The 576,716-nt window shown below is 39.3% G+C and overlaps 3 protein-coding genes and 2 pseudogenes across 8 annotated transcripts; 3 read left to right on the top strand and 2 right to left on the bottom strand.

Moving 5' to 3' along the window:
* Positions 1 to 2,766: 2,766 nt before the first annotated feature.
* Positions 2,767 to 27,516, top strand: LOC149260772 (pentatricopeptide repeat-containing protein At2g13600 pseudogene; annotated as a pseudogene). Of its 3 annotated transcripts, none has more exons than XR_016258320.1 (2): positions 2,767 to 3,695; positions 3,815 to 5,908. The product of XR_016258320.1 is annotated as a pentatricopeptide repeat-containing protein At2g13600 pseudogene, transcript variant X3 (transcript). The 3 variants fall into 3 exon arrangements; XR_016258319.1 differs by lacking the exon at positions 2,767 to 3,695 and adding an exon at positions 27,167 to 27,516 and having other exon boundaries at positions 3,703 to 6,002; XR_016258318.1 differs by lacking the exon at positions 2,767 to 3,695 and adding an exon at positions 27,167 to 27,516 and having other exon boundaries at positions 3,703 to 6,241.
* Positions 27,517 to 36,692: 9,176 nt separating this feature from the next.
* LOC149260771 (pentatricopeptide repeat-containing protein At2g13600 pseudogene) lies at positions 36,693 to 39,327 on the bottom strand (annotated as a pseudogene).
* Positions 39,328 to 100,916: 61,589 nt separating this feature from the next.
* LOC149260770 (uncharacterized) lies at positions 100,917 to 101,399 on the bottom strand. The gene has a single exon (XM_089460961.1). It carries the CDS (start codon positions 101,397 to 101,399, stop codon positions 100,917 to 100,919), a length of 483 nt encoding a protein of 160 aa, XP_089317087.1.
* Positions 101,400 to 118,128: 16,729 nt separating this feature from the next.
* On the top strand, positions 118,129 to 546,852 carry ETFQO (electron-transfer flavoprotein:ubiquinone oxidoreductase). Of its 2 annotated transcripts, XM_089421077.1 has the most exons (19): positions 118,130 to 118,891; positions 211,832 to 211,908; positions 266,669 to 266,775; positions 266,969 to 267,050; positions 267,162 to 267,273; positions 328,828 to 328,874; positions 329,001 to 329,075; positions 332,029 to 332,145; positions 344,531 to 344,599; positions 411,306 to 411,398; positions 411,547 to 411,649; positions 457,003 to 457,127; positions 457,290 to 457,339; positions 457,927 to 457,993; positions 458,120 to 458,199; positions 471,455 to 471,583; positions 471,758 to 471,824; positions 546,216 to 546,328; positions 546,491 to 546,852. In XM_089421077.1, the coding sequence occupies exons 1-18, from the start codon at positions 118,477 to 118,479 to the stop codon at positions 546,297 to 546,299; spliced, it is 1,899 nt and encodes a 632-aa protein (XP_089277203.1). In that variant the 5' UTR covers positions 118,130 to 118,476; the 3' UTR covers positions 546,300 to 546,328; positions 546,491 to 546,852. The 2 variants fall into 2 exon arrangements, with proteins under 2 accessions (XP_089277206.1, XP_089277203.1); XM_089421080.1 differs by lacking the exon at positions 344,531 to 344,599 and having other exon boundaries at positions 118,129 to 118,891.
* LOC149260769 (uncharacterized) lies at positions 368,153 to 370,069 on the top strand. Of its 2 annotated transcripts, none has more exons than XM_089380650.1 (2): positions 368,153 to 369,089; positions 369,221 to 370,069. In XM_089380650.1, the coding sequence occupies exons 1-2, from the start codon at positions 368,962 to 368,964 to the stop codon at positions 369,705 to 369,707; spliced, it is 615 nt and encodes a 204-aa protein (XP_089236776.1). In that variant the 5' UTR covers positions 368,153 to 368,961; the 3' UTR covers positions 369,708 to 370,069. Both variants share the same exon structure in this region; 1 of them encodes a protein (XP_089236776.1).
* Positions 546,853 to 576,716: the final 29,864 nt, after the last annotated feature.

Here is a 576,716-nt window from a genome sequence, read left to right as displayed (position 1 = left end):
TCATGGGCAAATGCCTGTTTTATAGTTACATAACTAATTAACCGTTACAGATTTATTCGTTACAAGGAACTGTCTATACCTAAATTTCCTAAATCAACTAAATCGTTGTCAAAACTAACAGGGTGGCAGGGACCAAGGCCTTCCAACTCTCCCTCCCTAGCACAGTCATGAAGATGAACGTTTTGATGCCAGCATACCAAGGTGTTACCATCACATGATGGCTGATTTGGAGATCCAGAAGATGACACCATCGCACAAATGTACTTGCTCACAATCTCAGAGACCAAGGGGATGCCATGGTTGTGGTCGAAGGGCAGGCGGAGGACCTTGATTTATGTGATGGCTGATTTGGAGATCTAGAAGATGACACCATCGCAGAAATGTACTTGCTCACAATCTCAGAGACTAAGGGGATGCCATGGTTGTGGTCGAAGGGCAGGCGGAGGACCTTGATTTTCATCTGAGCCAGGCTCGTGATGAGAGCACTTGCAAAAGCCATGGGATTACAGCTTATGCCCTCCCCTTAAGCCCTAGACTCCACTCCAGCCGCTGACTCCTCCAGGTCCTCCCAGAATCAAGAGAATCCAGTTTCACCAGCAACGAGTCCTCGTAAGCGGTCATGCAATGCAATAGAGCAAGCTCTAGGGTCGTCGCATAGTAGCGAGGCTCCAATTAGTTCCCAAGGTGGCGCCAATGCTCCTCAGCTAGCTAGGCATCCATTATTGGAAGAAGATGACTATTATGGGTTAACGAAGGCTGAATGGGAGGATCCAACAGAGTCGCATGATTAAACAAAGATTCCAGGGGCATGCTTAAACAAAGATTCCAGGAAAGTAGTTTTTGCCACCGCTCAAGAGATTCCAGGAAAGTAGTTTTTGCCACCGCTCATCACCATGACAAAATTTTGTCCCATTGAAAGAAAAAGAAATAAATTATTTTAATGTTTATGAGGTTAAAAATAGTTTATGGGATAAATTGCTTTTTTATTTGCTTAATGTATCAGGGTTTTTTTTGAAGCTTTAAAATAAATGTAAAATAGTTTATGGGATAGATTGCTTCTTCATTTGCCTAATGTATTAGGCACTTTTTATGTGAAGCTTTAAAATAAATGCTTCGACAAACCCCTAGCAAAATAGATTATCTCAAGAGCTAGCTGCCAGCGTATCTGCATAACTTTCCCTGTTGTCATTGAAGGCCTCACATTCTAAAATGAAATGTTTTTTCTGTCTCCACTTTTCCAGAAAAACAAAAAATGCATACTCCTCTTTCCTCCCACACTACCTTTGGCCTTTTCCAAGAGGCCCTATTTCATAACGGAGTTGATGAGAATTAGTCCTTAACTGAGCAATAAGAATTTTGACTCTCCAAGAGATATTGACCTCTATGTATGTTTTTGATTGATGACTATGAGTGAGATTGTTACTTTTTGGCTACTCTCATGACTTTTGTTACAATGACTTGCTCTCAAAACTTCTCCAGATGCTCTTTGCTTTCCCTCTCTTCCCTCTCTAAGAAAGATAACTCCCCTGGTTATGGTCTTGCAATGGCTAATTTTTTTGTTTTCAAAAACTATGTTCAACTTAGCCTCTATATACATTGTGCTATAATGAATTGGATTTATAATTTATTAAAAAAAATTGATGTGTATTATTATAAAAACCATAAGAACTACAACAAGTAATACTTTGAATCATACCATGTTCTCAAAGATATATATCAATAGGTCTTCCCAGAGCATCTTTAGTATTTGCAACATTATATACCATCTTATATCTTGGCTCACTAAAATTCAATTCATTAAAAAAAAATGATGTGTATTATTATAAAAACCCTAAGAACTACAACAAGTAATACTTTGAATCATACCATGTTCTCAAAGATATGTATCAATAGGTCTTCCCAGAACATCTTTAGTATTTGCAACATTATATACCATCTTATATATTGGCTCACTACAACATTATATATAATTTTATATATGGGCTCGCTACAACATTCCACGGTTTTATAAATTATTTATCATGACATAATTGTGCTAATTTTTTGTGTCATTCTTAGTTAATGATAAATTGTCTTTCACTAAGCTATTGCCAAATTCTTCATTGTGTAATTATTTGATCAAATTTTTATATATCAAATTCATTACTATACATAATTAATTTTTATATATCAAATTCATTACTATACATAATTAATTTTCATTGAATATATATCAAATTCATTACTATGCATAATTAATTTTTATTGAACATATATCAAATTCATTACCATACATAATTAATTTTTATATATCAAATTCATTACTATACATAATTAATTTTTATTTTTATATCAAATACATTACTCTACCTAATTAATTTTTATTGAACAAATATGATTATGGATGAAGTGTTCTAATTATATAATATCATTATATCTCAAATTTATATTATTCTAATATAAATTTATCATTTTGTTTAAACCGAATTTTTCATTACAGTGAATAGAATAAACACTTTCTAACTCACTTTCTAACTCACTTTCTAACTCAATACATCTTCAACCCTTTCTAACTCAATGCATCTTCAACCCCTTCTTTATTGATTTTTATTTCACCTTAAACATAAATTAAAAAATTGAAACACTAAATATTAAATTAAATCTGAACTAATAAAATATTTAGAAAAAGTAAATTAATTAATTTGTATAAAATTTAATCCCATAAATAAAATTAAAAATAAGAACTTCAAAGAAAATAAACCATCCCAAAAGTTATCGAAATTCAACACAGCATCACAATGTTTCAGAGATCCTTCTTCAAATTGGTAAGGCTGACCCCTATCTGAACTCCAAAAATAAAATAACATACTCCATATAGTAAGAACACTTTATTAGCCTGAACGGCAGCCGATTGATGGAAGCCCCTGCCCGTCTCCTGCCCCTCTGTCATGAGGCACAGGTTCAATCCTTTCGGGCCCGTCCGGATCAGGTTTGATAGTCGAGCCAATTAAGCGTGCGACCCCTTCGAGTCGGGCAACCCATGGTTCATTACATTGAAAAAAACACTTGTTTTCATATGGTTCGGGCAATGTCCTCCAGTCCACCACGATACGGTAAGTGACAGGTTGAATACCAAGTGTGTCCGATGCCCATCTGGCACACGAATAAGTTATCGGATCGTGCATCAATTACAGCGTCGATATGAACATCCCACAACCAGATTTCCCGGAGATGTTAGAAGGGACTATATCCATCCATATGGCACGGGGAGTCCTCACCATCAGTGTCAGCATTCTTTAACTCCGTTGACCTCTATTGCTTATTCCAAGAATCTTTAATGGATGCACTAAGTTTTGGTAGTTTAGATTTGGGTATTTCATAAAATCTTCGTAGCAGAGAAGAGTAGCATGAGCGATGGTAACGTTGACGAATGGGAAGACGATGATGGCAATGGCTGCATCGTTTGTTAACCCCTTCCAATTTAACACCTTCGCCACTGCTCTTTATACACAAGCATTCAATGCCCTTTCTTTCTCACACCGCCCTGATGATGAAAACCAATTGATGGAGGCTCTGGATTCTTTGCATTTCATTGACCAACCTGTACATTCTTCCATGTATGTTTATATGTTGCGGGAGTGCATTGAGAATAGGGCATTACTGGCCGGCAGACTAATCCATGCCCACATCCATCAGAGCGGATTAACGCCTCACAGGTATTTAAACAACACGCTTGTTAACATGTATGTTAGTTGCGGGTGTCTGGTGGATGCTCGCAGAGTTTTTGATCAAATGCCTGAGAGAGATAATTTTTCGTGGACTGTGATGATTGCAGCTTATGCCAGGAATGGGATTGCCCAGGAGGCCATAAATATCTTCTATCAAATGGAGCGAACAGACATACTGCCTAATCAGTTTACCTTTGCCAGTGTGCTCCCTGCATGTGCGAACTCGAAAGATCTGGAACGGGGTATGGAGATTCATGAAGAGATAATTAGATGTGGCTTTCATTCTGATGTTGTTGTGGCAAATGCTCTTGTAGATATGTATGCAAAATGTGGAAGAACAGAGATTGCACGCCAAGTATTTGACAAAATGCCTCAACGAGATGTTGTCTCCTGGACCACCATGATTGTTGGGTATACCCAGAATGGGTACGGTGAAGAAGTCATAGAACTTTTCCGGCAAACGCAGTTTGCGGGATTGGAGCCTAGCTTGAAGACGTTTACGAGTGTTCTGTCAGCATGTGCGAGCCTGGCAGCTCTGGAACAGGGAATGCAGATTCATGAAGAAATAATCAGAACTGTTTTTCACTGTGATGCCTTTCTGGAGAGTGCGCTGATAGACATGTATGCAAAATGCGGGCAAATGGAGGATGCGGGCAAATTGTTTGACAAAATGTGTGAACGTGATGTGGTTTCTTGGACAATGATGATTGCAGGCTATGCACAGAATGGTAGGGAAAAGGAGGCTCTGAAACTTTTCCGAGAAATGCAGCTGGCCGGTGTAAAACCTGGCGCCAAAACCTTTGCCAATATTCTTCCGGCATGTGCCAACTTGGAAGCTCTGGGAAGAGGTGTAGAGATTCACGGAAAGATAATTGTAAGTGGGTTTCAATCCGATGTTATTGTGGAAAGTGCTCTGATGGACATGTATGCAAAATGTGGGAATACAGAGAAGGCACGCACTGTGTTTGACAAAATGCTTCAACGAGATGAAGTCTCTTGGACATTGATGATTGCAGGGTATGCGCAGAATGGTTATGGAGAAGAAGCCTTGAAGCTTTTCCAGCAGATGCAGATAGCAGGTATGAAGCCAAATTTGAAGACATTTGCCAGTGTTCTTCCAGCATGTGCCAACTTGGCAGCACTCGAACAGGGAAGGGAAATCCACGAAGAGATAATCAAGAGTGGTTTTCAATCTGACATTGTTGTAGAAAATGCCCTCATAGATATGTATGCCAAATGTGGGAACATAGAGAAGGCACGAGAGTTATTTGACAAAATGCATCGACGGGATGTCATCTCATGGACAGCTATGATTGCAGGATATGCCATGCATGGCAGTGGCAAGGAGGCACTCAAACTCTTTCAACAGATGAACAAGAATGGTACAATGCCAAACCATGTCACCTTAGTTTCTGTTTTAACTGCATGCTGCCATGCAGGTCTGGTAGCTGAGGGCCTTAAGTGTTTCAGTTACTCAAAGGAACATTATGGCATCATACCTACAATGGAGCATTATAGCTGCATTGTTGATCTTCTGGGCCGTGCAGGGCGCTTGGATGAAGCACAAGACTTTATCAACAGGATGAAACTAAAACCCGATTATGCCATGTGGAGTAGTTTGCTTGGTGCCTGCAGAATACATCACAATATAGAGCTAGGGGAAAGTGTGGCAACACATCTTTTTGAGTTGAACCCTAGAGATGCTGCACCCTATGTGGTTCTCTCAAACATGTACGCTACAGCTGGTAGGTGGGCTGATTTTGTAAAGGTGAGGAAGGCGTTGAAGGAAAGAACTGTTAAAAAGATGCCTGGATGCAGTTGGATTGAGATCAATAAACATATGCATGCCTTTCTTGTACGAGAAGATTTGCATGTGCAAACAGAAAATGCACAACAAGATAGGAAAGGGCATCGCAGCAGACATTTTAAATTGGAATAAACACAATTTATGCTGCATTCAAAGGTCTATATGATTGATTGAGAACGAATGTTGAGATGCATTGCTGTTGTGGCCCGTAGCCAGGTGTACTTACACTTGCCTTGTAGGAGGCATGTCACACCCACAAACAAATTTTGGGTTAGAAAGACTGCAAAGTACATTCCCAGTAGAATATTTTGAGCCAATTGAGGTGAAGGAAGAGGAGGAGAAACTTACATCAAAAAACTGCACAAATTAGAACAAATGAGGTGCAGGTAGAGGAGGGACAACACTGAAAATCTGCACAAAATGATATCACATCAAGAAGAGTGAGAAAAACAATGTCCATATGCAACCAATTTAATATCGTTAAGCAGGTGCGTGCTTTTCTTGGAAATTGTCCTCACTCAAAAAAGAAAAGACCTATGCATGTATAGGTTTGTTCTCTTCCCAAGAGTAGTGTTGAATGAAGGATGTATATGAGTTGTACAATTTCTTTGTCCCCATAGTAAACAACAGGGAATTGCATTTGGCTTTTTAAACATTCCCTCAATCCTTTGAGCGTGTGGTGCAACTAAGTTTGCTTCAAAATCAGTGAAGCAGAAAAATTGTTGAGGTATGCCAACCTAACCATCATTTTTAAGCATGGGAGGTTTCTTGGGGTATTATAGGTAATGTTGAGTGAAGCAAATTATAAACATAATCTTTTATTACAAGAACTTCATGCATATTGACAACTTACACTAGTAGAAAGTAAATTGGATATTATTTTTTATTTCCGTTGAAGCCCGTTGAAGCCAAATTTTTGGAGATATAGTATGTGTCTTTGACTTTGATTGGAAGAATCAATGTGAAGAAGAATGCTATTTCTTATACTCACTTCTGTTAATTTTTCAGTTTTCTATGCTTAACACAATCACTTATTCCAATTCTTCTTCAATTAGCAATCAATTTATCCAATATAATTCAATCTTCTAGCATCAATAAGCAATTGTAAATAGAACAATAAACCAATGCACAATAGAAGACAACCAAGAACAAGAGAGACACAGTATGTGGTGAAAGACCAAGGAAAAACCCCACAAGGGGGAAAACCTTTTCAAAATTCTTCTTCTATTAGATTGTCATCAAATGTTCAGTAGAGAGATATAATGATCCAATTCATCAACAATGAGTCAAAGTCAAACCTTTGATTGTTCAAGAATCAACCAACCAATATCCAATCAAAGATGAGCCAAAAGTCAAATCTGCAATTTTGGTCAATGTCAATAGTGGCAACAACCCTAATCAGTCAACGGTCAATAGTCCTCCAAACAATTTGGTCAAAGCAACATCAAATTCAGCCTTCCAAAATCGGTCAACCCAAGTCAAAACAATCAACAAAATCCTCACAGAAATAGGTTAAAGTCAACCCTTTGACATGCAAAAACCCTAGTTGCAAGACTGCAATCAACATTAGTCAAACTTGCTCAGAAAATCTCGGTCAAATCAACAGTCAACTCGGCCTCCCAAACAGATCAGAAATTTGTTCAAATAAGTTCAAAACTTCCACAGTCAACTTTGGTCAAAACAATCCCAAACTGAAGTCAAACTCGATCGACATAAAACTCTCTCTTCTCTTTGCACTTGTGAGCTCGGACCCTGCAATTTCATACTTGTATAAACCAATTTGATGAAGAGATGAATGCATGATAATGCTCAAAAGTGATGCGACATGAGGTCTATTTATATGTGTCTTCGGAGGTCGAATTAGCTTGCCTAGGCCGACTTGTACTTTTGTGCACGTGTTTTTCATCAAAAATAATATTTTTCCTTAACCAAATTAAATTCTTCCAAGGGCTAGTAGGGGCTTCTATGGATGAGGAAGGCTATCCAATGGAGGGAATTGTTGAATAAAGTTGTCATTGATGGCATCATAGTTGAATTGTTGAAACAAACCCTAACCCTAGATATTGTGCAAACCCTAGGAGACCTAAACCCTAACTACTTGACTAGACCCTAGGTGCATGAGTATATTAATGAAATTCTAGATGCACTTGCCATAACAAAGCGCTAGCAATGATGTCATTATGATATCATGTTTGCATTGTTGAAGCTAGCCATGTCGGTCATTAATGATGGCAAGCCAATAACTTGCCCTTATATGCATTGCCCAAGCTTTGTTGGAGATGCCCTAAGAAAGAAGTTACCTTGTTGAAGATGTCCGTGAAGACATTGAAAAGGCACCCTAGCCTTGTTGAATGATGCTCATAATTCCCATGTGATGAAGCCCTAATATAGTAACCCTAGATGTATGAATATGTCAAAGAAACCCTAGTCCTTGTATGCAATCCTAATGCATGAAGATCACATGCACTAGCATGTCAAAATAGTGAAAAAATTATAATCCACTTGATGCTCTAATTCCATAAAAGAAATTCTTTAATAGGGCTGTTATGAAAAAATATGCATATGATGAAAGAAAAAATAAATTTCCATCATTAGAGGTCATATCTTGAAGGGAATACTATATCAACTTATAGAGGAGGTCATAAGCTTTCCAATGAGTACTCACTTGCCTCCTAATTCCTTACCGTTGAAGAGAAATCAATTTTTGAAATCAGCATATGTCAAAAATTGTCAAACTATCCAAGCCGACTTGAGTAGGCTCATAACCCTTGGCAAAGAGACGTGTCCCTTCAGAATATGGAAAAACCACTATAAATATAAACCTAAATTCGTCCATTCAAGTTCAAACTTTTCGTGGAGACAACACAAGAGGTAGAGAAGCAGCCACAACCTAGAAAAGCAAGGAAGACAAGTTTGTGGAATTGTTCTTGGGTTAAATAGTCTCCCACAGGTTCGAGCTAGGAGCAGAGAAGTTGTCGTAGTTGTCGTGGTTGAAGCTGTCATAGTTGCTATGGTCGCAGTTGCCGCAGTTGTAGTTGTCGTAGTTGCCGCGGTTGAAGTTGTCGTAGTTGCGGTGGTCGCAGCTGCCGCAATTGCAGTTGTCGTGGTTGAAGCTACTGTGGTTGAAGTTTCCATAATTGTCGTGGTTGAAGTTGTCGCAGCTGCCGTAGTTGAAGCTGTCATAGTTGCCGTGGTTGAAGCTATTGCGGTCAAAGTTGTCATAGTTGTTGTGGTCGAAGTTGTCGTAGTTGCCGTGGTTGAAGCTGTCGTGGTCAAAGTTGTCCTAGTTGTTGTGGTTGAAGTGTTGATTTTTTGGGACAGGACAAATAGAGCTTGTTGAAATCTTCTCTTGAGAACATAATAGGGCAGAGTTGGAGAACTTTGTGAAGCAGCGTATTGAAGATTTATGGAGATCATTGAAGACCATGATGCATCGAAGCCATCATGAGGTGACCTTGAAGAAGTTTTGTTTGGGTAACATGAAGAGTTGTGGAGACACTTTCTGAGAAGACAAATTTGTCATTGATGAGCTAAGTGCTTTGGAGATCAAGGGCATTGTTGAAGCTGAAGATTGGCAGGGCTAATTGAAGAAGACATTGGGAGTCGTGAAGTATAACCAAATATATCTTAACAAAGTAAAGCAAGGTTTGGAGCCCAAGAGGTTGGAGCCTTGAAAAGACAAGGTCGGTGCCTTGAAGGATAGGGTTAGAGCACTGGAGGATCGGAGTCCTCAAGAAACCAGGTTGGAGCCTGAACCAGATATAGGGTTGGAGCCCTTGAGGTTGGTGTGTCAAAATTGACAAGGTTGGAGCCTTGGAAGTCCAAGCCAGTGCTTGGCAAATACAGGTTGAAGCGTGGGAGATTGAAGATCGGTGTCTTCGTCTAGGGTTGGAGCCCTACATATATTGTACTTGATTTATTGAAGAAATTAATAAAAGCATTTATTCTTATTGTTCATTGTGTTCTAAATATAAGTGATCTAACTGGTAAAAGTAACAATTGAAAAGGAATACTGATTCACCCTCCCTCTCAGTGTTTCCAACAAGAATTTCTCCTTAAGCTGCTAAATTTCAACACTCCCTCTCAGCTAGGGAGAAACTGCTGACTGCATCATGAATCTCATCTCAAAAGTCTTGTCATCATCATTGTTGTATCATATCATCTTGTCTCTACTCATCTTTGCTCATATGTTGAACACTCGAATCTAAAGAAGAAGAATCATCATAGGGGAGCTTAGGCTACCACCCTATATCCAAGGACAATAGGCAAGATACCCAACTTGTCATGAGAGACAAGGATCACACATCCTATTGTCTGCTGATCTTTCCACCTTGACCCTCAAGAATCAAGTGGTAAAACACCTGCATCCTTTTACTTGGAGAAGATACCCAACTTACCAAAGGTAAGGATCACACACTCCCAAGTCTTTCCTTATCCATTGGCCAGATGGATGGAAATCCCAACAAGCCTAGCTTGCGGGTAAGATGCATATTGCAGTATACTCTGTCAAGTCCAATATGATGGCAGGGGAGGATACCCAACTTGTCATAAATGATGAGGATCACATACACCCTACAGTGACAATAATCAGGATAACCCAACTTGCCATAAATGACAAGGATCACACATCCTATTGTCTAGAGATCCCTCAACCCTAGGAGCTCTTATGGATCAATTCCTCACCTTGGGAGCTCAAACAGGGGAGAAGGGCATAACTCAGTGTCCTTGATCAATCAAGACCCTTACCTAGGAGGGTCACATCCATCAGTCCATGTTGCTCTCTAAAAACCAAGAACTTCCCTTTTGGCAAATCCTTGGTAAGAATGTTTGCTATCTACTCGTCTGTCGAAATGTGATAGAGTCTCATTACTCCTCGCTACACCATATCTCAAATGTAGTGATACTTGATCTCAATATGCTTGGACTTGTCGTGGAACACAAGATTCCCTGCCAATCAGATCCCACTCTTATTGTCACAATACATCATTGTCATATCCAAAACTTGCTCAAATAGCTCTCCAAACTTCAAAGAGCTTTCTCAACCATATCGTCTCGTAGCTAGCCATGCTAGCAACAATATACTCTGCCTCAGTTGTGCTAAGGGCAATACACTTTTGTTTCCTGCTCATCCAAGATATCATGGCAGATCCAAGGCTAAAACAACATCTTGATGTGTTTTTCCTATTAAGAACATTTTTGGCCTAGTCAAAATCAGTGTACCCATGAAGTCTCACATCTCCGACAGTATATCTTAGACCAAGATTAATCATCCCATGCAAATATCTCAGCACATGCTTAGCAGCAACCCAATGTGCATGAAGAGGCTCAGTCATGAATTGACTCAAGAGTGTTAACTGCAAAATGTATGTCTGGTCGAGTGTTCACAAGGAACATCAATGCCCCAATCAATTGTCGATACTCGGAAGGATTTGTCAAGTCAGGTCCTACAACATCCCCACAAAGCTTCTTGAAGTTCATCTCCATTGGTGTGGCCATAGATTTACATTCCACCATTCCAAATCTTTCCAATAGTTTCACAACATATTTTCCTTATGAAAGGAAAATCTCACCAGGTCTTTGCCACACCTCTAAGCCCAGGAAATAATGCATCAATCCAAGGTCTTTCATTTTGAACTAAGGGGCTAGCTCCCTCTTGCACTTGAGAATCAAAGGTTCACCACCTGTTAAGAATAAGTCCTCAACATATAAAACCAAAATAAGGGGCATACCTTGGACCACTTTGAAGTGGAGATTCGGGTCGGCATTGCTCTCGTAAATCCAAGCTTCACTAGGTAGCTATCAATACAAACATACCAAGCTTTGGGGGCTTGCTTCAATCCAAATAGTGCTTTCTTCAGCCTACAAACGTGAGTCTTCCTATCTTGCACTTCAAAACCCTGTGGTTGCTCAACATATACTTCCTCCTGAAGTATGTCATATAGAAACGCAGTCTTCACATCCATCTGGTGAAGAGTCCATCCTTGATTAGCAACGAGGACAAAAACAAATCGAATAGTAGTATAGTGGGAAACAGGTGCAAATATATTAGCATAGTCCTCTCCCTCTTTCCGGGAGAAACCTATAGCCATGAACATTGCCTTATATTTCTTGATACTTCCATCAGTTCCATGTTTGATCTTGTACAACCATTTATAAGTCACAACAAACTTCCCTTCTAGCCTCGGAACAACTTCCCACGTATCATTCTTCATTATAGATTCATATTCTTCGGCCATAGCATTTTTCCAGATCTGCTCTTTCATTGCTTCTTCAAAGGTGGGAGGCTTAGCCTGTATGATGGTTCTCGTAGCCACTTCATAGCCTTGATATCGACATGGCTTCTTACTTTCTCTAAAGAATCCTTTGGCAGCATCATGTCTTTAACATCATATAAGGTATCACAAAGCCAAAGTGGTCTCTTTCTAGCAAGGGGGTCACATGGAGGAGGATCCAAGGGGTCCATAGGTTCCATGGGATAATCAACAACATCTTTTTCAGGTTCAGGCACAGAAGGACCTTCTAGTAGGTCCATGTCATCATCCTTCTTTTCAACAGGAGGAGGAGGAATGTCCCTTACTTTTCCAAGGGTAGCATCTTCATTAAAAGTCACATCCCTGCTAAACTCGATATTCCTTTGGCCAGGCACATATATTCTAAAAGCTTTAGAATTTTCATAATATCCAACAAATGTGCCTTTCTTTCCAGTGGCTCCTAGCTTGTTCCTCTTGCCCTTCGGCACATGAAAGTACACGGGGTAGCCAAAGATTCTCAAATGACCAACATCAGGGTCTATACTTGTGAATACTTCTTCAGGAGTTTTGTCACCCAAGGCTTGATGAGGAGTCCCCTTTTGAACATAGACGGTTGTATTAGTGGCTTCTCCACAAAGGAATTATGACGACTTTTGATCATGCAACATGGCTCGGGCAACTTATATGATGATCTTGTTCTTTCTTTCAACCACACCATTCTGCTCAGGATTATAAGGTACGATGGTCTCCTTGATTCCAGCCTTCTTGCAAAAGTCAACGAACTCATTAGAAGTGTATTCTCCACCATTATCAGACCTAAAGACTTCGATTCATTTTCTTGTTTAATTTTCTATCATTTCCTTGAAATCCTTGAGCATATCAAATGCTTCGTCCTTGTAATTCAAGTAGAATATCATGTTTTCTGAGAGAAGTCATCCACAAAGATTATATAATATAGATAACCACCAAGAGATTTTACTGGCATGGGTCCACATATATCAGAATGTATGAGTTATAGAATATCACTTGTCCTGCTCCTGCTGGAAGGGAATGGTCCCTTTAACTTCTTTCCACTTGCACATCCCGGACACACCCCATCATGATTAGCTTGAACTTCAAGCATTCCAAAAACCATCCTCCTTACTTTAGGTAGGGCTTCATAGTGAAGATGAGCAAATCTTCGGTGTCGTAGCTCACTTTGATGATTGCTATCACATACTAGTGCTTGCATCGGTCTTCCATTGATTCTATAGAGTCCTTCAATTCTTGATCCCAAGGTGAATGCATCCCTCATGCGAGATTCCATAGGCCAAGTGAGGATCTTTCCTCTTATGAAGGAAACTCTCATCCCTTTGTCTTCCAAGGCAGATATAGATACAAGGTTCTTACTTTAATAACATCACGAAGATGTACGATTTCCCCATAATCCAAATGAAATGTAACAGAACCAAAACCCTTCACAGGATAAGTAGAGTTATCCCCAAGAATGATCTTCAAATTAGTCTCCCTCTCAACCAAGTTTGAGAGGACTTCACGATACCTAGTGAAGTGTCTAGAGGCCCCACTATCTACCAACCAACTATCAAACGAATCTGGAGGGGAGGAGCTAGAAAGTGTAGAAATAAGAAAGTATTCAGATTGAGTAGCAGCAACATTATTTCCATACCTTGTATTCCTTGATCTCTTTTGAGGATGTCGGCCTTCATCACGATCATTAGGAGCATCTCTTCTTCTTTTATTATTGAACCTATTGTTGTTGAACCCACAATTGTTGTTGTATGACCTAGGAGCATTTTCATTTTCCGAACAATCTTTAGCACCTATGGCACTTGAAACATTCAACTTGGTCCTTTCTTAATATTCTTTGAGAGTCCCTGGATGATGGCGTCGGCTTTCTTGAATTAAAAGTTCTTCCTCTTCCTTTCTTCTTCTTGCCTTGAGTAGCAAAGGCAGAGAGCTCTCCTTCTTCATGCGTTTGAATTCTCCGTCTTGAAATCATCCTAGTTTCTTCTTGAGTGCACTTGCCAACCAGTGCATCAAATATTGGAAACTTGTCTTTTCCCCAAGGAAAAAGCATAACTTTTATTATATAAAATATTGAAAATTACATGTTGTAGATGCTTTATATGCATATCCAAAAATAGTGATCTATGTTGACCACTTAGCAAAATATACCCTATTTTAAGTATCATGGATAAAGTCTAGAAGTCATTCATAGATGTTCCAAAAACTACATCCATTACCCATATACCTATCATCTTATATATACAGTGCACAAAAAATAGTTGTCCAAAATGCATATAAAATCATAAAGATGTCAATCAAGTGTTGCCCTTGTGGAGGGTGGTCACTAAAAGGCATGTGATAATATTGGTAGTGGTCCGGACCATTCTATTTTGAAATCAATTAAGTACCAAACTCTTGCTACGCGGCTTCCTTGGATAAACCGTCCAAAAGAGCATTCCTTTTGTTAGCGCTTGAATTTGGCCTCAGGCTGAAAAAGACAAAATCCAAGGCAACATCAAACCACTTAGCCACGTAGCTAGCCCTACGGGGCAGGAGAGGGCTCTCTCCGGGTCTATCTCGGCAAAAGGTCTTCAAAGGGCGGAGATGACCGATAAAGAACACTGATTTTAGGCTAATAAACTGATAGGGAAAGTTTGATTTTTAAGTTTTTAGAGTTTTGGTGGAAAACTGAGCACAACAATTTTGGGTGCGGGGATGAGACACAGTTTTTGCAGAGGTCTTTTTGGGGCAAGGTAGGAGATTGTCTTGATGCCTTTGAATTAAGTGAATGAATAGAAATGACCGGTGAGGAGCTAAAGAGAGCAAGAAACTTTCGAGAATTCTCTTTAGACAGAGGAAAACGTAGATATTAAGCAAACTTAAAGGCAGAGCATATAAATTATGAATTCTACCTTAACACTTCATTTACTTAATGTGCAGAAAAGAGAAGTAGGAAAATGATACACATAACACACTTACAAGTACATGAGAGAAGCACACCATCAACACAAATAACCACAGGAATCCCAAATAGTGCTGCAAAACCCTGGTCTTTCCTTTGCCAAAATTGCAGAGATACAAAGTATAAAACAGTCTAAGCTTATCCCTCAAGAGTCCAACCATGAAAATGACTAAGAAAGTACATAATATAGGCAAGTTAACACACTTCCTTGCCTCTAGGGGTCGAGCTCATCATCCTAGGAGCTGTTTCAACCAATTCTAAACTGAGCACTACAAACTAGGCAATCAAAACAACTTGCCTCTATAAGTTAGGAAACCAATTCATTCATTAATTTTTTGCCATTTTATGAATGAATCTTCTAGAATAGGTAAAAAGTGTCATGTCAATCATGAAATTACATCAAATACATCAAGGAGGATGAAAAACCCAACCAAAAAGTCAAAACTAGTCACTGCTGCGTTTTCCTGTGCTGAAGATGCAAAACTGGCCAATTTCCCCAACGCGTAGCGCGCCATTTCCCAACGCGTAGCGCGCCTTTCAGGCCACTTTTGAGGCACTTCCCGGCATCCAAATGAGGCACAAGTGGGCTTGCTGGAAAGGTCTGGATGTCTACTCTCCAGCCCAAGTGGAATTTCTCAATTTGGTGGTCATTTGCCCCTCCAAAATTGCAATCTCCCAAGACTGCTTCCTGTGTGTCCAAAAAGTGGCAGAAGGTCATTTTTTGCTTTTTTTTTACCTTTTGGGGGCTCAAATCTCCATGAAACTTCTTGGCAGTGGCTGAGCAAGTGTATTTTGCCATGACAAATCCAAAAATGCTGAGTTTTCCTGAAATGGACCTCCCCAACTTAAGGGTAGTGTGCGGCGCGCTACGCGTTGAGGGCAAAAAACCTGTGTGTGGCACAAAAAAGTCAAAATTGACCAAAATTGCTCAAAATTTCCTGAAATTTGAGCTAGAAGTGTGTCATTGAGCACCATGCTCCCTCAAGGTGGCTTCGGCCAAAATTTGAAGCGGATCGGACCGTTTCCTCGATTTTAGTGCCTTGGCCAAGCGTGCTTTAAGTACCTTCATTTTTGCTTTGCATACATGCATGCGGGCCCAATAGCGATTTTTCATGTGGTGGAGCATGTCTTTGTCCCTGTTTGCCTTTGCTATCAACCTCTCTAAATGTGTGTTCACTTGAATGAGCATAGAGCTTTGCTCCTTAGGTGTCAAATCACCGGGTCTCTTGCAAGCCAAGTTCCGGTCTTCTCGGATCCTCTGCAACTCATCAAGAGAGTGTTCATCCTCTAATTGCTTGTTGCGCTGCTCTAAATAAGTAATTGTCCAATTTGCCATCTCCAACTTTTGCTGCAACAAGTCATTTTCAGCCCTTAGTTGCTGGATGATCTCCTTTGACTCTAGGCTAGGAGAAATGATATCAAGGTCAACAACATCTATGCCTGGAACACCTGATGGCCCCTCATCAATCTTGGGCTGCTTGCCTCTCTCTTGTACCTGTGCTGCTGTCGAAAGCGAGGCCCCTTCCACCTGATGTGGAGATAACACTCGCTGTGCTGATGAAGAAGGCGAGACCCCTTCCACCTGATGTGGAGATAATACTCGCCGTGCAGATGCAAATAAGGCCCTGTGGCCTCTCTGATATGTAACATAAGAAGGAGTGCTGACATGCTCTGGCTCAGGAACATCAAACTGCTGTGAAGGCCCTCCCTCATCATGGACAACCTCGGGAGTTGGCTGTGGCACCGTGAAGAAGTCGCAAGAAATGAAATCCTCCCAAACAATACCCTGCTGTGCCAACTGATGCATCACTATGATCTCGATCAGTGCATAATGATATATACTTTTGAGCTGCTGTGCGGGAGTCTTCCTTTGCACCACAGGCACCATCTTCTCTATATTTCGGCACATGAAAAATGGAATGTTCATCATTCGTACCCGGGTGAAATGCATCAACAAACGGATATGGTACGAATATAAACGTGAAAATCTGCCCTCACAAGTGAAATAACGCATGATGAGCCTCATCAAGGGTGCATACTCATCCCTTAAGAATATGAAAGGAAAAACAGCAGTAAGGTGCCTCATGCATCCGGGTTTGATGTATGGTTGATAATGAAATTTGTCTAGCAGCTTGCGCTTGGTCCATTCTTCCCCAACATTTGGTATCCCGGTGGCTTGAGCAACCATTTCAGGTGATAAGGTGAAATCTACTCCTGCAAGGTTCACATGGCCATTGTGCAAATGTAGGACAAACAGGCGGACCAACTCTCTATGGTGTTGAATTTGTGAGATCCTCTCACAATACCCAAAGCATGACTGATATCGAAAACATGACATTGCAAGTGGACAAGCTTGCAAATGAGCCAATGAAGTGGGCTCCTCTCTGACATGCCGACCACCCTTACCACCCTTATGATGCCTCCTTGGCACTTCTACCTCTGGTGATGAATCACTGTCATAGCTCTGCTCATAATCTGACTCTGTTTCTGACATGGTTATGAAGGCAAGATGACTGAAATATATTGCTGACTTGGCACCCAATTAACTGCTCTTTGACTTTTCAAATGCTGTCACCAAGGGGACATAAATACAAGGGAACTTGTTAGGGATAAGGGAACATGTGGGAATTAGGGAGAATAAACACAAAGGAGGAATTTAGGGAAAACAAACATGGGAAATTGCCAAATTATGGGATTTTAAAGTGAAGTAGGGTTTTAGGAATTAAATATGCTTTTAGGAATTTTAAAGAGGAGAATGATGGAATTACAAGGGAAAATTTGAGGGAGAAAAGTGATGGAAAATGAGGGAAAAAGGAATTTACAAAGGGCAACCTTGGACAGCGAGAGAAATTCAAAACCCTAGTGCCATTGAAACTTTAAATTTTCCATAACAAGAGAGGGTTTCGATTTATTATTTACATAGCATTTGAACACATTAATTCTCTTTTCATTGTGCAAAACCAAATTTAGGCATAGAGGAGAAGCCTACCTGCACTTTGCCTGAGAGAAAAGACGTTTTGATGACTTGCTGGCAATTTTTTGAGCTGAATCCCCAACGCGTAGCGCGCCCTGCCCAACGCGTAGCGCGCCTCCTACGCGTAGCGCACTTGTAAATTAACACTGGAAAAGTCTGCCTGACGCGTAGCGCGCCCCTGACGTGTAGCGCGCCTCTCCTGACGCGTAGCGCGCCCCTGAAACTGCTCGACTTGCTCAAGAACTCCTAAAATCGCCTTTGCAAGATTACACTTAGCTTGTGAGAGGCAAATGAGTTTGCAAATGAGGAATGACATGCTTTTATAGGCTTCCTTTTAATTTTTACTTGCCCAAAACCCACTTTGTAATGTTTTGAATGTTGACACTTTTTGATTTAATTGGCTCTGACCTTTAATTTCATTTCTTTGAAAAATTGGTTGAAATGATGATTTCTTCTGAAAATTTTTGCAGGGATAGCTTCCAGGATGCTCTGGCAAAGGAGACCAAGGCTGCACTTCGATATTTGAAGAATTTGAAATTTTGAGAATTTTTACAAAATGAGATAATGACCTTTGTTTTCAAAAACAGAGTTTTTGAGAACAAAGTGAAAATTTAGCTGTACAATGATAGGAATCTTTGAAAAAATATTTAAGGAAGAACATCCCTCTGGCCTGCTGGTCCTTTATGACCTCTCAAGACAAAAATGGACTCAACCCTAGACCTAAAACCTTAAAACTTAAAACAAGATGAATGACCCTTTAAGGACTTTATTTACTTGAACAAACCTGAACCAGCAGTGCCAAACAAGAGGCGAATAAAGACACAAACCCCCTCCACCAGGATTATGGCATGCCTAACGGAATGCAACATGATCACACTGATGGGACACCTAATCATGAAATGCAAAGAGCTTTGATCTCCGGTGGAGGGCTACTAGACCGACTCTAACACCTTTCCCTGTAAATGTGATGACAGTAAACATGATCAAAATGAGATTTTAATAAAATAACTTCTTCCAACATATTTCTGAGTGTGTGTACGTGACATTCTGATTGCAGATTGAACCAATTAATGATAATTCTAGAATCTTTGAATATTTGTAGTTGTCGGCACCCTTTTTCAATGGCAAAGAGTAGAAGAAGTCTAAGACTATTGAACTTTGTGAAATTATTTGTACCCATGTGCAATCCCATTTTTAATTTGAAATAATGGTTTTCGTTTAGATAAATGGCCACACCACCACATCTTCCTTGTTGAGATGATCCATCGAAATATGCCCATGGCATTGAACGATCAATAGTCTCAGCAGTGATGTTTTGTGGGTTATGATGATGTTCTTCGTTAGGTACCAAGTTGTAAATTGCAATAGTCTAGGCTCCTATAACATCCAACTGTTTAATTGAGTCGTGCAAGATTTTTTGATTCCTACCCAATCATATACCTTAGTAGACCAGGAGAGGAAGATTTCTAAGTTTGAGAGGTTGAGTCGCTTCCCACCATGACATCCAAGCTTCGTTTATATTTTCCCCCTGCCATCTTAAACTAACTGCGAAAACCTGATAAATAAGGTTCCAAATTTGCAAAGCATAAGCACACTGTAAAAATAAATGGTTGATAGTCTCCTCACTGTTATGGCACATCACACAACATGATGGGCCCTGAAAAGATCTTCATTTCAAATTGTCCTCAATAGCCACTTTGTTCTCTAATAAACACCACATAAACAATCTAGATTTAGCCAGGCTTTTCAATCTCCATAACTATCTCCACCTCCATAATAGCGCTTCAGGTTCATGCTCAGCATAAATAAATAGATAAACTTCTTTAGGAATATACTTGCAACAGGGAGAGTGGATCCAGATAAGTTCATCATTGCGATCAAGAATTCTAATATGTGATGCCGACAAAGCATTTGTGAATTGATGTTGCCTCTTATGCCATTGTACTAGAAGATTTAACTCCTGAGCTAATAACCATTTTTGTCCCCAAATAGATGAATTTTCTTGATCGACAATCTGATTTAATGTCTTTTTGCCCATGTCTGATAGAATTTCAATTAATTCGGGTAGAAGGAGGTGTGAAATGCCACTACCAGACCACAGATCAATCCTTATCCGAACCTCCATACCCGATCTCACGCGCCAGGCTAATCCAAAGTTGTATACCCAAAGGAATTTAGAACTGCCCTTCAAGTCATCGAGATGTTTGATTTGCTCTTGTTTGGAAGTCGGATCCAATCCTCCAATGAAAGAGGGTCGATATACGTTCTTATAACAACTTCCGACCATAGACTTTCCAAAGAAATCAAACACCATCCTACTGTAGTAGCAAAAGCTTGAGAAAAACGATATAAGTTTTTTGTACCCCATCCTCCCCATTTCTTGGGAAGGGCTATTCAATCCCATCTTACTTTGGCAAATGTTCGACCTTCCTTCTTGCCTTGCCATAAGAAACTACAACAAAGTCGTTGAATTTTGTGAAGGATACCCTTTGGTATCCATGATAAAGACATCCAAGTATATGAAGATGGCCTCCAGAAGTGACTTGATGAGAACAAGTCTCCTCGAACGTGATAACCAATGGTGACACCAAACATTTATCCTCCTTTCGATTTTTGCCAAGAGCCACGTCCAATTTGTTGTTTTGTAGTCATTTGGCTTGAGTCTAAATCCTAGATACTTTATACCCTCATCAATGTCCAGAGTGCGAGCATGGAAGCAAGCCACAACATATATCAATTCATTCCTGGAACAACCATTGGAGGATAAAGTAGATTTCTTTTGGTTTGTTTCCATTCCCGTGGCCTTATTGAATAATTTTGATATATTATCAAATGCAGAGGAATCACCAACAAATCCATTTAGAAATATGAGCACATCATCCACAAATAAGAGATGAGACAAGGCAATATTCCCAACAACCTGAATGCCCTTTAGTCGGTCTCAACTTCTTTCATCTGTTATTAGTCTGTTAAGACCTTCCATAACCTATAAAAATAAAAGAGGAGACAGGGGACATCCTTGGCGTAAACCACGCTCAACATGGAAGAAATTAGTAGCAGAACCATTTATAAGCACACTGAAAGATGTTGATGTAATACAACACATGATCCAGTTTATAAAACTGATATGAAATCCCAAATGAGTCAATAACATCTGAATATACAACCAACTGGTTCTATCATATGCTTTTGATAAGTCGATTTTAAGAATCATACCTTTCAGATTTTTAACCGTTGAGTGAAGCCCCTCGTGGGCAACACCTATGGCTTCATGAATTTGTTTGTTCTCCAGAAAAGAAAATTGTTCCTTGGATATATTCTACGATAGGTTAGGCTTGACACGGTTGGCGATGATTTTTGCAATGATTTTGTAAATGCAATTACACAACGAGATAGGCTTGTAATCATCAAAGCTCCTAGGACTGTCAGATTTGGGTATGAGGGCGATGAAAGTGGAATTAAAAGCCTCATACATTATCCCAATCATTATGCACTCCTCTACTACTCTCAACAGGTCCTGACTAATATGTTCATAAAATGCAAGGAAATATTCGATTGGCCATCCATCAGGGCTCGGGCTCTTGTCCCTTTTAAACCACCTAAGAACTGCGTCAAGTCCTCCCATAGTGACAAGCTTAATCAAATTATTGTTTATATCTTCGTCCACAAAACGAGGAAAGAGTTGAGTGACTCTAAATATCTTAGCTAATGATGCTTCCCTGGTAGCCTGAAACAGAGACCGAAAATGTTGAGTGCCCATTTTGGCCAATTCCCTAAAGTTTGTAGCTTTTTCTCCGAACTCATTTTCCAGAGACCATATCATATCAATTGCTCTCCTACCCTTGGCAAATTGTTGAAAAAATTGAGTTTTCATCCCCAGCTTGTAACCATATGGCCCGACTCCTTAATCGCCAGGTTTCCCCCTGTTCTTCCAACAGTCTACGCTTCACTGCCTCCAACTGGATAATATGAAATTTTGATTCTAAGGAGTCATATCTGCCTCTGTTGGGTTCTTCTAACATTTCCAATTCCTCCTCAGTTCTTCGAGGCGACTCCTCATCCCTCATTTTTTTTAAAACCCATTCAGTAGTCCTTTTATTTAGATTTTTAAGATTATCAGCAAATAAATCTGCAGTTGATCGGTCCTCATTCAGTGAGCAAGGTTTCCAGACTTCCTTATCAATTGCTTGATATTCCACATCATTCAGCCAGGTAGCATTAAATTTAAAAGGAGCACGAGGCTTTGGGAAAATACCAACTAACTCCAGGAAGATTGGGAAATGATCAAAGGATCCACCAACACCCACCCTTCAATTCCTCTTGGTAGGTTTGTAACGCGACATTTCGACATCGATGAGCCTATTAGACTCCAAAAGATGAGCAAAATAATTTGAAAGTGAATTCACATGTGCATGTTGACCCCATATCTCTTACTTACCCATGGAAAAATTTAAGTCGTCCCCCAAGATCAGATTGTTTGCCTTCAGGAAAGAGAGCGATATGATTTCATCCCAAAAGGCTACACAATATTGACATGGACCATATATGTTGGCCACCCTAAATTCCAGACCAAGCTCTACAGAAAAAATACCAACAATAATCAACCCTTCTCTTCCCCAAACATTCAGGAGATTTGTCGTTCCGTGATTAATGCCTAATGCTAATCTGCCTAATCTACCGTTCACGTCTAAGGCAAAAATGACCAGTCCTTGAGCATGGCCTCTGAAGCTACAACCACCTCACTACTAAGACCCAATGTTTCCTGGATAAATATAACATCCAACTTCTCTGATTCAAAAAGACGCCTAAGAGCTAGCTTCTTGGCGAGGCTAGCCAACCCGCGATAGTTAAAGGACATGCACTTCATCATGGATCATTGGCAGGGGTATTTCTTGCTCTAAGAACCCCTTCCAAAGATAAATGTCTGCCCTCAAAGATATCTAGACTAGCCTTCTGAATATCTTTATAAATATGTGATTTACAGCCCCTAGGGATCTTTGGACATTTAGAAGGCGATGGTTGACCCAAACCCCCACTAGGCTCCACAGATGATTTTGCTAAAGACCAAAGATTATACCTATGGCCCTTAAAAGACCCATGAGAATCATCCTCAGACGAGTTGACTAGAGATAGAGAGGATGAAGGGACATACGGAGAGGATGTCAGACAACATACAGGCACCGAGACAATAGGACAAGATATAACTCCCAATTCACTGATCGGAACTATAAACCCAGAACAAATAGAAGGCATCGACACGGGATAGTGCAAAGAGGATAATGTAATACAAGCAGGAGGAAGACTAGAAAGGGGAAGAGAGGTACCCGGAGGGGGCGGTGATGACAAACCCGATCGCATATCCAAGGGAGAAGCCTGACCTTGTGATGCAGATCGCTTTCCCCTAGATTTTCCCCCCTCCTTTGTTCCTGAATGTCGAGGCTTAATTTGATGACGGATAGGTGTCGGTGCCTCCGGAGTCACATGTTAGCCTGTTCCTGAGAAACTTCTTCCTATCCACCATTTGCTTTTTTGCCCGTTGATAGCAAGGGACGTTCCTTGAAAATATGTCGCAAGTCATGACATCTAAAGGGCACTCCTTCATAGTCCAACTTTTGTATCCTGGAATATCCCCGCCATTGCAGAACCAAACTTTCCACCATCCCTTCCCTGGTATCTAGATGCACCAGAATCCGAGTATGTGCCATTCTACTAGTCTCTTGGTATGACTTGTCATAATCCAGAAAATGCCCTAAATCATCCCCAATTTTTTTGAAAATATCCTCCGACCGGAAATGAAGTGGGAGTCTGGGCAATCAGACCCAAATCGGTCCAGCCCCCAGCTATTCCCTCTCAGGGTCAAAGAGGGGTGACCATCTTTTCAGCAAAATAGGGGCCATCTGTATATGCCAGTATTTGGAGAGAACCCATGTCGCATACTTTGCCCTACTAAAGCGAAAGGAAAACCATCCTCTGGTCATCGTACACATCGTAGGAAGAACATCTAAAACCTACCCCCATACCTCTTGAATCCACTTCTTGAGGCTGGCAGTTGTATAATTCCACCCCCGAACTCTCCCAACCAAAACCATATCTGTCGTGTCCATAAATCTCGTCAAATTTTATGCCCTCTCTGAGCACAAGTAGTTTTCCCTTCTCTATTACCTTCGTACTCTTAGACTTCTTGACCTGTTTCTTCTACGCCACTCCTTCTAGGTGAGTGGGCAGGGAAGAGACTAGGGTTTCTGCACTATTGATGTCCTGGCCCTCCAAATTTCACTGATGTTCCCCCACCACATTTCCTTCAAAATAACCAGAGGATGGTGGAGTATCTTTGCCACTAGTCCTTTTACCTAAACAATTTAAAACCCTTGAGACCTAACCATTACCTCCTCCAAATGGTTGACCGCCTCCACTGGTTAACATAGGTCCCGTCGTCGTGCCTTGTATATGTTGTAGACCTACAAAACCCTCCCCCACAGCAGTCATGGATACTTCAGTGGAAATCCCATGAGGAGAACTAGGGTTTATGCATGTTTCAACGAAAAAATGGATCGTTGGGGAAGTTGTTGCTAAATTGGTCTAATTTGCCTGAGAGAAATCCCATATCTGACTCTCAGAAGCCCCATACCCCGGAAACTCGAGAGAGAATTGTGCGTCCAACAAAGTAAAATTCGTCGCTTCTAAGCCCTGAAAAGAGGGCTCATGAAAATCTTCATCCCTATTTGGTTGTGAAGGGAAAATATCTTGGTCCGGCGGTCCATCTAGTAGCGACTGCTCCATTTTCGGTTGCCTATGTGGAGAATCTTTCCAGATAGGCACATATTCTATTGTCGAAGGAATAATCAACCAATTCTTCGTACATCACAGAGACTACCCGAGTTGTCGGTTGATGATGTTAGCTCCCTCACCAAAAGAACGACAGTAAATTTCACTATAACCGCCCATTCCACACCTATACTCCTAGAATAACACTGCAGACGTGAAACGCTAACAGCTATAACTTGCTCTACCACCCGTCACGTGGAGCACAAATGCTAGAGAAAAGCATTCGCGCCTGAATTGAAGTAGATAATGTTAACTTGTCGTGCAATTTCCTCAACCCGCAACCCTCAATACCTCCAAACCGCAGAGCCATTTTTTTGCCCTCCTCAAATCCCTTGGAAACTTGTTATTGTTGCTAATAGCAGTAATAAATGTCTCCCAAATTGGAGGAAGACCTTGAAGTGCAATGAGTACCAACTCTCTATCAAACATAGATTCTCCAATAGTCAACAATTGATCCTTTAGTTGGGATATCCTCATGAAGTATGACTACATAGTCTCTCCCTTGTTCATTTTGATGTCCTTGAGTTGATTTTTCAAGGAGAGAATATGGTTCAAATTGTTGACCTCATACATCCCAACTAGCTTATCATAGATATCCTTGGACTTCTTCAACTTTGAAATATAAGTAAGCAAATGATCTCTCAAAGAATCAATAATTATTTTCTTGGCTTTGATCTCATCTTTCTTATACTTGGCTTTTGCAGTAGTAGGGGCATTTTCGGGAGGCTCGGGTACCTTTCCTTCCACATATTCCAAGACATCACTCCCATCCAAGATCACCTCCAACTTGATTTTCCAAGCAACAAAATTAGATAAGTCATTCATCTTCTTTGCATCCTTGAAGTATGAGGTAGACATCTTGACCAAGTAAGTTTCTTTCAATTAGATTCCTTCAAAAGTGATTACTCTTGTCTTTTGTCTCCTTGGACTTGTCTTCACCTTAGCTTTGATACCATGTTAATTTTCCAGTGTTCTATGCTTAACACAATCACTTATTCCAATTCTTCTTCAATTAGTAATCAATTTATCCAATATAATTCAATCTTTCAGCAACGATAAGCAATTGTAGATAGAATAGTAAACCAATGCACAATAGAAGACAACCAAGAACAAAAGAGACACAATATTTGGTCAAAGACCAGGGAAAAACCCTTTCAAAATTCTTCTTCTATTAGATTGTCATCAAATGTTCAACAAAGAGATATAATGATCCAATTCATCAACAATAAGTCAAAGTCAAACCTTTGATTGCCAAAGAATCAACTAACCAATATACAATCAAATAGAGCCCAAAAGTCAAATCTGGTCAACAAGTCAAATCTGCAATTCTAGTCAAAGTCAACAGAAGCAGCAGCCCTAATGAATTAACGGTCAATAGTCCTCCAAACAATTTGGTCAAAGCAACATCAAATTCGGCCTTCCAAAATAAGTCAACCCAAGTCAAAATGGTCAACAAAATCCTCACAGAAATTGATCAAAGTCAACCCTTTGACCTATGGAAACCCTAGCTGCAGGACTACAGTTAACGCTAGTCAAACTTGCTCAGAAAATCTCAGTCAAATCAGCAGTCAACTCGGCCTCCCAAACAGATCAGAAATTTGGTCAAACAAGGTCAAAGCTTCCACAGTCAACACCAGTCAAAACAGTCCCAAACTGAAGTCAAACTCTGTCAATAGAAAACTCTCTCTCCTCTTTGCATGTGTGAGCTCAGTCCCTGCAATTTTAGACTTGTACAAACCAATTTGTTGAAGAGTTGAATGTGTGATAATGCTCCAAAGTGATGTGACATGAGGTCTATTTATATGTGTCTTTGGAGGATTAGCTTGCCTGGGCTGACTTGTACTTTTGTGCACATGTGGGTTTTTCATCAAAAATAATATTTGTCCTTGACCAAATTAAATTCTTCCAAGGGTTAGTAGGTGCTTCTCTAGATGAGGAAGGCTATCCAATGGAGGGAAATTCTCCTTGAGCTACCAAATTTGAACAAATTCTTAGATATTTAATGCAGCAAATCTTATTCATAAGGCACTCAATGGAATGATAATTTTGTATGCCAAATGTGCCAATTCCTGATATTTAGAAAAAAGAGTTCTGAGGCAACATGATTATAAGTTTACCATCTTGGCCCTATATAGTGCATTCTTTGTAACTAATACCTTGTATTCTAATTTTCATTCATGTTCAAATTCAAGGACAATGAAATTCAATAAAAGTTTTGTAGTGCAAAAGAAATGATAAAAAATTTCTTAAGTGAATTCAATTATCACTTCCTGTTCACTGCATTTTCAGTCAATGATCATGGAATCACAATGTATTGTGAATTACAAGCTCTAAAGTTTTGCAAAATTTAAAGATTGAACCCATCTTGATCTAGCTCTTTGTTCCTTGAATCCATTTTCACCTTCTGTTTTGACCCAACTCAAAAGGTGCCCACCACCTAGATGCACTGAAATGGTGATGTCGAATGACCTGAGGTGAGATGATGTAGTCATTATGGCATTAAATGCAATTTAGTTTCATAATTGCTACAGTTAATGATGTGGTATTTTGATGATGATTATTCTTTCATTTTACATGCATTTGTTACACGATGTTGATAACAGTTAAGCTAACAGTGTTCGTTGTGTCCCGCAGTTGCATGATGATTACAGTTATCATGTTTTCACCAGGGCACTGCTTGTTGATTCTAGTTGCTTCTGCTTCATACATGGGTAACCTTGTGCTTGGATGGAAATGTTTACAAGTGATTTATTCTCACTTCAAACGCATGTGTGAGTATTTTTTGGCACGACTACTACTGATGAGGTGGGAGATCATGGTTGTATATTTATTGTTTTGATGTTGTAGCATATCTAGCACTTGCACAATGCAAACAATGGGTTAGTTGCATATGCATATCATGAATTGTTTAAAGTGTCAAATACTTAGAACACCATGTGTTCCCAGTGTTGAATTATGCTTTAGGCTTTTTTTATTCAGCCTTAGGATTGTGGTATGCTTTGATGATTTCCCTGTGTTGTGTTATGGTTAGAGATCTTGATTCTATAGCATTGGTTACTTAACCTCTTCAGTTAAAATAGTAGCACACATATCCATTAGAATTTCGATTAACTGATGAAATGATGGTGTTGTGGCTTGGTTTACGGTTACGGTGTTAATGTTGTTTTGTTTGGTTACATGCCTACAGCAATTATCAACCTATTGACTTCATGGATTTAATTTGGAATTGTTGTAAACTATAGAAAGAGCTCTTGGAGATTGATTTTTGGTTATGATGAGCCCTATCTTCCTCAAGATTTGGTTGTGGGTCATTGGGTTTGGAGAGTACCACTTGCCTGTCACAAGCTAGTCATGATTGCATTTAATGTTGCATGGGGAGTATGGTTGGTTTTTGTTTAATCCTGGCTCTTTGATGAGATCAAACAATCCATGTTTGTTGGAGTATTTTGATGCCCTACCCACTCTTTCATCAACTCTCATTTTTGCACATGGTTTTTGTTTAAGCTATACTTTTGAACTGTGGGCTTTTGTTGTTGAGCCCCTCCTTGTGCCATTGCATTTCTCATTGTTGTGACTGAATTTGGATGCCTTAGATGGTGTGGTTGGTTATTGGTGTTTTCAATGTGCCTACGTCACATTGAATGAATAGCATACCGGCTTGGTTGTTTGGATTGTAAGCATATTTTTGTGCCTAACTTGTCCAATTGCTTACTCTTGGAAGAGGTAGGCACAATCCCATTTTTCTACATATTTCTCTAACTACTTAGTTTCCATGTGTTGATGAGTTCTAGGTTTGTTGTATCTTTGTCCCTATGTTATCCTCATTTCTTCTACTTAATTGTGAGCCCTAACCAATCAAGTTTATGTCAATGCCACTAGTACTCTACTTGTTATCATTCTTGCCTAACGTTCTCTTGGTTATTCATTGTTGGCCAACGAGGTTATTGGTTATTTGACCCTCACGAAAAGACTGTCGTGAAGTTTAAGAGTCATTTGATGGTTATTGTGCCCATATGCTTTAGCGGTTGTTGTTTCAACTTAACATATCATTTTCTAAGTTGTGTGTGGTATCTTTCTTTGGCATTTCATGACCTTGTCTTTGTGATTTCTACCTGTTTTGATGTTTGCTATGATTAATTTACTTTGGATATTATATTGAACGTGTTGACTTAGCTTTCTGTCCTCCATTAATGGTGATGTTACAATCATGTAAGCATGAATTCGAATTTCTTCTAGTCAAGTATGCACACGTTTTTCATTCACTTGTTGTCCATAGCTTTGATCTACCCTCTACAAATTTCCCATTGCTAGGCATGTTTGTTTTATCAAGACAGCATTTTGGTGTTCATGCTTGAAGACATATCAATTGGGCATGCGATTTGACTCACTCATTTTTTGTCCATTTCTTGCGATAAACCAAGGTGTGTTACCCTTGCTTATCCTTCTTCATGGGCTGATACGCCATGTGATTGGTAGTAGCGTTGTGGTATACTTTGCATAAAAGTTGAGCGCAACGTATTGCTTTGGTATGGTAGCCTTGTGATCTTATCTCTTATGTGTTTATTAGCATGTGAGTGTATCCTACTCATATGATGCTCATGCTTCTATCATTCTTCTTATTGTTCATACCTCCATTGTTTTCTTTCAATTTTCTTCTTGTTGACAATGCATTGTTTTGTGATAGTCCTTCTTTGGTTTTTTTAGCATGATTGTAGCATGCTAGTGGTTTGCTAATGGGCCCTTACACTCTCACTACCCATTCATGTGCCTATTATGAGCAGCATGATTGTAGCATGCTAGTGGTTTGTTAATGGGCACTAACACTCACTGCTTATTTTATATGCCTATTATGAGCAGAATCCTAGTTCTATGAAGTGCATCTTCATAAACAATTAGCATATGAATGATAAAATGTTGCATATTGTGTTGTTGCACATTCCAGCTTGTCAAAATTTGCATGCACTTATCTATCACTGCAAAGCTCTTATTCTTGTCTTGATTGCTCAACTTTGACTAAATGAACATGCATTCTTTTACTAGCATGTCTTGCTTCATTCAAAATGTGTGTTGGACATATTTTTTAAAGCAGTTGATTCGATTAACCTTGCCTTTGTTCAATATATTCTACACCACTTTAATACTATAGTGCCATTTTCATGTCCTCTCGTAAATTTTTGGCATGATCTTTTTCCATTTGAAATGCCTAATCAAATATCTTGTCTTCAATTGTTATACTTTTACTTACCTTGATAATAATATAATCCTGTTATCCATCTCTTATTCCTACTCACGGTGATATTGCAGCTTTGTCTAATTCGTAAATGTTAATTTTTTGCAAGCAAAATAATGGTTCGAATCGATCATCAAAAACAACTGTAAGTTTAACTTGCTTACCAACAAGAGTCATAACCTTATTGCATCTTCACTTGCATTTATATATCCCATTTATGCATTTTGACTCGCTTGATTATAAGGTCATTGCAGTAGCTTCTAGATTTGTTTGCCTTTGATCCCCTTACATAATTTGACCACTGTAATATTTTTATTTGAAATTTGATAGCATGAAAGTGGAGTGATAAGGCTGATAGATTATGCTTTGCTTCCAATCTTGAATTTAATATGACCTTTCGGAAAAGAACCACTTTCCAAGGATTAGATGGAAGGAAGCAAGAAATCAAAATGTTTTGTGATGAAATGCAATGAGCATAAATATTTAAACATCAGTAAATAATATTAACAACAATAATTAATAATAAATGAAAGGACATATCCTATCTAATAGGTCATCTCCCTTCACGAGGTTATAGAGACACTTTACTGACATCCTAATCGCAAGAGTGGTTATAGAGACACTTTACTGACATCCTAATCGCAAGAGTCAATACTTTAACTAATCAACGTGTCCACATTGTTTAGAACAAAGACAATATTCAAAATATATTTCAAATAATATTAATTCCAATACAATTTGATTTGAAAAAAAATTGCTACCACACAAATCCATAGAAGATAGAATTAGGGTGGTCCAACTCTTTCACAATTTGACAATTCTATTCAATGTATAGAATATCATATCTCCTCATCTTCTCAATCATTACCAATTAAAAAATGAAGAATCATGAAAGCATTACAAGCTAGAGCAAAGCCATAACTTTTCATGCTTTCATGACACCACACAAATCCATAGAGGATAGAATTAGGGTGGTCCACCCCTTTCACAATTTGACAATTCTATTCAATGCATAGAAGATCATATCTCCTCATCTTCTCAATCATTAACAATTCAAAAATGAAGAATCATGAAAGGCATTACAAGCTAGAGCAAAGCCATAACTTTTCATGCTTTCATGACAAAGCATTTTAAAAGGGGTAGGCAATATAATGAATATTAATATATAAACATTGGTAATAATAAAACAACAATAATTAATAATAAATGAAAGTATATGTCTTATCTAAAAGACATGAATTTACGAAGGGCTGTGATCTCATGTCCATTGTGACTAGTCAATACTATAAGTACATTATCACATGGCATTGTAACATCAACATTTTTCATATTTTATTTGACATAATATTTATAATCTATATGAGTGTTTTAATGTTATCCTATTTATTTTGGACATTTGAGTGATAAACCAAATTGTTCATGTCACATTTGGGAAATGAACTTTGTTCATTTTAGGGAATAGAAGGAAAATTATGTTCTTGGTTCATTTGATGCAAAGTCAATGTAATCTACACAATAAGCACAAACATACCATTTGTAAGTGCCTAATGTTAATCTTGGGGCCAGTATTAATGATGATGGGTGGCAAATTATTAACCTCCCTATGCCAATGGTTGGAGTGACAATATTAGACCCTTCCTACTTTACTTCATATTTTTGCTTTCACTTTGCGTTATACACTTTTGATAAATAATTCCGAAAACTACCTTTATAAATGAGAAATTAAAAAAATGTTGAAATCAATCCACCCTTGCAACCTTAAGGGCCTTATAGGCCCTCCTTATAAAATAATTTGTCGTTGTTACTTCTTTATTTCCTCTCCTACTAAAAGCCATGTAAGCCATATAGAGGTATTAATCATTTCTTACTCCCACTCTCATGTCATACTGCGTTATGAGAACCAAAATTGCATTTAATGGTTTGAATCTTGAGGTTTCCTTTCACTCAAATCCCACCTCTTATCATCTTCTTTTTGCTCATCACTTGCGTCATAGAAGTTTTATGTTTGATTCAATTTAGTTTATATATATTGAACTTTAGTCATATTGATAGTGTTACTATTTTTTTTAGGACATAGCGAGTCATATGGAGGACTTTCAACTATTTTTGGATGGCTTGGGTAGATTTGGCTCATTTATGCATTAGGAGAATTTTGAGGTCTAAAATAAGCATCATAAGGAACATAATAAAATAAGAGTTATCGATTTTTAAAGAAAAAATAATAATAATAAAAAAAATAAAAATAAAAAAATTGAAACTACTTTTTTATTGTATTTATTGTATTTTTTGCTTATCTCCTTTAGAGGCTTACTCAAATGCCAAGTGTAGGCACTAGTTGGACGTGGAACTAAATTTCACGTCCAATAAATATCCACTCTGCATACTTTTGAGTAAACTCACATAGAAATAAAATTGAAACTTTGGTGCTTTCTGTGATTTATCTGTAAATTAAATGTCTAAAAACTTAATGAAATCCTTTCTCTCTTGTTTGTGTTTTGTGATTTAATTGTAAATTAAATAACAAATTCTTAAAGAAATCATTCTCTAGCCATGTACTTTTGAGTAAACTCACATAGAAATAAAATTGAAACTTTGGTGCTTTATGTGATTTATCTGTAAATTAAATGTCTGAAAACTTAATGAAATCCTTTCTCTCTTGTTTGTGTTTTGTGATTTAATTGTAAATTAAATAACAAATTCTTAAAGAAATCATTCTCTAGCCATGTTGGCCATATTCTGCAATTTACCTATAAATTAAATAACTAAAGACGTAATAAATTATCTTTCTTTGACTAAATGCCTAATAAATTTTCTCTCTAGTTTTACTGCAAATTATTGAGGCATTGTACTTATCTGTATTTTATTAAATAAGTAAAGTAAAGGTTCAAAGAAATCTTATTGCACGCTATTACAGAGAGTTTTGTGATTTATCCATAAGTTAACAATTAACTTGCTTAGGGCTGTAAACTATTTTAATTATATAGTCACTCAACATCTACATACATTTTAAGTAAAGGTTCAAAGAAATCTTTCTTCTCTCGTTTTATTAACAATTAACTTACTTAGGGCTGTAAAATATTTTAATTATATAACATTACTCAACATCTACATACATTTTAAGTAAAGTAAAGGTTCAAAGAAATCTTTCTTCTCTCGTTTTATTGCACTCTATTACAGAGGGTTTTGTGATTAACATTTTATCTTTAAGTTAACAATTAACTTGCTTACGGCTGTAAAAGATTTTAATCATATAAAGTTACTCTAACATTTACATACATTTTAAGTGTGATTTGCATAGGAAAGACAATGTAATTTTAAAAGGATTATTATTTTTAAGATTTGTACTAGATTATTATTCTTTAAATTAGGATTTATTTGTTTTGCTTTGATCTAAAGCAAAAAAAATCAATAATATCCATATTAAATGCTTCTCTTTGATATCCATGTTAAATGCAAACCTAATGCTTCCTTTGAATTTTCACTGCAATTTCCATAATAATTTACTTCCAAGTCAATAAAAAATTGTAGGTTGCATTCTCCATTATTTAGTATGTTTTTTTTTGTTTTTTTTTTTTTAATTCATTCTTTAATATAACAATAATTTAATATAGACGAAATTCTAAATAATCAATTTCTCTATTAACTTTCAAAAATTAAATTATATTATCACATAGAATATAATAATAAAATTATTCTTTTTATGAATAAAAAGAAAATAAATAATTTTATTCAACTTAAAACAAGAATCAAATACAATAATAAAATTATTGTTAAATATCTTTTTTCACTTTTATTCCAAAATGTTAATATCCTTCAAATATAATATAAATGATTAATATGTATTTATATTATTTAATTGCAATTAAATTCATTTTATAGTATTATAAAATTTAAACTATAATCTAAATTTAATATAATATTATAAATTTAAATTATATTTTAATACTATAATATTTTTTATTCATATTAGTACACATTGTTGCAACTATGGACCATGTATTTTTCCTAGCTATTTGCTTTTGTAAAATAGAGAATTTAAATTAATAATAAAAAAATATTATCTTATTCATATTTTTTTAAATCATGGTGGATTAGTAATTTGTTGGAATGATCTGGGCTAGGCTTAAGATGGTTGTCACTATACCACCAAGAGTATATTTGATTTGCTTGTAAGATGAATATAACAAGATTATATGACTTAGCAAGAACTAAGACATCCCATATTGACTACGAACAAAGTAACCCCCTAGGGTTGCCTACTCTTATAGCCTCATCACAACATGATTAACATGTCAGTTCAAGTAATCGAACTCAAGTGGAGAGGGAGTTAACATCCCGTCTTAACCACTCGACCTATCCTTGACAAAAAAATGTTGATGGGGAACTGGCAACCTCCTCAGATATATGCAACACCCCGCAAGCCACATATATCAAAAACTCAGAGTTCAGTGTAGGATTGAGGAGACCACCAAAAACTAGAGCTGAGATCCCAGACTCCAAAGGGTCGCCTATCCTTCCAACTTTACTATGACAAGTTGTGGTGTCCCCTTGTGGGATTTAAAACCGGCTCAAATATATGCAACACCCTGCAAGCCACATATCAAAAACTCAGAGTTCAACCTAAGATTGAGGAGACCACCGAAAACTAGCGCTGAGATCCCAGACTCCAACGGGGCGCCTATCCTTCCAACTTTACTATGACAAGTTGTGGTGTCCCCTCGTGGGATTTGAAACCGGGTGGAGGGGATAACATCCCAATAAGACAATCACCCCATTGTCCCATAAGGAGACTATTCATATTAGTATGCATTGTTACAATTATGGAGAGCATATGTGGCCTTTTGTAGCACTTTGCTTTTGTGAAACTCGAGAATCAATACTTTATTTCTATTGTAAATTTTATTTTTTATTAATTTCTCTCGAAAACTAAAAATATAGCAATGGATTTATTGTTGAGGTTACCAAAATTTGAGTCATAGTTTTGTATTTATTTTATTGTTTTACTTATAGAAATAAATTATTAACTTTTTTGAATTATTGAATTTGATTTCTTTGCAATATTATTGGTGGAAAAATTTATTAACTTTTTTGAATTATTGAATTTGATTTCTTTGCAATATTATTGGTAGAAAAATTTGAAGTGTTCTTGCCCAATTACAAGTAAGATTACACCTTTTGCCCAACATTTGATTACACCTTTTGCCCAACATTTACTGAATTTTTGTTCAGTTGCAACTTTTGCTTATTGTTTTGTTGTCTAGAAACATGAAATTAAAAAGCTTCCTGTCTTTTTTGAACTTTTTGGTTTCCAGAATCTTTAAATCATCTTGGGATATTGTTTTGCAATAATATAAGATTGGAATAGATAAATAAAAAAACAATAAAATACTAAATCACATCAAATTGGAGAAAAGAAAGCTCAATTCTTTCGAGCATCATCCAAAATCAATATTAATTTGATCTTTTGCACTGTAAAGGAAATCAATACTTTTGTGGTTTGCACATATTCCATGGCAAGGCATTGTCTTATTGACTAACAATATCTAAAATGCAACTATGAAAATAGATCCCTTCTTTCGAGCATCATCCAAAATCAATGTTAATTTGATCTTTTGCATTGTAAAGGAAATCAATAGTTTTGTGGTTTGCATATATTCCATGGCAAGGCATTGTCTTATTGACTAACCATATCTAAAATGCAACTATGAAAATAGATCCCATTATCCACAATCTTTGAGCTACCCTGGACTTCAGTCAGTGTACCAAGCATCTCGAAGGATTAGAAAGCCAAATGGCAAAACAAACACATAATCTAGATAACCTCCATTGTATGCAAGGAAGCAATATCAAAAGAAATATAAACAATAAGATACCAGAAGCATAATGGGGTAAAAGATTCATGGCATCAATGGCATGACAAACTAATCGAGATATTAATCACGGGATAAAAGTTTTATGGTATCAGTGACATGACAAACTCAGGCCTCTTTCTCATTCTGCATCTACTTTTATTTATATGGAACTATTAAATAAAATAAAATATTATGGAACATCGTCCATCCAGTTGTGCAAAGTGGCAACACAACGCTTACATTTGAAGTGAGGAGGCTAACATGATTACGACCTTCTTGTCTCATCACAATGCCAGATATTTCTTTTCTTTGGCACATCGGTAAACAGCATATCCGACTGCATTATTTAATCTTTAAATGTTAGTGGCATACTTTTAACAGCAAAATTCAAAGATTGGTTATGTTTAATAATATAATATTGTTAAGAAAATTAAGTAAAAAACATATAAAGATAAATTTCATGCAGATTGCGTATACATTTGTATATATGTCATGTCATAAAGTTCAAAACAGTGCATACATATTTCTAAATAAAATGTAATGAAGAACAATTTAAAATTACATATCTTACTTTTTAGCATTCTCATAACTCTACCTTGTAACATGACTAAGTGGCACCCATTTTGGAAGGTTTTAAAATACATACCAGTCCTTCACGTGATCGTCAACTGCTAAATTTGTATCCATTAAAATTAATTATTACATAAGAATACTAGTTACTTGTTTGATATTCTTTTTATATGAGTGATATTTTGACGAAGAACACTCGTTGATTATGAGTTTAGTCATTTTAAATTTGATTATTCATCATTTATCTTCAAATTTTTACGACAGGAAGTAATAGCACTTACGGTGCTTACTATTTAATGAATACCGAAGTACACATCTCCATCGCTAATTGTATAATACCTCTCCCAACACAATGATCATTCTTCAACACAATGTTCTCCTTCATAGCTAGTTGTATCTTTGCCTCTCCCGACACAATGATCATTATTCAATTTCCATAGGACCATTGAGTAACCCTGGGAAATTCAAAGTCCATGATAGGTATTTGTTGGTTGGAACTGCTGAGCACTAGAAAATTTTGAGAACTTGTATCCAAAAGCATTTTCAGAAGAAAAAATCATTTTCTTCCTTTGCAGTGAATGCAGCCGCTTTCATGTGATCTACTGTTGCAAAGCTGTAGAAGCATAACCCATCTTTCAGCAGTACGATAAGAGCCTGCTCTAGCACCATTTTCGAATCTGAGAATAATGCCTCGTCCTGATACCAATACAAGGTGGGCATTCTATGTAAGCTTGTATGGTGATATCTTGTTTCGCCTTGAATCAAGGATTACATCTATCCTGAAATTGTGGCAATTGTTGGCATACCTTACCAAAATTCCTTTTTCAGCAATCTAAGAGATGAACATCTTAGTTGCAAAGGCTCTTCATAAGATGAATTTTGGGCCAGCACACTTCAGGGCTCATGCATAGCTCCATGCTTATTTGGCACCAGCTTTCTCACCATAATTTGGGAGGCCTACATTCTCAAATATAGGTGGGTCTACACCATGACTAGACCAAGGAGTGTATATAAGTGGTAAACTTCTCACTATCACCGCAAAAACTTGTTTCTGGTTTTACTCCTCCACATCATTTAGAGCAACTGTATCAGGAACATACCCTGCTGCTTTCATCTCCGTTGATAATGTCTCCAACTTCGCATAGATTCTCTGCATTTGTGGATGTGACCTGTCTCCTACATTGAAAATATGCACCTGTTTATCGACCTCAATCCAACTGCATCCGGAAGGCTTCTGAACCCCTTTGTCTTTCATTGCTTTCCGCAACTTCACAATGTCACTCCACCTGCCAGCTGCAGCATAAATATTCGACAAGAGCACATAGGGGGAAGCATTTTTAGGATCCAACTCGAATAAGTGTGCTGCTGCATGTTCTCCCAGATCTAAATTGTTATGTATCCTGCAAGCACCAAGCAAACTCCTCCACACAATAGCATCAGGTTCTATTGGCATTTCGTTAATAAATTCGTGTGCTTCATCCAGGCGCCCGGCACGGCCAAGAAGATCAACCATGCAGCTATAGTGTTCCATTGCAGGTGTAATGTGATAATCCTCACTCATGCTCTTGAAGTATTGATAACCCTCATCCACAAGACCTGCATGACAACATGCTGACAGAATACAAACTAAACTGACATGATCCGGATTCATGCCAGAATCTGTCATTTGCTGAAAGAGATTGAGGGCCTCCCTGCTGCAGCCGTGCATGGCATATCCTGCAATCATAGCTGTCCATGAGACAATATCTTGTTGATGCATGTTATCAAACAGTTCACGCGCCTTCTGTATGCTCCCACATTTTGCATACATGTCTATCAGGGTACTCTCCAGAAAGGCATCAGAATGAAACCCACACCTAATTATTTCTCCATGGATCTCCATGCCATGTTCTAGAGCAGCTAAGTTAGCGCATGCCGGAAGAATACTAGTGAAGGTTTTGGAGTTGGGTTTCACTCCGGCTACCCTCATTTGTCGAAAAAGCTTCAGAGCCTCCTCTTCACGTCCATTCTGTGCATATGCTGTAATCATCACAGTCCACAGGACAACATCCCGTTGCCATGTATCGTCAAATAACTCGCGGGCCTTCTCTATGCTTCCACACTTTGCATACATGTCTATGAGGGCACTCTCCAGAAAGGCATCGGACCTAAATCCACGCCGAATCAACTCTTCATGGATCGCCACACCCTCTTCCAGAGCAGCCAAGTTGGCGCACGCGGGCAGAACACTGACGAAGGTTTTAGCGTTTGGCTTCACGCCCATCATCTGCATTTCGTGAAAAAGCTCCAGGGCCTCTTCTCCCCTGCCATTCTGCGCGTACCCTGCAATCATTGATGTCCAAGTGACGACATCTCGTTGAGCCATTTTGTCAAACAGTTCGCGAGCAACCTTCATGTTCCCACATTTTCCGTACATGTCTACAAGGGCACTCCCCACAAACACATCGGACTCAAAGCCACCTCTGGTTATTTTCTCATGGATCTCCATTCCCTGTTCCAGAGCCTTCAGGTGAGCGCACGCAGGTAGAATGCTGGCAAAGGTGAATTGATTGGGTTCGGTGCCTTTTCTCTGCATTTGGTAAAAGACATTCATGGCCTCCTCTGCAATCCCATGTCTCGCATAAGCAGCGATCATCACATTCCATGAGAAGTCGTCTCGTTGGGGGATTTCATCAAACACCTTCCGAGCATCCATCAGAGCTCCGCAATGAACATACATATTGAGAAGCGTGTTGAGCAAATAAGTGTCGGGGATGGTTTCGCTCTCTTTGATGCAAGCATGGATGAGTTTGCCCTCTGGCAAGGCTTTGTTCTTAATGCATCCCTGCAATAGGAGGGCATATGTGCAAGGTCGAATGGGGTGATTCGTGCTATGCAACATACCAAGCGCATCTCTCAGTCGGCCCTCGTCGCAGAGTTCCCTAAGCTTTATGTTGCCATTGAAATGGATTTCAGCAGCAGCAGCTGCAACTGTTCTGGGATATAGACCAGGCATCATTGGCTTTATAACTAATACCACCGCCCTCTTATAGTGATGCCATAACATTATGGATATTGAAATCACCCACTGCGATCATTTTGGAAGCATTAATCTATGGCGTGTAAGGTCCATATTATGTGATAGCATGTCATGTCTTTTTGGGTGGAAATGGTATATGGTAATTCTGTAATATACAGTAAAAAATGGTCCGCTATGCAATTTTTTAATTATAGTAATATAAAAAGAGTATTTTACACAATAGGGAAGGTTAACTATTTCAAGTGTTCTTTTAATGGTTACAGTTACAATTACAATTACAATTAAGATTCAAGTGCATAAACGGATTGTATAAAATGTAATGTAGAAACGGATTTTTGAATACTTTTATTACCATTAATACAATCTCGATGTTTATATAAAATTAATACAAGTTTGATATTTATTTAAAAATAAGTATTGTGATATCTAATATAATATATTAGAGAATGTTGTTTTTTTTTTAATTTGAGAAACCTAATTTTTAGTCAGATATAAAATTTTAATAGATTAAAATGAGTTTTTGAATGCATAATTAGATTCAACATTTCATAATATTTTTATGGCATTTAAATTTTGCAAATTTTTATTAGATTTAAAATATAATTGACCAAAAAAAAATTGTTTTTTTCTCAAATTTAAAAATATAATTTTTGGTAGGATGTAAAATTTTAGTTGTTTAAAATGCATTTTGAATGTCTCAATGGATTCAATACTTTGAAAAACTCAAGAGGCACTCAAATTCTGCGAATTACACTTAAACTTATTATTCTAGGGAATCCCTACTAGACTACATGATTATTATAATCACATCTAACTTTCCTTTCTTATCATTTTGAATGCTTAAGAAAAACTAATTAGTAACTATATAATTATTACATTGAGTTTGAGTTTGTTTTTTCTTATTAACCTAGTTATAAAATATTATTAGTGGAATGAGTTTATAACTGGACAATCTAAATCTTTTAAATGAACTTACATTTTTTTAGCGAAGTAAGTTTAACTTTGTTTTTAAAATCAATCAAATTCTTTAAAAGGAAGTTTTAGGTCAAAGTTCTTATTAATCAAGTGGAACTATATGTATGTACCAAATAAAACTTTAAAGGAAATTAGATTAAAAATAAAAATTGTCTTTAGCTTTAACTATAATTTATTAATGATTCGGATTGGAATTATATTGTTTGTCATCAATCTTGATGCTTTCAGCGTGGAAATATTAAAGAAATTAGCTTACAAGAGCAATTTTAGCAGCAAGACTTGGTTTGGAGAATTCGGGTCAAAAACCTTTTGGGGCCAGTTTGAGACCTTAAATGATATTTTTTAGGGGTAAAACTTTGTCACTTAAGTTGAGCGCCTTGTTACATAATTCTACACTTGAAGACCTTTTCAATGACGCAAGAATCACGTTAATTGGAGTTTGGATGTAAAAGTTATGATATTTTTTAGGGGTAAAACTTTGTCTTTGGAGAATTCGGGTCAAAAACCTTTTGGGGCCAGTTTGAGACCTTAAATGATATTTTTTAGGGGTAAAACTTTGTCACTTAAGTTGAGCGCCTTGTTACATAATTCTACACTTGAAGACCTTTTCAATGACGCAAGAATCACGTTAATTGGAGTTTGGATGTAAAAGTTATGATATTTTTTAGGGGTAAAACTTTGTCACTTAAGTTTAGCACCTCGTTACATAATTCTACACTGGAAGACCTTTTCAATGATGCAAGAATCACGTTAATTGGAGTTTAGATGTAGAAGTTATGCTTCGTGGAAGTTAACCTATTGTGATTGACCACCATGAAGACCTTTTCAATGATGCAAGAATCACATTAATTAGAGTTTAGATGTAAAAGTTACGCTTCCTGGAAGTTAACCTATCATGATTGACCACCATAATTCAAGAGGATGTTGCATCAGCCCCCGTTACTCACGGAAAATGGGCTAGCTATATGGGGCTTATGAAGAATACTCTAGAAAGTGTTAACTCGTGTTGAAGGTTGAATGGCTCAAATTTGTAACCTAGTTAGCTATCATATTGTGTTATAACTAGGCCACTAGGAGGAAAAGGGGTTCCTTTATATTTGCTTGCATTTTGTTACATAATATAGCATAATAACTAATTGTGCATAAAGAGAGAGAGCATAACAGGGGGTGCTTGTGTTTTATAGCATCCCATGAGCCACAGGCCTTAGAAAAATCCATGGTGAGTGCCTTCTCCTTTCTATTTGAATCATTTCCATTCGAAACAAAAGAAAGCAAAGCGACCTCACCTTTAAGCTAGGTTTTCTCCTAAAGGGGTTTCATAGAGCATATCTTGGTGTTTATTGTGGTTTGTGAGTGATTGTATTTACCTGTTCTCTATTTTTCACATTTTATCTTTGCATGCATAAGCAAAAAATTAATAATTAATAAATCTATAAATTTAAGGAAAATTAAACTTCATAGTATAGATATGAGATTTTGAACTATTTCATCATAGCTATTATGACCAACTATCCCATGGAATATCCATAGTTGTTTTCAGATCAATTGATGATTTGTTTGATGGTCTTCAAGTACCACATTGATCCTTGGAACCATCCTTGCCACATCTACAAGCAATTATAGCCTCTTCTATGCTATGAACATGCTTGGAATTCTTATTTTGATATGACATTTTTTTAGAAAGTGATCTTCTCCACATCCCAAACACTGAATAGGCTCTGTCTGCAACATTGAATAGGCTCTCTCAACTTCTCTCCTAACAACTTAGCTAGCTTATTATCATTTTTTGCTAGTTTCTTCTACTAATTTTTATAATGAGGAGGCTTGAACTCTTTCTTCCTCCGAGAAAGCTTATCCTTCTTCTTATCTTTCTATGTCTTATGGAATTTTGATATGTTCTTGTTCTAATCATAACAACATGTATCCTTCCTCATGGTTTTACCCAGAGTTCAAGGTTCATCAAACTCAATTATGTCCTTATGGGACTAATGCAATACACTAAGAAGACTTTGTATTTTCACCTCTTCACTCTTGATGTACTTCACATATCCATGAAGCTCCAAGAACTTATCAACATGTTCATCTATGGTCATTTTCCTCAACTTTAATTCATTATCATTGTTAGAAAGATACTTATGCTTAAAGTACTTCTTAAACTGCTTCCAAACAATTATTTTGTTAATAATTCTCTTAACCTACTCGAGGTGCTCCCACTTTATTTAGTCTCCACCATTTAAATTAAATATGGCCACTTTGGCCTTCGTATTCCCAGAGTAATCATGGAATTGGAAATGCTTCCTCATCCCTAAAATCCAAGCCTAACCTTCTTCTCTATATTTTACATCTCCATCAAATGGTTAAGAGCATGTGTTTCCTCCTAAAAGGTCACAACTTCAAAACCAGAGGGCGGTAGAGTATGTATGCCTTCATAGACTTGATAGTCAAATCGCTGCGTGGAAACAAGGGGATCTCATACACCAATTTGGTGTCTGGCTTGGTCGTGACCTTAAAATTGGATAATAATAATTTTCCTTCTGCCTATGAGAAGAAGATCTTCATATGTTGAATGCATTGCCATAGGCAAATGACTCAGTAAAAGAAAATTACGATGGTGTACTTGTTCCATATCTAAAGGTCCCTTTGGTACTATGAGACCTCTTAGGAGAGCGACCTAAAACAATTTTTTCTCCTTATAGCATTGTTTGAATCGTACCCATGGTGCACCTTCCTCTAAATGGATCTCAAGGTTTGACCATGGTTGAATTCAACAGATTCTACTCTTCTTAAGCCTTAATTAGCTTCTCATTGTCTACTTGTTAACTATGTCCCCATACTCATGATCTTTGCAACAATAGGAGGGGATACTTAATTTATGCATCCCTTAGCCTTTTTCTTTCCATTTCTATCTCATGGATTCTCTCCCATTGTATTTCACATGGGTTATGGGCATCACTCATGATGACAACTTTCTTGGCATAACCAAGGATTTTTTACTCAACTAATATGGATTCTTGCTTGTAACTATCTCTAGTACAATGTGATATCTAAACAAGTGTTCATAAGGTCATGTTTTTTAGACACATTTGTCCTTAAATTTGCAAATATCCTTGTTTCACACATTCTAGAAACTAGTCAAACTAACAATGGCATTGTTCCTTCAAGCTCAGAAGCTCTATTCTTGAAATTTTTTGAGATAATTGAATGTCCATATCTAAACTATGAGCCTTCAATTCTATTGACTATAATTATGCTCAATTATGAGCTTTAAGCATAAAATTGTGGCCTTTAGAAGTTATTAGCCTTTAACCTTTTCCTACACCTTCTACCCCCCCACACGCACACACACATAATAGAATTCTTGGCCTTTTTCTAATGTGCCATATGTGTGTCTCTATATTTATATTTGTATTTAATAGAATTCTTACCCTTTGTTGATGTGCTCTGTGTATTAACATGGCACTAGTGTCCTTGTGGAGTTTAATGACCTGTGCTTGAGGCTAGAAATCCTTCTATGACAAAATATATGGCAAAACTAATACTGATAGCTAACATGATAGACATAAAAATAGAAACTAAGCAATTGGGGAATCCACCTGAATGGTTTCAGGTGGACCCTCTTCATCTATAGAATCAACAAACTCTATATTTGCTATATTTTTATCTAGCATAGATTCCTTCTTATCCAACTTTCTAAGTTTCCATTATATCTTGTCCACCTGAAGTAAAATATTATGTTGCTCCTTTGATCGCTCATTTATGACTCTACCCATGATAGTCTTCGTGTTCACATTTTTCATATTCTAGGTTTGTCTTCTCCTTGTATAGCATGTATGTAAGACCCAACGTCTGATTTCTTCCTCAACTATAGTGTATGAGATGAAACAATGGTCAATGCTAGTGCCTTTGTTTAGCCTCTTCAATCTCCCATTTGACATGAAAGGGAGTGTTCTTATAATAATTTCAATAGACTATTCTACTACTACCTTAGCATGAGCCACTGGGGGAGGTATGGAGTTGCGCCTACCCCTTCTTGGAAGTTAGCATATCGTGATTAACCACCACAATTTGAGAGGATGCCACGTCAACCCCCGTTACTCATGGAAAAATGACTAGCTACATGGTGATTATGACAAAGACTCTAGAAGAGTCAAGTTTTAACTCATGTTGAGGGTTGAATGGCTCAAATTTAACCCTTAGTTAGTTGTCATATTGTGTTATAACCGAGCCAATAGGTGGAAAAGGGATTCCATTATAATTGCTTGAATTTTGTTACATAGTATAGAAAAATAACTAAGTGTGGATAAAGAGAGAGAATAACAGAGGATGTTTGTATTTTGTAGCATCCCACTAGCCATAGTTCTTAGAAAACTCCATAGAGAGTGCCTTCTCCTTTGTATTTGCATCATTTCCATTCAAAACAAAGGAGAGCATAGAAGCCTCACCTTCAAGCTGGGTTTTCTCCTAAAAGGGTATCCCATAGAATATCTTGGTGTTTATTGTGGTTTATGAGTGATTATATTTACTTGTTCTCTATTTTTCACATTTTATCTATTGCATGCATAAGCAGAAAAATTATAATTAATAAATCCATAAATCTAAGTAAAATTAACCCTCATAGTATAGGTTTTAGATTTCAGCCCATTTCCATTGTATCTATAGTGACCAACTATCCCACGGAATATTTGTAGCAGCTTTCAAATCACCTAATGATTTATTTGGTGGTCATCAAGTATCGCATTGATCCTTGGAACCATCCTTGGCATGTATCCAAACAATTAGAGCATGTTCTATGTTATGAACATGCTTGGAATTATTATTTTAATATGTATGATTTCTTAGAAAGTGATCTTTCTCTGCATCCCCAACATTGAATAGGCTCTCTCTACAACACTAAATAGGATCTCTCAACTTCTCTCTTGCCAACTTAGCTAGCTTATTCTCATTTTGTGCTAGTTTCTTCTACCAATTTTTATAATGAGGAGGCATGAACCCTTTCTTCCTCTAATCAAGATTATCCTTCTTCTTTTATTTCTATGTCCTATGGAAATGTGGTATATTCTTGTTCTAATCATAACAACACTTAGCCTTCTTAATGGTTTTACCCAAAGTTCAAGTCTCATCAAACTCAATTATGTATGTGTGGAACTAACGTAATACACTAACAAGACATTTTATTTTCACCTCTTCCTTGTTGATGTACTTCACATATCTCTGTAGCTCCGAGAAATTATTAACATGTTCATCTATGGTCATTTTCCTCAGCTTTAACCCATTATCATAGCAAACATTAGAAATTTATTTATGCTTAAATTACTACTTAAAATGCTTCCAAACAATTCATTTATCAATAATTCTCTTAACCTGTTGGAGTTGCTCCCACTTTATTGAGGCTTTTCCATTTAAATTAAATATGGCCACTTTTGCCTTCATATTCTCAGAGTAATCATGGACTTGGAAATGCTTTCTCATCCCCAAAATCCAAGCCTAACCTTCTACTCTAGATTTCACCTCTCCATCAAATGTACAGGGTTTCTCCTTTCTAATTTCCCTTTCCAACTATATTTGGAAGATTTATTTTTATTTTATCTATGAGAAGAAGACTTTCATATGTTGAATCAATTGCCATAGGTAAATGTATCAGTAAGAGAAAATTACTATGGTGTACTTGTTTCATGTCTAAAGGTCCGTATTGTACTACGAGATCTCTTAAGAGAGCGACTCTTGAATCCATTTTTTCTACTTATAGCATTGTTTGAATTATACCCATTGTGCACCTTCTTCTAAATGTTTTTCAAGATTTGGACCATGGTTGCATTCAATTGGTTACTCCTCTTAAGCCTCAATTAGCTCCTCATTATCTACTTTCTAGATTTTTAGCTCCAACTCCATACTCCTGATGATATTTGTGACAATATGATGGGTTACTCAATTTATGCATCCATTAGCCTTTGTATTTACATTTCCATCTCATGGATTCTCTCGCACTGCATTTTACCTGGGTTATGCACATCACTCATGATGACAGCTTTCTTGGCATAACCAAGGTTTGTTAACTCAACTTACATGGATTCTAGCCTCTAACTATCTATAGTATAATGTGATATCTGAACAAGTATTCATAATATCATGTTTTTTAGACGCATCTGTCCTTAAATTTACAAATATCCATGTTTCACACATTCTAGAAACTAGTCAAACTAATGATGGCATTGTTCCTTCAAGCTTAGAAGCTTTATTCTTGCAATTTTCTAAGACAATTGAATTCCCATTTTGAAAATATGAGCCCTCCATCCTATTCTCCTTTTAGTTAAGTTTCTATTGACTATAATTATGCTCAATTATGAGCTCTAAGCATAAAATCATGGCCTTTGGAAGTTACTAGCCTTTACCATTTTCGTACACCTTCTCGCCTTTAGAAGTTAATAGCCCTTAGCCTTTTCATATAACTTCTACCCACACACACACACACATAGATAATATAATTCTTATCCTTTTGCTAACGTGGCATATGTGTGTGTCTATATTTATATTTCTATAATAGAATTCTTGGCCATTGTTGATGTGGCATGTGTATTGACATGGCACTAATGTCATTATGGAGTTTAATGACCTATGTTTGAGGCTAGAAAGCTTCCTATGAAAACACATATGACAAAACTAATACTAATAGCTAAAATGATAAACATAAAAATAGAAACTAAGCAGTTGGGGAATCCACCAAAATAGTTTCAGGTGGACCCTTTTCATCTTCATAATCAATAAACTCTATATTGCATAGCTTCTTATTTAGAATATATTTCTTCTTATCTCCCATTTGACATGAAAGGGAGTGTTCTTATAATAATTTCAATTGACTATTCTACTACTGCCTCAGTATGAGACACTTGGGAATGTCTAGAGTTGTGCCTACCCCTTCTTCCACTTGAACTTCACCTTCTAGGCACGATTAACAAACTAACTGAAGTATATCCTAGAGAGAAATGGAGTGCTTCCAATCCTGTAGACTAAGTCTTAATGGGGGATATAGGAAGGGAATGACAAAAGACTAGATACAAACACAAAGAGGAAGGGAACTTACCTCTCTCAGACCACTATGAATTTGCCCAAAATAAGGAAAAGGACGAGATTAAGACTCAAGGAGATAGGGGATTGAGAAGGAAAAACCCATGATAACAACTAAGGGAAGTGTTAAAGTCCATCCAGAGAAAAATAAAGGAGTAATGAAGACAAGCGAGGGGACTCCAAGAAGACCAAAATTTGAGTGCAAGAGGAAACCCAAAAGAAACTTTTGAGGCAAGATAAAAGGAGACTCTAAACTCATATGAACCTAAACGAAAAATATTGTGATCTCTACGAGATACACATTGAGCTATAAAAACCAATCATGCAAAGGCTAATTTTATGAAAACAGGAAGAGCCCAAGGGGGAAGTTACCTCAGCCACTAGTATGATCACACTTAATAGATAACCAACAAAATAAAGTCAAACCCATGGTAGGATTATGTTTTCCTTATGCCAAAGTAAAGATTTAATCAATACCAAACAAAAATCACAAGTACATCCCCTATGAGAGACCCTAAGCCCATGGGATTCTTGCTAGAAATCAAAACAATAAGAAGCCAACATAGAAACTTTATATAAAGAGACCTCCTTACCTGTGAAGGCCTAAAGAAGTGCAACCACCAATAAAAAGGATTCTAGATGGAGAGAATCATTTGAGCCAACCATTTCCTCTATGTACTTCTCAACTGGTTAATCGACCCTACATTTTTCATAACTACAAATATATCAATGTAACACCCTCCTCCCACATCTACACAAGTAACCAGCTAACCAGGTTAAACATGCGATGAGAGGCTACTATGATTGGATTCAACCTCCTATGTGACCTTAAGGAAATCGAACCGACAGAAACACAACATACAAACCTTCCACATCAGCTACAAGACCCCTGAGAACCATACCAACACTTCAGGCAGCCTGCCCCTGGGTTCCATTGAAGTTTTTGATCACTTGACCTTTAGACACTCTCACAGGCCTACAAACCAGTGTCCAGGGACCATTTTTCCCAGTTCTGTGCAAGCGTCCCCGGGATTTAAGCCACTTTTTCAGGCCCAGAGCCCAGGTCACTGCCTAGAATGGAATGACATCCTCAAAGCAGTAAAATAACAAGGAAACAATTATGCATAAGCAATTAGTTGAACAAGCCCTTAACCAGATCCCTACTAGCCATGACAGGCGATTTGTCAAACATATCACAAACATGAGATCGACAGGTGTAAACAACAGATTTAAGCATAGGGATCTCGTACTTAATTGAGAATCGCTAAGAACCATTGTTCCCTCATGTCATTTGTTGCATTATCATATATTAGGTCATAGATACATTGTCCATTCATTTACAAGTAAAAACATGATGATATCCATACATAGTTGTTGTCATAAAATATATACATAACCAACATAGTAACAATAGAAATACCATAAATACATCAGCCATAGAATCCACATATGAATCAGTACATTTACACATGAAAACCAAAGGGTTGAATTTCTCATTAATGAATGTAGAAACCAACGAGGGATGGGAATACGACATTCCACCCGACCATAGATTGGCGGAACTAAATCTCTCTTCAGCCAATCAACCCCGTGCCATATTCCAAGCATGAATGTGGGACTCATAACCAACCGAAAATAACCAAACAAGCATGGATGCTACTGGAGTTTTCCACCTACAGCGTGAGGAATTTGAGTGCCTCCTAGTCTCTCAGGCTTTACTGTAATCCACAATCTGATCCAAGGATCACTAGACCCTACACTGAGACCCACTCTCCATGTTTTGCCGTACATCCCATCTCGATATTACTATGCCCTACGGAGAGCAATCCACCTCTTGGATTTACCGTACATACCATCATTCACCGAAAAGGATTCGTAGGCCCACCGAGGCACACAATCCTACCTTTACTGCAACCCACAGTATCGCTCAGGGGTTACTACACCAGTGGATTTACCGTGATCCATAGTATGGTTCAGGGACCACTACGCCATGTGTTTGTCATTTCGAAGATCCACCCCACTCAACCTTGAATCCATCCGGCAATCCAGCTCAACCGAAGTACGAGAACCCATCTCATCAAGGCTATCAAGAAATGGCACAGCTAGGCTGAAAAACACTGTCGCACCTGGAAAAACCCATGCCATAACCGCAAAAGAACCACATGCAATACCATGCATGCCAAATCTAGCAAGGAAATCACAAATGAAAATCAATATCTGCAAAGAATCTTGTTGGAGCTACTTGATCCTGCTTTTCCTTGCTTGATCTTCACTTCCTCTTGCCTTCTTTACCTTTCTTAATCCAATGCCCAAGTGCTCCAAGAAAAATCTAAGTGTCCAAGAGTGAGAGAGAGAGAATAATGGGAGAGCTCCAAAACTAGATGACACAAAGCTACACTAACCAACCCTGGGAAATGATCCTCGGAAGCCTTTTCATCAATGAGGCCTCTATTTTCTTCATTTTCCATTATTTTCCTTCAATTTCCTCACATGCAAGATGTGACCTTTCACCTTCATTTTCTCCTAATTTCCATTATTTTCATAAATAAGTGTGCCAAAAATGCCATTTTCCTTTTCAAAGCCTTTGCCAATTTCCTTTAGCCATAATAACCGAAATGAACAGCCACTAGGATGTTTTTTCCCAACATTCAACTTGGAATACGTGTCCTATCACTGTGGTCTTATATTTTTTTTACATGAAATGTTCACCAAGGTTGTTATAGTACCCTCCCCCTTTAGGAACACCATCCTTGGTATTCAATGACACTTATAACCAACAAGACTGCTCAAAACAAAACATATTGCCCATGGAGCTTTATAACATAACTCGTTGCATTATTTACAATGGCCATCTGCTAAAATATGACAAACATATCGTTTATTGGAGATTTATAACACAACTCATTACCATATTTACAATAACAACAACATATACTCATGCACATTTGCTTCACTCAACAAATAATCATACTGCCTATGGAGATTTATAAATCCAGTTCGATACATTATTTACAATAGTACACACATATGCACATTTTCTCAACCAGCAAATAAAAGGATATGATGCCTGCATCCACAACAAGGGAATCTAGAGGCTCACGCCTCCACCCTCAATGTAATACCAAGATCCACCTCCTTCCCAAGAATTGTAGAATCCACTGCCACAGTCAAACTGCATCCAATGTCCAGTGATATAATCTTGCGCCACTTGTCCTCTCAGTGAACAGTTACTGGCTCATTGTTCCAGGGTGCACTCCCAATGTGCGTTTGATTCCATCTAGAAATGCTAATGACCAAAAAAAAATCCTTGACCTTCCCTTCTGTGCTGCACAATCCCTCAGGAAACCGGTCACCCCCTTTTGTGCAGTCACACACCTTCCAAGTCCCGCTGTCACCCCCATCCCGGGCAGTCCATCCCTTGGCAAAGCTTCCTCGCATCGGAAGATACAAAAACCAAGGCATACCCTTGCCTCAAAAATATTATACCGGTCATAGCATGCTCTTGGAAATCAATGGACACTATTGGGTACCAGTGTCCCACAATGGCCTTGCTCCTGAATACTTTGCCAACGTACTACTACATGTTCCAATTTCTTTCACTGTTGTTGTTAATTCTTGCAGTCAATTTCAACCACCCAACTGGGCATTTCTATGCTTCCTGTACCAAGCACATAACTTCCATTAGATTTAAAATAAATTGAAATAAATTCACATCATACCTCATTGGTAGCTTGTCAATAAGGTACACTTGCAATCATGTTTACTTCCTATCACAACAAGTCAAACTAGCATATTTGACCAAATCATCATGTATAAACATATCACATCAAGTTAGCTCAAAACACAACCATCATAGATCAAAATCATAAATCACATGTAACCATCATAAACCAAAATCATAGATCACACGTAATCATCATAAATCACATGCATAATAAAACTGAAATAAAATATTGATACTCATCCCTTAATCAGCCCTTAGCTTCTACCTTTGTCCTTATTCCATACGCACACTAGATCATTTGCCACACCCGACAAACACCCAGTGCCTTCTCCTCAACCATGTGCACATACACATAATGTCCATCACACGCATACAACCAAACACGACACACAACACCATGCAATACATGCACCTACACCTGACATACAACTCATACACCTACACCCAGTGTACAACACAACACATGCATACACTTACACCCAGTGTATGACACAACACAATGCATGCATACACTTACACATGGTGTACGACACAATACATATACGTATACATAGCACAACACAAGGAATACACATGTCACGATACCACGACTACAATGCACATACATAGTACCGCATGCCCGTAACACATCATGTACGACATGCACATAATACCACACGTACACAAGTACCATATGTACAACATGTACACAGTACCACCTGTACACCACACCACCTGCACAACATGTGCACAACATCACATGTGCACGACACCACCTGCACAACGTGTACACAACGCCACATATACACTGCACCACATGTATAACGTGTACATAATAACATATGTACACAGTACCACATGCACGACATGTACACAACACCACATGTACACAACATCACATGTACGACGTGTTCACAAGACCACATGCACACAACACAACATGTACACAGCACCACATGCTCACATCACCACTTGTACAATCGTGCACACAACACCATACGTATATAACACTGCATATACAACATGTATGTAGCACCCTATATACACAACACTGCATATCCAACATGCACACACCACCATATGTACATAGCACCATATGTACAACATGCACACGACACCATATGTACATAACACTGCATATACAACATGTATATAGCACCCGATGTACACAACACTGCATATGCAACATTCGCACAACAATATTTGTACCACCTTGTACATAATCATTGCATAAAAAACATGTACACGCACTATATATACACAACACAACAGGCACACAGCATCACAGATGCAACATGTACAACATATGCACAACAATAGTACCTCACATCCAAAAGCACATTGTCTCTACAAAGAAACCTTGCTTCCAGTGTCTTATCCATGCTTGTTCCAACATGACGTAGACCACATTGCTTTCATTTCATCGATGCATCCCTCGGTATAGCATGTTCATAACATAAACATAATATAATCACATAATATCAACTCATAACCACATGATACTAACCTCATAGATTTTTCAGGACTACTCCTCCCAATTGATTCCTCGTAAGACCTGAAACCTCTTCAAACCATTCACCTACATAAGCAAACATTCTTCCACAAGAATTATCCTTGATGACCTTGTTGGATAGTGACATAGATACACGGATACATACATATATATAAATAAACATTAGCATAAACAATCATGATCCTGTTAGAAAACGATATGCATATGTACACATACATACATATAAATGTCAACATAAAATAATAATGATCTAGTCAGTCAACGACATACATATGTATATATAAACATGAGCATAAAATAATCATGATCCATGATGACCCTATCATACATGACATACATACATGTATACACATATAGACATCAACATAATCATGATCACAACAGAATTACAATATCATAAGGTCAAAGTTAAGAGAACTCCCTTTATGCGTGCAACACATGCACAACATCAAGAACAATAGTTCTCAATATAACCAAGACATATGATGCCTCAAATCCATTCACCTTACCTTCCTTGATTACATTTCCCATGATTGTCCTGTCATCGTCCATTTACACCAATGGATCCAACCAGTCCAATTGGTTGTCATATTCTGCCTTCAATTGCTCTTATACATGCACCAGCTTCATTTGAGTCTTTCATTTCCTGCAGGATTTCATTCAGCTCTCCCCGAGCCCACTTTCCTCTTTCCCAACCAATTCCCAAGACTCAAAACTTAAAAAGCAAGCACAAGAAACAAACAAGAGGAAAACCATGAAAACCAATAACAATACGATACCACAAACAAAGTGGCATGATCATGCACTAGACATGAAAAAACTGCAAATCAAGCACAAGAAAATCACAAAGACCGAAATCACAAGACTAACAACATACACCATGACTCAATCCCCGTGGATCCTAGTGCTTCCAAAGGAAATATTAACCTGAGCCTTCTTCAAGATTTCATGGCAGTCTCTTTTCCATGCAATCCCCTACATCATATTGCCATGAATGCATAACTGCCAGTGCATAAATAAACATAACAACACACTAGTTACCTTACCTTGTTGTGCTAAGTACGATGCCTTGTCGCTGATCACACCCGTGCCATGTCTCAAGGGACTCCAATTCTCTTGACAAACCTAGTTATAACTAGACACTAGCTATTATGCCTATCAAATACATGTCCATAAATATAACACATACCCACATAATTCAGACAAGATTAGGGTTAGGAAGACTTCATGTATGCAAAGAAATCATTCGTTTGGAATTAGGGTTTCCAAACATATCCAAAGGAATTCTTACCAAATTCCTTTCTTTTATCATTTGCGTTACTACAATTGAGCCTTATTATGTGCTATCACATCATCCAATTGTTAGTTATATAAACAAATCAATTGTTACCTTGTCACGCTAATACCAAGCATGTTTTTACACATGTCAACTACATGTTTCAAGTATCAAGACAATCGTATCTATCAATTTGAAATCAACCCTTACCAAGACTAACATACATGTCATAATCCATAGTCAACTCATAGTCATTAGACATAATGTTACAATTGTCACCTACTTGCACTCAAGTACATATCAACTATCTTAACACATGTGTTAGTACAATCATCTTAAAACAAAATCATTTGAACACATACTCATATTATGCAATTAATCAAACATTCAATAAACTATAAACGTACCATGTTAGATAAATCAACTAGACAACATAATAGACACCAAACACTCAAACACCAACTAGACGATATAATCAAACAATGAAGCACCAAGTATACTACATAAGAAAACTCATACCTTAATGTATCTTAGGGAAGGCTATCTTGTCTACACAATCAATCCAGATTAGCACAATATAACTTCACACAACATATCAACTCAACCACAAATAAGGTCATGATATCCATAATAGTCACTAGATAACATATTCACATCATAACTCATAAACAATATCATTCGTACATAATAATCACACCCACACAGTCAGTCTAGATTGGTATGACATAATATCACAACATATTAACTCATACATGAATGTCATAACCCTAACCATTCACATATACCAATCCAACTTAGTATGATACATATAACATCAATATCTTAATGTAATAAACATAATCATCAAGTTACTAGCATTTAACAACAGTAAGTTATATATCATGCTCATCAACAACATATAACCTAATCATTAAGCTAACTATCATATAACAATAACAAGTTAACCTATAGCATACTCATCAACAAAACATAACATAATCATCAATTTATCTAACATAAAACAACAATAGCAATGCATACAACCACGGGTTACAATCATTCATGACTATTTGACACATGGCATATGACTACACTAATCAACTAGCATCTATCATCTATATAACCATAACATCAATAGAATGAATGGCATACACATAACCATAATGCATATAACAACCCTTAACCTACATATATACATGCCCTACATACAAACATGTATGAGGACATGCTATTGCCTCGAGATCCAATGTTGCAACTTCACTTTAATGATTTGCATCTCCTGCTCTATCTCAGCCAACACATTAGCATCATAACATACCAATATCATCATGATGACCTAATTGCATACAATGACCTCACAAGGCATGTTTAACCTACCATACTTGCATAACCATAACCATGACAATGCATGCATATAAACATTGACATGAATACAATGCATATACCCCCATACACTCATGAAGACATGTCCCACAACAACACCATCAACCTTCACATGGCGACATCACTACAACCATGATCAACACCATGCAAATGCAACAAGCACATGGAATACAATCATAAGGAACACATGTGCAATCAACATGGATGTATGACCAACACACAACCCATATAGTCTAAGGGGTGAACCATGCTCTTATACCACTCTGTAACACCCTCCACCCACATCTACCCAAGTAACCGGCCAACCAGGGTAAACATGCGATGAGAGGCTACTATGATTAGATTCAACCTCCTATGTGACCTTAAGGAAATGGAATCGACAGAAACACAAAATACAGACCTTCCACATTAGCTACAGGACCCCTGAGAACCATGCCAACACTTCAGGCAACCTGCCCCTGGGTCCCACTAAAGTTTTTGATCACTTGACTTTTAGACGCTCTCATGCTATGGGCATGCTAGCATCTAAGAATCTTTGGACGCTCTCACAGGCCTGCAAGCCAGCGTCCAGGGACCATTTTGTCCAATTTTGTGCAAGCGTCCCTGGGATTTAAGCCACTTTTTCATGCCCAGATCCCAGGTCACTTCCCATAATGGAATGACATCCTTAAAGCAGTAAAATAACAGGGAAACAATGATGTAGAAGCAATTAGTTGAACAAGCCCTTAACCACACCCCTACTAGCCATGACAGGCATTTCGTCAAACATATCACAAACATGTAATTTACAGGTGTAAACAACGAATTTAAGCATAGGGGTCTTGTACTTAACTAAGAATTGCTAAGAACCATTGTTCCCTTATGTCATTTGTTGCATTATCATTTATTAGGTCATAGATACATTTTCCATTCATTTACAAGTAAAAAAATGATGAGATCCATACATAGTTGTTGTCATAAAGCATATACATAACCAACATAGTAATAACATAAATACCATAAATACATCAGCGATATAATCCACATATAAACCAATACATTTACACATGAAAACTAAAGGGATGAATTTCTCATTAATGAATGTAGAAACCAACCGGGAATGAGACTACCACGTTCCACTCGACCATAGATTGGTTGAACCAAATATATATTCAACCAATCACCCTCATGCCATATTCCAAGCATGAATGTGGGACTCATAAACAACTGAAAAGAACTAAACAATCATGGATGCTATCGGAGTTCTCCATCTACATCGTGAGGAATTTGAGTGCCTCCTAGTCTCTCACGCTTTACCGTAATCCACAGTCTGATCTAGGGATCACTAGGCCCTACACCAAGACCCACTCTCCAGCCTTTACCATACATCCCATCCCGAGACTACAGGGCCCAACAGAGAGCAATCCACCTCTTTGCTTTACCATATATCCCGCCATTCACTAGCAAGGATTCTAAGGCCCATCGAGGCACACAATCCTGGCTTTAATGCAACCCACAGTCTGGCACAGGGGTTACCAGGCCAGTGGCTCTACTGTGATCCACAGTCTGGTGCAAGGACCACTAGGCCATGTGTTTGTCATTTCAGAGATCCACCCCACTCAGCTTTGGATCCATTCGGCTATCCAACTCAACTGAAGTATGAGTGTTAGATGATCAAAAAATAAAATATTATCATAGGTTATAAAGTTGGAATAAAATATATTAATTTAAGATATTAAATTAATAATTATTATCCTAGAATATTTAATTATTTAATGGAGACATTTAGAATTAGTATATTGTTGTAACAAGATATGACTCTACAAATGTGTCGTATCTTAGGCTCTATTTTAGGAGATTTGTTAGCAAGTTGTTTAAATAGCATTTATTGTAAGTGGACACTTGTTATTTAATAAGTGATCCACAATTAGAGGTAGTTAGGACATTTTAGCTTATAAAAAGCTCATTGCAAGAGTGTTTGGTTGTTCGAGTGTAAACTCTTGCAAAATCAATATGTAATTGTTTTTTCTGATTAATAAAATTACATGTCTGAGGACACTTCTACCATTATTTTGGTATCAAAGCTCCAGTAATGCTACAATGGATGTGAGGAGGAGATTCAAACTCTACAATTTTTTGGAAAACTCCATTGAATTGATCAGCATATGATTGGTATGGAATTTGTCCAGTTTTTTTGTTTAAAAGGAACAGAAATTTTATTATTGATTTTAAATTTGTAAATTCTAAAATCATTTTTATTATAAAAAAGAAAAAAAGCAAAATCTGTGTGACTTTTCTGCAAAATCTGTATGGCTATTGTGATGCAACGATGTGGATTTGCATCTATTGAGTGACGGTGCCAGCGTCAGCATTCAGACTTTGAGAAAGACCCTTGCACCCGGCGGATCCTCCAGTTTCCGTCATGAGACCATCTGACTTCTTCAAACTTCTTTGATTCCTATTTTCTCACACTTGACTTCTGATCTTCTTTCGCATCTGTCATGAAAACTTTCTCATCCATACTCTCATGGATGGTTGAAGTCTCGTAATAAGAAGGGCTATTGAAGTTGAGGCCTTCAAACCACTTGTTAGAATTGAAGATATCAGGGACCAGTTCTGTTGTTATTGTCATGAACAAATCTTCTATGTTGCAATTCAAGCCTATCTCGGACTGGAAGTGTTTTGTATTATATTTGTGTTGACCCTATAATTGTGATTTACTTCACTTCAATGGATACCTGCGATTTTGTATTGAACCATGACAGAATGTAGTTGTATTTCACTTTCTCTGGAGCGTATATATTGACTTCTGATCTGCTTGCGCGTGCGTTCAACAATTTCCATGAATACAAGGTCTGCTCCAGGACTTCATTTACCTTATTTCTTGTAAAAAATCAACATGCAATTGCATAACCTCGGCCCTCAAGGGCTCCACTGCCTGTAGTTTTGCTTCTAAACTCATACATTTGTCAACCAGATCCCTTGCTTGCCGTTCTTTATCAACTTTTACATTGCCTATAATCTGATACAATCAAATTGTCATCGAACTGGGATATAGACACAAACTAATCTCGGTTTCGCTTGCCTGTATATTGGGTGCGATCTTTGTGAGCTTTCACGCAGGGCAGTCCTGTTTGTAGTGCGATTTGGATATTTGCGGCGATTTTTTTTCCAGTGAAACCACCAACAAGAAGCCAGCGTGGATTGCTAAAAGCATGCACCGTGAATTATTTTAAATGGTCAAAGGATGTGGTTTTTTAAAAGCAAGATGTATGCTTTAAAGTTCACGTAAAATTCAATTTTTTTTAATGGGAGTTTTAAAAGAAAAGAGAGTAATGTTAATGGAGGGATAAGGTGGATAATAAAGTTTTTTTGTCATGGAGAAATAAGGTGGATCATAAAGTTTTTTTTGTAATGGAGAAATAAGTTGAGTTGGGTAATTTCTCAAAGAAGAGTTAGTTTTTTTTTTTTTTTTTTTTTTTTTTTTTTTTTCAGGGTTCATCACATTGTAACTCAAAGTATTTTTGTTGGTTGGGGGGGGGAGATAATTGTTTTTTTACCAAGATTTGCAAGAGCATTGTAAAAGTCAAATTTCGAAAGTTACCTTGTAAATTTTTTAGAAATTAACTAGAGCCAAGTGCAAAGCTCAGTCATTTTTCTCTTGTTTCAACGACTATACGAGGGTCAAGGCCAAGCCCTGATAGATCGTTTTTTTTTTTTTTTTTGCGTAGTGTGTTGCGTGTTGTGTTGCCCATCTTGTTATTTTTTTCTTCTAGGTCTAATTCTTGGTGCGAAGCTTCAACGCTACAATGTCAAAGTTGATTAATTTATTTTCTGATTTCGACAAACTTGAAGGTACAAAATCTTATAAAACATGGCAACGCCTCATCGAAAGCACTCTCATTTATAATGAATTATGGCAGGGTATATGTGATGGTGATATTAAGCCAAATAAACCCACAGATGCAGCTGCACTAGCAAAATGGGAAGTTAAGAATGCCAAAGCATTAGCTCTCATTAAATCTTTTGTCAATGATGAAATGTATGTCCATATAGAAAATGCTATAGATGCATGGTCTGCTTTGAAAACTTTTAAAGGCTTCTTTGATACTCAGCCTGAATTAAATAAAGTTGATCTACAATTAAAATTGTTGCAACAAAAATTGACTGAAGGAGGTGATGTTCTTGAATATATCTCAAGACTTAAAATATTAGGCAGGAAATCATTAATGCTTGGGTTTCTAGCAGTATATGACAGTTTTATGGTCACAATTTTTGTTGGACTTCCTTCTTCCCACACACATTTTTTGGAGACTCTACAATTAACTGGTAAGTTAGAGAAACTAAAGTTTGATGAGCTCTGCGAAATGTTGACCCAACATGATAAAACCTTTGGGAAGAAAAATAAAGTTGGTGAAGATGTCTTTTTCACAGAGGTCAGCATTAGTAAATCATCGACTCACAGTTCTAGAAATAGAGGCAAAGGGAATTTCAATCAGAATCAAGCAGCACATAATGTACAAAGTCGAGGTCGAAGCCAAAGCAAAGGAAACAACTTTAATAGAGGCAACAATTCAGGCAGGAGTAATTTTCAAGGCAGAGGAAACAATCAAGGAAGAGGCTATTTTCAAGGACAAGGAAATAATAATCAAGGTAGAGGACAACCTCAAAATAGAAGTCAAAGCAGAGGTAGAGGACAATCTTCAGGAAGAGGAAGAGACTTAAGTCAAATTGTGTGTCGAAGATGTAACAAAGTTGGACATTATGCTGAAGATTGTCGAACTTCTCTTAATAAAATTCCCAAGTTTCATCAGCACTCAGCACAATTTGCAAATGATCAAGATGATGATAACTCAGAATATATTTTTACTTCCTCACCAACATTACAACTTTCATCCCATCTTAGAAGTGATTATGAAGATGCCTGGATCTTGGATTCAAGGGCAACTCAGCAGATGACTTGTCGACGTGATTTTTTTTGGAATTTTAAAGATTGCCAACTAAATTCCATTTTTCTTGCAGATGATACAAAACATAATCCTTATGGAAAAGGAGCAGTTAAAGTTTTTCTCCCTGGTATTGGAGAAAAAATGATTTCAAATGTATGGTATGTACCAACCTTTAAGAAAAAATTGTTGTCTTTAGTCACGATTCGACAAGCAGGACATCAAGTAATTATGGAAGATGGTCTAGTTAAGATTAATTCAGTCAAGCAGAGCTTGAAAACTGTGATGACAAGTTATGAGGATGGAAAACTGTTAAGGATGAAAGGGACAGTTATTCCTTGGAATTCTGATTTTGCAGGGGCCATGACTACAGGAATTTCACCTATAAGATTATGGCATGTAAGATATGGACATTTAAATTTTGATAGTCTTTCTCAATTGCATAAACAAGGGATGGTTAAAGGAATTCTCATTTTCAAAAAGGAAAATGCAAAATGTGAAGCTTGCATTTATGGAAAACAAAGTCGAGAAAGCTTTCCAACAAGTTCATGGCATGCAAATAAGCGGCTGCAACTAGTTCACAGTGATGTGTGTGGACCACTACAAATTTCATTCGGTGGTTGCAAATATTTCTTACTATTCATTGATGATTTCAGTAGAATGACTTGGGTTTATTTCTTAAAGCAAAAGTCAGAAGCATTTAAAAAGTTTAAAATTTTTCGCCAACTTATTAGAAATGAAGTTAAAGAAAAGATAAGTACTCTTAGGACAGATAATGGGGGAGAATTCACTTCAAATGAATTCAAAACTTATTGCAGTGATAATGGTATAAAACGACATCTTACCAATGTTTACACTCCACAGCAAAATGGAGTAGTAGAAAGAATGAATCGTACCTTGTTAGGAATGGCGAGATCTATGTTAACTTTCAAAAGGTTAAGTCCAACATATTGGGCAGAAGCAATTCATACAGTTGTCTACTTAAGAAACAGATCTCCAACTGCTTCTTTAGACAGAATCACACCTTATGAAGCTTGGTTTGGTTTCAAACCTCGAGTTAAACATCTTAGAGTTTTTGGATCAGTCTGTTATGCTTTAGTTCCGAAAGAAAAACAAACTAAGCTTGACTCAAGAAGTTTGAAATGCATAATGATTGGCTATTCTGATGAGAAGAAAGGGTACCGTCTTTTGACCAATGGAAAATTTATTGTGAGCAGGGATGTAATTTTTGATGAAACAGAGATTAAGAGTGTTGAAGAAATCAAAAGTCATCTTCAAAAGTTAGAAACTAAAGGTAGTCGAAGAAAAGGAAATGTACAAAGTCAACCAAATTCACCAAATTGGTATGAACTTGATTTTCCTTCATCTGAAGATGATTCCTCTAGTCCATCTACTTCAACAACACCATCTGGATCTTCTTGCAATTCATCTGCATCTCCTAGCAGCAGCAGTTCTTCTGACATTGATTCTCCACCTCCAGAATCTCCAACTGATCGACAAACATCAGTTTATATTAATTCAACTCAATGGAGTTTTCCAAAAACTTGTAGAGATGGAATCTCCTCCTCACAGCACCCATCTCATAAAGGCTATCAGGAAATGGCAAGTTTAGGCTGAAAAACACTGTCACACTTCGCAAAACCCATGCCATAACCGCAAAAGAACCACATGCAATACCATGCATGCCAAATCTAGCAAGGAAATCACACATGCAAATCAATACCTACAAAGAATCATGTTTTAGCTACTTGATCCTGCTTTTCCTTTCTTGATCTTCGCTTCCCTTGCCTTCTTTTCCTTTCTTGATCCAATGCCCAAGTTCTCCAAGAAAACTCTAAGTATCCAAGATTGAGAGAGAGAGAGAGAGAGAGAATAATAAGAGAGTTCCAAAACTGAACTAACACAAAGCTACACTAACAAATCCTGCCCACTAATCCTCATAAGCCTTTTTATCAATGAGGCCTCTATTTTCTTCATTTTCCATTATTTTCCTTCAATTTCCTCCTCACATGCAACTTGTGACCTTTCACCTTCTTTTTCTCCTAATTTCCATTGTTTTCATAAATAAATGTGCCAAAAATGCCATTTTCCTTTTCAAATTGTTTGCCATTGCCTTTTCCAACTTCCTTTAGCCATAAAAACGGAATTGAACACCCACTAGGATGTTTTTGCCCACCATTCATCTTGGAATACGTGTCTCATCACTGTGGTCTTATATTTTTTTACATGGAATTTTCACCAGGGTTGTTACAATCAAGTGCTTGAATTCCCAAGTTTTTGAAGTACGCTAGATAGATCATCCATATAACAGTGATTAGGACACCTTGAAACTATGAGTACCTATTAATGCTTGCATTCGTTCCTTTGTTGTGTTGGTGCTAGTTGGGGAAATCCTCGATCCCCCCTTCACTTTCTTATTAATCACCATCATAATCATACATGAAGGGATCATGGTTCACCCACTAGAGGGAGTGATTTAATGTTTTTACAAAAACAAGCTTTTATCAAAACTAAATAGTGTCATTTTTCAGAGTATTTAAAAATGTTATTACGAGATTTTGGGAAAAGATGGCAAGCTTCCACATTGATAATTCTAAAAAAGTATTTAATTTGGAAACATGACTAACCTTATACTACATTACTATATTAGATGAGTATAAGGGTACCAAAGACATGAAAGGAGGGGAGAATGCAAGGGGCCAATTTCCCCATGTATTAAATAAAACTTGGTTGAAATAATATAATATATAAATGGTTAAAATTAATCACTTTATCTTATACTATGTGTAGTAACGAAATAATAAAACATTATGAGTTATGTGGTTTTGTTACTTTTCATTGTTGAGACTCATTTACACTAGTTAATATGAAGCATTTCGCTCTATGAGGGGTATTGTGGCAAATCGCCACAAAGAAGGGAGTAAGGATATGAGTTACCATGTATGTGAGGGGTTTTTACCACATTAAGCATATGAGGGGTTTACCATGTACATGAGCTTGACGAAAAAATCATGGTATTGTTGTGAGAAACAACCACAAGGTTATATCCATCTCTAAGTGATATGTATTGATGTGAACTCCAACAAATGGAATTACACATTTACAATAAATAAGTCCTTTGCAAAAAAAAATGTTTGCTAGTTTATGTGAGTCTTGAGATGTTTGGCATGACTAACTTGTGGCATAAGTAGTAGCGACCCAAGGGAATTTAAGCCATCAAAATCACTTGGGGACCACACCTATCCTAGGCCACACCAACCCTTAGCATGGTTGTATTTTTGCCCGCGAAGTTTTGAAACTATTACCTTTACACTATGGGGTGCCTTAACATAAGACATTGTCACCGTCTGCTCTACGCCATGTGCGTTCTAAGTCCTTTGCATTTGATTTTTTAACTAAATGGATAAAAAGAATGAAACTTTTCCTAATTAAATGGTTTAGTTTAATATGGATTTTTTGTTATGTTGTGACTCTCTAATGGATTAAATTCTTTGAATATTGTCTTGCTATCAATATATTTTTTTGTGCTTCAGATCACATGAAACCAATAATGCACATTTCTTTTTCTTTCTTTGCATATATAACCATTACATAACCCATGAATCAAATAAGAAATTCTAAACTTAAGGGAAACATGTGCTTAAAGAGATAGGGGAAATTATACAAGAGAACATCATGATGGCACACAAAAAGGGTAGAAGGATACTAGCATGGGGTTGAGGACAACATTGAGGAGTTGCAAACAAGATTACTCACATGTTAATGGTCATGTTGTCCAAAATGGATGTCATGGAAGTAGCCTAAATAAGATGCATTTCCATTGATATGCATAAGTAATGGTGAGAGGGAACAAGAGTTCCACAAGAAGTTGAAGAAGCCCAAGCTATAGAAGAAATACTTACTAGGGAATTGACATATATGAGAGGTAAACCAAACATGGAAATCCATACCTAGTTAAGAAGTTTAAACCCAAAATAACCCAATGATTATATTGAGTACAAGGAGAGATTCTTCAAATTTGAACAAAAACCCTAAGACACTGAAGATTGCATGCGCAAGGTGAAAAGGCATGCATCCCTATGATGGGATAATTTGCAATTGGATAGGTAAAGAAAGGGAGAGGAGGAAATTAAAGCTTGAAACATGATGGTTTCCAAGCTAAAATGTAAATTTCTATCCTTGGACTACTCTTTAAATTTACATTCAAAACACAAAATGCAAAGAGATGACAAGAAATAAATACACCAAGAATTCATTAGCTATCCATGACATCTAGACAAAGTGATGACAGTGATGGGGTTGTTGTGATACACATTAATGGCATCTAATTTTCCATCTAAAATGATCTGATAATGGTGAAAGTTCAATGTGTTGTGGAGGCACACTAGCTTGCCTTGAAGGCCAAAGAGAATCTAGATAAAAATAACATATTTCCCATTGAAAAGGAGCAAGAGGTAGAGGCCAAAACATGTCTAGAATAAGGCATAGTGGTGGAAGCAAGGAAAAGTGATCAATACAAATGGTGCAATTCAAAGTTGTAATGGTAATTATGAAGCCTCAAGAGGTCAAAGAATTGCTATAGGAAGAGGAAGAAGATTCAAAGGAGCATACTTCAAGTGTGAAGCCAAAAGGGAAATGTGCTTATTAGTTTCCAAAGACTTTGAATACCAATATAAGGAAAGAAGGTATATCTCACATTGCGGAAGAGGAAGAAGATTCAAAGGAGCATACTTCAAGTGTGAAGCCAAAAGGGAAATGTGCTTATTAGTTTCCAAAGACTTTGAATACCAATATAAGGAAAGAAGGTATATCTCACATTGCTTAAGGAACAAAGGGTTCGAAAAACTGTTGTTGGAAACAATATTTATGAAGTTCAACAAGAGCATGGACAACACCTCATATTCTAGAGTGTTGTTGATGCCAAAGAAACAAATTGAAGAGAAAAAGTTTAAGTATCAAAATTTCAAACCTAAATGCAAAACTTGAGGTAATTAATGCCTAGCTATGTAGATGGTGGAAGCACCAAGAACTTGTGTCTAAAAAGGTCATTCAAAAGCTAAATATAAAGTGCACCCCATAATTAAGTAGAAGCACAACATTTATGATTACGATGGCTATGGAAATGGAGGGACTAAATGAGATGAAGAACTTGTATGAGGTTAATGTTGCTTTCATTGAAGCATGGAAAACCAACAAGGAACCACATAATAAAGACCAAACTATATTTTTGTATTACTTCATCCAAGAGGGATTTATTTTTAGAGAGCAATGATTCTACACTCTGAGAGGTTAAGTGAGGGAGAAATTCACTGGGGAGCTACCTAAGGATGGACTGAGTAGACATACAAGGCCCGAGCATTGGTTGAAGAGTTCTACTTTTGGTGGGAAATTGCCAAAGATGTGAAAAATGGCTAGAAAGTTGTAGAATTTACCAATATACAAAGGGGAGAAGTCAAAATATTGGACCATATAAGCCATTGCTAGTTCTAGAAGCATCATGGGAAGATATAAGAATGGACTTCATGTTGGGATTACCAAGAATTTGAAGAGATAATGGTTCTGTCTTTATAGTTGCAGTTAGAATTTTGAAGTGGCATGCTTCATGCCATGCAAGGAAATTGGTGATGAAAAACCCATAGTTTTTTTATTCTTTAGAGAAATAATTCATTTGTATGGAAATTTGGTAAGAAGCATAAGCTATACAAGGAAAACATCAGAACAAAAAGTTTATTGGTCATTTGTAGAGGACCTTGTGGAATAAACTTGACCTAAGATTGCAATTTAGCTTTGCATGTCGTTCAAAGATTGATAAGAAGACAAATGTAGTGAATAGAAAGACGTTTGTTTGGAGGCAGACTGTGGTAGTGGGATTTGGTGTTATTGTAGAGTTTGCATACAAAAATTATATGAAACAATCTATATGAAAGAGTTTGTTCCAAATTATAAATGACAAGTTTCCTAGAGGAGTGACAAATTTGAAAGTTTGCCTAAAGCAAGCAATAGGAGTGAAAATGTAGAGTCATTCATAATATATATGCAAGGAGTGCATGGGTGGGAAAAATAAGTAATAATAGCAGGGCATCTAAGAATAAAAGTAAAGAGTTGTAAAGAAAGGTGAGTAAAGAAATTTGAGGGGGCAGACCTTGTCTTAATGCCTCCAAATAAGGAAAGGTTCATCAAAGGCACATATTACAAGATGGAAATGAAGAGAAATGGACATTGTAGGATCTTGAATAAAATTTATAACAATGTTTATTTACTTGAATTGTTGAAAGGAGAGATATCTCACCAAATTTTAATGTGCTAGAATTGTATGATTTCCATGGGGGTGCTATGGATAAATATGAGCAAATTGTTGACTGGAAAGAGAAATTTCTAGAGTGAGAGAGAGAGAGATGCAATCACAAAGATCTTAGAGGAAAGAGTTGTAAGTAGGATTAAGAGTCACAAATAAAAAGAGTATTTGGTTCATTGAGAAGTAAAATGCTTAGAGGAGGCAACATTGATTTCATAGTATGATCTGGAGATCAAATATAGGCTCAAAAATGGAAGTGCTTGGAATCTCCCTAAACTAATGTTAAGTCATAATGTTCGTTGTCCTGATTCCAATGACGCTTGTGCTAGATCCCTATAATACTAGTGTATTCCCTTATTATTATTGTCATTGTACCCCTTACTGTTATTGTTGTGCCCATGTTGTCCCCATATTGTTATTATTGTGCCCCATAGAAGCTCACTATTGTTATTATTTTGCCCTTACATTATTATTGTTATGTTGGCTCTGATTATATTGTGACCCCTTAGACTCATATATATAGAAATGGGATCTTGCAATTTGTATCATTCAAGAATTATTCATTTGTGTAATGTAAAGGAGGTTTTGTTACACTAAAAAATGTCACCATGGCTATTTACAGTTAGTATGGCTCTATCAACAGTCATGCTATCCTCTTAGGAAAGTCTTATGCCTCTGCTCTCCATGTCAAACTCCAAAAAGAGAGAAAGTCTTTATAAATGTATTTATCTCTGGGTACGCAGGTTCTCTCAACCTTACCTGCGGGTACGCACCCAATGTTCACAAAAGTTGCGTCTTTGGACGCTCTGTATGTAAAGGGGCAGGTGCGTCCCCCTGTAAAGGTCAAAATGCGCAAGTTTCATCTTTAAAAAGTTACTTGTGGTCATTTCTAGAGCATTCTAGAAGGTTGTTCGACGTGTATTGAGCGCCTCCAGATGGTTCATGCACCCCTACCAAAGAGGAACTTATCCCATCAATAAGGGAGCTATCCCATCCAAAGAGGGGATTATCCCATTGATGGTGGACCTGATTAACTTCCTCTTGAGCACTATAAATACAGGCATTGGGCCAGAAGGAGGGGAGGTTGGAAGCTAAACATTTCTAAGGGTAGATGCTGCAGGAATTAGGACTCCCATTTAGAAGCTTGTGAGGAGAGATTGCCATCTTTGCTTGTTCTATTTGGAAGTGGGTGAGCTTTGTCAAAGTAAAGGAGAACTCTTGATGGACCCTGGGAGGGACTTGCACAACACCAAGGCTCAGGTTGTATTTGTTCCTTTTGTTACCTATTAATGCAAATGAGTCCATTCTTCTCAATAACTTGTTATTTATGAGTTGTTTCATGTACTCCTTGGTCTATGTGTTAAATATGTTTTATTCTATGAGATTATCAAGTGCTATTTAATCGTTTGATTGTTAGTGGATGCAGGTTTCAAAGTGAAGGAGGAGCTCATCCGGATCAGCGAAGCTGGACTGCTACAACAGCGTGGGACTACAGGTAGGATCTAAACACTTGATTTCTTATATAGTAAATGCATGTTTAGAGAAGGATTGTTCTTGTTTGTCTTGTTTGTCACTAGAGAGTCTTAGGCTCCTAGGGAGGTTGGTTGTGTCCGCACAATCGACTCTTTCCGCCTGACAAATTGGCGACTCCACTGGGGACTCCATTGATGTGAAAGTCTTTTCCTTTGTATGCAACTTTGATCTGAGAAAAGTCATTTATTTTCTGGTTTTTGGCTCTGTGACTTTGTTTTTGGGTGGGTTAGCTTAGGGTTAGATTCATTTTAGTTTTTCTTGAATTTTCCAGTAGGACGCACCCTCTGAGTATTGCACAGTGCATCCCTGTACGCACTGTCGCTGTGTGCACAGAGCGGGCCCGCACCTGTCTTAACGGGTTGCCTGCGTCCCCTGCTAAAATTTAAGAAAATTCCAATTTTTGCATTTTTTCTCTTAGATTTTGCTTTTTCTTAGTTTTTACTGCCCAGATCCATTAGTCTCCTGCCAAAGATCTTCACCTAAGCTTGTTTCATTGGCATTCCTGCTTTAAGCTTTCATCAATTGGGTGTTTTGAGTCTCTTTTTTGAGAAATTCTTGATTTGATTTCCTTTGGTCATTACTTGGAGGTTTCTCTCAGTTCTTTCACAATTTTGCATCTTTTTGCTAAATTGTGTATGAGTGTTAATCGCCTTTGAGTGTTTTTATTTTTGATCTTTGGAACTCTCACCCAATTTTCTCAATTTGCACTTGATTGGTTCTTAGATCACATTAGAATTGTCTCGTGTTTGAGAATTCTCTTGCATAGATCACATTTGCATAATTAGAATTCTCATTTTCAGAATATGAATGAAAAATGTGCATAGATTACATTTGCATACTTTTCAAGTGAATTGTGCTTAGATTACCATTGCATAGTTTACATTCTGAAAAATCAATCATAGATTTAGATCAGTTTTCTTTGATTTGAATTTACACAAAAATAAAAATAAAAAATGGTTTGGAATTGATTTGCATTAGTTTTTCTTGATAAATTAGTGCATTAGAGAATTTGTCATATTTTCTCTTAGTGATCAATTTTTTGCATTGTTGGAAGTGAATGGAAACTCTCTCCTTACTTTAATTAGGATTCATCGAATTGAAAAGATCACATTATCATATTCGATTGCATTCAGTTGAGTCGGGTCATAACACCATTGGTTTCATATCCATTTACCCATTTGAGTAATAACAGCCTTAATAACACAGCGCTTAATTAAAATTCATCTAGTAATTTTTACATTTCTAGGGCTCTGATACACCAATATAGCTTAGGCTAGTGTCTTGGAGTAGGAGAGTAATTAACTCTCCAAGACAGCAAAACCAAACAAGTAGCTCATCTTGTGGTAGGATAAATCCAACTGTTTCATTTGTACTCTGGGAAAGCTCCTCTTAAAGGAGAAGCACGAGCTCGTGTCCGAACCAGTGAGGGGATCAATCCTCCCTCGTTGGGAACGACGCCAGACACGCACGTATTACAAACGGTAAACCTCGGATAAACCATTGTCGAGGAGCCAGGGGTCACTTGTCGGTAAACCTTGGATTATTGTCAAGGAGCCAGCAAGGGGATTGAGCTTGATACTCTGCCCTTGCGTGCTGTCGGAGTGTAGACTGTTCCCCCAGGTGCATTTGTTGCTGTTGGTGACCTTAGTGACCATTATCTTTAGGGTTCTACCCAAGGTGACGGTGGAGGGAAGATCCCACTGTACCTGGAGCAGACGTCGGCTAGACTCACTTGGATTTTCTGGGGGGTTCACTTCACTCGAGACGTTTAAAGTGGAGGAACTTGGTCCAGTCTATTCATTAAGCAGGTTGCCGGGGTAACTGTTCCACCCGCCACTTCTGTACTGAATTCTGCGATGTTGGATTTCATCCCCAACTAGTGTTTTCGGTCTGGAAGTTTACTGTTTGTGTATGGTTTGACTCCTAGATTTGATAGCGCGTGTTAATTTGTTTGTTTTTACTTTTGGAGACCATAGGTGTGAATTGTGAATTTTAGTTGTTAAGTGTGAATTGTGAATTGTTAATTTTAGTTTTAAATTGTTAATAAAATTCACTGAAGTTGAATATAATGGAAAATGTTCCGGAATTTATCAACCTAGGAACCCCTCCTAATGAGAATCCTAGTACTTTTCCTTACTTTGGAAATGTTGGTCCTCCTTATATGGCTACTTTGTCATTACCTGGATTTACAATAGGATTACCGATATGGTTATTTTCAACTTCGTTGGCCCAAAGTACTCCAATTGTTCCATCTCAACCGGATGCTTCACCTCAACAGAGTTCACCATCTCAACATCACCAACCTTCTGTTGACCCTTTACCTTCTTCGCCTAATTTTTCTTCCTCCATTTCTTCCTCTTCGCCTGGTAAAAGCCTTGATGCTAGTAACCAGGAGGCTAAGAAGAAGAAAGGGAAGAAGAAGAAGAAGAAGAAGAAGCAAGATAAGAAAGAAGTCAACCAACCAACCATGGCTGTAAGTGTTAGTTGTGTTGAGGAAAATTCCGACATGCATCGTAAACCCAAATACCCTTGCAGGCTTTGTAAGGGTGACCACTTCCTTGTCAATTGTCCTGGTATTCCAAAGGTCTTGGAAGTATGGTCAGAAAACTCTCATCAACTTTCCGTTGATCCATCAACCAGTGATAGTCAGGTTCCTGGGAAAAAGGGTAAAGTTAGGTTTCCTTGTAAGTTATGCAAAGGGAGTCATCAAACTCACATTTGCCCTCACATGGATGAAGCCTCAACATTGTTGGAAAACCTTACTGTTCCACAGCAAGAATTTCCAACTGGTTACCGTAAACTTTCTCCCAACCTACTGTCAACTGACGGAGTGGTCGATTCAATTTCACAGTCGGTCGATCACACTCTTCCATTGGAGAGTGAAACTCATGTCACTCAGGTTGATGATCGATTAGTTGATCAAGTGGTCGATTCAATTTCACATTCGGTCGATCCCACTTTCCATTTAGAGAGTGAACTTCATACCGCTCAGGTTCTTCTTGTTACATCAGATTCTTCTATGCCGGGGGGCATTTCATCTGTTTCTACAGAACCCCCTCCAAGCACTGAGGTCTTTTCCTTTGATTGGAATAGACTGACAGAACCTCGTCTTCCTTCCTCCATCCCTTTCCAGATCATTGTCAAGGCTGGTGGTAGGGACATACATCGTACTCAGGTAGATGAAGGTGCTTCTGTTAGTATTTTATCCTCAACTGTTTGGAAAGCTTTGGGTTCCCCTCAGCTTGCGCCTATTACGCAGAATCTGAAAGCTTTTAACAGAACCATTAGTGAACCTTTAGGGATCCTTCCTAAGTTTTCTATTACCTTGGAAGGTAAAACTGTCTGTATTGATCTTATGGTAGTTCGAGGTCCCTTGGATTTCAATTTACTCCTTGGACGAGACTATGTTTATGCAATGAAAGCTGTCATATCGACACTCTTTCGCGTGATGTCTTTCCCTCACAATGGCAGTATTGTGACTGTATACTAGCTTTCGTTCCCTAGTCTTGTTTCAACTACCAATAATATGACACCCCTAAATGTTCCTGATTCTAAAGCGGTATCTACCCTACCACGGGTTAATTATGTGGCAACTGGTCCCATGTTTTCAGTTACCGATGTAAGTGAGCCTCTCACTGTTTGCTCATCTTCCTTTGATTTAGATCCGGTAATTGACATGGAAAACTCTATGGGATTACTTGAACACGATGTTCTTATCCCTTTTGAGTCCCTTGACATGTGTTCCTTCCAGAGAACAATTCTTCCTTCTGATGAAGACCTCTTGGAAGCCAAGATCAAGGTGTGTCCATTGGCATGTCTTTCTTCCAGTTGGAAGCCATGATCAGTGTGTGTGAGGATAGTTTCTTCTAGTCTCAACCTCGTTAAAAAATGAAACTGGAAGTCATGAGCATAGTTCCTTGTCTTGTGTCAAGCTCATTAAAAAATGAAACAAGGAGTTGTGAGGAAAGTTCCTTTTACTGTGTCAACCTCGTTAAAAAATGAATCAGTGAGTGCGAGGATAGTTTTTTCCTGTATCAACCTCGTTAAAAAATGAAACAGGCTGGCATGAGGATAGTTCTTTTACTAAGTCAACCTCATTAAAAAATGAATCAGCTAGATTTTAGGATGTGTAGGTAGATTGTAGAAAGTAGGATTATGAGGATAGTTCTTTTCTTGTGTCAACCTCCTTAAAAAAATGAAACAACTCCCTTTTCAAGTTAAATATTGAAAGTAAACCTTCATTCCATCCATCTGGTTGAATGCAATGAAGCCTGGGGGGCATGTACCTCGCTTTGCATCATTATACTGGGGGCATGCGAACTTTTGAGCATAGTTCCTTGTCTTGTGTCAAGCTCGTTAAAAAATGAAACAAGGGTAGGTTAAGTAGGTAGATTGTAGAGTCGTTATGAGCATAGTTCCTTATCTTGTGTCAAGCTCGTTTAAAAAATGAAACAAGGGTTTTGAGGATAGTTCTTTTCCTGTGTCAACCTCATTAAAAAATGAAACAACTCCCACAAGTCTTTCCAAGATCTTGAAAGTAAAGCTTCATTCCATCCACCTCATTGAATGTAATGAAGCTTGGGGGGCATGTACCTCGTTTTGCGTCATTATGCTGGGGGCATGTGAACTTATAACAAGCATAGTTTTTCGTTTCAAGCTTGCTAAACATGAAACCAAATCCGAGCATAGTTCTTTTCCTGTGTCAAGCTCGTTAAAAAATGAAACAAATCCTCCTCTAATTGAGTCGAGAGTTTGGCTAGATCTCATAGATGTTAAGTTGTGTATTTAGGTTAGTTATTTCAGTTTTTTGTTTTAGGTCCAGTCTTTCAAATGATCTCGTAACTCAACCTTCATTTCATCCAACTAGTTGAATGAAATGAAGCTGGGGGGTATGCGCTCTAGCAGTTACGCTTAGGGGGCATCAAGCATAGTTTTCTCTCTGTTTCAAGCTTGTGAAAAAATGAAACTACTTTGAAGCATAGTTTTTATCTGTTTCAAGCTTTTGTAAAAATGAAACCTATCTCGAGTCAATTTCAGTTATTTTCAAGACTCGTTAAACTCATGAAAATCCCGAGATTATTTTGCTATCTTTCATTCTCGTAAAACAAATGAAAATGCCGAGTTCTTTCCGTCGTTTCCTGCTCGTAAATTAAATTGAAAGTCGGCCATATGAGTACATTTTTATACCTTTTTCGAACTCATTAAAACTTACGAAAAAGTGAAAACCATGAGTACATTTTTATCCCTTTTTCGAACTCGTTAAAACTTACGAAAAAGTGAAACCTTGGAGTTCTCTTTTAAGCCCTTTTCAGACTCCTAAAACATGAAAAGATTGCCGAGCGTTTCTTTTACACTCGTTAAAACAGAATTAAAAAGACGGTCCTCTTATAGCTCTTTTCTGACCGTAAAAACAGGAAAAGATTGTCGGGTTTTTGTCGTTTCAAACTCGATACGGAAATAAAACGACGTGTCCTTGATCACTTTTTACTTTTCAGGTCAGAGACACTAATCATGAAAGTACTCCTTGGTCGCAAGATCAAGCGGTTCTCTCAGGTATTATTTTATACTTTTTCGGGCTTGGGAGACACAAATTTACGAAAAAGTTCACCTTGGAGTCTTCTTAAGTTTTTCAGACTCTCTAAAATTGAAAAACGCCGAGTTTCTCCTATACTGGACTCGTTAAAATTTCACAGTAAAGGACCTGTTCAATTGCAAACAGGAACGAATCACTCCTTCCTAGGGTTCGAATCAAAACTAGGTTGGACTCATCCGAAGGATGAGCTTATAATCAAGCATATGTTATCCTCCTCAAGCTTGTTAAAAATAAAGAGGTACTTGCCAGAAATGGTGGGGAAAAGAGAGAAGAATGAGCCTATTTGTTATCTTTTGTCTCAGAAGAAACTTTATTACCACTCTTGGACACGACACTTTTCATTCACCTGGGTTGGGAAATCCTTTGCCTCACAGTTGATTAAACCACATTGAAAGTCTTCAGCCGGGTTCCGGGGATTAACTTTGAGTCATTCGTCACCAAGCCATCTTTCGTGTCGTTATGTGTTCAAGAGGTCTGCAAACAAAACTTTCATCTGCAAAATACTTGTCATCCATTTGACCATCCCTGAGTCAGTCCTTACAGCAACATTTCTTCAACTTGAACAATGATTTCGTGTTGTGGGCTTGCCTGCAACGGGTCGCTTTCTATCGACATCAGCACATTATCTAGAGAGATGACTTAGAAATCGTGAGTACCTTGAAGTCTGCATGCATCAATGGCAGGTTTCTCGCCTTTGACGTCAGTTTACATCATTGACTTTCGATCGAAGGATTCCGTGAAATGTTCGACATCAACTCATTCATTCACATCTCATGGATTGTACTGGGTACTTTGAGAACCATTGACATTACTGGTGGTCTCTCTCACACTTGTTAACAGTCTACATCATCGACTGGTAATCAAGTGGTTTCTACCATGTTCGACATCAACTCATTTATTCGCATGGCTAGAATCGTACCAATTCGGGAAGTAGAAGTGAAGACCCTGGATCTAGTTTCCACCATCCAGGTTGCGAGGAGTTTTGTATTCATTATCTAAGTAGACTAATCATAAACAGATGGCTGCGCCCATACTGTGTCTACAAAATTCTATGATTATGATGTACTGCAAGATCATTCCTGTATCAGAGTAGTTAGTCTGTTAGTTAAAGTTTTGATCTGAGTATGGGAATGCCTACCTCAGTGATGATATAATCTTATACATGTATTTTGTGTTGAAAATTGCAGGTTCTGACCAGGCTCTCCACGAGATAATCCTTGAAATGATAAAGCGCTTCACCCTTCCTAAAAACCCTAATCTATTACAGGCTTCGCACTTTAGGGGGCAATCTGTTACACTAAAAAATGTCACCATGGCTATTTACAGTTAGTATGGCTCTATCAACAGTCATGCTATCCTCTTAGGAAAGTCTTATGCCTCTGCTCTCCATGTCAAACTCCAAAAAGAGAGAAAGTCTTTATAAATGTATTTATCTCTGGGTACGCAGGTTCTCTCAACCTTACCTGCGGGTACGCACCCAATGTTCACAAAAGTTGCGTCTTTGGACGCTCTGTATGTAAAGGGGCAGGTGCGTCCCCCTGTAAAGGTCAAAATGCGCAAGTTTCATCTTTAAAAAGTTACTTGTGGTCATTTCTAGAGCATTCTAGAAGGTTGTTCGACGTGTATTGAGCGCCTCCAGATGGTTCATGCACCCCTACCAAAGAGGAACTTATCCCATCAATAAGGGAGCTATCCCATCCAAAGAGGGGATTATCCCATTGATGGTGGACCTGATTAACTTCCTCTTGAGCATTATAAATACAGGCATTGGGCCAGAAGGAGGGGAGGTTGGAAGCTAAACATTTCTAAGGGTAGATGCTGCAGGAATTAGGACTCCCATTTAGAAGCTTGTGAGGAGAGATTGCCATCTTTGCTTGTTCTATTTGGAAGTGGGTGAGCTTTGTCAAAGTAAAGGAGAACTCTTGATGGACCCTGGGAGGGACTTGCACAACACCAAGGCTCAGGTTGTATTTGTTCCTTTTGTTACCTATTAATGCAAATGAGTCCATTCTTCTCAATAACTTGTTATTTATGAGTTGTTTCATGTACTCCTTGGTCTATGTGTTAAATATGTTTTATTCTATGAGATTATCAAGTGCTATTTAATCGTTTGATTGTTAGTGGATGTAGGTTTCAAAGTGAAGGAGGAGCTCATCCGGATCAGCGAAGCTGGACTGCTACAACAGCGTGGGACTACAGGTAGGATCTAAACACTTGATTTCTTATATAGTAAATGCATGTTTAGAGAAGGATTGTTCTTGTTTGTCTTGTTTGTCACTAGAGAGTCTTAGGCTCCTAGGGAGGTTGGTTGTGTCCGCACAATCGACTCTTTCCGCCTGACAGGTTTCCCCCTTGAAGATGCTGATTTTGAAGTCATTGATCTATCTTTTCTTCTATTTTGTGAGCTGGTTGCATAACAATTGGTATCAGAGCTTTGGATTCTAGGGTTTCGTTGCTTCAAACAAGTCATCGTGGAATTTTCACTAGAAATTTTTGTCTACGAAGCTTCAGAAGCTAAAATTAAAACCCATTTGAGCTAAAATCGAGATCAACCTTGTGATTGCATTTCAAATTTTGTGTCGCTATATTTTCGGATATACAAACTAAGGAAGTTAGGGTTTTTCCAGGCTCCCGAATTCGATGTCAAATAGGTCACCTTGGGAATATCGTCATAACTTTCTCTCTGAGCATCAGATTCAAATTTTGTAAAAATTGATAGAAAGTGGACGGACTGTAGTTTTTTGGGTTTTTTTTCAGAGTTGAAGGTCGAAATAGTGACACGTGTCATGTCGTACAAGTTCGCTCTACTAAACTAGTCTATAATTAGGTCATCATAGGAGATTAGGGGTAAGTATTTCTTGGAGAATCCAATCATGATCAGACTTGTGGGGTTGGAAAGATGACTCAAAGGGTTATCGCAAGCCAAAATTTCAGAACTTGGAGATCCGCAATTATAAAGTTACAATCGTTTCAAGATCGAGCTCATACAAAGTGGAAAAAGAAAAAAATATGTATTTTTTTTTAGTTTGCATAAGTTTTGTTTGAGAAAGTAGTTTGAAGTGATTCAAATGGAAATGTGAAGAATAATTGTCATTCCTTGATGAATCGAAGAAGAAAATGGAAACACCTAGTAAGCAACCTGAAGTCTCTATTATGACACCTGAAGAAGAAGAAGAAATGCAACATGTTATATCAAAATGACGACACCAAGTGCAACAAATTTTGCTCTCACAAAAAATAATTGAAGCTAAGATGGATGGTTTAAAGAATGGAATGGAAATAAGATGGATGGCATGGAAGCTAAGATGGATGGCATTGAAGTAGAACTTAAAGGCAACGTGGAATATTTGAAGATAGATTTGACAAAGTTGCTACAATAAATGCTTACTAATGGCGAAAGGGTAGTAAAGGAAACTCGTGATGAGAACAAAAGAAATGTTAGTCATGATTTCCTAAAATCTAACGTTCAATTGAAGACCCACCATGTTCCAAAGATCGATATGAGTAAGTTTGATGGCAAGGATCTCGTAACATGGATACTACAGATGGAGCAATATTTCGATCTCCATAATGTGCAAAACACACAAAAGGTACGCATTGCAACTTTATATTTGGAACCCAATAAGTTCGTATGGTATCGATGGCTTTGCTCTCATAAACAAATTTTCACTTGGGAAATTTTTATGGAATAAATGATAGCACATTATGAGGATACAAAAAGCAACACTTTTTTAAGCCAATTGATAAATCTCAAACAAAAGGGTTCAATGGTGGAGCACATTGAGGACTTCCAAAACTTGAATATAAGGGTAAAAGATATTTCAGAGGAGCATAGGATTGATGTGTCCATAGGGAATTTAAAGGATAACATCCAACATGAGGTTCGCCTTTGGGAACCTAATTCATTGGAGAAGGCATTCAGGTTGGCAAGAAAAATTGAAAATAAAATTATGGCAACAAGGAATCCTACCACTGACAACTATAAATATGGAAGTGTTGTTGTCCCTAGTCTTCCACAACCTACAAGGTTGACACCACAACAATTTGAAGAAAAAAGAGAAAATGGCCTTTGTTACAGTTGTGATAGAAAATACACTAAAGGTCATAAGTGTGTTGAGAAGAAATTATTTTACATAGATTGTGAAGAGGAGGAAGAAAATGAACAAGAAACCTCAAAAGAAGAGGATACACATTAGGAACAAACCCTCGAGAAAGAAGAAATGAATCCGAACATATCTTGTAATGCATTGGGCAGAATTACCACTGCTCAAACTATCAAGATATAAGGACATATCAAGAATAAAAAGATAATAATGTTGATTGATTCGGGCAGTTCCCATAATTTTATTCATTGTAAGATAGCCAAGGAATTGAATTGCTTCCTATATCCAGCACCACAGTGTCAAGTGATGGTTGCAAATGGAGGAACCATAAATTGCTCTGGAAAGTGCCATAATGTCAAGCTATCCATGGGAGTATATGTGTTGAATAGTCCAATGCTTTCCATTCCAATGGGTGGTGTTGATGTTGTACTAGGAGCCCAATGGCTACAATCTTTGGGTACTATAACTTTTGATTTTCAAGAAATTTTCTTGAATTTTTTTTTTTTCCGGAAGGAAAGAAAGTTGAATTAAGGGGTATCGCAAGGAAACCGAGAAATATAATTAGCTCTAACAGCATGACAAAGCTTCTAAAGAAAGAACAACGAGGTGTAATTACACAATTATGTTCGCTAGAGGTCCCCACATTGGAATCATATATTTCTCCAGATCTCCAAAACGTCTTGGACAATCATTCCAGGGTATTTGAGACTCCCAAAGGGCTCCAACCTATTTGTGATCATGATCATGCTATTCATTTGATTCTAGAAAGTGTTCCTCCAAACATCAGGCCTTATAGATATCCCTATGCCCAAAAGAATGAAATTGAGCGTATGGTTGTAGAAATGCTAGAGGCTGGTATAATTCAACCTAGTCAAAGTTATTTCTCTGCTCTAGTAGTATTGATGCACAAGAAGGATGGATCATGGCGCATGTGTTCGGATTATAGGGATCTCAACAAGCTCACTATTAAAGATAAATTTCCCATTCCAGTCATTGATCAATTATTGGATGAATTGCATGGAGCAATTTACTTCACCAAGTTGAACCTTCGTTCAGGATATCATCAAATCATAATGAAGACTGAAGACATTCCGAAAAAAACATTTAGAATTGATGAGGGTCATTATGAATTTTTAGTCATTCCTTTTGGCCTCACCAATGCACCTTCTACATTTCAAGGTTTGATGAATTCCATTTTCAAACCCAACCTTAGAAAAATTGTATTAATATTTTTTGATAATATACTAATCTACAGCAAGTCTTGGAAGTATCATGTTCAACATGTTGACAGACTGCTCAAACGATTGGAGGAGAAACAACTATATGCAAAAAACTCGAAATGTTTCTTTGGAGTACAAGAGGTGGAATATTTGGGTCATATTGTATCTCATGAAGGTGTTATGATAGACCCTAACAAAATTAAAGCCATTAAGGAATGGAAAAATCCATACATCCATATATCATCTGTGAGGATTCCTTGGGTTGACAGGGTATTATCGTAAGTTTGTTAAGAATTATGGGAGAATAGTAGCACATCTAACAACATTACTGAAGAAAAAGGCATTTTCTTGGACTCCAGAAGCAACGAAGGCCTTTGAACATCTTAAAGAAGCAATGTGCCAAGCACCGGTCTTAGCTACACCAAACTTCACAAAAACCTTTGTTGTGGAATGTGATGCCTCGAGAAATGGAATTGGTGTTGTTTTAATGCAAGAAGAAAGACCCATTTTTTTCGAAAGTCGTCCAATCAAAGGAAAATGTTTACACAAAGATATTTATGAGAAGGAAATGTTGTCAATACTACATGCACTTAAGAAATGATGACCTTACCTAATGGGAATACACTTCAAGGTAAAAAAATATCACGATAATATTAAATACTTTTGATAACAATGGTTATCTTCAGAAGAGCGGAAAAAATGGGTCACAAAGATGTTGGATTATGACTTTCAAATCATCTACAAAAAAAATGAAGCAAAATGTTGTTTTAGATGCACTCTCAAGAAAGGATGAGGATGTGGAAGCATTTCTTTGTGCCATTTCTATTATCCAACCAGATTGGATAAACGAAGCAATGGATGAATGGAAGAATGACGAAGAAATGTGGACACTCATTCAAAAGTTGCAACAAGATCCCAGTACATCCGATACATTTAGCTGGAAAAATTATTCGTTATGGTACAAATATCGCTTATACCTCTGTAAGAATTCCCAACTCAAACAAAATATTCTTTTGGAATTGCACATCTCTCCCTTAGGAGGGTATTTAAGATTTTTAAAAACTTACCACAGGGTTAAGAAGGAATTTTTTTGGGATGGTCTTAAATCTGATATTCAAAAGTTTGTGGCGAAATGTTTGGTTTGCCAACAAAATAAAGTTGAGACAATTAAGACTCCATGTCTATTAAAACCTTTATCCATTCCAAGTCAACGTTGGGAGGAGGTTTCAAAGGATTTTATCACAGATTTTATCAAGTCAGAAGGAAAGAGTGTCATCTTGGTGGTAGTTGATAGACTTACCAAGTATGCACACTTTTTTGCATTATCTCACCCATTTAAATCTAGTACAATCACTACTACATTTATGGAAACAATTCAAAAGCTACATGGAAACCCAAAGATTATTGTAAGCGACGGAGATCCTATTTTCACTAGAAATTTTTGGACAAAATTATTTTATTGTCTGGGTACTCAGTTAGTTCATAACTCATCTAATCATCCTAAATATGATGGGAAAACTGAGATAGTGAATAAATGTTTGGAAGGATATCTTCATTTCTTTGTATCTGATAAACATATACAATGGGTCAAATGGTTTCCCCTGGCTGAATGATGGTATAACACTTCCTTCCATACTGCAACAAAAATGACCCCATTTATGGCACTTTATGGATATCATCCACCGTCCATCACATCATATTTAAGAGAAAATTATAAGGTTCAAGCAATGGAGATCACATCGAGCATCAAAAAAAAGTTCTCCAACTCTTAAAGGATAACCTCACTTTGGAACAAAATAGAATGAAACAACAAGCAGATCAACATCGCAGTGAAAGAAATTTTTATGTAGGTGACTGGGTATTTCTACGACTACAACCATATAAACAAATGTCCCTCAAGCAAGCTAATAAGGATAATAAAATATCACCAAAGTATTATGGTCCATACAAGGTGTTGCAAAGGATTGGTACTATGGCATAAAAATTGGAACTTCCTGCATCTTCTCGAGTGCAACTAGTTTTCCATGTTTCATGCTTAAAGAAAGTTATAGGTGACAAGCTCCCAGTTCAAACAATATTGTCAGAACTTGATGAGGAAGGAAAAATCATATTGGAACCTGAAGTAGCCACAGAAAAAAGAACTTGACAGCCACGAAATCGATCAATTTCAGAGTATCTCATCAAGTGGAAGAACTTACCTGCTGAAGATTCCACATGGGAGAATGAGAATTTTAGACAGAATCATCCAAAACTACTCAAGCGTTGAGGACAACACTTTTTTGAAGGAGAGGGGCATGTTAGGTCCCTATAATACTAGTGCATTCTCTTATTATTATTGTCATTGTACCCCTTACTATTATTGTTGTGCCCATTTTGTCCCCATATTGTTATTATTGTGCCCCATAGAAGCCCACTATTGTTATTGTTGCGCCCTTACATTATTATTGTTATGTCGACTCTGATTATATTGTGACCCCTAAGAATCCTATATATAGAAAGGATGTATTTTCATTTGTATCATTCAAGAATTATACATTGGTGTAATGTAAAGGAGGTTGCCCCCTCGAAGAGGCTGATTTTGAAGTCGTTGATCTATATTTTCTTCTATTTCGTGAGCTGGTTACATAACAACTTGAATCGCCTCAGTCTAATGTCGTATGAAGAAGTTATGACGTTTTGAAGTTTTTGACCAACAAATAAAAAGTAAACAACAAGGTTGATTGGGTTGTTGACTAGGTAGTCTGTATAGTTGATGTCATCTGATGACTGTACAGGGTACGGTTGGCAGTGGACCAATTAGGTCTTAGCACGACGCATCGTCATACAGGGTGCATTTGGAGTAGTGTGGTTGGTTTGTACAGTCTAAGGTGGCCTAATGAGAGGGCACTGTGTGGCACCCCAAGATTGGCCATAATTTTTATATATAGGCTCGAAGGCCTCATCGGGGTTCCACCCCTCGACCTCTCGTGGCACAACACAACACTCTACCAACAGGCCATCGTAATGAATATCAACCTATATAGCCACCGGGTTATATTTAAATTCATATTGTTTGGCATTTGGGAGGAGGGGTTGGGCGGTAAGCCCCGACCCTTGGTAATATTATCACCCACGTTCCCACGACGAAAGCGGAGTGGGGGTAGTGAGTAGGCCCCAACCTCGAATCATGTGTAATGGGCGTTACCACCGGTGAAAGGTAAAGAACTTAGTGGAGAGGGTGAGACTATAAGCCCTGGCCCATGGTCTCATTACACCCATGCGACTAATGGAAAAGGTAAAGCGGAGGGGACGAGTGGTTAATCCCAACCCCTAGTTTTCAATTACGCCATATGCTCACATCCAATGGCGAAAGGGGTGTACCGGGTGGTGCCTAATCCATGCCGACCCTCGATCCTGCGGACACCATATAACCACTCGTCAAGTCTGAAGGGAGCATAGTGGTAAGGGCAGGAAGTTGGCCCTGACCCCTGGCCACATGGGCATGACATGACCACCTTCCGACGAAAAAGGAGCCAAAGCTGACGAGGGCGAACAATTGGCCCTAGCCACCGACATTATGCGTTCCACGTGACCCAGTTTTTGTGAATAGGGGTTATTGGAAAATTTGAAGAGGCAACAAATTGCACGTTTTGTGGCAGAATATCGTTGGTCTCGAGCGAAATTGTCGCTCGACGAACTGAGAAAAGGGAGAAATTGTCCCGCAATTAGCAGGTTTTGCAAATTTGCGGGATAGATAGCAGAGCTTGGCTTGGAAAAGCATATCTTGCTCAATTTTTAACCTTTTTGAGCTCAAGAAGAGCCTAGATGGGGGTTTTTGAGTGTCCTGGACTCAATGGTGGCCTCTTTTTCTGATTTGAGCACTTTATGATGGAATTTTTGCATAATCAAGTCTTTTAGTGCTAGAGGAAAAGTCATTTTTGAAGCAGTTTGGAGGCATATTTGAGCATGGAGAGAGCCTAGTTAGAGGTTTTCCAGCCTTCCAGTTTCATCTGCAGCAATTGTTACTTCTATAGAGTAGCTCTTTTAAGTCTTTTCTCAATGTATTAAGGAGAGAAGCCTTTTTAAACTCTTCATTGTGGAGGATTTGCATGTTTATGCTTTTGATTTCAGATGGAGTACAAGGACATATTTTGTGAGAGTCCTTTTTGTGTTGAGATTTTCATGAATTATTGTAGGGAGTCATTTTTCTAAGTGAGAATTCTTTGTAGGAAAAACAAGCCACTCTATTGTCAACAAGTTGTATGTACTCATTTACTGTTGAAATCAAGATATCGGTCTAGCTCTTGGACTAGGCACGAAGATGTAGCCCAGGAGGGGTGAACCCGTCATCGAATGTTGGTTTCTTTTCCTCATTATTTTCATTTTGAGATGCATGTGAATTTGTTTCTCTTTAAATTTCAAGTGGAAAACTTAACTCACATTTTGAAGAGGTTGTGAAACTTGTTTACCTTTAAAGACCCATTTTGTTAACTTACAAAGTGTTAGAGGATGGTAGGTTTTTTATAGGAGAAGCTTCCCTCCATTTCCAAATAAGGTGGTATCAAAGCAAGTTATGACCAAGTTGCAAGTATGGGCAAGAAATTGAAGCGTGAAATACTCCAAGAGTTGGAGGAGATTAATTTGTCTCTTCAAATGGAGAATGTTGAGCTGAAGATATTGCTTGAAATTGCAGAGGAGGAGAAAAGGAAAATGCACCTACAATTGAAGCATGTAGTGGAGGAACAAATTAGTGAAAGTTTCATCCCGAAAGCAGCAAAGAATCCCTCCAAGGTGAAACCAATTTGTGGAAATGATACATACACATGATATGGACCCTATGTTGATAATGATGCTTGTGAGTTTTGTCAGCATCTGAAAGATTATCCTTATGTGTCTGTTGGTAAAAGTGGTTGGCTTAGTCATCATCCACTTCATCATCAACATCTGAAATAGAAAAGATGGGTGACAAGTCAAAGGAGGCACTTAGCATTTCTAGTTCTACTCCTTCATCTAATGTTGATAACACATATTTTGTAGCCTTTTAAAAGCATACCAAAGGCATTGGTACGAAACTTTTAACTCGGATGGGTTATGATGGAAAAGGTCTCAGAGTCAATGGCCAAGGTATCACTAATATTATAGAGGTTAAAGAATGATCACGATATAAAGGATTGGGTTATGGTCATGGAGAAATTGGAGAGTGCTCTAAAATTGTTGAGGCAAAGAAATAATTAAGTGATGATATGTCACACCATGATGGTAGTGATGATGAAAAATTGTATCTAGACAGAGATGAATATTCCAAGGGACATGCAAAGTCTAGTCCTCATTGTCAAAATCACATCCCAAAGGACAGGTATAAGTGTCATGGGGATTTTAGAAATGTTGGTGATTTTGATTATTAATGGGAAGAATTTCTTTGCACATTTTGTGATGTAGCTGACCATTGTGTGGTTGATTGTTAGCAACATAAGGCGACGGTAAAAAGAATGGATCAAATCCTTGGGACAAAGATCATCAGGAATCTCTCCCTCTTATGAAGTCTTCCTTGTTGATGGGAAATCGAAAGCATTTTTGTACCTATTGTAGCATGAATGGGCACTAGATTGAAAAGTGTTGGGAACTCCATCCAGAACTTCGTCCCAAGAAGGACAAAGAGGTCATGCGATTCATTATAAGGAGAGCGACAAATGGCAACATGGAAATTGATTTAGTTCCTAAATAAACCTTCAAAGTAGAGTAGGTGCAGAAAGAGACATAAGCCTAAGATAGGCAAAGGATGAGTAGACTGTTTTGTACTGTTTGCTTGCTTTCTAAAATTGTAAATACCTGTTGTATATTCTCGTTTGGGTATTTTGTAAAGTGAAGTCATGTACAATCACTTATCTGCAACAAGTGTGTTTTCTTTGACATTGTTATCACCCCAAGAAACTCTCCTAGGTTGTATATCAGAGATGCTCGGGAACATTACAAACTCAACAAAAATGTTGGAAAATGGTGGATGAATGGAAGGAATGATGCATATTCAAGCCAGATAACCACTTCTACTATGCTTAAGCCTAGATATGGGTGAACACCCCCACACTACAAGGCTTTAGACCACCAATTACTCACATTTTGAGGAACAGGTGAAGATGGAGAATACTGACCACACCAGCAGATGCACAGGACCCTGTGATAGTTGGCTACAACCAGTTTAAAAGGTCTGTAAATCTATTTCCTAGTGCACAGACAAGATGACAGCTCTCTGGCATTAAAACAACAGAAACCTGCATACAAATTCAATGATACATACCAGATTCTAACACAGAGGTGGGATGACAGCCCCTCTAATGCTAAACATCAAGAGCACATGAAAAATGCATAACAGGCACAGCCTGGAACAAAGAAGAAGTGGAAAGTGAGCAATTAACAGCAAAAGAAGCTTGCATTAGCTAAAAATGAAGACCAGATGCTGCAGGTATCATAGTAGTTACAGTCTCCATAAGTTGAACTTTACATCAAAATAACATTCATCAACCCTCATTACATCTTCTTTCTTGATATATATGGAGGTTGATTACAAAAATGTATGTTATCCTATGCGTGGAGGGGTCATAATGGACCACCAACCACATTTACAATCTAATATGGGTCTCTACTGCAAACTGATGCTTCAATAAACAAAATGTGACATTCCCTGGTACTTAGGTGTACTCCTTGAGCAGGTGGAGTGTTGTATGAATAAATCTCTATAACTACTGACGACGTTTAACCGCTCAAGACTATACTTTCTTTCCTTGGTTGTGCTGTCTCTTGAATGCAGTGGGTGAAGTATTAACTGCACAGAGTATTTAGTGAGTGATCGCTTCATCCTTCGGGTGAATGATACAGGGCAACGGAACGAAAACAACATGGAGAATGTATGGGCAGGACGGGAATAAACAACAGCCATCGGATCCTGCAAATGGACGGCGAAGATTGAATCGGAGGGAGCTATCAGAGAAAACGGGCGGATACAAACAAGAGCCGTCAGATCAGGGAGCAGCGGATCCAACAGTCATCGCACAAGAAAGGTGTGCGGACGTTAACGGGCAAGGGATGTACATGTGAGCGGTAAGCTGTTTCCCCACACCGCTTCAGGATGGTAGGCAGTTTCCGTATGCGGGGCGCAAGCACGTTTAATGAGCGACACGTGGCCTATGTTACGGCGGGGAAACTGTTTTCCCCACTGGTTATTGCGTGCACGGCTTGCGGGATGAGGCCTAGCGAATGTCATCGGATCATATGGCGGGCACGATCAGACGGCGGGATCTAACATGTACGTTTATCGATTGACGTGATAGGTGAGGGCCCCCGGGGGTTATGTGATTTGGCAAAAGCGCACGGTTACGTGAATTATAATTGTATGGGCTTTGAGATTCTATGCTGAAGGGTTTGACCAAATAAAGGGACTTACGCGGGATTTTGAGAGAAAAATAGGGATAAAGGGGTTTAAAGGAGAATAAGGAGAATGAAGGGGAGGAGGAAACGGAGGTAGCGGGAGTTATAAGGGTATAATGCAAATGAAGGGGGAAGGATCAAATGAACTGCTGCAAGCTCCCTTTTTGCAAAAAACACACGGTCACAATGTCTTTGATCTGACAAAAACCAAATTATGTAACAGAGCTAACACTGGCTCCTTCTGGGGATGAGATCCTCCCTGTGAGGTCTCAAGAACCTGCAGATCAATGCCTTCCTGATGAAAACAAATTAGAAAAATTCCTAGTGTTCCATTGGGCATGGAGTCTACTTTGCCTACACAAAACTGATAAAAACAAAATATTTACAACTTTTAAGGCCAAAGACCTTAAACAACATAATTCTTCAAAAAACGCCCATTAACTGGGCCATCAAAAACTGCTTCTCCTCCCATACTTTTCAGTATGAAGGTGTTGTTCCCTTGAATCTTTGAAATGATGAAAGGCCCTGTCCAGAAAGCATCAAAGTTCCCATGATTTCCTTTCTTTTCTTTTAGTGCATCCCACTTCAAAACCAAGTCTCCAACATGAAATTTATCTATTTTTGCTTTCTTGTCAAAGGCTTCCTTGATCTTTTTCTGATGTGCTACAACCTTTTCAATCAATTGTTCTCTAATCTGATGTACTTCTGCTAAATCAGTGACCCTCTTTTCCATGTCTTCTTCTTCATTCTATTCTGTTTGAAGGAATTTTGCCACAGGGAGAGTCAACTGAATTGGGAATACAGCTTCAGTGCCATATACCAGCTTGAAAGGAGAATTCCCTGTGGATTTCTTAATGGTCACTCTGTCAGCCCACAGTGCATACTTGAGCTTTGAATCCCAATTATTTTTATTGTCCTCTAACAGCTTCCCAATTATCCTTATCAAACTTTTATTACAAGATTCTGCTAGACCATTTCCTTGAGGATAATATGCGGTGGAATGAACCAGTTTAATACCCATAGAATCACACATTTCCACCAATTCTTTTGCCCTGAAGGCTGCTGCATTATCTGTGATTAATTTATGTGGACAACCAAATCTGGTAAATATGTTTTCAATTAAAAACTTCATGACCACATTGTGATCAGCCTTCCTAGTAGGGACTGCTTCAATCCACTTAGTGAAATAATCAGTGGCTACTAATATCCATATGTGCTGGCCACTAGAATGTGGATTGATTTCTCCAATGAAATCCAAGCCCCACTGCTGAAAAGGTCCTTTTGCCTGTATTGGTTTTAGGGGCAGGGACTTCAACTGTTGCTTTCCTTCAAATCTTTGGCACCTGTCACAAGACTTAACAAATGAAAATACATCAGAAAATAAAGTGGGCCAGTAATATCCAGCTCTGAGAATTTTATGAGCTGTAGTCTTCCAATAATGGTGACCTCCACACATGCTGGAATGAAACTATTGCATGACTTCTATTGACTGATTTTTGTCCAGACACCTCAAAAGCACTCCAAATGGATCCCTCCAATAGAGCAGATTTTCATTAATGCAATATTTAGCTGCCCTAAGCTTAATAGTTCTAGCTTGACTTTGAGTAAATCCTGAAGGGATTTCTAGCTTCAACAGGAAATTGATTATTGCGGAATACCAATTAAAAGAAGCTAGATTTTCTGCCACTGGCTGCTTTCTCTCTGGTTCAATTGCTTCCTCTTCTTCATCTGTTTGACCACTTTCTGCATTTGAGCACAGGAAATCAATATCCAATGATCTGCAATTTTCCTCAGCCAATAATTTGGCAAGACCCTGACCTCTGACCAGCTTGGTGGGCTTCAATTCTATATTAAACTCTATCATCTTTGCAATCCATTTTTCCCTTCTTCCATCAGCATCAGGTTGTGTTAAAACATCTTTTATTGCAACAGAGGCTACATATGCAATTATCTTGGAATACACAATGTAAACTCTGAAAGCTTTCAAGGATTTGATAAGGGCATATGCTTGTTTTTCAGTAATATCATACCTCAGTTCAACATCCCTCAAGTTCTTGCTGAAAAATGCTACTGGATGTTCTGAACCTTCTTCATCTGCTTGCAATAGAACTGCTGCAATGGTGTCTTCAGAGGCAAATGAGAATACATGGAACTCCTTGCTGTAATCTGGACTTATTAATGTGGGAGCCTCCATAATAGCTTTTTTAATAGACTCAAATGATTTTCTTGTTGCATCAGTCCACCTGACCTCTGCTCCTTTCTTCAACATGGAGGTAATATGCTTCACCAATTCTGCAAAATTTGGAATAAACCTCCTTACAAAATTAATTTTGCCCAGAAAGGACTGGATATCTTTCTTTGATCTCGGAACAGCCAGGGACTGTATTACTTTTACCCTTTCTGGATCAATTCGGACACCTGCAGCAGAAACAACATGTCCTAATAGCTTGCCTTCTTCTAAAGCAAATTGTGACTTTTTAGGATTGACTAAAATTCCAAACCTCCTACACTTCAGAAACACTTTTTTCAAATTTTGCAAATGATTTTGATGGCTGCTGGAGTATATTGTTATGTCATCAAGGTAGATGAGGACAAATTTATCCTTCTCTCCTACAAATGCTATATCCATAGCTCTCTGAAAGGTGGCTCCAGCATTCATCAACCCAAAAGGCATCTTGGCATACATAAAAGTTCCCCAAGGAGTGGTAAATGCAGTCTTCTCTTGGTAATCTGGATGCACAACAATCTAATTAAAGCCTGAAAATCCATCCAAGAAAGACATTACTTTGGCTCCTGAGACCTTCTCCAGCAAATGCTCCATCTTGGGTAGAGGATAGTTGTCTTTCTTAGAGCATTTTTTTAAGTTTCTGAAATCAATACACAATCTGATTTCTCCACTTTTCTTCCTCACCACTACTAGGTTGGCTACCCATTTGGAATATCTAAGAGGAACTGTGATTTTGGTGGCCAATAACTTTTTAATTTCTTTTTCAATTAGAGGGAGAAGCATAGGATTTATTAGTCTCAGCTTCTGTTTGAAAGGAATAGTGTCTTTCTCCAGAGGGATTTTATGCTGGATTATGTTTTTATCATACGTTTTTAGGTCACTATACTCCTAGGCAAACACATCAGCAAATTGCTTCATTAATTTGCAGTATTCAGAACTTTGGTCAACAGACAGATGAGTGGACAAATTTATGTATCTAGGCTGACCTGGACTTCCTATATCATGCTTATAGACTGCAGATTGATCTTCTTTTTGGGCAGCCTTGTAAGGCACATCATTTTGGTCAAATAGTCTTTCAAGAGGAATTAGACCCTTTGGAATATGATTACTAGGAAGCTGGACAATGCTATTTTTGCCAATTTTATTTCTAAGCTGGGATTGGGGGTTTTCTTCCAAGGCTTCATTTTCTTGATCAATTTGCATTTCAGAAAACTCATCAATGACTTGAAGAAACCTATTTATCTCATCATCATCATCAAAAACTTTCCAATGCTGGACATTATCAAGCAAGGATGGTCTGTACTTCATTTGGACTTCATAAACTAGTCAGGGAGGCATGGGAGGAATAAACAGACTAGCAGACACAACAAGGGAATCACCAAGCTAATTTTTGGCTCTAGGAATATATGAAATACATAAATAATCAAAAGAATCTTTGAGTCTCCATACCTCATCTCTGTATGCTTTTAACCTTGGGTGCTTTTCTTGAAATGTTTTATTTACTTGCTGAATAATCAAATCAGCATCTCCAAACACCTTTATGTTTCTGATTTCTCTATCTTTGGCTGCATTAAGGCCCAATAGCAGAGCTTCATATTCTGCTATATTGTTTGTGACTTGAAAAGCTAGATTAAAAGACAGATGTGTACTTTCTTTCTCTGGAGATACTAGTACCACCATTGCTCCTGCAGTCTCCCTGGAACATGCTCCATCAAAGAACATCTCCCAAACTTGACTTCCTTGCTCTTTCTTGGCCTGATTTGTTGGTTTCCTGAACTGCATTGAGGCCTTATGGGATTCTTCCATTTGGAGGATACATGCTCCAAAATCAGTGTCCACATCATATATAGGATGATTAGTAGGATTTTTCTCATCACTGATGATGTATGCCAACTGTGCTTCTCTATACAATCTCCTACTTTCTCCTCCAAAAACTGGGACAGTAGCATAAGATAGATCATTCTGTAATGTCCCGCCTAGTCTCTTAATCCATCCTCTGGACAACAACATGCCAAACTTAGGAGGGACATCTGCTACCACAATATCCATCATCATACTCTTCATGGGCAACTGAGTTAAGGTAATGGCCAGGTCTTTGATTAATCCTAGGCATTTCACTTTCCTTGAATCAAAAGAGAATAAGTCATGATAGGGTCTGGTGATATCAAGGCCTAACTCTTCCATGACAGCTTTAGGCATTAAATTGTGGTTGGCCCCTGTATCTAGCAGGCAGTTGTGGAGGATTTTGTCATGAATGGTCAAAGAGACATAGAAAGATGGAGAATTATTATCAGCAGGTTCAATCATGGGACTAAGCACAATGGCGGGCTTGTCATCTTGAAAATTGACAGAGTCAGTGGAGGTTTGTGTGGTTTCCAGCTCAAGAGCTTCAAGGATAGGCTTTCTAAATACTTCACTCTTCACCAACTCTATCAGGGGCACAGATATTTTCAATTTCTGAACTTCTGACTCAAAGATGAAAGAGGAAGGTAACTTATCAGAACCTCTTACCTCTTGAACTGGTTCTTTTAGGATGGCTGGTTCAGCTGCTGGTCTTCTCTGCCTGATATTCTGTGACTCAATTTGGACAGCAGCTCTTTGGGCAGCATTCTCCTTGACATTTTTTGCATTTGACCTCAGATTGTATCTTCGCTGCTCCTCAGTTTGTAGAACAGCCTCTATGTCCCATTCTTGACTGTCTTGTTCTTGCAGCAATGATTCTTCATAAGCAGCCAAAGTCAAGAATGCAGCGCTGCCTTTATCTTCCATGCAGTGAATTTCATCCTCATCTTCAAATTGTTCCTCCTCCATGACTACATTTTGGAAAGGAGCTTTTACTTTATGATCTTCCTTTGATTCTTCAACCCTCTGAATAATTTGCAACTGTTCATTTGCTCTCCTAAAAGGATTTGGGTTTCTTGGAGCAAACGTGTTCTGCTGCCTTGTTTTCCCTGAATTCTGTTCAACCTTCAGCTTAAATATTTCAGTAGCCAATGACTCTATCATCTTTGTCATTTTGTCCAATTTAGGCTCTGAAGATGATGTAGAAGAAGTAGAAGCCCGACCTCTCTGCCTCCTTCTGTCAGCTTGACTTTTTAGCTTTTCTGCAGCCATGATATTAGACTCTACTTCTAGAGTTGCATCCTGCATGTCTGCCAGCGTAGCACATCTCCTTTCTCTCAATAACAGGCAGAAATCGGAGTCAAAAGCATTAGCATAAGTGAGTTTGGTAGAGGTGGGGGTAGGCTTTACCTCAGCTGGAATCTTACTATACATACAATTAATTCTTTTATTAAAATCAGGCAATGAATCCCCATTTTCCCTCTTCAAGTTACCAAACTCAGTATGATAATACAACAAGTCTTTTTTATCTCCCCCGTGCTTAAAAAATGCATCATCTAAAGCTTCAATATCTGTTATATACCTTTGGGGTAATTCTCTGAACCATTTACTCGCCTCTCCATCAAGGCTCTGGACAAAAACTCTCATCCACACATCATTTTCACTTATATCTAAGTTATCGGCATAACTGTAGAAGGCCTCAAGGTGTTCTTCTGTTGTTACTCCCTCTGTGCCAGTAAACTTGGGCATATATTTCTAATATTCTCCCACAGGCATGGGATTCAAAGGAACAGGCAAGACCAAAGGTCCATATCTAGTAGCAACAATTCTCTCTATCTTCGTAGGTGCTTGCTGGCCTGCCATGATTGGGATATGTGGAAGAATACTAGCAGGTTGAATGGTAGGAAGTAATGTGATGGATGGCAGAGAAAAAGGGATGTTTTGGACTGAATGGGAACCTTTCTTTGGACTGAGATTCAAAGGGGAACTAACTACACAAGGGGCTGAATTAATCTTTGAAGGAGTTTCCTTATTAACAGTGCTGAACTTTAAATCTTCAAACTGTATATGTTCAACTATGACTTTATCTTTCAGAGATGAATGATATTTCTTAGGCTTACATGATCCGGATGCCCCTTTTGTGATTCTTTCTTCGATTTGATAGTCCTCTCAGGGTCAGGCACTGGTTTAGCTGGTGATTTCTGAGGATTTCTTCGAGTATGTCTCACAAACTGAGCCAGAACTTTAATGTGGAGTCGCCAAAGGTTGGTCTTCCTCCAGTGGAGCCGCCAGATAGATGATTACAACCAAAAATGTGCCCAGAACTTGTCTATCATCAAAATCTGGAACTGTCCCGTTATCCCAGGGAAGCTGAACTTCAATCTCCTCTCCCCGACAACGGCGCCAATTTATGTTATCACCCTAAGAAACTCTCATAGGTTGTATATCAGAGATGCTCGAGAACATTACAAACTCAACAAAAATGTTGGAAAATAGTGGATGAATGGAAGGAATGATGCATATTCAAGCCAGATAACCACTTCTACTATGCTTGACCCCAGACATGGGTGAACACCCCCAGACTACAAGGCTTTAGACCACCAATTACTCACAGTTTGAGGAACAGGTGAAGATGGAGAATATTGACCACACCAGCAGATGCACAGGACCCTGTGATGGCTGGCTGCAACCAGTTTAAAAGGTCTGTAAATCTATTTCCTAATGCACAGATCTCTGGCATTAAAACAACAGAAACATGCATACAAATTCAATGATACATACCAGATTCTAACACAGAGGTGGGATGACAGCCCCTCTAATGCTAAACATCAAGAGCACATGAAAAATGCATAACAGACACAACCTGGAACAAAGAAGAAGTGGAAAGTGAGCAATTAATAGCAAAAGAAGCTTGCATTAGCTGAAAATGAAGACCATACGCTGCAGGTATCACAGTAGTTACAGTCTCCAGAAGTTGAACTTTACATCAAAATAACATTCATCAACCCTCATTACATCTTCTTTCTGGGTATATATGGAGGTTGATTACAAAAATGTTTGTTATCCTATGTGTGGAGGGGTCATAATGGACCAACAACCACAATTACATTCTAATATGGGTCTCTGCTACAAACTGATGCTTCAATAAACAAAATTTGACATTCCCTGGTACTTAGGTGTACTCCTCGAGCAGGTGGAGTGTTGTATGAATAAATCTCTATAACTGCTGACGGCGTTTAACCGCTCGAGACTGTACTTTCTTTCCTTGGCTGTGCTGTCTCTTGAATGCAGTGGGTGAAGTATTAACTATGCAGAGTATTTGGTGAGTGATCGCTTCATCCTTCGGGTGAATGATACAGGGCAACGACATGAAAACAACATGGAGGATGTATGGGCGGGACGGGAATAAACAACAGCCGTCGGATCCTGCAGATGGACGATGAAGATTGAACCGGAGGGAGCTATCAGAGAAAATGGGCAGATACAAACAAAAGCCGTCAGATCAGGGAGCAACAGATCCAACGGTCATCGCACGAGAAAGGTGTGCGGATGTTAATGGGTGAGGGATGTACGTGTGAGCGGTAAGTGGTTTCCCCGCACTGCTTCGGGATGGCAGGTGGTTTCCGTATGCGGGGGTGCGAGCACGTTTAATGAGCGACACGTGGCGGACATTACGGTGGGGAAACCGCTTTCCCCGCTAGTTATTGCGTGCGCGGCTTGCGGGATGAGGGCTAGCGAATGTCATTGGATCATATGGCGGGCACGATCGGACGACGGGATCTAACATGTATGTTTATCGATTGACATGACAGGTGAGGGCCCCGACGGGTTATGTGATTTGGAAAAAGCGCACGGTTACGTGAATTATAATCGTATGGGCTTTGAGATTCTATGCTGAAGGGTTTGACCAAATAAAGGGACTTACACGGGATTTTGAGAGAAAAACAGGGATAAAGGGGTTTAAAGGAGAATAAGGAGAATGAAGGGGAGGAGGAAACGAAGGTAGCGGGAGTTATAAGGGTATAATGCAAATGAAGGGGGAAGTATCAAATGAACTGCTGCAAGCTCCCTTTTTGCAAAAAACACACGGTCATAATGTCTTTGATCCGGCAAAAACCAAATTATGTAGCAGAGCTAATAGACATGTTATGCTATTTTGGATTGATGATGAGTCCGCTTGTTTGGGGACTTTTCAGATGACCATTTGTATTTCATCTAGTATGTCTATAGTTGTCAAGCGCCCACTTATACAAGTGTTTCAAAATGAATCTTATTTGTTAATTTAATCTTTGGTTAAGATTATGCAGAAGATGACCATGATTATGTGGACAAAGTTAAGCATATCTTTAAACAAATGCAGCAATGCAACTTGAGGACAACAAAGCAAAGTAAAAATCAGTGCATGGAAAGCATTGAGTTGCTTATGATTTCCAGATGGAAAATCAAGTTTGGGTTCAACAAAGAAGGACTTCAAGGTGAAGTTTGTTTGAGCCAAAGAAAGATGGTTTTGGAGAGAATGTTTAGATTCCATCCATCGAAGTTTTTGTTCCTGCATGTTTAGAAGAATTGTGGCTTAATTCTTGACAGGAATATAAGGACTTCACGCAAAGGCAAGGTGGAGTACCTTGATTGGAGCTTTAAGGCACCAAGTCAAACAGAACATAAAGGATTGAGATCGGGAAAGTTAATGATCTTTTTCCTCATTTATTGATACATGATAGACTTTTGGAGGTCCAAAAGTACCTAGTGGGGAGGTATGATCCAGAGATCAAAGATAGGATAAAAAATGAAAGTGTTTGGAATCTCCCAAAACTGGCATTAGGTCATAGTGTTCATCATCTTAATTCCAAGGATGCTTAAATCACCTCAATTTGACGTTGTATGAAGAAGTTATGACGTTCTAAAGTTTTTTACCAACAATCAAAAATTCAATGACAGGGTTGACTGGGTAGTCCGTACAACTGACCTCATCAGTTGACTATGAAAGATATGATTGGTAGTAGACCAATTAGGTCTTGGCACGAGGCATCATTGTACAGGGTGCATTTGGCGCAATGTGGTTGGTTTGTACGGTCTGAGGTGGCCCAATCAGAGGGCACTATGTGGCACCCCGAGATTGGCCAAAAACTATATTTATATATTAGCCTGAAGGCCTCGACAGGGTTCGACCCCTCAACGTCCTGCGACACATCACAACACTCTACCAACATGCCATCGCAATGAATCTTAACTGATATAACCACTAGGTTATATTTAAATTCATATTGTTCGATGTTTGGTAGGAGGGGCTAGGCAGTGAGCCCCGACCCCTGATCATGTTATCACCCATGTACCAACTTTGAAATCAGAGTGGGGGGGGGGGGGGGGGTAGTACTAGGCCCCAACCCCGAATCATGTGCGATGGGTGTGATCATCGATAATAGGTAAAGCACTTAGCGGAGAGGGCGGGGTTGTAAGCCCTGGCCCATGGTCTCATTAAACCTGGACGACCAATGACGGAGGTAAAGCAGAGGAGGCGAGTGGTTAAGGCCGACCCTTGGTTTTCGGTTATGCCATATGCCACATCCAATGGCAGAAGGGGAAAATTGGGTGGCACTTGGACCATGTCGGCCTTGATCTAGCGAACACCATATAACCACTTTCCAATTCTGGAGGGAGCAGAGTGGTGGGAGCGAGAGGTTGGCCCCAACCCCCAGGCACATGGTCATGATGTAAACACATTTCGATGAAAAGAGAAGCCAAAGCTGACATGGGTGGACAACTAGTGCTAGCCCCTAGCCTTTTACGCTCCACGTGACCCAATTTTTGCGCATAGGGGTTTTTGGAAAAATTAAAGAGGCAACAAAATGCACTTTTGGCACACGGGAATATCGTCGGTCTCGAGTGAAATTATTGCTCGAATGATTGAGAAAAGGGAGAAATTTTCGTGCAATTAACAAGTTTTGCCGATTTGTAGGTCAAATAACATAGCTTGGCTTGGAAAAGCATATCTTGCTCAATTTTTAACCTTTTTGAGCTAAAGAAGAGCCTAGATGGGGGTTTTTAAGTGTCCTGCACTCAATGGAAGCCTCAATTTTCTGATTTGAGCACTTTATGATGGAATTTTTGCATAATCAAATCTTTTAGTGCTAGAGGCAGAGTCAATTTCGAAGTAGTTTGGAGGGATATTTGAGCATGGAGAGAGCCTAGTTAGAGGTTTTTTAGCCTTCTAATTTCATCCATAGCAGATGCTACTTCTATATAGTAGCTCTTTTAAGTATTTTATCAATGTATTAAGGAGAGGAGCCCTTTTAAACTCTTCATTGTGGAGGAGTTGCATGTTTATGGTTTGACTTATGATGGAGTACAAGGACATATTGTGTGAGAGTCCTTTTTATGTTGACATTTTCATGACTTGCTGTAGGGAGTCATTTTTCTGAGTGAAAAATATTTGCAAGAGAAACAAGCCACTCTACTGTCAGCAAGTTGTATGTACTAATTTACTGTTAAAATCAAGATATAGGTCTCACTATTGGAGCAGGCCTGGAGATGTAGCCCAGGAGGGGCGAACTCCGTCATCAAATGTTGGTTTCTTCTCTTCATGATTTTCATTTTGAGATGCATGTGAGTTTTATTTCTCTTTAAAGATCATGTGGAGAACTTAACTCACATTTTGAAAAGGTTGTGAAACTTGTTTACCTTTAAAGATCCATTTTGTTAACTTGCAAAGTGTTAGAGAATGATCGGTATTTTATAGGAGGAGCTTCCTTCCAGTTCCAGATCAGGGAGAGTTAGACCAAGGCACTTTACTATCACATGAATATTCTACCATTCTTTTGAGTTGAAAGTCAATATTGTTCTTTACTAGGGGATTCTGGTGCAAGGGAACTCACGTTGTTAGCCTTAAAACCCCACTCATTGAAAATCTCTTTTTCTTGCGGTAGTGAAGTGCTAAGTTGGAGGAGGGAAGATTGTGCATTTCCCAATCTATTTACAAATCAATGACATGCATACTCTTACTTGTTGTCAATGGAGGTGTTGGAGTGGTATGTACATGTCATCAATATACCCTCCTCTTTATCTATGCATAAAAGTTTGGAGAATGAAGCCAGGTGAAAAAAGGGAGAGGGATTTTAATGGGGTCACAAAACAACAAAATAAAATAGAAATCTAATGAATGGAGGAAACAAAAACCCAAGGTAGAAAATAATTAGTTACATGGATGTTTTCAACACATTTACTATATGGCTAGTGGGTTGTTGAGACATTAATGGTGCTTGGAAAAATAGGGGGGCCCACATCATCTAGGTGTTTCATGAGCAAGAAAAGAGGGAGAATTGAGATGACCTTTAAGAAGAATATTGAGAAAATAAGAGAAGAAACAAGAAGTAGGTAAGGAGATATTTGGTCCTTCTTCACACTTATTTCCACCTTCAAATCTAACTCTAGAAACTTGTTGCATAAAAGCCTTCATATTTTTTTCCAAGTTTCAAAGTTTCCTCAACCAAACCATTATTTCAATAGGAAAATGATCTTTTTGCTAGTATTCCACTGCAAGTTTTCCTTCCCATTATTTCTTCCATCAATGCCACTAAAAATCAAGTGGCACCACCCACTATCTCTCTACTATCCGATTCTTGTATCTCTTGATACTATGGAAAACTTTAGACAATTCATTTTTATTTGCTTAATGACTTTCTATTTGCTTCAATCCCTTCACATTACCACCTCAAAAATGTGAATGATCATGGTTTCCAAATCAAAGAACTGAGCCATACTAGAGGAAATGGTGAACAAATAAGTGAGACACCTATTGTTAGAGGAACCATACTAGTGCTATGCAATTGTAACTCATTCAAATCCATCTCTTTAATTTAAAGCAAAATTTGAATTTAGCTTACCATTCAAAGTTGACTTCTTGTTGCTTTTACTCTAGCTACTATGAGCATATACACAACGTCCTTGCCTTCATACGTATGTACATAAGTAAACTCAATAGTGGCTCCCTCCATTGCAAAGTGATGGCATACAACTCTCTCAATATTTCAGTCACCGCTTTTAATTTATATCTTATTAGTGTTTCTAGACAACGATAGTTTGTATACACTTAAATCAATGTGTTATCACTTTCAATTTATTCTTGTCCTTGTTACTAGACAAGATCTATTGAGAAAGAAGATGCAAAATCATAAATACAAAGAATAACACAATGAAGATAACCACTACTTCACTTTTAAGCAAGAAAAATACCCATCGAAACAATAGGTATTTTTAGCAAAATGAAACATGAGAGAACTTTAAGCTTCTTTAGAAAACATTTTCTACACCACATAAAAAAATATCCTTAGCTAAATATAGTCCCATTTTACACACAAAAAGTCTTAGATGATGTTGATCCATTACCGCCCATTTCCAACTTAGGAATACTTCCAAACCTATTGCATGCATGCATAATTCAAGAAAAAGAATATTGCAATGTCCTATGACTTGTTTTCCATAAAGTAAAAGTTACCCCTCAACCAAATCTAAAGCTAATTTACGTGTTACAATTAAAAAGTGAACTTTCGATGAAATAGAAAATTCAATATCCTCTACTTCTAAAATGACTACCCTAGTTTTTAGGAGCGATGCAAGTACCTCATAAAGTGCACACCATACTATTATATGATTTATAGGATAAGATTGTCTTTGTTTTCAAAATGTTCATTACAAGAGGCCCACCTTGATATATATACTTAAAAAGTTGAATAATTATTTAGACGAAGAGTTGATTATTTTGTAGAGGCTAGATATATTTGAAAATTTCCAATGTGACTAAAACATAAAGTGAAATAAATGGTTATTCCAAATATATATAAACTTTCTAATTTTCATGTTTGTCATATAGGAATTCCCTAAAGAGTGTTCAATGTTGTAATGTTTCTCTTCTGACAAAATAATTTTAAGAAAAAGAATTATCACTTTTGTTTTAAAATTTCTAGCTTGTTTACTCTATTTTATATGTGTCCTTGTCTACTAGTATGTGTTAAAAAATGAAACAAAATTGCAATGTTGTCTTAGCTTCACATCAACATTTGTAATCGTTTGTCTACTTCTTTGTTTGAAGACACACATTTGCAAAAAGGAATAAAGTGAACCACCTAAAAAACTCTAGACTCTATAACATTTAGAATATACCTACCATAACACTTGATAATAATACATAAAACTTGTTGTGTGCTTTCTTCCTTGAAATTCCATCCTCTTTTAGGGGGAAGTACTCTCCCTACATCTCTAAAGCCTTCCAAGCACATGATAATTATCATGTCATTTGTTTCACTAAGTTTTTGAACTAAAACTTACTAGAAAAAATGAAAAAAAATATCCTTATCATAATTAGGTGATACTTATCACATCGAAAAGGAAATCATGTGATACTCTTCGAAAATGATACACTTTATCAACAACATGGAAAAATAAAAATGTTTGCAATGCTTATGCAAATGGCCTTTGGTAAATCATTTAATGAATTTTCTTACTAAAAGCCCTCTATCTTGAATATTTCAAGCATAAATAACATTTACTCTTGCCATTGTAATGGTAGGTGCATCCTTTTCACATAATATTACTCTCCCTTTATCTCTAAAATCTTTTAAGTATAAGATAATTATTATGTCATTTTTTCTCTAAATTTTTGTATTACAACTTATTAGCAAAAAGAAATATCCTTATCATAATTAAATGATACTTACCATATCGAAAAAGAAATCATGTGACACTCTTCAAAAATGATATACTTTATCACTAATAAGAAAAAACAAGATATTTACAATGCTGATACAAAAAACTTTTAATAAATCATTTAATGATTTTTCTTACTAAAAACCCATGATACACTTTATCACCAATAAAAAAAACAAAATATTTACCATACTAATACAAATAACCTTTAGTAAATCATTTAATGATTTTTCTTACTTAAAACCCTCTATCCTCAATATTTCAACCATAAATAACATTTGCTATTACAACTGCATTGTTAACCAAATCATTTTCGCATAATCTAAAAAGCTTATTGCTTAAAACCCATCCATACTAACATGACTTTTACCAATAATTATCAATGTAAAAATATAAAAAAGAACCATATACATATAAACACATGTAAAAATATAAAAAAGAACACACGAAAGAGATTAACATCATAAAAAAAACACTAGGCAAGGGAATGAAATGTTTTTTCATGGCCGCACTTTAATGAATGAAGTATTATCAATATTTTATTAGTAGAGTAGCAGCTCTCCTCCTTATCACTAAGCAATTTATTCTAGGGTGAACGTTCATAATAAGATTTCATTTTTTTTAAAAGAAACGATTAGATTGATATATTCCTTCTTGGTTGAAATGCCTCAATTCAGATTACAAAATGGGAGGAGGGGCTCAGGTTTTGTCTCATCCAGAATCCATATAGCTGTCCTCTTAAAGATCTTGCTGATTTTACATTCTATTCTTCTAGCAGAATTTTCTATTTGTCCTAATTTAAAAATACAAACAAACTGCTTCAGAAGAAAACAGTAATACATTCTTATCAGGCAGCTAGGGGATGGGGTCCCAGCCTTCTTCTCCGTCTCTTATATAATTTCCGAAAGGGAGGAGAACTGCTATATTGGCTTCATCGTCTGCTTCTTTGTTGTTTTCCCTCTTTATGTGAAGAAATTCCAACTTCTAGAAGGAGGATGTAAGGGTGTTGATTTTGCTCAGCAATCTAGATAGTCTTAAATATGAGGGAGAGGATTTGTCCACCATGGCGTTTATAATAATCTGAGAATCCCCAAAAACCACTGCCTCTCTGATTCCCAAATTCTTAAGCACCTTGAGTCCCTGGAGGAGAGCTAGTGCTTCAGCTTGAACACTGGTGTTGGCGCGCACTCCCCAAGCATATCTAGCTTCCGTTATACCTTCTGCACTTTTAATAACCCCACCAGCTCCAGAACTGCCAGGATTTCCTTTAGCTGCACCGTCAAAAAAGAGAGCTTTCCTCGCCTTTTTGCTGCAGAAGTCGGCAAACTCTGTGTCATTTAGGCAGATTTGCCAAGGCTTTAAAGGGGGAGAGGGGTTCTTTACAGTATCTGAGAAGTGAAGATCCAGGGAGGCACCCCAGGCTATTTCTTGATCAGTGAGATCCTTTATGCTTAACTGATCTCCCATACATTCTTTGAGATGACATTTAATTTTGACCTAAATTAGCTTAGGAACGCTCTTCTTGTTCTTGAAAATCCTTTGGTTTCTTTCTAACCAGATATGGCAGCAGATTAATTTGGGCAGGGCGAGCCATGCATCTCTGATTTGAGAGTTATGAACAACGCTACCTAGATACATTCATTTCCAATTAGAGAAAAGCTCTGAGCAGTGATTGAATGGGCCAAAATCATAATAAGATTTCTTAACAATAACATACTTTAAAATTAGTAGCTAATTAACATGTTTTAAAATTATGGTGAACACTCATAATAAGATTTCTTAACAATAAGATACTTTAAAATTAGTAGCTAATTAACATGTTTTAAAATTTCTAACAAAACAATTAATAAGATAGGTTGAATCAAATTATTCCATAGTGTTCGACAAAATTTCAAAATTCATAGTAAAATAATTAACATGCTTCAAAATTTATAACAAAATAATTTAAATCAATTTGTTCCATAGTAAACACTAGTGCAGAATGTCTTATAAGACCTCCGAGTATCCGCGGGTTTTATAGCAAGGTCATAAAACCTGCAGTCTCTACCTGTATTTGTCCAAACCCACATAGAACCAGTCTATTTATATTAAACCAATGAAAACTCCCATAAAACTTATGGGCCCGCTCAATAATATATATATATATATATATATATATATATATAGTACTTTGCCAGTCTTAGCCGAGTCAATAGCCACACAAATCTTATACACGTACAAGTAATGTAACATTAATAAACATCCACACTCAACATTATTTTTTAACAACTTCAATTCCTAACAAATTAGATAGCAAAAATTCATGAATTAAAACTTCCATGATGTAATGTTACAAACTCAAGAATTAAAACTTGATCTATCAATAAACCATGTGTAAATTCAACTTCAAAATAATTTTATTATTAACCTCATAATTATTACAGGAGTGAAAGATAAGCAAATCCTATCCAGGGACTCATTAAGCATACTTATTAAAATAAGTATACTTATTAAAATAATGGATGTTATTTGCGTTTGTAATTTTGGGTTTATTTTAAATCTTTACTAGTTATAAAATTTGGGTTTGTTTTAAGTCTTTACTAGTTAGTGAAATCACGGCTTGACTTAAAATAGGTTCTATTTTTTAAAATATTTCAATTGGTCATAAATGTTAGGTTTTTTTTTTAATTTCAACTTAATTAATAAAAAAAAAAAAAATTGGTTAATTTTGTCGAGATTTTTAAGAAGTTAAGTGTTTGGATTTGTTCAGTTTAGAGTGTTGGAATCTATTTATATATATTCAAAAATACATCTTAAACAATAAAAAATCACAACTTTACTAAAAAAATATCTTAAAAAAAAACCATTTTTTTCTTCTAATATTTAAATTGCAACTTCAAATTTTATTATTTAAATCTGAAAATAGGTTGATTGTAATTTCCACTTAAAACCTAAATTTTTATCTCTACAAATGGGTTGAATGTAATGTCCACTCAAAACCTAAATAATGAAGAAAATGTATTACATTCAATTTTAAAAAGCAAAGCACTAAAAATTAATATAAAAAACAAAAATAAAAACTTTATATAAAATTTATTTTTTGGACATAAAAATTTATTAATATTATTACATAGAGATATTTCTATATATAAGGAAATAGGTAATTTTATATTATCAAATTGGAGATCCTGCCAAAACCCTTTTTTTTTTTTTCAAAAGAAAAAATCAGAATGTAATTATATTAAGATGATATAATTGATCGTCATTACAGTTTTCTCCGTGGAGACATGTTACTAATTGTATGCTATTTTCCTCATAACAGAGAAGATCCTGGACAGAGAAAAACATATATTTGGCCTGCAGTTAGCAACATCAATCTAATGAGGAGAGATATATATGCCGAATTGAAAACCATATTTGGAAAACACATATGAGCCGTAAGTATAGCAAAATGTAGAAGGTGCCAGCCTGATAAGAAGAAAGAGCTACGCCGAAGAGGGCATAAATCCCGAAATGGACACCAAGATGGATTGCAGAGGCATGTTGGAGTTCTGGAATAGGCGATGATTTCTCCAATTCCAGATGTGCCAGCATGTTAAGATGAAGAGTGCGCGCCAGGAGGGCCGCTGAGAGCTCCACCAAAGGAAGGCGTCCAGTACAGAAGGAAAGGACCGATGCGAAAAACCATGAGAGAGTGAGAGCTCATACCAGATTGAAGAAGAGACTGCACACTCAAAGAACATGTGGAAGTTTGATTCATGATGTGCTGTGCATAGAAAACACCTGCTCGGACCATGCCAACCTTTTCTTTGGAGAACCTCCCAGGTGAGGTTCTTGTTGGAGAAAAGGAGCCAAGAGAAGAGGATCGCTTTTAGGGGGCAGGGAGCTTTCCAAAGCTTGGTGGGGAAAATAGGGAGAGAAGGCGGGAGGGTAGAAGAAATGAGAGAGTAGATATTTTTGACAGTGAGAGGAAGGGAAGGTTTCAGAAAGGACCAGACCAGCTCATCTTTGGTACCCGATTGAGTGATTCCTATGTGTGAGAAGCTGTTTATAGCAGATTGCCAGAGGGGATGGAGGGGAGGGGGTAAGGCGAGTTGATGATGATTTTTCCAGATAGGCTGGTTGGAGAGCCATGAATCTATAAGCTTGCTCCAGGTGAAAAGGCCATTAGTGTGAAAGAAGGCAAGGAGAGCTGGGGGAATAAAAGATTCAAGGCTGTGTTGAGTGGGGTCAAAACATATGAGGACATTCTCACCTGTAACAATGGACCATCTTAAATTCTGCAAAAAAAAGGATTGTATCTTCCTGAAGTTCAACCAGATTGTGGAGCCATTTTTGATACCAATAGAGGAGCGCCTGTGCCAGTAAGAGATATTCCGCCCCTTGAGGTATTTCTGTCTGATGAAGGAGCTCCAAGGATTGCTGCCATATATGCCTCGGTGAAGGGATTTGCAGAGAAGCGCCTTTCCAAAGGACCTTATGTGTAAGAGGCCCCAACCGCCAGATTTCCTTGGCCTGGTGATGGAGTCCATTTTGACCAGGTGGAGCTTAGAATGAAATGAGCGACCGCCCCACATATAATTTGCAGCAAGAGACTTCATTTTGTTTGTGACTGTTGCAGGCAGAAGGAAGAGATGACTCCAAAAAACAGCAAGTTGTGAGAGCACAGATTGTACCAATATAAATCTGCCTGCTAGGGAGAGAAAGCGTTGTTCCCATCTTGAAATTTTGTTGTAGAAGCGGTCGATGATCCAGTTCCAGTCACAGACACGGTACCCTTTGGGTTTTAACCGGAAGCCTAGATAAGTGAAACCTTCCTTGAGCAGCGCTAGGTTGATGCCGAAACAGTCAGCTATCCATTGAGCAATATGAAGATTGGTACCATTGTGATATAGGACGGTCTTGGTTTTATTGATGGCCAAGCCCGTGGCCAAGTGGAACTTCTGTAGAATTTCGAAGAGGCATGCCCACGTGGATTTGCAGAGAATGGCGAAGATCAGGATATCATCGACGAATAAATTATGTGAGAGAGTGATTTCCTTGCACATCTTAACAGGCTTGCATCTTCCGTCGGAAACCGCTGAGTTTATGCGGATGCTGAGACAGTTCATAACCAATATGAAAAGAAGGGGGGAGAGGGGGCATCCCTGGCGGAGCCCCCTCTCAGCTTTGAAAAAAGGTGTGGGCTCTCCATTGATGATGACAGAGAAATTGACGCTCTCGACGCATGCCATAATCCAACTGATGCCCTGTGATTGTAAACCGATTCTTGCTAGAAGGACTCTGAGAAAGCCCCAGTCCACACAGTCGAAGGCCTTTTGTAAGTCAATCTTAAGTGCAGCAGCATCTGTATTTTTGGAGAAGATGGAATAAAGACATTCTTGTGCCATGGCCACAGCATCTAGGATGAGCCTGCCTTTAAGAAAGGCATGTTGATCTTTGGTAATGAAAGAATTTAGTACTTTCTTCATGCGCTCTGCTACGATCTTGGAGGTAATCTTGTAGAGGGAGTTGCACAATGCAATGGGTCTGTAGTCCCCAAAAGAAGTCGACTTGGCCTTCTTCGGAATAAGAGCAATGAAGGTGGCGGAGAGGGCACCGTTGATGTGTCCCGAGATGCGGGATGCTTCCACCATGCGCAGCAAATCTGTTTTGAAGAGGTCATAGAAATGTGAAAAAAACTCGATGGGCCAGCCATCGGGCCCAGGGCTTTTATCCCTCTTGAAGCTCTTTATAGTGTCCAATAGTTCTCTATCCGTGACAGGCCTAAAGAACTCCTCATTCTTATTTCCATCAAACATGGTCGGCAAGTTCTCGACTGCCCACATCATGTTGGAGACATCACGTCCCTGTCTTTTATATTGCTCTTTGAAAAACCTGTTAGCCTCTGCCGAGATGTCCTGCTGGGTGAAAAAATAACCACCGTTTCCATCGTCGATCTGCCAGATTGAATTCTGTTGTCGGCGCCCATTTGCCACATTGTGAAAGTACCTCGTATTATGATCGCCTTCCTTCAGCCAGGTGGCACGACTTTTGAGCCGCCAATGGATTTCCTCTTTTTGCAACAATTCTTGTTTTTTTTTCTCAAGAGACCAGAGAAGGATCTTTTTGTCCATGTTAAGGCCGCTGTAAGGGAACGAGGAGGAGAGGATGCCTATCTCCTTGTTAATATTGCTTAGATCCCGTTTGTCTTGCTTTATTTTATGGGACTGCCAGTCTTTGGTGGCGCTTCTGAGAGACTGTATTTTTTCACGAAAAGTGAGCCACTTTGCCTCCTCGGTTTGAAGAAGTTTTGCCCAAAATTTTTTAATGAAATCATTGAACGAGTCATCCAGCAAGTGTACTCTGTTAAACTTGAATGCATAGCCCTTTGTGCGCTCCATGTACATCCACTTCAAAAAAATGGGTTTGTGGTCGGAAGGGGAGACTGGCCCCGTCGACACCGATGGAAAACCCCACTGTTCTATGATGCTTGCACTGAGGATGAATCTATCAATTCTTTTGGCGATGAATGCTGAGCCAAGTCTGCCATTATCCCAGGTGGGGGACAGATTTTCAGGAGTGATATCGACCAAGTCCCTGTTTAGGAGCTCCTGTCTCATTTTATCTGCCATACTATCCTTCCTTCTACACTGACCCCAGCATTCCTTTGAGTTGAGAGTGAAATTGAGGTCTCCAGCAATTAAAAGAGATTGGATATCAAGAATACCAGAAACAAACAAAGAGTCCCAGAATGAGGCTCTATGCCTATAAGGCGCATATCACTACCATGCCTATATACTATATTGTTATCTGAATTAAGCTTATACAGTGTTCAGAACATGTAACATTAAGGAAAATCAAAATTTAGATTGATAAAGACTAATTTCTTGGAGATTCTCCACCTACCATCGCTGTGTCGTTTCCTACCTTGCGTGTAATATAGTCTCTTCAGTTTCCAACACCTCAGGCTCACTTGCATTGTCAACATCAAAAGGAGGGATGCCACGCCTTCGATTCTTTTTTGGCGAATTGCCCAACATGCGGCATCGACCAAACACTTAACTTTTCTCATCATTAACATGTTTCCCGAACTACACCTAACATTCATCTTATTGTTTCCCATCATTAACATGTTTCCCGAACTACGCCTAACATTCATCTTATTAACAAGTTAAATTCATTTAATGTGCAGAATACATTAAATTAACATTCTACAGCAAGAGACACCATTCCTTTCCTATGTAGATTAAGAATTTATATTAAATTTTGTTGTTTTATAAATCACTGGGAGTAAAAACACTTCAACCAGCGTTTTTACAAAGTTCGGCTGTCGTGCAGCTCGACCTTTGGCCGCTGCACCGTTCAACCCCACCGAAACACACCATGCACGAAACTGCGTTTCCACCGAACATTCCGCCACACCTTGCCCAGCTCGCTGCGTTCACCGTGGGCGCGCTCAACATGATTCACCCTTACCGCAACTCACCGTTCACCGTTTGCTGTTCGGTTAGCTCGCTGCCTCCCCAGCTGTCCACACCAACCACCAGCGAGCGCTCACACCGCTAGCAAAAATTCATGAATTAAAACTTCCATAATGTAATGTTACAAACTCAAGAATTAAAACTTGATCTATCAATAAACATGTATAAATTCAACTTCAAAATAATTTTATTATTAACCTCATAATTATTACAGGAGTGAAAGATAAGCAAATCCTATCCAGTGACTCACTAAGCATACTTATTAAAATAAGTATACTTATTAAATAATGGATGTTATTTGCGTTTGTAATTTTGGGTTTATTTTAAATCTTTACTAATTATAAATTTTGGGTTTGCTTTAAGTCTTTACTAATTAGTGAAAACACGACTTTAATTAAAATAGGTTGTATTTTCGGAAAAAAATATTTAATTGGTCATAAATGTGTTTTTGTTTTTTGTTTTTAACTGAATTAATTAAAAAAAAAAAAAAAATGTTAATTTTGTCGAGATTTTTAAGAAGTTAAGTGTTTGGATTTTTCATTTTAAGGTGTTGGAATCTATTTATATCTTCAAAAATACATCTTAAACAATAAAAATTCACAACCTTACTAAAAAAATATCTTCATATTCCAAGAGAAAAAAACCATTTTTTCCTCTATTAATTAAATTGCAACTTCAAATTTTATTGTTTAAACCCCAAAATAGGTTGAATGTAATTTCCTCTTAAAACCTAAATTTTTATCTCTACAAATGGGTTGAATGTAATGTCCACTCAAAACCTAAATGATGAAGAAAATATATTACATTCAATTTTAAAAAGCAAGGCACCAAAGATTAATATAGAAAAACAAAAATAAAAACTTTATATGAAATTTATTTTTTTGATGTGAAAAATTATTAACATTATTACATAGAGATATTTCTATATATATAAGGAAATGGATAGTTTTATATTCAAATTGGAGATCGGGCCAACACTCTTACATTTACATATTATTCATTTTCTGTTGGACACCGAAATTGATCTAAATACATTCTATCACTACCATGCCTATATACTATATTGTTAACTGAATTAGGCTTATACAATCTTCAGAACATGTAACATTAAGGAAAATCAAAATTTAGATTGATAAAGACTAATTTCTTGGAGGTTCTCCACCTGCCATCGTTGTGTCGTTTCCTACCTCTGCGTGTACTGTAGCCTCTTCAGTTTCCAACACCTCAGGCATTGTCAACATCAGGAGGAGGGATGTTACGCCTTCAATTCTTTTTTTCGTGAATTGCCCAATGTGCGGCATCGGCCAAACACTTAACTTTTCCCATTGTTAACGTGTTTCCCGAACTACGCCTAACATTCATCTTATTAACAAGTTAAATTCATTTAATGTGCGGAATACATTAAATTAACATTCTACAGCAAGAGACACCATTCATATGTAGATTAAGAATTTATATTAAATTCTGTTGTTTTATAAATAATCGGGAGTAAAAACACTTCAACTGGGGTTTTTACAAAGTTGGACTGTTGTGAAGCTCGGCCTTTGGACGCTGCACCATTCAGCCCCACCGAAACACACTGTGCACGAAACTGCGTTTCCACCGAACACTCCATCGCACCTTGCCCAACTCACTGCGTTCACCGTGGTCGCGCTCAACACGAGTCACCCTTACCGCAACTCACCGTTCACCATTTGTTGTTCGATTAGCTTGCTGCCTCCGCAGCGCTCCACACCAACCACCAGCGAGTGCTCACACCTCGAGCCGCCCTGCCCGTGTCGCGCAACCTTGCCAAGTTCGGCCTCCCGCCTGGTGGTGCGATCTGTAGTCTCGCACGCTAGGTCCTGCCCGCCTCCGCGTTCACCGTCGCCCAATCCTCGTTACATTCGCTATTTATAATGAGTACCCGTCGTGCGGGCTCATCACCGCTCTCGCCTAAGGCAACTCACCCTCCCCACGAGCTCGTCTAGACTTGTGATCACTCCACCCATTCGTTGTGTTTGCAAATGATTTGCCTCCACATATTTATATGGTCGCTGCCAAGGTGAGGGCTTCGGCCTATGGCCAAGCTGACCCAACCTTTCGGTGGTTCGTCATTCTAACATGTCGGCCCGAGGGTAGGGCGCCCGCACATGGGACCGCCCACCCATATATAATCGTGAGCTCGCTTCCACACTTAGCCTTTTTGCAATATGTCTTGTGCGTTCGCTCGCCCATTTTAGCCAGCTTGTCGCCCTTGCCCAGGCACTCTCCAACTCATCGGTTCGCCCAACTAACTCGTCCGTCCGCCCGTCATCGACACCTCAAAACTTCGGTTAAACACACCCAGAGGACGCGCCCGATCGCGCCAATGCCTTGTGGGTGTTACATCCTCCCCCACTTAAGGTCATTGTCGTCCTCGGCAATCCGGCTATCCTTCGTAACCTCCTATCGTACTTCACAATCTTACGTTTCCATCTCCACAGTGAGTCCTTCGTTTCCCAACTATCTTCATCCGGTGCATCCTTCCATCTAATGAGAAATTCTCATCTCATGTTTCTCCCTAGTCTTGTCGTTCGAAGATCCAAAATCTTCTCCAACACAAGATTTGGTTTGTCAACAATCATAGCTAACCCCTTCGGTGGCTCTACTCTGTCTAGATGTTCTGCATCAAGTCGACACTTATTCAACTAATTGATATGGAAAACAGGATGTCTCATATGCATGTGGTGCAAAAACTCCAACTCATAGGAAACCTCCCCCACTCGCTTCTTCACTTGAAATGGTCCTTCATATCTCCTCGTCAAAGATCTTGCAGTCCCCTTAGGTGGCTAAAACTGATCTCCGATGATCTTGAGAAAAAACATATCTCCCACACTGAAGTGTACATCTCGCCTGTCCTTATCTACCCATTTCTTCATCCTCCTTGCAGCTTCGTGCAAGCGCAACCGTGCTAACTCTAAGGTCTCATCCCAAGCCTTCATGAACTTCTTCGCATGAGGACTCCTCAAGAAACCTCCTGTCACTATAGTATGCGGAGCGACTAGCATCTGCCCATTTACCAGCTCAAATGGACCATACCCCGTCACAAAACTCTTCTGTATGTTGTAGCTGAACTGAGCTACATCCAAGAGTTCAGGCCAATTCTTCTGATCAGTCGTCACATAATGTCTCAAGTAGTTCTCCAGCAATGCATTGATTCGCCCAGTCTGCCCATCTATCTACCTCGAACTCATCAACAATTTTGTCCCAACTAGCTTGAACAATGTGGTCCAAAATCTACCTGTAAATTGCGGATCTTGGTCCGACACAATGCTCAATGGTATCCCCCAATACTTCACTATGTTCTTGAAGAACAACTCCATAGTCTTCTCGGCTCCACAAGGTATCTTTGTTGGAACAAAGACAACATACTTGGAAAAATGATCGACCACTACCATGATCCCATTATACCCCTGTACTTGCGGTAACTAAGTGATGAAGTCCATCAAGACACTCATCCATGGTCTCTATGGAATCGATAGAGGCTGCAACAGACCTCCTTGTCTCTGAGTATCCGATTTGTCCTGCTAACAAATGATGCATGTATGTACATACTCCTCCACATCCTCCCTCATCTTTTCCTAAGAGAATCCTCTCTCCAATAATGCTAAAGAACGACACTGCCCTGGGTGGCTAGCCCACGGAGAATCATGGCATTCCTTCAAAAGGTGCCTCCTAAGCCCAGATGACTTTGGAACATAGAGTCGATTTCCAAAGGACAAGAGTCCATCTCGGAGAAAAAACTTCTGTGTCTTCCCCTCATTTATCTACTTCACTATATTCTGCGCTTGAGTATCGGTCTCAATGCTTTCCTTGAGCTTATTCTGCATCTATTCTATCATCTGTACTTGACTCCTACTTCGTGTTGCCCAGTCTTCCTCCCCCTCCAATGCTGTTAGCTATCCTTTCCTGCTAAGGGCATTTGTAATCACATTGAGTCTACCCGGACGGTACTCAATAGTTATGTCGAACTCTGCCAAGAAGTCTTGCCAACAAGCTTGCTTCACTAACAGCTTTGGTTGTGATGCAAAATAACTTGTTTCAACTTGTCAGTCTTGACAATAAAAGGCTTCCCAATTAGGTAATGCCTCTATACCTGCAAACAGTGGATGATCGTAGTCATCTCCTTCTCATGGATCGGATACCTATGTTCTCTATCCTGCAACTTCTGACTCTCATACGCCACCAGATGCCTATCCTGCATAAGAACCCCTCCTATGGCAAAATCTGAAGCATCTGTGTGTACTCAAACGATCACTCGAAGTTCGACAACTTCAATATCGGTGCTAAAACCATCCTCTTCTTCAAATCATCAAATGCCATCTGACATTTATCCATCCAACTCCATCGCTTGTCCTTCTTCAGAAGGTCTGTCAGTGATGATGTTACTTTGGAATACCCATCCACAAACTTTCGTTGGTAGTTGGTCATGCCCAAAAACACCCTCATATCATGGACATTCTTTGCTTCGACCCAATTCTTGATCGCCTTCACCCTGTTCGGCTCCATCTGTATGTACCCTTGACCCACAATGTGTCCAAGGAACGAAATCTCGGTTTGGGCAAACACACACTTCGACTTCTTTAAGTACAACTGACTCTTCTTCAGCGCCTCAAACACCAAAGCCAAGTGTTTCTTATGATCCTCCATGTTATCACTGTACACCATGATGTCGTCCAAGTGCACTACTACGAACGAATCCAAGTATGGATGTAGCACACCATTCATCAAAGTGCAAAATGTGGCAGGAGCATTGCACAACCCGAATGGCATAACAAGGAATTCAAAGCTTCCATACCTTGTTACGATCACGGTCTTCCTCTCATCTCCTTCCCCTATCTGCACCTGATAATACCCATGCCTCAAATCCAACTTGGAAAACACTCGGGTTTTCGCAAGCTTGTTGAAGCAATCTATAGCTAATGGCAAAGGATACCCGTTCTTTATCGTCTGCTTGTTGAGAGCATGATAATCACAACACATCCGTAGCTTATTCGTATCTTTCTTCCATTGGAACAATACTGGAGCTCCATAGGGGGACCTTGAAGGCCGAATGAAACCTACATCAGTTAACTCCTTTAACTATCGTTTCAATTCTTCCAACTCAAGTCCTAACAACCGATAAGGAGCTTTAGCCGGAGGTTGTTTCCCTAGCTCAAGCTCTATGCTATGGTCCACTACACGCCTTGGTGGAAGCTTCTTTGGTAGTTCATCAGGCATCAAATCTGCATATTTGGCCAGCACCTCGGAAATATCAGCTGGAACAGGCATCCCCACTCCGTCATCACTATCGACTTCTTTCACGTCTGACTCCCGCATAGCCTTCTCCAAACTTAGTGCAGAAACATGCTACACCTTGACTTCCTTCCTTTGCTTATGAGTAGGCAAAGTCCAAGTCTGTGATCCTCCAATCAGCATAACCTCATCGCAGAAGGGGACAATAACTACTCTATTGCCCTTCAAGAAATCCTGCCCCAATATCATGTCAAAATCGTTCATCTCCATCACCGTGAAGTCCAATCGACCTTGCCAGTGTTTGATCTGCATAGGCACTTCGTGTGCCAAACCCGCCACTCTAGCTCTTGAGTTCACTGCCTTGACCTCCACATCTGATGGGAAAATCATCAGCCCAACTTCCTTTGCTAGCCGTGTCATCATGAAGTTATGTGTGGCCCTCGTGTCCACTAGTGCTTGAATGGTCTTGCCATGAACCACCAAGTCTACGAAACCCAGACTATGAATCCATGATTTCTTCTCCATAACTTCAGACTGCATACATACCTGGTCTCTACAATTTGCTTTGATACCATCTGTCACGCCCTCAATTCTTTTTTCGTGAATTGCCCAACGTGCGGCATCGGCCAAACACTTAACTTTTTCCATCATTAACGTGTTTCCCGAACTACGCCTAACATTCATCTTATTAACAAGTTCAATTCATTTATTGTGCGAAATACATTAAATTAACATTCTACAACAAGAGACACCATTCATATGCAGATTAAGAATTTATATTAAATTATGTTGTTTTATAAATAACCAGGAGTAAAAACACTTCAACCGATGTTTTTATAAAGTTCGACTGTCATGCAACTCAGCCTTTGGCCGCTGCACTGTTCAGCCCCACCAAAACACACCATGCACGAAACTGCATTTCCACTAACACTCCATCGCACCTTGCCCAGCTCGTTGCATTCACCGTAGGCGCTCAACACGAGTCGCCCTTACCGCAACTCACCGTTTGTTGTTTAGTTAGCTCACTGCCTCTGCAGCTCGCCACACCAACCACCAGTGAGCGCTCACACCCTGATTCGCCCTACTCGTGTCGCGCAACCTTGTCGAGTACGGCCTCCCGCCTAGCGGTGTGACCTGTGGTCTCGCCTGCCAAGTCCTACCCACCTCTGCATTTACCGTCACCCAATCCTCGCTGCGTTCAATATTTAGAATAAGTGCCCATCGTGTGGGCTCATCACTGCTCTCGCCTAAGGTAGCTCACCTTCCCCACGAGCTCATCCAGACTTGTGATCGCTCCACCCATTCGTTGTGTTTACAAATGATTTGCCTCCACATATTTATATGGCCACTGCCAAGGTGGGGGCTTCGGCCTATGGCCAAGCCAACCCAACCTTTCGGCGGTTCTCCATTCTAACATGTCAGCTTGAGGGTAGGGCGCCCGCACACGGGACTGCCCACCCATATCTAACCGTGAGCTTTCTTCCACACTTAGCCTTTTTGCAATATGACTTGTGCGTTTACTCACCCATTTTAGCCAACTCGTTGCCCTTGCCCGGGCGCTTTCCAACTCGTCAGTTCACCCGACTGATTCGTCCATGCGCCTGTCGTGCGCCCGTCGCCGACACCTCAAAACTTCGGTTAAACGCGCTTGGAGGGCGCGCCCGTTTCGCCCGAATGTGCCAATGCCTTGTGGTCGTTACAAGTGAGGTCCTGTGAACCAAAAACTTCCTTGAGAACCCCGACTGCAGCCACTTCCATTGTAACCTCGAGGCCTTCTACCTTTCCCACGTGAGTATCAACCTTTGTTGCCAACTTTACGACCATAAGCTAAAGCTCTTCTATGTCACCCCTCATAATTTGAACTTCTCTCATCAGCAGAGAGAAGTGAGATCTCGCCTCCTCTAGAACCTAGGCCCCAAAACCACCATGATTGTTTGAGTTCTTTGCCATTATTGCTATGTCTTGAGTTTCTCTCAACCCCACTGCACTCACTGAATGAGAGGGTGTCAGTCTCGACTTCAAGCTAATTGTAACAAAGACACGACAAAGGTCCTCTCCAACTTTTGGCCATTTATAACAGAGCTTTCTCCTCCTATATATCTCTACTTTCCCTCCTGAGCATTGGATGCCTTTGCAGATCCCTCACTCAACGAGTTTATCTGTATCTTGCATCGTTTCCACATTCCAACTATCCATCTTTCCGCATTTACTCTGACTGCGAAGGAATACAGGCCTGGGCAAAGGAATGTTATGTTATGGGGAATGTCTGCATGTGTCCTGTGTGATGCCAAGTGCCATCACCTTTGAACATCTATACACTTTACCTAGTGTGATCTTCTCTCAAGGGCCTCCATTTCATGTCCTTCATTGAATTTGTTATCGAATATTTAATGTCTTCCTGGACTTGCCTTTGATCCCTGTCACTCTGTCTCATCCTCCAACGCTTAATAATTCCTTTTATGACTTTACTAAAATTAATAGGAATCATGGGATATGATAATAGGTTTTGTCATCCTAATTAAGTAATAAATCACTTTATTCTAGGCCAACACTAATGTTTGCCTGCTCATCAACAAATCCCTTGTTTTCTCTTCTTATGTGATAAAAAACAATGGAGTCAAACTTTGTTATTTGTTCTCTAATCCTCAAATCTATGGGGTGCCAAACATTCTCACTAGGCTCCTTTTCTTTATGGAATTTTTGAATGTTTAACATTGAATCTCCCAGAACAATTAAATGATGAATACCTTTGTCTATGGCTAGCTTTAGGCCAAACCATAAATGATGAATAACTTTGTCTATGACTAGCTTTAGGCCAAACGATAGAGCTAGAGTTTCTGCCTAATTATTGGTGGAAATTCTTATTCCCCAAGTGTATTTAATGAATGAATGAATGAAATTTTAATGTCCAGGTCCACCAACCTCCCCGTTTTTCACCTTTTGCAATTCAATCCCTTTATTACTCAAATTAATGATGAGTTGACCCAACCTTATAACAGTCCTCTCACTGAAAAGACAATGCTAAGGAAACCGATGTTAACATATTGTTGTACTTGTCTCTAATATCTCTGAAAGAATCACATTCCAAAATGAATTTATTTTTTATTTTTTATTTTATTTTTATTTTTACTTATTTTTATTTTTATTTATTTATTTATTATTATTTTTTCTTCTTATTCCACTACCCTAGAAGTGAAAAAATTGCACACAAGTTCTTCCCAAGCTTCTTTTGATTCCACTACCCTAGAAGTGAAAAAATTGCACATAGGTTCTTCCCAAGCTTCTTTAGGTCTTTTCGCTGACTCATTTCGCATCGAAGTTGATGCAAGTTAGTTCTTAATTGAGCAATAAGTATCTTTGCTCTCCATCGAATGCTAGCTCAAATGTACTATTTTTGTTGGAGATCATAAGTGGGGTTGAATTCCTAAACATAGTACTTCTTCTTTCTACCCAACTCTTTTTCCCATATACGCTTACAAAACTTCTCCATAACAAAATTCTTTAACTCCTTGTTATTTGAGTGATAGGTATTGAAGTCAATATTCCATTTTTGCATCCATTTGTTGTTTTATCTCATCTGAGATTTCTTACCTTCTCCCATTTGCTCAATTATTTTTAGGTACCTTATGAGACGCACCATAACAATTGCTTCGAGGGGAGTTATTCTTGTTTCACTCAACATTATCTCATAAGGAACTGACCTTTTTATTTTAAATTTGCTCATGATCAAGTGTTTTTGGATTTTCTCAATTTGCTTCCATTTTGAGACAGGGATGATGCTAGCCCACAGTTCACACCCATATAATATCACTGGACAAACTAGGAGCCCAAAAAGCACTTTAATTGTTTTCCAATCCCATAACTCTGCCTCTCTACCTCTGTTTTGAAGAGCATATAATGCTTTCCACCCTCCTAAAATTCTCTTCTTTTTGCAGTCCTCCCAATTAAGTTTGTTGTTGAAATCAATCTTGATGTACTTGTATTCATTTACTTCTTCAAGAATGTTGCCTTCAAAGAAGAACGCACGTTGGCTCTGTTTTTTATTTGAGAAAACCATTATTTTGGTCTCGCTGGTATTGACTTGCATCCCCACTACTTTCCAAAAATGCTCAGGGCATATAGGTGCATCTGGAATCCCTGGGCCGATTTAGCAATCAATACAAGGCAATCAACATATAAAAGAAGCTTTATCACAAACTCCCGCAACCGAACACCATCCCCACTTTGCGGATTTAACCACTCTTCAAATTTATCAATATAGAAAGAAAGAAAGAAAGGAAATTCTTTTAAAGTTCACGAGGCTAAAGATAGCTTATGGGACATGCTTCTTCATCTGCTTGATGTATTCGACCCTTTTTCTTTGAAGCCTCACAATAAATGCTTCTAGCTTCTCGACAAACCCCTCGCTAAATAGATTATCCCAAGAACTAGTTGCCAACATATCTGCATAACTTTCCCCGTTGTCTTTGAAGGCCTCACATTCTAAAATGAAATGCTTTTCTTCCACTTTTTCGGAAGAACAAAAAATGCATATTCTTTCCTCCCACACTTCTTTTGGCATTTTCCAATGCCTTGTTTCACAACAGAGTTTACCCCTATCTCTATTTATTTGGCGGACAAAAAATTACCCTCCCCTATATATTAAATATTTTTAATTTATTTTTAAATTAGGATTATTAAATAAGTGAATAGTAGTACAAACACACTTTTATTTATTAAACAAATATTTTAATATATTATTATATTTATTAAATAAACAATAATTTATATAATCTATTATTTAATAAATATTTCTAATCTACATTTCAAAACTACACATGGATGCAAAAATGTAATATCTACCTCAATGCCTGTCCCACAAATAGCAAGGAGCTAAAGGATTTTGTTATGGAGAAGTTTCATAAAAAGGTACAGGGAAAAGAGTTGGGTAGAAAGAAGAAATATTACATTGAAGAATTCAACTCTCCCTGTGATTTACAACAAAAAGAGTTCATTGGAGCTAGCATTTCCTGGAGGGCAAAGGTTCAAATTGCTCAATTAAGGACCAACTCACATCAACTTTGGGGTGAAACAAGACGGTGGAGAAGAACTAAAGTAGTTTGGGAAGAACGGGTGTGTACATTTTGCACGTATGGGGCTATGGAATTAGAAAAACATTTCATTTTGGAATGTGATGTATTCAAAGACATGAGAAAGTTATGAGAGCATGTTAGCATAAGTTTCTTGGCATTGTCTTTTTAGCGAGGGGATTGTTGGAAGGTTGGGTCAACTCATCATCAATTTGAATCGGAAAAAGATTAAATTACAAAGAGCGAAAAACAGGAAACTAATGGTCTCATAAGCTTATTTTAGTCTAGTAGACCTTAAAATATCGTTTCATTTCAATACATTACCTTTTTTATATAATTAAATAATTAATCAATTATATAAATATTTAATATAAAAAAAATAAAAATTATTTAGGCAGGAACATCCGCTGTGGCACTTGTTATGTTCTACAATATTGAATCGCTGATTGGAATTTGAAAACCGATGTATAAAGCTTGGAGCCTCGATTTTTGCTCAGTTACAGAGCAACGATTTTCCGATACGTTAAAAAGGGAATTAAGACAAAAGCCACGCTAACCATAAAATCCAATGTCTGAGAAACAAAACAGCAAAATCCTTGACACGTCTACTCTGGAAGGAGAACTCGAATTTTTAAATGTTGTTTATTGAATGGCGTGAATAATCCTAGACACGCATCCATTTCTCGTCATATAAGGCTCGATTAGCCCTTTCCCCAACGCCCAGGGGCGGACGTTTTCATTTCTCTGATAAAATTGCCAAAGGAAAAAACGATAACAATGCCTAATTTTCGTTACAGCAGATTCAAGCCAATCTATACCAGAGCTCCTATCTTGCAAAGGCTGAAACCCAATAATGGGTTTCAATCCGCAATCACGCCGGACACAAATCCCTTTGGTGTTGAATATATTTTTCATAATAGAGGACAAGCAATATATAACAACGTAGGTAGTCTATTGCATTCTTCGCAAGCTTTCTTAAATCCGAATTCAAATGGTATTGGAATCGTGGAACATGGCAGGGGATTCAGTACACAGGCAGGAGCGGAAGAACCCAGAGACAGTTTAGAATATGATGTAGTGATAGTGGGTGCAGGACCAGCTGGGTTATCTGCAGCTATCAAGTTCAAGCAACTCTGTCGAGAGAAAAATAGAGACCTCTCTGTCTGTGTAGTGGAAAAAGGAGCTGAAGTCGGTAAGTTTAGCCTCTGTTGTACATTCATGTTCTTGTATTCATTTCTATATTTACGTATTATCTGCAATGCATCATTTATCATCACGCAAATTTGGCTTGGAAACATAGAATCATGATATGCAAACCCATTTATGCGTCAGAAAAATATTGGACTAGTCCGACCTTAAAACGCTATAGTGCAAATTACTTATAAGGGTTTACAAGATAGCACAAGGCCGATGGAGATAAGGAGAATCGATTAGTATGTAGAGGATGAGTAGGTCTCATTTACACACAATCTGCGCGCCCTTTTCATCTCTAAATTGCACGTTTCTTGTTTTGCATTATATCAAATTTATTTGAGGCACACATCTCCGCTTTACCACTGATAATTTGGTAAGCTGGTATCAGATAGCGCTCCATGAAGGAACTACCTTCTGACTGGATAACTAATCGGGCCCTATTATTGAAGGCACTTCATATTTGTCGCTTTAACTTTAGCATAGCGTGAATTCCTAGGATTGTTGCACTCTGTGAGGAGAAAACTTGGTTCCATAAATCCAAACATGATTCTTAGTTCTCTCCCATTTAATCATAATTGGTGATCATGTGCGATACTTGCAATATCTCTACTGATTATTATTGCATCAAAAGAAGCAGGGTGCATTCTGCTCAGTGTGAGGAGACCTGTAATTTCTGTGCGTGCGCTGACATGATCCATGGTTTAATTCAGCCCATTATAATATTTAAAAATAAAAATAGCAGCTCAGTAATATGTGTAACATCCCTGTTTATAAATAAAAATATAAAAAGTTCTTCATAATGTAAAAAACTAAATATCAAAATGGAATACCAAGCATTAATTTCGCTCTCTCTATCTATATAGACACATAGGGTTTAGTTCTTATCAGGTCTTAGATTCAAATCCCTCCCATAGGGAGGAGTTGAGGGTGGGAGCCAACTGTGGGGATAAAAACTGGCCCAGGGGGCATCCAGAGTTGACCAAGGCTGGCATAATTCTGGTGACAGCATCGTGGTGACAGCATCGTGCAATTAGACAGATCGTTCTTCCATCCAACATTAGGGTTGGCCTCTGCCTAGTTGAAAATAAAAATAAAAATACAAACACACACCCCCACTGTAGATACATTCATCTTAACTTGGGATCTTTTAAGCATCTAGCGATTGGTGTCTCAATTTCCTTTTGATCCCTCTTGGTGCTTAATAGATGTGGAATTGATATGCATCTCAATGCCCTTTTGATCCTTCTCAGTGCTTTGCTTAATAGATATGAGTTATAATAGATCTATTATGCTTTTATATGCCACATGATGCAGCCGAGGAGTCCTTTCATGCAAATTAGGCCCTTGATTCTATTTTGAACATCTGATGCTATTGATTCATCATATAGGGTCTCGATTAAAGGTTTGAAATTATATTTTATTTATCCCAACGTGTCTCACATTAAATTAACGATTAGCGAGTTTGTTGCTTTGCTTATTAGCATGGTCTTCCGTTTAACATGCAGGTCTGTATATATATCAGAAGTCTACACTCAAATGAAAGACATAAAGATTGATAAGTTTATGCAGAAAGGAAATACTGTCATTCTCTGTTACCACAAACCTGATCAGTAGACCGTTTCTTTCCTCTTCCCCTACGCATTTTCGTTCCTGTCTTGACAATGCATTCTTACATAACTATTATATTACACCTTCTTTGCTCCTCTAGAACCTTCTAGCACTGTTTTTCGTTTCATCCCTGTTCCTGTTCTGTTTTCTATTTCTTGTTTCTGACAACATAGCGGCTATTAACCTTTTCTCAATAGTAGGTTATAGATTCGGATTGCTCTTCATAAGCTTGTCAATCTTTATTCTAATTAGAGGGTTTGAATTATAATTCAAGACACTTGTCAAGAATTTACAACTCTAACTGTCAAATTTATTGGAAATTGACTTGGCCTTGTGATTAAACTTGAGATATTGATGATCATACAGGTGACCCGTCCAACACAAGATATGCTGATGTAGAATTCTGATCTTATCCCAAATCAAGCAGATTGTTTATGTGATCAACTTGCGAGGTTCTTGATTCATTCTTAGGGGAAAACAGCTAGTTTATATTTTCTTCTCTTTATTCTTTTTTTTTTCAAACACCCTCCAAGAAGTTTCTTCCCGGAGAAGTGCTTAGTGCTTGCATGTTTTGAGTATTTTAAGTGGAGGTATATAACTAATTTAGCTACCTGCGCTATCGACTCATGTCTATTATATTGATGTCAAGCATCTTCTGTCAGTTTCAGTCAGCATGCCTTTTTTCCAAAGAAAACCTCAGAGTCCCCTCTTCCACAGAATATCCAGGTGGAGGGCTGCTCAACTGCTAGCCAGAATAGCGGATGGTAACCTTGAGGAAGTCAACCAGATTTGAGCTTGTGACCTGCAGTGTTGAAAATATCGGTATCGGCAAAATATCGGCGAGGGTCCAGAAAACATCTTCTTGGCAATATCGGCGAAAATATCGGCAAATATGGGCAAGCATAAAAAATATTTTTTTTTCAAAATTTTAAACATAGCCGATATTTTGCCAATATTTTCAAAATATTGCGATATTTTGAAAATATCATGATATTTTCAAAACAGAAAAGATCGCGATATTTTCTTGGCGATATATCGTCCGAAAATATCGTGATATTTTCGAATATCGCCGATACTATCAACAGTGGTGACCTATGGCGTTGTTAATGCACACAGAGAAGACAAACAGATCAGTGTGATAACTCTTTGCAATCTAACCCTGTCACCACTACATGCCTCTCCATTTGGGTTGGTGCTTTTCCAGCTGCAGGGATATCCCTAAAGGTTTTGTATGCTATCTTTCTATTTAGAAAATTTGCTTGTAAATTAAACTAGATCAGCACACTCAAGCTGCCCTCAAAGTGCCTAAAAGCATTTGAAAACATATATTATAATTAAACTGTAAATTAAATAGCAGAGAGTTGGTATTAGTTTCCTAATTAAATATTTCAGCAGCAAGAAGATGAAACAACAGAAAAGAATATGTGCCCCGAGTGAAAGAACAATTCAAAGCAAGTGCATGAGAATGACAACAAAATCCATGCAGAACAATTGCTTTCAGTGAACAACCACAAAATTCAAAGAACTAGGAAAAGGCATAGTCGAATTCATATGATATGTTAACGAAGAGGCAGGGATTAACCATAGACAACAACAAATCAGGGGCTGTCCCATCAACCTCTGGCAATTAGTAGTGGAGAATGCTGTCACGTCTGGAATGAATGAGGAATGGTGGTGTAGAGCACCTGTAACCTGTCAAAATAATCCAACCTCGAGAATAACAACTCCCTGGTCTTTTTAATTGATAACAAGAGGATAAACTGGTAGTATATGTCTTTGTATGGTGTACCCAGCTTGCATGTGATATTCCCACTGTAAATGCCAGAAAACCACCTTCTAGCAAAAATAGGTTGGCTCTAGGTACACCTCTGCTCAAAATATCTCACTAAGCCATTGCTGCTACAGGAATTTAACTGTCTTTTAATAGCTAATCTGTATGCATAAATAAAACTCAGGAACAATAGCCTCCATTACGGTGGTCTGCCTCCAATAGTATTGCTGTTTTTTAAATTATACCATCCTAGCTTGCTGGAAATAGTTTAGGAGACCGTTCCCACTCTATGCATACTGCTGTTTGCAAATAGTAATAACAGGGACAGGCTGACAGCTCCTCATTAGAGGGAATCCCTAGCTCAAAGCATTGCTATCTTTCTTTAATTAATTAACTAAGAATAGCACAGCTGTATCCATGCATTACATTCATAATTAGCAAGCTGAAATAGCCTCAGAGTGCATGCTTCCCAAAATATTATTGTCTTTGATGATAATTAACTAGCTCATGCATAAAGACCAGGTTCCATCGAATTATTTTAAAAAAGGAGGTTGTATACAAGCTAAGCTAAGCCAAGAGGGGGTGAAGGATAGTTATTCTTCAAAATATCATTGTGAAAGGCATGGTATCGAGGCTTATTGTTGCATGCATCAATGTTATAAGTACAGGGCTGGTCATTGTTAGTTTTTGTAGCATGGAGGTGTTCTAGTCTTGAAACTTTGTGGAGAGGCTAAAACACATGAGATCTCCATAACTTAGAAATTCCACCTAGAAGTGTCTCAATTAGATTGTTAGCCTATTTTTAAATATTTCTTAAGTCTAAACTTAAGAAATCTGGTTAATTAATCAGTATTAATTGAGATAATGTGTGAATCATGTAGAAACTCACACGGATCGACTGGGAAATAGGGTCCTTGATTAAGTTTTAATCTTGGCCGTTTGAGGTCCAACAGAGGATTATAAGAAGAGGTTGATGGGTAGATGGAGAATGCACCAGTGCAGACACTCAGTGATCTAGGCAAATCGATTTTCCAGTAGCAAAGTGATTCAGCAGGAGGATTCGAGCCAGAGATCAAGTAGCAGGTGGCAGAGGAGTGAAGCAGTTTTCCGTTGGAGGTTCTCAGAGCTAGAAGACTCAAATTGAGGAAGTGCGAGTTTGCCCAGAGGGACTGCGTAGGCAGCAACAACGAAGCAGTTTGATCTAGTTGGAGGAGTAGTTGATTCAGTAGCTGGTGGTCGAGATTTTGATCAGGAGGACCAGTGAATCAGTTTTATAGCTAGAGAGAAGTAGAGCTGTAGATTTCAGAAGTTTTTAGAGGCTGCAGTAGCAAGGCCTGCACAAGCACTGTGTAGAGGTTGACGCAGAAGGTAGTACGAATTCCTGAGGGGCTAGGTTCAGGAGCTGAAATCAACTATGGGGTGAGGAAAAATCCTCAGAATAATTTTGCCAGTGATTCTCTTTGGATTGCCAGTTTGGCATCCAAAGTATTGTACTCAGATTCGCTGCTGAAGAATAGTAATAAAACCCTCATCTGCTGCACCAGTTTTCCCAAGTTGGGTTTTTCTAGGGACAATTGTCCAAAAATAACGATGTCAAAATTCTTGTGCGTGTGCTAGAATTTCTCTGTTTCAATATTTTGTTTTCTACAATGTTTTATGGTGAAAATTGTAGTTGTGATTTTATTCATTGTTTGCTGTAGCAAATAAATTGCATAATTGAATTTACAATTAGGAGAATAATTTCTAGTTGTTGCAATAGATGAAATTTTCACAGTCATTGAACTGGCAGACCACCCAGGCTGGGAGCTAGTCAGAATTGGGCCGAAATTGGTAAAAAAACCAGTGAACAAAAACCACATAAAATATTCAAATTTTAAAGAAACACACACACACACACATATGCATTCATGTGCATCCATATAAATCCAAACCATTTATACACAAATAAGCAAAAAGTTCTTATTTATATGACATGTAAGGGTGTACATAACCAAAATAGCAATGAGTGCAATCCATCTCCGAACTGAAAATACATCAACAAACAGGTCCTAGATGGCCTCTAACATCCAAAAAAAATATGCTACAACAAATACCTACCTATCATCAAAATCTTTGCCTATATTGGGTTGTTCGTCATCAATATCACCCTCTAAGTATTAAAATAAGATATAAAAAATTTAGCATGTAAAGTCAAGATTTTGTTTGAGAGATGGGTACATTTTTAGTAGGAACATGATAGAGGAGTTCAACAATCAATGCCACTAACATCAAGGTACATAAAGGATGTTGAAGAATGTAACTAGGTTCGGTCTTCATAATTGTATAATGCAATATATTTGTCAAAAGATTTTATTATTATTTTTAAATTGACTTATTAAAGCATGAATTTCATGCTTGGGTCAATGGTCATAGGTCAAGCCTCCATTGTAGGCTTTTAGGATTTTTATTTAAGTCAAAGTCAAATCTACTTTGTCATGTCAAAAGCCTCCTCCATCAAGTCACCTTGCAAAGTTGGCCTCCAAACTAATCCTCCACAAGTCAGCTTCACAAATTGCTCAAGTCGGCTTATTTTACAGGTAGAAACAACTATAAATACCCCTGTGCACTCGACCAAACAAAGAGCAAAAGATGCAATTCGGACATATCACAAAGATAGCGAAACAAAAGGTTGAAGTTCTAGATAATTGTAGGGCTGAGGCATTAACTACTATAGGACCGAAATATGTATCTATCACAGGACCGAAGTAAGATGCTATTACAAGAGTTCGGATAACATTTACAGAGAATATTATAAGGGCTATCCACAGAACAATAAAGCAACGAAGTAATTACAAGAGGTGACTACAAGACAAGAACTTCCATTTATTACAGAACCGAGATTCCTTAAAGAAGCTACATGACTGAGATTCCTTGGAGAAGCCACAAGAACGAAACTGAGTATAGCTACAGAATTGAGATTCCAAATTACAGATTTGACAGTTGATATAACTACTAGACCGAGGACTTATGTATGGCTACAGGAATCATGTGTGACAAGACTTTTGTATGAATACAGGACCGAGGTTTCAGGATTAAGTCTTTATATAACTACAAAGTTAAGATAGCTACTACTACAGGACTGAAGTATAGAAGCCGAGATGAACTACTTATGGTTATCATATGAAGAAATGAACCAACAAGTGTATGCAAGGATGACTTGATGGATGGAAGGTTCTTGGTCTAGGTGTCAAGAGTCTTGGTTGTCTCATTGTGATATGAATCTACTGAAGGAAGAGTTCTTGACTGGGTTTTCCCCTACCTAGGGGTTTGGCCCTGGCTGTGTGCCTACAACTTGTGTTCCCTCTCATAGTGATCTTCATAAAATAATGTCATAATAGAAAAGAGATCAAGTGAAATACATGATGCCCTAGATTTCTCAACAGAGCGGTTGGTGCTCTTGATTAAATGCTAGTTCCATACCCTCATACATGACAAAATCTAGTGGAAACATTGCAATCCGCCAATCTTGAAATCCTAAAAAACTGTTAAGTTTGTTGGATTTTGAGTGTGATCTAAAATTTTACTTTCTCCATATGAAATCCAATAAGTTTGGAACCACTCTTAAACATCCTGGGTCAATTAATGGTAATGTTAAAAACTTAAGTAAAAGGATGAAAATGAAAGATAAATGAGAATGTCACTTTTGCATAACATTAGTAGGGAAATATGGTCAAATACTAGGCTTCCCCATTCATAAATCGTTGCTTTTTTTTTAATTGCGTTCAAAGGGTCCTTGGTAGCATTGTACAAAATAGGCCAGTTCAACACCTAATCGGACGGTTTAGTGAAAAATGCCGAAAACGGCCTGGTTCACCCGTCCCAACTGTTTTTCCCTCCAACTGGTCAGACCAACAGGTCCTGATAACATTGCTCAGTAACTGGGTGATGGGTAATAGGTGTTGGAAATGTAACTAGTTTCAGTCTTCATAATTGCTATTGTACTCATTTCAATATGTATATCTTATGTAACAAACAAAATAAGAAAGAAAAACTATTATTTTAAAGCATGGGTTTCATGCTTTTTATTGATGGTCTTCTAGGTAAGAGCATGTTCTTCATGCTTCTAGGGTTTGTCAGGTCATAAGATTTATTGTTATGAGTCAATAGAGTCGACATCATGATTATACGACTCTTCTAGGCAAGATATACCTTGTAAAAGAATTTATTTTGAGTCTGGAAAGTCCTAGAAACCTCCAAAGTACAAGTTGGCACTAGCAGCTACAAGTCGGCCTAAAGGAGGAAATTCAACCCCTTGGAACAACTATAAATAGAAGTAGTTTCAACCTCATTTGACACATTCGGTCACACAAGTTCAATCTCTCAATAAGAAGTTCGATCTGAAGCTAGAAAAAGCAAGAAAAGAAGAGCGAAGGTCGAGAAGGCAAGGGGAATCCAAGAAGAAGGAAAGTTTGTTTTTGGGCTCTATATCTCTCACATGTTCGAAAACTAGGGTTCATTCAGCTTCAAAGAAGGCTGAAATTGTAGGTCTGAATTGCAGGAGATCAAGTTGCAGGATCAAGCTGCTGGAAGAGCGAGTATTCTGATTTGACTTCGTTGACCTTGGAAGACATTATCTTGCTCAAAGGATAATTTCTCGAGGAATTGTCTTGTGCCAGAATTAGGGTTTCTACAACAGCTACAAGATCGAAGTTGCAATATCGAAGCTGGAGGTTGAAGTTGTAGCTGGAAGCTGACTAATGCAGGATTGAGCTTTCTTGGAAGGAGGGTTGACTTGGTACTTGGAGGAGGACATGGTCTAGGGTTTGGGTTTTTGTTTGTCTCATTTGAAGCAGATTCTATAAGAAGAGAAGAGATTTTCTTGGGTTTTCCCCTAGCTTGGAGCCTAATTTTTGTGTCCACTTCCTTTACTATTTTTCTCTTGATAATTATTTGATGAAGAAGAACTAATAAAGAAAACACAAGAAGATAAATAAAGTTCACAAGCAATTATTAAGGATAAGGAAAATATGAATTAATAGCTGCCATATTGCATTTTCCAACATGGTATCAGAGCTAAGGTGAACAAGAGAAGGCAACTGAAAGGATCATCTTGTGGACACAAAGAAGGGTTTGCTAAGGGGAATCACTTGCAGAAGAATCAAACTCTTATTGAAGAAAGAAGACTGCATCAAGGAAAGGCTTGAAAGAGGAAAATTGCAAGAAGGTTGTTGGTCTCTCTTGGAAGGAGATCTATTTAAAGGCTTATTGGAAGACATTTTTGAAGGAAGCATCAAAGGATCTTGGTATCATTCATCACTCTTGGAAGTTGTTGTTGAAGGAATCCTAGAAAACATCTTTCAAGGACATCATTGAAGTCTCTTTGAAGATCTTGAAAGCATCAAGATAGTTGGAGACATCATCAAAGAAGAGAAGACTCTTGATTGACAAGTAACTACCATATTGTTATGTTATGTCTGAATCTACAGGTCATATGGGTTCTTTCTGCAAGGAAAGCAATAAGCTCGTTGGCTCAACAAATTTCCTAGCATGGAAGAAAAGGATTGATCTAGCACTTACAGAACATGAAGTAATGGAATATGTCCTCGGTGAAGTTGTTGAACCTAGAAAAGACAAGACTCAAGAGTTAGAAAAATACAAGAAAGGAGAAGTGAGGGCACAAAGGATCATTGTTGAATCCATTAAGGATCATCTTGTTCCCTTTGTTGCTGATTTGAAGACTTCTAAGGCTATGTATGATAAGCTAGTAAAGTTGTACTCTATAAGTACATCAGGTCAAAATATTTCCTTGAGAAACCAACTATATAGAATAAGGAAATCAAAGGATGAAGACATGGCCTCCTATCTAATGAATATTTCACAAATAAGAGATCAGTTGCATGGGCTTGGGGAGACAATTTCTGACTCTGAAATGACCATCTGTGTACTGAATGCTTTGCCACTAGAATGGAGCAGTTTTGCAACTAGCATCTACTCTAAGAAAGATACTACTCCTTTTGATGAGTTGTGGGCTCAATGCATCTTGGAAGAGACTAGGATCAAGGCAAAGGATGACATTGAATCAAATGAACAATCTCAAGCCTTTATTGCAAGAACCAAGAAGCTAAAGAAGGGAAAGTTTGGAAAGTCCAAGAAGAAGCCAAATATGTCCAAGGTTCAATGCTTTGGATGTAATGAATACAAACACCTTAAAAGGGACTGTCCAAACAAGCAAAACAACAAAAGAAAGGAAAGCAATGAATCTCACATAGCAGAAGAGAAGGGAGAACCTGAGAAGAAGCTGAAGAGAGAAGATATCAAAGATCTTTGCTGTTGAAGAAGGCATCCTCTCTAGTAGGTTCTTTATGAAGTTTGTATTTCCTGAATAACATGCATTATTGTTTACTCTAGAAGAGTTTTGTTTTTATAAAAGCACGACATCATAGATAGAAGCATGTGATAGTAGCTTATTTAGGGCATACTTGATTGAGTTTCTTTAATAAGGATCGTCTAGTCTTTCAAAATTGAGAAGATTGGGACCATTTTGCATATTACTGTTCATCCAAGCATTATCTAACATTATGTCAGAGGTAGTCATTTTGCTAAGATGGATCATCAAGATCCTATAAGAACCATCATTTTGGAAGGTTAAGCATTATGACAAGGTTAGTATATATTCCATATAGTGTGGAAACAATACTCTTGAAGGATGAAAGAATCCAGTTGGTCAAATTGAAGGCTCATTTAAGGTCAAATAACTAGATGATTGTATGAAAGCATAGGAATGCATATTTGAAGTAACTCTTCTCTTGGGTAGGATTCATATGTACAGAATCTTGTAAAAGAAGTTGGTCATAAAATATGCTTAGTATGGTTATATGATGCTTAAAAGAAGAATTTGACTTACTCTAGAATGAATAAAGGATCAAGACTTTCTCACTAGATTATATAGAATAGTGATCAACATCTAGTATAGTCTCCAGAACAAAATTATAACTTGGTAATCAAGTTCGATCCTTGGGCACTCTGATGCATGAAGGAAGATTCTTGTGGAGATGGACCATGAGGATGTTGATGTTTTGATGAGAAAGCCATCACGATGAGGTAAGTCTAATATTTTTGTTATTGGTTATATGGTTAACATATTGTTTTGCTACCTGGAAGGATATTGCAGGAATATATGATGAATGTTGAGGCAAGCTCAACATATGATTTTGGCAATTATGAAGTCAAGATGTTTTCATCTTGGGATTAAAAGGTAGCAGTGCGAGAAGATAACCTGAAGTTCAAGCTCATACAAAGGAGATCACTTTCATGAGGAAGCTATGATTAGCTTGAAGTTTGGTAAGGCTCAATATAATGCCTTCATTGATGATGACAAGATGAAAGTGATGTGCAAGATTGATGACCTGAACCCTGTCACAAGATTGAAGGAAGAAGATGGCTCCATGATACCCAGGAAGGAAGAAAGCTCGACATAATGAGATGCGAAGGAAAGAGGGAGCCATGCAACTATCTCCATAAAGAAAAGGTGGTTGATACTCTTATGGAAACAAGCTAGAGAGCTTGTGGCTCTGAATTCTGAAATTGGAAGGAAGTCAGGAATCTCCTCTAGATTTGAGAGGGAGTGAAGGAGTCTCCTTGAATAGGAGCAAGGATCTATTCCCTAAATCAAGAGGGAATGGGGATATCCTCTTTGGTTGAGAGGGAGTGATGATGAACATCACATGTGCATTCTCTTCTTCATGTGTCATGCACTTGACATGATTAACAACCTTAAGTCTAAGTGAAGGCCATGAAGAAAGAATGGTGGAGGATTGGATAAGCATCTGTGGTTTCCTTGAGGATAGACAATCCAAGAAAGGAAAGGTACCAACACTCTTTGAGGATAAGACAAGTATCCAAGATAAGAGTGGTCGAAGAGGACCGATATTCTTTGAGGATTAAGGGATAAAAATCCAAGATAAGAATAGTCCTAAAAGGACATACCTAGTGAACATCTGGATGGGGTATGTGCCTTAGAGGTAGTGCAGTATCTCACGTAAAGCCTCCCAACATAATGCTCTCAAATGAAGTTGAGCTTGTCTAGTTAGGCCTCAAAGACAATTTTGGTTATAATGTTGATGCTTACAGTTGGCTTGTGAATCCGACTCTTGTTATGAGAAATCTTTAATTTGAGAATGATGTTGTATTAAGTGTACAATTATGAATACCTCCCTAGTTAAGAGGGAGTGTTGGAAATGTAACTAGTTTCGGTCTTCATAATTGTTATTGTACTCATTTCAATATGTATATCTTATGTAACAAACAAAAGAAGAAAGAAAAACTATTATTTTAAAGCATGGGTTTCATGCTTCTTATTGATGGTCTTATAGGTAAAAGCATGTTCTTCATGCTTCTAGGGTTTATTAGGTCATAGGATTTATTTTCATGATTCAAGAGAGTCAACATCATGAATATAAGACCCTTTTGGGCAAGATATACCTTGTAAAATAATTTATTTTGAGTCTAGAAAGTCTTGGAAACCTCCAAAGTACAATTCGGCCACGACAACTACAAGTCGGCCTAAAGGAGGAAATTCGACCCCTTGGAAAGGCGATAAATAGAAGTAGTTTTGACCTCATTTGACAAATTCACTCACACAAGTTTGATCTCTCAATAAGAGGTTCGATTTGAAGCTGAAAAAAACAAGGAAAGAAAAGGGAAGATCTAGAAGGCAAGGAGAATCCAAGGAGGAAAGTTTGTTTTTGGGCTCTATGTTTCTCACATGTACGAAAACTGGGGTTTTGGTAGCTTCAAAGAAGGCCGAAATTGCAGGAGATCAAATTGTAGGATCAAGCTGCTGGAAGAGCGAGGATTCTGATTTGACTTTGTTGACCTTGGAAGACATTATATTGCTCAAAGGAGATTCTCTTGAGGAATTGTCTTGTGCGAAAATTAGGGTTTCTGTAACAACTACAAGATTAAAGTTGCGGTATCAAAGCTAAGGGTCGAAGTTGTAGCTGGAAGTTGGTTGATGCAGGATTGAGCTTTCTTGGAAGGAGGGCTGACTTGGTACTTGGAGGAGGACTTGGTCTAGGGTTTGGGCTTTGTTTATCTCATTTGAAGCATATTCTATAAGAAGAGGAGATTTTTCGGTTTTCCCCTTGGAGGGGTTTTGCCCTGGCTTGGAGCCTAATTTCTGTGTCCACTATCTTTACTATTTTGCTCTTGATAATTGTTTGATGAAGAACTAATAAAGAAAACACAAGAAGATAAATAAAGTTCACAAGCAATTATTAAGGATAAAGAAAATTTGAATTAATAGCTGCCATATTGCATTTTCCAACAGTAAGTGGGGTAGTGCTCACGCTAGGATTTTTCTCACACTAATTATGTCTTGACCATCTTTTGCATTTTAACTTTTCTTTTTCTTTTGTTGTGGTCATCTTATGCTTTTCTATTCTTATAGCCGCATCAACCTTCAGGGCAAAGTTATCCAACCCTACTCAAGGATGTGGATGTGTTTTTGAATTTTGGGTGGTTGCGGGAGGTACTCGCCAGCTACAATAGCCTTCAAGATAACAAAGAGCAAAATTCAAATTCGAATACAACTCTGCCTACGAAAAGGAAGAAAATTAAATTTGAAATTTAAATTTCTAAAGTCGGCTCCAGTTAAAGGTTGTGTTTTTTCAAAGGGTCAAGTCGGCTCCATTATAGGCCTGCTCCAATCAATATAAATATACCCAATCGTGGGCATTCTGGACAAGGAAATTTCGGTGATCCATCTTAGACATATCTGGAGCAGTCCAAGCCAAGTAAAAGGAGAATTATCTATTCCTGACTTGAAGTAGAGTTTGAGATTTGTTGAACATATTTTGAGTGTAGGTATTTACAGGGTAAGTTCCTTAGATAGAACACCAAAGGACACTGCTCTCAAACAGATCACAGATCAGCACACCAGTATTCTTGATGTGGTTAAAACCCTCAAAGAGGGAAACAGTCCACGGCCTGAGCCAACGCGACCACTTCAGGCAATTAATTAATGTAAAAGAAAGAAAATTTACATAGGCTTCTCTCATGAACTGTCACCCAACAAATGACCCTCCATGCTCTTTAAATAGAGATCGTGGACCAATTAGGTGTTAAGTCATGGACCAAGTGTCGGTAATACCGAAGAGAGAATGAACCGTCGGATCAATTCATGTCTAGAACATATTGTGACTGTCGGATTGTAAGTTACAAAAAGTACATACTAAAGAAACACACTTTACCTAACTATACACTAGACCAAGTTATACTTAATTATTTCATGTGTGTCGGAATATCCTAACATCCACCCTTAAGAACAACTTGGGATAGGATTGAAGGATGTACAAAGATGACACAATAGGAGAAGGAAGGAGGCGTTAGAGCCTATCCCCCCTTAGTGACAACTTCCTGAACTCCAACCATAAATCAAAGTTTAGTAAACTTCGCCTCTGTGAGAGCCTTTGTAAAGATGTCTGCAACTTGATCATCGGTTGAACAATATTACACTTCAAGATCATGGTCATGAATGAGCTTTCTAATGAGGTGCATGTGTAGTTCAATGTGTTTGCTGCGCTGATGTTGGACTGGATCTTTGCATAGTTGAATGGCACTTTGATTATCACACCAAAGTGTAGGCGGATGCTGCTGTTGAAAACCAAACTCTGATGAGATGTATCGAAGCCACATGGCTTCCTTATTAGCTTCAATGACACCACGATACTCTGTTTCTATTGAAGAAAGAGAAATGGTACTTTGTTTCTTGCAAGCCCATGTAATAGGTCCAGAACCAAGAGTAAAGACAACCTGCAGTAGACTTTTGATCACCAGGGTCACCAACCCAATTAGAACCAGTGAAACCAACCAATAGAGGAGATGCTTCTGCACTGTAATGAATCCCAAACTGAACTATACCTCGAACATAACGAAGTATTCTTTTAGCTGCTTTCCAATGACTTTCATGTGGGTTTTGCATAAACCGAGCAACAAGGCCAACAACAAAGGAAAGGTTAGGACGAGTATGGGTCTGATACTAAAGTTTCCAACAAGCTGACAGTATAAGGTAGCATCAACTTCAGGGGAAGTACAAGTGATTGAAAGTTTGGCTCCAGACTAAAAGGGAGAAGGGGCTGGCTTACAGTCTTCCATGTGAAAGTGGCGTAGAAGATCACAGATATACTTGGACTGGGAAAGGGAAATACCTTCTTTGGATTGCAAGACTTGAAGACCAAGAAAATAATGCAAGTGTCCTAAGTCTGTCATTTCAAACTGCTTTTTAAGGCTAGACTTCACATGGTTTATAAGGTTGGGATCACTACCAGTAAGGATAAGATCATCAACATAAAGAACAAGAATGATAAGGAACTTGCCCACTTTCTTGGTGTAGACAGTATTGTCAGAATGACACCTAGAAAAGCTAGTATCTAAAAGAAAGCTATCCATTTTGGCATACCAAACCCAAGGGGCTTGCTTGAGACCATAAAGGGATTTATTAAGCCGACATACAAGGCTGGAGTCTGTTTGTGTAAAGCCAGGAGGTTGTTCCATATAGATTTCTTCATGCAAGTCCCCATGCAAGAAGGCGGATTTAACATCCACATGATGAACTTCCCATTTGAAAGAGGCAGCAAGGGAAAGAACAAGACAGATAGAGTTCATTTTGGCAACAGGGGAGAAGGTTTCAGTATAGTCAATGCCTTCAACTTGTAAAAAACCCTTAGCAACAAGCAAGCTTTATGTTTGTCAACTTTTCCATCTGGTCCAAACTTGGTTCCATAAACCCATTTGCATCTAACAAATTTTTGTCCCTTTGGAAGAGGAACAAGGTCTCATTTATCATTTGCCAATAATGAACAATCTTCTTTGTTCATAGCTGCGTCCCAATTTGGATGGCTTGAAGCTTCTGTAACAGTGTCAGGATCATAATTCGCTAAAGCTTGAGCCAGTAAAGAAGAGGCTCTATCAAACTGAGAACGTGTATGACGCTGATCTATAGGATCACCTGTTGCATCCCTAGTAGCGCGGACCCATTTTGGAAGCTAAGGAGTTGAAGGAGGATCCCGAGAAGGCGGGGGAGGATTGTCATCCTTACTGTCATCATCTGAAGAAGGAATATTTTCAAAAGTAGAAGGGATAGAGAGAGGTGGCACATCTACCGAACTAGACTCGTAGGCCGATATATTTTCAGCAAACTTTACATCCCTTCTAATGATAAAATTTTTGGATTTAGGTTGAAGAAGTATATATCCTTTGACATCTTTAGAATATCCAACAAAAATACATTTTTTACTCTTACGTTCTAAGGCTTTATGTTTCTCATCTGGAATATGGGCCCATGCTTCACTTCCAAAAACACGGAAGTGACTTACATCTGGTTTAATTGAGGTCCATGCTTCTTCTGGAGTGATATTGTTTAAAATCTTAGTAGGAGTGCGATTTACTATGTAATTTGCACAGTTAATTGCTTCTGCCCAAACATTAAGACTAAGTCCTTTAGATTGAAGCATGCAATTAGCCGTTTCCTTTAAGGAGCGATTCTTCCTTTCAGCTACACCATTTTGCTGTGGAATATATGGAACAATATGTTGCAATTGAATTCTATGCTTAGTGCAAAAGTTGATGAATTTGTTGTTAACATATTCTCCGCCATTATTAGATCTTAGCTAAATAATTTGATGTCCAGATTGTTTCTCAACAAAGGCCTTAAAGGCCAAGAACTTGTTAAAGACTTCACTCTTGAGTTTCAAGAAGTATACCCAAGTGTGTCTGGAGAAATCATCAATGAAAGTAAAGAACGACTTGTAGCTAGAGAATGGAACATCTGGAAGTGGACCACATAAATCACTATGCACAAGTTGTAAAGGGGCTGAGGTGTGCCAAGAGGCACATTTTTCACAACCATCCCGATGATGTTTTCCGAGTACACATTAAGAACAAACACCATCTTTGCAAGATACCATAGGAAGACCTGTCACCATATTTTCTTTATATAGATTTTGAAGGGAGTGATAGTTTAAGTGACCAAATGGCTCATCCCAAAGTTTGTTCACTTCATCATTATGAGCAACAAATATTGAGGGAAGAGTTGATGACCCAAATTTGCTAAACTTATACAACCTTGTAGAATCATCAACAATGCCAGTAGCTAAAATCTGTTTAGGATCTCTTAGGTCCTTAATTACAACATCATGGGGTGAGAATTCAATGGTTTACCTTCACTTGAATGAGTTATCTGATATATAGATAGAAGGTTGCAGAATAAAGTAGGAACACATAGTACATCATTAAATTGACCATTGTCTAGATGAATAGTTCCAGTCCCTACAACACTAAGAGATCTATTATCACCAACATATATATTTTTGGTGTTACAATCATCTAAAGAAGAAAGCATGGCTTTGTTTTTGGCCATGTGATAAGAAGCTCCAGAATCAATGAGCCACTGATGAGAATGAGGAGAAGAAGATACATTTAGTGCATAACCAGACCGAGATGTTTGACAACCACATGCAGAAAGTGCTATTCATGAATTTGAAGTTGAAGAGTGCTCAAAATGGATGTTATGCTTCTTCATTGTTGCTTCCAAGACTTCCATCTTCTTAAAGCATTTGGATTCTAAGTGGCCATCACGATTACAAAAGTTGCAATGTCTATTAGTCTTCTTCCCTTTGTTTTTAGTTGCCTTATCATTTTGTTGAGTTGATTTTTCGTTGTGAGACTGAAATTGCTTAGGACCCTTGTTTGGTTTAGGACCATTCTTTTTAGGATGCTGCTTCTTAGGATTCTTTGAACTTGGTTGCTGCTGGGCTACTAAGGTTTTCTTAGAAGAGTTTCCAGTATTAAGAAGACCAAGATGTAAGAGTTTTTCTTGCTCTCTTATTAAAGAATCAGAAAGGACATCAAAAGAGGGGGATTTGTAGTCTTGTCCTTGAGAAATAAAGGCCTCTCTAGTAGAATGGAAGGTGGAAACAAACATAGAGTAGACTAGTCCTAACTTAGTAAGAATGGAATAGATAAGGCTACCCTCATCTTTCTTAACCTTAACACCTTCCAAGAGAAGTCTAAGGGTCTTGAACTTGGACAAAAAATCTTCAATGGAAGAAAAATTATTGGGGTCCAACGTAAGCAACTCATTTTCGAGTTGATGGGCTCTAATTTCATTTTTAATTCCAAAAACTTTATTGAGCTGTTTCATTGCTTCATCGGGGGTATCAATTTTTGTGATATGAAATCTAAGGTCTGGAGAAATATACATCCCTATCAACCCACGTGCTTGATCTTGCTTATTTTCCCATTTGGCTTACTTATCTTCATCTTGAGGTTTAGACTCTTGGCCTGAGGCTATTCTATAAAGACCTTTACTTCTAAGTAAATCCACAATGTAGGATAGCCATTGGAAATAGTTGGTGCTGTCAAGAATAACTAGGCATAGACTTTCCATTTTAAAAGAAATTGAAGCTGTATATGCTGAAACTAAGTGTTCCAACGGAAAGATCTCGAAAAATTAGGCCGATTAAAAAAAATGGCTTTCGGATGAAGAAGTTATAGCTTTTTGAAGAAAAGTTGTTGAAGATGCCAACGAAACACGTGAATGTTGGGAAGTTGATGATAATGTTATATTTAAACCTCCCCCTCCCACCCTCTTTTCCAAACTTAATCTAATTAGCTCACTTTTAAAAAATGATTACTTTATGTGACCTACTTTTATAAATAAGTGAAAGTTACTTTTACAATGATACTTTATGAACTATCAACTAAATTGTAACTTAAATAAAAGATAAAGTGACTCACTTTTTATAATGGGCAAGATTACTTTTACATAAAGTAACTTTAAAACATAAGTTACATGTGCTTTTTGAAAAAGTAACTCAACAAAAAGAAAGACTTGAACCCAAGATCTCTATTCTTATAAAGTAACTTTAGACCAAGTGAGCTAGTTTAAAAGGTCAATAATTATTGGAAAGGAGGAAGGGGGGTTTTTTGTTTTTATTTTTATTTTTTATTTTTTTTGCTCACTGAAGCTTTGGAGTGCGTGCTTACTTCAAAAACCCATTTTTGCCTACAAAACAAAAAAATAACCACACAAACCAAACGAACAAGCAAAAGTATCTAAGCCTTACAACTTAAAGTTAGATTTGGCCGAAAACTATATATTTTCCTTAATGTTTCTGATTTTCCGTGATCACACTAAGACGTGGCGGAAAAGAGCATACGCATGAGAAAAATACTTTCTTTCTGTTTCTGGTTTGCCCAGATCACACAGAGTCGCGGGGCAAAGTGCGTACGTATAAATAAAAGGTATAGATCCGGTAATAAAAAGAATTATAGAGGACTATAAACCGAAATAAATAGAGAGATAAATAACTATAACTGCAAATAAAGACTGTATACCTCAAGATCTTAAAAATGACGTAGCTAGGACTACCAGAAACCTTTTCGCGTGAAACGAAAGGGGTTCCTCACTAGAACAGATGCTCCTAACACAATAGAGAAGTCTTCTTAGTCCGAAAGCGATCAAAACAATAGCTCTAGGAAACGACAGTCGGATGTAGATGTACTGAATTTGGATTTGGATCACCAACGGATGCGACCCTCGAATAGCTTTGGTACCATATAGGAATTTACAGGGTAAGTTCCTTAGATAGAACACCAAAGGACACCACTCACAAATAGATCACAGATCAGTACACCAGTATTCTTGACGTGGTTAAAACCCTCAAAGAGGGAAACAGTCCATGGCCTGAGCCAACGTGACCACTTCAGGGAATTTATTAATGTAAAAGAAAGAAAATTTACATAAGCTTCTCTCATGAACGATCACCTAACAAATGACCCTCCATGCTCTTTAAATAGAGATCATAGACCAATCAGGTGTTAAGCCACGGATCAAGTGTCGGTAATACTGAGGAGAGAATGAACTGTTGGATCACTTCATGTCTAGAACATATCGTGACCGTCGGATTGTAAGTTACAAAAAGTACATACTAAAGAAACACACTTTACCTAACTATAAACTAGACCAAGTTATGCTTAATTATTTCCTGTGTCAGAATATCTTAACATCTCCCTTAAGAACAACTTGGGATAGGATTGAAGGATGTACAAAGATGACACAATAGGAGAAGGAAGGAGGCATTAGAGCTTATCCCCCCTTAGTGACAACTTCCTGAACTCCAACCATAAATCAAAGTTTAGTAAACTTCGCCTCTGTGAGAGCCTTTGTAAAGATGTTTGCGACTTGATCATCGGTTGAACAATATTGCACTTCAAGGACATGGTCATGAATGAGATTTCTAATGAAGTGCATGTGTAGTTCGATGTGTTTGTTGCGCTGATGTTGGATTGGATCTTTGCATAGTTGAATGGCACTTTGATTATCACACCTGTTGTCGCACAGATTGTTTGGGCAGCGCGACAACGCTCAGACCGGGGGCTGTCACCCTGATCCCCAGTTTCTCCATTTAAGCCGTCTCCCGAGGCTAAGGGGGGTAGACCCTATGAGATGAATGAAAACCAACTGTGGACCAATTGGGTTGGGAGACACAGCAATTTAGCACTTGATTGATTTTTAGAAATTAATGTACCAGTGCCTTATGGGTTATTGGATGATAAATGATTGTTTTACAAGGTTCATATTTCTGCAATATTTAATAAATAATCAAAAAATGTTGTCGCACAGATTGTTTGGGCAGCGTGACAATGCTCAGACCGGCGGCTGTCACCCTGATCCCCGATCCCTTCGTTTAAGCCGTCTCCCGAGGCTAAGGGGGGTAGACCCTATGGGATAAAAAAAGACCAACTGTGGACCAGTTGGGTTGGGAGACACAGCAAGGAAGATTAGCACCTGACTGATTTTAGAAGTTAATGTACCAGTGCCTTATGGAGTTAATGATTAAATGATTATTTATTAAATGCTGCAGAAATATGAACTTTATAATTCCATGATTAACAATCATTTATCATCAAATAACCCAAGCAGAATGCAAGATATTCAACAAACTCACAATGCCTTAACAATGATCCAACGATTAAATTTCTAAAGATTAAATGCTTTAAACAACCATAAAATTTAAATGCTAACCAAATTCAAATAGTTAATCTCCAGATGTAAACATTTAAGCTCATTTAACTATACCACAACAAAAAAAAGACTTTAAAAGAAATCTTCAATTTTCAATTACTCTTTTTTCAATTTTTTTTTTAAATATCTTTTATATATTTTATATTTTTCTATTTTTAAATAAAACAAAACTAAGCAAAAATTAAAGTAAATGAAACCTAAAATTATTTACACTAAACTAAACTTAAATGAAAAAGAAAATAAACTAAAACTAAAAAATAACTTTAAAAAAAATCAAATATTAAACTAATCTAAATCTAAAAATTTAATAAAAGAAAAAAAAATCTTTTTATTTTATTTATTTATTTTTGATATTATTTAAACTCAAACTTTAAAAAATTAAATCTAAATTTAAATCTAAATAAATCCTAAAAAAACTAACCTTTTTAAACTTTTTTGTTTTTGTTTTTATAATTTTTATTTTTTATTTTTCATATAAAGTACCAAGTTTAAATATACATATAACCTAAACAAAATGAAAATTAATATCTAAACTAAAGCCTAATTATAAAATCTAAACTAAATATAGCTAAACATAAAGCTAACATCTAAGCTAACCTAAATCAAATAAACATAAAAAAGAAATTTAAAATCGAAATTTTTGTTTTTGTGATTTTTGATTTATTAAAAAACTAAAACAAAACTAAGCTTGAACTAACAGCTAATTAAAAAAAATGAAAATCGATTTGTTATTTTCAAACTTTTTTGATATACACTAACCCGAGTAACCTCACTATACCAACCTTACATACACAAAAAAGGGGTATTGAATATCTTTTGGCTGCAGGCCTGTGTGTGAGAATTTGATGGCGGCAGCGTAAAGGTAAGGAGAGCCAAAATTGCGTGGAGCTGGACGCAGCAGAATTGGGACGAAGAAGGGGCTACGTGGATGGACATGAATCTTCTGGGTTTTTGTATTGGAGTTTGTTGTGTATTTGCAGGTCCAGCGGAGAGAAGCCTGTTGGCGGAGAGAAGACTGCGTGCAGCAAATACGCAGATTTGATATGCTTTGCAGGTGTGTGGAAGGGCAAGGGAGCTGCGGATAGGCAGCGTGGAGCCTGGGTGTGCCAGTGTGAGGGAGGAGCTGAGCTAAAGAGTGACACCGTGGCGCCACCAATGCAGAGAGCCACGAGTTTGCAGATGCGTGGAATAGCGAAGATTTGCAAGAAAGGAAACTAGTTTTAGCAGTGAATAGAAGCGATGTTGCTGCAGGTGAAGAAATCCGTGGATCAGGGGAGAACGAAGGTGAGAGAAGAAGGCTGTGGGTGGAGCAGCGATGGAAGCTGCGGATGAGTGCTTCGATGGCAGCGTTGGAAAGTTTGCTGTGCAAATCGATGGATGAGAATGAAGCTTGCAGCAATGTGAAAGCAAATGGAGTTGTAGATATGCGTGAATTTGAATGGCTAGCAGTCTGATGGACGCAAATCCGGAGATCTAAATAGTGCATACCCTAAAAAAATTTCGAAATTTTCCTGCGGAAATGAAACCCCAACAAGTAGATAGCTGGCCGTCTTCAGAAAAATTGAAAACCTGAAGATTATCCCTGCAAAATTTTCAAAACCTGTACCTGCAACCTGAAAATAATGAAAACAAACAACCAGAACCTGAAAATGTAAAAAAAAAAAACTGAAACCCTAAAAACCCTAAGACCAGCTAAAAATTTACAATATTTATTATTTACAGATTTTCGACTCTTAAGCAGCCAGATTTGTCAATATTCCATAGTAATATTTTCAGAATTTAAATTCAATGTGATGTGCTTCAGAAAACCCTTCATGCATTCATAATTTTTTTTTCAAATGATAAGCCCAGGATCAAAATTCGCTGGGCTCTTTCAGAAAACACAATCCGGGAGTTGGCTGGTTCAACCGAGAACTTCCCCTAACGCCCGGTAAACTCAAAACTAAAGATATCCTGCACAACTTAAATCAACCATTAACATAGAGGGAGAAAACAACAGTGAAATTCAGATCAAATGGAGATACCTGCCATTATATTTCAGAAATTAAACTATCATTCAAACCCCAGAGATCAGACAAGATACCTGTGCCTAGATCAATCTTCATCAAGCTATTATCAATGGCTGAAAATAAAATTATGCAGAAAAATAAAACATCTTACAACATTTCCAGAAGAGTAACACCAGCAAGATTTTCAACCCCAAAGTCTTTCTTTATTGCACAAAAAATGACTACAAGAGAGCTTTCTTTAGCACCAGACTCTAAGATCGAATCTGATTTCAAATGACCCTTGACACCCTATTTAAAGGAAAATTTCCAACGGCTAGTTCGAGTTATCATGTCAAAATGATTTCGACCGTCGATGAGGATCAAAATCCCTTTTAATCTCATCTGTCGAAAATTTAAATGCATTTTAATATATTAAAAAATTTAAATCTTGCATTTATTTCCTCAATTTTTTTTTTGTAAGCTAAGGAGGGACCATACTTTTTCCATTAATTCGAATTGAAACCAGTACATTTTCATGATGGCCTCAACCTGCCCCGAAGGGAAACCGGGTTTGTTGGCCAACTTAAGTTTTTGATAGCCATCCAAAAACAAAAAATACTAAGTCTTCTTGTCCAGGCTAAGTAAACTAGACATTCAAAAAGATTACTGCTGATTCCTATTTGCATTATATACTGATATTGAAACCAAAAACTGTCCATCAGCATTCAAAAAACTAAGAAAAGCATATACATATCTCCAGTTATTAACCAGCCATGGCCTCCTGCTGATCATCTTCTTTCTTTATTCCCGGGTTGATCTTCTTTATCTGCTGCTGTATCTCTTCCAGTTTTTTGTCCTGCATTATCAATGTGACCTGAATGTTCTGCATTTCTTTCTTCAAATTAGGAATCCCTTGGGCCAGTTCAGCCATCTCCATGGCTACCTGCTCCATAGCCTTAGCCAACAGCCTTTTCATGACCCAGTGTACATGCAAGGCTTGTTTATACAGTGTCATGCGTCCTCTAGTATTCCCTGGATCTGGTAGCAGGTATTCCCAATCTTCCATTTCTGATCCTGACTGACCCTGAGTCGCTTCTTCCTCCAATTGCTGTATTATTCTTCTAATATCCTCATTAGTGTTTTCATTGTTCGTAGAGTTTCCTCTGCCTCCCAGACCTTTCATACCCAAAGTGCTCCCGAAATCGCCTCCCTCCTCTCGCCCTTTGCCTCTCCTGTCTCCATACTTCCATTCTTCCTGTGGTTTGTCCTTTAATTGCCTCTCGACCTTCCATATACTCTTTCTTGGTTGCTCAGATCTGTCGTGGTCGGAATCAAACATTTCCACTTCGTCCTCGGTCTCGTCTTGAACTGTCTGATACTGCTATGGAGATCCCCCAACATCAATTCTTTTCCCTTTCTTTTCCGGGCTTTGCCGTCCTTTGCTCTCCTCATCCGCTTCGCTTCTCATTCTTCTCCTTGTAGCCATTCGTTTCCTTCTTCCGGCGCTGCCTGGTTGTTCTCTCTGCCTCCTCTACCTTTCTATGAGCCTAACTAAAGTTTTCACCACCCTATCTCTTTGCGAACTCTCTGCAGTTTCATTAAACGGGCTTATTCTTTTACCTCGCCTCCCTCCTTTATGATTTCTCCTCCGCCATTTCTCCTCATTTCTCTTCTCCCGATTCTTCTGCCACCTGCCGTTTTCATGACCTCCCACCTCCCTTCGTCCTCCTTCTGTGCTATCGTACCCACGTCCAATCTCTGCAGCATTACCTCCACCAACTTCGTCTTTCATTACTTCATCGCAGCTCCTCCTTGGAATGATACCCTTTCTGCTGATCTTTCTGTCCGCCTTCATCATTACCTAAATCCCATTTGCCTCATCATCATCCCTCACCCGCTTCTTCTTAATTGTCCTGATCGCCGTCATTATCACCCCGATTGGTGCTATTTCCTCAAAATTTTGACTTATTATTATTTTATTCTATTTTATTTTTTTGTTATTTTTTATTTCTTTAATTTTTTAATTTAATTTTATTATTTTTATTATTTATACCTTTTTTATTAAATTTTTGGATCCTCGAACTTAGCCTTTGGAAAAATCCCCTAGGACCTAGGACTTAGGACTTATGAGGGGATAAAACATTTTCTAACCCTCAAGACACTTTACATCATGACTTTTACAATTTTACATCTCAAGGGGGAAAACCCATTTGACATAAACCCTCGTAGACCACCCAGTTCTGCGACACAACTATAATCTAGCAGATCAAGCAATTCGTAATAACCTAACCAAATAGTTAGAATTATTTCCAAATTACTTTTACATAGATTCGAAGCACACTAGGATTCCCCTAAGATTCTAATGACAAAATCCATTCTAGCTTTGGGGTTAGGCTGATGGAAAACTTTGCCGATCATGGATTGGTGAGACGAAAAACCTTCTGGAATGTAGATTATCACTAGAAAATTAGGTTTGCCTAGGCAATTTACATACATGATTCAGATCTGCTAAGATTATTTACAATTTATACATGCAGACTGGGTTTACAACATAACATGATCAGGCTGATGATGACTGGCACGGACACGTCGATCAAGCGCTATCCCTTTTGCGAAAAAAGGGGGTGTACTGCTATGGGTAGTTGACACGTAGTGGTCAACATCTGGCCTTACTTGGGGACACGTTGCTGCACTGTAGGAATGTGAGAATCCAGAATCTGCATCCATGCAACACACAACAAAAATAAGTAGCGTCCATTCAAAAATCATCATATAACATTAAGCACATGAAGGATATAAGCTCTTCATTTATTAATTATCTGGAAAAGTAAATCTAATCCTAAAACAGAAATGAAAATGCTGAAAAAACAAGGAGTAGGTTTAGAAATACAGAGGATGCCCCATGGCATCAGACGTGTTCAATATAGTGTATACTGAGCATTTGCTTGCTTTCAGGTAAATTTGTCGGTTGCTTATCGGATGTGCCATGTCCAATTCTGCATACGGTAGGACTTTTCCCTATCAGAAAATCAAGCTGCTTGCGACCGTCTGATGCATCAAATCTTTTTCTCATTTTCTTTTTCTTATGCTTTTTCTTCGTGGCAGGCTATATCACTGATGACCTGGAACTTTCTGCTTCAAAGCTCTCAGATGAAGTATGTAAGATATGTGTGACATGACCTTCTTCATTTTGCATCTGCCCTGTCAAAGATGATGGACCAATCTCACAGGTGCCATGAGTTATAACTTGATCTTCAATGATTGGTGGATTAACCGTGTGAGCACCAACCTGATTATTAATTTCCCTTTTATCCAGGTCACCTTCAATTATCCACTTTTCAATGGAACAAAGGACCTCATAATAGGATGGAGCTTGTTGTAACAGATAAGGAGGCTCCTGATCTATTGACGTTCCCTGGTTTCTTTCACCTTCTGTTGAAATTTCTGAACCTATATTGTAATGGCATCCATCTGACTACAGTGTTCAACCTTCATAGCACTGATTTCCTTGGCATGGTCTTCTTCCATGGTCAATAACTTATTTTGCATAGAATTAATTTCCCTATCATGATTAACTTTCATGGTCGTCATATTTTCCTCTAAGCTTGATAACTTGCTTTGCATAAAACTAATTTCTGTGTCATGATTAGTTTTCATTGCCTCAATTTCCTTAGCATGCTGATTTTGCATGATCTCCATCTCCTTATTACGTTTTTCCAGGTGGGTGCATAAAGTTCTCACATCATTGGCGTAATTAGTTTGATTGATCTCCATATTTTTTACCAGCCGCATTAGTTCTTGTATAATTTGCTTCTGATCTTCCTTTTCATTGTCGACACTGATTTTATAATTTGTCCCTGCTTTTCCACTATCATGGATTTGATCTGCAATGGTACAGGTGGATGGCACATTCTGATATGAAGAATTGTCTTGAAATCTTTCATCGACAGCTGGACCTTTTATAAGATTACTTTCATTCTGTTGCACAATTTTAGGGGCACAAGGCGAGCTATCTGGATCACCATATCTATCTTTAAAAGCATTGTAAATGTCTTGTAAAGAAGTGAAAGAGTCTTCAGGACAATTATTAAACCAATTCAAAGCATCACCCTCTAAAGAAAGGACAAATAGACGCATTTTGACATCTTCATGATTATATTGAGGAACTCTACAATACATGAACGTTATACGATAAAAACTCCATAAATGCCTTCTAACAGCGACTGAACCACCACCCAAGAACAAAGGTAATTTAGAAATGGCCACTTCCGGTAAATCATGGAGATCATCAGTAAAATGACATGGTTTAAACGAATAATCCATGATGGATAATGAGGGACCAAATGGATGATAGAAAGAGATCTCTGCTCAAGAAAATCAAGAGATGAAAGAAATGGAGTCGCCACTTGAACAATGAATCTAATTCTAGGATCCAAAAAGCAACCAACAAGCAGATATGAGGGAGGCTTCTTGCCTGGGAAAAATAAAAGAAATAAAATGGAGTCGCCACCCAAACAAGAAACGAACTGAAGAGAAGTTGCTGATATGACGAAAGATAAGGTGATGAAAAGATCCAAATGATGCCAAAAAATGTTGACTCTGCCAGCTCAAATGAGAGATGAGAAAGATGAAAGAATGATGAGAAATGAGAAGATGAATGTCGTTGAAATGCCAGGGACAGAAAAACTCTATCCCCGACAACGACGCCAAAAAATGTTGTCACACAGATTGTCTGGGCAACGCGACAACGCTCAGACCGGGCGCTATCACCCTGATCCCTGATCCCTCCGTTTAAGCCTTCTCCCGAGGGTAAGGGGGGTAGACCCTATGGGATAAAAGAAGACCAACTGTGGACCAGTTGGGTTGGGAGACACAACAAGGAAGATTAGCACCTGACTGATTTTAGAAGTTAATGTACCAGTGCCTTATGGAGTTAATGATTAAATGATTATTTATTAAATGTTGCAGAAATATGAACTTTATAATTCCATGATTAACAATCATTTATCGTCAAATAACCCAAACAGAATGCACGATATTCAACAAACGCACAATGCCTTAACAATGATCCAACAATTAAATTTCTAAAGATTAAATGCTTTAAACAACCATAAAATTTAAATGCTAACTGTTGACCACTACTGGTCAACTACCCATGCAGTACCCCCCCTTTTCTTGGCAGAAAGGGGTAGCACGTGATCGACATGTCCGTGCCATCCCGTAGTCATCAACAGCTTGATCGATTTATGTTGTAAACCCAGTCTGCATGTATGAATTGTAAATAATCTTAGCAGATCTGAGTCATGTGTGTAAATTGCCTAGGTGGACCTAACTTTCTAATGATAATCTATGTCCCGGAAGGTTTTTCGTCTCACCGATCTACGATCGGCAGAGTTTTCCTTCAACCTGACCCCAAAGCCGGGATGCATTTTGTTATTAGAACTTTAGGAGAATCCTAGTGTGTTAATTTGCTAGATTATAGTTGTGTCGCAGAACTGGGTGGTTTATGAGGGTCTATGTTAAAGTGGGTTTGTCCCCTTAAGATGTAAATTGTAAAAGTCATGATGTAATGTGTCTTGAGGGTTGAAAAATGTTTTAGTCCCCTCATGAGTCCTAAGTCCTAGGTCCTAGGTGATGTTTCCAAAGGCTTAGTTCGATGATCCATTTAAGAAAATAAATAAAATAATAAAATAAATAAAAATTAAAAAAATTAAAAATTAAAAAAATGAAATAAATAAAAAATAATAATTTTTTTTATAAAATAAAGCAGAAACCCTAAATAATAAAATAATAATATTTTTTGTGAATGCATGCAAAATATCATTTTTTAATAAATCGACGGATGAGATTAAGAGATGTCTTGATCCTCATCGACGGTCGAGATCATTTCGACATGGATCACTCGAACTAGCCGTTGGGATCATTTCCTTTAAATAGGGTGCTAGGGGTCATTTTAGATCATTCGATCTGTGAGTCTTGTACTGAAAAAGCTCTCTTGTAATCTGTTTTCTGGTTAATAAAAGAAGACTTTGGGGTCCAAATCTTGCTGGTGTTACTCTCTGGAAGTGCTGTGAGATGTTTTGATTTTCTGCATATTTCATTTTTCAGCCATTAATAATAGCTTGTTTTTAGAGTATTGTGAGCACAGGTATCTTGTTCACTTGCTAGGGTTTGAGTGTTGTTAGGGTTTCTGAAGTAATGGCAGGTATCTCCATTACTTTCTGAGATCTAGCAGCATTCTTTCTCTCTTTACTGATGGTTGCTTGAGCTGTGCAGAAAAACCTTTAACTGAAGAATATTTGTGGGCGTTTGGGGAAGTTCTAGGCTGAACTAGCCGACTCCCACAGGCTTTTCTTAGCAGAGCCCAGCTGATTTTGCCCTGGGTTAATCATTTAAAATTTCTTTTCTGGTTTACATGAGAGATTTCTGAAACTTATCTGATATTCTGAAAGTACTTTGGTTTTGATTGCTAAATCTGGCTATCAAAAAGGGCCAAAATCGCAAATTTTGCTTAACTGATCCAGGGTTTTAAAATTTTGGTTCTGCACATACATTTTTATGTCTATCTTCTATATCAAAATTGCATTTTTTAGTTGGGTTTAAATCAATTTTTTTGGGTTTTTCCTTTGTTTTATTAAAGCTGTAACAAGGACATAATTTTGCAGAACTACGTGGCTAAAATTTTCATTCAGTTCAGGATCGGTACATTGGACACTTGCTGTAACAACGTGTAACTGCGCCCAAATATTCACGCGCCGTTTGCCTCCATCGATGCTGCCGTGCCCAGCATATCCCATCACGTCAGAACTGGCTTAGATTCGATCTCAGTTGACACCGTTCCAGTTATTCAGTTCACGTGGGCTGGCTAAATTCAAATTTCAGTCTCAGATCATCAAGCCTACGCTATCAGTCAGTGAAAATTGCAATATTACGTTCCTCATTCAAGCCGTCGACAGGATCAAAAAGGGGTTTCACAGTATCAAGATCTGATCTCGATTAATCCCTTTCGGCATTCTTCAGCTTGTCAACACTTCCAAATCGATTTGAAGGCTAGGTAAAGTTCGCTCAGTTATTTTTCCTCTTGTGCTGGCCGAAGTTCCGTGGGCATGCGTGGGAAAGGTTCAGGTAAATCACGCCAGGTATTTAACGTGGGCTGAGTTCCTTTTTGCTGAGAGACATCACGTGGGTCTGTTTGCGTCATCGTAAATCTGCCTGAGGTTTCATTTTTAAGTTGTATGTGCAGTTGGGGATGAATTGTTTCATAGCGTAGGCTTCATTTTTTCATAGCGTAGGTTAATTTAGGCTTGGTTAAGTTAATTTCTGATTATTTCAAGTTGCGTTTGTTGTTTGTAAGTTTAGATTTAAAATATTCGTTTAGAATAGATTGTAATTATAAATTTTTTCTTTTTATTTTTATTTAGGGTTTAAATATAGTTAGGTCTTATAAATTTTAAATTTCGCTTTTAAAATCGTTTCCTTTTTTTAGATTTTTATAACATAAAAAAAAAAGAAAAGAAAAGAAAAGAAAAAAAGATTCATTTATAAATTTTCAGGCTTTAGATTTAGTTTTAATTTTTATATAGTTAAGTTTTAGATTAATTAATTTTAATTTAGATTTCTTTTTTTAAATTTTTTTTTTAGGTTTTGTTTAAAGTTTACAAATAAATTTTCATTTTAGGGTTTTAGCTTTAGTTTTAGATTTTAAAATTTTGAATTGTATTTTATTCAGATTTTATTTTAGTTTTAATTTTACTTAAAAAAAAAATTTGGGAAAATTTTCTCTTTTGCCAAGATCCAATTATTTCCAGGAAATTATCATGCTGAGATTCAAATTTATCAATGCGGAATGAATGTTTTATCTGTACATGAATGATTATCTTAAATATGGTATTTGGTTAACAATTTGTGATTTATAATTGCGTTAGTATTTTCTTAGTTGCTGGATATCGTGTTTGAGAGCTTTGTGGTTTTACTGGATATTTAAGCACTGTTCAAGTTATTTGATGATAAGTGATTGTTGTTCATGGTTTATATTCTTACATCGTCTCGCAAGTAATCATTTAAACTTCAATCTCATAAGGCACTGGTCCACCAAATCAATAAAACCATTTTAGTGCATCGTGTCTCCCAGCCCAACTGTTTGGCAGTTGGCCTTCATCTTTTCATAGGGTCCACCCCCCTTAGCCGTGGGAGACAGGCTTAAACGGAGGGATCGGGGATCAGAGTGACAGCCCCCGATCTGAGCGTTGTCGTGTCAATCTGCGCGACAACATCTTTTGGCGCTGTTGCCGGGGATAGAGTTTTTCTGTCCTTGGTTCTTTCTTTTCAAGCTTTTCTGTGTTTAACTTCTTGTTCACGTGGCGACTCGACTTCCTATATTATCTGCAAGAGTGTACACTAGAAGGCATCCAAGCAGTCTGTGCAACCCTACTCCTGATCCTGAAAAGGTCTTCAGGGTGCGATTACACAAACTCGCTTCTCGTACACTTCTTGGAAATCTTGGACAAGAAGCCCTGTCCGATATTCATTTGCTCTTTAAGGGTCAAGTTAGGCGCAACACCATGAGTATGTATGCCCCTTGTGATTTTTCTAACATTCCTGGATACCCCAATGATATTCCATCTGTTGGGATAGACAAATTGCCTATCTTTCAAGGAGATAATGCCATTACTGCTAATTCCCATTTGCGAGATTTCAACATATGGATGGCTAAGTATGCAAGATCTACTGATTTTGATCATGAAGATGTCAGGATGACTCTTTTTATCTTGACTCTAGGAGGTGATGCTTATGATTGGTTTACAGAAAAACCTCCAAATTCATTCAACTCCCTACAATCAACCATTAATGCATTTAAAGAAAAATATGGAGATAAGAGAGAGGGAAGACATCTTGTAAAAGCTATTAGTCTAATAAAAAAGAGAGAGGATGAAACTGTCGAGGAATTTAATAGAAGGTTTAATGGTATTATTAGAGAATTACCTCAGGACTATAAACCTACAGATAAAACTCTCCAAGACTTTTACATTGATGCCTTTAGTCCTGAACCATCTTATGAGTTAAGGCGTGCTAAACTTAATGATTATAGAGATTGCCAAGCCTTAGCTATAGAACTTGAAAAGGACAAGGCAACTTCTGGGAAGTCTGAAATCCCAGGTTTTGATAGGGCTGCTACGAAACTAAAGGAACCTAAGTGAAAAGCAGTCCAAGAGCCAGAAAGTGAGCTTGTTCTCAAGTTGCTTCAAAAAATTGAAACTATGGAAATTAATCATAATAAGGAGATAAACACTTTGCAGAATAGGTTGATCCAAATGGAAAGAGCGCAATCGCAAAATTTTCAACCTCGAAATAATAATAGCAGAAATAGTAATTGGCAAAGAAAGGGTCAATCTAGTGAGCAAAGACCCCCTAATCCGCTTACTAATCTGGTTGATAATGCTCCTCCTTACTGTCGTGTTTGTGATGCCCTTCATGAAGAGGCCACTTGTCCCATCGTCAGAAGAATCCTAGACAATGGAATGTTTGGGACAGGTGATCAAATAAATGTAGTAGGAAGCAAGTTCCCTTTGCCTATGAATGATTGGATAGAGGTTAAGGAAAGGAGCTATGATGTTATGAATCCTTCATCTGCTTTTAGTATAAATAACTTTGAAAATGAAGACGACATTTTGGCTAGGTTATATGGCGAAAAACCCTCTCCTGAGAAAATTTTAGAAATTGCTAGAGATAAGGGTTTAACCTATCAGAGAAGGGATAAAGATCAGAGCGGGAATCAAATTCCCACTCGAACTTTGAACCCTGGTGTAAACTCTGGAATAGATATCGATTTGGGAAGTTGGTTTAACAATGCAAAAATCTGGGTTCCTGTATCTGAGATTGCTAAGATCCCTTCCCAAAGAGACAAGTTACTAAAAGCGATTCAGGGTCCTCAAGTCAGCCCTTCTCAACAGAAGACTCGCGAGGTTGACTATCATGATGCTCCCATATATCTGCAAAGCGTAGATGCTGATAACAAAGATCATCAACCCTTCTTTATCACCTTATTAGTCAATGGGTATAAATTGAATAATTGCATGTTGGATTCAGGCGCATCTGCTCGCGTTATGACTAAAAGGGTCATGGAACAGCTTAACTTAAGAGTTTCTAGACCCTACTATAATATATGTGCCATGGATTCTAAGAAAATCGAAGTACACGGTTTAATCAAGGATTTACAAGTTCATCTTTCAGTTTACCCAGACATCATGGTTGTTATGGATATTGTTGTCGTTGATGTACCTGATGCTTGGGGTATGCTGCTATCCAGAAAGTGGGCCTCTGATCTAGGAGGAAGTATTCAAATGAATTGGTCATATGCTATGATTCCTTCTCCTAGGGGTGATGGTTTTGTTAGACTAAATAGAGAGCCCGAGAGGAAATTTCATGTTGAAGATCCTAAGAAGCCTCATAATGAAATAATTAGAGAGCAATCTGACATCGGGAACTATTCTATCATGTCTAATTTCATAATTCCTCCCGATGATAAGATTAAGGATATTAAGGATAAAGTTTGGTATATGTACTTCGATGGTGCGTCCTCTAGTCATGGTAAAGGTGCCGGAGTAGTGCTTAAATCTCCCCTTGGTCACACTTTCAAGTTTGCCTATCGTTTAGAATTTGAAGCAACCAACAATGTCGCTGAGTATGAAGCCATATTGTTGGGACTTGAATTGGCCAAGGCTTTGAGGGTTAAATTACTTAGCATTAAGGGGGATTCCGATCTGGTTATCATGCAGCTTAAAAACAAATTCACATGTAGGAATCAGAGATTAAGAAACTATCGAAATGCTGTGTGGGATACTATGGAGCATTTCGATGCCCTTAACCTTGAAGCAATTCCTAGAGAACAAAATAGTTTGGCAGATGAACTTGCTGTAGCTGCCACAACTTTCCAGTTATTTGATGAGTTAATTAACGATAAAATCAAAATGGAAGTAATATTTAGACCATCTGTTCCAGATAACTCGAAGCATTGGCAAGTTTTTAACGACGAAAAGCAAGTCATTCGTTTTCTCAATAGTTTGGATGAGTTTGAAGATTTTTGGATAATTTCTCAGGAGGATGGATCTTTAAATCATGAACATATCATAAATCCTACTCCTAGAAATGTGGTTGCCTTAGAGCAACATTTTGTTCAGCATGATGCCACGAAGCTTAGAGAAGAAAACAAGATGGACCCAGGCGAGTACCTCGAAATTAACATTGGTACTTCTGAAAATCCGAAAATAGTTAAAATTGGTAAAGGTACTAGTTTGGAGGAAAGGAAAAAGTTAACCGATTTACTTCATGAATATAGAGATGTTTTAGCTTTTTCCTATGATGAATTAAAGGGTTATAGGGAAGATGTTATGGAGCATACTATTCCCTTAAAGGACGAGAATGCTAAACCCTTTCGGCAGAAACTTAGGCAAATTAATCCTAAATTAGCCCCCTTGGTCCAGAAAGAACTTGCAAAGATGCTTTCAGCAGGGATCATCGCTCAAACTAGGCATTCGACATGGTGTTCGAATTTGGTGATTGTTAGGAAAAAGAACGGTACAATAAGACTTTGTGTCGACTTTAGAAACCTTAATCTAGCATGCAAAAAGGATAACTACCCTTTGCCAAACATGGAAACTTTGTTGCAAAGAGTAACTGGGTCTGGAATGATGTCGCTGCTAGATGGTTTTTCTGGGTACAATAAGGTATGGGTTAAAAGGGAAGATCAACACAAGACCACATTCACAACACCATGGGGTACTTTTGAATACATCAGAATGCCATTTGGGTTAACAAATGCTGGGGCTACTTTCCAAAGGGCTATGGATTATGCCTTCAAAGGGTTAATCGGGAAAATTATCGAAATTTACCAAGATGATCTTACTGTTTTCTCTAAAGATGGTATCAGTCATATAGATCATCTTAGGCAAGTTTTCGATAGATGTAGAGAATATGGAATTTCTTTGAATCCGGCTAAGTCTGTTTTTGGGGTAACAGAAGGGAAATTACTTGGTCATATCATTTCTAAGGAAGGAATCAAGATCGATCCCGAAAGAATTGAAGCAATTCAAAAGATTCCTCTCCCGCATAATCTTAAATCCCTTCAGTCTTTCCTTGGAAAGATAAATTTTATTAGAAGATTCATCCCAAATTATGCAGAAATAGCTAAGCCCATTCAAAGTCTTCTGAAGAAAGATGCGAAATTTGTCTGGCAAGAAGAGGGCAAAAAGGCTTTCCAAGAAATCAAGTCTGCTATTGCAAAAGCTTCTGTCCTGGTTAGTCCTGATTACTCCAAGAATTTCATGATTTTTTCTTTCGCTTCTGAAGATACCATTGCCGGTGTCCTGCTTCAAAAGAATAAAGATGGTCATGAGCAGCCTATTGCTTTCATGAGTAGAGCACTTCAAAACTCCGAATTGAAGTACAATACCATGGAAAAGCAGGCTTATGCCCTGGTCAAGTCTCTTAAGCATTTTAAAACTTATGTGGGTTATTCTAAGATCATTGCTTTCGTCCCACATTCTGCTGTTAAGGACATATTAACTCAAACCGATTGCTTAGGGACTCGTGCTAGGTGGGTTACTAAGATACAGGAGTATGATTTGGAAATCAGACCCACCAAGCTGATCAAAGGCCAAGGTTTAGCTCAAATGTTAACTGAAAGTAATGAAAAGACTCTTGGTTTGTTCTGCCTTAATGATCTATCTTCGCCAGAATTGAAAAGATTAGCAGAGCATGAATGGTATAAGGACATAGTTTATTACTTAACCAATCTTGCATGTCCTAACCATTTAGTCAGTCATAAGAGAAGGGCTCTTAGACTAAAAGCCACTAAGTACTGCCTTATGAAGGATGGCCTTGGATGGAGAAATCCTGAGGGCATAGTGCTTAGGTGTGTTGACGATGTTGAGTCCAAAAGATTAATCTCCGAGTTTCATTCAGGATTTTGTGGTGGTCATTATGCCGCTAGAACTACCGCCCACAAAATCCTGAGAGCTGGCTATTATTGGCCTTCGATTTTTTTTGATGTGCACAAGTTTGTTAGAGCGTGTCAAGCCTGTCAACTGTTCACTGGGAAGCAGAAGCTTGCTGCTCTTCCTCTACAACCTGTCATTGTAGAGGCACCTTTTCAGCATTGGGGTCTGGACTTCATAGGGAAGTTCCATGAAAATTCTAGTAATGGCTACTCATGGATTTTGACTGCCACGGATTATTTTACTAAATGGGTCGAAGCCATTCCTGCTAAGAATGCCACTGAAAAGGTTATTATGGATTTCATTGAGAATAACATCATTACTAGATTTGGTGTCCCCGCTAAGATCACTACAGACAATGCCAGGGCTTTTAGTTCTTTAGAGTTTTCATCCTTTTGTTTCAAGTATGGCATTGTCTTATCTCATTCGTCAAATTACTATCCTCAGGGTAATGGTTTGGCTGAATCAAGTAACAAAAATCTTATAACCATTATCAAGAAGATAGTAGGAGATAATAAGAAATCTTGGGACAGCAAAATCAAATATGCTTTATGGGCAGATAGAATTACTAAGAAGAAATCTACTGGTAGATCTCCCTTTGAATTAGTTTATGGCTTGGATGTTACTTTACCTGTGCACCTGAAGTTGCCAGCTTGTCAGCTTCTCCAAAATTTTTCTACTAATAAAGATGTTGTTCAGAATAGAATAGATTAGATTGTCGAGTTAGATGAAGCTCGTAGGACGGCTTTCGACGCTATATGTAAAAATCAATCTAATATTAAGAAAAGCTTTGATAAATGCTCTCGATCTAGATCTTTGCAGGTTGGAGATATGGTTTTACTTTGGGATCGCAAGAATGAAAAGCCGGGAAAACATAAGAAGTTTGATAGTTTGTGGCTGGGACCATACATCATTAGAGATATAGCTGGGCCAAACTCATTCTACTTGAGCAGATTGGATGGCGAACCACTTGATCTACCAGCGAACGGCCAAATGCTCAAGCTGTTCTTCAGAGATGATATCTGATGCCATGGGGCATCTTCTGTATTGTATTTCTATCCCTACTCCTTGTCTTTTCAGCATTTCATTTCTGTTTTTAGGATTAGGTTTACTTTTCATGTTATTAGTTAGTCAATAAATGAAGAGCTTTTATCTTTCCTGTGCTTAATGTATATGATGATTTTGGAATGGACGCTACTTATTTTTATCTGTGTGTTGTATGGATGCAGATTCTGGATTCTCACATTCCTACAGTGCAACAACGTGTCCCCAAGTAGAGCCAGATGTTGACCACTACTGGTCAACTACCCATGCAGTACCCCCCCTTTTCTTGGCAGAAAGGGGTAGCACCTGATCGACATGTCCGTGCCATCCCGCAGTCATCAACAGCTTGATCGATTTATGTTGTAAACCCAGTCTGCATGTATGAATTGTAAATAATCTTAGCAGATCTGAGTCATGTGTGTAAATTGCCTAGGTGGACCTAACTTTCTAATGATAATCTACGTCCCGGAAGGTTTTTCGTCTCACCGATCTACGATCGGCAGAGTTTTCCTTCAACCTGACCCCAAAGCCGGGATGCATTTTGTTATTAGAACTTTAGGAGAATCCTAGTGTGTTAATCTGCTAGATTATAGTTGTGTCGCAGAACTGGGTGGTTTATGAGGGTCTATGTTAAAGTGGGTTTGTCCCCTTAAGATGTAAATTGTAAAAGTCATGATGTAATGTGTCTTGAGGGTTGAAAAATGTTTTAGTCCCCTCATGAGTCCTAAGTCCTAGGTCCTAGGTGATGTTTCCAAAGGCTTAGTTCGATGATCCATTTAAGAAAATAAATAAAATAATAAAATAATAAAATAAATAAAAATTAAAAAAATAAAAAATTAAAAAATTAAATAAATAAAAAATAATAAAAAAAATTATAAAATAAAGCAGAAACCCTAAATAATAAAATAATAATATTTTTTGTGAATGCATGCAAAATATCATTTTTTAATAAATCGACGGATGAGATTAAGAGATGTCTTGATCCTCATCGACGGTCGAGATCATTTCGACATGGATCACTCGAACTAGCCGTTGGGATCATTTCCTTTAAATAGGGTGCTAGGGGTCATTTCAGATCATTCGATCTGTGAGTCTTGTACTGAAAAAGCTCTCTTGTAATCTGTTTTCTGGTTAATAAAAGAAGACTTTGGGGTCCAAATCTTGCTGGTGTTACTCTCTGGAAGTGCTGTGAGATGTTTTGATTTTCTCCATATTTCATTTTTCAGCCATTAATAATAGCTTGTTTTTAGAGTATTGTGAGCACAGGTATCTTGTTCACTTGCTAGGGTTTGAGTGTTGTTAGGGTTTCTGAAGTAATGGCAGGTATCTCCATTACTTTCTGAGATCTAGCAGCATTCTTTCTCTCTTTACTGATGGTTGCTTGAGCTGTGCAGAAAAATTTTTAACTGAAGAATATTTGTGGGCGTTTGGGGAAGTTCTAGGCTGAACCAGTCGACTCCCACGGGCTTTTCTTAGCAGAGCCCAGCTGATTTTGCCCTGGGTTAATCATTTAAAATTTCTTTTCTGGTTTACATGAGAGATTTCTGAAACTTATCTGATATTCTGAAAGTACTTTGGTTTTGATTGCTAAATCTGGCTATCAAAAAAGGGCCAAAATCGCAAGTTTTGCTTAACTGATCCAGGGTTTTAAAATTTTGGTTCTGCACATGCATTTTTATGTCTATCTTCTATATCAAAATTGCATTTTTTAGTTGGGTTTAAATCATTTTTTTTGGGTTTTTCTTTTGTTTTATTAAAGCTGTAACAAGGACATAATTTTGCAGAACTACGTGGCTAAAATTTTCATTCAGTTCAGGATCGGTACATTGGACACTTGCTGTAACAACGTGTAACTGCGCCCAAATATTCACGCGCCGTCTGCCTCCATCGATGCTGCCGTGCCCAGCATATCCCATCACGTCAGAACTGGCTTAGATTCGATCTCAGTTGACACCGTTCCAGTTATTTAGTTCACGTGGGCTAGCTAAATTCAAATTTCAGTCTCAGATCATCAAGCCTACGCTATCAGTCAGTGAAAATTGCAATATTACGTTCCTCATTCAAGCCGCTGACAGGATCAAAAAGGGGTTTCACGGTATCAAGATCTGATCTCGATTAATCCCTTTCGGCATTCTTCAGCTTGTCAACACGTCCAAATCGATTTGAAGGCCAGGTAAAGTTCGCTCAGTTATTTTTCCTCTTGTGCTGGCCGAAGTTCCGTGGGCATGCGTGGGAAATGTTCAGGTAAATCACGCCAGGTATTTAACGTGGGCTGAGTTCCTTTTTGCTGAGAGACATCGCGTGGGTCTGTTTGCGTCATCGTAAATCTGCCTGAGGTTTCATTTTTAAGTTGTATGTGCAGTTGGGGATGAATTGTTTCATAGCGTAGGCTTCATTTTTTCATAGCGTAGGTTAATTTAGGCTTGGTTAAGTTAATTTCTGATTATTTCAAGTTGCGTTTGTTGTTTGTAAGTTTAGATTTAAAATATTCGTTTAGAATAGATTGTAATTATAAATTTTTTCTTTTTATTTTTATTTCGGGTTTAAATATAGTTAGGTCTTATAAATTTTAAATTTCGCTTTTAAAATCGTTTCCTTTTTTTAGATTTTTATAACATAAAAAAAAAGAAAAGAAAAGAAAAAAAGATTCATTTATAAATTTTCAGGCTTTAGATTTAGTTTTAATTTTTATATAGTTAAGTTTTAGATTAATTAATTTTAATTTAGATTTCTTTTTTTTTAATTTTTTTTTTAGGTTTTGTTTAAAGTTTACAAATAAATTTTCATTTTAGGGTTTTAGCTTTAGTTTTAGATTTTAAAATTTTGAATTGTATTTTATTCAGATTTTATTTTAGTTTTAATTTTACTTAAAAAAAAAAAAATTTGGGAAAATTTTCTCTTTTGCCAAGATCCACTTATTTCCAGGAAATTATCATGCTTAGATTCAAATTTATCAATGCGGAATGAATGTTTTATCTGTACATGAATGATTATCTTAAATATGGTATCTGGTTAACAATTTGTGATTTATAATTGTGTTAGTATTTTCTTAGTTGCTGGATATCGTGTTTGAGAGCTTTGTGGTTTTACTGGATATTTAAGCACTGTTCAAGTTATTTGATGATAAGTGATTGTTGTTCATGGTTTATATTCTTACATCGTCTCGCAAGTAATCATTTAAACATCAATCTCATAAGGCACTCGTCCACCAAATCAATAAAACCATTTTAGTGCATTGTGTCTCCCAGCCCAACTGTTTGGCAGTTGGCCTTCATCTTTTCATAGGGTTCACCCCCCTTAGCCGTGGGAGACAGGCTTAAACGGAGGGATCGGGGATCAGAGTGACAGCCCCCGATCTGAGCGTTGTCGTGTCAATCTACGCGACAACACTAACCATATTCAAATAGTTAATCTCCAGATGTAAACATTTAAGCTCATTTAACTATACCACAACAGAAAAAAGACTTTAAAAGAAATCTTCAATTTTCAATTAGTCTTTCTTAATTTTTTTTTTATAAATTTTTTTCAATATCTTTTATATATTATACATTATTTTTTTATTTTTTTCTATTTTTAAATAAAACAAAACTAAGCGAAAATTAAAGTAAATGAAACCTAAAATTATTTACACTAGACTAAACTTAAATGAAAAAGAAAATAAACTAAAACTAAAAAATAACTTAAAAAAAAATCAAATATTAAACTAATCTAAATCTAAAATCTAATAAAAGAAAAAAAAATCTTATTTATTTAATTTTATTTTTTGATATTATTTAAAATCAAACTTTAAAAAATTAAATCTAAATTTTAATCTAAATAAATCCAAAAAAAACTAACTTTTTACATTTTTTTTTTTCATATAAAGTCCCAAGTTTAAATATACATATAATCTAAACAAAATGAAACTTAATATCTAAACTAAAGCCTAATTATAAAATCTAAACTAAATATAGCTAAACGTAAAGCTAACATCTAAGCTAACGTAAATCAAATAAACATAAAAAAGAAATTTAAAATCGAAATTTTTGTTTTTTGTGATTTTTGATTTATTAAAAATCTAAAACAAAATTAAGCTTGAACTAACAGCTAATTAAAAAAATGAAAATTGTTATTCTCAAACTTTTTTGATATACGCTAACCCGAGTAACCTCACTATACCAACCTTACATACACAAAAAAAAGGGGTATCGAATATCTTTTGGCTGCAGGCCTGTGCGTGAGAATTTGACGACGATAGTGTAAAGGTAAGGAGACCCAAATCGCATGGAGTTGGACGCAGCAGAATTGAGACGAAGAAGGGGCTGCGTGGATGGATAGGAATCTTCTGGGTTTTTGTATTGGAGTTTGTTGTGTATTTGCAGGTCCAGCGGAGAGGAGAAGACTGTTGGCGGAGCGAAGACTGCGTGCAACAAATACGCGGATTTGATATGCTTTGCAGGTGTGCGTGGAAGGGCAAGGGAGCTGCGGATAGGCAACGTGGAGCCTGGGTGTGCCAGCGTGAGGGAGGAGCTGAGCTGAGGAGTGACACCGTGGAGCCACCAACGCAGAGAGCCATGAGTTTGCAGATGCGTGGAATGGTGAAGATTTGCAAGAAAGGAAACTAGTTTTAGCAGTGAATAGAAGCGATGTTGCTGCAGGTGAAGAAATGCGTGGATCAGGGGAGAACGAAGGTGAGAGAAGAAGGCTGCGGGTGGAGCAGCGATGGAATATGCGGATGAGTGCTTCGATGGTGGTGTTGGAAATTTTGCTGTGCAAATCGATGGATGAGAATGAAGCTTGCAACAACGTGAAAGCAAATGGAGTTGCAAATATGCGTGAATTGTTGAAATTTGGTACCGGAGGACAGGTGGTTCCCTTAGGCTTTGATCTTTGGCCTAGGGAAAAGTGTCCAAAAGAATTTAATTTTTCTCCTAAAGTGACTTTATAATTTTATAAAGTTAAATCTAATTTAAAAGTGACTTTAAGTGATAAAGTTATTAAGTCTAATTTTAAAGTGACTTTTATAAAGTCAATGAAAAATTAGAAAGGAAAAGTGACTTTGGAAATAAATGACTAAGTGGGTCTTTATTAAAGTGGGGTGAATTAAAAAATAGAAAGTGAGATTTAAATGAGCATTTAATCTCAACCATTGATCTAAATCTATTTCAGCCATTGGATTTAGAGATCACCCAAAAGTCACTTGGATCACCCAAAAGTCACTTGGAGTTATATTAAAGGAGGAAAAGGAGGAAAAGGTCATTCATTCTTTCATGAGCAGATTGGGAGAAGGAGAGCAAGAGAGCAAGAGAGATTTCTGAGCAGGAAGGAGAAGGAGACAGCAGCTTGGCACACATTCCAAGGCAGCAGTTGAGCAGATTTGTACAGCTGATTCAGCACATAGTGAAAGACAGATTTTTGCACAAAAATCGAGGAGCAGTTTGCTGATTTTTCTGCACACAAAACGGAGGTCGTACAACATTCATTGCTGTCCTGTTTGCTGTAATTTCCAGATTGCTGTGAGGCACGGGAAATGAGATAAGTTGTAAATTTGCTTGCTGATTTTTTGCTGAATAATTCTCACTGTAAAAAGACAATTTTCAGAAATAAAGAAGAGCTCTCAAACTGGTTTTCCCCAAGAGTTGTAGGGGGTTTTTCCAGGGTCAAGTTGACCAAAAATATCAGTGTTTTAATGTGTTTTAATGGCTGTTTTTAATTGCTGATTTTTAATTCTGCAATTTCCAGCATTCTGAAAAATTTCCAGAATTTGTGTTTTCAGCAATATTTATTTTTTTCAGTCTGTTAAATGTATGGTTATGGGAATGGGCATTTAACTACATGGGAGAAATAAGGAGAAACTGAAAACCGGGGTGGGAAAACAGAAATTTTTACATGGTATCAGAGCTTGAGTGCTGAAGGGCAGTTTGGGACAGCAAAAGGAAAATTACAGTTGCTGATTTTTCACTCAGAAAATTCCAGCAAGCTGATTTTTTCATAAACAGCAGTTTTATCTTTACTACAGCAGTGCTATTTTTCAGTTTTAGGACAGCAGGATGTCATTGGGATTGAGGGTGGAGGATAGGCTGGATGGGCATATAAATTACAGCGTTTGGAAGGAGAGAATGCAGAGTATCTTTGAGGAGGCAGAAGTCTGGGATATCATGGTGCATACCGCACAGAACCTTGTTGTTGTGCTCACTGATGTTACTCAGTTGGCTGAGTATAAAAAGAAGAACAATAAGGGTAAGAGGCTGATTCTAGACGGAATCAAAGACCATTGCATTCCTCATGTGAGAGGAAAGAGCAATGCCCATGAGATGTGGACAGCATTGTCCAATCTCTACCAGAGTACCAATGAGAACCGGAAGATGGTCCTGAAGGAGAAGCTGAAGAACATTAAGATGGGTAATGATAGTGCAGCTGGATATCTCACAAAGATTACCAATGTGAGAGATGAGTTGGCAGCGATTGGAGAGGCCATTCCATCCACTGAGTTGGTGCGTATTGCAGTGAATGGCCTCCCCCGTTCATGGTTGAACTTTGCTGATGGGGTTTGTGCACGTGAGACCCTTCCCACATGGGAGAGGTTTTGGGATGATTGCATTCAGACAGAGATCAGGAAAGGACAGCTTGGGGCAGCCAAGCCAGTTGAGCAGGATGAGGATGTAGCACTGGTGGCAGGAGGCAAGAAAGGCAAAGGGAAGAAGCAGGCTTCCACAAGCAGTGGTGGGGGCAAAGGCAAAGGTAAAGGTAAACCGGGGAACACACAGAAGGACTATTCCAAGGTGAAGTGTTGGAATTGTCAAAAGATGGGACACTATGCAGTTGTGTGTCCGGAGAAGAAGAAGAAGAAGGGAAAGAACCAGGACGTGGCAGCTTCAGCTGAGATTGAGGACTTTGCAGGTCGTTTTGACCGGGAGTTTGCGTTCACTACATGTGAGTCCTCTAGTGCAGGATCACCTGCCACACAGGTTCAGAGGGAGCATGCTTTTCCCTCGATTAGCGGAGCATCTACAGGTATTTGGTATGTGGACAGTGGGGCTTCACGTCACATGACAGGAGTCCGTGAGTACTTCTCAGAGCTTTCAGAGAGTGGCACTGATATTGAGGTAGTACTCGGTGATGACAGAGTTGTTAGAGCAGTCGGGGTGGGGACAGTGACATTTCAGAGGGAGTCCAAACCTCCCTTGAAGGTGTCAGAGGTTCTTTATGTGCCAGGGATGAGGAAGAACCTCATATCCGTCTCAGCTTTGGAGGACAGAGGATATGACGTACTGTTCAGGGGAGGACAGGTGTTGATGTATCCCAGGGACACTCCAGCTGATTCAGCTAGAGTGATAGGTGTACGCCATGCAAAGGTGTACAAGTTTGCATTTCAGCCCCTTTTGGCATTGAGCAGTAGTACCGACAGCAGAGCTAGCAGTTCTGAGCTGTGTGAGATTTGGCACCGCAGGATGGGACATATGTATCATGGAGCCTTGAGGACATTGCGGGAGATCACTACAGGTGTGCCAGATTTCAGTACTGATCACTTTGATACTTGCAGAGGTTGTGCGATGGGCAAATTTGCCAAATCCCCTTTTCCCAGCAGTGACAGCAGAGCGACGGGGATACTTGATTTGATTCATTCCGATGTGAGCGGTCGGATGTCTCATGTTTCCTTGAGTGGGTATGAGTACTATGTTTTATTCATTGATGATCACTCCAGGAGGACCTGGATTTATTTCTTGAAGACCAAGAGTGAGGTCTTCAAGCGGTTTCAGGAGTTCAGAGCTCTTGTGGAGACACAGACAGGCCGAAAGATCAAGTCCTTGAGGTCGGACAATGGAGGAGAGTACACCCTTGGAGAGTTTGTTGACTATTGTGCGGAGGCAGGCATTAGGAGGGAGTTCACTGTTCCTTACAACCCCCAGCAGAACGGGGTTGCGGAGAGGAAGAACAGATCCATCATAGAGGCTGCCAAAGCTATGTTACATGATCAGGGGTTGCCATTGTTCTTGTGGGCAGAGGCCTGCAACACAGTTGTTTACTTGCAGAACAGGAGTCCGCATCGTGCCTTGGGGCACATGACTCCGGAGGAGGCTTTCTCTGGGAAGAAGCCTGATCTTGGTCATCTTCATATCTTTGGATGCATTACATACTCCTATATACCCAAGGAGAAGAGGACCAAACTAGAGCCCACCGCAGAGAAGGGTATCTTTGTGGGCTACAGTGAGACCTCAAAGGCCTTTCGGATTTACATTCCTGCACAGAGGAGAGTTGTTGTCAGACGGGATGTGAAGTTCGAGGAGGACAGGGCCTTTAGGAGGTCACGGGAGTTAGAGTATCTGGATCAGCCAGACCCTCAACAGCAGTTGAGTCAGTCGCAGGGATCCAGTGGGCAGGGATCAGGAGGATCCGGAGGTACATCTATGAGGATGTCAGGTCCGTCAGTGAGCAGTGGCTCATCGAGCAAGAGGGGTGGTGCTCCGGGCAGCATGCAGAGCAGTTCACAGAGCAGTTCACTAGGGAGTCCACTGATGGACAGTTCACACGGTACCTCAGCTTCTACAGGTTCAGGTGCAGGCAGGAGGACAGCAGACAGACAGTCAGGAGTTCAGGCTACTGATGATGATGAGGAGGAGGAGTTTCATTCTCCGGTGGAAGAAGTGCGCTCAGGGAAGAGGAAGCCCAAGTGGCTTCAGGACACCTTGAGAGATGCCACATCTGTTGCTGAGCCGAAGAGGCCGGTCATAGAGAGTAGACCACCTGAGAGGTTTTGTAGTTATATGGCGATGGTTACCAGCATCCTTGATTCTGAGCCTTCTAGCTATGAGGAGGCAGCTAGCCAGCAGGTCTGGAGAGAGGCCATGCAGGAGGAGTATTCTTCTATCATGAAGAATGCTGTTTGGGAGGTGGTGCCGAGGCCTGAGGGCAAATCCGTGGTTACTTCCAGATGGCTTTACAAGGTAAAGCATGCTGCAGATGGCAGCATTGAGAAATTCAAAGCGAGGTTTGTGGCTAGAGGGTTCTCCCAGGTAGAGGGAGTTGATTATGAGGAGACCTTCGCTCCCGTGGCTCGATATACTTCGATCCGCTCCATTATATCGATAGCAGCAGAGATGGGTTGGAAGATCCACCAGATGGATGTGAAGACCGCATTTCTCAATGGCTTCATACAGGAGGAGGTGTACATTGAGCATCCACAGGGCTTTGAGGTGCATGGGAAGGAGTCCCATGTGTGCAGATTGAAGAAGGCCCTTTATGGCCTGAAGCAAGCTCCCAGAGCTTGGTACTCCAGGATAGGTGCATACTTGCAGGGGATGGGTTTCACAAAGAGTGAGGCAGATCCGAACCTTTACTTTATTGTGATTGGTGAGGAGCCTCTCATTCTGGTGTTGTATGTGGATGACTTGATCATTACAGGTGCAGAGAGACTCATAGAGCACTGCAAGAGAGATCTTGCGGCGGAGTTTGAGATGAAGGACATCGGCTTGATGCATTACTTTTTGGGTTTGGAGGTGTGGCAGGAGGAGGGGCATTTCTTCCTGGGGCAGGGGAAGTATATTGTGGACATCCTTAGCAGATTCCACATGGAGGATTGTAGACCCATGTCGACACCGATGATCACCAACTGGAAGAAGCTTCATGCTTCGGATTCCGAGTTGGTGGATCCCACATTGTACAGGCAACTGATTGGTTCCTTGATGTATTTGGTCAACACTAGACCAGATATCTGTTTTGCAGTCAACACGATGAGTCAGTTTATGTGTGAGCCTAGGAAGGTTCACTGGGTGGCTGCAAAACACATTTTGCGGTACTTGCAGGGGACAGTGGATTATGGTCTGGACTACAGGCAGGGAGATGGAGTGAGATTGGCAGGATACACTGATTCTGATTGGGCAGGTTGTGCTTTTGATAGGAAGAGCACTTCAGGGTGTTGTTTTGGGTTGGGTTCAGCAGTAGTGTCATGGTTCAGCCGGAAGCAGCAGTCAGTAGCACTGAGTTCAGCGGAAGCAGAGTATATGGCAGCCAGTCTAGCTAGTTGTGAGGCCATCTGGCTTCGCAAGATGTTGTTTGGCTTATTTGGTCAGCCGTTGAGACCTTCAGTGATTTACTGTGATAATCAGAGTTGCATTAAACTCACGGAGAATCCAGTATTTCATGACAGGTCAAAGCATATCGGGATCAGATATCATTTCATCAGAGACTATGTTCAGAAGGGAGCTGTGAAGCTTGAGTATATTTCCACTGATGAGCAGGTTGCAGATATCCTTACCAAAGCCTTACCACGGGGCAAGCATGTCTACTTCAGAGACAAGATGGGTGTGGTGAGGAACACCTTCCTCGGTAAGAGGGAGTGTTGAAATTTGGTACCGGAGGACAGGTGGTTCCCTTAGGCTTTGATCTTTGGCCTAGGGAAAAGTGTCCAAAAGAATTTAATTTTTCTCCTAAAGTGACTTTATAATTTTATAAAGTTAAATCTAATTTAAAAGTGACTTTAAGTGATAAAGTTATTAAGTCTAATTTTAAAGTGACTTTTATAAAGTCAATGAAAAATTAGAAAGGAAAAGTGACTTTGGAAATAAATGACTAAGTGGGTCTTTATTAAAGTGGGGTGAATTAAAAAATAGAAAGTGAGATTTAAATGAGCATTTAATCTCAACCATTGATCTAAATCTATTTCAGCCATTGGATTTAGAGATCACCCAAAAGTCACTTGGATCACCCAAAAGTCACTTGGAGTTATATTAAAGGAGGAAAAGGAGGAAAAGGTCATTCATTCTTTCATGAGCAGATTGGGAGAAGGAGAGCAAGAGAGCAAGAGAGATTTCTGAGCAGGAAGGAGAAGGAGACAGCAGCTTGGCACACATTCCAAGGCAGCAGTTGAGCAGATTTGTACAGCTGATTCAGCACATAGTGAAAGACAGATTTTTGCACAAAAATCGAGGAGCAGTTTGCTGATTTTTCTGCACACAAAACGGAGGTCGTACAGCATTTATTGCTGTCCTGTTTGCTGTAATTTCCAGATTGCTGTGAAGCACGGGAAAGGAGATAAGTTGTAAATTTGCTTGCTGAATAATTCTCACTGTAAAAAGACAATTTTCAGAAATAAAGAAGAGCTCTCAAACTGGTTTTCCCCAAGAGTTGTAGGGGGTTTTTCCAGGGTCAAGTTGACCAAAAATATCAGTGTTTTAATGGCTGTTTTTAATTGCTGATTTTTAATTCTGCAATTTCCAGCATTCTGAAAAATTTCCAGAATTTGTGTTTTCAGCAATATTTATTTTTTTCAGTCTGTTAAATGTATGGTTATGGGAATGGGCATTTAACTACATGGGAGAAATAAGGAGAAACTGAAAACCGGGGTGGGAAAACAGAAATTTTTACATGAATTTGAATGGCCAGCAGTCCGATGGACGCAAATCTGGAGATCTGAATAGTGCATACCCTAAAAGAATTTCGAAATTTTCCTGCGGAAATTTAACCCCAGCAAGCAGATAGCTGACCCTCTTCAGAAAAATTGAAAACCTAAAGATTATCTCTGCAAAATTTTCAAAACTTGTACCTGCAACCTGAAAATAATGAAAACAAACAGCCAGAACATGAAAATGTAAAAAAAAATAACTGAAACCCTAAAAACCCTAAGACCAGCTAAAAATTTACAATATTTACAGATTTTCGACTCTTAAGCAGTTAGATTTGTCAATAATCCACAGTAATATTTTCAGAATTTAAATTCAATGTGATGTGCTTTAGAAAACCCTTCATGCATTCATAATTTTTTTTTTCAAATGATAAGCCTAGGATCAAAATTGGCTGGGCTCTTTCAGAAAACGTAATCTGGGAGTTGGCTGGTTTAGCCGAGAACTTCCCCTAATGCTCGGTAAACTTAAAACTAAAGATATCCCGCACAACTTAAATCAACCATTAACATAGAGGGAGAAAACAACAACGAAATTCAGATCAAATGGAGATACCTGCCATTATATTTAAGAAGTTAAACTATCATTCAAAACCCAGAGATCAGACAAGATACCTGTGCCTAGATCAATCTTCATCAAGCTATTATCAATGGATGAAAATAAAATTATGCAGAAAAAAAAATAAAACATCTTACAACATTTCCAGAAGAGTAACACTAGCAAGATTTTCAACCCCAAAGTCTTTCTTTATTGCACAAAAAAATGACTACAAGAGAGCTTTCTTTAGCACCAGACTCTAAGATCGAATTTGATCTCAAATGACCCCTGACACCCTATTTAAAGGAAAATTTCCCAACGGCTAGTTCGAGTGATCCATGTCAAAATGATCTCAACCGTCGATGCGGATCAAAATCCTTTTTAATCTCATCCGTCGAAAATTTAAATGCATTTTAATATATTAAAAAATTTAAATCTTGCATTTATTTCCTAAAAATTTTGACTTATTATTATTTTATTTATTTAGTTATTTTTTATTTTTATTTTTGGATCCTCGAACGTAGCGTTTGGAAAAATCCCCTAGGACTTAGGACTTATGAGGGGATAAAACATTTTCTAACCCTCAAGACACCTTACATCATGACTTTTACAATTTTACATCTCAAAGGGGAAACCCATTTGACATAGACCTTCATAGACCACCCAGTTCTGTGACACAATTATAATCTAGTAGATCAAGCAATTCGTAATAACCTAACCAAATAGTTAGAATTATTTCCAAATTACCTTTACATGGATTCGAAGCACACTAGGATTCCCCTAAGATTCTAATGACAAAATCCATTCTGGCTTTGGGGTTAGGCTGAAGGAAAACTCTGCCGATCATGGATCGGTGAGACAAAAAACCTTTCGGAACGTAGATTATCACTAGAAAATTAGGTTTGCCTAGGCAATTTACATACATGACTTAGATATGCTAAGATTATTTACAATTTACACATGCATATTGGGTTTACAACATGACATGATCGGGCTGATGATGACAGCACGGACACGTTGATCAAGCGTTATCCCTTTTGCGAAGAAAGGGGGTGTACTGCTACGGGTAGTTGACACCTAGTGGTCAACAACAACAAAGTGTAGTCGGCTGTTGTTGTTGAAAAGCAAACTCTGACGAGAGCTAACAAAGCCACAGGGCTTCCTTATTAGCTTCAATGACCCCACGATACTCTGCTTCTATTGAAGAAAGAGAAATGGCACTTTGTTTCTTGCAACCCCATGTAATAAGTCCAGAACCAAGAGTGAAGACATAACCTGCAGTAGACTTCTGATCATTAGGGTCACCAGCCCAATCAGAATCAGTGAAACCAACCAATAGATGAGATGCTTCTGCACTATAATGAATCCCAAATTGAACTGTACCTCGAACATAACGAAGTATTCTTTTAGCTGCTTTCCAATGACTTTCATGTGGGTTTTGCATAAACCGAGCAACAAGGCCAACAACAAAGGAAAGGTCAAGACAGGTATGGGTCCGATACAAAAGTTTTCCAGCAAGCTGACGGTATAAGGTAGCATCAACTTCAGGGGAAGTACAAGTGACTGAAAGTTTGGCTCCAGACTGAAAGGGAGAAGGGGCTACTTACAGTCTTCTATGTGAAAGTGGTGTAGAAGATCACAAACATACTTGGACTGGGAAAGGGAAATACCTTCTTTGGATTGCAAGACTTGAAGACCAAGAAAATAATGCAACTGTCCTAAGTCTGTCATTTCAAACTGCTTTTTAAGGTTGGAGTTCACATGGTTAATAAGGTTGGGATCACTACCAGTAAGGATAAGATCATCAACATAAAGAACAAGAATTATAAGGGAGTTACCCACTTTCTTGGTGTAGACAGTATTGTTAGAATGACACCTAGAAAAGCTAGTATCTAAAAGAAAGCTATCCATTTTGGCATACCAGGCCCAAGGGGCTTGCTTGAGACCATAAAGTGATTTCTTAAGCCGACATACAATGCTGGAGTCTGTTTGTATAAAGCTAGGAGGTTGTACATGCAAGTCCCCTTGCAAGAAGACGAATTTAACATCCATTTGATCGACTTCCCATATGAAAGAGGCAGCAAGGGAAAAAACAAGGTGGATAGAGTTCATTTTGGCAACAAGGGAAAAGGTTTCAGTATAGTCAATGCCTTCAACTTGTGAAAAATGCTCAACGATAAGACGAGCTTTATGTTTATCAACTTTTCCATCTAGTCCGAACTTGGTTTCGTAAACCCATTTGCATCTAACAACTTTTTGTCCCTTTGGAAAAGGAACAATGTCCCATGTATCATTTGCCAATAATGAACGATATTCTGCATTCATAGCTGCGTCCCAATCTGGATGGCCTGAAGCTTCTGCAAAGGTGTCAGGATCATAATTCGTTGAAGCTTGAGCCAGTAAAGAAGAGGCTCTATCGAACTCAGAACGTGTAAAACGCTGATTTGTAGGATCACCTGCTGCATCTCGAGTAGCGTAGACCCATTTTGGAAGTTGAGGAGTTGAAGGAGGATCCCGAGAAGGCGGGGGAGAATTGTCATCGTTGCTGTCATTATTTGAAGAAGGAATAAATTCAAAAGTAGAAGGGATAGAGAGAGGTGGCACATCTGTCGAACTAGGCTCGTAGGCCAATATATTTTCAGCAAAATTTACATCTCTTCTAATGATAACATTTTTGGATTTAGGTTGAAGAAGTCTATATTCTTTGACATCTTCAGAATATCCATCAAAAATACATTTTTCACTCTTCAGTTCTAAGGCTTTATGTTTCTCATCTGGAATATAGGCCCATGCTTCACTTCCAAAAACACGAAAGTGACTTACATTTGGTTTAATTGAGGTCCATGCTTCTTCTTGAGTGATATTGTTTAAAAGCTTAGTAGGAGTGCGATTTACTATGTAATTTGCACAGCTAATTGCTTCTAGTCAAACATTAAGACTAAGTCCTTTAGATTGAAGCATACAATTAGCCATTTCCTTTAAGGTGCGATTCTTCCTTTTGGCTACACCATTTTGCTGTGGAGTATATGGAACAGTATGTTGCAATTGAATTCCATGCTCAGTGCAAAAGTCAATGAATTTGTTGTTAACATATTCTCCACCATTATCAGATCTTAGCTTAAGAATTTGATGTCCAAATTGTTTCTCAACAAAGGCCTTAATGGCCAATAACATGTTAAAGACTTCACTCTTGAGTTTTAAAAAGTATACCCAAGTGCGTTTGGAGAAATCATTAATGAACGTTAAGAAATACTTGTAGCTAGAGAATGAAACAACTGGAAGTGGACCATATAAATCTCTATGCACAAGCTGTAAAGGGGTTGAGGCATGCCAAAACGCACGTTTTTGAAAACTATCCCGACGATGTTTTCCGAGTACACATTCAGAACAAACACCATCTCTGCAAGATACCATAGGAAGACCTGTCACCATATTTTCTTTACTTAGATTTTGAAGGGAGTGACAACTTAAGTGACCAAATTGCTCATGCTAAAGTTTGCTCATTTCATCATTATGAGCAACAAATACCGAGGGAAGACTTGATGACCCAAAGTTGTTAAACTTATACAACCTTGTAGAATCATTAGCAATGGCAGTAGCTAAAATCTGTGTAGGATCTCTTAGGTCCTTAATTACAACATCATGAGGTGAAAATTCCTTGGTTTTACCTTCACCTAAATGAGTTATCTGATATACAAATAGAAGGTTGTAGGATAAGGTAGGAACACATAATATATCATTAAATTGACCATTGTCTAGATGAATAGTTCCAGTCCCTACAACACTAAGAGATCTATCATCACCAACATATATATTTTTTGTGTTACAATCATCTAAAGAAGAAAACATGGCTTTGTTTTTGGTCATGTGATCAGAAGCTTCAGAATCAATGAGCCACTCATGAGAATGAGAAGAAGAAGATACATTTAGTGCATAACTAGACTGAAATGCTTGAGAACCACATGCAGAAAGTGCTATTCCTGAATTTGAAGTTGAAGAGTGCTCAAAATGGATGTTATGCTTTTTCATTGTTGCTTCCAAGACTTGCATCTTCTTAAAACATTTGAATTCTAAGTGGCCATCACGACTACAAAAGTTGCAATGTCTATCAGTCTTCTTCCCTTTGTTTTTAGTTGCCTTGTCATTTTGTTGAATTGATTTTTCGTTGTGAGACTGAAATTGCTTAGGACCCTTGTTTGGTTTAGGACCATTCTTTTTAGGATGCTTCTTCTTAGGATTCTTTGAACTTGGTTGCTACTAGGCTGCTAAGGCTTTCTTAAAAGAGTTTCCTGTATTAAGAAGACCAAGATGTAAGAGTTTTTCTTGCTCTCTTATTAAAGAATCACAAAAGACATCAAAAGAGGGGGACTTGTGGTCTTGTCCTTGAGAAATAAGGGCTTCTCTAGTAGAATGGAAGGTGGAAACAAACATAGAATAGACTGGTCCTAACTTAGTAAGACTGGAATAGATAAGGCTACCATCTTCTTTCTTAACCTTAACACCTTCCAAGAGAAGTCTAAGGGTCTTGAACTTGGACAAAAAATCTTCAATGTAAGAAAAATTATTGGGGTCCAACGTAAGCAACTAGTTTTCAAGTTGATGGGCTCTAATTTCATTTTTAATTCCAAAAACTTTATTTAGCTATTTCATTGCTTCATCGGGGGTATCAATTTCTGCAATATGGAATCTAAGGTCTGGAGAAATAGACATCCCTATCAACCCACGTGCTTGATCTTGCTTATTTTCCCATTTGGTTTGCTTATCTTCATCTTGAGGTTTAGACTCTTGGCCCGAGACTATTCTATAAAGACCTTTACTTCTAAGTAAATCCACAATGTAGGATAACCATTGGAAGTAGTTGGTGCTGTCAAGAATAACTAGGCATGGAATTTCTATTTTAAAAGAAACTGAAGCTGTATATGCTGAAACTAAGTGTTCCAATGGAAAGATCTCGAAAAATTAGGCCGATTAAAAAAAACGGCTCTAAAAATGGCTTCCGGATGAAGAAGTTATGGCTTTTTGAAGAAAAGTTGTTGAAGATGCCAATGAACCACGTGAATGTTGGGAAGTTGATGATAATGTTATATTTAAACCCCCCCTCCCCTTTCCAAACTTAATATAATTAGCTCACTTTAAAAAAAATTACTTTATGTGACCCACTTTTATAAATAAGTGAAAGTCACTTTTACAATGGTACTTTATGAACTATCAACTAAATTGTAACTTAAATAAAAGATAAAGTGATTTTAGAATTATAAGTGACTCACTTTTTATAATGGGTGAGAACACTTTTACATAAAGTAACTTTAAAACATAAGTTACATGTGTTTTTTGAAAAAGTAACTCAACAAAAAGAAAGACTTGAACCCAAGACCTCTATTCTTAGAAAGTAACTTTAGACCAAGTGAGCTAGTTTAAAGTGTTAGTAATTTTTGGAAATGAGGAAGGTTTTTTTTTTTGTATGTTCCCGTTGAAGCTTTAGGGTGCGTGCTTACTTCAAAAACCCATTTTTGCTTGCAAAACAAAAAAAAAACCACACAAACCAAACGAACAAGCAAAAGTATCCAAGCCTTACAGCGTAAAGTTAGATTTCGCTGAAAACTATATAGTTTCCTGAATGTTTCTGATTTTCTGATATCAGACTAAGGCGTGGCAGAAAAGAGCATACACATGAGAAAAATTCTTTCTTTTTGTTTCTGGTTTGCCTAGATCGCATAAAGTCGTAGGGCAAAGAACATATGCAGAAATAAAAGGTATAGATCTGATAATAAAAAAAGTTATAGAGGACTATAAACCGAAATAAACAGAGAGATAAATAACTATAACTACAAATAAACACTATATACCTCAAGATCTTAAAAATGACATAGCTAGGCTACTAGAAACCTTTTCGCGTGAAATGAAAGGGTTTTTTCACTAGAATAGATGCTCCTAACACAATAGAGCAGTCCTCTCGGCCTGAAAGCGGCCATAAACAATAGATTTAGAAAACCATAGTTGGATGTAGATTTATTGGCTTTGGATTTGGATCACCAACGGATGCGACCCTCGAATAGCTCTGAAACCACATAGGAATTTATAAGGTAAGTTCCTTAGATAGAACACCAAATGACACAATGCACAAATAGGTCACAAATTAGTACACCAGTATTCTTGACGTGGTTAAAACCGTCAAAAGAGGGAAACAATCCACGGCCTGAGCCACGCGGCCACTTCAGACAATTTATTAATGTAAAAGAAAGAAAATTTACATAAGCTTCTCTCATGAACGGTCACCTAGCAAATGACCCTCCATGCTCTTTAAATAGAGATCATGGACCAATCGGGTGTCAAGCCACGGATCAAGTGTCGGCAATACTGAGGAGAGAATGAACCGTCAGATCACTTCATGTCTAGAACATATTGTGATCGTCAGATTATAAGTTACAAAAAGTAAATACTAAAGAAACACACTTTACCTAACTATACACTAGACCAAGTTATACTTAATTATTTCCTATGTGCTAGAATATCTTAACATTGAGGACAATATTGTAGAAGACAAGTTCGTTGTTCAAGGATTATTTGAGGCACATTTGTATCTAATCTTCGCTGGATAGGCCACATTTGTATCTAATCTTCTCTGGATATGCCACATTTGTATCTAATCTTTGCTAGATAGGCCGAGGTTCTATGACTGAACATATGTCTGTCCTAAAGCCCTATTTGACCCAGTGACAAATGTTCCAGTACAGGTCCGAATTGTTAAACCTAAGGCAGATTCAAAATACTATTTTGAGGTAGTTTGAGGCTATCTATCTCAGCCTTGTGGCAGACCTTCTTGAGGCTCCTTTATCCTTCCTCGTGAAGCACAATTTTTGGACAGTTTGACCAGGTTTGGTATGTGTTGAATTCTATGGTTAGTTTGACCTAGTTTGACTTGGAAAATCAGATTGTACATTTTGTTGAATTAAAGAATTTCTCCTAAGAAAAGGTTGTTGGGTTTTTACCTAGTTACGGTTTTCCCAGCGTAAAAATTTGTCTCTTGTGTTTCGCTGTCTCTTCATGATCCTACTGTCATTATTGTTTTTACAATGGATATTTTCTATATATATTTGCTTAATGATGAATGGGACACAAGAAGGATTAATTAAGAAGTCATTGGAAGTAATTATTAGATTAGAAGATTATGAAAAATCAGCATGGTATCAGAGCAAGGTTATAGAGCATAACCATGAAATAGACTTGAAGAAGCCAGGTTTGGGAAGGTGCCTTCATAGTCTAAAGTTCTCAAGCCCTAGTAGAATGACTTTTTGACATCAACATTTGTATGGAAGCCAAGTCTAGTAGCTCACATGTCGGTAGAGGCCGAGTTTAGAAGAGTTCTATTGAAAGAAGCCTATGATTCTATGAGTTTTGGCCTGATCTGACGCTGAATAGGAGTAAAAGGACCTGACTACGTTCACTATAAGATAGGCTGAGATTGCCAGAAGAAGGTCGAGGGTCTGTTTATATGAGAAGGTGCTGACTGTAGTACATTAGGGTTATTATGAGGTTCGGTCGTAGCCCTACGACAAGGGTGAGACCGTGAGAGCCTTAGTGACCAGCTGAAGCTACCTGAAAGGCCTCAAGAATAAAATAGATCAAACCGAGAAGGATAGAGGCTGGATAAAGGATGAAAAAGAGGTAAGCCCACAGGCTGCCCTAGCCCTAGGTTTAGGGTCTCCAGATGATTAAGTAGGTTGAGGGCATCAGAGACGCGAAACAAAGTAGGCCCAGGGTATTCATGAAGGGCCAAGTGCTTCTAAGGCTAAGTGATAGTTGACTGAGTTGTATTAATGATTGTTGTAGTAGACCAAGCTGAAGAAAAGGAAGATTAGGGCTGTTGTAGCAGCTCAACGATCTGGTTAAGGCTACAACAATGGACAACAAAAGTGCTCGTAGGAAAATGTTGTAAGGTCATCGCCACACAACTAATGGATATGGAAGATATACGCGCTGATTAGTAGCATGTAAACCGTCTTGGTATTTCAAGAGGCCTAACCTAAGGCAAGATAAGGCCTGCTAAAGGGGGATGGACTAAGTGTGATCCATACAACTATGTTGAGATCGTTTGACAACTTGAAGTGTGATATTCCCTTTAGATATGTTACATTATATTGCAGAGTATGTGTTCATAAGCACAATGTTGTTTTGAAGCTACATACATCTAAGCTTTTAGAATATTGTTGCCATAATTGTCATGAACCGTGTATGAATGAATAAAGGCCCTTGTCAAGTATGCAAGGGATGCCTTGCATATGCTGCTAAGGTTATGATTGTATTGGCTGAGATATGTTGCTGGTGCTAGGGTGCCATTGCTTGATTCTTGCTATTGCTAGAACATATTAGTATGTGGCAGAGTTCTCTTTAAACCATTTGAGATATGATCAATTTGATTTGATTCAAGAAAGTTACTCCAGAGCTGAGAAGCCTAAAGTTTGTAAACCCTAGAAAATTCTTGAATGAGAAAGCCCGAGGGTTTGTGAATAAAACCCTAGAGCTAGACCTAGATTGTGCTGAAAAGTGTAGCTTGGGAGGTATTCCACAAGCATAGATGGAGTTTGTGAGCTTTACACAAGTGAAGGGGTTTTAGACCCAGACAGGGTTTAAAATCTAAAAGTGAAATTAAAAGAAAATTAAAAGCCTAAGTCTAAATGGAAAACTTCCTCTAAGATCTAGAGGGTTCCATAGAAACGCTTGGGAAAGCTATTTAAGAGAAGCCTTAGCATAAGGTTAGATATCAAGTGAGAGGGAGCTTGCTTGGTCTGGAGGCCGAGATGTAGTCTAGTGTGTGCCCTAAGTGGAGGGCCGAGAGGACTGTTGAAGGAGGCCTATCACAGTGCGAGACTTTTCGAGAAGAACTCAAGAAGTTGCAGAGAAGGAAGGGTATCATCATCGCGAGTTTGAGAAGCTTTTTGAGGGTTTTGGCAGCCTAGAAGGAGAGGGTTTCGTGCTAATCTGAGGAAGGGCCGCAGGCCTAGATTTGGCATGAATTAAGACTCTGCTACAGAAGAGAGTTGCAACCCTAGTAACGTTGCAACATGTGTAAAATGGCCATAAAGAAGGTAAAATCTGGCCTAGAATCTCTGTGACATGGACAAATCTCTGAGGAACGATGCCGCATTGATTTGATAATGAGATCTAAGACAAATAATAAGGTATTACAGACTTATGTGCATGGATTTGTCTATGTTATTTTATGCAATGGATCAATAAGATTGCGAAATACAGAGACAATGAAGCAGTAAACAAAAACACAATAGACAACACATAACACAACAAATTTATTGAGGAGTTCACCCAATACTCTTGGGCTACATCTCCTGGTCCAGTTTTCACTGGTGGCCTCTCTATTATGTCTTCAAGTAGAGTTTTTACAACAGTATGAGCTCAATTTGAGACTCAATACACAACAGATATAACAGTAAGAGTTTGCTTGAACTTCTCAAGCCTTCTCTGAGTACACATACTCTCTTAACCACTCTCTATCTCTGTCTTAGCTCTATCTCGGCACTGCCTGCTCTGTCTTATATTTTCTATGATTTTAAAGCCAAAACTGCATTGCCTATTCATTTCAGCTTCTCAGCTCTCTGTCTCCCCGACCTCTGTCTGCTCAGATCCCTTTCCAAGCGTTAGCAATCATTGCTAAACGCTTCCAGGGATGGTGGCCACCTGTACTGTAACGGAATGGGTCATCGGGCCCTTTGAAATCCTTTGGAATGCCAAAAACGATTGTTTTCTATTTTACACAGAGAAACGCTGCAACACTGTGAAATTCCGCCAAAACACTGTTCATTTCGGACTTCAAAAGTCCTTAAATACGGTCTATTCCTCTATCAGGTCCGTCCTCATCGCTATCGCAAGTCGCTTTAGCCTTGCTCCTTTGTATTTTAAAAATACGTTAAAAATCGTGAAAATAACGTAAAAATGGCTTATGGTGGATCTGAAATAATATACAATAGCTTTAAGGAACCCTTTTGGGTTCGGCTTATCGCATCAACGCTTCATCCTTTGTATTTCGTTTAATAAATGAAATACGCAAAATACATTAAAAATGCCTTTTCTGTGGATCTCAAATCTTATGAAATAATATTTATATAACCATCGGGTCCAGTTCATCGGATCGCATATATGTATGTGTATATAGCCCGCTCCTCTGTGTAGCCTCGATTGCGATATCACAATGCGATTGATCGCAATCGCATATCATGATAACCTCGGGCTGTTGTAAGCACTCTTGTAATCTCCGATAGCGTTCCTGCGATGCAACGTGGGCCGTCAATCTGCACGCTTGATCGACGGTCCTATTTGACTTCGCCGGTCGCCGTCGCAAGTTTTATATAGTCCGCGCCGATATCTGTTGATTGCCACTGCCGATTGTGATTTGCCGATCAGATTTGGACTGTTGATCGGCCAGATCTGATAGCTACTGTGCATTCACTGTTCAGACCAGTGATGACAATATCGCAAAAATATTGCGATATTTTTGGGGAAACGAGATATCGTTGAGGAAATATCGCAATATTTTGTCTCCTCGAAAATATTGTGATATTTCCGAAATATCGGCGATATCTCGGGGAAATATCGCGCTACGATCTAAAATATCGCTGGGCAACAGCAAAAACTGCCACTGCGGCTAGAAAAGTCCAATTTTGTTTTTTTTCAATCATTTTCATTTTTGATTGCTGGAGAAGGAAGGGGAGAGCTATGTGCTTGCTGCCAAGGAGGGTTTTAGTGTTGAATAGCCATTATTGCCACCAACAACGAAGATTTTGTTGATCTAAGCTTGAAGAACAGTGAGATAATTTCATTTCTTCCATTAACAAGTATGTTCAAATAAACCCCTATGTTAATGAATTTTTTGATAGTTTTAGGATTATTCTTGTTTGCCTATTTGCCTACAATCATTTTGCTTGTTTTTTTTTTTCCATTTGCTATGATTTTCAAGCCCATGAGCAAATGCAAGGGTTTTCTCCATATTTGGAGAGCAAACTCCATTTTTTTAAACTTCCAAATACACCCTCTTATTGTCATTTATGGTTTTTCATTGAATTCACATTGCAAATAATGTAGCAAAAAAAATATTTTGTAAAATGATGTGGATATTACTTATTAATTCCAATTTTTTTTTGGTGCCCTAGGTTTGAGTTAGCTCACTACAAAATTCAAATATGCCAAAAGCCTTGGACCCATTTTGGGAGTATGGGGAGCCTGATGGTGGGACAAATCGGGCATATCTTACATGCAAATTGTGTGGGACCAGGATGCCAGAGGGGTTACACGATTGAAATACCATCTAGTTGGACTCACTCGATATGATGTTGGGATTTGTACAGTTTCTAGTCCGAAGCTTATACAAAAAGCTCTTGAGGCAATTGATGAAAAAGACAGAAAGAAGGAAGAGACAGGAAGAAACAAGGCTAAACGTGCAGGTAGATCTTTAGGGATATCTTCTCCTGATTTTGATGCTGTGGGTAGTGGGAGGGGCTCCACAGCATCACCTGCTACTGCTAGTGCGAGGTCATCATTTTTTGTTCCACGAATAGGACATGGATCACAACCTGGCATAAAATCACATGTTAAAAAAAAAGAGAAGCAAGAAGCAGATAGAGTCATGGGGAGGTGTCTTTTCTGGAGCGACTTACCTCTCAGCATTACCAAAACCAATCCATTTTGGCGGCGAATGTGTGATGCTATTGTTGTTGTGGGCCCAGGGTACAAAAGTGCTACATATGAGGAGTTGCGGGGGCCAATTCTTCAAGCAAAAAAGCAGGACATCGACTCTAGATTGGCGGAGTTGAGAAAAACATGGGAAGTTATTGGATGCACAGTGATGTCTGATGGTTGGACAGATAGGAAGGGTAGGACCCTTCTAAATTTCTTGGTACATTGTTGTTAAGATTAGGTATGTTCTATGCTAGAGCAATTTATTTAAATTTACATAGTTAGCAATCACATCAGCATTACGATAAACTGCAGATAGAACATAAATATAATATGCAGAAGACAAGCCAAGACAAGAGGACACAAGATATGGCGCAAGCCAGGGACAAACCCCACAATGTGTGGGGAAACCCTTGATCAATTCTTCTTTTATTTTCTTCAAAGTTCAACAGAGAAAGAGTACAAATACATAAAACTGATATTTATGACAACAATAGTAAGATAGCCATTCCACTAATGATGACAGTTCTGAGATGCAATCCTGAATTGCCATGACAGTCTTCAACCAATGATAGTACTGTAGCATGTCCCTTGACAGTGAAGAGCTGCTGATCTGATGAGGGCACCTGAGACTGTACTAATCTTCCTTCATAATCTCCCAACCGTCCAATAGAGCAGCTCTAAGAAATCCTTGCTATGATGCTATGGCCTATGGCCTAGCACATAGCAACACAGAAGTAAATGTCCTTAGATATATACTCATCACCAATGCTTCAGATATTAGCATCCGATCTGCATTTGAAGTTAGCATTACAAGGTCTGAGATAAGTCTGAGTGCAGACTCCTTCACCACACAGTTTTACCTCATGACTGTGACTTCCACTTGCAAGCATTCATACCTGAAACAACCTTTACCATAGTGCTAACTTCTATAGTCAATGAGCTGTCACCTACAGCTATCTGACTATACCTATTCTTGATGAGATGAAGCTTCGTTTGACTGTATCCTAGCAACCCTTCTAGCTGTGGACTCTAGACAGTTCATAGGTCTTCCATTAGCTTGTGGCCAGACCTCCTCACAACAGCTAAGGCTTCTCCTTTCAGCGAATAATGGTTTCTTCTAGGCCTGATGTTAGAGCTCGTTTAGGACAACAGATAGGAGCCTCTTCTTAGGTCTCTTCTACTGCAGTCAGCACAGTGACTAGATGCTTCCTTTTGCTGCGGATCAAAGCCTCCCTTTGATTGCGCATATGTGACTCCTGCAGCATATAAATCACTTATTGACAGCGTCCTAGGGCACCCTAAGTGCTGCGGTTAGGAGCCTCCTCAAGCTGCTGTGAGTTTCCTTATATAGCGTGTAAGGATCTCCCTTTTCTGCGGATTAGATCTCCCTTGAGTACTGCGGCTAGGGCAGCATAGGAACCCTCATTAACTGCAGCCTAGGTGACTTCTGCCTTTGCGGCTATAGGACTCCTTCAGGCAGTGTTAAGGTCTCTTTATAACAGCGTGAACAGGTTTCCTGTGAACAGGTCTTTCTTTTGACTGCATTCTCATTTATCTGAATATTAGTGTTATCATGTACAACGCATATGAGACTCATTGATCTGTGTAATAGTGTCAACATGTACAGCGTGAATATTGACTACGTGAATATCTCCGATGACGGCGTGAACAATGACTATGTGAATATCTCCCATGACTGCATAAACATATTTGTTATGACTGCGTGAAACCAGCGTATAACACCATAGCGTATCCACATCGTATATCATTCACTATGAACAGTGTGTATGTACAGCGTATAAGGTCTCCATGATTTGCATATAAGAAGTCTTCATGATCTGCATAAAATCCTCATCATGAACTGTGTATAGGTTTCCATGAACAGCGTAAGAATGTCTTCCCTTACTGCGATTAGGAGACTCCATTATAGGACTGCGTTCAGAAGTGTTAGGGCTTCTTGAACAACATGTAGGCTAGGGCATCATCTGCATATAAGCTAGGGCATCATACTTGGCCCAACGTACTCTTTAACGTTTCTCCTTCTCCAAAAACCCAAGATGTGGAGAGGAGATCACTTAAAGAGTGTGTCTAAATGACATCAAATCCTCTTATATTTATACTAAAATGAGGGTGATGAATAGACACGTCGGTTGGGCTTCTAGAGCCTACATAAGAGCTGGTCGGCTTGATAATAATTACATAAACAAAATAAATTCATATCTCCATAAATACTTATCGGAATCGGATGATCTTTGGATCAATCCTACACCTCTCGACGAGAGGGATCTAATAAAAATATCAGCTGCCATAAATAAGCCGACCCACATGGAGTTTGGCCCTAGTTACCAATTTAACAATTGTCCTAAAGGTACCATGTTTATTAAATCAGTGGATGCATCAGAACATATCAAAGATGTAACAACGATATGTGAGTTGTTAGATGGGTTCATTCGGAGATTGGTGTGCAGAATGTGGTGCAAGTCATAACAGACAATGCGGCTAATTATGTGTCTGCCGGCAAAATGCTTATGGAGAGGCATCGCACATTGTTCTGGACTCCGTGTGTAGCACATTGTCTCGATTTGTTGCTTGAGGATATGGGGAAACTCTCCTTCATCAAGGAGGTGGTTGATATGGCTAGGAGTGTCCCCAAGTTTATTTATAACCATGCTTTTGTTCTTAGCCTGATGAGGAAGTTCACTAGAAACAAGGAGTTGCGGCGTCCTGCGATCACACGTTTTGCCACAAACTTTATTACTCTTCAGTCTTTGCTTCGATGTCAGTTCGAGTTGAAGCAAATGTTTGTGTCTGATGACTAGCGTAATTGTAGATACAACAGGAGACAGGACGGAAAGCCATTGCAAAAATGGTGTACTCTGAAACATTTTGGCGTGGAGTAGAAGAAGCATGCCCAGTTAGTGAACCTATAGTAAAGGTTCTCAGATTGGTAGATGGGGAGAAGCCTGCAATGGCTTATTTGTATGAGGCCATGGATAGGGCCAAGGAGGCCATTCGTTCTTATTATGCAAACAAGGGTTTTGCTGGCCTTGATAGGCATATGATGTTATGGGATGCGATTGATAGTCGGTGGACAAGGATGCTTCATCGACCCATTCATGCAGCAACAGTCTTCCTCAACCCCGCATTTTCATACAAATGCGGCTTTGATTTTGATGGCGAGGTGATGGAAGGGCTCCATTCCTATATTCATAGGATGGTACCTGATCCTGAGCTTCGTAGCAAAATCAATCGCGAGATACAGTTTTATCAGGATTGTGTTGGCCTATTTGGCTTTGATGATGCTATTAGGGAAATGACCCTCTTCATGCCACGTAAGTGACAAGTCATCACTCATTACAAATTAGAATTTTCAATTTAGAATTTCCTTACTTATAATTCTATTTTTTTTAAATTCAATTATGTAACTTTTATTTGAAAGTTTAATTATGTTTTATGTTTTTGAATCTTTTATTTCTTTATTTTGTTGGAGATATTTGGTGGCGAAGCTATGGTGTAAGGGCACCAAATTTGCATAAATTGGCCATAAGAATCTTGAGTCAAACATGTAGCTCTTCAGGGTGTGAGCGCAATTGGAGTGTATTTGAGAAAATACACGCAAAAAAGCGCAACAGGTATAACTTTGAGCTCCAGCTTTCAGTTGAGCAATTACACTTATTGTAATTTTAATTTTTAATTTATGACCTTCAAGTGTCAAGAGTCAAGAGTCAGGACTCATTAGTTTTTTTGACACTCTTACAGGTTGGAGTTCGCACGCCTCAATGATTTAGTGTATGTGCATTACAACACCCGACTTCGAGTGAGACAAATAGAAGCACCAATGGATCCAGATGCCATTTCCTTAGACAATATTGATGTATTGTCTCTGTGGAGGGTGGAGTCTGAGGAGCCCATCTTGGAGGAGACACCTTCATGGTTAGAGCCAGATGATCCATTAGAACAGGGGCAGCAAGAGGAGGAGGAGGACACTGTGGGAGCATCAGCATCAACACCATCTGCTATAGATATAGAAGAGCACAACTCCATACCTAGCACTCATTATTTGACATTAGGTGCAGAGGCAGGGCTAGGGCCTTCTACTACTAGGGGAAGGCCTGGCAAACAACCCATCATGTTACCCCGTAAAAGGGGGAGAGGGCAATGATTTCAGATAGATAGCTGCTAGTTTTATTTATTATGCTACATATAACTCTTGATGATGAGATACTTTTATATATGTGATGTTATTTTGTATTGGTTCTCCACATTTGAGTCCTTGAATGGACAATTATCAGGGATCAATAGGATTTGGTATTGCCTTTGATGTATCATTTCTATTTGACATCATATATATCAGTGATTTCTTCATATTTATGTGCCAATGTGTTTATTTCATGTTGTTATTGCTTTATATGTTTAAAAATTTGAAAAAATATGAATATATTATGCATTTTTTATGCTTGTCGATATTTTCGCTGATATTGCCGATAAGATATTTTTTGGACCTTCGCCGATATTTTGCCGATACTGATATTTTCAACACTGGTTCAGACCTCCGATACTCTGTTTTTTCACTGTTTTCACGTGTTTTTGCCTCCCGATATTGTTTTTCCGCCATTCTAAAAGGTTTTCTCATGCGGTTTTTTTTGGGTCTTTTAAACGATTTTAAGAGTTTTTAAGACTTAGAGAGTGTTCTTGGATCCATTTGGATCATGCATGTCCTAAAATGGTGGAGAAGAGGCCTAAAAGCCAAGGGAAATATGTGTCCAGGTGATTCTTCCTCAACGTGGAAGAGAAGAGGTCTGTGTGGGGCCTAACGCCCTTGGATCTAGCCTTGACTTTGGTGGCTGTAGACCTGTGCATAAACTGAAGGTTTTGGGTTCATGTAGCAAGGCTAGTAAAGGAAGAAGGATTGTCAAAGCAGTGAGAAGAGTCTTGCCACGTTGGAAGATTGTCCTAAAGTAATTAGGACAAAGTTCGTTGGCCCTGGTTGAGGGAAAATGCAAAAGTATTGAAAGCGTTGTTTAAGGAATGAACGAGTTGCAAACCCTAGATTAGGGTTACTTCAGTGATGCCACAGTCAAAGATCCTTGTTAGTAGCCAAATTGTGAAGCCTTGGTTCAGATTTGGAAGGTAGGGCCAAGACCCTAAAGAGAAGCAAGTTTGCTGGTGTATCTCTGAGATTAGGGCAGCGGTAATCTGTGGTGAGGCCAAAATATCTTATAGTATGAGTTGATGCAAAGGAGAATGTCAAGGAAGGAAGGTTGTTGGATAAGATGAAAAGGGAGGTTCATAGAAGTCTGTTTCAAGGTGTGGAATAACAAAGTTTATGATGCCTATATTTGAGCAATTTGAGAAGGCAAGTTGCAGTACAAAGGGTAGAATTTATGAAGCCTAGATCTGTCAAGTTTGATAGTATGTGGGCAACTTGAAGACGATTAACTCTGTGACAAGAAACTGGATGTGTCACAATGATGAAGATAGAATGAAGAAGCCCTAGATGAGGGCTATTCCAGGAGTCCCAGATTTGTACAATAGCTCCTCTATTGTAGAACAAAAGGCAATTTACTCAGAGCCCTAGATCAGTCCAGATGGGATTGTAAGTGGGTAGATCTGAAGGGTCCAGGTGGATAGATGCATTGGGTGCCTTAAGGTTGTTGGAGGGCAACGAGTAGATGACCTAAAGTGGCCGTAGATCAACTTGTCAAGACGGACTTTGACAACTGTAAGATGGGTGAAGATTGGAGCCCTAAGTGTAGTACATTGAAGGACTAATGGACTGCTAGTAATGACAAAATTGGTGAGCTCAGAACTAGTTCTCGAAGGACAAAGAAAGGAGGTCAAGGGAGTAGATCACATCAGCCCATGTTAATTGTTGGAGTAGGACTTCTAGCAATGATAGGTGGCAGCCCTCTTGCCTTATGTTAGTCTTCATTGGAGTAGCACAGGAAGACTATAGTGCGCTGAAGTCCCTAAGTAGCTGAGGAGCAATATTGGGCAATTGTGAGTTGTTCACAAACAAAGTTGTGAACAAATCAACATGAGTCTCGATGTGTTATGCCCTTGATGGACTAAGGCACAACTAGTGAGCAGATTGGATAGTCGAGATATAATGGCTAGATGGACTTGGAGCATTGATAGAGGTAGATGCTGCTGATGGGGAGTTGAAGGACAGGGAAAATGTGTATAGGGTACGACCAAGGCAGTTGTGAGGAGCTCTACATCAGCTAGACGGTCAGTGTACCTTTTATGGGTAGATTGGTGGTCATCACGATAGACACGAAGCCCTAGTTGTTGTTGTCTTGTATTAGTGGATGTATGAGGGCCATTATCCCTGCTACGAAAGCCCTAGGCAGTTGTATTATCAATTTGTTAATTTAACAAAGATGGGTTAAAAAAGTTTAAAAATGTCATGTGTGCTAGATGATCCATTGATGTGTTACTTTCCATTGTGCAAAGTAGGATAAGTTGAGGCATGTGAGTTGGTTATGTTAGATATTTTAAGACACTAACCCAAAATCTCATATGCCCTGGAAATTCAACAAATCGATGATTCCACTGAATGAAAAAACCCTAGCCCATGCAAGGAAGGAAAAGAAAGCAACATGCTGATGATGAGAATGAGGATGAGCATTTCTAGCTTGATAAGATTGCAGATGGACTTTAGTGTTTTCTGTAAGAAGGTAATGATCAAGAGGGAGTTGACAATTCCATACAATCCTCAGATCAAAATAAGTACTTTATATCTTTCTTCCTTGATTATTGCTTTATTTTTGCTTATCCTCTTGTCTTTGTATCTTTTGTTTGGTGATAATCCTTTCTTTCATGACCTCCTAATGAGGTCTGTAGGTACATTGTGAAGGATGCCAAGGCTCTGGCAACAAATGGAAGCATTGGGAAGAACGAATCAAAGTTTTCGGCAAGAGGATTCTCCAAAGATCGCGCATAAACTCAACTAGAGTGATTTGTGTTCAAGTGGGAGAAATTGTACTGACATCTAGAACCATGCCATATGACTGGAATAGCTCCTAGTTTAGAGGGAGCAGGTAGGCCAACAAGTTTGAAGGGTGCCTTAATGGAGGAAATTTTTCCGAGACCTAAAGGGAAGTCAATGATGACATCCAAGTGGATCTACAAGATCAAGCATATGATATATGGCAACATAGAGATGCACAAAGCGAGATTCATGGAAAGAGGGTTCTCCCTAAAAGAGGGAGAGGACCATGAAGTGACATTTGCTTTAGTTGCTTGGTACACTTCTATTAGAATTATTATTTTTATTACTTATGTTATGGATTGGAGATTACATTCGATGGATGTAAATATTGTTCTCCTCAATGAAGTGATTGAGGAAGAAGTGTACATAGAGCTACCTCAGAGCTTTGAGGCAGATGAGAGGGAATCTCATGTTTGCAGATTGAACAAAGCTTTGTACAAGACCTCGGGCATGGATATATGATGAGTCTTGGTTGATCTAGTTATTATATGACTTGTTTCTAATGGAAGCGGAAGGATTCACGTGATGGAGGGAGCAACAGTCGCAAGAGGATTTGCTTCCGTGATAGAGGGAGTAGTTGAGCCCTGCTCCAATGTCAGAGGGAGTTGACCTTTGAGTTCAAGATGAAGGATCTTGGTTGGATACATTACTTCTTGGGACTAAAAGTGTGATAGAAGCTGAGTGAGATCTTCCTTGGTCAAAGGAAGCATATTATTACGATCCTTCAGAGATTTGGGATGATGGATAGCCAGTCCATGGCCACTCCCATGGTAACTAATCTAAAGATGCTAAGTCGCAGTGGGAGCAGCCAGGGTTATCACAACGAGATTTGTTTCAGTGTCATAGGGAGCACACAATCGGGGTGATCAGAAAGTAACAGTTGCACAACATGTGTTGAGGTACCGACATGGTAGAGTTGGATATGGATTGAGATATATCCCAAATGGCGAAGTGCAATTGTAGAGATTAATAGATTCTGATTGGGTAGGAAGTGCTGAAGACAGGAAGAGCACATTTGTATGTTGTTTCAATTTAGGTTTTGCTATAATATCTTGGAAGAGTAAGAAGTAGACATCTGTTGCACTCAGCACTGCGGAAGCTAAGCATACTGTAGCTTGTTTGGCGAGTTGTGAAGCTTTGTGGTGTCATAAACTACTTGCAGGATTGTTTGATCAAGTGCAGGAGACGACCGTGATGATAGATCAAAGCACATTGAGATCATGGTACCACCACATCCGAAACATGGTACAAAAGGGAGCAGCGAGTCTCCAATGCATTTCTATGGATGAGCAAGTTGCTAACATTCTCACAAAGCCTCTATCCCAAGATGAAGTTTGTATACTTTAGGGACAAGCTTGGAGTGGTTGAGAATGCTTCCCTTGGTTAAAGGGAGTGTTGATGTTGTAGCATCAAGGGGTGGAGATTCTCCCTAGGTCAAGGGTATTGACTAGGAGCCATGTAATGTGGCTAGGGAGATTGGCCTAGATAGCATCAAGGCCTAGAGTGCTCCCCCGATCAAGGGTTACTTGACCATATTACCAATGGTTATTTGGCTAGTGGGTTGAGTGAGGGCCATATAGCATCAGACAATTGTTTTACCATTCAATAGCATGTGACGACATGTGGGAGTGGTAAATGGACCTAGGTTTTTGTTGATAAATCAAGGGGGCAACAAGATTAGGTGATTTCTCTTACTTTGGTAACTGCTTGTGATGTATTTTTACTTAACTTGATTAGCTTCTTCTTTCACTTGATTATTATTATGTTCTTATCATCAAACAACTACCAAACTATGAAGATCAAATAGACAAGATGACACAAAATGTAGGGTGCAAGCCAGGGCCCAAACCTCTCCTCTTGGGAGGAAAACTCACAAGAATTCTTCTCTTCTTATAGAATGTTTAGATGACGAATTCCAAGGCCTAAGAACCTTGAGAAGGACCCCTCCAAGACTAAGTGAAACTTCTCCTCCTTTTTCTAGTGACTTTGAGCTAGCAGCTTCCAGCAATTTTGACCCAACAACTTCCAACAACTTCGACCCAACAACTTTTAACAACTTCGACCTAGCAACTTCCAGTAACTTTGACCCAACAACTTCCAACAACTTCGACCTAGCAACTTCTAGCAACTTCGACCTTCGAGCAATTTTGACCTAGCAACAACTTTGACTTCCCAACAACTTCGACTTCCCCATCAACTTCTGCAACTTCGACTTCCCCAACAGTTTCTTCTATAACTTCGACTTCCCCAACAACTTTTGCAATTTCTTTTCTAGCAACTACTTTAGAAACCTTAACATGAGAGAGAGAGGTCCAAAACTTCGATCTTGCTTCTCTCTCTTCTTTTCCTTGATCTTCGTTCTTTTCTAGCTTCTTTTTTGAGGAGATCGAACTTGTTTTCTTGCTTGAATGAATGTCTCTAAATGAAGTTGAGGTTCCCTTATATATAAGCTTCTTAGGAGGTCGAATTGCTGCCCATGAGGCCGACTTGATCCTTCTTGTAGGCCGACTTGTTTGACAAGGTCTTGGAGGGTCTTTATGACACTTTTGACTTTACAAAATTTTTCTTTACAAGATACAACATTCCCAAAGGGGTCTTACATGTATGACAATGACTCTTTTGACTTCATAACTCTATGACAAACCTAGAAGCACTCAATGGGTGCTTGACCTATAAATAAATTTATCTTGAGCATGAAACCCATGCATCAAGAATGACAATAATAAATTTCTTTTCTCTTTAATATCAAATATATAAAATCATGATTACAATAGACATTATGAAGACTGAACCTAGTTACACATTTCAACACTCCCTCTTAACTAGGGAGGTATTCATAATCCATACACGGTACTTGGACATTCTCATACTGAAGAGTTCTCATAAGAAGAGTCAGATTGATAAGCCATCCCATAAACTATTTTCTCAACTTATACTAGTGAATCTCAAACATATCAACCAACATTGTCACATAGCAATGCCTTGACTAACAACTCTATCTCTCCACAAGATTAGAGCACAATGCTGAGGAGACCATTGATTCATAAACACCTTCATCATTGTCTCTTAAGGCTCATACCCCTTTTAGGACCGTTCCTGTCTTGGAATAACACATCCTCAAGGAATTTCCTCTTTGACTACTCTTGCCTATTGGATGCGGTACCACATCCTCAAGGAATTTCCTCTTTGACTACTCTTGCCTATTGGATGCCCTACCGCATCCTCAAAAGAGTATCTGAATCAATCTCATATGCTTACCCAATCCTCCATTCTTTCTTCATAACATGAAGACAAGAATGATGTGTTTATCTCTCCCTCTCAACTAGGGAGGATCTACACATTCCTATAAGGAATATACCCAAGTTCCCTCTTACCTAGTGACTTGCCCAAGCTCCTTCTTAACTGCGGACTTGATATCAACAACAACTATTCGCTTCTTTGGTGGAGATCATCGTACTATTAGCTGCTTGTAGGGCTCCTCCTTTTGGCATCATGTCATGAACGTCAACTTCTTCGTTACAGAGCCTTCTTCTTCTAGAACTTCTATGTAGGGCATTGACCATCTTCTCCATCACTTCCCTTCAATGAAACATAGTGTTGAACCAATAGCCATGTCATCATTTTCTTCATCAGAAAGTGATCTTCTAATCCACATTTGGCTACCTTCATACCACTACCTCTTCCAAGTCATGCTTCTTTCAGGATCTTCCATTCAGTCTCATGAGTACTAGTTGTAGGTGACTTCTACAACCCTCTTTTGGTAGCCTTGTTTTAACCCATCCATATGTTTTAAAAAATCAAAATCAACATCAAATCAAAGTTACCTTTTTATGATGGCCTTTCGCTATGACATCAACTTCTTGCAACATCAACATCTTGCACATGTATGAATCCATCTCCAAGACATTCATTACCAAGTTTCTTCTTTTGCAGTATATCAAGGTCTTCATACCTTCTTCTCCCATGGAGATGTCATAGCTAATTCGTCTAGTTATCAGATGTTGATCACTTATCTTATCTTATGTGACTATAGTTGCGTCTTTCATGAACTCTCCTTTCTTTCTTCACATATTGCTTTCCTCAGGATGTTCTTTACATGTTTCTTTCAACATAGGAACCATGATTGTCAACCACCTCATATTCCATATGAGGTCATACTATGTTGATTTCATCTTATCAATATGTAGGAGAGTTCAAGGCACCTTGTCTACATGCCTTCATGCATCATTCTAATGGAAGAGATCCTTCTTCCAAAATTGCACAAAAGCTGCAAAGCATGCCCGCTCCGCTGATTGAAGAAATTGCGCAGACATGCCGGACAGACACCTTGTCCATCACTGTCTTCCTCAAAAAATTGTGCAATTTTTCCAGCGAGTCACCCAGTCAGCCGACCTGCTGCTCGCTTGGAAAACTGCACAATTTTCATGAGCAATCACCCAGCTGCCCAGCATCTCGCTCAGCTCAGAAATTGTGCAAGGATGTTCAGCATGCCAACCTCCCAACGATTGCGTAATTTTTGCCAGCAGACTACCGCAACCCGCTGCCAGCTCCCTAGAAAAATTGCGCAATTTTTCCAAGCAAGCCTCCTGCAGCCCGTTGCCAGCTCCTCGGAGAAATTGTGCAGTTTTTGCTGCCAACCCCTCTGTTGCTTGAAACAGTCACTACTGATCTGGATTGTCCATCCTAGTCTCCTAGTGACCTCTGTGCAATTTTCACGGGCAGTGTTCGGAGCCCACATCTCAGCTTGAAATTTGCCTTGCGTAGTTTCAAGAGCCTTGTCCTCTCTCTCAGTCACCTGCATCCGAAAGCGAAGGATAATGCATCATGGTAGACTAGGAGATTTCTGGATTTGATGTCGTCTCGTCATGAGTGATTGCAGATACATGTACATGGATGAGACATGATGCGATGGCAAACGAGATGAGCAATGAATGCATGCGAGGATATTTGTTCGCGAACGGACGAACGAGGAATGCATGCAAGGAGATTTGTTCATGAATGGACGAACACATGAAGCATGTCAAAGTACAAGTGAAGGAGGAACATGCACGTGCAAACATGAAGCGAACACCAAGACCATCGAAGACTCCACACACCTTGTCATGCGGAGGTGAAGCTATGATACACCTAGAGAGCATCCATCACTCTGCAACACTGCGACTCGACATGGACACCAGCAACAACATGAACATACCAACATTGTCGTGTCAAGTTGTGTCATGAGTCATCTTGCCACATCACTACTGTGGGCCATACTGTTCTAAATCAATGTAATGTAAAGTGGAAGTCCAAGAAACCCACATGTAAATTTGAAGAGTCTTGTAAAGTTGAAGAATCATGTAAGTCAAACAGTCATGAGGGGAGTCGAATAGTCACAAGGCCCAGTTTTACCTTTGGCTATAAATACCCCTCATTTGTACATGCAATGGACTTTTCACTTTGGCTCCTCCCACATAGCCTTGGGAGTGTGTAATCTTTTCTTTGTGGAGCGAGCAGTGGCTCCAACACCCCACTTACGGGGTTAGTGATGTATGGTGTACCGATGTGTCTTGGAACTTTCGCTTAATTCAGAAGCCTGTTAACAGGCCATCACGTTTTCACACATGTATTGTAATTGTTTGTAAGACTATTCTTTGAACACTTGTAATGCATGTTGCTTTAACCCGTGTTAAGATAGTTGAACTATTTTGGTTGTTCTAATACATATGCTTATGAAAATGTGTTGTATAAGTTGTTAACATTGTCTTGCTCGTGTGGGCTACCTCGCTGGACACAAGACCGAACAATTCCCATAAACTTGTTATAACGATCGTCGCACTCGCGTGGACTATTCCGCTGGGTGTTGTACGTGCCATCCATTCATTGTGTGTTTTTGACTGCTGCATCCATGTGGACTACTCTGCCGGAAGCTGCACTTGTGCTGCTGTGTTGTATGTCTCTGACAGAGTTGAGACTCTTCCCTTTTGACTAGAGACTCACTTCCACCCTCTCCCTCTGCGGTGAAAGAACCTTGACACAAGTAACACAAGCACTCACCAGGCACGCGAACCTCGCTGTTCGAAGACAAAGTAGACCACTCTCACATGCTGACAAGTAAGAGCTAAGGGATATCTTTAAGATAATGGCAACCGAACCATCGTACCAGATGGGACTCCTACACCAAACAGTGTGAGGTCTAGTTGGGACTTCATACCGGGGAGATCCCCTGAATGTTGGCGGGTCTAGCACCGTCAACAACTTCCTAGCCTTGTACTTCTTTAGCGGATCTGCGTCCGCAAGTTCAGCTACCACATTATCAACATACGTCTTGAGGGCATGCTCGTCTAGAAGGAAAGACATTCTAGCCTTCCAGATAGCATAGTTGGAAGCCCCGTCCAACCTGTCTTGATCCCTCAAGCCTTTGGTTACCATATCTTTTGAAAATGTCGAACAATTCCCTCTTTCTCCCTATTGCATAGCTCCTAGGTTGCCTTATGCACTCCCTAATGGCGCTGGTAAGTTGTTGCTCCTTTATTGCTCAACAAATGAGAAATACTGATTTCCTCGGCAAGAAATCACAGAGGAAGTATTCCTTCACTATGCGATCTGCTTCTTCCTTCTGACGACTTTTCTGCCCAACACTCGGCTTGCAGAAAATTGCATCCCTTTAGCTCTACGTGGCTCTCTGTAGCTCCCTCTGCCTCGAAAATTTTTCGATCCGGCAGTCTAACCCCTTTGTCGGCTCACTCAGAGAGAGACACTCATGAAAATATAACTCTCCTGCCTAGAACTGCGCAATCCCTCAGGGGATTGAAATTGTCGCTTTTCGCAGCAAGTTGGCCTTTGCTTCAATGCTAGATCTGCTCTTCCCTATTTCACATCAACAACTCTGATACCATGTGAAAATTCGTAAGTTCTAACAGTCTCAGGAATCCTACTGCAACCAACTGAATCTATTTCACTTAGGTTCTAAATTACATTACAAGCTTATTTCAGATTTCTTCATGAACATTGAAGTAAATTACTGAAGCAACCCACACCAATTAAATATGATTTTGAAACATAGAAACTAAGCAAGGAAAATATAAACACATAGGACATAGTTATTTTTGGACAATAGTCCCTGGAAAAAGCCAATGTGGGAAAACCAGTGCAGCAGCTCTGAGGGTTTATTATTATTAAGCAGTAGCAAATTTTGAATACATCACTGAATACCTCATAGGGTTATTTAATTACAGAGAGAAATATTGGCAAAAGCTATGAGTTTTACCTCACACAATCATTGAGAAAAAGTCCCAGCTGTTTCGACTGCTGGATGAGGTGCCCTTGGTAGGCCCTGCGCTAGCTTTGTGCTGCCTCTACGCTATCCCAATGTCAACCCTCTCAGGCACAACGTCACCCAAATGGGGAATCGATTAGTAGGCCAGAGTCACTGCGCTCAGCCTCCCAGTCCTAAACCCCGGCTTTCGGCTGCTGAAACCGACCCTCTACTCTGATTTTTGGCTCTCTCTCTCCCTTTGCACTGCTTCTGCGTGGCCCTTCTGGCCCTGCGTTAGCCTCTGCCTCACTTGTGGGTGGAATTTCCCAAAACACTTTCTGGGTTCTTTGGAATACATGTGCCGAAGCCTCCTTGCAAAATTTGAGGCATAGAGAACATCCAATGCTACCCCAAATCAACATATCAGAGCTTTGGTTCTCTAAGGGCATCATGAAGATCTCATCTACAATGAAGAAGGTCATCAAAAGGATTGCAAGCCATCTCAAGAAAGGCATCAAAGAGTGCATCAAGGCACATGACTGGTCACTCCCACCAATTGAAGACCTTATAAAAAGAAAAATCCGCATATTCTGTGGAACTTGGAGACAACAAGAGGCATTGGATCATCATCCATAAAACTAGAAGATGGAAGCAACATCCACCTCAACAACATTCTGCTTGTTCCAGTTTGTAGGTTTCCCTCAAGCTTCGGAGGGAGCCCCCAACAACTCTCAAAGATAAGTATCTCATGTCTTTTTAGTTTTGGGTTCATGTACTCATTTAGTTTTGATTATATTAAATACTAATCACCTTTCTCCCTCTATTGTCTTGATTAGGAAAAACATCTGCAAGGAGGAGGATCTCTCAAAACAAGGTTAGTCAAGAAGCAAAGGTATGCTTTGAATACATTGATTGAAAGAATTATTCATTTGATGATCTATTACTAACCTTGTTATGACTAGCTGTATTGAATATTAGTGATTCTTGTTTGGGTGATTCATCTCTTGATAAATCTACCTGCCCCACTCATATTCTTGATTGACTATGTAGAACCCTAGACAGGTTTTGGAAAACCCTAACCAAAGGGTATGCTAATGTGAATGTCTGAAATCCTAAGTTGATTAGGGATATTGTGAAATGCCAGTTGAAGTCTTCATTGATGATGTCATCTTTGGGATTTTGGTATGATCGGGAGATCCTAACTTTTTAGGATAGAATGATAAGGTCTAAAATCGCAAAATCTTTGAAGTTTTGGTCATATAGGGTTTGCTGTATGTTCTACCACTCACGCTGCCTCTGGCTATGTCTGCCTTCCCATTGCGTCTGCCTCCCCGCTGCGTCTACCCCCCGCTGCCTCCCTGCTGCCTCTCGCTGCGTCTGCTCCCAGTTGCCTCCTCGCTGCCTCCCGCTGCGTTTGCCCCCCGCTGCCTCCCACTGCGTCTGCCCCCCGCTGCCTCCCGCTGCGTCTGCCCCCCGCTGCCTCCTGCTGCGCCTGCCCTCCCGTTGCGTCTGCCCCCCGCTGCCTCCTGCTGCGCCTGCCCTCCCGTTGCGTCTGCCCCCCGTTGCCTCCCGTTGCGTCTGCCCCCCCGCTGCCTCCCACTGTCTCTGCCTCCCCTGCGTCTTCGCCTCGCTGCCTCCCACTACGTCTGCCTCCCTCACGTCTGCCCCCCGCTGCGGCAGCCCCCTGCAGACCTCCTTGCTGTGTCTGCCCCCGCGTCTGCCCCACTGCTCCTCCCCGCTGCGTCTGTCGCTGCTGCTCCTCCCCACTGCGGCTACCCTCGCTGCTCCTCCCTACTGATTCTACCCCCGTAGACCCCCAGTCCAGAGCTCCCGTCTCCCGTCCAGAGTCGGTGACCTCCCCACAGACCTTCCATCTACCTCCCGCAGACCTCCCGTGGGCTGCTGTCACGTCCACGCAATTGCTCAACCCATCTAGCTACACAGTAGCGTTAGACACAGCGCCGTTGCCGTCGCTGCCACCGTGGACGTTCGCATCAACAACCGCTCCAACCATGACAGAGCATCAACACAACAAGGACCCCGGGGAAGCCGAAACGCCACCGTCCATAGATTTCAACAACAGAGGTCCGCTGAAGTATATACAGCAGTGCCACAATAAAGGCGAGGATGTATACAGCCCCACCGATATTGCATTAGAAACAGATTTTGCTTTCTGGACATCCCAAATTAAACAAATTATGAGGAAAATGGAACACCTAGAGGCGGAAAATCGCGGGCTGCGAACTGACATCGACACTTTGTCAAACAGAGTTGTATCGGAAGAGGGAGAGAACGCATCTATCAGAAAAACACTGTAGGAATACCGAGAACAAAATGCGGGGCAGAATTTTGATGAAACTTTACAGGCGGAAATCAAAGATCTTAAAAACAAACAGGAGGAAATTAGATCCCAACAAATGTCCTTTAAATAGGAAACGGAGTCGCATATCAGCACATGGGCACAGGTGGTTAGAGGAAAGGACAAAGCCCCTCCGCTCATAGCGGTGGAGGAAATAGTACAGGCAAAGCTCGTGGAGGAAAGAACCCGACGAGCAAGAGAATTGAATCTTAAGGTAAGAGGACTTCCTACACCTCCCCCCTCTGCAGATCCAATGGAACTGGGGAACAGGTTTCTATGTGACACTCTCGACATACCAGACATAACCTTAGACAGAGCCTAGATAGGGTAGGACAATACCCTCTTCCTCAGGTTCTGTGACTCCTCGGATAGACTTCGGGTACTCCGAGCCAAGCGGAAACTATTCTCTCTTGGAGTAGCATAGTTTCTGTGGTTGTTTCTTGGAGTAGCATGATCCGGATTATCCACAGTATCATGTTCATTCTGTCGACGTTTCAAACCCCAAAGGGGGTCCATCTTCAGGACTAATTTTAGAATATGATTGAAGGGGTTTGAAACGTCGACAGAATGAACATGATACTGTGGATAATCCGGATCATGCTACTCCAAGAAACAACCACAAAAGCTTAAAATCTAACATAACTATTCTTTCTTCCGAATAAAGTGTTTTTGGATGAAGACCTCACAAGAGCTCAAGTAGCTGAATTGAAACAGGCCAGGGAACAGGTTGTAGCAGCAAGACAGGCAGGGAAATGGGCAGTGATTAGAAACCTTCAGGCAGTTATTCGGGACACCTTCCCCCCAGGATGGGCATCCCGTTTAGGTAACTCCAAATGATGGGTCCGAGCGGAGAGGAGGCAGGGCATGGATCTCTTGGTTCACTGCTGGAATGTCAATGGCTCTTTCTGGTCTTCACCAGGTCTACTTCATGAAGCTCTTAGCTCAATAGACATCCTCCTGGTTATCGAGACTCATGCGAGCCCAGTCTGACCTCTCCCCAACATTACAAGATACCAGTGGACCGCAGTTTGCAAACAAGAGACACAGAGTTTAGGAGGTGTTAGGGGATTAGGGGGTGTTTCTTGCCTCGTCCGTGATAGCCTCAGGAGCAGAGTATCAGTGGTCGCGACCAATGAGTATGCCAGATTCATGTGGATTCAGATTAGAGCCAGAACATCACCTTCGAGAGGCATTTATGTCGCAGTCTGTTACTTCCCACCTATCTCGTCTCCCTACGCTATTCACAATAGCTCAGATGGAAACCCTTTTACAGACCTGTACTCTGACATCACCATGTTTTCGGCGGTAGGGGACGTCATTCTCATGGGGGACTTCAATGTCCGGACCAAAGACCTCCAGACTCATATGCACGACCGATCAGAGGATATATTTTGCACTCGGGGGATTGACCCGACCAAGATCGGCATGCACCGGACCTTCGAGGATCACTTGGGACCCACCACAGCCTATGGGAGACATCTGCTACAGTTGGGAGAGTCTCATGAGCTGGTAATTTTGAATGGCCTACCATGTTTCCCCTCCTCGCACTTCTTTACCTGCAGACCCTTCAGAGGCGGGGCAAATGTGGTTGACTACGCCATTGCAAACCCAGATCTCCTCCCTTACATAAAAAATTTCTCGATCACCCCCATTCCTCTCGCAGATCACGCACTTCTCTCACTCTCTCTATAGTTTGACCCCCCGAATCCATCTTCTACTCTTCCCCGCAACCCTCCTAGGACCACCTTCCAATTTGAGGAGGGTGACCTTGATCTGTTCTCCTCTATCCTCAGATAGACACTCCCATCAAAGTCCCAGTTCGCCTCTCTCAGCTCTGCCACGGACAAATACCAGTGCCTCTCATATGCAATCTGGGAAGCTATGCTCCAATCCTCCCCCCATTCTACACGTACAACCACCACCTCCTGCAAACCGAGAAATTGCCCTATGAATAAATGGTATGACCAGGAATGCAAGTCTATGCATCATAATCTTTGACATGCATTCCGGAACTCCTTACCAACATACCCTGACCTCTGTTCATCCTACCGTCGCCTCCTTCGCCGCAAGAAGCGCCTCTTCATTGCCCACAGGAGACATGTTCTTTCTACTCTCCTCCTTCGCTTCCCTAAAGATTTCTGGGGGACCATCCTTTCCTGGCGCTCACCTACCCCAGTTGACCTTGATCCTGCCTCAATTTTCTCCCACACCTCCCAGCTGTATGACATTCCTGGCTAGCCTCCGATTCAGGTTACTTCCCCCCCACCTCCTACCACCTTTTCTCCGACAAAGATATCAGAGAGGCAATATGGACAATGAATAGCAGCAGGGCAGCAGACGAAGAAGGCTTCCAGGCGGGATTCTTCAAGCATGGACTTCGCCCTCTAGTAAGATATCTGGTGGAACTTTTCAACCAGGTGGTTCGGGATGGATTTCCGGATGGTTGGTCACACCACATTATCTACCCGATCCACAAGTTAGGTCCTACTTCCGACCCCCAACAACTATAGGAAAATCATGGTTGGGCACACATTCTCCAAGCTATATGCCACAACACTCCACATGACACTCTCTCATTTCCTTGAGTAGAGACAACTTAGGGCCAAGGGCCAAGCAGGATTCCGCCCAGACCACCAGACGATTGACCACATCCTTACTCTTCGTGCGGTGATCGAGGAGGCTAGGCATCGATCCTCTAAAGTGTACTGTTGTTTTGTAGACTTCCGGAAGGCCTTTGACTCAGTCCTGAGGGAAGATCTTTTACAGAGACTAAGAGAGATTGGCATCTCCTCGACTCTCCTGACAGCTGTCATATGCCTCTATGAGGCTTTCCTTGGCTGTCTCCGCACAGTCGGAGGAATGTCAGACTTCATCTGTAGCACCATTGGAGTCAAGCAAGGATGCCCCCTTTCTCCTACTTTATTTGGGATCTATATCGATGAGCTTGAGTCCTTCCTCCGGGAGCATATCCAGGAGACAGATGGGTGTCTTCTCCACCAGGTCCTGATTTCCGTCCTCCTCTTTGTAGACGATATTGCCCTTATTGCCTCCTCCCAAGAAGGCCTTCAGAGACAGTTGGATGCTCTCGCATCTTTTTGTGACCGGAGGCATCTAACTGTGAACTTGGGTAAAACCAAAGTGATTATTTTCAATGGAGTCAAGAAAACCTTGGACTTCCACTTCCTATTTAAAGGAGAAGAGATCGATATTGTCAGCACCTATACATATTTGGGAGTTCAGTTTTTAGGGCCTTGCTTCAGCTTGCGGCCAACACTTCAGCCTCGAATCAACAAAGGGTATGGCTCCCTAGCCCTTCTGGAGAGGTAGTGTTTTTAGCACCATTTCCAGGACATCTCGTCCAAGATGAGCATCATGAACACTTTGATTCATCCCACAGTACTTTACGACTCAGAGATTTGGGGTCCCTCTCTCTTAGAGTTAGATTGGGCTTCAACAGAGCGGGTCTAGACCCTCCTTTTATGCCGTTTCATTAGATGCAAGTAGACAGTTCCTTAGCACATCATTCTAGCAGAGTTCGGGGCTCAACCCTTCCGCCTAGAGGTGATATTCAGATTAGTGTCGCTCCTGCACAGGATCCGAGGACTGGCAGACACGAGGAAAGGTCGAGATAGATACCCATATTTAGCATATTGCTCCTCGGAGAACATCGCCCGTATGTAGATAGGCCGATCCAAATGTTGGTACACCGGTGTGACCGAGCTTCTGGAGGCTTCAGGAATCTAGATTGACCATCTCCCTCCCTTTCAGTACTCTCTGAATGCTCCAGGCCACCTCCTTCCTAATCAGCAAGAACTGAATAAAATCATTAAGGAGGATATTTACAGACGATATGTTCAGACTACATGGACCAATCTTCCCAATGGGTTGCATCCAAAAATGGCCTTCCACGCGAAGCATTGCCTGCAGATCAGGGATGGGCTCATCATCAAACCTCAATACACGTTCCAGCATTGGATGCATGCTCTTAGAATCCCCCTCGGGCAACTCAGAGTTGGGTCTCACAGACTCTGGGTGGAGACAGAGCACCACATCGATAGGGCAGACAAGATTTGCCAGCTCTGCCACTTACAGGAGATAGAGACAGAGACACACTTCATCTTTGGATGCCCTGCTTACTACGAGATTCAAGGTCGTTTCCATTGTCTCTTTAGGTCTTCTCAGACCTTGTCCAGCTTCCTCAGATATGTTGATCCGAGATGCCTTGCACTTTATCTCCATGAGGCCTTTAGATTTCGGGCCCGTTTTCTTCAGCCCCCCACCAAATCGGACACCATGCAGAAGATCACAGACTTCTTTAGGGCGCTACCATCAGTGCCGGGCACCAAAAGAACCATTGACTGACCCACAGACACTGAGACCAGATCAGTGCTGTCCCAGGGGGGCCGACCCACCAAACTGCACTCGCACTCCAGGATTCGATCCACCCTTGGGAGGCGCCCTAGAATCTTCAGGGGACAACATCGACAACCCAGTATGCCCACAGGACAACAGACTTTGACAAGCTTCTCCCAGTTTTCTTCTCTCGACCTTGGATGTTAGGAGTAGGGACTGGACAGGAAACTCCCTTTTTCTCCTTCTCCTTCTCCTTCTCTGCTTCATTGCAGAGCTCTGTTTCGAAGCCGAGAGCTCCTAGCTTCTACATTTACATTTACTTAGATTATAGATGTATTCTTTGCTATTTAAAAAGAAAAGTTAAAGGGGACTGTTTGGTCCAACGGCTTGGCATGTTGTAATCATTATACCCGACAGTCCCGTTGACCTATTATGATCATTTGTTGGACATTAGTAAAATTATCTTATCTTATCTACATTGGAACCCTAGCTTTTTGGGGTTTGGTGGAATGTATGTTCTACATTGGAACCCTAGCTCTTTGGGGTTTGGTGGAATGCATGTTCTATATTGGAACCCTGGGTCTTTAGGGTTTGGTATTATGTGTGAGCAAGACCCTTATATTGTCTTAGAAATGATTTCCTTGGTATGTGTGTGTTTGTTTGATCAAACCCTAGTGTAATCAAGTATGAATGTCTAACTCTTACAGATATTTGAGACGTTGGGTTTGACTAACACATGATATGATACATATTTGCATGATGATAAAATCTAGGCATATATATGGATATGTCCTTTTGATTGAAGTCCTACGTTGGTCTATGTCAAATGTGTCAAATGTATTTATGATTGGACATATGATATGCTTATGTATGGTTATGGTTTCCTAGATATGGGTTGACCTAGTCATTGATGGTCAAGAGTGTTAGGATTCAATGAAAGTCCTCGTCTGAGATTCTAGGATGATGATATTTGGAAATCTAGGGTGTTATATCTAAACCCTAGTGAAGTTAAAATTGTCTAGTACGTGTGATATAACAATCTGAAATCTGTTAGATGATTGTTGAAAATCAAAATCTAGGGTTTTGAGTTAAATCCTAGTAGTGAAATTGTCTAGTGTGAAATTTAACAATCTATGTATGTAATGATTCTTCAGATTGTGGAATTCTAGGGTTTTGGAGTTAAACATTAGTCAAAGTAAAATCTCTGAAATATGATGATTTGAGATCTGTGTAAGATTGTTGAATGTGTGAAAATAAAATTCTAAGGTCTTGGAGTTGAACCTTGGTTGAAGTAGAAATCTTTGATGAATGTTATGTAAAGAGATTGTTGAAAGTTGAATTTTTGATTGAGTCTGATGATTACTTAGAAATCTAGGGTTTGCAACTAACCCTAGTAGTAGTTGGTCATGTTAGTGATTGATTGATGGTTGTCTGAAAATCTAGGGGTTTGGAACTAACCCTAGCGGAAGCTGGTCAGGATAATGACTAAGCTGTGATTAGCTTTGATTGATTCTATTGTATGAAATCTAGGATTTGTATGAATCCCTATTGAGAAGTCTAACATATATATTTTGAAAGATTGTTAGATATTTTGTAGATCTATATTTGTGTGAATTGTTTCTAGGGTTTGCTATATGTTGTATTAAAGTATGTCATACATTTGGAAGACACATTAAAACCCTAGATGGAATGAGAAAGTGTTTTGAAGTAGTCTAGGATGTGTAACAAAAGTCCCTAGCAAGATGTTGAAGAGTATATATCTCTTGTTTAAAAGTCTGGGTATCTGATTTGTATAAAGTTGAAATGCTTCCGTGATTCTAGTATGTCTAACATCATGCTTCTATAGATTTGGTTGGACTTGCTATCTAAGCTGTGTAGGTACACAATCTTCAACTTGGTGAAGATGCTTGATGTGACAAGCATGATGAGGTTGATGATAACTCCAATGAAATGATTGGATGCTACAAAAAGCTTCTCTTATGTCGAAAAAGAAGAAGCCGATCTCTCGGAGGAAGCATGAATAGAAGAGATCTCCCTATGATTAGGAGGGAGTCCAGATAAAGAGGTGCTTCCTGGTTGAGAGGGAGTGACAGATGTGGTTCTCTACTTCATGTGTCATGCACTAGACCAGGACTAATAGCTGTAAGTCTGAGTGAAGGCCATGAGCAGGAAAAGGAAACTAGAGAATGCATTTAGTAGTGCTGCTGAAAGAAGGAAAGCAGGATCCGATTGCAGAATATGTTGCAGCATGTGAAGTTAGCCAGGAAGCAGTTTGGTTAAGGAAGCTGCTGTCTGACTTATTTGAAGGATCGATGAACCCTACAGTGATACGTTGTGATAACACAAGTTGTATTCGTTTGTCTGAGGACCCAATGTTTCATGGGAAGACAAAGCATATCAAAGTATCACTATATACGAGAGCTAGTGCAAAATGGTGTGGTGCAGCTACAATATATCTCCACTGATGAGCAAGTAGCTGACATATTGACAAAATCACTTCCAAACAAGAAGCTTGTATACTTAAGGGACAAGCTAGGTTTGGTGGATTTGTCCTCTCAGATTGAGAGGGAGGGATAGACACAAGCATTCTTGTCTTCACTTGGGAAGAAAGAATGGAGGGTTGGGTAACCATCTGGCATTCGATACTCTTTGAGAATGTGGTAGGGCATTCAAGATAAGAGTAGTCGTGGATTGATATTCTTTGAGGATTAGCTACCCAAGATAAGAATAGTCCAGTGAGAGGTCATACTTTGGGAACACCTAGGTGGGGTATGTACCTTGGAGAGACAATGATGTTGGTGTCTACACATCATTGGTCTCGCCAACATTGTGCTCTGATCTTGTGGAGAGATAGAGCTGTTAGTCAAGGCCTTGCTATATAACAATGTTGGTCATTATGATGCTAGACAGATGGGTTACCAATCCGACTCTTCTTATGAGATCTCTTCAGATTGAGAATAACCATGTGCCTTCTATGAATATCGCCCTAGTTAACAGGGATTGTTGAAAAATGTGTAACTATGTTCGGTCTTCATTAGTATGAAATGTATTCTTGTATATACAAAATGAAAAATAAATCATTATTATTATTGGAGCATGGGTTTCATGCTCAAGTTCTTTTATTTTATAGGTCAAGCACCCATTCAGTCCTTCTAGGGTTTGTCCTAGGTATAATAGTCATTGTCATATATGGAAGACACTATGGGGCACTTTGTGAATTGTAAAAGAAAATTTATTTTTCTTGAAAATGTCAAAATACCTCCAAGATCAAGTCGGCCTACATAAGCTGTTAAGTCGGCCTAAGTGAAGAGACATGTCCACCCTTGTAGGAAGCCTATATATAAGAACTCGTCCTCCATTTGGATCATTCACTCACTCATCTCTTATACAAAATTTGGGCAACAGTTTCTTTTGGGCAGCAAAATCTTCTGGGGCAGTATGGAATTTGGGTTGCAATTTCTTTCGGGCAACGAAATCTTCTGGGGTAGTGCAAAGTCTGAGCAACAGATTCTTCTGGAAGTACGAAGTTAGGGCTTCTGCACTAGGAAGTCTAAGGTTCGATTTTGGAAGCAAGAAGAGCAAGAAGGCAAGCGAAGTCAAGGGAAGAGCAGTTAGAGGGAGATCGAAGTCTCCTAGAGAAGAATTAGCAGTTGCAGCCGTTGCTGGGCAACAAAATATCAGATTTACTTGGAAGTCGAAGATATTTCAGCTGGAGGCCGAGGAAGACTTGATCTTGGAGGGTATTTGTCTGAGTCTAGGTCATGGTATTCGTCAATTGAAAGATCTGAAAGATAAGAAGAGATTTTCGGGTTTTCCCCTGAAGAGGAGGGGTTTTGGCCCTGGCTTGCAACCTATATACTGTGGCATTGTTCTTACTTTTTTGGTAGCTATTTGATGTATTGCAGATTGGAATAATAAAAGATCAAAGCTAATAAGTAAAATGGTAACACAAACAGTTATCAAGCTAAGAGAATTAACATATGCATTGCCTTATTGAATTCTCAACACTTGTAACTGCCCCTCCCACATTCACCCAATTTCACCTGCCTGCCAAGGTAAACATGAGGTGAAGAGTTACTATGACATGACCCGACCTCCAACCTCCAGTTAAGGAATCGAGGCCTACAAACTGACCACAAACTGACAACTCATAACATATCTCAGGGCTACAAGATACTTAGAGGCCAAAGAACCACCCCAGGTGACCAAACCGTTAGCTAGGGCTCCTTTTCATTGACCTGGGCTCCCAACCACACCCTTGACATTGCCTACATGCGATTGAAGGCCTCCAACCGCACTCATAAGCCTTGCTCCATGTGGTTGTGACCTAAATTGCTTTGTTCAGTGCCTGCAGTCGTGAGATCTGAGCCACAATTTAGGCCAACCTCCTAATCCCTGCCCATAACAGCCTGAGACTTCTCAGAATGATAAATGTCATAAGGACGATGCGAAACATACAAAACTTGAACAAGAACTTGACCTAACGAGGCCTAACCATGACAATCATTTTGTCAAACATATGGCAAACATGTAAGCTACAGGTCATGAATGCATTTCTGATCATAGGAGTCTGAAACTTATCTGAGAATCACCAAGAAGGTCTAATGCCCTCTCACAATAGCTGCAATAACATTTGTAAGCCCATGCATTCATAAACCATTCATACATTCATCAAAACAAGTCAAGAGCCATAGGTAATATACATCACATGACTAGCATATAACCAACAAATGACCAGCATAGGAACCATGACAACTTAGCCATAATATCACCAACATAATCGCTACAAATGCTTATAAATCACAATAAGGAAATGTCTCATATTAACATATGAAAATACCAACCAAGTCAGGGACTTCCACGTACCACCTGACCATAGATTCCAAGCATGAATGTGGGATCTCATGGAATAAACCAAACAAAAACCAAGCTAGGGCTTCCAAAGGCCAAACTACCTCAACCCTCAACCACAATGATTCCACCTCCACGGTCGGACATCACTAATCATCGACCAGATCGGTCTCTACCCAACTTGTCCAAGGCTCCAGGAACTAGTAACTCAACCCACAACCTTCCAGGGCTCCAGAGTGTTTGTATAACCTGACTCCAGGGACTAGTAACTCAACCCACCAAGGGCTCCGGAGCGTTTGTCCTAACCTAGGCTCCAGGACTAGTATCTCAACCCAAGCTATTCTAGGGATTTTAGAGCGTTTGTTCCAACCCACAACCATAAGGAATTATGAACATTAATCATAAAACAATCAAATGGAAAAACCCACAACACCATGGCTATCCATGAAATGGCAAGGCAAGGCTAAAACCACTATCAATCTAGACAAATCTCCATGCCAATGGCCACACATAACCAAAAAATACATGCATATACCATGCATCCATAAATCAACAAGGAAATCACACATGCAACCTGTTACCTGCAAAGCAATCTAGCTGTAGCCGCCGATCCACTTGTTCCCATGTGCCTTCCCTGTTTTCATTTGCCTTCTTTCTCCAATCCAAGTGAAACTAGAATGCCGCAAGCATGCTCTAAGAATACTCTAAGTGTGCAAGAGTATGAGAGAATAGAAGAGAGCTCCAACATTAGACTGACCAATGTTACTTGGGAGCGGGAGCGAAAACGGGAGTGGGAGCGACATTTTCAGAAGCTCCCGGTTTGGGAGCGAATCTCAGAGTGATTTTTTAAAAATATATATATTTTATATTTTGATACATATATGTCAACAAAAACATGTAGAATGATGAATTAGATATAAAAAACATAAAAAAACATAGATTGATCATTGAACCATATCACATCAATCATCTAGAAGTTATAATCTTCATCAACCACGTCCACAAGTTAGTAACATACATATTACAACTGCAACATATTGAGTCTCGTGAATCATGATTCATCAAATTCAATCTTAAAGTTTCAACTTCAAGCTTTCAAAATTGAAAATTCAATATATAACATTTATCATCATTGATCACCAAAGTTGTACTTGTAAGCTAAGTTTAACCATTACAAGAAATAATATCTAAGTTTCTAACTGTTAACATGAAATGAAATGTTATAAAATGAATTATGAAATGAAATGAAACAACTTTAGTCTTTCACGAAGCATCATATTCATAATTCACAATCATTACCAATGAGTTATAATTGCCAACTTCAAACTTCAAACTTTCATTGTCATAGTCATATATTGTTTACAAAAAATATCATTAAGATATGAAAGAGTCAAGAGTCAAGGACTCAAGACTCAACAGTTATGAAAATTTGAAACTAATAGAAACTAGAAAAGACACGTAAACTGTAAATCTATTATCTACTACTGCATGTGGCCCTTGCCACGAGAGTCTAATGTATGAGCAGGTCGTGGTGGTCTTCTAGGAGTCTCCCGCATAGACCGACGACCAGAACTAGAAGGCACATACCCTCCACGTGAGGGTGTAGATGGAGGTGGCGACAACAAAGGAACAAGACTCGGAACCCGAGCACTGCTACTGGATGGTGGAGGTGGCATGGCTGCTGCAGCTGCTTCATCTTCATCCCTTATAAGTTCCTCTTCCAGTTCTTCAAGATGTATAGTGCCATCCTCCAAATTGTCATCCTCTGGGTGGTTGTCCCAAATTTTATATGTTGGATCCTCATAAGCCCGATCACAGTAATGACTCAACAACCTCAAGTTGTAGTGCACATAAACCAAGCTTTCTGCCCGGTTTTCATTGAGTCTGTTTCTTTTCACATTATGTATGACGCTGTAGGTGCTCCAACACCTCTTTGTAGAAGAAGTATTTACAACCTGTGATAGAACTTTTTTTGCCAATTTTGGCAAAAGTCCCTGGCCGCCATATGATTCTCACCATGTGAGAGCATCAAATCTGTCTCTGTCTTCCATTGCATGGAAGGTACCAAACAAACTAGTGCCACTGAAGTATCTGCCTATTTCAAGGCGCACACTAGCACATTCCTCCCTGTCAGGTATCAACTTTTCTAATGCATCCAAATATCCTCTAGATACCTCTTCATCTAAATGGGGTTTGGTCCTAACCCCACCCCCTGGTGCAGGTTGGCCCAACCAAGATGTAGAGTAGTATTTTGGCGTAAGGATATACGCCAAGCAATGTAGTGGAAGATTAAGTTTATTCCATCATATACACACACAACTGTGAATCAGTTTGTACAAGTCGGGATCATTGTTATGAACAATATCTTTTATTTGCCCCAACATGGTATCCATCTGCTCGTACACCTCGCAAATCACTGGTTTATCTGTATCTGCAAACTGAATCATGTGATAAATGGGCTTGGTGAAATCCAATACTTGCCTCACACTTGCCCAAAACATACCATCAAGAGCGGCCTCCTCCACCAGTTCAAAACCGGGCCTATCAGATGCATTTGTAGCCCTTTCTTTTAATACCTGCCAGTGTGGACTTGATACCATGCTAGCCAATGACTCTCTTACCTTCAAAAGGCGCCTGAAGGCAAGGTAATAGCTACCAAATCTAGTCCTCGCAATCTTCAACAACTCCAATCTTGAGTGATTGCGGAAAAGGCCATGTGTATTGCTATGATTTGTAATAAAATTTATCATTTGTTTGCCTTTCTTGTACAAATCACCAATCCATTTGTATTGTTCATTTTTGTTCTTAACAACATCATGCATCAAAAGGTTCAATGCTGAACCAAACACCCAGACCAAAATATGTTGGGGTATTTATCCTCAATAATTGCTCCCGTTGACTTACAATTAGGAGCATTATCAGTGATGACTTGGATGACATTGTATGGCCCAATACGGTCAATTGTTTCAAGTAATGCTTCTGCAATGTTGATGTTGGTCTTGAACTTCTCTGAGTAATCATATGCATTTAGAAAGATGGCACCACTAACAGACACAACAAGAACACTTATCAATGGCTTGCCTTTTACATTTGTCCATACATCAGATACAATGGACACCCCATGGTCAGTCCAAGAACTTGTCATTCTATTCAAAGAATGTGATATTTTTGCTTTTTCATGATCAAATCCAACGGTTCTTGCCTTGTCATACCCAGGGCTCTTGTATCCTTTAGGGGCATCATTTATGTCAGAAACCATTTCGTGCCAATAAGGTGAGCAAAGAACATTGAATGGTATCCCACATGCATAGAGAAACCTGTAAACTTTTGAATCCACATCATTCCTACACCCTTCATCAAGGAAATCTGATATGGTTCTATGCCTTAAAGTTGATAACCCTATGCCTCCATAACCACTACCTTGGGAGGATGCTGAAGGAGTTCTTTGTGCTTGTGATTGTGAACTTGGTTCAAAGAAACTCTTTGATTTTTTTAAATTTGTATTGGGCTTCCTCCTCTTCCCTTATGTATTTGGCTCTATCTGCTGCTGACACAGCTGCACAAGTTTTGATTCCTATTTGTTTATGTCCATCCCATGGCCTTTTCCCGCAGAGGTGTTTTCTGGCATGGGTGTATGAACTCGTGTAATTATTGTTGCAATGGGGACAATGAAATTTAGTGGTTCCACCCCCTTTCCCTGCTTCAGGCCTTTTAACATATTTCCACAATGGGGTTTGGTCTTGTTTAGTTTTTTCAGTTGTTGAATTATGTTCACCCTCCTCCAGCTCCTCCTCACCGGGGTTTTCATCAAATCCACTTTGTCCCCCTTCTTCATCCCTTCTTCATTCTGAACCCTCCTTTTCCTACTCTCCAGCGCCATAATAACCAGAAAAGGAACTAAGAAGAAGAAAATGCCAAGAAATATAACCATGATGTTTGAAATTTGTAGTTTTGAATCTACAAAATTTAATAAAATGAAATGGGAATGGGAATGGCCCAATGGGAAACCGAAATAGAGAAAATTTTATTTATTTATTTAGAAATTATGAGTAAATTAATAAACATTAAAAAAAATGTTAACCTACGTCAAATGCGCCCAAGACTCCTTGCTCCTTGCTCCTTGCTGCTTGCAGGTTACTCCTTGCTCCTTGCTCCTTGATGCTTGCAGCTTGCTCCTTGCTCCTTGGCACCTTGCTCTCAGTCTCACTCCTTGCTCTCAAACTCACTCAAGTCACAATGAGTTATAAAAACCCTCCCTCCCTGATTATATAAAAAAAATCGATTTTTTGGCTGCGTGGTTTTTTTTTTTTGGTTGTAAGTTTTATTTGGTTTTTATTGTGTTAATTTTTAATTTTTTATTGTTTAAGTCGCTCTTGGATTTGGCAGGGAGCGCAAATTTTTTTATCGGGAGCACGCTCCCGACTCGCTCCCGCCCGGAGCGCGGATTGGGAGTAGGATCGGGGGGGGGGGGAGCACTCTGCCGCAACACTGAGACTGACAAAAGGTTCAATTGACAAAAGCTAGCAACAGATCCTTAGAAGCCTTCTTATCATTGAGGCCTCTATTTTCTTTCTTTTTTCCTTTAATTTCCTCATGCAAATTTGTTACCCTTCACCTTCATTTTCTCCTATTTTCCTTTATTTTCATAAATAAAATGCCAATTAATGCCACTTTGCCTTTGCCAATTTCCATAGCCATAAATTAATCACAAGTGATACCCATCACTATGTTTTACCCGACATTCAACTTCGAATATGTGTCCGATGACCTTGGTCTTATACCAGGGGCTATTACATAAATAGACGGATCATTCATTGTATCATTCATCATCACACATTTAAGAATATCAGCCTATTGGAGTAATTCAATCTTCTTTTCTTTGGAGAATTTGGATCTATTGATGCATTTTGATATTTGGAGATAAAACATTTGTCTTTGGAGCTATTCTTTGGATCAATGGATGGAATCTTTTGCATGTTATCTTGTAAGTGTACTTGTTTTTGGATATTTACTTTTTTACATGTCTAATGTATGGAATAATGTTGATTCTAGGTTATGCTTATTCTGCCCTAATTTGTTGAAGATATATTGAATGCTATCTAGATGATCTATTGCATGCATTACTCATACATAACATGTGAATTGAATGTCCTAGTGGTGAACTTTGATTAAGCTCTCCCATGAAAAGTCCATTTTCCATTGCATAGATAATTGTTTGAAGTCTTGTTGCTAGGGCATCAAGATTTCGGCCTCCTTAGAAAACCTTTGGCTGATCTAACGCATCATAGACTCCATAACCCAAGGAATAAGGCATTGGCCTACTTTGTTGGTGATCAATCTCTTTTCTCATCCATAAATTCTTCTCCTAATTTCGGCCTCTTCAAGGATAAGCTCATAATCTAGGGCTTAGTGTGAATCCCTAGGCAAGGGACGTTTTGGGGATTGGAGAGCCTAAACATCAAGGGGAGGGTATTTGCCACAAAATCTCTTCTTTTGGTGGGCATCCACTTCAATCATATCCATAAACTTCTTCGTTAGTTTGTAGCCATAAGGTTAAACCTTAGCTTGTGTTGCTTCAATTTAGAGGCTTGTTTGAGGGTTTCATGTACCTTTGTTTCATTGAAAATCAATATTGGAAACCCTTTCCTTGCAAGTTGGCCCTGGGTCTGTCCAACACTCAACCAATTAAGCAAACCCTAGGTCATAGAGTGCCTTCCCTAGGTCTCTACATAGAAAGTGATTTTTTTTAAATTGGAGCCTTGAGCCATTGTTGTGTCTTTCTTGTAGAAGGCCTAATTAAGTCACCTTATACCATAACCTTTAAATACATATATCAGGTGACCTTCTCACATACTGGGACTCCTATCGGTGAAAATCCGTAAAGAAAAGGGGGTTTTGGCTGTGGTGATAGTGGGCTACTACCCCATTGTTGTCACTTGGTCTAATTTTAGCCTTGTGGGCTACCCCTCTCCAAGGCCTGCTATATTTTGTGGCAATAACTATTATGGAAAAGTCAGGGAGCTCACCATTTCACTTTTAAAAAGTGATATGGGACTTGTTCCTTTCCTAGACGATGACCGACTTGATTGCCAGACAATTGGTTACTAGACACTGTACAATGTACTATGTAGTGCTTGAGCAGGGTTGCATTCCATGATAAACTACATAGAGATCTATAAAATCATTTTTTGAATGTGTGCCACATATAAGGAAGGTTGGTCTTGCAACACACTGTTTACTTTGCTTTCACCTCATCTGCTGGCCCTTGGTATGCCAGTATTTCTCTTTGAAGTGTCATCAACTCATCCCTCTGTTGACTCATATCAAGAATCATTTTGAATATCACCTTTTGAGAGAGACAAAAGTAACAGTGCTTACCCATGGATGAGTACTTTCAGAATTATGGGGAGCTATGGAGTTGACAATATGATCTCTGAAAGTGATGCAGGACTTGTTCTCTGCCCAGACAGTGCATGACTTAATTGTCACTGTGTCAGACACCATAGTGCTTGATTAGGGTTCCATTGCATGTTAACATGTTTAATTATCTATATAGACTTTTTTTGAATGTCATGTCCTACAGATATAAGGAACATTAGTCTTCTAACACATTATATTTCCTTTGTCTTCAAATATTCCCCTTCCTCTTACATTGCTAGTATTTCTATTTGAAGTGTCATCAAAGTTAATGTAGATCCATGCTTGTCTGATTTTAATGTAGTAAAGGGTTTTCATAGGATGGCCACTCAAGAGCTGCCATTCAGAAAATTCTGTATTAGTACAATTTTATTATATCTCTTTGTTTGCATATATGTGAGATAAGTACCTGCTTTGGGGAATCACATGGTTTTCACAGTTAAGAAATCCTAGAATCCCAACTGGATCTAATGTTGGTCCCAATAATTAGTCCTTAGACAACAATGCAGCAATATTAACTTTCGGTGCTTAACTAATAATCTTTTATACACAGTAGCATGTTCTTCATAACAATAATTGCAGATTTTCTTCATGGTGTTTAATAATCTTAGCTTAAGCAGAGTTCGACTAATTTTGATGAGTTGGTATGTTTGCAGGTGCACATATATTGTCAGGAAATGTTTTTGAACCTCGTTCTTTAAATGAGCTCATCCCAGACTGGAAGGAACAAGGGGTATGGAGTTCATAGTTTTGATGCCAGCCAATCTGTAATTTCTAGTTGTATATATGGTCATTTCAATATATTGTGCTTAACTAACCTATCAACTTGTATTTGTATCTACTTATGGCTCTTATTCTTTTATACTCTATGTATTTTCAAGTAAATGTTGGACTTGTTTATTTATAATTTCTCAGATAGGATACATGTGATGGTGATATAAAGTCATGGAGAAATCAGTCCAAGTTTAAAGTTTGGGATCTCAAAGTGAATATAGATTTTTGGAATTGATGAGTTTTATTAAGTTGCTTTTTGGAAAAAGGGAAAATGATCTCAATACATGCCAACTGATATGCTCACAAATGATCTTAACACGCTCCAATGGAGATGCTGGATTATCTTTTATTAATTTGTGGGTGGCTGTTCACCCTATAACTACAGAACATGAAATGTTTTACATTCCAAAAATGTAAAAATCAGCCTCTACTTGCATTCGCATGCAAAAGATTCATCTCAAGTTTTAATCCAAAATAATTTCTCGCTATATACATAATCATTTTTTGGATAATGCATCATATATTAATATTTCATCTTAAACTTTCTAGGAGAATGGGGGGACAGAAGAAGCAGATGAACTGCAAGTCTTCTTGTGGTAAGGGTTTTCCCTAGCCATCATTAGGGTAATGTTCCTTTTTCTGGTATTCCTCACGACATAGTTAGGATGGACTTTCAAGGCTGGGGCAGACAGGTCACAGGTGCATATTTACTTCATTAGCGGACCCAGGGGCTCCATGAGGTGTTTCATGGGGTTTTGAGGAGTTTTTATGAGGTTTGATGGCATCCGCTTGGTATATTAATGGGCTTGACTCAAATAATTACGCTTAAGGTGGCATTTCAGGAGGAATACTTGGCAAAACACCTTAGTGTAATAGCTTGTTGGAACCGGAACGAGAAGATCTATAGGATGGTATAGATAGAAGTGATTTTCAGAGGCTTGAGGCGGCATGGTGGCCAATTTACCATTTTCCCACCTTAAAAAGAATATTTTAATTAAGGGAAATGTGCTAAATGATTAAAGTAATAATAAAATAGGAGCTTCTAGAGGGATCCATCAAATCTATAAAAAGAGGAGGAGGAGGCCATTAGAGGACATCTTGGATTTGTGATTTCTTCTTGTGGAGAGGTTTGAGAACTCGGTTCTCTACTTCAGCAGTAGCCCTAGGACGGAAACCCTTGGGTGATCTTGGTGAGAGTGGACGAAAACCCACCTCATCTCCTTGGTGGATTCAACCAGAATTCACAGGTGCAGTGATTGATTTCAGTTCAATTTTGGGATGACAGTTTCAACATTAGAGCAGATCAGTTTTGCAGACCAGATTGTCTATCTCAGCCATTTCAGCTATATCATCATGTACACTCTTTCAATTATCTATTATAATGAAAGATGAGATTATTTCTGCTCATTGTATGATTGAATTGCATGCATTCTCTTGTTTTATTTTACATGGCAATCTTCTGTTAATTGAATAGTAATTTTATGGCGAAATTTTGGATGAATTAAAATTCCGTGAAATCAATTTAATATCCTGTTTGGGACATTACAATTACACTCAAAAGTGTAACTTTGTTCGGTCTTCATAATGACATGTAATTGTGACTTTTGTAAATGATGTAATGAAGAAGATAAAACTATTTTTGTAAGCCTTGCTTCTTGGGTTTCATGAGCAAGTGATTTTGTTTTAGATGGCTCCCATTGAAAGCCTTAGGATTGGTCATTAAAAGTCAAAGAGTCTATGTCATGTATGAAGAACCCTTCTTGGGGATATAACAATGTATATGAGTCTATAATGTGTCCAAATAGCCCTCCAACGACAAGCACACAATCCTCTTCCTATGTCGGCCTCAAGATGAATAAAGGAACTCATGTCGGCTCACATTATGGAGACACACCGGTTCACAAACTCAGGTCAGCTTAATAGGTGAGACAAACCACTATAAATAGCAACCTCGGCCCAGTTCACAGAGACAAAATTTGGATATCTTCTCTAAGTTTTTCGGTGATGAAAACAGAACTTCACATGAACAGTGGAAGGATATATTTCGCATATCTCTGTGATTTCAGATGGGTAGAACAAAAGACAATTTGGATCTTTGGCACAGTGAGAAGGTTGGATATCTCTGAGATTTTCAGAGGTAAAACATAGAAGCAAGCTCGGATAGGAATGCAAAAAAATGTTTCGGTAAAGGAGCTCATATCAGGGTACTAAATTGCAACAGACAAATTCAGTATTGTCTCACAGTCAAGAGTGGATCTCGGTCTTGGTACAACAAGAGAAGTTTCGGTGATATTACAGTGATGTCTCCCCACTGTCTCATGAAGAAGGTCTTGGTGCCACTCATGAAGAAGGTCTCGGTGTAGCTATGATTCAGTGCTACTGTTGAAGAAGAAGTTTGTATCCCTACAGTGATTTCAGTTCAATGTCATCTCATGACTATAGTGATCTCATATGGTGCGAAGTCTGAAGTAAAAGAAACCGAGAGAAGAATGGAGGACTTGTGTCTTGGTCTTGGAGAGGCTACTAGGTCAAGGGTCTTGGTCTTGGTATTCGTCAATTGGAATCTCTATAAGAAGAATTTGTGCGGGTTTTCCTCTCAAAGAGTGAGAGGTTTTGGCCCTGGCTCATAGCCTACATGCTGTGTCTCTTGTTTATTTATTTTCATGTATTGGTTATTGTTTGCTGAAGAAGAACACTAATAATCTAACAAGAAGAAGATCCTAATCAAAAGATGTAAAAAACATTCACAAGAAGTCACTAATAGAAGAGAAATCACCTAATGCTAATGCCCTAGATTTCTCAACATGGTATCAGAGCTAAGGTGCAAAAGTCAAAAGAAGGGCATTTGATCAACTAGACACTCAAGGATCGAGTTTCAAGAAGGGCATCTAAGCAAATCAAAGGTTATCAAAGCAAAAGATCAAGATCTACATCGAAGAAGCAGTCTACAACAACAAATGTTTTGGATCCTCTAGACCACAAAAGACCCTCATAAAGTATGTTAATTTAGGCAACAATGGTATGTTCTATGCTTTAGGGCAATTTTACTTCAATTTCTTTATGAGCCCAATATCCATTTCAGTTTAGCAATCACATAAACATGTAAGTAAAATGCTGATAGAACATAAACATAAACAGTAGAAGACAAACCAAGACAAGAGGAAACAAGATGCGCCACCGGCCAGGGACAAAACCCAATGTGGGCAAACCCTTGATCAAATCTTCTTTAGTCTTCAATAGTTCAACAGAGAGAGATAATACAATTTACAAATTCTAGTAATTTATAATAGTAGCAAAAGAACCCTAACTAGAAAAGTCAACGCTGGTCAGCAGGGCAGATTTCTTCCTCAATTCAGCGCGGTCAAACCTAGTCAAATTTGGCCTCCAACAACAAGTCTAATCAGCGCAAAATAGTCTGAAGAAGTCTAGTCAAAATTGGTCAACAAAAGTCAACCCTACGACTAGCCCTAGTACAGTCAACGCTGGTCAAACAAAAGGTCAGATTGCCTCGATTCTTGTGCCCAGATCTGTGGCATGCAAGGACAAAATTCCTCCACCTAAAATCGCATTAAAATAGGTCAACATAGCCCAAAAATAGCCTTTGAAATTTTCGGTCAAACTTGGTCAACGTTGAAACAGAAAATGACTGTCCTTTCCTTCTCACATGTGGAGGGAGAAGCTGCCCAAAAATCCATACTGAATCGGATGAGGGGAGAGAGATGTGTGAAGGTGATTGATGTCCAAATGAGGATGAGGCATCATGTATTTATAGGCAAACGTTGAGGATGAATAAACGTGACTGTTGGGCTTCTGAGCCTACATGAGTTTACTGCCGACCTTGACAATTTGTCAAAAACATAAATAAATTCATATCTTCATTTGTACATGTCAGAATCGGATGATCTTTAGATCAGTGCCACACCTCTCGAAGAGAGGAATCCAAATATTGTTAAGTTATGGTATGTTCTATGCTTATAACAGTTTACTTCTTTTTCTTATTATATTCCACATATTAGCAATCACATGTACATAAAGTAAAGTGCAGATATAACATTAAACGATCGACAGAAAACAAGCCAAGACAAGAGACACAAGATGTGGCGGCTAGCCAGGGACAAACCCCACAATGTGTGGGGAAACCCTTTGATCAAATCTTCTTTTATCTTCAATAATTCAGTAGAGAGAAATAGTACAATAAATCTGATTTATATCAGCAGTAGCAAACCCTAGATCAACAGCATCAGCATTAGCAGCGTCATCATCAAACTAGGGCAGACGATATCTCAAAAACCGACCGTAGGATCGACTTTATTCCACCACCAAAAATTGCGGCTTCCAGAGGAGGTTCAGATGAACCTACATCGCAGTTCAGATGAGGAGATCTTCTAGTCCACACTGGTCAAACTTTACTTCTGCAGTTGCAGCTTCAGTTTCGGTAGCTTCCTTCAAACTAGGGCAGTCAATATCTTGCAAACCGTCCGTCGGATTGACTTGATTCCACGACCAAAAGTTGCGGCTTTTAGAGGAGGTTCAGATGAACCTACAACACAGTTCAGATGAGGAGATCTTTTAGTCCAAGCAAGTCAAACTTTACTTCTGCAGTTGCAACTTCAGTTTCAACAGCTTTTGGCTTCACATGTGTGAGGGAGAGACCCTTTTCTGCGCAGTAGAGAAGAGACTCTTTTCTGCGCAGTAGAGAGAGAGAGATGTGATCAGATGAGTGAGTCCAAATGAGGAAAAGTCCTATATTTATACACAACGTTGGTGTTTGAATAGATGCGACTGTTGGGCTTCTAAGCCTACATGAGTTGTAGGTTGGCTTGATAATAATTCCATAATCAAAATAAATTCATATCTCAATGAATACTTATCGGAATCAGATGATCTTTATATCAATCCTACACCTCTCGACGAGAGGAATCTAATGTACATATTATCAGCCATGAATAAGATGACCCACATGAAGTTTTACTCTAGTTGCCAATTTTAACACTCCATCTCAACTAGGGAGAACCTCATCTGCGATCTGTCTATCGGTCGTTACTATTCATCCATCAAATGCACTGCCCTATACAGCCTGACCCTTGCCCTTCTCTGCTCTATTCTGCCTGTTTTGCTTTGTCTTGTTTTGCCTTGTACTGATCTGTACGGTTCTGCGCTGTTATGCGCTGCTCTGCTTTGCTTTGTTCTGCTCTGCTTTTGTCCGAATTATGAAGAAGAAGAAATGATCGAGGATGTATCATACTGACTCAAAGTCAGTCTCAGAGTATGTACCACTGGTCCTAGACCAGTCTCAACCAACCCAAAGTCAACGTCATAGTGAGTACAACTCCACTGGTCCCAAACCAGTATCATCCTCCACTGACTCAAAGTTAGTCTCAGAGTGCGTACCATTGGTCCAAGACCAGTCTCAACCGACCCGAAGTCAGCTTCATGGTAAGTACCACTCCTACCACTGGTCCCAGACATAGTTTTAAAATTCGGCCGATTCGAAACGGAAACGGCTGAGTGGATCCGTTTCATTGCCAAAAAATGTGACTCGGTGGAGGAAATGGTTCAGTAGGCCGAGTCAGCCATGACTCGGCCGAGTCATGGCTGACTCGGCCAACTCGGCCGTTTCTGTATTGACTCGGCCGAGTCATAACCAGTGGCCTGTAACCCCATCAAAATAGCGATTTGACATTTTTTTAATGACATTTTGAAGTGTTTTCTGATTGGTTTGAACTCCGATGTGTTTTATGAATTAGTTAAATGTTATTTGGGGTCCATTTCCCCCTCCCAAACCCTATTTAACACACTCAAATGCTCTCTACTATTGATATGCTATTCAAATTTCATGGTAATGTTAAATTCTTAAAGTAAAAGTGACATTCTCCTTAATCTTCATTTTCATCCTTTTACTTAAATTTTTAACATTACCATGAAATGACTCAGGATGTTTGAGAGTGGTTTCGGCCTCATTGGATTTCATATGGAGAAAGTAGAATTTTAGATTTCATTCAAAATCCAGCAGACTTATTAGTTTTTAAGGATTTCAGAATTGGAGGATTGCAATGTTTCCATTGAATTTTGGCATGTATTAGGGTATGGAACTCGTATTTAATTAAGAGCACCAATCCCTCTATGTACCTTGATGTTAGTGACATTGGTTGTCGAACTCCTCTGGGATTCGCTCCCAAACCAGGAGTTTCTGAAAATGTCGCTCCCGCTCCCGTTTTCGCTCCTGCTCCCAAGTAACACAAAGAAGAGAAACCATTTGGATCTAAAATGGTTAAATGATCTAGTTTATATCCAATACAACCTCTGGCTCAGACGAAACCATTTGCTGAACAAAAGACCTGATTCAGATCCCATTGTGTTGGAAGACATTGATCGAACATCAGATTGGGTAGTGGAGAGTCGTCCAGCAGAGTTTGATCCTGATGAGGATCTTGATTTAGATTTAGATATTGAGACATCAGTTGAACTTGAACATGCTGTTTAGTTGAATGCAGATCCCAATCCACCAGCCTCAGTCTCACAGCCAGCAAGGACTCCAGTTGTAGCTGCTTCCTCTGCTCAGCCACGACAGAAGCGCAGCCGCATATCTACTTTATCTCAGCTTGCATCTGCTGCAGTTGAACAGCTTGCTAGTGGTACCACTTCTACAACTGCAGTTGGAGATACTGATGATGAGGAGCCATGGGGCCCCCTATCTGACTATGATGATGATCCAGAGATTGATCGACATGATCTTGGCTCCTCTGGCAGTAGCTACTAGCCAGTAGCTGTAGTACTAGTACTGGAGTTTGGTCACAGTTTACTTTTGTTGTAGAGGCCATTTCTAGCCTCCTTGGTCATGTTTTTTTTGTTTTGAGTCTTTGATCATGTATGACGGTTGACTATGTATTGCCATTGGGTACCATTTTGATATAATGGATTGGTTCATGAGCCTACTTTGATCATATGTTGTCTTCGATCTATATTATAACGCTGTGTGTTTGGAAACATGAATGAAAATCTTTAAAATTATGTTTAAAATCTTTAAAATTATGTTTTTTTATAAAAAAAATAAATATTTAATGTATTTTTTACAACGACCGAGTCATTGAAATCGAGCCGGCCGAGTCATTACCGTTTTGGAGTCAGAGTCGGAGTCGGAGTTTTAAAACTATGGTCCCAGACTAGTATCACAGTCTCAGAGAGTGTACCACTAGTCCCAGACCAGTCTCAACCGACCCGAAGTCAGTGTCATAGTATGTACCACTCTCACTGGTCCCAGACCAGTACTGCACTGACACGAAGTCAGTCTAAGAGTATGTACCACTGATCCCAGACTAGTCTCAACCGACCCGAAGTCAGTGTCATAGTATGGTACAACTCCTACCACTGGTCCCAGACCAGTATCATTGATCCCAGATCAATGGAGGTCATCTTAGCGTAGGGAGTACGGTAGATACAACGATGCGTCCATCGGTACTACTATGGTCCCTAACTTCATTTCCCTGCTCATTGATCAGATGAGAGGTACTTCCTATGAGTCCCAGACTGCATGGGTAGGATGCCTCGACAGGAGAACTAATCAATCCTGTCCTCACAGGGGAACACATCAATCCTGCTACAATCGCCATGGAGAACACATCAATACAGGCCTCACAGGAGAACACATCAATCTTGCTACAATCGCCATGGAGAACACATCAATCCAGGCCTCACAGGAGAACACATCAATCCTGCTACAATCGCCATGGAGAACACATCAATCCAGGCCTCACAGGAGAACACATCAATCCTGCTACAATCGCCATGGAGAACACATCAATCCAGGCCTCACAGGAGAACACATCAATCTAGGCTTCACAGGAGAACACATCAATCCTGCTACAATCGCCATGGAGAACACATCAATCCAGGCCTCACAGGAGAACACACCAATCCTGCTACAGTGTCGCGACGGGGTGCACCATTGTTTTAAGAAACGACCGTTTCGATACCGAAACGGCCGAGTTGATCCGAGCCAATACCCTCCGCAATGACCCGGCCTTTGGAACGGTTCGTTTGGCCGAGTCACCCATGACTCGGCCAACTCGGCCGTTTCCGTTATGACTCGGCCGAGTCACAAAAAGTCGGCCCAGAACACGTTAAATAGCGTTTTAATATTTTTTTAATGGATTTTTAAAGTGTTTTCTGATTGGTTTGGACTCCAAGGAGTTATATGAATTTGCTAAATGTCATTTGGGGTCCATTTTCCCCTCCCAAACCCTATTTAACACACTCAAGTGCTCTCATTCTCTCACACCAATCTTATGCATTTGAGTGAGTGTCTTCTTTGAGAGTTAGTGAGCAGTTCTTGAGTTTGTTTTTGGAGCAGCAGTGAGGAGTCTTGGAGGAGCATTGTAGCTGGAGTGAGGAGCTTCTTGGGCAGCCATTTGGAGCAGCATTGAGGAGCTAATTCTTGGAGCAAGCTTGAGGAGGTAGTTTGTGCCTGGAGGTATTTTTTTTCACCTCTATAAATCTGTTTTTGCTTAGTAAATTTTAGGTGCATATCTAGGAAGCTTAGAGAGTGTTTTTTGTCAAATAAATGAACATTGAATCAATGTTTTTTTTTTCATTTTCAGATTGTTTGCTTTCATTTCCGAGTCAAAAAATGGCACCTAGAGCAAGAGATCCTGCTTGGGCATATGTTGAAATGGTTGATAGTCAGATGCAATGCAAATTTTTCCATAAGAAAATTAAGGAAGGTCCTGGGGGCATTAATAGGTTGAAACAACACTTGGCAGGGATTAGAGGCCAAATTACCCCATGTACCTCACCAAAAATTGGGGAGATTAGGAAGCATTTGTTGGCCAGCTTTGAGAAATTTAAAGAAGATAAGGCTAGGCAAAGAGACATACAGGCTGAAATTGGGAGGAAGAGGGAGATACAAAAAATGATGGCTACCAACCCCCATTATGATTTTGAGGGTTCTTCCTCTATCCCTCAAACTGATACATCCAACCCTTTTCGATATGTTCCTCCCTCTTTTGGTTCTGTTCAAGATAAGGAAAAGGGTAGAATGAATTTGAAAAAGGGTGATGTGACTATCAAAAGTTATTTCACTCCCTCCTCTCCATCAGATGCACATGGTCCTGAAGTTAGTAAAAATCAAATGCAGCCCACTTTAGATGACCATTGGAAGAAAGAATTGAGGGAGACTGCTTGTGAGTACATAGCTATATGGTGGTATGATGCTGATATCCCCTTTAATGCTGCTCGTTCACCATATTATGAGCCTATGTTTGATGCCATACATGCTGCTGGAAAAGGCTTCAAAGGCCCTACTATGCATGAGCTAAGGGGGTTTCGTTTGCAGAAAGAAATTCAATCCATTAATGAGTATTTGCAAGAGTTCAAGGACTCATGGGCAAGAACAGGGTGTACCATCATGTCAGATGGATGGACTGATCAAAGAAACTGTACCATCATAAAATTTCTTGTCTTCTGCCCACAGGGAACCATGTTTTTAAAATCAGTTGATGCATCTGATAAGGTAAAAGATGGCCACTTGTTGTTTCAGCTATTGGATTAGGTTGTTGAGGAGGTGGGGGTGGCTAATGTTGTTCAAATCATCACAGATAATGCCTCTAACTATGTTCTTGCTGGTAAACTGTTAGAGGAAAAACACAAGACCATCTTTTGGACCCCATGCGCTGCACATTGCATAGACCTCATGCTTGAGGATATTGGAAAATTAGATTGGGTCAAAAACACTATAGATCATGCCAAAAGCATAACAAAATTTATCTACAATCATACATTGGTTTTGAGCCTCATGAGGAAACAGACTGGGGGCAAGGATATTATTAGTCTTGCCATCACTAGATTTGCTACACATTTTTTGACATTGCAATCTATGCTTTCCCAACATAGAAACTTGCAAAAGATGTTTTCCAGTGATGAATGGAATCAAAGCAATTGGTCTAACAAACCGGAAGGCAAAGAATTGAAAAGGAAAGTCTATGAAGAAACTTTTTGGAGAAAGGCAGCAGAGATTGTGAAGCTTGCTGAGCCACTAGTTAAGGTGTTGCGGTTGGTGGATGGGGAAAGGTTGGCTATGGGCTTCATTTATGAGGCTATGGATCAAGCAAAGGAGCAAATAAAGACGGTATACAAGGATAGAGTGGCAAAGTATGGGCCCATTTGGGCAATCATTGATGAAAGATGGAGCAATCAACTCCATCGCCCTATACATGCAGCTGGGTATTTTTTGAACCCATGGTATCATTATAAAGCTGAGTTAGGAGCTTTGAGGGGGGAGGTCAGAGATGGACTGATTGATTGCATTGATTGCATGATCCCATTGGAGTCTGATCAGCTGGAGATACACCGACAGGCCAATATCTTCAGCGATGCATCAGGTACCTTTGGGAAGAACCTAGCAAAAATTGCAAGAGAAGCAGATGAGCCAGGTAAACAAAAATTTCAATTTTCAAATTCTTAATAGTTTTATTTTTTTTTTAAAGTTTGTTAAATCGTTTATAATTTGAAAGTTAGATATAATTTGTAATTTTGTTGAGCTAACTCATTACACTCCTATGTTTTTTGCAGCACAATGGTGGAGGCCTTTGGTGGCCATTGTCCTGAATTGCAAAGGTTTGCAATTCGTATTTTGAGTCAAACTTGCAGTGCATCTAGGTGTGAGCGCGATTGGTCTGTCTTTGAGAGGATTCACACAAAGAAGAGAAACCGTTTGGATCTAAGTTGCACGAAACGGGGAAACAGAAACGAGTTTCCGAAACGGGAAGCGATACGGAACGCGACCTCCCCAAATTTTGGAAACGGGGAAATACGAATATATATATATATATATATATATATATATATTAAAAATATTTAAAAATTATTATTATATATATGTGCAATCATAAAGCATTAATGATACATTATAATTTATTACATTTAAACATTAAGATTAAATTTACATCACATTTACTCATGAGTCATGAATGATCACATAATGAGAATAAAAATATAGGAAAATCCGAAAGCAACCTTTATTATATATCCAAGGGCAAAATCTCAAAATCATCCTTTATTTATATTAGTATTTGAGGCTGCAAGTACAATAAAGACTATAAGGCTGCAAGAACTATAGAGACAAGTCACAAAAGACTAATCCTCATCATAACAATCCTCATCAAAAATAGAAGCAGCACAATGCTCAACAGTGGATGGTAGTGCTGAAGAAGATGATGCACCAATTCCACTTCCAGATTCGGCCTCAATATTCAGGGCAGCAAGAGAGAGATCAAAATCAGGATTTTTTGCATCCACATCCCATTCTTTAGAAGGACCACTGTTGTATTTTGGACCCCTACGAGATGCAAGGCGAAGGTTGGAGTGCACATAAACAAGATCCTCTGCTTTCTGTGAGCCCAACCTATTGCGCTTCACAGAATGAATAAAACCATAAGTGCTCCAATTCCTTTTTGCTGATGAAGAGCTTGCCACTTGTGAAAGAATACGAATGGCAAGGTTTTGCAAATGTACACCATTTGCTCCATGACAAATCCACCACCTAACTGGATTCATGGTGCTTCTCTCCTCCAAAGCTGATATATCTGCATAATCATCTATTCCTGCAACAAAACTGGCAAATTCCTCCTTTACCTCCCTATGTAGATGAGAAGGAAACATTCTCATAAGGGCTTTTTTCACCCCAGTAGCCACCTCTCTATCCTTATGGGGTGCCTTCCTCTTCCCATTGCTTTTAGCAATAAGCTCCTCATCATAAAATTTGGGGTTCAAAGCATGTGCTAAAGTGTGCAATGGAGTATTGAAATTGTTCCACCTATCAACAATGATTTTCTTGATCAAACCAGCAAAATGATCATCAACAAACAAAAGTTGTGGAGACTCCTGCGAAATGATTTCCATAGTTTTCTCAACCATGGAATCCATGCCATCATATACCTCTCCCAAGAAAGGTTGGTCAGTGTCAGCACTCCGGAGAAGCTCAAATGCGGGGGTTGTGAACTTTAGCAAGAAATCTACCTTGCTCCACCAATCCTCATCAAGGCACACTCTACGCACCATAGATCCCCGCTCTGAATCTGCTTGTCTCCACTCAATCCAAAGTTGACTCACCACCATAGAAACTAATGCATGCTTAACTTCAACAAGGCGGCGCAACATCACGAAGTTTGAGGCATATCTTGTCTCAGCAACTTTTAACAACTCCAATTTGGAGTACTCTCGAAATATGGCCTGAGACTGGTGGTGGTTGGTGATGAATTTGATAATCTCCCTTGCATCCCCTGTGAGTTCCTTTATCTAGGAAACTTTGTTGTCGATCTCCTCTAAGATCAGATTCAGATTATGGACAATGCATGGTGTCCAAAAGATGTGGTCATACCTCCCCTCAATAATTAAACCTGCAGCTTTGCAAGCCGGTGCATTATCCGTGATAACTTGCACCACCTTGCTAGGCTCTATTTGTTCAATAGCTTTTATAATAACATCAACAATGTACTGTGCATCTTTCACCTCTCCTGAGCAGTCTTCTGCCTTGATAAACATTGCTCCTTTGGGGGAAGTGGCAATGATATTTATCAATGGTCTGCGCCTTATATCTGTCCAACCATCTGAGACTATGGTAACCCCAGAGCTACTCCAGGAAGAACGAATTGGAGCTAAAATGTCCTCCACAAGGTCCTTCTCATTTTTGAGAAGCTGGGTTCTGACTTTCTCATAGTTGGGCCCCTTGTACCCTTGAGGAGCTTTGTTAACTGCCCTTATCATATCTTGCCAGTAAGGAGAGCGAACAACATTGAATGGGATACCACATGCATAAATGCACCTAGCCACTCTGGAATTAATTCTTCTCTTGCTTGCATATTCACCAATCTAGCAATTCTGCTATCCTGAACTGAAGGGGATGCCCCTGGGCCTCTGGTATTTTTGGGTGCTGGTTGTTCATGTTGTTGAGCGTGACCAACTCTCCTCTTTCTTGCTTCAGCTACAATCCTTGGCTCAATGTTAGATGGAGCTTGAGTAAGGTCATCATGCCTTCTCTTAGTACCATCCGCCTCATCTTGCTCTCTTTGCCCTCCTTGCCAACGGATCTGATGTTTTTGTGCAACCTGAAATCCCTTGTCCTCCTCCATGCAATAGATGTGCATTCACTCTTGGGTAGGAGCCCTTGTACGTATTATTGCAAAGATTGCATCGCCATTCCCATGAGCCACCACCTCCACATCTTTGAAGCTTCGTCACATGCCTCCAAAGAGGATAATATTCAGCCCTTGGGTTGGCCCTAGGGCTTGAACTTGCAGCTGCACTTTGGCTGGAAGCCATTGCTGCAAAAAAAAATTAAAAAAAAAAATTTGTAAATAAAAAAGTTAAATAATAAAAACGTTTTTCATATTTTTGGCTGTATAAACCCTAGAAAAATTGAAGAAATAGTAAAAAAAAACTAAGAAATGAATGTGGCTTACCCAAATTAATTTTCTGTCGCTGAAACTACCCTAAAATGCCAGAAAAGAAGAGAAATATGCCTGTAGCTGAGCCAAATCTGCTGCAAAAATAAATTTAAAAAACAAATCTATAAATAAAAAACGTTTTTCATATTTTTCGCTGCATAAACCCTAGAAAAATTGAAGAAATAGTAAGAAAAAACTAACAAAATGAATGTGGCTTACCCAAATTAATTTTTTGTGGCTGAAACTACCCCGAAATGCTAGAAAAGAGAAGAGAAATATGGTTGTAGCTGAGCCAAATCTGCTGCTACTGAAATCTCTTTCTCTTGCTGCTGAAATCTTTTTCTCGTGCTGCTGAAATCTACTTTGCTCACTGCTCAAAACACCCTAGCTGAAACAACTGCCAGTCTCCAAGAGAAACGACTTGCTGAATAGTGTGATGAGAGAATGAGACAAACTTCTCTTTTATAAGTTTAGAATAGGCTTCTAGAATTTACTGGAAACCTAAAAAAAATTTAAAAACAAATTAAAAAAAAAAAAAAAAAAACACATTACAACTGGGAAACGTGGCTTGTACGGCCGGGAAACGCGTTTCCGGCCGTACTGCCACGTTTCTGTTTCGGGAAACGTGGCAGTACGGCCGGAAACGCGTTTCTTGGCCGTACCAAATGCGTTTCCGCGTTTCATACCGATTTCCAGCCGGAAACGGCCCCCCCCCACGTTTCCTGCAGCATAGGTTTGGATCAAAAACGATTAAATGATCTAGTTTATGTCCAATACAACCTTCGGCTAAGACAAACCATTTGCTGAACAAAAGACCTGATTCAGATCCCGTTGTGTTGGAAGACATTGATCCAACATCAGATTGGGTAGTGGAGACTCGAGAGTCGTCCAACAGAGTTTGATCCTGATGAGGATCTTGATTTAGATTTAGATTTCGGGACATCAGTTGAACTTGAACATGCTGTTCAACTTCAACCTGTTCAGTTGAATGCAGATCCCAATCCACCAGCCTCAGTCTCACAGCCAACAAGGACTCCAGTTGTAGGTACTTCCTCTGCTCAGCCACGACAGAAGCGCAGCCGCATATCTACTCTATCTCAGCTTGCATCTGCTGCAGTTGCATAGCCTGCTAGTAGTACCACTTCTACAGTTGCAGTTGGAGATGATGATGATGAGGAGGAGCCATGGGGCCCCCTGTCTGACTCTGATGATGATGATTCAGAGATTGATCGACATGATCTTGGCTCCTCTGGCAGTAGCTACTAGCCAGTACTAAGTAGTACTAGTACTGGAGTCTGGTCACCGTCACAGTTTACTTTTGTTGTAGAGGCCATTTCTAGCCTCCTTGGTTATGTGTTTTTTGTTTTGAGTCTTTGATCATGTATGACAGTTGACTATGTATTGCCATTGGGTACCATTTTGATATAATGGATTGGTTCATGAGCCTACTTTGATCATATGTTGTCTTCCATGTATATTATAATGCTGTGTGTTTGGAAACATGAATGAAAATCTTTAAAATTATGTTTTTTTATGAAAAAAATAAATATTTAATGTATTTTTTACAACGACCGAGTCATTGAAATCGAGCCGGCCGAGTCATTACCGTTTTGGAGTCGGAGTCAGAGTCGATCCTCGGCCGAGTCGGAGTCGGAGTTTTAAAACTATGGGGTGCACATGTATACCACCAGGGGATAGTGAATCATCCTGTGGTCATATGCTGCTCCAAGAAGCACAACGCACCCCCCTGGAGCTCCTAGAGCCCAATGCATCATACATGATCCTCATCAGAGGGTCTTTGAACAACTCCAAGTTGTTCTCGGAAAGTCAGAAGTTCTACTTTCCCAAGGGGTTTTGTTAGAATGTCGGCGACCTGTTTATCTGTACCGATATGTTGGAGCCTTATAGCTCCCCGCTGCACCATATCTCGAACATAATGGTATCTGATATCGATATGCTTGGAGCGATCATGAAATACGAGATTCTCTGACAAACTAATCCCACTCTGGTTGTCACAAAGGATCACAGTGGTATCCAATGTAAATCCAAACAGCTCACTGAAGAGCTTTCGCAACCAAACTGCCTCACAGGAGGCCATGCTGGCAGCAATATACTCTGCTTTGGCGGTGCTCAAGGCCACCGACTTCTGCTTCCTGCTCATCCAGGATATCGAAGCAGATCCCAAGGAGAAACAACACCCGGAAGTGCTCTTACGGTCCTCCACATTTCCTGCCCAATCAGCATCTGTGTATCCAAATAGTCTCACATCTTCGGCAATGTATCTTAACCCATAAGTGATAGTGCCACGAAGATATCTCAACAGATTCTTGGCACCAATCCAATGTATGTGGTGGGGTTCAACCATATGTTGACTCAACGTGTTGATTGTGAAGCATATATCTGGACCGGAGTTCACTAAGAACATTAATGCTCCGACGAGTTGTCGATACTCAGTAGCATTTCATAAAACAGGTCCAACAGCACTATTGCTTAACTTCTTGAAGTCAAGCTCCATCGGGGTAGTCACAGGCTTGCAGTCCACCATACCGAATCTTTCCAATATCTTCAGCACATATTTTCCTTGAGATAGGAAAGTTTCCCTTGGCTTCTGCCACACTTCAAGTCCTAGGAAATAGTGCATCAGTCCTAGGTCCTTCATTTCAAATTCAGAAGCCAACTCCCTCATACATTTGAGAATGAGAGGGTCTGCACTTGTTAGAAAGAGGCCATCCACATACAACACTAGTATGAGAGGTTTATCATCTTCAACCTTAAAGTAAAGGTTAGGATCGGATTCACTCTAGTGAATCCCAGCTTCATCAAGTAGCTGTCGATCCTCTCATACCATGCTCGGGGTGCTTGCTTCAGCCCATAGAGAGCCTTCTTCAACCTGCATACATGAGATTTTCGATCATAAATCTCAAATTCTTCTGGTTGCTCCACGTATACCTCTTCTTTGATCGAGCCATGCAAGAACACGGTCTTGACATCCATCTGATGTAGGTTCCATCCTTGTGAAGCAGCAAGGGCTATGATCGAGCGGATGGTCGTATATCTGGCAATAGGTGCAAATATCTCATCATAGTCTATACCTTCCTTATGGGAGAAACCATGAACAACAAAATGAGCCTTATACTTTTCCGTACTTCCATCTGCTGCATGCTTTATCTTGTAAAGCCATTTGGAAGTAACAACTGTCTTGTCCTGAGGTCTGGGAACTACTTCCTAGACATCATTCTTCATAATAGACTCATATTCTTTGGTCATAACATCCTTCCATACTTGATGCTTGACGACATCTGAGAATGATGAAGGCTCATTTTGTATGATCGTGCTCATGATGGTCAGGTATCCCTGATACCTATTAGGTTTCTTACTTTCATGAAAGGTTCCTTGGGGTGCAGCATGTCCTTCAGCATCATCAAGTAGCTCCCTAAGCCATGAAGGCCTCTTCCTAGAAGAGGAAGGCTCATGTGGAGGAGGATTAGTCGGATCTATGGGTTCTTCTAATTAGGCATTGATTCATCATCCTTTTCTTTCGGTTCCCTGGTGTCGGCTTCTTGAGAGCTCCTCAAAGTTGGAAGATTGTTCACCTTGCTGAGATCCATATCTTCGTCAAAGGTGACATCATGACTAATTACGACTTCCCTTTGATCGGCTACATAGATTCTATAGCCTTTAGTATTTTCACCATAGCCCACGAAAATTCCCTTCTTTCCAGATGCACCCAATTTATTTCTTTTCTCTTTCAGCACATAAAAATTTACAAGGCTTCCAAAAATTCTAAAATGAGAAACATCAGGTTTCTTACCGGTGAACTTTTCTTCAGGAGTCTTGGAACCCAATGCTTGATGAGGGCATCGATTTTGTACATATACGGCAATGTTTGCAGCTTCAGCCCATAGAAACTTCAGAAGTCTTTGATCATGTAGCGTGGCCCGGACAGCTTCCATAACCGTGCGGTTCTTCCTTTCTGCCACACCATTCTGTTCAGGGGTATATGGTGTAGTAGTCCCCCTCTTGATGCCAACCTCTTTACAAAAATCATGGAACTCATTAGATTCATATTCAGTGCCATTATCAGTTCTTAAGATCTTGATCTTCTTTTCGGTTTGATTCTCGATCAGGGCTTTGAAGTGTCGAAACCAAGAGAACACTTCATCCTTCTTTTTCAAAAAGTATATCCAGGTCTTTTGAGAATAGTCATCTGTAAAAGTAAGATAATATGAATATCCTCCCAAGGAGTTCACAGGCATCATACCAGATATGTCCGAGTGAACTAGTTGTAATATATCGGAGGTCTTGCTTTGACTTGAGGAGAATGGTCTCCTTTTGAGCTTTCCTTCGGCACGTCTCGGACATACACCTTCTTTCTCTACTTGGAATTCGAGCATCCCTGTTACCATCTGTCTTACTTCGGGTAGAGCTTTGTAATGAAGGTGGGCAGACCTCTGATGCCAAAGTTCGGATTGAAGAGTTGTGTCACAAGACATGACACCTAGTGGACTTCCACCGACCTGATATAAAGAATCAACTAGAAACCCAAGAGTGAAAGCATCTTTAACATTATTTCTCCATATACGCACCTTGCCATCGCTGAAGGTTACCTTGTAGCCTTTGTCTTCCATTGCCGAGATGGATACTAGGTTCTTTTTGAGATCAGGTACATATATTACGTCTTGTAAGTGGATCGCATTACCTTGATTCAATTTGAGAGAAACATTGCCTACACCTTTCACGGGGTATTTCATGACATCTCCAAGGACAATTTCTAGGTTAGTTTCTTTCTCTACCAGATTATGGAGTACTTTGTAACCAGTGAAGTGTCTTGAGGCACCACTATCAATGAGCCAAATTCCCATTGAGTTCGAAGGAGCGGAGGTAGATAGAGCAATTGGTAGATAATATTCAGCCTGCTTATTGTCAACAATGTTAGGTTCATATCTGGAATTTCTAGCCTTCTTGAATGGTTGCCCTCTTCCTTGATTTCCAACATTCCTTTTACCTTTGCCATTGAATTTTCCATTCCTTCGATTACCATGAGAGGGATTTTGATCATCGTCATGGTGAGAGTCCTTTCTATCAAGGCATTCCTTTGCATAGTGACCTGCTTTATTGCAAATGTAACATCGTCCTTTTCTTCCACCCTTAGGTCCAGCCTTCCTTTTCGATTTAGACCCATAATTATTTCTTTTCTTAGCATGAGAAGAAAAAAACGCAGGACCTTTAGGCAAGGGCATTTCTTGCTCTTATACCCTTGTTTCTTCTTGAATGCATCTAGCCATTAATTCCTCGAAACCAGGAATTACATTATTGTTCAGAAGAGTAGTCCTAAACACGTACCATTCAGATGGTAATCCTCCAAGAGTTGTGAGTGCCATTTCTCTGTCAGTAATAGTCTCTCCAATAGATAGGAGATCGTTCTTGATCTCGGTGATTCTTAAGAAGTATGCTTGCATACTCTCATCTTTACCCTTCTTGATTTACCTCAGCTTATTTCTAAGAAGCAAAACTTGATTTGCATCATTAACTTTAAATAAACTCACCAGTCTATCGTAGATTTCCTTGGAGGTGTCCAGTTCAGAGATGTAGGCCACCAAGTGCCTTTCAATAGAGTCCCGGATGATCTTCTTCGCTTTAACTTCTCTGTTCTTCCATTTGTTCCTGGCAGTAGGAGGTGCATTTGATGGAGGCTCAACAATATTGCCTTTCACATGATCCAACACTCCTTGATCCTCAAGGGTTAGATCGATAGACATCTTCCATCTGTGATAGTCAACTTTCTCACGAAGCTTGTCTTCGGCAGGAAAGTGTTGAGGACCGCATCGTTCTTTTAGGATAGCCTTGCCAATCTTCTCTTCGGTGTTTGCTCTTGCTCTTGCTCGAGCTTTGTCTTCACTTCAGCTCTGATTCCATGTTAAGTTATGGTAAGTTCTATGTTTATAACAGTTTACTTCTTTTTCTTATTATATTCCACAGATTAGCAATCACATGTACATAAAGTAAAGTGTAGATAGAACATTAAACGATCGACAAAAAACAAGCCAAGAAAAGAGACACAAGATGTGGTGGCTAGCCAGGGACAAACCCCACAATGTGTGGGGAAACCCTTTGATCAAATCTTCTTTTATCTTCAATAATTCAGTAGAGAGAAATAGTACAATAAATCTGATTTATATCAGCAGTAGCAAACCCTAGATCAGCAGTATCAACATTAGCGACTTCATCATCAAACTAGGGCAGACAATATCTCACAAACCGATCGTCGGATCGGTTTGATTCCACCACCAAAAGTTGCGGCTTCCAGAGGAGGTTCAGATGAACCTACAATGCAGTTCAGATGAGATCTTTTAGTCCACGCAGGTCAAAATTTACTTCTGTAGTTGCAGCTTTAGTTTCGGCAGCTTCCTTCAAACTAGGGCAGTCGATATCTTGCAAACCGTCTGGCGGATTGACTTGATTCCACCACCAAAAGTTGCAGCTTTCAGAGGTGGTTCAGATGAACCTACAACGCAGTTCAAATGAGGAGATCTTCTAGTCCACGCAGGTCAAACTTTACTTCTGTAGTTGCAACTTCAGTTTCAGCAGCTTCCGCTTTCACATGTGTGAGGGAGAGACCCTTTTCTGCGCAGTAGAGAAGAGGCTCTTTTTTGCGCAGTAGAGAGAGAGAGATGTGATGAGATGAGTGAGTCCAAATGAGGAAAAGTCATCCTATATTTATACACAACGTTGGTGTTTGAATAGATGCGACTGTTGGGCTTCTGAGCCTACATGAGTTGTAGGTCGGCTTGATAATAATTCCATAATCAAAATAAATTCATATCTCCATGAATACCTATCAGAATCTGATGATCTTTATATCAATCCTACACCTCTTGACAAGAGGAATCTAATGAACATATTATCAGCCATGAATAAGATGACCCACATGAAGTTTTGCCCTAGTTGCCAATTTTAACAAATAACAGCTGCCATAAATAATATTGTTGATTTGGGTAGCATCGGATGTGCTCTAGCCACGAAATTTGGTGGAGAGGCTAAGGCACATGAGATCTCCAATACCCAGAAAGGGTTTGGGCAGATTCTAAACAGTTTGGGAGATATTAAAATAATTAATATTTTTAATGGAGTCCCTAAGTCTAAACTTAGGGAAATTAAAATATTAATATGAATTAATATAAAACTGTGTTAGAATGGTCCAAAAGTCATGGATTAAGCCAGATCTAATCTCAGCCGTTGATTAGGGACTTAATCTCGACCGTTGATTTGTCAACGAGAAAAGTATAAGAGGAGGCTTGAGGGTCACTTGGAGAACAACACAAAGAGATCAAGGTTTCGACTTTTTGGGGCGGGGTTTGCTAAGAAAGTTGAGAGAGTGATCTGGAGTTGCAGCTGAGAGGCAGTGAATACAGAAGCAGAGAGGCAAAGATAGTGTCGGGAGGATCAGCGCAGCAATTGGGAAGGCTGATGCAGAGGGCAGAAGCTGGAATTGCCGGGAATAGCCATAACAGCTGGGAAAGCTGATGCAGAGGGTAGATGCTGGAACTACCAGGAATAGTCGGAACTACCAGAACTGCTGGGAACTGCCAGGAACAGCCGGAACTACCAGAACTGTCGGGAACTGCCGAGAACAGCCGGAACTACTAGAACTGCCGGGAAAGATGACGCAGAGGGTAGAAATCGGAACTACCGGGAACAGCTGGAACTGTGGGAACTATTGGGAAAGCTGACGCAGGGGGCAGAAGATGCTGACGCAGTCCCTAGAGGTTGACGCTGGGGTTTTTCGTGGGGCAGATTGGAGCTGAGGAGTTGCCGAAATGTTTATCCAGGGTTTCAGCCGGAGCATCTGTCTCCGAGGGAGAGGTACTACTGCCGAGATTTTTCTCTTTTGGGTGAGCCAGATTTGGCACCCAGATTGTATTCTGAAATTGCTTAATAAGGCAAACCCTCAGATAGCTACATTGATTTTCCCACATTGGGTTTTTCCGGGGACATTAGTCAAAAAATAACGGTGTCATTTGTGTGCTTGTCTCTGTTTCCTTCAGTTGATGATCTGTAATGTGATGAGCATGTACTCATGTTTATTTTCAGTATTTACATGGTAAATAACTTGTTAATTAATCAGAACAATTAGGAAGGAATAAATCAGAAAGTACATGGAGGGTTTCTAACTGTTAGATTTAGAAACTTCAACATGGTATTAGAGGGTGGTTGCAGATCACAGGAGAACTGAGGACATCAGCCGAGCAGAGCAGTAGTAGTAGAAAACAGCTGTCCCGAGTGACAAAAGTTGTTCCTAGCAGCAAAACAACAAGGAAGGGGTGACGCAGTGCCTGCGTCATCAAGTTCGAGCCAAGAAGAGGTTGCACAGAGGCTGAGGGAGGCAAAGACAGGCTCACGCAGAGGCCAGGAGGGCTGACACAGTTGGCTTAGTGAGCTAGTTTGCTAGTGTTGGCACTACGCAGAGCCTAGGAGCTCTCCCTTGATGTTGCTGGGGTTTAGGAGGCTGTGGATAAGTTGTAGAGTGGAGCTAGTGGGGTACTGTTGTCAGAACAATACCTAACAGGGCAAGGCCAAGGAGGAGGGAGTTGCTTCCGAGGGTTTCTAGCAGAGAAATCCGGTTCAGTGGTGTGGTTGCACAGACGATCAGAATAGGGGGCATCTCGACATCCGCATAAGGATTTCCAATAGGGAAATCGAGGCTCAGAGGGAGTCACATCGAGAACTTCTAGGAGGGAAGTAGAAGAGTAGCGGAGTGGCCTACACGGAGTAAGAGACCAGGACAGACTAGACGGAGCCTCAAACTTCGTAGTCTGGAAGGCCAGAATCTTATCAGTACTTGACAAAAATTGTGTCAAGCACTTCGCCTTGAAGACGATAGCGGTCCCAGTTGACCCAGCTGACAATGACAGGTATGAGGAAGCAATGGCGAGGGCCAAGACTATCATTCTTGACAGGGTCAAGGATCATATAGTACCACATATTGCTGAGAAGAATACGACACGGGAGGTGTGGGAGGCCCTGACCAAGTTGTATCAACATACTTCCATGCAGAGGAAGATGCTCCTAGAAAATCAGCTGCGGTCATGCCAAATGCAGAAGGGAGAATAGATCGACACCTTACTCGGTCAATTGAAGGAGATTTGAGATCAGCTGACTTCCATAGGGGCCACACCAGATCAAGAGTTGATGGTGAGAACAACCCTGAATGCAGTCTCAGAAGACTGGGAGGTGTTTGTCCAGAGCATACTCGGCGGGGCGACCCTTCCAGATTGGGAGGAAATGTGGGCGACTCTTCGCCAAGAATAGATCAAGAGGGTAACCAAGACAGGAAGCAGTGACAAGGGGATCAGAATCAAGGAGGAGGAGGAGGTGGATACTGTCCTAGCATCTGAGGGTAAGCAAGAAAAGCGGAAGAAGAAGGACCTCTCTAAGGTCAAATGCTTCCACTGTGGGGAGCTGGGTCATTATGCGACCTAGTGTCCGAGGAAGAAGAGCAAGGGAGAGGCTTCTGAGACCAAGGTAGCGCCAACAAGGGCATAGAAGGAAGTGGAGACAGACGATGATTGTGCCATGAGTGCACACACACCACTTGAGCGAAAGTGGGGAGACTTCGAGTTGTAGTCAAGAGGCCTACAGGTGATGAGGGGTGGGATCCTTGAGGTACCCAACCTCTTGGATTATACCTGGCTACGGGAGCCTCGAAGAGGAGTAGCAGGACTGGGGGATGTTGGTAGAGATGGATGAGGATGGAGTGGCAGAGAGAGCTACAGTGCAGGATTCCCAGGACAGCGCAAGGCTAGCTGGCTGTAATAGTGCGAGAGGCACGGGAGTGTTGCACCAGTGCAGGATGGCACAGAGAGGTGTGCAATGGTGATAGATGCAGGGAGTTGTTGCAACAATGTAGAGGTCAGAGAGGGAGCACTTGTCAGCGACAGAGGGAGCTTCATCATTAAGAGTATCTCTAGCCTGACAGAGATGTCATAGTTGGGAGATCAGTTACTTACTAAGTTCTCAGTAACTGAGTTGCAGTGCAGCAGTTAGCAGTGGCGGTGCTATGGGCAACACGATGCAGCATGATGAGAGAGGATGCAATGTAGACGCAACAGTGGCAGTGGCAGGGCCATGGGCAGCGGCACAAACGTAGAGGGAATTGTCATACAGATGCAGCACTGGCAGTGGCAGAGCCATGGGTGGCAGTACGAGATGCAGCAGTATAGATGATGGACAACAAGCCAAGCATCAGGGACTGATGTCAGATGATCAGAGTAATACTCAGTAAGGAGTATTGCTAGAGCACAGTCCTCGCTAAAAGGGAGTGTTGATTTGGGGTAGCATCTGATGTGCTCTAGCCACGAAATTTGGTGGAGAGGCTAAGGCACATCCAATACCAAGAAAGGGTTTGGGCAGATTCTAAACAGTTTGGGAGATATTAAAACAATTAATATTTTTAATGGAGTCCCTAAGTCTAAACTTAAGGAAATTAAAATATGAATGTGAATTAATATAAAACTGTGTTAGAATGGTCCAAAAGTCATGGATTAAGCCAGATCTAATCTTAGCCGTTGATTAGGGACTTATTCTCGGCCGTTGAATTGTCAACGAGAAAAGTATAAGAGGAGGCTTGAGGGTCACTTGTAGAACACACCAAGAGATCAAGATTTCAACTTTCTGGGGCTGGGTTTGTTGAGAAAGTTGAGAGAGTGATCTGGAGTTGTAGCTGAGGGGCAGTGAATACAGAAGCAAAGAGGCAAAGATAGTGTAGGGAGGATCAGTGCAGTAGCCGGGAAAGTTGATGCAGAGGGTAGACGCTGGAACTGTCGGGAACAACTGGAACTGTCGAAACAGTCGGGAAAGCTGACGCAGAAGGCAGAAGCCAGAACTGTCGGGAATAGTCGGAACTGCTGGGAAAGCTGACACAGAGGGCAGAAGCTGGAATTGCCGGTAAAGCTGATGCAGAGGGCAGAAGCCGGAATTGCCGGGAACAACCGGAACTGCCAGGAACAGCTGGAACTGCTGGGAAAGCTGATGCAGAGGGCAGAAGAGGCTGACACAGTCCCTAGATGCTAACGCTGGGGTTTTTCGTTGGGCAGACTGGAGCTAAGGAGTTACCAGAGTGTTTATCCGGGGTTTCAGCTGGAGCATCTGTCTCCAAAGGAGAGGTACTACTGCCGAGATTTTTCTCTATTGGGTGAGTCGGATTTGGCACCCAGATTGTATTCTGACACTGCTTACTAAATCAAACCCTCAGATAGTTGCACCGGTTTTCCCGCGTTGGGTTTTTCTGGGGACATTAGTCCAAAAATAACGGTGTCATTTGTGTGCTTGTTTCTGTTTCCTTCAGTTGATGATCTGTAATGTGTTGAGCATGTACTTGTGTTTAGTTTCAGTATTTACATGGTAAATAACTTGTTAAGTAATCAGAACAAGTAGGAAGGAATAAATCAGAAAGTACATGGAGGGTTTCTAACTGTTAGACTTAGAAACTTCAACAAAGATGACCCATGTGGAGTTTGGCCCTAGTTGCCGATTTTAACACTCCCTCTCAATTAGGGAGAACTCCACATGCTAATCCATTCGCCAATCTGTACTATCTCTGCTATCCATGCACTGCTCTGCTGAACTATGAAGAAGAAGAAGTGATTGAGAATGTATCATACCATTATCTACTAACCCGAAGTTAGTCCCACTCAAAAGAGAGTGTCTCATACCACTCTTATTGACCCGAAGTCAGTTCCAATCAAAAGAGAGTGTCTCATACCACTCTTACTGACCCAAAGTTAGTTCCAATCAAAAGAGCGCGTCTCATGTGAAAATTTCTAACCTGAAATTCTATTGCAGCAACTGATTTATTTCACCTACTTATTCTTCAGAATAAGTTATTTACGAAATCCCTTCTGCAAATATTAAAATAAATTCTACAGCAGTTATCACATAATTACCTAAAGAAAATACATACACAAGAACCAATCACATCAATACAGTTGTTTTTGGACAATTGTCCTTGGAAAAACCCATTGTGGGAAAATCGGTGCAGCAGATGAGGGTTTTATTAATCTTCAACAACAATCGCTTTTACAAGGAATTATTTTATAGAGAACCTGAGAGAAAACACCCGAGACTTTCCCTCGGAAACTTTTTGACATTTTGGAGACCCTTCTCCAACTTCTGCGTCACTCTGCGTGTCTCCGTGTGGCTTTGAGTGGCTTTGCATCCCTCTGTGCCAGCCTGTGTGAGGGCTACGTCTCCCCTGGACCGCGTCTCCCTCTATGTTGTCTCTCAATGTCCTTACGTCACCTCCTCCTCAGTCTCTGACTGTTGCTGATACCCTCCTCTTCCTCCACCCTGCAACTCTCCCTCTGAAATCGATCTCCTTCTCTTGATAATCGATTTTACTTGAGATACTGAGTATCTGCCGGTGTGTCTCCAAATGATCTTCAAGTCTTCTCTTATACTTTTCTTGTTGATGAATCAACGACCAAGATTAAGTCTCTAATCAACGGCGAAGATTAAAACAGACTTGATCCTCATCTCTTAGAAGCTTCTCATGCTTATCTTTATTAATACCCATTAATATTTTTATTTTCCGAAGTTTAGACTTAGGAGCCCATTAAAAATATTAATTATTTTAATAACTCCTCATCCGGGTGGAATTTCTCCAAACGATTCTGGGTCTTGGAGATCTCATGTGTCTTAGCCTCTCCACCAAATTTCAAGGCTAGAGCACCTCCGATGCTACCAAAAATCAACTTCTCATACCACTGTTATTGACTCGAAGTTAGTTCCAATCAAAAGAGAGTGTCTCATACTACTCTTACTAACCCGAAGTCAGTTCCCATTGATCCCATATCAATATCAGACAACCTAGCATAGGGAGTACGGTAGTACACGATGTGTCCATTGGTGGTACTATAGTCCCTATCCTCATTTCCCTACTCATTAGCCAAATGAGAGGTACTTCCCATAAGTCCCAGACTTCATGGGTAGGATGTCTCGGCAGGAAAAGGATAAACCACTCGTCCTGCTTACATGTTGCCAAGGGGTATCACAGGGGAAGGATGAACCACTCACCCTGTACACAACAAACCACTAGGGGAAGGTTGAACCACTCACCCTATGGTTGCTCACCGCTCCAAGAAGTACCCTAAGCCCCCCGGAGCTCCCAGAGCTCAATGTCCATCTCATACAGGACCCTCATAAGAGGGTTTCTCCACGACTCCAAGTCGTTCTTGGAAGGCCAAGAATTTGACCTTGCCCAGGGGCTTTCTGTGAATATCGGCGACCTTCTCATTAGTCCTAATGTATGGATCCTTATTGCTCCTCATTGTACCATATCCTGGATAAAGTGGTACCTGATATCTATATGCTTGGAGCGATCATGAAACACGAGATTCTTTGATAATTAGATTCCACTCTAGTTGTCGCAGAGGATCACAGTGATATCCAGCACATGTCCAAACAAATCACTGAAGAGGTTCCTCAACTAGACAGCTTCACAGGAGGCTATACTAGCAGCTATGTATTCGGCCTTGGCGGTGCTCAAGCCAACCGATTTCTGCGTCTTGCTCATCTAGGATATTGAAGCAAAACTCAAAGAAAAACATCATCCAAAAGTGCTCTTGCGATCCACCACATTGCCATCCCAATCAGCATCAAAATAACCATGCAACCGCACATTTCCGGCAGTGTATCTCAGTCCTTGATTGATTGTGCCCCGAAGATATCTCAGAAGATTCTTGGCGACAATCCAATGTATATGATGAGGCTCAACCATGTATTGGCTCAATGTGTTAACTGCAAAACATATGTTCGGATGGGAGTTCACCAAGAACATCAGTGCTCCTATGAGTTGACAATACTCAGAAGCATTTCCCAATTCAGGTCCAACAACACTACCACATAACTTCTTAAAGTTAAGTTCTATCGGAGTAGTCATAGGCTTGTAGTCCACCATCCTAAATCTTTCCAATATCTTCACAACATATTTTCCTTAAGAGAGGAAAATTTCCCCTGGCTTTTGCCAGACCTCTAACCTTAGGAAATAGTGCATCGGTCCTAGGTCCTTCACCTCAAATCCAGAAGCCAACTCCCTCTTACATTTGTGAATGAGAGGGTCTGCACTTGTTAGAAAGAGGTCATCCACCTAAAGTACCAAAATGAGAGCTTTATCATTTTCAACCTTAATGTAAAGGTTCGGATCAACTTCACTTCGAGTGAATCCCAACTTCATCAGATAGCTATCGATCCTCTCACACGAAGCCCGGGGTGCTTGCTTCAATCCATAGAGAGCTTTCTTCAACCTACATACATGAGATTCCCGATCATGTACTTCAAACCCCTCGGGTTGTTCTACATAGACTTCCTCTTTGATTGAAACATGCAAGAAGGTGGTCTTGACATCCATCTGATGTAGGTTCCATCCTTCTGAGGCAACAAGTGCTATGATTGAGCGGATGGTGGTGTATTGGGCAACAGGTGCAAATATCTCATCGTAATCTACACCTTCCTTTTGAAAGAAACCTCGAGCAACAAAGCGACCTTGGACTATTTTGCACTTCCATTAGCTCCATGATTGATTTTGTAGAGCCACTTAGAAGTGACAACTGATTTGTCCTAGGGTCTAGGGACCACATCCCAGACATCATTCTTCATAATTGACTTGTATTCTTCATTCATAGCATCCTTCCATACTTGTTGCTTCATGACTTCTTCTAATGATGAAGGCTTATTTTGAATGATAGTGCTCATGGCAATCAAATATCCTTGGTACATGTTTGACTTCTTGCTTTCATGGAAAGCCCCCTTTGGTGCAATGTGCCTCTCAGTATCTTTGAGAGTCTCGCTAAGCCATGAGGGTCTCCTCTTGGAGCAGGAAGGCTCATGTGGGAGTGGATCAATAGGATCCATAGGTTCATCAACATCAGGCATTGTTTCGTCCTCTTTTTAACCTTGATTTCCTATGTCAGCTTCTTTGACCTTCATTAGGATGGGAAGGTTGTTGATCTTCCTGAGGGCCATATCTTCGTTGAAGGTGACATCATGACTTATCTCAATTTCCTTTTGACCAGCCACATAAATTCTATATCCCTTAGAATTTTCACTATAGCCCACAAAGATTCCTTTCTTCCCAGATGCACCCAATTTGCTTGTTTTCTCTTTTGGCACATGACAATATACGGGGCTTCCAAAAATTCTAAAATGAGAGTCATCGGATTTCTTACTAGTGAACATTTCTTCGGGAGTCTTGGAGTCCAATGCTTCATGAGGGCATCAGTTTTGAACAAACACGACGGTATTTGCAGCTTCAACCCATAGAAACTTCGGAAGGCCTTGATCATGAAGCATGGCACAGAGAACTTCTACAATAGATCAATTCTTCGTTTCAGCCACACCATTCTACTCGGGAGTGTATGGCGTTGTAGTCTTCCTCTTAATGCTAGCTTCTCTGCAATAATCTTGGAATTTGTTGGATTCATACTCGGTCCCATTATTGGTCCTCAATATCTTGATTTTCTTCCCGGATTGGTTTTCAATCAAGGCTTTGAAATGTCGGAACTAGGTGAACACTTCATCCTTCTTCTTCAAGAAGTAGAACCAGGTCTTGTGAAAATAATCATCCACAAAAGTGAGATAATATAAGTATCCTCCTAAGGAGTTTACGGGTATCATACCAAATATGTCGGAGTGGATCAATTGCAATATGTCTGTGGTCTTGCTATTACTTGAGGGGAATGGTCCTCTTGTAACTTTTCCTTCGACACATCCCGACCATACACCTTCATGCTCTACTTTGAAGTCGGGGATACCTGTCACCATCTGTCTCACATCAGGTAGGGCCTTATAATGAAGATGGGTGAACCTCCGGTGCCATAGTTCAGATTGTAGAGGTGTGTCGCAGGACATGGCTCCTAATGGAATTCCTCCAACTTGATACAAAGTGTCAACCCTGAACCCAAGAGTAAAATAATCCTTGAAATTTCTTTTCCAAATGCGTACCTTTCCATCGATAAAAGCCACCTTGAATCCTTTATCTTCCATTGTTGAAATGGACACTAGGTTCTTCTTGAGATTGGGTACATATAGTACTTCTTGCAAATGAATAGTTTTACCTTGATTCAATTGAAGGCTAACATTCCCTACTCCCTTCACGAGATAGGTGGCATCGTCTCTAAAAATGATCTCCAAGTTTGTCTCCTTTTCTATCAGATTAGAGAGGGCTTCCCTGTATCTGGTGAAGTGCCTTGAGGCACCACTATCAATCAGCCAATTTCCCAAAGTATTTGGAGGAGAGGCAGTGGAGAGGGCCGATATAAGATAGTACTCTTTTTGCTTATTGTTAACAACATTGATTCATCATATCTAGAGTTCCCTGATTTCTTGGGGGGTTGACCATTTCCTTGTTCTCCCGCATTCCTTTTTCCTTTTCCATTGGACCTGCCATTCCTTTGATCGTTGTTGTTGTTGTAGTTGCCCCTGGAGTTGTTATGTTTGTCATCATTTTGAGGTGTATCCTTTTTATTAGGACACTCCCTTGCATAGTGGCCAAACTTATTTCAAACAAAGCATCTTCCCTTCCTTCCATTTTTGAATCTTGGTTTTCTTTGACTTTGCTTCTTTGAACTTGCTTTGTTCTTCCTCTTGCCATGAGCAAAGAATGCAGTGGGGTTGCTTCTATTAGAAGGCATTTCTTGTTCCACCATTCTTATTTCTTCTTGAATGCATATCGACATCAATTCTTCAAACCCTGGAATTCGATCATTGTTGAGTATAGTGGTTCTAAATACATACCACTCAGGTGGGAGTCCTCCAAGGGTGGTGAGAGTAAGTTACCTGTCAGGAATGACTTCTCCAATCGACAGTAGATCATTCTTGATCTCATTAATTTTCAAGAAATAGGATTGAATGTCCTCGTCCTTGCCCTTCTTAATATCCTTCAACTTATTCTTGAGAAAGAGAATTTGATTAGCATTACTAACCTTGAACACGCTGACCAACCTGTCGTATATCTCCTTGGAGGTCTTCAATTCAGAGATATAGGCCACCAGATGCTTGTCAATGGAATCCCTAATAATCTTCTTCGCTTTGACTTCAACCTTATTGTACTTGGTCTTCGCAGCAGCCAGTGCATTTGAAGCAAGCTTAAGGATTTTACACTGCACATAATCCATCACTTCCTTCTCTTCCAAGGTCAAATCAAGAGACATCTTCCGTCCATGATAATCTGATTTATCATGGAGCTTGTCCTCAGCTGGGAAATAGGATGAGGAACCCATTGAGTCTTTTGTCCTTGTCCAACTGTCTTTGGTGATTGCTCTTTCACTCTTGTTTGGGCTTTGTCTTCACCTCAACTCTGATACCATGTTAATTTAGGCAACAATGGTATGTTTTATGCTTTAGAGCAATTTTACTTCAATTTCTTTATGAGCCCAATATCAATTTCAGTTTAGCAATCACATAAACATGTAAGTAAAACGCTGATAGAACATAAAGATAAACAGTAGAAGACAAGCCAAGACAAGAGGACACAAGATGTGGCACCAGCCAGGGACAAACCCCAATGTGGGGAAACCCTTGATCAAATCTTCTTTTAGTCTTCAATAGTTTAGCAGAGAGAGATAGTACAATTTAAAATTTTTGATAATTTATAACAGCAGCAAAAGAACCCCAGAAAAGTCAACGCTGGTCAACAAGGCAGATTTCTTCCTCAATTCAGCTTGGTCAAACCTAGTCAACTTTGGCCTCCAATGACAAGTCTAATCAGCCCAAAACATTGCGAAAAAGTCCAGTTAAAAATGGTCAACATAAGTCAACCTTGCGACCAACCCTAGTATAGTCAACGCTGGTCAAACAAGAGGTTAGATTCCCTCGGTTCTTGTGCCCAAATCTACGGCCTGCAAGGACAGAATTGCTCCACCCAAAATCGCACTAAAACAGGTCAATGCAACCCAAAAAAACCTCTGAAATTTTTGGTCAAACCTGGTCAACACTGAAACAGAAAATGACGGTCCTTTCCTTTGCACGTGTGGAGAGAGAAGCTGCCCATAAATCCGTACCCAATCAGATGAGGAGAGAGAAATGTGTGAAGATGATTGATGTCCAAATGAGGATGAGACATCATGTCTTTATAGGCAAACGTTGAGGATGAATAGACGTGACTATTGGGCTTCTGAGCCTATATGAGTCTGCTGGCCGACCTTGACAATTTGTCCATAACAAAAATAAATTCATATCTTCATTTGTACATGTCAGAATCGGATGATCTTTAGTTCAATCCCACACCTCTCGGAGAGAGGAATCCAAGAAAAATGTTAGCTGTCATAAATAAGATGACCCATGTGAAGTTTGGCCTTAGTTGCCAATTTTAGTAAGTTATCTATACTTTGAAGACGAAGATCACATTATCTTGAAGAAATCATTTCTGATCTGTACTACCAAACAAGGTGAAGTATTTTGAAGACAAAGAATGCTAGAAGGTGTTGCCATCATATTCAAAAGCTACAAAGCAAGTTCCCTCTCCTTAAAGCTAGGATCCTCTTCTTATCCTTGACGAAGATCATCCGAGGAAGCAACAAAAATCACCATCAACAAAGAAAGCTAGATCTAAAGGCATTGACATCATAAAATGAGCAATCTCCTTTATTAAAGAAGGGCTTTTCCATTTGGAAGAAGATCATCCATAAGGGAGCACTAATACATCTTCTTCAACCATCATCAAAGTGATCAAGTTGAAGATTTCATCTTCACTTGTCAAGTATCTTTCAATTTTTTTTAAGCAATTTGGTAAAATGACTTCGTGTTTGCAAGGAGATCTATAAGTTGGTTGGGTCATCGATATTCCTTGCATGGAAAAGGAGGATAGACATAGTCCTCGAAGAAAGTGAAGTCATTGAACAGATCAATGGAAAGGTCTCCTCTGAATACATGGAAAGGGATCAAAGGGCTCAAAGGATTCTTATGTAATCAGTTAAAGATCCCTCATCCCTATATAACAGTATTGGAGACATCAAAGAGATATATATGATAGGCTAGTAGAGCTATTCTCTGAAGATGCGATAAAGAAGGTCACATCACTTAGATCTGATCTACACAAATTGAAGGTATCAAAGGATAAAGGGATATCTTCATAAGATCTCAACTGCGAGATTTGGGAGAGATGATAAGAAGATAATCATTATTGTTCTAAATGCACTAATTGAGGAACAAGGTAACAAATTTCCATAGGGATAAGAAAGTTACCTCATTCGACAACTTGTGGTTTCTATGCAAGATAGAAGAAGACAAGTTGAGGGAAAAAGTGTTGAAGGTTAAAGGACTCAAACATTTGCAGGAAGGAAAGGGAAGTTTGGAAAATTTGTTCCTCAAAAAAGAAAGAAGAGCATAACTGAGATTCAATGCTATGGATGTAAAAAATTATGGGCATTATAGGAAAGATTGTCTTAAAGAGACAATATCAAAAGAGGAAGAGAAGAAGCCCATATCACCAAAGAAGTGGAGCCGAAGAGAAGAAGTCCAAGAAAAGAGGAAGTAAGAGATCTATACTATGCTGAGATAATCTCCCTCACTAAAGGTCTTGTCATAGCTCCTAAATCTTTTATAGATGATCTGGAATTTATCCAGGATAAAGAATGAAAGGTATTACAGACTCATGTGCATGGATGTGCCTATGTTACTTATGCAACGGATCGATAAGATTGCTAGAATACATAGACACTGAGGCAATCAGAGAAAACATAACAGTCAAACATGTAAACAAAACAAGTTTAATAAGGAGTTCACCTAATGCTCCTGGGCTACGTCTCCTAGTCCAGCCTTTCAATGGTGGCCTCTCTATTATGTTTTCAAGCAGATTTTTTACAACAGTGAGCTCGATTCGAGTCTCACTAACAGAATGAAGTCAGTAGGAATGGAGTGCACAGACTCTCCTTACTGAAACTCGACCTTTGAGGGTCACAGTAGTATGACAGGCCTATGCCGAGGAGTTTGCTTGAACCTCTCAAGCCTTCAATGGAGTACACAGACTCTCTGACTCTCTCTGGCTCTGTCTGGCTCGATGCTGCCTTTAGGTCAGCTCGACTTCTACTCTCTGTTCTCTGTTATTAGCTTCTTACGTCTCTGTTACTTTGCCTGTTCTCTGCTTCTATCAGTTCATGGCTTTAAAGCCAGTCTGTTCTTTGACTGCTTGTTTCTGCTTCCCGACCTTCTGGTTTCCTTTCCTCTGTCCATTTGAATTCCTCTGCTTTGCGTCATCATCACTGGGTAATGCCTCACAGGGAGGTGGCCACCTTTTTGCTAACGAACTGGGTGTTAGATTCCCTGAATCATATTCGAATGGTTGTTAAACTTGTTTGCTTCAAGATCGCCCGCGAACACGATTCGTTTGCCAACTCATCATCCACGTTGGACTTCAAATCCCCTGTCATCTTGCTTTCTGACCTGTCAAATTTGGTCAGTCATCGGGACGTATCTTTTCCGTCGATTTGGAACCCCTAGATCCTGTGGTCGTCCTTTATATCGGGCGGACAAGTTGCACAACGTTTACCCATCTGATGCGGGCGGTTTTCTCTCTCTTCCGCCGGGCGCGTGTCACTCGATGTGTGGCATAGGGCGGGACTCAGTCAAAACTGCTTACCACCTCGAAGCCTTTCGATATCCTACCGGTTTTGGGGAATCTCGCGCTACGGAACCGAAATAGTTACTTTTCCGAATTTTATAGCGATTTCGGGTCCAGGAGCTTCAGGGCTTTCCTTCACTGAGGGGGATGCCCTACGATACGCGATTAGGGCTAATTGCGTATCAGAATCCACCTCTGTTTCTTGATCTGGTCTCCAGTTTTGCCAGTTTTGTGCTGTTACGTTTTACCATGGGCCAACGGTCTGCGCGCTCGACCGAGGGTCCTTATTGCTCCGCTCTGGCCACAACTGCAATTGTTATGAGGATTCCTTCTGATAGCTTTGACTTTTCTAAGACTTGAATCTTTTAGCATAATTTGAAACAGTCATGAAAACTTAGAGAGTTTTTAGGATCCAATTCAGATCATGACCTTCCCACTGAAAAAGCTTTTGGACCACCAAAAGTTGGTTTTCTTTCAAGCATCAATCAAGTGAGGGTATTGCTTCCTTGCTTGCTCAATTTCTATCCATTTCGCACTGCTTGGCTTTGAACCTTTGAGTCCAATTCTGAGGTACTCAACATCCCCTCTGCGTGTAGTTCTTACCTTCCTGTCTAGAATTGTTTCTTCCTGCAACTCATTAAGATATTCAAGTAACGGATCATCAATAGAAGGCAATTGACTCTACTCTTCGGGATCTTCAATTAATGAAGGTTGAAATAATCTCAAGCTGTCTGCATTAACAACTGAGTAGATGTGCATGTAAGCTGGTAGATCAAGGCGAAAATCATTCTCACCAATTTTCTCAAGTATCTTGAAAGGTCCATACCTTATTGGCTTCAGCTTCTTTCCTTCACCTTGCATTCTGTCTTTGTTGATATACATCCAGACTTGGTCACCAACTTGGAAACTATGCTCCATCCGATGCTTGTCATGCCTTGCCTTGTACTTGGGTTGGCTCTTTTCTAGCTATTCCCGTACTGCCTGGTGAATCTCTTGGATTTGTTCAATGAACTTGGTTTCCTTGTCCATATCACTGTGTCCAACAACTGATATGTCTTTACCAAAGACAAAATCCAAGGGAGACCTTGGTGTGAAACCAAAACAGGTATCGAAAGGAGATCTCTATGTGGAAGAATGTTTAACTCGGTTGTAAGCATGCTGCACATAACATAAATGTTCATCCCAAAGTTTGGGATGCTTGCTGCAATAGCCTCTGAACAACTGGATCACTGTCCTGTTGACCACTTCTGTTTGGCCATCTGTTTGCGGATGAAAAGCTGTGCTTTTCTTCAGCCTGGTGTCCATCAATTCACACAAACTTGATCAAAATTTCCCAACAAATTGGGTATCTCGATCAGATATTATGGAAGTGGGTAATCCAAAATGAACCCATATATGCTGAAAGAACAACTTTGCAGTTTATTCAGTTGTAATCTGTTTGTTACAAGGTATTAAAATACACATTTTGCTGAACCTATCCACAACAACATATAAATAGTCATGACTTTTCTTAGATTTAGGCAGTCCTCCAACAAAGTCCATGGAAACACTTTCCCAAGGATGAGAAGGAACTGGTAGTGGAGTGTACAAGCCTAGTTTTTTTATTGTTGGGCTTGCTTTTAGCACACATGGTACACCCTCTTACATATCTAGAACCTGCCTCATTCATTTTTGGCCAATAACAAAATCTTTGCAGCTGCGCAACCGTTTTACTTACACCAAAGTGACCTGATATTAGAGAAGTGTGTGCTTCTCGAATTATCCTTACTCTTTCAGTTTATGGAATGCATAGCTTCCCACAATGATACAAGAGTTGGTCGTTAATATGATAATCCAATTCTTCTACTCGTTTGCCTTGACTTAAAGTTGCATATACATCTTTAAAATCTATATCTTGAGCATATTGTTCAATGTAGCTCTCATGCAATACTGAATTATGCTGAAGTATAGTAGATGCATTTGTAATTGGTCTAAATAACATATCTGCAACTTTATTGTGTATGCCCTTTTAATATCTGATGAATAAATGAAATTGTTGCAAAAAACCCATCCATCTATAGTGTCTTGATTGCTGCAACTTAGTTTGGGAGTGTAGATATTGAAGTGGTTGATGATCAATATGTATAACTGTCTCTTTGCCCATTAAGTAATGTTTCCACTTTTTCACACTCTGTACTAATGCATACAATTCTTTATCATATGTGGGATAGTTAACTACTGCAGAATTAAATGTCTCAGAATCAGTGTTACTTGGGAGTGGGAGCGAAAGCGACATTTTTAGAAGCTCCTGGTTTGGGAGCGAATCCCGAAGCGTTTTTTATATAATATATATATATTTTTATATTTTGATACATATATGTCAACAAAAACATGTAGAATAATGAATTAGATATAAAAAACATAAAAAAACACAGATTGAACCATATAACAATCATCTAGAAGTTATAATCTCCATCAACCACGTCCACAAGTTAGTAACATAGTAACATACAACATATTGAGTCTCATGATTCATCAATCTTAAAGTTTCAAGCTTTCAAAATTCAATATATAACATTTATCATCATTGATCACCAAAGTTATACTTCTAAAGTAAGTGTAACCATTACAACAAATAATATCTAACATGAAATGAAATGTTATAAAATAAAATGAAATGAAACAACTTGCAACTTTCATGAAGCATCATATTCATAATTCATTACTAATGAGTTATAATTGTTAACTTCAAACTTAAATTGTCATATATTGTTTAAAAAAATATCATAATAAATATGAAAGAGTCAATAGTTATAAAAGCTACTAGAAACTAGAAAAGAGAAGTAAATCTATTATCTATTTCTTATGCTTGGGCCTCTTGCCACCATGAGAAATGTCTAATTTCTTAGTCTTGTTGGAAAATTAGGATCTTTGTCATTAATATCACCCTCTAAGCATTAATATCCAGAGGTATCTTTGTCATTACCTCTGTATCTGTATATGGATCTTTGTCATTAATATCACCCTCTAAGCATTAACATAAGATAGAAAAAGCATAGCATGTCAAGTCAAGCTTTTGTTTGAGTGATGCATACATTGTTAGGAGGGTCATGATAGAGGAGTTCGACAACCAATGTCACTAACATCAAGGTACATAGAGGGATTGGTGCTCTTTATTAAATACGAGTTTCATACCCTAATACATGACAAAATTCAATGGAAACATTGCAATCCCCCAATCCTGAAATCTTGAAAAACTGATAAGTCTATTGGATTTTGAATGAAATCTAAAATTCTATTTTTTCCATATGAAATCCAATGAGGCTGGAACCACTCTCAAACATCCAGAGTCATTTCATGGTAATGTTAAAAATTTAAGTAAAAGGATGAAAATGAAGATTAAGGAGAATGTCACTTTTACTATAAGAATTTAACATTACCATGAATAGCGTATCGATACTAGGGCCTAGACTTGATCATTAAGCTGCCCCAATAAAAAATTATTTGTTTCTTTTAAAAAAAATTGCATTTCGAACATTACTACAAAAGAAAATTGTAAAAAAGGCAAAACGCTCCCGAAAAGGCAGGGAGCGAATTTTTTTTTAGGGAGACCCGCTCCCGAGTCGCTCCTGCCCGGAGCACGGATTGAGAGCGAGATCGAGGGGGAGGGGGGTGCTCCCCCGCAACACTGCTCCCATGGCATAGTCATTGGCATATGTTTCAATCTCAAATGGTCTTTGAAGATCAGGCAGTGCTAGTACTGGTGCTATACTAATCTTTTCTTTCAAGGTGTCGAAGGCTTTCTGCTGTTTGCCTCCCCACTGAAACACCTTGTTCAATCCTGTTAAAGCATGCAAGGGAGTTGCAATTAAGGAAAAGTTAGAAATAAAATTTCTCCAATATTGTGCTGCTCGTAAGAAGCTTCTAACTTCTATAGCAGATTTGGGTTTAGTCCAGTTTATAGTGACTGCAACCTTAGAGGGATCTATCTTCAATTCACCACCCCCTACTATATGTCCCAAATAATTCAAAGATGTTTTGCCAAATTCACATTTTGAGAGTTTAACATAAAGTTTTTCTCTTTTCAAAACATCTAGTGTCTGCTTAACATGATTTAAATGTTCTTCCCATGTTTTGCCAAATATAAGAATGTCATCCAGATATACAATAACAAAATCATCAAAAAAAGGTCTGAGTACATCATTCATTACTCTCATGAAAGTAGCAGGAGCATTAGTTAAGCCAAAAGGCATAACCAGCCACTCATACAATCCCTGCTTTGTTTTGAAAGCAGTCTTCCATGCATCTTGCTTTGCAACTCTGACTTGATGATAGCCACTATGCAAGTCTAACTTGGAAAAATAAATAGCTTCTTTTAACTGATCTAATAGATCATCTATGCGAGGAAGGGCATAACGATTTTTGATCGTTATCTTATTCAGTGCTCGGTAATCAATGCACATTCTCCACGAGCCATCTTCCTTTTTCACCAAAACAATTGGAGACCCACATGGTGATGTGCTAGGTCTGATGAACCCCTTCTCGAGCAGTGCTTGTACCTGTTTCTTGATTTCTGCATTCTCTAAAGAAGACAACCTGTACATTCCGATGTTAGGCAATGGAGCATCTTGTTGCAAATTAATATCATGCACTATTTCCTTTTTGGGTGGCAGACCTTTAGGTTCTTGAAACAATACATCATATTCTGAAACAACTTTTTCTAAATCAGCTTGCTGTTTAGCATCACAACCCTCAAATACATTGGTTTTATCAGGTTTCTTTTCCTTTACAACCATCAGTAAAAATTGTTTGCATGAATTTACAATTCGTTTCATCTGCCCTGAGTTTATGAGAGTATAATTATTCTTGAGCTTATGAGCTCTTACAATATATGCTATTCCATCTTTAACGAGTAGATACTTGTTCTCAGCTCTATAGAAAATAGCTTTTCTATCATACAAGTAAGGACTTCCTAAAACAATTCCACGTATATCCAAAGGAACTATATCTAACTCAACCTCATTTACAAATGCTGACCCAAAAGAAAACTTAAGTTTACATTGTCTAGTCACTTGTAGCTTTGCTTTATCACATAGCGAACCTAATGGATATGGTTTTTTGTGAGGTGTGGTTAGTAATCCCAACTTCTTTACAATTGCTTCAGAAATTAAATTTACTTGTGAGCCACTATCAAACAAAGTATCAATATTTTGATAATTGGAAATAACTCGAATATGAAAAAGCTCACGTTTTTTTCTCTCATTTTCTTCATTATAGTAGATTGTGCAGAATTACTAGTAGATGCTTCAGAATTTTTACCTTTTATGCTTGTGGCTGTGATTGTTGCTTCATCTCTTGAGTTTGACCCCAAATCCTTTTGAATAGCTGCAACAGTCTTCTTCTTCTTGCCCTCGAACTTCTTAGGTTTCAGCTCCGGATGCAGAATCTAGCAGTGTTCATCGTCATGCCCATCCTTCTTACAGTGAGTGGATGAGGACTTGCTCTTTTGTACAGTGTTTGTCTTCCTCTCTTTCCATTTCTGTTTTCTTTTCTCCTTATTTTTGCTTGCAGTGGGTTGGGATGATCCCCCAACTTCGGGGTTCCCATTCTTACCTCTAGCTTCTAGATGCATAGCTTGAACAGATACCTCATCTATGCTAGTGGGGTTAAACATGAGGATAGTGTGCCTCATGTAGCTGTGTAGACCACCTATATACTTCAACAGTGTCAGGTGAGTCTAAAGAAATTCCTAGAATCAAAACTCTTTTCTTAAATTCTTGAGTGTAACCTTGTACACTTTGCCCTTTTAGTTGTCGAAGAGTTTGCCAGCTCATCATGGCTTGCTGCATGTAGGCTAGTGGATAGAATTGCTTTTTGATTGCAGAAACAAATTCACTCCAGACAGAGAGAATCTTATCGTGTTTCTTCATGTTAGCTTGTGTCCTGCCTTCCCACCATACCAAGGCAGTGGCTCCAAGGCGTAGGCTGGCCAGCTGAATCTTACTCTTGTCTGAGTCAATGCTCTGTACTCTCCAATAAACATCAATCTATCTTATCCAATTATCCAGCGTCTCTGCATTCAACTCTCCATCATATATTGGTAAATCAAATTTAACATTTAATTTAATCAAAGATGCCTTCTTTTTATTTTCAGGGCTATTAGGAGCCGTGAGAAATTTTGTTTCTTTCCCTTTGCCTTTTGAGTGGCCATGGAGGAGAGATTCTTCTACTCCTTTGTCTTGTTTGGAGCTTGATGAATCTTCATTTCTATGTTTCTTATAGTCCCTATACATTTCCTCCACCATGGATTTCAAGGTCATAAAACTATCCATGAATTGTGGATCTGATTTCAAGGGATTTTCTTCTGACATTTTCCTCTTAGAATAGACTCTTCCAATTTCCGGGTTAGTTTCAACCAATTCTCCTTCTCCTAATTTAAGCTTTGATCTAGTTAGCATTCAACAACAAAATCTAGCACAAGTTTGTCTAACCTTAATAACCCTATGCTCTGATACCACTTGATCTGGAATTTATCCAGAATAAAGAATGAAAGTTATTACAGACTCATGTGCATGGATGTGCCTATGTTACTTATGCAACGGATCGATAAGATTGCTAGAATACATAAACACTGAGGCAATCAAAGAAAACATAACAGTTAAACATGTAAACAAAACAAGTTTAATAAGGAGTTCACCCAATGTTCCTGGGCTACGTCTCCTAGTCCAGCCTTTCAATGGTGGTCTCTTTGTTATGTTTTCAAGCAGAGTTTTTACAACATTGAGCTCGATTCAAGTCTCACTAACAGAATGAAGTTAGTAGGAATGGGGTGCACGAACTCTCCTTGTTGAAACTCGACCTCTGAGGGTCACAGTAGTATGACAGGCCTATGCCAAGGAGTTTGCTTGAACCTCTCAAGCCTTCAATGGAGTACACAAACTCTCTGACTCTCTTTGGCTCTGTCTGGCTCGATGCTGCCTTCAGGTCAGCTCGGCTTCTACTCTTTGTTCTCGCTATTAGCTTCTTACGTCTTTGTTACTTTGCCTGTTCTCTGCTTCTGTCAGTTCATGGCTTTAAAGCCAGTCTATTCTTTGACTGCTCGTTTCCGCTTCCCAGCCTTCTGGTTTTCTTTCCTCTGTCTGTTCGAATTCCTCTGCTCTGCCTCATCATCATTGGGTAACGCCTCGCAGGGTGGTGGCCACCTATTTGCTAACGAACTGGGTGTCAGATTCCCTGAATCATATTCGAATGGCTGTTAAACCTGTTTGGTTCAAGATCACCCACGAACACGAATCATTTGCCAACTCATCATCCACGTCGATCTTCAAATCCCTTGTCATCTTGCTTTTTGACCTGTCAAATCCGGTCAGTCATCAAGACGTATATTTGCCGTCGATCTGGACCCCTAGATCCTATGGTCATCCTTCATATCGGGCAGACAAGTCGCACGACGTTTACCCATCCGATGAGGGCGATTTTCTCTCTCTTCCGCCGGACGCGTGTCGCTCGATGTGTGGCATTGAGCGGGACTCAGTCAAAACTGCTTACCGCCTCGAAGCCTTCCGATATCCTGTTGGTTTTGGGGAATCCCGCGCTACGGAACCGAAACAATTACTTTTCTGAATTTTATAGCGATTTCGGGTTCGAGCGCTTCGGGGCTTTCCTTCATTGAGGGGGATGCCTTGCGATACGTGATTAGCGCTTAGATCGTGTATCAGAATCCACCTCTGTTTCTTGATCTGGCCTTCAGTTTTGCCAGTTTTGTGCAATTGCGTTTTACCATGGGCCAATGGTCTGCACGCTCGACCGAGGGTCCTCGTTGCTCTACTCTGGCCACAACTGCAATTGTTATGAGGATTCCTTCTGCTAGCTTTGACTTTTCTAAGACTTGATCTTTTAGCATAATTTGAAACAGTCATGCAAACTTAGGGAGTTTTTGGAATCCAATTCGGATCAATAGCATATGGCTATAATAAATAAGAAGATGCATCATGGCATCATGGAAGTATTAAAAACAAGAGCTCGTGACATTACCATAGGGAATCATGATGGGCAAACGAAACAAAATCCATGGCAATCAAATATGAAGGATATAGCTGTTGGGAACCTCATTGAAAACTTAAGAAAAAGAAGAAGTCATCTAGGACAAGGCTCATCATACATCCAGTAAAAAAGGAAAACATCGGTCATATAGGGATATATGAGATTCTCAAGATTCTCTGATGAAATCCTCATTGAAGGGTTCACTGATCTAGAGAGGAAGCAAGTGTTTCATTAGGAACTCCAACTTGTGGAGTTTATGGGATGATGGCTCCCATTGAGAGCCTTAAGATTGGTCATTAAAAGTCAAAGAGTCTATGTCATGTATGAAGAACCCTTCTCGGGGATATAACAATGTATATGAGTCTATAATGTGTCCAAATAGCACTCCAATGACAAACACACAGTCCTCTTGAGAAAGTTTATAGGTCCTTGGCCTAGTTCAAGAACCATAGAGTCAAGGATAGCAAAATGCTAGGCTCCCAAGGCCCAAGGTCATATTTTCTCTTTTGCTTATGGCTGGGGTTTCTTTGTATTTATTTTCCATAGTAAGGATTATCGTGACATGATTTTTTGCTCTAGACCTTGTTACCCACCAAAAATGGGTGACCCCTAGGAATTTTTTTTCTCCTATTTATCTCTTCTAGCCGGCATCCAAAAACCTTTGATAGCCATCGAGTAGCCAATGTGACACGCCATTCATATCTTTGCCACCTACATCTCCTCGCCATAGTCTTCAAAATGTAATTTATTCATTTTGTAATTGGGTGCTTATGCTTGTTTGTATTTGGGCATTAACTTGGAAGAAAGAAGGGTCTTAGCCATAGTCTTGTTCCCTCACCTTAAATGGGGGTTTAATTTTCAATCCTAGTCTAGTGGGACCTCCCCTAATGGTCCATGGCTTCAAGAAGCGACACTACTTAGGAACCCATGATTGAGATAGTGTAGCCCCATCTCTGCCTATTCCATACCACTTTCCATCTTACATTATAAGCCCTGTTTCCACCTCCCTTCTTTGGGTTCAACTGACCATTGGTTCACTGGGATTTGCAGTCCACACATCCTCATACTTGGGTAAGGCATGGAAATGCACCCCGGGAGGTTGATGCAGCTAAAAGAAAAAGAAAGAGCATGTGATGGCTGCATGAAAACAAAAGAAAAATCAAAATGCAAAAGATGGCCGGGACCTACACATTAGCACATGGGAAAAAGCCAAACATGAGCTCTACCTTTCTCATATGGCTATCACTTGGTCACCTGGCCAATGTTTCCCTATCTCATAGAAGACAAGGAAACCTTGCATGTCCCAATCCCTGATGGGCGATGGACTGCCCCATCCCAAAGGGGGTAACAACTGCTATAGATCATACAAAACAAGCTCCTATTCCTTGAGCTATGAGTAGTAATGCAAAGAAGAATCAAGAAAAAGTAAAATTCAATATATAGGGGTCGAAAAACAAAGGCTAGGGTAACTCATGCATCCATGATTGCTCCCTCCTCACATCTATACACCCAGGATGAAGTACTTTACCATAGCCGGTCCCTTTGACCATGGCACTTGGTCATGAAGTCGTTTCCCCTTCGTTCCATCATTATTCACATGGCACCTATTGATTGAAGGGTGGACCAAGGACATGTCACTCCCCTTTGGGGGTTGGGATCACCTAATAAGATAGTCTATTAACCACTCCTACCTAGGGACATAGCACCGTCACGTGACTAAGGCCCCAATTTTGGAGGAGAAGCCTCATATTAATGTACCTGATGGTGAAAGTTGCAACCTAAGTCACATGACAAAGAGGACACGTAAATACATGTTTTCTTCACGAGACACAGTGACTTCGGAAATAGTATACGAGGGACATGTTTCATACACACACACACATATATGTATTAAAAAATATTGAAATATAGTGCTTGATGCATATTTTTTAGAAATTAGAGCATCTACAGATTTGAATCATAATGATATCTATTTAGTAATTTGCCATTTTTTTTGTAAGCTTGGCAAGGCTACATCTTCATCATGTCCAATATATCACCCTGTTCAGGGCGGGGAATGGAACCGATGACTTCACATCAAGGAGTGCCTTAACAGAGCACACGATCACCGTCTATCCAAGGCCCCATGGACAATAATTTACTAATTTAGTATTTACAATTTTAGAACTAGTTAGTTTATTAATTTACTACATCAATGATATTCACAGATCAATTTTCATTGTTCATGTTATTAACAATTGTTCAAGCACATAAGAAAATAGAAATTTAGAAATATCATTATTGATAAAATAAAATGAGAAATTTAGAAGTAGAACTTAGATATTAAAACCATGAATTGCAGATTTTTCATTAAGTCATAAAAATAAAAAAATATTACATGGATATTGAGGGAGTGCAACTAGAAAATACAAAATAGAGTAGATATAAAATCGGTAGGAATAAGCTAGCTCTTCAATGGTACTGGTCATGACTCACTAGCTCACAAACATACACGAAATTGATAGAAAGAATGAAAAAAATCAAGACAAGATGCTTTTTACTTTGGGATTTTAGTGGGGCGCATGCCCTAAAATTTGGACACGTTAGGGCACGTGTCTTACATCGCCCAAGCACATGTCCTGATTCTAGGACACATTGAAAAACCTGTCGAACATTTTTAATGGGTTGTTTCATGTCCGACACGCAGGATATTGGACATGAGACCCATAAGGGCCGTGTCTTGTGTCTTAGGTTGTAGCACTAATTATTGTGTGTAATTGGTAGGTGGTTTCATCTATAGGTTTGGGTGACTTAACTGGGGTCTAGGTCCTCTAGAGGGACATATTGACACCCACAGATGATACACTGACAACCATGGGACTCCAGAAAATTGTAGATAATCATTCATAGCCCTGGGCACCTTCAACACCCACAACATTCCTGCATTTCACTTTATTATTCATAGGATGATGAACCTAGACCAACTTGCCTCAGCTGGCTTAGCAATGATCACATAGTTTTGTAGTTGATCCAGGGCCTAGATGAGGTTTATCTCATGCCTTGAGACATGGAAGGGCTAGCACCATCTTTAGTGCCTTTAATGTTGGGGCAAAATCCGGCTAATTCACCATTTGGAGACCCATGAGACCTAGTTTTGTACCCCAAACCCACATTTGGGGTCTACAAGATGATTTTTAGAGAGATCTAGGGGTTGGCTGCTAGATTATGATTTTAGATCCCCTCTACACTTGTCATGGTACTTGAGGAGCTCAACGCTTTGCCTAAGCAAGCCTATGCTAGCATGACATCATCATTTCAACTTTCATTTATGGAGATAAATCTAATTTCACAAATGCTACTAGGTTGGCTTGTGACCTAGGCTTATTTTGCACATTATTTTATGATTATTTAGGGGCTAATAGGCTAAATAGCATTTCAACCTCCTCATATAAGTAGAGGAGAGTCTCATTTGAATCAAATCAGCGTCACACTATTATGAATATAATTCATATAAGAATAAAAAATATAAATATAATAAATAATAATTAATTAACTAATGGTTAGTTAGTTAGTAATGAAGAGGCATGTCTTAGAGACATGACCATTCATGAAAGGGCATCTGCCTAGGGTATATAAGAAAACCCTCATTCTCATTTGTAATCATCTCATATCTTACATCAATTCAATATACAGTTACATGTCTTACAATGGACATTTATGTTTTTGAAGTATTTTAAAGATTTCCGTTGAGTATATGACCTCTCTGCGCTTTCCCCTAGGAGAGGGGTTTTGCCCTGGCTGGGTGCCTATATCTTGTGTTCCTTGTTGATTTTGGGTAGTATCGGATGTGCGCTAGCTCTGAAATTTTATGGAGGGGCTATAACACATGAGATATCCAAAACCCATAAATCGTTTGGAGAAATTCCACCTGGATGAGGAGTTATTAAAATAATTAATATTTTTAATGGGTTCCTAAGTCTAAACTTAGGAAAATAAAAATATTAATGTGTATTAATAAAAATATGGGTGAGAAGGTTCTAAGTGATGAGGATCAAGCTAGTTCTAATCTTAGCCGTTGATTAGGGACTTAATCTTAGCCATTGATTCATTGATAGGAAAAGTATAAGATGAGGTTTGAGGGTTAGTTGGAGATACATCGAATTGATCAAAGAGTTCGATTTTTCTGGGGCGAGGTTTACTAAGAAAATCGAACTAGTGATCTGAGTTGCAGTAAGGCGCAGTTCGGCAAGGGAACTTCAGTCCGAGGCCGAAGAATACATAACCGAGAGGCAAAGCAACACCGGGAGAGACAACGCAGTCCCAGAGGGGGTCACGCAGAGGTTGTAGGGGTTGGCGAAAAGCCGTAGGGGCTGACGTAGGCTCTTAAGAGGCAGCGCTGGGGAGATTTTGTGGGGCATAGAGGGAGCAGTTCAAAAAATCAACTTTCTAAGCAAGCGAGGCTCATTGTGTGGGTGACGCAGCTCCTAGAGTATGTGACGCAGTTCCAACGCAGAGCTTGAAGCAGCCATCACTGCCCAACACTGGGAACAGCCAGGTCATCTGTGGGGTTTGATCATCCAGTTGCTGATTTTGCCGGAATATCTCTCTTCGAATAGCGTTACTTTTGCCAGGATTTTTTTGTTGAGTGAGCCATATCTGACACCTTGGTTGTATTCAAGAATCTACTTAAGAATACAAATCCTCTATATGTTGCACCCGTTTTCCCGAATTGGGTTTTTCTGGAGACGATTGTCCAAAAATAACGGTGTCCCTTGTGTGATTGTTTCAGTGTATTTCAGTTTATGATCTGTATGTATGTGTAGGTTGCAATAGTGTTTTACATTGATATTTATGTAATTAAATAACTTGTTAATGCAAAGAACAAGTAGGAGATGTTAAACCAGAAATTGCAGTAGGGGTTTATGATGTGTAGATTCAGAAATTTTCACAATCTTCATGCACTTTTGATTTGGTAATTACTTGATGAAAAATAATATTATTAAGAAGTAAAAGAAGCCAACACACATCACTAGTAATTATCAAGAAAAGAGGAATCAAACCCTAATATCTACATGCATTGATTTCACAACAAAATTGTGGCCATTCATTTGTGAATGAAAGATTATAAAGGGAGATTGATGGGCAACATTGGAGACAGATCAAAAGAAATCAGATTACAGAGATCATTCGAGTTGGGTGAGTTTTCAGTAAGACACTAGGAGGGTTCCAGCAACAGTGATTGAGGAAATATTTTCCGGTGTGATTTTTCATCCGAGAGACGTTCAAGTTTTAGAGGGTGGTTTTGCTATAAGTTAATTCCTGTAGAAAAGGGCTGAGTTGTTTTTCCAGGAAGTAGTGCGAGTTTACCAGAGGTGCGAGCTCTCCAGGAGGTAGTGAGAATTACTCGGAAGACAAATCAAGTTTCTAGGGAGGCAGATTGAGCTTCAGAAGGCCACGGGTGTGAACAGTGTGAGTTTGCCGGAGAGCCAATGCAAATTGTCAAAGTGTGAGTGCGAATTGTTGGAGGCATTGCACATTGTAGGAAAGGGGTCGAAGGGTTATTTCCCCATTTGATTTGATTAATAGAGGTGGAGATCAATTTTTTTCCAGAGCTTTGCTAGTGAGAGGTGTTGCACTCAAATTGTCAAAGTTCCAGGGAAGCGGAAGTACCAATTTTTTCAACAAGATTGGATCACATATCAGCAGTCCATGTGTCATGGTTATCCCATTTTGCAAGTTATGTAATGTAAATGATCTTAGTAAAACCTTGAGTCTATGTAACAACCTAGGTAAGCCTATAATTTTGATGACGAATTTCATCCTAGTAGGTTTTTAATCTCCCTGATTACTTGTGTTTCTAAACATGGCTATCCAGAAGAGTTTTTTCCCTCCTGCTTAAACCCCAAAGCTAGGGTAAAATTTATTGTTGAATTATTAGGTGAGTCCTAATGTTTTTAGTCGAGTTTGATGTAAAAGTAGTTTGGGAATAATTTAAGCTAGTTGTCTGAATTATTTTATTACAAATCACTTAGTTTACTAGATCATATTGTGTCGTAGATGGGTTATGTGTCTTGGGGGTCTAAGCCAAATGTGTATTCCCTATTTGAGTCTTGTAAATGTAAAATCTTATTTACTAGAGGGTCGAAAAATATTAAATACCCTCATGTGTAAATTAATTAATTTTTTCTGGCAAAATAAAATTAGATCCTAAGCCAAAAAATTAATTAATTAGAGTCAAATTTAATTGTTTTACGAAAATAATTTTTCCAAATGGAAAAATTCGTGGCTCTTAAAAGAATCGGTTTTTAAAGGTCTTCCACCAAGGGAATATTGTATATTTCAAAGAAATTTGGACTCTTGGACCTTGGTGGTTAAGTCAAAGTCAAATTTTTGAGGTAATTAGCTCAAAATAATTAATTTTGAGCTACTGAAAATGGAACTTGGAACTAAAACTTTCCCTGGTCTGCGTGCTAGTGTTTGCCTAGGATTTTGTATTGAAATCTGATGTTTTATGCTGTAACAATCACTTATTACAAAACTTGTTTACGCTGCAATATTAGTTAAGCAATTGTAAATAGAACATAAACCAAATGCCCAAAGGAAGCCAACCAAGAAAATAATGAGACATAGAAAATTTAGGTCCAATGACTAGGGCAAAACCCAACTAAATTCTTCTTCTATTAGATATCAATTGTTCAACAAAGATACAAAATATAATGAGAGATTAAGAGAATGAGTTAGTTCACCCAAATCTGAACAAGCTGTAGCATCAAGATCGTTGATAATAGAAATTGATGCAAACACTGAATCAACCTTCAAGTTTTACTCTTACTCTCCAAGTCTCTCTTCTTCACAATCTTCTTTAAGTCTCTCTAACTCTCTCTCTCAATTTCAAATCCTTCTTTCACAATGCACAAGTAGTGAGGGGAGAAGATATGAGGCATATATATATAGGAGGAGCAACAAATTCATGCCACAAAGGAGGAGCATGCCTTAGAGTAACTCCTATGCCAAATAGGGAAGAGTAACTTAAGCCATTATGGGGAGAGGCAACACATGCCTTCAATGGAGAAATCTCACATGCCTTGAGGAGTGTAACTCATGCCCTTTTAGGAGGCGTAATTCATGCCATTAAGGAGAGAGGATAACAAATGCCATTTAAGGAGAGGTACGCATGCCTTTGTAACTTATGCATTTAAGATAGAGTGTAACATATGCTTTAAAGAGTGCGTAAGAGGAATCTTTTATGACATGCCTTGAATGAGTGTGCAAGAGGAATATGCCAAGTATTTAATGAGAGAGTAGGAGAGAGAGTAATGTAGAGTCATGTGAGACATTAAGGAGAGGGGTGCGAAGTATGATGGTAAGGTGACTTGAATTTCTTTTTGATAATAATATCATAGTATCATAAGGATAATGATAATATTGATAATTAAGTCAAAATTGAACTATTAGGATTCATTAATGATAAGCTAAGTGGTTTTCTATCAACTATACTTGATTACTAGTTGATACAAGGTGATTTACTATTTTTGTAAACTCATACTTGAGATGTTAGACATCATTAAGAATTGTCAGAAATAAAATTTTATTCAAGGAAATTCATCCTTGAGCTGCCAATTTTCAACATTCTAGGCCTATTGGTGACTCTCCTTGCTGGAGATGTGGTCTCTCTCCAACAAAAACCCCATGATCTTTGCGTTCACTCCTCTTCTCTAGCTCTTCTCTTCCTCTTCAACAATGCACATGAAGAATGAATTGAGCTTTATCCTTTTTCTCCCTTTTTAGCTTCATTAAGATAGAAGAATCCTAACCCTTTGGATCAAGGGCTAAGATTAGAACTCGTCCCTCTAGATCAATGGTGGAGATCTTTCCCTCACTTGACCCCCTTTTTCATGTGGTCCCCCTCATTAATGAACTCCCTAGTCACTTTAATGTTGCTTTTGTACCTTGTATTTTTTCTCCACATAAAGTCAACTTAAAAGCATAAAGTGACTTTAATATTAAAAAAATACATAATAGACAGTACCTCATTAAGTGACTTTATAACATGAATTTAATTTAACTCATAAAGTCAATAGCTAAAAGGTGTTATAATGTGTTTTCCTAGTAAAAAAGGCAAATGCACTAGGAAACACTGTCTTGGTACCCTTTTCTTCAACATTTCAGTCAACGCTAGGGGCAAGTTGGCTTGACAGGGAGGTATGTAGATTTCGAGAGATGTCCTGGAACATCGTCCATGTATGGCATTGCAAGGTGGTTCACATGCCCTAGTAGAAGTTATTCGAATGGGATGTCATTGGTATGCCATCAAGAAGGGCCTTGTATGGAGATAATGTTCTTCTCTTGATGTACTGGACATAGGAGCCACCGTGGATTAGTTCAATGATGACACCCCCAGTGGCATGTGAGGAGCTTTGCCACTTAAATTTACCAGGGCATATTAGGAGGGGTGATCCACACCATAGTGGGTTCGCTGGTGGGTTGATGAGTACATTGGCAGATGCATGATATCAGACGATATGAGGTGGTACAATGACAAGCGATTTATCTAGTGGTATGTAGAGCCATGGCGTGATGTACAATGGTATGTAGAGGAGTACAAGGATACAAGGTTGTATGCAATAGTGTATGGTGCTACACAAGGGGTTTTTGGAGTGTTTCCTCCAGGGAGACCTCCTTACTGTTGAGTTTGCTTTACCCAGGATCAATGAGTGGGCAGATGAGACATGGAGTGTCATTGACATGATAGGGATTTTCCATTTGAGGTATATGGTTAGTGCGTAGGTTAATGGATAAAGATTGGAGGATGACATGATATACTACAGAGGTGTCATATATTTCGTCCTTGAGTCCACACTTAAGAGTATGACCATGAGGGCGATGCATGATCTACCTCTCGTAGGACATCTCGGGGACTCATATGAGCATGGGATACTGTAGATAGTAGAGCTATTTTACAAGTCGATGTTTGGATTCCAGACATTGTGTGAGTACATTGTCATGAGAGGGGTTGTTGAGATTTGTTTTATATGGCTAGACAGGTCTCCCTTCTCGTTACTCAGAATCAAGTCTAGTTGTGGACTAAAGACTCTGACCTCGCTGAGATGCCTTGGCATGATATGTTTCATGGTCGTGGGTTCTGCCCTTATCAGAATTTTGGCATGGGGTTCTAGGGGAGGAGGATTCGATATGAGCATGATTGGCAGTGAGTTATGACCAGAGTGGCATGCTGTCAGCATGGTGGTCTCTTTCTGAGATTAGCTTGGGACCTTAGAATTACAAGGCTTGGAAGTTTTGTGACTTATAGGAGTGAGTGGATCTTGACAAGGGAAAATCATTTAGATTTTCCATTGGGCTTTAGTTTTAAGGCTAGGATATTTTTCTATGAGGATTGGGCTATACCTTCAGAAGCTCATTCTCGAGGTGCATGGGATTGGTTCCCTAGTAGAGTAGATTTTCAAGGAGTTGATCGAGTTTTTATATAGTTGGGATGCTTTACTTATTGGTGGTGTGCAGAGGGCCTCTGGTGCCTACACCTTGTTGGACAGTGAGTGGAGCAAGGAATGCTTCATGTTGATTAGGGTATTTGGGACCTTTTATTAGCTTCAGTTGGATCAACTTACGATGACATTGCTTGAGGACAAGCAATTTTGGGGAGTTAGGATTGTAATGTCCCCAATTTTTGGATTTCCTTGTGATATGATTGGGGGAGACCTCTAGAGCTTGTGTCAACTAGATAATAGGAGCTAGATTACACCATTGGTGGGCCCGAAGGGTTTGGAGGAGTTTTATGGGGTCCAAGTGGGATCACTTGCCATATTTCATCATCACGATTAGTTCTGCATGGTTCACTCTTGGTTCTGTTGTATTTTGGTGTTCCCTGCAAAACGAGGTTATTAATAGGCATATTTTAATTATTTATGCTTAAGGTACTATCTGGGGTTTATTATTTGGAGGAAAACCTTAGTGTAATCACTCATTGGAATCATGATGAAAAGAGCTACAAGGTAGGATGATGAAAAGGGGCTTTGGGTGGCCGGTGTGATCATGGACGCAAATTAAGCATTTTCCAGGGTTAAAATTTAAAAGTGACTTTAATTAGTTAATAAAAGTCACTTTCTTAAATGAAGAAGGGAAAATTGCTTATATTATTTAATTGGAGGAAAAGGTAAAAAAGGGTGACAAAAGGGTCAAATGAGTTATAAAGAGGGAAAATTAGGAGTCTCTTCTCATTCTTACATTTGATCACTTGAGAAATAGAAATTTTGGAGAGCTCTTGAGAAAGAGAATAGGGTTTTGGAAACCCTCATTCTGGTTGCTGGTTTCGGTGTTGAAACTATGCATCCTAGTTACTATTGGAGCGAGATCACTCAGATTTCGACATTGCGCTACATGGTTGGCAGAGAAATAGTGGCAGAAAATGAGTAAGTTTTAATGGTGTTATCTGTTGATTTTATATTATGATTTTGGATATTCTAAATCTCTTTGCAATCTGAGTTATTTTCCATGGTGGAGAGCCAAATCTGGGCCATTTTGGAGAAGTCAACCCCTTTTTCTTGCTGGTTGAAGCCCACAAAATCTGAGCTATATTTGAAGAATTGGGTGCCAATATAGAAGGCCGAGTTCCATCACCAAGGAGGCCGAGTTATTGCTACAGTGAATCTCTTCCTTGGGCCGAGTCACCCTCTAATAGTTCCTGGCTGAGTTGTCATCAAGTGCGACTCCTATTTCTAAGACTCAGTCCAGCCACTTATTTGAGGCTCAGTCTAGTTATTTCTGAGCTGATTTTGGGTTGATGTTTGAAGACAAATATTTCTGGGTTTTTATCAGTAATTTACAACCAAGTGCTCACTGACATATTGCTGATATTTCTTGTTATATTCCTCTTATATTGCTACAGCAAGGCCCTATCAGTGGTATGTACCGTCTCTGATATTAATTTAAATTGCTGTTTGGAAGTGTCTTTCAACATTTATTGGCGACTGTGTTTGTTTTGAATAAAATATAAGAAAGTGCAGCTACAGCCATATGCATCCCAACTGTTTGACAAAATACCACATTGACAAGCGGAAGCAAAACTCAGAGAATTTAAGGGGATTTTGAGATATTCCTAGAGGTGTATCTTACAGTGGAGCATACCCAGGTATCTCTACACTAATATTAAACTCAAAGTTATATTGCTGTTGTTGCCTGTATCAGAGGACTGTACCATTTTCTGAGTGTTTATAAATTATATGTCACTGGTCTGAAGTGTTTTCTTGAGCATTTACTTGATACTGTGTCCATCTATTTAAATAAACACAAGAAAAATCACCTACAGAAAATGACATGCAAACTGTTTGACAAAACGACATAGTGACATACTCAAACAAAACTCAGAAACTTTCGGTGAAATTCTAAGATATTCCAAGGGGATATCTTACAAGATCAGTCAATCTGTTTATACCAAAGAATGCATGATGAGTGTTATTAACATAAGAGATACAGAAATCACTTTAGTTATGCTTGATGGATTTCATAAACCAAGCTAAATGTAATTAAAACTTCTGATATATAGCAGGAGGCCGTTTGAAGTTTTGAACTACCAAATATATAAGACACTTTGCCAAATATTTGAATTAATGTACAAGACAAGGACCTGTAACTTGACCCTTGTTTTTTGATGTGAGAAAACTGAGACTTAACATATTGGACTGCCAGACATAATTCAAAATTTACGAGTGTCTGCAAAGCAAAATTATACAGTTAACTGGGCTTCATATTGAACGATTGGCAAGGAAATTCTTAGACATATAATGGAGGTTGAGTCATGTCCAAGTGAAAGGAATTCCAAGGGGGCATTGCAATTTCCTTGTTGTTGCCCCACAACTTTTGCTTATTGATTTTGTTAATCAACTAGCCTGGTTATAATTATGTGGAGGAAGATTTTCCCTTGGTCTTCTTTTTCATGTATTTATCGAATTGATTTGAGATTCTTCTTTCCATTTCATGATTGCTTGTGCCGTGTCTTATTATTTTCAATACTTATCTTTGTCATCATTTCTTTTATCCTTTGACCTACTGACTACAAGTTTAACATATTTTCTCTCAGAACAATATAACATTCAATTTGTTTCATTTTATCTTCTCATTTTGTTTGGTAATTTTTTTACATCATGTCATGATTCATGTTGCAAGTTCTTGCCTTTCTTGATAAAATTTGAGGCCTCTATTGAGAGCATTGCATGATCACACATAGTCAACCAGGCTTTAGCAAACTTCTAGTAAAGTACCTTCTCGTCCAGTTACCAAATTGTTGTTGAACTGATCTACCCTCTGCACAAGGATGTGAACATCCATTAAAAGAACCCAAAGACAAAGGCATCTGTAAGAAAAATATTAAAATGGAAATTTTCTTGTTAGAACAGTTTACTTTTAACATAGAAAGTATTATGAAATGTTAGAGATTGATTTTCCTGATTTTCCCTTTACCTGAAGAGCACATCTGATTAAAACAATAATTATAGGTTCAGTGTGCAATGCATGCCTACCCAGTTAAGTCTGGGTTAGTGGTACTTTATCTGTTTTTTTCAAAATGATGATTACTGCATTGCCAATAAATCTGTCTACATATTGCAGTGTATGGTATTAATCTGAAAGTTATGTTACCATTCTTTTGGATGCAGGCTCCTCTCAGAGTACCTGTTTCCTGTGACAAATTTTGGTTGCTTACAGAAAATCGCTCTTTTCCCCTTCCTTCACCCTTCAGTAATGAGGGAAATTATGTAATAAGGTTGTTCTCCAGAATCCAACCTACATGATACCGACTTCTATGTTCTAGTGGTGGCATTTGCTCCTTGTATTCCCCTCCGTAACTGGCATCTTTTTTTCTGATTCGTTCTCTTTGATTACTGAAATATTGTTGGAACAATTTCTCAGAGAATTAATAAGACAAGGAAATTGATTGCTTCTGTTTTATTTTATAGCTTGAGTGAGCTTGTACGCTGGCTGTCTCAAAAAGCTGAGGAATTGGGGGTTGAAATTTATCCAGGTTTTGCTGCAAGTGAGGTAGTATATTGTCACTGATGATACAGATGGATATATTCAGAAATTGTTTGATGGGATCTTGAGAAATATTTTCTCTGAGTCATTGCTGATTTAATTAGGACATTGGCCTAGGTTTTACGTGATGCAAGCTCTGGTAAAGTGATTGGAATTGCAACAAATGATATGGGGATTGCCAAAGATGGCTCCAAAAAGGAAAATTTTCAGCGTGGAGTAGACCTTAAAGGTAAAATTCTTGGAAGGTTATTTTCATGTCATTGTGTGAAGGGTATCATTTCTATATAATTGTCATTTTCATAATTTTGTATATTTACGGAATGTTGAGAGAAAGATAATAGGGTATAAAATCAGGGGAAATTTTATCCTCACTCAGGCAAGGGGATGGTTCTTGCATACAAGAATGGGACACAAAAAAGAAACACGTTGGAAATAGACATTTCATGTTTAGACAAAGTCACTTAATTGATATGTACTTGTGCTTTGTTTTCGTAAAATGTATATTTCTGAAACAAGGTGACTCATTTCCTTAAGGAGTATTCCTTGGGTATTCATAATTTTTTATGTTCTCCAACAGTTGATCCAAGAGTGGTGAACTAATTTTCATCATGTGGATGCTGTCACAGATTGGTCTCCTTCTCCTGCATCAAAAGATAAGATCATTTTGTTAGTGTCCAACAAATGACCTCAAAATTAGGTCAATGGAACTTGTTACTACCTAAATTAGCAGCCTTGGCAAGGTATGGTCAAGATGCTAAACCTACGTTGCATGAAATATGGAAAAATGTCTGAAAGTGTCCCGAACAGGTCCAACTTGAAACATGATCCTCCAAAATGGAAACATCAAGCGAAACATTATATATATATATATATATATATAAAATTATTATTATTATTATTTTTCGAAAAAAAGAGACCCGTAATTTTATGCATCATAATAGAGAAATAAAATTACATTTTGTATATGCTAAATGCATTTCGGATATACACCTTGCGACAATGAACTAAAAAGAATAAAACTGAAAGAAAACAAACTTACATTGAGAAAACATTATACGAAGTTAAGTATGTAGAATCACACTTAACTTCTCTTTTTTGCCTTCCCTTTTTTGCACTCTGTGCCATCCATTTGAGTTTGGTTCAACAAGAACCATTGCCAAATCTCTATTTGTTTCCTTAGGTGAAGATTCCTTGTCTGAGTCTGAATTCTCAGTTACATGTGCTCTTTTTGTGCCCCCCCTCACATCAGATGCCTGGATCTAATCTGATTTGGTACCCTTCTTAATAAGGGTGACAGTTCCGGACTGAGCTGCGACATCTCCATCTGTTTGATAACACTGTTGAGCCCGTGGGTCCACTTCCTCTTAAATTGGTTGGTTCTCGAAAATGTCATCTTCTTCTTCTTTTGAGAAGTGAGGCTCCGACATTTGCCATCCTTTTGGTCTATGAACCTGCCTCTTTTTTCTTTTTTGGGTTCTTTTTTGCCTGTGGGCATGAGTTTTGCAAGTGACATGTTTGGAAACATATACGACATCTGAATGTCATGTTCTCATAATCTAATACTTGTCACCATTGAAATTTTTTGTGTTTCAATGTAATATGATTAGGTAGACATTTACTAAGGTCTATCTCGACAAAAATTATGGCAAAGATAAAAGGACCTTTCTCTTTTATTTCTAGATCCATCTTTTTGAATTTACCCAGAGTATTCCCAATATCCTCTAGGACCTTATGGTGCTAGAAAGGAAGAGGGAGATTTGGAAGTCTCACCCATCCCGGCATTGTAGAGACCACCATGTTTGTAGGATCAAAATCTGGGAACCATGGGGTAATGAAGAGCCCAACTCTACCCTAGAACCAAGGCCCATCATTCAATACCTTGTCCAAATCTTTTTGTGTATCAAATTGAACTATGAAAAAACCCTTCAAACATAAATAAATGTCATAGCTAGTTGTTCAAGAAGAGAAGACCTATTGGCATAATGCTTCATATTTAGGCGATAAACCATTAAATATACAAATGATAGCCTTGGAACAAAGGGCAGAAAAGAGAGAATTTTACCTGTAAAAGATTTACATCCATGGATGTATTAGAAAATCGGAAAGGCAAAAATATTTTCTTATGTTGATAATTAATTGTGATATTTTTGTGTTCTTATTAGAATTCATATGTTCTTCTTTTATCTTTGTTTCATCAAGCAATCATAAAAAACAAAACATGGAGATCAACGACACTAGATGTAGCCACTCAACCAAGGCTTAAATCCCTCTATAGGGGAAAACCCAGTCAAACTCTTCCACTAGTAAATCAAATTGACATAGACCAAGACCTTAGACCCAAAAATCTTCCTCCTCCACCAAGTCAGCCTTACAATATGATTCAACAAACTTCAATTGTCTCTTCTTGTCCAGCAGCTACAACCCAACAACAACCTAGAAGTTCGACCCCCAAAAACTTCATAATTTCGGCCTAGCAACAACCCAAAACTTCGACCACAATGACTTCAGAAATTTGACCCAACTACAATCCAGAAAGTTCATATGTGTGAGAGATAGATTGCCCAAGAGATCAACTTTGGTCTTCCAACTTCTTCAATCCTCCTCTTTTTGTGCCTCCAACAACTGTAGATCGAGTTTTTTGAGTGAGTGTCCTCCAAATGAGTCGAATTGCTGCCTTTATATAGAGTTAGTGTGAGGTCGAATTCCCTTGATGAGGCCGACTTGGTGGAGGAGGCCTAATTGACCTATATTACATTAAAATAAATTTCTTTCTTGACAAATGAAGCCCAAGAAGGGTCTATTACATTATGACATGGACAAGGATACTTGACACAAACCCTAGAATCCTACAATGGAGGCTTTGACCTATAAATAATTGACCCAAGTATGAAACCCATGCTTTAATATGTCAATTTCTATAATAATAATTTTTTTTTTCTTTCTTTTGACAAATACATTACATCATGATTCAAATACAATCATGAAGACCGACACTAGTTACATTCTTCAACACCCCCTCTTAACTAGGGAGGTATTCATAATTACATATATATATAAAGGTACATGGAAGATCTCAAAATGATATGCTCAATGAAGAGTCACAACACATGCAATGCTACAGATTAGATACCTGACCAGGGTACTCTAATCGGGTGGGACTAAGGTGGATTCAAGCTTTATCCATTCTTGGTACCATAAGGCTTTTAAGCTCTACCACCAACCTAGGGATCTAGGTGCATATCCAAGGTCGAATCTCCATGACCAATGTCACACTCCCTACTGCGGGATCTAGACATCAGCACATAGGCCGACTAGATGTCCTCCCAAGCATCTTGCCATAAGATGCTTCATCTCTCCTAATTAACTAAATCAGATATATCCACCAATCCAAGGATGCTTCAAAACATTCAACCTTTTATTGAGAGATCCTGCACAATTACAACCCTAGTCAGTAATAAATCTTTTCTTTTTCAAGTAAACACAAATCTTCAGGGTACTCAATCATTCAGATGCTACTTATATCATCATCAGGTTATCTAAATACATCTTGTCGGGAGTTTTCTTCTTTCACTTCTTCAGCACCACCAAATACAACCTTGGTATTTCTCAAGTCTTTTGTTTGCAACTTCATGTATCAAAAACATTCATATGTAGTACTTTCATTCATTTTGGTTTAATTCTTACTTCAAGGTATTCATTGTCATAATATGCCCTCCCTCTCAACTAGGGAGATATACCCTTTCTTTTATCCAAGCTCCCTCTCAAATTACGGAGATCAACAACTTCATAATATCGGAGAAACTTCATTCTTTCAAGGATTTATTTATTTCTTATGGCATAAAGGTCATCTTGATCATCACCATTCTTATAGCTTCCTTCATCATGCTTACCAATATTATCGAGTCATCTTCAATTACGAACATCTTCAACATCTTGAAGATTATGTACCTGCAAAACTTTATTAGAAAGTACAACCAAAAACAAATATACATAAGCATGAAGTTAACTATCGTTACAATGGAAACATCAACTCTTTCATGCTTTTAGACATCAAATACCTAAACTTAGTTAGGTTCATAATCAGCAAGGGTCATATCTTTTATATTCTAGACTTCAACTTCTTGCTAGGGTTTTGTCATAAACCCTAGACTCCATCTTCAAGACACAAAGCCTTAAATATCAGCAATTTAATCAAATAACAATCCTACTATACATCTAAGGTTTCAACAATATGCTTTTACATGTCAGACTTCTACTAGGGTTTGTTGCAAACCTTAGATTTTATCATCAAAGCTAAATCATATTGAAAACAATATCATCATATCCTAGAATATCAATCTCTAGTAGGGTTTTGTTACAAACCCTAGATTTTACAAACTATGAGCATTGCCAATTAAGTTAGCATACTTGCATATACATATCTAGGAATCGTTTCATATCGATATCTGCTAGGTAAACCCAAGACAAACATCAATACATCAAAGTTAGATATACAACAATTTCGTTCAAACTAGGGTTTCAATCATAGAAACGAATATACACCTAGGGATTCATTTCTAGGATCTTACTATAAAGGTTTTGTTCATGAACCCTAAATCACCAAACCCTAAAAATCTAGTAGATTAGGGTTTCATTAATCAACATTGACAGACCCTTAGCAATAAGAGGCTAGGGTTTTATAGTGAACCTTAAGGGTTGGGGTTTCACAAGAATGATCAAATGAAAAAATAACGAGGGTAGATTTAATCTAATGATTAATCACCCTAACAAGAATCTTTGTGATTCAAAATCCTAGACATAACGATGTCAGTAATGTAAAACAAATTTCAAAAGAGAATGAACATACCTTTTTTGACAAAACTTGTAGTTTAAGGCATACCTTGAATCGTTCTTTAACAAACCTTGTAGGACAGTAATACTTGAAGGGCTTCCTTTGCAACATATTTTCTTCCATGCTTAAAGTTTATCCTTTGAAGTCTCTCTTTGTGTAATCTGCGTTCTTTCCTACCAAGGAAAATATAAAAGGTTATTAGCATATAATACTAACAAATCTTGATATGAGAGGGGAACCAAACATAAAAGAGGAGACAATGAACAGGTTACTTATATTTTGGTAAAATGGTGAAGGCTCCCTCTTAATCCAATCTTTTTGAGGGATACCTACAACTTATCAAAATAATTCAAAAATGTTCTAACAAGATATGTTAGACCTACAAACTATAGAAATCAAAACATAAAGGAAAATATTGCATAACTTAAATAAAAGGATATGTGAGGGATGATATTCCCCAAGAGTCTTTGGCAAATAGATCTTTGATTTCAGATTCTTCAGTCTTGTTTCTCTTAGGTGGAGTACGGGTAGAGGCCGCAGGTCCTATGTGAGTGACCCGTTTCACTATAGAACCATCAAGATCCACAGGTCTTATAAGAGTTGCGCAACAAAGGTTGGGACAATCATGGGTTCCTTAATAATGTAGGGGGCACTCATATGGGCCCTAGGAACAAGGGTGATGGCCATAATGATAAGGGGTAGAGCTCATGTTTGGCTTTAGCCCATGCACTAAATTTTTATGTTCTGACCATGTTTTGCATTTTGTGGTACATTTCCTGTTGTAATTGGCCAAATTATGCTTTTATCTTTCTTTTTAGCTGTATCAACCTCTAGGGCATCATTCCAAGTCTGGTCCAAATTGTCGACAAGGGGAGGAGGAAGGCTAACTCCTTATGGACCCAATGGACAAATGTCGACCCAGATGGGAAAAATGTGAAAGGGGCTTGTAATGAGCGGAGGGGAGTGAAATATATGGTGTTGCATAGCAGGACCACACAACCAAAATTAGGGTTTCCCATGTAGTGCCACTCCTAAAGCTAGTAGCCAATAGAGGAGATCCTACGAGACTAGGATAAAAGATTAACCCCTAAGTTGAGACAAGGGAATAAGAGTACAGTCCAAAACCATTCGTTCTGTTGAATCCCCCCACTAATCCATGTCCAAATGTGCCTAAGAAAAGCAAGCATAAATACCCAATTACATAATGAAAACTCATACCTTTGGGATTGGAAGTCCCACCTTGAAAGATACAATCATAACAGGTGGGTGAGGGCACACAATGGCTGACTCAGGTGGTGGAGAATGGTGGCACATCGAGCTGTCAGGTAACTGTTGGCTGAAGACAAATTTAGGAGAAAATTTCTCCTATAGGGGTCACCCAATGGTGATGGGTAACATCTGGCTCCAATTGGGACATGAGCTCTCAATAGAGTGTACAGACCATGTACTTGAATAAGGAGGTCATGAGAACACCAACAAACTCTTGGGATCACAAACATTTGTTGTTCTGAAAAATACTAAGAGGGCGAGGTGAATCAATATTTTTTAATTCACTTAAACTTTTAACTTCACATTCAGAATTTTGTACGTTATTGTTCTTTATGCATTCGACGTGTGTACGTGATTTCAGTGAAATAAAACTGCATATATCCAATTTACTTAATTTTTCATAAGTTCCATTAGTGAGTTAACTTTAACCATTGCATTGTTAATTCATTAACCATCCAGTATGCAGTAAAGAACAGATAAATCACAACAAAGAAGCAACACACATAGAACACCCGATTTTTAAGTGGAAACACAATGTGGGAGAAAACCGTCGCTTCCATCGTCTCTGTCTTCTTCTTTTATTATAAAGAAAAACTTCATTACATATTGTATTGGTGCAGACTCTTACCAGCACGCAGGCATCCACCTATAGGAGGCTACAACCTCCATTCGTTCTCCAGAACCCACTGGAAGGGAGCTACAAATCCCTAATCTCGTTTACCAACTTCTACTAGAATGGAGCACCTACCCCCTCATTGAAGGTTGCAACCCTCAACACCTGGTGGATTGTTACTGCTCAAATTAGCAGGGGTCCTAGGAGGGGATCCTATAGAGCAGCTACTAGGGCAAAGGGAAACAATGGAGCGATAGCCCATTGTCATCTCAGCTAAGGTTCCTTTCTCTTTATGGTCTTTCACCGATGGGAGGAAACCCAATATAAAGGGAATCACTAGATGAATGAAACAATAATAGGATAAGGAGTGATTCCCAAATCCTATTCTCAAGAGAGGCTCAGACAAATGGCTTACTTGCTTAAGAAGCAAGGTGATAGGCTCTCTAGGAAGGGCTAAGGGGATTCTTGAGTTTAGGTTTAAGGAATATGCTTTGACAAGAAGGTTCCTAGACTCAAGGATCCCAATGAAGGAATGGCTTCCAAGTAATCCTTGTGGAATTTGAGTTGTAGATTTGTGGGACCACAAAGAAGCCAAGTGGACCCAAACTAGGTCAAGAGTATGGAGTTGATCACTCAAGGAGGGGCTTGACCTAATTAGGGAGGAGAATAGGATCAAAGGGCTAATCTTCTTTTGAAATTTGAATGCAATGATCCAAATGAGGACACTAACCCAAATCAACCTAGCGAGAGAAATGACCCTCGAGCTAGGGCTTGCGATATCTCGAGATTCTACCGTTGGATGGTGCTCAAATTTGGAGGACCCTAGTGCAGTTGTGGACCAATTTTCAAGGTGTTTGGTTGGCTACAAAAAATTTCGCTTGATGCCCTAGGTGACCCTTTAGGGTTAGGCCTAGAATTTGGAGAAGTGAAGAAAAGAGGTAAATTTGATCACCAAAGGGATACGAAGGTCAATGCCTTATTGCTTTGGCTTAATGGAGTCAAGATACACATAGATTGAGAATTTTCATGAGCTAAGGAGCTCTAATTGATCTTTGCTAGCCTCTCCAAGAGCAACAACTAGGTCAATAGGGATTTATACTTCAAATTTTCCAAAGAGATGAAGTTTCGAGGCCTTTCAACCTAAGAGGTGCCCCTAGGAACATTCACCCGATCCCTTAAAGAGCAACACATGCATTAAATCACTTATTCAAGGTCCAAGAAGAATTTCACATTAGATTAAACCATACAAGAATAATGATAACAATATACATGCATTTGACAGGTAAGACAACAAGAATAACTTTAAAAATTCACTTACATGAGATAGAGTATATATCCATTCATCCAATTTGCATTAGAAAGAAGCTCCAAAGACAATAGCGAAAATCCAAACATCATAGTGCATCAAGAAACTTCAAAAAGTTTATCCCAACAAAAAGTGTGAAAATCTCTCTGTTGACCAGTACCGGTCAACTACCCATGCAGTACACCCCCCTTTTTCTTTGCAAAAAGGGGCAGCACCTGATCAGCATGTCCGTGCCATCCTGCAGTCATCAGCAGCTTAATCATTTTGATTGTAAACCCAGTCTGCATATATGAATTGTAAATAATCTTAGCAGACATGAGTCATGTATGTAAATTCCCTAGGTGGACCTAACTTTCTAATGGTAATCTACGTCCCGGAAGGTTTTTCGTCTCACCGATCCATGATCGGCAGAGTTTTCCTTCAAACCTGACCCCAAAGCCGGGATGGATTTTGTCATTAGAATTTTAGGAGAATCCTAGTGTGTTGATCTGCTAGATTATAAGTGTGTCGCAGAAACTGGGTGATTTGTGAGGGTCTGTATTAAGTGGGTTTGTCCCCTTGAGATGTAAATTGTAAAAAGTCATCATGAAATGTGTCTTGAGGGTTGAAAATGTTTTAAATCCCCTCATGTGTCCTAAGTCCTAAGTCCTAGGTGATGTTTCCGAAGGCTTAGTTCGATGATCCATTTTAAAAATGAATAAATAATAAAATTAAAAAATTAAAAAAAATAAAAATAATAAAAAATCATAAAATAGAGCAAAAACCCTAAAATAATAAAATAATAATAATTTAAGTGAATGCATGCAAAATATTATTTTAATAATAAGTTAACAATTTCGACGGATGAGATTAAGAGATGTCTTGATCCTCATCGACGATTGAGATCATTTCGACATGGATCACTCGAACTAGCCGTTGGGATCATTTCCTTTAAGTAGGGTGCTAGGGGTCAGTTCAGAATTGGAAGAAGATCTGTGAGTCTGGTACCGAAGAAGCTCTCTTGTAAATCTGTTTCTGGTTAATAAAAGAAGACTTTGGGGTCCATATCTTGCTGGTGTTACTCTCTTGAAATGCTGTGAGATTGTTTAATTTTTTACATATTTTATTTTCAGCCATTAATAATAGCTAATTGTAGAGTATTGTGAGCACAGGTATCTTGCTCACTTGCTAGGGTTTGAGTGTTGTTAGGTTTTTTGAAGTAATGGCAGGTATCTCCATTACTTTTTGAGATCTAGCAGCATTTTAGCCCTCTTTACTGATGGTTGTTTTGAGCTGTGCAGAAAACTCTTTCTGAAGGAAATTTGTGGGCGTTCGGGGAAGTTCTCGGCTGAACCAGCCAACTCCCGCAAGCATTTTTTGCTGAGCCCAGTTGGATTTGATCCTGGGTCTATCATTCGGTTTATTTTTCTAATTTGCATGAGAGATTTTCTGAAGTTCTTCACAGTGAAAATCTGAAATCTTTATTTCTTCAAAATATTCCTGTGCTCATTGCTGAATCTGGCTGTTAAAGAGCCAAAATCTGTACATTAATCAGTATAGGGTTTCGATAAATTTCTCAGCGTTTCTGGAGTGAGAGAAACTGAAAATTTTTGAGCCCCTCATTTGTCGAAAAACTGACATATCTGAAAGCATCGTGCAGGGCTTATCGTTTACCTGGACAGCGAAATTTGGTGACCTTGTTTCTCGAAAAATTCGATTTGAATTATACATGATACCCACACGTTTATTGACTGCTGCCATTATGTGAGCATTGTCAGAGGCTGCAACACACGCACTGGAAAATCCGTGGCTATATTTCTTTGGATTTCAGCTACAACATTGAACGTTACTAGGCGATCTATTTATCAGTGTGTCGGCTGAGCAGCTTCTTTGCCAAAGCCGTCAGTAGAGGAAGGCCAGAACCTGCAAATTGAATTAAAAATGATGAAATGCGGCTGACTACGTCAAAGCCACCAGTTCCAGCCCTCTCTCTGCTCACTCACACTCGTTCCCCACCATTGCATCACTGTGGTTCCATCCACGTCCGCCAAGAATCAATCCGAAAGCAGCGCCGTTGACTGTAGAGATTCAACGCTGGGTCACCCTCCGTCCGTGGCTGAGTATTATTGTTTCAACGATTTTTTTTGTATTACGATATGTGCATAAGTCGAAATCTATCCATAGAAAAAAGGGTTTTTAAACAGCTATCCATCGAAGACTTTGTTTCATCGCCGCAGGTAAAATCTCATCATTACGTATCAGCGTTTTCAACATTTTTAGGTTTTACAATTATGTATATATTTGCGTAGTTCAGGTTTCGTTAGATTTAATTTTTTTATAGTTTTGTTTTAAATTAGCATAGATTTAAATTTAGATACGTGCAATTTTTTTTTAGCGTAGTTGTTTTTTTTTAGGCTTAGTTTAATATAATTTAAATTTGATCATTTGCGTAGTTTAACTTTTAGACTTTAGATTTAAGTTTTCTTAGTTTAGGATTTACTTATAATATATATATTTTTTATTTTTTTTATTTTTTATTTATTTAGAATTGTTTTAATTAGTTTTTTAATGTGTTAGCTTTAGTTTTATTTTTATAGTTATATTTTAGATTTAGTTTTTTAGGAAATCTAATTTTTAATTTAGGAATTAAATTTTGATTAAATAGTTCATTTTTATTAAAAAAAAAAAAAAAAAATTTTTTTGAAAAAAACATAAAAATTTTGTGGAAAATTTTCTTGTTTGCCAGATCCAGTTATTCTCGGAAAAATATCATTTTGAGGTTCAAAATTACTGATGTGGGATAAATGTTTTACATGAATGACCATCTGGTATCTGATTGATGATTTATGAGTGGTTGTTTGAAAGCATTCATCTTTTCAAAACTCTCAGTCACTGAATATCGTTATTGAGCTTTTGTCATTATAAGAGCGTCGTCGTTTTAACTGATATCTTGCATCATTCGAGCTTTGATGATAAATGCTTGCTCTCCATGGTTTATATTATTGCAACATCTGATAATTAAGCAATTAAACATTTACTCCACAAGGCACTGGTCTTTTAACTTCTAAATCCATTCTAGTGCTTTTCATATCGTGTCTCCCAACCAATTGGTCGCCAGTTGGTCTTTCGTTATCTCATAGGGTCTACCCCCCTTAGCCGCGGGAGACAGGCTTAAACGGAGGGATCGGGGATCAGAGTGACAACCCCCGGTCTGAGGGTTGTCGTGTCAATCCGCGCGACAACATTTTTTGGCGCCGTTGCCGGGGACATTGTTTTCTCGGCGTTTCAACGACTTTTAATCATTCATCGTCCATCTTTCTATCATTCATTTGAGCCGGCAACGCCAACATTTTTTGGCGCCGTTGCCGGGGACAGAGTTTTTCTGTTCCTGGAGTTTCATCGACATTCATCTTCTCATATTTCTCATCTCTCATTCGGGCTGGCAGATTCAAACTTTTGGGTTTTCATTTGGGTCTTTTATTGCCTTATTTTTCGTCATATCAGCAGTATCTCTTTGGTTTGTTTCTTGTTTGGGTGGCGACTCCATTTTCTCATTTTTCCCAGACAAGAAGCCTTCCTCATATCTGCTTGCTGGTACCTTTTTGGATCTTAGAATCAGATTTATTGTTCAAGTGGCGACTCCACTGTTTTCATCTATTGATTTTCTTGAGCAGATATCTAGTTCTATCATCCTTTTAATCCTTTATCATTCATCATGGATTATTCATTTAAGCCATGTCGTTTTACTGAACGTCTCCATGATTTTCCGGAAGATGCCATTCCTAAGTTACCTATTTTCTCGGGTGGTGATCCAATCGCTGTTAGAAGGCATCTAGGCTTGTTTACTCGCATCATAATCATATACTGTAGATCCCCTCAGTTTAATCATGAAGATATCAAAATGCGTCTATTTGTCCATTCTTTAGAAGATGATGCTTTGAATTGGTTTAACAATTTTCCTAAGGATTCTTTCACTTCTTTGGAAGACATTATCGATGCTTTTAAAAATAGATATGGTTATCCAAACAGCTTGCCTTTTGCCCCTAAAAATGTGCAACAGAATGAAAGCAATTTGATAAAAGGTCCAGCTGACAGTGAAAGATCCCAAGACGATTCCTCACATCGAAATGTGTCATCCACCTGTACTATTTCAAATCAAGTCCACAGGAAATCAGGGACAAATGACAATGAAAAGGAAGAGCAAAAGCAAATTTTACAGGATCTAATGATGTTGATAAAAAATATGGAAAGCAATCAAACTAATTATGTCAATGATGTGAAAACTTTATGCACCCACCTGGAAAAACGTAATAGGGAGATTGAAGTCACACAAAATCAGCATGCTAAGGAAATTGAGGCCATGAAAACTAAATATGAAACAGAAATTGGAAACATGCAAAGTAAGATCTCAGGATTAGAGGAAAATATGGTGACCATGAAAGCTGATCATGATAGGGAAATTGACTCTATGCAAAACAAGTTATTAACTATGGATGAGGAAATGACTATCATGACGTTCAATCATAATAATCAGTTGGCTGACATGCAAGCGAATCATAAAGAAGAAATAAATTTCATGCAGCATTGCTTGATGAACATGAAGGAAAAGAACGATAAAGTAATAAAAGACATGGAAGAACATCATGCCAGACAAATCAGTGCTATAAAGGTTGAACACTCTAGTCAGATGGATGCCATTAAAATACAGGTTCAAAAGTTTCAACAATGGTCAGAGGATAAGAGAAACCAGGAAACATCAACAGATCAGGAGCCTTCTCATTTGTCACAACAAGTTCCATCTTATTATGAGGAGGTCATTGGTTCAATTGAAAGATGGTTAATTGAAGGTGATCCAGATAGACTTAAAAACGACAAAGATCAGATGCAGGATAAAGAAAGACATATCACGCATACTTCATCTGATAGTTTTGAAACAGAAAGTTCCAGGTCATCAGTAATTCAACCTGCCAGAAAGAAGAAGCGCAAAAGAAAGAAAATGAGACGAAGATTTGATGCATCAGACGGCCGCGAGCAGGTTGATTTTCGGATAGGAAAAAGTCCTACCATATGCAAAATTGGACATGGCACATTCGATAAGCAGCCGACATATTTGCCTGAAAGCAGGCAAATGCTCAGTATGCACTATATTGAACACATCTGATGCCATGGGGCATCCTTTGTATTGTATTTCTAGCCCTACTTGTCATTTCAACATTTTCGTTACGGTTTTAGGATTAGATTTGCTTTTCTAGATTAGTTAATAAATGAAGAGCTTTTATCTTTCCTGTGCTTAATGTTATATGATGATTTTTGGATGGACGCTACTTATTTTTGTGTTGTATGGATGCAGATTCTGGATTCTCACATTCCTGCAAGTAGCAACGTGTCCCCAAGTAGAGCCAGATGTTGACCAGTACCGGTCAACTACCCATGCAGTACACCCCCGTTTTTCTTTGCAAAAAGGGGCAGCACCTGATCAGCATGTCCGTGCCATCCTGCAGTCATCAGCAGCTTAATCATTTTGATTGTAAACCCAGTCTGCATATATGAATTGTAAATAATCTTAGCAGACATGAGTCATGTATGTAAATTCCCTAGGTGGACCTAACTTTCTGATGATAATCTACGTCCCGGAAGGTTTTTCGTCTCACCGATCCATGATCAGCAGAGTTTTCCTTCAAACCTGACCCCAAAGCCGGGATGGATTTTGTCATTAGAATTTTAGAAGAATCCTAGTGTGTTGATCTGCTAGATTATAAGTGTGTCGCAGAAACTGGGTGATTTGTGAGGGTCTGTATTAAGTGGGTTTGTCCCCTTGAGATGTAAATTGTAAAAAGTCATCATGAAATGTGTCTTGAGGGTTGAAAATGTTTTAAATCCCCTCATGTGTCCTAAGTCCTAGGTCCTAGGTGATGTTCCCGAAGGCTTAGTTCGATGATCCATTTTAAAAATGAATAAAAAATGAATAAATAATAAAATAAATAAAAAATTAATAAAAAATTAATAAAAAATTAAAAAATTAAAAAAAATAAAAATAATAAAAAATCATAAAATAGAGCAAAAACCCTAAAATAATAAAATAATAATATTTTAAGTGAATGCATGCAAAATATTATTTTAATAATAAGTTAACAATTTCGACGGATGAGATTAAGAGATGTCTTGATCCTCATCGACGATCGAGATCATTTCGACATGGATCACTCGAACTAGCCGTTGGGATCATTTCCTTTAAGTAGGGTGCTAGGGGTCAATTCAGAATTGGAAGAAGATCTGTGAGTTTGGTACTGAAGAAGCTTTCTTGTAAATCTGTTTCTGGTTAATAAAAGAAGACTTTGGGGTCCATATCTTGCTGGTGTTACTCTCTTGAAATGCTGTGAGATTGTTTAATTTTCTGCATATTTTATTTTCAGCCATTAATAATAGCTAATTGTAGAGTATTGTGAGCACAGGTATCTTGCTCACTTGCTAGGGTTTGAGTGTTGTTAGGTTTTTTGAAGTAATGGCAGGTATCTCCATTACTTTTTGAGATCTAGCAGCATTTTAGCCCTCTTTACTGATGGTTGTTTTGAGCTGTGCAGAAAACCTTTCTGAAGGAAATTTGTGGGCGTTCGGGGAAGTTCTCGGCTGAACCAGTCAACTCCCGCAAGCATTTTTTGCTGAGCCCAGTTGGATTTGATCCTGGGTCTATCATTCGGTTTATTTTTCTAATTTGCATGAGATATTTTCTGAAGTTCTTCACAGTGAAAATCTGAAATCTTTATTTCTTCAAAATATTCCTGTGCTCATTGCCGAATCTGGTTGTTAAAGAGCCAAAATCTGTACATTAATCAGTATAGGGTTTCGACAAATTTCTCAGCGTTTCTGGAGTGAGAGAAACTGAAAATTTTTGAGCCCCTCATTTGTCGAAAAACTGACATATCTGAAAGCATCGTGCAGGGCTTATCGTTTACCTGGACAGCGAAATCTGGTGACCTTGTTTCTCGAAAAATTCGATTTGAATTATACATGATACCCACACGTTTATTGACTGCTGCCATTATGTGAGCATTGTCAGAGGCTGCAACACACACACTGGAAAATCCGTGGCTATATTTCTTTGGATTTTAGCTACAACACTGAACGTTACTGGGCGATCTATTTATCAGTGTGTCGGCTGAGCAGCTTCTTTGCCAAAGCCGTCAGCAGAGGAAGGCCAGAACCTGCAAATTGAATTAAAAATGATGAAATGCGGCTGACTACGTCAAAGCCACCAGTTCCAGCCCTCTCTCTGCTCACTCACACTCCCCCACCATCGCATCACTGTGGTTCCATCCATGTCCGCCAAGAATCAATCCGAAAGTAGCGCCATTGACTGTAGAGATTCAACGCTGGGTCACTCTCCGTCCGTGGCTGAGTATTATTGTTTCAACGATTTTTTTTGTATTACGATATGTGCATAAGTCGAAATCTATCCATAGAAAAAAGGGTTTTTAAACAGCTATCCGTCGAAGACTTTGGTTCATCGCCGCAGGTAAAATCTCATCATTACGTATCAGCGTTTTCAACATTTTTAGGTTTTACAATTATGTATATATTTGCGTAGTTCAGGTTTCGTTAGATTTAATTTTTTTATAGTTTTGTTTTAAATTAACATAGATTTAAATTAGATACGTGCAATTTTTTTTTTAGCGTAGTTGTTTTTTTTTTAGGCTTAGTTTAATATAATTTAAATTTGATCATTTGCGTAGTTTAACTTTTAGAATTTAGATTTAAGTTTTCTTAGTTTAGGATTTACTTATAATATTTTTTAGATTTATTTATTTATTTATTTAGAATTGTTTTAATTAGTTTTTTAATGTGTTAGCTTTAGTTTTATTTTTATAGTTATATTTTAGATTTAGTTTTTTAGGAAATCTAATTTTTAATTTAGGAATTAAATTTTGATTAAATAGTTCATTTAAAAAAAAAAAATAAAAAAAATTGAAAAAAGCATAAAAATTTTGTGGAAAATTTTCTTGTTTGCCAGATCCAGTTATTCTCGGAAAAATATCATTTTGAGGTTCAAAATTACTGATGTGGGATAAATGTTTTACATGAATGACCATCTGGTATCTGATTGATGATTTATGAGTGGTTGTTTGAAAGCATTCATCTTTTCAAAACTCTCAGTCACTGAATATCGTTATTGAGCTTTTGTCATTATAAGAGCGTCGTCGTTTTAACTGATATCTTGCATCATTCGAGCTTTGATGATAAATGCTTGCTCTCCATGGTTTATATTATTGCAACATCTGATAATTAAGCAATTAAACATTTACTCCACAAGGCACTGGTCTTTTAACTTCTAAATCCTTTCTAGTGCTTTTCATATCGTGTCTCCCAACCAACTGGTCGCCAGTTGGTCTTTCGTTATCTCATAGGGTCTACCCCCCTTAGCCGCGGGAGACAGGCTTAAACGGAGGGATCGGGGATCAGAGTGACAGCCCCCGGTCTGAGGGTTGTCGTGTCAATCCGCGCGACAACACTCTCAAAAGATACTAATGTAATGCAAGTGATGATGAGAGAAATGAATCACCTCTCATCTATTTATACAATCCAATAGGGTATTCAAATAGCCTAATTTGTCTCATTTAGCCCCAAATAATAAATTAATGCTCAATAATGATTGACTTGGTGACAAGCCCACCGAGATAGTTGAATAATATAAAAATAAGCCTCTGAAGAGTGCAGAATGCTCAATATAATGAGTCATTGGACCATTGAGAAGGCCGAATGAAGTCCAAAATATGCCATGGTAAGATAATGGACTCCAAACATAGTGGACAAAGGGTTGGCCCCTTGTTTTCCAAGTAAGTCACATGTGGTGCTCCCAAGTGGGTGTGAAGGCACAAGGACATCCTCATGGTCTCCAAGCATTGTTTTAAAAACCGGAACTAATAAACCAGGTTTCAAACCGGAACTGGTCAAACAGGGACTGGTCAAGTTTAAATGAACCGGTTTAAAAAAAATATATTAAATAATTAGTTTTTAATGGAAAAAACTATTTTTAAGATTTAAAACCATGATTCCAAACCAATAGACACAAACTATGTAAAGTTTGCTCATATATATACCATGTAAAGGTGAATATATCAAAATGGCACCAAGTGTAATACATATCAACAACAAAATGTATAATCAATGGGGCTCTAAATGGCCTCTAGAGTGAAAAGACAAAGCCTACAAACTATGGGGCCATTGGCCTACTACAAGTCTACATATATGATAATAGTGATCAAAATTATCACTTGAAACTTCTCACGAGTCATCATGATCAAACTCGGTTGAGTCTCGACTACCAAACTTTGCCGCTGCTTGAGTCACAAACTTCTGAAGGTATTTTGCCCTAATATGCCCTATTACTTCATTTGGTGCTCCACATGGCTTTACATGGCCTCCTATCCCAACCAAGTGTTGCTTGAACCTGTTAATACCCCCTCCTTCAATAGATTTTTGGCAATATTTGCAGATCATTTTGCCATCAATCATATCGCAATGAGCCCATGCAGTATCCTTGGCTTTTGGAGGCATGGTGACTACGACTTAGCTCAAACTCTTTGCTGTTCCACTGCTCCAACAAAAACTCAACACTCTCCAAGCTCCCAATCAAACTCACAAAAACTCCAAATGAGACATGTGAGGCAAATGAGGGGGGTGAGCTCCTTTTAAAGGCTTGGAGAGGGTGTTTTTGGAGGGAAACAACCCTTATTTTCCCTCCAAAACACCCGAGAAGCTTCCTAAATTGCACTGCATGGGTCCTTTGCGGCCTTGGCAGCTAAATGATAGGTTTAGGACAGAACCGACCGGTTTGAACATAAACCGGCCGGTTAGCACCGATTTTTGTGGTTTCTGGGCGAAGTGAGGGGTCGAACTTAGTTAGCTAATGAATCAAACGATTTTTAAAACACTGTCTCCAAGTGGATTAATGATGCCCTGTAAACCATCTGTAAGGGATTGGATGATGAATTAAGCCCTCCCTTTGTCCCCTGCAGTGAGACACATCCTCATCTGGACTCTGGAACATTTGCCAAGTGTATCGTGCAAGTGTGGAGCCAGTTGGGCATGGTGAACCAGGTGCATCATCCTCATCCAAAAGGTGGAACACGAGCGATCACTGAGTGGTGCTGGGGATCCATGAAGTACTCTCTACCATGGTGGAGTCCCATGGCTCTCAACGGCCACTCGACAAGTTCCAATGTGGCCCTTTGGAGGGCTTGGACCTTGTTTAGGAGACCAAACCCCAAATGGTGACCCACCTATAATCCTGCATAAGATCCAATGCATTCCCTTTCTCTTCAATATAACAAATCATTAGAATAATCAAGTAAAAGAGCTTACAAATCATGGAATCAATGGGGCACTTCATGGTGGCATGCCCTTCCATAGTGTGCTTTGGCATGTACAAGTGTATCCGAACACAATAAGGTGTTAACCAAGGACCCTATTAGGTGGTTTCAACCTTTAAAGGGGGTGAGATGTCCATGGTACACTCCTCAAGTGGTAGGTTGGAAGTGATATAATGATGGTATGGATTCAGGATCAAGGGAAAGCTCCAAGCCACATGCCATGGTACAAGAGTAGCTATAATAAGAGAAGCCCACACCTGGGTATATGAGTGTAGTAGGGAGAAAATCGTGGTACATGAGTTACCCCGACCTCTGATTTTCCACCCTTCTTCATATGCCTTTTGCCTTTGATTGATTTTTCTTCATATTTGTTTGAGGCTCTAGTGGATGAGAGCATGATGTGTAGGATGTAGCAGTAGGTACCCCCTTGAGGTGGGGCATTTCATTGCCCACAAAGGGTTGGGACAATCATGGGTTCCTTCATGTGGACGGGGCTCATCTAGGGCCCAGAGGAACCAGGGTGATGGCCATAATTAAGGGGTAGAGCTCATGTTTTGTTTTTTCCCACATGCTAAATTTGTATGTCCCGACCATCTTTTGCCTTTTGTGGTACATTTTTTGTTGAGAGTCGCCAAATTATGCTTTTTCCTTTATTTTTAGCTGCATCAACCTTCAGGGCATCATTCCAGGCCCGACCCAAGATGTGGGCACGGGGAGGGGGAAACTAACCATATGTGGACCCGGATGGGAAAAATGTTGAATGGGCTTAGAATGAGAAGAAGGGAGTTATGTATATGGTGTTGGGAAGTGGGACCACGCAACCAAAAATCAAGATTTCCCATGTAGTGCCAACCCAAAAGTTAATGCCCGGTAAAGGAGATCCCATGGGAACATGATACAAGGGTAGCCACTGAATCGAGCGGAGGAGACAAGAGTACAGACCTGGCCCACTCTTTTTGCTGAATCCCCCACCAATTCATGCCCAAAAGTGTCCATGATAAGTAAGGAAATTTATTGGACTATGCTAATGACAAGCCATATGTTCGGGGTCGGGAGGCCCACCTTCAAACATGCGATCATAACAGATGGGTGAGGGACCACATGGCTGGCTCAGGTGGCGGAGATAATGGCACATTGAGCTATCTGCTGGCTGCTTGCTGTCGGCTGAGGACCATTTAGGAGAAAATTTTCTCCTATGCATACTACCCATGGGTGTTGGGTAACATCTGGCACCAACTGGGACATGAGCTCTTGGAAAAGTGCGCAGAGTACTTGAACGGGGAGGTCATGAGAACAGGGGTTAGGACAATCATGGGTTCCTTCATGTGGAGGGGACTCATCTAGGGCCCATAGGAACTAGGTTGATGGCCATAAATAATGGGTAGAGCTCATGTTTGGCTTTTACCCACGTGTTAAATTTGTATGTCTTGGCCATCTTTTGCATTTTGTGGTACATTTCCTATTGAGGGTGGCCAAATTATGTTTTTTGCTTTCTTTTTAGCTGCATCAACGTCCGGGGCATCGTTCCAGGCCCAACCCATGATGTGGGAAAGGGGAGGGGGAAACTAACCCTATGTGGACCTAGTGGATGCATGTGGACCCAGATGGGAAAAATGATGAATGGGTTTAGAATGAGTGGAAGGGAGTGATGTATATGGTGTCTGGAAGCGGGACCACACAACCAAAAATCAGGATTTCACATGTAGTGCCAAACTTGAAGCTAATGGCCAGTAAAGGAGATCCCGCAGGACCAAGATACAAGGGTAACCATTGAATCGATCAGAGGAGACAAGGGTACAGATCTAGCCCACTCTTTTCGCCGAATCCCCCCACCAATTCATGCCTAAGAGTCTCCATGATAGGTAAGGAAATTTACTCAACTATGCTAATGACAAGCCATACCTTTGAGGTCGGGAGGCCCACCTTCATAACAGATGGGCGAGGGACCGAATGGCTGGCTCAAGTGGCGGAGATAATGGCACATCAAGCTATCTGGTGGCTGTCGACTGAGAACCATCTAGGAGAAAATTTTCTCCTATGCATACTACCCATGGGTGGTGGGTAACATTTGGTTGCAACTGGGACATGAGCTCTCGGAAAGGTGCGCAAATCTATTCGAACGGGAGGTCATGAGAACACCAACAATCTCTTGGTACCGCAGACTTGCTACCTGCACATATCAAAGACCAAGCACACGGGGCAAAATGATTTTTTGGTGTCTTATGATCACCCATGCTTAGTATTAGGCGATACAAATCAACAAGAAAGTAAAATCATTTTCCATGCAAATTTAACCTAAATGCAGCTAATCTATCATGCTAATATCATATGATGTTAGTTCTAATGTGAAAATCAACATGCAATGCATCATACCCTAACACACATATCACATCATGCAAGTGCTAAGTATAATCATAGATCCAATGTAACCAACATGTTAATTGATCAATACAAGGATACATGTTTCTATGCTTATTTTTGCAATGGACCCAAAAACACAAATGGGAACAATAATATGAGCAGTTACGAGGGCAAAGGTGTGAAAACAAGAGACCCATATGCCATAGAAAGGAACCCTGGAATAAGGGAAAGACACCAACCGAGAGGATTGAATTTGATCCTCTAACCAGAAGATGGAAATGTCAATGATCAAGTATATGAATCTTTGATGAACAACTATCTCGGGCCTATCATCCTCAGGGTAAGAAGGAATGTATGACTCAGACACATTTAGGATGATATTATCTTGGTTACTAGGAAAACAAGAGGTGGAATCATCATCATATTTGGGTAAAAGCATTGATTCCTGGTTTTTCATAGGAACTAGGTTGATGGCCATAAATAAGGGGTAGAACTCATGTTTGGAATTTTCCCACGTGCTAAATTTGTATGTCCTGGCCATCTTTTGGATTTTGTGGTACATTTCCTATTGAGAGTGGTCAAATTATGCTTTTTCCTTTCTTTTTAACTGCATCCTTTGGGGCATCGTTCCATGCCCAACCCAAGATGTGGGCAAGGGGAGGAGGAAACTAACCCTATGTGGACCTAGTGGATGCATGTGGACCTTGATGGGAAAAATGATGAATGGAGTTAGAATGAGCGGAAGGGAGTGTTGTATAGGTGTCGGGAAGTGGGACCATGCAACTAAAAATCAAGATTTCCCATGTAGTGCCAAACCTGAAGCTAATGGCCAGTAAAGGAGATCTTGTGGGACGACGATACAAGGGTAACCACCGAATCGATCGGAGTAGGCAAGAGTACAGACCTAGCCCACTCTTTCCGCCGAATCCCCCCACCAATTCATGTCGAAAGGTCTCCATGATAGGTAAGGAAATTTACTCAACTATGCTAATGACAAACCATACCTTCAGGGACAAGAGGCCCACCTTCATAACAGATGGGCGAGGGACTGCCTGGCTGGCTCAGGTGGCAGAGATAATGACACATTGAGCTATCTGGTGGTTGCTGGCTACCGGCTGATGACCATCTAGGAGAAAATTTTCTCCTATGCATACTACCCATGGGTGGGGGTAACATTTGGCTCCAACTGGGACATGAGCTCTTAGAAAGGTGCGCAAAGCTATTCGAATGGGAGGTCATGAGAACACCAACAATCTCTTGGTACCGCACACTTGCTACCTGCACATATCAAAGACCAAGCACATGGGGCAGAATGTTTTATCGGTGTCTTATGATCACCCATGCTTAGTATTAGGCGATACAAATCAACAAGAAAGTAAAATCATTTTCCATGCAAATCTAATCTAAATGTAGCTGATCTATCATGATAATATCATATGATGTTAGTTCTAATGAGAAAATCTGCATGCAATGCATCCTATCCTGACATGCATATCACATCATGCTAGTGCTAAGTATAATCATAGATCCAATGTAACCAACACATCAATTGATCAATACAAGGGTACATGTTTCTGTGCCTATTTTTGCAATGGATTCAAAAGCACAAATGGGAACAATAATATGAGGGGTTAAGAGGGTAGGAGGTGGGAAGACAAGAGATCCGTATGCCATAGAAAGGAACCTTGGAAGAAGGGAAGACACCAACCGAGAGGATTGAATTTGATCCTCTAACTAGAAGATGGAAATGTCAATGATCAAGTATATGAATCTTTGATGAAGCACTATCTCGGGCCTATCATTCTTAGGGTAAGAAGGAGTGAATGACTCAGACACATTTAGGATGATATTATCTTGGTTATTGGGAAAACAAGAGGTGGAATCATCATCATATTTGGGGAAAAACCACGATTCCTGGTTTTTCATAGGAACTAGGGTGATGGCCATAAATAAGGGGTAAAGCTCATGTTTGGCTTTTGCCCACGTGCTAAATTTGTACGTCCTGACCATCTTTTGCATTTTATGGTACATTTCCTGTTGAGAGTGGCCAAATTATGCCATTTGCTTTCTTTTTATCTGCATCAACCTTCGGGGCATCATTCCAGGCCCAACCCAAGATGTGATCAAGGGGAAGGAAAACTAACCCTATGTGGACCTAGTAGATGCATGTGGACCTGGATGGGAGAAGTGATGAATGGGGTTAGAATGAGTGGAAGGGAGTGATGTATAAGGTGTTGGGAAGCGGGACCACACAACCAAAAATTAGGATTTCCATGTAGTGCCAAACCTGAAGCTAATGGCCAGTAAAGGAGATCTCGCCGGACCAGGATACAAGGTTAACCACCGAATCGATTAGAGAAGACAAGAGTACAGGCCTAGCCCACTCTTCTGCCGAATCCCCCTACCAATCCATGACCAAAAGTCTCCATGATAGGTAAGGAAATTTACTCAACTATGCTAATGACAAGCCATAGCTTCGGGGTCAGGAGGCCCAGCTTCATAACAGATGGGCAAGGGACCGCATGGTTGGCTCAGGTGGCGGAGATAATGGCGCGTCGAGCTCTCTGGTGGCTGCTCGTTGCCGACTGAGGACCATCTAGGAGAAAATTTTCTCATATGCATAATACCCATAGGTGGTGGATAACATCTGACTCCAACTGGGATATGAGCTCTTAGAAAAGTGCGCAAAGCAATTCGAACGACAGGTTATGAGAACGCCAACAGTTACTTGGTATCGCAGACCTGCTACCTGCACATATCAAAGACCAAGCACGTGGGGCATAATGTTTTTTTGGTGTCTTATGATCACCCATGCTTAATATTAGGTGATACAAATCAACAAGAAAGTAAAATCATTTTCCATGCAAATTTAATCTAAATGCATCTAATCTATCATTATAATATCATATGATGTTAGTTCTAATGAGAAAATCAACATGCAATGCATCCCATCCTAACATGCATATCACATCATGCAAGTGCTAAGTATAATCATATATCCAATGTGACCAACATGTCAATTGATCAATACAAGGATACATGTTTCTGTGCTTATTTTTTCAATGGATCCAAAAACACAAATGGGAACAATAATATGAGGGGTCGCGAGTGCGAGAGGTGGGAAAGCAAGAGACCCATATGCCATAGAAAGAAACCTTGGAAGAAGGCAAAGACACCAACCGAGAGGATTGAATTTGATCCTCTAACCAGAAGATTGTAATGTCAATGATCAAGTATATGAATCTTTGTTGAAGAACTATCTTGGGTCTATCATCCTTAGGGTAAGAAGGAGTGAATGACTCAGACACATTTAGGATGATATTATCTTGGTTATGTTAAAATTTTTTAGTATTACCCGTTAGAAATTTTATCTGTATTATCTGGTTTATTTCTCGTACTTGTTAATTATGAACAAGTTATTTAAACATATAAATATTGAAATAAACACAATACAGTCTCAACCATCTACACATCAACAACTGAAAGAAATAAAAAACACACAAGTGACACCATTATTTTTGGACAACTCGTCCTCGGAAAAACCCAACTTGGGAAAACCGGTGCAACAATTTTGAGGGTTATTTTATTATGCAGTCTATCTGAGTACAACTGGGTGGCAAACTGGCTCACTCGACAAAGAAAATAATCGGGCAGTAATACCTCTCTATTTGGAAGCATATATTCAGAAAATCTGCCCCACGAAACCCTCTCCAACACAATTGAAGCATTGCGTCAGCCCTCCTAGCCTCTGTGTAAGCCTCAAAACCCCCTGCATCAACTCTTTGAGGCTCTGCACAACCTCTCTGGCTCTCTGCGTCACTCCTGCAGCCTTTGCGTGGATGACACAGGCCCTCTTGACTTTTGCGCTGTCTCTACTAGCGTCTGCGTGGCTCCCTCTGGCTTCTGCGTCTGCCTCTCTGCCTCTGCCCTAGTCTTGACAATATTTCTGTCAGTCTGTCTTGTACTCATTGCCCCTTGCTGCAAACTGATCACTGATTCAAATTTTCTTAGCAAACCCCGCTCTAGAAAATCGAATGATTGATCACTCTGGTGTGTTCTCCAACTGACCCTCAGGCCTCCTCTTATACTTTTCTTGTTGGTCCTTCAACAATCGAGATTACATCTCTAATCAACAACTAATATTAGATTTGGCTTGATCCATGTCTTTTAGAACTTTCTAACCCAGTTTTATATTAATACCCATTAATATTTTATTTTTCCTAAGTTTAGACTTAGGAACTCCATTAAAATATTAATTATTTTAATATCTCCTTAATTGGGTAGAATCTGCCCAAACCATTTCCGGGTCTTGGAGATCTCATGTGCTTTAGCCTCTCCACCAATTTTCATGGCTAGAGCACCTCTGATGCTACCCCAAATCAACAAGGTATTGGGAAAACAAGAGGTGGATTCATCATCATATGTGGGGAAAAACCATGTTTCCTTGTTTTTCATAAGGGAAACCAATTCTTCTTCAAAACTAGGGGAATGAACCTCATCACAAACATCCATTTCTAGGATAGGGACATAACAAGGGGAGGAAGGCTCAAACATGAAGAAAAACCTTTTGTCGGTGGTATGGCTAAAGAAAGAATTTTCTTCAATCTCTTTTACATTAGAGTCATCAAAATTACCCACAATTTTGGAAGGCTCTTATTTGATTGGGTCAGCTTGGATCATAAATAAGACCCTTCCGATCATTAGGAGAGCCTTCATAAGTGCCATCATTGTCATTCGGAAGGGGTGGAGCATTTTCTTCTTCCTTGGGCTCATTCTTATGGATTTGGGATAGCATGGGGTCTTCATTTTTACAATCATACCCAATTCCCTAATCAACAACCCAAAAATCACTCATAGATTCTTTATTCATTTGATGATCATGATTTCCCTTAGAATCATCCCGTTCTTCATTATATATTTGATGTTGACTACGCTGTAATTCATTTTCTTCTTTGTTAGGTAGGGAGGACTTTTCCTCCTCCTTTCTTTCTTGAAGAATGCTATCTAAGGTCTTTACGACATGCTTTTGAATCTTGATAGAATGTTCCAAGAAGGTCATCAGTGGGGCTCTTGTTATATTCACAATTCATGTTACGGAGCCTTTCTGATTGCTCACAATAGTTGGAGAAAATATATTTGGAGTTATATGTAGCCATCATCTGCTTGTAAGACTCTTCATATGCCATCATCCTTTCTTGCAACACCTGAAGGCTCTTGGGATCCAGATCTTCTTCATGATCCTTGGAGGACATGCCTTTCGATTCATGGCTCTCTTTTTCAACACAATCCTCAATCTATGCATCAATCACTTGATCTTGATGACTTGGAGAAGGATCAAGATACTCTTCCTCAAGTATATAAACATATTCAATAACTTCTTCCTCCCGAAGGGCTACATCCAACATTTGGCATATCTCTTCATTAGTTTGCAAATCCGGCCCTTCATGCAAAAGGAAGTGCACAACCAACATCGAGAGATAAGAAAGGGCTCTAGCCAATTAGTATCTGGGGCAATGGTTAAGACAAATAATTCCATTTAGTCACTGGGTTGAGTTATATTTTTCCTTGCAACATACCTCATGAACCTTACAATGTGATTCGCTGTGGAATGTGGGTCCCCATCGAACATTGGCATATTCTTTATGCATTCCGGTGTGGGATACTGCGGGATCCTTGTCATATCTATGGGCGGGGATATGTGGTCAACATGTTGCTGGGCCTTTAATGACATGGGAGTTGCCAGGGTGAATGAAAGTGCCTCGACAATGTAGGAATTTACAGGGTAAGTTCCTCAGAAAGAACACCAAAAGGACATCGCTCACAACCAGATCACAGATCAATACACCAGTGTTTTTGACGTGGTTAAAACCCTCAAAGAGGGAAACAGTCCACGGCTTGAGCCAACGTGGCCACTTCAGGCAATTTATTAATCAAAGAATGAAAATTTACATAAGCTTTCTCTCATAGACGGATTACCCGAACAATGACCCTCCATGCGCTTTAAATAGAACTCATGGACCAATCGGGTGTCAAGCCACGGATCAAGTGTCGGTAATACCGAGGAGAGAGTGAACTGTCGGATCACTACATATCGTGACCGTCGGATTGTAAGTTACAAAATGTACAACGGTAAAGAAACACACTTTACCTAACTCTATACTAGACCAAGTTGAACTTAACTATTTCCTATGTGTCGGAATATCCTAACATCCCCCCTTAAGAACAACTTGGGATAGGATTGAAGGATTTACAAATATGACACAATAGGAGAAGGAAGGAGGCACTAGAGCCTATCCCCCCTTAGTGACAACTTCCTGAACTCCAAGCATATATCGAAGTTTAGTAAACTTCGCCTTTGTGAGAGCCTTTGTGAAGATGTCTGCAACCTGATCATCTGTTGAACAATATTGCACTTCAAGAACATGGTCATGAATGAGCTTTCTGATGAAGTGCATGTGTAGTTCAATGTGTTTGCTGCGCTGATGCTGGACTGGATCTTTGCATAGCTGAATGGCACTTTGATTATCACACCAAAGTGTGGTTGGATGCTGCTTCTCAAAGCCAAACTCTGATAGGATCTGACGAAGCCACAAGGCTTCCTTACTAGCTTCCACGGCACCACGATACTCTGCTTCTGCTGACGAAAGAGAAATGGCAGCCTGTTTCTTACAAGCCCATGTAATAGGTCCTGAACCAAGAGTGAAGACATAATCGGCAGTAGACTTCCGATCATCAGGGTCACCAGCCCAATCAGAATCAGTGAAACCAACTAATAGAGGAGCTGCTTTGGCACTGTAATGAATCCCAAACTGTACGGTACCTCGAACATAACGAAGTATTCTTTTAGCTGCTTTCCAATGACTTTCACGGGGGTTTTGCATAAAACGAGCAACAAGGCCAACAGCAAAGGAAAGGTCAGGACGAGTATGGGTTAAATACAAGAGTTTTCCTACAAGTTGACGGTATAAGGTAGCATCAACTTCAGGAGAAGTACAAGAGACTGAAAGTTTGACTCCAGACTGAAAGGGAGAAGGGGCTGGCTTACAGTCTTCCATGTGAAAATGACGAAGAATAGCACAAGCATACTTGGACTGGGAAAGGGAAATACCCTCCTTGGATTGCAAGACTTGAAGACCGAGAAAATAGTGTAAGTGTCCTAAGTCTGTCATTTCAAATTTCTTTTTAAGGCTGGACTTCACATGGTTTATAAGGTTGGGATCACTACCAGTAAGAATAAGATCATCAACATAAAGAACAAGGATGATAAGAGAGTTGCCCACTTTCTTGGTGTAGACAGTATTGTCAGAATAACACCTAGAAAAGCCAGATTCTAAAAGAAAGCTATCCATTTTGGCATACCAAGCCCGAGGAGCTTGCTTGAGACCATAAAGAGATTTCTTAAGTCGACATACAAGGCTGGAGTCTGTTTGGATGAAGCCAATGGGTTGTTCCATATAGATTTCTTCATGCAAGTCCCCATGCAAGAAGGCAGATTTAACATCCATCTGATGGACTTCCCATTTTAAAGAGGCAGCAAGGGAAAGAACAAGGCGGATAGAGTTCATTTTGGCAACAGGGGAGAAGGTTTCAGTGTAGTCAATGCCTTCAACCTGTGAAAAGCCCTTAGCAACAAGACGAGCTTTATGTTTATCAACTTTCCCATCTGGTCCATACTTGGTTCTGTAAACCCATTTACATCTAACAAGTTTGCGTCCCTTTGGTAGAGGAACAAGATCCCATGTATCATTTGCCAACAATGAATGATATTCTTCATTCATAGCTGCTTCCCAATGTGGATGGCCTGAAGCTTCTGCAAAAGTGTCAGGATCATGATTTACTGGAGCTTGAGCCAGTAAAGAAGAGGCTCTTTCAAACTGAGAACGTGTACGTCGCTGATCTGTAGGATCACCGGCAAGATCACCTGCTGCATCCCGAGTAGCACGGACCCATCTTGGAAGTTGAGGATCCTGAGAAGGTGGGGGAGGATTGTCATCCTCACTTTCATCATCTGAAGAAGAAATGTTTTCAAAGGTAGAAGAGATAGGAAGAGGTGGCACATCTGCCGGACTAGGCTCGTAGGCCGATTTATTTTAATCAAATTTTACATCTCTTCTAATGATAACATTTTTGGACTTAAATGGAATAAGTCTTTAACCTTTTACATCTTCAGAATATCCAACAAAAGTACATTTCTCACTCTTAGGTTCTAAAGCTTTATGCTTTTCATCTAGAATATGGGCCCATGCTTCACTTCCAAAAACACGAAAGTGACTTACATCTGGTTTAATGGAACTCCAAGCTTCTTCTGGAGTGATATTCTTTAGAACCTTAGTAGGAGTGCGATTTATTATATAATTTGCACAATTAATTGCTTCGGCCCAAAAACTAAGACTGAGTCCTTTAGATTGCAGCATACAATTAGCCATTTCCTTTAAGGTGCGATTTTTCCTTTCAGCTACACCATTTTGTTGTGGAGTGTATGGAATAGTATGTTGCATTTGAATTCCATTTTCGGTGCAAAAGTTGATGAATGTGTTTTTAACATATTCTCCACCATTATCAGTTCTTAGCTTAAGAATTTGATGTCCAGATTGTTTTTCAACAAAGGCTTTGAAGGCCAAAAAAGTGTTAAATACTTCGCTCTTGAGTTTTAAGAAGTATACCCAAGTGCGTCTGGAGAAATCATCAATGAAAGTTAAGAAATACTTGCAGCCAGAGAATGAAGCAACAGGAAGTGGACCACATAAATCACTGTGCACAAGCTGTAAAGGGGCTGAGGCGTGCCAAGAGGCACGTTTTTCAAAACTGTCCCGATGATGTTTTCCGAGTACACATCCGGAACAAACACCATCTCTGCAAGATACCATAGGAAGACCTGTCACCATATTTTCTTTACATAGATGCTGAAGGGAGCGATAGTTTAAGTGACCAAATCACTCATGCCAAAGTTTGCTCACTTCATCATTATGAGCAACAAATACTGAGGGAAGATTTGATGACCCAAAGTTGTGAAACTTATACAACCTTGTAGAATCATCAGCAATACCAGTAGCTAGAACTTGTTTAGGATCTCTTAGATCCTTGATTACAACATCATGAGGTGAAAATTCAACAGTTTTACCTTCACCTGAATGAGTTATCTGATATACAGATAGAAGGTTGCAGGATAAGGTTGGAACACATAATACATCATTAAACTGACCATTGTCTAGATGAACAGTTCTAGTCCCTACAACATTAAGAGATCTATCCTCACCAACATATATATTTTTGGTGTTACAATCATTTAAAGAAGAAAACATGGCTTTGTTTTTGGCCATTTGATAAGAGGCTCCAGAATCAATGAGCCACTCATGAGAATGAGAAGAAGAAGATACATTTAATGCATAACCAGACTGAGATGATTGACAACGACATGCAGAAAGTGCCATTCCTGAAGATGAAGTTGAAGTTGAAGTTGAAGAATGCTCCACATGGATGTTATGTTTCTTCATTGCGGCTTCCAAGGCTTCCATCTTCTTAAAGCATTTAGATTCTAAGTGGCCATCTCGATTACAAAAGTTACAATGTCTATCAGTCTTCTTCCATTTGTTTTTATTGGTCTTATCATTTTGCTGAAATGATCTTTCATTTTGAGGGTGAGTTTGCTTAGGACCCTTGTTTGGTTTAGGACCATTCTTTTTAGGATACGACTTCTTAGGATTCTTTGAATTTGGTTGCTGCTGGGCGGCTAACGCTTTCTTGGAAGAGTTTCCAAGATTAAGAAGTCCAAGGTGTAAGAGTTTTTCTTGTTCTCTTATTAAAGAATCACAAAAAGAGTCAAAGGAAGGGGCCTTGTAGTCTTTTCCTTGACAAATGAAAGCTTCTCTTGTAGAATGGAAGGTGGAAACAAATACAGAGTAGGCTGGTCCCAACTTAGTAAGGATGGAATAAATAAGGTTACTATCTTCTTTCTTAACCTTAACACCTTCCAAGAGATATCTAAGGGTCTTGAATTTGGACAAGAAATCTTCAATGCAAGAAAAATTATTAGGATCCAATGTAAGCAACTCATTTTCAAGTTGATGGGCTCTAATTTCATTTTTAATCCCAAAAACTTTAGTGATTTGTTCCAATGCTTCATGAGGAGTATCAAGTTCTGCAATATGGAATCTAAGATCAGGCGAAATAGACATCCCTATCAAACCACGTGCTTGATCTTGTCTATTTTCCCATTTTGCAGCCTTGTCTTCATCTTTTGGTTTCTTCTCTTGGCCTGTGGCTATTCTGTAGAGACGTTTACTTCTAAGTAAATCTTCCATGTAGGATATCCATTGGAAGTAGTTAGTGCTGTCAAGAATGACTTGGCATGGACTTTCCATTTTAAAAAAAACTGAAGCTGAAGATGCTGAAAGTAAGTGTTCCAATGGATAGATCTCGAAAAATTAGGCTGTTTTAAAAAAAAAAACGGCTCTGAAAAAGGCTTCCGGATGAAGAAGTTATGGCTTTTTGAAAAAAAATTGTTGAAGTTGCCGGCAAAGTGCGCGAATGTGCGGGAATGAAAAAAACGCCCCCACAAAATGGAGATTTGAACCCAAGACCTCTACTCTCTTAAAATAGCTTTGAACCAATTGAGCTATACAAAAAATTTGAGAGAGAGAGAGAGAGAGAGGGGGGGGGGCCTTGGGTTGCGTGCTTGCCTTGAGAAAGCTCTTTTTTTCCTACAAAACAAAAACACAAAACCCAACACGAATATGCAAAGAAAAACGAACCTTACGGCTCGAAGTTAGCTTTAGCCGGAAACTAAATATTTTTCTCAATGTTTTTGATTTTCCAAGATCACACTAAGGTGCAGGGAAAAGAGCATACGCATGAGAAAAAAAAACTTCCTTTCTGTTTCTGATTTGCCCAGATCGCACGGAGTCGCAGGGCAAAGAGCATACGCAGAAATGAAAGGTATAGATCCAGTAATTAAAAAAAAGCTAAATAAATAGAAACCGAAATAACCAGAGAGAAAATAACAGTAAACTGCAGATAAACACTGTATACCTCCAGATCTTAAAAATGACGCAGATAGGGCTACCAGAAACCTTTTCGCGTGAAACGAAAGGGGTTCCTCACTGGAACAGATGCTCTGAACACAACAGAGCAGTCCTCTCGGCCCGAAAGCAGTCAGAAACAGTAGATCTAGGAAACGACAGCCGCATGCAGTTCTACCGGCTTCAGATTTGGATCACCAACGGACGCGGCCCTGAAATAGCTCTGATACCATGTAGGAATTTACAGGGTAAGTTCCTCAGAAAGAACACCAAAAGGACACCGCTCACAACCAGATCACAGATCAATACACCAGTATTTTTGACGTGGTTAAAACCCTCAAAGAGGGAAACAGTCCACGGCCTGAGCCAACGTGGCCACTTCAGGCAATTTATTAATCAAAGAATGAAAATTTACATAAGCTTTCTCTCATAGACGGATTACCCGAACAATGACCCTCCATGCGCTTTAAATAGAACTCATGGACCAATCGGGTGTCAAGCCACGGATCAAGTGTCGGTAATACCGAGGAGAGAGTGAATCGTCGGATCACTACATATTGTGACCGTCAGATTGTAAGTTACAAAATGTACAACGGTAAAGAAACACACTTTACCTAACTCTATACCTAACTCTATACTAGACCAAGTTGAACTTAACTATTTCCTATGTGTCGGAATATCCTAACATCCCCCCTTAAGAACAACTTGGGATAGGATTGAAGGATTTACAAATATGACACAATAGGAGAAGGAAGGAGGCACTAGAGCCTATATGCTTGCTTCACCCTACAAGCATTGACCTTAAGGTTCAATAAAAAACTAGGGCCTCATTCTTCCAATGGAGTCACCAAGAATCATGTATTAATATTGTTGTATGGGGAACACGACACATGTCTTGAGTCCTCGACAACGGTGCCAAAATGTTATTTCTCAAACTAGCAAGGGTCTAAGGAGGGGATCCTATAGAGAAGCTACTAGGTCAAGGGGCAACAATGGAGTCATAGCCCGCTGTCACCTCAGCTAAGGCTCCCTGCTCTTTACGGATTTTCACCAATGGGAGGAAACCAGGTATAAGGGGAATCATTAGGTGAATGAAAGAATAGAAGGATAAGGAGTGATTCCTAAAGCCTATTCTGAAGAGAGGCTCAGACAAATGGCTTGCTTAAGAAGCAAGGAGATAGACTCTTTGGGAATGGCTAAGGGGATTCTTGAGTTTAGGTTTAAGGAATATGATTTGACAAGAAAGTTCTTAGACTCAAGGATCCCAATGAATGAATGGCTTCCAAGTAATACTTGTGGAATTTGAGTCGTGGATTTGTGGGACCACAAAGGAACCAAGTGGACCCAAACTAGGTCAAGAATATGGAGTTGATAATTCAAGAAGGGGCTTGACCTAATTTGGGAGGAGAATAGGATCAAAGGGCTAATATTCTTTTGAAACTTGAATGCAATGATCCCAATGAGGTCACTAACCCAAATTAGCCTAGCGAGAAAAATGATCCTCGATCTAGGGCTTGCGATATCTCGGAATTCCACTGTCGGATTGTGCTCAAATTTGTAGGACCCCTTGAGAAGACCCCAACGCAGTTGTGGACTAGTTTTCAAGGTGTTTGGATGGTTACAAAAGATTTCGGTTGATGCCCTAGGTGACCCTGTAGGGTTAGGCCTAGAATTTGGAGAAGTGAAGAAAATAAAGGTAAATTTGACCACCAAATGGATACGAGGATTAATGCCTTATTGCTCGAGCTTAATGGAGTCAAAATACACATAGATTGAGAAATTTTTGTGAGCTAAGGAGCCCTAATTGATCTTTGCTAGCCTCTCCAAGGGAAGCAACTAGGTCAATAGGGATTTATACTTCAAATTTGCCAAAGAGATGAAGTTTCGAGGTTTTTCAACCTAAGAGGTGCTTCTAGGAACATTTACCCAATCCCTCAAAGAGCAACACATGCATTAAATCACTTATTCAAGGTCCCAGAAGAATTTTGCATTAGATTAACCCTTACAAGAATAATGGTAACAATCTACATGCATTTGACAAGTAAGATGACAAGAATAGCATTAAAAATTCACTTACATGAGAGAGAGAGAGAGAGTTTATCCGTTCATCCACTTTGCATTAGAACGAAGCTAAAAAAAAATAGCGAAAATCCAAACATCATAGTGCATCAAGAAACTCCAAAAAGTCTATCCCAACAAAAGTGCGAAAAACTCTCAAGTGATACTAATCCAATCCAAGTGATGATGAGAGAAATGAATCACCTCTCATCCATTTATACAATCCAATAGGGGATTCAAATACCCTAATTTGTCTTATTTAGCTCCAAATGATAAAATAATGCTCAATAATGACATGACTTAGTGACAAGCCCACCAAGATAGCTCAATAACATAAAAATAAGCCTGTCAAGAGGGAAAAATGATCAATATAATGATTCGTTGGGCCATTGAGAAGGCCTAATGAAGTCCAAAGTCTGCCATGGTGAGATAATGGACACCAAACATAGTGGATAAGGGGTTGGCCCCTTGTCTCCTAAGTAAGTCACTTGTGGTTCTCCCATGTGGGTGTGGGGGCACAAGGACATCCTCATGTTCTCCAAGTGGATTGATGATGCATGTAAACCATTTGTAAGGGCTAGGATGATGACATAAGCCCTCCCTTTGTTTCCTGCAGTGAGACACATCCTCATGTGAACTCTTTGTCTGTTGCAGTGAGACACATCCTCATCTGAACTCTGGAACATCTACAAAGTGTATGGTGCAAGTGTGGAGCCGGCTGGGTATGGGGAACCAGGTGCATCATCCTCATCCCAAAGGTGGAACACGAACAATCATTGAGTGGTGCTGGGGATCCATGAAGTACTCTCTGCTGTGGTGGAGGCCCATGGCTCTCAAACCCCAACCTACAAGTGCCAATGTGCCCCTTTGGAGGGCTTAGACCCCATGTAGGGAGACGAAACCCTAAATGGACACCCACCTGCAATCCTGCATAAGATCCAATGTGTACCCTTGCCCTCCAATACAACAAATCATTAGAATAATCAAGAAAAAGAGCTTACAAATCATGGAATCAGTGGGGCACTTCATGGTGGCATGCCTTTCCATAGTGGGCTTTGGCATGTACAAGTGTATCCCAAATTAATAAGGGGGTTAACCAATGACCCTATTAGGTGGTTTCAACCTTTAAAGGGGGTGACATCTCCATGGTACACTCCTTAGGTGGTAGGTGGCAAGTGATATAATAATGGTATGGAGTGGGGATTAGGGGAAATCTCCAAGCCACATGTCATGGTACAAGGGTAGCTATAATAAGGGAAGTCCATACCTGGGTATATGAGTGTAGGAGGGAGCAAATCGTGGTACATGAGTTACCTCAGCCTTTATTTTTCCGCCCTTCTTCATATGCCTTTTGCCTTTGATTGATTTTTCTTCATATCTGCTCGGGACTCCAGGGGATGAGAGCACGATGTGAAGGAGCTAGCAGTAGGTACCCCTTAGAGGTGGGCCATTTCATTTCCCACCAGAGGTTGGGACAATCATGGGTTCCTTCATGAAGAGGGGGCTCATCGAGGGCCCATAGGAACGAGGGCGATGGCCCAGCTCATGTTTGCTTTTTGCCCATGTGGTAAATTTGTATGTCTCGGCCATCTTTTGCATTTTGTGGTACATTTCTTGTTGAGAGGCCAAATTATGTTTTTCCTTTCTTTTTAGCTGTATCAACCTCCGGGGCATCATTCCGGGCCTGATCCAAGATGTGGGCAAGGGGAGGGGGAAACTAACCTTATGTGGACCGAGTGGATGCATGTGGAGCCGTATGGGAAAAATGATGAATGGGGTTAGAATGAGCGGAAGGAAGTGATGTATATGGTGTCAGGAAGCGGGACCACACAACCAAAAATTAGAATTTCCCATGTAGTGCCAACCCTGAAGCTAATGGCCAGTAAAGGTGATCCCACGAGACTAGGATACAAGGGTAACCACTAAATCGAGCGGAAGAGACAAGAGTATAGACCTAGCCCACTCTTTCTGCTGAATCACCCCACCAATTCATGTCCAAAAGTCTCCATGATAAGTAAGGAATTTTACTCAACTATGCTAATGATAAACCATACCTTTGGTATCGGAAGGCCCACCTTCAAATATGCGATCATAACAAATGAGCGAGGGACCCGTTGACCGCTAGAGTGGCACCTGATGATTATATGAAGACTCCATGCCCAAGGATGATGTAGAGGACACTTGTACCTGTTGTCGCACAGATTGACACGACAACGCTCAGACCAGGGGCTGTCACTCTGATCCCCGATCTCTCCGTTTAAGCCTGTCTCCCACGGCTAAGGGGGGTAGACCCTATGAGATGATGAAGACCAACTGCCAAACAGTTGGGTTGGGAGACACGAAGCACTAAAAAAAGATTTTATTAATTTAGTGGACCAGTGCCTTATGGAGTTAATGTTTAAACGACTAATTATCAGATGCTGCAGAAACATGAACTCATTGAGAGCAATCATTTATCATCAAAGCCTGAGCGAAAAATTAACTTTTATCAAATGCGAGAAAATGCTTAATGGCTTAATGATACTGCAACAAATTAAAATTTTCAAAAAAAGATAAAATGCTTTGAACAATCACGTAGAAAACTAACTAGAGACCACGTTCATGCAGTTAATCGTCAGATGAACATTTAATCATATTAAACACTAATTCCCATGTCAAAATTTTCAGCCTCAGCATAAAAGATAAAACCTAAGAAATTTCTGAGCCAAGACTGAAATTGCAAATTTTTTTTTTTTTTTTAAACAAAAATAAAATTTTAAAACTAAAAATATCTATACTAAAACAAAATTTAAAATCTAAATCTAAAGCTAAGACCCTAAAAAGCCCTTTTTTATGAATTTTAATTTTTAAACTTTAAACAAAGCTTAAAAAAATGAAAAAAAAAAAAAAAACTAAATTTAATTTGATCTAAAACTTAACTATAACAAATTAAAACTAAGTCTAAAACCTAAAGAAATATTATAAATGAATCTTTTTTTATTTTTTAAAACTTAAAACCCTAAAAATAAATCCTATCTAATCTATTCTAAAACTAAGCTAAGAAAAAATTAAATCTAAAAAATAAAAATAAAAAGAATTTTTTAATGTCTTTTTATATTTTATATTGAAATAAAATCAAAATACTTAAATCTAAGTCTAACAAATGGAAACGTAACTTAATATTCAAACGAATGTGAGATACGCATGACCTTTGAATTTTATGCTTCATAAAAAAAAACACGACTTACTTTACGTTAGCCAAAACATATACCCACAAAACCAAAAATGAACTTACTGCGGTTTCCAGCTCTCGACGGCGGGGTGATTTACCTGTACGAGATGCCCAAAAAAAAAAAAAAGATTTACGATGAAGATTTGGAGCGAAATGGTTCACGCCAGAAATCATTTACGCACAGGTGATGACGGCAAACTGGAGAAGAATGCGTGGATGGGTCTGAGGTTGCTGACCAAACACGAGTTCATACCAACCGTAACATCTTTCTAATGCTGATGCCCATGCAAAAAAACGCACTATCGTGGCATGCTATAGCGGTTTGTGGTGAACCTGTTCGTAGTTATCTCGCCAGTCGTCCCTAAATTGCGTTGTTCCCCACGCTGTATCTTTTTTAAACTTTTGCTCTCTGTGCGTGGGCATACACGGATTTAATAACCAGAGCCTAAAACCTTTTTCTTCACCGGCCAGCAAGCAATATTTTACTGCATTTCCTTTTATTCTGAACGTAAAGGGAGCAGAATTTTGATGCTTGTTCGCAGAGTACAATGGTGTGAAAGCAGTGAAAGATGGCCACGATTTTAAGCAGAGGATTGCTATAATCTGGGCAGCCGCGAACTCCTTCTGAAAATTTGATCTTGATGAAAACCCTGTACAAGAAAACAAAACCCTAATGAAAACTGTATAAAGCAAAAATTTGAAACCCTAGATCAGCTTGATTAATTTACAGATTTTGGCCCCTTAACAGCCAGATTCAGCAATAAGAACAGAAGTATTTTAAAGAACAAAAATTTCAGATTTTCACTATGAAGAACTTCAGAAAATCTCTCATGCAAATTAGGAAAAATAAATTGAATGATAGACCCAGGATCAAATCCAACTGGGCTCAGCAAAAAATGCTTGCGGGAGTTGGCTGGTTCAGCCGAGAACTTCCCCAAACGCCCACCAATTTTCTTCAGTAAGGGTTTTATACACAGCTCAAAACAACCATCAGTAAAGAGGGCAAAATGCTGCTAGATCTCAAAAAGTAATAGAGATACCTGCCATTACTTCAGAAACCCTAACACCACTCAAACCCTAGCAAGTGAACAAGATACCTGTGCTCACAATACTCTACAATAAGCTATTATTAATGGCTGAAAAATAAAATATGCAAAAAATAAAACAGCTCACAGCACTTCCAGAGAGTAACACCAGCTAGATTTGGACCCCAAAGTCTTCTTTTATTAACCAGAAACAGATTACAAGAGAGCTTCTTCAGTACAAGACTCACAGATCGAATCTGAAATGACCCCTAGCACCCTATTTAAAGGAAATGATCCCAACGGCTAGTTCGAGTGATCCAAGTCGAAATGATCTCGACCGTTGATGAGAATCAAGACATCTCTTAATCTCATCCGTCGATTTATTAAAAAATGATATTTTACATGCATTCACTCAAAGTATTATTATTTTATTATTTTAGGGTTTTTTGCTTTATTTTATTATTTTATAATTTTATATTTTATATATTTATTATTATTATTTTTTAATTCATTTTAAAATGGATCCTCGAACTTAGCCTTTGGAAAATTCCCCCAGGACCTAGGACTTAGAACTTATGAGGGGATTTAAAACATTTTCCAACCCTCAAGACACTTTACATCATGACTTTTACAATTTACATCTTAAGGGGGAAAACCCCTTTATCATAGACCCTCATAAACCACCCAGTTCTGCGACACAACTATAATATAGCAGATTAACACACTAGGATTCTCCTAAAATTCTAATGACAAAATCCATCCTGGCTTTGGGGTCAAGCTGAAGGAAAACTCTGCCGATCATGGATCGGTGAGACGAAAAACCTTCCGAGACGTAGATTACCATTAAAAAGTTAGGTCCACCTAGGCAATTTATATACACGGCTCATATCTGCTAGGATTATTTACAATTCATACATGCAGACTGGGTTTACAATTAAAATGATCAAGCTGCTGATGACTGCAGGATGGCACGGACATGTCGATCAAGTGCTACCCCTTTTTGCAAAGAAAAAGGGGGTGTACTACATGGGTAGTTGACCGGTAGTGGTCAACAGTACCATCATATATCGTCAGTCAACAAAGTTTTTTAACTCTACTTCTATCTTCTCATCATCTCTCTTGTACCCAGATTCGACACCCTACGGGGAATTGTGATAAGTGATACTATTAATGATGAGTTTTGAGTCTGTAACATGCCTAGGATGTTGGAATTTGATTAGCAAACGAATACACCTTGGAGTGTTTTTTTTTATTTGGTTAATTATCCCTTCTTTTTCAGAGGCCGATAATTTCCTAGGTTTTTTCACTCACGTTTTACCCCAAAGTTGGGGTGATGGTTTGAAGGTTGAGCCCCTGACACATCTTAGTGTCTAGAGTCGATGTATATTACCATACCAGATCACACAAAAAATTTCGTGGAATTTGGTTGGGTCTAGGTAGTTATTTTTTAATTTTTTAGATTTCCCGCAGGTCAAAAATTGCAAATAAAATTATATTTAAATTGTAATAAGTGTAGTTAGAGAAGTTGTATGAGGTATGAGCAATCAAAATTACACTTCTCACCCTCAACTTTCTACTATGACACATTTTGAGGGGTTAATAATGTGTTATGGACCCTCAAAACCCACTTTTCCTAAGTTTAGTGGAAAATCTGGCAATTAATTAAGCCAAAAATTAAATAAATGGAGAAAAATAAATATCCACACATGCTATAAATGTTGTGGAAATGAGGTGGAAAATTATGGGGGAGTTAAAGTGAAGTCTCAAGGTGATGTGGACTCTAAAATCAAAGAAAGGACATTTGCTCAAATAAAATCAAATTTCTGGCATTAAATGAAAACGCTGCTTGAAAATTCGAATTTGTGAAGTTAATGCACATTTGGGAGGATTTGGGAGAATATTTGGTGGATATTTTTGTGGGAAATTGTCCCCACATGGGTTACCACCCATATACACTTGTCATTCCACCATAAAATTCGAATTTGGCACATAAGGGAAGAAGAAAATGATGTCTACTTGCCAAAATTCGATTTTTACACTTGGCATTGGAGCTCCATTCAACAAATTCGAATTTCCCTTTGGGATTGTCACCTCATGCCACTTGTTTAATCACTTCTACATTGGGATTGGCTCCAGTGCCATTTGTTATTGTCATTCTTCATTGGGATTTTCTCCCAACTCTCTATATAATAGAGCCATGGGCTCTCACATTGTATAATATCGTTACTAGCTATTGTGCTTGTGGAAGCGCTGCTGCCTTGTACACTTTCAGAAATATCAATAAAGACTTTGGGGTTTCATTCATGAGGTGTTCCTTCTTTTCGAGTGTGATGAACTGTTGAGCATTGGTATAATTCCTTTTACTCATGTTTTGATCTAATTTGCTTCCATATACTCTTGTAGATTTGTTAATGTAGAGCTATTTTGCATTGACATCTGATTTAGAAGTATGCTCTAGTTGGTTTTAAATAAATCTCTAGAGTTTTTTTTATCATTGTTTATTGCTAAATCTGTATGGAACTAATTCTTGATTGAAGTTTTGTAGAGGGAACATCTTATTGGGATTACAGAATCAAGCGTGAGGGGAAGTCTTTGGAGAGACCAACCCACTCTTGATACATTCTTAAAGGAGCTCTCATTTGTTCTTTGAACCTTTATAGTCTTATCTTACAAAGTGGTTTTGCGGGGGTTTCGGCACATAACTTGTACACAAGCCGAGAACTTCTAAATTTAAATCTCTTTTAAAAAAACATCGTACTTCATTTCTTTCATTTGCTATCTAAGAGCTTGAAGATGACTAAGCAAAGACGAGAGTTTACTCTCACTCTTTAGCTTCGCCTTTTGTAAATTATAATTGCACATATACATTTTATCTTGCTGATTTTTCTATTAATACTTAACTTATTTTGCAGCAAGGTTGCACGAAACGGGGAAACGGGTACGAGTTTCCGAAACGGGAAGCGATACGAAACGTGACCTCCCCAAATTTTGGAAATGGAGAAACACGACTATATATATATATATATATATATATATTAGGACATTTAAGAAATATGTGCAATCGTAAAGCATATATGATACATTCTAATTTATTACATTATGATAAAACTGTCAATTGTCAATGCATAAACTATAAGTATCTAAATTTGCATCACATTTACTCATGAATAATCACATAATGAAAATAGAAATATCCAAAATCAGCCACGAGAAATTTCTAATTTCTTGTCTCGTGCTTGATTGGGAGTCTCCTCCTACATAGTCGAACAACCTTAATGCTCTTGATTAAATACAAGTTTCATACCCTAGTACCCTACATTCTCTTGATTATTGGGAGTCTCCCTTGCATAGAGGGCTTGGTTCTCTTGATTAAATACAAGTTCCATACCCTAGTACATGATAAAATCCAATGGAAACATTGCAATCCCCCCAATCTTGAAATCCTAAAAAACAGATAAGTCTGCTGGATTTTGAGTGAGATTTAAAATTCTACTTTCTCCATATGAAATCCAATGAGGGCGAAACCACTCTCAAACATCCTGAGTCATTTCATGGTAATGTTAAAAATTTAAGTAAAAGGATGAAAATGAAAAATAAAGGAGAATATTACTTTTACTTTAAGAATTTAACATTACCATGAACTGCATATCAACACTAGGGCAAAAGTTCGCTTTTATAACTTTAGACAGGCATCTGGAAGCAACTAGAAGTCACTAGGCTAACGTAAGAATAGATTAGAAAACAAATAAAATAAAAAATAAATAAAAAAACAAGTAAATGCTAAAACGTGGGTTGTACGGCCTTGAAACGCGTTTCAGGCCGTACCAAACGCGTTTCAGCGTTTCGTACCCGTTTCCGTACGGAAACGCCCTCCTGCCCCACGTTTCCCGCAACATAGCTTTGCAGCCATTGTTTGGATTGTTTGCTAACTCTTGTGTGGCAGATTTTGAAGAGCAACTTCCAACAACATCTAACAAGTGTTTGCAGGACCTTTGGCAAGTGTTGGGGGTTCGATTTCCAAAGATGTCGTGAGCCCTTTTGAGGCTTATTTTGGCCAAGTCGAGTTCACTAGAGGGCTGCCCATTTTCCTCTTTAAGCCGTGGGCATTTGGAGGAAACTCACACCTTGTTTCCCTTGCATAAGTTTTGTGAGATCTTGTCACTACTTTCTCAAGGAAAGAGGTCTAGTGTCCAAGTTTCAAGCAATTATTGTGAGGACTCTCCTTGAAGTATGGTTGAGAACTTTGAAGGGCCCTCTTCTCATTGTAATATTAATAAAAGATCTAACTTGCTTGTGGGAGCTTAGGATCTCTCCCATGGTATCCTATCTCCCCATTTAGAGAGAGGCTTCTCTTGTGTGGATTGACATTTGCATGGTTTAAGCTTTCATACTTCATTCACTTAAATGCATGCTTTAATTGGGAATTAACACAACCTCACTATCACATTTCATTAAGTTAAAGTTTGTTACAATTTCATTTGAGCTTTGCATTTTCTTTCTCATTGTTGCTTGGAGCTACAAGCTTACACTTTACTTTGGGAAATTCATCCTTTATCTGCAAGCATTTTATATTCTTAACAAACTTTGATTCGTTTCCATTTACCTTGGTAAATTGTTTCATGACACTTGAATATTGTATCTTGAATATTGGAGCAATTTATTGTCATTGTCTATTTGAAACAAATTTTACTTTCAAGCAAATTACTTGTATCATTTTAATTCATTGATGAAATACATGCAACACTTGTAAGTTAATTTTATTCTTCCAATTGAAGTTATAATTGCAACTTATGTTGAACACTATTTCATTTTCAAGCATTGCAAATCAATCTCTTTGAAGCATTTGCATGTATCATTATTTTAATTTGGGGAATTAACACAATTTGCATTTCATCTAGGCATTTTAGTGTAGGAAGACCCCAAGTCTCATTAAAATTTTACCTTCAACATAAGTTGGTTGAAGTAGACATCTTAGGGATCCTCTACTCCTCTATTGACTCCTCACTGTGAGATCCATATCATTGGGTGAGGGTGAGGTTTGAGGATCGAAGAGTTAAATTGTAATCTTATTGTAGAGCTAATTAATAAAATTAACCAAGAGCACTTTCCATTACATTTACTTTACTTGTCTCTTGACGGTTTGAGTTTTCATATGCAAAGTCTATTTCAAAAGCAAGTGTTGTAATCATTTCAAACAAGTGTTTTATTTTCATGTTTCAAGTCTAATTGCATATTGATGTCTTGGTTTAACACTTCCTTTCTTTTACATTTCCAAGTTAATTACTAATTTTTGGGTTTTGGCAAGACATGTTTCACATGTTTTGATTTATAAATTTGATTATCTCAAAAGCATTTTGTATCTTACATATCTTGTGCTAACAATTCTTATTTACATTTCAGGGTGACTTTGTTTTCTCTTTTGAGAGCATTGCACTTTACTTTGAGCAAATATATCTTTAAATTGTCGAACAAATTCCTTATAAGGCACTGGTTTTATGGTTTTTAATCATATTAATGATCAGCATTGTTATTTCAAGTTGCTCACTTCATATTTGCTCATAAATCCTTAAAAGTAATCCAATTTCACTATAACACTCTCCTAGAAACTCACATCTTTTAACTTAACTTTTCATTAGGGACCAGCCCCCTTAGCTAACCTAGGAGATCGCTCAAATGGAGAGAGTCGGGATTAGTGTGACAACCCCTTCTCTAAGTTCCCTGCCACCAACCACACCTTGTGGGGTTGAAGGCTTTTCTCACTGACTTGGAGGTAGGTGTAGGCGGCAGGGTCAACAGGACCACATGGCTGGCTCACGTTGCAGAGATAATGGCACATCAAGCTATCTGGTGGTTGGTGGCTACCGGCTGAGGACCATCTAGGAGAAAATTTTCTCCTATGCATACTACCCACGAGTGGTGGGTAACATTTGGCTCCAACTGGGACATGAGCTCTCGGAAAGGTGCGCAAAGCTACTCGAACGGGAGGTCATGAGAACACTAACAATCTATTGGTACGCAGACCTGTTACTTGCACATATCAAAGACCAAGCACATGGGGCAACATGTTTTTGTGGTGTCTTATGATCACCCATGCTTAGTATTAGGCCATACAAATCAACAAGAAAGTAAAATCATTTTCCATGCAAATTTAATCTAAATGCAACGAATCTATCATGATAATATCATACGATGTTAGTTCTAATGAGAAAATCAACATGGAATGCATCCTATCCTAACATGCATATCACATTATGCAAGTGCAGAATGGGTTTATAATGACACATAAACTGCTGATAGATGATCCGATCCTGTTGAAAAAATTGTACTTCTGCTTCCTTGGAACTTTGACAAAAACTGTGCAACATCTAGCTCCATATGGGGACATGTTGCTTCCAAGAAGTAACATTAGAATCCCAGAATCCTGCATCCAAGAAAACAGAAGTCCATCAAATAGATATCAATTCACAATCGAAATTATCATGTATACATAATAAATGCTGTTGGAATAGAAAATTCTACTCTAATAAACTGAAACATAAAAGACATAATATAAATGTGTGAAATAAAACTATCTAATGACATGAAATAAAAGGGAGTAGGGTTAGAGATACTATACAAAACGATGCCCTATGGCATCAGATGTCATCGATGAGGCACAATCTCGGGCATCTGCCTATTGATTGGTAGATCAAAGCGCTGTTTTAGAGATGTCCCTTGTTGAAATTTGACCCTCTTCGGTCGGTGTAACTGCTCATCATTGTGTTGCATATCTCTGTCAAACTGAAATCTGTTTCTCTTTCTGCTCGGAGGAGGGGATGGGCGATGGAATGAAGAAAAGTGACAGACCGGTTGGACAAATTTTGAGTCGAAGTGCGGTGGATGACCCTATGGCATGACCTCTTCACCATCTTCCCATCTCTTTGGAACTTCCACCTCCACTTCTCTGTATAATCTAACCATGCGACCTGCTGTTGGTGGAATAATGGCATAAGATAGATCCATTTCAATAGAACCACCCAGATTGGCTGCAAACATATTAGAAAGAAGCATTCCCCACACATCTGGCGCATCAATTACTGTTATGTCCATGGTGATGCTCTCGTATGGGTAATCAACTAATGCGACCTATAGATCTTTAACCACACCAAGGACTTCAACTTTTTTAGAATTCATTGAGCAAATGTTATGATAAGGTCTAGAGATTCTTAAGTTTAATTGTTCCATAACTTTCTTAGTCATAACATTTGTAGATGCACCAGAGTCAAGCATACAATTATGGAGCAAACAATCATTTATGTCCAATGTCAAGAAGAAACGCTGATGGTCTTCATTAGTCATATAGCAGTTTAAGTCCTTTAACTTGATTTCTTCATCTTTAGGCTGAGTATCAAATCTTTCTTGTTGAGCAATGCCTAAGGCTTTAAAGAATGAAGCTCTTTGTGATGGAATCTTTAGCAATTCTAAGACTGGAACTGACATCTTAATGTTATTGATCCATGTTGCCCAATCTACCTTTAATCCCGACTTATACCTTTCAGATGGAACTTGTCTATTTTGGCTTTGATCCTTACCTCTCCTGGTATAACCTTTACTTTTTGCAAGCTCTAGAATCTTCTCCTGAGATGGCTTCTCACGTATGCTTGAGTAATGGGGTCTTTCTCTTCATTGAAGGTATTGATGGCGAAAGCTGAAGATATCATGTCAGCACATCGACTTTCCTTGGAGTTATCTTGACTTGTGTTATGATCTTGCTGGTTTCTACTTTCCTCCAAGATTCTTCTAGCAAAGGCACATGTACTCTCTTCATGGAAACTCTCACAAGGTTTGCAGAAAGGAATAGGCTCATCAATCATATTAGCAGACTCAAGTGGTGTAGGAGGCCTTTGATCATTTGGTGGATTTCTTCTCCGCCATGGATTACTTCTATTACCTCTGTTGTTATTATTATTTCTAGGTGACATACTCTGCATTTGGGACCTTTCCATTTGTATTAAATGATTTTGCATCTTGCCCATCTGTTGGACATGTTCAACCTTCATTTCTTTCATTAATCAGGTCAATTCTTTAACTATCTCAGATTCTTCTTCTTTAACTTCTTTCCCCTTAGACTTGATTTGGACTCTTTCAAAACCATTAATTTCTGACTTTCCTGAGGCTTTCTTGTTCTTTTCTAATTCCTCAACTGTGCTTTGGGCAATAGCTAAAGTGTTGGGATGAGCACGTCTTATCTCATACTACGTCTCTAAGGGTAAGCCTCAAGATATTGTTCCAGAATTGTCTTGTCAGGAGGCTTGTAATCTTGAGTCATATCCCTTAATAGTTTATTAAATCTTTGGTTAAATTCTTCAACCGTTTCATTTTCTCTTTTCTTAATAGTGTTGAATTCCTTAACCAAATACTTTCCTCCCCTCTTGTCTCCATACTTATCTCTAAATGCATCAAGAAGGGATCTCAAAGAATCAAAGGCATTGTCAGCTTTGTCTTGAAACCAATCGAGAGCATCATCTTCTAGAGAAAGCACAAATAATTTCATTCGAACATCCTCGTGATTATAAGCAGTAGCATGAGCGAATCTTTGGATAAAGCAGTTGAACTTCTTTATGTGACTTTCAGCATTAACAACATTGTTCCCTTGGAAGAGAGGCAACTTACTCATAGTGGATTCATTCGGCAAATCATGTGGATATCCCTGAATGTTGGTGAAGTTGCAAGGCTTGTAGAAGTCACCCATGATGTCTTGATTTATAGGATGGTTGATGAAAAACAAATAGAGATCAAGGAGAGCTTCATACCCAAGAAAATTTAAACGATCTCTAGAATGTAATTTGTTTAACTGGGCTCTTAGAACCTTTCAAGATCGGAAGCGGGGTTAACCAAGCTACCAAGATTTCTTCTAGAGTACGTTCTTGTGAATAGATGAAAAAGTGGAGTTGCCACCCAAACAGCAAACCAACCTGAATGTCTAGGTGCTAATGGTGTGAATGAACAAGATGAAAATATTAGTGAGAGAACAAAAGATAAGGTGATAAGAAGACAAAAAATGATGCAAGAAGGGAGCTAAAAAGTGAGGCGTTGTTGGGATAAATGGAAAGATGGAAGATGATTAGAAGATTATGAGAAATTGTCGTCAAAACCAAGGTCCAATAAAATGGCCCCCGACAATGGTGCCAAAAAATGTTGTGGTATTGGCGGGATAAGGAAGATGAAATTGATTAGCAGATTAAGAAGAGTGATGATAATTGTTGTAATGCCAAAGCCTAATAAATTGGTCCCTGACAACGGCACTAGAAATTGTTGTTGCTCAGATTGTACAGGCACTGCGACAACCACTTAGGGTGGGGGTTGTCACTCTGATCCCCACCCACTCCGTTCTAGTTGTTTCCTAACAACATGCTATGGGGGGTAGTCCCTATGGAAATGAGGTGGAGGAAAACAAGTCGGAAACCAACTTGTTTGGGAGACACAGTTGAGTGGCCTAACTACTTGGTAGAATTTAGCAAGATTAAGGATTTGATTAGATTTAATATTGAGACCAGTGCCTGATGGAGTCAAAATTTCTTGCTTATTAGAAATTATAGCCAAGTAACCGGATGGACAATTGTTGCTTATATGATGAACTAACTTATATGAAGATGAAGCTCCTAAGAACTAGGCGTGATGCAATGATGTTGATTAATTTTAGATTAAATGCCTAATCTAAGTTGAACCTTTCCCTTAACTATTTTGAGAAATAGTCTTCAGAGTAGGTTGTGAGATGGAAGCCAGGAAGTAGGCAGTGGCCTGATTAATGATACCTGCCCTTGTGTTCCAACCACCTAGTACCTCCGGCACTGCAGACATTGTGCTTTGATGACTGCAAGGTCACTGTATTAACCACTAAGAAGGTCTGAATCCCTCAAGCTAGATGAGAGAGGGTTGTCCTATGAGTCTATCAACCAAGCTTATGCTTGGAGGTAAGTTATTAAGTGCAAAGCTATGACTAGAATACTTATGCGACGATTATGAGTGAAGTTACTTGAGTTAAAAATGTTTAAGTGTTTAAGTACTTAGGTTACGATTACTCTTTATGAAAATAGTACTTAACAATAATTGGAAGACAATCTTAAAACAAGACAAGTGCTTAAGGAAAAAGTGTCAATGAATCAATCCACAAGATACTTAGAATAGATTATCCAATTGTCAATTAGCCAATGATTTCATGATGCCAATAAAATTATTCAAGATGTTCTTATCACAATGGCAATTAGATTTCAAATACCCAAGATTATCAATTTTGAACTTAAGTGTATGGGTTCTTTAAGTGTGAAATTCAGAAATTCTTGTAACTTAAGACAAGACAAGCGAATGTTAGATCTCAAATATCTCAAATCAGCAGTGACACTTCAAAAAATTCAGCACTTATTAGTCTTATGACAACAATAAGAAAATCACTCTAGACCATGAAATTTACCAAGCATATGAAACATTTTTTTTTCCAATGATTGTAAATTTATGAATGTAGCCCACTTTAGGATGCAGTGTTTAGTGACATATCATATCTGACGTAACTTATTACAGAAGTAAACAAATAAGCAAATCAATGAGCTAATGATGCTACAAGAAGTGCCCAATATGCCCAAAACTAGGAAAAATTTGCCAAAGAAGTGCCCAATATGCCCAAAACTAGGAAAAATTTGCCAAAAAGAAAACTTAGGTTTTTTGAGCCTTTTTGGGTGAATTATTCAATTCTGTGATTTACGCAAAAAATTCCAACGTGCAAAATTTTAGATCTAGGCTAGATCCTTGATGCCCAAGTGGCCAAATTTTGAGAGAATTAAATTTTGCAATTTTTGAGTTATTTTGACCAACTTAGTATGATTTTAGGGCTCTTATATAACTGTTATAAGATAAAATTTACAGCAGTAGCAAAACAATGAAAAACTAGGGTTTAGAGTAGTGTTGAAAATATCGGTATCAACAAAATATTGGCGAGGGTCCAGGAAACATCTTATCGGAAATATCGGCAAATATCGGCAAGCATAAAAAATGCATAATATACTCATTTTTTTTCTTCACATTTTTGAACATATAAAGCAATAACAACATGAACTAAACACATTGGCACACAAATATGAAGAAAGCACTGATATATATGATGTCAAATAGAAATAATACATCAAACTTCAAAGGCGATACCAAATCCTGTTGATCCTTGATAATTGTCCAATCAAGGACTCAAACAAAATAACATCACATATATAAAACTTTAAAAGTATTTCATCATCATGAGTTATAAACTTATATGTAGAAAAACAAATAAAACTAGCAACTATCTATCTGAGACTAGTGGCCTCTCCCTAGCAGCTTTCTTTCTGTCTTGTTCAACAATTGTTTTAAGAGCTTTTTGTATAACCCCCGCACTAGAAACCATACAAGGCATTACATCTGCATCATGTGCAGGGAGTCTAGCCAGATGGTATTTCACTTGCGTAACCCCTCCTGACGTCTTGGTCCCACACAATTTGCATGATATATATCCCTGATTTGCCCCACCAATAGCCTCCCCATACTCCCAAAATGGGTCCAAGGCTTTTGGCATATTTGACATTTGTAGTGAACTAATTCAAACGTAGGGCACAAAAAAAACAAAAAATTGGCTTTAAACCCCCTAACACAAAAAATAATATGTAATAAGTACCTCATTTAAAAAAAAATTACTACATTATTTGCATTTTGCAATGTGAATGAAAAATGGCAATAAGAGGGTGCATAAGAAAGTTGAAAAAAAAATGAAGCTTGCTGTCCAAATATGGAGAAAACCCTTGCATTGGCTCATGGGCATGAAAATCATAGCAAATGGAAAAAAAACAAAGAAACAAAATGTTGGTAGGCAAAGAGGCAAGCAAGCATAACCCTAAATCTATGAAAAAATCATTAACATAGGGGTTTTTAAGAACATACCTGTTAATGGAAGAAATGAAGTTTGTCTCACTGTTCTTCAATCTTTGATCCACAAAAAAATCTTAGTTGGTGGTGATAATTGTTGTTTGATCCTCAATCCCTCCTTGACAACCACCACAAAACTCTTCCCCTTCCTTCTCCAACACTCAGAAACAGAAATGAAGAAAAAAAACGATTTTCCCTTTTTCTAGCCGCGGCATAACATGCCCGGAGATATTTTCTATTGTCTCGCGATATTTTGCTAAGATATCGGTGATATCTCGGAAATATCGCGATATTTTGCCAAGATATCTCGGAAATATCGCTATATTTTCGGGAGCCAAAATATCGTGATATTTTCTCGGCAATATTTCGGCTTGCCGAAAATATCGCAATATTTTCGATTATTGGCAATATCGCGCCAATATTATCGTCACTAGTTTAGAGAGCAAACCCAAGGCCCAAGGCCTTCAAGATCCCTTGGTCCAAATTTGCTGAAACTTTAGGATGAGCTTGCCACTTGAAAAATATATTTTTTGAGACCCAAAACCTGTAAAACCACCAAATATTCAGTCCAAAAAACTCAGAGATGGATTTAGGGCAAACTATGGCCAAGGAGGGCCAATGCTAAGTCCAGTAGGGCTAGCGTTGAGGGCTAAGGGGGCTAGGAGGGCAAAGGAGGGCGGAGGAGGCCAAGAAAGGCTGACCCAAGAGAGAGGAAGCCCTAGAGGGCTGGATGGCTAGGGTTAGAGGGCCAAAAGGAGCCCTAAAGGCTACAACTAGCCATTGAGACAGCTATTTGGGGCAAAGGAGGGCAGCTGAGGCCTCCTAAGGCCTGCTATCGCTCAAACTAGAAGGGGGTCCTAGAGGGGCAACTTGCTAGGTTAAGAGCAAAATTGAAGTTAAAGCCCACTGTCACCACAACTAAAGCTTCCTACTCTTTATTGACTTTCACTAATGGGAGGAGACCCGATATATAGAGAAACACTTATAAAGGGTAGATCAACTAAGATGGATGTCAAGTGATCTCGAGGACCCTTTCCTAGGGGAGGCTCAATAATGAGACTTGCTTGCTTCTTAAGCAAGGTACAAAGCTTTCTAGGAAAAGAGGATAAGGATTTAAGGGCTAGGTTCAAAGAGTGTGAATTGTAAAGGAGCTTCCAAAACCCAAAAATCCTTATTGAACTTGGTTTTCCAATTGGTTTTTGAAGAATCATCTTTTCAAAGGTATGGGACCACACGAGACTAAATGGACCCAGGTTAGGTTAAGGGGAGGGAGTTTAGTAGCCAATGATGATCTTAACCTAAAGAAGGAAGGGGAGAGCATCAAAACAAGAGTTTCCACTTAGAGATGCCAAATTGATCCTATAAGGTACTAACCTAGGGAACACTAGGGAAAAGTTTGGTCTCAGGGCCAGGGCTTGGGAAATCTCGCAATCCCACCATCAGAATTTCTTCAAATTTGGAGGAGACCTCGAGGACACACTAGTGCAATAGAAACCAGGATATCAAACTTTTTCTATGGCTACTTTGTCGGGAAGATGATGCCCTAGGTGGTCTAGCATAGCTAGACCTAGAAAAGAGGGGGAAAAGGTGAAGAAAAAGAGGTTTTAAGGTGATCACCTTATGGTGGATCAATGCCTAATTCATTTGGGGATATGGAGTGAAAAAGAATTATGAGAATGGATCTCGTTTCTAACTCAAGGAGGCTTTAAGGGCAACTTTGTTTAGCATTAGGGAAAAAAAGAGAATGACCTTAAAACGTTTATGCTTTGTTTGCAAATCAATATAACTTCAATCTCCAGGAACATTTGTTCAACAAACATGGCCCATACATAGAGATATGATATATAGAAACATAATTCCACAATGAAGCAATAAATGCATACAACAATTAGCCCTAAAATAGAAAAATGCCATGATCAATGTATGTGACAAAGTAAAAGAAAATAACATCAAATTGCACTTATATGTAAGAGAATATATCCAACCATCAATACATTTGCCAATTAAGAAGCTCCAAGATAAGAAAATGCAATCCAAACATCAAAATTCATCCATGCTCCAATTTCGTCCACCAAGAAGGAAATGCGAAATTCTCAAGAGAGAGAATGATCCAATCCAAGTGATGATACAAAATGAATTCATGTCTTTCTTATTTATACATTCATTAGGAGTTTGAATTACCTAATTTGAGCCTACATTAGCCCATCAAATAAAAATAATGTGCAAATAACTATCTTTTGGTGACAAGCCCACCAAACTAGCTCATAAACAAAATAACAAGCCTCCCAAGAGGTCGAATAATCAATAATGCATGTCGTTGGGCTCTCTAAGAGGCCTGATGAAGTCCATAAGTGCCAAAATGATGAATTGGACTTCCAAAAGTAATGGACAAGGGGTTGGCCCCTTGTTCTCCACATAATAAACCTGTGGTGCTCCTAATGGTTGTGAGGGCACACAAGTGACCTCATGGGTCTCCAAGTAAGTCAAAGATGCCTGTAGACCATCTGTAAGGGCTCAGATGATGGTGTAAGTGATGCCACATCAACATACAAGTCTTGGGTCATCTGCCAAGTGCATGGTACAACTGTGGGGCTGGTTGGGCAAAGGTGAACCAAGTGCATCTTCCTCGTCCAATAGGTGAATCTCGAGCAATCTTTGAACATCTCTGGGGATCCATGGAGTGCTGTCTACTTCTGTGGAGGCCCATTGCTCTCAACACACACCCTACATGTGCCAATGTAGCCCTTTGGAGGGTTAGGACCCTGTATAGGGAGATCAAACCCAAGATGGAGACCACTTGCAATCCTGCATAAGATCCAATGCGTCCCCTAGCCTTCCAGTACAACAAGTCATCAAGGAAATTGAGTAAAAGAGCTTACAAACCATGGACAACAGGGGGGACTTCATAATGGCACACCCTTCCATAATGGGCTTTGGCATGTACTAATATCTCAAAGCTCCAAATGGGGTTAACCAAGTATCCCGTTAGGTGGTTTCTACTTCTAAAGGGAATAATATGTTCAAGGTACATCCTTTAACGGTGGTGGCATGTGATAAAGAGATGAATGGAGTAAGGAATGAAAAGGGGCAGCCCTAGGCCACATGCTGTAGTACAAGGGTAGCTAGTAAAAAGGAAGCCTACACTTGGGTATATAATGTATAGGACGGAGCAATCGTGGTACATGAGGTGCCCCGACCTTGATTTTTTCACCCTTCTTTATATGCCTTTTGCCTTTTATGATTTTTCTTTAATTAACTGCTTAGGGCTCGAGGGGTAAGAGTATGATGTGTGAGATATAGCAGTGGATACCCCTTTTAAGGTAGGGTGGTTGGTTGGGACATTCATGGGTTCCTAAATGTTAACGGAGGCTCATCTAGGGCCTGTAGGAACCAAGGTAATGGCCATGATGATGGGGTAGCGCTCATGTATTGGTTTTTTCCCACATGCTAAATGTGCTTGTCCCGAACATCTTTTGCATTTTGTGGTACAGTTTCCTGTTGAATGTGGCCAATTATGCTTTTGCTTTTCTTTTTAGTTGCATCAACCTCTGGGGCATCATTCCAGGTCTGACCCAACGTGTGGGCAAGGGGAAGGGGAAAACTAACCCTATGTGGACCCAGGTGGGAGAAATGATGAATGGGGTTATAATGAGTGGAAAGGGGACAATATATGTGGACAAGGGAGCGAGACCACGCAACCAAAATCAAGGTTTCCCATGAAGTACGATCCCTAAAGCCAGAGGGTCAGTAAAAGAGATCCCACAGGCCTAGAATCCGAGCTAACATCCAAAAGGGATCTACGGGACAAGAGCACAGACCTAGCCCATTCTTTTTGTCGAATCCCCCCATTAATCCAAGCCGAGAAGTGTCCATGATAAGCAAACTACAATAATCAATTACCAAATGGCAAGGCACACCTTTAGGTTCGGGAGGACCACCTTCAAACATACGATTATGGCAGATGGGTGAGGGACCACATGGCTGGCTCAGGTGGCAGAGAAGTGGCTCAACAAGCTAGTTGGTGGTTGCAAGGGGCTGCTGTCAGCTGAGGACCATCTTGGAGAAATTTTTTCTCCTAGGTATATTACCCACAAAATGGTGGGTAACAAGGCCTAAAGACCCTAACGCAAGGCCTAGAATGGGAGGCCGAGGCCCCTAGAGGGCACAACTTGCCCTAAAATGCCCTAAAAGACTAACGCAGGCCAAGAGAAGTGAGACACTGGCCCTAGGAGGGTTGGGTCTAGATTTGGACCCAGGGGGCCTAAAAACTGAAACCCTTGCTTCAAATTTTTTTTCTCTTCCAAATCTGAATTTTGATACAAATTTTCCATTGATTGGCCCTGCAAAATTTTTTAGAGACTATATCTTACCCTCAAGGGCTGAGATCTAGCTATATTGTAGCTTCTTCTCTTGATTTCACGTACAAAAAATGGAGATAAAATACCCAAAACCCCAAATATATACAAAATATTAAAACCTCAAAACCCCAATTAGCAAAATAATTTACAAGTTTAAATCATAAATCTATTTACAATTATACAAATAGACAAGGGTTTTGAAAAATATTTTTTTGAGAAATAAATATTTTTATGGATATTTTCTTTGATAAATGGCTAAAATAGACTTTAAAATTCAAATGCACATTATAGCCTTAGCAAAGATTAAATCTACCACATAAATATTCAGGATTCAAGCAAAGTTGGTTCCTTTCCATAGTTTGTGAATTTGGAGACCAAGGACTGAAGCACCTGCAAACACTATGTATTTATCTCAAGAAAATCCATTAATCATATGGCGAATCAAATCATCTAAGATTAACCCAAAACTGTCATTAAAATGACTTTATCTCCATCTAATGAAAAACAAATCTTATCATTACCATGACAACATTGGAAAGCATGTAGTCAGTGCATACCACAAATCAACGAACATGGAACATCTTGAATTGCACCCCAAAGTCTTTATCATGATAGAAATAAAAGTTCTCAGTGGGACAATTGTGGTACATCAATGCTTCAGCAGCAATTTCTTAGCCAGAAATTAGATGGCTAGAGACTCAAATGACTCTCTAATTTATAGATAAATCCTCCAAGTGGAAAATAACGGCTAGTTGGCTTGATCCTTGTCAAAATAATTTCGGTCGTGACCGAGCAGCAAGAGCATAGGTGAAGTGGCTCTACCTTGGGGAGTACTGCTACAACACCATGTACCATGTCCATAGGTATGATGCCCTTTCGTGCTCTTTATGGTTATGATGCGCTAACAGTTGCTGATGTGATCTTTGGAGACAGCAGGGCCCCAGGGGCAAAGGACTTGATACATGAAAGTCAAGACATCCTTAAAGTTCATAAGGATAATTTGCAGATTGCCCAAAACTAGAAAAAATTGTATGTAGACATGGGTAGAATGGAGAGGCAGTTTGAGGTGGGTGACTTAGTATTCCCGAGGTTGTAGCGATATAAGTAGTGCATGCTCAAATAGAAGGGGGTGGAGAAGTTCAAGCCTCATTTCTACGAGCTATAAAGGGTGACTAGGAGGTTAGGTGAGGTAGTGTATGAGTTGGAGCTTCCACCTGGAAGCAAAGTGCACGACATTTTCCATGTTTCTTGTCTGAAGAAGGCTCTAGGATAGAAAGTGACAACCACAACAGAGTTACCGCCTCTAGATGATGAGGGGCATTTGGTTTTGACACCAGAGGCCATCTTGCAAGAGAGGGAAAGGAGGTTTAGGAGTAGAACCACCAAGGAGTACTTTGTGAGATGGAAGGATTTACTTGAGGAGAACAGATTCTACAACATCCGACACTTTAGTTGTTTGAGGACAAGCAACATTTGGGAGGGGAGGACTGTCATATCCCCAGTAATTAAATTTGTCTAAGGAGCTTTCCCAATTTTGCAGTTTTATTTTCTACTAAATATTTTGGTGCTTGGACTTAGGAGATTTGGGTTAGAAGACTTGATATTAAATTTTGCGAAAGGAAAAGGAGGAAACTTAGGAAAAGTGGGTAAACATTTAAATGCTAAGTTGTGGGGCTACACTAAAATGGAAATCGAACCCTTAGGAGGAATTCGAACCACAAGGAGGGAACAACGCTCAAGGGGCTCGATTTGGTCGGGACCACAAGGGGAGAAGAAAACAACTACAAAAAGCAAAAGCACACTCATTTTTAGGGTTCCTTGTTTATGCATCTAGCTTGAGAGTTTGCGTGAGCTGTTAGCCAAGTCAGCTGGTGCTTTGAGCTCAAGGATTTCCAAGGGGAAATTCTAGCCTCTCTTTCAGTTGACTTCGAGTGCCACCCTTGGAAAGAATTTCAGGACTTAGTCGGAAGAGATTTGCTGGAGTTCGTAGGTCATATCAACTCTTGCTTCAGCCAATTTGAACTTCCAGGAGGATGCAGGGGCAGAAGTCATTCCACTGAGTTGAGGAAGTTTTAAGGGGAATTTTGGCCAACGAATTTAAGAGGAATTTCATTGAGGGAAGACCAAAATTTGTGGATAATTTCAGGGCTGGAAGGTGCTTCTTTTGAGAGAGCCAAATTCACCATTTAGGGTCTGCGTAGGGGTGTTACTAGGCATAATTCGTGGCGTAGGATTCATCTCGTTTGTGTCGGGTTTGGGAAGGAATTTCACTCATATCTTTAGGAGGAGAATTGCAGGGCAATCCTACAGCTAACTGAGGAGGGATTTGTGACACTTTCAGTAGTTGTAGATTGTGGGGGATGTCAAACTTGTCAAGGAGGGCGTAGCACACCAATTTTGGGTAATTCTGGGAGTTTGGAATTAGCCCGAATCCTTTTTGGGTTTCGCTAGACTAGTCTCAAGGAGCGTGCTCCTAAATTTGCAGAATTTTTGGAGGGGTGTTGGGCCCTCAAATCTTAGTTCACCTACAACAACAGTTGTAGAATTTTCTGGGTTGTATGCACAACTTGGATGAGCCATTTTGAGTGGAGATTTCCATCTATTCTTCCTGGGTATTTGCTTGCTTATTGTAGCAAGCCCAACTGCACACTTTCCATCTCTATTTGTACTTAGATTCCATGATTATTAATAAAATGACTCAGGATTATTGTTGCTGTCCTACGGAGTTTTAATTTGTCTCGGCGTGTGTTATTTTCAAAATTTTCATGGTTATGCTTATGCTGTAGCTAGTGCATGTTTTTGGTATTTCACTGTAAATTTCTATTAGGAATATTATAGTGGTATCAAAGCATGTTCTTGGCTAGTGTGGGAGATAAGAGTAGGTGATGCCACCCAGATACCAAGGAGTTGTCTTCCAGAGGGGCCATGGAAGAGGAAGAGGTAGAGGTCGAGGTAGAGAGGGAGCACCAGACCCATTTTTTGATACAGAGGTGTAAAACATAAGAGGGCACATGGATAGCCAAATATCGTTTGGGAAAATTCCACCTAGAGATTAATAAATTAAAATAATTAACTTTTTTAAAATGGTTTCCTAAGTCTAAACTTAGGAAATCTGGTTAATTAAAGGGTATTAATTAAATCAGGTGTGAATCTTGTAGAAGAAGATGAGGATCAACTCCTAGTTAATCTTAGCTGTTGATTATGTTTTAATCTTGGCCGTTGGAGCTCCAACGAGAGACGAGAGATTATAAGAAGGAATTTGATGGGCACTTGGAGAACACACTTGAGAAGTTCGATTTTGCTAGAGAATCGATTTCCTGAGTAGCAGTTGTGAGTTGCCAGAAGTGATTAAGTAAAGTCGAAGCAGAGAGGGGCATGGATAATAGACCGAAGGAAGCTTTCCAGATCCGGGGAGTGCAAGGCAGAGAAGACAAAGAAAGGTTCAAAGAGGCAGGGTAGTGCCACACAGAGCTTCAGAGGGAGTCCGAGATTCCGCTGGGAAGTCGAATTCTAGAGCCAGAAGTTGGGGTGTGAGACCGAAGGGCCAGAGGAGCGAACTTCTAGACAACAAGAGATTCCGGGAAGGAGGTGACACAGGCCCCAGAGAGGTTGACGCAAATCTGTGTAGGTTGATGCAGAGGCTGCACAGAGCCAACATGGGGTCAATGATCCAGTGCTTGAATCAGATTAGGATTGCCAGACAGTGCGAGATTTTCTCACTATCTCCTTGTCAGTTTTTCTTTGTATCGATAGCCTTTTTGGGCATCCAACGATTTGTACTCAGATTACTACTGCATGATAATAAAACCCTCAGCTGCTGCACTGATTTTCCCACATTTGTTTTCTCTGGGGACATTGTCCAAAAACAATTGTGTTGATGTGTGTTTAATTCCCTCCAGTGCAGTATTTAGTTTGCTAGGCTGCAGTATATGTATTTCGGTATTTGCTGTAGAAAACTGCAAGTAACTTGTTTAAGTAATTTAACAAGTAGGTGAAACATTACCAGTTTGTTGCAGTAGGAATTGGGTAACCAGTTTTTCACAATATGATGTTATACAAATGAGTTACAAATCCAAGTTCTTCTTATGAGAGATTCTTCAGATTGAGAAAGTCGAAGTACCATTATAAATGCCTCCCTAGTTAAGAGGTAGTGTTGAAAATTGTAACTAGGTTTAGTCTTCATAATGACATGTAAATATGATTTTATGTAATGAGATGTAAATAAGAAAAATAAAATTATTTTATTGACTTGTTTCATGGGTTTCATGAGCAAGGGATTTTGTTTTTGAGTCAAGACTCCCATTGAGAGTCTTTAGGTTTTGTGTCATCTAGTCATAATATGTTAGTCATTGTCATGTAATGGAGTCGTTACACTTTGTAAAAGGTCAATCTTGTCTATGAAAAGTATCCTCCAAAAACTTGTCATCTATCCTCTTCTTGTCGGCCTACAAACGATGAAAGAACTCTCTAGAACAAGTCGGCCTACCTTCAACGGTCATGTCGGCCTAAAGGACATGTGGTGAGGTGTATATATACGCACACTCATCCTCCATTTGAAGCAAGCAACTCGACTTGCATTTAGACAAGAAGAAGTGTGAAGAAAGGGGCTAGTAAAAGTGCAAAGAAGAGAAGAAGCAGAAGTGCGAAGAAGGAGGAGAACAAAAGTGCGAAGAAGGAAGAAAGAGGATTCTTCTGGGTAATGCGGAGTTAGGGTTTCTTTTGGATCAGTGAAAAGGACTTTCTTCTGGGGCAACAAAGTTTCTTCTGGGTAAGCGAAAGTGTAGTTTCTTCTGCAACAAGATTCTTCTGGGAGGTCGAAATAAGAGATCTAGAGACCGAGTTTCTCTAGAGGAGACCATTAAGAGCCTAGAGATCGAGATTCTCTATGGGAAGTCAAGAAGGAGTAGTGAGAAGGATAGAGATTGAGTTTCTCTAAAAGAAAGCCGAGGAGAGCAGTTCGAGATCAAGAAGAAAGGCGAGGAAAGAAAGAGGCAGAGCATCAAGGTTAGTGACAAGGTTCTTAGGAGGATACTAGAGTCAAGGGTCTATGTAATGGTCTTGGTTCTTATCAATTGAAGATCTAGAAGAAGAATTTTGATCGGGTTTTCCTCTCAAGAGGTGAGAAGTTTTGGCCCTGGCTAAGAAGCCTATATACTGTGTCACTTGTCTTTTATTGTGCATATTGGTAATTGTCTTGATGAAGAGAATACAATAATAACATAACGAAGAAAATATTATAAGCTAAGAAGTAAAAGTGTATCACAAGAAGTTATCGAATAGAGAAATTGTTAACTTTGAATGCCCTAGATTTCTCAACACATCAATGAATAATTATTCCAGCATCAACCATCTAGAATCTAGACTCTTCTTCTCTTGTCTAGCCTTTGCCTCTACTTCGATTGTCTAGGGATATTAGTCAACATTGCCCAATTTTGATAAAACAACCTAATTCAAGCCTTATAATATGGTAGAGAAAGCTTAACATGCCTGATAAATGATTTTGACTTAAGTTAAGAGTAAATTTTTTCTAAGGCCATGACAAAGGAGTTCAACAATCAACAACACCAACAGTGGGGTACATATAGGGCTGGGTGCTCTTGATTAAATGCCAACCACATGCCCTCATACATGATATAATCCAATGAAATGCCACAATCCCATTGATTCTGAAAACTGTCAAGTTTTCTGAATTTTGAATGGGATATGAAATTCTATTTTCTCTATATGAAGTCTGATGAGGTTGGAACCACTCTCACACATCTTGAGTCATTTCATGGTAATGTTAAAAATTTAAGTAAAATGATGGAAATGAAAGATAAAGGAGAATTTAACATTACCATTAGGGAGCATCTAGGAAGCGTCTAGGGAGCAACTAGGAAGTGTCTAGGGAGCATGAAGGGTCATCTTGGGAGTATTCGGAAAGCATAGCTCCTCACATAACAGTTCAAAATTAAAAAAAAAAAACAAAAAAGGCCCCGTGGAACTGTCCACCTTCTCTCGGATTTGTTTGTGATCCGCGGTGGATACGTGCTTGAACCTCCACAGATCCACACCCGATCCTTTCCGGAATTGCGGATCGGGCCCCTGCGGATCCGATTTTCCAGGAATCGCCAAAAAATGCAGAATCGCGGATCCGATTTTGTTGAAGGATCGGTGGCCGACCTGTACAGGACACGGTTCCGCCTCTGGATCCTTGTGGGGAACGGTTCCTGCAACTATGGTTTTGATTGATGCAAATCTGAAAATTTTCTGTATTTCATAAGTTTTCAGAACGTGCTGTAGGGTTCAATTTCTGTGAGTGCAGACCTACTGTCATTGGGAAAAACTTTAACAGTTTATACACATGGGAGGTGATTACTCTCAGACGGACGACTTTACAGGGTCTTTCTAGACCTGCGTCATTCAGTTCATCACTCCTGTTTCCAATGTATATGAGTGACTAAGGTGCTTCACGCCATATAGACTTCCCAACCATGGGCATAGATAATGTCAGATCTGTGAGACATCAGACATCCTCCTGCTTGGTTGTTAGACGCTGCTCCTCCATGATGTCAAGTGTCATACCTGCTCCTTGCATAATGCTGTCCCAAACCCAGATTGAATAGTTAGATTCCCCTCACTAGATTCTTCTCTCCAACCATGAATGTTAAGAGAGTTTTAATGGACTGTTCCCCCTGCTTTTCCTAGGGTCTCTCAGTGAGATTCTTTCTGTCCTAAACATTCCCCAGATGACATTACAAGGCTTTGAATTAGCGCTTTCAGAGTGTTAGATGATGGTAAGGATGTCTGTATTTCTTCCTCTTCTTCTACTGCTATCTTTATCTCTGATGTTTCATTATTCCCCTCTTTCTGAGGTTTAAGTTTTTGGTTGGTCCTTTCTCATGTATTTCTTTTCTTGTCTCTGTACTTTCATTTATATCTGTTTCCTTTTAACATCCAGGAGTGATATAATCCCTCCCATATTCCAGCGTTAGCTATCTGTATTTTCTACTCCCATTGACCTACTCATGGTCATTTGTGGACATTAATAATATTATCTTATCTTATCTCTTTAACCTAGGTTCCTCTGTTTTCTTTTTTCACAATTGTCATTTTTGTCTTTCTCTTATACATTTTCTACTTTGCTTGCAACATTGGAATGTAAACTTAGGCATGTGAAAATATAATTTTGCCTCCCCAAAAGAAGAAAAGACAGAGTTTGTAACATTTAAACGATGATACTGCAATTCCTACAGGTTATGCTGTAGTGTGATGTTAGGATGAGTCACGCTTCTTGGTGAAGGTTGTAGAGGTCTCTTCTTTTCATAATCCTCATTATTGTCCGACTCACATACATTTGCTACATTGGTTGGAATAATGTAATGTAAATTTTGGCATGAAAAAAATTGCTTCTACAAAGGAAGAAAGGGCAAAGAGTTTGTAACATTTAAATGCCTAGAGCTTATACTGTGATGTGATACAGGGCGAGTCACACTTCTTGGCGAAGGTTGTAGAGGCTCACTTTCTGAGGTATGCTTCAATATCATTATGAATTAGGATATTTTGTTGTTTGGATTACATTTTCAATTGGCTCCATCAAGGTTGAGATTTTAAGTGCCATTCATCAATTAGATATTCTGTCTTATACTGTGGCAGAGAGTGATCAAATATTTTAACTTGCGGCAGCAGGGGAATGGGCAACATCAAAGTTATGCGTTAGGTATCAAGGAGGTCTGTCAGACTTTTTTCAATATTTGCACTACAGCATTTGTGCCAGATTTCTGTTTAGCTTTGTAAAAACTGTTTTTTTTGCATGACTTCATTTACTTCAAGGATAAATTTTGGATGGAAAAAAGGTACTGGAAAACATTCTCTAGGGTCTTTAACTTTTTTATTTTTCTTCCCTTGGAAAATAACTCCCTGGGAAACTCCTGGGAATTTCCTCTCATTTAGAGGGTGGTACCTAGTGTAAAATGGGTGGTGCCTAAGTTCCAAGCATCTAACCATGAGGGAATCAAGAAAGTTGAATCTGTGACCTCCCTAGCCTGGGAAAGAGATCTCACATTTGGCTCCTGACAAGTTGAGCTAACCCTTGAGGCTATCTAATATCATCCACTTATTACAAAAATTGGTTAAAATATTTAAAAAACATTTTATACTGAAATAGGAATTAATGAATTATTAAACGCGATAGAAGTTTGAAATTGAATACACCTAATGCTTTTGTTGGAAGTTTGATTTCTTTTAGTTAAAGTATATGACAAATATTTTTACCTTTTTAGTAGTTTGAAGAAGAACTAATCTTATTATCACTATCATACCATGCTATTCTTTCTATCTTCAATTTGGTATGTGATCTAGACCACTGGTTGAGTTCAGGTGATTACCAAGGTTCTTAATAAGAATCCAGTGAAATGAGTGTGTTTGTCTCATGTGTGTATCGAAAAGTGATAGTAATTTAGCACTGAAACAAGCACAATGTGTATGTGCATGAGAGAGAGAGAGAGAATCTAAGAGAGACCAACTATGATTTTCAAATTCATAAATAATGATTCATCTATTCAAGATAGATTCATAATACTCATTTCACAAGCAAAATTTGGCTTTATTTATTAGAAAATGCCTTAAAAGTTAGATTACTATATTCTCATTATTAGCAAACTGAACTGCTCACCAAAAATCAACCTACCGTGTTTTTATATATTGTTATTATTGCTCGTAGCTAGAATTTCCTACAATGCAAAGGAAGGATGTGATGCTGCCTCAATCGCTGGTCATGTGGATTGATTGGATCCTTGGTTTTCTCAGGTTTTTAGTTCAACAATTTTTTATAAAAAGGATGTGATTTTGGGAGCTCCTTGCCATTAAAGAGTAAGACATGGTAGAATTTGCGTTTTCTGCTTTCAAGGGTAAATTAAAATTGTTATCATTTTTAGGATGTCTAGCTGCTTTACCCATTTCTTACGAGCTTCATTGAGATTATCATCAATTCTTTTTGAGAAATGAAATGAAATTATATCATTGCCACAAATGACCGAAATAGGTCAATGGGAATTGGACGAACAATGGTTGCCAACAAACAAAAAGGAGTGCCTAGAGCATATCCTAATCAGTTTCTCAGAATCAGATGACAACCTAGACATCCATTTCATTTCTAGGGTCATTCACTTAATAGCAAAAATGGTTAAAATATTTAAAAAATTGTTTTCTGCTGAATAGGAATTAATGAATTATTAAACACAATAGAAGTTTGGATACAACGAATGCTTTTCTTGGAAGTTTGATTTGTTTTAGTTAAAGTAGATAACGAATGTTTTTACCTGTTTTAGTAGTTTGAAGAAGAATTATTCTCATTATCACAGCCATACCATGCTACTCTTTCTATCTTTAATATGCTATGTGATTTGGATCATTGGTTGAGTCCAGGGGATTATCACGGTTCTTAATAAGAATTCAGTGATGAGTGAGTGTGTTTGTCTACTGTGTATTAGAATGTTTTAGTAATTTAGTTCTGAAGCAGACCTAATGTGTGTGTAGAGAGAGAGGGAGAGAGAGAATCGAAGATAGACAAACTGTGATATTTCAAGTTCATAAATAAGGATTCATGGATTCAAGATAGATTCATAATACTCATTTCACAAGAAAAATTTGCATTTATTTGTTAGAAAATGCCTTGAAAGTCAGATCACTATTTTCGCAATGAGCAAACTGGACTGCTCACTAAAAGTCAGTCTACTCTGTGTGTGTGTGTGTGTATAGTCATTATTGCTTGTAGCCAGAATTTCGTTCAAAGAAAAGGATGTGATGCTGCCACAATGGGTGGTCATGGGCATTAATTGGATCCTTGGTTTTCTCAGGTTGTTAGTTATTAAAAAAAATTAATGAAAGGATGTGATTTTGGGAGCTGCTTGCCATTGAAGGCATGGTAGAATTTGCATTTTCTGCTTTCAGTGGTAAACTAAAATTGTTATCTGCTTTAGAATGTCTAGCTGCATTACACATTTCTTATGAGCTTACTTCAGAATATCATCAATTATTTTTGAGAAATGAAATGAAATTATATCAATGTCCACCAATGACCAAAATAGGTCAATGGGGCTAGGAAGAACAATGCTTGGTAACAAATAAAAGGGAGTCTCTAGAGCATATCTGAATCAGTTTCTCAGAATCAGATGACAAACTAGACATACATTTCATTGTTAAGTCTCAGATGGTCCAGGGAATTAGAAGCTATTACCATGGAGGAAAGGGGCACTGTTTTATTTCTTACGAGACTTATTTGGTTACATCTTTATTTTAGCTACAAGGGTTTTAGGTTTGTTTTGTTTTGCATGGTTCATTTGATGTTATTGTTACTTGAATATCATTAGATGAGGGCACATTTTTTGTGTATGCTGTTTAACGCTAATTTAAATGAATATAAACCATATTTTATTCAGACAATGCTTATATTATATATGGTGGGGTACACAATAACCAGATGGTAGAATCTGTGGAATAAGATTGTGAATTATAATTTTGTGCTTTTTCTGAAGCTAGAAGGAAATGCAAGTTATCTGGTCACCTCCTTGAAATATCTTCTTTACTTAATTTCTTATTCTCTTACAAGATTTTATTTGTAGCCAAAGTTAAGGAACATTGCTTGACTGTTTAAACTTTAAACAGATCTGTAACATGTGTACAGGTGTGGGAAATTGAAGAAAGAAAGCACAAACCTGGATCTGTGCTTCACACTGTAGGTTGGCCATTGGATATGAAGACCTATGGGGGCTCCTTTTTATACCATATGAATGACCGACAGGTTCCTCTTCCTGATTCCTTCCTTGTCCTTAATGGAGTGGACACTGTCTAACTTTCTTGTCTGGCTACCTCTACGAGATATTATTTGATTTTTTTTCTCATTTTGTATAAATAAACATATTCTTCGATTTTAGCTTTACTATAATTTTAAATATGATGAATTTGTTAGGATAATGTGAAAAATTTTCCTCGGAATGCCCATGAATTTTGAAAGTCATTTTTGGTGTCTATTAGTACTCTATAAGGAAATGTGTTTAGCTTCACAAAAGTATTATTCGGCAATATATCAAGATGAAAAATCATTTCTTAGCAACTCTTGTGATCCAGATTTATGAAGGAACAAAATGAAATACAGATATAAACAACAACACAAAGCTACATCGAAAACAAAACTTCAATTCATTAATAACAAAGCACTAAAAACTGTTTACATGCAGAATGGAAATAAATTAGCTCGGACGATGATAGCTTATCTCTGAGAGACGTGGTTGTTGGAATTTCTAAGTCTAACCCTTCATGTACTTTCTGATTTATTTCTACCTACTTGTTCTGATTAATTAACAAGTTATTTACCATGTAAATATTGAAAATAAATACAACTACATGCTCAACACATTACAGATCATCAACTGAAGGAAACAAAACAAGCACACAAGTGACACCGCTATTTTTGGATTAATGTCTCCGGAAAAACCCAATGCGGGAAAACCGGTGCAGCTATCTGAGGGTTTGATTTATTAAGCAGTTTCAGAATACAATCTGGGTGCCAAAATCGGCTCACCCAATAGAGAAAAAATCTTGACAGTAGTACCTCCCAGTCAGAGACAGATGTTCTGGTTGAAACCCCGGATAATCACTCCGATAGCTTCACAGCTCCAATTTGCCCCATGAAACCCCAGCGTCAGCCTCTAGGGACAACGTCAGCCCTTTCTGGCCCAGCGTTTGCCCAACGTCACTCTGGCTTGGCTTGCCTGAGCCTTTGGAGGCACCGCGTCAGCCCTCTGGCCCTCTGCGTCACCCATGCTCGCTCTCTGAGGCACTGCGCAGCTCTTGGCTGCCTCTAAGTGAGCCTTGGCTGGCTTTGTGTGAACCCCTGGCTGGTTCTGTGCCCCTCACTCTCAACTACTGCGCTGATCCTCCTGGTGCTATCTCTGCCTCTCTGCTTCTGTATTCATTGCCCCTCAGCTGCAACTCTGATCACTCTCTCGACTTCCTCAGCAAACCCAGCCCCAGAAAGTCGAAATCTTGATCAATTTGGTGTATTCTCCAAGTGACCCTCAAGCCTCCTCTTATAGTTTTCTTGTTGACAATTCAACGACCGAGATTAAGTCCCTAATCAACAGCTAAGACTAGATCTGGCTTGATCCATGACTTTTGGACCATTCTAACACAATTTTATATTAATTCACATTAATATTTTATTTTCCCTAAGTTTAGACTTAGGGACTCCATTAAAAATGTTAATTATTTTAATATCTCCCAAACTCTTTAGAATCTGCCTAAACCCTTTCTGGGTATTGGAGATCTCATGTGCCCTAGCCTCTTCACCAATTTTCGTGGATAGAGCACATCTGATGCTACCCCAAATCAACACTCCCTCTTAGCGAGGAATGTGCTCTAGTAATACTCCTCACTGAGTATCACCCTGATCATCTGACATTGGTCCCTGTGCTGATGCTAGGCCTGCTGCCCATCATCTACATTGCTGCATCCTGTACTGCTACCCATGGCCCTGCCACTGCCACTGCTACATCCGTACTACAACTCCCTCTCATCCTGTTGCATTGTGTTGCCCATAGCATTGTCACTGCTAACTGTTGCACTGCAACCTAGTTACTGAGAAGTAAGTAACTGATCTCCCAACTCTGACATCTCCGTCAGGCTAGAGACACCCATGATGCTAAAGTTCTCTTTGTCGCTGACAAGTTCTCCCTCTCTGACCTTTGCGCTGTTGCAACTATTCCATGTATCTCGCATTGTTGCACATCTCTCTGTGACATCTTGCATTGGTGCAACACTCTCGTGCTTCTCGCACTGCTGCCTCACACTGTCCTAGGAATCTTGCACTGTAACACTCTCTATTGCTCCATCCGCATCCGTCTCTACCGATATCTGCCAGTCCTGCTACTCCTCTTCGGGGCTCCCGTAGCAAGGTATAATCTAGGAGGTTGGGTACCTCAAGGATCCTGCCCCTCATCGCCTGCAGTCCATCTGACTACAACTCGATGTCTCCCCACTTTTTCTGAAGTGGCACATGAGCACTTATGGCACAGTCATCGTTTGTCTCCACTTCCTTCTCTGACCTTGCTGGCACAACCTTGGTCTTGGAGGCCTCTCCCTTGCTCTTCTTCCTTGGACACTGGGTTTCATAATGATCCAGTTTCCACAGTGGAAGCATTTGACCTTGGAGAGGTCCTTCTTCCTCCGTTTCTCCTGCTTTCCCTCAGATGCTAGGGCAGCATCCTCCTCTTCCTCCTTGATTCTGATCCCCTTGTCGTTGCTTCCCGCCTTGCTTAGCCTTCTGATCTCTTCTTGGCGAAGAGCTGCCCACATTTCCTCCCAATTTGGAAGGGTCGCCCTGCCCAGTATGCTCTGGAGAAACACTTCCCAGTCTTCAGAGACTGCGCTCAGGGTTGTTCTCACCATCAATTCTTGATCCAGCGTGGCCCCTATGGAAGTCAACTGATCCCGGATCTCCTTCAATCGACCGAGGAAGATATTGATCTGTTCCTCTTTCTGCATCTGGTATCACCGTAGCTGATTTTCTAGTAGCATCTTCCTTTGCATGGAAGTATGTTGATACAACTTCTTTAGGGCCTCCCACATCTCATTTGCCGTATTCTTTTCGACAATGTGTGGTATACATGGTCCTTGACCCCATTAAGGATGATGCTCTTGGCCCTCGCCATTGCATCCTCGTACTTATTGTTATCAGCCAGGTCAACCAGGACCGCTGTTGTCCTCAAGGCGAAGTGATTGAGACGGTCCTTGTCTAGAATAGATAATATTCTGGCCTTCCAGACTACGAAGTTTGAGGTTCTTTCCAGTCTGTCTTGGTCTCTTACTCCGTTCACTGCCATCTCGCTGCTCCTCTACTTCCCTTCTAGAAGTTCTCGATGTGACTCCCTTCGAGCCTCGATTTCCCTCCTGGAAACCCCTCTGCCAATGTCAAGATGCCCCCACTCCGATCCTTAGTGCAACTGCACCACTGATCCAGATTTCTTGGCTAGAAATCTGCAGTAGCAACTCCCTCCTCCTTGGTCTTGCCCTGTTAGGTATTGTTCTGACTACAATACCCCACCAGATTCACTATGCAACTTACCCACAACTCCCTAAGCCTCAGCGCCATGAAGGTTAGAGCTTCTAGGCTCTCCGCAATCCTGGCACCAACAAAATCCGCACATCCTGGCCACGGGCGTCAATCCTTCCAGACTGAGAAAGATGACTGGGCACTACGTAGGTCGAGTCTGTTCCCCTCTGCCACTGCGCTGATCCTCTTCCCGGCTCAAACTTGATGACGCAGGCACTACGTGACCCCTTCCTTGGGGTTTCTCTGCAAGGAACAACTTCTGTCACTCGGGACAACTGTTTTCTGCTGCTGCTGCTCTGCTCGGTTGATGCCCTCATTTCTCCTCTGATCTGTAACCACGCTCTGATACCATGTTGGAATTTCTAATTCTAACTGTTAGAAACCCTTCATGTACTTTATGATTTATTTCTGCCTACTTTTTCTGATTAATTAACAAGTTATTTACCATGTAAATATTGAAAATAAATACAAGTACATGCTCAACACATTACAAATCATCAACTGAAGGAAACAAGACAAGCACACGAGTGACACCGTTATTTTTGGACTAATGTCCTCGGAAAAACCCAATGCAGGAAAACCGGTGCAACTATCTGAGGGTTTGATTTATTAAGCAGTTTCAGAATACAATCTGGGTGCCAAAACCGGCTCACCCAACAGAGAAATAATCTCGGCAGTAGTACCTCTCAGTCGGAGATAGATGTTCCGGCTGAAACTCTAGATAATCACTCCGGCAGCGTCATAGCTCCAATCTACCCCACGAAACCCCAGCGTCAACCTCTAGGGACAGTGTCAGCCCTTTTAGGCCCAGGGTTTGCCCAACGTCACTTTGGCTTGTCCTACGTCAGCTTCTGGAGGCATTGCGTTAACCCTCTAGCCCTCTGCGTCACCCACGTTGGCTCTCTGAGGCACTGCGCAGCTCCTGGCTGCCTCTGCGTTAGCCTTGGATGGCTTTGCGTGAACCCCTGGCTAGTTCTGCATCCCTCACTCTCGGCTACTGCGCTGATCCTCTTGGGGCTATCTCTGCCTCTTTGCTTCTGTATTCACTGCCCCTCAACTGCAACTCTGATCACTCTCTCGACTTCCTCAGCAAACCCAGCCCTAGAAAGTCGAAATCTTGATCAACTTGGTGTATTCTCCAAGTGACCCTCAAGCCTCCTCTTATAGTTTTCTTGTTGACAATTCAACGGCCGAGATTAAGTCCCTAATCAACGACTAAGATTAGATCTGGCTTGATCCATGACTTTTGGACCATTCTAACATAGTTTTATATTAATTCACATTAATATTTTATTTTCCCTAAGTTTAGACTTAGGGACTCCATTAAAAATATTAATTATTTTAATATCTCCCAAACTATTTAGAATCTACCCAAACTCTTTCTGGGTATTGGAGATCTCATGTACCTTAGCCTCCACCAATTTTCGTGGCTAGAGCACATCCGATGCTACCCCAAATCAGTGGTGGCTACATGCTTTTTGAATTGTGTTACAATGAGGCTCAAAGGCCTATTTATTATTGAGGAACATTGAAAAACCCTAAACATCCAAAAACCTAATGCTAGGAGATGAAGCGCCAAAATTTGTGGGCCCTGTTGGGGTAAAGTGGTACATCAACTTTTCGGGGTTGTAACTTTGACATATGATCTTCGTTTGATGCGTACGATTCCTTGTTAGAAAGATCTATCCGAGGACTACAACTTTCGATTGCAAACCCTTATCGTAGGGAACGAGTTTGCCCGTTATCCAAAAAAATTTCGTTTAGGGCCTCAAAACGGCTCTTGAAGTGTACGATGCGAAAAATTGCCAAAAATAGTAAACTATACTACTATTAAGGAAAGTGAAAGAAACAATGTTGGGGTCCAAGTGGAATAGGCAGGTGGCCACCAATATCCACCTAAATCATTTCTCCCTCCTTAAGAAGCAATGGTCTCCATTGCGTTGAGTGCCTCCATGAGATGGGGAAACTTTTGCTGAACTTGGTCCTTGTTGAGCCACTTGCCCTAGTGTAGGGGCTGGCCAACTTTGACAACTCGATACAGTTGGATCTTCTGTTGGCAAGTGTTCTTGATCTATGTGTCCATGATCCTATCAATTGTGGCCTATCATGTGCAGTCTGAATTGAGCTTTGTTGGTGTTAGTTGTTTTGCAATGTTTGATGTGTCCAACAATGGTGGAAAGTATGGCTGAAGGCGGTGTACATTGAACACTGGGTGCAGGTCGAGGAATGGGGGAATGCTGAGCCCGAAAGGATTGTCTCCCACAACCTTGGTGATGATGTAAGGCCTGTATTGGAGTGGTCGGAGTTTCCGATGGGCTTCGGCAAGGCATTGTTTCTGCAAATGCAACCAAATCTTGTTGCCCACCTAAAACTTATGTGGCACCCGATGTTGATCATGCTGCTACTTGTACTTTTCATTGGACTTATCCAAGATGTTGTGCACCTGTTGGCGGATGTGCTAGATGCGTTCAGTAAACCTAACTGCTTTATCAGCCTTAGACTGTACATGTGTGGATTATGTCTGTGTAGTCGCATGAGGCATGGCAACATCAATCAGACACAATGGTTGAAATCCCAGACCCACTTGAAAGGGACTACGACCAATCGAGCTATGGAGAGCTCTATTATAACTGTGCTGCACATAAGGAAGGCTCTCATCCTAGGTTTGTGGATGCTTGGAGTTGTACATGCGTAGTATGTGCACTATCATTGTGTTGACGGTCTCTGTCTGACCATCAGTCTGGGGATGGAATCCAGTCAACTTGGTGTCCAATAATGTCCAGAGGCTCGACTAGAATGTGCTTAGGAACTTGTTATCCCGATCTGACATAATGGTTTGTGGGATCCCAAAATGTACCCACACTTGTTTGAAGAAGAGTTTCGCTGTGTCCTCTACTATGATACTCTTCTTGCAAGCTGCCAATATAGCCATCTTAGAAAATCTGTCCACGACCACAAATGCCAGACAAATAATCCATGGAGATGGACTCCCAAGGCTGGCTGGGAGTAGGCAAAGGAGTGTACAAGCCTTGCTTTTTGATGGTTGGTTTGGTGACAGCATAGGTAATGCATGATCTGATATATTTTCCAACACCCTGTTGGAGCCTTGGCCAATACAAATACCTTTGTAGTATGACAACAGTTTTCTCCACACCAAAGTGTCCTGTGACTCGACTGAAGTGCACCTCCCAAAATAGTTTGGCACATTCGCTTGAAGGGACACAAAGGTTGCCCAGGTAGCATAATAATGCATCCTGGAGGTGGAAATCTAGAACTTGCTTGCCATCCACTAGCATCTGGTATGTGGTGGCGAACTCTGGATCATTCTTGTACAGTTGCGGCCATCCAGAGGTCTCGTGGCCACAAGAGTTGAGAACAATAGTTAGTGCTGCAACTGGGGGTCGACTGAGGTAATCTGCAACATGATTGGTGTTGCCCTTCTTGTATTTAATGTTCAAATGGAATTGTTGTAGATATGTAGACCACTTCTGATGGTGATCGTTCTGCAACTTCCCTTGTGTTTGTATATACTAAAGAGATGGTCGTCTCCTTCCCCAGAATGTAATGTTTCCATTGTCGATAAGCCTGCATGATAGAATACATCTCTTTATCATAAGTGGGGTACTTCTGAATTGTATCGAAAAGTGTCTCACTGTGATAGGCCACCGAATGCCCTTGTTGGGTGAGAACTACACCAATAGCATAGTCGGAGGCGTCTGTCTCAATTTCAAATGGTTGTTGCAGGTTTGGCAATATGAGTATAGGTGCAAAGTAGAGACAGTGCTTCAGCTCAACGAACGCCTTCTGTTGGGACTCTGACCATGAAAACTTTGCTTTCGCTTCGCACTTGGTAACCTGACTCAAAGGTCAAGTGATATGGGAGAATCCCAACACGAACCTTCGATAAAAATTGGCGAGGCTCGAAAAGCTGCAAAGCTTTGTTAGAGTGGTCAGGGCTAGCCAATCCCGAATGACTTGGATCTTAGCCGGATCCACATGCATGCCTTGCTCATCTATGATGTAACCCAGATATTCGACATGGGTCATGCCAAAGGTGTATTTCTCCAAGTTGGCACATAGTTTGTGCTACTGCAGGGTTTGAAGGACTTGTCAAATGTGTTGTAAGCGTTCTTCCCAACTCTTGTTGAAGATGACAATGTCGTCCAAATATACAATCACGAGTGAGTTGGTGAAGGGCCTAAAGATGTCATCCATCAACCTCATAAAAGTTGCAAGGGCATTTGTCAACCCGAAAGGCATGACCAACCATTCAAAAAGGCCCTCCTTGGAATTGAAGGCAGTCTTCTATACATCTGTGGGCTTTATTGGAACTTAGTGATAGCCACACTTCAAATCGATCTTGCTGAAATACTTGACCCCCTTGAGTTGGTCAAGAAGGTCATCAATCCGCGGGATTGGATACCTATTCTTGACAGTGATTTTGTTCAATGCTCGATAATCAATGCAGAGCCTCCAAGTCCTATCCTTCTTCTGTACAAGTACAATCAGGCTCCCACAAGGTGAGGAACTTGGTCATATGTGCCATTTTTGCAGCATCTCCTGGATCTGTTGGTTGATCTCTTCATTTTTTAGAATGGAGCGACGATATATTGACCCATTGGGTAGAGGTGCTCCAGGAGTCAAATCGATTGAATGCTTGACTTGAAAGTGCAAGGGTACCCCTGTGGGCGAGGAGAAGATGCCCCTGTATTCTTCCACGACCTTATCCATCTGCTTCTGCTGCATGGAGGAACCCTTTCCGGGGGCCATGGATGTGGTCACGATCTTCCCCTTACTTTGACACTGAATAAAAAAGAACAAAAGTTTCTTAGTTTGGGAGATGATCTTACTACATTGCTTAGTAGAGATCAAGGAGATTATAGTAGGCGGGGTTACCTCTGGTATCCTGTATAACTTATTGCCCAAAGTAATAATAACAGTGTGAGGCGTCGACTCATACACAACACAACGCTTCCACAAGTATGGTTATCCTAATAATACATCACAAACTCTAGGAGGAGCAACGTCACACAATACCTCATCTGTGAAGGGTTTGATGCTGTAGAGAAGACGACACTGCTCACTGATGCAGACATCTCGTCCTTGGTGGAGCTACCTGATGGTGTATGGTTGCGGTGTTGAAATTTGTAAGTGTTACTCGTTAGAAATTTTATCTGTATTCTCTGGCTTATTTCGCGGCTCGCCAACTTGTTTAATTACTAACAATTTATTCAACCATATAAACACTAAAATCAACACAATATAGTCTCAACCATCTATAGATCATCAACTGAAAGAAATAGACAAACACACAAGGGACACCGTTATTTTTGGACCATCGTCTCCGGAAAAACCCAACTTGGGAAAATCAGTGCAACAATTTTGAGGGTTTTTTATGAAGTAACTTTTGTTGAGTAAACTGGGTAATAAATTGGCTCACCCAATAGAGAAAATAATCTGGCAGTAATACCTCTCTTCGGAAGGAGATATTCTGAAAGTCTGCCCCACGAAACCCTTTCCAGCACAATCTGAAGCACTACGTCAGCCCTCCTGGCCTCTGCGTTAGCCTGAAACCCTTTGCCTCAACCCTTTGAGGCTCTGCGCAGCCTCTCTGGCCCTCTGCGTCACTTCTGTAGCCCCTGCGTGGGTGACGTAGGGCCTTCTGGCCTCTGCACAACCACTGTTGGCTTCTGTGTGGCTCCCTCTGGCTCTGCATCTACCTCTCTGCTTCTGCGCTGGTCTTCTGGCACTATCTTTGCCTCTCTGCCTCATACTCACTATCCCTCGCTGAAACTTTGATCACTGGTTCAATTTCTCTTTGCAAACCCTGCTCTAGAAAATTGAACTGACTGATCAGTCTGGTGTATCTCCAACTGACCCTCAAGCCTCCTCTTATACTATTTCTGTTGAGTCTTCAACGATCGAGATTACATCTCTAATCAACGGCTAAGACTAGATTTGGCTTGATTCATGTCATTTAAAACCTTCTAACCTAGTTTTATATTAATACCCATTAATATTTTTATTTTCCTAAGTTTAGACCTAGGAACCCATTAAAAATATTAATTATTTTAATATCTCCTTCACCGGGCAGGATTTCCCCAAACTATTTCTGGGCCTTGGAGATCTCATGTGCTTTAGCTTCTCTACCAATTTTGATGGCTAGAGCACATCCGATGCTACCCCAAATCAACATGCGGTGTGGTGTGGTTGGTAGGCCCAGCTGATTAATGACTTCAGCTGAGATTTGGTTCTTTTGGCTCCTATTGTCGACAGTGAACTGCAGTGGAGACCCCTTCAACCACATTTGTGAGTGGAAGAGATGCTCCCCTTCCTCTAAATCTTCGGGCTCGATCTTCTGGACCTTTGGGTGGCAACGATAGCGCTGGGTTCTACATCAATAATCTGCTTTCCTTTGTCATTCCTGTTATTGAGGTTTGACTCAAAGTCGGAACATGCATTTGACCCCCAAGCCTTCAGCTCGACCATTGGTGACTGCTTGGTGCAACACTCGTGATGCGAGTGGGGCTCTTGTGGAACTCACACCACTTCCCTGTGTCCTTCTTCGTCTTTGTGGTGCTATTCTTTGCTGGTGCCTTTAATGGGTTGTCTTGGGTCACCCCGCCTTGGCTTTGTCCTTTGTTTTGCGGTTTGAGGGTGCCCTTTCCTTGCTTTGGATTTGTAGACCCAAAGTCTCGCTTCTTGTGTTTAAATTTCTACTCTATCTTGACAGCATATCGGTATGCAGTGCCAAGGGAGGAGATGTCCAAGAACTCCATCTCATCCTGAATGTATTTATGTAGACAACCACGGTACTTGTGTACCAGATGCCACTCAGAATCCTTGATACCCAACTTCGTGCGAAGGGTATGAAAAATGTTTGTGAACTCCGACACTTCTTGGTCCCTTCCGTGCTGCAGTGTGGTCCATTTTATGTACTTATCTTCATAGCACCCAACACGGTAATATTGTTCCTTGATGGCCTCTCAGAAAGAATTACAAGTGGGTGAGGCTGAAAACAGTGAGAGTTCCCTCTCATGCCTCTGCTCATAGTAGGTTTTCCACCAGTCCTTGATGTGGGGGGCGACTTTGAGGAGTGCAAAAGTAATCTTTTTCTTGTTGAAAAAATCATGAACCGAAAAATATTCTTACAACAAATTAAACCATTTATCTACTACATCTGCATCTATCTGGCCTTCAAATATGGGAATGTCACAGTTTAATTGTACCTTAAAGGGAGTGGCACCTCCAAGATGGCTATTGGATGAAAATGTGTTGCCTGTGGTCATCGGTCAAAGGATTTGGGCAAAGTTGTCCATCATCACGTTCCTTTGTTGCTTGAGGGTTCTTCGAGCAATATTTTGAAAGGATTTCCTGCTCCCTCCTCTTTCTTTTCTTCCGCCATGGTAGGCTGTCGGGGTTGGCGAGGTCGGTCTTGCAAAGGTTCAACTAGTTCGAGCCTTAACTCCTTATACCCCGACATCGTTGGGGACATGCACAAAAATATAGAGAAAGAGCAGATTGCTTTGATACTAATGATCCAGGTTTATGAAGGAACGAAATGAAATACAGATATAAAGAGAAACACAGAGCTACGTCAAAAACAAAACTTCAATTCATTAATAACAAAGTAGTGAAAACAATTTACATGCAGAATGGAAATAAACTAGCTCGGGCGATGGTAGCTTATCTCTAAGAAGAGATGTGGCAACTACATGCCTTTTGAACTATGTAACAATGAGGCTCAAAGGCCTATTTATTATTGAGAAACAATGAAAAACCCTAAACATAAAAAAATTTAACCCTAGCAAATGAAGCACTAAACGTCTGTGGGCCCCATTGGGCTAAATTGGTACGTCAACTTCCCGAGGTCATCACTTTGGCATACGATCTCCATTTGACACATACGATACTTCTTTAGAAATATTTATTCGAGTACTACAACTTTCGACTACATATCCTTGTCGTGAGCTATGGGCTCACTCATTTTCCAAAAAATGTCATTTAGGGCCTCAATACGGCGATAGAAGTTCAAGACCTGAAAAATTGCCAAAAATAGTAAACTGTGCTACAATTAAGGAAATTGAAAGAAACAATATTGGGGGTTCAAGTGGAATAGGCGGGTGGCCACCAATATCTACCTGGATCATCTTGCATGCTGCTAGGAGCGTCCTTGAGAGAAAAGGGGATGTTCCTTGCCATCCTCTTGTCTACTTGTGACATCCTCTAGAGGTAGAGATGTATCCCTACTGCAAAAGTCGTTAGTTACATGTAGTCCCAACATGTCTCTTTACAACAACCATAGTGTCTTGTAGGTGTCTTCACTTTATACCCTATACAGTGAGCACAAGATGTTGTAACCTTAGCTATTAAAATTTGGGTCAAAATTAGTGTTTATACTTAACTGCTTCTCAACGTTTATACTTAACTGCTTCTCAACCTAGCAAATATTAGCATTAGCTTGAAATGTATCAAACATTACTATCGAATATTAAATAAATATGCATTCTTAGGAATAAGCCTAATGGATGTTAGTTGCAAATTTTATAGTATACATGGGTCCATAACAACATTTTCACCAACTAGGTTGCTATGCGAGTAGCATGGCGTAGTGTACTCATATCATGTCCACAACATTGATCAGCTCCAAACATATCCATAGGTTATTTTCACTTGCTCATTGACTTTTTATCACTTCTGTGATCATGTGCTTGCTTAAACTATTAAGGAATTCAATTTCTCCCTATCAACATTCTTTCTTCTTATAAGAATGGTGCTTATTTATTAAGAGATGGATATCCATATATAGGGATTCATTTACTTTAGGGAATTTTTAAGTGAAAGTTATACTTTAATCTAGTAGGATATTGTTATAACCAAGAATCCTTGGATAACCTTTGTTAAAAGATTACTTCTCTAAATTTTAGAAAGCTTTGGAACTAATTCAAGGTAATATGCATGCTTAATACATCAAGATATACTTCATAATTCTTTTGTATCATAGTTTGTGAGAAATTGAAGTCTATTTCATGATTCATGCTTTTTGTCTTGCTTATGAAGTGGATTTGACATGCAGGTGTCCATAGGGTTGGTTGTTGCGTTGAATTATCAAAATCCTTACTTGAGTCCCTACGAGGAGTTCCAGGTAATTGCAACTATTTGACTTTTAGTTAGTTGTATTTGTGCATTTCATTATTAAAACATGTTATTGGGATTTCCAACTAATCAATTAATGTGGTTAATCATTCATTAGTACCTAATGTCATTTCTCTTGTGTACCCTTTCTCTATATGCCAAGGTGCATACATAAATACACTCATATGTCTTCACCTACCTACCTATGTGCAAGGTTACGCAAACAAACTCTCTAACACAAACCAACTTGGAATATTGGCAAGAAAATATCTTTTCACCAATATTAATAATTATTTCCATGTTGAGATTGCATTTTTTATAGCATTCATTTTAGTTAATGTTGATAGGAGTTCATGTTGAAATTTGGTACCGGAGGACAGGTGGTTCCCTTAGGCTTTGATCTTTGGCCTAGGGAAAAGTGTCCAAAAGAATTTAATTTTTCTCCTAAAATGACTTTATAATTTTATAAAGTTAAATTTAATTTAAAAGTGACTTTAAGTGATAAAGTTACTAAGTCTAATTTTAAAGTAAATGAAAAATTAGAAAGGAAAAGTGACTTTGGAAATAAATGACTAAGTGGGTCTTTATTAAAGTGGGGTGAATTAAAAAATAGAAAGTGAGATTTAAATGAGCATTTAATCTCAGCCATTGATCTAAATCTATTTCAGCCATTGGATTTAGAGATCACCCAAAAGTCACTTGGATCACCCAAAAGTCACTTGGAGTTATATTAAAGGAGGAAAAGGAGGAAAAGATCATTCATTCTTTCATGAGCAGATTGGGAGAAGGAGAGCAAGATAGCAAGAGAGATTTCTGAGCAGGGAGGAGAAGGAGACAGCAGCTTGGCACACATTCCAAGGCAGCAGTTGAGCAGATTTGTACAGCTGATTTAGCACATAATGAAAGGCAGATTTTTGCACAAAAATCGAGGAGCAGTTCGCTGATTTTTTTGTACACAAAACAGAGGCCGTACAACATTTATTGCTGTCCTGTTTGCTGTAATTTCCAGATTGCTGTGAGGCACGGGAAAGGAGATAAGTTGTAAATTTGCTTGCTGATTTTTTGCTGAATAATTCTCACTGTAAAAAGGCAATTTTCAGAAATAAAGAAGAGCTCTCAAACTGGTTTTCCCCAAGAGTTGTAGGGGGTTTTTACAGGGTCAAGTTGACCAAAAATATCAGTGTTTTAATGTGTTTTAATCGCTGTTTTTGATTGCTGATTTTTAATTCTGTAATTTCCAGCATTCTGAAAAATTTCCAGAATTTGTGTTTTCAACAATATTTATTTTTTCAGTCTGTTAAATGTATGGTTATGGGAATGGACATTTAACTACATGGGAGAAATAAGGAGAAACTGAAAAGCGGGGTGGGAAAATAGAAATTTCTACAGTTCATGTTAGAGCAATATGAGAAGAAATTCATTGATTGCTAATGGGTATTGTCATGTCTCAAGTTCTCATTAAAGGAAAAGTCCTAACCTCTCTTATTTGAAAACTGTTGGAAACTACGAAGTGTCACAACCTGTCACCTAATTGTTGGTGTTTGTACCTTAGACATGTACTTCTGCATAGATCTAAGTGTTCGTTATGAATAATATATATAAAAATAATACAAATAATAATAATGAATAATGATTAATTAACTAATAGAAGGGAAGACACCACCCGAACCAGGAAGAGAGCTCTGCAATGGCATATCCCGACAGGTTTTCCGCTGCGGTTGCATACGCAGGCCTCGGATCTTCTAAAAACTCTTCGAAAGCTGCAATTTCTCGCTTTCAAATCGAGATCGCATCGCTTCTATACGGACATTACCAGCAAGTGATACGATCTTCGCCCTCGGCCGCTCAGGGTAGGGTTTCTTCCCTCAGCTTTCCCATCGTTGTTTACGACAGCCATGGCGGACAGGAAGCCTCAGCGGTTGTTTGTAACAATCTCTGCAAACACAACGAAAAGGAGAAGGCTCTGGCAGACTTCCTTCACGCACCGTTCCAACCCAGCCTTCAGGGCAGCCGCAGCAAGCAAAGCGCGGGATCATCACGCCTTCACAGCAGATCTGCACTCGTTCTTCTGGTTACGGCTGGACAGCTATCCGGGCGCTTTGGCCACAAACCAGAGCAGGAGATCTCATCATTTGCATGGTCTCTGTTTGGATATGGGGCATTTACCAGCTCTCCGAAACACGGTTTTCGACTCAGATCTGACAAAGATCAGCCAGATCCGGTCACCCAGAAGGCAGAACAGCCCCCGCTATGGCCAGATCTAGAGATCGCCGCAGCTGATCATGCAGATCGGGCTCTCATCATTCAGATCGGCCAAGATATTGCTGGTTTGCTCCCCCGGAAGGAAAACGGCCACAACCAGCTGGATCTACCAGAAGAATCTCATGCATTCCAGATCCAAGTTAACCTTTCCGGCAAAACGACAATGTTATGGGTTTGCGCAACAGATCTAGTGCAGGATCTTCTGCAAAAACTTGAATGCCGGCTGGGGATTCCCTCCTCCTGCCTCAGATTGCTGTATAAGGGTAAGCAGCTTATGCATTCCCTTCCTCTTTCTTTTTACAGCATTCAAAAGGACGCGTCTATTGGGGTTTCTTTCCGTCTAAGAGGTGGTTCATTTGGGCAAACCTCCTCTGCCCCTTCCTTCTCTTACAAAGATGCAGCACGCAAAAATACTGCCCAACCTCAGTTCTCTTCAAAGGCATCCCAGCCACATGAAGCTCCAAAGCCGTTTCTGGTAGACAAATCAGAGGAAATTCCCTCCATCGATTTCTCTAATCCCAAGGTTGAAAGCCGCTACCGGAGCTTTGCAGAATCCGCACTCATTTGCAGATTTAATGGTTTATGGCCTCGCACAGCAGATCTTTATCAATGGGTCCATACCTCTTGGACTAAAAAGTGTAAAATCTTCTTATGTTCAAAAGGTTTTTTCATGGTGCTTTTTGAATCAAGCGAAAACTACCAGAAAGCCTTAACGGGAGGCCCTTGGTTCTGGGGTTCAGCTGGGCTTTTTCTAACCCCCTGGTTTCCTGACTTCGACCCCTCTACAGCAGTCATCTCCAAGATCCCCATTTGGGTCAGGCTCCCGAATCTTCCGGCACATTTTTGGGATTTCTCTGTCTTCCTAGCTATTGGAAACACTTTGGGACGATACCTGGCTACAGACACCTCAAGAAGGGATAATGGACTCTACACGTATGGCAGACTATGTGCAGAAATAGATATCAGCAAAGGATTGCCGGATCAAATTAATCTCAAGTTTGGAGATTTCCATTGGACTCAACCACTGGATTACGAGAACACAGCCTTCCGCTGTCGCCATTGTCATCAAACAGGGCACCTTCAGAGTACATGTTCACAGCTCAAAGACAAAAAGAAGAATCTGAATCGTAAGCCCAAATCCAAGAGATGGAATCCTTTTGAACTACCCCGTCGACTGGACGATTTAGACTTCTCGAGCTCGGAGGAGGAGGAATCTGAGGCAGATGAGCAGGTTGATGAGGAAATTGAAGCTGATCTACAGAATGAGGAAATTCCGAAGGATGCCCCCTCAGCTCACCAGGAGGCTCCCTCTAACCAGCAGATTTCTCAGAAACGTACCCATCTCTCTTCGCCATCAGACTCTGACAAGGATGATCAGCCTTCAGGACAAAATAATCTACAACTTGTCATGACACAGCCAAACTCCACTGGGTGGATAAAAGTGAGCAAGAAAAAAGGCAAAAAAGGTCGATTTGTAGGAAACAACCCTTCGGGGTAGCCTTTTGATTAGTACCTTCCTTTGTAATCCTATGCTTCTATGACCTGTCCCTGATCTGTCTATTTGGAGCAAGGTTGATTCCCTATCACCTTCAGCTCCATAGCTTCTCTGGTAAGCCTGTTTCCAGGCTTGATTGTACTATATTTTCATCACTTAATAGATTTAGTCTTTACTCAGAAAAAAAAAAAAATGATTAATTAACTAATAATTAGTATTGAAGAAGCATGTCTCTATGGACATGACCAATCGTGAAAGGGTACCTGCCTAGCTATATATGTGGGACCCTTAGTTGTAATCAAATCATCTCATATCTTCTGTACATTTCTATATAAATATTACTATCCTATAATAGATATTTACATATACCATATCTTTTGAGTATTCTATTGTGTATACGAACTTTGTTCATTACATTGGTATCAAAGCTACTCGATCCTTTGGGTGTTCGACTGTTGCACAAAGCTAGTCTGATCTGGCCTTTGGCCATCAACTCTTTGTCAACTTTGTTGCTGTCACAATTGAAGCGTTTTGCTACACAAAGTTGGCGCTTCTCCATTTTGCAAGTTTCATCGTCAAGCCTTTGGCCATATAAAAAAAAGAGGAAAGAATATTTAATATTAAAAAAAAAGTGTTAAAATTGGCAACTAGGGCCAAAGTCTATGTGGGTCTTCTTATTTATGATATTTTTCCTAGATTCCTCTCATCGAGGGGTGTAGGATTGACCTAAAGATTATCTGATTCCGACATGTATTCATGGAGATATGAATTTATTTGTGTTACTTGACAATTTGTCAAGGTCGGCCAACAACCAAGTTACCCCATATCAACCTCAACGTTGCACTATAAATAGAGGTGGCCTTCAAGTCATTTCACCATCACTTCACTCATGATCTCTCTCCACTTGTTTTGGCTTTTTGTGGCAAGAGAGGTCAAGATGATGAAGCCCTAGACGCAGGAGAAAAGGAGACTAAACAAGAAGCCCTAGCAACAGTCTGGCCAGAGTCAAGAAGAGGTCTAATACTGCCCTAGCCGCAGTCCTAAAGAAGGTGATCTAGCCGCAGTCCAAGCAAGGAGACTTAGCCGCAGTTCATGAAGCCTAGCCGCAGTCCAAGCAGGGAGATCTAGCACAGTGAAGGAGACCTATACACAGCTGAAGGAGAAGCCCTAATGTGCAGTCCTAAAGTGCCCTAGCCGCAGGTCAAAGGTGCCCTAATCCACACTTAAAGGAAGGCCCTAATCCGCTGTACAGAGAGCTCTAAAACACAGCTAAAGGGAGTCCCTAATCCGCCGTCATAAAGGAAACTATGACGTTGTCAAGGGTGGTCCTACTTGCTTGCAAGAAAGCTCCAAAACACAGCAAAAAGGGAGCCCCAAATTCGAGCCCTAAATTTGATGTCCTAAGAAGCTCTATATTCATAGTGAAAGAAGCCTAAAGCCACTATCAGTGGAGCCCTAATACTCACCTATGTAAAGACTCTAAGACACAACACAGGTAGCCCTCAAACACAGCAAGGTAGAGTCTTAACTCAGCACTAAGATACATGAATGGACAACATGTTTGTTGTAGGTGACTGTGTGATAAGGAAGTTGGTATGGGCATGCCATAAGGATTGTTTGCTAAGGTGATAAGCCACTGCTATTCATTAAAGGAATGCATTGAAGTCTGCTCCATAGATCAACATTCATACACAGTTAAGATGATTGCAAGTGTTGCTGTGTTGGTGATGTTTTGAAGACATTTTCTTCAGTGTTGCTATGTGCTAGGCCACAGGCCATAGCACCATAGCAAGGGTTACTTTGGGGCTACTGTCTTAGGACTGTTTGGAGATTGTTCAGATCAGCCATTCATCACAGTCAAGGGAGTTTGGGGTTGCAATCAGAATTGCTGGAGCAGCTAGCAATTTGAGGAATGCTGCATCAGGATATGCTTCAACACTCTTGATGATTGAAGACTGTCATAATGATGTACCTTCTACTGCTGTCATAAAATCTCAGATTTATGTATTTGTACTATCTCTCTCTTTGCTGAACTATTGAAGAATATAAGAAGAATTGATCAAGGGTTTCCCCACATTGGGGTTTGTCCTTGGCTGGTGCCACATCTTGTGTCCTCTTGTCTTGGCCTGTCTTATGTTGTTTATGTTTATGTTCTATCTGCACTTTACTATCATGCTGATGTGATTGCTAATCTGAATATTGTCATTGGGCTAATATGAAAAATTGAAGTAAATTGCTCTAAGCATAGAACATACCTAAATTTAACATGGTATCAGCGCTGAGTGTTGAAATTTGGTACTGATGGATAGGTGGTTCCCTTAGGCTTTGATCTTTGGCCTAGGGAAAAGTGTCCAAAAGAATTTAATTTTTCTCCTAAAGTGACTTTATAATTTTATAAAGTTAAATCTAATTTAAAAGTGATTTTAAGTGATAAAGTTACTAAGTCTAATTTTAAAGTGACTTTTATAAAGTCAATGAAAAATTAGAAAGGAAAAGTGACTTTGGAAATAAATGACTAGGTGGGTCTTTATTAAAGTGGGGTGAACTAAAAAATAGAAAGTGAGATTTAAATGAGCATTTAATCTCAGCCATTGATCTAAATCTATTTCAGCCATTGCATTTAGGGATCACCCAAAAGTCACTTAGGGTTGGATTAAGGGAGGAAAAGGAGGAAAAGATCATTTATTCTTTCATGAGCAGATTGGGAGAAGGAGAGCAAGAGAGCAAGGGAGATTTCTGGAAAAGAAGGAGAAAGAGGCAGCAGCATGGCACACATACCAAGACAACACTTCAGCAAATCCGTACAGCTGAAAGAACAAGCAGAAAAAGGCAGATTTTTGCTGAGCAAACAGAGAAAAACTGATTTTTGGGCACGAATTTCGAGGAGGCGATTTTCTGCATGGAAACCGAGGTCTGTCCGTAAGTGCGTACGCCAGTTCGTATAGTCCGCACGGACAGTACATCCGTACGTTCGTACAGTCCGTACGGTCCGTACAGCAAGTTTCCAGATTGTCTGTTAGGCTGAAAAACAGATAAGTTTGCTTGCTGGAAAAATTTGTTTTGCTGAAATTTTTGCTGAAAATTTTCTCACTGTAAAAGGCATTTTCCAAAAATAAAGAAGAGCTCTCAAACTGGTTTTCCCCAAGAGTTGTAGGGGGTTTTTCCAGGGTCACATTGACCAAAAATCTCAGTGTTTAAATGTGATTTAATGGCTGTTTATTACTGCTGATTTTTATTTCTGCAATTTCCAGCATTCTGTAAAAATTTCCAGAATTTGTGTTTTCAACAAATTTATTTTTTCCAGCTTGTTGAATGTATGGTTATGGGAAAGGGCATTTAACTACATGGGAGAAATAAGGTGAAACTGAAAACCGGGGTGGGAAAACAAAAATTTCTACATGGTATCAGAGCTTGAGTGCTGAAGGGCAGTTTGGGACAGCAAAAGGAAAAATTACAGCTGTTGATTTTTCACTCAGAAAATTCCAGCAAGCTGATTTTTTCATAAACAACAGTTTTACCTTTACTACAGTAGTGCTATTTTTCAGTTTTAAGACAACAGGATGTCATTGGGATTGAGGGTGGAGGATAGGCTGGATGGGCATACAAATTACAACGTTTGGAAGGAGAGAATGCAGAGTATCTTTGAGGAGGCAGAAGTCTGGGATATCATGGTGCATACCACACAGAACCCGGTTATTGTGCCTACTGATGCTACTCAGTTGACAGCTTATAACAAAAAGAACAACAAGGGTAAGACGCTGATTCTAGACGGAATCAAAGACCATTGCATTCCTCATGTGAGAGGAAAGAGCAATGCCCATGAGATGTGGACAACATTGTCCAATCTCTACCAGAGTACCAATGAGAACCGGAAGATGGTCCTGAAGGAGAAACTGAAAAACATTAAGATGGGTAATGATAGTGCAGCTGGATATCTCACAAAGATTACTAATGTGAGAGATGAGTTGGCAGCGATTGGAGAGGCCATTCCACCCACTGAGTTGGTGCAGATTGCAGTGAATGGCCTCCCCCGTTCATGGTTGAACTTTGCTGATGGGGTTTGTGCACGTGAGACCCTTCCCACATGGGAGAGGTTTTGGGATGATTGCATTCAGACAGAGATTAGGAAAGGTCAGCTTGGGGTAGCCAAGCCAGTTGAGCAGGATGAGGATGTAGCACTGGTGGCAGGAGGCAAGAAAGGCAAAGGGAAGAAGCAGGCTTCCACAAGCAGTGGTGGGGGCAAAGGCAAAGGTAAAGGTAAACAGGGGAACACACAGAAGGACTATTCCAAGGTGAAGTGTTGGAATTGTCAAAAGATGGGACATTATGCAGTTGTGTGTCCGGAGAAGAAGAAGAAGAAGAAGAAGGGGAAGAACCAGGATGTGGCAGCTTTAGTAGAGATTGAGGACTTTGCAAGTCGTTTTGACCGGGAGTTTGCGTTCACTACGTGTGAGTCCTCTAGTGCAGGATCACCTGCCACACAGGTTCAGAGGGAGCATGCTTTTCCCTCGATTAGCGGAGCATCTTCAGATATCTGGTATGTGGACAGTGGGGCTTCACGTCATATGATAGGAGTCCGTGAGTACTTCTCAGAGCTTTCAGAGAGTGGCACTGATATTGAGGTAGTACTCGGTGATGACAGAGTTGTTAGAGCAGTCGGGGTGGGGACACTGACATTTCAGAGGGAGTCCAAACCTCCCTTGAAGGTGTCAGATGTTCTTTATGTGCTAGGGATGAGGAAGAACCTCATATCCATCTCAACGTTGGAGGACAGAGGATATGAGGTACTGTTCAGGGGAGGACAGGTGTTGATGTATCCCAGGGGCACTCCAGCTGCTTCAGCTAGAGTGATAGGTGTACGCCATGCAAAGGTGTACAAGTTTGCATTCCATCCCCTTTTGGCATTGAGCAGTAGTACCGACAGCAGAGCTAGCAGTTATGAGCTGTGTGAGATTTGGCACCGCAGGATGGGACATATGTATCATGGAGCCTTGAGGACATTGCGGGAGATCACTACAGGTGTGCCAGATTTCAGTACTGATCACTTTGATACTTGCAGAGGTTGTGCGATGAGCAAGTTTGCCAAATCCCCTTTTCCCAGCAGTGACAGCAGAGCGACTGGGATACTTGATTTGATTCATTCCGATGTGAGCGGTCGGATGTCTCATGTTTCCTTGAGTGGATATGAGTACTATGTTTTATTCAATGATGACCACTCCAGGAGGACCTGGATTTATTTCTTGAAGACCGAGAGTGAGGTCTTCAAGCGGTTTCAGGAGTTCAGAGCTCTTGTGGAGACACAGACAGGTCGAAAGATCAAGTCCCTGAGGTCGGACAATGGGGGAGAGTACACCCTTGGAGAGTTTGTTGACTATTGTGCGGAGGCAGGCATTAGGAGGGAGTTCACTGTTCCTTACAACCCCCAGCAGAACGGGGTTGCAGAGAGGAAGAACAGATCCATCATAGGGGCTGCCAAAGCCATGTTACATGATTAGGGGTTGCCATTGTTCTTGTGGGCAGAGGCCTGCAACACAGCTGTTTACTTGCAGAACAGGAGTCCGCATCGTGCCTTGGGGCACATGACTCCGGAGGAGGCTTTCTCTGGGAAGAAGCCTGATATTGGTTATCTTCATATCTTTGGATGCATTACATACTCCTACATACCCAAGGAGAAGAGGACCAAACTAGAGCCCATCGCAGAGAAGGGTATCTTTGTGGGCTACAGTGAGACCTCAAAGGCCTTTCGGATTTACATTCCTGCATAGAGGAGAGTTGTTGTCAGACGGGATGTGAAGTTCGAGGAGGACAGGGCCTTTAGGAGGTCACGGGAGTTAGAGTATCTGGATCAGCCAGACCCTCAGCAGCAGTTGAGTCAGTCGCAGGGATCCAGTGGGCAGGGTTCAGGAGGATCTGGAGGTACATCTATGAGGATGTCAGGTCCATCGGTGAGCAGTGGCTCGCCGAGCCAGAGGGGTGGTGCTCCGGGCGGCATGCAGAGCAGTTCACAGAGCAGTTCACTAGGGAGTCCACTGATGGACAGTTCACACGGTACCTCAGCTTCTACAGGTTCAGGTGCAGGCAGGAGGACAACAGACAGACAGTCAGGAGTTCAGGCTACTGATGGTGATGAGGAGGAGGAGTTTCATTCTCCTATGGGAGAAGCATGTTGAGGGAAGAGGAAGCCCAAGTGGCTTCAAGACACCTTGAGAGATGCCACATCTGTTGCTGAGCCGAAGAGGCCGGTCAGAGAGAGTAGACCACCTGAGAGGTTTTGTAGCTATATGGCGATGGTTACCAGCATCCTTGACTCCAAGCCTTCTAGCTATGAGGAGGCAGCTAGCCAGCAGGTCTGGAGAGAGGCCATGCAGGAGGAGTATTCTTCTATCATGAAGAATGATGTTTGGGAGGTGGTGCCCAGGCCTGAGGGCAAATTCGTGGTTACTTCCAGATGGCTTTACAAGGTAAAGCATGCTGCAGATGGTAGCATTGAGAAATTCAAAGCGAGGTTTGTGGCTAGAGGGTTCTCCCAGGTAGAGGGAGTTGATTATGAGGAGACCTTTGCTCCAGTGGCTCGATATGCTTCGATCCGCTCCATTATATCGATAGCAACAGAGATGGGTTGGAAGATCCACCAGATGGATGTGAAGACCACATTTCTCAATGGCTTCATACAGGAGGAGGTGTACATTGAGCAGCCACAGGGCTTTGAGGTGCATGGGAAGGAGTCCCATGTGTGCAAACTGAAGAAGGCCCTTTATGGCCTGAAGCAAGCTCCCAGAGCTTGGTACTCCAGGATAAATACATATTTGCAGGGGATGGGTTTCACAAAGAGTGAGGCAGATCCGAACCTTTACTTTATTGTGATAGGTGAGAAGCCTCTCATTCTGGTGCTGTATGTGGATGACTTGGTCATTACAGGTGCAGAGAGACTCATAGAGCACTGCAAGAGAGATCTTGTGACAGAGTTTGAGATGAAGGACATCGGCTTGATGCATTACTTTTTGAGTTTGGAGGTGTGGCAGGAGGAGGGGCATTTCTTCCTGGGGTAGGGGAAGTATATTGTGGACATCCTTAGCAGATTCCACATGGAGGATTGTAGACCCATGTCGACACCGATGATCACCAACTGGAAGAAGCTTCATGCTTCGGATTCCGAGTTGGTGGATCCCACATTGTACAGGCAGCTGATTGGTTCCTTGATGTATTTGGTCAACACTGGACCAGATATCTGTTTTGCAGTCAACACGATGAGTCAGTTTATGTGTGAGCCTAGGAAGGTTCACTGGGTGGCTGCAAAACACATTTTGCGGTACTTGCAGGGGACAGTGGATTATGGTCTGGACTACAGGCAGGGAGATGGAGTGAGATTGGCAGGATACACTGATTCTGATTGGACAGGTTGTGCTTCTGATAGGAAGAGCACTTCAGGGTGCTGTTTTGGGTTGGGTTCAGCAGTGGTGTCATGGTTTAGCTGGAAGCAGCAGTCAGTAGCACTGAGTTCAGCGGAAGCAGAGTATATGGCAGCCAGTCTAGCTAGTTGTGAGGCCATTTGGCTTTGCAAGATGTTTGGCTTATTTGGTCAGCCGTTGAGACCTTCAGTGATTTACTGTGATAATCAGAGTTGCATTAAACTCATGGAGAATCCAGTATTTCATGACAGGTCAAAGCATATCGGGATCAGATATCATTTCATCAGAGACTATGTTCAAAAGGGAGCTGTGAAGCTTGAGTATATTTCCACTGATGAGCAGGTTGCAGATATTCTTACCAAAGCCTTACCACGGGGCAATTATGTCTACTTCAGAGACAAGATGGGTGTGGTGAGGAACACCTTCCTCGGTAAGAGGGAGTGTTGAAATTTGGTACCGGAGGACAGGTGGTTCCCTTAGGCTTTGATCTTTGGCCTAGGGAAAAGTGTCCAAAAGAATTTAATTTTTCTCCTAAAGTGACTTTATAATTTTATAAAGTTAAATCTAATTTAAAAGTGACTTTAAGTGATAAAGTTACTAAGTCTAATTTTAAAGTGACTTTTATAAAGTCAATGAAAAATTAGAAAGGAAAAGTGACTTTGCAAATAAATGACTAAGTGGGTTTTTATTAAAGTGGGGTGAGTTAAAAAATAGAAAGTGAGATTTAAATGAGCATTTAATCTCAGCCATTGATCTAAATCTATTTCAGCCATTGGATTTAGGGATCACCCAAAAGTCACTTAGGGTTGGATTAAGGGAGGAAAAGGAGGAAAAGATCATTCATTCTTTCATGAGCAGATTGGGAGAAGGAGAGCAAGAGAGCAAGGGAGATTTCTGGACAGGAAGGAGAAGGAGGCAACAGCTTGGCACACATACCAAGGCAGCACTTCAGCAAATCCGTACAACTGAAAGAACAAGTAGAAAAAGGCAGATTTTTGCTGAGCAAACAGAGAAAAACTGATTTTTGGGCACGAATTTCGAGGAGGCGACTTTCTGCATGGAAACCAAGCTCTGTCCGTGCAGCCCGTACGGTCCGTACATCCGTACGTCCGTACGGTCCGTACAGCTCGTACAACAAGTTTCCAGATTGTCTGTTAGGCTGAAAAACAGATAAGTTTGCTCGCTGGAAAAATTTGTTTTGCTGAAATTTTTGCTGAAAATTTTCTCACTGTAAAAGGCATTTTCCAGAAATAAAGAAGAGCTCTCAAACTAGTTTTCCCCAAGAGTTGTAGGGGGTTTTTACAGGGTCACATTAACAAAAAATCTCAGTGTTTAAATGTGATTTAATGGCTGTTTATTACTGCTGATTTTTATTTCTGCAATTTCTAGCATTCTGTAAAAATTTCCAGAATATGTGTTTTCAGCAAATTTATTTTTTCCAGCTTGTTGAATGTATGGTTATGGGAAAGGGTATTTAACTACATGGGAGAAATAAGGTGAAACTGAAAACCGGGGTGGGAAAACAAAAATTTCTACACTGAGGTGAAGACAAAGCCCAAGCAAGAGTGAAAGAGAAATCATAGAAGACAGTTGGACAAGGTCAAAGGCTCAATGGGTTACTCATCCCACTTCCCAGCTGAAGACAAGCTCCGTGAAAAATTATGACTATCATGGATGGAAGATGTCTTTGGATATGACATTGGAAGAGCAAGAAGTGTTGGATTATGTGAAGGGTAAAATCCCTGAGCCTCCATCAAATTCATTGGCTGCTACAAAGAACAAGTGCACCAAGGGTGAAGTCAAAGCAAAGAAGATTATCAGAGATTCCATTGACAAGCGACTGGTGGCCTACATCTCTGATTTGGACACCTCCAAGGGGATCTATGACAAATTGGTAAGCATGTTCAAGATTAGTGATGCAAATCAAATTTTGTTCCTCAAAAATAAGTTGAAGGATATTAAGAAGGGCAAGGGCGAGGATATTCAATCCTACTTCTTAAGGATCTCCGAGATCAAGAATGATCTTCTATCAATTGGAGAAATCATATCTAACAGGGAACTTACTATCACTACTCTTGGAGGACTCCCACTTGAGTGGTATATATTTAGAACCACTATTCTCAACAGTGATCGAATTCCAGGGTTTGAAGAATTGATGTTGAGATGCATTCTAGAAGAGACCAGGATGGTGGAGCAAGAAATGGCTTCTAATAGAGGCAACCCTACTGCTTTCTCCACTCATGCCAAGAGGAGAAATAATGCAGGGTCTAAAGATCATTTCAATGGAAACCCTGGATCCAAGGGTGGAAGGAAACGAAGATGCTTTGCTTGTAATAAGTTTGGCCACTATGCGAGGGAGTGTCCAAATAGAAGGGACACATCACATGATGATGATCACAATCATTCCAGGGGCAACAACTATGATCAAAGGAATGACAGATACAATGGCAAAGGAAAAGGGAATGCGGGACATCAAGGAAATGGTCGACACTCCAAGAAAGCAAGGAACTCCAGGTATGAAGAACCAAATGTTGTTTCTTTTAAGCGAAAGGAGTATTATCTTATATCGACCCTCTCCACTACTTCTCCTTCAGACTCTTTGGGAAATTGGCTTATTGATAGTGGTGTTTCAAGGCACTTCACTGGATACAAGGAAGCTCTCTCTAATTTGATAGAGAATGAGACAAACCTGGAGATTATTCTTGGAGACGATGCCACCTATCCCGTAAAGGGTGTAGGGAATGTTACTCTTCAATTGGTTTAGGGTAACTCAATTCATTTACAAGAAGTTATATATGTGTCTGATATCAAGAAGAACCTCGTGTCCGTTTCGGCAATGGAAGACAAAGGTTACAAGGTGGAATTCATTGATGGAAAGGTACGTGCGGGAAGTCCGTTGGGGACCATGTCGTGTGACACATCTCTTCTATGGCATCGGAGGTTTGCCCATGTTCAATATAAGGCCCTCCCTGATGTGAGACAGATGGTGACAAGGATGCCTGAATTCAAAGAAGAGCATGAAGGTACATGTCTGAGATGTACAGAAGGAAAACTTACAAGGGGACCATTCCCCTCATGTAATAGCAAGACCACAGATGTGGAACAACCCGAGGAGTTTGAGATTCATGATCGAGAATCTCATGTATGCAGGTTGAAGAAAGCTCTCTATAGTTTGAAGCAAACAACCGGGCTTGGTATGAGAGGATTGATAGCTATTTGATGAAGCTGAGATTCACTAGGACTGAAGCCGATCCAAACCATTGCTTTAAGGTTGTGGATGATAGACCTCTCATATTGGTACCTTATGAGGACGACCTCTTTCTAACAGGTACAGACCCTCTCATTTACAAAAGTAAGAGGGAGTTGGATTTCGAATTTGGAATGGTGGACTGCAAGATTGTGACTACCTCGATGGAGCTCAACTTGAAGAAGTTATGCGGTAGTGCTACCGGGCCTGATTTGGGAAATGCCTCTGAGTTTCGTCAACTCATAGTAGCGTTGGTGCTCTTGGTAAACTCCCGTTCGGATATACATTTTGCAATTAGCATGTTGAGCCAACATGTGGCTGGGCCTCATCACTCACATTGGATTGATGCCAAGAATCTTCTGAGATATCTTCGGGGCACAATCACTCATGGATTGAGATACACTGTGAGGCTGCATTGTTATGCTGATTGAGCAAGCAATGTGGAGGATCGCAAAAGCACTTCTGGGTACTGTTTCTCTTTGAGTTCTGCTTCGATATCCTAGATGAGCAAGAAGTAGAAGTCGATTGCTTTAAGCACCGCTGAGGCCGGATATATAGCTGCGAGTATGGTCTCGTTTGAAGCTGTCTGGTTGAGGAAGCTCTTCAGTGAGCTGTTTGGACACGTGTTGGATACCACCGTGATCTTCTGTGACAACCAAAGTGGGATTCGATTGTTGAGGAATCCTATGTTCTATGATCGCTCCAAGCATAAATAAATCCGATACCACTTTATCTGGGATATGGTACAACGAGGAGCAATAAGGCTCCATCACATTGGGATTGATGTGCAGGTTGCTGATATTTAGATGAAGCCCCTAGAAAAAGTCAAATTCTTGACTTTCTAAGAATGACATTGTCGTGGAGAGACCCTCTCCTGAGGGTCGTGTATGATATATCGAGCTCTGGGAGCTCCGCGGGGCTTGGGGTACTTCCTGGAGTGATGAGCAACCGTAGGGTGAGTGGTTCAACCTTCCCCTAGTGGTTTGCTATGTAGGTAGGATGAGTGGTTCATCCTTCTCCTGCTGAGATACAATCATAGGGTGAGTGGTACAACCTTCCCCTAGTGATTTGTTGTGTACAGGGTGAGTGGTTCAACCTTCCCCTGGGATACCCCATGGTGACATGTAGGCAGGATGAGTGGTTCATCCTTCTCCTGCTGAGACATCCTACCCATGCAATCTGAGACTCATGGGAAGTACCTCTCATCTGGACAATGAGCATGGAAATGAGGATAGGGACCATAGTACTATCAATGGATGCATTGTGTACTACTGTACTCCCTATGCTAGGATGATATTGATCTGGGATCAATTGGAACTGACTTTGGGTCAGTAAGAGTGGTATGAGACACTCTCTTTATTTGGAACTGATTTTAGATTAGTAAGAGTGGTATGAGACAATCTCTTTATTTGGAACTGATTTCGGATCAGTATGAGTGGTATGAGACACTCTCTTTATTTGGAACTGATTTCGGATCAGTAAGAGTTTTATGATACACTCTCTTTTTTATGGGGCTGACTTCGGGTCAGTAGAGAATGGTATGATACATTCTCGATCACTTCTTCTCCTTCTTCATAGTTCAGCAGTGCAGAGTAGTGTAGGGCATTGCATTGATGGCAAAGATAGTCCGGACTGACAGATGGAGTTCTCCCTAGTTGAGAGGGAGTGTTAAAATTGGCAACTAGGGCCAAACTCCATGTGGGTCTTCTTATTTATGGCAGCTGATATTTTTCTTGGATTCCTCTCATCGAGAGGTGTAGGATTGATCTAAAGATCATCCGATTCCGACATGTATTCATGGAGATATGAATTTATTTGTGTTACTTGACAATTTGTCAAGGTTGGCCAACAACCAAATTACCCCAACTCAACCTCAACGTTGCACTATAAATAGAGGTAGCCTTCAAGTCATTTCACACTCACTTCAATCATGATCTCTCTCCACTTGTTTTGGGTTTTGGTGGCAAGAGAGGTCAAGATGATGAAGCCCTAGACGCAGGAGGAAAGGAGACTAAACAAGAAGCCCTAGCAACAGTTTGGCCACAGTCAAGAAGAGGTCTAATATTGCCCTAACCGTAGTCCTAAAGAGGGTGATCTAGCCACAGTCCAAGCAAGGAGACTTAGCCACAGTTCATGAAGCCTAGCCGCAGTCCAAGCAGGGAAATATAGCACAGTGAAGGAGGCCTATACACAGCTGAATGAGAAGCCCTAATGCGTAGTCCTAAAGTGCCCTAGCTGCAGGTCAAAGGTGCCCTAATCCACATTTAAAGGAAGGCCCTAATCCACTGTAAAGAGAGCTCTAAAACGCAGCTAAAGGGAGTCCCTAATCCGTAGTCACAAAGGAAACTAGGACGTTTTCAAGGGTGGTCCTACTTGCTTGTCAAGAAAGCTCCAAAATGCAGCAAATAGGGAGCCCCAAATTCGCTGTCCTAGTGGCCCTAAATCTGCTATCCTAAGAAGCTCTATATTCACAGTCAAAGAAGCCTAAAGTCACTGTCAATGGAGCCCTAATACTCAGCTATGTAAAGACCCTAAGACACAGCATAGGTAGCCCTCAAACGCAGCAAGGTAGTGTCTTAACTTAGCACTAAGATACATGAATGGACAACACGTTTGTTGTAGGTGACTGTGTAATAAGGAAGTTGGTATGGGCATACCATAAGGATTGTTTGCTAAGGCGATAAGCCACTGTTATTCATTAAAGGAACGCATTGAAGTCTACTCCATAGATTAGCATTCATACATAGTTAAGATGATTGCAAGTGTTGCTGCGTTGGTGATGTTTTGAAGACATTTTCTTCAGTGCTACTATGTGCTAGGCCACAGGCTTTAGCACCGTAGCAAGGGTTACTTTGGGGCTGCTGTCTTAGGACTGTTTGGAGATTGTTCAGATCAGCCATTCATCATAGTCAAGGGATTTTGGGGTTGCAACCAAAATTTCTGGAGCAACTACCAATTAGAGGAATGCTACATCAGGATATGCTTCAACACTCTTGATGATTGAAGAATGACATAACGATGCACCTTCTACTGCTGTCATAAAATCTCAGATTTATGTATTTCTACTCTCTCTCTCTCTGCTGAACTATTGAAGAATATAAGAAGAATTGATCAAGGGTTTCCCCACATTGGGGTTTGTCACTCGCTGGTGCCACATCTTGTGTCCTCTTATCTTGGCTTGTTTTCTGTTGTCTATGTTTATGTTCTATCTGCACTTTACTATCATGCTGATGTGATTGCTAATTTGAATATTGTCATTGGGGTAATATGAAAAATTGAAGTAAATTGCTCTAAGTATAGAACATACCTAAATTTTACAAGAAGAGAAAAAGAAAAGAAAAAGAAAGGAAAAGGGTTCGTTTGACTTGGATTTTAAGTTGTTATTGGAGGCTGAGTTGACTGGGATTTGGACCAATTTTTTCTTGGTAGTTTGACCAAGGTTGATCGTAGGCTTTAACTGAAGTTGACTGCAGAAATTTCGAAGTTTGACTGTAGGCTCTCTCTTTCGTTTGACTGAGCTTTTGGAGGTTGTTTTGACTGGGTTTGACTGAGCTTGGAAGGCTGAGTTCTTTGACTATTGACTGAGATGATTTGGAGGGTTGTTGATCGTTGATTTTTGGATTGGTTAGGGCATCATTCGTTGCTGTTGAATTTCACAAAATTTGCAGATTTGACTTGTTGACCAGAGTTGACTTTGGGGCTTGTTGACCACATGTGTCAACTGTCCAAGTAGCAGGATACAAAGGAGTGGACACAATTTTTTCAAGGATCATTGGCATCATTCAACATGATTTTTGTCATTATAAACCCAAATTTTTCTTTTATATTGTAAATAATTCTAGTATGACTATTAAGCCATGTATTAACACTTGGGTAAGCCTATGATTCTTCTCAAAGGGTCTCATCCTAGGAGTTTTTTGAACTTCCCAAATTATGTGTGTTTGTAAATGCAAATAATCGACAAAGTTTTTCTCCTAGATATACCCCAAAGCTAAGGTGGAATTCTTTGACGAGGTTGTTGAAAAATGTGTAACTAGGTTCGGTCTTCATAAGTATGAAATGTACTCTTTTAAATTATCAAATGAAAAGAAATTATTATTGGAGCATGGGTTTCATGCTCATGTTCTTTTATTTTATAGGTCAAGCACACATTGAGTGCTTCTAGGGTTTGTCCTAGGTTTAAGAGTCATTGTCATATATTGAAGACCCCAGTGGGCATGTTAGCTCCGCTACATGTTTGAGCATGTTTGAGGGTCAATGACGGCTTGGCAACGTTGTTGGTGCTTGAAGGAGCTCGCAGCGGTCTTTTCACCTTATCCTCCTTCAATTTTGTGTAAACTCTTAGCCCTCTGTCTCTCTGTTTTCCTCCTGAAACTTCTTCATTTCTCGCCTTATCCATATTCCTCTGCTTAATTCCTTTTTACCCCTTGGCCTCTGTTTTATCTTTATAACTCTGCAATCCCATTTTTCTTCTGGCCCCCGAGCGCTAAACTGCAGTCTCCATAGAACCTAATCATATAGCATGGCGCTATCATATTACCCGCCCTCGATCTGCACCGTCGATCGCCCATGATCTAACGGTCAATTCTCTTTTGCCCGTGCAAGTTAAACCTCTCGCACTTTTCCCCCCATCTCACCGTCCATTGGAGATCCGATGGTAGTCGCTTGCCCTCTTCGTGTGACCCGCCCGCCCGTTAACTCGCGGGGCCGGCGGTTTTGGGCTGCCACGCGGCGTTCTATTGTTGGATCGTGGTAGTCTATACGGAAACCGCTGAGCCCCGAAAGGCGGTGCGGGGAATACCGCCCACCTCCCAAACCGTCCTCCTGCCGTTTAAACATCATGCATCTTCTGTGTGCGATCGCCGTCCGATCATTCTCGCCCATGATCCGACGACCTAAATTCATTTACCCGCGTTTGCTCCCGCTAGCTCTTCTCGATGTAATCGTAGCCGTTGATCTATATGATTCGACGGCTCACGATGATCGTCCACCTCCCGATGGCCTCCATAGTCTGATCTCCGCCGTTGATTTGTATGATCGACGGCTGAGATTCATTCCTCCGATTCAAGTCTGCTTCCACCATTCTGTTCTCGCCCGTAACCTATCTTGAGCACCTGAGGAGAAAGCAACGATCTTCTGCCCTGTACCTGCACAATTAAAGCTTCAGCAACTGTAATTAATCAACAGCATGACCGAGAAGGAAAATGATGACCTCGAGCAGTGAAAAGCATTTATCAGGCATGGGATTTAATCCAATGTTCATTCCAGCTGCCAGAGAAGGACCGCAGAACAACAGAAAAGGTCATGTTGTCCATTAAAGCTCTGAGATTTGCAGTAGAGGCCCATTTCATATTGTAAATGTGGTTGGTGGTCCATTAAGACACCTCCACGCTTAGTAGCAGAGATATTTTGTAAACCAACCTCTATATAGACCCAAAAAAACAATGTAATGAGGAGTTGGATGAGTGGGGGATGAGTGTTATTTTGTTGCAAGCTTCAACTTCTGGAGACTGTAACTACTTTGTAACCTGCAGCTTTTGGTCTGCATTTCCAGCTAATACAAGCTTCTTTTGCTGTTGATTGCTCACTCTCCACTGCTTCTTCTTTGTTCCAGGCTGTGCCTGTTCTGCATTATTTCATGTGTTGTTAATATTTAACATTAGAGGGGCTGTCATCCCACCTCTGTGTTAGGATTTAGCATGTATCATTGAATTTGCTTGCAGGTTTCTGTTGTTTTAATGCTAGAGAGCTGTCATCCTGTCTGTGTATTAGAAAATAGATTTACAGACCTTTTAACTGGTTGCAGCTGGCCATCACAGGGTCTTGTGCATCTATTGGTGTGATCAGTGTTCTCCATCATCACATTGTCTCTAAAATTGTGAGTAATTGGTGGTTAAAAGCCTTGTAGCCTGGGGGTGTTCACCCATGTCTGGGGTCAATCATGGTAGAAGTGGTTATCTGGCTTGAATACGCAGCATTTCTTCATTCATCCACCTATTTTTCCAACATTTTGTTGAGTTTGTAATGTTCCCAAGCATCACTGATATACAACCTAGGTGAGTTTCTTTGGGTGATAACATTAAATTGGCGTCGTTGCCGGGGAGAGGAGAATCGAAGCTCAGCTTCCCTGGGAGAATGACACAGCTTCAAACTTTGATGACATACAAGGTTTGAACACAATTTTTGGTTGTAATCATGTGTCTGGTGACTCCATTGGAGGAAGACCATCATTTAGCGACTCCACATTGCAGTTCTGGCGCAGTTGGTGAAGCATGCTCGCAGAAATCCTTAGAAATCATCAGGTGAACCAGTGCCTGATTCTGAGAAGACCGTTAAGCAGAAGAAAATATTGCAGTAAGGAGCATCAGGGTCAGGTAAGCCTTAAAGAATATTTATGCATCTCTGCCAGTGTAGAAATACCTTCAGAGATTCATGCAGCTCCTTGTTATTCACTTCCCTTTCGGACCTCAGTTGAAAGAAACATTCCATGCTATCCATTGTATGCCTCTGTTTCTGTAATACCCTTCATTGATTCATACCAATCAGACCACCAGTACCCTTTTACCTTACCTTAGTTATGGCAAGCCAACAAACCCTCACAAAGATAGAACGAATAGTTGCTGCTAGGTATGGGCCCTTAGTCTTGCCTACCCCTTTGAATGCCATGCCTGCAGGAGATTATCAAGAATTTATACCTAAGTTTACTGGTGTAGAAGGAGTAACAGCTGAAGAGCATTTAGAGGCGTTTTACAGCTATGCTAATAACTTGGATATCAATGAAGAGGATGTCTGGATGAGGGTTTTTGTTCAAAGCCTAGATGGGGAAGCTAGAAATTGGTTCAGAAATTTACCCACTAGGCCTATTGCAGACATTGATGCTTTAGATGATGTATTTTTAAAGCACTGGGGAAACAATAAAGATCTGCTCTTTTATCATGATGAATTTGGGAACTTGCAGAGAGAAGATGGTGAGCTGTTGTCTGAATTTAACCTCAGATTTAATCATATGTACAGCAGAATGCCAGCTGAAATAAGACCTACCCCTGCTTCTGCCATGATTACTTATGCTAATGCTTTCGATTCTCAATTCTGCTTGCTGTTAAGAGAAAGAAAATGTGCTTCTTCATTCATCCACCTATTTTTCCAACATTTTGTTGAGTTTGTAATGTTCCCAAGTATCACTGATATACAACCTAGGTGAGTTTCTTGGGGTGTTAACAGGGCAAATTGTAACTTGTAAAGAAAAAACATTTTTGTTTTTAAAGTGTTAAAATACCCTACAAGATCAAGTCAGCCTAGAAGTGTTGATTTTGGGTAGCATCGGATGTGCTCTAGCTCCGAAATTTTGGGGAGGGGCTAGAATACATGAGATCTCTAGAACCCAAAAATCGTTTGGAGAAATTCCACCCAGATGAAGAGTTATTAAAATCAGTGTTGTTAAAAGCGCGATTTTTTCATTTACCCGATCAAATCGCGATTTTTATGCGTAAAAATCGCCACTTTTTTTTTATAACGATTTTTATCGAAAAAATCGCGAGTTTTTGAAAATATCGCGATTTTTTCGAAAAAATCGCGATTTTTAGTGAAAAAATCGTGGAGGGCGCGGGCAGCGGGGTTTTATATGGCAAATTCGATTTTTTTTTAATTCATTGTGCTGTCGCCGCGCGGAGGAGGAGGAGAAGAGGTGAGGGAGAGGAGCTGAAGGGTTTCCGTCGGATTTGGGAGCGAATCGAAGTGTTTTTAAGAGGAATCCAAGCCAAGATCACCAATTTGTCCATAAAAGAGGTATGTAGATTAATTTTTTTTGGTTTTGCTTCTATAAAAACTTTGGTTTTCATTGTTTTTAAAGAATTTTTTGAAATTTTTCATTGATTTGGGATGGGTAATTTGTTATGACTATGAGAACCAATTTTTTATTTTTATTTTCTCATTTTTTTAAACATTGTTTATTTTTTTTGAATTTTCATTGTTTTTTGGCATTTGGTTGGGTAACTTGGGTTTAGAAATTGGGATTTTGGAAATAATTAGCTTGTAATTTTGCAAATGGTAAATTGTAATTTGTAATTTTGTATTATCATTTATGTAATCCTAAATTCCTATTTCCTAATCCTTATTTTTCCATAGGTTTGCAAATTCAAAATTCAAAAACAAACATGCCAAGGAAATTGGATCCTTTCTGGGAATATGGTGACCCTAAAACTCCGAATGATAGACAAAACTTGTATTGCAAGTTGTGTGGAAAGGAAATATTCGGGGGGGTGTACAGGTTGAAGTTCCACCTTGCACAAATCCCTGGACGTGATGTGGGGCCCTGTCTAAAGACAAATGCTGAAATTATCCAAAAAGCCATGAGAGCATTGGGAGAATTAGAGCACACTAGAGAGGCCAAAGAAGAACTCAAAAGGCAACTAAAAAGGTCAGCTGAAGGAAGTGGGCCAAGTGGCACTGGTTCTACTGCAGCGTCAGTCAATCCGGTAGCTGCATCATCATATTTTGTTCCTCAAACCACACCTGGTTCACAACCAACTATTGGTTCAATGCTAAAAAGAACTGAAAAAGAAAAAGCTGACAAGTTGATGACAAAATTTCTCCTCTGGAGTGATATTCCTTTCAGCATTATAAGGAATAATCCATTTTTCCAACCTACTGTTGATGCTATTGCCAGTGTTGGCCCGGGGTACAAACTCCCTTCTCTTCATGATTTCAGAGGCCGGCTTCTTCAAGATGAAAAGCGTGACTGCACCCAAAGATTGGAGGATTTTAGGGCATCATGGGCACAAACAGGATGCACTGTTATGTCAGATGGTTGGACTGACCAAAAGGGGAGAACCCTTATAAACTTCTTGGTTAGTTGTCCCAAGGGGACTATGCTTATCAAATCTGTTGATGCAACTCATCAAATCAAAGATGCAAGAACTTTATGTGATTTGCTGGATGTGTTTATTTTGGAGGTGGGTGCAGAAAATGTTGTCCAAGTCATAACGGACAATGCTGCAAATTATGTTGCTGCTGGTAGAATGCTTATGGACAGGCATCCTGCTTTATTTTGGACACCTTGTGCTGCCCATTGTATTGATTTGATGTTAGAGGACATTGGGAAAATTCCCTTTGTCAAAGAGGTTGTTGACTCATCAAAAAGCATCACAAAATTTATTTACAATCACACATCTGTGCTTAGCTTGATGAGAAAATGCACCAACAACAAAGAGTTGGTGCGCCCCGCCATTACACGGTTTGCGACGAGTTTCATATCTCTTCAATCCCTCTTGAATTCTATGTGGGATTTGAAGAGAATGTTTCTTTCAGAGGAGTGGCGTGCTTCGTCAATGAGCCGCAAACCAGAAGGAGAGGCCGTCTGCAGACTAGTTTCATACCAGGAAGACTTCTGGGCGGGAGTGCAGGAGGTGTGCGCTGTTACAGAACCTTTGGTAAAGGTTCTTCGGTTGGTTGATGGTGAGAAGCCCGCAATGGGCTATTTGTATGAAGCCATGGACAGGGCCAAAGAAGCCATTCGGTCCTACTATGATGACAAGGGAGATGATGGGTTCCAGAGACAACTCCTTCTATGGAACGTCATTGATGAGCGATGGAACAACACACTCCATCGTCCCATTCATGCTGCTGGGCTTTTCCTGAACCCTGCATTTTCTTATGCATGTGGGTTTAATTTTGATGTTGAGGTCGTGGAAGGATTATTAACCTGTGTCCAGAAGATGGTGAGATCTCCAGAAGAACGTATGGAGATCTCTAGACAAATTGAGCAATATAAGTTGTCAGGTGGCACATTTGGCTTTGAGATGGCTGTCATTGATAGGACGGTTAAAATGCCAGGTATTTTTTAGTTTGTAGTATGTACTTTGTAACTTTGTTTCAAATTTCATTGTTTCTTCAAATTCCATTTTTTTCTTATGTTTATTTAAAATTTTATTTGTAATTTTGTTGTAGACGCATGGTGGAAGATGTATGGTGGCAGAGTACCCCTTTTGCAAAATCTTGCCGTACGCATCCTCAGCCAAACATGCAGCTCCTCGGGATGTGAGCGCAATTGGAGTGTATTTGAAAAAATACACAACAAGAAGCGCAATAGGTTAACACTTAAACATTTAAAATATTGCAAATTTCCAAATAAATTTTTGAATTCATTAAAGTTTTAAACAATATTTTTTTTATAATATTAATTATTAATTATTAATTTATTATTTCATGAACTTTGTACAGGTTGGAGTCCCATAGACTTAATGACATGGTCTATGTCTACTACAATCTTCGATTGTGGGTGAAACAACTAGAGAAGACACCTGATACGGAAGCCATCTCATTGGATGGGATTGACACCACTGCTGAATGGAGGGTTGAGACCGAGAGGCCTCTCATGGATCCCACTGAGGATTGGTTAGTGCAGGATGAGGGGGAGGAGGAGGAGGAGGAGGAGGAGGAGGAGCAGGAGCAGGAGGAGGAGGAGTTGGAGGAGCAGGAGGAGGAGGTGACACCGCCTACCCGGGCTACCCGGGCTACCACTACCACCAGTAGAGGACGTGGTCTCCGTCCACCTCAGCCTCCTGTAGCTGCTACTACTAGTTCTTCAGCTTCTAGAGCACGTCAGACTCCACTGCCATTTCCACCACCACAGGCACCAGCTTCTACATCTAGAGGGAAAGAGAAAGTTGTGCCATTTTCTCGCAAGAGGGGCAGAGGAAATCAATAGGATTAGACTTTCATTTTATTGTATATGACATTATGACATGATGAGATACATTATCATATTTTTTGTTGATATTTTGAGGCTGAGTTGGACTTGGGACTCAGGACTTACTATTCAGGACATGATTCAATGTTATGTGTGATTTTAGCGCTAGAAATGATATTAAACATCTTATATATTAGTTTTTTTATCATATTTATGTGTCAATGTATTTATTTTATGTTGTAGATGGTTTAGATATTAAAAAAATTGAAAAAAAATGAATATTTTTGTGCCAAACGATTTTTTCCCGCTTTTTTCCGATTTTTTCCCGATTTTAACGATTTTTTCCGCTTTTTTCCCGGCGCCGATTAAATCCCGATCGCGATGTGTGCAACACTGATTAAAATAATTAATATTTTTAATGGGTTCCTAAGTCTAAACTTAGGAAAATAAAAATATTAATGGGTATTAATAAGAAGATGGGTGAGAAACTTCTAAGTAACGAGGATCAAGTCAGTTTTAATCTTAGCCGTTGATTAGGGATTTAATCTCGGCCGTTGATTCATCAATAGGAAAAGTATAAGAGGAGGCTTGAGGGTCAGTTGGAGATACACTTGAGAGATCAGTCAGTTTGATTTTTCTGGGGCATGGTTTGTTGAGAAAATCGAACAAGTGATCTGTTGCAGCTGAGGTGCAGGGATAGTTGATGTTGGAGGATCTTCTCCAGGACCTCGTATACACAGCAGAGAGAGGCAGAGAGATGGCAGAGGAGGTAGCACAGACCCAAGGAGACTGACGCTGGGCCAGGAAGGGCCCGCACATTTCCGGCGCTAGGGTAGAGCCACCCTCTAGCAGAAACCCGAATTCAGCCGGGGAGCAGCAGGGTCAGTGGAGAAGGTTGACCTTAGAGCTCTAGGAGGCAGTGCAGTGTCCCAGTGTGCTCCACGCAGGCCCACGCAGCTACTACGAAGGGGCAACACATTTGGATCCAACGACAGTTAGTCTAGTTGCCAGAATGGAGAGATTTTGCCGGGTGAAGTGAGGTAATCTCACTTATGTTTCTACCAGTATATTCTTATCTCTGTAATTGGATTGCTGAGAGAGCATCCAGAGTTGTATTCAGAACTACTGCTTAATAATAGAAAACCCTCAGAGTTGCTGCACCAGTTTTCACACATTGGGTTTTACTGGGGAAGTTTGTCCAAAAATAACAGTGCCCCTTGTGTATTTGTCTCGTTCTATTTTCAGTTCATGATCTGTATGTATGTGTAGTCTGCAATAGTGTTTTTCATCATTGTTTAAATAATTAAATAACTTGTTGAATGTAAAAACAAGTAGGAGATGATAAACTAGTGATTGCTGTAGGATTTGTGATGTGTAGATTCAGAAATTTTCACAAGAAGCGGTCAAGTCAGCCTAATTGAAGAGCCACGTCTACCCCTTGAAGTGGCCTATATAAAGAGAGGAACTCGTACTCCAAAGAAGCACTCACTCATGTCTCATTCTATGCGAAGAAGAAGACGAAGAAGAGGTTGAAGAAGAAGGATGAAGAAGAGGTCGAAGAAAGTCGAAGTGTTTGGGCTAGTTCTCTCTCCCACATGCTAGACGAAGCTAGGGTTTCTGCGCAAGGGTTACTTCTAGTTCGATCTTGGAAGGAAGAGAGGAAAGAAGGCAAGCGAAGGTCACTAAGGGTATCTCTCTAGCCCTAAGTCACAAGGAAAGGCAAGCGAAGGGAAGAAGAGGCTCTAAGAAGAAGATCAAAGTTTTCAAGTGTGGCAACAACAGTTGCAACAATTGCCGGGCAGACAAAATTTCGGATCTGTAGTAGGAGGTCGAAGTTCTTGCAGTAGGAGGCCGAGTTGGTGGTTGATCTTGATCTTGGAGGGTATTGGTCTGAGTCACAAGGTCTTGGTATTCGTCAATTGAAGGATCTATAAGAAGAGAAGAGATTTAAGGGTTTTCCCCTCAAGAGGAGGGGTTTTAGCCCTGGCTTGCAGCCTATATACTGTGTCACTGTTCTTATTGTTTTGGTAGTTGTTTGATGTATCTCACATTATAATAATAAGGAACAAAGCTAATAAGGAAAAAGGTAACACAAATAGTTATCAAGTTAAAGAGAATTAACATATTCATTGCCCTATTGAATTCTCAATAGAGGTCTTAGGTGAATCCTAGTGTTTATCGAGTCTATGTTTTTTTCATACCGGATCATGTGTCTTGTCGCAAAATTGGGCAAATTCTGAGGGTCTATGTCAAATGTGTATTTCCCCTTCTAAGGGTTGATAATATAAATTTTGATGTAAAAGTGTATCTAAGAATAATTTAGTGCATGGTTACTCATATTTAGACACCATGGCTAAATTATTTTATTATAGACACACTTGAAGAGTTGCAAAATATTTATTCCCCTCTTGAGTCTTTTAATTAATTTTTCTAGAAAAAATAAAAAGCAAATAATTAGCCAAAAAATTAATTATTTTTGAGTCAAAAAATAATTTGAGAGGAATTAAATTCTTTCCAAGTGGAAAATCATAAAAAAATCCGTGGGTCAAAAAAGAATTAAATTTTGGAGGTCCTCCACCAAGGGAAAAATGGATTTTTAAAGAAAATTTGACCCCTTGGACCTTTGTGGTTGAGTCAAAGTGAATTTTTTGAGGATAAAAGTCCAAAATATTATTTTTTGGACTAAGAGAAAGGGGATTTTAAGAAAATTCCAATTTTTTCTCCAAAAAAAAAGCAACGGAGGAGGTAAAGTTATTACAGATGAAGAGCGATGGATGAGATTATTTTGATGAGGATTTTAAGAAAATTCCAATTTTTTCTCCAAAAAAAAAGCAACGGAGGAGGTAAAGTTATTACAGATGAAGAGCGATGGATGAGATTATTTTGATGAGGATCAAGACAGCTAGCCATTATTTCCCACTTGGAGGGGTTTTCTTCTCGCATTTAATATATAGAAAGCTATGAAGCTCCTCATTTCATCTTTGGGTGATGTAACAATTATGTTATAGCTCTGATACCACTTGTTATAGATTTGATACAAAAATATAAGAGAATACAAATAAACCCAGAAACAATAACAGAGAAATAGATAGAAATGCTTCTTTATTGATCAAACCCTTAAGGTAGGGCAACACCATACATTCACTCCTTAAGGAAGGAGAACACTTCACAAGCCATATGCCTGTTCATATAATAATGCTTGACTCTCTTCCTTGACATGGAGTCTCTAACCTCTATATAGGCCTCATACATACAATACCATGGGTCATTACCATGGTTCCCTCATACCATCAACTAATATCATGGCCCCATTACATTATTATTAACTACTTGTGGTCCCTTACATGATATGGGTTAACCACCTTATTTATTACTATGGCCCATCCCATTATTACATTATTACCTTGGGTACCTCCTTTGGTACCCCATATTATCCCCCCTAGGTATATAACAAATTATCTGATCTATTGAGCAAGGCTCTGTTGGAATTTCTTTGCACTTAATAGAAACTTAAAAATTCTTTAGGGTTCAATTCAAGGTGTCTCTCGCTTGTTGATCTGTGGTATGTGCTGGATGTTTTATTGACATGATTTGAACTATAATGTTGATTATTATTTCAACTGCTAGTAGTAAGAACATCTATTGGTACAGGTATCTTGCCTTAGGTGTTGGGCTAGAGTAAGCACTCTAGATCTAATGAAGTTTGGCTGGTATCTCTAGGCTTTTAGATCTATTGTGTGAATTGAACCCCTTTTGTTTAATAATCTATCATGTGAAGTGCATTGAGTTACTGGTTGCGCTAGCCCTTGGCATCCAAGTTCATAGACTGTGAGGGGATCACACTCTTGTTTGGCTCCAAGTCTTGATTTATCGAAAATCTTATTCAAGTGGGCTTTGCAGAAATTCAAAAAATTACTATTTTCTCATATTCTTCAAGTTTATGTACTTGCGTTGCAAAGATTAATATGCTAATGAGAGCAAATTTTATTTTGTAAATATTTGTAAAATTATTTTCCACTAACTCGTGTATTTTTAAATACTAACATTTTATTTTGTATAACTGTTGGGGTTTTGGAGTTTTTTGTATATATTTGGTTCTTGGCTCTCTATTTCTCATTTTTGCATGTACATTGGCTCAAGGATTTGAAAAGATTTTATTTTTGGGAGGCCATTAGCCTCACCCAGCCTACACGGCTAGGGTTTCAAGCCCTCTAAAGGAGTCGTCCAACAATTCTAGCCAAGTTGTTCAAAGAAGAAGGGCTGATCTAAGCCCTAGAGGGTAAGATCTAGCCCTTCTAGGCCCTAGTTGTTGAATGCTCAACCAGGAATGGAAGGCTGCAGCCCTTGGGTTGAAAAGGCACCGTGAGGTTTTGAAGCCTCCTAGAGGCTAGACGCAGTCGTTTTGTAATATTCCTAATTAGACATGGCTAATTGGAATATTCGATTTTGCTCAATTTTGCCTTCTATAGTTAGTTATGAATAAAAAGGTGAGTAAAGGGTGACATAACTCACTTTTAGAATAAAGTCACTCCCTAGTAGCATAATGTTGTGACTTAAAGGTGAGCCAAGGGGGCCAAAGGGGGACGCAGAGATGGAGCCCACGTAGACACTTGGAGGGACTGCGCAGAAGGAAAGAAGCACGTGGCAAAAGAGGAATTATGTTGGAGGAGGTGGGCCTTGGGATTGAGAGAGGCAAACACTATAAAGGAGAGAGGAGCCTCCTCATTTTGGCATTCAATTATGTGCATTTGAGCTAGTCACTTCGACTTAGAGCACGTTGGCTGTTTAGCTAGTCTGCAACACTGTTTAGTGCATTGAGTGTCTCCGTTTGGAGATCTCACCCTTAGCCCCGGGGAACTTCGAGTGCCTGTTCGGGCAAGGTATTTCCATCAGTATTTTTGTAGTAGTTTCATCAACGTTTTGGCAGGAGGATTGAGCATCTTAGATGACTGCGCAGTCTTGAGAGGGATGACACAGTTCTTTCTGGCAGGAGTTCTGGATTGAGGTTTGCAGAGGGATTTGTGCTGGGAGATTGAGAAGGGGATCAACCCTTGCACATTGGAGGATTTTGGCTGAGTTTCAGGTAGAGTTTTGGTGGGTTTATTTCAGTGGCAGTGCAGAGCCTTGAGGGACAGCATGGGTCCTCAAGGGGGCGATTTTCGGGGTTCAGCCATTTCAGAAATGCTTTCTGGGTTTTTCTGGGTTTCTTGAGTAGAGTCCCATTCCAGAGTTTCAGCTTTTTCTGAGGAGGGGAACAACCCTAAATCCTCATTTGATTTCCAGAAGCAGCAGCAGCACGACTGTTCTCCAGCAGCTTGGACGCAGTTCAGAGAGAAGCCATTCCTTTGCTATTCTGAGTGTATTTCTTCACTTGCCTTGTGCAAGTCGAGGTGCTATCTTTCTGATCACCTCTTGTACTCATTCTATTACTTAGTATAATAAAATGGCTTAGCATTTCTTGCTACATTTCTTGAGTATCTGCTTATATTTCATGTCTACATTATTATATGTTGCACCACTGTTATTTTTATTCTCGGTTATTATATCATTTATATGTATCTGGTTGGAGTTTTGCTGGGGTTTGGGGAATATCTCTGAAATGGGATATTACAGTGGTATCAAAGCATAGATCTGGCTCAATGTGTGGAGCTAGCAATCTATGACACCAGGGGAAAAATCCTACATCTGTTACAGAGGTAGGAGATACAGAGACATTGGGCGTAGGTTGGAGAACACCTACGAAGAGGGAGACTGTGTTCCGGTGGTGGACGCAGAACAGGAGGAGCCTGTGGTGGACGCAGAGCAGATGGCAGACGAGGACGGGAAGAGATTTGCAGATATGCTCCTCAAATCAGTGCAGGATCTGTTGAGGCAGATTGAGGTGATGGGGCAAAGATTCATAGCAGTAGAGGTTAGACAACGTGAGAGCCCACGGGTTTTCCAGGTTGGTGAGGGATTGGGTGCATCCCACCATTTGCTAGAGCAGCGTGATACTACTCAGCAGGTGGCCTCACATGCCCCTACATGCTCCACCATGCCCATTTTCGTAGGAACAGACACGGGGGCCGGAGCCCAGTAGGAGGCAGAGCCTGGTCATATGGGCGATTATTTTGCAGAGTGCCAGGCCTATGGGCAGGAGTTCAGGGAGGCTCTCTCATTCAGAGACTTTGTTCAGCTCCAGCGAGATAGTAGACCCCGCAACCATCACAAAGGATACCGACATTATCATGATGGTGACACCCACCGTGCAGCTAGTAGATTCCACTTGCCTATGTTTGATGGTTCATCAAACAGTTCAGCAAAGTCTTGGGTGGAAAAGCTGGACATTTACTTCCAGCTTAACCAGATGTCGGAGACAGAGGCCATCAAGGTGGCAACATTACATTTGGATGGTGAGGCCCAGGATTGGTGGTTCCATGGGATGGTTACACTCGGACACTCCATAGTGACGACATATGCCGAGTTCACCAGGAGATTGATAGAGAGGTTCGACTGGAGGGATCCAGAGTAGCACTTTGTTGAGCTGATGAGGCTCAAACAGACCGAGAGCCCAGAGACTTACATTGCATATTTCTTGAGGGTTTCAGTGATGGTGCCAGTTCTATCCATGGCACGGAGGGTCTACATGTACGTTGAGGGGTTAACAGAGCCACTTCGGGGTTTAGTTAGATCCACTAGACTAGCCACACTCCAGGATGCTATCAGCAGGACCCGGGATTTACAGGATGTCTTACCCAGGACCCGGACACCTTACCCCCAGAGACAAACTTTCTAGTCTAAGGGGAAGGATGTGAGGATTCCGCCTCCAAAGGGGAATCCAGGACAAGCGCAGATTGACGATGATGCCAGGAGGGAGTTGAAGAAGGAGCGGTTGTGCTTTACCTGTCAGGGGCCATGGGCGCCAGGACATAGATGTGCTGTTGGCAAAGCACATTTTATTGAGGTCTTCTCCGAGAGCAGCGGGGAAGAGGATGAGGAGGATGATGTGGAGGCGGGAGATCGTCATGTCGTGCAGGGTCCCTTGCTACCTCCAGCACCAGCAGCAGGTGGTGCAGCTTTTGCACCTACTGGAGGAGCCCTTGCAGCATTACGAGGAGTTCCCAAGTATTTGACGTTGCGTGTACGAGGGACAGTACATGGCCAGCGAGTATCGACTTTGGTTGATAGTGGGGCAACCCACAACTTCATCGATGCACAAATGGTTGAGCGGAGAGGTATACAGACCGAGAGCTTCGATGGGTTTTCAATTTTGGTCCCATGAGATCAGACCATGATGTGTGCTCGTTATGTTCCAAAGCTATTAGTGACGATGGGCACCTATACACTGACTGACCACTTTTTCGTGGTCGATATTCCGGACACCAACATGATACTGGGTGTTCAGTGGCTTATCACTCTAGGGAAGGTCATGACGGATTGGAAGACCCTAGAGATGGAGTGGGATGATGAGAAGACAGGGAGGCATGAGAAGATATGGGGACAACACACATATCCGCCTCAGATTATTTCGACTCATTGGATGGAGGCAGTCTTCCGGAAGGGAGACGTAGAGTGGGCAGTGGAGTTGCGTGCATCAGAGGCAGGTACTACAGGGCAGACTGTACATCTAGAGATACAGTCCATCCTTGACCGGTACTCCATAGTGTTTGGGGAGATTTTGCTGGGACAACCACCCGACCGAGGGTTTGAGCACACCATTGAACTTGAGGAGGGCATACAGGCAGTGATTACTACCCCCTATAGGCATCCCAAGGCCTATCGGGATGAGATTGAGCGGGCCATTCAGGAGTTGCTGGCTCTTGGGCACATTCGGTTGAGTACGAGTCCTTTTGCTTCTTTTGTGGTGTTGGTGAAGAAGAAGGACGACACATTAAGGATGTGCATTGACTACAGGGCCCTGAACAAGAAGACACTGAAGAACAGGTACCCCATACTCAGGATCGATGAGCTGATGTATGAGTTGAGCGGAGCACGGTTCTTCTCAAAGATTGATTTGAGATCTAGGTACCATCAGATTCGCATGAGGGAGCAGGACATTCCCAAGACCGCCTTCAAGTGTCACTATGGGCACTTTGAGTTCTTGGTGATGCCCTTTGGGCTAACCAATGCCCCTACTACATTTCAGTCCTGCATGAATCACATCTTCCGCAGTCACTTGAGGAAGTTTGTGTTGGTGTTCTTTGATGATATCCTCATTTACAGCAGGACTTGGGAGGAGCATCTCCAGCACATTGAGACAGTGTTGCGTATCTTGCAGGAGCAGCAGTTCTATGCCAAGCTCTCCAAGTGTGAGTTGGGGTTGACGGAGATGTTGTACTTGGGACACATTATAGGGGTGGATGGAGTGGGAGTCCACGAGGAGAAGATCAGGGCCATCAGAGATTGGCCAGAGTCGAGGAACGTGACAGAACCTCGGGGATTCATTGGCATTTGTACTTACTACCGGAAGTTCGTCAAGAGTTTCTCACAGCTTGCTGCACCCCTAACAGATTTGACGAGGAAGGGGGCATTCAACTGGTCGGATACAGCGCAACGAGCCTTTGACAGGCTCAAGGAGGTTATGAGCAGTTGCCCAGTGCTAGCATTGCCAAATTTCACGCAGCCATTTGTTTTAGAGTGTGATGCCTCGGGAGAGGGGATCGGCACAATGTTGATGCAGGGAGGTCACCCTATAGCCTATGAGAGCTGGAAGCTCCTTCCGCACGAGGTTGTATCCTATATATGACAAGGAGATGCTGGCCATCATGCATGCATTGGCCAAGTTTTGGCAGTATTTAGTGGGTAACAGGTTCAGGCCCCAGGGTGAGCACTGATCACAACAGCCTCAGGTTCTTTTTGGAGCAAGATCAACTACAGGAGAGGCAGCAGAAGTGGATCAGTAAGATCCAAGCATATGACTTTGACATTGAGTATGTCAAGGGTAAGAACAATGTGGTAGCAGATGCCCTTTCACGTAGACCAGCCACGTTGTCTCTTATGAGCCTGGACATAGACTGGAGGGCTCGACTTTTAGTAGAGTACTCGAAGGATAGGTTTGCATGTGAGGTTCTGGATGGGTAGGTGGCGGATGACAGGTACAACGTGGTCGATGAGATCATCTACTACAGGGATAGGATCTTCTTGACTAACGGATCTTAGCTCAAGAAGAAGATACTTCAGGCTTCACATGATTCACCATTGGCCGGCCATTAGGGGTTTACCAAAACCTACAGGGCCATTAGAGAGAGGTTCTCATGGAAGGGCCTCAAAAAGGACGTACTCCAGCATATCCGGGAGTGCAATGTTTGCCAGAGGAACAAGGGGGAGATGAGCCATCCCGCAGGTTTATTGTAGCCTCTTCCCATTCCGGAGGGGAAATGGGAGTGTATTTCGATGGACTTCATCATAGGGTTGCCTGCGGTACAGGGAAAGGATTGTATCTTTGTCGTCGTTGATCGACTGACAAAGTATGCACATTTTTTTGCCATAGCCGTACACTACACAGCAGCACAGGTGGCCGAGCTGTTCTTCAGAGAGGTCTTCAGGCTACATGGTCTTCCTACGACCATCGTTAGTGACAAGGACATCCGTTTCATGGGTGGGTTCTGGCAGGAGCTTTTCTGATTGGTGGGGACAGAGTTGAAGCCGAGTACCAGTTATCACCCACAGACAGACGGAAAGACAAAGATAGTTAACAAGTGGTTGGAGGTCTACTTGTGTAACTATGTCAGTGGGCAGCAGCGAGCATGGTTGAGATGGCTGCATCTGGGGGAGTACTGCTACAACATTACACATCACATGTCCATTGGTATGTCACCATTCTATGCTTTGTATGGATATCATCCTTTGTCTTTTGCTGACGTGATGTTTGGTGATAGCAAGGCTCCAAGAGCCAAGATTTGGATCCAAGAGAGTCAGGATATTCTCCGAGCTCTCAAGGACAATATGGCTACAGTGCAAAACCAACAAAAACTATATGCTGACAAGGGTCAGGTGGAGAGATAGTTTGAGGTAGGGGACTTGGTCTACCTACGATTACAGCCATACCGACAGTCATCACTGAAGCAGAAGGGGGCTGAGAAGCTCAAGCCCCGCTTTTATGGACCATACAGGGTGATACGCAGGATTGGACAGGTTGCATATGAGTTGGAGTTGCCCCAAGGTAGCAAGATTCATAATGTTTTTCATGTATCATGCCTGAAGAAGGCATTGGGGCAATAGGTGACAGTGACAGATGAGTTAGCACCCATAGATGATGAGGGGCATTTGGTGTTGCAGCCAGAGGCTATTATTGATACCAGGGAGAGGCAGCTGCAGAGCAAGACGGTTTGGGAATTCTTGGTGAGGTGGAAGAATTTACTGGATGAGGATGCCACTTGGGAGAGCGAGAAAATTTTGCAGCATCCGTCACTTCAATTGCTTGAGGACAAGCAACATTTTGTCGGAGGAGACTATAATATTCCTAATTAGCCATGGCTAATTGGAATATTCGATTTTGCTCAGTTTTGCCTTCTATAGTTATTTATGAATAAAAAGGTGAGTAAAGGGTGACATAACTCACTTTTAGAATAAAGTCACCCCCTAGTAGCACAACGTTGTGACTTAAAGGTGAGCTAAGGGGGCCAAAGGGGGACGCAGAGATGGAGCCCATGTAGACACTTGGAGGGACTGCGCAGAAGGAAAGAAACATGTGGCAAAAGAGGAATTACGTTGGAGGAGGTGGGCTTTAGGATTGAGAGAGACAAACAATATAAAGGAGAGAGGAGCCTCCTTATTTTGGCATTCGATTATGTGCATTTGAGCTAGTCACTTTGACTTAGAGCACGCTGGCTGTTTAGCTAGTCTGCAACACTGTTTAGTGCATTGAGTGTCTCCGTTCGGAGATCTCACCCTTAGCCCTGGGGGACTTCGAGTGCCTGCTCGGGCAAGGTATTTCCATCAATATTTTTGCAGTAGTTTCATCACCATTTTGGCAGGAGGATTGAGCATCTTGGATGACTACGCAGTCTTGAGAGGGATGATGCAGTTCTTTCTGGATTGAGGTTTGCAGAGGGATTTGTGCTGGGAGATTGAGCAGGGGATTAACCCTTGCACATTGGAGGATTTTGGCTGAGTTTCAGGTAGAGTTTTGGTGGGTTTATTTCAGTGGCAGCGCAGAGCCTTGAGGGACAGCGTGGGTCCTCAAGGGGGCAATTTTCGGGGGTTGGCCATTTCAGAAAAGCTTTCTGGGTTTTTTGGGTTTCTTGAGTAGAGTCCAATTCCAAAGTTTTAGCTTTTTCTGAGTAGGGGAACAACCCCAAATCCTCATTTGATTTCTAGTAGCAGCAGCAGCAGCAGCACGCCAGTTCTCTAGCAGCTTGGACGCAGTTCAAAGAGAAGCCATTCCTTTGCTATTTTGAGTGTATTTCTTCACTTGCCTTGTGCAAGTCGAGGTGCCATCTTTCTGATCACCTCCTGTACTCATTCTATTACTCAATATAATAAAATGGCTTAGCATTTCTTGCTACATTTCTTGAGCATCTGCTTATATTTCATGTCTACATTATCATATGTTGCACCACTGTTATTTTTATTCCCGGTTATTATATCATTTATACATATTTGGTTGGAGTTTTGCTTGGGTTTGGGGAATATCTTTGAAACGGGATATTACATGTTTTCAAGGCCTTTAGGCCTGGCCGCAACCTTTTGTGGGCTTATCTTGCTAGGTTGCGGCCCCTAAGTGGCATAATTCCCTTACCCGAAGCTCTAGAAAGGGATTTTTCCTCTAACCGCAGGCCTATTTGGCATTCATTCTCTTAGCTGCAGTCATTTTTGGGCATATTTATGAGTTTGGCACTAATCTCTGTGGTTGTAGGCTCATGGTAAATTTGGTAAGGGTTTCAAGGATGATTTCTAGATTGTTTTTCCATTGATCTATTGATTTTCCAAGCTAACATTTGGTTTTGTAGTCTTGTCATTAAAGATTCAAGGGCTTGAGGTCTCATTAGTCCATCATTCAGCTCTCGAAGCCCTAACTTCTGTCACAAGAGGGTTGATACATTATTTTTCAAAGCTAATATTTGTGTTGTAGGTGTTTGCAAGAGTATAAGTGCATTTTGGAGGTCCATCTAGCTATTTCACAAGGCCTTAAGGCCAAGGGTTTGCTCTCTAACCCTATATTTTTCCTCACTGTTTGCATGACCAGATCTGAAGTTATCTCATGACAGTGGTAAAATCTCTGAATACACATCCTAAACAAAGCCCTAAAACACTTTAACATAAGCCTATAATCATTGCACTTAACTTAAAAGGCTAATCAAACTTGTATGCTTTCAATCATTGATGTGATAAGTGAATTTGGAAGTCTGGTTTGTAGTCTCTGAAGTTTGATATAAGCATTTGAAAGTCTGATATACATTTGCAGCAGTGGTAAAAGAACACCTAAAACTCATAATAGCTCATCTCTAGCCTTAGAGGCCTTATCTCTTTTTGTTTTGGATCATTTGCATCTTGTGTGGTGTTGGTCTAGGTGGTGAAAATGTCTCTAATTGCACGTTGTATACTGCATAACATCATTTCTTATAATTTCATTCGAGTCACTGATGGTTAATGTTCTCTAATCTCAAAAATCATTGTTAGCAATCTCTTTTGTGCTCTCACAATAAGCATTGATTTCATTGTGGATCTTAATTGGCATAAATGTTATTCTTGGATAATCATTACCTTGTTACTTGTTAATCATTTATGAGCATTGAGCTAGTGGAATAATTCAAATTGGGCATCATACCTTAAAGCATTCTCTTGATTGTGCAAGTGTTGCAGATCTTGATATAAGCTCTTGGGATTGCTAGCTAATTTTGGTTCTTTAAGTGCTATTGTGATCATAAGTGATAACACCACCCATCATTTTTTTTTTTGCTAATTGTTATCACTCTTGTTTTGCATCTTGCTTCATTTGGGATAAATACCTTAAGTAATTCACATAATTGCTCTCATATTGAGTAGCTAAAGTAACTTGTGCTATAGGATTACTTAATATAATTAATTGTCTCATTGAAGTCTTCACTCATATCTTGCATATCATTCTAGTTTTAGAAGTGCATCTATAAAACGTACCTCCAAGCATAAGCTTGGTTGTAAGAAGATAAGAACACCTTTCTCACCCAACTTGCGAAGTATAGGCCCTCATTTGTGGTTAAGATAGGTGACCTTGCAGTTCCCTTGCCGAAAATCCCTTGTAGGGACGGAGGCACTTGGGTGGTTTCAATAAATCTAATGAAGTTGTGCTAAATAAATGAACTTGCCAATTATCCTTAACCAAGTTGCTAGGCCATTCAGTTGTGTCTCCTAAAGTCATTATCTCATCCATAGGGACTACCCTGATTTCAGCTACAACTAAGGGAGGCGTCAACCCCTTAATTCACAGGCTATAACCTGTAGGACGCTACTAGACCCTAATATCTCGTCGCAACCAGAAGGAAGGCCCAATGCCCTATATATCAGGTCAGAACCTGATGAGTGGTTCGACACTTTGTTTACTAGCTGCTATCGGAAAGGATGTTTTGCTGCCACGTTAGTTTATCAACAACAACTGAATGGACACCACAACGCCTTGTGCAAGCCACATCTTGCCCTAGCACCACCTTGCCACCCTAAAGTGTTCTTAGGCCACAATTTGAAGGTGACTCCAATCACGTAGAAGAGTCGGTAGAGCACATTTCACAATTTTCACACTGGATCCCCTGTACTCTGAATCAATGTAGAATAATTGTAAGAAAGATGTAGACTAAATGTCGAAGCATGGTAGCCACTGATCACTGTTCCTACATACTAATTACTGCACAATGCTACACCTCAAGCTATCACTATTCAACTACACATCAGTCACTGCACACAATATATCACTGTGACTACAAATCACTACACAATTGTTGGCTGTCACTGCATGTCACTGCTCATGAATGAATAGTCATCAACGCACAACCACTGTCATCATTAGGCTGCACACGATGTTGCAACCATCTGGCACTGCTATCAAATGATGGCATAACCCAAGGTGTCTTAGGTCATCTCGATGCCCTGCAATCAGTGTTCTCAAGTTCTGTCCCCAGAGAGCTACCAACATATATGGCAACACACTATTTGATTGGTCAACCCCTGCTATCCATTTTCTTCAATGTGATGCACACCTGGATGATATTACCTTCAAAATCTGTTGCCCTGCAAGATTACAATTGTGTCATTGTACACAAATCCCTAGGTCATACTACAAGACAAACCCTAGGTCATCACTGTCATATGTCTATGTTCCTTAATCTATGGGTCAAGTCAATAAGTCATGCCAAACTTAAGGTGTCAACTCAATGTCAATGTCTTATTTAGATGTCAAATCAATAGTAATGCAACATTGTCATATAGTGTCTTAGTCAAGTGTAGTCAAAGTCAAGACACTTGTCAACTAAATGTAAGCTTACTATTCCAATCAATGTGTCATAGTTAAGTCTTATTCAAGGTCATATCTAGGTATTACTATCATGTCACGGTCAAGTAAAATCAAAGTCAGACATCGTAGAATGCTCACTAAGTCAATCAATGTTTCACTTCATAATCAAGGTATTTGTCATGTTAAGGTATCAAGCAGATGTCAAGCATCTGTATGTCAGGTCCACTGGTTATGTTAAGTCAATTCACACTTCAGTTTGTCAATCAGAGTTAATGTATCAATGCGTCACTTGCTGTCCCATCACATATCACTAAATAATGTCAACTGTCATGTTACCAATCAAGTTCATCAGGTGCTTAGTTGTTGCATTCAATATTCTAGTTGTCACATCAATGCTTGCTGACATAAGTCAATGGACCAATCACAATTCTAACTAACTGTACATACATAAGTCATTGCTATCTTAGGTGTCATGTTAATGTCAAAGGTGTCAAAGTCAAACATCTTATCATAGCATGCTTATCAAGGTGTTCTTATTAAAAGGTCACTTGCTGTAAACACTGTCACTGTCAATGTCATTGTACAATAAGTCAAACTGTCAAGTGATATGTTCAGTCAAGATGTTATATTAATGTAAATGTGTAATTTGTTGTTATGTCACCTATAGTTACAATACTTGTCAAGAGTCATACATGGTATTGTCATAGGCATGGTGATCCATATTCCAAATACTAACACGAGGTCATTATGCCAAGCTTGGAGACTGAGAAGTGATCGCAAAGTTTCAAAAGATATTGTGTAAAAATATGTGCTTATTTGATGAGGGCTGAGGCTTGGTAAAACAACCTTCATTGTCCTAAAGCATACAACTGCAAGGCTAAGGGAACAACACTTCATGGATCAATTTACTGTGAGTGTTCTTCAAACAAGGGAATAATGTTTCTTTGGTTAGTTTGTCATTCAAGCAACAAGTGTCTTATGGAAGACTGCAGTCATAAGCCTCTTTTAATGCAGACTTACACGGCATCTAGTGTTCTTATAGGGATGGAGACTTCAGAATAGGCCTCAACCTTTTAAGGACTGATCTTACCAAAGATAATATCCTTGAGCAAATTTGGATGCCCTAGAGGGGCCGAGAGCTATAATAAGTAGGTACAAAAATTGTGCCCTAGGTTGAAATTCTTAGAAGAGGTCCTAATCTGCAATAAAAGTATGTTTTCACAGGCTTGTGGCCTAACCTTACATCTGCACTCAACGAAAGCTTAATCAATTGAATAAACAGTCAACATAAAAAAATGTACCTTGAAGGCCGAGTGGACGAGGGATACTTGGAGTCTAATCAACAAAAATTTAACCGAGACTTTTGCTTGAGGAGAGAGAGCCCTACTTGCTGTACTGTGCCTCAGGGAGGCTGAGATTTTTCTTCCACAGGAGGCCAAAAGGAAGAGGGAAAGGTGGAGCCCAAACTATGAAGAAACTAATCTTCACTGTCCTAGCCTGAAAATTTCAGAGCCAATGTCATATGATAGTTCATTGAGCTTATGTTTTGAGAGGTGGGATAGGTGTTATTTTATAGTCTAATTCTTAGCTTAGGAGGGGCTTCATAAAAGATAGACGTTGGAGTAATTTATTGGAGAGAAATTAAATATTAGTTTTATTTAAATTAAAACCATGAATAAGGTGTTTTAGAATTAAGTGTTAGAAACCCATTGTTAATGTTTAGGAAACCCATTGTATATTTTAATGTGTAGGAAACCCATTATATTTAATGTTAGTGACTCTAAGATTACTTTGCCATAGGGGTAACTATTTATTCAATTACCTTTATTATTATTATTATTATTTTTTATAACATGCTTTGCCTTAAGCTCTACTAAAATTTGAAGTCAATGATTGGCTTAGTGCATATGTTCCTACCCGAGTGTGAAGTCAATAATTGGTTTACTGCCTTTGGATTTTGAAGTTATTCAACTTATACGTGGTGACATTACAATGAGAATCCCTGTCATATATTGACAACTGTTGGTGAATAAAGTGTCATGTCTCTACCCCTAGGGTTTTAGCCCACAAAATTGGGTCTTCAACTTTAAATTCAATTCTCTCAAACTAGAAGGAACCACGGGGCATACCACATATCAATAGAAACATCTCTTTGAGTAGAATCTGATGACCTAGATAATCAACGCAAACTCAATGGTTTGACCCTTCGAAAACCCTTGACTAAGTCAGGGTACATCCTCTGTCCAGGGAACTGAAAGCCTAGGACTTGGGTTTTTAACCATCCAACAGTATAGCTGCCATCTTGATCTAATCCGATAATTACTAAGAAGCGTTCATTAACCATTTGACATCAATGACTGGTGTTTTCGGTCAAAGTCAAACCTAGTCAACTCCATGGGTTGACATCAATGACAACACCATCCAACAGAATCCTCGATAGTGGAAAGGAAGGGACGAATGATCAAATTGGTATTGATGATAAAAAAGAAAATGATAAGCATCTTATCAAGGAACTAACTCAAATTCTTAACGATATGCAATTTAATCAAACACAGTTGATGAAAAGCATGAAACTCAATCAAAAGAATCACTCTAAGGCAATGAGATCCATGCACACCAAATTGTTAGGTATGGAAGAAAAGCATGTTGAGGAGCTAAACACCATGGAAGCAAATCATAAGAAAGAAATGAGTTCTATTAAAGAAAATCATAATAAAGTGATAAAGGACATGGAATTTGGTCAAATTTGCTCTTCAGAACAGGTTATTGGCTATAGAAGAAAAACATGTTGAGGAAGTGAAAATCATGGAAGTTAATCACTCTAATCAGATGACCACCATGCAAAATCATTTGATTACCATAGAAGTTAATCATACACAACAAATGAAAACTATGGAAGATAATCAAATCACCCTTAAGAATAGGTTGAAAGAGATGGAAAAATCTTAGGTCCAGGAATTCCAACAAAGATCAGATCACCAATGTGAAAAGGACGAAGAGCTTTCAACAAGTTATGAGCCTCCCACTTTGCCGAAGCGAACTTCATCTTATTATGAAGAAGTCATTGATTCCATCGAGAAATGGCTCAATGAAGATAATGCAGGCAGGAAGGAAATTGATAAGAATCAACCTGATACTGATGAGATTGACCCTTCACCCAATTCAGACCAGACTCAGGAAAATAAGGATAGGCATATTGTGGATACTTCAAATTTACCATTCGAATATTTTCAAGATCAAGCAGAATGTTCTACATCACTGACATCATAGCCTTCCAGAAATAAAAATAAAAAGTAGAAAAGATAAAGGAAGAAATTTGATGCATTTGATGGCCAGGAACAACATGATATTCAGATAAGTCAAAGTCCTAGCATCTTCAGAATTCAGTATGGCAGATCCGAGAAGCAACCCATGGATTTGCCTGAAAGTTGACAGGTTCTCAACATGAACTTTATTGAAGACATCTGATGCCATAGGGCATCTTTTGTATTGTATCTCTAACCCTACTCTCCTAGATCGAATTTCATTTTTGTCACTAGTTAGTTTTCATTTCATGGAGTTATGTTTTATGTCTTTATCTTTCATATGATAGAATAGGATTTCTATTCCAGCAGATGATCCAAATATTTGATGATGTATACATGATGATTTTGATTAGAGCGGATATCTACCTTATGTTTCTTTCTTTTCTTGGATACTGGATTCTAGATTCTCACATTCCTTCATTGAAGAAACATGTCCCCAAGTAGAGCTAGATGTTACCACACGTGTCAACAGTCCAAGAAGTAGGATACAATAGAGTCGACAAGATTTTTTCAAGGATGATTGTCTTCATTCAACATCATTTTTGTCATTGTAAAACCAAATTCTGCTTTTATATTGTGAATGATTCTAGTATGACTATTAAACCATGTAATAACACTAGGGTAAGCCTATGGTTCATCTCAAAGGGTTTCATCCTAGGGAGTTTTTTAACCTCCATGAATGATGTGTGTTTGTAAACACAGATAATTGATAGAGTTTTTCTCCCAAATATACCCCAAAGCTAGGGTGGAATTCTTTCATGAGGTCTTATTGAGTCCTAGTGTTTATTGAGTCCATACTGGATCACGTGTCTCATTGCAAAATAGAGAAAAGTCTCGAGGGTCTATGTCAAATGTGTATTTTCCCTTCTAAGGGTTGATAATGTAAATTTTGATGTAAAAGTGTATCTAGGAATAATTTAGTGCATGGTTACTCATATTTAGACACCATGGCTAAATCATTTTATTATAGATAAACTTGAAAGGTTGAAAAATATTTATTCCCCTCTTGAGTAATTTTTTGGCGAAAATAAAAAGAAAATAATTAGCTAGAAAATTAATTATTTTTGAGTCAAAAAATAAATTGAGAGAAATCAAATTCTCTCCAAGTGGAAAATCATTAAAAATTTTGTGGGTCAAAAAATAATTAAATTTCGGAGGTCCTCCACCAAGGGAAAAATGGATATTTTAAGAAAATTTGACCACTTGGACCTTTGTGGTCAAGTCAAAGTGAATTTTTTGAGGATAGAAGTCCAATTTTTTTTTTTGAACTAAGAGAAAGGGGACTTCAAGAAAAATTTAAAATTTTCCTCAAAAAAAATAAAATAACGGAGGAGATTAAGTTATTTCAAATGAAGATCGATGGACGCAATTATTTTGATGAGGATCAAGTCAACTAGCCTCTATTTTTCACTTGCAGGGGTTTTCTTCTCTCATTTTCTATATAAGGAAGCTATGAAGCTCCTCATTTCATCTTTGGATGATGTAACAATTATCTGATATACTAAGCAAGGCTCTTCTAGAATTTCTTTGCACCTAATAAAAAGTCTTTGGAGTTGAATTCAAGGTGTCTCTCGCTTGCTAATCTATGGTATGTGCTGGATGTTTTATTGACATGCTTTGAACTATAATGTTGATTATTATTTCAATTGCTAGTAGTAGGAACATTTATTGGTACAAGTATCTTGCCTTAGCTGTTGGGCTAGAGTAAGCACTCTAAATCTAACGATGTTTGGCAAGTATCTCTAGGCTTATAGATCTATTGTGTGAATCAAACCCCTTTTGTTCAATAATATATCATTTGAAGTGCATTGAGTTACAGGTTGCTCCAGCCCCTGGCCTCCAAGTTCACAGACTGTGAGGGGATCACACCCTTGCTTGGCTCCCAGTCTTGATCTAATGAAAATCTTATTTAGGAAGGCTTTGCAAAAACTTTAAAAATTATTATTTTCTCATATTCTTCAAATTTATTTACTTGTGCCACAAAGATTAATATGCTAATGACAACAAATTTTATTTTGTTAATATTTGTAAAATTATTTTTCTACTAATGCTTGTATTTTTAAATACCAACTTTTTTTTTGTATAACTATTGGGGATTTGGGGTTTTTGTATATATTGGGTTCTTGGCTCTTTATTTCTCATTTTTGCAGGTACATTGGTTGAAGGATTTGAAGAGTTTTTTTTTTGGGAAGTCGTTTGCCTCACCTAGCCTAGACGGCTAGGGTTTCAAGGGTTTCAACTTTCAAGCCCTCTAGAGGAGCCATCCAACAATTCTAGCCAAATTTTTCAAGGAAGAAGGGATGATCTAGGCTGTAGAGGGTAAGATCTAGCCCTTCTAGGCCCTAGTTTCTCAATGCTCAACCAACAAAGGAGGGTTGCAACCCTTGGAGGCATTTTGACAATGATTTCTGAGGTAAAAATGTAAATTTCTTGCGTTGCAAAGGCGCTGTGGGGTTTTGAAGTCTCCTAGAGTCTAGCCGCAAGGGGTTTTCAAGGCCTTTAGTCCTATTCACAACCCTTTGTGGGCTTATATTGTTAGGATGTAGCCCCTAAGGGGCCTAATTCCCTTAGCCGCAGCCCTAGAAAGGGCTTCATTCCCTTAGCTGAAGGCCTATTTGGCCTTCATTCCCTTAGCCGCAGTCATTTTTGGGCATGTTTATGAGTTTGGCACCAATCTCTGTGGTTTCAGGATCATGGTAAGTTTGGTAAGGGTTTCAAGATTGATTTCTAGATTATTTTTCCATTGATACATTGATTTTCCAAGCTAACATTTCGTTTTGTAGTCTTGTCATTAAAGATTCAAGAGGTCTCATTAGTCCATCGTTTAGCCCTAGAAGCCCTAACTTCAGTCACAAGAGGGCTGATCCATTATTTGTGAAACCTAATATTTGTGTTGCAGATGTTTGGAAGAGTCTAGGTGCATTTTGGAGGTCCATCTAGCCATTTCACAAGGCCTTAATGCCAAGGGTTTGCTTTCTAACCCTATCTTTTTCCTCACTGTGTCAAAATCTCTGAATACACATACTAAACAAGTCCTAAAACACATTAACATAAGCCTATAATCATTGCACTTAACTTAAGTGGCTAATCAAACTTGTATGCTCTCATTCATTGATGTGATAAGTGAATTTGGAACTCTGGTTTGTAATCTCTGAAGTCTGATATACATTTGCAGCAGTGGTAAAATAACACCTAAAACTCATAATAGCTCATCTCTAGCCTTGGAGGCCTTATCTCTCTTGTTTTGGATCATTTGCATCTTGTGTGGTGTTGGTCTAAGTGGTGAAAAGATCTCTAATTGCATGTTGCATATTGCATAACATCATTGCTTATAAAAGCATTTGAGTCATTGATGGTTAATGCTCTCTAATCTCAAAAATCACTGTTAGCAATCTCTTTTGTGCTCTCACAATAAGCATTGATTTCATTGTGTATATTAATTGGCATAAATAGTATTCTTGGATAATCATTACCTTGTTACTTGTTAATCATTTATGAGCATTGAGCTAGTGGAATAATTCAAATTGGGCATCTTACCTTAAGGCATTCTCTTGATTGTGTAAGTGTTGAAGATCTTGACATAAGCTCTTGGAATTGTTAGCTAATTTTGGTTCTTGAAGTGCTATTGTGATCATAAGTGATAACACGACCCATCATTTTTTCTTTTTTGTAATTGTGATCTCTCTTGTTTTCCATCTTGCTTCATTTGGGAAAAATACCGTAAGTACTTCACATAATTGTTCTCATATTGAATATCTAAAATAACTTGTGTTATTGGGGTACTTAATCTAATTAATTGTCTCATTGAAGTCTTAACTCATATCTTGCATATCATTCTATGATTAGAAGTGCATCTATAAAACGTACCTCCAACATAAGCTTGGTTGTAAGAAGATAGGAACACCTTGCTCACCCAACTTGCGAAGTTTAGACCCTCGTTTGTGGTTAACACAGGTGACCTTACAATTCTCTTGCGGACAATCCATTGTAGGAATGGAGGCACTTGGGTTGTTAGAGCTCCATGAGAGGTATCGTTAATGAGGCCTTAGCCTCCTTCTTTTGGACTTGTCTCTACAACCTACATTCGAGACTAACTTCAAAATAGTTGAGAGAAAGTATTCACCTAGAATAGGCATTCTAACTAAAATTAACCAAGAGCCTGCATCTCACTTAGTTTTAGTTATTGCATCTCATATAGGATAGTTCTTTATCATAGTAGCAACTATTCATGGTAATGTGATGTTCCTTTTTATAGTGTTCCTTATGGCACGGTTAGGATGGACTTTCAGAGTTAGGGGCAGACATGTCATAGGTGCAGGTTGGCATCATCAACGGGGAGGGGTTTTGAGGAGTTTTTATGAGGCCCGATAACATTCGCTTTGTATATTCCATCATTCGCACAATTTGCCTCTCGTTCTGTTGCATTCCAACAACATTCAAAAAACAGAGTTATTAATGGGCCGGACTTAATTAATTACGCATAAGGTGGCATTCTGGGAGGAATACTTGATAGAACACCTTAGTGTAATAGCTCGTTGGAACCAGAATGAGAATATCTATAGGATGGGATGGTTAGAAGGGAGTTTCAGTGGCTTGAGGAGGCATGGTGGCCAATTTACCATTTTCCCACATTAAAAAGATATTTTCATTAAGGGAAATGTGCTCAATGATTAAAATAATAATAAAATATGAGCTTATTGAGGGGTCCATCAGATCTATAAAAGAGGAGGAGGAAGCCATTAGAGGACATCTTGGATTGTTGCTATTTTCTATTGATGAAGTTTGGAGTGTTGAAGGAAATGTAACTAGGTTCGGTCTTCATAAATGTATTTTTGATATTTGTACTTATTCAAGAAAAGAAATATTATTTTTATAATATATGTCAATGAGTTTCTTGCTCATTGAAATAGGTCTAGCACATGTTAAGTGCTATAGGTGAGTCAAATAGTCAAAAAGAAATATTGAAGGCCTTAAGGGCATGTTACACCATGTATTAAGGGTCAAGGGAATACCTCCAAGCAAAGTCAAGTCCCCTCCTATGCAAAGGCACCATCAAAGAGGCTCCTTCAAGCATGTGACACCACCAAAGAAGCCATCCAAAGTAAGACAACAAGTCGGCCTCCAAACAGTCCTCAAGTCGGCCTTCTAGTTGGCCTAAAGGGAGGGACAATCCTCTATATATAGAGGTTGTCCACTCCACTATAACGCACTTACTTACCTCTGAAATCAACGAAGTAAATGAGCAAGTAAAGGGTGAAAAAGAGATGAGAAAGGGAGCCTCTAGTGCACCAATGAAGGAAGGAAGAACATCGAACCTTAAAACACTGTTTCTGGGGAATCCTACAGTCACACGTGCGAGGAAAAAGGAAGGCTGCCTGCGGTCATAACAACAGAAACCCATAGTAGGCATATCTCTCTACTTCGGCTAGTAACCTAGGCCTATAAGGCTTCCCAATCAAGTGAAGGAGAAGGACATTCAAGTGAAGAAGGAAAAGAGCTTACCATATCAAGTAAATCACCACACGTGCGGGAATCTAGGGCTGCAGGACAGTCATATCAAGTCTGCACCTACACTTTGAAGAAGGAGCTCATTTGGTCACGTAGAATGAAGGGATCATCACAAGAAAAGGGACTTATCAAAAGGTGTCTCTTCTAGAGCAAGTGCAACAAGGTCTATCAACAATTGAAAGAAGAATGAAGTGCCAGAAGAAGGAGGTTGAAGTACCAGAAGGAGAAGTGTCGAGGAAACAAAGTGCCGGAAGGACTGGACTTGTGCTCGGAGGATATTCAAGTCAGGAGTCTAGGGTTTGGCATTGATCAATAAGAAGCTTCAATAAGAGAAACTTACTAAAGTGTTTTCCTCTCAAGAGAAGAGAGGTTTTGGCCCTGGCAGAGAGGCAACATCTTGTGTTCTTGTTCTTATGTTCTGGTAGCAGTTTGATGAAGTACACACACATGCATTAATAATAAGAAGAAGAAGATTAAGCTAACAAGAAAAAGTAAAAAGACTCCATAAATTGTTATCAAGTAATGAAGAATCACACTCCACTTATTTGCCTTAGATTGTTCAACATGGAGAACCTAGTTCCGAACTTCTAAGCCCCAGGACGGAACCCTCGAGTGTGCTAGTGGGTGTTGGACGAAAACCCAACTCTCCTCAAGGAGACTTCATCCAAGAGTTTCATAGAGCTTCGGGGATATTGGAGTGAGGATCATTCAGGTCCTCAATTGGTGCTTCATCGTATTTCAGTTGATTCAATGGTAGTTCTTGTTGGAGGGTGAGTGTAGCATTTGTGGAGTTTTGAAGGATCATGATCAGCATAGCAACAAAATATTTGGAGGTCCACTCAACTATCATCTTTTCTATTTTGTCTCAGATATTTCTAGTTGTACTTTGCATGCTATATTATAATAAATAAGTTGAGTTATTCCCTGTGTTGCATTTTTTGATGTTATTTGAGTTCTTGGGTTTACTTCTGCAAATTGTCAATGTATTTGCCGTATAATTTTTGGGTTCCTATTTATTGGTGTATTTTGATGTAATTTCACAGGTTTTTGGCGAAAATGTTGGCATAAAATTTTATAAAGAAAATTCTCAAAAAAATACCACAAAAATTTCGAAAGGAACATTATAGTGGTATCAACTCTGGTTGTCCTGCCAGCCTGAGGGTTTTACTGCAGATTGTTGATAGGTTATTTTTGAAGCCAAGTTTCAGGGTTTATTGCAGATTGATTTTAGTCCAAGCTATGGCTAGATTTAATAAATATTCAACAAATCGTTTTGGCATTAAAAACTCCACAAAAGCAATGCCCTAATGTCGCATGCATAATAATCATTCGACAATCTGAAGTCGTCCAAATTTCTCAAAAGTGCAAAACTATTATTAATTTTAAATTCCATAACATTAAAGGCCCAAATGTTGGTCAAGGCCGATTCTTATATTTATTTGACAGGGCCACATTTTTTTTAGAGAGCCAAAGGGTTCTAGTGCAAATTGTTCTAAGAGGGCCAAGCTAGCAATTTGCCTCTACCAATCCAAAGTGACAAAGATAGAGAGGTTAGAATGAAAGACAATTTGGGAGTATGTCAATATACTCTCACGCATTTTCATGATCTATGCATGGAATCGCTCACGGTGCCAAATCAAAGCAACCATTGCAGGAGTGTGATTGAAGTTAGTTTATGTAAAGGTGTTGTGTCATGGTTGCGAATTGCAATCCAATGCTCGACTCATACTGTTGACGAAATATTGCCACCATGGATTAGGCGCTGAGTTAAGCTCGTAGTGGGACCGTGTCCTTGTTAGACTGGTGGAACTGAGCTAACAAAGGTTACATAGTGCAATCTGGAAGGTGCAACACAGGACATATTGTGACATGGTGGAAATAAAAATACCAACGGAATTTGATGATATGTGGAGGTCAATATAGGGAGCCCCAGTCAAAGCATGTAGCATGACTACTCTTTCGACCTTATAGCAAAGAATCGCAGATCATGGGTGATCGTGTGCGAAGGGAGTGTCCGGGCTACTGAACGTAAGTTGTCACCTGACCAAATCAGGACCAAGCCGCAATTGTTTGTTGAGTTGTGTCTAGGATCGTGGCACCGTGGGTTCGTCATTTGGCTGTAGCACAGGGACAGTTTAACAGGAAACCAAGCGTAGGAAGAAGCATCGAAAAGAACCATGGCACCATTATAAAGGGAAAGTGTTGATACGTGGCGTGTTCACCAGTTCAGTGTTTCTTGTTTAATTCTATGTGATGAAGTCTTGATTTCACACTGCTGTGGCATGTTCAAATTCTTTCGTAAAAAAGGAAATGCGATTTGGATAGGGACGGTGTGGCATTATCAGTGGCTGCAACTTCCAATCAATTTGAGGCTAGAGCAATAGATTCTTGGTTGCAAGGTCATTGATTGATCTTGTCGATTGCATCGCACATAAGAAGTGTGACTGCCAGTGGAATGGGTTCAATTAAGTGTTGGTTCGAAGCAGTGCATGCATTTGTCATCAGACTTGATCTGTATGTTTCCTTTTGCATATGCTGAGTGAATGCATGACTTGTGTGCTAGACCAAGGAGTGAAGGAGAGGAGTGTGGTGGAGGTGTATGTTCACAAATGCTAAGATCGTGGAACAAATTTTGAATTCCAAAGTGATCATTGAGGTGGATCATTGGGCCATCTCAAGCATACCAAGACAGGTAGAGGGTTGTTCTTGTGACCCTAATTCACCTGACACGGGGACACAGGACACGCAAAACACGAGGATTCGAGTGTTTGATACGGGCACGTTGAACCCTCGGAGCAGGACACGTTAGGACACATTATATATTATTTTATTTTGTATATATATATATATGTACACATTCTTACACAAGTTCTCAATCATGATACAAATTCAAACATAGATCTAGATGTAAGTTTTATAGAGTAACATTCTGCGTACAAATACAATTGTAATTTGTGACAGATTCACCAATGATCCAATTGGAGAAAGACATGAAACTGCAATTTTCTCATTAAGTCATCAAAATCAAAATGTGTTACATAGGTAGTAGCAACGCCGATGGCAAATAGAAATAGCAAATACAAAACAACTACAAGCCTCAAGGTAGTAGATAGCTCATGACTCATGAGTCATCAATCATCATCATCAAAATCAACATCACTGTCATCATTATGGTCACCACTGCTCTTCTCTGTTGCATCCTCCTCCTCACTATCCAATGCCATCTATGCATTTGTTGGTGCGGAGGATGGCCTCTCAACAGTATCACCATCATCAAAAGTGATAGGCTCTAGCACTGGCTCATTAAGATCCAAGTTGGCCAATGCCAACTCAACACTGTTGTCCAGACTCCAAACCCATATCATCAGGAAATACATCCCACATCTTTGTCTTTCCCTTCAACCACTCATTCCTTTGCCTGTAAATAAGACGAAGGTTGGTGTGCACATACACCATTATCTTTGCCCTAGACTACTCAAGCCTGCTCTTCTTGACACAATACAAATTCCCATATGTGCTCCAATTCCTCTCGCGACATGAGGATGAAGTCACCTGAGAGATGAACCTCATGGCTAACTGCTGTAGAGGAGGGTTTGTTGCCCCATGAGTTGCTCACCAAGAATAGGGCTTCTTAGCCCCCTGTCTCTAATCACATCATATCTTGCAAATCGACTAGTGCTAGTGGAAAACTCTGCAAAGGAATCCTCCACCTCATCAAGGGATGCTCTATCTTGAAAAATCCCCCTAAATGCATCCTTCCTCCCCTGTGAAATTTCACCATCCATGTGAGGAGGGAATCTGCAGGAAGGTCCACCATTCAGCCACTCATGGTTGTAGTATTTTGGGTTTAATGAGTGAGCCAAGTAATGCAAAGGTGTGCAATTCTTGTCCCATCTGCTGTCAAGAATATTCTGTATGGTGGTGAAGGAGGCCTCTGATGATGTCTCGTACTCGGGGCACTCACTCTTTAAAATAATGGTCCTCACAGACTCAATCATGGAATCCCATCCCTCATAAACCTCTCCTAGGATGGGATGGTTTGTATCTGCAAATCATAACAAAGCAATGATATGGTCCATGATCTTAATAAGTAGATCTACCCTCTCCCACCAAGCATCATCTAACAATGTGTCCTTCACTCTTTTTGAGGCTGCTTGATTTGTCTTCCTCCAAAAAGACCAAAACTCTAAAATAACCATGGCTCCAAGAGCGGTCTTGAACCCCCTCAACCTCTTTAACATGATGAATGAAGAGGGAAACCGTGTATCTGCAATCTTCAAAAATGATAGATTGGTGTACTCCTTGTAGATTCTGAGGGAATTTGTATGATTTTATACAAAGTTGCAAATATGTTGTGCATCCTTTATAATACTTCCAATCCAAAGCACATCAAAATGAATAGATTTAAGTGCTAAATTCAAGGAATGGACAACACAAGGTGTCTAAAATACTTGTGGATATTTAGCTTCCACAATCATGCCAACAACCTTGCAAACAGGTGCATTATTTGTAATGATTTGCACACAAGAATCAACACCTACATCTTCAATAACTTTAATGAACAACTCATCCATATATTTTTGCATACTTGTATTTTCCAAGTGCATCCACTGATTTCAAGAAAATTGGACCATTCAAGGAAGAACCCATGAAGTTGATGAGTGGGTGGCGTGTTGGATCTGTCCATCCATCAGAAACAATACTAATCCCAGATGTTTGCCATGCTGATTTAATAGGCTCAAGCATTTTGTCCACCTCTTTCTTTGCCTTAGTCAAGAATGTGGTTCTAAGCTTATCTGACCCAGGAGGCACATACCCTGATGGAGCCCCCTGAGTTAGAGCTCGACACATCTCAATAAATAAAGGTGAGCATGCAACATTAAAGGATATGAAGATCTGATAGAAAAAGAATGCAATGGTGAGATCAAGCTCTTTCTGTTTCTCTTTTTGATAAATCTTGTCCATTGGACCAAGTGTGAAAAATTAGTTACCCGATTCCTACTGCAGCAACTGATGTTAATTCTTCTAATTGTTAATTTGATTAAACAATTTACTTGTTGTGTGCTACAACAAATATCGAATTACATACAATGCAATGTACACAAATAAAAATTGCGGAAAATGAATACAACACATGAGAGAAATAATCATCAAACACATCTACACAGTTATTTTTGGACAAATATCCCCGGAAAATCCCAGTGTGGGAAAACCAATGCAACAACTGAGGGTTTGTATTATTAAGCAGTAGTAATCTGAGTACAAATCTATGGATGCCTCAGAACTAGTATTAATTGAAAAACGTCTAGTGAGAAAATTCTCACTTCCACTGGTGATCCGACATTGACCTTAACTCGAGATGAGTTGCCTCTATGTTAGCCTACACAGTTCTACCTAGCCTGGTGGGACCAATGTCTCTCTCTCTTGCTACTGATCAACTGCTTCTCTGGGAAATCGATCGTCTGGCTCTTCGGGCTCCCACTCCAGCTTTTGCCTCTGAAACTCGACTCTCCTCAAAAAATATGGATCTCCCTATGAAGCTCTGTGTTGCCTCTTTGCACTGCGTCAGCCTCTCTGTGGAGTACGCTGTCTCTTTGCCATGCACTCCTCGGATCAGGAAAACTTCCTCCGATCTACTATCCATACCCCTCTCTCACTGCAAGAAATCACTTCGAATCTCTCTCTGGCAACTGCTGTGCCGCTCTCTTCAGAGATTCAATCTCTGATCTCTTATTCGATGTGATTTCCAAATGCCCTTCAAGCCTCCTCTTATAATTTTCTCGTTGAGAACCAATGACCCAGATTAGATTCTAACCAATGGCTCGGATCATTTTGGCTTGATCCTCATCTTCTTCTAGAAGTTTCACCCATAGTTTGATTAATACGCTTTAATTATTTTAATTTCCTAAGTTTAGACTTAGGCACCCATTAAAAATAATTAATTATTTTAATAAAACTGTCTCCGGGTGGAATTTCCCAAAACGATTTCTGGGTATTATGGAATACATGTGTCCAAACCTCCCTGCAAATTTTGAGGCTTAGAGCACATCTGATGCTACTAGATATCAACACTCCCTCTTAGCGAGGAATGTGCTCTAGTGCCGTAACATCTCCCTCTGTGTTGCTGATGTTTGACATTACTTCCCACCAACTACTGCGCGCAAATGCTGCATCTGTACTGCCACTGACCCTACCACTGTCAAAACTGCATCTGTACTGCAACCCTCATAAATTCTACATTTGTGCTGTTGTTGGCACTGCCACTGCCAACACTGCATCTGCACTGCAACCTTCTCCAACTGCTGCTGCTACTGCATCAACAACGGAAAAACATCCAAAATTACTGAACAGGTTTTCAGCATGATGCATCTGTTGCTAGAGTTCTGACTGTTGCTAGTCTCTGCGTTGCTGCTAACCTTGCACTATGCCAACTGCACTGCTGCTAACACTGCTCTGCGCTGCTTAGTCTCTGGCGCTCCTAGCCACTGTAATTGTCACTCCGACACTTCTCTGCACCAACTGACACTGGTCCATCCTGCTACTTCTAACCTGGGCTCCCGTATAAAGGTATTGATCCAAGAGGTGGACTCCTCAACGATCCTGCCCATCTGTAGTTCTTTCGAACTACAATTCTAGATCACCCCACCTCTCCCCTGGAGGTATTTGGGCAACCATGGCAAACTCTTCCTCCTTGATCTTTGCAGATGCATCCTTTAGATCATGCTTCTTGTCCTTGTCCTTCCTTTTAAGAGGACATTGTGTAGCGTACGACCAAGTTCACCACACCGGAAGCACTTGATCTTCGAAACATCTTTCTTCTTCTTCCACTGCTCTTGCTGCCCCTTACATGCAAGGGTTGCATTCTCTTCCTCTTCCTTTGGCTTATCCCATCGCTGATGCTGCTACTATCAAGTTTGCACTTGACTAAGTCTCTCCTCATCTCTTCCCGTTGAAGAACGGCCCACATTCCTTCCCAATTTGGCAATCTCTCTCTGCCTAGGATACTCTGGACCCATGTTACTTGGGAGCGGGAGCGACCATTTTCAGAAGCTCCTGGTTTGGGAGCGAATCCGGGAGCGATTTTTAAAAAAAATATATAACTTTTTATATTTTTTAATTTTTGATACATATATGTCAACAAAAACATGTAGAATGATGAATTAGACATAAAAAACATAAAAAAACATAGATTGATCATTGAACCATATCACATCAATCATCTAGAAATTATAATCGTCATCAACCATGTCCACAAGTTAGTAAAATACATATTACAACTGCAACATATTGAGTCTTATAAATCATGATTCATCAAATTCAATATTAAAGTTTCAAATTCAAGCTTTCAGAATTGAAAATTCAATAACATTTATCATCATTGATCGCCAAAGTTGTACTTGTAAGCTAAGTTTAACCATTACAAGAAGTAATATCGAAGATATTTCTAAGTCCTAACTTCTAACTGTTAACATGATATGAAATGTTAAAAATTTATAAAATGAAACATGAATAGTGAGATGAAATGAAACAACTTTAGTCTTTCACAAAGCATCATATTCATAATTCACAATCATTACCAATGAGTTATAATTGCCAAGCCCCAACTTCAAACTTCAAATTTTCATTGTCACAGTGATATTAGGTTTACAAAAAATATCATTATGATATGAAAGAGTCAAGAGTCAAGAGTCAAGGACTCAAAACTCAACAGTTATGAAAACTAAAGTCTAATAGAAACTAAAAAAGACAAGTAAACTGTAAATCTACATGTGGCCCTTGCCACGAGAGTCTCCGGGAGTATAAGCAGGTCATGGTGGTCTTCTAGGAGTCTCCCGCACAGACCGACGACCAGAACTAGAACCTCCACGCGAGGGTGTAGATGGAGGTGGCGACAACAAAGGAACAAGACTCGGACCTCGAGCACTGCTACTGGATGGTGGGGGTGGAGGTGGAGGTGGCATGGCTGCTGCTTCATTTTCATCCCTTACAAGTTCCTCTTCTAGTTCTTCAATATGTACAATGCCATCCTCCAAATTGTCATCCTCTGGGTGATTGTCCCAAATTTTATATGTGGGATCCTCATTAGCCCAATCACAGTAATGACTCAACAACCTCAAGTTGTAGTGCACATAAACCAAGCTTTCTTCTCGGTTTTCATTGAGTCTGTTTCTTTTCACATTATGTATATAGCTGTAGGTGCTCCAACACCTCTCTGCAGAAGAAGAATTTACAACCTGTGAAAGAACTTTTTTTGCCAATTTTGGCAAAAGTCCGTGGCCGCCATATGTTTCCCACCATGTGAGAGATTCAAATTTATCTTTGTCGTCCATTGCATGGAAGTTACCATACAAACCAGTGCCACTGAAGTATCTGCCTATTTCAAGGCGCACAGCTGCACATTCCTCCCTGTCAGGTACCAACTTTTCTAATGCTTCCAAATATCCTTTAGTTACCTCTTGATCTAAATGGGGTTTGGTCCTAACCCCACCCCCTGCTGCAGGTTGGCCCAACCAAGATGTAGAGTAGTATTTTGGCGTAAGGATATACGCCAAGCAATGTAGTGGAAGGTTAAGCCTATTCCACCGTTCACACACACAATCATGAATCAGTTTGTACAAGTTGGGATCTCTATTATGAACAATGTCTTTTATTTCCCCCAACATGGTATCCATTTGCTCATACACCTCGCCAATCACTGGTTTGTCTGTATCTGCAAACCGAATCATGTGATAAATTGGCTTGGTGAAATCCAATACTGCCTCACACTTGTCCAAAACTGCCCATCAAGAGCGGCCTCCTCCACCATTTCAAAACCTGCCATGTCAGCTACATTTGTAGCCCTTTCCTTTAACACCTGCCAATGTGGATTTGATACCATGCTAGCTAATGCCTCTCTTACCTTCAAAAGGCGCCTGAAGGTGAGGTAATAGCTACCAAATCTAGTCCTCGCAATCTTCAGCAACTCCAATCTCGAGTGACTGCGGAAAAGGCCATGGGTATTGCTATGATTTGTAATAAATTTTATCATTTGTTTGCCTTTTTTGTACAAATTACCAATCCATTGGTATTGTTCATTTTTGTTTTTGACAATATCATGCAACAGAAGGTTCAATGTGTGAACCAAACATCCAAACCAAAATATGTTCGGGTATTTATCCTCAATAATTGCTCCCGCTGCCTTACAATTAGGAGCATTATCAATGATGACTTGGATGACATTGTATGGGCCAATACGCTCAATTGTTTCAAGTAATGCTTCTGCAATGTTGATGGCGGTCTTGAACTTGTCTGAGTAATCATGTGCAACTAGAAAGATGGGACCACTAACAGAGACAACATGAACACTTATCAATGGCTTGCCTTTTACATTTGTCCATCCATCAGATACAATGGATACCCCATGGTCAGTCCAAGAACTTGTCATTTTATTCAAAGAATGCGATATTTTTGCTTTTTCATGATCAAGGCCAACGGTTCTTGCCTTGTCATACCCAGGGCTCTTGTATCCTTTAGGGGCATCATTTATGGCAGAAACCATTTCGTGCCAATAAGGTGAGCGTAGAACATTGAATGGTATCCCACATGCATAGAGAAACCTGTAAACTTTTGAATCAACATCATTCCTACACCCCTCATCAAGGAAATCTGATATGGTTCTACGCCTTAAAGATGATGACCCTATGCCTCCATGTCCATATCCACTGCCTTGGGAGGATGCTGAAGGAGTTCTTTGTGATTGTGAGCTTGGTTCAAAGAAACCCCTTGATTTTTTTGTTCTGTATTGGGCTTCCTCCTCTTCCCTTATGTATTTGGCTCTATCTGCTGTTGACACCGCTGTACAAGTTTTGATTCCTATTTGTTTCTCTCCATCCCATGGCCTTTTCCCGCAGAGGTGTCTTCTAGCACGGGTGTATGAACCTGCGTAATCAGTGTTGCAATGGGGGCAATGAAATTTAGTGGTTCCACCCCCTCTCCCTGTTTCAGCCCTGTGAACATATTTCCACAATGGAGTTTGGTCTTGTTTAGTTTTTTGAGGGTCATGTTCACCCTCCTCCAACTCCTCCTCACTGGGGTTTTCGCCCATTTGACTTTCTCCGGCTTCTTCATCCCCCTCTTCAGTTTGGGGCCCCCTTCGTTCCCTACTCTCCAACACCATAATAACCATAAAAGGGACCAGGAAGAGGAAAATGCCAATAAATATAGCCAGGTCCATGGTGTTTGATGTTTGTAGGGTTTTGATTCTTGAATCTGCAAATTAATTTAATTTATTGGGATTAATTAATTTAATTTAATTTAAATACATGATCTTTAAACTCAAACAGCTAAATTAAATTAACTAAATTAACTACCTAACCAGCTAAACTAACTAAATTACTAAGTTACTTACCTCGACAGGCTTCCTCCTCGCTCCTTGGCACTTGCTCCTCGCTCCTCAGCACTTGCTCCTCGCTCCTTTGCTCTTGCTCCAGCTCCAAACTCAAGCTCAATGAAGTTAGAATGAATTTCTTTTGGCCCATTGGGCTTATAAAACCAAAAAAATTTTCTAATTTTTTATTTTATTTTCGGGTCCGGCGGATTTTTTTTCCGCTGAACCGCTCCCGGCCCGGCTCGAATCGCTCCCGGAGCGATTTTTAATGCCCGGGAGCGATCGGGGAGCGATCGGGCATTAAAAATCGCTCCGGGAGCGCCGGAGCGATCGCTCCCTATGTCGCTCCCGAGCAGACCAGGGAGCGCAAATTTTTTTAAGGGAGCACGCTCCCGAAAATCACTCCCGTCCGGGAGCGATTTTGGGAGCGCGCTCCCGCCCGGAGCGCGATTCAGGAGTGGGTTCGAGGGGGGGGGGCGCTCCCCCGCAACATGGCTCTGGACAAACACTTGCCACTCTTCTGAGACTGAGTTCAGGGCCAACCTCACCATCTTGGTAGGTTAAGGTGTTGACCCCCACAATTGCCAATGAGTCTCGAATCTCCTGAAACTTCGTAAGGAAAGGATCAATGCATTCCCCCTTCTGGGTCTGCGTGGATCTCATCTTCTACTCCAAGTACATCTTTTGTTGCTCGAAAGATCCTTCGTATAGCGTGGCCAAGGCTTCCAACATCTATCGAGCAGTATCCTTGCTGGCAATGTGACACTCTACATGATCCCTCACTCCATCGAGGATCAACCTCTTGGCCTTCACCATCTCGGTCTTGTACTTCTTGAGCGAATCTGGATCCGCGAGTATAACTACCACACTGTCGACATAGGTTTTGAGATCGTGCTCATCTAGAAGACATGAGATCCTTGCCTTCTAGATCACATAGTTGGATGCACCCTCCAACCAATCCTGATCTTGCAACCAATGAGTTGTCATCTCTGCCAGTGAAATGTCGAATTGCCTCCTCTCTCCTCTCCGCTATTGCTAGGTTGGCCTACGCACTCCCTGCTGGAGTTAGTAGATCTGTTGCTCCCTGTTGCTGCTCAGCAAATGAGAATTCAAACTTCTTGGCTGGAAGTCCTCTGAGGAAGAATTCCCTCAAGCATGTCTTCTTCTCCCCCACTGACGCTATTCTGCTAGCAACTGCTGCAAAATATTTGTGTCCCAGTTGAAGATTTTCTCTGCAAGGAAAAGTGCACTGCTTAGTTCTGCCTCTGGAAAGCTTCGATCTTGAGATCGAATTTCTCTGTTGCCTCACTTAGAGAAATCAAATTCTCCTCAAAACTTCGACCTCCTTGGCCCACGAATTACGCTGCCTTTGGTATTTCGAATTGTTGCCTCTGCAATAATTTCAAACTCCTCTTCCTTTCTGCATCTGAGCTCTTCTTCTCACGATCTATGCTCTAATACCATGTGAAAAATTAGTTACCCAATTCCTATTCCAACAATTGATGTTAATTCTTCTAATTGTTAATTCAATTAAACAATTTACTTGTTGTGTGCTGCGACAAATATTGAATTAAATACACTATAACCTACACAAATAAAAATTGTGGAAAGTAAATACAACATAGGAGAGAAGTAGTCATCACACACATCTGCAAAGTTATTTTTGGACAAATGTCCTCGGAAAAACCCAGTGTGGGAAAACTGGTGCAACAGTTGAGGGTTTGTATTATTAAGCAGTAGTAATCTGAGTACAAATCTATGGATGCTTCAGAACTAGCAATCCATGCAGAGAAAATAACTGACAAACGTCTAGTGAGAAAATTCTCACTTCCACCAGTGATCTGACACTGACCTTAGCTCGAGATGAGCTGCCCCTTGTTGCCTCTGCGTCAGCCTACGCAGTTCTACGTCAGCCTGTTGGGACCAACGTCTCTCTCTCTTGCTGCTAATTGGCTGCAACTCTGGGAAACCGATCTTCTGGCTCTCTGGGCTCCCACTCTGGCTCCTGCCTTTGAAACTCGACTTCTCCTCAACAAATACGGATCTCCCTCTGAAGCTCTGCGTTGCCTCTTTGCATTGCGTCAGCCTCTCTGTGGAGTACACTGTCTCTCTGCTATGCACTCCCCGGATCAGGAAAACTTCCTCTGGTCTACTATCCCTGCCCCTCTCTCACTGCAAGAAATCACTTCGAATCTCTCTCTGGCAACTGCTGTGCTGCTCTCTTCAGAAATTCAATCTCTGATCTCTTACTCGATGTGTTTTCCAAATGCCCATCAAGCCTCCTCTTATAATCTTCTTGTTGAGAACCAACGACCCCGATTAGATTCTAATCAATGGCTCAAATCACTTTGGCTTGATCCTCATCTTCTTCTAGAAGTTTCACCCACAATTTGATTAATACCCTTTAATTATTTTAATTTCCCAAGTTTAGACTTAGGCACTCATTAAAAGTAATTAATTATTTTAATAAAACTGTCTCCGAGTGGAATTTCCCAAAATGATTTCTGGGTATTGTGGAATACATGTGTCCATGCTTCCTTGCAAATTTTGGCTTAGAGCACATTCGATGCTACCAGAAATCAACACCAAGTGCCATTGCCTTTCTTTTTGCTGCTTATCACCCACCAAAACTGTCAAATGGAAATTTGCTACTGTTTTTCCTCAAGAATGGAAGGGGATCTTCATTCTTGTTTTTTTTAGATGTTGCAGGCACCTTTGTCACACCAACATTGGCCTCTTTTTCCATTTCTTTCTTTCTTAGCTAAAGACGCTTGTGTACATCCTCCACTTCCACAACCAGGTAAAGCCAACAAATGAGCTTTCACACCGACACGGTAATAAGTGCTCATGAAATGATTGTTGCAATAGTTGCATTTCCAAGCAACATTGCCTTCTCCCTTCAACTTGTTGCTTGGCCCTTGCTCTCTTGTGACATACTTCCACAGGGGATATTTGTTTTCTTGAGCCTGTTGTCTTTGTAAGTTAATTCTTCCCTAAACATTTGAAGTTGTTGTTGCAGCCCCACTTCCAATAGAGGGAGCACTCGCAAACCCTGATGAAATCGGAATAGGAGGGGCATCTACAATGGGGACATTTTTCCCCTTCCTTTGCCCCTTCCCTGCTGCCCTTGATTGAGGCATGAATGCTGTAAAAAAATAAAGAAAAAATGCAAAAACTTGTAAGAAAAATGCACATGCAAACTACTGTAATAAAAATGCAAAAAAAATAGAAGCAAAATGCACTTACTTGTTGCTTGAATCGCCTCCAAAATTGCTCCCAAACCCTTTGCTAGTTGCTCTTACACACCCACAACAAGAGAGACAGAGAATAGTGAGGGAGAAATGACCCAAAACCGCCCTTTATGGGCCGCACGACACACTATTCAAGGGGACACGTGTCCCAGAATCAGGACACACGGGACACAGTACCCGGACATGCCAGGACCAATGTTGCACGAAGCGAGGACAAAACGGGGACGTTTTTTGGAAGCGGGTACGCGGAAGCGTCATTTTCCAAAAATTTAGGAAGCGAAGCGTCTCGGAAGTGTCTACTATATGTATATATATTTATATTTTTTTTGCATTTATATTCAAACCAAACATCCCAAATACCAAATTAGTTGTAGAAGACATGAAAACATGCATATTTTTACATAAATCAAAATAGATATGGCATCCATGATTCCATTGTACATCAATGATTAATTACTCGAGTATCAACCATCTATATTCTAGCAATTACAAACATACATTAAATTTTTTAGCATATTATAAAACATAAAACATTTAAGCATATTATAAAACACAAAACATAGAGTATATTATGATTTATCTAGCAAGTGAGCAACTGTCAACATTTGTCATGTCCAAAATTCAAATAATAATGTTTACAAAATAGGTCACTTGGTCACCGCCAAGACAAAAAGGTTCAAATTCACAACAAGCCTACAAGTCTAATGATTAATCTATGACAAAAGTAGTAAATTGTGAATATATTTGCTAATCTCTCCTCCTTCCACCGTGAAGAGAGATTGGCGTCATCAGTGGGCCCAGGGGCTTTTGGAGGGGTTTTGAGGAGTTTTTATGAGTCTCGATGGCATTCGCTTGGTATATTACATCATCCACATAGTTTGACTTTCGTTTCGTTGCATTCCAACAACTTTCAAAAAACAGAGTTATTAATGGGCCTGACTCAATTAATTACGCTTAAGGTGGCATTCTAGGAGGAATACTTGACATAAAAACTTAGTGTAATAGCTCGTTGGAATTGGATTGAGAAGATCTACAAGATGTGATTGTTAGAAGAGAGTTTCAGTGGCTTGAGGAGGCATGGTGGTCAATTTACCATTTTCCCACATTAAAAAGATATTTTAATTAAGGGAAATGTGCTCAATTATTAAATAGTAATAAAATAAGAGCTTCTAGAAGGGTCCATCAAATCTATTAAAGAGGAGGAGGAGGCCATTAGAGGACATCTTGGATTGTTGCTATTTTCTATTGATGAGGTTTGGAGAACCTAGTTCCCAACTTCTAAGCCCCTAGATGGGAACCCTTGGGTGTGCTAGTGGGTGTTGGACGAAAAACCAATTCTCCTTAAGGAGACTTCATCTAGAAGTTTCATAAAGCTTCAAGGATATTGGAATGAGGATCATTCAGGTCCTCAATTGGTGCTTCATCATATTTCAGTTGATTCAATGGCAACTGTTGTTGGAGGGAGCGTGCAACCATTGTGGAATTTTGAAGGATCACGATCAGCATAACAACAAAATATTTGGAGGTCCACTCAGCTATCATCTTTTCTATTTTGTCTTAGATATTTCTAGTTTTACTTTGCATGCTATATTATAATAAATGAAGCTGAGTTATTCCTTGTGCTACATTTTCTGATGTTATTTGAGTTTATGGGTTTACTTTTGCAATTGTCAATGTATTTGTCGTATAATTTTTGGGTTCCTATTTACTGGTGCATTTTGATGTAATTTCGTGGGGTTTGGCGAAAATGCCGACATAAAATTTTATAAAGAAAATTCTCAAAAAAATACCACAAAATTTCCGAAAGGAACATTACAGGTAACTTGGAATTTAATCTATATTGTGCAAGTAAATTGACTCCTAAGGCACTGGTCTCTAATTGATAATTTCAATAAATCTAATCAAGTTGTGCTAAATAATTAAACTTGCCAATTATCCTTAACCAAGTTGCTAGGCCATTCAGTTGTGTCTCCTGAACTCATTATCTCATCCATAGGGACTACCCCTCTTAGCCTGCTTTAGGGAGACAACTTAAATGAAGAGGGTTGGGATAGCCCATGCCCTGAGTGTTGTGACATTCTGGTGTACAATTTGAGCGACAACAAGGCTTAATTTTTTATATTGGTTGGTTGGTCTCTTGGATATTCAAAGGTTTGACTTTGACTCTTTTATTGATGAATTGAAACATTGTATCTCTTGGTTGAACATTTTATGACAATCTAATAGAAGAAGAAATTTGAAAAGAGTTTTCCCCCTTGTGGGGTTTTTCCCTGGTCTTTGGCCAAACACTATCTCTCTTATTTTTTTGGTTTTCTTGTGTTGTGCATTGGATTTATTGTTCTATCTACAATTGCTTATTGTTACAGAAAGATTGAAGTATATTGGATAAATTTATTGCCAATTGAAGAAGAATAAGTGATTGTGTTAGGCATAGAGCTTTGGAATCTTAACAACTATGAGACTACCATGTGGAAAATTGTATTATATTGTACTATGGCCAAATGTGATGCATATATAATCTATGACACATGACCATGTGGAAAAGATATAGGTTCACTCAAGATATAGGCTAGACAAGTCCTACATAGCACAATTTCCTCGACAAAACCATTAGCTCTCTTAAACCATGTGTCCCAATAGATCTGTCTCAAGGCCTTGATTCCTATCCAAGATAAAAGGAATTGAGTATGGTACTAAAGGGACTAAGCATGGCCAACCATTAGAGGCCTAGGATACCATATACATAATCATCACATGCCCTAAAAGGCTTTAGGCTTGTATCTCATTCGTCTTACAATGGAGTTGTCCATGCAAAATGTAGGGTACCTCCTAGGAGGTAACAAGACATAAAAAAGACATAACATTATTGCATTGAGAGGCGCTCTACAACCCAGTATGGTCGAGATGTTGTTGTGATGCTTTAGATGAAATGATGTAATGAAGCATTAGATCAAAAGAATAATAATTAAATAAATGGCAGCTCAATAAGTAATAAAAAGTAAAACACAATAAAAGTAATAATAAAAATACGAAGTCCATTCAATACAATTTGTTATATTATGATTTTATTTTTTATTAATAGAAGTAGAAACAATTTCTTTAGGAATTTTTTTATAATATCACACTAAAAGAAATTTAAATAATGATGATTCATATTTGTAAACATGATATTTCAAAATTTCATATTTAAATTTAATTAATAAACATATTATTAGAAATAAGAATGTCTATCTATAGAGATGTAAAATATATATAAAATATAAATAATAGCTATAAAGTAAAATCCATTTTACCGTATAAATTAAAATAATAATGATCCATATTTGTAAATATGATATTTTAGAACTTTATATTTAAATTTAATCAATAAACATGTAAAAACTAAGTACTTATAATAAACTCTTTTTTGAAAGTGTATGTTTATATATAATATAAAATCAATGTTGTGCATCACATAGAAAAAAATTAAATTATAAAAATTATAAAACATGTCAAAGAAAAATGCCAAGTGCATATGTATTATCAAAGTTTTAATAAAATTAAAAATAAGAATATTTTATATATAGAGACAGGAAATTTAGATAATATAAATAGTATTATTAAGAACTAGCATAGATTCTTCTTCACTCCATATCTACCAAGCGCCAAGAAGAATCAAATCTCTTGCGGTGCAAACCTTTCCTCTCCCTCACGAGGCTTGGTAGATCTAGGGTTAAGATGGATCTATGGTGGTGATAATTACAAATGTGCATGGAACAATAACATGGCGATGAAACTTGGCTCGACAAAATATTCGACAAATTTGGAAGCAATAATTTGACTATACTTGGAATAAACTCAAATAATACAAAAAAAATATACTATTATTTCATCTAGGAAAACTTGGGAAAAAACCGAACTTTGGAAAAACTTAGGAGAAGCTTGACTAATGGGTGAGTTAAGAGTCTCCAACAATGGGTTTTATGTGTCCTTTTATTAACTTGACCTTTTTTATCATCTAAGCTAGGTTTGACTTGTGATATTGAGTTAACCCTGACAAGTTTTGTAACCTTCGATAAGAGTTACATGCCCATGTGATGAATAATTTGTACTACAAGACGAAATAAGTTGCACATGTTCTAGAATATAAGGACAAAATACATTTTAACATTATCATGGCCTTATCAAAATGACAATTTCATGGCCGACTTAAAAGATTTAGTTGAATGTCCAAAGATGAAACTATGTGGGTCAGTGGAAATCATGGGCATTTCATTTGCCTCACTAAACATAGGTAAATTCATGGGAAAAGAAGTTGTGAATAGCACTTACATAGTGATATATTGTCAAGTAATCATTAAGTGATGATATCATGTTTATTTGTAAGAACAATCCAAAGGAAGGCATTGATTTCACTACAATTTAGGTTAATTTCCTATAGTTTTAGCCTAAAATTTTGTAGAATAGTCATTTTAAAAATAAATCAGCCAATTTTTTATTTAAAAACTTTCTTTGACTTTTAAAACTTGTGTCCATTAGCTTAATGGAAGCTAATCTTGGTTTGAAGTCCTTGCAAATTTGGTCAATATTTTGCTCTACTATATTATTATTGTTTGTGTTATCTTCTAGGAAGGTTAAGGATATAATGTGGAACTTCTTTTTATATGTTTCATCGAAAATGCTTTTATTCTTAAACATAACTTATGCTTAGACAACACCTTGATTGCATATGGATGATGGGATTAACTTTTCTCAAATGTCAATAGTTTCAGTCTAAGATATATAATATGATGGATATTTCAGAAATTTAAACAACATCCAATCATTAAGCCACTATTGGAAGGAGGGAAAGTTGTCCAGTATGGTGCTCGCAGCTTAAATGAAGGTGGATTTCAGGTATTCTGCAATGCACCTAAAAAGTGGTGTCTATTTCTAATTCCAATTGTTGCATTTTGAGGCATGTGTTTGTCATTCCAATCAGGTAGGAAGATTGTGGAGGTCCTTACATTCTTGCCTCACATAATATTATGTTTTATGATTTTAGTCAATTCCAAAGCCCGTTTTTCCTGGAGGAGCACTAATAGGATGTTCAGCTGGCTTTCTTAATGTGCCTAAGATTAAAGGAACTCATACAGCCATGAAGTCAGGTATGAAGCCTATTTAAGTTGTTGCCCTTGCATAATTCTCATCTCTTTTAAGAAAGGAAGACTTTGTCAAAGGATGTGGCTAAAATTCTCTACTAACTTTCTTTAACCCAAATAGCCTACGGTGCCAAGCTGCCAATCTACATATGATGGTAAATTCACTTTCTTAGGTAATTTAAAATATAAAATCAGGGTATGCAGTAAAGGTTCTCGTTTGTTTTGTTTAGAAATACATGGACACTGTAAATAGTGCAATTGCAGCTTTTATTTACCTTTCTTGAGCCCCATGTTTGGATAAAACCTGCTGTGTAAACAATCAATTTTTTTTTTGAACATTAGTATTTAATGATAAAGAACGAAATTGCTATCATCTACATCCATTGAGCTTGTATTCACCTATTCGATACAACTGTAGATTTATGAGTATGCATGAGAACTTAATTACATCTTCTGAAATCTGTACTGCAGAGTCCACACAAAAAACCACATTTATTAAGAGATTGTTTCCTGAACTCTCTGCTAGATTTTTGACTCTTTAGGAGCTTAAAAAGAAATAAGAGGGCTTGGGTGTTATTGAATCTATTGCTTCACTAGTCAAATAGATAATAATGTTGTGTGTTGAGAAGCTGTCTAAATAAGTGGACGCTGTAATCTCTAGACTTGCTGAACATACCTTCTTATCAGCCCCTAATGATGCTTTTCAATTTCAGTCTGTTTCATTTTATGAGCTTATCCCTTTTTGTTAACAATTTTCATAACTTAGTCTTTTTAGAAAACAAAAACAAAATATAAGACCTAGAAACTGGGAAGATCAGTTTTGTAGCTCTAAGTATCAAGGGTTTACTGTGATAATATGAATGAATAACAATCATAACTGTTGAGAATGGGATAATCTTCACACATGGCTTGGACCATGTCATATTGTGTCTTTAATGTTTTTGGTTAGGCATAAATTATGGTAAAGGGCATCACTTATTGTAATACTAGGTTATTGTTAAGGCCAACCTATTCAACTTTGATATGTGGGCTCAATGGCCCTCTTGTGGAGTGTTGAAAAGTGTAGCTTGGGATGTACTCACACAACCCTTGGTTACGAGGTTGTGTGGAGAAAACCCACCAAATGGACTTGGATGGGCAAAGTGCCCAAGTAGTGGGCTTTGAAGCCAAAGGAGTGGGTTTAAGACAAGAAAATAATTTTTATTTCTAATTTAAATTGTGTTTGAGCATGTAGGCTCAAGTTGGCTAGGGCCAAGGACATGACCCTTGGGGGTTAATTTACTCCACCAAGAACACTATATATTGGAGAGACCTTGAGGTCATTTGATCACATAGAGCATCTCATCGATTTGTGAACAGTGAAGCCAATTGAGCCACAAAGTTTCTAAAGAAGTTGAGCTGGAGTAATCCGAGTATGTGGAGATCTCTACAAGAAGGCCGAGTTAGTAATTTGTGTGCTTTTTGAGCAAAAGAAGGAGCTTGATGAGTTTTGTTATGCACAAGAGGGCCAAAACCTTGAGGAAGAGGTTGGGATCTCAGTCTGTCCATAGTGGGCTGCAGAAGGGCCTCCTCTAGGCCGTAGATAGAGTATAGATCAGGTCAAAATGCCTCAGCAAGGTGCAGAACATACTGTGGAATGTTGAAACCCCTGAGAAGTTTGGAACCATGAGCAATGGTCTGTGGAACCCGTTAGAAATTTTATCTGTATTCTTTGGTTTATTTCGCCTACTTGTTTAAATACTAACAAGTTATTTAACCATATAAATACTGAAATAAACACAATACAGTCTCAACCATCTACAGATCAACAATTGAAAGAAATAGACAAACACACAAGGGACACCGTTATTTTTGGACAAATGTCCCCGAAAAAACCCAACTTGGGAAAATCGGTGCAACAATTCTGAGGGTTTTATTATTAAACAACTCTTTTCTAAGTACACTAGGTGCCAAACTGGCTCACCCGACAAAGATAAAAATCCGACAGCAATACCTCTCTTCAGAAGCAGATATTTGAAAAGTCTGCTCCACGAAATCCATCTCCAGAACAATCTGAAGCTCAGTGTCAACCCTCCTGGCCTTTGCGTCAGCCCTCTGAGGCTTTGCGCAGCCTCTTTGGCTCTTTGTGTTACTCTTGCAGCCTCTGCATGGATGACGCAGGCCCTTCTGGCCTTTGCACATTCTCTTTTGCCTCTGCGTGGCTTCTTCTGGCTTTGCGTCTGCCTCTCTGCTTTTGCGCTGGTCTCTCGGCACTGTCTTTGCCTCTTTGCCTCATACTCACTGCCCCTTGCTGCAGCTGATCACTGATTCAGTTTCTCTTAGCAAACGTCGCTCTAGAAAATTGAATGGCTGATCACTCTTGTGTATCTCCAACTGACCCTCAAGCCTCCTCTTATACCTTTCCTGTTGAGTCTTCAACGACCGAGATTAAATCTCTAATTAACGATAAGATTAGATCTGGCTTGATCCATGCCCTTGAGAACCTTCTAACCCAGTTTTATATTAATACCTATTAATATTATTATTTTCCTAAGTTTAGACTTAGGAACCCATTAAAAATATTAATTATTTTAATATCTCCTTCACTGGGTAGAATTTCCCTAAACCATTTCTGGGTCTTGGAGATCTCATGTGCTTTAGCCTGTCCACCAATTTTCATGGTTAGAGCACATCCGATGCTACCCCAAATCAACATTTTGTTATGCAGAGGAGGGTCGAAACCAATGTGGAAAAAGTCGAAGTCGGGATTAAATCGACAAGGGTCCAAAAGTTGAAAAACTCGTTAAAGTCAGGGGTTTTTTAAAAAAGTCGGCTAAATTAAAAAAAAAAACACAAAAATATTCATTTTTATTTTTTATTTTTTTAGCATCTAGAGTATCCACAACATCAAATAAATGCATTTCCACATAAACATGTAAAGAAAGCTAATATATAATATGTATATGAAGTCTAGTGTTACATCACATATCAAAATAGTGAATCAATTCCTGAATCTTGAGTCTTGTCTGAGTTTCAACTCTCAAGAGTCAACATATCAACAAAAAATATAATAAATGTATGTCATGAGTTATCTACATGTCATAAAGTAATCAGTCATTGAGATCGTCTTCCCCTTTTACGAGAATAGGGAATGGCTTTGCCTTTTCCTCTAGAGGAAGAAGGCCCAACCCCTAGAAATACAAATGGAGTTAGTCGTCCTTTAGAAGTCGATGAAAGTGGTGGCCTCTGTCCTATGCTGCTGCTACCCATCCTAGATGGTGCCACCTCCTCCTCATCATCCTCATACAGCTCTGCCTCCTGATCCAGATGCTCCTCCTCCTCTTCCTCTACCTCTTGCTCTCCCTCCCCTGCAACTGCTACCTCCTCTGGATCCACATTTAACCTATCCGGGATCGATTCCATGGTCGGCCTCTCAGTCTTGACCCTCCATGCAACAGTGGTATCAATATTGTCCAATGAGATGGCTTCCACATCAGGATATTTCTGAAGTTGTCTCTCCCACAATCGAAGATTGTAGTAGACGTAGACCATGTCATTGAGGCGTTGGGACTCTAATCTGTATTAGGGTCATAGATTGTAAATTAGTACTTAGAAAATTTAAATATTAAAAATAATCAAATGAATTCAAAAAATTTAATTTGAAATTTTTTTCCCTGTTGCGCTTTTTGCTATGTCTTTTGTCAAATACACTCCAGTTGTGCTCACACTCAGAGGAACTACATGGTTAGCTGAGCACTCGAATTGCAAGCTTTTGGAGATGGGGTACTCTGCCACCATAGCTTGTCCACCAAGCATCTACAAGTTAAAAGAAAAATGAGAAATATAAAATAAAAACATTGAAATTCTAAACTTGAAAGTTTGAAACAAACTGAAGCTTGCTTAGCATTTTGGTCGTCCTATTCTTAATAGCCATGGTAAAACCAAATGTTCCACCTCCCATCCTATATACCTCCATTTCCTTAGAAATATCTTCATGTTCTTTCTCAGATGCCACCATCCTCTCAACACAAGTGAAGAATCCATCCATCACCTCGACATCAAATCTGAAACCACAAGCATAAGAAAATGCGAGGTTGAGGTAGATACCTGCAACATGAATGGGGGCGATGGAGGGTATTTTTCCATCGCTCATCAATCACTCTCCATATGACAAGTTGTTTCTCTAACCCCTCGTCTCCCTTATCTTCATAATAAGCGCGAATGGATTCTTTGGCCCTATCCATGGCCTCATACAAGTAGCCCATTGCGAGCTTGTCTCCATCAACCAACCGAAGAACCCTTACCAAAGGTTCTGAAATGGCACACACCTCCTCTACTCCTGCCCAAAAGCTCTGATCATATGAAACTAGTCTGCATATGCCCTCTCCCTTTGGTTTGCGGCTAATAGATAAAGCACGCCAATCTGGTGAAAGAAACATGCTCTTCACATCCCACATAGAATTCAACAGAGATTGAAGAGATATGAAAGTAGTGGCAAATCGTGTAATGGCAGGACACACCAACTCTTTGTTGTTGGTGAATCTTCTCATCAAGCTAAGCACAGATGCATGATTATATATAAATTTTGTTATGCTCCTGGATGATTCAACAATATCCCTCACAATAGGAATCTTACCTATATCCTCCAACATCAAGTCATTGCAATGAGCAGCACAAGGTATCCTAAACAAGGTAGGATACCTCTCCATAAGCAACTTGCCAGCTACAACATAATTTGCAGCGTTTCCCATTATGACTTGGACAACATTGCTTGGGCCTACTCAATGTTGCACGAAGCGGAAGCAAAGCGGAAGCGTTTTTTGGAAGCGGGGACGCCGAAGCGTCATTTTCCAAAAATCTAGGAAGCGAAGCGTCCGCGATATATATATATATATATATATATTTTATATTTTTTTGCATTTATATTCAAAACAAACATCCCAAATACCAAATTAATTGTAGAAGACATGAAAACATGCATATTTTTGCATAAATCAAGATAGATATAACATCCATTGTACATTAATGATCTAGAATCTAGAATCTAGATTCTTCTCCTCTTGTCTAGCCTTTGCCTCTACCTCGATTGTCTAGGGATATTAGTCAACATTGCCCAATTTTGATCAAACTACCTAATTCAAGACTTAAAATATGGTAGAAAAAGCTTAACATGTTTGATCGATGATTTTGACTTGATTGAAAGGTAATTTTTTGCTAAGGGCGTGCCGCGTGACAAAGGAGTTCAACAATTAACACCACCAACACTAGGGTACATATAGGGCTTGGTGCTCTTGATTAAATGCTAATCGCATGCCTTCATACTTGATATAATCTAATGAAATACCACAATCCCATTGATCCTGAATTCCTGAAAACTGTTAAGTCTGCTGAATTTTGAATAGGATATGAAATTCTATTTTCTCCATATGAAGTCCAATGAGGTTGGAACCACTCTCAAACATCCTGAGTCATTTCATGGTAATGTTAAAAATTTAAGTAAAAGGATGAAAATGAAAAATAAAGGAGAATGTCACTTTTACTTTAAGAATTTAACATTACCATGAGGGAGCATCTGCTATATTTATATTTTTTTTTTCCTTCATTCGTCACCCTAACCCAAAGTGGACCCACCCCCAACAAGCAAACTCACCTAAAATTAAAAAAAAAATTGAAAAAAAAACGATTTTCTAAACGCTTTTCCGGAAGCTTTTCTGGAAGCGTACGGAAGCGTACGCTTCCTCCTCCAAAGTGCCACGCTTTCGACACCCGAAGCGTCGTACGAGGCACGCTTCGGCGCTTCCGTACAACACTTCCAAATTTCCAGCCGAAGCGGCGCTTCCGAATTTGGAAGCGCCGCTTCCGGCCAAGCTTCCTAGGAGCTTCTGTACGGGACGCGCTTCGGGGCTTGGAACTGTGGGGGGGGGGGCGCTTCATGCAACACTGGGCCTACTTCCTGAATGAAGATGTCCAACAACTCACATAATAAACATGCATCTTTAATGTGTGCAGATGCAACAACAGATTTCATAAACATTGTCCCCTTGGGACAACTAACCAAGAAGTTAAGAAGGGTCCTACCTTTCTGGTCAGTGCGACCACCTTACATGACTGTGCATCCAGTGTGTTCCCATGATGCCCTAAACTCCTCCAATCTAGAAGTTCAATTAGTCTTTTCATCTTGAAGAAGAGGCCCTCTCAATTCTGCAAGGTGGGGGCTTTGTACCCCGCGCCAACGACAGCAACAACATCAAACATAGGTTGGTAGAACGGGTTTGTCTTGGCAATGTTGAAAGGAGCATCACTCCATAGAAGACATTTACTGACCAACCTGTTAGCTTCTGCCTTTTCCTTTTTTTTAAGTGTCAATTTGCTACCAGGTTGTGCACGAGGTGTGGTTCTAGGAACAAAAAAAGATGAGAAAGCTTAGGGGTTGAAATATATGGGTGTGGAAGGTGATGCTGAAGAAGCACTCTCACTTCCCCAAATTCTTGAGGCTCCTACATGTTGGATTTTTAGTGCTGCCCTGGTGTCTTTTCCCTCTTCTTTATCCATCAACGATTGAATGGCTTGTCAGATGATTTCTGGAGATGGATTTGGGCAAAGGTCTACATTTTTCCTCAAATGGAATTATAATCTGTTGATACCTCCTGACATATGCTTACCACACAACTTGCAAGTCAAATACATTTTATTGATCCCCCCAGATTTGGGAATAGTATCAGGTTCACCATATTCCCACATAACATCCAAAAGCCTTGGCATTTTGTTTTAAACTTTGAACTTGAATTTGAATTTCGACACAAAAAAATTGAGAAAAATTAAAAATTTCCCATCACATAAGAAGCAAACACAAATGCAATTGTTGATTTTAGATTTTAAATGCCTCTTCTCACTCACTTGAACACACTTAGATTTAGTAAACAAGGGTTTGAATTTTTGTCATTTGATTCTTGAAAGTTGAAATTTTGCTTCAATCTAGATTCTAAACAATGTTTTGATTCAAAATTCTAGGCAAAAATAAGATAAAAACAAACTAATAGAATTATAGAAATATTTAAGAAGCGATTTGTGTAACAAAGACTAAGAGAGAAATTAAAATACATGCATGGCAGCAACAATTCGACACTTTGAATCTCTCACGTTGAGCAATGGAAAAATCTCCAAATCCCCACCATAAAACTAGCAAATCTCCTCCTCTTGGGCAATGGCAAACAACTACCCTCTCCACAGGGATGAATGGGAGCAAAAACAACAAACAAATGTGTTTTTCCCCCCTTTTCGGCCTCTTATCAACGACTTGGGAAAGGAGGACGGATTTTTCGGTTGACTCCCGATAAAATTGGGATTTATTCGATTTATTCCCGATTTTTTCGTTAGTGAAAAAGTTGGCAAAAAGTTAGGCGATTTAATTGTTTTGATGAAAAAATCAGATTTTTGGGATTTAATCCCAACTTTTTGCCGACTTTTTCCACACTGGTCGAAACCTTGAGGAAGAGGCTGGGATCTCAGTTTGTCCAAAGTGGGCTATAGAAGGGCCTCCTTCAGGCTGCAGATAGAGTACAGATTGGGTCAAAATGCCTCAGGAGGGTGTAGAACATATTGTGGAAGGCTGAAACCCCTGAGAAGTTTGGAACCATGAGCAAAGGTCTGTGGAAAAGTGGTTGACGGATGTTGTTCTATGATTGGATGGTTGTTGAGTTGGAGACCTATAGTCTGTCTAGGAAAGGAGTCTTGGACAACTAGTGAGAGGGCAGATCATACAGTGGTTTTGATGGACAAAAACCATTGTGTCTTACTGATAGTTTGGAGTTGATGTGATTTGAAGGGCTGATCATTGTGAGAAGCAGAACTGATCTTGGAGTTGATATATATAGTGCATTTGAAGGAGAAAGTACATTGTGAGTAGCTAGTGGACAAAGGAGTATAAGGAGTTATTTTCTTTGTGGCCAAAGGAGGCAAAGGACTTTCCAGGTGTCAAGATGAAGTGGATCGAAAGAGTTGGAGGCTAGCTACAACAAGTATGTTAAGTTTTGTTTTTGTTCTTGGGCAGATTGACAGCCAAAAGTAGTTGACTTCAAGCCCTAGTTGTTTTCTTGTATCAGGGCTTTGTAAGGTTCATGATCCTTGGTACGAGAGCCATATGTTTGTTTTTTAAAGGAGTAATAAAAATAAGTTTTGGGTCTTTTAATTATTTGTGTACTTTGTTGATTCACACTTGTTACATTTTCGATGTGCAAAGTGATTGATGTTGTGTATTTTAGTGTGTTTATGATTGTGATTAGACATAGACTTCATCTGAAGTACTAAGAAAATCCAACATGGTATCAGAGCTAATTTGAAGGGGAAGCTGAATTAGAGTGTGCACAACAAACATATCAAGAGGGAGTTGGTTGCCTTGTTGTTGAATGTAATGTTCCAAACTAGGGAAAATAGTGCTATGCAAAGTGGACAATAAAAATAACACCCATAAAATTAAATCAGACCATCAGACCACAAAATTGGCAACCAAACTGCATTGTCTACTCCTTGTAACTTACAACAGTAACTCCCTCCTAGGGTTGGCACTCGAAGTCCATCGAAGCAAGGGTTGAGATCTCAACTCGGAGGCACTCGTGTGCTAAACAACACATTAACTCGGCTAAGCAGCTCGAGCAACTAAGATTGAGTTCAATATGTCAAAAGATAAGATGCTAAAATGAGGAGAGTTTCCTTCCTTATATAGATTTCGTGGAGCACTTTTCCCTCCATTTTCCCTCCATCGTGTGTCCCTCACTTAAGCATTGATTTCCCCTCCATGCAAATCGAACTAGGGATTGCATATTGTATGTGGGTGGCCCCCATTTATAAGTTAACTACATCGAAATAACTTCTACTAAGTCTAGCCTCCTAATAAAATCAAATGGGCCCCATCACCTCCAAAATTGGCCCCAAAATATAGAAATTAATCCTGCTCCAAAATAATTTAGGAAGGGACATTACAATCCTCCCCTCCCAAATGTTGCTTGTCCCCAAACAACTTCACTGCTGGATGCTCAAGTATGTGCTCGCCCTCCCAAGTAGCATCCTCATCCGGCAAGATCCTCGAATGCACCAAAAAAATTGCTTGTCCTCAAGCAATGCCTGAGGACAAGCATTCTCTCTAACTGCTGCTCCCCATGGTCACTGCAAAATGTGCCAGGGTCCCAGATGTGCCACTGGATCATGCTTGACCGCTGCACTGTCCTGATATGAAAGAATCCTTCAATACCAGGATCCTAGGCCATCTTGTCCAACATGAAGCTCCCCTCGCTCCACTCTATTAGAAAAATAGAGAGAGCACATTATGACACACACAAATCACTTGATACTTTTATTGATCATCACAAGTACAAAATATAAGACACAAATTATTGACTTCGACACAACTAGATCACCATTACAATTCACAGTGGAAACAACAACTTCTAGACTGACTCCTTGTAACTGCTAATGACAACTACACATGACATGGAAGCATTACTTCCAACACCCTCCCTTAATGCTTACATGGATAATACTAAAAACACATATTACAACAATAAATAAATTTCTGTCTGACTGGTCTTCATCAACACCCACATCCACTCTGGAATCTCGCAAACATCGCTCTTTCACCACCACATATTCAAGTTGTTACTTGACCTTCATTTAAAACGTAATCGCCTCTAACCATCGTTGATGAACTTTGCAGGATCGACAATATTGACAACTCGGCTCGTCAAGGCTTTTGCGATAAGAACTATCAAGTAATGAACCATCCTATGGACCAGCCACCATCTGTCGAATAACTCACTTTCGATTATTCGTCAGTTGATAAGATGGAGGTCTAGATACTGAATGTGTTCAAAAGTTGATCAAACAACTTGACCTTACAAGAATTGATGTTTCGGACACCAGGGCTTCCTGTTTAAGGACCACCAACCCTCTTTTATAACCAATAAAAACACAAGAGAATTGATGTTTCGGACACCGGGGCTTCCAGTTTAAGAACCACCAACCCTTTTTAATTTGAATTTGCACACAAATAAATATCAAACCCACACAACGAAATAAAAGACACATTTGAACACAAACAAACACACAATGAATACTATATTAAATATAGCAATCACCCAAGCCCTAATTTCTGCACTAGTGAAACACCCAATTGCCTCTTCACATCCTTGATTTGTCATAATTCCTTGGTTTCTCATTCCACACAGGTCTGAAAAATTACAGAGGATTCACGCAGACAAATGCATAAAGCTTTAGATCTGTTATCCATGCATAGCTCCAACTTCATGCAATATCCAATAATTATACAGACAAGAAAATGAAAAAGTGAGTTCTCTAAGTCAACGGTTGTGGATTTGATGACGCAGGGCCTTTAAAATGGAGTGCCTTTGAGGGTTGACTGTGTGCCACATGCAACGATTGGCAACACGAACAGTAGACACGAAAGCAGCCTTAATGCCTAGTAGAATTACAAACTCGAAAAAGAGTTGGAGTGCAACAACCTGGACTCTGGTGGAAGATTGGCCCAAATCTCGTTCACCTTGCAGAAATGAGCATCTGATTGGTATGCTGGCTGATGCATCCCACATTTGATCTCGTGATCTTTCATTTGCAAATGAATGCCCTGCGACCCTTTGATGTTACGGCTAGCGACAGATCTGCAGCCTTTGGTCGACAATCCTTGGAATGGTGCTTGAATCCTTTGGTCCACAATCCTTGGAATGGTGCTTGAATCAACTGACTTATGAAAGATCCCCAACATATTCATTCGCGCGCAGTTGATGCAGTGGAATCAATGGAATTCTTGGTGTCACCAGATTTGACTGACTGTTTTCCCAACTCAAACATGTATTGTCGAGTGAGAGAACTGCTATACGTGTATTGCTGTGGACGAAGTTTCACAGAGGTAGAAATAGGGTCGAAGACCACCTTCTCGTTTGGATTTAGGAGATCCCACTTGAAATTTCAGTCAAACTCAATGCTAGTGCAGATTAGCCACTCCCTCCAAATGGAGCGAATGTGTAGGGACGAGAACCAACTCTTTTGAATATGCATGGATTGGGCCACCGTTACAGATGCTACTATTGACAAGTTTTATAAGCCTACGGGAAACTCAACATCAAGTATTGTTTTTTTAGCCTGAGATCCAATCTAGCTCAAACACACATTGAACAGATTTACAAACAAAAATAAAATTTACTCACACAAGACAATATATCAAACACTCTCTTACACTATCTATTTACATAGAATGAACCTTCACATTTCTTTCATTTTCCTGGCTCTCCTTGGAGGGAGTCAACCCAAAATAGGCTTTGATACCATATTAGAAAAATAGAGAGAGCACATTATGACACACACAAATAACTTGATACTTTTATTGATCATCATAGGTACAAATATATAGGACTCAAATTATTGACTTCGACACAACCAGATCACCATTACAACTCACACATTGGAAACAATGACTTCTAGACTGACTCCTTGTAATTCCTAATGACAACTACACATGACATGGAAGCATTACTTCCAACACACTCATTATCCTGCCCGGTGCAAGTACTAGAAGTCCCCTGCTCCATCAGTGACTCTCTAAAGCCCAATGGAAGATTTGTATGATCTCCCCTTGTAGTAGCCAACGCATCCCTAAAGGTTATTGAGCTATGAAGCGCTGTGATGCCCCAGTTCCCTGCTAGTCCCAGAGTGGTGCCACCATGCTGACGCTGCGCTACTCTGACTATGACATACTCCCCATTGTGCATAGATAGTATCCTCCCCTCCTGAGGCCTAGTGGTGAAAAATCTGTGAGAGTCAAGCTCATCTTGCTCGGGCATCTCCATGATGCCAATATCTACCCCTCCACTACCAATCTCAACTCTGAGCCATAAAAGGACAAGTCTGCCTCGCCATGCAGTGGAGGTTTCAGTGATCCCCCATGTGTCAAACCCAAAGTGAACTAGATCATCCTCTGCCATGACCCTGCTCGTCACAAAGTGGAGTGATCTGCCTGCCAACTGGATCCCCGGATTCCCCAAACATATGGGGAGCTCATAACTCCCACTCCTCATAGGATGTCGTTGCGTAACGTCGTTACCAGCTAGAACCCATCTGGCCCTCATCTCCGATCCCTGTATGTATTCCCTGGTTGGACTGCAATTATAAGGAGTAGGTCTCATGCTTATGAACCTACCCTGCTTCTGCCAGACCACACAGTGAAATCCACTATCCCAACTCCTGATGATACACCTCGACACTACTCGGAGTCTGGGTACCCTCCTGTAGACGAAGTCTACCATCCACCGTCCCTCAAGTGTGAGCTTAGGGGTGGAATATATGCTACCTCGGCTATCAACCACACCATCCCTAAGCCTGTATCCAACAACTCGTGCTCCTACCAAGGGTCTCAACTGAAGAGTCTCCTCTCGACTAATGGCACGCGATGTCTCATCCAACTGGCTAGGGCGAGCATCCCATACCTTGCTGCCTAAATGGAGTGTCAAGAGGAAAGAACCAAACACTTTGTGACTGTAAGCAACACTGGAGGATGATGGGCAGGTATGTACCAAATGGTATGATCAACATTCTGCCAGAATGCCTAAGAGTGATCCTACAGACGACACTCTCTCCACCTTGAATTTGCTGATAACTCCCTCGAAGCCCTATCTCCGCTAAGCATGGTGTCCCCAGATGCTCAATCATGTCCTCGTCGATCCTAGGTGAGCTACATCCAATGATACAACTAATGACCCTGTCCATATGTCTCCTTGGAGGAAACGCTCCAAGAGCCTGTTGTGTCGCACCATGTGTCACTGCACACCACCAAGCAACATTGCATTCCTCGACATGCCACTGTATGCCGCAACCTGTCCCTGTACACCACTGGATACCCCTGGCTACGGCTATGCCATCCTGTACCGTCCTGTGTCTCACTTGTGTCACTGCACCAGTGACTCCCCGCATGTACTCAATGTGATGTGAGGCACTCCCCCATGCGTCTCCATGCCCATTTGCAGACCAATGCTCCACGCTAGATGCCCCCACTGTTGGAGTTTCTTTCTAAGTCTAACTGTTAGAAATCCTTCCTGTACTTTCTGCTTTATTTCTTCCTACTTGTTCTGTTAATTAACAAGTTATTTACAATGTAAATACTGAAAATAAATAGAAGTACAGTCTCAACACATACAGATCATCAACTGAAGGAAAAACAAGCACACAAGTGACACCGTTATTTTTGGACTAATGTCCCTGGAAAAACTCAATGCGGGAAAACCGGTGCAACTATCTAAGGGTTTTACTATTATGCAGTTTCAGAATACAATCTGGGTGCCAAAAATGGCTCACCCAACTGAGAATGCCCTCAGCAGTAGTACCTCTCTGTCGGAGACAGATATCAGCCCCAATTTGCCCCACGAAATCTCCTAGCGTCAACCTCTAGGGTCTGCGTCAGCCTCTCTGGCCCAGCATCTGCCCAGCGTCAGCCTCTCTGGCCCAATGTTAGCCTCTCTGGGCTCTCCATTAGCCTCTGGAACCTTTCCGTCTCCCACGCTGGCCGCCCTCAGGCTCCGCATAGCTCCTCGCTGCCTTTGCGTGGCCTATGGCCGGCTTTGCATTCTCGACATTTGCGCTGATGCTCCCGGTACCCTCTTTGCCTCTTTGCTTCTATATCCAATACCCTTCAGCTGCAACTCTGATCACTCCTTCGATTTCCTCAGCAAGCCCTGCTGCAGAAAATCGAATTCTTGATCAACTCAGTGTGTTCTACAAGTGATCCTCAAGCCTCCTCTTATAATTTTCTCGTTGACAATTCAACGGCAGAGATTAAGTCCCTAATCAACGACTGAGATTAGATCTGGCTTGATCCATGACTTATGGACCATTCTAACTCAGTTTTATATTAATTCACATTAATATTTTATTTTCCCTAAGTTTAAACTTAGGGACTCCATTAAAAATATTGATTATTTTAATATCTCCCAAACTAGTTAGATTCTGCCCAATCCATTTTTGGGTGTTGGAGATCTCATGTGCTCTAGCCTCTCCACTAATTTTCGTGGCTAGAGCACATCCGATGCTACCCCAAATCAACACTCCCTCTTAGCGAGGACTGTGCTCTAGTAATACTCCTCGCTGAGAATCACCCTGATCATCCAACATCGGTCCTTGTGTTGATGCTAGGCCTACTGCCCAACATCCTCTGCACTGTTGCATCATACACTGCTACCCATGGACCTGTTGCTGCCACTGCTGCATCTATACGATAGTTCCTTCTGCATCGTATCGCTGTCCATGGCCCTGCCACTGCCACTGCTGCATCTGCACTACAACCCCTCTCATCATGCTGCATCGTGCTGCCCATAGCACTGCCACTGCTAACTGCTACACTGCAACTCAGTTACTGAGAAGTAAGTAACTAATCTCCCAACTCTGACATCTCCGTCAGGCTAGAAACACTCCCGATGCTGAAGCTCCCTCTGTCACTGACAAGTGCTCCCTCTCTGACCTCTGCACTGCTGCAACAACTCTGTGCATCTCGCACTGCTGCCTCACGCTGTCCTGGGACTCCTGCATTGTAGCTCCCTCTGTCGCTCCATCCGCATTCGTCTCTACCGACATCTGCCAGTCCTGCTACTCCTCTTCGAGGCTCCCATAGCAAGGTATAATCCAAGAGGTTGGGTACCTCGAGGATCCTACCCCTCATTGCCTGTAGTCTGTTTAACTACAGCTTGATGTCTCCCCACTTCCTCTCAAGTGGCATATGAGCACTCATGGCACAGTCATCATTTGTCTCCACTTCTCTCTCTGCCTTTGTTGGCGCAGCCTTGGTCTCAGAAGCCTCTCCCTGCTCTTCTTCCTCGGACACTAGCTTGCATAGTGACCCAGTTCCCCATACTGGAAGCATTTGACCTTGGAGAGGTTCTTCTTCCGTTTCTCCTGCTTTCCCTCAAATGCTAGGGCAACATCCTCCTCTTCCTCCTTCTTGATTCTGACCCCCTTGCCGCTGCTTCCCGCCTTGGTCAGCCTTCTGATCTCTTCTTGGCGAAGAGCTGCCCACAATTCCTCCCAATCTGGAAGGGTCGACTTGCCCAATATGCTTTGGACAAACACCTCCCAGTCTTCTAAGACTGCGTTTGGGGTTGTCCTCACCATCAATTCTTGATCTGGTGTGGCCCCTATGGAAGTCAGTTGATCCTGGATCTCCTTCAATCGACCAAGGAAGTTTCTAGTAGCATCTTCCTCTGCACGGAAGTATGCTGATACAATTTCGTCAGGGTCTCCCACATCGCATTTGTCGTTTCCTTTTCGGCAATATGTGGTATTACATGGTCCTTGATCCTGTCAAGGATGATGCTTTTAGCTCTCACCATTGCTTCCTCGTACTTATCGTTCTCAACCAGGTCAACTGGGATCGCTTTCGTTTTCAAGGAAAAGTCCTTGAGATGATTCCTGTCTAGAACAGACAAGATTTTGGCCTTCCAGACTACGAAGTTTGAGGCTCCGTCCAATCTGTACTGGTCTTTTACCCTGTTTACTGCCATTTTGCTGCTCCTCTACTTCCCTCCTGGAAGTTCTCGATGTGACTCCCTCTGAGCCTCGATTTCCCTCTTGGAAACGCCTTTGCCAATGTCGAGATGCCCCCATGTCGATTGTTAGTGTAGCTGCACCATTGATTTGTATTTCTTGGCTAGAAATCCTCGACAACAACTCCCTCCTCCTTGGTCTTGCCCTGTTAGGTACTATTCTAACCACAGTTCCCCACCAGCTTCACTCCGCAACTTACCCACAGCCTGCTATGCCTCAACAAACTGAAGGTTAGAGCTTCTAGGCTCTGCGCAATCTCGACACCAGCAAAATCCACACCTCTTGGCCATAGGCGTCAATCCTTCTTGACTGAGAAAGATGACCGGGCATTGCGTAGGTCAGGTCTGCTCCCTTCTGCCACTGCGTTGATCCTCCTCTCGACTCAAACTTGATGACACAGGCACTGCATCACCCCTTCCTTGCTGCTTCTCCGTTAGGAAGAGCTTCTGTCACTCAGGACAACTGTTTCTACTGTTTTTGCTCTGTTCGGCTGATGCCCTCATTTCTCCTGTGATCTGCAACCACACTCTGATATCATGTTGGAATTTCTTTCTAAGTCTAATTGTTAGAAATCCTTCCTGTACTTTCTGATTTATTTCTTCCTACTTGTTCTGTTAATTAACAAGTTATTTACCATGTAAATACTGAAAATAAATACAAGTACAGTCTCAACACATATAGATCATCAACTGAAGGAAAAACAAACACACAAGTGACAGTTATTTTTGGACTATTATCCCCGAAAAAACCCAATGCGAGAAAACTAGTGCAGCTTTCTGAGGGTTTTATTATTATGCAATTTCAGAATACAATATGGATGCCAAAAATGACCCACCCAACAGAGAATTCCCTCGGCAGTAGTACCTCTCTGTCGGAGACAGATATCAGCCCCAATCTGCCCCACGAAATCTCCTAGCGTCAACCTCTAGGGTCTGCGTCAACCTCTTTGGCCCAGCATCTGCCCAACGTCAACCTCTCTGGCCCAGCGTTAGACTCTCTGGGCTCTGCGTCAGCCTCTGGAGCCTCTGTGCCTCCCACGCTGGCCCTCCTCAAGCTTTGAACAACTCTTGGCTGACTCTGCGTGGCCTCTGGCTGGCTTTGCGTCAACCCTCTCTTGGCTTCTGCGTTGATCCTCCCGGTACCCTCTCTGCCTCTCTGCTTCTGTATTCACTGCCCCTCAGTTGCAACTCTGATCACTCCTTTCGATTTCCTCAGCAAGCCTTGCCCCAGAAAACCGAATTCTTGATCAACTCGGTGTGTTCTCCAAGTGACGCTCAAGCCTCTTCTTATACTTTTCTTGTTGACAATTCAACGGCCAAGATTAAGTCCCTAATCAACGGCTAAAATTAGATCTGGCTTGATCGATGACTTTTGGACCATTCTAACTTAGTTTTATATTAATTCACATTAATATTTTATTTTCCCTAAGTTTAAACTTAGGGACTCTATTAAAAATATTAATTATTTTAATATCTCCCAAACTGGTTAGATGCTGCCCAAACCATTTTTGGGTATTGGAGATCTCATGTGCTTTAGCCTCTCCACCAATTTTCGTGGCTAGAACACATCCGATGCTACCCCAAATGAACACCTACCCATCCCTGAATGAGATGGCCTAAAGCTGTGTCCCTATGCGTCAGCCCACACCCGACCGATATCATCACCTCCATCATCGCCTCATCATACCCTCCATTGAGTGGATCTTCACTCCAAATCCTCCTTGAGGGATCCGAGAAGTGAATCTCCATGTGTCAGTAATGATGCTACCCCTGCGCTGCTCCTCTGCATCCTTTGTGCCCCACACAAAAGTGAAGAATCCCCAACTCCATACAAGGCGCCATCTGGTGGCTTGCCAATCCCACCTCCTCCGACAAGCTCCTGCCAGAGTGTGCTGATCATCTCGTTATCCTGTGTACAAACGTAATACCAAGTCGACCCAAGAAGCCTGTCCATAAACTGGTTGGCCACTGGTGCTGACTGAAACCCTCCTAGCAAAGGTGTCCACTTGACTGCTAAGTGAGCTATACCCTCTAGGTCATAGTCAACCGGTATACCTGGGAAATGATAGGTGGTCCCTCCCGGATCCCAATGCCAGTCGGGGCTTCCAACATCCCTAGTGCCTGGAAACTCCTGCTGAGCTCCACCTGGGTCCACTACCATCTCCATAGCCCACTCCACCGGGTACCAACTCAGAATCTCTCGCCACCCAACCCCAAGAGAGGGATCAAATGCACGAACTCCCGCACATAGAACAACCCCAACATGTGGGTGTTGCACCCTGTGCAACTCAGGTCGTCTCATCTCGCTATCCTGGTCAATACATAAAATCTGACTAGGTAGCTCTGTCTCTCTCTGTCTAATGGGCCAAGGTAACCTAACAATGCTGCCAGCCCCATCTATGTATGCTCGAAGAGGGCTACTCTCACGCTCCAATGTGCACTCTAGCTGCACTAGTAGGGAATCCAACCGCCCGCAATGTGAGTCAATTTGCCTGTGGACTCGGCACAAACTGCTCTCATGCCTTCCAACACCTTGTTCTGCTGCAAAATAGCCTCACGCACTATGTGACCTTCCTTTTTAATGCTAGAAGGTCGGACTAAAACTGGTGGAATTGTCGTGGGCATCTATCGCTTGTAAACTCGGTCACAACTCCAGATACTTCAACAATTGTTGGCATCTCGTCCGTGGGTGGCTCCTCAACAGATGGCTCGATGAGTGTAGGCTCTATCTTCTCCACCAAGGTGTCAATTGGGGCTATCAAAGAGGTCTCTAATAAAGGAGACTCATGTGCCACTCCGGGTATATCGATATGCTTCTCACCATCCTGTGGGCTCTCGGCATCATGCTCAACCTCCTCTTCAGGCTCATGATATCTAAAGCCAGGTCTCCACCAGCAAAAGCGTCCCCTGGTCTCTCTCTCTAACTGTCTCTGTCCTGCCTGCTCCTTTTCAGGAGATCTGGTGGCCTGATCTGGTCAACTTTCCCCACATGATGTAGATGGTTGCACCCCCATGGCCTGCTCACCTCTAATGTCTCTGTTGTAAGGGTGAGGATGGGTTTGATTTGTCACCCTCCTCAATTGGGCTAACTGCTCATCGTCCCAATGAATTCTACCCCTGAATTTCTCCATACTGGATTTCCCTTGCGCAATGGGTTTGTCTCCGGTTTCACCTGTCACTGTGCACTCAATACCTAAATCTTCCATGGTCTTCGGCTTGTTTCCCACAACTAGGCCAAGATCATGCTCTAATATCATTGTAATGTTCTAAACTAGGGGAAATAGTGCTATGCAAAGCGGACAATAAAAATAAAACCCATAAAATTAAATCAGACCATTAGACCACAAAATTGGCAACCAAACTGCGTTGTCTACTCATTTTATTAAATGGGAAGAGATGTACAACAAGGTGTTGGAATGCGTGTACCTGGGCTTGCTCTAGGCAAGCTAGCAAAAGCTAAAAATGAACAATGGAACACCCTCCTCAAATCTGTTGGTAATCCAGTCCAAGAGCTGTGCTGTTGCTGCCTGAAATCATCTGATGTTAGAGCCTTCCTTGTTGCTCAGAAAATTATGGGAAATTAATCCTAGCCTCTACGTAAGAAACCCAGAATAACCCATGAAGTAATTGGCCAAAAGTTGACCTTAGAATTTTGGCCCAAATTCCCCTTGGCTCCTCTAACTGTTGGTTGACTTGGGACCCTTGTGTGACCCCTCGGATTTGCCTAGAAAATTCTATAAAATTAGGAATGTGATCCTCGCCTAAAACCTAGAAAAACCTAGAAAGGGTTTCCCTTGGTTTCAACCTTCAAAAATTGACCCTTCATAGCTTAGCCCTCCTCCTATTTCGAATTTTGTTGTTGTGACTGATCCTGTCAATATCTGCTCTCCCAACTCCAACAATCCTCCTCAAATGGCTCTCCAAATGATCTCCCAACACCCCAGCCCCAAACTCCCTCGGATGGTGTTGCCCCAAAGAGTCTCACTCCAATGACTGCGCATTCATGGAGGAGATGATGCAATCTTGCCTGTGATGAAGTGAGAGTTGCGTGTAGTTTGCCCTCTTGTCTGTAGCTACCCTCTATACTCTTCAAAATGATGAAAGGATGCTCATGTCTCCCCAACTTTCCGGAGTGCCTCACGTTGTGATTACGCAATCCCTGTGCTGTTGTAACTCCCCCTGTTGTTGGTACTTGACTTACAACTGTTGTAACTCATTTCCCTGCAGATGCTATGAATTGAGATGAAGAATAACTCCCTCCTAGGGCTGGCACTCGAAGTCCATTGAAGCAAGGGTTGAGATCTCCACTCGGAGACACTCGTGTGCTAAACAACTCAGTAACCCGGCTAAGCAGCTCGAGCAACTAAGATTGAGTTCAATATGTCAAAAGATAAGATGCTGAAATGAGGAGAGTTGCCTTTGTTATATAGATTTCGTGGAGCACTTTTCCGTCCATTTTCCCTCCATCGTGGGTCCCTCACTTAACCATTGATTTCCCCTCCATGCAAATCAAACTAGGGATTGTGTATTGTATGTGGGTGGCCCCCAAGTACAAATTAACTACATCGAAATAACTTCTACTAAGTCTAGCCTTCTAATAAAATCGAATGGGCCCCATCACCTTCAAATCGGCCCCAAAATATAGAAATTAATCCTATTCCAAAATAATTTAGGAAGGGACATTACATTGAAGGACTAACAACATGGCCAAGTTGGTTACTAGTCTGAGGTATGAGGATAGGTTGGATGGGTTGTCCAACTATAGTCCTTGGAAGGAAAGGATCAAGCTGGTCTTGTTGGTGAACAAGTTATGGCATTTTCCTAACAAGGAGATTAAAAAGCCAATGGATCCCAATAATTCTCCATGTGATTTTCCGGAAGATCTTAATCATTAGATCCCAAGGAGTTGGAAGTATATGAACAGTTAGATGCGAAGGCTAAGCTCATCATCCTAAATGGCGTCAAGGATCACTTGATATCTCATCTGTGTTAAAAATGGGTAGCATCAGGACAAATTTCCCTAAGGGAAAGTCTTTTGCCCCAAAAGGAGGTACATTGTACCCTAAGCAAGATTTAAAAAAATGGTCAAAAGAATTATTAAATTAAAATGTTCAAAAGAAATAAAAAAAAAAGAGGAGAGAAAATGTTAAGAGTAAAATTTGAATTTAAGTTCCCTCCAAGTCAACTTCTCTATTAGGACTACGTTAGCACCCAAAGTCACTTATCAAAATCATATATAAAGAACATTTGTGTTTCATTTGAGAGACACATCGGAGGAACAAAAGAAATCCATCTTCAACATTAGATATTGCACTTTTGTCTACGACCTAGTTTCTGTGGTTCGTTGTTAGGAAGACTCGCATGTACAGAGTCTGGTAGCACCTTTTGTCGTGGAATTCCTCTCAAATAATTGCAGTGGCTTCTTCCTCTATTCAATGAATAAATGGCATCACATCTCTGGGTTACACTTTTGTGTTAAGTTCTTAGTTTATATATTGATCCCAGCTCTATAATCTTGGCACAATGGTATCCATATACATAATCTTGGCACAATCGTATTCCTATACATAATCTTGGCACAGTGGTCTCTGCACCAGAGTCTTGACTTAGCAATATTTGCATATGGTTTGTTGGTATGGTCACCTGGTCATCTGATCTTTATGTAAAAGAATTGTTAAATGCAAAACAAAGGTTGGAGGTTTTAGAAGCTAAAGGGCAGGAAAGAGATCATAAAATTCATATAATAACAACTGAGGACAAGGATTTAGCAGAAAGCAATAAAGTTTTAAAATAACGAGTGGCATTGTTATAGGAAGCTCTCCTGATAGAGAAGACATAATGGCAACGCATGAAGGCGGATGTGCAAAACATAAAGAAATCTGTAATGGAAAGTACAGAGGTGGTGAATGTGAAATCGTCCCAGGATAAAGGGAAAATGATTGCCCAAATAAACAACCATGAAGAGAATGCAAGAGAAGAAACGAAAGGAGGTTCCACCAAAGTTTCCAAAACTTGGGCTCAAGTTATTAGCAATTCTGCTAATAAGAAAGGAGAAACAAATATTCAGATTGACAACATGCAAGATAGTGAAGGCAAGGAAAGACAAAATAGGGCAGCAAACATAATTATTAAAGGGGTGAAAGACTATGGGAAAAATGAATGTACTCTTGACCTTGCAAGAGACTTTTTGAAAGACAAGTTGCTATGGCAAGGACAAATATGCCAAGCATGGAGGGTGGGTAAGTTTAACGGGGAGAGAGCCAGGCCCATAAAAGTCATTATGCCTAGCTTGCATGATAAATATATCATTCTAAGCAAGAAACATCTCTTGAGGGGTTCTCGTTTTTTCCTAGAAGAAGATTTAACTGTAAAACAACAGGAGGAAAGAAGGGAGGAAATTTTAAAGGTTAGGGTAGCAAGAGATGAAGGCGAAAGAGCATGCATTTATAAAGGTAAAGCTGTGATAGCGCGATTTGGACCTCCTTCCAAAACAAAGCAGCAAGATGGTAATAAAGAAGATGCAACAAACTCTTCAACAGGAAATTAGAAAGCAGGGTCAATATGGGAAAGAAGGGACAAAGACTCAAATGTGAGTCTTGAATGTCAAAGTAAATAGCAATCAAGTCATACCTAGGTTTCCTCCAGATTAGTTTGTTGGAACTGCAGAGGTTACCCATGGAGACGAGGACCTGGGTTAGGGCCTATTGCGGAAGATAGAGACATAACTTGCCTCATAGAAACACGAGCATGAAGGGTGCAAGACACCTCTGTTTGAAGGATATCGGAAGATGGCAGTGTGGAACAAGGCAACAGGGAATGGCAAAGGGCACGGGGGCATCATGGTTTTATTAAGTGAGAAAGAAGGTCGTCTCATTCAGTTAGAAAAAGAAGACTCAAATAAATAATTAATTTGGTTTAAAATATCAGAAAATGGAAACCACATCAGAATTGCAACATGCTATTTTACGTCGCAGGTTTCAAAAATCTACAAAGGTAGAGGGCTCGACCACAAAGATCCATTTGCAGCCTTAAAAGCGGATATTGCAACATATTCGTAGCTAGGTGAAGTCCTTATACTGGATGATTTCAATGCTAGGACTGCAAGTGAGCAAGCTAGCATTCTTTGTTGTAAAGATGATTGTGACCCTATTTGGCTTACAAAAGAAAGTAATCATCAGTGGGAAAGAATTTCAGAGGACAAGGGCTGCAATCTCTTTGGTGAACAATAGCTTACTCTATGTGGGGCCTTTGATTTAGTCATTTGTAATGGCTTGACTAGATGGGCAAAGTTCGATAATTTCACTTGCAATACTTACAATGGAGCAAGTGTGGTAGATTATGTAATTTTCTCGCATGATTTGTGTGAGAAAATGGAGGAAGTTTTGATTGGAGATCAGCTGTGGGACTTGAAATCAGATCACAAACCAATTTATTTATGTTTCTCTTGGATTGGAAAGAAAGAATTAGAGTAAAAAATTCAGCATGTCCAACAAAATCTCCCACAAGGTAGAATTCTTTTGACCCCAGAAAATTCTAATACCTTCAAAATGACGCTATAGAGGCTTTTTGAGAAGGAGAAAATTACAATTCACAGCCTTCATAGTCATGAATTAACACATTTAAGTCAATGCGCACATGCAAAGTGCAAAAGAGCAAAAATTAAGAAGTCTGAAACAAATTGCTTTTCGGTTAATGCTTGGTTTGAAGTTGAATGCAAAAAAGCAAGGAGAATGTGGAAATAGTCAAACAAGGATAACATAAAGCTCAAAGCTTACAAGCAGTTATTAAGCAAGAAAAATGCCGATTTCATGGTTTCAAGGAGGGAAGAAGTAATCTTCCTTGGGAAAAATAATCCCAAATTATTTTGGAAGGAGCTCCAACCGAAAAAGATGTAAATTGGAAATAATATTACAGCTTCTAAATGGTTTGACTATGCAAGACAACTCTATGAGCAGGTTCCCAAGGTTGACCCTCCCCCCTTGGTCAACACTAATACTGAAATCTTCATGGTACAAGAGGTAGAGATGGGTATCAAGAAGTTGGGTGTTGGAAAAGCAAAAGACTTAGCTGAACTCCAAGCAGAATATCTAAAGTGGGGCTCAAAGATTCTTGCACCTCACATTACAAAAATCTTCAACAACATCATACAACAAGGGCTCCCCACAGATTGGACAACTAGACTGGCAATACCTCTTTTCAAGAGCGGTGACATCAATAATCCCTCCAATTATAGGACCATCATGATAAACCCTTTGTTTGCAAAGCTATTTGGAAGCATGCTAGAAAACAAAATTAGCAAGTGGGCAGAAGAAAGAGATAAGCATGCTAAAGGGCAAGTAGGTTTTAGATCTAAGCATTCCATAGTTGATCATTGCATAACTTTAAGGCACATCATTGAAAAAGTTTGGGAGAAAAAGGAAGAAGCCTTTTTTGCTTTGTTGATTTCAGAAAAGCGTTTGACTCGGTTCTTAGGGATAAGCTTTGACATAGAATGGAGGAACATGGGGTTCCTAAACATTTGAGAGCAGTTGTGCATAGGCTATATGAAGAGTTGAAAGTCAAAATTAGAACTTCAGCAGGCATTTCTGAAAGTTTTAGAAGCGATATGAGGGTCAAGCAAGGTTGCCCACTGTCTCCTACTGTTTTTAGTTTATATATCGACAAGATTGATGAGTGGGTAAATTCACAAGGGGGTGATGGTATCTATTTGGGCAAGTTTGTTATAAGGCTTTTTTTGTATGCAAATGACCTTATTTTGATTGCTAAATTGGCTCTTGGTTTGCAAGAGCACTTACTATCCCTTGAGCATTTATTTAGAAGTGTGGGGATGCAAGTCAATATCAGCAAAAGGAGAGTAGTGGTCTTCTCTAAGAAAAGAAAACATAACCAGCATAAGTTCTACTTTGAAGGCAACATTCTGGAAGAAGTTGCGCATTACAAATACCTTGGAATTGACTTCAACAAAAATCTAAGCTGGAATTGTTGTAGAAAGAAAAGAACTTTAGGGGATTGGAAAGCATTTTATGCTTTTCAAAATAGGTGTAGAGAGGCAGAGTTATGGGATTGGAAAACCACTAAAACTCTTTTTGGGCTTCTAGTGATTTTGTTGATTCTCTATGGTTGTGAACTATGGGTCAACAATACATCCGACATGTAGTGGAGACAAATTGAGAAAATTCAGAAGCGTTTGATTACAAACAAATTTAAGATTAAAAGTGCAGTTCCTTATGATATCTTGTTAAGTGAAACATGGGCTTCTCCTATTGAAGCAATTTCTATGGTGTGAGTCATAAGGTATTTCAAAGAAATTGAGTAAGTGGAAGAGGATAGATGGCCTAAGGTTGTGCAAGAGCAAAAAAACTTGGATGCAGCAAAATAACAAATGGTTTAGTAAATGGGGTATTTGCTCGAACATGTGTCCCATAAACATCAAAGAAATAAAAGCTTTTGTTATGGAAAAGTTCCACAAGTGTACTTGGGATAAGAAGCCAGGAAGAAAGAAAAGTTACTATATTGAAGTGTTTAATCCCACTCATAGTCATCAACCAAAAGCACACATAGAGGCTAATATCTCTTGGAGAGCCAAAATTCTTATTGCTCAGTTAAGGACTAATTCTGATCAACTCCATTATGAAACAGGGCATTGGAAAAGGCTAAAGGAAGTGTGGTAGGAAAGAGTATGCATTTTTTTGTTCTTCCAAAAAATTGGAAACAGAAAAACATTTCATTTTAGAATGTGAGGCCTTCAAAGACAACAGGGAAAGTTATGCAGATATGTTGGTGGCTATCTCTTGGGATAATCTATTTAGCTAGGGGTTTGTCAAGAAGCTGGGAGCATTTATTTTGAAGCTTCACAATAAAAGGACCGAATACATCAAGCAGATGAAGAAACAATTTGTCCCATAGGCTATTTTTAGCCTCGTGGACGTCAAAATAATTTCTTTCTTTTTATGTATGGCATGTTAGCATGTATGGAAGCTCAGTATTATGTATACGCATCAATTCAGTATTATACATGGCCTCCCACAAACACAATATTATTTATCCTCATGATCTCACATAGTACAATATTATATATGATTAATATTAACCTTGGCACTATAGTAGTACTGGTCTCAGCTCTATGGCATCATTATAGTCCAGAGGCACAGGTATAACGTTATGTGCAAAATAGAGGCATTACATATGTTTAATATGTCTTGAGCTCCAGCTGTAGATGAACGATCTTGGATCTCAGCTATATATGTATTGGAATGATAGTGTAGTGCAAAGCATTATTGACATCACTTTATGTGTCCCGGAGTATCTAAGTTACTAGGATACGGATACAGATCCGTTGGATTTTTGAAAAGCCAGGATCCGGATACGGCCGGGATATGGTAAGTAGAAAAATATATAATAATATTTTTTTAATTTTTAAAACATATTTTTGATGTTCAAAATCAAAACCATTCATGAATCACAACATTAGGACTAAAATTATTAGATAATTTATGAATTTGAACGCTGAAATGATGCATCTTGCCTCATACAAAAAACGATAGTAGTAAATACAAAATGAGTGTTTCATCAATGATCACTTTATTAACATGATAATATAAAGTAGGTCTGTCTACAAATCCTGAAATGGGTCTACATCATCATCATTTGCATATTGCAACTCTACATCATGAATAGACGATGGTGCACCAGGAATGTCAAAAGTTGCTGTAGAAGTAGGAATTGGTTGTGTAGCATCCTCAAGTAGATTAAGGTGAGTCATGGCATTCAATGTCATGTTTAAGTCAGATATCTCAGGTTCCACATCCCACATCCTACTTGGACCTTTCTTATACTCTGGACTAGAATGTGATAGAAGGCGAAGGTTGGAATGAACATATACAAGATCCTCAGCCTTCACTGCTCCCAATCTGTTTCGCTTCACTGAATGGATGAAGCCATATGTACTCCAGTTCCTCTCAGCTGATGAGGAACTGGCAACTTGTGATAACAACCTCGTGGCTAGAGTTGAGAGATAAGTGCTATCACCACCATGGTAGCCCCACCAAGTAATAGGATCCATATGCCCTCGATCATCCATGGCTAGTGGATTTGAAAAGATACCAATGGATTGTACAAATGCTCCAAATTCTCACGTACTTCCTTTGCAATTCCCACTTCCCTATAGATTTTCCTCAAAGCTATCTTATATCCCTGTACCACTTCAAAATCTCTGTTTGGAGCTGCTCTACCAGGCAAAGACAATATTTTGGAATGATAATATTTGGGGTGTAGTGCATATGCCAAAAGGTGTAGTGGCGTGGTCATTGTGTTCCACCTTTTGGTAACTATGTCTTTCACTTCATTGTAAAATACTTCAAAGGGGTCACGTTCACTTGCCTTGATAATTTCACGTATCCTCTCCAACATACTATCTATGTTTTCATAGACTTCCCCCAAGCAAGGCATATTTGTGTCAAATACCTTGATCATGGTTAGGATTGGTTTTGTGAACTGCAAAAGGTATTGGACCTTGTCCCACCATGCATCATCAAGAATGATAGACTTTATTCTTTGTCCTTTATCAGAAGTTGAAGTCCTCCATGATTCCCAAAGAGGGTCAATGACCATTGCCTATAATGCTTGTCTGACTTCCACAAGCCTCTTTATGACTAAAGTGTTGGAAGCAAAACGAGTTTCAGCAACCTACATGTGTTTTCATAAGTCAAATTTCAAATTAGAAATAAAATAAATTAAAAACTCATAATGCATAACATTGATTAAAAATTGAATACCTTTAGTAGCTCCAACTTTGCAAAACTCCGATATATGGCTTGGGACATCGAATGATTGGTGATAAACATTTGGATCTCCTTTGATGCTACATATATTTCATTGATCCACTCGATCTCACCAATCTTGGAAAGCATAAGGTTTAATGAATGCACTGCACATGGAGTCCAGAAGATGTGATCATATTGACCCTCCACAATCAGGCCGTAGCTCTACAAACCTTTGCATTATCTGTGATAACTTGGACAACATTTTGTGACCTCACACTTTCTATTGCATCAATAAGAATTATGGAGATGAATGTTGCATCTTTTTCCACTCCACTGCAATTAATGGCTTTCGAAAACATTGCTCCTTGGGGGCATATTGCGATCACATTAATTAAAGGGCGATTTCTATGGTCTCTCCATCCATCAGAAATGATGGACACCCTTGTTTCTAGCCATGTATCACAGATTGATTGTAATGTTTTATCCACAAATTGTCTTTCTGATGTTAACAAAGTGGTGCGTACCTTTTCATAGCCAAGACTCTTCTATCCTTTTGGTGCTTCATTAACTGCTTTAATCATTTGTTGCCAATAAGGAGAGCGCACCAAGTTGAACACTAGCCCATTTGCATAGATGAAATGAGCAACATGTTCATCTGCAACTTCTCTACCCTGGTTATTGAATGCTGCTGGTTATTGTGACAGTTGGTGTAGATGGGAATAGTGACATGGTTGTGGAGGCTTGCACAAGGGGTTTTACCTTGGTGAACCTCCTATCAACAACTTCTTGCAAACATGCATAAAATTTAAGTTTTGCAGGACTTAAACCTGTCCCAGGTTGGCCATTTGGATCATTTGGACCAGTGCATACCAACACCCCTGTTTTAGTTTGCCCAGTGAGATGGGCCTTCACTCTAGTGTATGAACCGTTTCGAATGCTATTGCATTCAATACATCTCTAGTTGTACGAACCACCCCCAACGTTTTTGCCAAGAATTTCCACATACTGCCATAAAGGAGATCTTGGATCTTTATTGATATTTGTCTCCTCACTTGATTCATGCCGTGATGGTTCCATACTTTTCACATTGCAACGCTGCATTTATAATCAAATATAAATTAATAAAATTATAACTATGAAAACACAATTTTAAATTGTTTATATATGTGTGTCAAAAAAAAAAAAAAAAAATCTAAAATTCAAAATTTTATATATGAATGTTTTTTTGAATTTTAGTTTTTATTTATTTGAAACAAAACCAGACTTAAAACAAATATATATAAAACCAAATTTTGATTAAACTAATGTATATAATATATAATAAATATGTATTTGTGATTATTTAAACAAAACAAAAAAACTTTAAACAAAAATATATAATCGAATGAAACTTTAATAAACGAAATAAATTATTAACACAAACAATAATATATATATATATATATAAACAATAAACAATCTGAAAAGAAATATATATATATATATATATATATATATATATATAACAAATATAAATATTAAATCGTAACTATACAAAACTTTAAACTATATAACAATGAAAACATTAAAACAATAAAACATTGACGTAAATACAAATATTAAAAACGAAATAGAAACATTAAGCTTAATTAACCTAGAATGGCACGCTGGAACTTGCCACAAGTCGAAATTAACTTGGGGTTTGCAGCACGCCTAGAACTTGCCACCGCACGACTTGCAGCACGCCTGGAACTTGCCACACGACAACCAGGACTATAGCAGACCACACACACACACCTGCACAACGACTTTGAATTCGAACTGCGCAGCTAGTCGACCAGCAGTGCAATCGATCCCCAAGTTGTCTTTGTCAATGGACAATAGTTGACCGGAGCGTTACCATAGTTTCGACCCCTCTCTCGAACAACAGTGAGAAACACACAACGTGACCACAATTTCAATTCATATCGTCAAGTTTTATAATGGAGAAGGCCTGTGGGGATAAGTTTTGAGTCAAACTATTCATTGAGGATAATGTTTGAGTCGAATTGTTAACCGATGAGGATAAAGTTTGAGTAGAACTGTTAACTGCTCTTAACTGAGGTTAGTCACTGCGTGCATCCTGGGGTTTATTGGCCAGATCTACCACCAAATTCACCACCGATCAAAATGAAACGCCTCCAATCAAGTAACAACAGTTTCGTTACCCATCCCATCTACACTTGTCGCCCTAGTGTATCATAGATAGATCTAGGCGGATCTGTATCTGTGTTCGTTTCGGATTCGGGGATCGATGGTTTCACATTTTGCTCCTAGCGGATCCGATAACATAGCTGAGTATGTGTAGAGTCCTTGTCACCATGAAGTGAAACCCTAATATGCAAAGGCCTTGTTGATATGGCTTTGGTTTTGAGCAGTGAGCAGTAAAAATGTTGTTGATATATCTCTCTATGAATGTACTTTGTATCTCAACTGTACAATTGATGAAATCTAATAGAAGGAGAAGATTTGATTCCAAGTTTTCCCCCTTGTGGAGTTTTGCCCTGGTCTCTGACCAAATTTCGGTGTCTTGTATGCATGGTTTTCTTCTGATGTTCCTTTTTTGTTTTGTTGTATTACTGATGATGTTGTTCTTTCTACATAATTGCATATGATGTTATGATGTTATAATGTTGTGGGGTGAATTCAATTTATAAATTATATAATGAAATTATTTCAAGTAAAGAACAATCTAGCCCTAAGGAAAATTAACATGGTATTAGAGCTGAGCTGAAGAAAAGTCATTGAGATCACCCCCTTGAATACTCCAATGATGAAGTAACGATGTTAGAGACCTAAAAGAATGCTAGGGTTTGAAGAAAACCCTAGGCAACCTTGCTAGAGGAATTAGGGTTTGGAAGAACCCCTTTAAAGAAGTATGACTTGGATATGATGAAGACCTGAAATCTTGAAACCCTAGCATGATAAGTGAAAAGTTGTACAAGCATCTATGATAGATTCAATATAACCCTAGATTCTCTCTAGGAGACAATGTGTTTGGATACACTGTTTGTAGTTGAGGCATCTCCTCCTTTAATGATATATGTGATATATGGTTGATGACCTGTGGTACCTCATGGTTAAGAAGGGAAGGACTTGGAATAGGGATCCTGCGAATGACTGTATTTCTTCTGAAGACTCTTGGTGACAGGTTCAAGAGGGAACTGATCTCTTCCTTCAACCCTCGTTAAAGATAAGTATCATCTAGACCTATTTCATTATAACACTACTTTTTTGTTCAGGTTTATGATTTTATTGTTGTTCCTGCATGAATATTTGAGTGTTATAATACTTCTAACTTCTTGATGAAGATGTAAGAAGTTCCTTCGTAAGGATCATTTGGACACTACAAGGTGTAGGAAAAGAAAGCTTGTGGAGGAAGAAAGTTGATGCAGGTAAAGGAACTTGATATTGCAGGATGACAATGTATGTGTTATAAAGGTATCTAATTGTTACAAGGTATGTATAATTGTTATGTTTCAATTTAGCAGTAATATTGAGACCGCTAGTCAGAGTTGCAAGGGAGCCCCCCCCCCCCCGAACTTGCTCCCAATCCGCGCTCCGGGCGGGAGCGGGTCAGGAGCGCACTCCCGATAAAAAAATTTCCGCTCCTGCCAAAATCGGGATCAATTTCGGGAGCGTTGCTCCTGTCGCTCCCGGAGCGAAAATTAAAGCTCGGGAGCGATCGCTCTCGAGCTTTTAATTTTCGCTCCGGGAGCGACGCGCGTGACGGCGGGAGTGAATTGCGCGAAAAAAAAATCAGCGGACGCCAAAAAATTTAATTTAAAAAGAAAATTGTTTTAAAAAGGCTTGGGGGGCAAAAAATATTTCAATGTGACTTGAATGAGTTGAGGAGAGCCAAGGAGATTGAGCAAAGGAGCGAGGAGAAGCGAGGAGCGAGCGCCGAGGAGCAAGGAGCAAGCCTGCAAGGAGGTAAGTAACTTAGTAATTTAGTAGTTTAAACTTTAGTTACTTAGTAATTTAGTAAATATATAACTTATTTAGTAAATAAATCATGAATCTAAATAAATTAAATTAATTAATCTAAATAAATTAAATTAATTAATCTAAATAAATTAAATTAATTTTCTCATTCCTATTCCCATTCCCATTCCCATTAAATTTTGCAGATTCAAAAGCCTACAAATATCAAACATCATGGACCTGGTTATGTTTCTTGGCATTTTCCTCTTCTTGGTCCCTTTTTCTGGTTATTATGGTGTTGGAGAGTAGGAAACGGAGGGGCCAAAATGAAGAAGGGGATGAAGAAGCTGGAGAAAGTGGATTTGATGAAAACCCCGGTGAGGAGGAGCTGGAGGAGGGTGAACATGACTCTCAAAAAACTAAACAAGACCAAACCCCATTGTGGAAATATGTTAACAGGCCTGAAGCAGGGAAAGGGGGTGGAACCACTAAATTTCATTGCCCCCATTGCAACAATAATTACACAGGTTCATACACTTGTGCTAGAAAACACCTCTGCGGGAAAAGGCCATGGGATGGAGATAAACAAATAGGAATCAAAACTTGTGCAACTGTGTCAGCAGTAGATAGAGCCAGATACATAAGGGAAGAGGAGGAAGCCGAATACAAATCTAAAAAATCAAGGGGTTTCTTTGAACCAAGCTCACAATCACAAGCACAAAGAACTCCTTCAGCATCCTCCCAAGGTAGTGGATATGGAGGCATAGTGTCACCAGCTTTAAGGCGTAGAACCATATCAGAGTTCCTTGATGAGGGGTGTAGGAATGATGTGGATTCAAAAGTTTACAGGTTTCTCTATGCATGTGGGATACCATTCAATGTTCTTCGCTCACCTTATTGGCATGAAATGGTTTCTGCCATAAATGATGCCCCTAAAGGATACAAGAGCCCTGGGTATGACAAGGCAAGAACTGTTGGACTTGATCATGAAAAAGCAAAAATATCACATTCTTTGAATAGAATGACAAGTTCTTGGACTGACCATGGGGTGTCCATTGTATCTGATGGATGGACAAATGTCAAAGGCAAGCCATTGATAAGTGTTCTTGCTGTGTTTGTTAGTGGTGCCATCTTTCTAAATGCATAAGTTCAAGACCGCCATCAACATTGCAGAAGCATTACTTGAAACAATTGACCGTATTGGGCCATACAATGTCATCCAAGTCATCACTGATAATGCTCCTAATTGTAAGGCAGCGAGAGCAATTATTCAGGATAAATACCCCAACATATTTTGGTCTGGGTGTTTGGTTCACACATTGAACCTTTTGATGCATGATGTTGTTAAGAACAAAAATAAACAATACAAATGGATTGGTGATTTGTACAAGAAAGTCAAACAAATGATAAAATTTATTACAAATCATAGCAATACCCATGGCCTTTTCCGCAGTCACTCAAGATTGGAGTTTTTGAAGATTGCAAAGACTAGATTTGGTAGCTGTTACCTCACCTTCAGGCGCCTTTTGAAGGTAAGAGAGTCATTGGCTAGCATGGTATCAAGTCCACACTGGCAGGTATTAAAGGAAAGGGCTACAAATGTAGCTGACGGGCGAGGTTTTGAACTGGTGGAGGAGGCCGCTCTTGATGGTATGTTTTGGTCAAGTGTGAGGCAAGTATTGGATTTCACCAAGCTCGTTTATCACATGATTTGGTTTGCGGATACAGATAAACCAGTGATTGGCGAGGTGTATGAGCAGATGGATACCATGTTGGGGCAAATAAAAGATATTGTTCATAACAAAGATCCCGACTTGTACAAATTGATTCACGATTGTGTGTGTGTAGAGTGGAATAAACTTAATATTCCACTACATTGCTTGGCATATATCCTTATGCCAAAATACTACTCTACATCTTGGTTTGGCCAACCTGCCCTAGGGGGTGGGATTAGGACCAAACCCCATTTAGATGCAGAGGTAACTAGAGGATATTTGGATGCATTAGAAAAGTTGGTACCTGACAGGAAGGAATGTGCAGCTGTGCGCCTTGAAATAGGCAGATACTTCAGTGGCACTGGTTTGTTTGGTACCTTCCATGCAATGGAAGACAAAGACAGATTGGATTCTCTCACATGGTGGGAAACATATGGCGGCTAGGGACTTTCGCCAAAATTGGAAAAAAAAGTTCTATTACAGGTTGTAAATACTTCTCCTGAAGAGAGGTGTTGGAGCACCTACAACTTCATACATAATGTGAAAAGAAACAGACTCAATGAAAACCGGGCAGAAAGCTTGGTTTATGTGCACTACAACTTGAGGTTGTTGAGTCATTACTGTGATCGGGCTTATGAGGATCCCACATATAAAATTTGGGACAACCACTCAGAGGATGACAATTTGGAGGATGGCACTATACATCTTGAAGAACTGGAAGAGGAACTTATAAGGGATGAAGATGAAGCCGCTGCAGCAGCCATGCCACCTCCACCATCCAGTAACAGTGCTCGAGTTCCGAGTCTTGTTCCTTTGCTATCGCCACCTCCATCTACACCCTCACGTGGAGGGCATGTGCCTTCTAGTTCTGGTCATCAGTCTGTGCGGGAGACTCCTAGAAGACCACCACGACCTGCTCATACAGGAGACTCTCGTGGCAAGGGCCACATGTAGATTTATAGTTTACTTGTCTTTTCTAGTTTCTATTAGTTTTCATAACTGTTGAGTCTTGAGTCCTTGACTCTTGACTCTTTCATATCATAATGATATTTTTTGTAAACAATATATGACTGTGACAATGAAAGTTTGAAGTTTGAAGTTGGAAATTATAACTCATTGGTAATGATTGTGAATTATGAATATGATGCTTCGTGAAAGACTAAATTTGTTTCATTTCATTTCATTATTCATAATTCATTTTATAACATTTCATTTCATGTTAACAGTTAAAAGTTAGAACTTAGAAATATCTAAGATATTATTTCTTGTAATGGTTAAACTTAGCTTACAAGTACAACTTTGGTGATCAATGATGATAAATGTTATATATTGAATTTTCAATTTTGAAAGCTTGAAGTTGAAACTCTAAGATTGAATTTGATGAATCATGATTCACGAGACTCAATATGTTGCAGTTGTAATATGTATGTTACTAACTTGTGGACATGGTTGATGAAGATTATAACTTCTAGATGATTGATGTGATATGGTTCAATGATCAATCTATGTTTTTTTATGTTTTTTATATCTAATTCACCATTCTACATGTTTTTGTTGACATATATGTATCAAAAATATAAAAAATATATATATATATATATATATATATATATATATATATTAAAAAAATCGCTCTGGGATTCGCTCCCAAACCGGGAGCTTCTGAAAATGTCGCTCTCGCTCCCGTTTTCCCTCTCGCTCCCTGCTTTCGCTCCCGCTCCTATTTTCGCTCCCGCTCCCAAGTAACACTGATGCTAGTTAAGCCTTGAGGTATGACAAATAACACCCTCAATATTTTCTAGTACATGTGATATACGAGTGCACTTATTAGTAACAGTTAATATGATTTTTTTTGCACTAACTTGATATTGTTGATAGTGTTTGTAATGAGCATGGTAACCCTGATGGTAAGAGTGTGGTCGTAAGATTGATGCTCAAGATTCACTCCTTGATTAAGTGACTATCTCTTTGATTGATTTTGATAAGGCCTTGATAAGTTGTAACTGCTTTATGGATGCCCTGACTTAATGGTGTTAAACTCTAATGAAAATGATTGAATAGTGTAATAGAGATTTGATATTGTATGGGGGTATACTTGTTAGCTATTGTAATTGGATGACATTAACCCTTGATGAATGATTGACGATTTATTCATTGAAGAAGTTGATAATGACTTGTAATGGTAGTAATTAATGTATATATATATATATATATATATATATATATATATATATATATGAGAAACTGATACAATTTGATTCCGTGATCTAACAATCTTGTATGATCTAACATGAAGAAAACTATGATCTTGATGATGATTGAAGAAGCTTCCTATTCAGAGGGAATAGATTGAAGGCAACAAATTGATATTGAGAGCAATATGGTCCTCATACAAGTACCATTGCTAAGATGAAGTAGTGTTTGATGATATAATTCAAAAATGTGAAGATGGAAGAAAGTCCCATATGGATTTGAGCAAGCCCTCTGGTCTTAGCATATTTGGACTCATGATCTTCTGATACAGACATCTACCTCTCTTCAAGTTGCAGGTATGTCCTTGATATTTGGTTATATGTGCTGACAACTTATTTATGAAAGGATTGAACCACTTTAGTATTCAGTGCTTGAGGGAGCCAAGAGATGATGAGGGCTTCCGTGTAAAGGGAAGTATGCTTAGCATAATGGACTACACTGAAGCAGTCGTAAGAGCCTCCTCTTCAAATACAATTTTGATAGATTTCCATGATGAGCTGAATTCTTGATTTACATTATGCACTCTAAGTTAGATAGAGTTTGAGACAAAGACATCTCCACAGATTAAGACAATGTTGTTGTATGAAGAGAAGCTTAGGGTTGTGAATGTTGCCTCCCTATATGTGAGGGAGACAGAATGAATAAGGTATTCTTTTATTTATGACATATATTTGCTCTAACATAATATTTGATTTGATGTCCTATATAACAGGGAAAACAGAAAACTGCTGCTCTTGGTACTACATAAAGTTGCATGATTGAACTCTTTAATGGGTTGTTTGAGCTGATGCTGAATATGAGCACTTTGTATGCATTGATGACTGGTTGCAAGCTCTTTGAAAGCTATTTATATGTTGGGCTCGACTATGAGTTATTGTGAGATTCAACATGCAAAAAATCATGTGTTTCATGACAGATCAAATATCCAACATATGATGCAGAAAAAGGCATGAGACCACCTTCTTGATTGACAAGCATACATACATTTGAATTCTTGAGTTACAACATGTATGATTACGGTTGACCTGATGATCTCTCAGTATCATGCACTATGGCTAGGACTAACAGTCGGAAGCCTAGTGAAGGCATTGATGAGAGGACGGGGTCCTCGCTGATCGAGAACACTGAGCATAGCTCTTCCCCCTTGTTGAGCTTCCAGGGTGTGGAATGGAGCATTGAACGCTCTTGGGGTTGAGGGATCTTTGGATAATAGGTATGTATGATCATTACTCTTGTCTTGTAGTAGGTCGGGTATCTCCCCTATTGTCACTATAGGGGTTTGTGTGATCCTTGTCTTTCATGACAAGTCGGGTATCTCCCCCTACCAGGATTAGCAGAGTATACCCCAGTTGGCATCATACCCACAAATCGGGTTTGTTGGGATTGCCCTCCCCATCTAGCCAATGGGTTGATGAGGCTTGGGGCGTGTTATCCTTACCATTGGTAAGTCGGGCATCTCACGCAAGCTGAGATTATGATGCAAGTGTTCTACCACATGACTTTCTAGGGTCATTACTGGGAAGATCGATAGACAGTAGGATGGTTGTGATTCTTACCTCTTATGGTTAGTGGTATTTCACCAATTGACTGCATAATGGGATGGTTGTGATCCTTGCTTGGTAAGTTGTATCTCGCCTATTGCTTGATAGAGGGTGGTAGCTTTAGCTCCCCGATATGGTTCTAGGTTGAGCAAGGCTCCCTGATATTGTTCCAGATTGAGCTAAGCTCTTCGATGTTGTTGTGGGTTGAGCTAGGCTCCCCTTAGCCCTATCCTATCAAATCAATTCTTCTTCAAATTCAAGATTGTTCAATAGTTGGAAGAAGCTGAGATGAGTCAAGTCGAGATATGACTTGATGACAATAATGATTCTATTTCAGATGACTGTATTGATTATTGGATACATGATGGAAGCCAAATTCTCCTCTATGATGATGAGGTGGGTTGAGATGGATTCCCCTATGATGATGATTCTTCTTCTTCTTCTATTGGATTGAGATTGTTCAACTGATGATCAAAGTGTTTGTTGATATAATAGAGATGAAGGTAACATGAATTGGGTTGGAGTCTAGTAGTGTTTGAGGACTGATCTCCCCTATCATCGGTTATGGATTCTTCATCTTTCTTGAGATGATATGAGATGGGAGTTATTGATGATACTAATGTCTGTCTTCCGTATGTACATTTAAGATTCGTCATGATGCAAATAAGACCTATGATGCAAATGGAAATTTCTCCCTAGCTGAGAGGGAGTGTTAAAATCGGTAGCGTCGAAACAAATTTCCCCGAGGGAAACCCTTCTGTTGCAAAAGAAGGTCCATTGTACCCTAAGCAAGATTTAAAAAAATGGTCAAAAGAAAACAAAAAAAAAAGAAGAGAGAAAATGTTAAGAGTAAAATCTAAATTTCACTCCAAGTCGACTTCTCTATTAGGACCGCATTAACACCCAAAGTCACTCATCAAATCATATATAAAGAACATTTGTGTTTCATTTGAGAGACACATCGGAGGAACAAAAGAAATTGATTTTCAACATTATATATCACACTTTAATCTACGACATCGTTTCTGTGGTTTGTTGTTGGGAAGATTCACATGTACAGAGTCTCGGTGGCACCTTTTGCCACGGAACCACTGTCTCAAATAATTACAGTGGCTCTGTCCTCTATTCAATGAATAAATTGCATCACATCTTTGTGTTACACTTTTGTGTTAAGTTCTCAGTTTATATATTGATCTCAGCTATATAATCTTGGCACAGTGGTATTCGTATACATAATCTTGGTTAAGTGGTCTCTACGCCATAGTCTTGACTCATAAATATTTGCTTATGGTTTGTTGGTATGGTCTTGGCATCTCAGAATGGTCTTGATAAAAAAATGGCATCCTCTGCTATGGTCTCACTTTGGCATTCGCACTATGGCTCATCGCACACTGATTGGATCAACGCATTTGTCACCTATGATGTATGGTATGTGATATATATGTATGGCATCACAAGTGTAAGTATGGTGTTGATCCTCTAAATATGTATAACTTTATTGCCATCACTGTTATATATTAATTGCATAACAGTTCATCATTGTTATAATTATGGCATCATTAACATTACAGTCTAGTTAAACATGTATGGCATCTCAGCATGCGTGGCAGCTTAGTATTATGTATACACACAACTCAATGTAACTTCTGATCACACTACATTTCAGTATTATACATGGCCTCCCACAAACACGGTATTATTTATCCTCATGATCTCACACAGTAGAATATTATGTATGAGCAATATTGATCTTGGCACTATAGCAGTATTGGACTCGGCTCTATGGCATTGTTACATTCCAGAGGAAGAGGTATAGCATTATATGTAGAACGAAGGTATTATATATGTTTAATATGTCTTGAGCTCCAACTGTAGATGAATGGTCTTAGATATCAGCTATATATGTATTGGAATGACAAGTGTAGTGCAAAGCATTATTGACATCACTTTATGTATTCTTGAGCATGTGTAGAGTCCTTGTCACTTTGAAGTGAAACCCTAATATGCAGAGGCCCTGTTGATATGGCTTTGATTCTGAGAAGTGAGTGGTAAAAATGTTTTTGATATATCTCTCTATGGATGTACTTTATATCTCAATTGTACAATTGATTAAATCTAATAGAAGAAGAAGATTTGATTCTGGGTTTTCCCTCTTGTGGGGTTTTGGCCTAGTCTCTAACCAAATTCTGGTCTCTTTGTGTGCATGCTTTTCTTCTGATGTTCCTTTTTTGTTCCACTTTATTAGTAATGATGTTGTTCTTTCTACATGATTGAATATGATGTAATGATGTTATAATGTTGTGGGGTGAATTCAAATGGTAAATTATATAATGTGATTATCTTAAGCAAAGAACAATATAGCCCTTAGGAAAATTAACAATCTGACCAAGAAGAACATTGCACATGAGACGTGAAAGGATCTTTAGGACTTGTTCCAGAAAAGGAATGAGAATCGGTTGTTGGTATTGAGAGAGAAGCTCAAGAACACCAAGATGTTGGATGGCGAGCGTGTGGCTTCATATCTGACGAGGATTTCTCAAGTTTGTAATGAGCTAGCTACCATTAGAGATAACGTTCCATATTTTGAGTTAGTGAGGATTGCTTTGAAGGGCTTCATCAAGGAATGGAAGCCATTTATCAAAGGGATTGTTGCTTGAGATACGCTGCCAGATTAGAACAGGTTATGGGACAACTTAATCCAAGAGGAACTGATGGACGAGGATCTTTGTGAGAAGAATTCTGATGAAGAGAATGTGGCTCTTGCAATAAAGATAAAGGGCAAAGTGAAGAAAGACTTGAGGAAGGCGAAATGTTACACGTGGTGAGCATGATCATATTGTGAGTAAGTCTTCATGCTGGAAAAAGGGAAATAATGAGAAGAAGAAGGAGATAACTATGGTTGCTACATCTTCAACCAAGCTAGATGACTTCTCAAGAAGGTTTGAGGAAGACTTTGCTTTGGTTTCTCATTTCTCCAAGGGTGCCATTGATGAAGGTGCATGGTTCGTTGATAGCGGAGTGTTGAAGCATATGACAGGTGTTGACTGCTGAGTTGCACTTGGTAGATGTTATGAAGACTCCATAGCCCAAGGCACAAAGTACACATCAAATTTTTTCAAAGTTCTAGAAGTCAGCAGGGCATTCCAACTTCCCTCTCTCTCCTCTCTCTACATTTTGTTTTCAAATTCTGCAATCCTATGGGGAACTGTAAAAATGTCACTAGCATGATGAAAAAAGCTTTGTAACAGGTCTAGGCGACTTGGGACCTTGTCATCAAATGAGTCCACTCTAGAGTGTTTTTTTCACTTAGCTGATTATTTGCGTTTTTTAATGTCAAATAACTAGCTGAGCTTTTTCATTCACAGATACCCCCAAAGCTAGAGTGTGGCTTGATGGTGGGGCCTTCGGTCTCTCCTAGTGTCTAGAGTCGATGTATATTACAATGCTAGGTCATCTATAAAGTGTCCCGGAATTTGACTAGGTCTAGGTAGGAATTTTAATAATTAAAAATTTCCCACTTGACAAGAAGTTTTAATTAATTCTTATGTAAAATGTAAATAAGTGATGCCATAAGATGTTGAGGGTGTATGAGTACTCGATTTATCCTCTCCATGTCAACATTCTTCTAGGACACCCTTTGGGGGTCAAAAAATCACTTCTAACACCTCAAAACCCACTTTTCCTAAGTTTAGTGGATAAAGTGGCATGAAAATTAAAAAAAAAAAGGTGGTGGAAAAATTAAATATTTCCACAAGTAAAAAAGCAGTGGAAATGACATGGTAGATGAAATTCAAGTCAAATCCCATTCCCAGGAGAGGTTAAATGATGACTGGGCATCCTCCTAAAGCCCACAAGTCCAAGTGGCAAATAAGCCAAGACAAGAAGGCAACACATTGAATTATTAAAGACTTGATTTAATTTAATTGTGTTTTGAATTAAAGTCTAAATTTAAAACTTTAGAGAAGTGAGTGGGGAGTAGACCCCACCTCACTCCTCCTTGTTGCTCCACGTACATACCAGTTGCATGAAGAAGTTTCCATGCACAAGGAGCTATGCACTGCTAGGAAAGGGAACTCCATGCAGGCAAGGAAACAGCTAGTACACAGGCTTGATTTGGATCAGATTTGGGTGGAGATTTCACAACAAATTTTAAGGGAGTTTGTCTCCCATCTACTCTAGTCCTTACATGTGGTAGCTGCCACATTTATACTCAGCCAAACGACTAGTACGTAGGCCAGATTAAGGGAGATACGCACAGGCATTAATTGACAGGTTTGAGGTGGAAATTAACTGAGCTTGTGAGCAGCGATTTGAGGGAGTTTGTCTCCCACACACTTCTGTCCAAACATATCCAACAACAGGAGTACGCAGGTTTGGAAGAGGAATACATTGCGCACCGAAGGGAGATACACACAGGTTGTCAAATGCCACCTACAACAGCTTGATTCCACTTGGAGTTTTGAGTCTCACACTTCGAGAATTCGATTTTGCATAGAGATTTTCACCTATGACACTTGTTTGATGCATTCTCATTGGGATTTCCTCCCAATTTCTTATAGATGTAACCCATGAGCTCTCATTCTTCAATGGTTGGAAGTTCTGGGCTTAGTGAAACGCTGTCAATCTTTTGTACTATCTATTGCTATCAATAAAAAGTCTTTGGGGGTTCAAAGCTTTGGTGTGGATGTTCTCCTTGTTTCCTTGAGGTATAATCGTTCTCATTGGTTATTGTGCTTTAATGTATACATCTTTCTTATGATTTGATTATCATCATTTGCTGGTTATTGGATAGATATTTGTGAATTAGTTTACAATTATCTTTGGCTAGTGAAGTGCTCTTGAGAGGAGAGAATTTAGTTGTTTTTGGTTGAACAGCTAAGTCTCTCTTGCCATTGCACAAGCTAGTCCTTTGGTGCTAACAATCTCTTGCAAGTGTGTAGCCTTTAGCTTGACACAGGTTTTAGGAAGCCTGAAATTGGGTAACTTCTCGGTTGAAGGAACCAACTCCAAGCAAAAGGATTCAAGGACTCCTATCAAGCATTTTGGGACTTGCCAAAGACAAGTCAGAAGAAGAAAACACAAAGGGGGTTTCTCAACCCTTTGGTATTCCTCCCATCTATTAAGTATCACATCTTTCATCTATCTCTGGTGCTACATTATTAGATCTAGCGAATAAGACTAAGTTTAGGGGACAACAGACCCGATTTTGTCCAAGAGGTCACGCGGGCTACCATCTTGGGAAAAATAGTGTGGTTTAAAAGTGCATTTAGATCACTCTTGTTTCACAAAATTTTCCTATTGCATGTGCTTAAGATTTCTATCAACTTCTAGTCTTTAACTTGCTCATTTGCTAACTTTTCCTTTTGCTGTCATATAGGACAACTAGATGAAATTTTGAATTAGAAAAGTTTGGAGTCATTTTAGAGAAGAAGAAGAAGAATCCAAGTCCAACATTGAGGAGCCTTATCATACCCAAGTTCTCCAAGGAAACAAACTCCTTTCTCTCATCTATCTTTCCTCAAAGCTAAGTTGCACGAAGCACCGAAACGTTTCGGAGTTTCTGAAACAGGTACATTTAGAAACGTCACCTCCCAAAATGGAAACGTTAGTTGAAACGTCATATATGTTTATATATATAAAAAGAAATTTATAAATAAGTGAATAACACATTATCTTGCAATAAAAAAGGGAATAAGACCCATAGATAACAATTTAGAAGGAAAACCAAGTCTATATTAACTCTCATAGATGATTACATGATGGTCGAGTTTCGGAGTTTCGGGTAGGGTTATATCCCGAAACGCCGATTTCCTAGAAGTTTCGTGCAACATAGCCTCAAAGATGTTAATTTTCCAGTGTTCTATGCTTAGCACAATCACTTATATCAATTCTTCTTCAATTAGCAATAAATTTTTTCAATGTTCTAGCAACAATAAGTAATTGTAGATAGAACAATAAACCAATGCACAATAGTAGACAACCAAGAACAATAGAGACAGTATTTGGTCAAAGACTAGGGAAAAACCCCACAAGGGGGAAAACCCATCCAAATTTTTTCCTCTATTAGATTGTCATCAAATGTCCAGCATAGAGATACAAGGCTTTCTAGGAGAAGGGGCTTGCTTGCTTCTTAAGCAAGGTACAAGGCTTTCTAGGAGAAGGGGTTGAGGATTTAAGGGCAAGGTTAAAGGAGTGTGACTTATGAAGGAGCTCCCCGATCCCCAAAATTCTTGGAAAACTTGGATTCTCAAGTTGTCTTTGAAGAATTGGGTTCGATGAGAAATGGGACCACATGGGACCAAGTGGATCCAGCTTAGGTTAAGAGGAGGGAGTTTAGCAACCAATGATGATTTTAACCCAAGCAATGAGGGGAAAAGGATCAAAGAAAGAATTTCCACTTAATGATGCTAGAATGATCCTATGAGGTGTTAGCCTAGGGAAACCCGGGGCAAAGTTTGATCTCAGGGTTAGGGCTTGGGATATCTCACAATACCACTATCAGAATTTCTTCAAATTTGGATGAGACCTTGAGGACACACTGGCACAGGAGAGGCCAGGAGATCGAACTTTTTTTATGGGCATTTTGTTGGGAAAATGATGCCCTAGGTGGCCTAGAGTGGCTAGACCTAGAGAGAGAGGAAAAGGTGAAGAAAAATGGTTTAGGGTGATCACCTTATTGTGGACTAGTGCCTAATTCCTTTGGGGATATGGAGTTAAGAAGAATAATGAGAATGGGTTTCATTTCTAGCTCAAGGAGGCTTTAAGGACAACTTCATTTGGCATTAGGGCAAACGAGAGTGACCTTAAAGCATTTATACTTTGTTTGCAAATCAAGATGGCTTATCAAGATGAATTCGATCTCTAGGAAAATTCATTCATCATACATGGCCCATACATAGAGATATGCTATATAGAAACATAATTCCACAATCTAGCAGTAAATGCATGCAACAATTAGCCCTAAAATAGCGAAAATCCCATTATCAATGTATGCGACAAGGTAAAAGGAAATAGCATTAAGTTTGTACTTACATGTAAGAGAATATATCCAACTATCAATAGATTTGGCAATCAAGAAGCTTCAAGGCAAGAAAATGTAATCCGGACGATAGGGACCCTCCACCCCTATTGTCTCCTCACTTTGAGATTAGGGCCCGGGCGAGGGTGAGGTCTGGGAACCGGAGTTTATTGAAACTTGCTCTAGATTAGGATTAATTAAAATAAACCAAGAAGCACTCCATCACATTTATTTTCCAGCACTTTGTACTTGATTTATCTTCTTATTGCCACTTTACTTTTCAAAGCATTGTTAACTTGTGGGCAGTTGTTATTTCAATTTCAAGTGCATTTTATCTTGAAGGCATTCTACATTTTCAAGTACTTTCCTTTTAAGCATCTATCAAGTACACTCTTGGCATTGATCTCCTTAATAACGACAAAGTCACAATCACAGTTCCAGTTTAGCATTGGCAACTTAAATTTCAAAATTTTAAATTCACTAATTCAAACTTCAATACTTTAATTATATTTTTTTTTCGGAGAGAAAAATCTTCATAGATTTATATTGAGACAATATAAAGAACATAAGATATGGAAAGGGACAGACACCTTGCATGCATATGAATGCAAATGGATCAAAATTTGACAGTCATAGGATCCCCAAAGAGATCAGAACTAACATTCAGAATCTGTACAATAAGGTATCAAAAGCAAGATCAGCTGCTATCATAGTCAAATATACTCTAATCATAACTTTAGATTTATAGATAACAACAACAAATACTCAATGGCATTTATGTTAGACAGAGGTACTGCTTTTGGCCATGTTTCGATGGCAGTTGATAATTCTGAATATAATCATAGTAAAATAAGATCGGTCTAATCCAAATAGCAATAGGAACTGCCATGAAGGTTTTTCCTGTATTAAAATTAGATTTTTCAAGGTCTAACTAATGCAATGCCCCTAGTTCAATTCTTTCTCCAGATTCTTGTTTCACGTGTAGATTGTTGCTAACTCATCTTCTGTTTCTTACCATGAGCATATCCTTCTGATTGATAATTGCTTTCTGTACCTCTTTTATGCTGAATGTGCACATCTAAATTAGAGTACTTTTGATGCTGAAATTTTTGTACTCATGTTTTCTCATGAGAATATATAGATTGTCCAAGATTGATTGCCAGTTGTGAAAAAAATTGGCCAGACGACATGCTTGTGGGTTTGTATGATAACTTCCAAATTGACTCTCTTCAATTTCATTGAGGATTGCTGTAGCCATGTGCAAATAGGAAATGACTAATTGTTTTTCTCTTGAGCATTTCCTCATAAATATGATGGTATTTTATGAAGTTTCTTTTATCCTTGGGGAGATTTGGTTCAGCTCTTTGTAGGAATTTTCAATTGCTTCTAGCATGGACATTGAAATTAGCTAGTAACACAATTAGGCATGCCCCTTTCTCAGCCCGTCTTCTTTCTGACTTTTCTTTTCTTCCTGTTATATTTAAAAATGCTTGTCCAGGCTGATATAAAGCTGATGTGAGCCAATAACAGGTTTCATGTTTATTTATACTTCCCAGGTATGCTTGCTGCTGAAGCAGCATTTGATGTACTATGCAATGGAGCAGATATGGAAGTGTACTGGGACATACTAAAGAAGTCATGGATATGGGATGAACTTTATAGAGTCCGAAATATACGTCCGGTGTGAACACTGTGCCTTTATTTCTTAACCCATAATAATGGGTATTTCTAAGGAGTACATGTTACTATGATCAAACTGCGAATCCAATATGTTCATCTTTACATTTCCCACATAGTTTTTATTGCAAATTCTTGATGGTTTTCTTGTTTTATCTCTCTCTAGGCATTCAACTATGGATTGATTCCAGGATTGGGTATTTCTGCTTTGGAACAGTAAGATTTGAGCTATTATTACCTTGAATTTTACTTCCTTTCTGGATATGATAATTTTATTGTTCTTATGCTTTGTGTTCATTTAGTATGTTGAACCTCTAGTTTTGTCTTTCACTGTGATCAGCCTTTTCATCATGAACATGATATGGATGTACATTCCTGTTAGGTCCATAAAATGATGTACATGCTGGAGTGGAGATCCAGTGTACAATACATTTGATTTAATAACAGAATATCATCCAAGGCTGATCAAATACCTCAGAAAAATAGAACTTGATTTCTCAATAGAAAATAGTTCATGTGAAATTAAGTGTTCAATGATAAAGAAATGGATTTAATAGAAATGAGAGTTCGGATGTTAGGTGTATAAAAAATTGAATTCTTGTGAGGGATATCTAATCTTATATATATGTATTGCTTGTAGAATTCATTCAATACTGTACTTCATTTTGTGTAATCTTAAATTGTAGCAAAGAATTTCTCCTGTGATGGGATTTTTGAGGTGGATGGTTCTCAAGTTTTTGATTGTAGCATTTTAGAAATCAATTTCCTATAATGATTTGATATGATCTCTGTTTTCGTGTCAGCTATATTATGAAGGGAAGATTACCATTGACACTCAAACATGGAAAACATGATCATGAGGCAACTGAGGTAAAAATTTATTTGATTTCCATTATTCTGGTAGACCTTTAAATGGTGTCTAATTGCAGCTGTGGCAAGCTATCAAGCACATGCATCAGTTCTTTTGATATGAATATGTTATGTATACATTTTCAGCTTGCAGAGATGCATAAACCCATTAAATACCCAAAACCAGATGGAGTTGTGTCATTCGATTTGCTTACCTCATTATACAGGTTGGTATTTAATTTAAGATTTTGCAGATGTAGAACTAAAATCGTAGTAGGAAAATGTAAAAGAGGGTGACTACTTTTGAGTTTTTAAAAATTTATTCCTGGAGAATGAAAAAAGAGTAAATTGAGATTCCCTGTTGTATACTAATCATGTTTCAAGTGCATGGATTGAAATTGTTGCTTCCATAATCTGGTATCTTGCCTTTTCACTTGCTTTAACGGATTGGTTGGTCTAGTTAGTCTTGCTGTTTACAAGGGTAGAATTTCTCTATTGCACCTGCAAAATTTGGGAGCTTCCATGCCATAGCCATGCTCAGAATTTTAAAGCCATGAATTAGTGCCAGCATGGCAATCGCACAATCTATTAGAGCAGAGGATGTAGGAGATGTAGTGAATTGATAAGATTCATTGGTTGAATAGTCATTTTAATCTATAAGAACCCTTTCCTTTTTATCCTTGTGTTAGATGTGTTGCAACCTAATCTACAACTTTGAACTATGTGGAAAAATCTCTAATCCACTAAGTGTGGCCTTGGGGGCAAGTTTCGAGTGTTGATTTGGGGTAGCATTGGATGTGCTCTAGCCATGAAAATTGGTGGAGAGGCTAAAACACATGAGATCTCCAAGACCCAGAAATGGTTTGGGGAAATTCTACCTGGTGAAGGAGATATTAAAATAATTAATATTTTTAATGGGTTCCTAAGTCTAAATTTAGAAAAATAAAAATATTAATGGGTATTAATATAAAACTGGGTTAGAAGGTTCTAAATGACATGGATCAAGCCAAATCTAATCTTAGTCGTTGATTAGAGATGTAATCTCGGCCATTGAAGACTCAATAGGAAAAGTATAAGAGGAGGCTTGAGGGTTAGTTAGAGATACACCAGATTGATCAGTGAGTTCGATTTTCTAAAGCGGGGTTTTCTAAGAGAAATCGAACTAGTGATTAGAGTTGCAGCAAGGGGCATTGAGTGCATAGTAGAGAGGCAGAGATAGTGTCAGAAGACCAACTCAGAGGCAGAAACAGAGCCAGCAAGAGCCAAAGTGACAGCGCAGAGGGCTAGAGGGCCGGAGTGAATGACGTAGAGGGCCAGAGAGGTTGCATAGAGCCTAACAGGGCTGACGCAAAGGGTTTCAGGCTGATGCAGAACCCAGGAGGGCTGATGCACTTCCTCATAGAGGCGTTGGAGAGTTTTCGCGGAGCAGACTTTTCGAATATCTGCTTCCGAAGAAGAGTTATTACTGCCAAATGTTGATTTGGGGTAGCATCGAATGTGCTCTAGCCACGAATATTGGTGGAGAGGCTAAGGCACATGAGATCTCCAATACCCAGAAAGGGTTTGGGCAGATTCTAAACAGTTTGGGAGATATTAAAATAATTAATACTCTTAATGAAGTCTCTAAGTCTAAACTTAGGGAAAATAAAATATTAATGTGAATTAATATAAAATTGTGTTAGAATGGTCCAAAAGTCATGGATCAAGCCAGATCTAATCTTAGCTGTTGATTAGGGACTTAATCTCGGTCATTGATTTGTCAACAAGAAAAGTATAAGAGGAAGCTTGAGGTTCACTTGGAGAACACACCAAGATATCAAGATTTCGACTTTCTGGGGCTAGGTTTGTTGAGAAAGTTGAGAGAGTGATCAGAATTGCAGCTGAGGGGAAGTGAATACAAAAGCAGAGGGGCAGAGATAGCACTAGGAGGATCAGTGCGGTAGCTGGAGAATGAGACGCAGAAGCAGCCAAGGGTTCAAGCAGAGCTAACCAGGGCTCACACAGAGCTAGCCAGGAGCTACACAGTGCCTTAGCGGGCCAGCGTGGTTGACATAGAGGGCCAGAGGACTGACGCAGTGCCTCCAGAGGCTGACGCAGGCCAAGCCAGGGTGACACTGGGCTAACGCTGGGCCAGAGAGAGGTTGACATTGGGGTTCCGTGGGGCAGATTGGAGTTGTGGAGCTGCCAGAGTGTTTATCCGAGGTTTCAACCAGAATATCTTCTTTCGAGTAGAGAGGTACTACTGTCGAGATTTTTCTCTGTTGGGTGAGCCGGATTTGGCACCCAGATTGTATTCTGAAACTGTTAAATAAATCAAACCCTTAGATAGCTACACCAGTTTTCTCGTGTTGGGTTTTTCCGGGGATATTAGTCCAAAAACAACGGTGTCACTTGTGTGCTTGTTTTTGTTTCTTTCAATTGATGATATGTAATGTGCTGAGCATGCACTTGTATTTATTTCCAGTATTTACATGGTAAATAACTTGTTAATTAACAGAACAAGTAGGTAGGAATAAATCAGAAAGTACATGAAGGGTTTCTAACGAGTTAGACTTAGAAATTCCAACACTAGATAGATTTCTCTGCAAGGTGAGCTAGTTTGGCACCCAGTTGTACTCAAGAAAGCTTCTTAATAATAAAACCCTTAGAAATGCTGCACTAGTTTTCCCAAGTTGGGTTTTTCATGGGACGATTGTCCAAAAATAACGATGTCCCTTGTGTGTTTGTCTATTTCTTTCAGCTGTTGATTTGTAGGTGGTTGAGACTGCATTGTGTTTATTTTAGTATTTATATGGTTAAATAACTTGTTCAGTAATTAAACAAGTAGGAGAAATAAACCAGATAGTGTAGGAAAATTTCTAACGGGTTAGACTTAGAAATTTCAACATGGTATCAGAGCGTTGGAGATCACAGGAGAGCTGAAGGCACCAATTGAATCAGAAAATTTGTAGCAGAAACAGTTGTCCCGAGTGACAGAAGTTGTTCCTAAGCAGAAATCAGCAGAGAAGGGGTGACGCAAAGGGCTTGCATCATCAGTTCGAGCCAGAGAAGGGGCTAGCGCAGAAGAGGCTCACGAAGAGCTATGTCATCCTGCTTAGCCAAGTAGGAGTGACGCAGTTGGCTAGTGGAGCGATTCAACCACTGTCAGGATTGCGCAGAGCCAAGAGGCTCAGTTCTTCAGTTGTTGGGGCATACGAAGATGTGGGTAGATTGTGAAGTTGGTGGGGTGTTGTTGATGTTGAGACAGAACAATACCTAATGGGACAAAACCAAGGTAGAGGGAGTCGCTACCTAGGCGGATTTCTAGCCAAGAAATCCAAATTAGTGTTGCAGGAGCAAAGGAGATCGGAGAGGTACGATTCGATTGTTGGCAGAAGGATTTCCAGGAGGGAAATCGAGACTCAGAGGGAGTCTAGAAGAGAACTTCCAGGAGGGAAGTAGAGACTCAAAGGGAGTCGAAGAGAGAACTTCCAGGAGGGAAGTAGAGACTCAGAGGAGTCGAAAAGAAGAGAAAAGATGGCAATGAACGGACTGAGGGATCAGGACAGGTTGGACGAAGCATCCAACTTTGTCATTTGGAAGGCCAGGATCTTGTCTATTTTGGATAGACATTGCATCAAGGCCTTCGCCTTGAGGACCGTGGCTATCTCAGTCGACCCAACTGATAATGAAAGGTATGAGGATGCGATGGCCAAGGCAAAGTGCATAATCCTTGATGGGGTCAAGGATCAAGTAGTTCAACATATTGTCGAGAAGAATATGGCAAAGGAAATGTGGGATACCTTGACAACATTGTATCAAGGCACTCCCGTGCAGAGGAAGATGCTACTGGAGAATCAACTGCGGTCGTATCAGATGCAAAAGGGGGACCTTGATGGGGTCAAGGATCATGTAGTTCAACATATTGCCGAGAAGAATATGGCAAAGGAAATGTGGGATACCTTGATGACATTGTATCAAGGCACTTCCGTGCAGAGGAAGATGCTACTGGAGAATCAGCTGTGGTCATATCAGATGCAAAAGGGGGAGCAGATAGATCACTTCCTCAACAGGTTGCAAGAGATTCGGGACCAACTGACTTCCATAGGGGCCATGCCGGATCAAGAGTTAATGGTGAGGAGCGCACTAAACGCAATCTCCGAGGAGTGGGAGACATTCGTCCAAAGCATTTTGGGCAGAGCGAATCTTCCAGGATGGGAAGAATTGTGGGCAACACTTTGCTAAGAAGAGATCAGATGACTGACCAGGGCGAGAAGTAGTGGCAAAGGAGCCTGGGTCAAGAAAGAGGAGGAAGAGGATGCAGCTGTGGCATCTGCGGGGCAGCAATGGAAGAGGAAGAAAAAGGACATCTCCAAGACTAAGTGCTTCAACTGTTGGGAGCTGGGCCATTATGCAACCTAGTGTCCTAAGAAAAAGAATAAGGGAGAGGCGTTTCCAAGGCAACGCCAACGAAGGCGAAAAAGGAGGTAGAGGATGATGACGATTGTGCCATGAGTGCTCATGTGCTTCTAGAGAAGAGGTGGGGAGAGATCGAGCTGTAGTCAGGAGGACTACAGAAGATGTGGGGCAAGATCCTTGAGATACCCAAAGTCTTGGATCATATCCAGCTACAAGAGCCCCGAGAGACAGTAACAGGATGACGAATGTCAGTAGAAGCAAGATGCGGATGGAGCAGAAAAATAGTGCTAGAGTGTAGGGATCTGTAGCAGCGCAATAAGGGTTGCAGCAGTGCGAGAGGCACAGAGGAGGTTTCGGCAGTGCAGCAAGGCACAAAGGTGTTTGCAGCAATGCGAGAGGCACAGAGTTGTTACAGCAGTGCAAAGGCAACAAAGGGAGCTTCAGCATCAGGAGGGCTTCTAGCCTGACAAGGATGTCAATAGTTGGGTAGATCAGTTACTTACTTCTTAGTAACTGAGTTGCAATGTAACAATAGCAGTGGTAGTGCTATGGGCAACACGATGCAGTGTGATGAGAGAGGGCTGCAGTGCAGATGCAGTGTTGGGAGAAAGGACCAACAGCAGCACAGATGTAGAGGGAGTTGTCGTACAGGTGTAGCAGTGGCAGTGTGGAGAACCATGGGCAATAGTACATGATGTAGCATTGCAGAGGATGTTGGGCAGGAAGGCCAAGAATCAACAAAGGTACTGGTGTCAGATGATCAGGGTGATGCTCAGTGGTGGAGTATTACTAGAGCACATTCCTCGCTAAGAGGGAGTGTTGATTTCAGGTAGCATCAGATGTGCTCTAGCCATGAAAATTGGTGGAGAGGCTAAAGCACATGAGATCTCCAAGACCCAGAAATGGTCTGGGGAAATTCTACCCGATGAAGGAGATATTAAAATAATTAATAATTTTAATGGGTTCCTATGTCTAAACTTAGGAAAATAAAAATATTAATGGGTATTAATATAAAACTGGGTTAGAAGGTTCTAAATGACATGGATCAAGCCAAATCTAATCTTAGCCATTGATTAAAGATGTAATCTCGGTCGTTGAAGACTCAATAGGAAAAGCATAAGAGGAGGCTTGAGGGTCAGTTGGAGATACACTAGATTGATCAGTGAATTCAATTTTCTAGAGCGGGGTTTGCTAAGAGAAATCAAACCAGTGATCAGAGTTGTAGCGAGGGGCAATGAGTGCATATTAGAGAGGCAAAGATAGTGCCGAAAGACCAGTGCAGAGGCAGAGAGGTAGACGTAGAGCCAGCATGAGCCACGCAAAAGCCAGAGTGACTACGCAGAGGGCCAGAAGGCCGACGTGAGTGATGCAAAGGCTGCAGAAGTGACGTAGAGGGCCAGAGAGGCCGCACAGAGCCTCAGAGGGTTGACGAAGAGGGTTTCAGGCTGACGCAATGCCTCAAAAAGGCGTTGGAGAGTTTTCGTGGAGCAGACTTTTCGAATATATGCTTCCGAAGAAGAGGTGTTATTGCCAGATAGATTTCTTTGTAGGGTGAGCCAGTTTGGCACCCAGTTGTACTCGAGAAAGCTGCTTAATAATAGAACCCTCAGAACTGCTACTCCGGTTTTCCCAAGTTGGGTTTTTCCGAGGACGATTGTCCAAAAATAATGGTGTCCCTTGTGCGTTTGTCTATTTCTTTCAGCTGTTGATCTGTAGATGGTTGAGACTGCATTGTGTTTATTTCAGTATTTTTATGGTTAAATAACTTGTTCAGTAATTAAACAAGTAGGATAAATAAACCAGATAGTCCAGGAAAATTTCTAACGGGTTAGACTTAGAAATTTCAACACCGAGTTGAGTAGCTGTCATTCAAATCTCGACTCCTCCGTTTAGGCTAACTCCTGGCGAAGACGAGGGGAGTAATTATTGAAAATTAGTATGTATGGTTAGCATTTTCATTGGAAAATTAAAAGAGAAATTATGTATTTTTCATATTGACCAAGTCGGCCTCACTTGGTCAAGTTGGTCCCATGCTTTGAATGGGTTTGACCCCAAGGTCAAGACCCTCCTAAATCACATATAAATAGAAGTTTGTTGGATCTCACTTGGTATCTCATCTCATCACATAACATCATCTGAAACAAGAAGACTCATCCACACATGTGAATGAGAAAGGATTAAATCTGATTTGCGTTGACCAGCCATCTATCTTCTTTTCACCAGCGTTGACTTTGGATTATTTGCTGGTGTTTGCTTGAGCATTTGACTGGATTTGGATGCCGAGTTTCATTGTGTTTCGTTGACTCTGTTTGACTGAAATTCATCTATGTTTTTGGGTTGTTGATCGTAGGTTTGACCGCAGGTCAAACTATGATCTTTGACCGAATTTCTGAGGTTATTTTAGAACCAAATATCGTCCCTTTTGTTCTATAATGTTCCTAAACAGGAATGTAAGTGATATACAAAGCATGCAAACAATCTAGCAATTAGAAAAACAAAATATACATTAAGAACCCATGAAAACACTGGAAATAAGGAACCACTGAGCCATTTTATTACTTCTTTAGGAGCAAATACAATAGTAAAATAGAATGGTGCACTTGGGCTTGTCTCAATGGACAAGCATGACAAAACCCAGGTGATAAAATGTTGAACAGAAGGCTGCTACAACTGCTGCACCAAACTAAACTGCGCTACCGTAGAAAATTGTTATGTTTGCTAACTTCGAAGGGCTGGAATCACTGCTTCACGTGCTCAGAAAATTATGATATTTCATCTCCTTGCTCCTTGGCCTAAACCCAAAAAAACCCATGAAGGGATTGGCCAAATGTTGACCTCGAAATTTTGGCCCAAATTCCTCTTAGCTCCTCTAGTTACTGGTTGAGTTGGGACCGCTTATTGACCCCTTAGAGTTGCCCAGAAAATTCTATAAATTTAGTAGTGTGATCCTTGCCCAAAGCCCAGAAAAACCCATAAAGGGTTTCCCTTGGTTCCAAACTTCAAAAATTGACCCTTCACAGCTTGGCCCCCCTCCAATTTCGAATTCTGTTGCTGTGACTGATCCTGTCAATCTCTGCTCTCCCAACTCCAACAATCTTCCTCAAATGGCCCTCCAAGTGATCTCTTACTTCTCTCGGCCAGCTCCAACTCTACAATTCCTTCCTCCAACTCCCACGTGAGCCTAGTGATGGCTCTCTGCGCAGGCCTAGGTAACTGTAAATCAGACTGCTGGGATGTTGGCTTTACTGGCTCCAAACTCGCAAGAAAGGTTGTCCCTTTGCTGCTCTCCTAATCCTCTAACTCTCCTGGCAAATGCTTGATCACTGATAGCTCCAAACTCCCCTTGCGTATTCTCCAGCTAGCAAGAAATATGCACTCCCTATTGTGGCTGAATGGTAGTGCTGTAACACACTCCCAGAACTCCTGAAATACTTATGGAACTGCCTCTCTAGGGCCAGCACGGATGGTCCCCAAAGTAGAGGTTGAATCTCCCGCTTGAGAGATTCATGGCTAAACAACCGATTGACTTAGCTAAACAACAGAGTGAACTGTCAAGTAATTTTGATTGCAAGGTGTAAGAATGAATCCTAAATGAGAGTTGCTCCCTCCTTATAACTCCTTGGGCCTCCCTAGCCTCATGTGTGCCCCTCGATCCACCTATTTGACTTTCCCTCCAAGCTATTTGAATGGGCCAATTCGAACTTCCATGTGGGTGGCCCCCACATTCCACTAGCAACCAAATAAATTCGAATTGCCTCCTAAGTCCCTAAGTCGAAAATGATGGGTTCTCTTTTTTAGCCAAAATTGTGTAGACACACCCTATTACAAATGTGTTTGAGAAGGGACATGACATGTTCAGCTACCTTAGGCCAAAATTTGGCCCCTCTGTTGCAGACTTGACTTGGACCAGTGTTGACCGATTTCTCTCTCTTTTGACTGGTTTGACTTGGATAATATTGAGGCTGGAAAAATCCAAATCTTGTTTGGAATATTATGTACATCTGATGAACTGAATTCTCTCTCATAAGGAAAGATTGTTGGGTTTTCCCCTAGCTGTGGGCCTAAATTTTGGTGTCTCTTGTCTCGTCTCATTGTTTACTGTGATCTCTATTGCTCTATTGTAGAAGTGAATGGTTGAAATTTTTCATGTATAACTGCTTGATGATTGGAATGGTCTAAAGAAGTAATATTGTATCATTAGAAGTAGTTATCAATTTGAAAAATTGTACTAGTCTTGATTGCACTAGAACATCAATATGGTATTAGATAGTCCTGCATTGTTGTTGTGTCCTAGTAGTTGTCCCTTTAGGTTCCACTTTAGGACCCCTTCTAGTTTGTGTAGTGACAAACCCAATGGACAAATGTGGATCGAGATGGGGAAAATGTGAAAAGGGCTTGTAATGAGTGGAGGGGAGTGAGATAGATGGTATTGGGAAGTAGGACTGTTCGTTTTTGTAGCATCGGATGGTTTTCAAGTCATGAAACTTTGTGGAGAAGCTAAAACACATGAGTTCTCCAAAACCTAGAAATCGTTTCTGGAAATTCCACCTAGAGATAACTCAATTAAATTAATTGACCATCATTTAAATTTTTCCTAAGTCTAACTTAGGAAAACTGGTTAATTAATAATAATTAATTGAGAAAGGTGAGAATTCTCTAGAAACTCACACAGATCGACTTGGAGATGATATCAACCATCGAATAAATTTTAATTGTGGTCATTGGAGTCCCAACTGTAAATTATAAGAAGAGGTCGATGGGTAGATGGAGAATATACCATGTGCAAATACTCAATGATCTAGGTAGTTCAATTTTCCAGTGTAGGTGATTTAACAAGAGTGATCGAGTAGCAGGTGGCAGAGGGGCAACATAGATATTTTACAAAGGAGTTTCCAGTTCCGGAGGAGTCAGAAGAGAAGGTCGAGTTTCAGCTCCAGGAGGTTGCGCAGGGGTTCGCATAGAGCCTCATAGAGGATGTTTGATTTGGCTAAAGGGAAGGTTGCTTTAGGTGCCAGAGGCCAGAAAAATTTTCAGAGGGCCTCGCCAAAGGCTTCCAGTAGAAGAGATAGGCAAGATGTTTGATTCAGAGGGAGTTACAAGGCACTGTGCAGGGCCTGCGCAAAGGTTGATGTGAAGGCAGAATTGGAGCCAGTTCTGAGCCCAGACTGCATTGGGATTTGTTGAAGAGAGGGTGAATTTCCCTAGTAAATTTTGCTAGTATTTCTCTTCGATAAAAACAGCATTTTGGCGTCGTTTTATTATACTCATAATTTTTGTCACTGCATAATAATAAAACCCTCATTGCTACACTAGTTTTCCCACATTGGGTTTTCTTAGGGACAGTTTTCCAAAAATAATGGTGTCATAATTTGTGTGTGTGCTAGTATTTCTCAGTTCTTATTTTTTTATTTCACATTTTTTTTATGATGAAGAAATTCCAGTGTGAATAATTCGTTATTTTGTCGTAAACAAAATAAACTGCGTAATTAATTTATTAGTTAGAAGAATTATTTCTAGTTGTTGTATTTCAAGGAATTTTCATAGGGACCATGCAACCAAAATTAAGGTTTCCCATGTAGTGTAACTTCTAAAGTTAATAGCCAGTAAAGGAGATCCCATGGGACTAAGATACACGATTAACTGCCAAGTTGAGGTAAGGGAACAAGAGTACAGTCCAAACCTATTCTTTCTGCCGAATCCCCCCACTAATCCATGTCCAAATGTGCCCAAGAAAAGCAAGCATAAACACCCAATTACATAATGAGAAGTCATACCTTCGGGGTTGGAAGGTCCACCTTCAAACATACAATCATAACAGATGAGCGAGGGTATACAATGGCTAGCTCAGGTGGTGGAGAATGGTAGCACATCAATCTATCAGGTGGTTGCAAGGGGTTGTTGGTTGCTTCTTGAAGACACATCTAGGAGAAAATTTCTCCTATAGGGGCCATCCACTAGTAGTGGGTAACAGTCATCAATGAAAGTTACATTGTGTAACGAACCTCCAAGTGGTCTTTTAGGCACAGGACCACATACGTCAAAATGAATCAAATCCAAAACTTGTTTAGATCTATTGTCACTACTTGGAAATGGCTCCTTGATATCCTTTCTAGGTGCACAACCTTTACATACACCTTTATGATCTATCTGTAATTCAAGAACACCTGAAACTATTTGATTCAACTCAAGTAATGCTCTATAATGAAGGTGAACATATCTCCTATGCCATAGTTCACTTGGATTAATTTCATCATGTACTGATGCTTGAGTTGGTTGACCCATGAGCCTATATAGTCTCTCTTCACCAATTCCAAAAGTCTAACATCTTCTCTACTAGAGCCCTTGGGCCATACTAGTAATCTTCCATCAACATAAGATATTCTATCTCCTTTATCTTCCAAACATGAAATAGAGACTAAGTTCTTTTTCAAACCTAGTACATATAGAACATTATTGAGATGGACATTGTTACCAAATTCTAGCTCAATGGATGCCTTTCCAACTCCTTTGACTGCATAGTTGTGGTTGTCTCCAAGCTCTACCCTCTGAGATAGTCTTCTTTCCATCATACTAGAAATATTTCCACGATCTCTTGTGATACTTCTTGAAGCACCACTATCTACCAAGCACATATCATCATCATCTACAATCAATCCTATTAGAATGGAAAAGTAAAAGAAATCTTTGTCACCTTTAGACTTCTTTGGATGTTCATCATCAATATTAGCTGTGGAAGCATGTTGTTTTCCTTTTCTCTTTTTGTTATTAGCCATTTCAGGACAATCCCTTTTATAATGTCCAAATTTGTGACAACCATAGCATTGAACTTTTGACATATCCTTCTTCCTTTGGGGAGGAGGTGATCTTCCTGACTTCTTGTTTTGAAATCCAAACTTCTTCTTTCCTCTAGTCTTCTTGTAGCGAGTTGCAAATGCTTGGGAGTCTTCTTCCTTTCTATCTCTTGATACAAGCATTGGTTCTTGAGCACAAGAGATCCAGAGTTCTTCAAAAGATGGAACATCCTTTTTGCTACTTATACCTGTTGCGAATGCATCCCATGATCTAGGTAGTCCATTGAGTGCTATAGTCACAAGTTCTTTCTCAAAGACAACTTCATCAATTGCTTGAAGTTGGTCCCTTATTTGAGAGATTCTTACAAAATATGAAGACACAGTGTCATCATTTGTCATCCTCACATCATGAAGCTCATTCTTCAAACTCATGACTTGACCAATGTTGTTGACTGTAAATAGTTTGGTTAGGGCATCATACATTTCTTTTGAAGATTCAAGCTTTGCAATATAGGGAATCAAATGATCTCTAATTGAATCCACAATAAGACTCATAGCAATGATATCATCTTCCTTAAACTTCTCCTTTCTTGCATTATCTGTTGGTTCAACAACTTTACCCTTCACAATATCCAAGACTTTGTTCTTTGCAAGAATAAGATCAATTCTAGTCTTCCAAGCTCTAAAGTTTGAGGCCCCTTCTAACTTGTTCTCTGATTTCATATAAGAAGCCATGGATGTAAATCAATAAGGACTTCAACAATAGTGATCTCAATGTTCCTTTCTTCACCAAAGCTCTAATCCATATTGATTTTTCAAGTGCAATAGATACAGTACAATATTTTTAAAAACTGAAAATTACTTCTAATGATGTTGATCTTCTTTTAATTTTTCCAATATATCATTAAGCAATTATACTTAAGAAATTCAACCATACAAGAAAAGTAGAACAATAGAGATCACAATGCACAAAGAGAGCACAAGATTTACCCTAGGAAAACCCACTAAGGGGAAAAACCCAACAACCTTTTCAATAGATAAATTCTTTTGTTCAACAAGCGACACACCTAGATCTTCTAGTCATCAACTAGGTCAATCTGACCTTCAGCAAACCTATGGTCAAACCCTCCAAGTCATGCCTTCCACTCTGATCTGGTACTTCCCTCTATTGATCTTCCCTAGAATTTTGGTCCCCCTACAACTGCCAGAATCCTAAAATTTCGGCGCTTGCTACATAAATTGCCCAGAAAAAGTGCGAATTGGAGAGAGAGAGAGAGTCCTTCCACACGTGCGAGCTTGAGAAGAGAGAAAGAGCTGAATTTCGTCCTTTTCGTCCTCTTGTCCTTCTTGTCCTTCACTAGGATTTCTAGAAGCTGTCTTGCTTGAGTGTGAATTGGTTCCTTGTGGAGGAGGTCGAGTTGCCTTTATATAGTGAATTGGTTGGGTCAAATGGGTGTGACTCTGCCTAGGCCCACTTGACTTGGACAACTTGACAAACTAGGAGCCAAAAATTCAAATTTCCTTCTTTTAAAATTCCAAATGAGACTTGAATCAAAATATATTTTTCTTTTGACTCTAGCATTTAAAATATGCTTTACAATAATCAATATAAATACATCAAGGGCCAAATATACATTATGAAGACCAACCATAGTTACAAAATTCAACAACATAAGTATAATCTTTTTGTTCTAAGTTCATGTTTCATTATTCTTGTTGAACCATATTGTTACAAAGAGATGAACTAAAAGATATTCCACAACTAGTGATTCTTAGCACTTGTTGGTCCATATCTTCCACAAGTTCTAATTGCATATTATCCATAAAGAATGAATTGCCTAGGAGAGTGTAAAGGCTTGAAATTATAAATTCTACACGACATTCAGAAGCTGTTCTGATTTGATAATGATAAATTATTAGATGACAGCTCTCAAATTTCAACCTCACAGATTATGATCAGCAGCTCAAACTTGTAAGAAAGTTATTCCTTCATGAAGATACAATATGTCAATATATTTTTGTAGGTGCAAAATGGTAGAGAACTGAAATGGATACACCTTGGTTTTGGGAAAATTTTCATTATTTGTTGAAAAGGCTTGTCATTGGATTTCCTAATCCACGCCTATTAATGGAGGTATGGAGTCTGGGGTAGTTCAGATAGTATGAGACCCATTAATAGGCATCAGAATCAAATAATATCCTAAATCAAACAGTATGTTTGAGATATTGTGTTATGCTTTGCTCTTCCTTCATCTTATTGTACCTTCTATCCTGTGGCTTAACATGGTTCCAGGAGTAACACAAATCATGATCACAATCAACCAGTTCATCTGCGGTTGCATGATCCAAGAATACCACTAGATATCAACTTACCAAGATATGCAGGGCCGGAGACTCGATACTGCCCAGCACGTGTGTATGAGTATGTACCATTGTTCTGAATTCTTTTCCAAATGTTATAATTGAACTAACTAAATATTTGTCATTGTTTTTGACTTTCCAGTCTTTTAAAAATGACGGTCAATACATTTTAAAAGGAAATTAACTCTGTGATATCAGTCTTATTAAAGTTTATCATTGTTGTTTTGATGCTCAGATATGTACCAGATGAGAGTGGCCATATGAGGTTTCATATTAATGCTCAAAATTGTCTGCATTGCAAGGTAAGTCTGATATTGTTTTGAAACTGTGATAAGATAATTAATTGGTAATTTTTCGTCATAACGGAAGGAAAAGTACCATACAGAATTATTGGTGGCCTATGAAAGGCCAAGGAGTAGATCCATATTTTCGTTTAAATGACAGACAGTTTTGCGTATGAGACTTTGTAAAGTGAAAATTTGACATTAGATGTATTTTCATCTTTATTGTGAAAGTTTTTAGAGTGATATTCTTTCTCGATGTAATTGGATATCCTTTCCTAGTGTACTTGTTTATTTTGCTGGCTATAGCAGAATGAAAACCAGTGTTGTTTAAGACGATCTATTCCATCTTAGCAAATGAGGACTGTATCAAGTGAAGGCTTTATGGGCTATTAATGGCCTTTTATGATTATGCATAGGAAGGCTACTATAAACTTAAAGAAATAAGCACCACTACACCTTAAAATGCATTGAAAGACAACTTGGTACCAAAGAAAAGAATGGGAATGTGCATTACTTAATTTAATTGCAGCTTAAATATTGAAGTACACTAGTGGCCACAAATGCTCAATGGGACTACAAAAGGTACAACATTGAGTACTTCGTGTTGAAAATTGATGTTTAATGCTGAAACAATTACTTAAAATGAAACTTCTTCCAGCAGCAATATCAGTTAAGCAATTGTAGATAGAACATACACCATATAAACCATATGAAAAATAGAAGACAGCCAAGAACACAATGAGACAGAGAATTTAGGTCCAATGACCAGGGCAAAACCCACAAGGGGAAAACCCAACCAGATTCTTCTTATATTAGAAATCAATTGTTTAGCAGAGAAACAAAATACAATGAGAGATCAAGAGAATGAAGAAGTTCACCCAAATCTGAACTAGTTGTAGCAAGAAGATCTCTGATAACAACAGTTGATGCAAACACTGAATCACTTTGGCTCACCAAGTTCTGCTCTTACTCTCCAAGTCTCTCTCTCTCTCTCTCTCTCTCTCTCTCTAGTCTCTCCAATTCTCTCTTTCACGAGTTCAAATTCTTCTTTCACAATGCACAAGTGAGTAAGAGTGAAGACATGAGGCACATATATATAGGAGTTCGAGTCATAAAGGAGGAGTAACTCGCATGCCTTGAGGGAGAGTAATGTATGCCAATTTAGGGACAGAGGTACAAATGCCTTGTAACTCATGCCATAAAGAGAGAGGGGTACACATGCCTTGTAGCTCATGACATAAAGAGAGGAGTGCACATTCCTTGTATCTCATGCCATAAAGAGAGAGGTACGCATGCCTTGTATCTCATGCCATAAAGAGAGAGGTATGCATGCCTTGAATGAGCGAGTGTAACATATGCATTGAAGAGTGCATAAGAGGAATCTTTTATGGCAAGTCTTTAATGTGCGTAAGAGAGTGTAAGAGGAGTGTAACGAATCCATTAATAGAGATAGTAACGCATTATTGAGTGAAAGAGAGAGGTACGAGTGCCATCAAGGAGAGAGAGGTGCGAAGTAGCATGATTGAGTGCCAAGTAGGAAAGGTGACATGTATTTCTATTTTGATAATAATATTATAATACCGTAAGGTTAATATTAATAATAATAATAATACTAATGATAATATTGATGATGAAGTAAGAATTGAACAATTAAGATTGATTTAGGATAGTGATTTTCTATCATCTATACTTGATTACCAATTGAAGCAAGGTGATTTACTATTTAATGAAAGCCATGCTTGAAATGATAGACATGACTTTCTATTTTTAGAAAGTCACTCACTCTAGACAAGTCAGAGATGAGATTTTATTCAAGGAAATTCATCCCTTAGCTGCTAATTTTCAACACTCCCCCTCAGCTAGGGAGGAATTTGTTCCTGAAACAAGGATCTCTGCTTTGGAACAATGATGTTACTATCTAATGAAGAAGAATTATCATAAGGGAAATTCATCAATCACCTTATATTCACAAGGGGGGGTTACCACTTGCCAACACATGACAAGGATCACACACAACCAAGTCTCATCTTTCTTGGGGGATTACCACTTGTCAAGGATCACGCACAACCAAGTCTTTGTTGGGGGGGATTACCACTTGACAAGGATCACGCACAACCAAGTCTCATCACTACTATCCATGACTACCCCTCCAAGACAGGTCACATCCGTCAGTCCAAGTTGCTCTCTATAAATCAAGAACTTCCATTTCGGCAAAGACTTGGTAAGTATGTCAGTTATTTGATGATTAGTGGCGATATGATGGAGTCTCACTGCTCCTCTCTGCACCATATCTTGGATATAGTGATATTTGATCTCAATGTGCTTGGAATTGTCATGGAACACAGGATTTTAGTAAGTCGAATCCCACTTATTGTCACAGTAAATTATTGTCATATCCAATACATGCTCAAACAACTCTCCAAAGAGCTTCCTTAGCCATACTGCCTCACAGCTAGCCATGCTAGCAGCAATGTATTCGGCTTCATCGTGCTAAGGGCTATAGACTTTTGCTTTCTGCTCACCCAAGATATCATGGCATATCCCAAGCTGAAGCAACACCCAAATCTTTTTGTCAGTAGAGTTACCAGCCCAATCAACATCAAAGTACCCATGTAGTCTTACGTCTCCGACAGTATGTATCAATCCAAGATTGATGGTCCCACGCAAGTATCTCAACACATGCTTTGCAACAATCCAATGTGCATGTGATGGCTCAGAGTATTGACTGCAAAACATATGTCCAGTGTAATGTTCACTAAGAAAATCAGTGCCCCAATCAATTGTCGATACTTAGAAGGATTAGCAGCCAAATCAGGGCCTGTAGCTTCACCACATAGCTTCTTGAAATTCATCTACATTGGAGTATTCACGGACTTACATTCTATCATGCCAAATCTTTCTAGCAGCTTGATACCATATTTACCTTGCGAAAGGAAAATTTCACCAAGTCTTTGCCATATGTCTTGACCTAGAAAGTAATGCATCAAATGAAGATCCTTCATTTCAAATTTAGAAGCTAACTCCCTCTTACACTGGAGGATAAGAGGTTCACCACTGGTTAAAAATAAATCATCAACATATAATACCAAAATGAAAGACATACCTTGGATTGTTTTGAAGTAAAGATTTGGATCAACATTACTTCTAGTAAAAACAAGCTTCATTAAGAAGTTATCAATGTGAGCATACCAAGCTCTTGGACCTTGATTCAAACCATAGAGGGATTTATTCAATCTACATACATGAGTTTTCCGGTCATGTACTTCAAAACCTTGTAGTTGCTCCACAAATACTTCTTCCTTGAGGAACCGATGCAGATTAGCAATCTCCACATCCATTTGGTGAAGAGTCCATCCCTGGCTAGCAGCTAGAGCCACAATAGATCGGATGGTGGTGTATCGGGCAACAGGTGCAAAAATCTCATCATAGTCTATTCCCTCTTTTTGAGAGAAACCTTTGGCCACAAATCTAGGTTATATTTTTCAACACTGCCATCAACACCATGCTTAATTTATTTAGAAGACACAACAAAATTACCTTAGGGTCTTGGAACTACTTCCCATACATCATTATGAATGATAAACTCATATTCTTTAGCCATTGCATCTTTCCACACTTGATCTTTCACAGCTTTTTCAAAAGTGCATGGTTCAACTTGAATAATGTTGCCCATGGCTACAACATATCCCTAGAACCAACATGGTTTCTTTCTTTCTTTGAAGGTTCCTTTGGAGGCAACGTGTTTATCAGCGTCTTGTAGAGTGTCACGAAGCCATAATGATTTTTTTCCTAGTAGGAGGATCACATGGAGGAGGATCCAAGGGGTCCATGGGCTCCATGGGTTCATCCGCAAGATCAATTTCAACCTCAGGATCTTCTTGTATTTTGAACACATCATCTTGTCTATCAATATTAGCAAGAGGAAGAGGAGTGTCTTTTGCCTTTCCAAGAGTTGCATCTTCATCAAATGTTATATCCCTGCTAAACTCTATATTTCTTTGACCAGGTACGTATATTATGTAACCTTTAGAATTCTCACAATAACCAGCAGACATACCTTTCTTACTTGAAGCTTCCAACTTGTTCCTCTTTTCTTTTGGCACTGGAAGTAGACAAGACAACCAAAGATCCTCAAGTTCGCAACCTCGGTCTTTTCACTAGTGAAGACTTCTTCAGGAGTCTTCTTGTTTAGGGCATAGTGAGGAGATCTATTTTGGACATAGACAACTATGTGAGCAACTTCTCCCCATAGGAACTTTGGTAATTTCTAATCATGCAACATAGCTTTGATTGCTTCCATGATAGTTCTATTCTTTCTTTCGGAGATACCATTTTGTTCTGGGTTATATTGTACGGTGGTCTCTTTCATGATTCCAACTTCTTTGTAGAAGTCAATGAATTCATTGGAAGTGAATTCTCCTCCATTGTCAGATCTGAAGATTTTGATCTACTTTCCAGTTTGTTTTTCTACCAGAGCTTTGTAGTCTTTAAACATGTTAAATGCTTGACTTTTATTTTTCAAAAAATAAATTCATGTCTTGCGAGAAAAATCATCTACGAAGATTATATAATAGGAAGTAACCACCTAGAGAAGTTACAAGCATAGGTCCACATAAATAAGAATGTATAAGATTAAGTACCTGACAGGTTCTACTTTTGCTTGAAGGAAATGGTCCCTTTACTTTCTTTCCACTTGCACATCCTTGGAAAATTCCATCATGATCTGCGCTAATTTCCAGTATTCTGAAAACCATCTTTCTCACATGAGGTAATGCTTTATAACGTAAATGAACAAACCTTTGATGCCAAAGTTCACTTTGATGATTTTTTTCATGGATCAATGCATGAATTGGTCTTCCATTGAACTTATACAGACCTTCATATCTTGAACCCAGAGTGAAGGCATCTCTCATGCTAGATCTCATCGTCATACCATTTATGAAAGCAACTTTCATTCCTTTATCTTCTAAAGCAGATACAGATACAAGAATTTTTTTAAACTAGGAACATACAAAACTTCTTGAAGTGATATAGTTTTACCTTGATCCAGTTGGAAAGAAATAGAATTGAATCCCTTTATAAGATATGTAGAATTATCTCCAAGAATGATTTTCAAATCTATCTCCTTCTCAACCAAATTTGAGAGCACTTCTTTATAACTAGTAAAGTGCCTTGAGGCACCACTATCAACCAACCAACTATCACAAGAATTTGCAGGAGAGGAACTAGAAAGAGCAGAAACAAGAAAGTATTATGATTGTGTTTCAGCTGCATTGTTATAATACCTTCAATTCCTTGAAGAACAATAGCTTTCTTTATGAGCAAAATGAGCTTCTCTTATTCTTCTATAATCAGATTTGTTGGTACGATTGTTGTAGCTGGATCTCGATGCTTTTCTGTTTTTTGGACAATCTCGGGCATAGGGGCCATGTTTATGGCAATTGTAGCATTGGACTTTTGATAGGTCTTTGTTCCATTTAAATCAACTGTTGGATCTGGGAGTAGATTTTCTCAAATAGTGATGGCCTCTTCTTCCTTTTTGCTTCTTGCCTTGGACAACAAAAGCAGTAGGTTCTTCTTGGGGCTTCTTCCTTTGGAAATCATTTAGGCCTCTTCTTGACTACATTTTCCCAAGAGCTCAAAAAATGTAGGAAACTTGTCATTGTTGCTGATGGTAGTAATAAAAGTTCCCAAGTTGGAGAAAGACCTCCAAGAGTAATCAACACATGCTGTTTATGAGATACAATTTCACCAACTGTAGACAATTGATCATTAATTTTAGATATTCTCATGAAGTATGCTTGAATGGTCTCTCCTCTATTCATCTTGATATCCTTGAGCTAATTCTTCAAAGCAAGAATTTGGCTCAAGTTATTCACTTGGTACATTCCAATCAACTTATCATACATTTCTTTGGATAGCTTCAAGTTGGAGACATAGGTGATGAGATGTTCTCCAAGAGAATCAAGGATGATCTTTTTAGCCTTGACTTCTCCTTTCTTGTATCTGGCCTTGGTGGCAACATTAGAGTTTTTTGTTGGTTCTATTATCTCTCCTTCAACATACTCCAACAAATCATGTTCCTCAAGAGTAATATTGTTAAAATTGGCAACTAGGGCCAAACTCCATGTGGGTCATCTTATTTATGGCAGCTGATATTTTTCTTGGATCTCTCTCATCGAGAGGTGTAGGCTTGATCTAAAGATCATCCGATTCCGATAAGTATTTATGAAGATATGAATTTATTTTGATTATGGACAAATTGTCAAGTCGGCCAGCAACTTATGTAGGCTCAGAAGCCCAACAGTCATGTCTATTCAACCTCTATGTTTTAGTATAAATAGAAGAGGACTTGAAGTCATTTGTCACACACACACTCTCTCTTGTGATCTCACTTCATCCTACTTTGGGTTTGATGAGGATGAGAGCTAGAGGGAGTGCCTTAGGGTATATGCTGCCCTAGATAATATGTCCTAGATATAAATGCAATCATGGGAGAATAAGCTCTATGTTGCTAATAAAAAAGCTGGAAAAGCTGGAAAAGTCGGAACTGCCGGAAAAGTCGAAAATCCAGAACTGCCGGAAAAGTTGAAAAGTTGGAACTGCTAGAAAAGCCAGAACTGTTGGAAAAGTTGGAACTGCCGGAACTGCTGGAAACGTCGGAAAAGCCGTAATTGTCGGAAAAGCCAGAACTGTAGGAAAAGCTGGAACTGCCGAAAAAGCCAGAACTGCTGGAAAAATGAGAACTACTGGAAGCCAAAACTGCCAGAAAAGCCGAAACTGCCAAAAAAGCCGAAACTACCAGAAAGCTGGAACTATCAGAAAATCCGGAACTGCCGAAGAAGCTGGAACTACTTGAAAAGCCGGAAAAACCGGAACTGTTGGGAACTCCCTAAACAGCTGGAACATCTGTCTCCGAAGGAGGGCAGCATGCAAGGGATAGCTAACTAACATTGGGACAGTTGTATGGTACTTAGCAGCAAATACACCAAGCATGCAATGTTACAGCTAGCATGCAAAGGTCAAGTAGCATGCAACAACAAGCATGCTAAGGACAACAAGCAAGCAAGGTGCAACCAACACATAGGTCAGGATGGCAACATGGTGCAGCAATAGCACATAATGCATTATAGTGATGGTACAGTCATGATTAATGAAGCGTGATGAGATGCAGCATAGTGATGGGTTCAACATGGTGCAGCGCGGTGAGGTGCAACATGATGACGAAATGCAGCGCAATGATAGGTGAAGGAGTCACCTTGGAGAATTAGTTGAAGCGGCATGTCTTCAACTAATCTCATGTATCATCTTCTTAGAGATGATCTATGCTTTTATCTAGATAAATCAAAGTGTTGACTTTTGTTGTAAACGTACTATCTCTCTCTCTCTCTCTGTTGAACTACTGAAGAACATATAAGAAGAATTGATCAAGGGTTTCCCCACATTGGGGTTTGTCCCTGGCTAGCGCCATATCTTGTGTCCTCTTATTTTGGCTTGTCTTCTGCGATTTATATTTATGTTCTATCTGTAGTTTACTTTAATGCTGATGTGATTGCTAATCTGGAAAAGATATTGAGCTAACCGTGAAAATTGAAATAAATTGCTCTAGCATAGAACATACCTAAAATCAACATGGTATCAAAGCTAAGGTGAAGACAATGCCCAAGCAAGAGTGAAAGAGAAATCACCAAAGACAGTTGGGAAAGGAAAAAAGGATCAGTGGATTCCTCATCCCTCTTCAAATTCATCAAGGGTGAAGTCGAAGAAGAGAATATTATCAGAATGGCGCAGTGGAATATGGCCTACCTAAAGATCACTTCATTGGAAGACCGGATCTTAGGGTGGAAGGAAAGGCAGATAACTAGTTCAACCATCATGCGAAGGAGTGTTCAACTGGCAGGGACACATCACTTGGTGATGATGACAATCATTCCAGGGTCATCTTCAATGATCAGAGGAATGGCAGGTAATGCAGGTCATCAAGGATACAACCGACTCTTCAATGAAAGCAAGGAACCCTAGGTATGAAGAATCAAATGTTGTTTCTGATAAGATAAAGAAGTGTTATCTTGTGTTGGTCCTCTCCTTCAGATTCTTTGGGAATCTGGCTTATTGATTGTAGTGCTTCAAGGCACCTCATTGGATAGAAGGGTGCTCTCTCGAATTTGGGAGAGATGGAAACAATCGTGGGATTATACTTGGAGCCAATGCCACCTATCTCGGAAATGGTGTAGGGAATGTTACCCCTCAATTGAATGAGGGTAACTCGATTCATTTACATAATCTCTTTCATGTACTTGATTGCAAGAAGAACCTGGTGTCCATTTCGGCAATGGAAGTCAAAGGTTATAGGGTGTCACTCATCAATGGAAAGGTACATGTTTGAAAATAGAATTTTCAAAGATGTTTTTGAGTTCAGGGTTGTATCAAGTTGCAAGAAGTCCACTGGGGACCATGTCCATTGACACATAGCACCGGAGGTCTATGAGTCAGATGGTGACAGGGATTCCTGAATTAAAAAAAGAGCATGAAAGTACATGTCTGAGATGTACCGAAGGAAAATCTTACAAGGGGACCATTCCCCTCATGTAGCAGGTCCACAGGTTTGGAACAACCTGAGGGGTTTGAGATTCATGATCAGGAATCTCATGTATGCTGGTGGAAGAAAGCCCTCTATGGTTTGAAGCAAAATTCCCCAGGGTGTAGTATGAGAGGATTGATAGCTGTCAGATGAAGCTGAGATTCACTAAGAGTGAAGCCGATCCAAACCATTGTTTGAAGGTTGTGGATGATAGACCTCTCATACCAGCACCTTCTGAGGACAATCTGTTTCAAACAGGTGCAAGCCCTCTCACTTGCAGAAGTAAGAGGGAGTTGGATGCCGGATGTGGAATGGTAAACTGCAAGCCCATGACTACCTCAATGATCTTAACTTTCAGAAGTTATATGGTAGTGATGTCGGACCAAATTTGGGAAATGCCTCTGAGTTTCATAAACTCATTCGCGTTGATGTTCTTGATGAACTTCCATTCGGACATATGTTTTGCAGTTAGCATGGTGAGCTCATATTTGGTTGAGCCTCACTAGATTGGTGCCAAGAATCTTCTGAAATATCTTTGGGGCACAATCTCTCATGGATTGAGATACACTGCCGGAAATATGAAACCACATGATTATACGAATGCTTAGTGGGCAGGCAGTGTGGAGGATCACTAGAGCACTTCTAAGTGCTGGTTCTCTCTGGATTCTGCTTCGATATCATGGATGAGCAGGAAGCAGAAATCGGTTGCTATAAGCACCGCCAAGGCCGAATACATAGGTACGAGTATGATCTCGTGTGAAGCTGCATGGTTGCAGAAGCTCTTAAATGAGTTGTTTGTACACATGATGAATACCACTGTGATTCTCTGTGACAACTAGAGGTGGGATTCGATTATTGAGGAATCCCGTATTCAATGATTTCTCTAGCAGATAGACATCAGATACTGCCTTATCTGGGATATGGTAAGTCGATGAGCGAGGAGGCTCCATCACATTGAGACTGATGTACAAGTTGCAGACATTTTTTGTCAAAGCCTCGGGAAAGGTCAAATCTGTAACTTTCCTGAGCGAGTTGGAGTCGTTGAGAGACCTTCTTATAAGGGTCCTGCATGTTGCATGCGTTAAGCTCTGGGAGCTCTGGGGGGTTTGGGGTACTTACTGGAGCAACATACGACCATAGGGTGACTCACCCTCCCCTGGTGGTGCGCTATGGAATAGGATGATTCGTTCTCCTGTGCGCTAGGATGATTCATTCTCCGTGGCGACTATGGAATAGGTTGATTCGTTCTCCTGTGGGCCAAGACGATTCGTTCTCCGTGGCGACTGTGGAACGGGATGATTCGTTCTCCTGTGGGACACGATGATTCATTCTTTGTGGCATCCACTGACAAGATGATTCGTTCTCCTATCGAGGCATCCTACCCATGCAGTTTGGGACTCATGGGAAGTAACTCTCATCTGATCAATGAGCAGAGAAATGAGGATAGGGACCATAGTAGTTCTATCGATAGACGCATCGTTGTATCTACAATACTCCCTATGCTAGGATGACCTCCATTGATCTGGGATCAATGAAACTGATCTAGGATCAGTATGAGTGGTTTGAGACACTCTTTTGTGACATTGATCTGGAATCAATGAAACTAATCTGGGATCAGTATGAGTGGTTTGAGACACTTTCTTGTGATATTGATCTGGGATCAATGAAACTGATCTGGGATTAGTATGAGTGGTTTGAGACACTCTCTTGTGATATTGATCTAGGATCAATAAAACTGACTTCTGGTCAGTAAGAGTGATGTGACACACTCTCTTAAGATGAAACTGAATTCAGGTCAGTAGAGAATGGTATGAGACATTCTCGATCAATTCTTCTTCTTCATGGTTCAACAGATCAAAGCAGAGCAGAGCAATGCAGGGCACTGATGGCAGAGATAGTACAGTGGGACCTATGGATCAGCGGATGGAGTTCTCCCTAGTTGAGAGGGAGTGTTAAAATTGGCAACTAGGGCCAAAGTCCACGTGGGTCATCTTATTTACGGCAGTTGATGTTTTTCTTGGATCCCTCTCATCGAGAGGTGTAGGATTGATCTAAAGATCATCTGATTCCGATAAGTATTTATGAAGATATGAATTTATTTTGATTATGGACAAATTGTCAAGTCGGCTAGCAACTTATGTAGGCTCAGAAGCCCAACAGTCATGTCTATTCGACCTCTACATTTTAGTATAAATAGAAGAGGATTTGAAGCCATTTGTCACACACACACTCACTCTTGTGATCTCACTTCATCCTGTTTTGGGTTTGATGAAGATGAGAGCTAGAGGGAGTGCCCTAGGGTATATGCTGCCCTAGATAACATGCCCTAGATCTAAATGTAGTCATGGGAGAATACGCTGTACGTTGCTAATAAAAAAGGTGGAAAAGACAGAATTGCCAGAAAAACCGGAACTGCCGGAAAAGTCGAAAAGCTGGAATTGCCAGAAAAGCTGGAACTGCAGGAAAAGCCAGAACTGCTGGAATTGTTGGAAAAGCTGGAATTACCGGAAAAGCCAGAATTGTCGGAAAAGCTAGAACTACCAGAAGCCGGAATTGCCGGAAAAGCCGAAAAAACCAGAATTGTCAAAAAAGTTGGAACTACCTGAAAAGCCGGAAAAGCCGGAACTGCCGAAAAAGCTGGAACTCCTTGAAAAGCCGGAAAAGCCGGAACTGCGGGAACTGCGGGAACTGCCAGAACAGCTGGAGCATCTGTCTCTGAAAGAGGGCAGCATGCAAGGGATAGCTAACTAACATTGGGATAGTTGTATGGTACTTAGCAAAAAATACATCAAGCATGCAATGTTATAGCTAGCATGCAAGGGTCAGCTAGCATGCAACAACAAGCATGCTAAGGACAACAAGCAAGAAAGGTGTAGCCAACACATAGGTTAGGATGGCAACATGGTGCAACAATGGCACATAATGCAGTACAGTGATGGGTACAGTCATGATTAATGAAGTGTGATGAGATGCAACATAGTGATGATGGGTTCAACATGGTGCAATGTGGTGAGGTGTAGCATGATGACAAAATGCAGCACAATGATAGGTGAAGGAGTCACCTTGGAGAATTAGTTGAAGCAGCATGTCTTCAACTAATGTCATGTATCATCTTCTTAGAGATGATCTATGCTCTTATCTAGATAATTCAAAGTGTTGACTTCTGTTGTAAACATACTATCTCTTTCTCTCTCTGCTGAACTATTGAAGAACATATAAGAAGAATTGATCAAGGGTCTCCCCACATTGGGGTTTGTCCCTGGCTAGTGCCACATCTTGTGTCCTCTTGTCTTGGCTTGTCTTCTGCAATTTATATTTATGTTCTATCTATAGTTTACTTTAATGCTGATGTGATTGCTAATCTGGAAAAGATTTTGAGTTAATTGTGAAAATTGAAATAAATTTCTCTAGCATAAAACATACCTAAAATTAACAAATATCTAATCTAGCCTTCCAAGGGAAGAAATTTGAAGCATCAACCAGCTTTTCTTTATTCTTAAAGTAAGAAGAAGACATCTTGTTCAAGTCAAACAAATTCTAGCAACAATTAGAAGGAGTAGCAGGTAATATTTCAGCAGCAAAGTAATATTTCATCGGCAAATAGGAAGGGACAAGTGAAATTTCAGCAGCAAATGAGAAGGGACAAGTGATATTTTAGAAGAAAATGAGCAGCAAATAGAAGTGACAACAAGAGATATTTCAGCAGAAAATGAGCAACAAATAGAAGGGAAAACAAGAGATATTTCTGCAGAAAATGAGTAGCAAATAGAAGGGACAGCATGAGATATTTCAACAGAAAATGAGAAAGGGAAAAGCTCGACTTCTTGGACTTGTCTTCACCAAAGCCCTGATACCATGTTGAAAATTGATGTTCTCTGCTAAGACAATTACTTAAAATGAAACTTCTTTTAGCTGCAATATTAGTTAAGTGATTGTAGATAGAACACACACCATATAAACCATATGCAATATAGAAGACAACCAAGAACACAATGAGGCATAGAGAATTTAGGTCCAATGACCAGGGAAAAACCCACAAGGGGAAACCCAACCAAATTATTCTTATATTAGGAATCAATTGTTGAGCAAAGAAACATAATACAATGAGAGATCAAGAGAATGAAGAATTTCACCCAAATCTGAACGAGTTGTAGCAAGAAAAGCTTTGATAGTAGCAGCTGATGCAAACACTGAATCACTTTGGCTCACCAAGTTCTACTCTTACTCTCCAAGTCTCTCTCTCTCTCTCTCAATCCTTCTTTAGTCTCTCCAACTCTCTCTTTCAAAAGTTTGAATTTTCCTTTCACAATGCATAAGTGAGTAAGAGTCAACTCGGCCTCCAACAGCAAGGAAAGTCAATCCAAAACAGTGTGAAAAGTGCAGTCAAACTTCAGTCAACGCTGGTGGTTGGATAGATCTACGGTAAGCCCTCATGCCAGTCATCAACGCATAGTCAAAACAGGTCAAAGGAGTTGTCTAGAAATGCAGCTTGCCAAGGAGAGGCAACCTAACCCAATCCGCAGCCAAGAAATAGTCAACGCTGTCAAATCTACCCACCTGCAGCTTGGTTAATCCAAGCCAATGTTGCCTTAACCAGAATCTGCATCCTCCTTCCAGCCACACGTGTGAGAGAGATGCTCCTCTAATGCATACCTAATCAAGCTAGGAGAGAAAGAAGAATGTGAGATGAGATGAGTGGAATAATGCCACAAGGTCTCCTCCTTTTATATGAAACGTTGACGATGAGCTGTGGGTGAAAATCACTGTTTTGCTTGTTGGCTGACCTTGACAAATTGTCAAGAATACAAATAAATTCATATCTCCATAAATACATGTTGGAATAGGATGATCGTTAGATCAATCCTACACCTCTCGGAGAGACGAATCCAAGAAAAATATCAGCTACCATAAATGAGGTGATCCATATGGAGTTTGGCTCTAGTTGCCAATTTTAACAAAAACTCTAGACCCAGACAGAGATTCCTTCCACATCAAGTCAGCCCTCAATCCTTCTTGCAGATGATAGCCCTTTCAAAGAAACTTCGACCTAGCAGCATCAACAACAACTTCAACCCAATAGCACCTTCGACCCAACAAATGTAGCAGCAACAACTTCGACTAAACTTGGAAGACTTCAATCTCCCTTTCTACCCCTTGGAATTGAGTGATATTTGTCCCAAAATTTCGATCTTGAGGCCTTCTATCTTCCTCCAAAAACTCGCGCTTCTTTCCAGCTCCTTTTCTAGCCCTTAAACAATTTCACACTTTTCCAGCTTCTAGCTTTAGAGATCTAACTATTTGAGAGAGAATGAGATGCCCCAAATGAATTCGAACTTCGTGTATTTATAGCCCTTCTGTGAGGTCGAATTACTTGTCTTGAGGCCAACTTGGTGTGGAGGAGACTAAATTCACTTTTGACTCAAAAATAATTCTTTTTACATGATCCGAAAGCCCAAGAAGTCTCTCCTTAAATGTACAATGACTCTAGTGACTAAGAATAGATCCTAAAGTCCTCAATGGGGACATTGACCTAAAACATGATGACCCAAGCATGAAAACCCATGCTTTAATAATAATAATAATAATAATAATAATAATAATATTTTCTTCATTCTTTTGATAAGAACATCTCAAATACATATATGAAGATTGAACCTAAGTGCAAATTTCAACACTCCCTCTTAACTAGGGAGGTATTCATTAGTACAGGTACAAGGAAGATCTAAGAACACATGAACCATGAAGAACTTTAGGCACCACAATGCTATGGACTACATTCCTAACCAGGGCAATATTTCCAAGGTCCTCCAATAGTTTAGGCACCGCGATGCCATGGATTAGATTCATGACTAGGGCAGTATATCCAAGTAGGACTAAGATGGACTAAAGCTTTCAGCCTCTCTAGGTACCATCAGGCTTACTTACTAACCGACAACCCAAGGATCTAGGCACGTATACGAGGTCAGAGCTCCATGACCAATGCAACCCCCCTACTTCGGGAACTAGACATCAACACAAAGTGTCGGCCAGATGTCCTGCCAGGTAATGTCTCACACACAAAGCCTCAACTTCTTGATTATTCCAATTGATAACAAATCCTCCCCGATCAAACAGATCGACAACAAATCCTCTTGATCAAACTGATCGACAACCCTAAGCATGTAAAACATGTTACCAAATCTTCAAGAGATTTACTTGTACAAACACAACCCCAATCAATAACAAACTTTCGAATGTACATAAATAGATACAAACCTCTGGGGTCTTCTAGACAACTTGATGTTGCTTCTCAACTTTCCACAGTAGGACTTGTTGACCACTACGTGTCAACTACCCATAGCAGTACACCCCCTTTTACGCAAAAGGGATAGCGCTTGATCAACGTGTCCATGCCATTCGGCTATCATCATCAGCCTAATCATGTTATGTTGTAAACCCAGTTTGCATGTGTAAATTGTAAAGAATCTTAGCATATTTGTGTCATGTATGTATTTGCCTAGGTAAACCTAATTTTCTAGTGATGATCTATGTTCCGGAAGGTTTTTTGTCTCACCGATCCATGATCGGCAGAGTTTTCCTTTAGCCTAACCCCAAAGCTGGAATGGATTTTGTCATTAGAATCTTAGGGGAATGTTAGTGTGCTAGATCGAGTCTGTGTAAAAGTGATTTGGAAATAATCCTAACTACTTGGTTAGGTTATTACAAATTGCTTGATCTGCTAGATTATGTTTGTGTCACAGAACTGGGTAGTCCATGAGAGTCTTTGTCAAATGGGTTTCCCACTTGAAATGTAAAATTATAAAAGTCATGATGTAAAGTGTCTTGAGGGTTAGAAAATGTTTTATCCCCTCATAAGTCCTAGGCCCTAGGTGATTTTTCCAAAGGGTTAAGTTCAAGTGTCCAATAAAAATAATAAAAGATATAAATAATAATAATAATAATAATAATAAAATAATAAAATTAAAAAAATAATTAAAAAATAAAAAATAAAATGAAATAAAATTTAAAAATAAATAAAAATTTGAAATATAAAATAAAATAATAAAATAATAAGTCAAAGTTTTGAGAAAATAAATACAAAATTTTAATTTTTAATATATTAAAATGCATTTAAAATTTCAACGGATGAGATTAAAAGGGATTTTGATCCTCATTGACGGTCGAGATTAGTTTGACATGGATCACTCGAACTAGCCGTTTGGCAATTTTCCTTTAAATATGGTGTCGGGGGTCATTTGAGATCATTGGATCTATGAGTCTTGTGCTAAAGAAAGCTCTCTTGTAGTCATTTTTCATGTGCAAAAAAAGAAAGACTTTGGGGTTGAAATCTTGTTGGTGTTACTCTTCTAGAAATGCTGTAAGATGTTTTACTTTTCTGCATAAATTTATTTTCAGGCATTGATGATAGTTTGATGAAGACTGATTTTAAACACAAGGATCTTGTTTAGTCGCTAGGGTTTGAATGGTAGTTAAATTTCCAAATATGATGGCAGGTATCTCCATTACATTTGGATTTTAGTATCGTTTTCTCCTTCTTCGTTAATGGTTGAATTAAGCTGTGCAGGAAATCATTTTTTTTAGATTACTGGGCGTTTGGGGAAGTTCTCGGCTGAACCAGCCAACTCCCGAAAAACACTTTCTGAAGAGCTCAACCAGTTTTGATCTCGTGCTTATCATTTGAATTTTTCTTGTGAATGCATGAAGAGTTTTTTGAAGCATCTCATAGTAAATTTAAAATTCTGAAAATATTTCTGTGGCATATTGACAAATTTGGCTAGTTAGAGCCTCTAAACTTAGCTGGTTTTAGGGTTTCTAGTTTTATTTCTTGCATATTTTGTTTCTAGGTGTTCGTTTTTGTCATCGCAGGTTCCAGATCTAAAGGTGTAGTCTTGTTTTGAAGCTAGAGCTAGGCCCTAGAGGGTAAGATCTGGCCTCAACGTCATTTTTGCAGGGATATTCTTCAAAAGATTTGCGAGGTTTTTCTAAAAAATTTCGAGGGTTTGATCAGTGATCTGCTGTTGCTCAGGGATTTATTGTGTTGCAGGAGCATTTTGAAATTTTTTTTTAGGGCAAATTGCGTTCATAACTATGCAACCCTCATCTGCTGTTCCAAAACTACGTTCTGTTTTATATATTTCCGCGGTCATCCCTTTTCCCTTGACAACCATTCTCTCCTCTCTGCGTATTCATATCCAATCCGCTCTCCTCATGCTGCCTGCCATCCTCACTTTACCTCACGCTGTCGCTATGGCCTCATTCCACTATATGCTGCTCTCCATCGCTCCCCACGTAGTGTCTTCACGCTGCTGCCATTTCCTGCTAAACCGCAGCTTCTTGTTGTCTTCAACATTCCTCCACGTTGAGCTGGCTGCTATCGCATCTACGTATTGCCCTGGTCATCCATATGCTTCTCGTTGAAGCTCTAGCCCTCACACATCCCCTCACGTTGCTCCACGCAACCATCTCCTTCTGCTATCGAATTGCCCAAACTGTGGGCAGTGTTCCCTCCTAGCACTGCTCGTTTTAGTTCTTTCTGTAAAAAAAATAAATAAATAAAAAATTGATGCCATTCAACGCTTTAAACTTGCGTCTAGCTCCCTTGTATCTCTGCAGATCTCTTCTGCTCTCAAATTTCCAGTGCATCTCCTCACGCAGCAAACGCCAAATCCGCAACTTGACCTTCACGCCTTCAACCTGCGGAGACAAATAAAACGCGTTTTAATTTTTGGCTAGGTTTCCTTATTTTTTTACTTGCGTTTATACATTTAGGATTTAAGTTGGCATATATTTGATATATTTAGATTTTAGTTTAGGATTAGAATTTATTTATTTATTTTTATTTAATTTAACCTTTTTTATTTTTTACGTTTTGGTTTTTTTTTTCATTTTAATTTTAAATTTAGAAATATAAAAAAAATAAAAAGAAATTCGATTTTTTTTATTGTTGTATGTTTGATGCTATTAGATGTTAAGATTTTTATTTTCATTAGATATGTTTAGTTTTAGTTTTGTTTTATTTTTTGATTTGAAAATAAATAAAAAATCTCATAAAAATAAAATAATAAAAAAATAAAAATAAAAATAAATAATAATAATAAAATATATATAAAAGGTATTATTATTATTATTATTATTTTTTCAGGTTTTTATCTAAGTCTTGTTTTATTTTAGAATTCAGTTTATATTTTAATTAAAAGAATAAATAAACAAATAAATAAAAATAAAAAATCTTGAAAGAAAAGTTTTTGGTGGTATATGACATAGTTAAATGTGCTTAAATTTTTACATCTGAAGATTAGCTATCTAAAAGTGGTGATTCATTTTATGAGTTAGTTAGCATTTAAATTGTATGGTTACTTAAAGCATTTAATCTTTTGAAATTTATTTGCTAGAATATTATGCATCTTGCATCTAGTGAGATTTATCAGTGTTTGGATTATCTGATGATAAATGATTGTTAGTCGTGGAATTACAAATTTCATATTTTTGCAGTAGTTGATAAACAATTATTTGATCATTAACTCCATAAGGCATTGGTCCAGAATTATTTCCATCTTGTGGTTGTGTCTTGTTCTGGTATCTACTCTATCTGACTTAATCATTTAAATCCATCAAGTTATCCATCTTTAAAAATCCCTAGGTGCTTGTTTGCCTCGCTGTGTCTCCCAACCCAACTGGACCACAATTGGTCTTCCTTTATCCCATAGGGTCTACCCTCCTTAGCCTCGGGAGACGGCTTAAACAGAGAGATCAGGATCAGGGTGACAGCCCCCAATCTAAGCGTTGTCGCGCTGCTTGGACAATCTGTGCGACAACATTTTTTTGCGCCGTTGCCGGGGACAGAGCTTTTTCTGTCCTTCGTTTATTCGACAATCATCTTTCATCTTTCTCATCTCTCATTTGAGCTAGCAATGTCAACATTTTTGGGCATCATCTCATCTTTTACGCCATTCATTAGCCTATCAAATGGCCAACATTCTTTGGCGTCATTTGATCTTTTCATCACCTTATCTTTCGTCATATCAGCAACTACTCTTCACTTTGTTTCTTGTTCGGGTGGCGACTCCATTTCTTTTATTTTTCCCAGACATGAAGCCTCCCTCATATCTGCCTGTTTGTTGCTTTTTGGATCCTAGAATTAGATTCATTGTTTAAGTGGTGACTCCACTTCTTTTATCTCTTGATATTCTTGAACTAGGATCTCTCTCTATCATCCATTTGGTCCCTCGTTATTCATCATGGATTATTCATTTAACCCATGTCATTTTACTGATGTTCTCCATGATGTTACGGAAGTGGCCATTTCTAAATTACCTTTATTCTCGGGTGGTGATTCAGTTGCTGTTAGAAAGCATCTAGGCAAGTTTACTCGTATAATGATCATATATTGTAGATCTCCTCAGTATGATCATGAAGATGTCAAAATGCATCTATTTGTTCTTTTTTTAGAGGGTGATGCTTTGAATTGGTTTAATAATTGTCCTGAAGATTCTTTCACCTCTTTACAAGACATTGTCAGTGTTTTAAAGATAGATATGGTTATCAAGATAGCTCGCCTTGTGCCCCTAAAATTGTGCAACAGAATGAAAGTAATTTTATGAAAGGTCCAGCTGTCGATGAAAGATTTCAAGACAATTCTTTATATCAGAATCTGCCATCCACTTGTACCATTGCAGATCAAATCCATGATAGTGGAAAAGCAGGGACAAATTGTAAAATCAATGTTTATAATGAAAGGGAAAATCAGAAGCAAATTATAGAAGAACTAATGCGGCTGGTATAAAATATGGAGATCAATCAAATTAATTATGCCAATGATATGAGAACTTTATGCACCCACTTGGAAAAACGTGATAAGGAGATGGAAATCATGAAAATTAAACACTTTGATCATGTAACCGACATGCAAAGTCAGCATGCTAAGGAAATTGAGACCATGAAAGCTAATCATGACAGGGAAATTAATTTTATGCAAAGCAAGTTATCAGGCTTAGAGGAAAATATGACGATTATAGAACTCAATCATTCAAATCAAGTGATTGCCAGGGCAGCAAGTTTTCAAGAAGAAATAAGTGCTATTCAGAACAAGTTATTAACTATGGATGAGGAAATGACTATCATGACATTCGATGATAATAATCAGTTGGCTACCATGCAAGAAAATCATAAGAAAGGGATAAACTTTATGCAACATTGTTGGATGACCATAAAGGCAAAGGACGACAAAGTAATAAGAGATATGGAAGCTAATCAGATATATCTTTAGAATAAGTTATTGACCATGGAAGAATACCATGCCATGGAAATCAGTGCTATGAAGTTTGAACACTCTAGTCAGATGGATGCCATTAAAATATAGGTTCAGAAATTTCGACAGTGGTTAGAGGATGAAAGAAACCAGGGAACGTCAATAGATCAGGAGCCTCCTTATCTGCTGCAACAAGCTCCATCTTATTATGAGGTCCTTTGTTCCATTGAAAAGTGGATAAATGAAAGTGACTTGGATAAAAGGGAAATTAATAATCAGGTTGATGCTCACACGGTTAATCCACCAGTCATAGAAGATCAAGTTATAACTCATGACACCTGTGAGATTGATCCATCATCCTTGATAGGGCAGATGCAAAATGAAGAAAGACATGTCACGCATATCTTACATACTTCATCTGAGAGCTTTGAAGCAGAAAGTTTCACGTCATCAGTGATACAACTTGCCACAAAGAAAAAACGCAAGAGAAAGAGAACGAGAAGAATATTTGATGCATCAGATGGCCGCGAGCAACTTGATTTTCGGATAGGAAAAGTCCTACTGTATGCAGAATTGGACATGGCACATCCGAGAAGCAGCGAACAGATTTGCCTGAAAGCAGGCAAATGCTCAGCATATACTATATTGAACACATCTGAAGCCATGGGGCATCCTCTTTATTTCTAACCCTACTTATTTTTTCAGCATTTTCATTTCTGTTTTAGCATTAGATTTACTTTTCATGTTACTGGATAGTTAATAAATGAAGACATTATATCTTTCTTGTGCTTAATGTTATATGATGATTTTTGGATGGACGCTACTTATGTTTCATTGTGTGTTGCGTGGATGCAGATTTTGGATTCTCACATTCCTACAATGCAGCAATGTGTCCCCAAGTAGAGCCAGGTGTTGACCACTACATGTCAACTACCCATAGCAGTACACCCCCTTTTTCGCAAAAGGGATAGCGCTTGATCGACATGTCCATGCCATTCGACTATCATCATCAGTCCGATCATGTTATGTTGTAAACCCAGTCTACATGTGTAAATTGTAAATAATCTTAGCAGATTTGTGTCATGTATGTATTTGCCTTGGTAAACCTAATTTTCTAGTGATGATCTATGTTCCGGAAGGTTTTTTGTCTCACCGATCCATGATCGACAGAGTTTTCCTTCAGCCTAACCCAAAAGCCGGAATGGATTTTGCCATTAGAATCTTAGGGGAATCCCAGTGTGCTAGATTGAGTCTGTGTAAAAGTGATTTGTAAATAATCCTAACTATTTGGTTAGGTTATTACAAATTGCTTGATCTACTAGATTATGTTTGTGTCGCAGAACTGGGTAGTCCATGAGGGTCTTTGTCAAATGGGTTTTCCCTCTTGAAATGTAAAATTGTAAAACTCATGATGTAAAGTGTTTTGAGGGTTAAAAAATGTTTTATCCCCTCATAAGTCCTAGGTCCTAGGTGATTTTTCCAAAGGGCTAAGTTCGAGGGTCCAATAAAAATAATAAAAGATATAATAATAATTAAAAATAATAATAATAATAATAAAATTTAAAAAATAAGTAAAAATAAAAAAATAAAATAAAATAAAATTTAAAAATAAATTAAAAATAAATAAAAATTTGAAAAATAACATAAAATAATAAAATACGAAGTCAAAGTTTTGAGAAAATAAATGCAAAATTTTAATTTTTAATATATTAAATGCATTTAAAATTTCGACGGATGAGATTAAAGGTATTTTGATCCTCATCGACGGTCGAGATTAGTTTGACATGGATATCTCAAACTAGCTGTTGGGAAATTTTCCTTTAAATAGGGTGTCAGGGGTCATTTGAGATCATTGGATCTATGAGTCTTGTGCTAAAGAAAGCTCTCTTGTAGTCATTTTTCATGTGCAATAAAGAAAGACTTTGGGGTTGAAATCTTGCTGGCGTTACTCTTCTGGAAATGCTGTAAGATGTTTTATGTTTCTACATAAATTTATTTTCAGTGATTGATGATAGCTTGATGAAAAGTGATTTTAAACACAAGTATCTTGTTTAGTCGCTAGGGTTTGAATGGTAGTTAAATTTCCAAATATGATGGCAGGTATCTCGATTACATTTGGATTTTAGTATCGTTTTCTCCTTCTTTGTTAATGGTTGAATTAAGTTGGGTAGGAAATCCTTTTTTTGACATTACTGAGCGTTCGAGGAAGTTCTCGGCTGAACTAGCCAACTCCTGAAAAGCACTTTCTGAAGAGCCCAACCAGTTTTGATCCCGTGCTTATCATTTGAATTTTTCTTGTGAATGCATGAAGGGTTTTCTGAAGCATCTCATAGTAAATTTAAAATTCTGAAAATATTTCTGTGGCGTACTGACAAATTTGGCTAGCTAGAGCCTCTAAACTGTGAATATTGTAATTATTTAGCTTGTTTTATGGTTTCTAGTTTTATTTCTTGCATATTTTGTTTCTGGGTATTCATTTTTGTCATTGCAGGTTGCAGATCTGAAGGTGTAGTCTTGTTCTGAAGCCAGAGCTAGGCCCTAGAGGGTAAGATCTGGCCTCAGCGTCATTTTTGTAGGGATATTCTTCAAAATATTTGAGGGATTTTCTTGAAAAATTTCGAGGGTTTGATTAGTTATCTGCTATTGCTCAGGGAATTATTGTGTTGCAGGAGTGTTTTGAATTTTTTTAAGGGAAAACTGCGTTCATAACCACGTAGCCCTCATCCGCTGTTCCAAAACTACGTTTTGTTTTATATATTTCCACGGTCATCCATTTTCCCTTGATAGCCCTTCTCCCCTCTCTGAGTATTCATATCCAATCCGCTCTCCTCACACTGCTTGCCATCCTTGCTTTACGTCACGCTTTCGTTGTGGCCTCATTCCAGCTATACGCTGCTCTCCATCGCTCCCCACACAATCTCTTCACGTTGCTGCCATTTCTTGCTAAACCGCAGCTGCGCGTTGTCTTCAACATTCCTCCCCATTGAGTTGGCTACTATCGCATCTACGTATTGCCCTGGTCATCCATACGCTTCTCGCCGAAGCTACAACCCTCACACATCCCCTCACGTTGCTCCACGCAGCCATCTCCTTCTGCCGTCGAATTGCCCAAACCGTGGGCAGTCTTCCCTCCCAGCACTGCTCATTTTAGTTCTTTCTGTAAAACAAAATAAAAATAAAAAAAAAAACAATCGCTGCCATTCAACGCTTTAAACCTGTGTCTAGCTCCCTTGTTTCTCTGCAGATCTCTTCTGCTCTCAAATTTCCATCGCAGCTCCTCATGCAGCAAATGCCAAATTCGCAGCTTGACCTTCACGCCTTCAACCTGCAGAGACAAATAAAAACACGTTTCGATTTTTGGCTAGGTTTCCTTTATTTTTTACATGCGTTTATACATTTAGCTCGCCTTGTACCCCTAAAATTGTGCAATAGAATGAAAGTAATCTTATGAAAGGTCTAGCTGTCGATCAAAGATTTCAAGACAATTCTTTATATCAGAATGTGCCATCCACCTGTACCATTGCAGATCAAATCCATGATAGTGGAAAAGCAGGGACAAATTGTAAAATCAGTGTTGACAATGAAAGGGAAAATCAGAAGCAAATTATAGAAGAACTAATGCGGCTGGTAAAAAATATGGAGATCAATCAAACTAATTACGCCAATGATATGAGAACTTTATGCACTCACCTAGAAAAACGTGATAAGGAGAAGGAAATCATGAAAATTAAACACTTTGATCACATAACCAACATGCAAAGTCAACATGCTAAGGAATTTGAGACCATGAAAGCTAATCATGATAGGGAAATTAATTTTATGCAAAGCAAGTTATCAAACTTAGAGGAAAATATTACGATCATGGAACTTAATCATTCAGATCAAGTGAATTCTAGGGAAGCAAGTTTTCAAGAAGAAATAAGTGCTATTCAGAACAAGTTATTAACTAAGGATGAAGAAATGACTATCATGAAATTCGATGATAATAATCAGTTGGCTACCATGCAAGAAAATCATAAGAAAGAGATAAACTTTATGCAACATTGCTGGATGACCATAAAGGCAAAGGACGACAAAGTAATAAAAGATATGGAACCTAATCAGATATGTCTTCAGAATAAGTTATTGACCATGGAAGAAGACCATGCCAGGGAAACCAGGGAACGCCAATAGATCAGGAGCCTCCTTATCTATTTCAACAAGCTCCAACTTATTATGAGGTCCTTTGTTCCATTGAAAAGTGGATAAATGAAAGTGACTTGGATAAAAGGGAAATTAATAATCAGGTTGATGCTCACACGGTTAATCCACCAGTCATAGAAGATCAAGTTATAACTCATGACACCTGTGAGATTGATCCATCATCCTTGACAGGTTAGATGCAGAATGGAGAAAGACATGTCACACATATCTTACATACTTCATCAGAGAGATTTGAAGCAGAAAGTTTCACGTCATCAACGATAAAGCCTGCCACAAAGAAAAAAACGCATGAGAAAGAGAACGAGAAGAAGATTTGATGCATCAGATGGCCGCGAACAACTTGATTTTCGAATAGGAAAAAGTCCTACTGTATGCAGAATTGGACATGGCACATCCGAGAAGCAGCCGATAGATTTGCCTGAAAGCAGGCAAATGCTCAGTATACACTATATTGAACACATCTGATGCCATGGGGCATCCTCTGTATTTCTAACCCTACTCCTTGTTTTTTCAGCATTTTCATTCCTATTTTAGGATTAGATTTACTTTTCATGTTACTAGATAGTTAATAAATGAAGAGCTTATATCCTTCCTGTGCTTAATGTTATATGATGATTTTTTGATGGACGCTACTTATGTTTTGTTGTGTGTTGCGTGAATGCAGATTTTGGATTCACATTCCTACAATGCAGCAACGTGTCCCCAAGTAGAGCTAGATGTTGACCACTACATGTCAACTACCCATAGCAGTACATCCCTTTTTTTGCAAAAGGGATAGCGCTTGATCGACATGTCCGTGCTATTCGACTATCATCCTCAGCTCGATCATGTTATGTTGTAAACCCAGTCTGCACGTGTAAATTGTAAAGAATCTTAGCAGATCTGTGTCATGTATGTATTTGCCTAGGTAAACCTAATTTTCTAGTGATGATCTATGTTCCGGAAGGTTTTTTGTCTCATTGATCCATGATCGGTAGAGTTTTTCTTCAGCCTAACCCCAAAGCCAGAATGGATTTTGCATTGGAATCTTAGGGGAATCCTAGTGTGTTAGATGGAAATAATCGTAACTATTTGATTAGGTTATTACAAATTGTTTGATTTGCTAGATTATGTTTGTGTCGTAGAACTGAGTAGTCCATGAGGGTCTTTGTCAAATGGGTTTTCCCCCTTGAAATGTAAAATTGTAAAAGTCATGATGTAAAGTGTCTTGAGGGTTAGAAAATGTTTTATCCCCTCATAAGTCCTAGGTCCTAGGTGATTTTTCCAAAGGGCTAAGTTCGAGGGTCCAATAAAAATAATAAAAGATATAAATAATAATAATAAATAATAAATAATAAAATTAAAAAATTAAAAAATTAAAAAAATAACTAAAAAATAAAAAATAAAATAAATAAAAATTTAAAAATAAATAAAAATTTGAAAAATAAAATAAAATAATAAAATAAGAAGTCAAAGTTTTGAGAAAATAAATGCAAAATTTTAATTTTTAATATATTAAATGCATTTAAAATTTCGACGGATGAGATTAAAGGTATTTTGATCCTCATTGACGGTCGAGATTAGTTTGACATGGATCACTCGAACTAGCCGTTGGGAAATCTTCCTTTAAATAGGGTGTCAGGGGTCATTTGAGATCATTGGATCTGTGAGTCTTGTGCTAAAGAAAGCTCTCTTGTAGTCATTTTTCATGTGCAATAAAGAAAGACTTTGGGGTTGAAATCTTGTTAGTGTTACTCTTATGGAAACGTTGTAAGATGTTTTATTTTTCTGCATAAATTTATTTTCAGTGATTGATGATAGCTTGATGAAGAGTGATTTTAAACACAGGTATCTTGTTTAGTCACTAGGGTTTGAATGGTAGTTAAATTTCCGAATATGATGGCAGGTATCTCCATTACACTTGGATTTTAGTATCGTTTTCTCCTTCTTCATTAATGGTTGAATTAAGCTGTGCAGGAAATCCTTTTTTTTAGATTTCTGGGCGTTCAGGGAAATTCTCGGCTGAACCAGCCAACTCCCAAAAAGCACTTTCTGAAGAGCCCAGCCAGTTTTGATTTCAGGCTTATCATTTGAATTTTTCTTGTGAACGCATGAAGGGTTTTCTAAAGCATTGCATAGTAAATTTAAAATTCCGAAAATATTTGTGTGGCATACTGACAAATCTGGCTAGTTAGAGCCTCTAAACTGTGAATATTGTAATTATTTAGCTGGTTTTAGGGTTTCTAGTTTTATTTCTTGCATATTTTGTTTCTGGTTGTTCGTTTTTGTCATTGCAGGTTGCAGATCTGAAGGTGTAGTCTTGTCTTGAAGCCAAAGCTAGGCCCTAGAGGGTAAGATCTGGCCTCAGCATCATTTTTGCAGGGATATTCTTCAAAAGATTTGCGGGGTTTTTCCGAAAATTTTTGAGGGTTTGATTAGCTATCTGCTGTTGCTCAGGGATTTATTGTGTAGCAAGCGTTTTGAAATTTTTTTAGGGCAAACTACATTCATAACCATGTAGCCCTCATTCGTTGTTCCAAAACTGCGTTCTGTTTCGTATATTTCCGCGGTCATCCCTTTCCCCTTGACAACTGTTCTCCCCTCTCTGCATATTCATATCCAATTCGCTCTCCTCATGCTGCCTGCCATCCTCACTTTACCTCATGTTGTCGCTCTGGCCTCATTCCAGCTATACGCTGCTCTCCATTGCTCCCCACGCAGTCTCTTCACGCTACTGCCATTTCCTGCTAAACCGCAGCTGCACGTTGTCTTCAACATTCCTTTGCATTGAGCTGGCTGCTATCGCATCTATGTATTGCCCTAGTCATCCATACGCTTCTTGCCGAAGCTCCAGCCCTCACACATCCCCTCACGTTGCTCCATGCAGCCATCTCCTTCTGCCGTCGAATTGCCCAAATTGTGGGCAGTCTTCCCTCCCAACACTGCTCGTTTTAGTTCTTTCCGTAAAACAAAATAAAAATAAAAATAAAAAATCGTTGCCATTCAATGCTTTAAACCTGCATCTAGCTCCCTTGTATCTCCGCAGATCCCTTATGCTCTCAAATTTCCATTGCAGCTCCTCACGCAGCAAACGCCAAATCCGCAGCTTGAACTTCTCGCCTTCAACCTCCAAAGACAAATAAAAACGCGTTTCGATTTTTGGCTTGGTTTCCTTTTTTTTTACATGCGTTTATACATTTAGGATTTAAGTTGGCATATATTTGATATATTTAGATTTTAGTTTAGGATTAGAATTTTGTTTTTTTTGTTACGTTTTGGTTTTTTTTATTTCATTTTAATTTTAAATTTAGAAATATAAAAATAAAAATAAGAATAATAAAAAGAAATTCGACTTTTTTTTGTTGTTGTATGTTTGATGCTATTAGGTGTAAGATTTTTATTTTCATTAGATATGTTTTAGTTTTGTTTTGTTTATTTTTTGATTTTAAAATAAATCAAAAATCTCAGAAAAGTCAAATAATAAAAAAATAAAAACAAAAATAAATAATAATCATAAAATATTAATAAAAGGCATAATTTTATTTATTTTTTATTTTTATTTATTTATTTTTTTTTTCTTCAGGTTTTTATCTAAGTCTTGTTTTATTTTAGAATTCAGTTTATATTTTAATTAAAAAAATAATAATAAAAAATCTTGAAAGAAAAGTTTTTCGTGGTATTTGACATAGCTAAATGTGCTTAAATTTTTACATCTGAAGATTAGCTATCTGAAAGTGGTGATTCATTTTATGAGCTGGTTAGCATTTAAATTGTATGGTTACTTAAAGCTTTTAATCTTTTGAAATTTATTCGCTAGAATATTATGCATCTTGCATTTGTTGAAATTTATCAGTGTTTGGATTATCTGATGATAAATGATTGTTAGTCGTGGAATTACAAATTTCATATTTCTGCAGCAGTTGATAAACAATTATTTGATCATTAACTCCATAAGGCACTGGTTCAGAATTATTTCCATCTTGTGGTTGTGTCTTGTTTTGGTATGTACTCTATCTGACTTAATCATTTAAATCCATCAAGTTAACCATCTTTAAAATTCCCCAGGTGCTTGTTTGCCTCGCTGTGTCTCCCAACCCAACTGGTCCATAGTTGGTCTTTCTTTATCCCATAGGGTCTACCCTCCTTAGCCTTGGGAGACGGCTTAAACGGAGAGATCAGGGATCAGGGTGACAGCCCCAATCTAAGCGTTGTCCGTTGCCTGGACAATCTGTGCAACAACATTTTTTGGCGCCGCTGCCGGGGACAAAGCTTTTTCTGTCCTTGGTTTTTTCGACAATCATCTTTCTCATCTCTCATTTGAGTCGGCAAGGTCAACATTTTTTGGCATCATCTCATCTTTTACGCCATTCATTAGCCTGTCAAACGACCAACATTCTTTGGCGTCATTTGATCTATTCATCACCTTATCTTTCATCATATCAACAACTACTCTTCACTTTGTTTGTTGTTTGGGTGGTGACTCCATTTCTTTTATTTTTCCTAGACAAGAAGCCTCCCTCATATCTGCCTATTTGTTGCTTTTTGGATCCTAGAATTAGATACATTGTTCAAGTGGAGACTCCACTTCTTTCATCTCTTGATTTTCTTGAACCAGGATCTCTCTCTGTCATCCATTTGGTACCTCGTTATTCCTCATGGATTTTTCGTTTAACTCATGTCAGTTTACTAATGTTCTCCATGATGTTCCGGAAGTAGCCATTTTTAAATTACCTTTGTTCTCGGGTGGTGATTCAGTCGCTGTTAGAAAGCATCTAGGCAAGTTTACTCGTATAATGATCATATATTGTAGATCTCCTCAGTATGATCATGAAGATGTCAAAATGCGTCTATTTGTCCTTTCTTTAGAGGGTGATGCTTTGAATTGGTTTAATAATTGTCCTGAAGATTTTTTCACCTCTTTACAAGACATTGTCAGTGCTTTTAAAGATAGCTCGCCTTGTGCCCCTAAAATTGTGCAACATAATGAAAGTAATCTTATGAAAGTTCCAGCTGTTGATGAAAGATTTCAAGACAATTCTTTATATCAAAACGTGCCATCCACCTATACCATTGCAGATCAAATCCATGATAGTGGAAAAGCAGGGACAAATTGTAAAATTAGTGTCAACAATGAAAGGGAAAATCAGAAGCAAATTATAGAAGAACTAATGTAGCTGGTAAAAAATGTGGAGATCAGTCAAACTAATTACGCCAATGATATGAGAACTTTATGCACCTACCTGGAAAAACGTGATAAGGAGATGGAAATCATGAAAATTAAACACTTTGATCACGTAACCGACATGCAAAGTCAGCATGCTAAGGAAATTGAGACCATGAAAGCTAATCATGACAGGGAAATTAATTTTATGCAAAGCAAGTTATCAGGCTTCGAGGAAAACTATGACGATCATGGAACTCGATCATTCACATCAAGTGATTGCTAGGGAAGCAAGTTTTCAAGAAGAAATAAGTGCTATTCAGAACAAGTTATTAACTATGGATGAAGAAATGACTATCATGACATTCGATCATAATAAGTAGTTGGCTACCATGCAAGAAAATCATAAGAAAGAGATAAACTTTATGCAACATTGTTGGATGACCATAAAGGCAAAGGATGACAAAATAATGAAAGATATGGAAGCTAATCAGATGTCTTCAGAATAAGTTATTGACCATTGAAGAAGACCATGCCAGGGAAATCAGTGCTATGAAGGTTGAACACTCTAGTCAGATGGATGCCATTGAAATACAGGTTCAGAAATTTCAACAACAGTCAGAGGATGAAAGAAACTAGGGAACGTCAATAGATTAGGAGCCTCCTTATTTGTTGCAACAAGCTCCATCTTATTATGAGGTCCTTTGTTCCATTGAAAAGTGGATAAATGAAAGTGACTTGGATAAAAGGGAAATTAATAATCAGGTTGATGCTCACACGATTAATCCACCAGTCATAGGAGATCAAGTTATAACTCATGACACCTGTGAGATTGATCCATCGTCCTTGACACGTTAGATGCATAATGATATCTTACATACTTCATCTGAGAGATTTGAAGCAGAAAGTTTCATGTCATCAGTGATACAGCTTGCCACAAAGAAAAAACGCAAGAGAAAGAGAACAAGAAGAAGATTTGATGCATCAGATGGCCGCAAGCAACTTGATTTTCGGATAGGAAAAAGTCCTACCGTATGCAAAATTGGACATGGCACATTCGAGAAGCAGCCGACAGATTTGCCTGAAAGCAGGCAAATGCTCAGTATACACTATATTGAACACATCTGATGCCATCGAGCATCCTTTGTATTTCTAACCCTACTCGTTTTCTCGGCATTTTCATTCCTGTTTTAAGATTAGATTTACTTTTCATGTTACTAGATAGTTAATAAATGAAGAGCTTATATCTTTCCTGTGCTTAATGTTATATGATGATTTTTGAATGGACGCTACTTATGTTTTGTTGTGTGTTGCGTGGATGTAGATTCTGGATTCTCACATTCCTACAATGCAGCAACGTGTCCCCAAGTAGAGCCAGATGTTGACCACTACGTGTCAACTACCCATAGCAGTACACCCCCTTTTACCGCAAAAGGGATAGCGCTTGATTGACGTGTCCGTGCCATTCGACTATCATCATCAGCCCGATCATTTTATGTTGTAAACCTAGTCTACATGTGTAAATTGTAAATAATCTTAGTAGATCTGTGTCATGTATGTATTTGCCTAGGTAAACCTAATTTTCTAGTGATGATCTACGTTCCAGAAGGATTTTTGACTCACTGATCCATGATCAGCAGAGTTTTCCTTCAGCCTGACCCCAAAGCCAGAATGGATTTTGTCATTAGAATCTTAGGGGAATCCTAGTGTGCTAGATTGAGTCTGTGTAAAAGTGATTTGGAAATAATCCTAACTATTTGATTAGGTTATTACAATTGCTTGATCAGCTAGATTATGTTTGTGTCACAGAACTGGGTAGTCCATGAGGGTCTTTGTCAAATGGGTTTTCCCCCGTGAAATGTAAAATTGTAAAAGTCATGATATAAAGTGTCTTGAGGGTTAAAAAATGTTTTATCCCCTCATAAGTCCTAGGTCCTAGGTGATTTTTCCAAAGGGCTAAGTTCGAGGGTCCAATAAAAATAATAAAAGATATAAATAATAAATAATAATAAAAAGATAAATAATAATAATAAAAATTAATAAAATTAAAAAATTAAATAAATAACTAAAAAAAATAAAATAAAATAAAATGTAAAAATAAATTAAAAATAAATAGAAATTTGAAAAATAAAATAAAATAATAAGTCAAAGTTTTGAGAAAATAAATGCAAAATTTTAATTTTTAATATATTAAAATGCATATAAAATTTCGACAGATGAGATTAAAAGGGATTTTGATCCTCATTGACGGTCGAGATTAGTTTGACATGGATTACTCGAACTAGCCGTTGGAAAATTTTCCTTTAAATAGGGTGTCAAGGGTCATTTGAGATCATTAGATCTGTGAGCCTTGTGCTAAAGAAAGCTCTCTTGTAGTTGTTTTTCATGTGCAATAAAGACTTTAGGATTGAAATCTCGCTGGTGTTATTCTTCTGGAAATGCTATAAGATGTTTTGTTTTTCTGCATAAATTTATTTTCAGCCATTGATGATAGCTTGATGAAGAGTGATTTTAAACACAGGTATCTTGTTTAGTCGCTAGGGTTTGAATGGTAGTTAAATTTCTGAATATGATGGCAGGTATCTCCATTACATTTGGATTTTAGTATCGTTTTCTCCTTCTTCATTAATGGTTGAATTAAGCTGTGCAAGAAATCCTTTTTTTTTAGATTACTGGGCGTTCGGAGAAGTTCTCGGCTGAACTAGCCAACTCCCGAAAAGCACTTTCTGAAGAGCCCGACTAGTTTTGATCCCGGGCTTATCATTTGAATTTTTCTTGTGAATGCATGAAGTGTTTTCTGAAGCATCCATAATAAATTTAAAATTCTGAAAATATTTCTGTGGCATACTGACAAATCTGGCTAGTTAGAGCTTCTAAACTGTGAATATTGTAATTATTTAGCTGGTTTTAGGGTTTCTAGTTTTATTTCTTGCATATTTTCTTTATTGGTGTTTGTTTTTGTCATTGCAGATTGCAGATCTAAAGTGTAGTCTTGTTCTGAAGCCAGAGCTAGGCCCTCGAGGGTAAGATCTGGCCTCAGTGTCATTTTTGCAGGGATATTCTTCAGAAGATTTGCGGGGTTTTTCTGAAAAATTTCGAGGGTTTGATCAGCCATCTGCTATTGCTCAAGGATTTTTTGTGTTGTAGGAGCATTTTGAAATTTTTTTTAGGGCAAACTGCGTTCATAACCATGCATCCCTCATCCGCTGTTCCAAAACTGCGTTCTGTTTCATATATTTCCACGGTCATCCCTTTCCCTTGACAACCCTTCTCCCCTCTCTGCGTATTCATATCCAATTTTCTCTCCTCATGCTGCCTGCCATCCTCACTTTACCTCACGCTGTGGCCGTGGCCTCATTCCAGCGATACGTTGTTGTCCATCGCTCCCCACGCAGTCTCTTCACGCTGCTGCCATTTCTTGCTAAATCGTAGTTGCACGTTGTCTTCAGCATTCCTCCGCGTTGAGCTGGCTGCTATCGCATCTACGTATTGCCCTGGTCATCCATACACTTCTCGCAGAAGCTCCAGCCCTCACACATCCCCTCACATTGCTCCACGCAGCCATCTCCTTTTGCCCTCGAATTGCCCAAACCGTAGGCAATCTTCCCTTCCAGCACTGCTCGTTTTAGTTCTTTCCGTGAAAAAAAATAAAATAAAAATAAAGAATTGCTGCCATTCAACGCTTTAAACATGCGTCTAGCTCCCTTGTATCTCTACAGATCTCTTCTGCTCTCAAATTTCCATCGCAGCTCCTCACGCAGCAAACGCCAAATCTGCAACTTGACCTTTACGCCTTCAACCTGCAGAGACAAATAAATACGCGTTTCGATTTTTGGCTAGGTTTCCTTTTTTTTTACATGCGTTTATACATTTAGGATTTAAGTTGGCATATATTTGATATATTTAGATTTTAGTTTAGGATTATAATTTTTTTTGTTTGTGTATGTTTTGGTTTTTTTTTATTTCATTTTAGTTTTGCTTCATTTTAATTTTAAATTTAGAAATAAAAGAAATAAATAAATAAATAATAAAAAGAAATTCGATTTTTTTTTTTATTGTTGTATGTTTGATGCTATTAGGTGTTAAGATTTTTATTTTCATTAGATATGTTTTAGTTTTGTTTTGTTTTATTTTTTAATTTTAAATTAAATAAAAAATCTCATAAAAATAAAATAATAAAAAAATAAAAACAAAAATAAATAATAATAATAAAATATATATAAAAGGCATAAATTTTTTATTTACTTTTACTTTTTATTTTTATTTTTTTTTTCCAGGTTTTTATCTAAGTCTTGTTTTTTTAGAATGCAATTTATATTTTAATTAAAAATAATAAATAAAAAATAAAAAATCTTGAAAGAAAAGGATTTTGTGGTATTTGACATAGATAATGTGCTTAAATTTTTACATCTGAAGATTAGCTATCTGAAAGTGGTGAAGATTAGCTATCTGAAAGTGGTGATTCATTAACTCCATAAGGCACTGGTCTAGAATTATTTCCATCTTGTGGTCGTGTCTTGTTTTGGTATCCACTCTATTTGACTTAATCATTTAAATCCATCAAGTTATCCATCTTTAAAAATCCCCAGGTGCTTGTTTGCGTCGCTGTGTCTCCCAACTTGGTCCATAGTTGGTCTTCATTTATGCCATAGGGTCTACCCCCCTTAGCCTCGGGAGACGGCTTAAACGGAGAGATTGGGGATCAGGGTGATAGCTCCCGGTCTGAGCGTTGTTGCGCTGCCTTGACAATTTGTGCGACAATATTTTTTGGCGTCGTTGCCAGGGACAGAGCTTTTTCTGTCCTTGGTTTATTCGACAATCATCTTTCATCTTTATCATCTCTCATTTGAGTCGGCAAAGTCAACACTTTTTGGCATCATCTCACGTTTTACGCCATTCATTAGCCTGTCAAATGGCCAACATTCTTTGGCGTTATTTGATCTTTTCATCACCTTATCTTTCGTCATATCAGCAACTTCTCTTCACTTTGTTTCTTGTTTGGGTGGCAACTCCTGTTCTTTTATTTTTCCCAGACAAGCAGCCTCCCTCATATCTGCCTATTTTTTGCTTTTTGGATCCTAGAATTAGATTCATTGTTCAAGTGGCGACTCCACTTCTTTCATCTCTTGATTTTCTTGAACCAGGATCTCTCTCTATCATCCATTTGGTCCCTCGTTATTCATCATGGATTATTCGTTTAACCCATGTCATTTTACTGATGTTCTCCATGATGTTCCGGAAGTGGCCATTTCTAAATTACCTTTGTTCTCAGGTGGTGATTCAGTCACTGTTAGAAAGCATCTAGGCAAGTTTACTCATATAATGATCATATATTGTAGATCTCCTCAGTGTGATCACGAAGATGTCAAAATGCGTCTATTTGCCCTTTCTTTAGAGGGTGATGCTTTGAATTGGTTTAATAATTGTCCTGAAGATTCTTTCACCTCTTTATAAGACATTGTCAGTGCTTTTAAAGATAGATATGGTTATCAAGATAGCTCGCCTTGTGCCCCTAAAATTGTGCAACGGAATGAAAGTAATCTTATGAAAGGTCCAGCTGTCAATGAAAGATTTCAAGACAATTCTTTATATCAGAATGTGCCATCTACCTGTACCATTGTAGATCAAATCCATGATAGTGGAAAAGCAGGGACAAATTGTAAAATCAGTGTTGACAATGAAAGGGAAAATCAGAAGCAAATTATAGAAGAACTAATGTGGCTGGCAAAAAATGTGGGGATCAATCAAACTAATTACGCCAATGATATGAGAACTTTATGAACCCACCTAGAAAAACTTGATAAGGAGATGGAAATCATGAAAATTAAACACTTTGATCACGTAACCGACATGCAAAGTCAGCATGCTAAGGGAATTGAGACCATGAAAGCTAATCATGACAGGGAAATTAATTTTATGCAAAGCAAGTTATCAAGCTTAGAGGAAAATATGACGATCATGGAACTCAATCATTCAAATCAAGTGATTGCCAGGGAAGCAAGTTTTCAAGAAGAAATAAGTGCTATTTAGAACAAGTTACTAACTATGGATGAAGAAATGACTATAATGACATTCGATCATAATAAGCAGTTGGCTACCATGCAAGAAAATCATAAGAAAGAGATAAACTTTATGCAACATTGTTGGATGACAATAAAGGCAAAGGACGACAAAGTAATAAAAGATATGGAACCTAATCAGATATTTCTTCAGAATAAGTTATTGACCATTGAAGAAGACCATGCCAGGGAAATCAGTGCTATGAAGGTTGAACACTCTAGTCAGATGGATGCCATTAAAATACAGGTTCAGAAATTTCAACAGCGGTCGGAGGATGAAAGAAACCAGGGAACGTCAATAGATCAGGAGCCTCCTTATCTGCTGCAACAAGCTCCATCTTATTATGAGGTCCTTTGTTCCATTGAAAAGTGGATAAATGAAAGTGACCTAGATAAAAGGGAAATTAATAATCAGGTTGATGCTCACACAGTTAATCCACCAGTCATAGAAGATCAAGTTATAACTCATGACACTTGTGAGATTGATCCATCATCCTTGACAGGGCAGATGTAGAATGAAGAAAGACATGTCATGCATATCTTACATACTTCATCTGAGAGCTTTGAAGCAGAAAGTTTCACGTCATCAGTGATATAGCCTGCCACAAAGAAAAAACGCAAGAGAAAGAGAAAGAGAATGAGAAGAAGATTTGATGCATCAGATGGTCGCGAGCAACTTGATTTTCGGATAGGAAAAAGTCCTACTGTATGCAGAATTGGACATAGCACATCCGAGAAGTAGCCAACAGATTTTTCTGAAAGCAGGCAAATGCTCAGTATACACTATATTGAACACATGTGATGCCATGGGGCATCCTCTGTGTTTCTAACCCTACTCCTTGTTTTTTCAGCATTTTCATTCTTGTTTTAGGATTAGATTTACTTTTCATGTTACTAGATAGTTAATAAATGAAGAGCTTATATCTTTCCTGTGCTTAATGTTATATGATGATTTTTTGATAGACGCTACTTATGTTTTGTTGTGTGTTGCGTGGATGCAGATTTTGGATTCTCACATTCCTACAATGCAGCAACGTGTCCCCAAGTAGAGCCAGATGTTGACCACTACGTGTCAACTACCCATAGTAGTACAATCCCTATTTTCGCAAAAGGGATAGCGCTTGGTCGACGTGTCCATGCCATTCGACTATCATCATCAACCCGATCATGTTATGTTGTAAACCCAGTTTGCATGTGTAAATTGTAAATAATCTTAGCAGATCTGTGTCATGTATGTATTTTCCTAGGTAAACCTAATTTTCTAGTGATGATCTACATTCTGGAAGGTTTTTTGTCTCACTGTACCATGATCGGCATAGTTTTCCTTCAGCCTAACTCCAAGCCAGAATGGATTTTGTCATTAGAATCTTAGGGGAATCCTAGTGTGCTAGATCGAGTCTGTGTAAAAGTGATTTGGAAATAATCCTAACTATTTGGTTAGGTTATTACAAATTGCTTAATCTACTAGATTATGTTTGTGTCGCAGAACTGGGTAGTCCATGAAGGTTTTTGTCAAATGGGTTTTCCCCCTTGAAATGTAAAATTGTAAAAGTTATGATGTAAAGTGTCTTGAGAGTTAGAAAATGTTTTATCCCCTCATAAGTCCTAGGTCCTAGGTGATTTTTCCAAAGGGCTAAGTTCGAGGGTCCAATAAAAATAATAAAATATATAAATAATAATAAAAATAATAAATAATAAAATTAAAAAATAACTAAAAAATAAAAAAATAAAATAAAATAAAATTTAAAAATAAATAAAACTTTGAAAAATAAAATAAAATAATAAGTCAAAGTTTTGAGAATATAAATGCAAAATTTTAATTTTTAATATATTAAAATGCATTTAAAATTTCGACGGATGAGATTAAAAGGGATTTTGATCCTCATCGACGGTTGAGATTAGTTTGACATGGATCACTCGAACTAGTTGTTAGGAAATTTTCCTTTAAATAGGGTGTCAGGGGTCATTTGAGATCATTGGATCTGTGAGTCTTGTGCTAAAGAAAGCTCTCTTGTAGTCATTTTTCATGTGCAATAAAGAAAGACTTTGGGGTTGAAATCTTGTTGGTGTTACTCTTCTGGAAATACTGTAAGATGTTTTATTTTTCTGCATAAATTTATTTGTAGCCTTTGATGATTTCTTGATGAAGAGTGATTTGAAACACATGTATCTTGTTTAGTTGTTAGGGTTTGAATGGTAGTTAAATTTCTGAATATGATGGCAGATATCTCCATTACATTTGGATTTTAGTATCGTTTTCTCCTTCTTCATTAATGGTTGAATTAAGCTATGCAAGAAATCTTTTTTTTTTTGAGATTACTGGGCGTTCAGGGAAGTTCTTGGCTGAACCAGCCAAATCCCGAAAAGCTCTTTCTGAAGAGCCCAGCGGATTTTGATCCTGGGCTTATCATTTGAATTTTTCTTGTGAATGCATGTAGGATTTTCTGAAGCATCTCATAGTAAATTTAAAATTCTGAAAATATTTCTGTGGCATACTGACAAATTTGGCTAGTTAAAGCCTCTAAACTGTGAATATTGTAATTATTTAGCTAGTTTTAGGGTTTCTAGTTTTATTTCTTGCATATTTTGTTTCTGGGTGTTCGTTTTTGTCATTGCAGGTTGCAGATTTGAAGGTGTAGTCTTGTTCTGAAGCCAGAGCTAGGCCCTGGAGGGTAAGATCTGGCATCAGCGTCATTTTTGCAGGGATATTCTTCAAAATATTTGCGGGGTTTTTCTGAAAAATTTTGAGGGTTTGATCAACTATCTGTTGTTGCTCAAGGATTTATTGTGTTGCAGGAGCATTTTGAAATTTTTTAAGGGCAAACTACGTTCATAATCACGCAGCCCTCATCCGTTGTTCCAAAACTGCGTTCTGTTTTATATATTTCCGCGGTCATCCCTTTTCTCTCGACAGCCCTTCTCCCCTCTCTGCATATTCATATCCAATCCGCTCTCCTCATGCTGCCTGCCATCCTCACTTTACCTCATGCTGTCGCTGTGGCCTCATTCCAGCTATATGCTGCTCTCCATCGCTCCCCACGTGTCTTCAAGCTGCTGCCATTTCCTGCTAAACCATAGCTGCAGGTTGTCTTCAACATTCCTCCGTGTTGAGTTGGCTGCTATTGCATCTACGTATTGCCCTGGTCATCCATACGCTTCTCCCCGAAGCTCCAGCCTTCACACATCCCCTCACGTTGCTCCACGCAACCATCTCCTTCTATCGTCGAATTGCCCAAACCGTGGGCAGTCTTCCCTCCCAGCGCTGCTCGTTTTAGTTCTTTCCATAAAAGAAAAAAGAAAAATCGTTGCCATTCAACGCTTTAAACTTGCGTCTAGCTCCCTTGTATCTCCGCAGATCTCTTCTGCTCTCAAATTTCCATCGCAACTCCTCACCCAGCAAACACCAAATCTGCAGCTTGACCTTCACGCGTTCAACTTGCAGAGACAAATAAAAACGCATTTTGATTTTTGGCTAGGTTTCCCTTTTTTTTTTACATGCGTTTATACATTTAGGATTTAAGTTGGCATATATTTGATATATTTAGATTTTAGTTTAGGATTAGAATTTTTTTTTTGTTTTGTTACGTTCTGGTTTTTTTTTTTTTTTTTTTATTATTATTTCATTTTAGTTTCATTTCATTTTAATTTTAAATTTAGAAATATAAAAAAAATAAAAATAATAAAAAGAAATTCGATTTTTTTTATTGTTGTATGTTTGATGCTATTATGTGTTAAGATTTTTATTTTCATTAGATATGTTTTAGTTTAGTTTTGTTTTATTTTTTGATTTTAAAATAAATCCAAAATCTCATAAATATAAAATAATAAAAAAATAAAAATGAAAATAAATAATAATAATAAAATATATATAGAAAGCATAATTTTTTTTTTTGGTTATTTATTTTATTTTATTTTATATTTTTATTTTTTTATATTTTTTTTTTTTTCAAGTTTTTACATCTGAAGATTAGCTATCTGAAAGTGGTGAGTCATTTTATGAGCTAGTTAGCATTTAAATTGAATGGTTACTTAAAGCATTTAATCTTTTGAAATTTATTTGCTAGAATATTATGCATCTTGCATCTGGTGAAATTTATCAGTGTTTGGATTATTTGATGATAAATGATTGTTAGTCGTGGAATTACAAATTTCATATTTCTGCAGCAGTTGATAAACAATTATTTGATCATTAACTCCATAAGGCACTGGTCCAAATTATTTCCATCTTGTGGTCGTGTCTTGTTTTGGTATGTACTCTATCTGACTTAATCATTTAAATCCATCAAGTTATCCATATTTAAAAATCCCCAGTTGCTTGTTTGCCTCGCTGTGTCTCCCAACCCAACTGGTCCACAGTTAGTCTTCCTTTATCCCATAGGGTCTACCTCCCTTAGCCTCGGGAGATAGCTTAAATGGAGAGATCGGGGATCAGGGTGACAGCCCTCAGTCTGAGCGTTGTCGCACTGCTTGGACAATCTGTGCGACAACATTACTTAAAGCTTTCCCAATGAATCTTGACATAATATTCCTCAACTATGCATCTTCCTTTCCTACTTCTCATGCAGCAACATATTTGATAAATCGATCCGGCTTTTCTTATCTCAGCAACCCTTCAAATACAGTCTCCAATTTCTTCTTTCAAGGTATCCATCATGACTATGATATGACCTCCCTTTCAATTAGGGAGATTCCTTTCATCTGTGCTCCCTCTCAATCTAGGGAGATTTCTTTCATTCAAGCTCCCTCTTAACCTAGGGAGATTTCATCCATGCTCCCTCTTAACTTAGGGAGTTCTACATCTTTCTTACAACATTGGAGAATCTTTCATGGCTTCCCATCTCGTCATCAAAGTTATCATGATCGTCATCATTCGCATCATGCTTATCACATCAACTTTATTTTACGAACATCTTCACCATCTTTGAAGATTATGTACCTGCACAACTTAGATAGAAAGTACAACTAAATCTATAGAAGCATGAAGTTAGCCATATCAAAATCACGGAAGCATTTCAGCTTTATATATCGAATGCCCAAACTTAATTGCAAGCAAGAGACACATACTCTACAACTTCTTGCTAGGGTTTTTGTCATAAACCCTAGACTACTTCATCAAGACCTTGAGCATTTTATTACAACATTCTCTACATCTAGGGTTGCAATGTTTCTTCCAGAGGTATGACATACCCTACCACATCATATTGCAAACCTTAGAAACAATTCAAACAAATATAGATTTACAATGTATCTAACAACTTTCACAATTCATATGTTAGAATTCCAACTAGGATTTCATAAAAACCCTAGATTTTAGACAAGAAAGTTTTAACAATCAAAGCCAATCACAACTCGACTCAAAGTAGCAACATAATAGCTTCCACTAGGGTTTGTTGCAGACCTTAGATTTTTTTCAAACAATCAAACATCAATCATAACTAAAACTTTAGATTTTCAACAATCTTATAAAAATCTCAAATTATCACATTGTCATCATCAGAGATTTTCACTTCTATTAAGGTTTACCTCCAAAACCCTAGAATTCACAAATACTATCATCCTAGAGAAACAAACTTCAACTAGAGCTTAGTTCCAAACCCTAGGACTCATGACTATCAACAATTAGGTCAACTCATATATCTAGGATTCCATCATCATGCACAAGCATATCATAACATGTGTTAGTCAAACCCAACTACACAAATATCAATAAGAGTTAGACATATAACAAACTTGATTAGACTAGGGTTTGATCAGACAAACACACACATCCCAAGGAAATCATTTCTAGGACATTATAAGGGTCTTGCTTACACATCTTACCAAATCCTAATGATCTAGGGTTTCAATACAAAACATAGAAAACCCTAAATTACCAATACTTCAAAGGTTTGAGATTTCAGACATTACCATTCAACCCTAACAAGTTAGGGTTTCCTTAACCATACAAAAACCCCAAACATGACTTCATTAAAACATAAGACATGTTCTTTCAACAATAACCCTAAGTAGGTTAGGGTTTTACATAATCACCGAGATACCCTTAGGTTAGGGTTTTTCCTAATGAACCTTTCTAGGGTTCCACAAGAGAAATCAAAGATATGGGGAGGGTAGATTTATCTAACGATGAATCACCCAATCAAGAATCTTTAAGATTTAGGAAAGTTAGACAAGAAGACGTAAGTAATAGTTTATCAAGAATGAATAAAAACTTGTAATTCAAAGCATACCTCTTGTCTCTTAACAAACCTTGTAGTTCCAATGGTTTGTCTTGTGAGGCCTTCTAACTTGAGTCTTCTGCGAGTTTTCCTAGACAAGGAAATAAGAGGAGAAATGTAATTAGTATTTAATGCAAGCAAAATTAGATAAGTAAGGAAAACTAAAATTGAAAATGGTAATAGAATACTTATCTTTGGAGGTTGATTAGGGCTCCCTCCAAGCTTGAGGGATACTTATAATCTTAAGAACAAAAAAAAATGTTTTTCCAAAATATGTTAAACCTAAAAAAACTAGAAATCAAAGCTTAGATCAAAGGACTTTAGTAGTGTAAGTCCCTCAAATCCAATTCTTTAGGCTTAGTCTTCATTGGAGATCCTTCTTCAGCTGCATTGGCTTGATCCTTGCTTCTCTTCTTGTTCTTTGGATTGTCAGGAAAGTCACTTTTATAGTGACCCATCTTGTGGCATTGGTAGCATTCTATCTTGGACATATCAACCTTCTTTCTTGGCCCTCTTGACTTCTTGGAGTGTCCTTTCTTGTGAGAGGCAGAGTATGCATTTGACACCTTTTCTTCTTCGTTGTTGGATACTAAAGAAATTTTCATTTCTTCTTGGGTGTAAGCATTCCACAATTGTTCAAAGGTGGGAGCTTCTTTCCAACTATTGAGACCTGAAGCAAAAGAACTCCAAGTAGGTGGTAATCCCAATAGTGCAGTGATTACTAGCTCCTTCTCCGGTACTATTTCATCTATGGCTTGAAGTTCATCTCTAATCCTTGATATCCTTACAAAGAAGGAAGCCACAGTATCATCCTTTTTCATCTTAGCAGTCCTTAACTCATTCTTCAAGCTTGCTACTTGACCAATATTTTTGATAATGAATAATTTTGTCAATGCTTCATATATTTATTGGGCATGTTCATACAAGATTGTCCTTAATGCTTTCTCCCATCAGAGTCATAGCCAATATCTCCTATTCTCTATACTTCACTTTGTCTGCATCACTGGATTCTTTGGTAGGTTTCTTCACCTTCCCTTTGACCACATCCAAGACCTTGTTCTTTTTAAGAATGAGGTCAATTATTCTCTTCCAAAATCTGTAGTTTGATGCTCCTTCCAATTTGTTCTCACTCTTTAATGTGTTATACATTGTCCTTGAAGATAGTGGGCTTCTTTCCTTATAAGAGCTCCTTATATGATCCCTAGATCAATCCTTTAGATTCTTTCTAGTAGATACTCAAGACTGCCTTTTTCCTTCTTCACCTTAGCTCCAATACCATATTAGAAAATCATAAAGGCAGAAAGATTTACTTATATAGATAATTACTTGTGATTCTTTTATATTTAGGTTCTCCTTTATCTTTTAGTTCATCAAGCAAATTACCAAAACAATAAGACAAGGACAACAAATGTAGGCGAACAACCAAGGAAAAACTAGTCAACATTTCTTCCTTCAATATCTTTTCGAGATAATCCAAGACTCTAGACCCAGATAGATATTCCTTCCACAACAAATCAGCCCTCAATCCTTCTTTCAGATGATAGCCCTTCCAAAGCAACTTCTGTTGGAAAATCAATGCAAATAGATTAGGGTTCGATTCTCCTTACTTGATAATTATTTGTGAGTTATGTTGGCTTCTTTTACTTCTTTATTATCTTATCTTTCATCAAGCAATTACCATATTATGTGTATGAAGATCACAAAACAAGGGACACAAGATGTAGGCACTATGCTAGGGCAAAACCCCCCTCAAGGGGAAAACCTAGCAAAAAATTCTCTTCCTTTCAATAGTATTATTTGGGACTCTTTACTCTAGACAAAGACCAAACCTTCCCTCCACACCAAGTCAGCCTCCCAGATCTTCGACCTTTTTCCAACAACACTTCCTTCCTAGCAACTTCAACTATGCAGCAGCTTCTCGCATAAGGCAATAACAAAACTTGGAAGACTTCGATTGCCCAAACTAGGGCACGAAACAGAGAGAGAGAGGCTCCAAAATTTTGATTTTATTCTTCTCCTTAGACTTGACCCAACTCACACTTCCTTTAGCTTCCTTAGACCCACTTTGCACTTCTCCAGCTTCCTTAGGTTATCGAACTAGCTTGAGATTAGATGCTCCAAATAAATTCGATTTCCTTCTATTTATAGGCTCCAAGTGAGGTCGAATTGGGTGTCCTTAGGCCGTCTTGATCTCTTCTAGGCCGATTTGGTGTGGAGGTTACACAAATTATATTTGACTCAATAGTAAACCCTTTTACATAATTTAAATGCCCACTAAGGGTCTCTTTGAATGTACAATGACTCTATAAACTCAATATTAATCGTAGGAGTCCACAATGGGGACTTTGACTAATATAATGATGACCCAAGCATGAAACCCATGCTTTAATGAGTCATTGATACAATAATAAAAACTCTTTTCTTTATTCTTTTGACAAGTACATTTCATGATGACTGAAATATATAATGAAGACCAAACCTAGTTACATTTTCCAACAATCCCTCTTAACTAGGGAGGTATTCATAATATACAAATACAATGGAAGGTCTCAAACTATATGAACAATGAAGAACTTTAGGCACCGCAATGTCGTGGACTAGATTCCTGACCCGGGCAATCTATCCATTGGTCTCTCATCAATTTTAGGCACCACAATGCCACGGACTAGATTCCTTACCAAGGCAATCTATCCAAGTGGAAATAAGGTGGACTCAAGCTTTCAGTGTCTCTAGGTACCATAAGGCTTACTTGCTAACCACCAACCCAGGGACCTAGGTGCGTATCCATAGTCAGAGCTATACGACCCATGTCACATTCCCTACTTTGGGACCTGGACATCAACACAAAGTGTCGGCTGGATGTCCTCCCAGGCAATGCTTCACTCGCAAAGCCTCAACAAATCTCTTCCAATCTCTTATCATTAATACAATCAGCAATATCTACTAAACCAAGCAGGTTTCTTAGATATTCAAACTTCTTATTAGGAAGAGCCTTTGTTAGTATGTCTGCTACCTGTTCATCTATCGAGACATACTCCAACTTCACGATCCCATCCTACACCAGGTTCCTAATAAAGTGGAACTTATTGTTGATATGTTTCGTTCTAGCATGAAACACGGGATCTCCAGACATCTTGATACAACTTTGATTGTCACAATTAATCACAGTAGGACCCAGAGACTTCTCAAACAAATATGTCAGAAGCTTCCTTAACCAAACAACCTCCTTTCCTACTTCACATGCAACCACATATTCTGCCTCAACACTACTTAAAGCAATGGGATCTTGCTTCCTACTCATCCATGAGATCATAGCAGTGTTGAAAAAGTGTAACTAGGTTTGGTCTTCATAATGACATGTAATTATGATTTTATGTAAAGAGATGTAAATAAGAAAAATGAAATTATTATATTGACTTGCTTCATGGGTTTCATGAGCAAGGAATTTTGTTTTTGAGTCAAGACTCCCATTGAGAGTCTTTAGGGTTTATTCATCTAGTCATAAAAGAGTCATTGTCATGTAAATGAAGTCACGTTACACTTGACAAGAGGTCAATATTGTCTATGTAAAGTATCTTCCAAGAAATTGTCACCAAACCCCTTTAAGTTGGCCTACAAACTATGAGGAAGTTGCAAGATGAAGTCAGCCTAAACTCTAGTTATCAAGTCAACCTAAAGGGCAGTGAAGAAGGGTATATATAGCCCTAATCGGCCTCATTTGGATACACACAATTCGTACAAGCATTCACTGGAAAAGTGCGAAGAAGAAGGTAGAAGAAAGAGGGCTAGAAGGAGGACGAAGAAGGAGCAACAAAAGGGAAGGACAAAGATTCTTCTAGGTCATCATCTACTGGGTACAACGAAGATTCTTTTGGGAAGTGCGAAGTCTGGGCAGCAGAATCTTTTAGGCTGTGCAAAGTTTGGGCAACAGATTCTTCTGGGAAGTGCGAAGTTTGGGCAGCAGATTCTTCTGGGGCAGCAAGAGAGAAACTCTACTAAGTGATCAAAGTAGAGGTTGAGGTTCTCTCTAGAAGAACTAGAGACCGAGATTCTCTAGGGAAGCTGTGGAGGTGCAGTACAACGAGATAGAGACCGAGTTTCTCTAGGAGGAAAGACGAAGAAGGGAGAAGTAGATCAAGGTGGGTGACAAGTGTCTTGGAAGGATACTATAGTCAAGGGTTCAGTGTCATGGTCTTGGTACTTATCAATTGAAGATCTAGAAGAAGAATTTTATCAAGTTTTCCTCTCAAGAGGTGAGAGGTTTTGGCCTTGGCTAGAGAAGCCTATATTTTGTGTCACTTGTCTTTATTTTGATAATTGTCTTGATGAAAAGAACACACTAATAAGCTAACAAAGTGAAAGATCATAAGTAAAAGAAGAACAAGCATATCACAAGCAATTATCAAGCAGAGAAATTGTTAACATTGAATGCCCTAGATTTCTCAACATGGTATTAGAGCTAAGGTGCTAAAGACAAGAAGGGGCTTCCAAAACAAGCTGACACAAAAGAATCAATCTTCAAAGAAGGAAACAAAGAAAGTCAAAATATATCAAGAAGAAATCTTGATACTCATCAAACCAAAACCCTAGATCAAAAGCAAGAATCTTGAAATCATCTTCAGGAAGAAAGAGCAAAAACCCTAGAAGCACTTCAGATATCAACACGTCATCAAAGGAAGTGGAAGCTCTTCAAATCTAAGTAAGATTGAATCATAAGTCATTCCTCTCTCTTGAAGCATAGATCTCATAGAAGGCAGTCCTCCATCACCGAAAGATTTGAAGCAAAAGCAGCAAGTTCATCATCAAGTTGAAGACTTGATCTTCTCAAGTACCTCTTATTATAATACAATCTAGGAAAATGACTCAATGTTTTAAGGAAGATCAAAAGTTGGTTGGTGTATCAAACTTCCTTGTTTGGAAAAGAAGGATAGACATTGTCCTTGAAGTAAATGAAGTCATTGATCATTTTCATGGGAAGGTCTCCAAGCCATCCGAAGAACTAGCATTATCTGAATACATGGAAGAGAATCTCAAGGTTCAAAAGATACTCAAGGAGTCCATCAAAGATTCACTTATTTCATATGTAGCCAAGCTAGAGAAATCTAAAGAAATATATGATAAGTTGGAAGAACTTTTCTCTAGAAGCACGGTAGAAAAGATCTTAACTAAACTTCATAAATTGCAAATATCAAAGGATGAAGGGATATCATCATGCCTCTCTAAGGAATCTCAAATAAAAGAACAACTGAAGGATCTGGGAGACAAAGTATCAGATAACGAAATACTCTCAACAATTCTAAATGCATTAACTGATGAACAAGGTAACCTCATTGCCTCTAGAGAAGAGGAAGCTATCCCATACATCAGGTTATGGTCTCTCGTCAAGGCAGAAGGAGACAAGATGAAGAATGAAAGTGAAGAAAGATCAGAAAGAAGGAAACAATTAGTGTCAAAACAAAAAGAAAGATTTGAAAAGTTTGGTATTCCAAATAAGAAAAGGAAGAACATGGCTAAAGTAAGATGTTATGGTTGTCACAACTTTGGACACTACAAAAAAGACTGTCCTAATCGCAAGAGGGGCAGGGAAGAAGACTACTCTACTAAGGAAGTAAAAGAACTTGAGACAAAGAAGCGTAAGAAGGAAGAAGCTAAAAGATGACTAAGGTGATCTTCTTCATTAAAAGGTTTCTTTCACTTGTAAGTTATAGGCTAAGTCACCAGGTTCGAGTTCGAGTTCGAGTTCGAGGACCATGAAATTCGAATAAAGTTCGGCAACTAAAATTTTGTCGATAAAATTCGACATATAGAAATTCGAAAAAAAAAATGTATATTAAAGATAGATATATCATATGCATATGAGAAATGGTATGGCAACTTCAAATGCGTTTAAAGTCTTGATTTAGAAACTGTACAAACTGCTTTATTTCTGTTATTGTCATTGGTGATTATCAATCGACCTACCACTGGACCACAGCCCTGCTTACAAAAACTAAATTGTTATGCAACCAGATTTGTACCAGTAAATTCTCCTCATATCACTGATTTGACTTAGTAACCTCTGCCCATGTTACTGATCTGAATCAGTGACGGTCAAACATGTCCTTGTTATTTAGTATTAGGGTAGTTTGCTTCATTTTAGTTTAGCGAATCATGGATGGAGTCATGGGTGCCTATTGAATCTTTCTTGCAGTTGCAGATTGAATATGGACAGTTTAACAACTTTAATTCTGCCTACTAAATAAATGAGAGGAAAGTCAATAAATGTAAACCCTGGAAATCCTACAACATGCCTGGCTTTTAGGCACAAACAACTTCATGTTGAAATTTACTTTCAGTTTATTTCATATTAAATAGGGGGCAGTTTAACAACTTTAATGCTGCCTTTAAATAAACGGAAGAGAGGACAATAAATATAATCTTGAAAAAGCTGCTTCTTTGCCTGTAAATTTGTAGTTTATCATGTTTTGGTCTATAGCTGTTTCTGTTCTGTTTTAGAATAACTGAACTACGTGCCATTTGTTTCTTAAAGATCAAGCAAAAATGTTCTTATATATTAATTCAGGCCCTCGGAGAGAGAGAGAGCTTCCACTACTGTTCATGTATACAGAACTTGACATATAAAAGTTAAAACATAAAAGATTTAAAACAGATCACTGATGTCCCTATAGATAGTATTTACCTATCATTACATGGAAACACTAAATAACTTGAAAAGAATTGTACAGAATTCAGAACAGACCAGTGCAGCAAGTCCTGTGAGCAACCATTCATAACTGTTTTTTAAAGATAGATTGGCATAAAAAAATATACAAAAACAGTTTCCCAATAGGGGACCCCTTGTATGCTAAGATATTTAATTAATGAACAGCAAATATATATTCTTTTGGCAGTTCAATGAAAAACTCTGCATTATAATTTATAAGATAAAAAGACAGTTTAAACTTTAAACTTTAAAGTAGCTTGGCAGTTTTAGAAAATTGTTCATGCAAAAACTAAACTAGAAATCTAAAACAGGAACACAAGTTTTATTCTTGATGTTCCTGTTGCCCACTTGTTATATTAAAAAGTTTTATGTCATCAAGAGCAGTATGAGATGTGAATCCGCTAGATGCTTCAGCACCAGATTCATCAGTGAATTCCCTGTCAGTGTTTATGTCACTATCAATGTACAAATCAGCATCATCCATTGTTGCATTTGGAACAGGATCGATCCACGGAGTAGAAGAATTGGATGACTCTTTAGCCACATTCTTCAATGCCAACTGCAAATTACTACGAACATAAACAAGATCTTCTAATTTTCCAGATGACAATCTATTTCTTTTTTTGGAATGAATGTGGTCAAAGGAACTCCAATTCCTTTCACATGTTGATGCACTTGTTCCCTGGCTTAAGATACGAATTGCAAAAGTTTGCAATTCTGGTGCCCCTGAACCATAAAATTCCCACCATAGTGCTGGATCACTTATGCTCCTATCATACTTTGCTGATTTTGTTCCAAATAATCCTTCTTCTAACCTGTATGCTCTCAACTGACTTCTGATCAAACCTGCAATCTCTGGATCTGGATTTAGCTTCTCAATAGATTGGATAAGTCCATTCATGATTTCTTCGTCCCTATGTCTTGGTAACCCAAACAATCTAGGGTCCAAATAGCATGCTACTGCGTGTAATGGACTATGCATCATCTTCCATCTATGATCAATTAAATCCCATATCTCCTTGTAATCAGCTTCCACATTATCAAAAGCAGTTGCAATGGCCTCTTTGCAACGATCAAGGCTTTCATAAACAAAACCCATACAAGGTTTGTCACCATCAACCATGCGGAGCACATTAACAATTGGGCCACAAATTTTTAAAACCTTGTTTGCATTTTCCCAAAAGCCATTATTGAGCACTATTTGTTCAACATTTTTCCCCTTAGTTTCTTTTGAGAGGGTAGATCTCTCCCACTCAGTGTTGCAAAAAACAGCTCTTAGGCTCGTTTTTTCCTCAACAACTCTTTTCAGAGTAATATAAAAAGTGGCAAACCTTGTATCACAAGGCCTCAACAACTCTTTTGATGCATTCTTCCTGTATATGCTCAAAGTGAGACGATGGTTAATGATGAAGTTTGAAATTGATTTGGCTCTTCGGATTGTTTCATTGACCCAAGGAAATTTGGCTAAGTCATGCAACATTAAATCCAAGCAATGAGCTGCACAAGGGGTCCAATAAATCTGCCCATATTTTTCCATAATCAGCTTCCCTGCACCAACACAATTTGATGCATTATCTATAACAACATGGACAACATTTTCCATCCCAACTTCTTGAATCGCTTCATCCAAAATTCCAAAAATAAATTCTGATGTCTTCACTCGATCCATTGCATTCACTGCCTTGAGGACAATAAACAAGCACATTGATCAATGGGCGATGACACAAATCTGACCAACCATCACTCAAAATTGTGCATCCTGTAAGCTTCCAGGACTCTTTAATATCAGCCAACTTTCCTGTCACTCTGTCTTTCGCTCTCTTTAGCAAAGTTTTCCTTAAAGCTTCAGATCCAGGAGGAACATAGCCCTTCCCAAAATCAATGGCCTTTTTAATTACATTTTTAAAATATGGACTCCTCGCCACATTAAAGGGAATTGCACATGCATAAAAATACTCAGCAACAGCGTCATCAACTTCCTGTTTCTCAATAGGTTTCCAGAATTGATTTAATGTTTTCGGCCCACCTGTTTTTGCTTGAGGAGCTGTAGAACTTGATCCACCAATGTTTGAAACTGAATTAATGGTGTTGGAGGAAGACATGGCAATCTCCCTCTCAATTCGCTGCCTCTTATTCACCCTTTTCTGCCTTTGCATCTGTGAACTGGAATGGTCTTTCTCCACTTTGGCTTTTTGTTCATCAGTGATCTTAGTGCAGGCTTCAACACCACCTCCACTTCCATTGCTAATACCGAGAAGGTGATCCACTGCTCTAGTCAAAGTGCCAGTGAAATTATGTCCACACAGCTGACATGAAAGATTAAAACCATCTTTTTGGATAAAATTCCAAGCTACAGCAGTTGATTTTGGGGGTGCCATTGGAATTTAGAAGTCTGAAATGTCTGGCACTGCAATGTCTGAAATGCCTGCAATTTTTTTTGAAATTACATTTTCGTTAGTCATGAGAACTCCTTTATTTGGTTGTAAACTTGTAACTTACAGACTACAGTTGTACAGGTACTGTTGTGTTTCTTGATGGTTCTGATTCTTCTATTTTTCTTGTAATTCTAAAAATATTTTTATATGTTTTTGTACCCTGCCATTTACCCATCGTGTTCAAATTCTGGCTTTTCAAAAATTTGGCAGATCTGTATTTTGATCTGGTAAATTGGTAATATAGAGGAAAGGTTGTCTGGTTTTCAATATTACCATTCATTAATGAGTAAGCATTCAATTTGTGCACAGTGCACACAGGTTTGCAGACAGGCAATGGTTGTAAACTTGTAAAGCAAATGTTCATGATCAAACTGTGACAGCCTACAGGCTGACAGCAAACATATTGCAAGATTAACAAGTCACTTCTACACAGAAATATAAACCGAACCGAACCACCTCAGATAAGGAAATGGCAGCCTATATTTTTGTTTTAAATCGAAAGCTGTCTTTGTGATACAAACAGGTCCTGAATTTGAATAAGATGGCAGAAGTCAGAACCATTGGAGGATGACTTATTCACAAGAATAATTTTTAAGCATAACTTTTGTAATGTTTTTGTACTGACATACTAAGCCAACAATATCATTTGATTGTTTTAAGTTTTAACTAACAGTACCATTGAAACAACAACGTGACAACACTTGTCTATCAGAAGAAAAGTTAGGACCCTCCACACATTCAATCAGAGATGGAAATGCATAGAGAGTGGATCTGCAACTGCACATGCACATGCACAGTGGAGTGGCCTGCAGTGCAAGTGTGGATTGAGGATGAGAATTTATGAGAAAAAGGTGATGATTTTTCCTATTGTTTCCACCGCAACTGCCACCTATACGGTATACCATCTAATTTATCAGTAAAATACAGTGAAAACTAAGATTTGATATGATTTATTTGTTTTTAAATGCAAGGATGGTTCCCTCTCTGACATATCTGGGTTGTCCATCTACGTTACTTAATAAGCTGATAATCCCTAGCTACTGTTGTTAATATCATTAAATAAAGAGATTGAAAAGGCTGTAGACTCACGCTGTGGACTCACTCACGCTTGCAGTTTTCTCGGCCTGCAGTTTTGCACCCTCGGGCCTCCAGCACTTGCCCGGACTCCGCACCAAAGGCTCTGCCCTTTAAACTTAGCCCAGACCAACGCACCAAAGGTTCAAAGCCCTTACGTATCGCCTATCGGTATGGAGACTGGACAACGTTCTGAAGCTTCAGATCCAGGAGTCGGTATGGAGACTGGTAAACACAAGCCCTTACAAGTTACGACTGGAGACTGGAGTATGGAGTCTGCTGAGTGACGAGTCTGGACCGCCGGCGCCAATGAAATGAAACCCAAACAATGAAACAATGAAACCCAAACAGGAACAATAAAACCCGCGGGCGCGCGAAAAAAAAAAACGAATTTAATGGAACTGTAGGCGAATTTCAACGAATTTCATGCGATTTTGTTCGAAAAAAATCGAATTTGACTTGAAATTCGAGTTCGCCATTAAATTCGGCGAACTCGAACGAATATGTTCGTTTGCCATTGAAAATCGCCGAATTTCGAATTTAATGGTTGAAATTCGGCGAATCTGGTGACTTAGGTTATAGGTAGGAAGCAATGTAAAGCAAATAGGATGCATTAGAAGGAAGCATCATGATAAAAGCATTAGAGATAAGAGCTTATGACATGGGAAGCAGAAAGTATGAAGCTCCTAGGGAACCTCATTAATACTTATAGAAGTAGAGATCATCATCGACTGGGATCATCATAGAAGAAAACATCTGTTGGATGAGGACATAAAATATCCTCAAGTTTCTCTGATAGAATTCTCATCAAAGGACTCACCGATAGAGAAAGGAAGCAAAAGTTTTTCATTAAGGAATTCCAACTTGTGGGATTCAAGGAATAATATGATGACACAACAAGGAAAGCAGGTATAAAGGATAAAGTCCCTTCGGATGAAGCTACTATAGGAAGTCTGGATGACCGAAAGAAAAATGAGGTATGCTCACATGGATTATTATGAAAGTCATATGGTTACAATATGATCTAGAGAAGAAAGGATCTCCTCCTCCTAAGTATTGCAGAAGAGCATAAGTCACACTAGATGAAATCAACATAATATATGCAACATAAGGAAGCTGACTACAATCAAGATTGGAAGCTTTTGGGAATGAAGTGTGTGAAAAGAAAGGAAGAGATTGTGATAATATAAAACGATGATAGAAGGCATTCAAAGTCCAAGAAGATTTTACTAGAATATCTCCCGGAAGAAGTTGGAAAAGATAGAGACCCTTGACACTGAATATTTGTGGAAGATGTGTCAATCTGCATGCAGGATGTTGATACTTACAAGAAGATGTCATGGTGAAAGATCATCACAAAGGTAATTCTAATTTGAAGTGTACATTGATTATTTTTTAACTAACATCTAGTTGGGCTTATGTAGAATTGTAAAAGGAAAGATCTGTGAATGACTTCCAAGCAGATCATATGGAAGGATGTAATGTTCTTTTAGAAATATGGCATGAAAGCAGAATGACATGAAGCAAATCCTGATGGAAAATCTGATGGATCACTTTCTGATGAGTTAAGGACATGGCTAACTCATGGACAAAAGTGATAGATGATATGTGCCCTATATATAGAAGTTTCCAAAAGTTGAAGACTCCTTAAGAGAAATTCATGACATCGAAGAACGGAGCTCTTCATGCTATAGGTCCTTGGTTAAGGGGGAGCCTGAGAAGAAGTTTTCTACTTGGAGGAAACTCGGAAATTTCTAAGTCGAAAGCTTAGGCACATTCCTCTGTGATAGGAATAGGTACATCAAAGGAATAAAACCTCTTGGTATAAGAAGGAGCGTGCTTCACCTAAGAAGACAGAATGGAGGATTGTGTAATCATTTGGTATCCTATGCTCTTGTGGGATAAGTTAGGGAATCCCATGGAAGAGCAGTTGTTGGGGATTGATATTCTTTTGGGGACTAGGGAGTCCAAGAAAGGAATAGTCCTCATGGGAGCATATCCTGAGAGAACCCAGGTGGGGTATGTTCTGAGAGAGACAATGGTGAGGATGTCTATAAATCATTTGTCTCTCCAGCATTTTTCTCGATGGAGAGATAGAGTTGTTAGTCAAGGCCTTTCTATATAAAATGTTGGTTCGTATGATGCTATACAAATGAGTTACAAATCTGAATTCTTCTTAAGAGAAATTCTTCAGATTGAGAAAGTCCAAGGTGCCATTGTGAATACCTCCCTAGTTAAGAGGGAGTGTTGAAAAAGTGTAACTAGGTTCAGTCTTCATAATGACATGTAGTTATGATTTTATGTAAAGAGATGTAAATAAGAAAAATGAAATTATTATACTGACTTGCTTCATGGGTTTCATGAGAAAGGAATTTTGTTTTTGAGTCAAGACTCCCATTGAGAGTCTTTAGGGTTTATTCATCTAGTCATAAAAGAGTCATTGTGTTACACTTGACAAAGGGTCAATATTGTCTATGTAAAGTATCCTCCAAGAACTTGTCACCAAACCCCTTCAAGTCAGCCTACAAACTATGAGGAAGCTACAAGATGAAGTCGGCCTAAACTCCAGTTGTCAAGTCGGCCTAAAGGGCAGTGAAGAAGGGTATATATAGCCCTACTCGGCGTCATTTGGATACATACAATTTGGACAAGCATTCACTGGAAAAGTGTGAAGAAGAAGGCAAAAGAAAGAGGGCTAGAAAGAGGATGAAGAAGGATCAGCAAAAGGGAAGGATGAAGATTCTTCTAGGTCATCATCTACTGGGTACAATGAAGATTCTTCTGGGAAGTGCGAAATCTTGGCAGCGAAATCTTTTGGGCAATAGATTCTTCTAGGAAGTGCGAAGTTTGGGCAATAGATTCTTCTGGGGCAGCAAGAGAGAAACTCTACTAAGTGATCAAAGTAAAGGCAGAGGTTCTCTCTAGAAGAACTAGAGACCAAGATTCTCTAGGGAAGTTGTGGAGATTCCATACATCGAGATAGAGACCAAGTTTCTCTAGGAAGAAAGACGAAGAAGGGAGAAGCAGATCAAGGTGGGTGACAAGTGTCTTGGGGGGATACTATAGTCAAGGGTTTAGTGTCATGGTCTTGGTACTTATCAATTGAAGATCTAGAAGAATAATTTTAGCGGGTTTTCCTCTCAAGAGGTGAGAGGTTTTGGCCTTGGCTGGAGAAGCCTATATTTTGTGTTACTTGTTTTTATTTTGATAATTGTCTTGATGAAAAGAACACACTAATAAGCTAATAAAATGAAAGATCATAAGTAAAAGAAGAATAAGCATATCACAAGAAATTATCAAGCGGAGAAATTGTTAACATTGAATGCCTAGATTTCTCAACAAGCAACTCCCAGACTAAAACATCCTCTGATAGTGCTCTTTCCATTGGTCTCACTGCCACCCCAATCAGAATTTGTGAAGCCAATTAGCTTGACTTCCTTACTCATGCTTTAGGCAGTGATGTATAGTGCCACGAAGATACCTCAATATATGTTTGGCAACTATCCAGGTGTAATATCCCGTTTCAGGGATATTCCCCAAAACCCCAGTTAACTCCAACCAAATACGTACAAGTGATATAGCAACCAGGAAGATATAAATAACAGTAATGCAACATACAATAATATAAGCACGGAATACAAGCAGATACTCAAGATATGCAGAGAGAAATGCTAAGCCATTTTATTATAGTGAGTAATGGAAAGAGTACAGGAGGTGATCAGAAAGATGGCACCTCGACTTGCACAAGGCAAGTGAAGAAATACACCCAAAATAGTAAAGAAATGGCCTCTCTTTGAACTGCGTCCAAGCTACTGGAGAACTGTTGTGTTGCTACTACTGCATGGAATCAAGTGAGGATTTGGGGTTGTTCCCCTCTTCAGAAAATGCGAAAGCTTTGGAATCAACCTTTGCTCAATAAACCCAGAGAAAACCCAGAAAGCTTTTCTCAAATAGCTGACCCCCGAAAATCACCCTCTTGGGGATGTACATTGCCCCTACAGGCTTTGCGCTGCCACTGAATAGAACCCTCCAAAACTCTACCCAAAACTCTACCAAAATCCTCCAATAAGCAAGGGTTGATCCCTTGCTCAATCTCCCAGCTCAAATCCTCTGCAAAACCCCAATCCGGAACTCCCGCTGAAAGTAACTGCGTCCCTCTCTCAAGGCTGCACAGTCATAAAATACTGAGCTCCTCCTCAACTCCAAAGATCAATCCTCCTGCAAAAGGTTGCTGAAAACTACCTTGCCCAAGCAGGCACTCGAAGTCCCCCGGGGCTAAGGGTGAGATCTTCGAACGGAGACACTCGATGCACTAAATAGTGCTGCAGACAAGCTAAACAGCCAGCGTGCTCTAAGTCGAAGTGACTAGCTCAAATGCACATAATCGAATGACAAAATGAGGAGGCTCCTCTCTCCTTTATAGCGTTGGCCTCTCTCAATCCCAAGGCCCACCTCCTCCAACGTAGCCTTTCTCTTGCCACGTGTTCCTCTCCATCTGCGCAGTCCCTCCAAGTGTCTACGTGGGCCCCTCCTCTACGTGGTCCTTTGGCCCCCTTGGCTCCCCCTTTAAGTTACAACGTTGTGCTACTAGGGAGTGACTTTATTCCAAAAGTGAGTTATGACCCCCTTTTCTCACCCTTTTATTTATAAGTAACTATAGAAAGCAAATTTGAGCAAAATCAAATATTCCAATTAACCATGGCTAATTAGGAATATTACAGTCTCCCCCGGCAAAATGTTGCTTGTCCTCAAGCAACTGAAGTGATGGATGCTGCAAAATTTTCTCACTCTCCCAAGTGGCATCCTCATCTGGCAAATTCTTCCACCTCACCAAGAATTCCCGGACCGTCCTGCTCCGCAGCTGCCTCTCCCTGGTATCAATAATAGCCTTTGGCTGTAACACCAAATGCCTCTCATCGTCCGTGGGTGGCAACTCATTTGTCACTATCACATGCTGCCCCAATGCCTTCTTTAGTCATGATACGTGAAAAACGTTATGAATCTTGCTGCCTTGGGGCAGCTCCAACTCATATGCAACCTATCCAATCCTGCGTATCACCCTGTATGGCCCATAAAAGCTGGGCTTGAGCTTCTCAGCCCCCTTCTGCTTCAGTGACAACTGTCGGTATGGCTGTAATCGTAGGTAGACCAAGTCTCCTACCTCGAACTGTCTCTCCAGCCGACCCCTGTCGGCATACAGCTTCTGCTGGTTCTGCGCTGTAGCCATATTATCCTTGAGAGCTTGAAGGATATCCTGACCCTCTTGGATCCAAATCTTGGCTCTCGGAGCCTTGCTAGCACCAAACATCACGTCAGCAAAAGATAAGGGATGATATCCATACAAAGCATAAAATGGTGACATACCAATGGACATGTGATGTGTAGTGTTGTAGCAGTACTCCCCCAGATGCAGCCACTTCAGCCATGCTCGCTGCTGCCCACTGACATAGCTACACAAGTAGCCCTCCAGCCACTTGTTAACTATCTATGTCTTCCCGTCTGTCTGCGGGTGATAACTGGTACTCGGTGTCAACTCCGTCCCCACCAACCGAAAAAGCTCCTACCAAAATCCGCCCATGAAACGACTATCCCTGTCACTAGTGATGGTCTTAGGAAGACCATGTAGCCTAAAAACCTCTCTGAAGAACAACTCGGCCACTTGCGCTGCTGTGTAGTGTGTGGGTATGGCAAAAAAATGGGCGTACTTTGTCAGTCGATCAACGACGAAAAAGATGCAATCCTTGCCCTGTACCATGGGCAACCCTGTGATGAAGTCCATCGAAATACACTCCCGTTTCCCCTACGGAATGGGAAGAGGCTGTAATAATCCTGCGGGATGGCTCATCTCCTCCTTGTTCCTCTGGCAAACATCGCACTCCCGAACATGCTGGAGTACGTCCTCCTTGAGGCCCTTCCATGAGAACCCTTCTCTAATGGTCCTGTAGGTTTTGGTAAACCCCTGATGGCCGGCCAATGGTGAATCATGTGATGCCTGAAGTATCTTCTTCTTGAGCTGAGATCCCTCAGTCAAGAAGATTCGGTCCCTGTAGTAGATGATCTCATCGATCACCCTATACCTGTCATCTGCCACTTGCCCATCCAGAACCTCACATGCGAATCTGTCCTTGGAGTACTCTACCAAGAGTCGAGCCCTCCAGTCTGTGTCCAAGCTCATAAGAGACAACGTGGCTGGTCTATGTGAAAGGGCATCTGCTACCACGTTGTTCTTACCCTTGACATACTCGATGTCAAAGTCATACGCTTGGATCATACTGATCCACTTCTGTTGCCTCTCTTGTAGCTGCTTCTGCTCCAAAAAGAACCTGAGGCTGTTGTGATCAGTCCTCACCCTGAACCTGTTACCCACTAAATACTGCCGGAACTTGGCCAATGCATGCATGATGGCTAGCATCTCCTTGTCGTATATAGAATACAATCTCTCATGCGAAAGGAGCTTCCGGCCCTCAAAGGCTATAGCGTGACCTCCCTGCATCAACACTGTGCCAATCCCCTCTCCCGACGCATCACACTCCAAAAAAAATGGCTGCGTAAAATCCGGCAATGCAAGCACCAGGTAGCTGCTCATAACCTCCTTGAGCCTGTCAAAGGCTCGTTGCGCTGTATCCGACCAACTGAATGCCCCCTTCCTCGTCAGATCTGTCAGGGGTGCAGCAAGCTGTGAGAAACTCTTGATGAACTTCCGGTAGTAAGTACAAATGCCAATGAATCCTCGAAGTTCTGTCACATTCCTCGGCTCCGGCCAATCTATAATGGCCCTGATCTTCTCCTTGTGGACTTTCACTCCGTCCACCCCTATGATGTGTCCCAAGTACAACATCTCCGTCAACCCAAACTCACACTTGGAGAGCTTGGCATAGAATTGCTGCTCCTCCAAGATGCGCAACACTGTCTCAATGTGCTGGAGATGCTCCTCCCAAGTCCTGCTGTAAATGAGGATATAGAACACCAACACAAACTTCCCCAAGTGACTACGGAAGATGTGATTCATGCAGGACTGGAATGTAGCTGGGGCGTTGGTTAGCCCGAAGGGCATCACCAAAAACTCAAAGTGCCCGTAGTGACACCTGAAGGCGGTCTTGGGAATGTCCTGCTCCCTCACGCGAATCTGATGGTACCCAGATCTCAAATCAATCTTTCAGAAGAACCGTGCTCCTCTCAACTCATCTATCAACTCGTCGATCCTGGGTATGGAGTACCTGTTCTTCAGTGTCTTCTTATTCAGGTCCCTGTAGTCAATGCACATCCTCAATGTGTCGTCCTTCTTCTTCACCAACACCACAAAAGAAGCAAAAGGACTCGTGCTTGGCCGAATGTGCCCTAGAGCTAGCAACTCCTGAATAGCCTACTCAATCTCATCCCGATAGGCCTTGGGATGCCTATAGGGGGTAGTAATCATTGCCTATATACCCTGCTCAAGCTCAATGGTGTGCTCAAACTCCCGGTCCGATCGTTGTCCCGGCGGAATCTCTCCAAACATCGTGGCATATCGGTCAAGGATGGACTGTATCTCTGGGTGCACCGTCTGCCCTGTAGTCCCTGCCTTTGATGCACGCAGCTCCACTGCCCACTCTACATCTCCCTTCCAGAAGACTGCCTCCATCCGATGAGTCGAAACAGTCTGAGGTGGATATGTGTGTTGTCCCTATATCTTCTCATGCGTCCTTGTCTTCTCACCATCCCACTCCATCTCTGGGGCCTTCCAATCTGTCGTGACCTTCCCTAGAGTGATAAGCCACTAAACACCCAGTACTATGTTGGTGTCCGGAATATTGACCACAAATAAATGGTCAGTCAATATGTAGGTGCCCATCGTCACTGATAACTCTGGAACATAACGAGCACACACCATGGTCTGATCTCCTGGGATCAAAATTGAAAATCCATCGAAGCTCTCTGTCTGTATACCTCTCCGTTCAACCATCTGTGCATCGATGAAGTTGTGGGTTGCCCCATTGTCAACCAAAACTGATACTCGCTGGCCACATACTGTCCCCCGTACGCGTAGCTTCAAATACTTGGGAACTCCTCGCAATGCTGCAAGGGCCCCTCCGGTAGGTGCAAAAGCTGCACCACCTACTGCTGCTGGTGGAGGTGGCAAAGGATCTTGCGTGGCATGACTATTTCCTGCCCCCACGTCATCCTCCTCATCCTCTTTCCCGCTGCTTTCGAACAAGACCTCAATAAAATGTGCTTTGCTAGCAGCACATCTATGTCCCGGTGCCCACGGCTCCTAACAGGTAAAGCACAACTGCTTCTTCTTCAGCTCCCTCCTGGCATCATCATCAATCTGTGCTCGTCCTGGATTCCCCTTGGAGGTGGAATCCTCACGTCCTTCCCCTTAGGCTAGAAATCCTGTCTCTGGGGGTAAAGTGTCCAGGTCCTAGGTAATGCATCCTGTAAGTCCTGGGTCCTGCTAATAGCATCCTGGAATGTGGCTGGTCTAGTGGATTTGACTAGACCCTGAAGTGGCTCTGCTAACCCCTCAACATACATGTAGATCCTCCATGCCGCGGTAGATCTGGCACCATCACTGAAACCCTCAAGAAGTCTGCAATGTAGGTCTCTAGGCTCCCGGTCTGTTTGAGCCTCGTCAACTCAACAAAGTGTTGTTCCGGATCCCTCCGGTCAAACCTCTCCATCAATCTCCTGGTGAACTCGGCATATGTCGTCACTGTGGAGTGTTCGAGTGTAACTAACTCGTGGAACCACCAGTCCTGGGCCTCACCATCCAAATGTAATGTCGCCACCTTGATGGCCTCTGTCTCCGACATCTGGGAAAGTTGAAAATAGATGTCCAGCTTCTCCACCCAAGACTTTGCCGAACTCTTTGATGAACCATCAAACGTAGGCAAGTGGAATCTACTAGCTGTGCGGTGGGTGTCTCCATCATGATAATGTTGGTATCCTCTGTGATGGTCGTGGGGTCTACTATCCCGCTGGGGCTGAACAAAGTCTCTGAATGAAAGAGCATCCCTGAACTCCTGCCCATAGGCCTGGTACTCTGCAAAATAACCGCCCATGTGACCGGGCTCTACCTCCTGCTGGGCTCCGGCCCCCGTGTTTGCTCCTAGGAAAGTGGTCATGGTAGAGCGTGTAGGGGCGTGTGAGGCCATCTGCTGAGTAGTATCACGCTGAGTGGCACCCTGCTCTGGAAAATGGTGGGATGTACCCGATCCCTCACCAACTTGGAAAACCCGTGGGTTCTCACGCTGTCTAGCCTCCATTGCCGTGAATCTCTGCCCCATCACCTCGATCTGCCTCGACAGATACTGCACTGATTTGAAGAGCATGTCCGCAAATCTCTTCCTGTCCTCATCTGCCATCGGATCCTTCTGCTCTGCATCCACCATAGGCTCCCCCTGTCCTGTGTCCACCACAGGCTCCTCCTGTTCTGTGTCCACCATCAGAACACAGTCTCCCTCTCCATAGGTGTTCTCCAACCTACGCTCAATATCTCTATATTTCCTACCTCTGTAACAGATGTAGGGCCTCTCCCTCGATGTCATAGACTGCTAGATCCACAGGCTGAGCCAGATCTATGCTCTGATACCACTGTAATATCTCGTTTCAGGGATATTCCCCAAAACCCCAGTAAACTCCAACCAAATATGTACAAGTGATATAGCAACCGAGAAGATATAAATAACAGTAATGCAACATACAATAATATAAGCACAGAATACAAGCAGATACTCAAGATATGCAGAGAGAAATGCGAAGCCATTTTATTATACTGAGTGATGGAAAGAGTACAAGAGGTGATTAGAAAGATGGCACCTCGACTTGCACAAGACAAGTGAAGAAATACACCCAGAATAGTAAAGAAATGGCCTCTCTCTAAACTGCGTCCAAGCTGCTAGAGAACTGTTGTGTTGCTGCTACTGCATGGAATCAAGTGAGGATTTGGGGTTGTTCCCCTCCTCAGAAAATGCTAAAACTCTGGAATCAACCTCTGCTCAATAAACCCAGAAAGCTTTTCTCAAATAGCTGACCCCCGAAAATCACCCCCTTGGGGATCTGCGTTGTCCCTCCAGGCTCTGCGCTGCCACTGAATAGAACCCTCCAAAACTCTGCCCGAAACTCTGCCAAAATCCTCCAATAAGCAAGGGCTGATCCCTTGCTCAATCTCCCAGCTCAAATCCTCCACAAAACCCCAATCCGGAACTCCTGCTAAAAGTAACTGCGTCCCTCTCTCAAGACTGCGCAGTCATAAAATGCTCAGCTCCTCCTCAACTCCAAAGATCAATCCTCCTGCAAAAGACTGCTGAAAACTACCTTGCCCGAGCAGGCACTCGAAGTCCCCTGGGGCTAAGGGTGAGATCTCCGAACGAGACACTTGATGCACTAAACAGTGTTGCAGACAGGCTAAACAGCCAGCGTGCTCTAAGTCGAAGTGACTAGCTCAAATGCACATAATCGAATGACAAAATGAGGAGGCTCCTCTCTCCTTTATAGCGTTGGCCTCTCTCAATCCCAAGGCCCACCTCCTCCAATGTAGCCTTTCTCTTGCCACGTGTTCCTCTCCATCTGCGCACTCCCTCCAAGTGTCTACGTGGTCCCTTGGCCCCCTTGGCTCCCCCTTTAAGTTACAGCGTTGCGCTACTAGGGAGTGACTTTATTCCAAAAGTGAGTTATGACCCCCTTTTCTCACCCTTTTATTTATAAGTAACTATAGAAGGCAAAATTGAGCAAAATCAAATATTCCAATTAGCCATGGCTAATTAGGAATATTACACCAGTGATCATGACGAGGCTCCAACTGAAACTGACTAAAAATGTTTACTGCAAAACATATATCTCGCCTAGTATTTATGAGATACATTAGGGAACCCACCAATTGTCGATAGGAGGTAGGATCCACGAGACTAGAGTCAGAGTCCCTCAATTTCTTGAGATTGGTGATCATAGGAGTAGTCATCGACTTGGAATCCATCATCCTGAATTTCAGCAACAACTTGATGGTGTACTTTCCTTGCCCCAAATATTTCTCCCTAGGTCTCTGCCATACTAATAGACCCAGGTAATAGTGCATCAGTCCTAGATCCTTCATTTCAAATTCAGCTGCCAACATCTTCTTGCATTCTTGAATTCTTTGGTCCACACCTATGATGAGTAGATCATCCACATATAGTAGAATAATGATGGGCTCATTATTCACGACCTTGATGTAGAGATTCAGATCAACAGAGCTCTTCTCGAACCCAATTCGAAGTATATATGCATCCATCCTTGCACATCATGCCCTAGGTGCTTGCTTCAAACCATATAGGGCGTTCTTAAGTTTGCAAGCATGAGAGTCCCTGTTTAAAATTCAAAGCCTTCGGGTTGTTCGATATACACTTCCTCATCAATGGCCCCATTGAGAAATGTGGTCTTCACATCCATTTGATGGAAATTCCAACCCATTGTAGCAACCAATGAAACCAAAGATCTAATGGTAGTGTACCTTGCTATGGGAGCGAAGGTTTCTTCATAAGCAATGGCTTCCTTTTAAGAGAAACCCCTTGCAACGAATCTTGCTTTGTACTTGTTTATACTTCCATCAACAACATGTTTGATCTTATAGATCCATTTGGAGGTGACAACCGATTTGTCACTAGGTCTAGGAATGATTTCCCAAACCCCATTCTTCATGATGGATTGATATTCTTCCTGCATTTCTTTCTTCCAAACCTCTTGATGAGCAACTTCCTTGAATGTAGATGGTTCGGCTTCAATTAACTTTGTCATGTATGCATCATAACCATAATATCTTTTCGGTTTCTTACTTTCCCTGAAGGTTCCTTTTGCAGCTTCATGTCCTTCAGCGTCTTCTAATGTAGCTTTTAACCAATTTGGCCTTTTCCTTGTGGTTGGGATGACCAATGATTGAATAGGATCACATGGTCCTTGTTCTTCTTCTTGATTTGTAGTATGGTTTTCATGATGAAATTCTTGTTCATCAGAATCAATGGGAATATCCTTTGATTTCTTGTATGCTTCATTTTCATGAAATATGACACCCCTGCTTACTTCAATATGTCGTCCTTCCTCAATGTAGATTTTATATGCTTTTGAGGAGAGACTATATCCAACGAATATTCCCTTGATACTTGTAGAGTCCAACTTCTTTCGCTTGTCCTTTGGAACATGGATGTATGATGGACTTCCAAAGATTCGAAGGTGATCCACACTTGGCTTCTTTGCTGTGAATACTTCTTCGGGTGTTGGATTATTAAGACTTTTATGAGGACATCTATTTTGAATGTACACGGCTGTCATTGTTACTTCTCCCCTTAAGAATTTTGGTAGGTCTTGATCAAGGAGCATAGTTCGAATGCCTTCTTTAATTGACCTATTCTTCCTTTTGTCCAGTCCATTTTGATAGGGAATAATGAGCTTCCTCATAATACCTACTTCCTTACAATATGCAATCAATTCCTTAGAAGTGTATTCCCCACCATTGTCGGACCTTAAAGTTTTTATCTTTCTTTCGGTTAGGGTTTCCACTTCGGACCTAAACTCCTTGAACTTATCAAATACTTCATCTTTTGTTTTGAGAAGGTAGAGCCATGTCTTTCTAGAATGGTCATCAATGAATGTTACTTAGTAGAGATGACCTCCAAGTGATTTTTCAGACATGAGCCTACACACATCAGAATGGATGAGATCTAATATCTCTTTAGAGCTAGTTTCACTATTCAAAAATGACTTTCTTATATGTTTTCCCAAAGAGCATCCCGTGCACACACCTTCATGATCTAACTTCATATTGGGGATTCCATGAACCAATTGACCAAGAGTAGGGATGACCTTATAACGTAGATGACCATACCTCCTATGCCATAGCTCAATGGGATTGATTTCCGTATGAACCAAAGTTGAGGAGGTGGTGTAATGACTCTATAAAGGCTTCCTTCACGAATTATAATAACCCTAGCTATATCAATGCTAGAGTCTTTTCCCCAAACCAATACTTTTCCATCAACAAAAGCAACTCTTTCCCCTTTATCTTCTAAACAAGAAATAGAAAGCAAATTCTTTTTCAAACCTGGAACATATAGAATGTTGTTGAGGTGCAGCTTTGATCCATTTTCCAACTTCAACGATGTTGATCCTAGGCCTCTAACAACATAGCTTTTGTTGTCACCCAATTCCACTGCATGAGAAGATGGTTCCTTTGATAGTGCATGAAGTTGTTTACTTTCTCTTGTCATGTTTCTTGATGCTCCACTATCAATGATCCATTCATTGTCATCATTAAGAAAACCTGTAAGAGCAGCCAAGAATCCTTTACTTTTGACCTTGTTGAATAAGTAATGGATGACCTTCTTGATCCAACTTCCAGCAGTGTTGATACCCATTCTTATGTAGTTCATCAAAGAGGGAGAATCCATGCCAACAAAGTGATCTTCAACTTTTCCTGACCTTAGCTTTGATACCATGTTGGAAAATCAATGCAAATAGATTAGGGTTTGATTCTCCTTACTTGATAATTACTTGTGAGTTATGTTGGCTTCTTTTACTTCTTTATTATCTTATCTTTCATCAAGCAATTACCATATTATGTGTGTATGAAGATCAAAAAACAAGAGACACAAGATGTAGGCACTATGCCAGGGAAAAACCCCCCTCGAGGGGAAAACCTAGTAAAAAATTCTCTTCCTTTCAATAGTATTCTTTGAGACTCTTCACCCTAGACAAAAACCAAACCTTCCCTCCACACCAAGTCAGCCTCCCAAATCTTCGACCTCTTTCCAGCAGCACTTCCTTCCCAACAACTTCGACTATGCAGTAGCTTCCGGCATCAGGTAGCAACGAAACTTGTAAGACTTCGATCTCCCAAACTAGGGCTCGAAACAGAGAGAGAGAGGCTCCAAAATTTCGATTTTCTTCTTCTCCTTAGACTTTATCTATCTCGTACTTCCTTTAGCTTCCTTAGACCCACTTCGCACTTCTCCAGTTTCCTTAGGGATATCGAACTAGCTTGAGATGAGATTCTCCAAATGAATTCGACTCCTCCTATATATAGGTTCCAAGTGAGGTCTAATTGGTTTCCTTAGGCCGACTTGATTTCTTCTAGGCCGACTTGGTGTGGAAGTTACATAAATTATATTTGACTCAATAGTAAACCTTTTTACATAATTCAAATGCCCAAGAAGGGTCGTTTTGAATGTACAATGACTTTATAAACTCAATATTAATCGTAGGAGTCCACAATGGGGACTTTGACTAATATAATGATGACCCAAGCATGAAACCCATGCTTTAATAAGTCATTGATACAATAATAAAAATTCTTTTCTTTATTCTTTTGACAAGTACATTTCTTGATGACTCAAATACATTAATGAAGACCGAACCTAGTTACATTTTCCAACAACTTTGACCTAGCAGCATCAACAGTAGCTTCAACCCAGTAGCAGCTTTGACCCAGCAGATGTAGCAGCAACAACTTCAACCAAACTTGGAAGACTTCGATCTCCCTTGATACACCTCGGAATTGAGTGAGATTTGTCCCAAAATTTCAATCTTGAGGTCTTCTATTTTCCTGCAGAAACTCGCGCTTCTTTTCAGCTCCTTTTCCAACCCTTAAACAATTTCGCACTTTTCCAGCTTCCAGCTTCAAAGATCGAACTATGTGTGAGAGAATGAGATGCTCCAAATGAATTCGAACTCCTTGTATTTATAGCCCTTCTATGAGGTCGAATTACTTGTCTTGAGGCCAACTTGATCTTCTTAAGGCCAACTTGGTGTGGAGGAGACTAAATTCATTTTTGACTCAAAAATAATTCTTTTTACATGATCTGAAAGCCCAAGAAGGGTCTCTTTAAATGTACAATGACTCTAATGACTCAGAATAAATCCTAGAAGTCCTCAATGGGGATTTTGACCTAAAACATGATGACCCAAGCATGAAACCCATGCTTTAATAAGTCATAATAATAATATTTTCTTCATTCTTTTGATAAGTACATCTAAAATACATTTATGAAGACCGAACCTAGTTACAAATTTCAACGCGTAAGAGTGTAAGAGGAGTGCAACGAATCCATTAATAGAGAGAGAGTAACATATCATTGAGTGAGAGAGGTGTGAAGTGGCATGATTGAGTGCAAAATAGGAGAGGTGACATGTATTACTATTTTGATAATAATATTATAATATCATAAGGATAATAATATTAATATTAATGATAATATTGATGATTAAGTAAAAATTGACCAATTAAGATTGATTAAGGATAAGTTAAATGATTTTCCGAAGCAAGGTGATTTATTATATTTGGAAAGTCATGCTTGAAATGATAAATATGACTTTCTATTTTTTTAAAGTCAATCTAGAATAGTCAGAAATGAGATTTTATTCAAGGAAATTCATCCCTTCGCTGCCAATGTTTAATAGTCACTGGGAGTGCTAGGGCATTGTGGTAAGAATTGGAAGGAAAAACAATAGTACTAGTAGAATGTTGAAAGAGGTATCATTGGCAATAAACCAACCAGGGGTTAGAATGAGACCAAATTGCAACCGACCAGAGAACTAGGTTGAAGAATGGATCTATTGAAAAACACACAAAAATCCAAATTGTAATATCATGAATACACACACAAACACATCAATGTAAATCCAAACCATTAAACAACAAATATGCAATGTTTGCTCATGTGTATAATATATGGCATATTTAAGGTTGAATATAACAACATGAGACCAAGTGCAATACATATCTGAAACAAAATACATAAACATCAAGGTTTTAAATGACCTAGGGAATCCAAAAACAATGAAGCGACAACCTAAAAGCTACAATAGATAACTATATCATAAAAACCATCCCCTATATTGGGAGTGTCTTTATCAATAACACCCTTTGCCTTCTCCTATGGCCTTTGCCCTGATCATGTAGGGACATCAATGCTACTTCTTGGCTCTAATTGTGGATCCAAATCCATCTACCTCAAGTCATTGTTAGCTTTTCAGGTTACCTCAAAATTGTTTACACCACACTTGGAGGTGCTTCATGTGATGCGGGTTGCATGGTGTATGGATGAAGCTTCAGTTTTGTGATGGACACATAGATTGGAGTTATCTTGCTCATTAATTGTAAACTTTGACTTGATACCTATGTGGCACACTTCTTGGGAGTATTGGAGACCTAGACAACATGATCTTATTCTTCATTATGGTTACATAGAGAGTGGGTTGCTTCCTAAGAAATGATTCACTTTGGAGGAGAAGCATTGGGAATTTTGGAGAAGTTTGTTGAATACTAGCATGGGCACTATTACTCACCAATTTGTCTAGGACAAAATGGTGAGAATGTTGAAGTATTGCCAAGAAGGTTCATACATATCTAATGTAGGGGATAGGCTGCAACCTTGATGTTGGAAATATTGAGGGAGGGGTGAATAAGTATTTCATTATTTTTAACTATTTTTATCTTTTAAAACATTTGATGCACGTAAAGGATGAAACATAGATCTTTACATAAGAAACACTTACACACTTTTTCTTTGTAAATATTTTGTAAATATCCTTGTACAAAGTAAGCACCAACTTACAACTTTTGTAGGCACTAGCCTACAGGAGATTTCATTCCCCTAACTAAGCACCAACTCGGCAAATGTAGGTACCAACCTACAAGAGCCCCCAATCTTCCCAGATAAGCACCAACACAACAAAATGTAGCCACCATTCTATGTCTTCAAGTTGTTCCTTGGATCTATCATCAATAACTTTTGGTCCTCAACAAATTCTTTAGTGAGTTTTCATCTAACAGTGCAACTCTTAGGTTTGCGCCTTCATGTTTGATCATGGCCACTTGACCTGTACACCTTAACTTTTTGCTCTTCAACTAGGCTTCTTGACTTGGATCTTTAGACTTGATCTCCTACATGTCAGTTCTCTATATTTGATCAAAAAAAGGTCTGCCCATCTGGCACTTCAACTTCCTCAACTCTTGTTGTTCATTGTTCAATTGGCACTACTTAGGCTTATTATATGTTCAATTGGCATTGCGTCTTCTATGAGTCCCAACGATCCTGTTAAGAATGCAAAAGGGACCTTGCAGCGAAGTTCAAGATGAAATACTTCGGGTTAATGCACTACTTTCTAGGCATGGAAGTGTGGCAGACAGATGGGGAGATTTTCCTTGGACAAGGGAAATACTTCATTGATATCTTGAGGAGATTTGAGATGGAAGATTTCAGAGCCCTGTCTACACCCATGATAACCAATTGGAGGAAGGTAGATACATATTCTAAGGAGAAGGATGTGGACCCCACATTATACAAGCAGTTGATTGACTCTCTTATGTATTTGGTCAATACCAAGCCAAATATATCCTTTGCAATGAACTCTTTGAGTTAGTTTATAGTTGAACCAAAGAGGGTAAATTGGACAACAATGAAGCATATGTTGTGTTATCTGTGAGGTACAATTGATTATGGGATCAGATGCACATGAGGTGATGGTGTCAGGTTGATGGGCTATACTGATGCAAACTGGGCAGGCAGATAGTGAACAGAAAGAGCACTTTAGGGTTCAGTGCAGTTTGGTTGTCATAGTTGTTGACAACAAGACCTAGTTTGTATTCTTGTTTCAATGGATGTATGAGGGCCATTATCTCTAGTACGGGAGCCCTAGACAGTTGTATTACAACATGTTAATATAACAATGTTGGGTTAATGAAAAATTGTAAAAAGTTGGCTATTTTGTGCATTGGTTGATTTATTGTTGTTTATATTCTGCTGTGAAAAGTAGTATGTTGTGTCATTTGGATTGGTAGTGTCAAATATTCTAAGATCCTAACCAATGGCGCAAGAATCATGTCAATTGGAGTCTGTATGCGAAAGTTATGCCACTCAAAAGTTGACCTTTTTGTTTTCGCCATCATTGTTCGAGAGGATGCCATGTTAGCCCCCATTATTCATGAAAAGGGGGCTAGCCACATGATTATGATGTAGAAGACTCTAGAAGAGTCTATATTCTAACTTTGGTTAAGAGTTGAGGTAGTCAAACTTAACCACTAGTAGGCTATTGCATTGTGTTATAACCGAGCCACTAGGAGGAAAAGGGATTCCATTCTTTTGAGTGCATTTGTTACATAGCTAAGCAAAAATAGCCAAGAGGGATAGGAGGTAGAGGACACAGAGAGGATTTGTGCAATGTAGTAGCCCACGGCCACAAGCCATACTTCTTTGTACTCGTAGCCATATTTCCATTCAGGGAAAGAAAGCGGAGCGACCTCACCTTCTAAATGCATTTTTCTCCCGAAAACCATATATTGTGTCAAATGTTTGTGTGAGCTTTTTATTTTGTCGTTCTCTATTTTTTACATAATTTTAATCTGCATGCATGCACTATGAACAGTAAATCTACAGATCTAGAAATCTAATAAAACTGTAATAATGTAGAATTTCATATTTTAATTATAATTCTATCAGATCTGTTGTGACGAACTTTCCGGTGGAATATCCACGGCAATTTACAGATCAAAATCCAATTTGTTGGACAGTCAAGACCAAATAAGTACCAAATCGGCCAATTTGGTACATAACCGATTGATTTCATAAGGAACAAGATGGATAGAAAGCCACATTGTTGGGCATGTTTATGTGACCTGCAAGCAGTTTTTGGAGGTGTTTTTTGGCAAACCATGGAAAGTTTCCTCGTAAATTGTCCCCCCTAAGCTTATAAAAGGATGCTTAAGCTCATATTTGCCTCACACATTTGATTTCTAATGTTTGTGAGCATATGAGAGCTTGGATAGTTCTGCAACAACATTGAATGTTGGAGCAACAACAGCGAGTTTGGAGGTTCTTTGTCATCGTGGTGCTGGTTTGGAGTTCTCTAGTGGAGTTGCGGGTGTTGATCCCAATGCAGATCTAGTAGTTGAACTAGGATTTGAAGGAAGCGAACCACCAAGACCAAACATGGCACTGGGTGACTCATGAGGGAAGTAGTAGTTGTGCAACTCGACAAACTCACACTTCTAGTTTTGCTAGGCCTAGTGTTGTTGCTCATGTTGATGCTAGTATTACTATTGAGGATGGAGAGAAATTTGAAGAATCCTCTGATTCTGAGCTAGATGACGTTTATGTAGCTCTTGGTGATGATCCCTTTTGTAGTAGTGGTGATGAGTTTGATGAGTGATCATGTTGATCAACGATTTGTAGTAGGCTAGTGGCCTAGTAGCTTGGGTTGTAGGATTTTTTTGGACTCTGGAGGCCATTTAGAGCTTCATCGTAGCATTGTTTTTGGACTCTAGAGGCCATTTAGAGCCTCATTGGTTATGTATTTTGTCGATGATATCATTGATATATATTGCACTTGGTGCCATTATGATATATGTACCCTTACATGATATATAGATGAGAAGACTTTACATATTTTTTCTCTAATGGTTTGGAATCATGGTTTGTAATCTTAAAAATAAGTGTTTTTTCATAAAAATTTAATTATTTTATGCATTTTTTCCAATCTCGGTTTATTGAATTTGGCTTGATCTGATTTGATCTGGTTCTGGTTCGTATCGCAATTAGATAGGCGGTCGGTTCAAAACCCAGTTCTGGTTTTTAAAACTATGCTTACCTTCATATACTCATTTACATTTAACTCCATTAATTCTTTTCCTTTTTTCATTGTTTCTAAAGTCAAGACTCAAAAGTTAAAATTAAAAATGAACTATGGTCAATGTATTCATGTTATCAGAACCAAACCAACTATCAAAACAATCAACCCCAATAATGGGAAGCAGAATAAATATTGGACCAAATGCCTACATATCATCAAAATCATTGCCTATGTTGGTATCCTCATCATCTATATCACCTTTAAGCATTAAAATATGATAGAAAAAGCTTAACATGTCAAATCAAGATTTTGTTTGAGTGATGGATGCATCGTACTAGGTTCATGACAAAGGAGTTCAACAATAAATGGCACCAACATTGAGGTACATAGAGAGGGCTTGGTGTTGTTGCTTAAATGATAGTTCCAAACACTCATACATGATAGAATCTAATGGAAATGTTGCAATCCCCACCCCCCCATTAAGTTTGTTGGATTTTGACGGATCTAAAATTCTAGTTTCTCCATATAAAATCCAGTTACATTGGAACCACTCTCAAACATCCTGAAACAATTAACGCTAATGTCAAAATTTTAAGTAAAATTATGAAAATGGGTACTTTTACTTTAATAATTTAACATTACCATCAATTACGTAGCATTAGTAGGTCCCTAGGGTTGAAATCAAGCTTCCCTACTCATAAATTATTATTTTTAGGCAAAATCCAAGGCAGAAAATAAATAAATGGCATTTTCTAGAAGTTTAAAGTAACATTTTCAAAGCTCGGAACCATTTTGCAGATACAGATGTAGATTGGCCAGATTTTTTGAAAATGTAGGATCCAAATATAGGGAAACAAAACACGCGGTTTCTATATATATATATATATATGTATCCTATGGGGAAACATTCCAACCACTTCCCCTCATTCCTAGGATGGACATAGAGTAAACCCTAGATTCTTCAAGGCATAAAGACAGGTCAACTACTCATGAATAGATCATGTATAACTTTATTGACAATCAGCTCACTAAGAGAAAACATGTCACAAAGTAGGATTTTAACAGGATTTTAACTTGGGTGGGGAGAGTAACAACTCTTCCTTACAATCGTGAGGTACACCCAATTGACCTATATATACACAACATTTTTGAAACATGTACCCATTGCTGATAAGTGTACAAATCCCCCAAATTTCTTGAAAATCTAGGATATATATATATATATCTCTGTGTGTGTGTGTGTGTATTTTGGTTTAATTTTGTGTGATAGTGTTCCTACTTAGACATTTGGAGTGAATGCTTCACTTATCATCAAGGCAATAATAAAATGTCTAAACATCAAAGAAGTCTAGACATTTGTCTTGCTTTTCTTCAAAACAATTCTGATATTTGCAAATTTATTTTTTTAAATATTGCTACATGAAAATGAGAGAGTCAGATGTATTTGCGTCAGTTGAATAAGAAACATCCCTGCAGATGTGAAAATTCAACAACCAAATTGATGATATCTTGCAATATCATTGTTCGTGCCAAAGACTGACGGTGTTTGTCGGCTTAGCAAAAGATAATGTGTGGGAATTCTTGAATTTATGATCTATTTGTATAATGGTGGGATCAAGGCTACTTGGGAGCAGAAGCAGGAGTGGGGAGTGACATTTTCAAAAGCTCCTATGTTGGGAGCGATTTTTATATAATATATATTTTTATATTTTGATGCATATATGTCAACAAAGCATGTAGAATGATGAATTAGTGGTAAAAGACATACAGACATGGAGTAAACCATATAACATCATTCATCTAGTAGTTATAATCTTCATCAACCACAAGTCCACAAATTACAAGTTCTCATTTATATAGCATGTAAGGGTGCACATAACCAAAATAGCATTGAGTGCAATCCATCTCCAAACCGAAAATACATCAACAAATAGGCTCTAGATGGTCTCTAACATCCAAAAAAATCATGCTACAACAAATACCTACATATCATCAAAATCATTGCCTATCCTGGGATCTTTGTCAATAATGTCACCCTCTAAGCATTAACATAAGATAGAAAAAATGTACCATGTCAAGTCAAGATTTTGTTTGAGTGATGTGTACATTTTTAGTAGGATCATGATAGAGAGTTCGACAACCAAATTCACTAGCCTCAAGGTACATAGATTGCTTGGCGCTCTTGATTAAATACAAGTTCCATACCCTAATACATGACAAAATCCAATGGAAACATTGCACTCTCCCCAATTTTGAAATCCTGAAAATTTGGTAAGTCTGCTGGATTTTGAGTGAGATCTAAAATTCTACTTTCTCCATATGAAATCCAATGAGGTCGGAACCACTCTCAAACATTCTAAGTCATTTCATGGTAATGTTGCAAATTTAAGTAAAAGGATGAAAATGAAAGATAAAGGAGAATTTACTATGAATTGCATATCAATATTAAGGCCATAGCCTTGAATATTAGGCTGCCCCACTCAAAAAATTGTGTTTCCAATCTTTAGTAGCTCCCTCTATTGCTCCCAAATTCACAGGGAGCGCAATTTTTTTAGGGAGCGTGCTCCCAAAATTCGCTCTCAAGGTTGCTCCCGATGCGCTTCTATCGGAGCATGCCTCGAGAGCAGATTTGAGGGGGGAGGGGCGGCACGCTCCCCCCCCCCCCCCCCCGGCAGCCCTGGGTGGGATGCATTGAACATTGAATGTTGTTAGTAGTAGGTACAATATTATGTGTTATTCTTTATGAACTAATCTCCATGGAAACATATACAAATCTCGATCCAGATTTGGAAAAATGATGTGTATATATGTGTGTGTGTGATCATAAAAGAAAAACATGAATATAAAATTTAGATTTCCAAATATATGTCATGTCAAATTAAGAAAAAAATACAAATATGCAAATTGCCATGAAAATCTCAGATTTGTGTGTTTTAGAATGGGGGAGTGGCTATAATTCATAGGCAGAACTTAGGTTTTTGGGGCCCATTGCAGATCCATATTGGTGGAAATGTGGATCCTTGATCCTCCAATGGTGGATCCATAACATAGTTTATGAAATAAAAGCCTTCAATAACCATTGATAACCTATTTTTCCAAGGATGCATGTGAATGTTTATTTCTGCAATTATCTGACATGAAGCCCTACTCATATTCATCATTTTCTCATTTTGCAGGCTTGTGACATAAAAGACCCAAAACAGAATATTGAGTGGACTGTACCAGAGGGAGGTGGTGGACCAGGTTATTCTGTCATGTAGACAAACAATACTTGCTTTTAAATATAAAGGTAATTATAAATTTGTCACTTCAAATTAGTAAGTATTTTATAGCACATCAACCTGACTTAATTTGGTGAAGACAAATGCCACTAGAAATCATGTTATTAGATTTTTTCTGTAGATTTGACACTAAATAACGACATCGACTTATTAATCTGATTTGTTTGCAGATGAAGAAAACCCTAAACATGATTTATAATTGGTCGAAGAATACAAGTTTTCCAATATTCCTTGAATGATACACGGTACAGCCTTTGTGGGTTTTAATAAAATGCTATCCTGGTTTGTCATTAGACTAGCAAATGATTACATTATGGATCAACAAAGGGGTTCCAGGAGAACAAATGTGCGCATCCATTCATCAGTTTCACTGTTCAAAATTCAAATTTTGTACTCAGCATTGTGCTTGTACAAACCAGTAGCGGTAATCTATTTTGGCTGTCCAGTAATCCAATTTGGATAGCTTGGATTCATTCTCTGCATATGAATATTGATCTTTCTTAATAACTATTTCCTGGAATTTCCTGGAAAAGTGTCCAGTGTCCCACATAATTGAAAAAGAGCATACATTAACATTGTTTACTCTTCCATCAAGTGGTGCTGTATCTTTTATACTGGAAAATTACATGACTTCTTTTAATCACCTCTCAAAGCATAATGTATGCCATTGTAACAGGCATTGATAGGATCATTGGCTGGCTGGCCTCATGTTTGAACCAGTCCAATTTAAAAGGATCATGGCAAATGGAAAGTTCTTGAAGCATTTGTGAAAAGCTTTGGGTGTTTCTCCAAACACTCGGTATTTAGAGTGAAAGGATGAAAGGAAATCCAACAAAGAATCTTTGTAAAACTATTAGCGAAGGCCAGGATAAAGATAAGGTCTAAAACTCTCAGACTTTAATTTGATTTCTGCTATAGTTCCATGTTCAAAAACTATAAAATTTTACCACTAAAGCATCAATGCAAGCTGTTACCATAAAATGATATTTAAATATTACAAAGGTAATGTTTGTGACTTCACCGCTTTAAAAGTTACCTATTCAAACCAGGGTTGTGGGGGATCCCCCCCCATGTCCCATCTCTGAATTCTCACTCCGTTTGGGAGCTAGTCAGGTGCATGCTCCGTGCAAAAAAATGCTCCCTGGTTTTTCTTGAGCGTTTAGTCTTTTTTGCAAATTTTGTTTTGCAGTGATATTCCAAATGCAACTTTTTTTCAAAGAAACAAATAATTTTTGAGTGGGGCAGCCCAATGATCAAGCCTATGGCCCTAGTATTGATATGTGATTCATGGTAATGTTAAATTCTTAACATTACCATGAAATGACTCGGGATGTTTGAGAGTGGTTCCGACCACATTGGATTTCATATGGAGAAAGTAGAATTTTAGATCTCATTCAAAATCTAGTAGCCTTAAGTTTTTCAAGATCTTAGGATTGGGAGGATTGCAATGTTTCCATTGGATTTTGTCATGTATTAGGGTATGGAACTCGTATTTAATCAAGAGCACCAATCCTTCTATGTACCTTGATGTTAGTGACATTGGTTGTTGAACTCCTCTATCATGACCAATGTTGTGAAAAGCGTGATCGTGATTAAATCGGCGCGGGGAACAAGTCAGAAAAAATCAGAATTATCAGGAAAAAATCATTTGGTACAAAAATATTCTTTTTTTTCAATTTTTTTAATATCTAAACCATCTACAATATAAAATAAATACATTGACACATAAATATGATAAAAAAACTAATATATAAGATGTTTAATATCATTTCTAGCGCTAAAATCACACATAACATTGAATCATGTCTTGAATAGTAAGTCCTAACTCCTGAGTCCCAACTGAGCCTCAAAATATCAACAAAAAATATGATAATGTATCTCATCATGAAATAATGTCATATACAATAAAATGAAAGTCTAACCCTATTGATTTCCTCTACCCCTCTTGCGAGAAAATGCCACAGCTTTCCCTTTCCCTCTAGATGTAGATACTGGTGCTTGTGCTGGTGGAGATGGCAGTGGAGTCTGATGTGCTCTAGAAGCTGAAGAACTAGAAGTAGGAGCTATAGGAGGTAGACCACGTCCTCTACTGGTGGCAGGGGTAGCCTGGGCAGGTGGTGTCACCTGGAAACATTACAATCTCCCAATCTTGAAATCCTGAAAAACTAACAAGTCTGCTAGATTTTAATTGAAATCTAAAATTCTACTTTCTCCATATGAAATCCAATGAGGTTGGAACCACTCTCAAACATCTTGAGTCATTTCATGGTAATGTTAAAAATTTAAGTAAAATGATGAAAATGAAGATCAAGGAGAATGTCACTTTTACTTTAAGAATTTAACATTACCATGAATAGCATATCCATACTAGGGCCTAGATTTGATCATTAAGCTGCCCCACTCAAAAATTATTTGTTTCTTTCAAAAAAAAAATTGCATGAAAAAACCCAAAAAAACGTTATAAAACTATGTTGTCGCAACCCCCGGCGATTTTTTAAGTTTTTATCGCAATTTTTTCGTTTAATTATCGCGATTTTCACAACACTGATCATGACCCTCCTAAAAATGTACTCATCACTCAAACAAAATCTTGACTCGACATACTATGCTTTTTCTATCTTATGTTAATGCTTAGAGGGTGATATTAATGACAAATATCCCTATGCAGATCCAGAGGTAATGACAAAGATACCTCTGAATATTAATGCTTAGAGGGTGATATTAATTACAATGATCCTGATTTTCCAACAAGACTAAGAAATTAGACATTTTTCGTGGCGGCAAGAGGCCCAAGCATTAGTTATAGATAATAGATTTACTTGTCTTTTCTACTTTCGAGAAGTGTTTATAACTATTGACTCTTTCATATTTATTATGATATTTTTTGTAAACAATATATGGCAATTTAAGTTTGAAGTTTGACGTTGGCAATTATAACTCGTTAGTAATGAATTATGAATATGATGCTTCGTGAATGTTGAAAGTTGTTTCATTTCATTTCATGTTAGATATTATTTGTTGTAATGGTTACACTTAGCTTACAAGTACAACTTTGGTGATCAATGATGATAAATGTTATATATTGAATTTTGAAATCTTGAAACTTTAAGATTGATGAATCATGAGACTCAATATGTTGTATGTTACTATGTTTCTAACTTGTGGACATGGTTGATGAATATTATAACTTCTAGATGATTGTTGTTATATGGTTCAATTTATGTTTTTTTTTTTTTTTTTGTTATCTAATTCATCATTTTACATGCTTTTGTTGACATATATGCATCAAAATATAATATATATATATTATAAAAAATCACTCCCTAAATCGCTTTCAAACTGGGAGCATTTGAAAATGTTTATCCCGCTCCCCGTTTTTGCTCCCGCTCCCAAGTAACCTTGATTCAAACAGAAAAATTGAAAAGTTTTGTGCAAAGTTCAAGATTTTGAATCTTGATAGTACAAAGGGGTCGGCATCTATTAGAATACAAAATGATATAATTACACTAAAACATAAGCCATGTTGATGGCTAAAAGAGTGCAACAACTAATGCAATTTTAATTTTACAACTATTTATTTCTTTCTGTGAGATCAATTTAAATTTAAATTTTCAATCTCCTTGAGACTGAAACTCTACTAGTTTTTTGCTATGAAATCGGATTCGCTGGAAATGCCCTACATACCTGAATCCCACGAGTCGGACACGATTTGTTGGAGATTCGAATCCTAGAATGGGACACGTCGTGTCCTAAAGGGACACACTCGAATCCCGTACGTGTCCTGTTAGGACACAATGTGTCTCGATTTTGGGATTCGAATCCCAAAAAAATGAAACTCGCGGGCATAAAAAGGCGTTGTTCTTTCACTCATTTACCATTTCTCTCTTTCAGTTTTGCATACATTGAGCTAAGGGTTTAGAGCAAGGAGCTAAGGGTGTGGAGCATTCGACAAGGAGATTCAAGCACTAGGTAAGTGCATTTCATCTCTATTTTTTTGCATTTTTATTACAACAGTTTTTATATGAATTTTTTTTACAAATTTGTGCATGTTTTGTTTTTTTTTTTACAATATTCATGGCTCAATCAAGGGCAGTAGTTAGAGGGAAAAGGAAGGGGAAGAATGTTAGCATTGGAGATGTCCCTCCCCCAATATCATCAGAGTCTGCTGCAAGTAATGTTGAGGGAAGAGGAGGACCTAAAGACAACATTGAGAAATATCCCTTGTGGAAATATGTCACAAGAGAGGATGGGACAAGCACCAAGGGGAAGGGAGGAGGCAATGTGCAATGGAGATGCAACTTTTGCCACATTTCTTTCAAAAGCACATATTACCATGTGAAAAGCCATTTGTTGGCTTTACTAGGTTGTAGAATTGGAGCTTGTAAAGTTGTTCCTTTACAAAAGAGGAAAGAAATGGAAAAGGAGTTCACTGTTGGTATGGAAAATGTTGCTACAAAATCAAGAAAAACCAAGAATGAAGGCCCCCTTCCATTTTTTAGGAAAGGCACCACCAAATTTCCATTTGAGAGTTCTATTGGGGGACAAGCAATAAAAAGAAGAGCAATTTCACTTGGTCCAATGGACAAGATTTTTCAAAAAGAGAAATGGGATGAGCTTGATCTCACGATTGCCTTTTTTTTCTATCAAAACTTCATATCATTTAATGTTGAACGCTCACCTCTATTTATTGAGATGTGTCGAGTTCTAACTCACGGGTCTCCATCATGGTATGTGCCTCTTGATTCAGAGAAGCTTAGAACCACATTATTAACAAAAGCAAAAAAAGAGGAGCAAAAAATGCTTGAGCCTATTAAAGCATCATGGCCAACATCTAGGGTTAGCATTATTTCTGATGGATGGACAGATCCAACACAACACCCAGTCATCAACTTCATGGTGTCTTCCTTGAATGGTCTAGTTTTCTTGAAAGCAGTGGATACACTTGGAAAATACAGGGATGCACAATTTATGGGTGAGTTATTTATTAAAGTTATTGAAGATGTAGGTGTTGATTCTTGTGTGCAAATCATTACATATTATGCACCTGTTTGCAAGGCTGTTGGCATGATTGTGGAAGCTAAATATCCACAAGTGTTTTGGACACTTTGCATTGTCCATTCATTGAACTTAGCATTGAAATCCATTGCTTCTGATGTGCTTTGGATTGGTAACATTATTGAGGATGCATGACATATCTGTAACTTTGTGCAAAATCATACAAATGCCCTCACTATCTACAAGGAGTACAACAATCTATCATTGTTGAAGATTGTTGATACACGGTTTGCCTCTTCATTCATGATGTTGAAGAGGTTGAGGGAGGTCAAAACCACTCTTGGGGCCATGGTTATTTCTAAGTTTTGGTCTTTTTGGAGAAAGACAGATCAAGTAGCTTCTAAAAGAGTGAAGGACACAGTGCTAGATGATGCTTGGTGGGAGAGGGTAGATGTTAATTTTAGGTATGTTCTATGCTTAGAGAGATTTATTTTAATTTTCACAGTTAGCTCCATATATTTTCCAGATTAGCAATCACATTAGCATTAAAGTAAACTACAAATAGAACATAAACATAAATCGCAGAAGACAAGCCAAGACAAGAGGACAAAAGATGTGGCGCTAGCCAGGGAAAAACCCCAATGTGGGGAAACCCTTGATCAATTCTTCTTATATGTTCTTCAATAGTTCAGCAGAGAGAGAGAGATAGTATGTTTACAACAGAAGTCAACACTTTGACTTATCTAGATAAGAGCATAGATCATCTCTAAGAAGATGATACATGAAATCAAATGAAGACATGTTGCTTCAACTGATTCTCCAAGGTGACTCCTTCACCTATCGTTGAGCTACATTTCGTCGTCATGTTGCACCTCACTGTGTTGCACCATGCTGCACCCATCATCACTATGCTGCATCTCATCACGCTTCATTAATCATGATTGTACCCATCACTGTACTGCATTATGTGCCATTGTTGCACCATGTTGCCATCCTGATCTATGTGTTGGTTGCACCTTGCTTGCTTGTTGTCCCTAGCATGCTTGTTGTCCTTAGCATGCTTGTTGTTGCATGCTAGTTGTCCCTTGCATGCTAGCTGTAACATTGCATGCTTGGTGTATTTTCTGCTAAGTACCATACAATTGTCCAATGTTAGTTAGTTGTCCTTTGCATGCTGCTCTCCTTTGGAGACAGATGCTTTGGCTGTTCTCGGCAGTTCCGGCAGTTTCGACAATTCCGGCTTTTCTGGCTTTTCTGACTTTTCCAGCAATTCTGGCTTTTTCGGCGGTTCCAGCTTTTCTCGCAGTTCTAGCTTTTCCGGCAGTTCTGCCTTTTTTGGCTTTTCCGGCAGTTCCTCCTTTTCCGGCTTTTCCAGTAGTTTGGCTTTTCCGGCAGTTCCGACTTTTCCAGCAGTTTCGACAGTTCCGGGAGTTTCGAATTTTCTGGCTTTTCCAGCAGTTTCGACTTTTTCGATAGTTCTGGCTTTTTCAGTAGTTCCGGCTTTTCTGGCTTTTTAACTTTTCCGGTAGTTCTAGCGTTTTTAGCTTTTCTGGCAAATCTGGCTTTTTCAGCAGCTCCGACTTTTTCGACAGTTCTGGCTTTTCCGGAAGTTCCGGCAGTTTCAGCAATTTCGGCTTTTCCGGTAGTTCCAGCTTTTCCGGTAGTTCTGATTTTTCCAGCTTTTCTGGCTTTTCTGGCAGTTCCAACTTTTTCGGCAGTTCCGGCTTTTCCAGCAGTTTTTTTAATTTCGGCTTTTCTAGCTTTTCCAACAGTTTTGACTTTTCCAGCTTTTTTGGCTTTTTCAATTTTTCTGGCAGTCCTAGCTTTTCCAGCTTTTCCGGCAGTTTCGGCTTTTCCGACTTTTTCAGCTTTTCTAGCAGTTCCGGCTTTCTGCCCTCTAGATCAAGGCAGTGTTATCCCTTAGGATCTCTCCTCCTACTAAAACCCAAAGACAAGTAGAGAGAGGAAGAGATCCCAATTGTGCGTTGAAATGGCTTGAAGGCCACATCTATTTATACTAAAACGTTGAGCACGTGGAGTTTATTTGGTTGTTGGCCGACCTTGACGAATTGTCTTATAACACAAATAAATTCATAACTCCATGAATACTTATCGAAATTGGATGATCTTTAGATCAATCCTACACCTCTCGATGACAGGGATCCAAGAAAAATATCAGCTGCCATAAATAAGATGACCCACATGGAGTTTGGCCCTTGTTGCCAATTTTAACAATAGATCTAATTATTTAGATCATGGACCCTATCATTTCTTTGCTTTGATTTGCAGATACAGACAAACCCATCCCATGAGAGGTTTATGAGGGATGAGATTCCATGATTGAGTCTATGTGGAGCATTAGTCTACAGAGTGAGTGCCCCAAGTATGAGACATCACCAGAGGCCTTCTGTGGTACGATACAAGATATTCTTGTCAGCAGATGGGACAAGAATTGCACACCTTTACATTGTTTGGCTCACTCATTAAACCCAGAATACTACAGCCATGAGTCGCTGAATGGTGGACCTTCCCGCAGATTCCCTCCTCACATGGATGGTGAAATCTCACTGGGGAGGAAAGATGCATTCAGATAGGTTTTTTCAGAATAGAGCATGGCTTGATGAGGTGGAGGATGCCTTTGCAGAGTTTTCCACTGGCACTGGTCGATTTGCAGGATATGATGTGATTAGAGACAGGGAGGCTAAGAAGCCCTATTCTTGGTGGGAAAATCATGGGGCAACAAGCCCTCCTCTTCAGTAGTTAGCCATGAGGCTCCTCTCTCAGGTGACTTCATCCTCTTGTTGCGAGAGGAATTGGAGCACATATGGGAATTTGTATAGTGTGAAGAAGAGAAGGCTTGAGCAGTCTAGGGCAGAGACAATGGTGTATGTGCACACCAACCTTTGTCTTATTTACGGGTAGAGAGAAGAGTGGTTGAGGGGAAAGACAAAGATGTGGGATGTCTTTCCTGATGATATGGGTCTGGACAAAAGTGTTGAGTTGGCATTGGCCAACATGGATCTCAATGATCCAGTGCTAAAGCCTGTTAGATTTTATGACGGTGATATTTTAGAGGGGTCATCCTCCACAGCAGATGCAGAGGCGACTATACTTTGGCAATTATTTTATTAGGATTCATCCCAGTCACATAACACGAGGACATGGGACACGAAAATACGAGTATCCAACATTTGACATAATAACCCCTCGAAACATGACACAAAGAACACATTATATATTATATATTAAAGAATATAACAAATTAGTGAATTACGCATAAAATATGAAATTTTTTTGTAGCTATGGTCGGTCTTCATAATTAATGTTTTTAGCCTTTCAGCCCTAGAGTCATGTCTATTTGGGCTCATTATATAAATATCATTCAACCTCCTTCAAAGGGCGATTTGGATCATCATCTGTTTAAGTGATTGACACATCTCTTGTTCAAGCAATTCATCGATCTCTTTTGTAAGAGCAAAGGAGAAGAAAGACAAAAAATCGAGTTATGGGCAAATCGTCTTTTGGGTAGAATGAAATTTTATGGACAGACCACCTATGGAAGGCTGAATTCTGGGCAGACTTCTTAAGCAGAGGGTCAAATTCTGGGCAGAGCAATCTTTGGGCATATTGACCAGGTTTTGTTATTAGTCAATTTGACTTTATTTTGACTATCAGGATCATATTGTATCTCTTGTTGAATTGAACAATTTCTTTAAGGAAAAGGCTATTGGGTTTTTCCCCCTATGGGTTTTCCCAAGGTAAAATTTTTGTGTTTCTTGTTTGGTTATCTCTTTATGATCCTAATGTCACAAATGTTACTGTTGATGTCTTCTTTGTAATTGCTTAATGATGAATGGAAATATGAAAAAAAGATTAAATCATTAGAAGTGATTATTAGTTTAGAATACCTATGAAAAATCAACATGGGATCAAAGCTTGGGTGGAAGAGAAACCTTATAGGATCAACCATTAAAGAGGAGCCAAGTCTTTGGAAGCATTTATCTAGAAGGCACTATTGGTTCTTAAAAAACAATAGAAGATACTTTTCCTTGTAGAAAATTTGCAATTTAGTGAAGTCCAGATCTAATGGTGTAAGCAAAGATTTTATATCTATAGGAAGAGGGCCAAAGCCCTAAATTTTGGATCTCAGTCGATCTGTTAGAGGATCGAAGGCCTCGGGCCTTAAAGAGGTTGAAATAAACCTTAGTTTGAGTTTCAAAAGGCCGAAAAGGCCTCAGATTGATAGTACAGGGGCTGAGGATGCCTCAATTTGGTTGCAAAGGGCCAAGAGGCCTTAGAGTTAAACTCATAAGATCTGAATTATCTTAGACCGAAATACCTCAGTAAGTGGAAAAGATAGCAGTGCCTTTTGTGCATGAGATCGACTAAGATTTGTTTGACAGTTTGCAACCCCTTTGATTATGGAAGGCATTGCACATTCAAGAATGAAAAGGAACCCCTCTTAAGAAGAGATTTGATTGATGTTTCATGGTTGAAGTGTTTCATGTATCACATGAAGATTGTTTAAGACTTGTTTTGGCTTCAAGGACTGATAAAACAAGGTATATTGTTTACAAACAACATTTTTGTAGATGTAATCAAGGACTCTATTGCCTAAGATTGCTAATCAATGCACACCTCAATGCTGGGATGTTTGGATGATGAGTATGAGGCCTAGGAATTCAGACCCGAGACATATCAGTCCAATAAAGAGACCAACAAAGCTAGAAGTCTACGATTTGATGGTTGGAATAAAAGGTGTGAACCATTGCTCAAAGTGATTTAGATTGAGATCAAAGGTTTTATTTTGGAAACATTATTGTAAACCTCAGCTACAGGAAATGATCATTGTTGTCGCCTAAAATGTGCACCTAAATGAAGGAAAATTTCCAACCTCACAAGGTGTAATATTTATGGCACAACACTCAGAGAAGAGGTTGTCACCTATTCCGTACTCACTTTGTTTAAGCTCTATCCTAGATAAGCTAAAGGGGGTAGTCCCTAAAGTTGATTATGAAACGGAAATTTGTTGGAACAAGAAGTTCTAGGAGACTAAGGGAAAGGCCACTACCTCTTTAGGCAACTTAAACTTAGATTGATTTAGCAAGTGAAATTATTAATGAGCAATGTATATGCATTAAATGATAGATTGAACTTAAAATCAATATAGCAATGATAAGACTAGAAAATTAGAGACTAGTGCCTTGATAACAATGCTCAAATGTAAATACTTGCACAATATGATATTCCAAGTTACAAGAAAGACAGTGCTGCAAGACAAGCGTTAGTATAAGAAATCAAGAGATCAAAAGCAACTAGAATATGAGCAATAAACTTTCAAATATAACTTGCAAGAAAATATAAACTTGAACTTCAAGTAAAAGAGATGCTCAACAATGATATAGCAATTCAAGATACAATAAGCATGAGATTGATAAGTTCAAGAATGTAAAGTAAATCTTGCAAGTAAAATAATTAGCCCACAATTCTAGGTACAATAACCAAATGAGTGATGAATGAAATGCAAGACTAAACTATGTGTGATGCAAGAGTCTTGGTTAATTTTAATTAAAATGCCTAGTGTAGCTGAAGGCCTTCTCCTCAGTTGTTTTGAAGCAAGTCTTAAACAAGGTTATAGAAAGAACTACTAAGGAAGGAAGCTAAGTCCTCATTAACGATACCTACCCAGGAGTTCTAATGATCCAAGTGCCTTCATTCCTACAAGGGATTGCCCACAAGAAAATTGCAAGGTCACATGTTTTAACCGTTGCCTAAGGGTCAAGTTTCTCAAATTGAATGGTGGAGAAGGTTGTCATATCTCTCTATACAACCAAGCTTATGCTTGGAGGTAGATTTTAGGATGCAAATGAAGATGCATATGCTCCAATAAGATATAATGATTTCAATAAGCTTCAAAAATAGATAGATGTCAATATGTTTAACCAAGATATAGATATATCTTTTGAGCACAAGATTATTAGCTTATGACGGTAATTAGTGAAGAAAAACTAGTTACTCAATGAAACAATAGCAAGAATGACAATTAGCGTTAGATGATTTAGAGAAAAAAAATCCCACAATGCCTTTTAGGTGTGCTTATTAACGATGTTCTTCACTTAGTTTAGACAAGGAATAAGTGAGAATTATGATGTAAACACGACTTTAGGATGGCAGATGAGAATGCTAACAATGATTACAAAAACTACTTAGGTCATAAATGGAAAATGAAACAAAGTATTCCAATGCAATCTGATCAAGTAGCAAGAAAATGCAAGCTATGGATGCAATAATTAAAAATGCAAAATGCAAGGGTTAATGTCTAGATCTATGTTAGAGAGAGTTGGTAAGTTAGTAATTTCTCCCTTTTAAATAAGGAGAAAAGGATTCCTTGGAATGAGATTTCAAGCTCCCTCAAAAAGAAAGATTGCTTTTATTAATGAAAGTTACAAGAGAAGAGGCTCTCTAGGCAAGGAGAAAGGCTCTTCCTCTTCAAGGAGCTTCACAATTGATAGCTCTACAAAATACAAGATTTCTTCAAAATACAAGTGGATTCACTTCAAGATAGCTCACAAATTTCTCCAAGAATCAGTCTTCAAATGCTTTAGGTCTCCCAATAAGTTGATGGTAGATAGAATGCTCACGACCTAGGTGAAAAAGATACACAATTTAGAAAATCCAATGGCCTGTAAGTGTGATGAATCTCTGCTATGAAGGAAACTATACACTTCAATGAAGATTACCCTTTAGGCCTTAGAAGCCTTTTTGTTAAGTTTAGGTATGTTCTATGCTGAGAGCAATTTATTTCAATTTTCACAGTTAGCTCAATATCTTTAGCAATCACATCAGCATTAAAGTAAACTACAGATAGAACATAAACATAAATTGTAGAAGACAAGCCAACACAAGAGGACACGAGATGTGGCGTTAGCCAAGGACAAACCCCAATGTGGGGAAACCCTTGATCGATTCTTCTTATATGTTCTTCAATAGTTCAACGGAGAGAGAGAGAGATAGTACATTTACAACATAAGCCAATACTTTGACTAATATATTATCTCTACATGAGATCAGTTGAAGACATGTTGCTTCAACTGATTCTCCAAGGTGACTCATTCACCTATCATGTGTTGTATCTCGTCCATATGGTACACCTCACCATGTTGCACCATGTTGCACCCATCATCACAATATTGTACCTCATGCTGGTGTTGTCCCAGTGTTTACCTAGTGCAACGGTTGCACCATACTATGCCTATGTGCTTGTTGCACCATTGTTGCTTTGTGTCCTTGTTGCATCAAGTACTATATTGATGTCCCATACAGCACTCTACTTGCAACTGTCCATGCTTTACCATGTTGTTGTTGTCCATGATTCTTCATGCTTGTAGCTGTCCCATGTATCATGTTTTACCATGCATGCTATAATACCTCATGATTGCCATGTTGTCCCATTGCAGCTCCTATGTCTAGCAATATTGATCATATGTATTTCTGCCCATTATTGTTATGACTGTGTTCAGGTTACGGCTGCCACACAGTCAGGAGATAAGTCCTTTTAGGACTGCAGTTTATCTTGAAGAGCTTTCCCTCATGCCACGCTGCCCTTTGGAGGTGATGTCCACCCTTGACAGTCCTTGACACAACCTCAGTTGTGTGCTCTGTCTTGCAGCCTAGCACAACAGCTAGCTGTAGCACTCTGCCTTCCCAAATGATACCCAAACAACAACGTTTCTTTCCTCATGAACTCGGGCAAGCTAACAACACTTACCTGCACTCAAACGCATACATATACAGCGCTGAATCTCTCCTCCTTGTGACTGCGGCTTCACTGTCTTGTTGTTGTCCATGCCCACGTTGCTTCATGCTATGATAAGGTCCCTTATATTGTGGATGAAGTCCATCTTATGTTGCGGTTAAGGCCTTGACTCAAGGCTCCTCTTGACAACAGTTTAGGGCTTCCTCTTGCCAGTGGTTTAGGGCTTCCATTAACTATAGATAAGGGCCTTCCCTTTGTTGCGGTTAGAGCTCCCTTTGTTGTGGATTAGAGACTTCCCTTTGTTGCGGATTAGGGATCCCTTTGTTGTGGATTAGAGCCTTCCCTTTGTTGTGGATTAGGGCTCCCTTTGTTGTGGATTAGAGCCTTCCCTTTGCTGCGAATTAGGGATCCCTTTGTTGTGCATTAGAACTCCTATTGAATGCATCTAGGGATTCCTAGATCTGTGGCCAGATCTCCTCCAAGACTATGGCTAGGGCTCTCCTAGATGACTGCGTCTAGGGCTCTTTTAGATGACCCTCTCCACTGTGTCTTCCTTAAGAGAAGACAAACCCAAAACAAGTGGAGAGAGGGAGATCATGAGAGTTGTGTTCTCAAATGATTCAAGGCACCTTTATTTATACAAAAACATGGAGCACATGAGGGGTTTATTTGGTTGTTGGCCGACCTTGACGAATTGTCCCATAACACAAATAAATTCATATCTCCATGAATACTTATCGGAATCGGATGATCTTTAGATCAATCCTACACCTCTCGATGAGAGGGATCCAAGAAAAATATCAGTTGTCATTAATAAGATGACCCACATGGAGTTTGGCCCTAGTTGCCAATTTTAACAATCCCTCTCAACTAGGGAGGACTCCATCCGCTGATCTATATGTCTGACTGTACTATCTCTGCCATCAGTGCCCTGCATTGTTCTGCTCTGCCCTACTCAGTTCTGCTCTGTTGAGCTCTGCTCTGCTCAATTCTTCTCTGCTCAGTTCTGCTCTACTCTGTGCAGTTCTACTCTGCTGCACCATGAAGAAGAAGAATTGATCGAGAATGTCTCATACCATTCTCTATTTACCCGAAGTCAGTTTCATCTGAAGAGAGTGTGTCATATCACTTGTACTGACCCGAAGTCAATTTTATTGATCCCATATCAATATCACAAGAGAGTGTCTCAAACCACTCATATTGATCCTATATCAGTTCCATTGATCCCAAATAAATGGAGGTCATCCTAGCATAGGGAGTACAGTAGATACAATGATGCGTCCATCGATAGTACTACTATGGTCCCTAACCCCATTTCCCTGCTCATTGATCAGATGAGAGGTACTTCCCATGAGTCCAAGATTGCATAGGTAGGACGCCTCGACAGGAGAACTAATCATCCTGTCCATAGGAGAACAAATCATCATGTCCATTGGTCGCCACAAAGTGTCTGCGACTTGTACATCAATCTCAATGTGATGGAGCCTCCTCGCTCATCGACTTACCATATCCTAGATAAGGTAGTATCTGATGTCTATCTGTTGTAGCAATCATCGAATATGGGATTCCTCAATAATCGAATCCCCCCTGGTTGTCACAAAGAATCACAGTGTTATTCATGATGTGTACAAACAGCTCATTGATGAGCTTCCACAACCAGGCAGCTTCACACGAGATCATACTTGTAGCTATGTATTCGGTCTCAGTGGTGCTTATAGCAATCGACTTCTACTTCCTGCTCATCCATGATATCGAAGCAGAATCCAGAGAGAACCAACATTGAGAAGTGCTCTAGCGATCCTCCACGTTCCCTGCCCAGTCAACATTCAAATAATCATGCAACTTTCGTATTTCTGGCAATGTATCTCAATCCATGAGAGATTGTGCCTTGAAGATATCTCAGAAGATTCTTGGCACCAATTTAGTGAGGCTCAACCAAATATGAGCTCACCATGCTAACTGCAAAGCATTTATACGGACTGAAGTTCACCAAGAACATCAATGCTGATGAGTTTATGAAACTCAGAGGCATTTCCCAAATCTAGTTTGACAACACCACCATATAACTTCTTAAAGTTAAGATCCTCGAGGTAGTCATGGGCTTGCATTTTACCATTCCATATCTGGAATCCAACTCCCTATTACTTCCGCAAGTGAGATGGTCTGCACCTGTCAGAAATAGGTCGTCCTTAGAAGGTGTCGTTATGAGAGGTCTATTATCCACAACCTTCGAGCAATGGTTTGGATTGGTTTCACTCCTAGTGAATCTCAACTTCATCAGACAGCTATCAATTTTCTCATGCTATGGCCAGGGTTTTATACTTCAAGCCATAGAGGGCTTTCTTCCACTTGTATACATGAGATTCCCAATCATGAATCTCAAACTCCTCAGGTTGTTCCAAACCTGTGGACTTGCTACATGAGGGGAATGGTCCCCTTGTAAGATTTTCGTTCGGTACATCTCAGACATGTACCTGCATGCTCTTCTTGAATTCAGGCATCTGAGTCACCATCTGACTCATATTAGGTAGGGCCCCATAAGTAGACCTTTAGTGCTATAGATCAGATGTGTCAATTGATATGGTCCCCAATGGACCATCCTGCAACTTGATACAAATTGCCAACCCTAAACTCAAAATCATCTTTAGAAAGTTTTATGCTTTAAACATGTACCTTTCCATTGATGAATGCCACCCTAAAACCTTTGACTTCCATTGCCGAAATGGACACCGGGTTCTTCTTGCGATCAGGTACATAAAAGAGATTTTGTAAGTGAATCGAGTTACCCTCATTCAATTGAGAGGTAACATTCCCTACACCCTTTTTGGGATAGGTGGCATCGACTCCAAGTATAATCCCACGATTGTTTCCATCTCTACCAAATTAGAGAGAGCACCCTTCTATCCGATGGAGTGCCTTGAAGCACTACAATCAATAAGCCAAATTCCCAAACAATCTGAAGGAGAGGGCCAATACAAGATAACACTTCTTTATCTTATCAGAAACAACATTTGATTCTTCATACCTAGGGTTCCTTGCTTTCTTGAAGAGTCAGTCATTACCTTGATGACCTGCATTGTCATTCCTCTGATCATTGAAGATGTCCCTGGAATGATTCTGATCATCATCAAGTGATGTGTCCTTGTCATTCAACACTCCTTCGCATAATGGCTGAACTAAGATGCCTTTCCCTCCACCCTGAGATCTGGTCTTCCCAATGAAGTGATCTTTAGGTAGGCCATATTCTGTTGCGCCATTCTGATAATATTCTCTGCTTCGATTTCACCCTCGGTGAATTTGAAGAGGGATGAGGAACCCATTGATCCTTTTGTCCTTTCCTAACTATCTTCGGTGATTGCTCTTTCACTCTTGCTTGGGCATTGTCTTCACCTCAGCTTTGATACCATGTTAAGTTTAGGTATGTTCTATGCTTAAAGAAATTTATTTCAATTTTCACAATTAGCTCAATATCTTTAGCAATCACATCAACATTGAAGTAAACTGCAGATAGAACATAAACATAAATCACAGAAGACAAGCCAAGACAAGAGGACACAAGATGTGGCGCTAGCCAGGGACAAACCCCAATGTGGGGAAACCCTTGATCAATTCTTCTTATATGTTCTTCAATAGTTTAGGGAGAGAGAGAGAGAGAGAGCGTACATTTACAATAGAATTCAATACTTCGACTAATATATTATCTCTACATGAGATTAGTTGAAGACATGTTGCTTTAATTGATTCTCCAAGGTGACTCATTCACCCATCATGTGCTGCATCTCATCCATATGCTGCACCTCAGCGTGCTGCACCTATCATCACAATACTGGACCTCATGCTACTGTTGTCCTGGTGTTTACCTAGTGCCACGACTGCACCATGCTATGCCTATGTGCTTGTTGTACCATTGTTGCTTTGTGTCCTAGTTGCATCAAATACTATATTGTTGTACCATTGCTGCTTTGTGTCCTAGTTACATCAAGTACTATATTGTTGTACCATTGTTGCTTTGTGTCCTAATTGCATCAAGTACTATATTTTTGTCCCATACAACACTCTACTTGTAGTTGTCCATACTTTACCATGTTGTTGATGTCTATGACTCTTCATGCTTGTAGTTGTCCCATGTTGCATCATGTTTTACCATGCATGCTATAATACCTCATCATTGCTATGTTGTCCCATTGCAGCACCTATGTCTAGCAATACTAATCATATGTATTGTTTCCCATTGCTGTTATGACTGTGTTTAGGTTAAGGCTACCACACAATCAGGAGATAGGTCCTTTTAGGACTGCAGTTTATCTTTAAGAGATTTCCCTCATGCTATGCTGCGCTTTGAAGGTGTTGTCCACCCTTGATAGTCCTTGACACAACCTCAGTTGTGTGCTCTGGCTTGCAGCCTAGCACAACAGCTCGTTGTAGCACTCTACCTTTCCAAATGATACCCAAACAATATCGTTTCTTTCCTCATGAACTTGAGCAAGTTGACAACACTTACCTGCACTCAAACGCATACATATACAACCCTAAATCTCTCCTCCTTGTGACTGCGACTTCCCTGTATTGTTGTTGTCCATGCCCACGTTGCTTCATGCTATGATAAGGTCCCTTCTGCTGCAGATGAAGTCCTTCTTATGCTGCGGCTAAGGCCTTGATTCAGGGCTCCTCTTGAAAACAGTTTAGGGCTCCCATTAGATACTGATTAGGGCCTTCCCTTTGTTGCAGTTAGAGCTCCCTTTGTTGCGGATTAGAGCCTTCCCTTTGTTGTGGATTAGGGCTCCCTTTGTTGTGGATTAGAGCCTTCCCTTTGCTATGGATTAGGGCTCCCTTTGTTGTGGATTAGATCCTTCCCTTTGCTGCAGATTAGGGCTCCCTCTGTTGTGCATTAGAACTCCTATTGATTGCAGCTAGGGCTTCTTAGATCTGGGCTAGATCTCCTCCAAGACTATGGCTAGGGCTCTCCTAGATGACTGCGTCTAGGGCTCTTTTAGATTACCCTCTCCACTGTGTCTTCCTTGAGAGAGACAAACCCAAAACAAGTGGAGAGAGGGAGATAATGAGAGTTGTGTTCTCAAATGATTCAAGGCACCTTTATTTATACAAAAACGTGGAGTACATGAGGGATTTATTTGGTTGTTGGCCAACCTTGACGAATTGTCCCATAACACAAATAAATTTATACCTCCATGAATACTTATCGGAATCGGATGATCTTTAGATCAATCCTACACCTCTCGATGAGAGGAATCCAAGAAAAGTATCAGTTGTCATTAATAAGATGACCCACATGAAGTTTGGCCCTAATTGGAATTTTAACACTTTTGCATGTAAGAAATAGCCTAGTGCCCACAGTAAGATAGAAATAGGACTCCAAACAAGGCTTTATCGGATCTGTGAAGTCAACAAGGGTTAGATCAACCAATTATATGCCAAATAACATGAAAACCCTCTTATAATCGATGAGGAACTTCCTGCAAAACAATGAGGCTTAGATGATAGTCTATTCAAAATAAAAACCTCCCAAGTCAAAAGATCTAGCGGCAAAAAACAAATTGCTAGACAAGGGTTCTTCAATAATATTTTTCTCTAGAATTCAATGAAAATTACCTCCAACAATTCAATCTTATTTGCAAGATGGGTAAGAATTAGAAAAAAAAAAAATTAAATCTCAAATGATCAAGGCACTTAAAAGCAATTGTCTCTCCAAATGTTCACATTAAAACCCTCCAAAAGATGGATCGTGTTCCTTTGCAAAACCAACATTAGTGGAATGATGAAATAGCCAATAAAATTTCCTTAATCCCTTGCGGCTATGACAAAATTCCCTAAAAAAATGGTCTTAAATAATTGGCTCCAAGATGTTAATCTAAGCCCAGAAATGTGTGGCAAAAACCATTTCAAAAATGCAAGTATATGACTGCAAAAATGCTCGACATCAACTTATAGATTAGAGGCAAAATTGTGAAACCCTAAGAAGCTTGTGGATAGGGTAAAAGGGCTCCAACAGGGTACGGCTATGGGCAAATGCCTTTAGAAAACCAAAAAAAAAAAAAAAACCAAACAAACAAACCCTGTTTCAAAATAAATATATGTATAGTGAGGGTTTGGATGACCTTCAAGGCCTGCAACCTTCTTAAAATATGTGATTCCAGAACCTACAAATAAAGCATATTAGAGAAGAAGCCTCAAAAAAATTATTGCATGAAGATTTTATGATCCAAATCCTTCCCAAAACTTCGTTTTAAGAGATGAGGCAATCTTATAAACTTGTAACCAAGGAAAGGCTAGCAATAAGAGCTTGCAGCCTCCAAAAATTTGCAAAAAAAGATTAATAACCCATGTTGAGATGGAAAGAGGGTTTAACCCTCAAAGAAATACGTCCTCCTCTTGCTCAAAAAGATAGATCTATTACAAATCAACTGTAGAAGAGGGTTTTGAATCTCGAAATTTAGATTTGCAAACACAAAACAAAACAAAAAACCCCACACAAAATATATATAATGGATCTGTAGTATATGCAGTGGCTATATAAATATAGAGGTTAGAAGAAATATATACAAGTATTTAAAAATAATTTACAAGTGTAATCTATGGGTATGAGGACACCTCCTCCCATAGATAAGAAAATATAGCTCAGAGATAACAGATAGATCAATGAGTGCTTTAATATGAGTGAGATTTAATTTTAAAATGCGTGATTTTTGTAGAGCAAAAGGCGAGAAACTCCCTTCAAATATGTTCTTATGATGAGCCTTTGAGAGTCCCACTATGGGTTCTTAGTTATTATGTGCCAAGTAGATGGATGGTTCAAACAAGAACTTCCCCAAATGCCTGGCTTGAGTACTTAGCTGATTCAAGCAAGAATTTCCCCAAGTCCTTGATATTTGATCACAAAATATTTTCTACACAACTTCAAAAGATTTTGTTAGACTCATAGGGATTGGATGACACAGAGAGAAGAAGCTCTAGTGGTTCAAACAAGAACCCACCATATCTACCAAATCAGTTATGTTTCCCTAATCCAAATAGAGGTAGCAAACAAGTGACCAATAAATCCATATGGCTAATGAATATAACAATTTCAAACCAATAGTAAAAATTAAAAGCACATTTCAAAAAATATTACCATAACAAGCTCAGAAGAGCTTTACCCCAAAGACTTTATGTAGGGACACCTTCCTTATGACACTTTTTAAACTATAAATAATGCAATTAAATTTGGAATACAACCACAAGTAATTAAGTATTTTCAATTTAACTAATCAATTGCTAGCAACATACATAACAAGATCACATAACACATCAAACACCCACCAACATTGGAAACACATAGTGATTAAGACATTTACATCAAATGTCCATAATTTATAATGCATTCCACATATCATCTATTTTTACATTCTAGTAACTATACATTCAACAAAATCATGTAATAGAACATCATGAATACAACATGTATCATTCACCCTAAAATGGAGATTTGATCTTGGCCTTGTCGCTACTTTCACTCCCTTCTAGTCATCCACATCCAAGTGTAAATGTTGATGTGTTCCAACCGAATGTTAGTGACCCACCGGTTTACCTCCCCGCCTACTCCTTGGGTACTCTTCTTACCTGCGGACCACCGAGATGCAATGGGGTTGTGCAAGAGAAAGAATGATAGTTGATGGAGGTGAGCACTCTTTGGTTCAAGAGTCCCCTCTCTAAAGAGCTCCACCTCACTAAACTCACTATAGTTCGTCGTCACTTACAATAACATAATCTCATCCATCCGACAATGTGGTAAGCAAAAGTTCCCTCTCCTATAGATTTCCCCTTCTTTTATAGGATGTTTCATGGGTGACACTTGGCACTTCACACATAATTAATTATTTTTACTAATCCAAGAGTTTTATTATTCACCCACCCATGTGTCACCCTCTCACAAAGGCTCTCCAAAATTATTTACTTAAATTTTATTTCAAATAATAATTTTCCTCACCCCAACAAGACTCCCTATTTCTTCTCCTACTTGTCTTTACTACTCAATTTCTGTTGATTACTGAAGTCAACTGAGAAGTCTCAGATTTGGTCCCCTAACTACCTTCTAATTTAACTCAATTTTCCTCTTAGATGGATATTCTTATGTTGGTTCTTGCCACATGGAGGTTCTCTAATTTCTCTAATTTGATTCATTAATCTTTATTTTTTATTCATGACTCTATTTTTTAAAAAGAAATTAACTATTTTAGGATTAATCTTTCTAATTAAATCTATGTCCCTCTCCCCCCTTTTACCTATTAAAATACTTATGTACATTATGTACCTAATATTTTACAACAATGGGAAGGGTATAGTTCTCAAGTGGTACAATATTTTTATTTCTTCCTATCCTCCCTTTACCCCGAGTTTTATTCTTGATTTAATTGTCTTGGTTCTAAAACCTCATTTACCACCTTATGTGAATTAGTATGATTTTCATATCTTTATTATATTCAGTAGTTTTTTCTCGATGTCAAGGGTGCCAAGTTAGTCGTGCCATTCAAAAACTTTCCATCGAAGTTCCAAGGGTGTCACGCCTAACAATTTATTCTTGATGCCAAGCTTTCCAAGTTGGTCGTGCCCTTCAAGAACTTCCTTTGAAGTTTCCAAGGGTGCCACATCGCTTGCGCTTCAAGCATCCAATGACTATGAGGGGAAGATCTAGGTGCAACGACAGAGACCGTTATCATCTCTCGTGTTTCCCTATGTAGTGAAACTAATGTTGTTAGGGATTGAGGAATCTGCCTCGATGCGCGCCCGGTCTTCCCCCACGACATCGTGATCTTCAAGGCGAAGGTATCCCAACCCTTCCAACCCAAGTCACAGCAAGAGTGCTAGTGGGTGAAATCAAGGACGTTGTCCCACCCCTCCCATGAAGTTTCATCTCTCTGTACAACCCCATCACCCATGTGTGAGTCATTCGGCCAAGCAACTAACCTATGTCTGCATCCACTAACATATCATTAGAATTTACAACAAAATTCAAACTGAACTTTGAAATTTCAAAGATAAAATATTTTATTCCATCAAACCAGATGTCATCGACGCATAGCATGCAGGTGTATCTAGTGGTCTCCTGCCATAATCGATAATAATCAGTAAGAATATTTCACAACATTAGTCATAGCATATGCTAAATCATCAACATGACATAGTCATCCACATCATTGTTTGCTATGAACTAGAATTAATGTAAGTAGCCAACATAATGAACGCATCCATCACAACTATCATAATTACAACATCATTAGGAACATACATATCCATCAAAGTTATCATCATCATGACACTGATTAGGAAATAAAGACATCCATTGCAACTACTGTCATCATAACATTGACTAGGAAACAAATACATCCATCACAGTTATCATCATCATAACATCAACTAGATAAAATAGATAACCATAACATCCACTAATAGTAGAGTCAATTGTATGAATTCTCGACCTGAGGTCCTCAAAAAATAATGAGTGAGCCTTAATATATCAATGTTCATGTCATATCAGGGCCAATTAACTAGAGCAGGGCACTACACTTTTGCTTTTTATTATTCAGATTAAAAAAAAAAAAAAAAAAAAAACAAAAAACAAAACAAAACAAAACAAAACAAAAAAAACAAACAAACAAACAAACTATGGAGCTTCCAAGGCCAATTACACTATCCAATGATGTCTTCAATGAGGAGCATTATGCTCAATTTATAGAAAAATGAGAGATCTAGATCCTCCTCCAAGTGGAAAATGGACAGGTCCAAGGAACTGCACAAATTTGACTCAAACCGAGAGAATAACAACTAGTTGATGCTTGATCCATGCCAAAGTTCAATCTTGTCCCTTGATCTGGAAGAAGAAATTCAAATTTGTTAAAGAAGGCTTTGATCCCGGTCCAAAAAATATATTTTTCATTTGTTTCTCCTTGAAAAATCTCCCTTCAATCAACCACCATGGTCGAAAATTTTGTTTTTTCTTAAAAAATCAATTTTTTCCTTTGATAGAGGGTCTCAAAAACAGTTTCCAATTTCTTTCCTCGAAATTCCTTCATCCAATTTAACCTCTTGGACTCAAAAAAATTGATTTTCCTTTAGAAATTATTTTCTCTAGTCCAAGGAATTTTTTGTGGGATTTTTCTATCTTGGAAATGAGTCCTTCAAAATTAATCTTCCTCGGGAAGGTCAATCTCCTCCAAAAATTCATTTTTTCACTTGGAAAGAATTTATTTTCTCTCATTTTTTTTTTACCATTTAGCTAATTTTTGTGTTTTTTTGCGGAAAAATAATAATAATAATAATAATTTGAGGGAATAGATGTAATTTCAACCCTTAAAAAGTGTCTAAATAGAAATTTGAGGTGTAGAGATTCTAATTATGATATGCATACCCCCATCAACTTCTATAGACATTACATTTTACAATTTACATAAAAAAAAATGTATTAAAATCTAAACTAGTGGAAATTTTAATAATTAAAATAGACACTTAGACTTAAACAAATTCTATAAGACTCAAGACATGATCTAGCATGATGATTTATATCAAATCTATACACTAGGGATCACCTAAGACATTATCATCAAGCCCCACCCTAGCATTAGGGTATATTTGGGAGAAAAACTTTGCATTATAAGGATTTATAAAACATGAATAATTGGCAGAGGGGAAAATACTCCCTAGAGTGAAACTCTTTGCTAAAAATATTAAGTTTACATAGATGTTTTACATGGCTTTATGAACATACTAGAATAATTTTTACAATGGCCATTTCTGGTTGTAGAATTTGGAATATAGTTTTGACAAAACTGTTGAAGGACAATGATGACCTCTGGCATCTTGAACATAATGGAATGCTTTAAAAAAAATGTGTACTGCTATAGGGTAGTTGACATAGAGTGGTCAACAATCACCAAATAGCATTTTCAGTAAATATGTTCGGTTGAAAAGACTTGCATAAAAAACAATGTAAACTTTGAAATGAGAACTGTAAACTCAAAACAAGAACTTTAGCCAAAAAATCTCCCAAAACTGTGAAAAAAACCTCAAAAACGAAAAATGTTGTGATGGAATAACATTTTTTTTTTACCCTGGTAAATTTTCAATTTTTTTTTTTAAGTGACAGTGAAAACCAATTTTTTTGTGCAAAAAACACCCTAAAATGAAAGGTATTGATGTTGGAATAACATCTTTTCTTAGGATAAATTTCCAATATTTTTAAATAATGGCATTAAAGATCAATTATCATGACTCCTAAAACCCTAAAAATTTCAAAAAAAAATTGAAAACAAAAATTTACAAAAAAAAAAAGCAACAATTAAAACAATGAAATAAATAATAAATAAATAAAAATATATAGTAGAACAAAAAAATTAAAAATAAAAATAAAAATAAAATATACAAAAAAAAAAAAAAAAATCAAACATAAAATAATGTAAAAAAAACACAAAATTAACTTATAAAAGAAAGAAATAAAAACAAAAAACAAAAACATATTTAAAGAAAAACAAGTAAACAATAAAAATAAATAAGTAAATAAATCATACATTAAAAAAAATAGACATGTTTAAAAAAACATTAAAAAAATGAAAGAAATTTTTTAAAAATGATAAAACTGTCAGGCCAGGGTAACTCCAGAATGAGCGGGAGAGAAAATTGATGATATTATTCATTAGCTAACTTATATTTATATACATAAATACAACGGATTAGTTTATCTTCTAGATGACTGTCCAGTTCACCCATCCGTTTCGGATTAGGTGTCAACATTCCCCCCCTTAATCTGAAGGGATGTTGGTGAGTCCAAGCATCGTTCTGAATCTTTCAAGCTTTTCTCTTCCAAGCGCTTTGGTGAAGATGTCTGCAATTTGCTCGTTTGTGGAACAATGACGGAGATTGATTGTTTTGGCCTCAACATGATGTCGGATCATATGATATTTAGTATTGATGTGCTTAGTACGATCATGGAACTTTGGGTTCTTGGCCAACTTTATTGCAGATGTGTTATCAATCATGAGTGGAGTTGATTGTATTTGTTTTACCTGCAAATCTTCAAGAATTTTCTTGAGCCACACAATTTCTTTCGTTGCTTCAGCTGCTGCCACATATTCTGCTTCTGTTGTGGAATCTGCTGGTACTGATTTTTTGCGTGATCTCCAGGAGACAGCTCCCGATCCAAGACTCATAGCATATCCTGAAATAGATACCCCAGTTTCTTTGTCTCCATCGAAGTCTGAATCAGAGTATCCAATCAAGTTGAAGTCGTCCACCTGTGTATACTTGATTCCAAGGTCTTGAGTTCCCTTCAAGTACCTTAGAACTCTTTTTGCAGTAGACCAATGTCCCTCACAAGGCTTTTGCATAAACCTGGAGAGGATTCCAACAACAAATGAAATGTCTGGTCTGGTAGTAGTGAGGTAGATGAGACTTCCTACAAGCTGTCTATACTTTGTTGCATCCTCAAATTCCTTTCCTTCAATAGATGTGAGCTTCAAGTTTTGTTCCATTGGAGTAGAAAGGGGATTGCACTCTGTCATGCCAAATCTGTTTAACAAATCTCCAATGTATTTCTTTTGAGAAAGAAATATGGTCTTTGGATGTTGGGTTACTTCAATGCCAAGATAGTAATGAACATAGCCCAAATCAGTCATTTCAAAAATTTTTCCTAATTCTTTCTTTATGGATGCAATATAGCTTTCATTGTTCCCTGTCATTAAAAGATCATCTACATATACCACAAGATATACAACTGTTTTGCCAACTTTCTTGACAAATAAAGTTGCATCATCAAGATCAAAATGATTGAAGTTGAGTTTCAGAAGATGCTCAGTTAGTTTTTCATACCAGGCTCGTGGTGCTTGTTTGAGGCCATACAAGGACTTCACAAGTTTGCATACTTTGTGTTCATGTCCTTTCACAGCAAATCCTTCAGGCTGGGACATAAAAACATTCTCTTTTAGATCTCCATTCAAGAATGCAGTTTTTACATCCATTTGATGGACTTTCCAACCGTTCAGAGCAGCTAGTGCAAAGAGTGTCCGGATGGTGGCCCATTTTGATGTGGGAGCAAAGGTTTCCTCATAATCGACCCCTTCCTTCTGTGCAAAACCTTTTGCCACAAGCCTAGTTTTGTGTTTGTCAAGTGAGCCATCAGCTTTGTACTTGTTCTTGTAGACCCACTTGCAGCCAATTGGTTTTGTTCCAAATGGAGGATCAACCAGCTTCCAAGTGCCATTCTTTATGAGGGCATCATACTCCTTCTGCATCGCTTCTTTCCATTCATCATGAGAAGCAGCTTCTTTTGAAGGAAGTTGGTTCAAAATCTTTAGACAAGTTCAATTCACAATCATAAGTAACATCCATATCAACAGGTGAATTAGAGTTATCTACATCACCTCCATTTTGTCGGTTTGTATTTCTGGTTCCTGTTTTTCCAATTTCATCAGGATGAACACTTTCAAGTGTCTTTGTCAGCCATTTTGGGGGACCTTTCTGAGATGGTCCAGGCTGCTCTGTTGATTGAGTTGGGTCTGAATCAAGATTGAGTCTCCCAATTCTATCAATTACATCACTTAAAGCATCATCCGTTGTTGGAGTATCATGCAAGGGAGATTGTTCTTCAGAAGAAGATTCCACATGTTGATCTAGTATAGGAATCCCCCCTTCAAGATGTGGAATTTGATTATCAAACTCTTGAAATGATTTCGGTTTTGTGAATTTATCCAAGCGATCAAGTTGCCGCTCAACAACACTGTCAGATTTGGATGATTCAAGAAAAATGACATCTCTAGATAAAACAAACTTTTTATTTACTTCATCATAGAGGTGGTATAATTTAGATGTGTTTGAATACCCCAGGAAGATACACTTACGACTTCTAGCACCAAGTTTGTTTCTATGTACCTTTGGTATTAAAACATAACAGGTGGAACCAAAAATCCTGAGATGTTTTACTGAAGGAACATGTCCATACCATAATTCATAAGGAGTCTTGTTTCTTATAGCACTAGATGGACATCTATTCTTTATATATGCAGCACATAGAACAGCGTCAGCCCAAAACATTGTCTTTACATTTTTGAAGAAAAGCATGGATCGTACCATATTCAAAATTGTTCTGTTCATTCTTTCAGCTACACCATTTTGTTGAGGATTATAAGGCACAGTGGTTTGATGTTTAATCCCATGTTGGCGAAGATAGTGTTCAAATTCATTTGATGTATATTCTTTTCCATTATCAGTGCGAATAGACCCAATATGAGATTGTGCATCATTTTCAATCCACTTATGAAAATTCTTGAATGTTTGAAAAGCATCAGATTTGTTCTTCAATAAGTAAACCCAACACATTCTGGTGTAATCATCAATAAATGTCATGATATATTTATTTCCATTTGCAGAAGGAACAGGCATTGGACCACATAAATTTGAATGAATAAGTTCAACCTTCCTATGTGCTCTTGAATGTGAATCATGAAAAGACTGTTTGCTATGCTTTCCTAGAATGTAAGCATCACATTGTTTATGTTTTCTAGGAATTGTAGGCAAACCAGCAACACCATTTTTCTTCAACAAGCGGAGACTATCATAGTTTAAATGTCCAAATCTAGCATGCCATAATAAACTTGATGGAAGTGTACCTTCTTCATGATGAGAAATATATGAAAAAATGTTGTGAAGAGGTTCCTTACAGTTTAAGAAGTCTTTCTTCTTCTATACCCCTCATGACAAGTGAATGGTCAGATGCCTTTCTTACCTCAAGCTTTCCATCAAACATATGAATGGAGTGACCTTGCTGGCGGATGTGGACCAGGGACAACAAGTTTCTCTTGAGCTGTGGGAGATATAGAACATGATCCAGAAGAAAGTCTGGAAGACCAGGCAGTTTAAGCCTGATTGTGCCAAGCCCTGATGGCTTGATTTTTGACTGATCTGCAAAGTATACTGCTCCATCAACATTATCAGTGAAATCTTCAAAAAAATCTTTCCTATGAGTCATATGACAGGTTGCTCCTGAATCAAACAACCAGTCATTTTTCGAAGAAGTAAGTGAAGCATTAAACAAATCTTCATTTACTCCAATGTTACATTGTGCCTCAATATAGTGAGCAGATTCAGGTGCTTTACCTTTGTCTGTGTCATCAGTTTTACCTTTCTGCTTATTTCTTCTCTGCTCAATCTTGTCCCATGGTAGCTTGCATGTAGAAGCATCATGTGATCCATTTCGTTTGCAGCGAATGCAATGCAGATCTGCCTTTTCTGCTTGAGAATGTCTGCCCCCCCTGCCTCTGAAGTATCTTCCTCTTCCTCTTCGTCCACCTCTTCCTCTTGTAGAATCTTGAGCAGGATGCTTTTCTTTATGAGCAAGGCAAACAGTCTCTTCAGAAGATTCAGGGATTGTTTTCTTTCCAAAGGCTTTCTCTCTTTCAGCAAACTTTTTCACAAGAGACTCAAAGGTTATGTCTTTAAGATTTCCATTTGCTTGTAAAGACTCAAGATAATTGGAGTAGGTAGGATAGAGTGCTTTGAGAAAGGCAATAAGAGAGATATCCAGCTCAACCTTAGTGGATTTAATATCATGCATTATAGACTTTATTTCAAATGCAAGAGCAAGGGGATCATTATTTTTCAGTTCAAGAGTGAAGAGTTTAATCATGAGCTGAACAACTTCAAGTGCAGAATGTGAATCATAGAGTTCTTTCAGCTTTTGTAAAGCTTCAAAGGCAGTGGAATAGGATGAAATATGACGACTTACTTCTTCATTTACAGATGTTGCGATCAATGCATAGGCTTTGTTGTTCTTGTTTTCCCAGATGACAAGTTCTTTATCTGATGTAGGCTGCACAGGGTCTTTGTCTTCTTCTCCGACACACACTCCTTTCCACAGCTCATTGTAGATGAGAGTGTGTTTTACCATCCGAGACCATTCTGAATAGTTCTCCTTGCTAGTGAGAACTATTCCTACCATAGAAATGATTGAATGCATTCTGTAAAAAATATCTCTGCTAAAAAAAAAACTTCTGTTGATAAAAAAAAACTTCTGCTGAAAAAAATCCTTATGCCATAGCCTTATGCACTTTATTTTCTTCTAACATTTTCATCAGCATTTCTTATATCAACATTTCTTATATCAGCAATATTACTATGTTTTGAATGTATTCACTTCAAAAACGCATAAAGGATATATTACTTCAATATATATTACTTCAATATATATATCAAGCAATATTACAAAACATTCTGGAAACACAACAATGCTTTGAATCATATGAACTGCGTATATGAATTCAACGAACTGCTCAACCACTATGTAAAAAACGCATCTCCACCCTATACAAAAATGCCATATGAAGTTTAAAAAATCAACTGCATAATACCAACGCCCTTGCAGTCTTTGTAATACTCAGCGTTACTGGCAACTGTTGCGTTCTGCGAAAATGTCTTTGATTGTTCGGCGCCGATCCTGGGACATCCCACTCTACCGTTTGTAAAGATAACAATCATGTAATTGAGAATTTTCTCACCAAACAGCATTTGCAAGCTCTCTAAAGCAGCTGCTTCTTTTGCAGTAAATCGATTTCTAACAGACAGTACAAAAAGAACTCCATGGAGACCATCCTTTGCGAGGTCAATGCATTTTACAATTTCTTGCCAAGAAAGTCTGGAATGACAGTAGGGTCAAAGAGACCTGGCGTATCAAAAAGAACTGTACAAAAGACTACGGGGATTCTTCGCAACTGAGGCTGCCAAATGGTCGTTGCAGAGATGATCCAAAGGATTTAAAACTCACCCACAACTGCTGGGCTCACTCCATTGAATACAACATCGATACAAGCAATCTGAGGGCGTTGATGGTCATGAGTGATACTTCGACAAATTGCACGGAATATTAAATACAGGGGAAACAAGGGGGAAATTCGTATGAGAAGAGTATACAGCACTACACAGCAAGGTCTCAAGCTGAAGCGATACAACTGAAGCTATACATCTGTGCAAAGCGGCAGTTTGAAAAACTTTACAATATAACATAGAACATTGTCAGCAATAAGGGTAAGAGATCCAACATCTCGTGATAAAAAAAAGAATGAGAGAACCATCAAATCGAATCTGTGAGAAGGTCAATCGTTCTCATCTGAAACGCGCAAGGGAGCTCTCAAAAACATAATCGATACATTCATGGATTCATGCGCAGAGAGGAGCAGCGTGGACAGTGTCAAACAAACGTTTATAAAAAACAATGCGCAGTCTCTGGCAGGCCAGGCAGAGGCAGAGCCAGGGAATCAATGTCAGAGTAGCGCTCAGGACTGAGTAGCTCTCACGACAGGAGTTACAACTATTTTAGGGACTGGGACCTAAGCTCTGATACCATGTCAGGCCAAGGTAACTCCAGAATGAGCGGGAGAGAAAATTGATGATATTATTCATTAGCTAACTTATATTTATATACATAAATACAACGGATCAGTTCATCTTCTAGATGACTGTCCAGTTCACCCATCCGTTTCGGATTAGGTGTCAACAAAAACAAATCAAAATTAAAAAATAAAAAATAAAAACCATTCAAATACTAAAAAGAAAAAACATTAAAAATAAAATAACTGTAAAAAAATACTTTAAAAATAAGAAAAGAATAA

This window comes from Pinus tabuliformis, chromosome 6, assembly GCF_031772625.1.
Source record: "Pinus tabuliformis cultivar Carrire ecotype Pingquan chromosome 6, CPIR1, whole genome shotgun sequence".
NCBI lineage: Eukaryota > Viridiplantae > Streptophyta > Pinopsida > Pinales > Pinaceae > Pinus > Pinus tabuliformis.
This window is presented reverse-complemented; position numbering and strand designations above follow the sequence as displayed.

Bases quoted from the DNA above. Each gene is read 5' to 3' on its own strand.
- ETFQO (XM_089421077.1), top strand. From the start codon at position 118,477: ATGCCTAATTTTCGTTACAGCAGATTCAAGCCAATCTATACCAGAGCT. The intron at 266,776-266,968 runs GTTGTTCTCCAG...TTTATTTTATAG, and splicing joins GAGGGAAATTATGTAATAAG to CTTGAGTGAGCTTGTACGCT. The intron at 344,600-411,305 runs GTAATTGCAACT...TGGATATTTCAG, and splicing joins GTCCCTACGAGGAGTTCCAG to AAATTTAAACAACATCCAAT.
- LOC149260769 (XM_089380650.1), top strand. From the start codon at position 368,962: ATGTATGGTGGCAGAGTACCCCTTTTGCAAAATCTTGCCGTACGCATC. The intron at 369,090-369,220 runs GTTAACACTTAA...AACTTTGTACAG, and splicing joins CACAACAAGAAGCGCAATAG to GTTGGAGTCCCATAGACTTA.
- LOC149260770 (XM_089460961.1), bottom strand. From the start codon at position 101,399: ATGGGAGATCAGTTAAGCATAAAGGATCTCACTGATCAAGAAATAGCC.